We start from the raw sequence: 576,716 nt of genomic DNA on the forward strand, positions 1-576,716 counted from the left end.
CAAAGTCAGAGGGTCATGAGATGGAGTTTGATTTGGCAGGGACAATGTCGTTGCTGGTGCTTAGTCCAGAGGGAGTAATCTGGAGGGGTTGTGGTGAAATTTTGGTTGCTTTATTTTTAAGTGATAACTGTGCCCGGGGGGAACTGATAATGTGGGGGGGTTGAGTTATCTGGTTTGTTTCTCCAAATTGGCCGGCAAAGAAAGTTTTCGCTGGGTTCAAACTTTCTTTCTTGAAGGGGGGGAGTGTTACATATTTATGTGAATGTATGTGAATTACCATTCAGGTCTTTGCTTATCCATGTTTAGTAGATTAAGGGTTGTTGTGGTTGGAGGGTCAGGAGCCCTTCTGAAGAGTGTCCGGAAACGGAAGTGACCGGAAACGGAAGAAGAAAAGACACGAGGAAGAAAAGGGACGATGCTTCTTCCTCGCCCCGCACCGACGAAAGGTGGGATTGATTGAGCCGTGTGGAAAACGGCGTTCCCGAGCCTGTCTGGCGAGAGGAGGTACCGGGACGGATACCTGCCCGGTGGACGTCAAACTGTCGTGTGGCCGTGCACCGATCCAGCGTTTGGCGCCGTTCGCGACACCGTCTAAAAAGACGCGTACGGGTCGCCCGTTGGGGCCTAACACACCTGGCAAGCGGCGTGGGGCTTTTGGCTTGCTTTCCCGTCCCCGCTTCGCGTGGCCGCGAGGGGCTGTAGCCGGGGTGCCGGGTACGATACCTGCCTGGTGGAAACACGTCCACCCGGGGTTCGTTCAACCGCCCGAGTGCGGCGACGCCGACCATCATCTTGGTCAGGAGGGGCCCAGAGACATTGTGCGGGACTGAGACCAAAAGGGGGTCGTGAGTACTCACCGGGACACACGTATATAAGATGGCCATCTTAATCATAGGGAATTGATTGTGGGTTGGGAATTGTTGATGGTTGTGTATTGTTGATTGCTCGGGGAAAATCTCCGTGGTTGTATCATTGAAATTGTATGGTATCATTACCATTGAAATATATCCTTGAACATCAGTTGTCTCTTGGGTGAAATTCATATGGATTGCGTGGCGAAAGCGCATATATAATACAGCTTTCTGGCGAAGTTCCTCTCACGGTCCGGGGGTCACCGAGACCAGGTATTCACCGAGGGGACCACGTAACACTGGGGAGTAAATCCTAGACACGAACGCGTCTCGCAGGAGATCGTCACACACCTGCTCATGCGTTCGGACCTCGCGAGACCAATCCTTTCCCAGACGACGAAGTTCTTGAATGAAATGGTCAAGGGGTTCCGAAGGATCCTGCCTCCTCGTAGCAAGCTTGTATCGAGTATACACGACACTCCGAGGCTTGATGTAGATCCCTGTCAGTGCCGCTATTGCGTCGTTGTATGTCCCAGGGTAGCCGCCCAGCAAGCTCAGCCAATGCGTGAGTTGGCTCGGTGCGTCCACCGACTGAGGATGTCCCCCGAAGGTGGGTAGTTGCAGGAGCTTGTGCATCATCTCGATTCAGAACGATGACAGGAGAGGATTTCGATTAAGTGTTGTAAAAATCAGAGTATACAACAGTGTCTCCAATCTGAGTTTAATCGAAATCAATCTCAGACAGCATCGAAAAGGGAAACCAGCAATCATGGTTTTAGTAACACTGCAGGTGGATACAGGTGATATCGATGCAAGCAAGCAAGCAACACACAATGTAATACCCTTACCATTCTAGTTAGGCATGTGGATGCCTTAGGATTAAATGTCACAGGACTGCCCTCCACTCTAAGCGGGCAATCTCTTATAGGAGCCACGTAGTGGACAGGAGATGGAATAACACCTGGGTTGTAACTTAGATGACAATTTCACTTCAACCATCATTTAACAAACTCGAACAATCATTTAACAAACTCGAACCATCATTTCACAAACTCGATCCCTGCTTTCCCACGAGGGTATTTAACAAAGTTTGATAGGTTCCTTAAGCTCACATATATCATCCTTCAGGAAATATTGCCTGAAATTTTCCCATAAGGACATCCTTAATTTGAGGATAGTTGCATATCAAAATATAAATTAAGTTTGTCTTTAAAACCTTACTTAAACTCAGGGGAGCACACCACTGTCCTTAAACACCAAACTTTGAGTTTGCAATTGGCACTCTTCATTCTTTGCAATTGGTCACGAAGACAGAACAATACTTCCGCAATTGAGAAATGATTGTACATTGTTAAACACACTTTAAGCAGCAGACAGGTGACTTGGATAACATTTTCATTCTTTCATGACATTCAGAATATTTTGCTTGTTGTTTTGCACTCGTATTTCACTTTCATAATTTCACCATTCTCCAAAAGTTTCCAAACATTTACTGCACACATTAATGCATTTACAATTAAATGCTCAATGAGATTTGAATGAATTTTATACAAGAATCGTTTTATTCCTCCTTCATCCTGAAGAACGTGTTCTCCATGCAACATATAACAAGCATGTATGTCGCATTATATTGCTACGTTTATGGGGGGGTAGGCAATGCAATACCTTAGGGCCAGGTTTAATTGTATAGGATAGTGTGCTCCGAATGTCGCGATGAAGAATAAGAACCACACGCACCATAAGTAGGGATCCGTTAGACCGGATGTCGTGTAAGAGTGTATCGTACCCATGACGAGGGGTGGGGTTATGTTTATTAGTTAGGGATTAATGGTAAATCCCCTGTATGTAAACCCCTCTGTACTTCCCCTCTGTTCCTTATGACACTGCAGTACACACACCACAGAACCAAGCCCAGCAATCGGCGTGCATTATAATGCAAAATAAAATAACCAAGACATTGAACAATACCGCTGGCGCCGCCATCTGCCACATCGCAACAACAAGCAGGCAGGTCCGTGAGGCCACAACCCGAGGGGTGGTGATTGGTTCGAGCAAGGACTGCTGAGATGGGACTCTTGTATTGGAGGACACGCAGACGTCATCGGATGAGATAAGAGCCCTGGAAACAAAGGATTTGGAGTCCCGACATTTTGTCCTCTTGAGCTGAGACCTTGAAGGTGAACAGTCACAGCTACAGTTCTTACAGTAAGAGTAAGTAAGAGTCACTACAGTAAGAGTCACAGCTCTTACTTTGGGGCAGTCATCGCGAACAGCCGCATATATATCTCTCGCTTCTGGATTTCATTACGAACGGCTGCATATATTTTCTTCTCCTTCCGACTTTGATAGCGAACAGTGGGAGGTTTCGTGGTCCTTGACTTTCATCGGTTCGAGCGGCCGCATTGTCCTTTCACTGGCTTGTGGTGCTGTGTGAAGCGGACATCGAGGATGGAGCCAGCCTGCTCATTTCGCGCTCGATGGCTGGAGTGAATGAACTGCGCCAAGGGCCAGTCTTCCCATGCACGCACACCAGGGGACCCATGCTGCGGCTGAGGTGAACGAGCTGTGCAACGAGGCCTGTATTCCCGAGCACGGACTTCGCGCCAACCAGTGTGCTTTCCCGCACAGGGATGCGGGGCCTGTGACAATCCCGGACGATCAAGGGGACCAGAGCTAAGTCACAAACACTACATCTTTACTTTCGTCTATTTTATCATCCCCTTGTGTTGTATGTGAGTCTGTCTTGGGGCGCTCCATTTAGGATATTAGTTTTGTTGTGCATTTTCTTGTTTGCTGGCATTTATTTTAGTAAACATTTTTTAATTGTACATTTTAATTCCGTGCCGGGTTGAGTTGGTTAACAGGGTCGAAGATGTCCGGTAGAGTCCGTACAGGTAAAAGCTTCACTACCCTTCGCTGCCTCACCACCCACGCATATTAACACCGCCTTGGAGTGTAATGCTCTTTCGGCTATCCGTTTCCTTGGAGGATTTTAATCACCAGGAACACGACAATATCAAGCATCATTTAAAATCGTCACAAGCGTCACTTCACCGCCACCTTGCTTTCAGACGCCTCTTCCTATCTCTAATCTGATTGGTTGCCTGGCACAGCAACGGCCCCTAAAGATTTTCTCAATCTTAAGGAAATCCTTCCTTGAGGATGTCGTAAGGGTTGTTTATGCAACAGCCCTTAAGGAAACCCTTAAGCTAAGGAATCAAAGTGTACCTTAAGGTAATTTATCTTTTCTTAAGGATAAGGGATTTTATGCAACTGGACCGTAAATCTTAAATAAAAACTGAACCATTGATGCCATTACCAGAAGTAGTTTTCACAGATATTAGTTTTCTATTCTTGATAAACATTTTACTGTTTTCTCTCTCCCTGCACAGGTTTCTCAACTTCCCGGTTGGTACCAGAGATCCCCATGGATGGTGAAACCGTTTCCTTCGTTTGTACCGTTCAGAGCCATTTTACCCTCTCTCTCTCTGCACGATGTTCGGGAATTGGAACAAAAAGGGTTGAAAGAGACGGAGAGCGAACAACTGCAAAACTTCTATTCACAGCTTCTACCTCGAACAATGGAGCATCATGTTGCTGTGCCATGGAATATGGCGGGAAAATCTTCAAATCAGGAGAAAGACCCCTGTATGTACAAGGTGAGTTACACAAACAAGTTCATAGCTTGTTAAGAGCCCATTCCCAGTGTTTATTACCTTGTCATGGACACAAAGATAGTTTTGATGGAATGATTCGTGGATGTTGTTTGTGTTGTTGTGGACCTGTGTCGATCTGTGCCAAGAAGATGATTAAAGGAACTCCAGAGCTGGACTCAAATTGACATCTCTGATCCGGGATGGTGATAGAAGGAACACCAAAGCGGGACACCGAACTGGTGAGGAATGCATGGGCACAGTGCATGGGCACATAAAAGGAACACCAAAGCGGGACACCGAACCGGTGAGGAATGCATGGGCACAGTCTTCTGTCATCATGGTAACCATGGATATTGCTTTTAGTCTAGTAGGAAGACTAGGTCCCCCTGCACCCCCCGGAGATATACTTCTAATCAGTGTTTCTAGATTGGAAAAAATGTGTAGAAAATGACTAGCTATGGCCCCAAGCTGAAAAAATGTCCCACATACCATTTTTATGCAAATTACTGCTGCCATTATCAAAAAAACGATTTTTGACATATCTCAGCCAATATTGCAGATAATTGAAAAATGAAGGTGTCTAGACCCATGTTTTGAAGGGCATAGATCATGATAGAACTATTCATAACATGATTACATGTGTCTATGGTATACTAGTATGCATATTAATGCTGTAATTACAAAATAATCAGTTTTACAAATGATAAGGATACGTTAATACTGCAGATAACTTAACATGGTACATAAGGGGTCTAAACCCAGGTATTTTCAAGGTTAAATGTCAACAAGATGCTCCTGAGTCTTGCATAGGGGCGGGACATTGGCAGTAACATTGGTACCACTCAACTTTTCTTCCCACCATTGACTTTGTATTGCGAGAGATTTTCACTTGCTTATTTAAAGGTTTCTCACCCAGCCCACGTAAAATCTACCAACTCCTGCTGTTAACTCCCAAACATATTTTTTTATGTTATCCAATCACAGTGCAGAAATGACAGACTAGAGATCCAAATTAGTGCTGCTATAGCTGCCATTTTACATTTCCATCCATGTAACATGCGCGCTCGCGCGCTCGTATCAATTGGTAATGTCGCGCGCTCGTATCAATTGGTAACGTTGATGTTATTGAATACCTCAGTTGAAAGTTCAGTCTTCCATTCCATCTGTGTGTTGTTCTTGGTATTCATCCTCCAATCTAGCCAGGTAAGATGCTAACTATAATGTTACTCACACTCTTGACTTCAGTTTCTGCATGAAATCATAAACAGGCAGAATAACAGCTGAGCCAGCTAGCACCATGTTAGCTAACGTTAAAGCTAGCCTCATCTATGTATAGTATGTTCCTAATGTCGGTGTAACTTAAACTTTTGTTAATGCCAAACATGAGACATATCTGTTGACTTCTGTATATGAATTGAACCAGAAAGAGGCACGACAGCTGAGCTAGCTACAGTAACTTAGCACAATGTTTCATTGGCCTAGATAGCTAACGTTAGTGTGGAAGAATTTAGATGTTTTAGCTATTAGCACTTTTGATGCCACTAAACATGGTTTAGTCAGCTAAAAAGTACCCTAGTGTAGAACATGACTCAGAACCTCTGTTACCTCACTGAAAACTCAGAGCCTCCTTTCACAGGCACTTTTAACATCATTCGTGATTTCTTATTTGTCATTTAACAGTGATGGTAGACATCGACAGCAAGCATGCCCAAAAGAAAACGGAGTGTAGAACCTGCAGCCCAAAGCTCTCCTCCTACATGCATCCTTCATGTACCATCCATGTCTGATCATGGGGATTTCACGCCCCTCCGTAAAATTAAAGGATCTGCTTCAGAAAAACTGCAACTGCTTCAAAAGATCCGGGATAGACGTCTCAACCAACCGCATGACTCCCCATGTCGTATGCAATCAGTATGTGATCAGATCCCGGCAACTCTTCCTGATGACCTAGAAAGAGTAGGATATCACAGCAAGTGTTATAAGCACTTTGTCCGCCACTTTCATCGTCTGGGAGATGATACAGAACCAGGGCCATCAACCTCATCATGGCATCACTCTCCTCGTAAACCAGGAGGTTCTGCTGAACCCATCTTCCCGCCAGAGTGTATATTTTGTGAGAAAGTTGAGACCAAAGATGCTCATCGCAATACTGAGAGGCCTACAACCTTCCCATCCTTTAAAAACAAAGAAAATGCATGGGAGCAAATCGAAACACGGGCTGAGAAAATGGGTCTCTATCGACTCCATCGAAAGGTGAAAAACAAAGACCTCTTTGCATGTGAGGCCAAACACCATCCGTCATGTTTTAAAGCTTTCCGCACAGCATTCTACAACTATGAGCGTGCGATTCACAGAGCCGAAGCACCAAAGGAGCAGGCTTGCATGTCAGCCGCCCATGAAAAGGCATTCAACTCAGTACTGGAACACATTCAAACCCAGGTCATCCAGCAGAATAAAGTTCTACAGCTTTCTTCCTTGCGCTTGCTCTATGTCGAGGAACTGAAACTGAATGGATATGAGAACTCAAATTATCGGTCAGAGAAACTACTGAAACGCCTACAGAATGACCCAATCAAGGAGCATATCCACTTCACGAAGGTTGATCATGACAAATGTGATGTCATTTCTTTCTGGCTTGTGCACAGCTCAAACATAACAGTTTCCAATGCTCTCGCACGAGCATTCACACTCGGAAGCACAAACAAGAACCAAAATGTTGCCCTCCAACTTCGCCAGGGTATTCTACAGGCTTTCAGAGAGTGTAAAGACCAACCATGGCCACCAACAGCTGAAGACATGGAGCTCAATCCTGAAGACATCCTACCTCCAGACCTTGTCCGCTTTCTCAGCGTGCTAATGACTGGCAAGGAGGGCATCGAGACAGAAAAGGTGAAGCGTCTGGTCTTCTCCATTGGACAAGATCTGTGCCGTGCAGTGTCAGATGGAAAATGGAAGTTACCAAAGCACATTCTCCTCTGTGTGACTGTAAGGCACCTGTTCCGAAGCAAACAGCTCACCACAATACTACACAGGCTTGGACACTCTGAGAGCTACGATTTCGCCTTGGAGTTGGAAACTGCTCTCGCCAAGGTCCTGGATGAAGTCTCAACTTATCGTACACCACAAATTGTGACAGGAGAGGGCAACCTTGTATTCCACTGTGAGTGGGACAACTTGAATAAAACCACTACCAGTGTGCACGGCAGCAACATTGTAAACAGTGCTGGAGGAATCATGGTGCAGGAGGTCAAGCCCGGGTTCGAGAGCAGCAAGGACCGAATGCTACCTACCATCAATAGGTCACAACAGCGTAGCCTGAAGGTCGACACACCAAAAACTCTCCCACCCTTGCACTTTACTCGCGTTGGCCCGAAGTTCCCTGAAGGCTCATCATTCACACCGCCAGCAGAGAATGACACAGTCTATGCCACTACGATGCAAGAGTACTACATCTGGCTCTTCATCAGATACATCGGAAGCTGTGGCCTGCAGCCTGTGCCTGGGCTAGGGGGTTTCACCTCTGCAACTGGTTCTCCCCCACCCAGCAAATCAACAGTCGACTACTGCACGCCTATCCACCAACCGATCACAGACAACGCAGTTGTTCGTGAGCTACTGAAGCGTTCCGAGGCAGCAACTGCTGAGGTGGGTCAGAGATGGGTCCTGAATACATTTGATCTGGGTGTCTGCATGAAAGCCCTTCCCATCATCTGGTGCTGGCCAAATGAATTTGCTAGTCATGTAGTAACGATTGGACCCTTCCACACATCCATGAACTACATCGGGATGCTCACTGGACACAAGATGCGTGGTTCTGGATATGCAGAGATTCTCTTTGAGGCACAACTAGTAACAAGTGGATCTCTCAAAGGTGTTCTCAGTGGAAAGGCCTACGCAAAGTCCCTCTTTTGCCTCAAAACAGTGTGTGAGGCAATGGAGAGGCTGTTGATGGAGAGATTCACTGAGGAGGAGAACATCATGATCTCTGACCCTGCTGTGCTTCTCAGAATGACCCAGTCTTGCAACCGAGAGCACCTCGATGAAGCCCTCAAAGACCCCTCAACTCTACTCCTCATCAAAAAGTACCATGCCTTTGAGGAAAAGGTGCGCAAGGGCCACCTGGGGAAGACAGCTGCCTTCTGGATGTCGTTCATTACCCACTGCCATCTTGTCTTCATGCTCCTCCACTCTGTGAAGACCAACAACCTCCAGCTGTTTCACAAGTGTAACGGAGAGATGGCAGATATCTTCTTCGCCTTTGACGGACACAACTACTCCAGGTTTGTGTAGCATACATGGTAAAATGTATAACCATCACTGAGTAGATTTTAATTGATACTTGGGTTCATGTATTATGAGAGGAGCTATTCCAATAAATGTCTACAGTATTTCCCTCTCTGTACTTTACAGATATCTGACTTGGCTGGAAGTCCACCTGACAAATCTGGAAAGCACGCACCCAGGGGCCAAGGACCTGCTTACTATGGGTGCAATCGCTGTTGGTGAAGGACTGTTGAAACCAATGTGGTCCAGTGGTCCCATCCTACCAACCTCACTGGTGGATCTTCTGAACACAGGAGAGCACGAAGAGGAGGAGGAAGAGGAAGGAGAAGAAGAGTTTGACTCTGACGATTTCGATGAAAATGATGATGACTGACTCAGTGTAGAATCACTAATGCTAATGATGTTTATCTAAAACAAGCAAGAGAAGAGTGGTCACATTGAGTGCTAGGACTATTTTGACAGTTGTAATATTTAGAAAAATAAAACTTTGTGTTAACGTCTGTGTAGACGGACCTTAATATGAGTCTATTATTTCGTAAAACTGTGATTATTTTGTAAATAAAGCACTAATTAGCATACTAGTATACCATAGACACATGTAATCATGTTATGAATAGTTCTATCATGATCTATGCCCTTCAAAACATGGGTCTAGACACCTTCATTTTTCAATTATCTGCAATATTGGCTGAGATATGTCAAAAATCGTTTTTTTGATAATGGCAGCAGTAATTTGCATAAAAATGGTATGTGGGACATTTTTTCAGCTTGGGGCCATAGCTAGTCATTTTCTACATATTTTTTCCAATCTAGAAACACTGATTAGAAGTATATCTCCGGGGGGTGCAGGGGGACCTAGTCTTCCTACTAGACTATTTGGGCTATCGCATAAGCCATAAACGAATCCACGCATGTGAAGAGGCATCAAAATCCTCGTGAAGGTGGCTGGGGGTCCACAACGTCGATGTGGACATGATCAAAATGATCTGATGGCTCATAAAGGGTTGGAAAGGAGCTGCCACATGGTGGTGTATTTTGGAGGTTTCACAAGCAAGACATGAATGTGTCCACGTCTGCATATCTTTGTACCTGTGGCTCCATTCAAAATGTGTCGAGATGAGGCATTGTGTTTCACGCATCCATGGGTGTGACAGTTTCTGGGGGATGTTAAAAATAGTTTGGTGGGAAAGCTATGGACACGATCGGCACGATGGCCCCTCTGGAAACGTCAACAAGGAGGGCGAGTTCAATACTTGAGAAAGGAACATCTGCTAGTTTCATGGTGTTGTTTGCTGTCTGCAATGCCTGGACCGTGTCGTTGTTTGGTTGTGCCAATGCTATCTGCCACATGCCAATGGTATCCACAACTGCATTGACGTGACAACATAACAGAGCATCTGCCACCACATTTTCATGGCCTCCAATATGTTGGACATCCGACTTGAACTCTGCGATGAAGGACATACACTACATGGCCAAAAGTACGTGGACACCCGAACATCACACCCGTATGCGCTCGTCGAACATCTCATTCCAAAATCATAGGCATTAACATGGAGTTGGTCCCCCCCCCCCCCCCCCCTCCTTTGCGGCTATAACAGCCTCCACTCTTCTGCGATGGCTTTCCACTAGATGTTGGAACATTGCTGCAGGGATTTGTTTCCATTCAGCCACAAGAGCATTAGTGAGGTCGGGCACTGATGTTGGGCGCTTAGGCCTGGCTCGCAGTTGGCATTACAATTCATACCAAAGGTGTTTGATTGGGTTGAGGTCAGGGCTCTGTGCAGGCCAGTCAAGTTATTCCACGCCGATCTCGACAAACCATTTCGGTATGGACTTCGCTTTGTACACTGGCATTGTCATTCTGAAACAGGAAAGGGCCTTCCCCAAACTGTTGCCACAAAGTTGGAAGCACACAATCGTCTGGAATGTCATTGTATGCTGCATCGTTAAGATTTCCCTTCACTGGAACTAAGGGGCCTAACCGGGACCATGAAGGTCCTGTATGTACAAGGTGAGTTACACAAACAAGTTAATAGCTTGTTAAGAGCCCATTCCCGGTGTTTATTCGGCAGGCGTTGTTAAGAGCCCATTCCCGGTATTCCGGCATTGGAAGCCGACAGCCCCAGACCATTATTCCTCCTCCACCAAACTTTACAGTTGGCACTATGCATTCGGGCAGGTAGCGTTCTCCTGGCATCCGCCAAACCCAGATTCATCCGTCGGACTGCCAGATGGTGAAGCGTGATTCATAACTCCAAAGAACGCGTTTGCACTGCTCCAGAGTCCAATCGCGGCGAGCTTTACACAACTCCAGCCGACGCTTGCCATTGCACATGGTGATCTTCGGCTTGTGTGCGGCTGCTCAACCATGGAAACCCATTTCATGAAGCTCCCGATGAACAGTTGTTGTGCTGACGTTGCTTCCAGAGGCAGTTTGGAACTTGGTAGTGAGTGTTGCAACCGAGGACAGATGACTTTTACGCGGTACGCGCTTCAGCACTCGGCGGTCCCGTTCTGTGAGCTTGTGTGGCCTACCACTTCGCAGCTGAGCTGTTGTTGCTCCTGGACGTTTCCACTTCACAATAACAGCACCTACAGTTTACCAGGACAGCTCCAGCAGGGCAGAAATTTGACGAACTGACTTGTGGGAAAGGCGGCATCCTATGAAGGTGCCCCGTTGAAAGTCATTGAGCCCTTCAGTACGGCCCATTCTACTGCCAATGTTTGTCTATGGAGATTGCATGGTTGTGTGCTTGATTATATATACCTGTCAGCAATGGGTGTGGCTGAAACAGCCGAATCGACGAATTAGAAGGGGTGTCCACATACTTTTAGCCATGTAGTGTATGTCGAGCCTGATTTGGCGAGTATTCTTTGCTACTGCACAACCTTCCGGTAAGTGGCTTGTGATCCATAAACACAAAGATATCTCGACCTTCAACAAAATACCGGAAGTGTTTCACAGCTGGGTATATGGTGAGCAGTTCTTCATCAAGGTGCTGTAGCAAGTCTCGGCAGGCATAAGTTTGTGGAAGAAGAATGCTATCCAAGAAAATGGACAGGATGCAGACTTAAATCCATGCCTTACCTCTATCGGCTATACACATCATGGGTACCCAATCAGACCATCCGTGGAGGGAGATAGAACAGAAAGAGCAGAGAAATAATGAGGGTCACGGCTTTTTGCTCCCCGGGTGAAAGCTGTCGTGCTTCTGCTTCCGTGACCCAAATGCTAAAATGGGGTGGGGGGTTGAGGGGGAGGGGCGGGAGCGGAGGTCGAGAGTTGAAATACTTTGGGTGTCTAGGGTGGGTGACTGTAGAGAGAGCAGTGTGTGAAATGCGGGTGATGCAAAATAAACTGCGAAGGTGAAGGTGCGTTATCAGTGGTTGTCACTCAGATGAGGAGTCGAGCTGCGGCATCGCCGCCAATAGTTGATGCCCTCTTTAGGGATGGTAAGTCTGCGTTCAAGGGAGAATGCTAAAATGGAAAGATAGCTGAGAAAGGAATGCATGAAAGAAATACCCGACTGTGTGAGAATTATAAGATATATGTGTCAGCGTGACTTGGTCTGGCCCTAATCGGTGTGCTTGCTCCATCCACCCCAAGGCTTGGCTGTGTTGGCTCCCAGTTCGACCATCAAGTGAGCAGCACCTCTCTCCACGATCATTCTCTCTTAAGCACCATGAAGCAAGCACAGGACCAAAAAGCGAAAAACAACGGAAGGACCAGAGCCATAACCAACGCCTGCCGAGTATCTGCCCTCTGGCTCTTTTATAAATCCTGAATGAGGGCGAAGCCTAAAAGTGGATCAACAATGGATTCATGCATGGCTGGCGGACTTCCTCTCTAGTCTCAGTCAACGTGTGGCCCTGAATGGGTTTCTCTCATCTCCTCTTCCTGTTCAGGCTGGAGTTCCCCAAGGCAGTGTTCTGGGCCCTGTGCTTTTTCTGGTCTTCATCAATGATCTCTCTGACTCTCTTGAAAATCCTCTCTATCTCTCTGCTGATGACTCCACTCTCTGCCACTCCATTCCTCATCCCTCAGATCGGCAGTCTGCAGCCTCCTCACTCTCTGCAGACCTGGACAAAATCACAGACTGGGCAAACAAGTGGAACATGTCTTTCAATCCTGACAAATCTCACACTCTTACGATGTCTCTCCGAAAAGACCGACTGGGCAACCCTCCCATTCACTTTCTGAATAATCCTCTCCAGGAAGTTCTGTCTCTCAAGCTTTTGGGTCTCACTATCTGCCTGCCATTATCTTTCTTGGGAAAACCACATTTCCAAGCTGGCCTCCAAAGCCAGTCGCCGACTGGGCATCCTCCGTCGTGCGAAGTCCTTCCTTTGCACACGTGAGCTCCACACCACATACAAGGCTTTCATCCGCAGCTCAATGGAGTACTGCTCTCCCCTCTGGGCTGGTGCTCCTGCCTCACACCTTGCTCGTCTTCACGCTGTTGAAACCAAAGCGTTCAGAATCATTTGAATCTCCCACGATGAAGCTATCTCCGAGGGCCTTTCACTTACTCACCGCAGGCAGGTTGGTGGTCTTTCCGTCTTCTACCGACTCCTCTCTGGCCTTGCCCCCCCAGCCCTCTCTGGGCTCTGCCCCCCAAATATTCCTACAGGTCGCACAAGATCTGCCTGCAACCCTCTTATGGTTAAACTGCCAAAATCAAGACTTTCTGCTCACCTTCACTCCTTCATTCCTCTTTTCTCCCACCTCTGGAACAAACTCCCTCACTCTCTTCAATCCCACTCCACCCTCCAGGTCTTTAAAACAGCTGTTCACCACCATCTCTTATCCTCCCCCATCCAAAACCTTGATCTTTTCTACCCCCGCTAATTTCGGTCCCCTTGTGTTTTATACTTCTCCCCCCCCTCCCCTCCCCATCCCACGCCTCCTGCCCCCAAGCCCTCTCCCTCCCACACTTCTCCCTGTTCTCAAATGTTGTGGTTGTCTGCTTCCCCTTCTCTCCCCATCTTGTCTTCCGCTCCCTCTTTTTGTATATTTTGTTTGTCTGGTTGATTTGTTTGTGAAATAAATGTTAGCTCTTTCACGAGCCTCGATTCAGTATACAAAAAAAAAAAAAAAAAAAAACAGGTTTCCCGATTGCAGGAAATCAACGCTTGGCGGGCACAAACATTGAGTGGCTGGCAACCACGAGTCACTGTGCAACCCCTAAAACTTGATGTATTCAAAAATTATTTCACGGGCAGAAGTGTTACCTCAATACCAAAACAATTAAAGGGTTAGGAGGAAAACAATTCAATTTTTTTTTTGGCCTTATGCAGCTAAGAACCACCCTACAGTGTACCTGAAGGTAATTTAGCTTTCCTAAAGGATAAGGGATTTTATGCAACTGAGCCATAAACCTTAAATAAAAACTGAAGCATCGACGCCATTACCAGAAGTAGTTTTCACATATATACGTTTTCTATTCTTGATAAACATTTTACCGTTTTCTTTCTCCCTCCACAGATCTCCCAACTTCCCGGTTCATACCAGAGTTCCCCATGGATGATGAAATCATTTCCTTCTCTTGTACCGTTCAGAGCCATTTCACCCTCTCTCTCTCTGCACAATGTTCGGGAATTGGAACAAAAGAGGGTGAAAGAGATGGAGAGCAAACAACTGCGGAACTTACATTCAAAGCTTCTGCCTCGTACAACGGAGCATCATGTTCCTGTGACGGGGATTTTGGTGGGAAAATCTTCAAATCAGGAAAAAGAACCCTGTATGTACAATGTGAGTAACACAAACAAGTTAAGAGCCCGTACCTGGCGTTTATTACCTTGTTATGGACAAAAAGATCGTTCAGATGGAATGATTCGTGGTTGTTGTTTGTTTGAGATGAACCAGACCCTGTCAATCAAATACCCTCTGCACAAGCTCCAGCAGTTTCAGCAACTCTTCTTGTTAAACTCAGCATGGGATTCTTACTTTAGAAATAGAAAAAGAAGAACAACAACCATTTTTCAACTTTAATATAAAAGATTCAAGCCTCAGTTCAAATCTCGCCCCAGCTTCAACCTGCCATCCTGGTGTTATCCAAAGGCAGTGTGATTGGACGATAAGCCAGGTGTCCTGCTCTATCGTACTTAGTCAAACGTCAAGCATGGCCAGTCGGTTCGTGAAAGTTCGTGAAAGCCAGCCCCACGAGGTGGAAATAATTTTGGCCATGATGGAACAACAAAGAATACAATCAATTTTTCACACACCTCTATTGGGGCCTAAAAAAGAGCTCTAACTTACTTGTATTGACATATCTAGATACTGATGGCTCGTTCAGGAAATGCAGATGAGATGCTAAAGCTGAAACAAACAGGGAACTTTATTTGTATTTAATATTCCACGATTTAAGTCTCATGTAGGAGCTTCAACATAAACCACATGCAGGAGAAGAACATTAGGAAACATTAATTATAGGATGGTTATGGTTCGTGTAAATGGGGGAAATCTATTTGCAGGACGTGTGCAATTGCATGATGGGAACCAAAACTAAGGAACATATTGATCAGGTGGGAGTGCAATTCAGGTAAACATGGTTCTGATTGATTATTCGCTGACAGGTGAAGAGCTCAAGCTCTCATACCATGCTTGCAGAATTGTTTTCTTCAAAACGATGAGACCATGTACACTCTTTGCCCCTACCTCCCCTGGTTGTTGGTTATCTAGGACATCTCAATTTGGAGAATGGCATCAACTTTATACAAGTGTGTCCAAGGAAATAGAAGCACAGAAGGGGGCGATCTGTCCCACCTTACCGGAGTTGTGTCCACGTTAATTTTTACACTTCCTTTTGTCTATATACTCCCAAGTCGGAGTTTGTTCTCGTATTGGTCGGTTCCACAGCTCTGCTCCTTCAACCTGAATCAAAGTTCAGTTTTAAGAACGGAATCCATCGCGTTTTTATAATATTGATTTAATTAGCTGACTGGCAAAAGGACCCGTCGTTGCAGGACAACAAAGAGTCGCCTTGCGCTGGGAATATGAAGAGAGGTGGGAGCAGAGGGAAGGGAAGAGGGGAGGCAAGGGGGACGGAGGGGGAGGGGAGAGGGAGAAAGAAGGGGGGAGGCAAGGGGGAGGGTGGGGAGCGGGATGGGCGGGAGAGGGAAGAAGAGAGGGGGAGTGAAGGACGGAGGTGGGGGAAGGGTATAGGGGTGAAGGGGAAGGAGAGGGACAGGCGAGGAAGAGGGCAGGGGGAAGGGAAGGGGGAGTTTCTAATAAATAAAACTCATCGGATGTCTGTCTGTTCGCGTTTTTGCAAAGACCGCTGGGGCAACAACCAACAAATTTGACGCACAGACAAAGTCCGACCCGGGGATTGTCCACAAGAGCGTTCACTGCCTGTCCTTTGGTCAATACAGGTACGATGGCGCTGGCCAAGCCGTGCGGTCCAGGCAGTGTCGGGACCTCGATAGGAGCAGGTCGAGGCTCGCACATTGAAGTGATTCCGGCCAGCGTCGTTCAGGAATGCCGGCCTCGTGAGACGCGGCAGACTTTTGAGAAATGTCCTTTCCGGGCACATGCGTGGTATGTGGCATCTCGTGCCGGGCACGCAGATCTGGGATGGTTCTGATTTCCGCAGAAGAAGCACTTAGCATTACCCCCGGCCGAGGCGGTCGCCACCAGAATCGTACCTTCGGCTCCGAGGGCTTCCGTCGGCCCCGACTCCAACGGAATATCAGCAGCAGGTCGCTCCACAGTAGCGACGTTCTCCAGGGGTCTCTCCCCGGCGAGACCAACCGTGACATAAGGGTGACCATACTCCTCCGATTGAGTTTGGGCCTGATGGAGTACGAGAGCCAGGTAAGCCTGTTGTAGTCAGTGTCAGCTTCTCCAGCAAGTGTTGACGTATCGTCGGGGAGTAAATCCTAGACACGAACGCGTCTCGCAGGAGATCGTCACACACCTGCTCGTGCGTTCGGACCTCGCGAGAGCAATCCTTGCCCAGACGACGAAGTTCTTGAACGAAATGGTCGAGGGGTTCCGAAGGATCCTGCCTCCTCGTAGCTTGCCAAGGATCCTGCCAAGCTTGTATCGAGTATACACGACACTCCGAGGCTTGATGTAGATCCCTGTCAGTGCCGCTATTGCGTCGTTGTATGTCCCAGGGTAGCCGCCCAGCAAGCTCAGCCAATGCGTGAGTTGGCTCGGTGCGTCCACCGACTGAGGATGTCCCCCGAAGGTGGGTAGTTGCAGGAGCTTGTGCATCATCTCGATTCAGAACGATGACAGGAGAGGATTTCGATTAAGTGTTGTAAAAATCAGAGTATACAACAGTGTCTCCAATCTGAGTTTAATCGAAATCAATCTCAGACAGCATCGAAAAGGGAAACCAGCAAACATGGTGTTAGTAACACTGCAGGTGGATACAGGTGATATCGATGCAAGCAAGCAAGCAACACGCAATGTAATACCCTTACCATTCTAGTTAGGCATGTGGATTCCATTGGATTAAATGTCACAGGACTGCCCTCCACTCTAAGCGGGCAAGCTCTTATAGGAGCCACGTAGTGGACAGGAGATGGAATAACAACTGGGTTGTAACTTAGATGACAATTTCACTACAACCATCATTTAACAAACTCGAACAATCATTTAACAAACTCGAACCATCATTTCACAAACTCGATCCCTGCTTTCCCACGAGGGTATTTAACAAAGTTTGATAGGTTCCTTAAGCTCACATATATCATCCTTCAGGAAATATTGCCTGAAATTTTCCCATAAGGACATCCTTAATTTGAGGATAGTTGCATATCAAAATATTAATTAAGTTTGTCCTTAAAACCTTACTTAAACTCAGGGGAGCACACCACTGTCCTTAAACACCAAACTTTGAGTTTGCAATTGGCACTCTTCATTCTTTGCAATTGGTCACGAAGACAGAACAATACTTCCGCAATTGAGAAATGATTGTACATTGTTAAACACACTTTAAGCAGCAGACAGGTGACTTGGATAACATTTTCATTCTTTCATGACATTCAGAATATTTTGCTTGTTGTTTTGCACTCGTATTTCACTTTCATAATTTCACCATTCTCCAAAAGTTTCCAAACATTTACTGCACACATTAATGCATTTACAATTAAATGCTCAATGAGATTTGAATGAATTTTATACAAGAGTCGTTTTATTCCTCCTTCATCCTGAAGAACGTGTTCTCCATGCAACATATAACAAGCATGTATGTAGCATTATATTGCTACGTTTATGGGGGGTAGGCAATGCAATACCTTAGGGCCAGGTTTAATTGTATAGGATAGTGTGCTCCGAATGTCGCGATGAAGAATAAGAACCACATGCACCATAAGTAGGGATCCGTTAGACCGGATGTCGTGTAAGAGTGTATCTTTGTACCCATGACGAGGGGTGGGGTTATGTTTATTAGTTAGGGATTAATGGTAAATCCCCTGTATGTAAACCCCTCTGTACTTCCCCTCTGTTCCTTATGACACTGCAGTACACACACCACAGAACCAAGCCCAGCAATCGGCGTGCATTATAATGCTAAATAAAATAACCAAGACATTGAACAATACCGCTGGCGCCGCCATCTGCCACATCGCAACACCAAGCAGGCAGGTCCGTGAGGGCACAACCCGAGTGGTGGTGATTGGTTCGAGCAAGGACTGCTGAGATGGGACTCTTGTATTGGAGGACACGCAGACGTCATCGGATGAGATAAGAGCCCTGGAAACAAAAGATTTGGAGTCCCGACATTTTGTCCTCTTGAGCTGAGACCTTGAAGGTGAACAGTCACAGCTACAGTTCTTACAGTAAGAGTAAGTAAGAGTCACTACAGTAAGAGTCACAGCTCTTACTTTGGGGCAGTCATCGCGAACAGCCGCATATATATCTCTCGCTTCTGGATTTCATTACGAACGGCTGCATATATTTTCTTCTCCTTCCGACTTTGATAGCGAACAGTGGGAGGTTTCGTGGTCCTTGGCTTTCATCGGTTTGAGCGGCCGCATTGTCCTTTCACTGGCTTGTGGTGCTGTGTGAAGCGGACAACGAGGATGGAGCCAGCCTGCTCATTTCGCGCTCGATGGCTGGAGTGAATGAACTGCGCCCAGGGCCAGTCTTCCCGTGCACGCACACCAGGGGACCCATGCTGCGGCTGAGGTGAACGAGCTGTGCACCGAAGCCTGTATTCCCGAGCACGGACTTCGCGCCAACCAGTGTGCTTTCCCGCACAGGGATGCGGGGCCTGTGACAATCCCGGACGATCAAGGGGACCAGAGCTAAGTCACAAACACTACATCTTTACTTTCGTCTATTTTATCATCCCCTTGTGTTGTATGTGAGTCTGTCTTGGGGCGCTCCATTTAGGATATTAGTTTTGTTGTGCATTTTCTTGTTTGCTGGCATTTCTTTTAGTAAACATTTTTTAATTGTACATTTTAATTCCGTGCCGGGTTGAGTTGGTTAACAGGGTCGAAGATGTCCTGTAGAGTCCATACAGGTAAAAGCTTCACTACCCTTCGCTGCCTCACCACCCACGCGTATTAACACCGCCTTGGAGTGTAATGCTCTTTCGGCTATCCGTTTCCTTGGAGGATTTTAATCACCAGGAACACGACAATATCAAGCATCATTTAAAATCGTCACAAGCGTCACTTCACCGCCACCTTGCTTTCAGACGCCTCTTCCTATCTCTAATCTGATTGGTTGCCTGGCATAGCAACGGCCCCTAAAGATTTTCTCAATCTTAAGGAAATCCTTCCTTGAGGATGTCGTAAGGGTTGTTTATGCAACAGCCCTTAAGGAAATCCTTAAGCTAAGGAATCAAAGTGTACCTTAAGGTAATTTATCTTTTCTTAAGGATAAGGGATTTTATGCAACTGGACCGTAAATCTTAAATAAAAACTGAACCATTGATGCCATTACCAGAAGTAGTTTTCACAGATATTAGTTTTCTATTCTTGATAAACATTTTACTGTTTTCTCTCTCCCTGCACAGGTTTCTCAACTTCCCGGTTGGTACCAGAGATCCCCATGGATGGTGAAACCGTTTCCTTCGTTTGTACCGTTCAGAGCCATTTTACTCTCTCTCTCTTTGCACGATGTTCGGGAATTGGAACAAAAAGGGTTGAAAGAGACGGAGAGCGAACAACTGCAAAACTTCTATTCACAGCTTCTACCTCGAACAATGGAGCATCATGTTGCTGTGCCATGGAATATGGTGGGAAAATCTTCAAATCAGGAGAAAGACCCCTGTATGTACAAGGTGAGTTACACAAACAAGTTAATAGCTTGTTAAGAGCCCATTCCCAGTGTTTATTACCTTGTCATGGACACAAAGATAGTTTTGATTGAATGATTCGTGGATGTTGTTTGTGTTGTTGTGGACCTATGTCGATCTTTGCCAAGAAGATGATTAAAGGAACTCTAGAGCTGGACTCAAATTGACATCTCTGATCCGGGATGGTGATAGAAGGAACACCAAAGCGGGACACCGAACTGGTGAGGAATGCATGGGCACATAAAAGGAACACCAAAGCGGGACACCGAACCGGTGAGGAATGCATGAGCACAGTCTTCTGTCATCATGGTAACCATGGGTATTGCCTTGGGCTATCGCATAAGCCATAAACGAATCCACGCATGTGAAGAGGCATCAAAATCCTCGTGAAGGTGGCTGGGGGTCCACAACGTCGATGTGGACATGATCAAAATGATCTGATGGCTCATAAAGGGTTGGAAAGGAGCTGCCACACGGTGGTGTATTTTGGAGGTTTCACAAGCAAGACATGAATGTGTCCACGTCTGCATATCTTTGTACCTGTGGCTCCATTCAAAATGTGTCGAGATGAGGCATTGTGTTTCACGCATCCATGGGTGTGACAGTTTCTGGAGGATGTCAAAAATAGTTTGGTGGGAAAGCTATGGGCACGATCGGCACGATGGCCCCTCTGGAAACGTCAACAAGGAGGGCGAGTTCAATACTTGAGAAAGGAACATCTGCTAGTTTCATGGTGTTGTTTGCTGTCTGCAATGCCTGGACCGTGTCGTTGTTTGGTTGTGCCAATGCTATCTGCCACATGCCAATGGTATCCACAACTGCATTGACGTGACAACATAACAGAGCATCTGCCACCACATTTTCATGGCCTCCAATATGTTGGACATCCGACTTGAACTCTGCGATGAAGGACATACACTACATGGCCAAAAGTACGTGGACACCCGAACATCACACCCGTATGCGCTCGTCGAACATCTCATTCCAAAATCATAGGCATTAACATGGAGTTGGTCCCCCCCCCCCCCCCCCCCCTTTGCTGCTATAACAGCCTCCACTCTTCTGCGATGGCTTTCCACTAGATGTTGGAACATTGCTGCAGGGATTTGTTTCCATTCAGCCACAAGAGCATTAGTGAGGTCGGGCACTGATGTTGGGCGCTTAGGCCTGGCTCGCAGTTGGCATTACAATTCATACCAAAGGTGTTTGATTGGGTTGAGGTCAGGGCTCTGTGCAGGCCAGTCAAGTTATTCCACGCCGATCTCGACAAACCAGTTCGGTATGGACTTCGCTTTGTACACTGGCATTGTCATTCTGAAACAGGAAAGGGCCTTCCCCAAACTGTTGCCACAAAGTTGGAAGCACACAATCGTCTGGAATGTCATTGTATGCTGCATCGTTAAGATTTCCCTTCACTGGAACTAAGGGGCCTAACCGGGACCATGAAGGTCCTGTATGTACAAGGTGAGTTACACAAACAAGTTAATAGCTTGTTAAGAGCCCATTCCCGGTGTTTATTCGGCAGGCGTTGTTAAGAGCCCATTCCCGGTATTCCGGCATTGGAAGCCGACAGCCCCAGACCATTATTCCTCCTCCACCAAACTTTACAGTTGGCACTATGCATTCGGGCAGGTAGCGTTCTCCTGGCATCCGCCAAACCCAGATTCGTCCGTCGGACTGCCAGATGGTGAAGCGTGATTCATAACTCCAAAGAACGCGTTTGCACTGCTCCAGAGTCCAATCGCGGCGAGCTTTACACAACTCCAGCCGACGCTTGCCATTGCACATGGTGATCTTCGGCTTGTGTGCGGCTGCTCAATCATGGAAACCCATTTCATGAAGCTCCCGATGAACAGTTGTTGTGCTGACGTTGCTTCCAGAGGCAGTTTGGAACTTGGTAGTGAGTGTTGCAACCGAGGATTGCAACCAAACCATTGCATGTAAATAGAGGGGGGGGGTTCTGTGGTCGTTGCGAATGGACCAAACCATTCATGTAAATAGAGGGGGGGGGGGGTTCTGTGGTCGTTACTGCCACGTGGTTTCAAAGTTTTTTTTTGTTGTTGTTTGCACGCATGTTTTTTTGCACCCACGTACGGGCACGCCCTAGGATGTTTACACACACACACCCCTACACAAATTTTTTTTTTTTTTTTTTTGGCAAGGAACGGGCACCCACGTACGGGCACGTCCTAGCTTATATATAGTACGGGCATGCCCTAGCACCCGTTCTGTGAGCTTGTGTGGCCTACCACTTCGCAGCTGAGCTGTTGTTGCTCCTGGACGTTTCCACTTCACAATAACAGCACCTACAGTTTACCAGGACAGCTCCAGCAGGGCAGAAATTTGACGAACTGACTTGTGGGAAAGGCGGCATCCTATGAAGGTGCCCCGTTGAAAGTCATTGAGCCCTTCAGTACGGCCCATTCTACTGCCAATGTTTGTCTATGGAGATTGCATGGTTGTGTGCTTGATTATATATACCTGTCAGCAATGGGTGTGGCTGAAACAGCCGAATCGACGAATTAGAAGGGGTGTCCACATACTTTTAGCCATGTAGTGTATGTCGAGCCTGATTTGGCGAGTATTCTTTGCTACTGCACAACCTTCCGGTAAGTGGCTTGTGATCCATAAACACAAAGATATCTCGACCTTCAACAAAATACCGGAAGTGTTTCACAGCTGGGTATATGGTGAGCAGTTCTTCATCAAGGTGCTGTAGCAAGTCTCAGCAGGCATAAGTTTGTGGAAGAAGAATGCTATCCAAGAAAATGGACAGGATGCAGACTTAAATCCATGCCTTACCTCTATCGGCTATACACATCATGGGTACCCAATCAGACCATCCGTGGAGGGAGATAGAACAGAAAGAGCAGAGAAATAATGAGGGTCACGGCTTTTTGCTCCCCGGGTGAAAGCTGTCGTGCTTCTGCTTCCGTGACCCAAATGCTAAAATGGGGTGGGGGGTTGAGGGGGAGGGGCGGGAGCGGAGGTCGAGAGTTGAAATACTTTGGGTGTCTAGGGTGGGTGACTGTAGAGAGAGCAGTGTGTGAAATGCGGGTGATGCAAAATAAACTGCGAAGGTGAAGGTGCGTTATCAGTGGTTGTCACTCAGATGAGGAGTCGAGCTGCGGCATCACCGCCAATAGTTGATGCTGAAGGAACTGCGCTCCAACGCGAGTCGAAAGAATTGACGCGACCAAAGACGGAATTCGTCCGAGTTGCTTTATTGAAACAAAACAGCTCAGGTATTCTGACAAGCCCGTTTTTCGGGCAACAATATATATACACATTTATGTCGGGAAGTTTGCCCGGCAAAAGCTATACCGGGCATGCCCGGGTATCAAGGGCGAGCCTTGGAAAGGCGAGTCTGGACCTGCCCGGGCGTGTTTGGCTGCGGCCTGGCAAGTCGAGGCTGGGCGTGCCCGGGCGCTCTGGGCGAGCACTGGAAAGGCGATAGCGGGCATGCCCGGACGCTCTGGGCGAGCCCTGGAAAGGCGATAGCGGGCATGCCCGGACGCTCTGGGCGAGCCCTGGAAAGGCGATAACGGGCATGCCCGGACGCTCTGGGCGAGCCCTGGAAAGGCGAGAGCGGGCATGCCCGGGAAAGACGAGACCGGGCGTGCCCGGGAGGTTCGGGCGTGCCCGGGAACAGTGAGTCCGGGCATGCCCGGGAGAGGCGCGTCTGGCCGTGTTCTGGCCGGTGCAAGGCGATTATGTACATCCAGCGGTAACCGCTACAATGCCCTCTTTAGGGATGGTAAGTCTGCGTTCAAGGGAGAATGCTAAAATGGAAAGATAGCTGAGAAAGGAATGCATGAAAGAAATAACCGACTGTGTGAGAATTATAAGATATATGTGTCAGCGTGACTTGGTCTGGCCCTAATCGGTGTGCTTGCTCCATCCACCCCAAGGCTTGGCTGTGTTGGCTCCCAGTTCGACCATCAAGTGAGCAGCACCTCTCTCCACGATCATTCTCTCTTAAGCACCACAAAACAAGCACAGGACCAAAAAGCGAAAAACAACGTATAGGACGAGAGCCATAACCAACGCCTGCCGAGTATCTGCCCTCTGGCTCTTTTATAAATCCTGAATGAGGGCGAAGCCTAAAAGTGGATCAACAATGAATCCGTGCATGGCTGGCGGACTTCCTCTATAGTCGTAGTCAACGTGTGGCCCTGAATGGGTTTCTCTCATCTCCTCTTCCTGTTCAGGCTGGAGTTCCCCAAGGCAGTGCTCTGGGCCCTGTGCTTTTTCTGGTCTTCATCAATGATCTCTCTGACTCTCTTGAAAATCCTCTCTATCTCTCTGCTGATGACTCCACTCTCTGCCACTCCATTCCTCATCCCTCAGATCGGCAGTCTGCAGCCTCCTCACTCTCTGCAGACCTGGACAAAATCACAGACTGGGCAAACAAGTGGACCATGTCTTTCAATCCTGACAAATCTCACACTCTTACGATGTCTCTCCGAAAAGACCGACTGGACAACCCTCCCATCCACTTTCTGAATAATCCTCTCCAGGAAGTTCTGTCACTCAAGCTTTTGGGTCTCACTATCTGGCTGCCATGATCTTTCTTGGGAAAACCACATTTCCAAGCTGGCCTCCAAAGCCAGTCGCCGACTGGGCATCCTCCGTCGTGCGAAGTCCTTCCTTTGCACACGTGAGCTCCACACCACATACAAGGCTTTCATCCGCAGCTCAATGGAATGCTGCTCTCCCCTCTGGGCTGGTGCTCCTGCCTCACACCTAGCTCGTCTTCACGCTGTTGAAACCAAAGCGTTCAGAATCATTGGAATCTCCCACGATGAAGCTATCTCCGAGGGCCTTTCACTTACTCACCGCAGGCAGGTTGGTGGTCTTTCCGTCTTCTACCAACTCCTCTCCGGCCTTGCTCCCCCAGCTCTCTCTGGGCTCTGTCCCCCAAATATTCCTACAGGTCGCACAAGATCGGCCTGCAACCCTCTTATGGTTAAACTGCCAAAATCAAGACTCTCTGCTCACCTTCACTCCTTCATTCCTCTTTTCTCCTGCCTCTGGAACAAACTCCCTCGCTCTCTTCAATCCCACTCCTGCCTCCAGGTTTTTAAAACGGCTGTTCACCACCATCTCTTATCTTCCCCAATCCAAAACCTTGATCTTTTCTACCCCCGCTAATTTCACCCCAAATCCACTTTTTTGAGGTGACTTTTGTCTTCCTTTGTTTTGACTGACACAATTATATTTATACTCAGTGAGGAGTCTAACCTTTTATATTTATACACAGTGAGGAGTCTAACCTTTTATATTTATACCCAGTGAGGATTCTTACCTTTTATATTTATACCCAGTGAGGATTGTTACCTTTTATATTTATACCCAGTGAGGATTCTTACCTTTTATATTTATACCCAGTGAGGATTGTTACCTTTTATATTTATACCCAGTGAGGATTCTTACCTTTTATATTTATACCCAGTGAGGATTGTTCCCTTTTATCTTTATACCCGATGAGGAGTCTTAGCTTTTATATTTATACACAGTGAGGATTCTTACCTTTTATGTTTGTACCCAGTGAGGATTCTTACCTTTTATATTTAAACTGAGTGAGGATTGTTAGCTTTTATCTTTATACCTGGTGAGGATTGTTACGTTTTGTATTTATACCCAGTGATGATTCCTACCTTTTATATTTATACCCAGGGAGGATTCTTACCTTTTATATTTATACCCAGTGAGGATTGTTACCTTATATATTTATACCCAGTGAGGATTGTTACCTTTTATATTTATACCCAGTGAGGATTCTTACCTTTTATATTTATACCCAGTGAGGATTCTTACCTTTTATGTTTATACCCAGTGAGGATTGTTACCTTTTATCCTCATAGCCTGTGAGGATTCTTACCTTTTATGTTTGTACCCAGTGAGGATTCTTACCTTTTATATTTATACCCAGTGAGGATTCTTACATTTTATGTTTATACTGTTACGTGCTCCTCTCCAAACCCCAGTTACGGTGTACCCCCGAGCCCCGAAAGGAGTCACGGCAGAAAGAAGTGCTATTATGTGTGCCAATGACCAATGGTGAAACCACACCAATCAGTTGTTACCAAAAACCAAGTGTTGTATTCATGTCACACAATAATAACAACTTGCACAAGTACAATATAAATTCAATTCCACAACAAAATACCATATAATCTATGATGGTACCACCAGTTTGTTAACTCGATACATCACGGTGCTCCACGTGAGCGAAATGTAACAACCCCAAAGTCACTGTCCCAGCACCAGGCCCAAAGTCGATCCACGCTCCGGTGATCACCAGAAAAAGGTCGTATCGAGACCAGCACCCCGGTCGGCTGACAGTCGACGTTGCCGAAGAGCCGATGGGTGGGTGTCGGGCCAAAGTCGGTCAGGCAAAGGTGCACCCAAAAGGCGACTGGGGATTCACACCTTCAGTTCACCAGACAATGACGCTGGTATGCACGTTCAGCGGCTCCCAAACGGAGAACCGCGAATTCCCAATCGAAATCCACGTTACACACGCGAACCAGGCTAACGGCTGGGCGCGGTGAAATGGCTGGAGCGAGGTGAAATGGCGAACAGGCCCGTAATGGAGGCATACCTGCTCTCCAACAACGATTCACTTCGGACCCACAAAACCCGTCACGCAGGTTTATCTGTCACAGCGATAACGACTGTCACAGGAATCCCTTTCCCGGGAAAACCAATATTCGCTCGTGACCAACGTTCACCCGCGTCTGCTCGATACCTTAAAGCAGCTCGGCCTTTCTCTCCCGACCTCACTTGCTCCGCATTTTTCCCTCCTCTTCTTCTTTCGGTTTCTACCGATCCATTTCGTTTTTCTTTTAAAACACTAATTTTTCCTTTTGAAGACAGTTATCTCCATTTCACTCAAACTATAACAATAATAGTGCATGGAACTAAAAAATACTTCCAGTGGATGAAAACCACAAAGAGGGAAGTGACGAATCCGTAACAATACCCAGTGAGGATTGTTACCTTTTTTCTTCATACACAGTGATGATTATTATGCCTTCTCCTCACAGATACACCACAGAAGACGATGTTGACAACAAAGGGTTCTTTTACACTCGGACAATCACTCACTATGTTGTGTGAAACGGAGAGCAACCCTCCCTCCACAATGTCATGGTACAAGGACGATAAATGGGAGAAAATTGGGAAATGTCCGAAAGAGCGAAATACTTGTTCTCATGAACTGAATCCCCTGCAGTGGGAACACACCGGAGATTATTACTGCGTTGCCAGAAACACCGATGGGGACCATGACAGTCCGAAGTTCACACTTACCTGTAAGTATGACGTTATAATCACAGAATGGACCACACAGTAACCAACATTCACTCTTTTCATCAAACCCTCGACGACATAAATTTGTCTTCAGGCAACACTGATTAAACAAGCCGACAAGACGTGTACATCGGGTTATTCCACATTGTCTGATACTTGTCTAAAATCGGCTGTCTCTCCACCTGCGACCGATGTTGGTCCCACAATCCAGTGTCTCCTTTACCTCTGATTTACCTGTGATTGTTGTAGTAATTATACAAATCACAATATAGTTGATAGTACAATGTGTTGTATTATTTATTAATAAACACAGTCCAAACCACAGAACACCTTGTGTCAGGTCTGGCACAGATTTCATGTTTTTTATCCAAAGGGGTTTTCACTTCACAATAATTAACGTTTTTATTTCTCTGTATCATTGTTTAAAATTTCAATGGATTTGTTAAACAATTTCTGCAACATCATTCATTCTGATGAGAAAGAATAAATATGTCTCACATTATAGAGTGTGGAGTGAAAATCAGTGTTAAATGTTATGGTTTTACCATGTCTGGCATCGTTTAAATATATTCAATAAATACTTGGTATTACCTGTACCTGGTATTAACCCTTTTTTCTCCCTGTGCCATGTTCTCTCTTCACAGTGTATGACGTCACATATGGGGTGGAGGTTTACGGATTTACTGGAGGAACAGTCATGTTACCATGTACACTCCGGTACGAACCAAAACAGGTCGGATCAGTGTTCCCAACTGGAGAGTGGTTCATCAAAAGCACATCATATTATACACAGGATGTTTCCATTGACTCTCTGAGTTCAACAAATCGTTTCACATTTAAAAGAACCAGAATGAATAACAATTGTTCTTTAACAATCACAAACCTGATCAAATCCGACACTGGAACTTATTACTTCAAGCTAAAGGAACCGAGAGAGCAATCGTGGGAATCTGGAATTCGAGTGGAAGTTTATGGTGAGTACAAGCATAAGACTAAGAGTAGAGGGAATATAACAGCCCGTTAAAATGATCTATTTTATCATGAAAAGTGTGGTGTCTACCATGCGTTTGTACGTTTGTCTTCCATGCGTTTGTACGTTTGTCTGTCTCCAGTTTCCGGCGTCCCTTTTCCGCGCTGCTTTTGAATAGCTCCGCATGCAGGCAAAGCTCAATATTCAATATTCTACCATAAGAACAGCTTTGTACCAAACGAGATACGTTTTAAAGGAATACATACAACATGGAACCACAGTTTGTGTATTAACAGTGCGTTAAGATACAAACTGGGCTGACAAGATGGCCTCAAAGTATGCACACTCGCCTCCAAGCTGTCTAGCCTGGGTTCGAATCCCGACCGAGCTATAAACTCTCATCCCGTTGTTTCACAGAGTGGAGGAATTAATCAATGTGTGTGTCTTCCATCCGATTGATGTGAAACTGAGCGTCCCGTACATCTGCTGACATTAGTTGGTGGACGATAAAGATCCCACAGACCACAGTGTCCTCCAGAAAGAGTCGGCGTGCTCTCGCTGGCACCATGAACAGATTACAAATTCCTGCTCGAACTACTGCTGGGAAGGCAAAGGCAAACCACCCAGTGTAACCCTTGCTCAGGAAGCTGCTCCTGAGGACCCGACGTGCTGTGACAGATTATGAGGATCATCACAAAGTTGAACAAACCATGTCGGTGTTGTTGTCCCCCGTCGCACAGCGGAGCGAAAGGGGGACTATGGTTTTCCCCTCCGTCCGTGTGTCCGTCCGTCCGTCCGTCCGTGCGTGTGTGCGTGTTTGCATGCGGGCGTGCGTGCGGGCATACGTAAGCGAAGGACCGCATTCGAATTTGATGTGTGGGTGCAACCCACGTCAAAATCCAAGATGGCCGCCGCCATGTATGTCTGATGCCATGTATGTCTGAACCCTGTGAGATGAATATCTTGAAAAATAAGCGAAGTACCAACTTCTAATCTGGTGTGTGGGTGTATCTAGGCATAAGGAAGAATGCTATTGAAAATTGGGTCGCCACGTCAAAATCCAAGATGGCCGCCGCCATGTATGTCTGAACCCTGTGAGATGAATATCTTGAAAAATAAGTGAAGTACCAACTTCTAATTTGGTGTGTGGGTGTATCTCGGCATAAGGAAGAACGCTGTTGAAAATTGGGTCGCCACGTCAAAATCCAAGATGGCCGCCACCATATATATGTCTGAACCGCCACCATATATATAAAGGTCCCGCACCCCTGCACGAGAAAACACGCGTTGGGGTGAAGTTGCGTTAACCGCCAGTCACCGACGAGAAACGAACAGGCCCGAGCTCCTCCCACGTTCTTCTTGCTCAGCTTCACCGAGCTCCAACCGTCCCGGACTTCCCAGGTGCACATGGCACCAAATGCAGCCATCATGATTCAACACCAAGGAGAGGAAATAGAAGGATGCGTCCGCTCGCAATGAAGGCCAGGACAGACGAGAGTAAATGTTCAACAACAACAACAACATGCATTTTAAGGCCATTTTCCCTGCTAGAGCGGGGGTTAACCTTGCATCCTCATGACAATCTTCTCCATTTTGCCCTATTTTCTGCATCTCCCCTTGTTAACCCCCTTGCCCGCATTTCTTCTTCCACCATCTTTAGCCAAGTCTTTCTCGGTCTTCCCCGTCCTCTACTGCCTTCTACATTCATTGCCATCACTCTTCTCAACCAGTCACTTTCATCCTTCCTCAACACATGACCAAACCATCTCAAACTGTTTCTCTTCACAGCATCCATCACAGGCTCTATTCCCAGCATCTTTCACAATTCATCATTTGTCTTCCTCTCTCTCAACGATACTCCACACATCCACCGAACCATTCGCATTTCCACCCTTTCCAGCCTTCGTTGCTGCTCTACGTTCATTACCCATGTCTCGCTCCCATAAATCATAACACTTCTCACACATGCAGCATACACCTTTCCCTTCAGCTTCAACGACACTCCCCTCCTCGTCAGCACGCCACTCAGTTCCAGAAACTTCTTCCATGCACATCTCACTCGAGCAACCGTTGCCGAGTCTGATCCACCTTCTCCATTCAGCATGTCTCCTCGGTAACAAAATGTTTTCACACCTTCCAGCTTCACGCTGTCTCCAAGATCCAACTCAACATTTCCTCCATCTGCAGCTCCCTCTGTGCACACCTTACATTTGAATGTAGCTGCCACACTGGTTACTGACCCTCTCAGACCACTACATTTTTGATGAACCCACTCAGCGTACATTGTACATGGAAGAGTTCACTCCGACACCCTTCCTGCACACAGCACATGGCCACTTCCCAGTTGTTTCCACCTCACCACATGCTTTACCACTTGCCATCACCTTCGTCTTTCCGATATTCACCTTCAGACCTTTTGTCTCCATACATTCCTTCCACTTGTTCATCTTTTCCTTCAGTCCATCCATACTTTCCGCAATCAACACCAGATCATCTGCATACAACAACTCCCACGGTAAACCCTCCTTCACATTCCGAGCCAGCACCTCCATCGCAGCTACAAATAGTAGTGGACTTAGTACCGACCCCTGATGCACTCCCACCTTCACCTCAAACTCACCACTGTTCCCGTCCTTTGTCCCTTACGAGAGTAAATGTTTGTCCGTCCGTAATCAAACCCAGCGCAAGAGAGCAAATGCGACTGCTCGTTATGAAAACCTGAACCAAGAGAGGGAAAATGGCGGTGCTCTGCCTTTTTGTTCCTTGGTGCTCGAATATTCTCTCTGATGTCACGCGCGCTCCAACCACACCGAGCGCCATCCACTCACCCCATCGTTTCTTAACCAATCGTCCTTTGGGACATGGCCTCACGGCCCTCATCGCGCCCATAGAGATGATTCGCATTATTAATTTCGTCCTGGGGATATTTGACGGACCGACTCAACTCATCGCCCAGACTCTTGGACCCGAGCAATCTCCTCCTTGACAATATTGTCCAAGGTGCTCGGCCGCTCCTGTACAAAATCATTCATACTTTCCCCCGTCAATTGTGGCCATAACAGGTCTTTATCTACCACCACCCGCTCTGGTTCCTCCAATATTTCCACCACGTCTTGCTCCAAACCACCGCCCTGGTGATGCAAGCATCCCAATTAGTACATGAGCCAATCATAAAATTTTTGAAGTTGAGTATCAATTGGGGGAGTAATTCTCACTATTATTTTCAGTTAGACCAATGTTTGTAGTATTTGAAAAAATGTGATGGACGTGTCACAGGCATAGCTTTGTGCCATTTTGGACGCCATCTTTAAAGATGGCCGCCACGTTCGAGAGTAGCGGTAGGAGCACACTGTTTCATAAATATCTCATAAATCGTTTGATGCACATTGCTCAAACTTTGCAATATTATAGACAGACAATATGTGCATCATGTTGAAAAATATAATTGAATTTTATCATGGTCAAGGTCACTCAAATTGACCTTGAGTTACAGCTATTCGCAAAAAAATCAGACTTAACCCAGTTCAGAAATATTTTTAAAATATAAAATATTAAAGAAATTGCATTTTTTGTAAATATTTGGTTTCCATGGTTTATTACCAAAAAATACATATATATATATATATATATATATATATATATATATATATATATATATATATATATATATATATATATATATATATATATATATATATATATTGTTGCGGATATGGGATTTGGCCTCCATCCATATCCGCTTGTAAATATTCCCCTATTTCCCCAATACTCCCCAACTATCCCCAATCCCCCATTCCCTAGTCCCATTGTCTGTAAACAACACTCTGTAGAACCGACCTTCCCCTTTTTCCCCCATTAAATGTCGTGCCCAGGTTCACCGCATCTCACGTAGACAACTATAGGACATCTTGCTAGTTATTCTTAGTCTATGTCAGTTAAGGACTCGTTTCCATTAATTCTGACTCTTCGTTGCACCAGAATGTGATTGTATGGCACCAGTAGTGAGTTTAGGACCTCCCAATACCTCCCCACAACCTCATCTCCGCATCCTCCCATCATCTCATGGAACTACAACAACAACAACAACTACAACCACAGCGGGGGCGGCGCGGCGGCGGTGCGGGGAGTGGGCGTCCTCACTCCGGCTTGGTTAGCCGCCATTGCCCATGTGCTCCGATGGGGTTACCACGAAGGGGCTGACTGTCAGCTCCTCGTCAAGGGCGGAGCCCGGTAACCCCCCTGCACCCAATAAGAAGCGGCGGGCCGATTCCATCTGGGGCGGAGCTAAGGAGCCGAGGGCGTGTCACTCCCCGCTGGATATACGCAGCCACTTAACGGAGGTGACGTCAGATGCGCCCCCAGCTTGGAGAAAGAACGTCACCTCCTAGCGCTGAGAGAGACCTCCCGCATCTCTGGACCGGACCGGGTCGATTCTGCCCCTGAGCCAAGGTGCACCTTGAGCCATCGATTCTGCCCTTCCTTGCCATCAATCCCTGTGTGAGTCAGTCTTGTCCCGTTTATCTGTGGTCTGTCGGGGCTAAGATAAGACCGTATTTAAGTGCCCACCTTTCTATGCTGTACCTCTTGTCAGTGTAATCTAAACGTTCTGCAAACCAATATTATAACCTCCTCCGGAGGTCTTGAGAACTGTACCCCTGGTGTCGTGTCATTTAACCCAGCCGTTGTGTCCTTTCCTTCATTGATCTAGCGTAGCGCGACTCGGCCAATGTTCGAGTATAATCGGGTAAACTGTGCGAACACGGCGGCCATTCCGCTCGGCCCAGCATAACATCTTAATAAGTCGTGTCCGTAACAATTGGTGTCGGGAAGTGGGATCGGTCCCGGAGCGCGTTTCACGCGCTCGAAATTATAACAGCGAAATTTGATTGTGTTTTACAAAAAAAAAATATAAAAACCCGAATTTTGGAAGTCGCGCTATGGCAGATCAAGACGGCTGGGTTCCGGTAGAGGAGAGTGAGGCAGGGTCGATCCAGGACCAAATTGAGGGACATGAGGAGAGCGAAGCAGTGAGGGTAGCAGACGCACAAAATGGCGCCTCGCACATGGCCACGGCGACCGCGCCCGCGACCGTGGTAGCGCCGCTGGTGGATTCGAACCTTTTCCTCCTGCAAATGAGGGCCCTTATGGAACAAATGGGGAACCGGATGGATGCTCAGAGTGAGCGATTGGAGGGCCAAATGGGGGTAATGGGAAACCAAATGGGGGTAATGGGGAACCGGATGGTAGCTCAGGGTGAGCGATTGGAGGGCCAAATGGGGGTAATGAGGGACGAAGCGAGGGGTACCGGTGAGGGGTTAGAACAAAGGATGGGGGCCCAGATCGGAGGGTTAGGGAGTAGAATAGAGGGATTAGACAATAGATTAGGGGAAATACAGGAGGGGTTAATGGGGGTAGAAAACAGAATGGCCGCTCAAGAGAATCAAATGGAAGGGATGCAAAAGGGGTTAGAGGGGTTAGAAAACAGGATGGAAGGCAAATTGAGGGACATGAGGGACCAAGCGGAAAGGGAAGTTAAACAAATGGGGCAGCAGATAGAGGGGGTCAGAATGGGGGTAGAAACTAAACTGGATGCTCACAGGGAGGAAATGGAGCAGATGAGGGTGGCATCTGGGCAGGAGATGCAAGTGATGGGAGAAGAGATCAGAAGAGGTGTGAGTGAGGAGGTCGGAGGAGTGCGCGAGGAGGTGAGGCACTGTAAGGAGCGCATGGAGAAGGAGGTGAGAAAGGGGACTGTAAAATTGCAAGGGGGTGTTGAAGAATTTGTAGCTGAGAGACTCACAGGACTCCAATGACCGGACACAGGTTTACAAAAGGTCTGGTTTATTAACTGGTTATTCACTTCATTCCATTTACCAAATAATACGGCATAATATAATGGATCAGGTTAACTCTTTTCCAATGTCCTTCTCGTTCGGCTGATGTTCCTCCGACACTCCCGTTGGTCAGAGCTCCTCGCAGCAGCTTCTCCCGATTCCACGTTTGCTCCCGTTTATATGGACAAACTGGATTTTAATCCCCTCTCCGCTGGTGCCCCGAGGTCATGCATGTACCAAGTCCTGGTATCAGCTCGCTCCCCTCCTGTTGTGAGTTCCGTTTACCAAACGATAGGGGGGTGCTTCAGCCAGGGGCTGTGACCAGGTGGACAAAAGATTATCATGTTCGGGCGCATTCCTGACTCATTTACAAACTCGTCTTTCACAGAGTTTGCATGTAAAATATATCTGCTTTGTTACCAGGTTAATTAATAAGTTACCAGTGCCAATTAATAAGTTACGCTGAGTTACACTTCCACAATTCCCTCATCTTTTTGTTTTTTGTTTATATTAACCATTAATCTAAACATCAATATAAGTAAACAATCAATCACTACAAGTAAACATCATTACAAGTATAAGTAAATAATCAATCACTACAAGTAATCAAATTCCCTTGGGCATACACCGTCATCCTGCAAGAATCACAAAACATTTCGTTGGTCATTGACTCCTTCCATATCGTTCAATCTATTGCATTTGCATCACAAATATATTTTCAAAAACAACACTTCACCATCACCAAGATACAACAATTTCACTTCATTTTCAAGTTTTGTAAAGCATCTGCACCATCTGGTAAAAAAACGTTTGCCTCCACACAAATGTTGACTTTGTTTGAAAGGAAGGGCTGATCACTTGTGTTTGAATCCTGGTATGAAACATTTTCTCCTAATGTCTTCATAGCTCCTGCACTACTTCGTGTAGGATTTCGCTGTTGTGGTAACATTGCGGAGTCATAGACTGACCCTGCTCTCCTTGTAGCATTCTTGCCACTTTTTGCTGTAAACCATAGTAATTCCTGAACACGGCCTTCACCCAGTTGTAGTCGACTTGCCTCCTCCCTCATTGTGAGTGGGCAGCAAGTATTGGTGTGACGTTGATTGGCCAGCAAGATGTGGAACAGGGATGCCGGATGCATCCACAATGATGTTGGGACCATGGTGTTCAGGTCATTCATGGTCCTTACCAGGAGCAACCAGCAGAATCGTGCACAGCTGTTGTGACAAGGGCACAGCCGTTTTTTGCAGCTCCATGCTGGTTCCCCGGACGTTGGTGAAGTAATAACATATGTCCCCGCATTTCACAGAGGTTGCAGGTAACATGTCGTTGTCCTGCAACTTCTGATGTGGTGAATGTTCGAAGCCTTCGAACAAGAGTAAGTGATCGCCTTTCTTTCATATGTTGCAGTGTGATCCAGGCAAATGGTCACATAAATTTCCTTGGTGAAGGTAAGCATTCATCTCCAAGTTACACGGGAGAATGTCTTCATCATTCTTTGAGAAAGAGGGTGTATGCCACGATTAACTTCATTTTTTTTTAGCCACAAATTTTCTTTCTCGAACTTCTTCCCAATTCCGTTAGCAATCCCTCCAAAATGTGATCTCGTCTTATCCTTATGCTCAGTCACATCTGAATCTGCTTTCCGCACACACTGAATCAGATAGGGTACATCTTACCATGAAATCAGCATAATCATGTATATCTTCCGACAGTTTCACATTCAACAATTTGTTGTTTTTCCTTAACACAAAAAGTTATATTCATTTATATGCGTCACACAAATAATATTCAATCAGGTATGTATTTTATTACTAAACTAAGAATAGCATTGTATATGATTACAATCACAAACGGGAATACCTAATTCCCAACAACAATTTTTTCCAAACCAACAAATTAAACATCATGTATTATTAGCATAATTCCTCTCCACTTTTTTTCTTTTCCCTCTTTTTCCTAACAGTGTGTCACTCGTGGTGATATGAGTTCACTGATATTGTAATTGACACAACTCATAACATTGTCGTTATGCCATTATCTTAATTCTACTGTTTCATTTGCAACATCACTTGATTTAATCTTTTAATCTCAGTATTTTTTCATATCATCATAACAATCTTTCTATTTTAGGTCCATATTTGTTTATATTCTTATCAACCTCCTACGGTTTATCAATTTGTTCCAAAACACTGCAACCAAAGGTTTTAACCAAAGCTCTACCAAATTATTTCCAATTTGAACTCAAAATGCTAATTAAACAACAATTCAAAGAATTAACTTCAATGGGTCAACAAACTCATTTTATAAACAGATCTAATTTTCCCATCCAATAATTTCCCTTGCCAAATGTCATATTGCAACACTTTAATAAACCTTCGAAAAATGTCTTCCAAATCAATAAATTCCCTTTTTACTTCCCAAATACTCATCTGTAAATTACATATTCAATTACAGTTTTTCCCTATTTGTTCGGCCTAAATGGCCACTGAAGTGGCTGCCAACATGCAGTACCGTTTTATCTACCAAGCAAGTATTCGTCCACATAAGATCTCTACCAAAATGTTGTTTGTAAAAACAAATCTGGGATTTCTGATTACATGGATGCACACTCTCAGGACATTTCAGGCTGCTTGTTAACAATCCACTACGATTAATTAATTCCTTTACCCACAATCAAATAATTAGTACAAATTGAGGATATTATCCCTATCACATTCATTTATAGATTCATTATGTTGGATCTAAATTTTCTCCCACTGCTGCAAGGAAGAACAATAGCTCTAATAAGTCTTTGTAATATCTCACTTCATTTACCCAGCATCGAAGAATTTATTTACTATCCATTCCCATCTGTTAACCAGTGACTTTGTTTGAACTCCAAAACTTAATTTGATGAATCCCATGTGTATGGTACCACTTATTGAAACCCCTACTTTTGTAGAAAATATCCAAGTAAGTGTTTTTTACACCCCCTTAACTGTTGCTCATCCATTTCTATGCACCCAGTGAGTACTACTGACACCAGTATGCCAATATAGGTGTGCGAGATTAACAAATATGTTGCAGGTACACTTAACAGCGCGTTCTGAGTATAAATAACGTAACAGCGCGTTCATGTCTGCCCCTTGGTTTAAGATGCACAATGCATTCCGTTTTAAAACTCACAATTGTTCAAATCAGCAAGATTTTCTTTACTATTTTCCCATATCATCTATGCCTAATACACATCCATACATGCAGCACAATTTATATGCTGATAAAATTCAAGTTTATATATATATATATAAATCCATGAGCAGAGTATTCTGGGAAGTCAGTGTAAGACCTCTCCCAAATTTGGATAATTTTGTACTCCCTCATTTCTTTTTATGAAGCTCATATCCATAAATAGCTATTATTCTCATATAAATTCTATCAAAAATGGAATCCCCAAATTACTCACAATTTTACTATTTAATTAATGGCTGCTCATAACCCAGCACATCAAATCTTTATATTCCATCTCCCTTGACAAAAGAGATAATGTTCATAATCAAATTTTATTTCTATTTTATTTTACGGATTCTCTGCATATTCAATCCCATCCACATAAAACTATCCATTTCCAGACAGGCACACTGTCGGTGTCAACAATCTTGTAAGATTGATACACAAAACAATAAAAAACACTAACATTGGCACACAAAAATACACACACACATGCATTATGCGTATTTGTTTGCGTTGGAACTATTTACAGATCAAGATGGGTGTCAATTTTATTTCAATTTCATAAAATTTGTCCTTCAATTTTAGAAATGCTAATACACAAATGGACCAAAAGCTTATTCTTAGAAAACCCCTATGATGTCACATTGAAATTACCCTTTCAGTTCCCACAATAATTTATCCAAATTTGACTACACACCCATTTACATGTCAGTCGACCACTGACTTATCAATCGTGTGGAACAATAGTCCGAAATTCCCACCTGATCATCACGTGACCCTTGTCCCTTGGTTTAAAATTTGCAAAGCAATTGTTCCAACTTTGTAAATTTAAAATTGTGTGCCCAACATAAAAGATCCAATTTCGGCATTTGATCAATTAATTATCAATTTGCTTACAAGCAAAAGAAAAAATGAATAATTCTTGCTCCGAAAACTTTTCAGACCCAAGAATCATCGACAGTTATTCATGTTTGTCCAGTAATCTAATTTGTTGAGGCCAATCGTCATTTGGGATTTGTCGCAATGAAGGCCTAATCATTGTCTGAGGTATCGGTCAGCACTGGTACCCTTGATCTTGGTTTCTTTGTCCTTGGTTTCTTTGTCCTTGGTTTCCCTGTCGAAATTGTCTTCTGCTCAGATATGGGCATCTCCTTATCCAGTGTCCCATCTCTTCACAGTTGAAGCACCGGCTTCTGTCGTTACCTGCTCTGTCCACTTGTTGACTTGTCTTTCTGGGCTGCATGTCTGGGTCTTTGGGTTGCCATTCTGACCTCTGGTTATCTCCTGATTCATAGTTGTTGTCTGTTGCATTGTTACGTTGTTGCATAGAAAACCTATTGCGTTGGTTCGTAGTCATCAGGGCTTGTGTCTGTAGTTGCATCAATTTTTCGGCATTTATAGCACTGTTCCTGGCCTGAATTCGCTGATGATGCAAAGCATAATTCAATATTTCTTGCATCGGCTTGCCTTCCCAAGCAATACACTGTCTTTCCACTTCACTCTTCAATTTCGGCAACAGACCATTAATAAAAAGGGGTTTTAGGGCATTGTCGATTTGTGCCCGGTCTATTCCCGAATATAGTCGAAAAACATCTCGCAATCTGTCTAAATAATCACTAGCATCCTCTCCTGTTTTCTGTTTGCACGTAACCACTTTATTCCAATCAGTCACGGGCGGCAATTTTTGTATGGCCTCTATTAATTTATTTATCTGTGCCATTTTAGCCTCCGCGGGTATGTCTAATTGTCCATTTATTGCATGTACCCAGTTTGCCTCACTCATTAATGTCTTCAAAGTGGTGGTATTAGGAATTACCCACTTTAAGAGTATTTCCATGTCTCTTATAGTCGGCAATTGCCTCTCCACAATCAATCGTAGCTCTTCTGCGAATTGAAGTGGATCTGTTTTGATTGATGGCATACCGCTCTGTAATGCCTTCAATTGGTGTATTTGCCAAGGTCTATACATCAAATCTGGGCGTTCCTCATTTGCCCCTGGAAATTGCCATTGCGGGAAATTCGTAACGCCACATTGTTCAAAACCTCCCTGTGGGAGAGTCAAGTTTTGAATGTTCATTGGCAGATCATATTGATCGTTGGATAGATTGGCATTCATCACAGAACCCTTACTCCTTGTATGGTGGTATGGGCCGTATGTTGAAGTTGTTGCAGCTGGTTGTATTGCTTGCCCACTTTGAGTCGGTTCCTGTCCTCCAGTTGCACCCTCTGGGGTAGTCACCTCAACTGGGGCACTGCTTTCACCTGTCTTCTGTCGGCTAGAGCCAATCGTTTCACTCTGTACTGGCCTTTCGGCAGGTAGAGGTACAGGTACCTGTACTTCCTGTGGCTGATATACACTATTTCGCCGATAGGGTGGAGGAGTTTCCTCTTCTATTTCATTTATCTCATATGACCTTGCGTCTGGGTGCAATCTGAACTGGGATCGCTTTCCATTGCTAACTTCAAGAGGCATTTGGGTGGATACCTTTTCCAACCTATGTTGTATCTGCTTCATTTCTTTCTTCACACCCCCCATTTTCGTTTTGGTCTCCCTGTCTCTAGACTCGATGTCCCAGTAATAAAATGGTTTCCAATCCACCTTCAACTTCTGTCTGTCTCTTGCTTCTAATTCTTCTCTGAGTGTTTCCAATGTGTTCCTGTCAAACGTGCCATCCTTGGGGAATTCCTTCTTTCTCCCTTTTGTCCATTCATGCCAAGATTCCAAATCTTTAAGTGAATGTGGACCATATTGCTGATACATGTGGTTGACGCAAGCGCCTCTTTGGGACAAGTCTAGCTGACCTTGTTTGCCCTTGCAGACTCCATTTCCCATTTTGCCTGTATGTGAATACCACTCAATATTCCCTCAATGTACCAGGTAGATTACTAGGATCTGCGCTTTGGAATGCACCTGTACACACCTGTACTATATGTCCTATAAATAAAATCTACTGGAGTTTGTTCCACCTTTTATCAAAGTAACGTTGGATGCGTTGTAGCTTGTTCCAGGTTCCTCTAAAGCTTCACTCGTACCTCCAGGAAGGATCTCTCCACCTGTTCACACGGTGATTTCCAGAGAATCTCTCTCAGCTGTGGCTTTGCACAATCCAATCTCACAGATCAGTATTTGCAGATGAGCCGGAGGGTCAGTATGAAATGGGTGAATCCTCAGGTGTCCGCTCTGTTGACGGGGAAATCACACAATGGTAACCGCACATATATATCTGTATATAAACTCACCACCTTGCTCAATTTTCCCAGGTTGTCTCCACATTGTTAATATCTCGCAAAGATATCAAAGCTTCTTTCTTGAGACCGCATTTTCATCAATCAAACAATCAATATATTCAATTCAATTTATTCAGTTCAATTTATTCAGTTAAATTTATTCAGTTAAATTTATTCAATTAAATTCAATCAATTAGATTCAATCAATTAATAATTCAATCAATTATTCAATTTCAATTAATTCATCAATATTCATCAATAAATCAAATTCATCATTTTGGATGACTCCTTGCATAAGCCCTTTCCCCAATGATGTCAGGACAGGTCCATCCATTGACTGAGATCGAATTTCATCGGTCGTCACCTCGGGTTCGTACCTCATGTCAATTGATGAATCACCGTCCTGTCCTAGGGTCATATCTGACATATTTCCCCATTTTGCCTGGTCTCCACAAATTTTCTTTGCAACCACTAAAGGCAACTCATCCTTCATTCGTGAGACAGCCAAAATGGATGGCAGATATTAAAGTTCATTGGGAAAAATATCTCATCATTTTTTCTTTTAATAGTATCCAAAATCTCTTGGCAATATAAATTTCGTAAAACTCCTGAAATAAGACTGTAAAATTCCTTCAATCATGCTAAATTTTGAAACTCCATCGCTTGTACCACCCAATTTATCCCATAGGGCTTGAAAGTTCTTTCCCAAGTTCATGCAGCATTCTGCATTTGAACCCTATGATATCATTCATAATAATCATCATGATTTTATAGTCATGGTCCTATCATAATCATCTATTTAAACGAACATTTCCTTTATCACCACAGCTATGTGGTATAATCAACAATAGAATAAAACTGTACATAGCAACAGGCTACCTCATGGCCACTTAGTATACCTATTGACAATAAGTCATAACAATATCGAATAATCATTGAACAATTCAAAAATCGCTTCCACTGCTCTAGCCGTAGCATCCGTGATATTTGTTTGCTCATTCACTATTCCTGATTCGTCATCAAGGATCTCCATCATCACACAGCATACTTAATTCCGCATTTTAATGAGAATTCAACAGGAATTTACGACTCAAAGGAAAAAGAACGAGCAGACCTTTTGCAGGATGATCGTTACAAAAATCGTTACATATATTAAAGTATTTATAATGTCGACAAATCATATCTTAATTCTTACAAGATTTGGTTCTTTGAATAAATCACAGCACCGGGAGAACCAGCTCCAAAAATGGATCTTTGTGTTTATTCAGCACCCTAGTAATTGGTTCTTTGTGTACTAATTACACAGCACCCAGGCCCCGCTCATATGGATCTTTGTGCAGCGCTACACAGCACCTGAGCAAAAGGGGTTCATCTACATTTTCCCTATCCGGTGTACCATCCGTGATATTTGTTTGCTCATTCACTATTCCTGATTCGTCATCAAGGATCTCCATCATCACACAGCGTACTCAATTCCGCATTTTAATGAGAGTTCAACAGGAATTTACGACTCAAAGGAAAAAGAACGAGCAGACATTTTGCAGGACGATAACTGGAATTAGTCGTGAAAATATATCCAAATACACAAAAATACACCCACACAAATAAACAACATTTATTCCGTTTAACAGAACAAACATTTCCTCTATCATGACATGCATGTCTTCAAAATTATATGACCAAGAGAAAAAGTAAAATTAATTAAAACTGCGAGCAGTGATAATCCGGGGACCATACCGCTCCATCCTGATTGGACGAGTGCGTGCTAGAGTCGTTATCAGCGACAGTCCAGATCCGATTGTTCAAAATTTCAACTCAATCGATCGAAAAATGAACGCAGGGATGCATTTTAAAGGTGCAGTGGCACTAACTGAGTTGCCACGAATATGGCCACGAAATTGCCAATATGGCCATCACAAAATATTTTCCTTAATCAATTGGCTCATAGCATAACCAATCTGTAAGTATTTCATCCGAAGATGTATTTCTGAGGACTTTTAATTAAATAAGTCATTTATAAATCAACGAGTTAATTTATTAAATGATTAATCAATAAATCAATATTTTCCTTGACAGCCACATCACTTGGTCAGTGTCATGTCCAAATATCAGCTTCCTTACTCAAAAGGTGCCTGAGTTAATGTAATGTAATTACTGTAATAAGATTACTGCAATTACTGTAATGATTACTGTAATTACTGTAATTACCGGAACTGTAATTACTGTAATTACCTCAGGTAATTACTGTAATGTAATTACTGTAATTTAATACGAAATGTAATTAATTAAATAAGTACTTCCTTAATCGCTAATAATTAAATAACTCGTGAATTCTTATCCGATTTACTTAACATTTGAGTGTCCCCAAAACGTTGGAGCAAAACGTTGCAACAACGAAAGTGAAACGTTGTAGCGACGTTGTGGAAACGTCAGCAAAACACAACATTTGAATGTTCCCAAAACGTTGGAGCAAAACGTTGCAACAACGAAAGTGAAACGTTGTAGCGACGTTGTGGAAACGTCAGCAAAACACAACATTTGAATGTTCCCAAAACGTTGGAGCAAAACGTTGCAACAACGAAAGTGAAACGTTGTAGCAACGTTGTGGAAACGTCAGCAAAACACAACATTTGAATGTTCCCATAACGTTGGAGCAAAACGTTGCAACAACGAAAGTGAAACGTTGTAGCGACGTTGTGGAAACGTCAGCAAAACACAACATTTGAATGTTCCCAAAACGTTGGAGCAAAACGTTGCAACAACGAAAGTGAAACGTTGTAGCAACGTTGTGGAAACGTCAGCAAAACACAACATTTGAATGTTCCCATAACGTTGGAGCAAAACGTTGCAACAACGAAAGTGAAACGTTGTAGCGACGTTGTGGAAACGTCAGCAAAACACAACATTTGAATGTTCCCAAAACGTTGGAGCAAAACGTTGCAACAACGAAAGTGAAACGTTGTGGCGACGTTGTGGAAACGTCAGCAAAACCCAACATTTAAATGTTCACAAAACGTTGGAGCAAAACGTTGCAACAACGAAAGTGAAACGTTGTGGCGACGTTGTGGAAACGTCAGCAAAACCCAACATTTAAATGTTCACAAAACGTTGGAGCAAAACGTTGCAACAACGAAAGTGAAACGTTGTGGCGACGTTGTGGAAATGTCAGCAAAACCCAACATTTAAATGTTCACAAAACGTTGGAGCAAAACGTTGCAACAACGAAAGTGAAACGTTGTGGATTATCCCAATGGATAATCCCAATGAATCACAATGCAATCCCATTAAAATCCCATTAAAATCCCATATCTTGTCACCCTTTGCATTGTTGAAAGCAATTAATTCCATATCTCAATATTACCTCTATTTATATATACTAGGGCGTGCCCGCACGTACGTGCTTGCCCGTACGTGCTTGCAAAAAACATGCGTGCAAGCAACAACAAAAACTTTGAAACCACGTGGCAGTAACGACCACAGAACCCCCCTCCTATTTACATGCAATGGTTTGGTCCATTCGCAAAGCCAAAACGAACGACCACAGAACCCCCCTCCTATTTACATGCAATGGTTTGGTCCATTCGCAAAGCCAAAACGAACGACCACAGAACCCCCCTCCTATTTACATGCAATGGTTTGGTCCATTCGCAAAGCCAAAACGAACGACCACAGAACCCCCCTCCTATTTACATGCAATGGTTTGGTCCATTCGCAAAGCCAAAACGAACGGCTTGCGAGTACGGTGACCATACCTTGGGACCCACTTGTCCGATTAATTTCAAACCTTGACAAATTTTCCATTCCTTCCCTTCCTGATCTTTCGATGTAGGGCTGGGTTCTTTTTTTTTTTTAGGATCATGTTGCATCGAGCATTATTTTCCAAAACAGTGTGAACATTAACCCACACCAAAACCTCTGACATCCCACCATTAACACCTATTGTAAGCGTGCCGAATCAGTAAGCATCACCCCTTCTATGAGCCTCGACCAGAGGGTGGTTGTTACTCACAAACACCATTTCCTGTAATTATCTCTCATAATCAGGATAAATTTGGAACAGCCCTTAAACTAACACCAAGCAGATCAATTTTTATATTTAGGTTGGGGTTTCACACAAACTGGTTAACTAAATAATACAGAATTATTTTTCGTTAAAAAACAACAGCACTGGTTCCGTGTCACCCATGCTATTTATCTGGCAAATTTCATCAAAAAAAACAACAGCACTGGTTTTGTTTCACCCATGCTATTTATCTGGCAAATTTCGTCAAAAAAAAACAACAGCACTGGTTTTGTTTCACCCATGCTATTTATCTGGCAAATTTCGTCAAAAAAAACAACAGCACTGGTTTTGTTTCACCCATGCTATTTATCTGGCAAATTTCGTCAAAAAAACAACAGCACTGGTTTTGTTTCACCCATGCTATTTATCTGGCAAATTTCGTCAAAAAACAACAGCACTGGTTTTGTTTCACCCATGCTATTTATCTGGCAAATTTCGTCAAAAAAAACAACAGCACTGGTTTTGTTTCACGGAAGCGTCCTGCAAAACGCTTTGCTTCTCGCAAAACGTCCGCCAATGGGAAGTAAAGGGAGGGAAAAAACGGGAGCAAGAGACAGGGTGCCGGAATGGACATGAGGGACAATGAGGGACAGTGAGGGAGTGTTGGTATGCAATTTTTATCCAATCGCCATCTTTCATAGTAATTCTGGACCGGCATTAGGTGGGATTGTCTGTCATGAATTTATTTGTTGATCGAACGAGTTTTAATTTGTCTAAATCCGACCAGTCGTTTCCAAAGATATAAGCCTTTTTGTCGCAATACCATATTGGAAATATATATATATATAAATATAATTCCCTTTCCCGGTTCCCTGTCGCTCGCCGAGCGCCGAGCAAGTCGAGTGCTTTGAACAAGTGCAAAAAAAAAGAAGTACTTTATACGTGTACGGGTGGGTAAACGAGTGTACCGGCCTTACACGTCCTGGAAGCAAACGGTCGCAAGGTGCACGTTGCTCCGTTTGCTCGCAGGTCACAGTAAGACCCTTAATGACCAGCGCAAAAATACGTATTTACAGAAATCATTTAGAGAAAAAAACACGAATAAATTGCTACAGTCGTTTAACACGTTTCATCCTTGTATTTCCTATGGACAATCGCCAGTCCCACACACCAAATCCTCCATCTTCAGAATTCATATTTCATAATGGACAGATCCCCAAGAGGTCATGCTCACCTTGACCCTTGACGACGTCCACTCGAAATTCCAGCGGTGCCTCCAGATTGTTGAAGAATTTGTAGCTGAGAGACTCACAGGACTCCAATGACCGGACACAGGTTTACAAAAGGTCTGGTTTATTAACTGGTTATTCACTTCATTCCATTTACCAAATAATACCGCATAATATAATGGATCAGGTTAACTCTTTTCCAATGTCCTTCTCGTTCGGCTGATGTTCCTCCGACACTCCCGTTGGTCAGAGCTCCTCGCAGCAGCTTCTCCCGATTCCACGTTTGCTCCCGTTTATATGGACAAACTGGATTTTAATCCCCTCTCCGCTGGTGCCCCGAGGTCATGCATGTACCAAGTCCTGGTATCAGCTCGCTCCCCTCCTGTTGTGAGTTCCGTTTACCAAACGATAGGGGGGTGCTTCAGCCAGGGGCTGTGACCAGGTGGACAAAAGATTATCATGTTCGGGCGCATTCCTGACTCATTTACAAACTCGTCTTTCACAGAGTTTGCATGTAAAATATATCTGCTTTGTTACCAGGTTAATTAATAAGTTACCAGTGCCAATTAATAAGTTACGCTGAGTTACACTTCCACAGGGGTATAGAGGAGTTGACGCTGGGAGTAGAACAACTGACAGTGGGACAAAAGGAGTTGGGGGACCAGGTAAAGAAGAACACAGCGGTAATAGAGGTTTTAAAATCGACACAGAAGGAGATGAAAAAGGACGTAGGGGTAATTAAAAAAGAGTGTCAGACGGTACATGAGGACCTGACGAGGAAAATGAACACGGTGGTAGAGGTGATGGAGGTTAAAGAGCGGGAGGTGCGGGAGCACATAGAAAAAAATAAAGTGGAATTAGAGGAAGAACTTAAAGGGGCGCACGAGGAGATGAAGGAGGTGAAGCAGAAATTAGAAGAAGTGGAAGAAGGGGTGAGCGAAATTAAGAAGCGACGGAGAGAGGATAAGAAAGAGATAAAGGAGGAAGTAAAAGAATTGGTCCAAAGTCTGTGTTCGGATCGTGATGATGTGCTCATTAACCGGATGAGGGATTCGCAGGTGATGGAGGAGAAGCGAAGAGAAAGAGGACCCGGTGTAAGTGGTGACCAATATGGTCGTGCGTATGATGCGCCAGGTGATTTAATAAGCTTGGGGGTCGAGATAGACCCGGATGTTCGTGAGAGGCCAAGAGTGAGGTGTATGGCTGGTCCGGAGGGTATGGAACGAGAGGTGCGAGGTGTGGGTGAGCAAGGTTGTGGTGGTATGGTATGGAATGGGTAGCGGGTTGCGGAGGTGTGACCCATGCATCGACACCAACAGGGGTAGTTGTTGGAGGGATCGGGGAGGCACGAGAGCCCCTTGGGGGTAATGTACTGTGGGGGCCCGGCCGGTTCGGCCCCGCGCTGACCCCGCAAGGGGCGACGCACGGGGTCCGGCAGGCGGGCAACGACTCGCATACGAGGTGGTCCCACAAGGTCCCACTCGCGCCGTATGACGGCAAGAGTGATCTACGCGCGTACCTGGCGCAGTTTGACTGTGTGTGTAAGGGCAACGGTTGGGGTGAGGATGAAGGTGGAGTACACCTGGTGGCCGCATTGCGCGGCGCGGCGGCGGAGGTGCTGACGGCATTACCAGCGGGTGCTCTCACCCTGCCAGCCCTCCGCGACGCCCTAATTAATCGATTCGGCATTGAACAGCAGAGCGAGCTTGTTAAAGCTCAGCTCGCGCTGCGAAAATGCAAGCCCCAGGAAGCCATCGGGGAACTTGCCCACGACATTCGCCGCGCAGTGGGGATCGCACATGCTAGCATGGCAGCGGATTCCCGGGAAAGCCTGGCGCTGGACCATTTTATCCAGGCCCTCCCGGATATTGAGCTCCGGCAACAGCTCGCCATGTGGCGCCCGCAGACTCTGAGCCAGGCGGCTGACGCTGCGGCCCGTTGGGAAGCAGCGAGGCCCCTGGCCCGGGGGGGCGAGCGTCTCGCAATGGCGGTCCGCCAGGTGGGACCCCCGATGGAGGGCGGACCCCTTAGGGGGCCCGCCCCTGACGTGAGTCCTGACCTGGCGGGCATGGTCCGGAGGCTGGTGGACCAGCGCCTGGCGGGACCTGGACCATGGCAGGCGGCCCCGGAGGTGGCCCGCGGTGGACTACGAGTGGGTAATCCAATTCGGACCTACAGGGGGGGAAATTTGGAATTCCGGAGGCAAGCACCTTATCAGGTGAGGTGCTATACTTGCAACCGTCTGGGTCACCTGGCGCGGCACTGTCGAGCCACGCGCCGGGATGATCCCTGGCGGTTGAGGTCCTCAACTCCGCCCAGGGGGGAGCGGGTTAGCCGACCCCAGACACCCCCCCGCCAGACCCCGGGAAACTAGAAGGTGTCGGGCACGTAGGGCGGTGTTCGGCAGAAGAGGATGGAGGAGAGCCCTCATTGACGCGACAGGTCATTTATTGTGGCCAAATTGGAACCGGTAGCCTGACAATTAGATGCAAAATTGCCGGCGTGGGGGTAGACGCCGTAGTGGACACAGGAGCTAGCGCCACGATCATCAGCCCTGTGGTCCTTGATTCGAGCGCAGGTGGCTGGGATAAGATCCAGCGCCTGCAAAATTATAGTTTGCAACTTGCTACCGGGGTAACGGCCCCGATCATAGGGCGTGGTTCTGTGACCCTCAAGTTAGGGTCGGTAAGGAGGGAGATAGATGTTTGGGTGGCGGAGGTGTGCGACCCATGTTTAATAGGGTTGGATTTGTTGACTGCCAGCGGTTGTAAAATCGACTTGTGCCGGGGGATCCTGCAGGTGGGAGTAGAAGAGCTGCCGTTAGGGGGAGTGAGCACGGCCGAGAGAGCGGAGCTGGAGGCTTCCGAGGCCGTGACCATCCCCCCAATGGCCGAGGCGATAGTGCCGGCCCGGTGGGCAGCTCGCCCAACGTGGCAGGAGTCCTGCGGCCTGGTCGAACCGGTGGCAGCGCAGTCCATACCAGGTTTAATCGTGGGCCGCACCCTTGTAAAAACGGACGGACCGGTAGTGGCCGTCCGAGTAATAAATATGAGTACAGAACCACGCACTATAGTAAGGGGCACGAGGGTAGCTGGCTGCGCCCCAGTTGAGGAAGTCGCGACAGTGAGGGGCGAGAACGTCCAGCCGAGCCGACTCCGGGGGGAGCCTTCAATAAGAAGTAGGAATTGGCCCGATCCCATTTGCGAGATGGTAAATCGTAGTAGCGTAGAGTTGGGAGGTACCCAGAGGGAGGCCTTACACAAACTGGTTGGGTCCCATTTGGACCTCTTCTCCCTGTCCACCGAGGATATTGGACGTACGGGCCTGGTGAAACATCAGATCCACACCGGTGAGGCCCGGCCTATTCGTCAGGCCGCCCGACGGCTCCCTTGGAGCAAAAGGGCGGAAGCTGACGAGCAGGTTGAAAAAATGCTCGACGCAGGCGTGATCGAGCCCTCGGGAAGTCCTTGGATGTCACCTGTTGTGCTGGTCAAAAAGAAGGATGGGACCACGCGGTTCTGCGTGGACTATCGCCAGCTAAACAACGTGACACTCAAGGACTCATATCCCCTGCCAAGGATTGATGACACCCTCGATGCCGTTGCGGGCTCAAATTGGTTCTCAACTTTGGACCTCAAGAGTGGGTATTGGCAGGTGGAGATGGATAGGGCAGGGAAGGAGAAAACGGCATTCTCCACACCTTTGAAAGATTGATGGAACATGTACTAGGCGGCATGCCATGGCAATCATGCCTGGTGTACCTGGATGACGTCCTAGTACATGCCAAAACGTTCCCCCAGGCAGTAGCTAATTTGGACCAGGTGTTCGGGTGCCTCAGACAGGCAGGGTTGAAGCTGAACCCGAGTAAGTGCACTTTGTTTGCAAGAGAGGTGGCCTATCTAGGTCACGTGATCGGCTGCGAGGGGGTAAAAACGGACCCAGACAAAATTAAAGCGGTAGAGGAGTGGCCCACACCACGTACCATCAAAGAGGTGCGGGGATTTTTGGGACTCTGCTCCTACTACCGGCGTTTTGTGGCGAAATTTGCGGAGTTGGCCCGTCCCCTCCACCGGCTTACGGAGAAGGGGACGCGATTTAATTGGACACGGGAGTGCCACGAGGCCTTCCAAAAATTGAAGGGGTGTCTAACATCCGCACCCCTTCTAGCATACCCCACTAGCAACGGGGCATTTACCCTGGACACGGATGCGAGCCAGGAAGGATTGCGCGCAGTTTTGTCTCAGACACAGGAGGGCGTGGAGAGAGTGATTGGTTATTATAGTCGGGCCTTAAGTAGGCCCGAGCGAAATTATTGCGTCACTCGCAAAGAGTTATTGGCCATGCTGGCTGCCATGAACCATTTCCACCCGTACCTGTACGGGCGGAAATTTTTGGTTAGAACTGACCATTCCTCCTTGCAATGGCTCCTTCGGTTCAAGGAACTGGAGGGCCAAATTGCAAGGTGGTTGGAAAAGTTGCAGCAGTACGATTTTGATATGGCCCATAGGGCCGGGAAGGCCCATGGTAATGCGGACGCACTCTCTCGGCGTCCTTGTCTGGGGGAAAACTGCAAATTTTGTGCAAGACACGAGGAGAGGGAACAATTGGGCGATTCGGACCCGACCCTCGTTGTCCGGGCAACCCGGGTGAGAGGGCCAATTTTGCCACTAACCGCAGATGAGGAATTCGGAACTTTGGCATGGAGCACGGCCCAGCAGGAGGATCCTGTCCTGGGGCCAGTGTTCAATTGGGTCAAATTGGGGCAAAGACCAAAGGGGGAAGAGGTCACCCCCCTCGGGGCGCAAACAAAGGCATATTGGGCTCAGTGGCAGACCCTGGAATTGAAGGATAACATCTTGTATCGCAAGTGGGTGGAGGTTCCCTCTGATAAAACTTCCTGGCTGGTGGTAGTCCCAAATAAATTTAAGACCGATATATTGCAACAGGTGCATGGTACCCGCCCCGGCGGCCATTTGGGCAGGACAAAGACGACATCGCAGGTACGCCGGAGGTTTTATTGGGTGAATATGGGGCGCGACATACAGGACTGGTGTCGGAGATGCGACGCCTGTACTGCCAAAAAGGGACCAGCACGGAGGATGAGGGCCCCCCTTCAATTACACCAGGTGGGGGCCCCCCTAGAGCGGGTGGCCATGGATATCCTAGGCCCACTACCCCGCACCCGCCTAGGTAATAAGTACATCCTCGTTGTGATGGACTACTTCACCAAGTGGCCGGAGGCCTACGCCCTCCCCAACCAAGAAGCAGGGGTGGTAGCGCAGGCCTTCGTGGAAGGATTTGTGTGCCGGCATGGGATTCCACAGGAGTTGCACACCGACCAGGGACGAAATTTTGAGAGCAAATTGCTAAAAGATGTGTGCAGTCTCCTGTCAATTCGGAAAACCAGAACAACGCCTTTAAGACCTCAATCTGACGGGATGGTGGAAAGATTCAACCGAACTCTAATCCAACAACTGGCACTGTTCACCGCCACCCGTCAGGATGACTGGGACGAACATCTCCCTTATCTGCTCATGGCCTACTGAACCAGCCAGCACGGGGCCACCGCATGCAGTCCAGCGTTGCTTATGTATGGGCGGGAGTTACGGGCTCCCGCCGACTTGCTATGCGGTCCCGTGCCAGACACAGTGGTTAACCCGCCGAGGGAGGGGTACGCACGTCACCTAGAGGAAGGCATGGAGCTAGTCCATGCCTTCGCCCGCCGCCAACTCCATCTGGCGGGGGAAAAGATGAAGTGCAGGTACGATGACCGGAGCCAGGGGAGTCAATACGCTCCGGGGATGAAGATTTGGTTCTTTAATCCCCGGAGGCGGAAGGGAAGGTGCCCAAAACTCACCTCCCCCTGGCAAGGCCCAGGAGTCGTCCTGTCGCAAATCTGTGACGTGGTCATTAAGATCAAAATGGGGCCACGAGCCCTCCCTCGGATCGTCCACGCCGACCGGATAAGGCCTTACACCGGCGAGCAGGCGCCCCCGTGGATTGCCTCGGCTTTAGATGCCGAGGCGGGACCCAGTACCTCTGAATAAGGGGGGCTTATTAGTGCCAGAGGACTGGGGGATTGATGAGCGATGGGCCCGGTGGGTAAGGGTGGCATCCCTGCCACCCTTCCCATGGTGGGGCAAAGGAGCAATAGCTTATGGGGTGTATGGCAGTGAAAACTAGCCCGGGTGGGTTAGGATATTGATAGAGATCTAGCGAAGATGACATTAGGTAACGTTAAGTTTAGTTAGTGACTGATACCTGTAGTGGGGACGCAGGTAGATTAGTGTGGATTATAATGACGAGGGAGCGCAATAGTTTAAAGGGGCGACTGGGAAGCGCAAGTTTTAGAGGGGAGTAGTTAGATGAGATGATGCCGTGTGTGTGAGAACTGGACAGGTGTGTGGAGCAGTGGATGAGTAGTGAGTGTTGTGGATCAGCGCGAATGCGCTTGGGGAGAGAAGGGTGCAGGTGGCACCAGGTGTAATAGCACAGGTGTGCGAGTACAGGTGTGTGGAATATATGGAGCAGAGAGTGAGTGGTGTGGAGAGAGTTGGAGTAAGTGGTACGGAGTGGTGTGCATGGTGCGAAGGTGTGGATGGGGGAAGAGCGGACCCCTTTCACGAGTACCCGGGGCGGGTAGTGTAAGTGTTAGGTAGAGGGTATAGGTAAATTGTGGTTGGATATTGGCATTTGTGGTGCGGTTGCAGAATGGTATTGTGGATGGGTGCATTAGTGTTGTGGAAATGGCTGGGCGTGTAGCCTATTAGTGTGTGTAGTTGGTTGGGCACTCCACCACTGTGAGGATGTCGGCCAGGTGAGGCCGCAGGTGGGCTCTGGGAGCCGTTAGTGTCAGTGGGGCCCGAGGATCCGGAGGACGGACCCGGGTAGCCCAGTGCCAGAGAGGGCACCGAGTGGGGAGAGCGCCAGAGGGCCTTCCCCAGGTAGTTCGGTTAGGGTAAGGAGCAGGTAAGCTCGGAGGCAACTGCAGTGGTGGAGGTGTGCAGGTGGGTAGACCCGCTGGGAGAGGTACACGCCACAGCCCAGAAATTGTGCGAGGGCACCGGGAGATGAATCGGGGGAGTGAGACCCCAAATTGAAAAGCACCACAGTTTGGTCAATGGGAATTGGTTTTTAGAACCCATAGTGTAAGTTGGCCAATGGATTGGCAGGGAAAGACCCCGGGTAATGTAAAGTTGTTAAAGTCATTTAGGAAATAGTTAGGATTGATGAACCTGTCGCACCATACGCAGCCACTTACCTGAGGTGATGATGATGACTCCACACCTGTGTTTTCTTTGTTCTGTGTGCAGGAAATGAGAATTGCTGTGTGGATTTGTGAGACGCATCACGACGTGGATGAGACATTGGGGTGATTCCATCTCTCCCTCCCTAGGAGGGACTGATGATGAATTGGTGATGGCAAATTTTGATGAGAGTTGGAAATGGCAAATTTGATTGGTTAGGAGGGAGAGAAGACGAATTTGGTTTATGGGAGGAACGGGGAAGACAGTAGGGACGGTTGTTGATTTGTAAAGTAGATGTTTATGGGTAGTGTTGTGTTTTGTGGATACAGTAAGGGGTAAGGGAGGGGCAATGTAGGTTACCTGGTGGGGGGGGGGGGGCGTACGGTAGGAACGTACCTGTCTCACCTGGTTCCCATGTGCCCCCAGTGTGCATTACCTTGTATTGCGTGCACTTTTGCGCCCTTACCACCTTACTCACTTGTCTTCTTCTTTTGTCTCCCACCTCCGAGGATCTGGCTTTGGGGCAGAGAGAGAGGAGAGAGAGGTGCTGGCTCCGCAGTTGTGGGCCTGCACTTTCGCTGCTTGCTGCCGGGATCGATACACCATATGGACCGCAATTTTTGTGGCCACCCACAATGGACCGCAGTTCTTTTGCGGGCAAGCACCACCCGTGATGGACCTATGGGTCAACGTGGCACCTATGCCATACAGGTGAACCACTTTTAGTTGGCCCCCTGACGGCCACAATAAAGAAATGGACGCGGTTGGCGCCTTTCTTTATGTTTAAAGAAGCAAGAAGGCCAAGTACACCACAGGAAGGCAAGACCAGCGGCAGAACATCGGCCGGCTGCGACACCACCGGTGACTATGAACACTTTATTGGTGCACCGGATGGTGCTGACTGTATGTATGGGGTGGTGCTTTTGGTGCTTGGATGGGGTGCTCTGCACATTATTAAAGGCCGTAAGGCCACAGGGCACTCGTGGGTTGGTGTATCGATGCTGGCATGCGTGCTCTCTCTATGCATAACATCTGCATGTGTTCCTCCAAAAACAGGTCCTGGATCGTAGTGTAAATATCAGTGTAGTCTTGTGTAAATAATGCTCCCTACCGGCTGTATGTTTAGTTTGAGAATTCTTTCCGCGATTCGGTTATCCTGTGGGTGTGTTTCTGTGAGGAGAAGGGTGCAACGTCGCAGGGGGACATATTTACTCAATTGTGAACATCTGTAAAACTGTCGCACTCAGGGTAGAGTTAATAGTAGAGGGAACTACATCTGAGTGCCACACTAACGTAGGTAAAGATTTATCGGGTCGGGACGCCCCGAGGTAGAGAAGGGTGCAATGTTGCGGATATGGGATTTGGCCTCCATCCATATCCGCTTGTAAATATTCCCCTATTTCCCCAAAACTCCCCAACTATCCCCAATCCCCCATTCCCTAGTCCCATTGTCTGTAAACAACACTCTGTAGAACCGACCTTCCCCTTTTTCCCCCATTAAATGTCGTGCCCAGGTTCACCGCATCTCACGTAGACAACTATAGGACATCTTGCTAGTTATTCTTAGTCTATGTCAGTTAAGGACTCGTTTCCATTAATTCTGACTCTTCGTTGCACCAGAATGTGATTGTATGGCACCAGTAGTGAGTTTAGGACCTCCCAATACCTCCCCACAACCTCATCTCCGCATCCTCCCATCATCTCATGGAACTACAACAACAACAACAACTACAACCACAGCGGGGGGCGGCGCGGCGGCGGTGCGGGGAGTGGACGTCCTCACTCCGGCTTGGTTAGCTGCCATTGCCCATGTGCTCCGACGGGGTTACCACGAAGGGGCTGACTGTCAGCTCCTCGTCAAGGGCGGAGCCCGGTAACCCCCCTGCACCCAATAAGAAGCGGCGGGCCGATTCCATCTGGGGCGGAGCTAACGAGCCGAGGGCGTGTCACTCCCCGTTGGATATACGTAGCCACTTACCGGAGGTGACGTCAGATGCGCCCCCAGCTTGGAGAAAGAACGTCACCTCCTAGCGCTGAGAGAGACCTCCCGCATCTCTGGACCGGACTGGGTCGATTCTGCCCCTGAGCCAAGGTGCACCTTGAGCCATCGATTCTGCCCTTCCTTGCCATCAATCCCTGTGTGAGTCAGTCTTGTCCCGTTTATCTGTGGTCTGTCGGGGCTAAGATAAGACCGTATTTAAGTGCCCACCTTTCTATGCTGTACCTCTTGTCAGTGTAATCTAAACGTTCTGCAAACCAATATTATAACCTCCTCCGGAGGTCTTGAGAACTGTACCCCTGGTGTCGTGTCATTTAACCCAGCCGTTGTGTCCTTTCCTTCATTGATCTAGCGTAGCGCGACTTGGCCAACGTTCGAGTATAATCGGGTAAACTGTGCGAACACGGCGGCCATTCCGCTCGGCCCAGCATAACATCTTAATAAGTCGTGTCCGTAACAATATATATATATATGTATGTATGTATATATATATATATATATATATATATAAATATATATATGTATGTATATATATATATATATATATATATGTATATATATATATATATATATATATATATATATATATATATATATATATATATATATATATATATATATAGATATATATATATATATATATATATGTATGTTAGGTAGTTGAAATATTTTCTTGCAGAAAAAAACTTTTTAAAATGAAAACATTCAAATAATCAGAAAACATTGATTACGCATGTTTTTGTTTATATATAGCCAACAACATAATGCAGACAATTCATATTCCATACTTCTATAAATAAAAACCGTCTATAACAACATAAAGATTATGGTTAAATTTCAGAAATGTTAAGGTCACTTGCAATGACCTTTTTTGTGAAAAAGGTCAATTAATTAAAAACATTGTGATTATGCACACAAATATGAACTTATGATGCAACATTTTACTTTTAATTGTCTTCACTGTCACAATCACTGTCACTGGATTATTGTTGGTCTCCAGCATCTTCCTCATCCCGGGCCATGTTGGAGCAAGTCTACAACTTGCAGACATCAGTGCACTTCAAGCCATTAAGTAGCAAAACAGTCCGACTGGCAACTACGTGTGCCCTTGCATGAAATGAGACTCAGGACGACATTTGGAGCTGCCTGACCAGTCATCCAGAGGATTGTCAGGTCGCCTTCATTGTTTAGTTCCCAACCATGACCTGCAGATGGCTGTGGAATATCTGGAGAGCTCTTGAGGCTGTGCCTCCAGATGGCAGCTTAGTAATTGGCATGGAGTGTGTGCTGCATCAGAGTGTCCTCACAGGGTAGGAGCTGCCCAGATTCAATGTCACCCTTCTTTGCGCAGAACATCTTATGGCACGGATCATTCACTCCTGCAATCTTTGTGTTCCTGCAGTACAGCTGACACCGACTCCTCTCTGGCCTTGCCCCCCCCCCCCCAGCTCTCTCTGGGCTCTGTCCCCCAAATATTCCTACAGGTCGCACAAGATCTGCCTGCAACCCTCTTATGGTTAAACTGCCAAAATCAAGACTCTCTGCTCACCTTCACTCTTTCATTCCTCTTTTCTTCCACCTCTAGAACAAACTCCCTCACTCTCTTCAATCCCACTCCTCCCTCCAGGTCTTTAAAACAGCTGTTCACCACCATCTCTTATCTTCCCCCATCCAAAACCTTGATCTTTTCTACCCCCGCTAATTTCACCCCAAATCCCTTTTTTTTAAATACCAACTTCTTTCCTGGAAGTCCTTGGTGTCCTTGTGTTTTATACTTCTCCCACCCCCCCCCTTCCCACGCCTCCTCCCACCAAGCCCTCTCCTTCCCACACTTCTCCCTGCTCTCAAATGTTGTGGTTGTGTGCTTCCCCTTCTCTCCCCATCTTGTCTTCCGCCCCCTCTTTTTGTATATTTTGTTTGTCTGGTTGTTTTGTTTGTGAAATAAATGTTAGCTCTTTCATGAGCCTCGATTCAGTATACAAAAAAGAAAACTACCCCCGCTAATTTCGGTCCCCTTGTGTTTTATACCTCTCCCCCCCCCCCCCCCCCTTCCCACGCCTCCTCCCCCCAAGCCCTCTCCCTCCCACACTTCTCCCTGCTCTCAAATGCTGTGGTTGTGTGCTTCCCCTTCTCACCCCATCTTGTCTTCTGCTCCCTCTTTTTGTATATGTTGTTTGTCTGGTTGTTTTGTTTGTGAAATAAATGTTAGCTCTTTCACGAGCCTCGATTCAGTATACAAAAAAAAAAAAAGAAATAAAAAAGTCTTCCGTTGCCAGGGACCACGATTCCCCGAGAGACTTAAAAGCTCCTCTGTATTTTGGATTCTGCTGCACAATCTTCAGGGCTTTCATCTTTCCTTGGTTTGCAAGGGCACTCACTGTGTCACATCCAGTCCACGAGTGTAGTCCAGGCAGTGCTGCACACACTTCACTTCCTTATACTGCAGACAATTTGGTAATGTCAACTAGCCTGACACGAGCCTTTGTTCCATGCCTAAGGTAAATATTACTGGTAATGTAACTGCTTAGGCTTAGACAGATAATAAATACATCGGTGTCATCTGATACAAAAACAAGGGACTGGTATTTCCTTGCAGCATGATGTGCATGCAGGAGCAAGCGCGTGTCAGCTTCCTCGTGGCTGCATTTGAGGGCCTGGACCTCCTCCCACTTTTCTTGGGTCAGCTTCAAGCATTTGTCTTCGTATGTGACAAACATCATTTGATCATCATATGATTTGCTCTCGCAGTGACAAAGCTGTTTCTACAATGGAGTTGTCTTTGTTGTCTTTTTGAAAAGCTTCTAGCTTGTATTTCAAATGATACACTCTGCAGCTAACACCTCTTTTTTCAGATTGTCTAGCATGAAGTACACGTGACGATTCTCAGTGAAGAATATTAGGGAGTCACGAAACTCATTCTCTAATTTCCGTCGAAGATTTTTCTTGGTGGAGTCTGTAACCTCATTTATACCTGCAGAATCCATTATTGAAAAGCTTGGATGTAATATCAACAAGTGAGACAACCCTTGGATTCAAAAATAAATTGCTTCGGATGTATTCGAAAAAGGTACTGAATGAAGAGTTCTCAACAAAGTTCATATTTTAGCTTTTCTTCACTTGGTTCTGTCTGTGGAAGTTCCACTTTCGGAGGTCTGGTGTAATCTCTGTAGCAGGTACCGTGGTCGTGAGCTTCAGCTGCAACAATGTCTCGGGCAGTTATAGCCAAGAGCCTTTCATCCCCACGGGCTGCAGCAATTTCTCTAACTTTTTGGTCTGCTCGAAGCTCAACAGCTGCAATGAGTCTCTCTCGTGTACCTGTCCCCTTGATGTATTTTGTTACTTGCAAACAGAAGATGCATTTTTTTTCATACAATCTTCCTTGTTCAGGTGAAGGCCCATCGCGTATTGATCTTCTAAATTAAGTGTCTGACTCATTTCCCGCATCACTACTGCTATGCTTTTGAAATTTGTGCATCACTACTGCTATGCATGATAAAATTCAAAAATTTTTGCCTTCGTCTCCTGGAAAGCAAATCCAACGGAAGGAAATCTCATTTCCTTTCACAAAGCCCGAAACAAGTGTGTGTCCACCCTCAGGAGAGCCAGGAAACAATATCTCTCCGTTCTCAAGACCGAACTCTCTTATCTGTCTCCCTCTTCCAAATCCTGGTGGCGTCTGGTCAAATCTGTTTCTGGTGTTTGTTCCCCCTCCATTACCTCAAACAGCTACACAGCTGACTCCGCACGTGAAAAAGCAGAATGCCTCAACTCTGTGTTTGCCTCTAAATCTTGTGTCCCAAACCCATCCCTCTCTGTACCCAGTCGTACCCAGCTGCTCCTGGACTCCGTGTCCTTTCCTCCTGACAAGGTGGAAAAGTTTCTGTCAACCCCCGACCCTGATTCTGCAACTGGACCTGACGGCATCAGCCCACAGGTCTTAAAATCCTGTTCTTCCGCTCTTTCACTCCCTCTCTCTGCTCTCTTCACCCTCTCTTTTGCTCAAGGTCAACTGCCATCTGCTTGGAAATCAGCCAACATCACCGCTTTGCACAAAATGTGCAAAAACAGATCCTAGCAACTACAGACCAATCAGCCTTCTCCCAATTATCAGCAAAGTCATGGAATCCATCATTGCTTCGGATATGAAATCTTTCCTCTTCTCCAATGGCTTGATCTCTGATCATCAATTTGGTTTCAGACTGGGTCACTCTTCTCTGGACATGCTGCTTCTGCTGTCTCAACAATGGATGGAGTTCCTTAATGCCAAACAGGAAATTAGAGCTGTCTCCCTCGACATATCACGTGCCTTCGAGACGGTCTGGCACCCCGCTCTGCTCACCAAACTCTCCTCCTTTGGTATCCATGGAAATCTCCACGCATGGCTGGCGGACTTCCTTTCTCGTCGTAGTCAACGTGTGGCCCTGAATGGGTTTCTCTCATCTCCTCTTCCTGTTCAGGCTGGAGTTCCCCAAGGCAGTGTTCTGGGCCCTGTGCTTTTTCTGGTCTTCATCAATGATCTCTCTGACTCTCTTGAAAATACTCTCTATCTCTTGGCTGATGACTCCACTCTCTGCCGCTCCATTCCTCATCCCTCAGATCGGCAGTCTGCAGCCTCCTCACTCTCTGCAGACCTGGACAAAATCACAGACTGGGCAAACAAGTGGAACATGTCTTTCAATCCTGACAAATCTCACACTCTTACGACGTCTCTCCGAAAAGACCGACTGGACAACCCTCCCATCTACTTTCTGAATAATCCTCTCCAAGAAGTTCTGTCACTCAAGCTTTTGGGTCTCACTATCTGCCATGATCTTTCCTGGGAAAACCACATTTCCAAGCTGGCCTCCAAAGCCAGTCGCCGACTGGGCATCCTCCGTCGTGCGAAGTCCTTCCTTGGCACACCTGAGCTCCTCACCACATACAAGGCTTTCATCCGCAGCTCAATGGAATACTGCTCTCCCCTCTGGGCTGGTGCTCCTGCCTCACACCTAGCTCGTCTTCACGCTGTTGAAACCAAAGCGTTCAGAATCATTGGAATCTTCCGCGATGACGCTATCTCCGAGGGCCTTTCACTTACTCACCGCAGGCAGGTTGGTGGTCTTTCCATCTTCTACCGACTCCTCTCCGGCCTTGCTCCCCCAGCTCTCTCTGGGCTCTGTCCCCCAAATATTCCTGCAGGTCGCACAAGATCTGCCTGCAACCCTCTTATGGTTAAACTGCCAAAATCAAGACTCTCTGCTCACCTTCACTCCTTCATTCCTCTTTTCTCCCGCCTCTGGAACAAACTCCCTCACTCTCTTCAATCCCACTCCTCCTCCAGGTCTTTAAAACGGCTGTTCACCACCATCTCTTATCTTCCCCAATCCAAAACCTTGATCTTTTCTACCCCCACTAATTTCACCCCAAATCCACTTTTTTGAGGTGACTTTTGTCTTCTTTCCTGGAAGTCCTTGGTGTCCTTGCGTTTTATACCTGTCCTGCCTCCCCCCAGGCCCTCTCCCTCCCACACATCTCCCGATGTCCCTGCTCTCAAATGTTGTGTTTGTGTGCTTCCTCCCCTTTTCTCCCCATCTTGTCGACCGCTCCCCTTTTTATATCTTTGTTTGCTTGTTTGATAAATGTTAGCTCTTTCACGAGCCTCGACTCTGTATACAAAAAAACAAAAAAATTTTAGCCAAAGATTTTTTATTGGTAAAGTCTGATCTGCATCTCCTGTGATAATATATAGGAAAACTTTGCAGTTCAGTTGAGCTGTCTTTGGTAATCCACAAAATTGGTTCAAAGTCTTGCAGTGCTGCTGCATCACACAGCTTCTGCCATGAATCATTATCATTTGGGCTGCTCAGCTCTGACAAAGGTGAATTTTTGTTACAAATGATGCAAATGTCTTTTCCATGCTGCAGCTTTCTCCGTTTTTCCTTTTCTTCTGGTCCTGCCATTTTAGAATTCATTCAACATCACTGCGTATTGTTCAGAGTTAAGCATAATCCTGCAACCTGAAATAAAAATATAAAGGTAAAATTTACATAACAGTCAACCAGTAACACAACATGAAATACACAAAATTTACACAAAAAAAAAGGTTTAATTAGCATTATTTTCAATGTACAAACTGTTATAGTATTATGAAATATTGTTGAAAGTATTTTCAAGATCACAAACGTAAAAAAATTCTTTAAAAGTTTACAATAAATAAACCTGGTGAAATTTTCAATTACATGTACTTATTGTGGCACTTATGGGCCACCGTAGTAAAAAAAAAAAAACAGAGGCTATTTATAGAACAGATATATTTCATTGTTTCAAGAAATGCATCTATTATCACTCAGCTAAAGTTAATCTGCATATAACTGGGGGAGTGGATACATATAATTTAAGTGTGTTTTTGATATCGATAAATTAACGTTTTCATAATATGCTAATACATTTGATTGGTTAAACCTGTTTAAGTGATGTTCTCGTGGGAAATGTTGGTGCCACAATTTGTACTTGCCTCAGCATGATGCCTGTCATCAGCATCCTCAACATCCTCAGCATCCTGAGAAATTTTAGTACCATGGCTCATAGGTGCCATGGCAGTGATGCAAAAACAATTGCATGTTTGCCAAAATAAAAACAGCATGAGCAGCAGAGAATTGATTTGTGTACAACAGCTTTTAATAATGATTATAACGACACTACTATTATCTATGTATTTATCCGAGTATGTATTAATGTATTTTACCTCGACATACAAAGCATTTACTTCGGAAATTTGGAACATTTTATCTCGACATACAAAGCATTTACTTCTGAAATTTGGAACATATTACCTCGACGTACAAAGCATTTACTTCTGAAATTTGGAACATTTTACCTCGACATACAAAGCATTTACTTCTGAAATTTGGAACATATTACCTCGACATACAAAGCATTGAATTCTAAAATTTGGAACATATTACCTCGACATACAAAGCATTTACTTCTGAAATTTGGAACTTATTACCTCGACGTACAAAGCATTTACTTCTGAAATTTGGAACATTTTACCTCGACATACTGTTACATATTTATGTGAATGTATGTGGATTACCATTCAGGTCTTTGCTTATCCGTGTGTAGTATATTAAGGGTTGTTGTGATTGGAGGGTCAGGAGCCCTTCTGAACAAGTGGCCGGAAACGGAAGTGACCGGAAACGGAAGAGGAAAAGACACGAGGGAAAAAGGACGAGGACTTCTTCTCCCCCGCCCCGCTCCGACGAAAGGGGGGATTGATTGAGCCGTGTGGAAAAGCGGCGTTCCCGAGTCTGTCTGGCGAGAGGAGTTACCGGGACGGATACCTGCCCGGTGGACGTCAAACTGTCGTGTGGCCGTGCACCGACCCAGCGTTTGGCGCCGTTCGTGACCCCGTCTAAAAAGACGCGTACGGGTCGCCCGTTGGGGCCTAACACGCCTGGCAAGCGGCATGGGGCTTTTGGCTTGCTTTCCCGTACCCGCTTCGCGTGGCCACGAGGGGCTGTAGCCGGGGTGCCTGGTACGATACCTGCCCGGTGGAAACACGTCCACCCGGGGTTCGTTCAACCGCCCGAGTGCGGCGACGCCGACCATCATCTTGGTCAGGAGGGGCCCAGAGACATTGTGCGGGACCGAGACCAAAAGGGGGTTGTGAGTACTCACCGGGACACACATATATAAGATGGCCATCTTACTCATAGGGAAGTGCTTGTGAATTGGGAATTGTTGATGGTTGTGTATGGTTGATTGCTCGGGGAAAATCTCCGTGGTTGTGTCATTGAAATTGTATGGTATCATTACCATTGAAATATATCCTTGAACGTCAGTTGTCTCTTGGGTGAAATTCATATGGATTGCGTGGCGAAAGCGCATATATAATACAGCTTTCTGGCGAAGTTCCTCTCACGGTCCGGGGGTCACCGAGACCAGGTATTCACCGAGGGGACCACGTAACAATACAAAGCATTTACTTCTGAAATTTGGAACATATTACCTCGACATACAAAGCATTTACTTCTGAAATTTGTAACATATTACCTCGACGTACAAAGCATTTACTTCTGAAATTTGGAACCTCTTACCTCAACGTACAAAGCATTCACTTCTGAAATTTAGGAACATATTACCTCGACGTACAAAGCATTTACTTCTGAAATTTGGAACATATTACCTCGACATACAAAGCATTTACTTCTGAAATTGGGAACATATTACATCGCCGTACAAAGCATTTACTTCTGAAATTTGGAACATATTACCTCGACAAACAAAGCATTTACTTCTGAAATTTGGAACATATTACCTCGACAAACAAAGCATTTACTTCAAATTTGGAGCATATTACCTCGACAAACAAAGCATTTACCTCTGAAATTTGGAAATATTACCTCAACGTACAAAGCATTTACTTCTGAAATTTGGAACATATTACCTCAACATACAAAGCATTTACTTCTGAAATTTGGAACATTTTACCTGAACATACAAAGTATTTACTTCTGAAATTTGGAACATTTTACCTCAACGTACAAAGCATTTACTTCTGAAATTTGGAACACTAGGGCATGCCCATACTATATATATATCTAAAATTATATCCCCCCCCCCCCCCCCTCTATTTACATGAAATGGTTTGGTCCATTCGCAAAGCCAAAGCGAACGGCTTGCGAGTACGGTGACAATCCCCCCCCCTCTATTTACATGAAATGGTTTGGTCCAAAGCGAACGGCTTGCGAGTACGGTGACAATCCCCCCCCCCCCCCCTCTATTTACATGAAATGGTTTGGTCCAAAGCGAACGGCTTGCGAGTACGGTGACAATCCCCCCCCTCTATTTACATGAAATGGTTTGGTCCAAAGCGAACGGCTTGCGGAGTTTGGTAAAGAAATCGCCATAGCGTGCACAAACACGCAGGAAAGCGAAAGAATCGCAAATTAGTTTTAATTAGTTTTAAAACATACTTTAACGCCAACATAGCGCCAACATAGTTTGCCAACGGGAAATAAATGAATACGCTCTCAAATGTGCCGTCCGAGGCAGAGTCTGTTCGCCACGTTCGGCACACGTGATAGCTCGCTGCTCTCTGATTGGTTGAATCGTTTTTTGGACATAGCTCGGTAACTACTTGTCCGATTAATATGAAACCTTGAAAAGGCACATCCTCGGGTCCCCAGCAATATACCTGGCAAGTTTCAAGTATATCGGACCCGTGGTTGTCGAGAAACAGCGGTCACAGACAAACACACAGAGATTAGTGGAATTATAGATAGATATCACCTCAACATACAAAGCATTTACTTCTGAAATTGGGAACATTTTACCTCAACATACAAAGTATTTACTTCTGAAATTTGGAACATTTTACATCAACGTCCAAAGCATTTACTTCTGAAATTTGGAACATATTACCTCGACATACAAAGCATTACTTCTGAAATTTGGAAAATACTAGGGCATGCCCGTACTATATATAAGCTAGGACGTGCCCGTACGTGGGTGCCCGTTCCTTGCCAAAAAAAAAAAAAAAAAAAATTTGTGTAGGGGTGTGTGTGTGTAAACATCCTAGGGCGTGCCCGTACGTGGGTGCAAAAAAACATGCGTGCAAACAACAACAACAAAAAAAAACTTTGAAACCACGTGGCAGTAACGACCACAGAACCCCCCCCCCCCCTCTATTTACATGAATGGTTTGGTCCATTCGCAACGACCACAGAACCCCCCCCCCCTCTATTTACATGCAATGGTTTGGTCCAAAGCGAACGGCTTGCAGTGTTTGGTAAAGAAATCGCCATAGCTCGGTAACTACTTCTCCGATTAATATGAAACCTTGAAAAGGCACATCCTCGGGTCCCCAGCAATATACCTGGCAAGTTTAAAGTATATCGGACCGGTAGTTGTCGAGAAACAGCGGTCACAGACAAACATACACACATACACACATACAAACACACATACACACAGAGATTAATGGAATTATAGATAGATTACCTCAACATACAAAGCATTAAATTCTGAAATTTGGAACATATTACCTCAACATACAAAGCATTTACTTCAGAAATTTGGAGCATATTACCTCGACATACAAAGCATTTACTTCAGAAATTTGGAGCATATTACCTCGACATTCAAAGCATTTACTTCTGAAATTTGGAACATATTACCTCGACATTCAAAGCATTTACTTCAGAAATTTGGAACATATTACCTCAACATACAAAGCATTTAATTCTGAAATTTGGAACATATTACCTCAACATACAAAGCATTTACTTCAGAAATAGGGAACATATTACCTCAACATACAAAGCATTTACTTCAGAAATTTGGAACATATTACCTCAACATACAAAGCATTTAATTCTGAAATTTGGAACATATTACCTCAACATACAAAGCATTTACTTCAGAAATAGGGAACATATTACCTCAACATACAAAGCATTTACTTCAGAAATTTGGAACATATTACCTCGACATACAAAGCATTTACTTCAGAAATTTGGAACATATTACCGCAACATACAAAGCATTTACTTCTGAAATTTGGAACATATTACCTCAACAGACAAAGCATTTACTTCTGAAATTTGGAACATATTACCTCGACAAACAAAGCATTTACTTCTGAATATTGGAACATATTACCTCGACAAACAAAGCATTTACTTCTGAAATTTGGAACCTCTTGCCTCAACGTACAAACATTCACTTCTGAAATTTGGAACCTCTTACCTCAACATACAAAGCATTTACTTCAGAAATTTGGAACATATTACCTCGACATACAAAGCATTTACTTCAGAAATTTGGAACATATTACCTCGACAAACAAAGCATTTACTTCTGAATATTGGAACATATTACCTCGACAAACAAAGCATTTACTTCTGAAATTTGGAACCTCTTGCCTCAACGTACAAACATTCACTTCTGAAATTTGGAACCTCTTACCTCAACATACAAAGCATTTACTTCAGAAATTTGGAACATATTACCTCGACATACAAAGCATTTACTTCAGAAATTTGGAACATATTACCGCAACATACAAAGCATTTACTTCTGAAATTTGGAACATATTACCTCGACATACAAAGCATTTACTTCTGAAATTTGGAACATATTACCTCGACAAACAAAGCATTTACTTCTGAATATTGGAACATATTACCTCGACAAACAAAGCATTTACTTCTGAAATTTGGAGAATATTACCTCGACATACAAAGCATTTACTTCTGAAATTTGGAACATATTACCTCGACATACAAAGCATTTACTTCTGAAATTTGGAGCATATTACCTCGACATTCAAAGCATTTACTTCAGAAATTTGGAACATATTACCTCAACATACAAAGCATTTAATTCTGAAATTTGGAACATATTACCTCGACAAACAAAGTATTTACTTCTGAAATTTGGAACATATTACCTCGACATTCAAAGCATTTACTTCAGAAATTTGGAACATATTACCTCAACATACAAAGCATTTAATTCTGAAATTTGGAACATATTACCTCAACATACAAAGCATTTACTTCAGAAATTTGGAACATATTACCTCAACATACAAAGCATTTACTTCAGAAATTTGGAACATATTACCTCAACATACAAAGCATTTACTTCAGAAATTTGGAACATATTACCTCAACATACAAAGCATTTACTTCAGAAATTTGGAACATATTACCTCAACATACAAAGCATTTACTTCAGAAATTTGGAACATATTACCTCAACATACAAAGCATTTACTTCAGAAATTTGGAACATATTACCTCAACATACAAAGCATTTAATTCTGAAATTTGGAACATATTACCTCAACATACAAAGCATTTACTTCAGAAATTTGGAACATATTACCTCAACATCCAAAGCATTTAATTCTGAAATTTGGAACATATTACCTCGACATTCAAAGCATTTACTTCAGAAATTTGGAACATATTACCTCAACATACAAAGCATTTAATTCTGAAATTTGGAACATATTACCTCAACATACAAAGCATTTACTTCAGAAATAGGGAACATATTACCTCAACATACAAAGCATTTACTTCAGAAATTTGGAACATATTACCTCGACATACAAAGCATTTACTTCAGAAATTTGGAACATATTACCGCAACATACAAAGCATTTACTTCTGAAATTTGGAACATATTACCTCAACAGACAAAGCATTTAATTCTGAAATTTGGAACATATTACCTCGACATACAAAGCATTTACTTCTGAAATTTGGAACATATTACCTCGACAAACAAAGCATTTACTTCTGAAATTTGGAGAATATTACCTCGACATACAAAGCATTTACTTCTGAAATTTGGAACATATTACCTTGACATACAAAGCATTTACTTCTGAAATTTGGAACCTCTGACCTCAACGTACAAAGCATTCACTTCTGAAATTTAGGAACATATTACCTCAACATACAAAGCATTTACTTCTGAATATTGGAACATATTACCTCGACAAACAAAGCATTTACTTCTGAAATTTGGAGAATATTACCTCGACATACAAAGCATTTACTTCTGAAATTTGGAACCTCTTGCCTCAACGTACAAACATTCACTTCTGAAATTTGGAACCTCTTACCTCAACATACAAAGCATTTACTTCAGAAATTTGGAACATATTACCTCGACATACAAAGCATTTACTTCAGAAATTTGGAACATATTACCGCAACATACAAAGCATTTACTTCTGAAATTTGGAACATATTACCTCGACATACAAAGCATTTACTTCTGAAATTTGGAACATTTTACATCAACGTCCAAAGCATTTACTTCTGAAATTTGGAACATTTTACATCAACGTCCAAAGCATTTACTTCTGAAATTTGGAACATTTTACATCAACGTCCAAAGCATTTACTTCTGAAATTTGGAACATATTACCTCGACATACAAAGCATTTACTTCTGAAATTTGGAACATATTACCTCAACGTACAAAGCATTAAATTCTGAAATTTGGAACATATTACCTCAACGTACAAAGCATTAAATTCTGAAATTTGGAACATATTACCTCGACATACAAAGCATTTACTTCTGAAATTTGGAACATATTACCTCGACAAACAAAGCATTTACTTCTGAATATTGGGACATATTACCTCGACAAACAAAGCATTTACTTCTGAAATTTGGAGAATATTACCTCGACATTCAAAGCATTTACTTCAGAAATTTGGAACATATTACCTCAACATACAAAGCATTTAATTCTGAAATTTGGAACATATTACCTCAACATACAAAGCATTTAATTCTGAATATTGGAACATATTACCTCGACAAACAAAGCATTTAATTCTGAAATTTGGAACATATTACCTCGACATTCAAAGCATTTACTTCAGAAATTTGGAACATATTACCTCAACATACAAAGCATTTAATTCTGAAATTTGGAACATATTACCTCAACATACAAAGCATTTACTTCAGAAATAGGGAACATATTACCTCAACATATAAAGCATTTACTTCAGAAATTTGGAACATATTACCTCAACATACAAAGCATTTACTTCAGAAATTTGGAACATATTACCTCAACATACAAAGCATTTAATTTTGAAATTTGGAACATATTACCTCAACATACAAAGCATTTACTTCAGAAATTTGGAACATATTACCTCAACATACAAAGCATTTAATTCTGAAATTTGGAACATATTACCTCGACATTCAAAGCATTTACTTCAGAAATTTGGAACATATTACCTCAACATACAAAGCATTTAATTCTGAAATTTGGAACATATTACCTCAACATACAAAGCATTTAATTCAGAAATAGGGAACATATTACCTCAACATACAAAGCATTTACTTCAGAAATTTGGAACATATTACCGCAACATACAAAGCATTTACTTCTGAAATTTGGAACATATGACCTCAACAGACAAAGCATTTAATTCTGAAATTTGGAACATATTACCTCGACATACAAAGCATTTACTTCTGAAATTTGGAACATATTACCTCAACACACAAAGCATTTACTTCTGAAATTTGGAACATATTACCTCGACAAACAAAGCAATTACTTCTGAAATTTGGAACATATTACCTCAACACACAAAGCATTTACTTCTGAAATTTGGAGCATATTACCTCAACGTACAAAGCATTTACTTCTGAAATTTGGAGCATATTACCTCGACAAAAAAGCATTTACTTCTGAAATTTGGAACATATTACCTCGACAAACAAAGCATTTACTTCTGAAATTTGAAACATATTACCTCAACGTACAAAGCATTTACTTCTGAAATTTGGAACATATTACCTCGACAAAAAAGCATTTACTTCTGAAATTTGGAACACTAGGGCATGCCCGTACTATATATATATCTAAAATTATATCCCCCCCCCTATTTACATGAAATGGTTTGGTCCAAAGCGAACGGCTTGCGAGTGGTGACAATCCCCCCCCTCTATTTACATGCAATGGTTCGGTCCAAAGCGAACGGCTTCCGGAGTTTGGTAAAGAAATCGCCATCGCGTACACAAACGCGCAGGAAAGCGAATGAATCGCAAATTCGTTTTTATTAGTTGTAAAACATAATGCCCAATTATTCAATTAGCGCCAACGTATTTTGGCTGTTTGCAATTTAATCGCAAGGCAAAGTAGAAAGAGAAGAGGGAAAAAAAGAAAAGCCTTGCCTTGCTGCAAACAGCTGCTGCAAACAACAACAACAGGGAAGGCTGCACTGTCCGGAAGTTGGCATATCGCAGTTACGATTATTTTAGTGTTAATGGCCAATTATTCAATTAGCGCCAACGTATTTTGGCTGTTTGCAATTTAATCGCAAGGAAAAGTAGAAAGAGAAGAGGGAAAAAAAGAAAAGCCTTGCATTAACGCATTAACGCTTGCATTGCATTAACGGTTCGGCACACGTGATAGCTCGCTGCTCTCTGATTGGTTGAAGCGTTTTTTGGACATAGCTCGGTAGGTACTTGTCCGATTAATTTCAAACCTTGAAAAGGCACATCCTCGGGTCCCCAGCAATATACCTGGCAAGTTTCAAGTATATCGGACCCGTGGTTGTCGAGAAACAGCGGTCACAGACAAACACACAGACACACAGACACACAGACACACAGACACACAGACATACACACAGAGATTGCTGGAATTATAGATAGATATTACCTCGACAAACAAAGCATTTACTTCTGAAATTTGGAACATATTACGTCGACATACAAAGCATTTATCTATCTATAATTCCAGTAATCTCTGTGTGTTTGTTTGTACGTTTGTACGTTTGTACGTTTGTACGTTTGTTTGTTTGTCTGTGACCGCTGTTTCTCGACAACCACGGGTCCGATATACTTTTAACTTGCCAGGTATATTGCTGGGGACCCGAGGATGTGCCTTTTCAAGGTTTGAAATTAATCGGACAAGTACTTACCGAGCTATGGCGATTTAGCCGTTCGCCGTTCGCTTTGGCGTTGCGAATGGACCAAACCATTGCATGTAAATAGAGGGGGGGGTTCTGTGATCGTTGCGAATGGACCAAACCATTCATGTAAATAGAGGGGGGGGGGGTTCTGTGGTCGTTACTGCCACGTGGTTTCAAAGTTTTTTTTTGTTGTTGTTTGCACGCATGTTTTTTTGCACCCACGTACGGGCACGCCCTAGGATGTTTACACACACACACCCCTACACAAATTTTTTTTTTTTTTTTTTTTTGGCAAGGAACGGGCACCCACGTACGGGCACGTCCTAGCTTATATATAGTACGGGCATGCCCTAGTTTCTGAAATTTGGAACATATTACCTCAACAAAAAAGCATTTACTTCTGAAATTTGGAACATATTACCTCGACATACAAAGCATTTACTTCTGAAATTTGAAACATATTACCTCAACACACAAAGCATTTACTTCTGAAATTTGGAACATATTACCTCGACATACAAAGCATTTACTTCTGAAATTTGGAACATATTACCTCGACATACAAAGCATTTACTTCTGAAATTTGAACATATTACCTCGACAAACAAAGCATTTATTTCTGAAATTTGGAACATATTACCTCGACAAACAAAGCATTTACTTCTGAAATTTGGAACATATTACCTCGACATACAAAGCATTTACTTCTGAAATTTGGAACATATTACCTCGACATACAAAGCATTTACTTCTGAAATTTGGAACGTATTACCTCGACATACAAAGCATTTACTTCTGAAATTTGGAACATATTACCTCGACATACAAAGCATTTACTTCTGAAATTTGGAAAATATTACCTCGACAAACAAAGCATTTATTTCTGAAATTTGGAAAATATTACCTCGACAAACAAAGCATTTATTTCTGAAATTTGGAACATATTACCTCGACATACAAAGCATTTACTTCTGAAATTTGAACATATTACCTCGACAAACAAAGCATTTATTTCTGAAATTTGGAAAATATTACCTCGACAAACAAAGCATTTATTTCTGAAATTTGGAAAATATTACCTCGACAAACAAAGCATTTATTTCTGAAATTTGGAACATATTACCTCGACATACAAAGCATTTACTTCTGAAATTTGAACATATTACCTCGACATACAAAGCATTTACTTCTGAAATTTGAACATATTACCTCGACAAACAAAGCATTTATTTCTGAAATTTGGAACATATTACCTCGACAAACAAAGCATTTACTTCTGAAATTTGGAACATATTACCTCGACATACAAAGCATTTACTTCTGAAATTTGGAACATATTACATCGACATACAAAGCATTTACTTCTGAAATTTGGAACATATTACCTCGACATACAAAGCATTTACTTCTGAAATTTGGAACATATTACCTCGACATACAAAGCATTTACTTCTGAAATTTGGAAAATATTACCTCGACAAACAAAGCATTTATTTCTGAAATTTGGAAAATATTACCTCGACATAAAAAGCATTTACTTCTGAAATTTGGAAAATATTACCTCGACAAACAAAGCATTTATTTCTGAAATTTGGAACATATTACCTCGACATACAAAGCATTTACTTCTGAAATTTGGAACATATTACCTCGACATAAAAACATTTACTTCTGAAATTTGTACCCGATTTCGTCCAGTAGAAGCCGAGAAACTAATTTTCAGTCGCTGTGTTAAATTTGCATGCAGAGAAACTGTTCCACATGAAGGGAGGGGGGATTTGCGTAATTATACCACTTTAAGATATGGTGTCATAAGTCTTAGAAGCGTAATTATAAGACTTTCAGCAAACAAACAAAAAATACCCATTCTGGGGGCCATGTGTAGTTTCTGAGAAAAAATCGAAGGAAACCTCGCCCCCTCTCGTAGATCCCCTTAGACCCCAATTTTTATAATGCCGTGAACAAAAGTTGCTCCATATCGGGTGATTAATAGAACGTTGTGGTCATGTTTCATCATCATGTGTAGTTTCTGAGAAGGAAGCAAACACCTATTTTGTGGGGGCAACCCCGTCCCCACCCACCCATAGACCCCCTCGGGCCCCGATTTTCTTTATGCTGTGAACAAACTTTTGTACATCACGTGTGATGAAGGTTGTGCTCAAGTTTCATTGGATTTGCGTGTGCAGTTTCTGAGAAAAAAAGCAAATAACTCTTTTGGGGGAAAACCCCCTCCATAGACACCCTAAGGGCCCCATTTTGTAGCTCACCTGGAACGAAGTTCAGGGGAGCTTATGCGATGATCGATGGCCGTCCGTCGATCAGTCCGTCAACACTTGCAACTTCTTTCCCGAAACCGCTGATGGGATTGCGACCAAATTTGGCACAAATTAAATTTGTTGTGTTGTGACTAAAGTTTGTTCACATCATGGTGGATAAGGGGGTTTATTGGGGGTCAAAGTGGGTCCAGGTTTGACCCCCCCAATATAGTTATTTCCTTTTTCCTCAGCAACTACACACTATATTTCGATGAAACTTTACCACAACCTTCGCCACATGTGGTGTACCGAAGATTGTTCACAGCACTAAGAAAACCAAAGTCTAAAGGGATCTATGAGGGGTCAAAGTGGGTCCAGGTTTGACCCCCCAAAATAGGTATTTGCTTTCTTCTCAGAAACTACACACGCAATTTCTATGAAACTTCACCAGAACCTTAATCACACATGATGTACCAATGTTTGATCACGGCATTTGTAAAATTGGGGTCTTCAGACTTATTTAAAGTTTGTTTGTTTAAAGTCTTATGATTCTGTTAGTATGATTCTACATTCTGCCCTGTCTTCCAGCAACCATTGAAATTGGTTTAAAATACCCTTAGTCGGTGCAGTACACTGTTCATTCTACCAGGTGAGCGCCCAGAGGTATTGCCCCTATGTTTTGTTTTTTAATGCCATGAACAAACTTTGGTACATCACAGATGTTGAAAGTAGTGGTCAACTTTCATTGAAATTGTGTGTGTAGTCTGAGAAGAAAGCAAATACCTATTTCGGGGGGGTCAAACCAGGACCCACGTTGACCGATGGTACACCCCGATTTTTATGCCTCCACCGACGAAGTTGTTATTGTCCCCCGTCGCACCGCGGAGCGAAAGGGAGACTCTGGTTTTCCCCTCCGTCCATGTGTGTCCGTGCGTGCGTGCGTACGTGCGTGCGTAAGCGAAGGACCGAATTCTAATTTGGTGTGTGGGTGCAACCCACGTCAAAATCCAAGATGGCCGCCGCCATGTATGTCTCAACATTGTGAGAGGAATATCTTGAAAAATAAGCGAAGTACCAACTTCTAATCTGGTGCGTGGGTGTATCGAGGCATAAGGAAGAACGCTATTCAAAATTGGGTCACCACATCAAAATCCAAGATGGCCGCCGCCATGCATGTCTGAATCTTGTGAGCGGAATGTCTTGAAAAATAAACGAACTACTAACTTCTCATCTGGTGTGTGGATGTATCTACACATAAGGAAGAACGCTATTGAAAATTGGGTCGCCACGTCAAAATCCAAGATGGCCGCCTTGCATCTTCCACTTTGTCAACTCACATCACATCACCGACGGGGGACCTCGGCGTAACGCTTGTTTTTCAGGTTGTCCGTCCGGCTGTCCGTCCGTGATAGGTTTTTGTTACCACGATAACTTGAGAACGGCTGAAGTGATCTAATGCAAAGTAGGTACAGGTTTGTATAACGTTTTGAAGATTAAGTGATGAGATTTTGGGGTCATAGGTCAAAGGTCAAAGTCTGTAATCGGTCTATAACTTGGGAATGGCTGAAGGGATCTAATTCAAACTTGGTACAGATATGTATAATGATGTAAAGATTAAATCATTAGATTTTGGGGGTCCCAAGGTCAAAGGTCAGAGGTCATGTCACATAAAAATGTGAGAACTTGTGAACAGCTGAATGGATTTAAATTAAAACTTGGTACAGGTATGTATGATAATGTAAACATGAACTTATTAAATTTTGGGGTTCATAGGTCAAAGGTCAGAGGTCATGTCAGGTAAAAATGTGCGAACCTGGGCACAGCTGAATGGATTTAAATTAAAACTTGGTACAGGTATGTATAATAATGTAAACATGAACTTGTTAAATTTGGGGGTTAATAGGTCAAAGGTCAGAGGTCATGTCAGGTACAAATGTGCTAACCTGGGCACAGCTGAATGGATTGAAATCAAACTTGATACAAGTATTATGATCTATATTATAATAGGCTACGGTGATTCTGTTGGACGTCTGTCCGGGGGGTGTGGCTTACTCGGTTTGCAGAGTAGCTCCACCCACTCCTCCTTCTCGAATAGCTTTGAGGCCTGTTTAGTTAGGCCCGTGCTGTCTTTCTCTCTCACACAGATTTATTTCAATTCTAATTCGATATATCATTTCATTTTTCGCAGTCGCTAACATAGTTTTAGACTCGGTTGAAAAAAAACGGGAAGAAAATCCGATCCGATCCTTCGGATCTTGAGTCTCTCACGCCTTTATCTCCAATCTAATCTAACTCACCATCTGATTTCATTTTTATTGATGGTTTTAGACTCGGTGTCAGCAACGCGGGAAAACGCAGAGATATATTTTTAAAAATACACCATATCACCGCCCAACAGCTAACAAGTATCATACACCGCCCAACATGACACAGACGGCAACATGTCGACATTATCGCTTTTTCTTTAAACCGAGTGAACCGAGCCGAACCGAATAAACCGAGTGAATTCACCGAGCGAATTTCATCCAATTCCACCGAGTTTCATGAAATTACCGAGAGATATTTCTTCGTTTTTATTTTATTAGTTACCAGCAGAAGTACCCAGCGTTGCCGGGCGGAGGAGGGGGGAAGGGCACGTACACTTTAAACATGTATATACATGTGGGATGTGGGATATATACATGTGGGACATGTGTACGCGCGTGTGTGTGTGTGTGTGTGTGTGTGTGTGTGTGTGTGTGTGTGTGTGTGGAGATGTATATATGTGTATAATGTGCATATATGTGTATATGTGGATACATGTGTGTATACATATTTGCATATGTGTATATGTGTCTGTACGTGTGTGTGTGTGTGTGCATGTGTGTCGATGTACGTGTGTGTGTGTGTGTATATGTGTGGGTGTATATGTGTGTGTGTGTATATATATGTAAACATTCGCCGGTGTGTGTGTAAAGTGTGAGGAGGTATTGGAGAGGAAAATGCAGAGATATAATGATAAACGAAAATACACCGCCTAAAATAACAGTCGACATATTAAAAATTCATCACACACATCCATGCCCGTGGGATTCCCACGGGTGACCCCGCTAGTGATGTAATAATCTAGGCGGAGGCATATCAGTCGACACCGTGACATCAAAGAGTGCCATTCTAGTTTTCTATGCTGTGAACAAACCTGAGTTGCAACATACCAAATATCATTGTGCCAAGTTTGGTCACAATCCGATCAGCGGCTTCCAAAAGCGGCCAGCGGTGTTTGTGTGCTTCCCCTTCTCTCCCCATCTTGTCTTCCGCTCGCTCTTTTCGTGTATTTTGTTTGTCTGGTTGATTTGTTTGTGAAGTAAATGTTAGCTCTTTCACGAGTCTCGATTCAGTATACAAAAAAAAAAAAAAAATTAAGTTTGTCATCAAGTTTGATTGAAATCGTGTTTGTATTTTCGGAGAGGAGGATAAATATCTATTTTTTGGGTGAGGGTGGGGGGTCAAAAACACCCCCGTCGTTGCCCTTAATGAGTGCAGATTTTGATGCGGTCAATAAACCTTCGTCAGGCATCAGATTTGAAGCTTGTGGCACCAAAATCGTGTGTTTGGTTCAAGTGATGATGACTGAAGGGTTACAGACCCACTCACTCACTCACTCACTCACTGACTGACTCACTCACTCACTCACTGACTTACCTACGGATACTGCTTGATCGCATAAGCTCACCGGACTCGTCAAGGTGAACTCAAACGGAACCATTGACGTCATTACCAGAAGTAGTTTTCACAGATATTAGTTTTCTATTCTTCATAAACATTTTACCGTTTTCTCTCTCCCTGCACAGATCTCCCAACCTCCCGGTTCGTACCAGAGATTCCTGTGGATGGTGAAACCGTTACCTTCTCTTGTGCCGTTCAGAGCCATTTTAACCTCCATCTCTCTGCACGATGTTCGGGAATTGGAACAAAAGAGGTTCAAAGAGATGGAGAACGAACAACTGCGAACCTTGTATTCTCAGCTTCCACCTCAAACAACGGAGCATCATGTTACTGTGACATGGAATTTGGCGGGAAAACCTTCAAATCAGGAACAAGAACCCTGGATGTACAATGTGAGTAACACACACAACGTAATTCCTTGTTCAGAGCCCGTACCTGATCTTTATTACCTTGTCACGGATACAAACATCGATTAGATGGAATGATTCATGGATGTTGTTTGTTTGAGCTGAACCTTACCCTGTAAATCAAACACCTTCTGCACAAACTCAGCAGTTTCAGAAACTCTTCTTGTTAAACTATTCATGGCATTCTTACCTTTGGAAATAAAAAGAGGAAGAAGAACCATTTTCACCTTTAACTGTAAAAATTCTTGCTTCGGTTCGAATCTCGGCCCAACTACAAACTGCCATTCTGGTGTAATTAGGCAGGGTGATTAATCAATGTGTGTGCCGTCTCACGGATGGACGTTAAGCCGGATGGCCTGCTTTGTCTTATTTGGTCGAACGTCAAGCTTGGCCAGTCAGTTCGTGAAAGGCTTCGGCCAAATTTCCTTCAGCCAGCCTCAGGAGGTGGGAATAATTATAGCTGTGAAGCAATAACAACAGGGGGATAAAATCAATATTTCACACTCACCTTTACATGGATATTAAAAAATGAAACATAGGGGCAATACCCCTCGCGCTCACCTGGTGGAATAAACAGTATCCTGCACTGACTAAAGGTATTTAAAACCAATTTTAATGGTTTCTAGAAGAGAGGGCAGCATGTGGAATCATACTATCATAATCATAAGACTTTAAACAAACAAACACAAAAAAATACCTATTTTGAGGGGCAACCCCCCCCCCCCCCCCTCCGTACCCCACCCCTATACCTCCTCAGGCCCTAATTTTTGAAATGCCTTGAGCGAACATTGGTACATCACGGGTGATGCAGGTTGTGGTGAGGGTTCATTGAAATTGTGTATGTAGTTTGAGAGAAAAGAGCAAATACCTATTTTGGGGGGCAACCCCCCCAGTAGACACCTCACAGCTCGCTTTTTTTTTAATGCTGTGAACTTTGGTACCAACACGGGTGATTAAGATTGTGGTCAAGTTTCATTAGAATTGCGTGTGTATATTGTGAGAAAAAATCAAATACCTATTTTGGGGTACAACCCCCCCCCCCCCCTCCATACATCCTCTCAGGGCCCGATTATAGCATCTGACTCAACAATTAGTTTTGTGCACTCATTGTCCCTTCTCCCATATCTTCCTCAAACATCAGCAAAGGGATTTCCCTCTGAGAGTGCTTCAGGCCTGGCACCATCTTTTTGAGCATTTTATTGTGCTACATTTTATTCAGCCTTGTGCTATTCGGTATTCAGCATTGAAGACCTGCTCTGGCAGATACCACTTCTCCTCAATCAGCGGTGCGACTTGAGTGGAGAAAGTTGCAGCTGCTTCATAATCTGCTGAGGCACGCTCGCATGTGAGCTTCACATTGTGGAGGATGTATGGCTTCTTGAAGCGGTCAAACCACCTCCTGCTAGCTTGTGAGCTTCACATTGTGGAGGTTATACTGCTTCTTAAAGCAGTCAAACCATCTCCTGCTAGCTTGTGAGCTTCACATTGTGGTGGTTGTACTGCTTCTTAAAGCGGTCAAACCACCCCCTGCTGGCTTGGAAGGAAGTGGAGCCACTTGTATCCACATCACATATACCTGCATCACTCGTACCCGCATCCCTCGTGTTAGCAACCAGATGATTAAAATTGTGCTTTGCCTTTCCACGAATGATAGGCCCACATCAAGGCACGTTTTTCTGTGCATTGTCGTGCAGCCATACCTTCAATACCCTCTCCAATTTTTTCGATATGGATTTCCCTCACCTGCGTGACGACTTTTGGCACTGGGTGTAACGCTTTCACAACCGTGACACTTTCACAAATCACCTTCTCGTTTTTCTGTGTGTCGGACAGCGGAGTCTATTATCCCATAATGTCTGCCCCCAGAGGCCATACTCTCACTCATTTGTAATCGGTCAAGCAGCTCCACTTTCACGCTTCAGCTCATCAATTTTTTCTGCTCCTTGGGAGCAGATGCATCTTTTGCACTATACAGAGGCTTAGGCCCCATGATTGACCTGAAGCAATGAGCACAAAAGTTCACCAGAGCAAGGAATCACAACTGGTCAAGGCCGTGAGACAAGAAGAAAATTTAGACCCAGGACACTCTGTGTAGACGAACCTGTGCAGGGGATTGTGGGTAGATGGAGGAGGGGTGTGTCGTGTTTTAGGAGTCGCGGAAGGCGAGAGAACGAGGCCATTCGTAGGGATCGAAGTTGGTTTATTCAAACAGCAAGATCCAGCACACTAAACTCGAACGGAAGTCAGCATGCTTATATAAAGCCAAAAGCCCTCTTCGGAGGGCGTGGCCCCGGCAACCTCGCGTGCGTCACGTCCGCACAACCACAAGTTTAACAGGCCCATGCACGTGTATTATGCCCAAATAAGGTAATCACATAAGGTAACCGCCACATGCGGTTACCTGCACATAAGGTAACCGCCACATATGTCCCCCCAGAATGCACTCCACGGGCCTATGCGTAGGCCGAGGCGACCGAGGGGCTGGTCAAGGCCTCGGGGGAGGATGCCGAGGTTCCTCGCTGGCCTCCCGAGGATGCAGGGTCGGAGAAGTAGTTGCGGTTGTAGTTGCGCGAGGGTGATGAAGCGGCCGTGCCGCGAACGTCAGCGCGCGCGACGGTGACGAAGCGGCCGTGCCGCGAACGTCAGCGCGCGCGACGGTGACGAAGCGGCCGTGCCGCCAACGTCAGTGTGCGCGAAGGTGACGAAGCAGCCGTGCCTTCGGAGGGTCTTGGAGTAGGCTCGCCCCTCCGGTCGTAGAGGAGGAGCCGAGCGCGGTGCGCGAACCTCATAGTCATGGCCGTCGTCGTTACCGAAACTCCGGCATTTCAAAACCGCATTCGAAACTGCGCCCGAAGCCATGCGGGAGAAGCCGGCGTCACCAGCTTAGGTGGCTTCCCTGGCTAGGGCACGCTTGCCGTGTTCGTTTGCAGCCCCCGAATCCGTTCGGGGGCAGCCGGGGGTCACCAGTTTAGGAGTCGCGGAAGGCGAGAGAACGAGGCCATTTGTAGGGTTCGAAGTTGGTTTATTCAAACAGCAAGATCCAGCACACTAAACTCGAATGGAAGTCAGCATGCTTATATAAAGCCAAAAGCCCTCTTCGGAGGGCGTGGCTCCGGCAACCTCGAGTGCGTCACGTCCGCACAACCACAAGTCCAACAGGCCCGTGCACGTGTATTATGCCCAAATAAGGTAATCACATAAGGTAGCCGCCACATGCGGTTACCTGCACATAAGGTAACCGCCACATAGTGACCATTGTTTGTGTGGGATGGTGGTGGAGGGTCTTGCTTTCATGAAGCCAGGGCCGCACAGTCTTCCATGATATGTTTTATTGTGTGTGGTGCGGACTGGCAGTGGCTGCAGGTGTCATCAGTACTGTCGTCAAGTGTATGTTTGTCGTGTAAAAGTTGCAGGTGGTGTCCACAGCAAAGGCATTGAAGCTCGTCGGCGAGGTTGGTCGGCGAGGGCACGTCTTTTCGAAGCTGTCCATGCGCTCACGCTTTCGAAGCTAAGAAATTTTTTCACAATTGTGTTTTTGTCGAGACTGTATCTATCTTTCGGTGTGTGTACCTATAGCATGTCTTTAGCAAAATTTTCCGTGTTAAGTTTTCGTACATGTATACACAATCGTCGGTTAATTCGTGTCGCGTATTCTGAGGCCGAGTAGTACTAGTACTACTAGGCTTAGGCTACCGTCTCCGACCTTGTGGTTTTGTTTCCTCTCAGCGGTTTGTCGAATGCGCTGCAATTACTTTCGTTCTCTGTTTCGTCCCAGTCGTTCACCCCATACTTCCTTGTTTAATATCTCTACTCAAAAAAAAAAAACCCAAAGAAAAGATTTCCTTCTCAGTTCTTATTCGTTTATTTGTTGTTCTTATTTGTTCGTTCGTTCTTCGTTCACGTTGTTCGTGATCACGCGATCACGTGGTTAGAAATGTTTAATCTCTCCCCTGAAGAACTGTATTCTGTCATATATTATAACACCCTTTTCTTCTTCTCCTATAAAAGGATGCTTTCGTCTTGCTCACCAAATCTATTCATTCCAAAAAAAAAAAATACCATCTCTTACAGTTCCTCTTTTCTACATTCCCGAAACTCTTCAGCCCTCCACCCCTCCTTCAACGTCCTCAAACGTATTTTTGACTCGGTCTCAAACTCATTTTGCAAAAAATGTTTGTTTTCCCATGAATCGTACACTTTTCAAAATCCAATCTCACCCCTCCCCTCCAAATCTTCCCCATGCCCCCTTCCCTCCAAAACTTCCCCATCCCTCCTCCCCTCCAAAACTTCCCCATCACCCCTCCCCTCCAAATCTACCCCCTTACCCCTCCCCTCCAAATCTTCCCCATCACCCATCTCTTTCAAATATTCCCCCTTGCCCCTCCCCTCCAAATCTTCCCCATCACCCATCCCTTTCAAATCTTCCCCCTTGCCCCTCCCCTCCAAATCTTCCCCATCACCCCTTCCCTCCAAAACTTCCCCATCACCCCTCCCCTCCAAATCTACCCCCTTGCCCCTCCCCTCCAAATCTTCCCCATCACCCATCCCTTTCAAATCTCCACCCTTGCCCCTTCCCTCCCCTCCCTCCTAAACGCCCCCCACACCCCTCCCCTCCAAGACTTTCCCTCGCTCCTCCCCTCCTCCCCTCCTAGACTCCCCTCTCACCCCTCCTCCTCAAAGCATCCTCCCTGCTTCTTCCCCCTTCCAATTTTCACCTTCATCTCCCCCAACCTTCTGCCTCGCTCTTCCCCCTCCTCAAATAACACCTCACTGTGCCTCACCCAATCTCCATCAAACCTTTTGTCCGCCCCATTCTTCCCTTTCTCCAAGCTATTCTGAAATCTCTGAAATCTCTGACACACCTTCAACAGCTCTCCCTACCTCTTCCTCCTCTTCCACATCTTACCCTACCCCTCCCCCCCTGTTCTGCATCCGATGCTCCCCCTTCCTCTTCATTAACGGTATGGACCTCAAACATCCGGGGCCTTCGCTCAAACCTGACTGATCTCTCCATACAGGTTGCTTCTGACAAACCAGATGTGATCTGCTTAACAGAAACTTTCCTCCTTCATGATGTCTCTGATTCCTTGGTATCTCTCCCAGGTTACTCCCTCCTCCGGTATGATAGACCTGAGCCTCGTCCTGGAGGTGGGGTTGCTATCTTTATAAAAAACTCTCTTCCTCACTCGCCCTCCACTGCCCTCTCTCCACCTCACCCCCAGGAATACCTTTGGCTACGGCTTCCCCTTAGCTCCCACCTTTTGTTCATATGTGTGTTGTACCGTCCACCAAACAGTGATGACTCCATCTACATCCGCTGTCTGATAATATGGACCAACTTCTATCTACCCATCCCAACTCTCTCTTCCTCATATGTGGTGATTTCAATTGTCACCATGCCAGTTGGCTGTGTGTGGGTACCTCTCTCACCAGCGAAGGCTCTTCAGCAAAGGACTTCTGCGACTCACTGGGACTGACACAATCTGTCAATTTCCCAACCCGGATCTCAGTCAATGGAGCATCTTCTCTTCTGGACTTGGTTATGACTAACTTCCCTAAAAATATCTGCTGCTCTTCTTCTGCTCCAATCGGCTCATCTGATAATGTGCTTGTTAAAGTGGACATCTCTCTGACCATTCTCAGAGAGCCTACTCAGCGTCGACGAGTCTGGCATTTCACTCAGGCCAACTGGCACGGTCTTCAAGCAGCCATCAATCATCTGGACTCGTCTCCCATCTCTACCGCCTCTGACATCAACTCATCCTGGGAATTCTTTCAAAGTAAATTGCTCTCTCTCATGCACAGATTTATCCCATCTCGTCTTCAGTTGTCATACCCTTCCTCCCGTCCATGGTACACGGAATCTTGTGGTGAGGCTGTTGCCCAGAAACAACTTGCTTTCGTCTCCTGGAAAGCAAATCCAACGGAAGGAAATCTCATTTCCTTTCACAAAGCCCGAAACAAGTGTGTGTCCACCCTCAGGAGAGCCAGGAAACAATATCTCCCCGTTCTCAAGACCGAACTCTCTTATCTGTCTCCCTCTTCCAAATCCTGGTGGCGTCTGGTCAAATCTGTTTCTGGTGTTTGTTCCCCCTCCAGCCCCTCCCTCACCTCAAACGGCTACACGGCTGACTCCGCACGTGAAAAAGCTGAATGCCTCAACTCTGTGTTTGCCACTAAATCTTGTGTCCCTAACCCATCCCTCTCTGTACCCACCGTACCCAGTCGTACCCAGCTGCTCCTGGACTCTGTGTCCTTTCCTCCTGACAAGGTGGAAAAGTTTCTGTCAACCCTCAACTCTGATTCTGCAACTGGTCCTGACGGCATCAGCCCACGGGTCCTAAAATCATGTTCTTCCGCTCTTTCACTCCCTCTCTCTGTTCTCTTCACCCTCTCTATTGCTCAAGGTCATCTGCCATCTGCTTGGAAATCAGCCAATATCACCGCTTTGCACAAAAAGCACACTTTGCACACTATCTGCCATGATCTTTCCTGGGAAAACCACATTTCAAAGCTGGCCTCCAAAGCCAGTCGCCGACTGGGCATCCTCCGTCGTGCGAAGTCCTTCCTTGGTACACCTGAGCTCCTCACCACTTACAAGGCTTTCATCTGCAGCTCTATGGAATACTGCTCTCCCCTCTGGTCGGGTGCTCCTGCCTCACACCGAGCTCGTCTTCACGCTGTTGAAACCAAAGCGTTCAGAATCATTGGAATCTCCCGCGATGAAGCTAAGTCCAAGGGCCTTTCACTCACTCACCGCAGGCAGGTTGGTGGTCTTTCCGGCTTCTACCGACTCCTCTCTGGCCTTGCCTCCCCAGCTCTCTCTGGGCTCTGTCCCCCAAATAGTCCTACAGGTCGCACAAGATCTGCCTGCAACCCTCTTATGGTCAAACTGCCAAAATCAAGACTCTCTGCTCACCTTCACTCCTTCATTCCTCTTTTCTCCCGCCTCTGGAACAAACTCCCTCACTCTCTTCAATCCCACTCCACCCTCCAGGTCTTTAAAACAGCTGTTCACCATCATCTCTTATCTTTCCCCATCCAAAACCTTGATCTTTTCTACCCCCGATAATTTCACCCAAAATCCTCCACTTTTTTTTTTTTTTTTTTAAATACCGACTTCTGTCCTGGAAGTCCTTGGTCCCCTTGTGTTTTATACCTCTCCCCCCCCCCCCCTTCCCACGCCTCCTCCCCGCAAGCCCTCTCCCTCCCACACTTCTCCCTGCTCTCAAATGTTGTGTTTGTGTGCTTCCCCTTCTCTCCCCATCTTGTCCTCCGCTCCCTCTTTTTACATATTTTGTTTGTCTGGTTGATTTGTTTGTGAAATAAATGTTAGCTCTTTCACGAGCCTCGATTCAGTACACACAAAAAAAAAGAAGAAGGTCAACACGATCAGACCTGAGGAGTAATTTCTCTGTCATCGATGGACGGGAGTTTGGAGGATGGTGGTGAGGAATGGTGGCGGGCAGGCAATAATGACGGGGAACGGTGGTGGGGGATGGTTTATGCCCACAAAAAATGCAAATACCCAGGGCGCAGGGGCTGCAAATGTAGAAGCAGGTCACATTTTGTAAACCGCAAATGGGCTGGTTCCACAAGTCTGCAAATGTCGAGGTCTACGGTTTTTTTTGGTCCATCCAGTCTGTGGAGAGTTTGGTTCTTCTCGTTTTACAGTTTTCGATTGTGGCCTTGTTTTGTCGTAGATGGTCAAATATTGTTCCTTGGCATCCTCTTTTACATGCCTCCTGTAAAAGGCCTCGAGGCATCGTTGTTGTGTTAGGTACCGTTACATCATTTCTGTGCTGATTCCTGTCAGAAGTCTGTATGTTGTTGGTAGACATGTTAATGGTCTATACTTGTGAGGTCGTTGGGTTTCTTCAGATTTTGTGCTGAGGACGGTGTTACCCTCTGTGAGTCATTTATCCATTACCTCCTCCATTTGGATAAGTTTGTTTAATGGATAAGAGCATCTAGTTGCTTCAGCCAAAAATTCGGAATTCCATCCGGGCTCGGGCTTTTAAAGTTCGGCATTTTGCAAGGAAGTTTTTTTCCTCTTCTTCTTCAATCATCACTGGGGGCATTTCTTCAGATGTCGTTTTTTTCGGACAGTGTTTTTCATGGCCACATCTTCCCCACTCTTTTCCAAGTTTCAGATCCAGTCCACCACCTTGTTATGTTCTATTGGTTCTTCACAGATTTCTTTCGAAAACTTTTCAAGTCTTTCCTTCTTGGGGGGACTTGTTACATCTTGCCTTTGCTTTCTTAGTTTGTGGTAGAATCTTCTGAGGTTGTTTTCAAGCAACTTTTTTTAATCCCTTGTTAACTTTGTCAGCGTTTTTTAAAATCTTCCTTGCTATCATTTCGTTGAAATGCAGAAACGAGTCAATGAAAAAGCACAGCGCATGCACTAAAGGCTTGGTTTGGATACATACATCATTTCGAAAGTACTGCATTCCAAGGATTCATCGATCAATAATCTTTGTTATTGAATCAAAATGGTCATTTGGACCATTGAACCTGTGGCACAAATTAATTCGGGGTCGTCAGTTGGACTTCTGGGATGATGTCAAGATCAGGATGCAACATCATTCTCACATGGGCAAAGAAAGTTGTTGTTTTTTTGCAACACCCACAATATGTGAATTTTTTTTCGACTTTTAATTTCAGATAAAAATGAGTATCATGTCCTTTGGCTTGGAGGAGCTTTGGGAATCTGCTTGCTGTTGCTGTGCTTACTTCCTGAATGGTTTATCTGGAAGAGGGTTAAAGGTAAGAGAAGCCCAGTTTTACAATCTGGTTTGGTTTGTTTTGAGTCATCTCTCGCACCCCACACACTCAAACCCTCAACTGCACACACACATACACTCAAAATTCCTCACCCCACTCGCCAAAGCCTCACCTTGCCCCCCACAAACACCCACTCCTCTTCTTGACCCTCCCAACACCCCCCCCCCCTCCCCATCTCTAACCGTCTGGACCTCAAACATATGAGATCTCCACTCTCACCTGACAGATCTCTCAAGCCAGGCCACCGCCAATACACCAGACATCATCTGTTTAACACAATCCTTCATCCCACAGGATGTCGCTGTTACGGAGTCCTCTACAATCTCCTGGTCTCGGTAACCTCCGAACCCCGAGAGGAACCCCGGCAGAAAAATATGTTACCCTGTGTTGAAAATAATAGTGAAACCACACCAATGATTATAAATGAACAAAATTGTATTAGAAATCACACACAGGAATAACGGGATAACAGATGGCCATTAAGAGTGCACTCTATATATATCTTATATAAAGTCAAGTGACTCACTGCTCTGCCAGCAAATGAACGGACACTCCTCAATGTCTCTATGACTTTTCCCAAGGCGAATGGGAGTCGCTCCAGCGGTCGATGGAACGAAATCCGGTCGAAGCCCGAATCTCGCTCTCCGGTCGATATCCGAAGCGTGTACAGTGGGCAAGGGTGCTCTTCCCGCCAAACTGTACAACGGCGCCCTCCAGAGGCGCACCTTCACCGCTCCCTCAGCAAACCGCAACGTAATTGGAGACGAAGCGGTCGCACCGACTCATCCCCGACAGACGGTAGGATGTTGGGTGTGAAGATGACATGAAGCAAACGTTCACAGGTGTTCGAAGCACAGGGTTCAAAATGGCCGACGGCTCTGGCTTGAGCCGATGCGACGAGGCAAGGATTCGTCGGAATCTCAGCGCCCCAAATCTGTCTACGCAGATTTATCCACTCCAGCGAATATTCTTATCGCCGGATGTCCCTTCCAGGAACTCAAAATCCCCTCGCGGCTGTTGGTAAACCTGTTCGTTATGGAGCGCTGACGTCACGCGTCCTCTCCAACTTGGTTCACGCTGCTTCTTCCTCTTCACCTCATTGTCTTCTCCTTCAGTTTCCTGTTTCACTTACAGTTATCCTTTTTAACTTTTGATAACCGTTCGTGAATAATAAACCTTGTGAAACAAATAATAATACATAATATCAGAAATATGTACAGTGGGTGAAAACCACCCCAGCGGAAGTGACGAATCCGTAACAGTCGCCTACTCCTTCATGTCTCTCCCTAATTATTGTCTCTTTCGATTTGATGGGCCTGAACTACGCCCCGGCAGCAGATTTGCCCTTTACATCAATAATTCAATTTCTCACTGCCCTTGTAATGATTCAAACCTCCAAAACCTCAGGAGTACCTCTGGCTGTGACGTGCCCTCCGCTCGCACCTCTTGTTCATCTGTGAATTATACCATCCTCCTAAATGTGATGAGTACATCCACATCTCACTCTCTCTCAGATAACATGGACAACGTTTTCACCACTCATCCCAGCTTCCTCATATGTGGTGATTTAAATTAAACTCCCCCACTCTCTTCAATCCCACTCCTCCCTCCAGGTCTTTAAAACAGCTGTTCACCACCATCTCTTATCTTCCCCCATCCAAAACCTTGATCTTTTCTACCCCCGCTAATTCACCCCAGATCCACTTTTTTGAAATTCCAACTCCAAGCCCTCTCCCTCCCACAGTTCTCTCGATGTCCCTGTTCTCAAATGTTGTGTTTGTGTCCTTCCCCCTCTCTCCCCATCTTGTCTAACGCTCCCCTTATTTTGTGTTTTATGTGTCGGTTTGACTTTTTGTGTGATTAATGTTAGCTCTTTCACGAGCCTCGATCTTGTATACAAAAAAAAACAACTTGTCACCATGCAACTTGTCTGGGTGTTGTTGCCTCTCTCACCAGTCATGGCACCTCAGCAAAAGACTTCTGTGCCTCAATGGCACTGACTGAACCTTTCAACCCGGATTTCTCCCAATGGAAATCTTCCCTTCTGAACTTGGTGATGACACAAATTTCCCGCAAACGTCGCCTGCTCTTCCTCTGGTTGGTTCAACTGATCATGTGCTTGTGAAAGTCACCATCTCTCTGACTATTCTCAGAGAGCTGCCTCAGCGCTGGCGAGTCTGGCATTTCACCCATCAGAATGACAGGGACTGCAAGCAGCCATGTCTCCTCAGGATTGGTCTCTCACATTTACTGTCCCTGATATTAACTCAGCCTGGGAATTCTTCCACAGAAACCTGCTCCCTCTCATGTACAAATTCATCAAATCTTGTTTTCAATCCTCCTACCCTTCCTCCAGACCATGGTACACTGAATCATGTGGTGAGGCAGTTGCTCTGCAACAAATTGCCTTCTCTTCCTGGAACACTCATTCAGACCGAAGGCAATCTCAGTCGATTCCAAAAAGTCCGCAACAAGTGTGTGTCCACTCTCAGGAGAGCTAGAAAACATCATCTATCCAACCTCATGAAAGAACTTCCAAACTTGTCTCCCCCCTCTTTGTTCAGCTGGTCAATCAGTCGTTTCTTTCTTCTCCATGAGTGGATGTTCAAACCGATGTGGACTGGAAGAGGATGATCCCGCTTTTAAGAATGTTGACGCTTATTCTCCTTTTGTAACCTCTTCTTATAGTTGATGAAGCCTGGTGTTGGCTTCGCGGTTCGGGTGCTGACTTGGGATCCTCGGATCCTGAGTTCGGATCCCTGTCCATCATTGAATTAACACCAGGTGTTAGGCAACACCACTCAGGCCCATTTTAAGTATTATCAACACGAGCATCTTGAGACTATTCGGCAAAGATTTGTTCTGACAGTTTGTTGTGTCATACACTGAAAACCTGAAAGCCTCAACTTCAAACAGTTATGTTCAGATTATTTTGCAATGTTGGCAGGTTCTGCAGGATTATCTGCAGGCCTTCAGGTTTGTAATCCTGAACCAAACAAACTATCATTTTACATTGTTTGCATCAACAGAAACGTATCATTTGTGCAATTTGACTGCTCTTGGATTCCACATTTCTGGAAATATTCAAGCAAGTCATTTTTGTTGGTGGAGATATCCAAAACAAGTCCCTTTAGGTTTAGGTGTTCTTCATAAGCTCTATGAACATCAGCAAAATTGAAAATATAGTTTCCCTCCTTAATGGAAGTTTCCATTTCTGTCCCACCTTCGGAAAAACTCTGAGCCTTGGCAATTTTCTCATCTCTCTCTATGACGACCAATAGGTGATTGTTTTCTCTTGGATATCTTTGATATCGGTTGCGGTACTTTGTCCATCATTTCAATTGGTATTTGGCCTCTGTAGCCACACGATCACTAAAAATTTTCAGTTGGATTATCACAAATTTTGGCAAGTAATCCAACATGTCAGTGGCCATTTCCTTCAGAGACATCTGCATCGAGAGTAGTGGATTCATGAAGTCTTTCATCACTCTCTTCCTCACTTTAGATACACAGGTTCTTGGTCAATGAAGACACTTGCCGCTTTGGGTGATACTGATCATCAGATTCTGCTGATTCCTTTTGTGTTTTTGCTTTAACAGGGACCAACATTGAATTGTTTAATTTCTGGTGACCTAATTTATGCCACAAGGCCTTATTGCCCAGGAGAACTTTTGCTGTTACATTCACCGGTAAATATTCCATCATTGTGAATTCATCAACATTTTTGAAGAACTTGATGTAAACATCCACATGATCTCTAACACGACTGTGGAGGCCTTCAGATGCCTTCTTCTGACAATCAATATTGAGAGCCATGTTGACTTATACATGAAAGCAGAAGATGGTACACATGAAAAATTACACATGAAATCATCAAGCACTTTGGTGTTTGGAAGAGTAGAAGATGTCGAGAAATGTGCTCTGTATGGCAGCCATTTTGAAATTCACGAGGAGTTTTGTGTCAGCAATTTGATTAGAAAAAATATTCTGTCATTCAAAATGTTATGCACGTTAAAAACATTAATATCGGCATTTACATGTGGGTCTGTAAATATAACAACATGGCATGCATATATGTACTCGTATATACTGTCGCGCAACTCCGATTAACACCAGAGTTGCGGAGGCCGATTACGAGGCTTTAACTCCCGAGGCGAAAACTCAATAGCGGATTCCAAAACCAAAGCGCGCAGGATGGAGGGGAACGACGAGAGCCCCGCAGCCTTATCTATTAAAATCAAACAGGAAACTGCATTCAGGTATATACAGAAAATAATACAACGATTTATTAATGAAAAGCAAGGACAGAAAAATACGCACCGGTAATTAACTATTCTAAATCGGGATCCCGCACTCCAGACCTCAAATACAAAACGGGGGATTATGAATTAACAAAGAAACACGTCTTTTGTGTCAAAATGTATGCGGATGCGGCTTATCTGTCTCGTCGTCTTCTTCTCGGTCTGGACGAATCCTCCGTCCGCCTCGCACGCTCCGCTAGGCCCGAGGCAACGCCCTCGCCGCTGCACCCGAGGTCCCGCTCCAAGCTCCGAAGCACCGCGAGATCCGTGCACCAATCTCCAAAACACCACGAGGTCCCACAGCAGGACAGCGAGCTCCACCCAGGCTACACCTCAGCCCAACTCGGGTCGGGGTCTGAACTGCGCTGCCAGGAATCCAACTGCTTGTCAAGGCGTCCGGTGCTCACTCTCAACTCAACTCAACTTGGTTCAGCGCACCTCCGAACTGCACTGCCGAAAATGGCGTCCGACCCTCGATAATATCTCCGGCCGATGACGTCACATTGGCGCACTGCTCTGCCAATCAGAGCCTCCCACGACTCGCCGGCTCATCCAGAGGTACGCCTACTGCACCACTGCCGCTCCCGTCCCCGACTCCGTGGTCACCGCACATGCTATGCGAAGTGGGTAGGCCTTTCGGAGGTGTTAATGGTGGCGGCCAATTGTGGCGGAGTTCCAGCCCGATTTCTTCCTCAGTCATGTCAGGGGGGAGGGCGTCATTTATTGTTGTACTAAGGGTCCTAACTAATGTTTATGTGGTTTGCAGTGCCATAATGGACAAAGGTTTGACTACTAGGTGAGACATACAAGGGCTATACTCATTATTCCCAAACTATCACCTGAATCTCCTGGTAGATTCACAATCATACATCTTACTATCACCTGAATCTCCTGGTAGATTCACAATCATACATCTTATCCCGACAAACGCCTAAACATGAAGAACTTATTACAGGTAGATTCCCTATCGCTACAGTCGAATACCTACCTATACAGATCTACCTGGCTCTAGATATTGCGTTACCCCCAGACATAACACAGCCCCCCACCTGGAACCATAGCTCCTGCTAGGTTCACTGCAGGCGCTACCATTCCAGCCTTAAAACTTACTGTCTCACACTTACTTAGCCTATGAAACAAATCAGGAGGGCTGTGGGAAGTGAGGCGGACTACCTACCTACACTTCCTTAACATGCTAAACCCCTTAACCATCATGCAATCAAATATTTACAATGGTCTTCATTGCTCCTGCGGAGGGAGGAAACAAACAACACGGAACCCTAACTTAACCACAAACTTAGCCACTTACTCCGAAAATTCCAAAACTCTACAAAACATTTTTACATACCCCGGTCGACAGACCGCGTCCCCCAGTGGATGCCATAAGACACAACCTTACCTGCGGGGCCATCCCCAATGCACCCCCTAAATTTCCACGGGCCCTGTCCAGATGTTGCAGGTGAGTGACATGGCTCGGTGGATTTCGCCCACATTCATTCAACACAAACCCCTTATCCACGCATTCTCAATCCATAAATCATCACTACATTTCAAAAATCAACAAAGCACTTACTTCAATACACCCCCCCCCCCCCCCGGCAGGAGCATGGCATTGATGTCATATCATGTGTGCATTCCTCAACAGGGCAGCGGGGAGGTACCGCACAAAAAGATGGTGGGGGCGCTTCAGGCTGTGGTGCACGCAGTCCCAAAAACAAGTCAACCGACTTACACGTTCATTGCCCCCCCCCCCCCCTTTACCTCTTGGCCCATGGCAGCCCAACAGCCCCTTTTCGCCGTTACCTCGCCGGTGAGGGTCTCCACACACACCAGGCTCCTCCACGGCCTACTGCTTCAGCGCAGCAACATGGGTCACCGGGGGACTTCCTCACCCCGCGGCACCCAACCAGACCCTCCACCGACGAGCTCCAATTTCCAGTTACCACCGGCTGCCAGGGGTAATTGCCGCAGAGGGGGGCCGCAGGCATCGCTCCTCAGAGCTTGATCCGTACCTGCGGACACACACACACCTTCCCCACCCACAAGACCCCAAAACACACTTCCTCCCCCGCTGCCATTCAATTCTCCACACAACTCAGCACAATTCAACACAATTCCATAGATGGTGTAAACGGTGTTACAAAGCTTGCCCATGGCCTGCTACATATGAGATCCCATTCACAGTTCAAATCATTGAATCATTACACATTTCCATAAGCACATTTCCATTTCCAAAACACATTTCAAAACTCAATAATCACCACTCGCTCATATTTCTCCAACCTCACGACCACATAGAAACACATCACCTCAACACATAAACACACGCCACCCACAAGACACTGTGTGGCCCCCATTCCATCCCCTCACCAGCCATGTCATCACTCTCACCCACCTCCCAACTCCAAATTACACGTCCCCAAAATTTCCAAGCAAGTCCTGGAGCCTGGGACGGTACGCCTCAAAACACTCACCTCAAGTGCAGGTAGTTGCAGGTTGGTCGGGTCCAAGAGTGTCATCCACCACACCTAATTTCCCCCTCACCCTTCCAATCCACCCCGGAGCCTCCCGACCCATGTAGGAGCTCAATCTATCCCCGTGAACCATCTGTGGAAGGGTATGCGGGCCCATCTGAATTTTGAACACCACATCAGTCACCTGCCGAAGCACCACCCCGGGGCCCTTCCAAGCTAAGGTGCGTTTTGGGCACACCCCCTTCCTTCTCCGGGGCTAGTAGAGCCAAACAAGGTCTCCGGGAAGGAACCGAGGTGTGTGTGCCCGAGCGTCATACCGCGTTTTCATATGCACAGAAGCCAAGCCAATTTGCTTCCTCGCAAACTCATGAGCCTTTTCCATGCTCGCTTTCAAATTGGTTGCATAGCTTTCCACAGTTGGCTCACCCGGTTCCCCTGGTGACGGTCCCATCAACAAATCTGTGGGGACTCGCATCTCCCTACCGAACATCAACAAGGCGGGGGTGCACTGAGTCGTCGCATGCTGGGCGGTCCGGTATGCCATCAATATAAAGGGGAGGTGCTCGTCCCAATCCTGTTGGTTTTCAGATGTAAAGAGGGCCAATTGTGTCAACAGTGTCCGGTTGAACCTCTCTACCATCCCATCCGATTGAGGCCTAAGGGGGGTCGTCCGGGTCTTGTGAATTTGGAGGAGCTTGCACACCGACCGCAGGAGGGCGGATTCAAAGTTCCGGCCCTGGTCGGTGTGTAGCTCCCTTGGAACTATCTCCCGATAGCCAAATCGGGAGAAGAATCACTCAACTATAACTTGAGCTACCAGCCGGGCTTCCTGGTTGGGCAATGGGTAGGCTTCTGGCCACTTGGTGAAGTAGTCCATTGCCACCATAATGTACTGATTCCCTCGGCGGGTGGCTGGCAGGGGCCCCACCACATCCACTGCCACCCGCTTGAGTGGTGCTTCGACATTGTACACCTGGAGCGGAGCCTTGCGCGCACGTGGGCGTCCCTTCTTACCGCAGCAGAGGTCGCAGGATCTCACCCAATTTTGAATGTCTCTGCCCGAATTCACCCAGTAGAACCTCTGCCACAATTTGGACAAAGTTTTAGCCATGCCCAAATGTCCCATTGTCCTAGTCCCATGCACGTGCCCCATAACCACTTCCTTCAATTTGTTTGGTACAATTATCAACCAGGAAGCTACATCGCCCGTTGGTGTCACCCACTTTCTGAACAAATAGCCATCTTCAACCCCAACATCTGCCACTGTGCCCAATAGGCCTTTACCTGGGCCCCGTGTGGAGCAATCTCCTTCCAAGAAGGTCTTTCGTCCTCCTCTAGCCAATGAAAAAGGGGCCCCAAAACAGGATCCTCCCTTTGACTCTCTCGCCAATTCGCATCGCCCAATTCAGGTGGGGGTTGTGGCAAAGTTCGCCTGGTCACTCTCACTGCATATATGCATGCATCAATTTGGTCCTGCCCAATTGGATCCTTGGCTTCTTGTCTATCACAAAATTTGCACTGTGCCTCCCAACAGGGGCACCGAGAGAGAGCGTCTGCATTGGAATGTGCTTTGCCGGGCCGATGTTGCACAGTGAAATTATACTGCTGCAGCCTCTCAAGCCACCTTGCAATTTGTCCCTCTGGCTCTTTGAACCGAAGAAGCCATTGCAAGGAGGCATGATCCACTCGGATCACAAACTCCCTCCCATAAAGGTAAGGGTGAAAGTGTCCAACTGCAGACAGGGCCAATAGTTCTTTGCGGGTAACGCAATAATTTCGTTCGGGCCTCGAAAGTGCCCGACTGTAATACGCAATAACCCTCTTGACACTGTTACGTGGTCCCCTCGGTGAATACCTGGTCTCGGTGACCCCCGGACCGTGAGAGGAACTCCGCCAGCAAGCTGTACTATATATGCGCTTTCGCCACGCAATCCATATGAATTTCACCCAGGAGACAACTGATGTTCAAGGCTATATTTCCAATGGTAATGATACCATACAATTCCAATGACACAACCACGGAGATTTTCCCCGAGCAATCAACAATACACAACCATCAACAATATTTCCAATTCACAATCAATTCCCTAGGATTAAGATGGCCATCTTATACATGTGTGTCCCGGTGAGTACTCACACCCCCTTTCGGTCTCTGCTCCTCACAATGTCTCTGGGCCCCTCCTGACCAAGATACTGGTCGGCGTCTCCGCACTCGGGCGGTTGAACGAACCCCGGGTGGACGTTTCTCCACCGGGCAGGTATCGTACCAGGCACCGTGGCTGCAGCCCCTCGTGGCCACGCGGAGCGGGTACGGTAGAGCAAGCCAAACCCCACGCCGCTTGCAAGGCGCGTTAGGCCCCAACGTGCGACCCGCACACGTCTGTTTGGACGGTGCCGCAAACGATTCCAGACGCGGGGTCGATGCACGGCCCCACGTTAGGGTGCATCAAACGCCCTTAGGTTCTTGGATTTTAATGTCTATTCTCTCAAATGTTACACTTGTTGGTAGAAGTATGTATGCAAAAAATAAATGAAATCAGAGGTGGTCCTGGGTGGCCACCGGCCACTTTTATATATTTAGGGCCATTTTCGGGGCCGCACTATGTAAAAATGTTTGATTTTGTTATTTTACACCCAAACCTAGTCATGTTTGGTATCAAATTGAAGGTCTTGATGAGAGGAATACAAATATAACAATTTTATGCAAAAAACGATGGTTTGATAATTAGTTTGTATTTTTACATGAATGAAATCGGAGGTCTAATCGTGGGTCCCATACTAGTAGTCTAATAATATCCTTTATTTTCTTTCAGATGGCAGATAAGAAGACCAGATTAGCAAGTGCCATTTTTGGTCTTGGCAATGCTTTTACAGAAGCAGATGGTACATTGACAGGAGTCCGCCTCCCAACTTGCCGGCAGGTTCTTCGATGCGTGATGTGGTACATCCAGAAAGAAATATGTGAAGGCAAACAAACTCAGCCACTGAAATGGAAATCTGCCAGCATCGTCCTTATCCAGCTGAAAAAATTCTACACTAAAGCAAATATTCCTATGCTTTCAGACCATCAATGCTGCAAACTAATACTTGACCTTCTTAATGACAATAACAAATTGCGTCAAATACCTGTTTCTCGCCGAGAATCTCCAAGCACTTTGGCTAAGTTGCAAACCATGAATGAACGTCTTGATAAGACCTTTGGTGTATGGACAAAAGATGCAATGACAAACATTAAGAATGAGGAAGATAGAGTATTTTTAGAGTCAATGAAATCTGACAGAGTAGCCTCATTTGGTGGTGTTGACAAGAAGAAAGTTGATAAAGATCATAGAAAAGAAAAACGCCTCTTAGCGGAAGCTTCAAGACGAGAACGTCATGAATCATCCAGTGTACAAGAGATGACAATTAGTTCTGTATGCTCTGATGATAGTGACTCTGCAGATAGCTTGGAAGAAACTGAAGAAGAGGCGATTCCAGAGTTTCAAAGGAAGCGTAGTCACCACAGATCAACATATGCAGGTACATCTGCCTTTATTCCTCATGATATTCTGAAAAGACATTCAGTTGTGTCTGTTGCTACTCGACTAAACATAACTCCTGTTCAACAGGTTGCGCTCACCAAAGCTGTAATTCAAGAGGCAGGAGGTGATCCACGTCGTGTGGCCAAGTCGTACTCAACTGCTGATAAGGCTCGACGATCAATAACAAGTGCTATCGCCAAAGATATTCAAGAAAATTGGATCGCCCCAACAGCTGCAACACTTCACTGGGATGGCAAGCAGATACCAACGCTCACAAACAAGAATGTCAAGGAAGAAAGATTGCCAGTGTTGGTTGGGAATGCCACTGATGTAAAGCTACTGGGGGTGGCTAGATATCCTCCTGGAAGTGATAGGTCATCAGGTGACATCATTGCCGAGCACACTTACACGTATCTACATTCATGGAAGTGCAAACAATCAGTTGTCAACTTATGTTTTGACACAACAGCATCAAACACTGGACACGTTACAGCTGCCTGTGTTACCATTCAATCAAAACTGGACCGTGCTCTTCTGTGGTGTGCATGTCGCCATCATGTTGGAGAGGTAATCCTGGATCATGTGTTTGACGTTCTCAAAATTGAGGCATCAAAGTCTCCAGAAGTATCTTTGTTCCAAAAATTCCAGAAGAATTGGGAACGCATATCGCATGCAAAGAATGAAAGTTTAACCAAAATTGACATTTCCATGTACAATGACTATGCACAACAGCTGCTTTTATCCTGCAAAAACAAGGTTTTAAGCACAATCCGCACAAGCGCTTCATACTGTAGGGAAGACTACAAGGAAATGGCACAACTCTGCCAGGTAGTCCTCGATGATGATGTCACAAAACAAGGAACACTCCACAGACCAGGGGCCATGCATAAAGCAAGGTGGATGTCAAAGATTCTTTATTCCATCAAAATATGCCTACTTGAAGAGCAAATTTCTCTACTACCTCGAGGAACTGTAACAACACAACATCAACAGAAAAAACTGAAGGAGTTTGTTGTTTTTGTTGTTTATATTTATTGTGATTGGTGGCTCATATGTCAGTCTGCTTCAAATGCCCCATGGTTTGATTTGTGCTTTTACAAGACTCTGCTCAACTATAAAGCTGTCAACTCAACCATTTCAGTCAGCGCTGTGAAAGCCTTTGATAGACATTTGTGGTATTTAACCCCAGAACTGGTTGTTTTGGCACTGTTCAGCAATGCAATTCCTCAAAAGGATCGTCGTGCCCTTGCAGATGTGTTACTGGCCATACAACCAGATGAAATGCCAAGCACTCCAAAACACCGCTACGGTTCTGGATATGGCAAACCGTCATTTCCAAAAATTACAGAAGCGACAACCCTGGCTGATCTTGTGAACGAGGACTCGTGGTTTACAGTAAACCTTCTTCACCTAGATATGACCTTCCTAACAGAGGATGTTGACACTTGGCAGAACAATGAGCACTTCAAGGCAGCCAAGTCCATTGTGGATGGGCTTAATGTTGTGAATGACCCTGCGGAGAGAGCAGTAAAGCTCGCAACTGATTTTGTCTCAACTGCAAGAAGAGAAGACCACTTCCAAAATCTTCTTCAAGTGGTTGAATGTGACCGCAAAGCGAGGCCAAATTTGCGGAAACGAGCAAAGTTGGAGTAGTGACATTGGCGTTGTGCTTAATACATTTTCAAACTTTTAATCAATGAAAGTACAATACTACAACACTGTACTACAACTTTGTAATATGAAGAACGATTTTGGTTAATTTTACATTGACATGTAAGGTTGTTTTAACTGTTTGATATTAGGCATTTAGTAAAAGTAGGACTTTACTTTTGTATATAGGTATAATGGTTAATTTTACATTATCTTGTAGTTAATTTTACATTATCTTGTAAAGTAGTTTAGCTGTGGCCCTAAATGGCCCTAAATATATAAAAGTGGCCGGTGGCCACCCAGGACCACCTCTGATTTCATCTATTTTTTGCATACATACTTCTACCAACAAGTGTAACATTTGAGGGAATAGACATTAAAATACAACAACTTTTTGAAAATCATGGGGCGTTTGATGCACCCTACCCCACGTCAACTTGACGTCTCCACCGGGCAGGTACTCCCCGGTAATTCCTCTCGCCAGACAGGCTTCGGAACGCCGCTTTTTCACGCAGCGCAAGGTCGATCCCACCTTTTGTCGGAGCGGGCGAGGAAGAATAATACTCGTCCTTTTCCCTCGTGTCTTTTCCTCTTCCGTTTCCGGTCACTTCCGTTTCCGGCCACTCCCTCAGAAGGGCTCCTGACCCTCCAACCACAACAACTACACAACAACTTAATATACTACACACGGATAAGCAAAGACCTGAATGGTAATTCACATACATTCACATAAATATGTAACAACACCCTGTTGCATTTGTGACAACACAGCTCCCAATCCTTCCTGGCTCGCATCTGTGTCCAGGATGTAATTGCCATCATTCGTCGGGTATGCCAAAACTGGGGCCTCCACCAGACGTTGTTTTAAGTGACTGAATGCCTCGATGCAGCTCTCTGACCATATAAATCGGGCTCCTTTCTCCGTCAATTTGTGCAAGGGTCTTGCAATTTCTGCGAAATTTGCCACAAAACTCCTGTAGTAAGGGCAGAGGCCAAAAATCCTCTGACCTCCCTTACATTTTTGGGGGCGGGCCACTCTTTTACTGATTTTACTTTTCCAGGGTCAGTGGTCACGCAGCTCTCGCTAATCACGTGACCCAGGTAAGTCACCTCTCTCCTGAAAATTTCGCACTTGCCCGGATTAAATTTCAACCCAGCACCCCTTAACCTCTCAAATACCTCTGACAATTTTTAGCAGCCTCTTCAAATGTGGGAGCGTGGACCAATACGTCATCCAGATGGACAAGGCAAGTCTGCCATGGTAAGCCATTTAAAACACGTTCCATCAGACGCTCAAACGTGGTAGGGGCATTGCACAATCCAAAAGGCATGACTACAAACTGCCAGAGCCTTTGCTGTGGTGAACGCTGTTTTCTCTCTCGCCACTTTATCCATCTCCACTTGCCAATAACCACTCTTTGAATCCAATGTAGAAAACCATTTTGAGCCTGAAACGGCATCGAGGGTGTCATCAATCCTTGGCAGGGGATACGAGTCTTTGAGTGTCACGTGATTGAGCTGGCGATAGTCCACACAGAACCGAGTACTCCCATCCTTCTTTTTCACCAGCACAATGGGTCACACCCAAGGACTCACCGAGGGCTCGATAAGTCCGGCTCTTTCCATTTTGCTCACCTGTTCTTCTGCCTCCTCTTTCTTAGCGAAAGGGAGCCGCCTTGGCAGTTGGTGAACAGGCTGAGCCTCGCCAGTACTAATTTGGTGCCTGACAAGACTCGTGCGTCCAACATCCTCGGGGGAGAGAGAAAAAACATCCAAGTTCTTACCAACCAAATTGTGCAATGTGTCTACCTGCTCCGATGTTAGGCCCTCTTCAGAGCGTGTCATCATGTCCCGCACTCCCACTGGCCAATCACATTTCCCCTAATTTTCCCCTCTTTCCGGTTGTACTGGCAAGCATGTGGATCCACTTCCTCCAGTGACCTCTACTACACTACTGCATTTGGCTACGATGGCTCCGCCCCTTACAGTGCGGGGGCTATCGGACAAGTTGAGCAGCCTAACTGCCAACATAGGCACACGGGTGTCCATGAGGGTGCGACCCACCATCAATCCCTCGGTCCCCTGCGAGGACCACGACTCCACTAGCCCCAGCTGGCCAATGGGTTGAGCACCTGCTGCTAACTCCGTCGTCACCACTCTCTCGGACCTGGGAGGGACGGTCACAGTGCGTGGCACCTCCAGCCACGTCCCCTGCACCCTTCGTCATCCCCCAGTCCCACTAACTGCATCCTCTCAGTGCCCAACCACATGTGACCACGCCCAAGGTCTAGTTGGCAGTCATGTTCCACCAGGAATCTCAGTCCCAACAGACACTGATCACACACCCCCACCACCCACGCAACCACGCTGACCTCCAGACCACCCAACTCCATCCTCACCACTCCGCGTCCCAATATTGGCGCCGTTGCCCCTGTAGCCAGTTGAAAGCTGCATCTTTCTACCCTATCAATTTTGTCCCAGCCTCCAACACTCTGGTCTAGCACATTCGGATTGATAATGGTGTCACTGGCTCCAGCACTCCCAACACAGCCTCACAAAATTCTCCCTCAATTTTGCATCTAACCCTTAGATTACCCATGCCAATTTGTCCGCAATTCACTACTTTCACCAAAGGAGGGCGCTTCTCCACACACTTGCCAGCCGAGCATGGCCCCATATGCTTGGCTCATTCTAGTTTCCTGCACAGTCTATTGCTATCGGCCCAGGCCGAGGTGGTGGTCCTCTGTCTGGCGCCTGTGGACCTACTGGGGGCCCCCTCCTTTCTGGGCTGCGAAGCCTGTCAGGAGGTGGGGGCCCATATGGTTGCCAACAATTCCTCTGACTGTGCTCTCTTCTCCCAGATCTAAAACAAGTCCCCAAGAACAGACCACTCCGGTACCCAGGCGGAGCACCCCTTTCTCCCAGCCCAGCCCAATAAAAATCAGGCTGTCCTGATGGCAAACCTGGACCAAACTGCCGTGACTCGCTCCCTGCAAATTTGCCCCCGGTCAAATTTGTCAGCTGGTGGCTGAATCCCCTTCACATTCGTCCTATGTCATCCTCTGGCTTTTCCTGATCCCGCACCTCGGCCTGCCATACCGTCACAGGTGCCCTCTCCGATGCGCGGTTAGACCTCCTCAGAAAGGTCAGTCTCGCCGCGCATTCCGCCGCCCGGTGCACCGTGGGTGGGTCCTGTAATTCCACCAACGTCCGGACCTCGGGATCAGGAAGAGCAGCCATAAATTTTTATATCGCCAGCTTGTCCCACGCCTGTGCTGGTAGGTCTCTGTATGCTATCCTCATCGATTGGTATATATCCTGGGCCAGCTCCTGCAACGTCTCATTAGGCCTTTGCCTGCGATGCAGCAGCTGTGCCCTGACCAGGTCGCACCTTGCACCTGTCCCGTACCTGTTATTCAAGGCCTCACAGATGGCCTTGCTGGTCAATATTCCCTCTGGGACAACGTTTAACACGTCTGCGGCTGACCCCCGCAGTGTCGTCACCAGATTCCCCATGCGCTCCCGCTCTCCCCAACCATTGAGCTGAGACACGCACTCAAATTGTGTCAGGAAAGCCTCAAGGCTCCCTGATCCATCAAAATGTACGAGGGGAATTGTTTTTCCAGAGACTCTATTCCCCGATTCCTCTCTGTCCAAATCCAGTCCGGGGCCAAAACACCCCCCCAACTGGGTATTCAGTTTCGGAGCCTCTGGTGTCTCAATGTGGCTCGTGGTGAGGGTCTCCTGGGTCACCTTAATCTGATCCTGAAGATGTTTAACAGACCGACTCACCTCTTCCCTTAGGCTTTCTTGGACCTGAAGAACCTCCGCCTTGATGGTATTGTCCCAGGTCTCCAGTCGCTCCTGCACCATATCACTCACCCTTTCATTATCCATTTGCGGCCCCCGCTCCTGCTCTGTTATGCGGGTTTCCAACCCTTTTACCTCCTTGGCCAATTCGCCCCCTTGTTGTTTGAGCAGTCCTCATTCCTCTCTTTGTTGTTGCATTCTGGCATCCACCCGGCCCCGATAGCCTTCCAGGTCTCCATTTGCTTTATCAATTCGGGCATTTGAGGCACCAATCCGACCCTCCCATGCTTCCTCCAGTCGGACAGCCTTGGTCACGCCCTCCTCTATTTTTGACACCAATTCTGTCCGTATCGATTCACTTATCACCCCTATGGCTTTTTCCATCTCCCCCATTCTATTTCCTACTTTACCCTCCAATTTCCCCAGTCTGCCCGTAATTTGGTTTTGCACCCTCCCTTCTATGCCATAAATTCGTTCCCCCAGCTGCTGTGCCATTTCTCCAATTTTTCCTTCCAATTTTTCAGCCTTTCCTTCATTTGTTCATTCATTTGTTCATTCATTCCTTTCATTTTTTTCTCCAATCCCTCAATTTTGCTGTCCATCCCTTCGATCTGTTCTTTCAATCCCTCCTTTAATCTATCCATTTGCCCCTCCATGTTTTTGGTCTGGGCATTAATTTTGTTCTCCAATTGCTCGTTCTGAGCATTCATTTCCCCTTTTAATTCATTAATTCGGTCACTCATTTCCTTCATACCTTCCCTACATTCATTCCCCTGGGACTCCATTTTGTTTTTCATTTCTCCCATCTCCTTACTCAATCCCCAATTTGATTTCCCATCCCTTCAATTTTATTACTCTGAGCATCCATTTTATTTTCCAACCCACTTTTCATTTCTCCCATTTCATTACTCATTTTGTTTTCCAGCCCTCCAATTTGATTTCCCAATCGCTCCATAATTTGCATTAAGGCCTGGGTGTCTATGGGGGCCGTCCCACTTGTTCCCGGCTCCCCGGTAGGGGAGGGGGATAAGTTGGTGCTCAGGACGGGGGAGGTTCCAAGACTCACTTCTAATTCCTCTTTTTCCGGCTCACTCCCTTCGCTGATGGAAGCCTCGCTACGCACCTCCATTTCGTCGACCTCCGACATCCGCTTTTCGGAAGGTCGTTCCCCGCGCGCGTATTTATTCCAATTCCAAAAAAACACAATTTAAATTTGACGAAGACGCGATATTGCGCTCCGTATATCCAATTGACGATTATATTTCTCCACCTCGCCTATAAAAATTTTGCTTTCGAACGTCGGGTGCAATGTACGCCCGACCGCGGACAAAAAAAAAATTGTCCGACGGGTTTGAATCCCACTTCTGACACCAAATGTCGTGCAACTCCGATTAACACCAGAGTTGCGGAGGCCGATTACGAGGCTTTAACTCCTGAGGCGAAAAATCAATAGCGGATTCCAAAACCAAAGCCCACAGGATGGAGGGGAACGACGAGAGCCCCGCAGCCTTATCTATTAAAATCAAACAGGAAACTGCATTCAGGTATATACAGAAAATAATACAACGATTTATTAATGAAAAGCAAGGACAGGAAAATACGCGCCGGTAATGAACTATTCTAAATCGGGATCCCGCACTCCAGACCTCAAATACAAAACGGGCGATTATGAATTAACAAAGAAACACGTCTTTTGTGTCAAAATGTACACGGATGCGGCTTATCTGTCTTGTCATCTTCTTCCCGGCCTGGAAGAATCCTCCATCCGCCTCGCACGCCCCGATAGGCCTGAGCCAACGCCCTCGCCGCTGCACCCGAGGTCCCGCTCCAAGCTCCGAAGCACCGCGAGATCCGTGCACCAATCTCCAAAACACCACGAGGTCCCACAGCAGGACAGCGAGCTCCACCCAGACTACACCTCAGCCCAACTCGGGTCGGGGTCTCTGAACTGCGCTGCCAGGAATCCAACTGCTTGCCAAGGCGTCCGGTGCTCAGTCTCAACTCAACTCAACTTGGTTCAGTGCACCACCGAACTGCACTGCCGAAAATGGCGTCCGACCCTCGATAATACCTCCGGCCGATGACGTCACATTGGCGCACTGCTCTGCCAATCAGAGCCTCCCACGACTCGCCGGCTCGTCCAGGGGCACGTCCCCTGCACCACTACCGCTCCCGTCCCCGACTCAGTGATCACCGCACGTGCTATGCGAGGTGGGTAGGCCTTTCGGAGGTGTAAATGGTGGCGGCCAATTGTGGCGGTGTTCGAGCCCGATTTCTTCCTCAGTCATGTCAGGGGGGAGGGCGTCATTTAGTGTTGTACTAAAGGTCATAACTAATGTTTATGTGGTTTGCAGTGCCATAATGGACAAAGGTTTGACTACTAGGTGAGACATACAAGGGCTATACTCATTATTCCCGAACTAACTATCACCTGAATATCCTGGTAGATTCACAATCATACATCTTATCCCGACAAACGCCTAAACATGAAGAACTTATTACAGGTAGATTCCCTATCGCGACAGTCGAATACCTACCTATACAGATCTACCTGGCTCTAGATATTGCGTTACCCCCAGTCATAACAATACTTAGAGAGGACTTGTTGGTTTTTATCTTAAGTGTGATGACATCCTAATATCATCTTTGTCTTCTTGCTCATCGAATATATTTTTTTCATTAAAAACACTGACAAGCAAAATCATAATTTTCACATTTTAAATCATACATGTTCACCTCAGAAAACTGCTCGTCATAATTTTAGATATTTTCAATGTAAATCTGGAGTGATGACGTTATTAATGTTATTCATGTTAGTAATGAAAAATGCTTGTCATAATTTTTGATATTTTCAATGTAAATCTGGAGTGATGCAGTTATTAATGTTATTCATGTTAGTAATGAAAATGCTCGTCATAATTTCAGATATTTTCAATGTAAATCTGGAGTGATGACGTTATTAATGTTATTCATGTTAGTAATGAAAAATGCTCGTCATAATTTTAAATATTTTCAATGTAAATCTGGAGTAATGACATTTAAATGTTATTCATATTAGTGATGTTATTTTCCTTTTTCTTTCCTTTTTTTCAGTAATGACATCAAACTTTTTTTCCCAGCTGAGGATTTTTGGAAATATGATCCCACATGATGTTTTTGTGAAAAGATGGCACTTTTTTTTCCAACAGGTCATGACTATTTCACTCTCAGCCACCTCACTAATTACTGCCTTTTCTTCCAGGTGTGAGAGGGAATACAAATGGAATTCCAAATCGCAATCATGGGGCGAATCCCCCAAATCTGGTAATTATGAAATGATTCTTATAGTTTTCCATTCCAAATATGATTCTTAATATTCATCTATTCATCTAAAATAATAAAAGGCAATGTGTGTCTCCCCCATAACTCTAAAACCATGAACCCTCGTGATCCCAAACGTTGCATGCATATGAAGGGAACACCATTGGAGTGCATGAATGAAATCTGCGTGTTTTCATAAATATAAAGACCAATTTTGAAGAGAAATAACAGCTTAACTTCATGAAAGGGTTTATCCCTGGTCAGGTCAACATCACTTCACAAGGGTCTTGGCAGCCATTTTGTTTCAGCCTATTCAAATGTGCCTTGCCTTTCAACACGATCTACTCTCACAGACTAATTAAAGTATTGTTATGTTTGTGGGGCGTAGGCAATACCTTAGCCCAGGTAGAATTGTATAGGTAGTGTGCTCCGACTGTCGTGAAGAAGAAAAAACCCCATGTAATAAGTAGCAAATTTGTGTAGACCGTATGTCGTGGAAGAGCGTGTCTTCATTTCCATCACGAGGGGTGGGGTATGTTAATTAGCGAGGGATTATGGGTAATTAAACCCCTGTATGTAATGACCTCTGTTTTTTTTCCTCTGTTCCTTATGACACCAGAAGCACACACACATAGTAAGAAATCGCCCATTTATGACACAAAATAAAAACCAACCGAAAACAGGACATGGAGCACTACCGTGGATAACATCGACCTGGTGAGCACAAAGGCACAAAAGGTCTGTGAGGCCACACCCCGAAGAGCAGTGATTGGTCCGGGATTGATTGGCGCAAGGACTGCAAAGATGGGACTATGGGATTGGTGGAGAAGGCACGGATGACGTAGAGCCTCAAGTATAAAAGAACACTCTGGCCGACATTTCTTCCTCTTGAGCAAGGGACATTCCTTGAGACACCACAATATTTTCCTCTCTCATCTTCTTCGTCTTCTCGAGTGCTGGCTTTGATGACTAACAGTCGTGTCCCGACGTTTTTCTCTTGGCCTCTTCTTTTCTTTGTCTTCTCGTGGCTGGCTCTGATCTTCTGGCTTTGGCGGTGAACGGTCACGATTTGACATCTTGCTCTGCTTCGGGTGTTCACAGCGAGCGGTCGGAGTTCTTGGCTTTCTTGCACTGGGAAACGTGGGTGTTGGTGTTGGTGGGCGAGACCATGAGGGCAAGCGTGGTTGGAAGAGTGAGCTGCGCCAAGGTCGTTCCCGCGCACAGACTTCATGCCAATCAGCGCATTTTCGTGTGCAAGGACGCGGGGCCCGGGACGATTCCTGACGAGATTCAAGAGCCGATAGAGCTAAGTGCCACAAATCACACATTTATTTTCCATTTACTTTTCCCATCCTTTGTATTTGAATGTGTTTGGTTCAAAAAATTTTGGTTCCAAATGCTGGGCGCAATTTTCACCCAGCATTTGGAACCAACATTTTTAACGATTGTTTTTCTCTCATCGAAGGGGAGGCGATTGAGTACCAGGGTGTCCAAATTCTATAGTTATTGGTGTACGAAGTGCAACATCGTGTTTTTCCAAAAATTTAAATAGATTTTTTTTCTGAGGTAAAAATACACACGTGGGAGAACTGCTTTCTCACCGCGGATGGAGGAAGCTAGTGAGATGGCCAAGCAGGTTGGGGATTCCGAATAGTATGGAAGTAAGCTGGAAAAAGAGGGATGAGAGGCCAGCAAAATTTTCTAAAAGGAAATTTAAATTTAAATGGGAAATTGGTTCGGCATAGCCTTGGACGGAATTGGTCCCCGGGCTGCGGAATTCGGACCAGGAAAGGTCATTGGGGTCGGCCTCATGGGAAATTGCCCCACTTGGAAATTGGGATGTGCCAGCACAGCTGGGGGGCTGTGCTGGCAGGATTTGGCCTAGGGGTCTGACCATGTGTGTCGTGGTATGGCCTGGGCCCCACGGGGTGTGTGGTGGAGTGTGGCATCCCTTGTCCATTGGGGCGCTGCCCGAGCGAGTGTCTCGAGCCGGCAGGGTCACTAGACCCTGGTGGGCGTTAAGACCTCTGGGGGTCCAAGGTGGTTTCTCACAGGTACCTGGGATGGTGTATTATGAGGACCACTATGGGGAGGTGTTGTGGGTCGCGCTTTGGTGGCGGCACCACGGACGGCCAATAAGGGCCTGATGTGGTGACCTCCCGGGCATGCGGCCTGACAGCCTCTCTCTGAGACTCTGGGACAACCGACATGTGGTGACCTGCCCTGCTGTGCTGGTCTACGGACACGGGTCGAACCGCATGGACAGGAATGATATAGCCCACCGGACAACCATTGGGGCATCTGTGGAACATGATGGTGTGAGCATGATTTTCCACAGATGTCATGTTGTGATTTGTGGACTCTCGGCTTGGGAAGAGAGCCATGGAATTGATTTAATCGGGACATTTTGAACAAGCCGAGCATACGGGGCCGTGCTCGGCTGGAAAGGGTATGGAGAAGCACTCTTATTTGGTGAAGATAGTGATATGTGGAAAAATTGGCACGGGTAATCTGAGGTTTAGATGCAAATTTAAGGGTGAATTTTGTGAGGCCATGGTGGACACTGCACAGTGACACCATTATTGATCCAGGTGTGTTCGACCAAAGTGTTGGAGGCTGGGAGAAAAAAATGGATGGACAAGTAGGACAAGTCGGACATTTCTTCAAAAAAGCCGGCTTTTTATTTGTACATTTTAAATATGTGTCGGTTGAATTAATTATTGCAGGGTCGAAGACGTCGGGTGGACCCATGCAGGTAAGCGCTCACGGCTTCTCCCCCACTTGCTCTCCACGCATATAACGAAGGTCCGCCATTGAATTGAACGCCTCGGAGTTTAAGCTTGTTTGGTCATCTGTGTCGCCCTGCGGTGTTCACTTCAGGGTAGTCACACGACAGTATATAATCGAGATCTGTGTTCGGGTTTGAGGATCGGATCTCGAGGACTAAATAAGTGCTGATATCTGGAGTGAAACCTGTAAATTTTAAGAAATCCAACAACTCGGACCAGGAGGACTTGACACAACACTGATGGACACATTTTCTGCCTATCTTGTGGGATTGTGAGTTGGACAGGCGACCGCGACGGTTGGGGAAGGCTGTTTGAAGGCTTGGAGTGGGAAGAGGATTGGCACCTTCGTGTTCAGAGGTTGTAGGTGGGCCTTGGTTCTTGTGGTTTGTGAGCGGGGTGGGGGGAGTTGAGGACTTGAAGTCACATTTTATACTCCGTGGAATTTCCACGGGTTCCTGCTACTTGGATTTATAATTGTGTATTTCAATGTTTCTCCCTCTATCGTGCTTGTACTAACGAGATAATTCACAACTCGATCACAGATCACCTTCCCAGCCATGCGTTGACTACTCCAAATATACATGATTAAGTTTGCTCTGTACAAATGATGAGAAAACCTTCCTGATATTGATTGTCTTTTGCTTCATAATTCACAGCATTTGTGTGAAGATGGAACAGAACAAGACATGAAGTACATGCGCCTGAAAAAGTCTCATTCGGAGGGTGATTATGAATGTCTCAAAGTGAACTCAACCAGCACCTAGATATCTCACCAATCAATGCAATCAAAGTTCTCTGCCACAGGCAATGATGTGGAGAGCACTGCGAAAAGCCAGGGAAACTCAAACTCACGGTCTGAATGTTTGTTTTAATATCCGTTTAATCATGTTAAAGTTACACACAGGATGGGATACAACTGGAGATACAACCTCAAACCTTGTTACACACAGGATGGGATACAACTGGAGATACAACCTCAAACCTTGTTACACACAGGACAGTATACACCTGGAGATGCAACCTCAAACCTTGTTACACACAGGACAGTATACACCTGGAGATACAACATCAAACCTTGTTACACACATGACAGTATACACCTGGAGAAACAACCTCAAACCTTGTTACACACAGGACAGTATACACCTGGAGATACAACCTCAAACCTTGTTACACACATGACAGTATACACCTGGAGATACAACATCAAACCTTGTTACACACAGGACAGTATACACCTGGAGATACAACCTCAAACCTTGTTACACACATGACAGTATACACCTGGAGATACAACCTCAAACCTTGTTACACACAGGACAGTATACACCTGGAGATACAACATCAAACCTTGTCACACACAGGACAGTATACACCTGGAGATACAACATCAAACCTTGTCACACACAGTACAGTATACACCTGGAGATACAACATCAAACCTTGTCACACACAGGACAGTATACACCTGGAGATACAACCTCAAACCTTGTTTTGTCAGTGACCAATTTTAAAATGGCAGTATCTACCTGACTAACTTTTATGACTTGTACACGTTTGGTATGCCAGAATGAACGTCTCTTACAGTGTACACCTGTTTTATTGTGTAACCACAACTAACAATGTAATCACATTGATCACGGTAACCACATTTATCAGGGTAACCACATTTATCAGGGTAACCACATTTATCAGGGTAACCACATTTATCAGAGAGTAATGCTGTGATGGACGATCAACACATCTTGACCCTGTCACTGTCTGGTATGGTAATGCTGTGGTGGACGATCAACACATCTTGACTCCATCACTGTCTGGTATGGTAATGCTGTGATGGACGATCAACGCATATTGACTCCATCACTGTCTGGTAGGGTAATGCTGTGGTGGACGATCAACGCATATTGACTCCATCACTGTCTGGTATGGTAATGCTGTGATGGACGATAAACACATCTTGACCCTGTCACTGTCTGGTATGGTAATACTGTGGTGGACGATCAACACATCTTGACTCCATCACTGTCTGGTATGGTAATGCTGTGATGGACGATCAACGCATATTGACTCCATCACTGTCTGGTATGGTAATGCTGTGATGGACGATCAATGCATATTGACTCCATCACTGTCTGGTATGGTAATGCTGTGGTGGACGATCAACACATCTTGACTCCATCACTGTCTGGTATGGTAATGCTGTGGTGGACGATCAACGCATATTGACTCCATCACTGTCTGGTATGGTAATGCTGTGATGGACGATCAATGCATATTGACTCCATCACTGTCTGGTATGGTAATGCTGTGGTGGACGATCAACACATCTTGACTCCATCACTGTCTGGTATGGTAATGCTGTGGTGGACGATCAACGCATATTGACTCCATCACTGTCTGGTATGGTAATGCTGTGGTGGACGATCAACACATCTTGACTCCATCACTGTCTGGTATGGTAATGCTGTGATGGACGATCAACGCATATTGACTCCATCACTGTCTGGTATGGTAATGCTGTGATGGACGATCAACACATCTTGACTCCATCATTGTCTGGTATGGTAATGCTGTGATGGACGATCAACACATCTTGACTCCATCACTGTCTGGTATGGTAATGCTGTGATGGACAATCAACACATCTTGACTCCATCATTTTCTGGTATGGTAATGCTGTGGTGGACGATCAACACATCTTTACTCTATCACTGTCTGGTATGGTAATGCTGTGATGGACGATCAACACATCTTGACTCTATCACTGTCTGGTATGGTAATGATGTGGTTTATTTGATTTACTTGTACTTGCATTTATTTTTCTATAAGTTATCAATGTTAAGAACCTTTTTTTATTTCTTTCTGGAACCAAGATTAAAACAAATTTCATTGTATATTTTAAACATATGACAATAAAATTGATTTGATTTGATTTGAACATGGAAAAATAAAACATACAACACTGCAGTAATTATTCAATCAATTTTCTGCCTCCGATTGATACCCATGTTAATACCTGTTAACACTCCCCATGTCAACACATTGTTAATACATGTTAACACTGCCAATGCTAATGCATTGTTAATACATGTAACACTCCCCATATCAACACATTGTTAATACATGTTAACACTGCCAATGCTAACACATTGTTAATACATGTTAACACTCCCCATGTCAACACATTGTTGATACATGTTAATACTGCCAATGCTAATGCATTGTTAATACATGTTAACACTCCGCATGGCGGCGGCCATCTTAGATTTTGACGTGGCGACCCAATTTTCAATAGCTTTCCTCCTTATGCGTAGATACACCCACACACCAGATTTGAAGTTAGTAGTTCGTTTATTTTTCAAGATATTTCGCTCACAAGGTTCAGACATACATGGCGGCGGCCATCTTGGATTTTGACGTGGGTTGCACCCACACACCAAATTCGAATTCGGTCCTTCGCTTGTGCCCCCATTCCACTTATGCCGATTGGCCCCGATTAGCCCCGATCTCCAGGTCGGGAGCGATCGGGACACTTTGGGAAAAAACTGGTCATCTACGCTGTATCTACGTCCTAAGTACGCTCCGATTACGATCACTACGCTGTAACCACGCTCATCGTGGGTAGATCGGGTCCCTGAAGACCCGATCGAAGCCGTTTAGAGCCGCTGTGTTCCCGCTCGCGTACGCTGTAACCACGCTGCATTCGCGATTGCCGCCGCTCTGACACGATGCATTCCCGATCGCCGCCGATCTAAAACTGAACCAACGCCGATGCTGCCGATCTATTGCCGTTTCAACTACGTCATTCCCGACCAAACCGATCTAACTACGCTCTATTCCCGTCTTTAAGCCGACTAAAAAGCAGATTTCAGGTCCCGATCCGTATAAATAGGGCCCGATTTGCTTGCCGATCATCAGTATCGTCGAAGACAGCCATGGATCAACATCAGAGAAATGGCCGTCTGCAGCTCGCTCTACTTCTCCAACAATATGCAATTAATGAAAGAAGAGCTGCTCAAGTGAGAAGAAGAATGAGAAGAAGAAGAAGAGCCCCTCAGTTCTGGGTCCGGCCATGGTTGACAGAAGAAAGAAGATTGCAGTTTGGGCACTACGACCGCTTGATGAATGAACTGAGGCTGGAGGACATCAACTCTTTCCAGAACTTTGTGAGGATGCCACCTGCTCTCTTTGATGAAATCCTCCACAGAATCACCCCCAGGATTGAGAAAGAAGATACCAGGCTGAGAAAGGCCCTACAACCTGGAATGAAGCTCGCCATCACCCTGAGGCATCTGGCTACAGGAGACCTCTACCCAACTCTCTCCTACGACTTCAGGGTCATCAGAAACACCATCGTCAAGTTCATTCCGGAGGTGTGTCAAGCCATCGTTGCAGAGTTCAAAGAAGAAATGGTGAAGTGCCCTACCACCCCAGAAGAATGGACAGAAGTCGCTGATGATTTCGAAAGTAAATGGAACATCCCTCATGTGCTCGGAGCTCTTGATGGCAAACACGTCGCCCTCAGATGCGCACCCAACTCAGGCAGCCTCTACCACAACTACAAGGGCTTCTTCTCGATCGTGTTGATGGCACTGGTGGACGCCAACAAAAAGTTATTGTGGGTGGATGTTGGTGGAATGGGACACATGTCAGATGCTCAGATTTTCAATGCTTCGGAGCTCAAAGAGTGCATAGAGAATGAAACCATTGGATTCCCCGACCCCCTGGCCATGCGGAACGATGATGAAGAGATGCCATTCTTCATCCTTGGAGATGATGCCTTTGCTCTCCGCACCTACTTGATGAAACCCTATGCCAGACGTGGACTCTCTCCTGAACAACTCGTCTACAACTACCGCATCTCAAGGGGTCGACGAGTGGTGGAGAACGCCTTTGGCATCTTGGCAAACCGTTGGCAATGCTTGCTCAAGACACTACAACAGTATCCTGAGGTGGCGCGTGACCTGGTCGAAACTGCTATCTGTCTGCACAACATGCTCCGCATCCGGTTCCCAGGTATTCAGCATGCCGAGGTGGACCAGGAGGATTATCGACACAACATCATTCCTGGTGAATGGAGAGATCAAGCCAACATGTTAGAGGTGGAGCAGGCAGTTCGAGGTAACAGGGACAGTGTAGAGGCCAAGCGTCAGAGGGAGGTACTGAGACTCTATTTTAACAGCCCTGCTGGTGCAGTTCCATGGCAGGAGAGGATGGTGAGACATCATTAGAGACACTATGGGAAGGAGTTGAAAGACATTTTGGAGGAATTGTTGTATTGTTATGTATTGCATTGATAATGATTTCTATTGATATTCATGCGACAATAAACATTATGAAACTTGATATTCAATGTTTGCCTTGTGTTGGTTGGAAAGGGAGAAGTTATTATTGCTGGGTTGAGGGGATGAAAATGCATTGCAAAATGAAAGGTCTTCAAAATAAAAGCTAAAAATTTGACAAGTTTTTGCTGGGTAGAGGGGATCAACGTTTGCATTCACTTAATTAAAAGGTCATAAAATTAAAAGCGGTAAAATTGATCATTAATAATATTTGTTTAACTTGTACCGCTTTTAATTTTAGACCATGGGGTTATTGGGCAATGCCATTTGGCTCATGCAGTTATCAATTCCACTTAACAACGTCGACAAAAATTGTCGTGTCGAAATACTTGATCGGGTGAGGCTGATGCAATGCGGACCGATTTGTATACAGCGGCTTTGATCGGCATTGGAGCGGGACGGATAGGTAACGATCGTCGTCGAAACGGCACAAGATAATCCTCCCGCTGCAACGACGCTGTAATCACGATCAAGCCGTTCTAACTACGATCAAGCCGTTCTAACTACGATCATTCCGAGGGACTACGTTGCATTCACGCTGTAATCACGATCAAGCCGTTCTAACTACGATCATTCCGAGGGACTACGTTGCATTCACGCTGTAATCACGATCAGTCCCGCCATTTCAGATCGGGATGGAAATTTTAAACATGTTTAAAAATCGCCCCGATCTATTTTTTTGTCCCGATCGACAAAGATCGAAGACGTTCCGTTTACGATCATGCCGATTGATCCCGTTCCAAATAGGATCGTTCCCGTTGTGCAGATCGGGGTCGATCGGCATAAGTGGAATGGGGGTATTACGCACGTACGCACGGACGGCCGCACGCCCCGCGGTGCGACGGGGGACAAAAACACTTTTGTCTGTTACGGAGGTAAATGTCGATGTCCTTTATTAATACGAGTATGCTGATTCCAAATCTGAAGTCAGAATCGACTCGCCACGTGAGGATTTTTGTTACAGAAAAATGTCATTTTTCAGGAATTGTTTATTTTTTAAATCAAGCACTTTGCACAATTTATAAACACATCGCATGATGTGCAGTACATGTTAACCATACACTGAAGAACATTGAACAACATAAACACATTGTATAAACTATAAAGTGAAGATTGACTGTTTAGAAATGCTTCTGCACTTGTGACGAGCAGTGGTTTGTCTCTGAAGAAACCAGCAGAAGTCAGTCCCTCATGTTGGGGTTGAAAGGTTCCTGATAGTGCGTCTCCATTGTGCTGACGTATTGGTGGAACCTCTCACCGTGCTCATCGCTCACAGCACCAAGGTCGGCTGGGAAGAAATCCAAGTGTGAATGAAGAAAAAACAACTTCAGCAACATGCAGCAACCCATTTATTCAAAGGCCTTAATCCTATCTTGAACCAACATGGCAAAGTGGGCTGCTCTGTGGTTCCCCAGGAAATTGTGGACCACCACAAGAATTCTCAAGCATTTGTGTGTTTGTTTGTACGTTATTCATTCACGGCCGAAATGTAGCACCAAAAGGCACCAACCTTTGGGTGTTAGTACTTCAGAATCTGGGCAAGGTTTAAAGCTTCCACATGTTGGCCTTGATGTCCGTTTTGAGGCCAACAAAGGCCGTTATAAAGTGAATATTGGGAGGTGGGTCAGGCAGTGCTTCCGCCAGCCCACAGGCAAAAGGTAACCACCATGAAGCCAATAACTCCATAGCTTTTCAATAACCACCATGAAGCCAATAACTCCATAGTTTTTCAATCACCACCATGAAGCCAATAACTCCATAGCTTTTCAATAACCACCATGAAACCAATCACTCAATATCTTTTCAATAACCACCATGAGGCCAATAACTCCATAGCTTTTCAATAACCACCATGAGGCCAATAACTCCATAGCTTTTCAATAACCACCATGAGGCCAATAACTCCACAGCTTTTCAATAACCACCATGAAGCCAATAACTCCATAGCTTTTCAATAACCACCATGAATTAATTAACTCCATAGCTTTTCAATCAATATGCTGAGGCTCATTTAGAGGATGGCAGGTGTATTTGGGTCTTTGGACCTTTCAATGTAACATCTGAGCAGAGTTCATTTATCATCTCTACTTTTTGAAGTCGCCGCATTGTGTTATTCCCACTGTTACAGTCTGATTTCTGTGCTTGGGTGAGGATCAGAGCATGAGATGATCGAAAGCTATTTTGTGAGGGAATAGTTGCATCAAAATGATCTGACCCATTTTGAATTAGAGAGTTCATAGAACACCTTACCCAGCACAGACCTGAGAAAAAGACACATGGACGGGGTCAGCGAACAGCAAATTTGATTCGACGTGATGATGTAAAATGCTGTAATATTTTGTCCAACTACTGCGAAACAGAATGGTTTTAAAAGTGTCAAAATGGGATTTGTGTTCTACGGTGTTGAAGTATATAAATCAATAGAAATCAAATAGAGATTGTAAGAGTTTTGTGGAAAATAAATGCCGGAAGTTCGTCGCCGTTGATACACAGGTCATGCATTGACCTGTGTATCAATAGCGTCTCTTAAACCACATTTTTAAAGGCGTTACGTCAGTTGTTGTTTGTGTCGTTTATAACGTCGCTAAAAACTAAGTTTACAGTTTTGGATGATTTTTAGGTCACGTCATCTCGATTCTGGAAGAGATGAACTCCAATGGGTCGTGATGTCCAGATGTCTGTCTGTCCGATCATCTGTCCATCAACTTTTTGCTATTTTTACTACTCCATTATTATCCAGCTGATTGTTCTGAAAACTGACAGATGAATACAAGATAGTGTCCCACACAATCGCCCGGGCTTCGATTTTTGGGGCTCTCAGAGGTGGTTACCCCCCAAACCTCGGATCCCTACTCGTTCCTTATTTTCCAACCAATAGCTGTGAAACCCACTACAGTCCTTCTACTCGATGGTACACAGGATCACTCGGTCTTAGATGTATCGACTTGAGATCAGCGAGCCCCCAAGGGGGTTACCCCAAATCAGTAGAGGTCTAATCAACAACCTCAAGAGATGACCGTCAGCCCACTCGGGGTCTATTTATTTTGTCTCACTACCAGACAAGAAGACAGAGTAAATAAAAAATATCTCACTCCTCTCTGCGCATGTGCGATCGGGCGGAATTAATAGCCAAAGTACAGGTTTGTTTTCCGATTTGTGTTCAAAATACGACATTAAATTTAAATTGAGCTGTTCCTCGATCAAAAACTGATGTTTGTATACAGACAGACAGACAAAGTGAACCAATTATTGCTTAGCCCTGCTTTGGCTTTATTTTTATTTACTTATCCTCTTCGTCCCAATGGAACATAAGGCTGCTTCAAGCTTTTGCCAATTAGCGTGAGTCGGCGCGCTCCACGCGCCTCACCACACGTCGTTTCAGAGGGGTAGGCATCTTTGACCATTTCGGTGTCTTTTGGGTTTCATGGTGTTTTGGGTCTCCAGGGCCATTTGGGTCTTTGGTGTCTTCAGAGGCTTTTGGGTCTTAAGGGTCTTCAGTGTCTTTTGGGTTTTCAGGGGCTTTTGGTTATTCTTGGTCTTTAAGGGTCTTCAGGGTCGTTTGGGTCTTTGGGGTATTTTTGGTCTTCGGGGTATTTTGGGTCTTCGGGGTATTTTGGGTCTTTGGGGTGTTTTGGGTGTTCGGGGTGTTTTGGGTCTTTGGGGTGTTTTGGGTCTTTCGGTATTTAGGGTCTTTTTGAGCCTCAGGGCCTTGAAGGGTATTTGGGGTCTTTGGGGGTCTTGGTGGTCTGAAGGGTCTTGGGGGAATTAAAGGGTCATCAAAGGTCTGAGGGATCTCAGCAGTCTTAACGCAATTAAGAGGGTTAATTAAGTGGGTGGTAATTCTATTTAAAGAAGAAGAAGACGTTTACGTCGCATATAAACATACATACATAGCGACATAACCATATACGTTTGCTCTATTATAATAAGATTCTTAGCTACATTCTGTGCTTCACGCCATGATAGACCACCTCCTCCAGATCAACTACCATATTCCTACGCCAAGTTGTTTTTGGCCTACCTGCTTTCCTCCTTCCATCGGTGGCGGCCACACTTAATTTCAACGGTAATGCTGTGGCACCCAGTTTTTTTCATGCAGGTCTTTGTTGGATATGGTATTGGGCCTGAAGTCGCGGCAGATTTTCCTACAATATGCATTGTGGAAAGACTCTACCTTACTCATATCTGATTTAATTACTCACCAGCACTCAGAGCCATATCGAAGAACAGACTTGACACTGCTGTTTTAGAGTCTTATTTGTCTTCAGGCTGCACTGCTTCGACGTCCAGATGGAATTGAGTTGAGCGGATGCATTCCAAGCTTTGCGGAGTCTTGCTTTATTACTTGCAAAATCGAAGATTTTTCAAGTATATTGGTCGGTTGTGTTTGTGACTCTGTTAGTTTGTCACCGGCCTACAGGTCACAATTTTCAACCGATCTTCACCAAACTTCACCAAGTGGTAGAGTTGGTCAAATGCCAGAAGCCTATTGTTTTTGGGGTCAATAGGTCAAAAGGTCAACATAGGCCAAAGGTCACCAACTTTGCTAAATTTCTAAAATCCTCAATTTTTATCCGATTGACTTGAAATTTGAAGACCACTTGCATATCTGGTCATTGAATTCAACCACCAAGAATTTTTGAAGTCAACATAGGCCAAATGGTCAACATAGGCCAAATTTCTAAAATCCTCAATTTTCATCCAATTGACTTGAAATTTGGAGAGGACTTGCACATCTGGTCACTGAATTCAACCACCAAGTATTCTTGAGGTCAACATAGGCCAAAAGGTCAACATAGGCCAAATTTCTAAAATCCTCTATTTTCATCGAATTGACTTGAAAATTGAACAGCATTTGCACATTGAGTCACTAAATAGGGAAACTAACTATTTTTGAGGTCAAAAGGTCAAAGGTCAACTGAAGGTCAACCTTCCAAAATCATCATTTTTCATCTGAAAAATCGTCACTTTTCATCCTGTTGACCCGAGCTTTGATCAAGATTGTAAATTTTAATCTTCATGAAATGGACAATTTGCTGTATCAATGGTAAACTTTTGGGGGAGGGCGTATTTTGCAAGTATCGTGCTACGCATGATGTTTTCTTGTTTATTTCTTGGCTCCATTGTCTTCGCTGATTTGACTGCCTCGGTATGCAAACTCCTCTACAGGTCTCGAAGGCTTCTCCATTAACAGTAATGGGTGCAGAAGGTGCGGTATTGATATTCATCACATTGGTCTTGATGGTATTCATATTGAGACATGCCCTGGCGAAGATCGCTGGCCTGTCAGTTTGTTCTTGCAAATGGGTGTTCCTTGATGACAAAACAGTTCAAGCCTTGGCAAAGTCCAGATCTTTAAGTTGGGTGGAAAGGATCCACTGGATTCCTCTGGGTTTATCTGATGTTCCTCGTCATCCAGTCAATAGTTATCAGAAAGAGGATCAGTGATATAATTCAACCGTGACGAACTCCAGACTCCACCGGGAACCACTCTGATGAGGAGTTGTTCATGATAACACATCATCGCGATTCAAAGTGTTCATATAACTTTATCGTTGGAGGAAGTAACTGCAAAGTCATGAAACGTATCAATTAATTATTTTTCTCACATCACAATGCTCAAGGTTATCTGAAGAGATGTGGTTTGTTACCCTGCGATCGCGAAGCGAAATGCGGGGTTAAGCATTCACTTGCGTACGTGTGCCGTTCTCAAGAACTACCACAAGTAGTTGTGGTACCACAAGACTACCACAAGAATTCTCAAGCATTTGTGTGTTTTTTTTTTGTTTGTTTTTTTTTTTTTTGTATACAAGGTCGAGGCTCGTGAAAGAGCGAACATTAATCACACAGAAAGACAAACCGACACATAAAACATATAACATAGGGAGCGGTAGACAAGATGGGGAGAGAGGGGGAAGGACACAAACACAACATTTGAGAGCAGGGACCGAGAGACATGGAGACATCGAGAGATCTGAGAGAGGGCGAGGGCTTTGGGGGGGGGGGCGTGGGAAGGGGGCGGTGGGAGAGGTATAAAACATATGGACACTGCCAGGACTTCCAGGAAAGAAGTTGGAATTTCAAACAAGGTGGATCTGGGGTGAATTAGCGGGGGTAGAAAAGATCAAGGTTTTGGATGGGGGAAGATAAGAGATGGTGGTGAACAGCTGTTTTAAAGACCTGGAGGGAGGAGTGGGATTGAAGGGAGTGAGGGAGTTTGTTCCAGAGGCGGGAGAAAAGAGGAATGAAAGAGTGAAGGTGAGCAGAGAGCCGAGATTTCGGCAGTTTAACCATCAGAGGGTTGCTGGCAGATCTTGTGCGACCTGTAGGAATATTTGGGGGACAGAGCACAGAGAGAGCTGGGGGTGCAAGGCCGGAGAGGAGTCGGTAGAAGACAGAAAGACCACCTACCTGCCTGCGGTGAGTGAGTGAAAGGCCCTCAGAGATAGCTTCATCGCGGGAGATTCCAATAATTCTGAAAGCTTTGGTTTCAACAGCGTGAAGCCGAGCTAGGTGTGAGGCAGGAGCACCGGCCCATAGGGGAGAACAGTATTCCATTGAGCTGCGGATGAAAGCCTTGTATGTGGTGAGGAGCTCAGGTGTGCCGAGGAAGGACTTCGCACGACGGAGGATGCCCAGTCGGCGACTGGCTTTGGAGGCCAGCTTGGAAATGTGGTTTTCCCAAGAAAGATCATGGCAGATAGTGAGACCCAAAATCTTGAGCGACAGAACTTCTTGGAGAGGATTGTTGAGAAAGTAGATGGGAGGGTTGTCCAGTCGATCTTTTCGGAGAGACATAGTAAGAGTGTGAGATTTGTCAGGATTGAAAGACATGTTCCACTTGTTTGACCAGTCTGTGATTTTGTCCAGGTCTTCAGAGAGTGAGGAGGCAGCAGACTGCCGATCTGAGGGAAGAGGAATGGAGCGGCAGAGAGTGGAGTCATCAGCAAAGAGATAGAGAGGATTTTCGAGAGAGTCAGAGAGATCATTGATGAAGACCAGAAAAAGCACGGGGCCCAGAACACTGCCTTGGGGAACTCCAGCCTGAACAGGAAGAGGAGATGAGAGAAACCCATTCAGGGCCACACGTTGACGACGACTAGAGAGGAAGTCCGCCAGCCATGCGTGGAGATTTCCATGGATACCAAAGGAGGAGAGTTTGGTGAGCAGAGCGGGGTGCCAGACCGTGTCGAAGGCACGTGATATGTCGAGGGAGACAGCTCTAATTTCCTGTTTGGCATTGAGGACCTCCATCCATTGTTGAGACAGCAGAAGCAGCATGTCCAGAGTAGAGTGACCTGGTCTGAAACCAAATTGATGATCAGAGATCAAGCCATTGGAGAAGAGGAAAGATTTCATATCCGAAGCAATGATGGATTCCATGACTTTGCTGATAATTGGGAGAAGGCTGATTGGTCTGTAGTTGCTAGGATCTGTTTTTGCACCTTTTTTGTGCAAAGCGGTGATGTTGGCTGATTTCCAAGCAGATGACAGTTGACCTTGAGCAAAAGAGAGGGTGAAGAGAACAGAGAGAGGGTGAGATAGAGCAGCAGAGCAGGATTTTAGGACCCGTGGGCTGATGCCGTCGGGTCCAGTTGCAGAATCAGAGTCGAGGGTTGACAGAAACTTTTCCACCTTGTCAGGAGGAAAGGACACGGAGTCCAGGAGCAGCAGGGTACGACTGGGTATGGTGGGTACAGAGAGGGATGGGTTTGGGACACAAGATTTAGAGGCAAACACAGAGTTGAGGCATTCAGCTTTTTCACGTGCGGAGTCAGCTGTGTAGCCGTTTGAGGTAAGGGAGGGGATGGAGGGGGAACAAACACCAGAAACGGATTTGACCAGATGCCACCAGGATTTGGAAGAGGGAGACAGATAAGAGAGTTCGGTCTTGAGAACGGAGAGATATTGTTTCCTGGCTCTCCTGAGGGTGGACACACACTTGTTTCGGGCTTTGTGAAAGGAAATGAGATTTCCTTCCGTTGGATTTGCTTTCCAGGAGACGAAGGCAAGTTGTTTCTGGGCAACAGTCTCACCACAAGATTCCGTGTACCATGGACGGGAGGAAGGGTAAGACAACTGAAGACGAGATGGGATAAATCTGTGCATGAGAGAGAGCAATTTACTTTGGAAGAATTCCCAGGATGAGTTGATGTCAGAGGTGGTAGAAATGGGAGACCAGTCCAGATGATTGATGGCTGCTTGAAGACCGTGCCAGTTGGCCTGAGTGAAATGCCAGACTCGTCGACGCTGAGCAGGCTCCCTGAGGATGGTCAGAGAGATGTCCACTTTAACAAGGACATGATCAGATGATCCGATCGGAGCAGAAGAAGAGCAGCAGACATTTTCAGGGAAGTTAGTCATAACCAAGTCCAGAAGAGAAGATGTTCCGTTGACTGAGATCCGGGTCGGGAAATTGACAGATTGTGTCAGTCCCAGTGAGTCGCAGAAGTCCTTTGCTGAGGAGCCATGGCTGGTGAGAGAGGTACCCACACCCAGCCAACTGGCATGATGACAGTTGAAATCACCACATATGAGGAAGAGAGAGTTGGGATGAGTAGATAGAAGTTGGTCCATATCATCAGACAGCGAGATGTCGATGGAGTCATCACTGTTTGGTGGACGGTACAACACACATATGAACAAGAGGTGGGAGCGAAGGGGAAGCCGTAGCCAGAGGTATTCCTGGGGGTGAGGTGGAGAGAGTGCAGTGCAGGGCGAGTGAGGAAGAGAGTTTTTGATAAAGATAGCAACCCCGCCTCCAGGACGAGGCTCAGGTCTATCATACCGGAGGAGCGAGTAGCCCGGGAGAGATACTATGGAATCAGAGACATCATAAAGGAGGAAAGTTTCTGTTAAGCAGATCACGTCTGGTTTGACAGAAGCAACCTGTATGGAGAGATCAGTTAAGTTTGAACGAAGGCCCCGGATGTTTGAGGTCCATACCGTTAATGAAGAGGAAGGGGGAGCATCAGATACAGAACAGGGGGGAGGAGGGGTAGGGTAAGATGTGGAAGAGGTGGAAGACGTAGGGAGAGCTGTTGAAGGTGTGTCAGAGATTTCAGAATAGCTCGGAGAAAGGGAAGGATGGGGCTGACAAAAGGTTTGATGGTGATTGGGTGAGCCACAATGAGGTGTTATTTGAGGAGGGGGAAGAGCGAGGCAGAAGGTTGGGGGAGATGGAGGTGAGAGTTTGAAGGGGGAAGAAGCGGGGAGGACGCTTTGAGGAGGGGGAGTGAGAGGGGGGAAATTGAGAAGCAATGAGGGTGGGGAGATTTGAAGGGGAGGGGTGAGGGGGAAGTTTGGGAGGGAAGGGGCAAGGGGAGGGATTTGAAAGGGATGGGATATGGGGGAGATTTGGAGGGGAGGGGTGAGGCAGGAGTCTAGGAGGGGAGGGGCGAGGGGGCGTCTTGGCGGGGAGGGGTGAGGGGGTCGTTTAGGAGGGAGGGGGCTAGGGGGGAGATTTGAAAGGGATGGGTGATGGGGAAGATTTGGAGGGGAGGGGTGATGGGGAAGATTTGGAGGGGAGGGGTTATGGGGAAGATTTGGAGGGGAGGGGTTATGGGGAAGATTTGGAGGGGAGGGGTTATGGGGAAGATTTGGAGGGGAGGGGTGAGATTGGATTTTTGAAAGTGTACGATTTATGGGAAACGAACATTTATTGCAAAATGAGTTGCTTGTGACCTTCGAGTTAAAAATACGTTTAAGGACGCTGGATGGAGGATGGAGTGCAGGAGAGTTTAGGGAATGTAGAAAAAAGGCACTATAGGAGATGGATATTTTTTTTGGGATGAATTGATTTGGTGAGCAAGTCGAAAGCAGCCTTTTAAAGAAGAAGAAGAAAAAGGTGTTATAAAATATGACGGAATACATAACTTGAGGGGAAAGTGTAAACATTGAAGGTTAATGAGTGAAAACTATCTGGGGAAATGGGGGAGAAACACGTGGTCGAAGAACGAACGAACGAATAAGAATGAATAAACGAATGATAACAGAGAAGGAAAATGTTTTTTTTTTTTTTTTTTTTTTTTTTTTGAGTTGAGATTTACACAAGGAAGTAGGCTATGGGTGAAAAGGCTGGGAATACAGAGAACGAAAGTTATTGGATCACAAAAGACGGACCGCTGAGAGAAAAACAAAGCCTCAAGGTTGTACAGTGCACACTGTACAAGGCCTCAAGACACGACACGGCAAACAGACGATCAATTTATGAAAGATAAACACCGAGAAACAACCAAAGTTGCACACAATAACTTCACACACCGAAAGATAAATACAGTTTCGACAAAATTCGACAAAATACAATTGTGAACAGACTTAACTTCGAAAAACGTGGAGACCGTGTGGAGCTTCGAAAATCCCTGCCGTTTGTTTGTACGTTATTCTTTCATGGCCGAAATGTAGCACCAAAAGGCACCAACTTTTGGGTGTTAGTACTTCAGAATCTGGGCAAGGTTTAAAGCTTCCACATGTTTGCCTTGATTTCCGTTTTGAGGCCAACAAAGGCCGTTATAAAGTGAATATTGGGAGGTGGGTCAGCCAGTGCTTCCGCCAGCCCACAGGCAAAAGGTAGCCACCATGAAGCCAATAACTCCACAGCTTTTCAATAACCACCATGAAGCCAATAACTCCATAGTTTTTCAATCACCAACATGAAGCCAATAAGTCCATAGGTTTTCAATAACCACCATGAAGCCAATAAGTCCATACCTTTTCAATAACCACCATGAAGCTAATAACTCCATAGCTTTTCAATAACCACCATGAGGCCAATAACTCCATAGTTTTTCAATAACCACCATGAAGCCAATAACTCCATAGCTTTTCAAAAACCACCATGAAGCCAATAACTCCATAGCTTTTCAATAACCACCATGAAGCCAATAACTCCATATCTTTTCAATAACCACCATGAGGCCAATAACTCCATAGTTTTTCAATAACTACCATGAAGCCAATAACTCCATAGCTTTTCAATAACCACCATAAACCCAATAACTCCATAGTTTTTCAATAACCACCATGAGGCCAATAACTCCATAGTTTTTCAATAACCACCATGAAGCCAATAACTTCATAGTTTTTCAATAACCACCATAAACCCAATAACTCCATAGCTTTTCAATAACCACCATGAGGCCAATAACGCCATAGTTTTTCAATAACCACCATGAAGCCAATAACTTCATAGTTTTTCAATAACCACCATGAAGCCAATAACTCCATAGCTTTTCAAAAACCACCATGAAGCCAATAAATCCATAGCTTTTCAATAACCACCATAAAGCCAATAACTCCATAGCTTTTCAATAACCACCATGAATCAAGTAACTCCATAGCTTTTCAATAACCACCATGAAGGCAATAACTTCATAGCTTTTCAAAAACCACCATAAAGCCAATAATTCCATAGCTTTTCAATAACCACCATGAACTTCTTCATGTGGGTCATTTTCCCGGAACGTTGAAGCATTTCCCATGCTTGAGCCATGATAAAGTGCTGCGTGTTCATTCTGTAAATGTCACTTCCTGTTAGTTCCACTTTTTAAATCCCTACATGGCTTGGTCATGGAACTAACGTCTGTGAATGAAAATCATTAACAATCTCGTATTTTGGTAAATTTAGGGCAATATGCAAATTATTCACATAATGTTCATGTTCACCTGTTCAGATTGTTCACGATGAATATTTCCCCCCCAAAGGGTTTTGCTATTCATATTATGTTTTTATACAGTTCGCAAAGCTCATGTAAGAGGTTGTAGGCCAAATCATAAATGGTATTTATTACACATTGGGAGTTATTATACTTTTACCTGAATTGCAAGGACTAGCGTGGATCAGCTCGCTACGCTCGCCTGAGCACACGTCATTACAGAGGACCGGCCTGTTTTAACTGAGCATAATGACCTCACAACTGAGGATAATGAGGGATAATGACGATGAGGATAATGACGAGTTGCTGTGTTCGCATGATTTACACCAATCATAACACATTTTTTTGTACATATGTATTCGTGACATTGGTGATATTTTTTATTTGTAATCGAAAAAGGTTGAAGTGATCTTAACCTATAAATAAGCAAGGGTCCAAGATGGTCTAATGGGTCGAAAGCATCTTACGGTTCTTTGGGTCTTTGGGGTATTTTCGGTGTTCGGGGTATTTTAGGTCTTTGGGGTATTTGGGATCTTTAAGGGTCTTTGGGGTCTTTACAGGTCTTTGGGAACTTTATGAGTCTTTGGGATACTTAAGGGTCTTCGGGGTCTTTCAGGGTCTTTGGGGTCTTTAAGGGTGTTAGGGGTGTTGAGAGGGTTGAAAGGTATATTCCAACAGGACATAATTAATAGAAGTACATAATAATTAGACAGAATGCAACTGACATTCAAACATTAAGTAATTAATGGATATATAGTTGCACGGCTTCACCACCTCACCGTTTCACAGACAGCTTCATGGTCTGTGTTTTTCGGTTTTATATATATTTGAAGATATTTTGACATTTTCGTCACAATTATACATACATACATGCATACATACATACATACATACATACATACATACATACATACATACTGTCGTGTCCTTATCTCATTAACACCAGCCTTGGATGGATGAGCCGAACCAGCTTTAACTCCCGAGGCGACCCCCCAATTATGGCGGTTGTTGCGCACATGGAAGAGACAAGGAGTGTTTGGCTACACGAAAACACGGGTTTAATCCGAAACCCAACCAGATACACCACAACAAAAATGTAACGTAATTATTTCCAAGCGAATAAAGCACGGAATGAGAACAAAAGAAAATAAAGCTGAGGTAACTAAATTCTACTTGGAGGATCCTCTCACACTGACACAACTACGCACAAGGGGAAAAGTAAGAAAATAATATTTAACTGTCCGGCACTTAGCTGGCCCAAAATGGATCTGTTGGTCAGGTCGGCAGTTGTCGAAGCTCAGAGCCACCCGCGTGGAAATATTGGCGAAATGGCCGCGACATCGAACGCTCACTATCGAGCTAGTGGTGAGCACGTAGACGGCCCACTTTCTTTTCTCCTGGTGTTTGGGGAAGGACAGCGCGGCCTACAGCTCCTCGAATAGTCCAGCTGTCAAAGCTCCCTCCAGATCCCGTCGAAAAACGTTCTCTTCAAAAGCGCACAAAATGGCCAAACTCCTTGCTCACCAAAGACCAAATCGTGCTCCTTCTTCCTCACCCGCCGAACCAATTGCGAAGCTCCTTGCTGCCGCCCGCACTCCACCCATGTCATTCGGGAGACGTGGCCTGCCGGCCATTTTCACTCGCCCACCAAACCATGGTATTCATATGCCTTTCCTGGACGGGTCTTTACTGTTTCATGTCCATGGAGCGTGATTCGCTTGGCCGACTGTCGTTTTGCTTGGCGGCTGCCGTACATGTTAGGGATGGCCACAGAGGGTATCACGATAACGGGAATTAGCTTTAAACCCTACTTCTAATTAACACGTCATCATCCCTCATATGATGAACATTTAAACCCAACCTTAAGCTACATTTTCCCTGCTTATTACATTGAAATGCTCCTACACGTCACACGGTCCATACTATTTCATATGCAATTCTAACTTTCCTGCTGTATTCTCTTATCGACCCCCATAAACGTAACAATACATACATACATACATACATACATACATACACACAGACATACATAGCCATATATGTTTGCTCCATTATAATAAGAGATATAATGAGGCACAATGGACATCTTGTCTTTCCTTCTGTATCCATCTTGTCCACCCCACACATCCTCCCTTGCCACCCATTTCTCCCCACATCCATTGTTTGCCCATATACTTCTGCCGTGGGTGTCTCCACTCCCCCCCCCCCCCCACCCAAACCCCCCTCCCCACCTCTCTGCTGTTCTCTTTGTCCTCTTGCCTCCTCGTCCATTCAGTGTACGAGTTTGAGCTCTTCCACGAGCCTCGACTTTGCGTATAAAAATAAATAAATGGACAATCCAACATGGTATCTGGAATTTTAACCTGCGAGATCCCAACATCTTGTTGTAAATGCGAAGAAGGGAACAACAAAGAGGTAAAACGCAATAATTATCCCTCATGTAAATAGAAGGTGTGAGTACATAATTCAGGCTCTTGAAATATCCTTGTGACTTATAAACATAAAAAGAGAAACAAATTCCTCCAAACTGTGTATCAGTGTCAGTGTGAGTAAGAGCAGAAGAAGAAGAAGAAGAATAAGAGGAAGAGGAAGAAGAAAGAGTAGTTGTGAAATGCCCAGTTTTTCTTTTTGTTCAAAATTATTTTAGTTTTGTATTTGTTCAAACTGTTGTCAAGGTTTAATTGTTTATTAAACAAATGTCATCACACCGACGATATAATGTTTAACTGAATTATAGTTATGATTTTGTTACCTGCAGACACCTGAGATTTAAAATGTGAAAAGTTCATCAGCAAGTTTTCGCAATTACAAAGATGAGATCAAATTCGCAGGAATGGATTCAAACTTGTGCAAAATGAGACGTGATCTTTGATTCCCCTCCTTATCTAAAGCACGAAAACTGTAAAATCGTTTTTGGTTTGAAAACCCATCGTCACGTGACCAGTCTCGGTGGTGGAATGGTTGGAGTGTTTGCTCTGAGTCTGGGGGTCGGAGGTTTGAACCCCGGCCGAGTGTGCTGCTTACTTGCTTGATGATCAGAATTTACAAAGGCGAGCCGGCACCGACAAAGAACCATAGGTTGGTAATAATAGCGCAGCCTTTGATGGATCCAATGGTCTCCTCGTGTGTTGAAGATCCCTCGAAGGTAACTCGTATTTCTATCATTAACTTTAACGTTTCCCTGAACAACTTTTCTCAACTTCAAATAGAGGAAGGAAAAGAGTAACATGATGTGTCAGAAAACCGAGTGGAAATAAACCCGCCATACTTCCCTCACCTCGAACCACAAACACTCCCCAAATTCTGGTTTTAACAAATCTTTCTCACCCCAAACACAGAACACACCGTGAGGGGTCAACCGAGGTCGCCCGGACAACACACCGTGAAGGGTCCACCAAGGTCGCCCGTACAACACACCGTGAAGGGTCAACCGAGGTCGCTCGGACAACACACCGTGAAGGGTCAACCGAGGTCGCTCGGACAACACACCGTGAAGGGTCAACCGAGGTCGCTCGGACAACACACCGTGAAAGGTCCACCAAGGTCGCCGGGACAACACACCGTGAAGGGTCAACCGAGGTCGCTCGGACAACACACCGTGAAGGGTCAACCGAGGTCGCTCGGACAACACACCGTGAAGGGTCAACCGAGGTCGCTCGGACAACACACCGTGAAGGGTCCACCAAGGTCGCCCGGACACAAGGAGACCCCGTTGATCTGCGACTACCTCCGGTGAGACTTTGGATCTGCAATCAGAATATAAACAAATTGTTATGAAATTATTTGTGGGGAAAATACAATCGATTATGAATTAAATATAATAACAAGTGACCATTGATTTCAAACTTGTGATTGTACGTTTATCTTAATTTCACATTATATATAATTATTACAATTTACAAACACTATACAGTACAGTTACTGCAATGAATGATATAATATAAGTTATCTTCTAAAGAACTACAATGCAGGAGGACATGAGGCCAGTTAATCTTGCACAATGGTAGTCAACCTATGGTTGTTTGTCCTTTTTTAAGTGTTGAACATCAAGGAAGGAATCAGCACGGACCATTTAAAAATTATTTGTTATAGCACGGCCGGGATTCGAACCACAGACCTTCCTGACTCAGAACAGACACACTAATCATTATGTGCAACCAACAATGGTGGATAAGGTGGCTGGCTGGAGATCTTAGGGCCCTGAGTTCAAGCCCCCCATTGAGATGTTAGGGTCCTGAGTTCAAGCCCCCCATTGAGATCGTAGGGTCCTGAGTTAGAGCCCCCCCACCCACCCCCATTGAGATCTTAGGGTCCCGAGTTCGAACACCCACCCCATCAAGCCGTTGAATTAACACGAGGTGGGTTGACTCAGCCTGTAATTCCTATGAGCTTGGCAAAATGAGTACCTGCTTACTGGTAATGGGGGGCACTGCATCGGTGGCATAGCAACAGAAAATGATGAGAAAAAATAACCAGAAAATGATGCAGCCAAACAGTCGCAGGATGCACATGAACCACCACTAATTGTGGATGACACAACATGTAGAATCAGTATCGGTTGTTTTATTTTTACCTGACATTGTGAACATTCCTTGCTTACCTGTACAAGGTACAGTGATCACCTTTTTCGAGGTACGATGTTAGCTTTGTGTACCTTCCTGTCTGTTCGTGAAGGTTACTGTTCGTTTTGAAGACCTTGTGAAGGACTGAAGTGGATTTGAGGGTGGGAAGAATGTCTGTGGCTGCAAACGTGAACCTGGATAGATCTCTCCGGGTCTTCATCACAGTTTTCTGCCTTTCCACACTTGTTGATGCAGGTGATTAAACTTGTTTATTCCAGATCGGGGTAACTCATCATCCCAAAATTACAAATCATAATATTCTCTGGAGTATACATCTATCCAACTTTTTGTACACCTCTCCTTTCCGATTCCATCCCAAGGCACAGCATGACATCATCGCCAGGCACTAAAGGGGGGCCCGGTGATGATGCGCGATGAAAGGGAGTACTCAGTTTTCACTCCGTTGTTTTTTTTTTTTTGTTTTTTTGTATACTGAATCGAGGCTCGTGAAAGAGCTAACATTTATTTCACAAACAAATCAACCAGACAAACAAAATATACAAAAAGAGGGAGCGGAAGACAAGATGGGGAGAGAAGGGGAAGCACACAACCACAACATTTGAGAGCAGGGAGAAGTGTGGGAGGGAGAGGGCTTGGGGGCAGGAGGCGTGGGAAGGGGAGGGGGGGGGGGGGGGAGAGGTATAAAACACAAGGGGACGGAAATTAGCGGGGGTAGAAAAGATCAAGGTTTTGGATGGGGGAGGATAAGAGATGGTGGTGAACAGCTGTTTTAAAGACCTGGAGGGTGGAGTGGGATTGAAGAGAGTGAGGGAGTTTGTTCCAGAGGTGGGAGAAAAGAGGAATGAAGGAGTGAAGGTGAGCAGAAAGTCTTGATTTTGGCAGTTTAACTATAAGAGGGTTGCAGGCAGATGTTGTGCGACCTGTCGGAATATTTGGGGGACAGAGCCCAGAGAGGGCTGGGGGGGGCAAGGCCAGAGAGGAGTCGGTAGAAGACGGAAAGACCACCAACCTGCCTGTGGTGAGTGAGTGAAAGGCCCTTGGAGTTAGCTTCGTCGCCGGAGATTCCAATGATTCTGAACGCTTTGGTTTCAACAGCGTGAAGACAGGCTAGGTGTGAGGCAGGAGCACCAGACCAGAGGGGAGAGCAGTATTCCATTGAGCTGCGGATGAAAGCCTTGTATGTGGTGAGGAGCTCAGGTGTGCCAAGGAAGGACTTCGCACGACGGAGGATGCCCAGTCGGCGACTGGCTTTGGAGGCCAGATTTGAAATGTGGTTTTCCCAGGAAAGATCATGGCAAATAGTGAGACCCAAAAGCTTGAGTGACAGAACTTCTTGGAGAGGATTATTCAGAAAGTGGATGGGAGGGTTTTCCAGTCGGTCTTTTCGGAGAGACATCGTAAGAGTGTGAGATTTATCAGGATTGAAAGACATGTTCCATTTGTTTGCCCAGTCTGTGATTTTGTCCAGGTTTGCAGAGAGTGAGGAGACTGCAGACTGCCGATCTGAGGGATGAGGAATGGAGCGACAGAGAGTAGAGTCGTCAGCAAAGAGATAGAGAGGATTTTCAAGAGAGTCAGAAAGATCATTGATGAAGACCAGAAAAAGCACAGGGCCCAGAACACTACCTTGGGGAACTCCAGCCTGAACAGGAAGAGGAGATGAGAGAAACCCATTCAGGGCCACACGTTGACTACGACCAGAGAGGAAGTCCGCCAGCCATGTGTGGAGATTTCCATGGATACCAAAGGAGGAGAGTTTGGTGAGCAGAGCAGGGTGCCAGACCGTATCGAAGGCACGTGAAATGTCAAGGGAGACAGCTCTAATTTCCTGTTTGGCGTTGAGGACCTCCATCCATTGTTGAGAAAGCAGAAGCAGCATGTCCAGAGTAGAGTGACCAGGTCTGAAACCAAATTGATGATCAGAGATCAAGCCATTGGAGAAGAGGAAAGATTTCATATCCGAAGCAATGATGGATTCCATGACTTTGCTGATAATTGGTAGAAGGCTGATTGGTCTGTAGTTGCTGGGATCTGTTTTTGCACCTTTTTTGTGCAAAGCGGTGATGTTGGCTGATTTCCAAGCAGATGGCAGATGACCTTGAGCAAAAGAGAGGGTGAAGAGAACAGAAAGAGGGAGTGAAAGAGCAGAAGAACATGATTTTAGGACCCGTGGGCTGATGCCGTCAGGACCAGTTGCAGAATCAGAGTCGAGGGTTGACAGAAACTTTTCCACCTTGTCAGGAGGAAAGGACACAGAGTCCAGGAGCAGCTGGGTACGACTGGGTACGGTGGGTACAGAGAGGGATGGGTTTGGGACACAAGATTTAGAGGCAAACACAGAGTTGAGGCATTCAGCTTTTTCACGTGCGGAGTCAGCCGTTAAGACATTTGAGGTGAGGGAGGGGCTGGAGGGGGAACAAATACCAGAAACAGATTTGACCAGACGCCACCAGGATTTGGAAGAGGGAGACAGATAAGAGAGTTCGGTCTTGAGAATGGTGAGGTCCGTTTGTTTGTTCAGGCGATATATCACCCATCATTTGAACTAGGAAGCTAAAATTTTGGCACACTAGTGAGCACATGCTTTGATATTAACGGTATTTTTAAATTTTGATTTACATCTGTTCATTAATTTACCATTATTATTTATTTATTTTCATTATTAATCACTTATTTCTTTTCTTTCTCAACTGGGCAATATATCTGGCACGTTTTGAGCGAGGAAGCTGATATTTGGACACGACAGTGACCAAGTGATTTGGCTATAAATGTCGTTTTAGTTTTTAAAAAATCAATGAATCGATTCTTTTTCTTAATTTTTCGATTGTTTATTCGTTTCATTAATTTTCAAAAAATGACAGATTCGGATGAAACGGTGTTGGTTTAGGTACGCTATTAGCCAATTGATGAAGAAATTAATTAGTTTACGATTATTATTTATTTATTTTAGTTACACAATTAATCAATCTATTATTATACACCGCTCCCTCGCAATTCCGTCACCATGTGCTGCATGGCGGCATCGAAGGCTCTCTGGTGATGTTGCGTACTGGAGGATATGTTATGGCATGGGGCAGTGTCCTTTGAATGTAGCACTACCTTTTTCATTAATTATCTTTGCCACCAAAGGTGGATGGAGGTTATGTTTTCACACGTCTGCTTTTACCTCTGCCACCGAAGTTGGATGGAGGTTATGTTTTCACCCCTGTCTGTCTGTCTATCTGTTTGTCTGTCTGTGAACAAGATATCTTAAAAAGAGACAACGATATCTCAAAAGATATCTCAAAAGATATGGACAATATATCTCAAAAGATATCTCAAAATATATCTCATACGATATCTCAAAAGACATCTCAAAAGATATCTCAAAAGACATCTCAAAAGATATCTCAAAAGATATCTCAAAAGGTATCTCAAAATATATCTCAAAAGATATCTCAAAAGATATCTCAAAAGATATCTCAAAAGGTATCTCAAAATATATCTCAAAAGATATCTCAAAATATATCTCAAAAGATATCTCAAAAGATATCTCAAAAGATATCTCAAAAGATATCTCAAAATATATCTCAAAAGATATCTCAAAAGATATCTCAAAATATATCTCAAAAGATATCTCAAAAGATATCTCAAAAGATATGAACAATATATCTCAAATGATATGAACAATATATCTCAAAAGATATGAACAATATATCTCAAAAAGAGCTGAAGATATTTCAAAAGATATCTCAAAAGATATCTCAAAATATATGAACAATATATCTCAAAAGTAGCTTCCACGTATTCAGGCTGGCAACGAGTATGTCGCCCAGGTAGATGAACAAAAAGTCCAGGCCACGGCATCCCTCATATATGAAGCGCTGAAAGATGTGTGCGGCATTGTGCAATCCATATGGCATTGTGGTGGTTTTTGAAAAGACCTAAAGGTGTGAGGATGGCCGTCTTCGGAATGTCCGGCTCCGCCATGGGGACTTGGTGATCGGCCCTCACCAGATCAATCTTTGAAAGCACCTAGGCCCCTGCCAGCGTCGAGGAGAAATCATGGATCCGGTCAGGGATGGTGGCGCTATTGAGTGCATGGTAGTCGCCGCATGGATGTCACTCACCATTTTTCTTCAGAACCATGTGTGACGGTGACGTGTAATTGCTGGAAGAACACAAACGACAAGCTTTGGCAAACACAGCTGGTCCACGGGTCTCAATATGATGTACATGGTGTGAACGGCGTGCCGACCTGACCTGTGGTGCTGTGAGTTCCGGGAACGCAGACCATAAGTCTGAAATTCACGCCTGTTGGCGATGAAAGACAGCTGGATATCTCCTCGCGTTTGGAGAGTAGCCATCGTGGTTGAGTTGAGGAAGCGATTGTTCTTGAGGTTGACAAGGAGTGCAAATTCGCGTCGGAATTCAGCGCCAATGACCAAGTAATGCTCTAGAAAAGTTCATATAAAGGGGCGCCCAACATCTGGCAAATAAAATACATTTACTTCTTCCGGCAGGTGAATGAATCAAATTGGTACCCCTTCATATGAACTTTTCTAGAGCATTACTGGTTCCTCCTCAGAACACAAGGGTAGTCCAGAATGCACACGATATTTTTTGAATGTCCCTTATTTTGTATTGTTTGGCATTTTCTTCAAGCTCTGGAATGTCCATTCTTTTCTATACTTTGCCACATGGCACATACCATATTATAGGGGCCTTTTCTATGCCCCTGGCATTTTTCACAAGATACATTTTAAATACGAACAAAATGCATTTGGTCATCGTACAAGACTTCAGTCAAGACGATATAAAAGACTTGAAAATAAAGGGGAAAGAATATTCAACCCAGACAGAATTCAAACCCACAATCCACAGCTTGGGAGTCTGACGCTTTCTCCATTAGGCCATCTGCATTCAACAGCATTTTGGCCTTGCAGGCCCCATGACAATCCTCTCCATTTTGCCCTATTTTCCACATCTTCTCTTGTTAACCCCCTTGCCCACATTTCTTCTTCCACCACCTTTAGCCAAGTCTTTCTCGATCTTCCCCGTCCTCTACTTCCTTCTCCATTCATTTCCATCACTCTTCTCACCCAGTCACTTTTATTCTTCCTCAACACATGACTAAACCATCTCAACCTGTTTCTCTTCACAGCATCCATCACAGGCTCTATTTCCATCATCTTTCGCAAGTCATCATTTGTCTTCCTCTCTCTCAACGATACTCCACACATCCACCTAACCATTCGCATTTCCACCCTTTCAAGCCTTCGTTGCTGCTCCACGTTCATTACCCATGTCTCGCTCCCATAAATCATAATACTTCTCACACACGCAGCATAAACCTTTCCCTTCAGCTTCAATGACACTCCCCTCCTGGTCCGCACGCCACTCAGTTCCCGAAACGTATTTCATGCACATCTCACTCTAGCAACCGTTGCCGAGTCTGATCCACCTTCTCCATTCAGCATGTCTCCGAGGTAGCAAAATGTTTTCACACCTTCCAGCTTCACACCGTCTCTGAGATCCAACTCAACATTTCCTCCATCTGCAGCTCCCTCTGTGCACACCTTACAAGTGAATGTAGCTGCCACACTGGTCAATGACCCTCTCAGACCACTACATTTTCCATTAACCCACTCAGCGCACATTGTACATTGAATGGAGTTCACTCCGACACCCTTACTGCACACAGCACACGGCCACTTCCCAGTTCTATCCACCTCACCACATGCTTTACCACTTGCCATCACCGTTGTCTTTCCAATATTCACCTTCAGACGTTTTGCCTCCATACATTCCTTCCACATGTTCATCTTCTCGTTCAGTCCATCCATACTCTCCCCAATCAACACCAGATCATTTGCATACAATAACCCCACAATAAACGCTCCTTTACGTTCCGAGCCAGCACCTCCATCACAGCGACAAATAGTAGTGGACTTAGTACCGACCCCTGATGCACTCCCACTTTCACATCAAACTCACCACTCTTCCGGTCCTTCGTCCTGACAGCTGTGCGCGCTCTCTCGTACATTGTCATCACTACTCGGATCAACCATTCCTCCACTTCTAACTTCCTCAATGCCCATGTCACTACTTGCCTTGGAAGCCGATCAAATGTTTTCTCCAGATCAACAAACTCAAGAAACAACTTCTTCCTCTTCTCCATGTACTTCTCCTACATGTATCTGATGCTCCCCCTTCCTCTTCATTAACGGTATGGAACTCAAACATCTGGGGCCTTCATTCAAACTTAACTGATCTCTCCATACAGGTTGCTTCTGACAAACCAGACGTGATCTGCTTAACAGAAACTTTCCTCCTTCATGATGTCTCTGATTACTTAGTATCTCTCACGGGTTACACCCTCCTCCGGTATGATAGACCTGAGCCTCGTCCTGGAGGTGGGGTTGCTATCTTTATCAAAAACTCTCTTTCTCACTCGCCATGCACTGCCCTCTCTCCACCTCACCCCCAGGAATACCTCTGGCTACGGCTTCCCCTTCGCTCCCACCTCTTGTTCATATGTGTGTTGAACCGTCCACCAAACAGTGATGACTCCATCTACATCTCGCTGTCTGATAATATGGGCCAACTTCTATCTACTCATCCCAACTCTCTCTTCCTCATATGTGGTGATTTCAATTGTCACCATGCCAGTTGGCTGGGTGTGGGTACCTCTCTCACCAGCCATGGCTCCTCAGCAAAGGACTTGTGCGACTCACTGGGACTGACAAAATCTGTCAATTTCCCGACCCGGATCTCAATCAAAGGAGCATCTTCTCTTAAGGACTTGGTTATGACTAACTTCCCTGAAAATGTCTGCTGCTCTTCTTCTGCTCCAATCGGCTCATCTGATCATGTGCTTGTTAAAGTGGACATCTCTCTGACCATTGTCAGGGAGCCTCCTCAGCGTCGACGAGTCTGGCATTTCACTCAGGCCAACTGGCACGGTCTTCAAGCAGCCATCAATCATCTGGACTGGTCTCCCATCTCTACCGCCTCTGACATCAACTCATCCTGGGAATTCTTCCAAAGTAAATTGCTCTCTCTCATGCACAGATTTATCCCATCTCGTCTTCAGTTGTCATACCCTTCCTCCCGTCCATGGTAAATGGAATCTTGTGGTGAGGCTGTTGCCCAGAAACAACTTGCCTTCGTCTCCTGGAAATTAAATCCAACGGAAGGAAATCTCATTTCCTTTCACAAAGCCCGAAACAAGTGTGTGTCCACCCTCAGGAGAGCCAGGAAACAATATCTCTCCTTTCTCAAGACCGAACTCTCTTATCTGTCTCCCTCTTCCAAATCCTGGTGGCATCTGGTCAAATCTGCTTCTGGTGTTTGTTCCCCCTCCATCCCCTCCCTCACCTCAAACGGCTACACAGCTGACTCCGCACGTGAAAAAGCTAAATGCCTCAAGTCTGTGTTTGCCTCTAAATCTTGTGTCCCAAACCCATCCCTCTCTGTACCCACCATACCCAGTCGTATCCAGCTGCTCCTGGACTCTGTGTCCTTTCCTCCTGACAAGGTGGAAACGTTTCTGTCAACCCTCGCCTCTGATTCTGCAACTGGACCTGACGGCATCAGCCCACGGGTCCTAAAATCCTGTTCTACCGCTCTTTCACTCCCTCTCTCGGTTCTCTTCACCCTCTCTTTTGCTCAAGGTCATCTGCCATATGCTTGGAAATCAGCCAACATCACCGCTTTACACAAAAAATGTGCAAAAACAGATCCGAGCAACTACAGACCAATCAGCCTTCTCCAAATTATCAGCAAAGTTATGGAATCCATCATTGCTTCAGATATGAAATCTTTCCTCTTCTCCAATGGCTTGATCTCTGATCATCAATATGGTTTCAGACCAGGTTACGCTACACTGGACATGCTGCTTCTGCTGTCTCAACAATGGATGGAGGTCCTCAATGCCAAACAGGAAATTCGAGCTGTCTCCCTTGACATATCACGTGCCTTCGATACGGTCTGGCACCCCGCTCTGCTCACCAAACCCTCCTACTTTGGTATCCATGGAAATCTCCATGCATGGCTGGCGGCCTTCCGAAGTCGAAGTCAACGTGTGGCCCTGAATGGGTTTCTCTCATCTCGTCTTCCTGTTCAGGCTGTAGTTCCCCAAGGCAGTGTTCTGGGCCCTGTGCTTTTTCTGGTCTTCATCAATGATCTCTCCGACTCTCGTGAAAATCCTCTCTATCTCTTTGCTGATGACTCCACTCTCTGCCGCTCCATTCCTCATCCCTCAGATCGGCAGTCTGCAGCCTCCTCACTCTCTGCAGACCTGGACAAAATCACAGACTGGGCAAACAAGTGGAACATGTCTTTCAATCCTGACAAATCTCAAACTCTTACGATGTCTCTCTGAAAAGACCGACTGCACAACCCTCCCATCCACTTTCTGAATAATCTTCTCCAAGAAGTTCTGTCACTCAAGCGTTTGGGTCTCACTATCTGCCATGATCTTTCCTGGGAAAACCACATTTCAAATCAGGCCTCCAAAGCCGGTCGCCGACTGGGCATCCTCCGTCGTGCGAAGTCCTTCCTTGGCACACCTGAGCTCCTCACCACATACAAGGCATTCATCCGCAGCTCAATGGAATACTGCTCTCCCCTCTGGGCTGGTGCTCCTGCCTCACACCTAGCTCGTCTTCATGGTGTTGAAACCAAAGCGTTCAGAATCATTGGAATCTCCCGCGATGAAGCTACCTCCGAGGGCCTTTCATTTACTCACCGCAGGCAGGTTGGTGGTCTTTCTGTCTCTACCGCCTCCTCTCCGGCCTTGCTCCTCCAGCTCTCTCTGGGCTCTGTATCCCAAATATTCCTACAGGTCGCACAAGATCTGCCTGCAACCCTCTTATGGTTAAACTGCCAAAATCAAGAATCTCTGCTCACCTTCACTTCTTCATTCCTCTTTTCTCCCGCCTCTGGAACAAACTCCCTCACTCTCTTCAATCCCACTCCTCCCTCCAGGTCTTTAAAACAGCTGTTCACCACCATCTCTTGTCTTCCCCCATCCAAAACCTTGATCTTTTCTACCCCCGCTAATTTCACCCCAAATCCACTTTTTTGAAATACCAACTTCTTTCCTGGAAGTCCTTGGTGTCCTTGTGTTTATATTTCTCCCACCCCCCAACCCCCTTCCCATGCCGCCTCCCCCCAAGCCCTCTCCCTCCCACACATTCCCGATGTCGCTGCTCTCAAATGTTGTGTTTATGTGCTTCCCCTTCTCTCCCCATCTTGTCTACCGCTCCCCTTTTTATCGATTTATCGATTTTTATCGATCGATTTCATCGATCAAGATGAAATTTCTTGAGCATTATCAAGGAATAAATTAGTTTAGAAAACAAGTAATGATGACGTCATTGGTCACGTGGTTCGTCCGCCATATTTGTCCAAAATGGCCGATAAAAAGTACATTCCGGCAAGTCCTCGGTCTCTGACCGATTTTTCATTTGTTTGTCTGTTTGATTTGTTTGTGTGATAAATGTTAGCTCTTTCACGAGCCTCGATTCTGTATACAAAAGACAAAAAAAAAAAAACTGCCTTACAATAAAAATCGTATCTATCAATCCTCTTCCTGGCATAAATCGAAACAGCATTTCGTCGATCTTCACTTTCTTCCTTATCCTCTTCTCCAACACCCTTACCAATACCTTCATTCCATGCTCTAATAACTTTATCGCTCTATACGAGCCACAGTCCAGAGGGTCACCTTTCCCCTTGTATAGAGTGACGAGGGTACTCAGTTCCTAATCCACTGGAATGCGGCCTTCTTTCACCACCAGATTACAGATCTCTGTAATTCTCTTCACACCCCAACTTCCCGCTGCTTTCAACATATCTCCCACAACTCCCGTCGGCCCTCCCATTTTCTACTCTTCATTGCTTTTATCGCTTCCTCAACTTCCTTCTCAGTTATCTTCTCTGCCGGTCCGAAAACTGGGTTATTCTCCATGTTGCCATCCCATTCATTCTCTGCATTCAACAGCATTTCCATATATCTCTTCCACCTTCCTTGAATTCCATTTGGATCCACAACAATTTGTCCCACTTCATCCTTCAAGCGACTCACCCCCATCACATCGCACCTCTCTTTCGCTATCTGCTTTGCAATCCTGAATACCGCTCTCTGACCCTTTTCCGAATCCAAGCGTTCTCCGAACATTTTCCTTCATGCCTCCTGCGCCCAAGGGTTACTTCGGGCTGTACCCTGCCCATATGTTGGTGTAATTGTCATGGTTCCCTTTTTGAGGTAGTGTTTTATGGCCGGATGCCCTTCCTGATGCCGACCCTTTTAGTCGCCTTTTACGACATGCAGGGATACGGTGTACCTATTCTAAACTGGGGTACACACACAGGGTACATTGAGCCAGCACGTTAGAATTTTTTTCATATTTTAAAGGGGTATAATGTGTGTGTGTATGTATATATATATATATACTAGCTGAGGTACCCGGCTTCGCCCGGGTTGAATAAGAATAATACAAATATATGATGAAAAGAACATGTATATTTTAGAGCAATATCACAGTACATTTCCTACATGACGTTTTGTCAATTTTCAATTTCTCAAAACCTCTTGGTATACAACATTTCTGGTTTTCTTACTTGGTGCCAAGACATAAAGATTGCTTGGTTTTCCAACCCTCGAGCAGCCCACGTACAGCTGGCCATGGGAAGTACCCGGCATTGCCGGGCGGGGGAAGGGAGGGGAGGTGGAAGGGGAGGGGAGGGGAACGGGGGGGAGGGGAGGGGAACGGGGGGGAGGGGAGGGGAGGGGAATGGGGGGGAGGGGAGGGGAGGGGAACGGGGGGGGAGGGGAGGGGAACGGGGGGGGAGGGGAGGAGAGGGTGGGGAGGGGAGAAGAGGGTGGGGAGGGGAGAAGAGGGGGGGAGGGGAGAAGAGGAGGGAGGGGAAGGAGGAGAGGGGAGAAGAGGAGGGAGGGGGAGGAGGGAGGGGGGAGGGGAGGGGAGTGGGGGGGGGGGGGGGGAAAGGCTAGCTTGGCAAGCGATAGCAGGATTTTTACTTTTATTTTTACCTCAATGAGGGCTATATATATAGTCCGTGCTTGGAGCCTTCAAGTTCAACATAAAGTTTTTTATGAAAAATAATGCAGCTGTATAACAATCCACCAATGCAAGTTCAGAAATGAATGCAGATCCTTTACTTTGCGATACAAACTCAATTCCCGCCATTTCCACTCACAATCGAGGCCCTCCAAAGAGGCCACACCTCTTCTTCCTCCTACAACTTTGTCTCACTTCTTTCACTCAAAATGATGAAATTCTGCCGCATGAAATTATGTAGAGGCCTCGTCGGGGGGATATAAGGTACATAAGGAAGGCGTTGTAACAGAAGAATCAAAATAAAAGTGGAAGAACATGAGGAAATGGGAGCTATTCTGGAGCCACAGCCAAACGCGACAAACCATTGCAATACACCCCGAACGTCTAGCGCCGCCACAAACCACCATGGATTTGCAGGTGGCGCGGTTTTTTTAAACCATTGATATTAAAATAAAACGTAGCCTATAACCACCAGGATTTTATGCTGATTCCGAATCTGTGTCTAAAACTTTTCTCCGATGTGTAGTTCTTGAGTTATAAGCGGACATCCAGACAGACACACATACACACACACACACACACACACACACACACACACACACACACACACACACACACACACACACACACACACACACACACACACACACACACAGACACTCCTCCTTTATATATAGAGATATATATATATATATTGTAGCGGATTTGAGAATCATGTAATTTTTGTAAATATCACCCTCTGTAAATAGTAATTCTTTGTAAATACCTCCGTTTCATGTGAAGGTCAAAGGTCGTCCCCTTTGCTAGTCCATGCAAGCACGTAGCCAATCATAAGAACCTCTATAGTTATTTCTTTATTCTATGTGAGTTTAAGGCTTTGTTTCCCATTAATTGACTCTGCATTGCACCAAATGAAATAAGATAGATCCCCTACAATATCGCCGTGGCCTCCAAAGCGGCGTTTCGCCACCGTTGCATTGGGTGGGGTTATTGGCATCATCATCGCCCCCAAACTCCATTGAACACGAGGTCATCTCGGAGCAGAAGGTGGGAGGAGTCAGCCTCCCACTTTCTGTGCCAGGAACAACAAGCGCCAGGAACAATGCGTGGCTTTGCCAACGCCTCATCAAGGGGCAGGATCGGTGAGCCCTCGCGACCAATCAAGGCCGAGGCGAGCTGACCGATGGGCGTTTCCAAAAGGCCGGCGGTTTTGATCGCCACGCGCCTCATAAAAAGGAGGTTGGGAGGGACTGCTTAGGTGGATGAGTGAGGAGGACGCACTGAGCAGTTTATTCGAGGGGGAGCTGAGCATTGAGGAGGAGCTGAGCATTGAGGAGGAGCTGAGAGTTGAGGAGTTGAGCTTTGACGTGGTTTCGATCCGCGGCCGCGAAGCAACGCCGCCGTGGGAACCAGATTGCGGTGGCGTCGGTGGCCGTCGTTTTCCAGCCCGACGTTCCGTGCGGGATCAAGCTCCAGCCAGCGTCCAGCTGAACCTTCCTCCCCTTCCAGCCATTCATTCCTGCTTCATTCCCACCCGTGTAAGTCTGACTGTCGTCTGTCCTTTGTGTTGTCTGGCGATAAGTTAAGCCTGTATAGATAAGCTAGAATTGCACTGTGTCTTCTTCTTCTTCTTCTTCCAGTTACTTTCGTTTTCATTCCTTCTCCCTTGGTTTCTTTGATTGTGTAAATAGTAGTTAATAAATCCCTGTTCTTCCTACCTTTGCCTTCTTTCCTTCACATCTGTTCGTCTTTGTGATTTCCCCCATTGAGTACCTGTGGCGCGATTTCGGCCAACGTTCAGAATCGGGTTAGTCTTTGCTAATGGTTCGAACCGCGGGCTGCTAAAACCGCTCGGCAAATAACATCTTGTCCGTGGTTTCGAACGGAGCTATCCACCGGCTTCATGGAGAGGTTGGCGGAGGTGTACGGGACTCCCTTGACCAATCATCTCGGCCAATCTCACCCCACGAAGAAGCGGGATAGTTCCAGGACCGGAGAGACGGCCAGCTTAACAGGACAAGGGGATTAACCCCCCCTTGCTAACGGGAGAGCCGTCCCCCGTTTCCGTAACAATTGTAGTCAGGAGTGGGATTCGGGTCCGAAGTGCGCTTAACGCACTCAAAATTTGGAGCGGCCGAAAATCTATTTAACAATCTAAATTAAATCGTGCCATGGATAATCAAGGCGACCGGATGCCGGTAGGGGAGATAGAAGAAGGGGTAGAATCGACCCAGGATCCCGGGGAGGCAGTGGGAGTAATAATGGAGGAGGAGAGCAATGAGGATGTGGTCGCGGAGGTTTCGGGGGCACGAGATGGCGGCGCCTCGCATGAGGTGGGGGGCGCACAAAATGGCGGCTCGCATGTGGTTGCGGCAGCTGAGCCCGCGCCACCGATGAATTTGGACCTGTTTATGAAGCAGATGATAGCCTTTATGGTAAAGACAGACGATAATTTCAGGGGAATGGGGCAGCAATTGGGAAATCTAATTGAAGGGTGTTGTAATAGAATAGAGGGGGACAAATCAAGGGCAGAAATGAGGGCTGATTGAGAGCAAATGGGAAATAATTGGAAAACCAAATTCGGGGGATTGAGTAAGGAGGTGGAAAAGATGGATGCAATGCCAATGAGGGAAGAAGTAAGGGCCAACACCAATAACTTGGGAAGCAAATTGGAAGGACTCGGGAGCAAATTGGAGGGACTCGGAAGCAAATTTGAGGGATTCGGAAGCAGATTAGGGGACAAACTGGGGGGCATAATTGGCCAAGCCAAATAAATTAATGAGGGGTTGGCAAGGGGGCAAGCCGCATATGAGATAAGGGAAGCCGAGAGGGAGGTTAACCGCAGGTTGAGCGAAGAGGTTGTGGGGGTGCACGACGAGGTAAAGCGGGTTGAGAAGCCCTGGTTGAGCGAGGCGGAGCAAAGCGCAGGTAAAATGACGGGTATAGAGATCGTGACCCGGGGTATGGAAAAGCCGGCGACCGCTGAGGTAGAGGGAATTTCAATAAAGCCAGCGGTCGTCGAGGTGAATAAAGAAAACGAAATAGTTAAAATCGGGCTTGTAGAGACGGCAGAATTAGAAAAGCACCAGCAGAAGGAAGAAATGGATTGTGCACAAAGTCTGAATTCACATCCTGATGCCGTACTTGCTAATCCTTATAAAGATTTGCAGGTGCGCGAGGAGCGAAGAAGAGGAACCCCCAAGGTGAGACGGGCTGTGTATGGTGCTAAGAGGTTTTTCGGCAAAATGTTTGGCGTGAAAAGAATAGTCGCGCGATTGGGGTCGATATGGCACCCGGGCGTTTGTGGGAGGTCCGTGGTGTATGAAAGAATGGCACTCGTGTGAGGAAAAAGTGTGCGTCGGCGAGTGAGTGTGTTATAAGGTGTGGGAGTAAAACCGAGTGCGAGCGGGAATGCACGTCTGAGTGTACGGAGTGTGACACAGAGAGTGAGAGCGATACGGAGTGTACGTGTGAGGGTGAGAGTGACCCGGAGAGTGAGTTGGTGGAGGAGCGGGTGCGAGGATGCACGCTTGGGATGGACGGGGAGAGTGTGCGAGAAAGCACACCTGAGTTGGTTGTGGCGTGGGTGTGGCTGTGGGAGAGCCCATTGAAGCGTGTGAGTGGGTGGATGCGAGTGCACGCCCATGGTGAGTGTTACGAAGGACGTAACGGAGGAGAGGTGTGGAACGAAGTGTGCGAACGACGAGTGTGCACAAGAGGGTGCGCAAGAGGTGTGGTGTGTAACAGGGAGTGCGGTGGTGGAATGGACGGAGTGTGTGGAATGTATGGGCGGCGTTGGAACGCCGGGTTTGGTGAGTGTGAAAAGGGTCGCGTATGCGTGTGAGCATGCGAGTAAGGCTTCGACGTGGACCGGAGCAGCGGTTAGACCAACAGTTAGCCGATGCGAGCCCTCGGTTCATGCCGAGCTTTGGGTGCTGCGGGAACCAGCGGGGATCGTAATCACGGCGGTTTCAAAGGAATACCATGTGCTCGGCCTGAGAAGTCTGGCAAGGCCAAAGGGAGGAGCTGCAGGGGGAGGGGCCAGTGAGCAGCGAGCCGCCAATCAGAGCTCGAGGGGAGTGGCTCACAACAGCGGCGAGGGGAGGGGCATGGAACATTCGGGTAGGACCGGGGAGCGGCTATATAAATGCTGCCCCGAGCCCCCGCAGCAGAGTTCGGCAGACGAGTCAGAGGTGAGAGGTGAGAGTTCTCTGTGAGACAAGGAGAGATAATCGCCCAGCCCCTGAACGAGTCAGAGTGCTTGAATCGAACTGTTTGTAAGAGCCTCGTTGTACACGAACTCTCCCCGTGCCCTGCACTCTGCTACCTGTATTAAACGCGCTGTGTGGAGACGACCCATTCCGGGCCACAGATGCGCGATCTCCTTGCCTGCGCTCCAAGCGTACGTGCCGTGACCACCAGAGGGCCACGCCGGGCGAGCTGTCCCGGAACGACCGATGGCAAGTCGCGTTTGGCGCACGAACCTGCTCTTCTTCTTTTTCCCCGCGTGCGAGATTGGGCCCTTTGTCTGGGGATTAAGTTAACATTGCTTAAGTGCCTGCTCTGTGTCTCTTCGGATCAATGTACATAAGAAATAAATTGTGTTCTTCCTCTTATTTGATCGTCCCGTCCTCTCCATATGTTGGCCTAGCATCGTCCGAATAGAACCGCTCAATCGGGTTCAATAGAAAGTAACGGCACAAGTCACGTGATACGCACACCGCTTGGGCGTACTCGATTAGCGTGGCTTGTGCGAGGTCCGGTCCCCGTTTTCATGGCAGCGTGCGTCAAAGGTACATGCGGCGTCGACCTGATACCCTTTTCCACGCTCGCTGCGGAAGTGACGACTTGGCCTCGTGGACACAAAGACCCTAGGGAAAGAAGGGGGTTGACCCCCCTTTTGTAACATCGACGGGCTGCGGGAGATCCGCAACAAATTGGTCTCAGAAGTGGGATGGCCCTCCCTGGAGTGTCAGGAATGTCACTACTTCATTCTCAGTCTCTACTGTCGTATAAATCCCTAACATTATCCTAGCCCTCCCTCGGCTGGCTTCGGCGCCCTCATGGATCGCCTTGGCCTTAGAGGCCGAGGCAGGACCCAGTACCTCCAATGACAGGAGCTCAAAGTTCAGAGGACTGTGGGGCGGAGTAGCGTCCCCTCCATGGGGGAATGGTACTGACCATTCCTCATACGGGGGGGCCCATGAGCATTAGTTTAGGGGGATAGCAGTGTTAGGCACATGGAGGGGCCAGCAATGGTTGCCTCCATGGGGCACCGAAGCTAGCCGAGGGAGGGCTAGGATAATGTTAGGGATTTAGACAACAGTAGAGACTGAGAATTAAGTAGTGACACCTGAACTATAGAGGGGACGTAGAGAGTTTAGGTGGATGTTAAATAAAGGGTGTGCTTAGTTTAAAGGGATGACGAGGGAAGCACGAGTTTTAGGGGAAATTGGGTAGGTAGATGATGCTGTGTGTAAGTGTGAATTGTGCTGAGACAAATGGAGTTGTGTGGTAGTGTTTGAGGAATTGTGTTTGAGGAATTGTGAGAGTGAGAACAAAAGGAATTGTGTAATGGTGCGTAAAAGTAGTGTGTGTGAGATATTTGGTGTGAGAATGCTTGGTGTGGAATAAAAGGTGTGGAATGCATGGTGCGAATGATCGAATGGGGGAGAGTGGAACCCATTCGCGAAAGCCCGGGGGGGGGGGGGGTAGTGTAAAGCCAGGTAGAGGGCAAAGGTAAATTGCATGGATATTGACGCCTGTGGTGCGGGCAGAAGCAAGAAATGCTTTGTCGGGTGCAGTAGTCAGTGACATGGCTGGACGTGTGGCTTAATTGGTGCGTATGGTTATTGGGGCACTCCGCCACTGGTAATTTGTCGGCCAGGTGAGGCCGCAGGTAGGCTCTGGGAGCCGGTTAGGTTCGTTTGTGAGTGGGGCCCGAGGATCCCCGGAGAGGACCCGGGTTGCCCGATGCCAAGGTGGACATAGAGGGGGTAAGTGCCAGGGAGGGCCTTCCCCAGTTAGGTAGTTGCAGGAGCAGGCAAGCTCGGGAGGCGGCTTCAGTGGCGGAGGTGTGCAGGTAGGTAGACCTGCTGGTAGGGCCACACGACCCAGCCCCGAAATTGTGCGAGGGCACGAGTGAAAATTTGTGGGAGTGAGACCCAAATTCGGAGGGCACCACAGTGTGGGCAATGGGAATTCGGGTTCTTAGAACCACATAGTTTAAAGAGGCTGATTGGCAGGGTACGACCCCGGGTAGTTCAAATGAGTACATGTCAGTAGAGTAATTAGGAAGTGAGATCCCTTCGCACCATCCACAGCCAGTCACCGAGGAAGACGAGCTCCACACCGAGGCTCTGTAAGCTGATTTGAGTTGTGAGACGCATCATGAAGTAAGTAGGACATTCTTGTGTTCCATCCCTTCCTTCCTGGGAGGGAGTTGGGGATGAATTTGGCATAGAGGGGGATATGGGAGACAGGATGTAGAGACGGATTGTAAATACAAGGGGGGGGGGCTAGGGTAGTGTAGCCAACAGTGGGGGGTACGGACGGCTAGGGACGAGTTTGCTCTGCTCGCTCTACCGCGTCCCTCGCACCGCACCAGACATGGTAGTGCCTGGTCACCTTATTTTTCGTGGCCACTGTTTCCTTTCCACTTGCTTGTTGTGCCTTGTCTTCCCTCCCCGCCCCAGGACCATTTTGGAGGCCGAACTGTGCAGCATCCATTCTGCACCGGTGCAGGAGAACTGTGCAGCACCTTGCTGCCATGGCCTTGTCACATCTGTGCAGCTGACTTGTGCAGCACTTTGCTGCCAAAACCACCTTGCTGCCAGTCCTTTTGCTGCACCATTGTTACACCTGTGCAGCCGACTGTGCAGCACTCTGCTGCCAAACCATCTTGCTGCCATATATTTTGCTACACTTTGTCACTTATGGACCACAAGCCTTGTGGCCTTGCACCTCTGCTGTGCAGCATCTTGCTGCAAAATCATCTTGCACTTCGGACCACTTGTTTGAGTGGCATTGATGCCACACAGTTGGACCACGTGGGAGTGGCCCTGCTAGCAATGAGAAGCATTATTTACTATTATGTGCTAGGGATGATGAAGATGTGGAAGTTTAGATGGCCCTGATGCTTCAAATGGCCTGTATGCCGGTCAGGGCCAGCTGGTTTTGTCAGCCGCACACAGAAGAAGCAAGATGCAAGATGCAAGCAGCAAGTGCCATTCAAGTGTTTTTCTCTCCTCCAATTTCTTCCCAAAGTACAGGTCCTGGGTCATATAATTGTAAATATACATGCATGTAAATATAAGAATGTGCCCACCAGCTATGTGTGTAGTTTGAAAATTCCGAAAATACTCGGGTAGTTGTGGGTGTGAATCTGTTAGAGTAGCTGCTCAACGCAATAGGAGGGACATATCTAGTGCTAAAAATGTCGCACACATGGGTCAGAGTAAATGCTAGGGGGAATCACACCAATGTGTCACATTTAAAAGTAATGGTTAAATTTGCATGCCAGGCTCTACCGGTCATTCCATTGTTGGGGTCGACTCGGGGTGAGTCTGGTGAGAGAGGGGTGTAGTGTTATGGTTTTGTGAATAAAGGATGACCCCCCCCCCCCCCCTCGTAGGTAGATGCACCACAACATGTAGCCTCGTTTTAGTTCAGTTATTTCATAGTAAATGTAAGCGTAGTCCTTTCCTGTGTTAATTTTGCATTGAGCAGGCCAGTGAGTAGGCCTCAATTATGCTGGAATACCATGTGCTCGGCCTGAGACAAGTCTGGCAAGGCCAAAGGGAGGAGCTGCAGGGGGAGTGGTCGGTGAGCAGTGAGCCGCCAATCAGAGCTTGACGGGAGTGGCTCACAACGGCGGTGCGGGGAGGGGCATGGAACATTCGGGTAGGACTGGGGAGGGGCTATATAAAACCCTGCCTCAAGCCCCCGCAGCAGAGTTCGGCAGACAAGTCAGAGATGAGAGGTGAGAGTTCGCTGTGAGACAAGGAGAGAGAATCGCCCAGCCCCTGAACTAGTCGGAGTGCTTGAATCGAACTGTTTGTAATAGCCTCGTTGTACACGAACTCTCCCCATGCCCTGTGCCCTGCGCTCTGCTACCTGTATTAAACGCGCTGTGTGGAGATGACCCATTCCGGGCCACAGACGCGCGATCTCATTGCCTGCGCTCCAAGCGTACGTGCCGTGACCACCAGAGGGCCACGCCGGGCGAGCTGTCCTGGAGCGACCGACGGCAAGGCGCGTTTGGCGCGCGAACCTGCTCTTCTTCTTCTTTTGCCCCGCGTGAGTGATTGGGCCCTTTCTGGGCATAAGTTAACATTGCTTAAGTGCCTGCTCTGTGTCTCTTCGGATCATTGTACATAATAAATAAATTGTGTTCTTCCTCTTATTTGATCGTCCCGTCCTCTCCATCTATTGGCCTAGCATCGTACAAATAGAACCACTCAATCGGGTTCAATAGACAGTAACGGCACAAGTCACGTGATATGCACACCGCTCGGGCGTACTCGATTAGCGTGGCTTGTGCGAGGTCCGGTCCCCGTGGCAGCGTGGGTCAAAGGTACGTGTGGCATCGACCCGATACCCTTTTCCACGCTCGCTGCGGAAGTGGCGACTCGGCCTCATGGACACGAAGACCCTAGGGAAAGAAGGGGTTTGACCCCCTTTTGTAACGTCGACGGGCTTCGGGAGATCCGCAACAATATATATATATATATTGTTACGGATTCGGCCCTAATGATTGTTGTTATGATTATTGTTGTTGGTTCGAAGTATTCTTGTGATTGGGGTTGAAGGGAAAGGGTTATTATAGTTAAAAGATTTAAAAGCGCTCCTGGTAAAATGTGGCCGGAAATCCGGATCGTGACCGGAAGAGGTGGAGCGAGGAAGAAGAGGCGGTAGGAGATCGTGAAGAGACGTGGTTGTTGAGGCTCCGGACTGAGCGGTCGACGTACAGTGCGAGTGAACTTTGCGTCCTTCAAAGGAAGTTCGGGCGATAAGAGATATCGCCGGAGTGCGTGGAGCCTGTGTCGTCGGGTATACTCATTGAGGTTCTGGAGGATCCTGGCCTCAAAGCCCGGGTTCGAGTGAAAGTCGTCCACCATCTTCGCCACGCGAGCAACCTGCAGTGAACCGGTTTTGGTCGTGTCGGCTGGGCATTATTCCCCGGTGGTTTGCCGGGGACGGCTGTGCAAGAATGGGCACTTGAGAAGTATACGGAGGCTCGCGGATTGAACCACAAAAGTTGTACGTCGGAGCGCGTCTTTGTGAGGTTCCTTTCCACCGCTGTATTGCTGGGTGCTGAACAACGTGACCTCGGGGTCGCCTCAATCGCCTACGCCTCAATTGACTTTGATCGGGCCTTGACTCCCCGATCGCGGGAGCGCACAGAGACATTGGGACTTCACCTTGGAGGGGTGCAGAGACATTGGGGAGGTGCCGTGAGTTTGGGGTTAAGGGGCTTGATATTGCCCCCATTGTTGTATGGCTCTTTTTGTGTGATTTCTAATATATTCTTGTTTATTCATAGCCTGGTGTGGTTGCATTATTGATTTGACTGTTTCATTTGCTGGTTCCATTGAGGGTTTCATTATTTGCTTGATTTCAACCAAGGACAACACATCTTTCTGCCGGGGACCCTCTCGGGGTTCGGAGGTCTACCGAGACCAGAGGTAGGGGGAGGACCCCGTAACAATATATTGTTACGGTACGCGGATATGGATGTTATGTTTGCTGAGCGGAGGCTCCGCGACCGAACAGTTGTTCCCTGACTAAACCCGATTCACCCAAACGTTGGCCGTATCGCGCCACCGCTACTCAATCGGGAAAAGACTAAGACGACGAATGCAAAGAGGAAGAAGAAGACGTACAGAAGAGTAACGGGGTTTATTATTATTTACACACATAAGCAAAAAGAGCAGTCACGGGTATTTACAGCGGACATGAAAACGCAGGTGACACAGTGAAAATTACTAGCTTATACAGACTTAGTTACTACCCAGGACAGCACGAAGAAAACAAACTCATGTACGCAAATGGGGAACTTGCAGGCAGGAATGGCTGGAAAGGATGAGCAGGTGGGATCACAGGGCACAGCGAGCAGGTCCACTCCGGGCGGGAAGCGGGGAGCCGGCAGCTCCTTGTAATCCGCTTTACAGCGCACGCCGGCAGCTCCTGGTATTCGGCTTTACAGCGCTCGCCGGCAGGGTCACTCGCTGCCCCGTCAGGGCTTCACGCGGCTGGTTGAAACGGGGCTGGACTCATCTGCCGTATCTCTTTGCAACTCGTTCGTAAAAGTTCCTCTGCTTTCTCTTGGACCCTTTCTTTGTCGTGTACCTCTCCACGCAGCTCTGCTCATCTGCGATCTCTCGTGTAGCTTGTCCCAGCGATCGTCGCACCCTTCTCTCCAAACCTTCAGCGCGGGTCTGACACGCCCCCCTCGGTTTTGGTACCGCCCTCCTCCCCCGTGCTCTGTTTCGTGACCTTGTATGGTAATCCCACGGGCTTGTCTCCTTATTTGGGCATGGCGCCGACGGCACGCCCCTCGTGGCGAGCCACGGGCTTGTTTCCTTATTTGGGCATGGGGCTGAACAGCCCCGCCCTTCGTGGCGCGCCCTGGGCTTGCCTCTCCCGGGCGACCCCGCCCCTCCTGTTCAAACAGAGCACGGAGCACATATTCACTATAGCAGCGAAATGAGAGGGCGTGCACCCCACGCTTGTGAACTGCTTTACCCACAGATGGAGAGTTTGGCTGGGAAATGGAAGTATTGAAGGGGAGCTATTCTTAATTGATTCGGTGCAATGGAGTATTATTTTAATGGAAGACAAGGCCTTACTCTAAAATACATAATAAGATATAAGCTACTGAACAAGGGTTTTATCCGGTCCTGCAATGTGGTGTTTCATGGAATAACTACCGGGACGCCCTTTTTACCTTTATTCAACTCTGGAGGCAGGAGGGGCCATATCCAACCAATGTTACACAACAATTTACCACTACAATACACACAATCAAAAAAATGCAATTCTCATATCCGCAACACTGCACCCTCCTCCTCTTAGGCACGTCCCGGGCCTACAACTTTTATTTAGTGTGACACGTAGGTGTAGTTCCCTCTACTTTTAACCTGACCCTGAGTGCGACAGTTTTAAAACATAAATAAATATGTCCCGCTGCTCCATTGCACCCTGCCTAACAGACTCACGCCCACAGCTAACCAAATTGCGGAATGGTCTTCAACTACACACTGACGGTGGGGAGCATTATTTACAGTTGACACTACTTTTATTTACAAGACTAATCCAGGACCTGTGATTGTTCTTTCTGGGTGGGAGACAGTCTGCTCTGCATCAATGCACCATGAAAGCACCCAAAACGCACCAAAACACCCTCAAGCACCCATCGGTGCAGTCACCATCGTTCATCAATGTTCATGAATAAAAATAAATCAACAAGCCCTAACCCTGCAGGTGGTCTCTTGCTCTTCGGCTCCCTCTGCTGGTTATTATTATTTCTTCCAGTTGTCATTTTCTCTCATTTTCTTACTGGCGGCCTATTTGCAATAAAGCGTGCCCAACGTGTCCATGTTTATTTATTTTATTTATGGCCCACAGGGCCGACTAGTGTGGTTCACCTGTGGGGCATCGGTGCCCTGTGGCCAAGGTCCGCCAGCAAGATTTCGGGCCCTCATGGCCGGTTCCAGCAGAGGGGCCATGCCCCAACCCATGGGGTCCATAAGTGGTGCTCGGCCACAGACATGTGGTCCATAATGTGGAGCATCGATGCAGACAGCTGGTTCTGGGAGTTCCGGGCGCACAATGGAGGACTCACGCACGCTCCCCTCGGCGCCCAATGGCGCACAGGTCATGTGGGAGACAAAAGGGGGGGAAGACAGATGAGCGAGGGGTAAGGTCACAAGGGTACACATCAATAAAGGCAATGCAAGGCGAAATGCGTACGGAGGGCGAAGTGAGAAAGCTCGTCCCTACCGTACGTCACCCCCCTGTCACCTACACTACCCTTGCCCTTACCCCATATGTACAAAATCTACACATTTACCAATCCGTCGCTACCGTCACGTCTTCCCCATATTTCCCCTATACCAAATTCGTCTTCACAATCCCTCTACTTCAAAATTTGCCATCACCCAATTCATCATCAATCCTCATAAGGAGGGAGAGATGGAACATCAAGCACAATGTCACACCCACGTCATGATGCGTCTCACAATCCAAAACATTTGCACATAAAAAATAATTAAAACATGGCATGGTGTGGAGTACCTGTCACCTCAGGTGAGTGCATGTAGATGGTGCGAGGAGACTTCAATCCTAACTATCCTCTAAATGACATTAACACACTTTACACTACCCGGGGTCTCTCCCTGCCAATCCATTGGCCAACTTACACTATGGGTTCTAAAAACCAATTCCCATTGACCAAACTGTGGTGCTTCTCAATTTGGGGTCTCACTCCCCCGATTCATCTCCCGGTGCCCTTGCACAATTTCTGGGCTGTGACGTGTAGCTCTCCCAGCAGGTCTACCCACCTGCACACCTCCACCACTGCAGTTGCCTCCGAGCTTACCTGCTCCTTACCCTAACCTATCTCCCTGGGGAAGGCCCTCTGGCGCTCTCCCCACTCGGTGCCCTCTCTGGCACTGGGCGACTCGGGTCCGTCCTCCGGATATTTATACACAGTGAGGATTATTTAATCTTCTCCTTACAGATAAACCACAGAAAACGACGGTGACAACAAACGGTTCTTTTACACTCGGACAATCACTCACTCTGTTGTGTGAAACGGAGAGCAACCGTCCCTCCACAATCTCATGGTACAAGGACAATAAATGGAGGCGAATTGGGAAATGTCCGAAAGAGACAACTACTTGTTCTCATGAACTGAACCCCCTGCAGTGGGAACACGCCGGAGATTATAACTGCAGAGCAACATACAACTTTGGGTACCGTGACAGTCCGACGTTCACACTTACCTGTAAGTATGCCGTTATAATCACAGAATGGATCACACAGTAACCAACATTCACTCTTTTCATCAAACCTTCTCCGACATAAATCTGTCCTCAGGTAACACTGATTAAACAAGCCGACAAGACGTGTACATCGGGTTATTCCACATTGTCCGATAATTGTCCAAAATCCCCACATCGGCTCGGTCTGTCCACCTGCGGCCGATGTTGGTCCCACAATCCAGTGTCTCCTTTACCTCTGATTAACCTGTGATTGTTGTAGTAATTATACAAATCACAATATAGTTGATAGTACAATGCGTTGTATTATTTATTAATAAACACAGTCCAAACCATAGAACACCTTGTGTCAGGTCTGGCACAGATTCCATGTTTTTGATCCAAAGGAATTTTCACATCACAATAATTAACGTTTATATTTCTGTTTTATTGTTTAAAATTTCAATGGATTTGTTAAACAAATTCAACAGCATCATTCATTCTGATGAGAAAGAATAAATATGTCTCACATTATAGAGTGTGGAGTGAAAATCAGTGTTAAATGTTGTGGTTTTACCATGCCTGGCATCGTTTAAATATATTCAATAAATACCTGGTATTACCTGTACTTGGTATTAACCCTTTTTTCTCCCTGTGCCATGTTCTCTCTCCACAGTGTATGACGTCACATATGGGGTGAAGGTTTACGGATTTACTGGCGGAACAGTCATGTTACCATGTAAACTCCGGTACGAACCAAAACAGGTCGGATCAGTGTTCCCAACTGGAGAGTGGTTCATCAAAAGTACATCATATTATACACAGGATGTTTCCATTGACTCTCTGAGTTCAACAAATCGTTTCACATTTAAAAGAACCAGAATGAATAACAATTGTTCTTTAACAATCACAAACCTGATCAAATCCGACACTGGAACTTATTACTTCAAGCTAAAGGAACCGAGAGAGCAATCGTGGGAATCTGGAATTCGAGTGGAAGTTTATGGTGAGTACAAGCATAAGACTAAGAGTAGAGGGAATATAACAGCCCGTTAAAATGATCTATTTTATCATGAAAAGTGTGGTGTCTACCATGCGTTTGTACGTGTCTTCCATGCGTTTGTACGTTTGTCTGTCTCCAGTTTCCGGCGTCCCCTTTCCGCGCTGCTTTTGAATATCTCCGCATGCAGGCAAAGCTCAATATTCAATATTCTACCATAAGAACAGCTTTGTACCAAACGAGATACGTTTTAACGGAATAAATACAACATGGAACCGCAGTTTGTGTATTAACAGTGCGTTAAGATACAAACTGGGCTGACAGGATGGCCTCAAAGTGTGCACACTCGCCTCCAAGCTGTCTAGCCTGGGTTCGAATCCCGACCGAGCTGTAAACTCTCATCCCGTTGTTTCACAGAGTGGAGGAATTAATCAATGTGTGTGTCTTCCATCCGATTGATGTGAAACTGAGCGTCCCGTACATCTGCTGACATTAGTTGGTGGACGATAAAGATCCCACAGACCACAGTGTCCTCCAGAAAGAGTCGGCGTGCTATCGCTGGCACCATGAACAGATTACAAATTCCTGCTCGAACTACTGCTGGGAAGGCAATGGCAAACCACCCAGTGTAACCCTTGCTCAGGAAGCTGCTCCTGAGGACCCGACACGCTGTGACAGATTATGAGGATCATCACAAAGTTGAACAAACCATGTCGGTGTTGTTGTCCCCCGTCGCACAGCAGAGCGAAAGGGGGACTATGGCTTTCCCCTCCGTCCATGTGTCCGTCCGTCCGTCCGTCCGTGCGTGCGTGTTTGCATGCGGCGTGCGTGCATGCGTGCGTGCGTAAGCGAAGTACCAACTTCTAATCTGGTGTGTGGGTGTATCTAGGCATAAGGAAGAACGCTATTGAAAATTGGGTCGCCACGTCAAAATCCAAGATGGCCGCCTCCATGTGTGTCTGACCCTTGTGAGCGAAATATCATATCATCGCATGTTTTCTGCGTCTTCCACTTTGTCAACTCACATCACTTCACCGACGGGGGACCTAGGCGTATCGCTTGTTAATAACAGTAGCCCACACTGAAAATCTTTGAACAAACGTTCCAGTACAAGATTGTTATTTAAAATATAAACCTATATTTAGCAATGTTGACCTAAAAATAACGTTTCATAATGAACCTCAAAGAGGTCAAAATAAGCTCAAACTTAATTATTGGTGGAATTGACCTAATTCGTTTGGAGTTGAGGAGTTTGTCATTTCCAACCCGGCCTGTTGATGAGTTCCATGAGACTCTCTTCAACAATCAATCTCTTGGATCTCGTTCTTCCCTCCGGATATTCAAGACAACTGCTCACCCTCATCCAGTCATCATACCCTATTCAAAGCCATGAGATTTTCTACACCCGTTAAACCACTCTTATTCCTCCCAAAAAATTACCTGTGTATGCACCTTGTTCACACCTTGCGTTCTCCCCTCACCATCATCGTTATCTACATCCCTTCTTTGTCCGTTTCTGTCTTCTTTCTCCCTCCGCCCTGATGTTGGCATTTCCATTTTCTCCTGCTGTTCCCTCTGCCATGTTGTGTCCCAGGTCTTCCACGAGCCAAGGCCTTCTATTAAAAAAAATATTGTCGTGTTCACCGGGATTAACACCCCTGGATGACCAACCGAGTTTTAACTCCGAGGCGTATACTCAACTATGGCGGTAGTGACACACGGGGTGGGGGGTGTGGGTATTGGAGGGCATCGAGAGCTTACCTGTACGGCCAGATGCGACGCCGGTTTTACGAACCACAAACAAATGGACAAGCCAAGGGATTTAAAATGTAACAAATAATGATTTAATGAAAGTTATGCCAGGATAACAAAGAATGTGTTGCAAAACTAAAATTCCTATATTGAGGATCCTCCAGTCAGACACAATTACAGTATACACGAGGGGATGATTAAATAACGAAAGTAAAAATGTGTGTAATGTTAGCTGGGACTCAGTTCTGGTCTCTTTGACCGTCCAGGGTCATCAAAGTTCCCGCACCCCTGCACGAGAAAACACGCGTTGGGGTGAAGTTGCGTTAACCGCCAGTCACCGACGTGAAGCGAACAGGCCCGAGCTCCTCCCACGTTCTTCTTGCTCAGCTTCACCGAGCTCCAACCGTCCCGGACTTCCCAGGTGCACATGGCACCAAATGCAGCCATCATGATTCTACACCAAGGAGAGGAAATAGAAGGATGCGTCCGCTCGCAATGAAGGCCAGGACAGACGAGAGTAAATGTTCAACAACAACAACAACATGCATTTTAAGGCCATTTTCCCTGCTAGAGCGGGGGTTAGCCTTGCGTCCTCATGACAATCTTCTCCATTTTGCCCTATTTTCTGCATCTCCCCTTGTTAACCCCCTTGCCCGCATTTCTTCTTCCACCATCTTTAGCCAAGTCTTTCTCGGTCTTCCCTGTCCTCTACTGCCTTCTACATTCATTGCCATCACTCTTCTCAACCAGTCACTTTCATCCTTCCTCAACACATGACCAAACCATCTCAAACTGTTTCTCTTCACAGCATCCATCACAGGCTCTATTCCCAGCATCTTTCACAATTCATAATTTGTCTTCCTCTCTCTCAATGATACTCCACACATCCACCGAACCATTCGCATTTCCACCCTTTCCAGCCTTCGTTGCTGCTCTACGTTCATTACCCATGTCTCGCTCCCATAAATCATAACACTTCTCACACATGCAGCATACACCTTTCCCTTCAGCTTCAACGACACTCCCCTCCTCGTCAGCACGCCACTCAGTTCCCGAAACTTCTTCCATGCACATCTCACTCGAGCAACCGTTGCCGAGTCTGATCCACCTTCTCCATTCAGCATGTCTCCTCGGTAACAAAATGTTTTCACACCTTCCAGCTTCACGCCGTCTCCAAGATCCAACTCAACATTTCCTCCATCTGCAGCTCCCTCTGTGCACACCTTACATTTGAATGTAGCTGCCACACTGGTTAATGACCCTCTCAGACCACTACATTTTTGATGAACCCACTCAGCGTACATTGTACATGGAAGAGTTCACTCCGACATCCTTCCTGCACACAGCACATGGCCACTTCCCAGTTGTTTCCACCTCACCACATGCTTTACCACTTGCCATCACCTTCGTCTTTCCGATATTCACCTTCAGACCTTTTGTCTCCATACATTCCTTCCACTTGTTCATCTTTTCCTTCAGTCCATCCATACTTTCCGCAATCAACACCAGATCATCTGCATACAACAACTCCCACGGTAAACCCTCCTTCACATTCCGAGCCAGCACCTCCATCACAGCTACAAATAGTAGTGGGCTTAGTACCGACCCCTGATGCACTCCCACCTTCACCTCAAACTCACCACTGTTCCAGTCCTTTGTCCCTTACGAGAGTAAATGTTTGTCCGTCCGTAATCAAACCCAGCGCAAGAGAGCAAATGCGACTGCTCGTTATGAAAACCTGAACCAAGAGAGGGAAAATGGCGGTGCTCTGCCTTTTTGTTCCTTGGTGCTCGAATATTCTCTCTGATGTCACGCGCGCTCCAACCACACCGAGCGCCATCCACTCACCCCATCGTTTCTTAACCAATCGTCCTTTGGGACATGGCCTCACGGCCCTCATCGCGCCCATCGAGATGATTCGCATTATTAATTTCGTCCTGGGGATATTTGACGGACCGACTCAACTCATCCCCCAAACTCTTGGACCCGAGCAATCTCCTCCTTGACGATATTGTCCAAGGTGCTCGGCCGCTCCTGTACAAAATCATTCATACTTTCCCCTGTCAATTGTGGCCATAACAGGTCTTTATCTACCACTACCCGCTCTGGTTCCTCCAATATTTCCACCACGTCTTGCTCCAAACCACCGCCCTGGTGATGCAAGCATCCCAATTAGTACATGAGCCAATCATAAAATTTTTGAAGTTGAGTATCAATTGGGGGAGTAATTCTCACTATTATTTTCAATTAGACCAATGTTTGTAGTATTTGAAAAAATGTGATGGACGTGTCACAGGCATAGCTTTGTGCCATTTTGGACGCCATATTTAAAGATGGCCGCCACGTTCGAGAGTAGCGGTAGGAGCACACTGTTTCATAAATATGTCATAAACCGTTTGGTGCACATTGCTCAAACTTTGCAATATTATAGACAGATAATATGTGCATCATGTTGAAAAATATAATTGAATTTTATCATGGTCAAGGTCACTCAAATTGACCTTGAGTTACAGATATTCGCAAAAAAATCAGACTTAACCCAGTTCAGAAATATTTTTAAAATATAAAATATTAAAGAAATTGCATTTTTTGTAAATATTTGGTTTCCATGGTTTATTACCAAAAAAAAAAATATATATATATATATATATATGTATATATATATATATATATATTGTTGCGGATATGGGACTTGGCCTCCATATCCGCTTGTAAATATTCCCCTATTTCCCCAATACTCCCCAACTATCCCCAATCCCCCATTCCCTAGTCCCATTGTCTGTAAACAACACTCTGTAGAACCGACCTTCCCCTTCTTCCCCCATTAAATGTCGTGCCCAGGTCCACCGCATCTCACGTAGACAACTTTCGGACATCTTGCTAGTTATTCTTAGTCTATGTCAGTTAAGGACTCGTTTCCATTAATTCTGACTCTTCGTTGCACCAGAATGTGATTGTATGGCACCAGTAGTGAGTTTAGGACCTCCCCATACCTCCTCCCATCTTCCCCAACAACAACAACAACAACTACAACAACAGAGGGGGGCGGCGCGGCGCGGGGAGTGTGCGTCCTCACTCCGGCTTGGTTAGCCGCCATTGCCCATGCGCTCCACGGGGTTACCACGAAGGGGCTGGCTGTCAGCTCCTCGTCAGGGGCGGAGCCCGGTAACCCCCCGCAGCCAGTGAGAAGCGGCGGGCCGATTCCATCTGGGGCGGAGCTAACGAGCCGAGGGCGTGTCACTCCCCGCCGGATATGCGCAGCCACTTACCGGACGTGAGGTGAGATGCGCCCCGAGCTTGAAGAGGAAAGAACCAGTCGCGACCTCCGAGCGCTGTGACACCTCCCTGCATCTACTGGACCGTACTGTATCCTGTCCCTGAGCCAAGAGTGCACCTTGAGCCATCGACTACCTGCCTTTCCTTGCCATCAATCCCCGTGTGAGTCAGTCTTGTCCCGTTTATCTGTCGTCTGTCGGGGCTACTATAAGACCGTAATTAAGTGCCTATCTTTCTATGCTGTCTCTCTCATCCCTGTAATCTAAACGTTCCGAACTAATATAACCTCCTCCGGAGGCCTTGAGAACTGTGCCCCTGGTGTCGTGTCATTTAACCTAGCCGTTGTGTCCTTTCCTTCATTGATCTAGCGTAGCGCGACTCGGCCAACGTTCGAGTATAATCGGGTAACTTGTGCGAACACGGCGGCCATTCCGCTCGGCCCATCATAACATCTAAGTCGTGTCCGTAACAATATATATATATATATATATATATATATATATTGTTATGAATTTGGTAGAGCAACATCTAGAGCTAGGTAGATCTGAATAGGTAGGTATTCGGCTGTCGTGACAGGGACTCTACATGTAATAAGTTCTTGATGTTTAGGCGTTTGTCGGGGTAAGATGTATGATTGTGGACCTACCTGGAGGTTCGAGTGTTAAATAGTGAGGGATTAAAGGTAACGCCCCTGTGAGTCTCACCTAGTAGTCAAACCTTTGTCCATTATGGCACTGCAAACCACATAAACATTAGTTAGGTCCTTAGCGCAACATTAAATAATTCCTTTCCCTGACAATGACTTCGGAACAAATGGGCAGGAAACCAGGCCAAAAACACCGCCACAATACACCGCCACCGTTTACACCTCCAAGGCCTACAAACCTCGCCTGGCACGTGTTACACAAGGACCGCGGGGTCGGGGACGCGGAGTGGTGAGGATGCCACAGAGTGCGTGACCTGGGCGAGCCGGCGAGTTGGGAGGCTATGATTGGCTGAGGAGTGCGCCAATGTGACGTCATCGGCGAGAGATATTAGCGACGGTCGGACGCCATTACAGCAGTTCGGAGACAGTTCGTTGAACAGTTGGCAGTTCGTAGAGAGTTCGTGGAGAGTTGGCACTCAGCAGAGGCAGCAGTTCGAGGTTCGTTCGTGGCAGTTCGAAGTTCGTTCGTCGCAGTTCGTTGGCAGTTGGCACACAGCAGGAGAGTTCGTCGGAGTTGGCAGTTGGCACCGAACAGTTGGCACTTGGCTGCCAGCACTCCCAAAAGAGAGTCGAGTCAAGTGGAGTTCGCTTGCTTTGTGCAGCTTACGTCGAACCTTTGGTGCACGTACCTTGTGGAGATCGACCTCGTGTGGAGCCGCTGGCCTGCGTCGGACGCGTGGTGCTTGGAGCGAGGCCTTGTGGAACTTGGAGCGAGGGACCTCGTGGTGTGCGATCGGGCCGAAAGGAGCGGTGTTGGACGGCCGCCACAAAGACGACGAAAGACAGACGAGATAAGGCCGTACCCGCGAATACACTGTGCATAAACCAAAAAGACGTGTTATTTTCATATTCACCTCCCTCGTATCGTGTTTGATATCTGTTGTGTCTGGGATCCCAATTTAGGCTTATTCGATTTATTAGTATTACCGGCGCGGGCTTTTTCACTGTCTTTACTTATAAATAATAAATCCTTATATTATTTTCTGTATATATCTGAACGCAGTTTCCTGGGTGTTTGATTTTAATAGATAAGGCGGCGGGGGGGAGCTCCGCTGTGTCCGCCATTCCGCGCGTTTAGTTTAAGTGTTCGATTTGGAATCCGCTATTGAGTTTTCGCCTCGGGAGTGTAAGTCTCGCAATCGGCCATCCGTAACTGTGGTGTTAATCACGGTTGCGTAACAAGTGGTGTCAGGAGTGTAGGATTTGAACCCGTCGGACAAATTTTTTTGTCCGCGGCGAGACATCGACACGGTCGGGCGTGCATTGCGCCCGACGTTCGAACGCAAAATTTTTATAGGCGAGGCGGAGAAATTTAGTAATCAATTGGGCATACGGAGCGCGATATCGCGTCTTCGTCAAATTTAAATTGTGTTACTGGAATTGAAATAAATACGCGCGCGGGGAACGACCTTCCGAAAAGCGGATGTCGGAGGTCGACGAAATGGAGGTGCGTAGCGAGGCCTCCGTCAGCGTTGGGAGTGAGCCGGAAATAGGGGAATTTGATGCAGAGGTGAGCCTTGGAACCTCCCTCGTCCCGAGCACCACCCCCACCGGGGAGCCGGGAACAAGTGGGACGGCCCCTAGAGACGACCAGGCTTTAATGAAATTTTTAAAGGAATTAATGGATGCTCAGAGTATTAAAATTGATGGGCTGGAAAACAAAATGGGAAAGCAGATGGGAGACATGAACGCACAGAGTGAGCGAGCCAGTCGGGGAATAAATGATAAAATTGACGGGCTGGAAAATAAAATGAGTAAGGAATGTAGGGAAGGAATGAAGGGAATGAGTGATCGATTGGAGGAACAAATTGAAGGGATGGAAAATAAAATGGAGTCGCAGGGGAAGGAATGGAGGGAAGGACTGAAGGACATGAGTGACCAAATTAATGGATTAAAAGGGGAATGTTTCCCACATTCTGGCCTGGTTGTTTATCGGGACCGTGTGGATGTCACAACACCCCAACCGGGGGATGAATTTGGAATTGTGCAGCACCAGGGCGGTGGTGCGGAGCAAGAGGGGGTAGAGTTTTTGGGGGTCCGTGCAATGGAGCTGGACCAGGTATTTATTGGGGATATTGATCAAAGCCTGGCGGGGCCAGGAATGATTTGTGGAAATGATGAGGATGAGGATGATTTGATCCAGCGGCTGGAGACCTGTGACAGTCCCATGGAGGTAGAGCTTGTTCAGGCCCAAAGGAGCCTGGGTGATGAGGTGAGTTGGTCCGAGGAGGTGGTTGGAATGACCGAGGGGACGCTCATTGTACACTGCTATTTGGAAACAAAGGCTCCAAAATTGGACAACCAGTTGGGGGAGTGTGTTGGCTCCGGGCTGGATTTGGATCTTGGAGGATCGGGAGATAGAGCTTCTGGAGATTTGGTCCCTGTAGGGAATTTGGATCAACTGCAGGGAGGGGCAGAACAACCGGTGGTAGAGGTTGTTCCCTGCAGCTGCGGTTTGGCAGTGGGAATGAAAATTTGTAAAATAAAATTACAATGGGAAATTGATTTGGAGCAGCCATGGTGGGGATTGGTCCCCGGGCTGCGGGATTTGGACATGGAGAGGTCATGGGTGATGGCCTCGGGCAAAAGTTGCCCCTTTCAAAATTTGGGTATGCCGGCCAGCTGGGGGGCTGTGATGGCGAGATTTGGACGTGGGGTCCAGCCTTGGGTGTCGAGGTACGACCTGGGTCCCACGGGGGGTCTGGTGGAGTGTGGCGTCCCTTGTCCGTCGGGGCGCCATCCGAGCCGGCGGCTCGGGCCGGCAGGGTCACCGGACCCTGGTGGGGGTTAAGACCTCCAGGGAGGTCCGAGGTGGTTTCTCAAGCCTGGGATGGCAAATATTGAGGACCACTAGGGGGAGGTGTTGTGGGTCGCGCTTTGGTGGTGGCACTGCGGATGGCCAACTTGGAACTGATGTGGTGACCACCCGGGCATGCGGCCTGGCACTCTCCTCCAGGGACTCTGGGACAACCAGCATGTGGTGACCTGGCATGGTGGTTGGTCTATGGACGCGGGTCAAACCGAATGGACAGGGATGGAGATAGCCTGCCGGACAACCATTGGGGCATCTGTGGAACGTGATGGTGTGAGTGACCTTCCACAGATGCTCCGTTATGATTTATGGACTCTCGGGTTGGGAAGAGAGCCATGGGGATGTGAATCGGGAGATGTGTAACGAGCCGAGCATATGGGCCATGCTCGGCTGGCATGTGTATGGCAAAGCATCCTTCTTTGGTGAGGTTAGTAAAAGGTGACAAATGTTTGGCATGGGTAATCTGTGGGTTAGATGCAAATTTAAGGGTGGATTTTGAAATGTCATGGTGGACACTGTACAGTGACGCCATTATTGATCCAGGTGTGTAGACCAAAGTGTTGGAGGCTGTGATAAAATTAATAAGGTAGCAGGACACAGCTTCAACTGGTTGCGGGGGCAACTGTGCTGATATTTGGGACGCGGGGTTATGGGGATGTAGTTGTGTAGCCTGAGGGTCAACGTGGTGCTGTGCATGTCCGAGGTGTGTGGACCATGTCTTCTGGGTGAGTCTCCTGGTGGAGCATGGCTGTTGACTGGACCTTGGTGTGGTCAAGTGTGGGTGAGCACTGGGGGGCTGCAGTTCTGTAGTCGGACTGGGGGATGATGGGGAGGTGCAGGGGACGTGGCTGTAGGGATGCCACGCACTGCGACCGTGCCCCCCAGGGCCGAGGTTGTGTGTGCGGTAGTGTGTGTTGTGGCAGCAAGTGCTCACCACATTGGCCAGCTGGGGCTGCTGCAGCTGTGTTCCTCGCAGGGGGGCCGAAGGATGGATGGTGGGTCGCACCCTTATGGACACTCATGGGCCATGTTGGCGTTTTGACTGCTCACCTTGTCCCGGTGACCCTTGCACGGTAGAGGTGCAGAGCTGTCGTGGCCATAGGTAGTTGTGTAGCGATGATCACCGTTGGATGCGGATCCACATACCTGCCAGTGTAGTGGGGACAAAAGAGAAATTTGGAAGTATTTGGTAGGCCCAATGTGAAATTTTGGGAATTGTATGGGTGGATTGCACTTTGGACCTGACCAACCTGTAACTACCTGCACTTGAGGTGAGTGTTTTGAGGAGTACTGTCCCAGGCTTCAGGACTTGCTTTGGAGATTGGGGACATGTAAATTGGAGTTGGGAGGCGGGTGAGAGTGATGACATGGCCGGTGAGGGGATGGAATGGGAGCCACAGTGTCTTGTGGGTGGCGTATGTTTTTGTATTGTGGTTAGGTGTTTTGATGTGGTCGTGAGAGTGGAACCTGGAGAGTGAGTGATGATTATTGGAGATAATGAGGGGTGATACTTGTGCTTTTGGAAATGTGCTTTTGGAAATGTGTGATGGTTTAAATGTGAACTGGGGGATTTCACATGTGGCAGGCCATGGCAAGCCTTGTAACACCTTTTACACCAAGAATTGTACTGAATTGTGCTGAGTTGTGTGGAGAATTGAATGGCAGCGGGGGAGGAAGTGTGTTTTGGGGTCTTGTGGGTGGGGAAGGTGTGTGTGTCCGCAGGTACAGAGCAAGCTCTGAGGAGCGATGCCTGCGGGCCCCCCTCTGCGGCAATTACCCCTGGCAGCCGGTGGTAACTGGAAATTGGAGCTCGTCAGTGGAGGGTCTGGTTGGGCGCCGCGGGGTGAGGAAGTCCCCCGGTGACCCGTGTTGCTGCGCGAAAGCAGGAGGCAAAGGAGCCTGGTGTGTGTGGAGACCCTCACCGGCGAGGTAACGGCGGAAAGGGGCTGTTGGGCTGTCACGGGGCCAAGAGGTAAAGGGGGGGGGGGGCAATGAACTTGTAAGTCGGTTGACTTGTTTTTGGGACTGCGGGCACCACAGCCTGATGCGCCCCCACCATCTTTTTGTGCGGTACCTCCCCGCTGCCTAGTTGAGGAATGCACACACACGTGAATGACATCAATGCCATGGTCCTGCAGGGGGTGTATTGAAATAAGTGCTTTGTTGATTTTTGAAATGCCTTGATGACCTATGGAATGAGAATGAGTGGTTAAGGGGTCTGTGTTGCATGAATGTGGGCAAAATCCACCGAGCCGTGTCACTCACCTGTAACATCTGGACAGGGCCCGTGGAAATTTAGGGGGATGCATTGGGGATGGCCCCGCAGGTAAGGTTGTGTCTTGTGGCATCCACCGGGGGACGCGGTCTGTAGACCGGGGTATGTACAAAGGTTAGAGTTTTGAGTTTTGGAAAGATGGTTAAGTTAGTGTTGGGTGTTGTTGTTTCCTCCCTCCACAGGAACAACGAAGACAATGTACATACTTGCATGATGGTTAAGGGGTTCAGCATGTTAAGGAAGTGTAGGTAGGTAGTCCGACTCACTTCCCACAGCCCTTCCTGATTTATTTCATAGGTTAATTAAGTGTGTGACAGTAAGTGTTAAGGCTGGAATGGTAGCGCCTGCGGTGAACCTTGCAGGAGCTACGGTTCCAGGGGGGGGGGCTGTGTTATGAATTTGGTAGAGCAACATCTAGAGCTAGGTAGATCTGAATAGGTAGGTATTCGGCTGTCGTGACAGGGACTCTACATGTAATAAGTTCTTGATGTTTAGGCGTTTGTCGGGGTAAGATGTATGATTGTGGACCTACCTGGAGGTTCGAGTGTTAAATAGTGAGGGATTAAAGGTAACGCCCCTGTGAGTCTCACCTAGTAGTCAAACCTTTGTCCATTATGGCACTGCAAACCACATAAACATTAGTTAGGTCCTTAGCGCAACATTAAATAATTCCTTTCCCTGACAATGACTTCGGAACAAATGGGCAGGAAACCAGGCCAAAAACACCGCCACAATACACCGCCACCGTTTACACCTCCAAGGCCTACAAACCTCGCCTGGCACGTGTTACACAAGGACCGCGGGGTCGGGGACGCGGAGTGGTGAGGATGCCGCAGAGGGCGTGACCTGGGCGAGCCGGCGAGTTGGGAGGCTATGATTGGCTGAGGAGTGCGCCAATGTGACGTCATCGGCGAGAGATATTAGCGACGGTCGGACGCCATTACAGCAGTTCGGAGACAGTTCGTTGAACAGTTGGCAGTTCGTAGAGAGTTCGTGGAGAGTTGGCACTCAGCAGAGGCAGCAGTTCGAGGTTCGTTCGTGGCAGTTCGAAGTTCGTTCGTCGCAGTTCGTTGGCAGTTGGCACACAGCAGGAGAGTTCGTCGGAGTTGGCAGTTGGCACCGAACAGTTGGCACTTGGCTGCCAGCACTCCCAAAAGAGAGTCGAGTCAAGTGGAGTTCGCTTGCTTTGTGCAGCTTACGTCGAACCTTTGGTGCACGGACCTTGTGGAGATCAACCTCGTGTGGAGCCGCTGGCCTGCGTCGGACGAGTGGTGCTTGGAGTGAGGCCTTGTGGAACTTGGAGCGAGGGACCTCGTGGTGTGCGATCGGGCCGAAAGGAGCGGTGTTGGACGGCCGCCACAAAGACGACGAAAGACAGACGAGATAAGGCCGTACCCGCGAATACACTGTGCATAAACCAAAAAGACGTGTTATTTTCGTATTCACCTCCCTCGTATCGTGTTTGATATCTGTTGTGTCTGGGATCCCAATTTAGGCTTATTCGATTTATTAGTACTAGGGCATGCCCGTACTATATATATATATATATCTAAAATTATATCCCCCCCCCTCTATTTACATGAAATGGTTTGGTCCATGAAATGTTTTGGTCCATTCGCAACGCCAAAGCGAACGGCGAACGCTTTACATGAAATGGTTTGGTCCATGAAATGTTTTGGTCCATTCGCAATGCCAAAGCGAATGGCGAACGGCTTGCGAGTACAGTGACAATCCCCCCCGCCCCCTCTATTTACATGAAATGGTTTTAATTAGTTTTAAAACATAGTTTAACGCCAACATAGCGGCAACATAGTTTGCCAACGTGAAATAAATGAATACGCTCTCAAATGTGCCGTCCGAGGCAGAGTGTGTTCGCCACGTTCGGCACACGCGATAGCTCGCTGCTCTCTGATTGGTTGAATCGTTTTTTGGACATAGCTCGGTAAGTAATTGTCCGATTAATATGAAACCTTGAAAAGGCACATCCTCGGGTCCCCAGCAATATACCTGGCAAGTTTCAAGTATATCGGACCGGTAGTTGTCGAGAAACAGCGGTCGCATACACACACACACACACACACAGACAGAGATTAGTGGAATTATAGATAGACTAGGACGTGCCCGTACGTGGCCAAAAAAAAAAAAAAAAAAATTTCCAAATTTAAATCAAGAGTACCTCCCTGTCTTTGCTAGCCATGACATTCGATGCCATTGACCATTGCCACTCCTACGCCACGGTGAGGCGACAGGGTAGGATTTGTAGGAGACCTGAAAGTGCAGTGTCAGTATGTATTCCATGTTCGAATTGTATTAGTTTTAAAATAGTTAAAAAAAAAAAAGGTTTGCAAAGCATATCAGCAAATTGAAACAGAATTGAAACAGAGCAGAATTCGTTATTATTATTATATCTACTAGGGCATGCCCGTACTATATATATGCCCGTACTATATATCTATCTAAAATTATATCCCCCCCCCTATTTACATGAAATGGTTTGGTCCAAAGCGAACGGCTTGCGAGTGGTGACAATCCCCCCCCTCTATTTACATGCAATGGTTCGGTCCAAAGCGAACGGCTTCCGGAGTTTGGTAAAGAAATCGCCATCGCGTACACAAACGCGCAGGAAAGCGAATGAATCGCAAATTCGTTTTTATTAGTTGTAAAACATAATGCCCAATTATTCAATTAGCGCCAACGTATTTTGGCTGTTTGCAATTTAATCGCAAGGCAAAGTAGAAAGAGAAGAGGGAAAAAAAGAAAAGCCTTGCCTTGCTGCAAACAGCTGCTGCAAACAACAACAACATGGAAGGCTGCACTGTCCGGAAGTTGGCATATCGCAGTTACGATTATTTTAGTGTTAATGGCCAATTATTCAATTAGCGCCAACGTATTTTGGCTGTTTGCAATTTAATCGCAAGGAAAAGTAGAAAGAGAAGAGGGAAAAAAAGAAAAGCCTTGCATTAACGCATTAACGCTTGCATTGCATTAACGGTTCGGCACACGTGATAGCTCGCTGCTCTCTGATTGGTTGAAGCGTTTTTTGGACATAGCTCGGTAGGTACTTGTCCGATTAATTACAAACCTTGAAAAGGCACATCCTCGGGTCCCCAGCAATATACCTGGCAAGTTTCAAGTATATCGGACCCGTGGTTGTCGAGAAACAGCGGTCACAGACAAACACACAGACACACAGACACACAGACACACAGACACACAGACATACACACAGAGATTGCTGGAATTATAGATAGATTACTACAAATTATTACAAATTATTACATTACAAATGTTATTCGTTAATGTTAATTCCCTGCCATCACCCTCTGCCATCACCCTCTGCCATCACCCTCTGCCATCACCCTCTGCCATCACCCTCTGCCATCACCCTCTGCCATCACCCTCTGCTATCACCCTTCCATCACCCTGCCATCACCCTCCCATCACCCTGCCATCACCCTGCCATCACCCAGCCCCATCACCCTGCCCCATCACCCTGCCCCATCACCCTCCCATCTCCCCCCCATCACCCTCCCATCACCCTCCCATCACCCTGCCATCTCCCTCCCACCACCCTCTGCCACCACCCTCTGCCATCACCCTCTGCCATCACCCTCTGCAATCACCCTCTGCTATCACCCTCTGCCATCACCGTCCCATCACCCAGCCATCACCCTCCCATCACCCTGCCATCACCCTCCCATCACCCTGCCATCTCCCTCCCACCACCCTCTGCCACCACCCTCTGCCATCACCCTCTGCCATCACCCTCTGCTATCACCCTCTGCCATCACCGTCCCATCACCCAGCCATCACCCTCCCATCACCCTGCCATCACCCTGCCATCACCCTGCCCCATCACCCTCCCATCTCCCCCCCATCACCCTCCCATCACTCTCCCATCACCCTCTGCCATCACCCTCTGCCATCACCCTCCCATCACCCTGCCATCACCCTCCCATCACCCTGCCATCATCCTCCCATCACCCTGCCCCATCACCCTCCCATCTCCCTCCCAAATAAATAATAATAAAAATTGTCTACATGTACATTGTACACACCTTTATGTCGTTAGCACCACTTCATAAGGCACCACGTACGGACGGGCTTCTTCTTTGTTTCCTCGTCCTGGGCAAGAATGCGGAGGCTGCTGGAACTGCCAACCCTAGAGGTCGCCACGTAGAACTGGCAATGGCTGAAGAAGGCTCTTGGGCAGAAGATCCCAACATGGTGTAGCGACTGCCAAAAGAAGTTGTGCATGTATTTTGATGAAATCTTTTCGTAACAATTTTTCTTCAAGCAATAAATAAATAATAAGAATTGTCCACATGTACACACCTCGCCAACGTATTTTGGCTTTTTGCAATTTAATCGCAAGGAAAAGTAGAAAGAGAAGAGGGAAAAAAAGAAAAGCCTTGCCTTGCTGCAAACAGCTGCTGCAAACAACAACAACAGGGAAGGCTTCACTGTCCGGAAGTTGGCATATCGCAGTTACGATTATTTTAGTGTTAATGCCCAATTATTCAATTAGCGCCAACGTATTTTGGCTTTTTGCAATTTAATCGCAAGGCAAAGTAGAAAGAGAAGAGGGAAAAAAAGAAAAGCCTTGCCTTGCTGCAAACAGCTGCTGCAAACAACAACAACAGGGAAGGCTTCACTGTCCGGAAGTTGGCATATCGCAGTTACGATTATTTTAGTGTTAATGGCCAATTATTCAATTAGCGCCAACGTATTTTGGCTGTTTGCAATTTAATCGCAAGGAAAAGTAGAAAGAGAAGAGGGAAAAAAAGAAAAGCCTTGCATTAACGCATTAACGCTTGCATTGCATTAACGGTTCGGCACACGTGATAGCTCGCTGCTCTCTGATTGGTTGAAGCGTTTTTTGGACATAGCTCGGTAAGTACTTGTCCGATTAATTACAAACCTTGAAAAGGCACATCCTCGGGTCCCCAGCAATATACCTGGCAAGTTTCAAGTATATCGGACCCGTGGTTGTCGAGAAACAGCGGTCACAGACACACAGACACACAGACACACAGACACACAGAGATTACTGGAATTATAGATAGATTACCGGCGCGGGCTTTTTCACTGTCTTTACTTATAAATAATAAATCCTTATATTATTTTCTGTATATATCTGAACGCAGTTTCCTGGGTGTTTGATTTTAATAGATAAGGCGGCGGGGGGGAGCTCCGCTGTGTCCGCCATTCCGCGCGTTTAGTTTAAGTGTTCGATTTGGAATCCGCTATTGAGTTTTCGCCTTGGGAGTGTAAGTCTCGCAATCGGCCATCCGTAACTGTGGTGTTAATCACGGTTGCGTGACAATATATATATATATATATATATATATATATATATATATATATATATATATATATATATATATATACGTATATATATTATATATATATATATATATATATATATATATATATATATATGTTAGGTAGTTGAAATATTTTCTTGCAGAAAAAAACTTTTTTTTATGAAAACATTCAAATAATCAAAAAACATTGATTACGCATGTTTATGTTTATATATAGCCAACAACATAATGCAGACAATTCATATTCCATACTTCTATAAATAAAAACCGTCTATAACAACATAAAGATTATGGTTAAATTTCAGAAAGGTTAAGGTCACTTGCAATGACCTTTTTTGTGAAAAAGGTCAATTAATTAAAAACATTGTGATTACGCACACAAATATGAACTTATGACGCAACATTTTACTTTTAATTGTCTTCACTGTCACAATCACTGTCACTGGATTATTGTTGGTCTCCAGCATCTTCCTCATCCCGGGCCATGTTGGAGCAAGTCTGCAACTTGCAGACATCAGTGCACTTCAAGCCATTAAGTAGCAAAACAGTCCGACTGGCAACTACGTGTGCACTTGCATGAAATGAGACTCAGGACGACATTTGGAGCTGCCTGACCAGTCATCCAGAGGATTGTCAGGTCGCCTTCATTGTTTAGTTCCCAACCATGACCTGCAGATGGCTGTGGAATATCTGGAGAGCTCTTGAGGCTGCGCCTCCAGATGGCAGCTTGGTAATTGTCACGGAGTGTGTGCTGCATCAGAGTGTCCTCACAGGGTAGAAGCTGCCCAGATTCAATGTCACCCTTCTTGCGCAGAACATCTTATGGCGCGGATCATTCACTCCTGCAATCTTTGTGTTCCTGCAGTACAGCTGACACCGACTCCTCTCTGGCCTTGCCCCCCCAGCTCTCTCTGGGCTCTGTCCCCCAAATATTCCTACAGGTCGCACAAGATCTGCCTGCAACCCTCTTATGGTTAAACTGCCAAAATCAAGACTCTCTGCTCACCTTCACTCTTTCATTCCTCTTTTCTTCCACCTCTGGAACAAACTCCCTCACTCTCTTCAATCCCACTCCTCCCTCCAGGTCTTTAAAACAGCTGTTCACCACCATCTCTTATCTTCCCCCATCCAAAACCTTGATCTTTTCTACCCCCGCCAATTTCACCCCAAATCCACTTTTTTAAAATACCAACTTCTTTCCTGGAAGTCCTTGGTGGCCTTGTGTTTTATACTTCTCACACCCCCCCCCCCCTTCCCACGCCTCCTCCCCCCAAGCCCTCTCCTTCCCACACTTCTCCCTGCTCTCAAATGTTGTGGTTGTGTGCTTCCCCTTCTCTCCCCATCTTGTCTTCCGCTCCCTCTTTTTGTATATTTTGTTTGTCTGGTTGTTTTGTTTGTGAAATAAATGTTAGCTCTTTCATGAGCCTCGATTCAGTATACAAAAAAAGAAAACTACCCCCGCTAATTTCGGTCCCCTTGTGTTTTATACCTCTCCCCCCCCCCCCCTCCCTTCCCACGCCTCCTCCCCCCAAGCCCTCTCCCTCCCACACTTCTCCCTGCTCTCAAATGCTGTGGTTGTGTGCTTCCCCTTCTCTCCCCATCTTGTCTTCCGCTCCCTCTTTTTGTATATTTTGTTTGTCTGGTTGTTTTGTTTGTGAAATAAATGTTAGCTCTTTCACGAGCCTCGATTCAGTATACAAAAAAAAAAAGAAGAAAAAAAAAAGACTTCCGTTGCCAGGGACCACGATTCCCCGAGAGACTTAAAAGCTCCTCTGTATTTTGGATTCTGCTGCACAATCTTCAGGGCTTTCATCTTTCCTTGGTTTGCAAGGTCACTCACTGTGTCACATCCAGTCCACGAGTGTAGTCCAGGCAGTGCTGCACACACTTCACTTCCTTATACTGCAGACAATTTGGTAATGTCAACTAGCCTGACACGAGCCTTTGTTCCATGCCTAAGGTAAATATTACTGGTAATGTAACTGCTTAGGCTGAGACAGATAATAAATACATCGGTGTCATCTGATACAAAAACAAGGGACTGGTATTTCCTTGCAGCATGATGTGCATGCAGGAGCAAGCGCGTGTCAGCTTCCTCGTGGCTGCATTTGAGGGCCTGGACCTCCTCCCACTTTTCTTGGGTCAGCTTCAAGCATTTGTCTTCGTATGTGACAAACATCATTTGATCATCATATGATTTGCTCTCGCAGTGACAGAGCTGTTTCTACAATGGAGTTGTCTTTGTTGTCTTTTTGAAAAGCTTCTAGCTTGTATTTCAAATGATACACTCTGCAGCTAACACCTCTTTTTTCAGATTGTCTAGCATGAAGTACACGTGACGATTCTCAGTGAAGAATATTAGGGAGTCACGAAACTCAATCTCTAATTTCCATCGAAGATTTTTCTTGGTGGAGTCTGTAACCTCATTTATACCTGCAGAATCCATTTTTGACAAGCTTGGATGTAATATCAACAAGTGAAACAACCCTTGGATTCAAGAATAAATTGCTTCGGATGTATTCGAAAAAGGTACTGAATGAAGAGTTCTCAACAAAGTTCATATTTTAACTTTTCTTCACTTGGTTCTGTCTGTGGAAGTTCCACTTTCGGAGGTCTGGTGTAATCTCTGTAGCAGGTACCGTGGTAGTGAGCTTCAGCTGCAACAATGTCTCGGGCAGTTATAGCCAAGAGCCTTTCATCCCCACGGGCTGCAGCAATTTCTCTAACTTTTTGGTCTGCTCGAAGCTCAACAGCTGCAATGAGTCTCTCTCGTGTACCTGTCCCCTTGATGTATTTTGTTACTTGCAAACAGAAGATGATTTTTTTTTCATACAATCTTCCTTGTTCAGGTGAAGGCCCATCGTGTATTGATCTTCTAAATTAAGTGTCTGACTCATTTCCCGCATCACTACTGCTATGCTTTTGAAATTTGTGCATCACTACTGCTATGCATGATAAAATTCAAAAATTTTTGCCTTCGTCTCCTGGAAAGCAAATCCAACGGAAAGAAATCTCATTTCCTTTCACAAAGCCCGAAACAAGTGTGTGTCCACCCTCAGGAGAGCCAGAAAACAATATCTCTCCATTCTCAAGTCCGAACTCTCTTATCTGTCTCCCTCTTCCAAATCCTGGTGGCGTCTGGTCAAATCTGTTTCTGGTGTTTGTTCCCCCTCCATTACCTCAAACAGCTACACAGCTGACTCCGCACATGAAAAAGCAGAATGCCTCAACTCTGTGTTTGCCTCTAAATCTTGTGGCCCAAAGCCATCCCTCTCTGTACCCAGTCGTACCCAGCTGCTCCTGGACTCCGTGTCCTTTCCTCCTGACAAGGTGGAAAAGTTTCTGTCAACCCCCGACTCTGATTCTGCAACTGGACCTGACGGCATCAGCCCACGGGTCCTAAAATCCTGTTCTTCCACTCTTTCACTCCCTCTCTCTGCTCTCTTCACCCTCTCTTTTGCTCAAGGTCAACTGCCATCTGCTTGGAAATCAGCCAACATCACCGCTTTGCACAAAAAAGGTGCAAAAACAGATCCTAGCAACTACAGACCAATCAGCCTTCTCCCAATTATCAGCAAAGTCATGGAATCCATCATTGCTTCGGATATGAAATCTTTCCTCTTCTCCAATGGCTTGATCTCTGATCATCAATTTGGTTTCAGACCGGGTCACTCTTCTCTGGACATGCTGCTTCTGCTGTCTCAACAATGGATGGAGTTCCTTAATGCCAAACAGGAAATTAGAGCTGTCTCCCTCGACATTTCACATGCCTTCGATATGGTCTGGCACCCCGCTCTGCTCACCAAACTCTCCTCCATTGGTATCCATGGAAATCTCCACGCATGGCTGGCGGACTTCCTTTCTCGTCGTAGTCAACGTGTGGCCCTGAATGGGTTTCTCTCATCTCCTCTTCCTGTTCAGGCTGGAGTTCCCCAAGGCAGTGTTCTGGGCCCTGTGCTTTTTCTGGTCTTCATCAATGATCTCTCTGACTCTCTTGAAAATCCTCTCTCTGTCTTTGCTGATGACTCCACTCTCTGCCGCTCCATTCCTCATCCCTCAGATTGGCAGTCTGCAGCCTCCTCACTCTCTGCAGACCTGGACAAAATCACAGACTGGGCAAACAAGTGGAACATGTCTTTCAATCCTGACAAATCTCACACTCTTACGACGTCTCTCCGAAAAGACCGACTGGACAACCCTCCCATCTACTTTCTGAATAATCCTCTCCAAGAAGTTCTGTCACTCAAGCTTTTGGGTCTCACTATCTGCCATGATCTTTCCTGAGAAAACCACATTTCCAAGCTGGCCTCCAAAGCCAGTCGCCGACTGGGCATCCTCCGTCGTGCGAAGTCCTTCCTTGGCACACCTGAGCTCCTCACCACATACAAGGCTTTCATCCGCAGCTCAATGGAATACTGCTCTCCCCTCTGGGCTGGTGCTCCTGCCTCACACCTAGCTCGTCTTCACGCTGTTGAAACCAAAGCGTTCAGAATCATTGGAATCTCCCGCGATGACGCTATCTCCGAGGGCCTTTCACTTACTCACCGCAGGCAGGTTGGTGGTCTTTCCGTCTTCTACTGACTCCTCTCCGGCCTTGCTCCCCCAGCTCTCTCTGGGCTCTGTCCCCCAAATATTCCTGCAGGTCGCACAAGATCTGCCTGCAACCCTCTTATGGTTAAACTGCCAAAATCAAGACTCTCTGCTCACCTTCACACCTTCATTCCTCTTTTCTCCCGCCTCTGGGACAAACTCCCTCACTCTCTTCAATCCCACTCCTCCCTCCAGGTCTTTAAAACGGCTGTTCACCACCATCTCTTATCTTCCCCAATCCAAAACCTTGATCTTTTCTACCCCCACTAATTTCACCCCAAATCCACTTTTTTGAGGTGAATTTTGTCTTCTTTCCTGGAATTCCTTTGTGTCCTTGCGTTTTATACCTGTCCTGCCTCCCCCCAGGCCCCCTCCCTCCCACACATCTCCCGATGTCGCTGCTCTCAAATGTTGTGTTTGTGTGCTTCCTCCCCTTCTCTCCCCATCTTGTCGACCGCTCCCCTTTTTATATACTTTGTTTGCTTGTTTGTTTGTTTTGTTTGTTTGATAAATGTTAGCTCTTTCACGAGCCTCAACTGTATACAAAAAAAAAAAAATTTTTTGCCAAAGATTTTTTCTTGGTAAAGTCTGATCTGCATCTCCTGTGATAATATACAGGAAAACTTGGCAGTTCAGTTGAGCTGTCTTTGGCAATCCACAAAATTGGTTCAAAGTCTCACAGTGCTGCTGCCTGACACAGCTTCTGCCATGAATCATTATCATTTGGGCTGCTCAGCTCTGACAAAGGTGAATTTTTGTTACAAATGATGCAAATGTCTTTTCCATGCTGCAGCTTTCTCCGTTTTTCCTTTTCTTCTGGTCCTACCATTTTAGAATTCATTCAACATCACTGCGTATTGTTCAGAATAATCCTGCAACCTGAAATAAAAATATAAAGGTAAAATTTACATAACAGTCAACCAGTAACACAACATGAAATACACAAAATTTACACAAAAAAATAAGGTTTAATTAGCATCATTTTCAATGGACAAACTGTTGTAGTATTATGAAATATTGTTGAAAATATTTTTAAGATCATAAATGTAAAAAAATTCTTTAAAAGTTTACAATAAACCTGGTGAAATTTTCAATTACATGTACTTATTGTGGCACTTATGGGCCACCGTAGTAAAAAAAAAAAAACAGAGGCTATTTATAGAACAGATATATTTCATTGTTTCAAGAAATGCATCTATTATATCACTCAGCTAAAGTTAATCTGCATATAACTGGGGGAGTGGATACATATAATTTAAGTGTTTTTGATGTCGATAAATTAATGTTTTCATAATATGCTCATACATTTGATTGGTTAAACCTGTTTAAGTGATGTTCTCGTGGGAAATGTTGGTGCCACAATTTGTACTTGCCTCAGCATGATGCCTGTCATCAGCATCCTCAACATCCTCAGCATCCTGAGAAATTTTAGTCCCATGGCTCATAGGTGCCATGGCAGTGATGCAAAAACAATTGCATGTTTGCCAAAATAAAAACAGCATGAGCAGCAGAGAATTGATTTGTGTACAACAGCTTTTAATAATGATTATAACGACACTACTATTTATCTATGTATTTATCCGAGTATGTATTTATGTATTTTACCTCGACATACAAAGCATTTACTTCGGAAATTTGGAACATTTTATCTCGACATACGAAGCATTTACTTCTGAAATTTGGAACATATTACCTCGACATACAAAGCATTTACTTCTGAAATTTGGAACATATTACTTCGACATACAAAGCATTGACTTCTAAAATTTGGAACATATTACCTCGACATACAAAGCATTTACTTCTAAAATTTGGAACATATTACCTCGACATACAAAGCATTTACTTCTGAAATTTGGAACCTCTTACCTCAACGTACAAAGCATTCACTTCTGAAATTTGGAACATATTACCTCGACATACAAAGCATTTACTTCTGAAATTTGGAACATATTACCTCGACGTACAAAGCATTTACTTCTGAAATTTGGAACATATTACCTCGACAAACAAAGCATTTACTTGTGAAATTTGGAACATATTACCTCGACAAACAAAGCATTTACTTCTGAAATTTGGAGCATATTACCTCAACAAACAAAGCATTTACCTCTGAAATTTGGAACATATTACCTCAACGTACAAAGCATTTACTTCTGAAATTTGGAACATATCACCTCAACATACAAAGCATTTACTTCTGAAATTTGGAACATTTTATCTGAATATACAAAGTATTTACTTCTGAAATTTGGAACATTTTACCTCAACGTACAAAGCATTTACTTCTGAAATTTGGAACATATTACCTCAACGTACAAAGCATTTACTTCTGAAATTTGGAACATTTTACCTCAACGTACAAAGCATTTACTTCTGAAATTTGGACCATATTACCTCTACATACAAAGCGTTTACTTCTGAAATTGGGAACATTTTACCTCAACGTACAAAGTATTTACTTCTGAAATTTGGAACATTTTACCTCAACGTACAAAGTATTTACTTCTGAAATTTGGAACATTTTACATCAACGTACAAAGCATTTACTTCTGAAATTTGGAGCATATTACCTCAACAAACAAAGCATTTACTTCTGAAATTTGGAACATATTACCTCAACTTACAAAGCATTTACTTCTGAAATTTGGAGCATATTACCTCAACATACAAAGCATTTACTTCTGAAATTTGGAACATATTACCTCGACAAACAAAGCATTTACTTCTGAAATTTGGAACATATTACCTCAACACACAAAGCATTTACTTCTGAAATTTGGAACATATTACCTCGACAAACAAAGCATTTACTTCTGAAATTTGGAACATTTTACCTCAACCTACAAAGCATTTACTTCTGAAATTTGGAACATTTTACCTGAACATACAAAGTATTTCCTTCTGAAATTTGGAACATATTACCTCAACATACAAAGCATTTACTTCTGAAATTTGGAACATATTACCTCAACATACAAAGCATTTACTTCTGAAATTTGGAACATATTACCTCAACATACAAAGCATTTACTTCTGAAATTTGGAACATATTACCTCAACATACAAAGCATTTACTTCAGAAATTGGGAACATTTTACCTCAACGTACAAAGCATTTACTTCTGAAATTTGGAACATTTTACCTCAACGTACAAAGTATTTACTTCTGAAATTTGGAACATTTTACATCAACGTACAAAGCATTTACTTCTGAAATTTGGAGCATATTACCTCAACAAACAAAGCATTTACTTCTGAAATTTGGAACATATTACCTCAACTTACAAAGCATTTACTTCTGAAATTTGGAGCATATTACCTCAACATACAAAGCATTTACTTCTGAAATTTGGAACATATTACCTCGACAAACAAAGCATTTACTTCTGAAATTTGGAACATATTACCTCAACACACAAAGCATTTACTTCTGAAATTTGGAACATATTACCTCGACAAACAAAGCATTTACTTCTGAAATTTGGAACATTTTACCTCAACCTACAAAGCATTTACTTCTGAAATTTGGAACATTTTACCTGAACATACAAAGTATTTCCTTCTGAAATTTGGAACATATTACCTCAACATACAAAGCATTTACTTCTGAAATTTGGAACATATTACCTCAACATACAAAGCATTTACTTCAGAAATTTGGAAAATATTACCTCAACATACAAAGCATTTACTTCTGAAATTTGGAACATATTACCTAAACATACAAAGCATTTAATTCTGAAATTTGGAACATATTACCTCAACATGCAAAGCATTTACTTCAGAAATTTGGAACATATCACCTAAACATACAAAGCATTTAATTCTGAAATTTGGAACATATTACCTCAACATACAAAGCATTTACTTCTGAAATTTGGAACATATCACCTAAACATACAAAGCATTTAATTCTGAAATTTGGAACATATTACCTCAACATGCAAAGCATTTACTTCAGAAATTTGGAACATATTACCTCGACATGCAAAGCATTTACTTCAGAAATTTGGAACATATTACCTCAACACACAAAGCATTTACTTCTGAAATTTGGAACATATTACCTCGACAAACAAAGCATTTACTTCTGAAATTTGGAACATATTACCTCGACAAACAAAACATTTACTTCTGAAATTTGGAACATATTACCTCGACAAACAAAGCATTTACTTCTGAAATTTGGAGCATATTACCTCGACAAACAAAGCATTTACTTCTGAAATTTGGAGCATATTACCTCAACAAACAAAGCATTTACTTCTGAAATTTGGAACATATTACCTCGACTTACAAAGCATTTACTTCTGAAATTTGGAGCATATTACCTCGACAAACAAAGCATTTACTTCTGAAATTGGGAACATATTACCTCAACATACAAAGCATTTACTTCTGAAATTTGGAACATATTACCTCAACAAACAAAGCATTTAATTCTGAAATTTGGAGCATATTACCTCAACAAACAAAGCATTTGCTTCTGAAATTTGGAACATATTACCTCAACACACAAAGCATTTACTTCTGAAATTTGGAGAATATTACCTCAACAAACAAAGCATTTGCTTCTGAAATTTGGAACATATTGTTGCGAATATGGAATTTGGCCTCCATATCCGCTTGTAAATATTCCCCTATTTCCCCAATACTCCCCAACTATCCCCAATCCCCCATTCCCTAGTCCCATTGTCTGTAAACAACACTCTGTAGAACCGACCTTCCCCTTTTTCCCCCATTAAATGTCGTGCCCAGGTCCACCGCATCTCACGTAGACAACTTTCGGACATCTTGCTAGTTATTCTTAGTCTATGTCAGTTAAGGACTCGTTTCCATTAATTCTGACTCTTCGTTGCACCAGAATGTGATTATATGGCACCAGTAGTGAGTTTAGGACCTTCCCTTACCTCCTCCCATCTTCCCCATGAAACAACAACAACAACTACAACAACGGCGCGCGGGGGGAGTGTGCGTCCTCACACCAGGCTCGGTTAGCCGCCATGACCATGCGCTCCGACGGGGTTACCACGAAGGGGCTCCTTGTCAGCCCCTCGTCAAGGGCGGAGCCGGTAACCCCCCCGCACGCACCCAATGAGAAGCAACGTGCCGATTCCATCTGGGGCGGAGCTAACGAGCCGAGGGCGTGTCACTCCCCGCCGGATATACGCGGCGACTTACCGGATGTGAGGTCAGATGCGCCTGAACTACGGAGAGCAGAGGAAGCCACCGCCACCCCCAGCGCGACGATACCTCCCCGCATCTTTGGACCGGACCGAACCGGGTCGATTCTGCCCTGAGCCCAGGTGCACCTGGAGCCATCGATTCTGCCTTTCCTTGCCATCAATCCCCGTGTGAGTCAGCCTTTTGTCCCGTTTATCTGTCGTCTGTTGGGGTTAATATAAGTGTGTCTAAGTGCCTGTCTTTCTATGATGTCCCTCTTGTAGTTGTAATCTAACCTTCCGCCCTAATATAACCTCCTCTGGAGGTCTTGAGAACTGAACCCTTGGTGTCGTGTCATTTGAATCCCAGCCGTTGTGTCCTTTTCCTTCATTGACCTAGCGTAGCGCGACTCGGCAACGTTCGAGTATAATCGGGTAACTTGTGCAGACGTGGTCATACCAAACCGCTCGGTAAACTAACATCCACCACCGCGTCTGTAACAATTGGTGTCGAGGAGTGGAATTCGGACCCGGGACTAAATTTATTAGGCCCAAACTTTGGGAGGTAGAATCGATCCGGAGCGCGTTTACTGCGCTCGACGAAATTATAACGGCGAAATTTGATTTTGTTATACGGAAATAAAAACCCGAATTTTGAAAGTCGCGCTATGGCAGACCAAGTCGGCTGGGGTCCGGTAGTGGAGAGTGAGGCAGGGTCGGTCCAGGACCAAATTGAGGGACGTGAGGAGAGCGAAGCAGCGAGGGTAGCAAACGCACAAAATGGCGCCTCGCTGGTCACCGCGCCCGCGACCGTGGCAGCGCCCCTGGTGGATTCGAACCTTTTCCTCCTGCAAATGAGGGCCTTTATGGAACAAATGGGTGAGCGATTGGAGGGCCAAATGGGGGTAATGGGGAACCGGATGGATGCTCAGAGTGAGCAATTGGGGGTAATGGGAAACCAAATGGGGGTAATGAGGGACGAAGCGAGGGGTACCGGTGAGGGGTTAGACAAGAAATTTGAGAAGTTAGACAATAATTTTGAGGAGTTAGACAAGAAATTTGGGAGGTTAGACAATAATTTTGAGGGGTTAGACAACGGGATAAAAGAGGTGAGAAATGGGTTAATGGGGGTAGAAAACAGAATGGCCGCTCAAGAGAATCAAATGGAAGGGATGCAAAAGGGGTTAGAGGGGGTAGAAAATAGAATGGCTGCCCAGGAGAATCAGATAGAGGGAGTGAAAAATGGGTTAGAGGGGTTAGAAAACAGGATGGAAGGCAAATTGAGGGACATGAGGGACCAAGCGGAAAGGGAAGTTAACCAAATGGGGCAGCAGATAGAGGGGGTCAGAATGGGGGTAGAAACCAAACTGGATGCTCACAGGGAGGAAATGGAGCAGATGAGGGTGGCATCTGGGCAGGAGATGCAAGTGATGGGAGAGGAGATCAGAAGAGGAGTGAGTGAGGAGGTCGGAGGAGTGCGCGAGGAGGTGAGGCACTGTAAGGAGCGCATGGAGACGGAGGTGAGAAAGGGGACTGTAAAACTGCAAGGGGGTATAGAGGAGTTGACGCTGGGAGTAGAACAACTGACAGTGGGACAAAAGGAGTTGGGGGACCAGGTAAAGAAGAACACAGCGGTAATAGAGGGTTTAAAATCGACACAGAAGGAGATGAAAAAGGACGTAGGGGTAATTAAAAAAGAGTGTCAGACGGTACATGAGGACCTGACGAGGAAAATGGACAAGGTGGTAGAGGTGATGGAGGTTAAAGAACGGGAGGTGCGGGAGCACATAGAAAAAAATAAAGTGGAGTTAGAGGAAGAACTTAAAGGGGCGCACGAAGAGATGAAGGAGGTGAAGCAGAAATTAGAAGAAGTGGAAGAAGGGATGAGCGAAATTAAGAAGCGACGGAGAGAGGATAAGAAAGAGATAAAGGAGGAAGTAAAAGAATTGGTCCAAAGTCTGTGTTCGGATCGTGATGATGTGCTCATTAACCGGATGAGGGATTCGCAGGTGATAGAGGAGAAGCGAAGAGAAAGAGGACCCGGTGTAAGTGGTGACCAATATGGTCGTGCGTATGATGCGCCAGGTGATTTAATAAGCTTGGGGGTCGAGATAGACCCGGATGTTCGTGAGAGGCCACGAGTGAGGTGTATGGCTGGTCCGGAGGGTATGGAACGAGAGGTGCGAGGTGTGTGAGCAAGGTTGTGGTGGTATGGAATGGGTAGCGGGTTGCGGAGGTGTGACCCATGCATCGACACCAACAGGGGTAGTTGTTGGAGGGACCGGGGAGGCACGAGAGCCCCTTGGGGGTAATGTACTGTGGGGGCCCGGCCGGTTCGGCCCCGCGCTGACCCCGCAAGGGGCGACGCACGGGGTCCGGCCGGCGGGCAACGACTCGCATACGAGGTGGTCCCACAAGGTCCCACTCGCGCCGTATGACGGCAAGAGTGATCTACGCGCGTACCTGGCGCAGTTCGACTGTGTGTGTAAGGGTAACGGTTGGGGTGAGGACGAAGGTGGAGTACACCTGGTGGCCGCATTGCGCGGCGCGGCGGCGGAGGTGCTGACGGCATTACCAGCGGGTGCTCTCACCCTGCCAGCCCTCCGCGACGCCCTAATTAATCGATTTGGCATAGAACAGCAGAGCGAGCTTGTTAAAGCTCAGCTCGCGCTGCGAAAGCGCAAGCCCCAGGAAGCCATCGGGGAACTTGCCCACGACATTCGCCGCGCAGTGGGGATCGCACATGCTAGCATGGCAGCGGATTCCCGGGAAAGCCTGGCGCTGGACCATTTTATCCAGGCCCTCCCGGATATTGAGCTCCGGCAACAGCTCGCCATGTGGCGCCCGCAGACTCTGAGCCAGGCGGCTGACGCTGCGGCCCGTTGGGAAGCAGCGAGGCCCCTGGCCCGGGGGGGCGAGCGTCTCGCAATGGCGGTCCGCCAGGTGGGACCCCCGATGGAGGGCGGATCCCTTAGGGGGCCCGCCCCCGACGTGGGTCCTGACCTGGCGGGCATGGTCCGGAGGCTGGTGGACCAGCGCCTGGCGGGACCTGGACCATGGCAGGCGGCCCCGGAGGTGGCCCGCGGTGGACCACGAGCGGGTAATCCAATTCGGACCTACAGGGGGGGAAATTTGGAATTCCGGAGGCAAGCACCTTATCAGGTGAGGTGCTATACCTGCAACCGTCTGGGTCACCTGGCGCGGCACTGTCGAGCCGCGCGCCGGGATGATCCCCGGCGGTTGAGGTCCTCAACTCCGCCCAGGGGGGAGCGGGTTAGCCGACCCCAGACACCCCCCCGCCAGACCCCGGGAAACTAGAAGGTGTCGGGCACGTAGGGCGGTGTTCGGCAGCAGAGGATGGAGGAGAGCCCTCATTGACGCGACAGGTCATTTATTGTGGCCAAATTGGAACCGGTAGCCTGACAATTAGATGCAAAATTGCCGGCGTGGGGGTAGACGCCGTAGTGGACACAGGAGCTAGCGCCACGATCATCAGCCCTGTGGTCCTTGATTCGAGCGCAGGTGGCTGGGATAAGATCCAGCGCCTGCAAAATTATAGTTTGCAGCTTGCTACCGGGGTAACGGCCCCGATCATAGGGCGTGGTTCTGTGACCCTCAAGTTAGGGTCGGTAAGGAGGGAGATAGATGTTTGGGTGGCGGAGGTGTGCGACCCATGTTTAATAGGGTTGGACCTGTTGACTGCCAGCGGTTGTAAAATCGACTTGTGCCGGGGGATCCTGCAGGTGGGAGTAGAAGAGCTGCCGTTAGGGGGAGTGAGCACGGCCGAGAGAGCGGAGCTGGAGGCTTCCGAGGCCGTGACCATCCCCCCAAGGGCCGAGGCGATAGTGCCAGCCCGGTGGTCAGCTCGCCCAACATGGCAGGAGTCCTGCGGCCTGGTCGAACCGGTGGCAGCGCAGTCCATACTGGGTTTAATCGTGGGCCGCACCCTTGTAAAAACGGACGGACCGGTAGTGGCCGTCCGAGTAATAAATATGAGTACAGAACCACGCACTATAGTAAGGGGCACGAGGGTAGCTGGCTGCACCCCAGTTGAGGAAGTCGCGACAGTGAAGGGCGAGAACGTCCAGCCGAGCCGACCCCGGGGGGAGCCTTCAATAACAAGTAGGAATTGGCCCGATCCCATTTGCGAGATGGTAAATCGTAGTAGCGTAGAGTTGGGAGGTACCCAGAGGGAGGCCTTGCACAAACTGGTTGGGTCCCATTTGGACCTCTTCTCCCTGTCCACCGAGGATATTGGACGTACGGGCCTGGTGAAACATCAGATCCACACCGGTGAGGCCCGGCCTATTCGTCAGGCCGCCCGACGGCTCCCTTGGAGCAAGAGGGCGGAAGCTGACGAGCAGGTTGAAAAAATGCTCGACGCAGGTGTGATCGAGCCCTCGGGAAGTCCTTGGATGTCACCTGTTGTGCTGGTCAAAAAGAAGGATGGGACCACGCGGTTCTGCGTGGACTATCGCCAGCTAAACAACGTGACACTCAAGGACTCATATCCCCTGCCAAGGATTGATGACACCCTCAATGCCGTTGCGGGCTCAAATTGGTTCACAACTTTGGACCTCAAGAGTGGGTATTGACAGGTGGAGATGGATAGGGCAGGGAAGGAGAAAACGGCATTTTCCACAGGTAAGGGACTGTATCAGTTTACTGTGATGCCGTTTGGTTTGTGTAACGCCCCCGCCACCTTTGAAAGATTGATGGAGCATGTACTAGGCGGCATGCCATGGCAGTCATGCCTGGTGTACCTGGATGACGTCCTGGTACATGCCCAAACGTTCCCCCAGGCAGTAGCTAATTTGGACCAGGTGTTCGGGTGCCTCAGACAGGCAGGGTTGAAGCTGAACCCGAGTAAGTGCACTTTGTTTGCAAGAGAGGTGGCCTATCTAGGTCACGTGATCGGCCGCGAGGGGGTAAAAACGGACCCAGACAAAATTAAAGCGGTAGAGGAGTGGCCCGCACCACGTACCATCAAGGAGGTGCGGGGATTTTTGGGACTCTGCTCCTACTACCGGCGCTTTGTGGCGAAATTTGCGGAGTTGGCCCGTCCCCTCCACCGGCTTACGGAGAAGGGGACGCGATTTAATTGGACACGGGAGTGCCACGAGGCCTTCCAAAAATTGAAGGGGTGTCTGACATCCGCACCCCTTCTAGCGTACCCCACTAGCAACGGGGCATTTACCCTGGACACGGATGCGAGCCAGGAAGGATTGGGCGCAGTTTTGTCTCAGACACAGGAGGGCGTGGAGAGAGTGATTGGTTATTATAGTCGGGCCTTAAGTAGGCCCGAGCGAAATTATTGCGTCACTCGCAAAGAGTTATTGGCTATGCTGGCTGCCATGAACCATTTCCACCCGTACTTGTACGGGCGGAAATTTTTGGTTAGAACTGACCATTCCTCCTTGCAATGGCTCCTTCGGTTCAAGGAACCGGAGGGCCAAATTGCAAGGTGGTTGGAAAAGTTGCAGCAGTACGATTTTGATGTGGCCCATAGGGCCGGGAAGGCCCATGGTAATGCGGACGCACTCTCTCGGCGTCCTTGTCTGGGGGAAAACTGCAAATTTTGTGCGAGACACGAGGAGAGGGAACAATTGGGCGATTCGGACCCGACCCTCGTTGTCCGGGCAACCCGGGTGAGAGGGCCAATTTTGCCACTAACCGCGAACGAAGAATTTGGAGAGTTGGCTTGGAGCACGGCCCAGCAGGAGGATCCTGTTCTGGGGCCGGTGTTCCAATGGGTCAAATTGGGGCAAAGACCAAAGGGGGAAGAGGTCACCCCCCTCGGGGCACAAACAAAGGCATATTGGGCTCAGTGGCAGACCCTGGAATTGAAAGGCAACATCTTGTATCGCAAGTGGGTGGAGGTTCCCTCTGATAGAACTTCCTGGCTGGTGGTAGTCCCAAACAAATTTAAGACCGATATATTGCAACAGGTGCATGGTACCCGCCCCGGCGGCCATTTGGGCAGGACAAAGACAACATCGCGGGTACGCCGGAGGTTTTATTGGGTGAATATGGGGCGCGACATACAGGACTGGTGTCGGAGATGCGACGCCTGTACTGCCAAAAAGGGACCAGCACGGAGGATGAGGGCCCCCCTTCAATTACACCAGGTGGGGGCCCCCCTAGAGCGGGTGGCCATGGATATCCTAGGCCCACTACCCCGCACCCGCCTAGGTAATAAGTACATCCTCGTTGTGATGGACTACTTCACCAAGTGGCCGGAGGCCTACGCCCTCCCCAACCAAGAAGCAGGGGTGGTAGCGCAGGCCTTCGTGGAAGGATTTGTGTGCCGGCATGGGATTCCACAGGAGTTGCACACCGACCAGGGACGAAATTTTGAGAGCAAATTGCTAAAAGATGTGTGCAGTCTCCTGTCAATTCGGAAAACCAGAACAACGCCTTTAAGACCTCAATCTGACGGGATGGTGGAAAGATTTAACCGAACTCTAATCCAACAACTGGCACTGTTCACCGCCACCCGTCAGGATGACTGGGACGAACATCTCCCTTATTTGCTCATGGCCTACCGAACCAGCCAGCACGGGGCCACCGCATGCAGTCCAGCGTTGCTTATGTATGGGCGGGAGTTACGGGCTCCCGCCGACTTGCTATGCGGTCCCGTGCCAGACACAGTGGTTAACCCGCCGAGGGAGGGGTACGCACGTCACGTAGAGGAAGGCATGGAGCTAGTCCATGCCTTCGCCCGCCGCCAACTCCATCTGGCGGGGGAAAAGATGAAGCGCAGGTACGACGACCGGAGCCAGGGGAGTCAATACGCTCCGGGGATGAAGATTTGGTTCTTTAATCCCCGAAAGGGCGGAAGGGAAGGTGCCCAAAACTCACCTCCCCCTGGCAAGGCCCAGGAGTCGTCCTGTCGCAAATCTGTGACGTGGTCATAAAGATCAAAATGGGGCCACGAGCCCTCCCTCGGATCGTCCACGCCGACCGGATAAGACCTTACACCGGCGAGCAGGCGCCCCCGTGGATTGCCTCGGCTTTAGATGCCGAGGCGGGACCCAGTACCTCTGAATAAGGGGGGCTTATTAGTGCCAGAGGACTGGGGGATTGAGGAGCGATAGGCCCGGTGGGTAAGGGTGGCATCCCTGCCACCCTTCCCATGTGGGGCAAAGGAGCAATAGCTTATGGGGTGTATGGCAGTGAAAACTAGCCCGGGAGGGTTAGGATATAACGGTAGGGATCTAGAGAAGATGACCTTAGGTAACGTTAAGTTTAGTTAGTGACTGATACCTGTAGCGGGAACGCAGGTAGTTTAGTGTGGATGATAATGACGTGGGAGCGCAATAGTTTAAAGGGACGACTGGGAAGCGCAAGTTTCAGAAGGGAGTAGTTAGCTGAGATGATGCCGTGTGTGTGAGAATTGAACAGGTGAGGATTGAACAGGTGTGATCGAACAGGTGTGATTGCACAGGTGTGCAACTGGACAGGTGTGTGGAGCAGTGTGTGAGTAATGAGTGTTGTGGATCAGCGCGAATGCGCTTGGGGAGAGAAGGGTGCAGGTGGCACCAGGTGTGAGAGCACAGGTGTGCAAGTACAGGTGTGTGGAGAGAGTTGGAGTAAGTGGTACGGAGTGGTGTGCATGGTGCGAAGGTGTGGATGGGGGAAGAGTGGACCCCTTTCACGAGTACCCGGGGCGGGTAGTGTAAGTGTTAGGTAGAGGGTACAGGTAAATTGTGGTTGGATATTGGCATCTGTGGTGCGGTTGCAGAATGGTGTTGTGAATGGGTGCATTAGGTTGTGGAAATGGCTGGGCGTGTAGCCTGTTAGTGTGTGTAGTTGGTTGGGCACTCCACCACTGTGAGGATGTCGGCCAGGTGAGGCCGCAGGTGGGCTCTGGGAGCCGGTAGTTGTGAGTGGGTGCCTGAGGATCCTGGGTGTGGATCGGGCAGCCCAGTGCCAGAGAGGGCACCGAGTGGGGAGAGCGCCAGAGGGCCTGCCCCAGGTAGTTAGGTTAGGGTAAGGAGCAGGTAAGCTCGGAGGCAACTGCAGTGGTGGAGGTGTGCAGGTGGGTAGACCCACTGGGAGAGGTACACGCCACAGCCCAGAAATTGTGCGAGGGCACCGGGAGATGAATCGGGGGAGTGAGACCCCAAATTGAAAAGCACCACAGTTTGGCCAATGGGAATTGGTTTTTAGAACCCATAGTGTAAGAGGGCCAATGGTTTGGCCGGAGAAAGACCCCGGGTAGTGTAAAGTTGTTAAAGTCATTTAGGAAATAGTTAGGATTGATGAACCTGTCGCACCATACGCAGCCACTTATCTGTGGTGATGATGATGACTCCACACCTGTGTTTTCTTTGTTTTGTTGCAGGAAATGAGATTGCTGTGGATTGGTTAGACGCATCACGACGTGGATGAGACATTGGGGTGATTCCATCTCTCCCTCCCTAGGAGGGACTGATGATGAATTGGTAATGGCAAATTTTGATGTTCAGTTGGAGATGGCAAATTTTGATGAAAGTTGAAAATGGCAAATTTGATTGGTTAGGAGGGAGAGAAGACGAATTTGGTTTATGGGAGGAACGGGGAAGACAGTAGGGATGTTTGTTGATTTGTAAAATAGATGTTTATGGGTAGTGTTGTGTTTTGTGGATACAGTAAGGGGTAAGGGAGGGGCCATGTAGGTTACCTGGTGGGGGGGGGGCGTACGGTAGGAACGTACCTGTCTCACCTGGTTCCCATGTGCCCCCCAGTGTGCATTACCTTACATTGCGTGCACTTTTGCGCCCTTACCACCTTACTCACTTGTCTGCTTCTTTTGTCTCCCACCTCCGAGGATCTGGCTTTGGGGCAGAGAGAGAGGAGGGAGAGGTGCTGGCTTCGCAGTTGTGGGCCTGCACTTTCGCTGTTTGCTGCCTGGATCGATACACCATATGGACCGCAATGTTTGTGGCCACCCACCATGGACCGCAGTTCTTATGCGGCCGAGCACCACCCGTGGATGGACCTATGGGTCAACGTGGCACCTATGCCATACAGGTGAACCACTTATAGTTGACACCACTGAAGGCCACAATACAGAAATGGACGCGGTTGGCGCCTTTCTTTATTTTTTGAAAGAGGCAAGAAGGCCAAGTGCACCACATGAAGGCAAGACCAGCGGCAGAACATCGGCCGGCTGCGACACCACCGGTGATTTATAAACACTTTATTGGTGCACCGGATGGTGCTCACTGTGTGATGGGGTGGTGCTTTTGATGCTTGGAAGGGGTGCTCTGCACATTATTAAAGGCCGTAGGCCACAGAGCACTCGTGGGTTGGTGTATCGATGCTGGCATGCGTGCTCTCTCTATGCATAACATCTGCATGTGTTCCTCCAAAAACAGGTCCTGGATCGTAGTGTAAATAGCAGCGTAGTCTTGTAAATAATGCTCCCTACCGGCTGTATGTTTAGTTTGCGAATTCTTTCCGCAATTCGGTTATCCTGTGGGTGTGTTTCTGAGAGGAGAAGGGTGCAACGTCGCAGGGGGACATATTTACTCATTTGTGAATATCTGTAAAACTGTCGCACTCAGGGTAGAGTTAATAGTAGAGGGAACTACATCTGAGTGCCACACTAAAATAGGTAAAAATTTATCGGGTCGGGACGCCCCGAGGGTAGAGAAGGGTGCAATGTTGCGAATATGGAATTTGGCCTCCATATCCGCTTGTAAATATTCCCCTATTTCCCCAATACTCCCCAACTATCCCCAATCCCCCATTCCCTAGTCCCATTGTCTGTAAACAACACTCTGTAGAACCGACCTTCCCCTTTTTCCCCCATTAAATGTCGTGCCCAGGTCCACCGCATCTCACGTAGACAACTTTCGGACATCTTGCTAGTTATTCTTAGTCTATGTCAGTTAAGGACTCGTTTCCATTAATTCTGACTCTTCGTTGCACCAGAATGTGATTATATGGCACCAGTAGTGAGTTTAGGACCTTCCCTTACCTCCTCCCATCTTCCCCATGAAACAACAACAACAACTACAACAACGGCGCGCGGGGGGAGTGTGCGTCCTCACACCAGGCACGGTTAGCCGCCATGACCATGCGCTCCGACGGGGTTACCACGAAGGGGCTCCTTGTCAGCCCCTCGTCAAGGGCGGAGCCGGTAACCCCCCCCGCACGCACCCAATGAGAAGCAACGTGCCGATTCCATCTGGGGCGGAGCTAACGAGCCGAGGGCGTGTCACTCCCCGCCGGATATACGCGGCGACTTACCGGATGTGAGGTCAGATGCGCCTGAACTACGGAGAGCAGAGGAAGCCACCGCCACCCCCAGCGCGACGATACCTCCCCGCATCTTTGGACCGGACCGAACCGGATCGATTCTGCCCTGAGCCCAGGTGCACCTGGAGCCATCGATTCTGCCTTTCCTTGCCATCAATCCCCGTGTGAGTCAGCCTTTTGTCCCGTTTATCTGTCGTCTGTTGGGGTTAATATAAGTGTGTCTAAGTGCCTGTCTTTCTATGATGTCCCTCTTGTAGTTGTAATCTAACCTTCCGCCCTAATATAACCTCCTCCGGAGGTCTTGAGAACTGAACCCTTGGTGTCGTGTCATTTGAATCCCAGCCGTTGTGTCCTTTTCCTTCATTGACCTAGCGTAGCGCGACTCGGCAACGTTCGAGTATAATCGGGTAACTTGTGCAGACGTGGTCATACCAAACCGCTCGGTAAACTAACATCCACCACCGCGTCTGTAACAATATTACCTCGACTTACAAAGCATTTACTTCTGAAATTTGGAGAATATTACCTCAACAAACAAAGCATTTACTTCTGAAATTTGGAGAATATTACCTCAACAAACAAAGCATTTACTTCTGAAATTTGGAACATATTACCTCAACACACAAAGCATTTACTTCTGAAATTTGGAGAATATTACCTCAACAAACAAAGCATTTACTTCTGAAATTTGGAACATATTACCTCGACATACAAAGCATTTACTTCTGAAATTTGGAGCATATTACCTCAACATACAAAGCATTTAATTCTGAAATTTGGAACATATTACCTCAACATACAAAGCATTTACTTCTGAAATTTGGAGAATATTACCTCAACATACAAAGCATTTAATTCTGAAATTTGGAACATATTACCTCGACAAACAAAGCATTTCCTTCTGAAATTTGGAGAATATTACCTCAACATACAAAGCATTTAATTCTGAAATTTGGAACATATTACCTCGACAAACAAAGCATTTACTTCTGAAATTTGGAACATATTACCTCGACAAACAAAGCATTTACTTCTCAAATTTGGAGCATATTACCTCGACATACAAAGCATTTACTTCTCAAATTTGGAGCATATTACCTCGACATACAAAGCATTTACTTCTGAAATTTGGAACATATTACCTCGACAAACAAAGCATTTACTTCTGAAATTTGGAGAATATTACCTCAACATACAAAGCATTTAATTCTGAAATTTGGAACATATTACCTCGACATACAAAGCATTTACTTCTGAAATTTGGAGCATATTACCTCGACAAACAAAGCATTTACTTCTGAAATTTGGAGAATATTACCTCGACAAACAAAGCATTTACTTCTGAAATTTGGAACATATTGCCTCGACATACAAAGCATTTACTTCTGAAATTTGGAGCATATTACCTCAACATACAAAGCATTTAATTCTGAAATTTGGAACATATTACCTCGACATACAAAGCATTTACTTCTGAAATTTGGAGAATATTACCTCGACAAACAAAGCATTTACTTCTGAATATTGGAACATATTACCTCGACAAACAAAGCATTTCCTTCTGAAATTTGGAGAATATTACCTCAACATACAAAGCATTTAATTCTGAAATTTGGAACATATTACCTCGACAAACAAAGCATTTACTTCTGAATATTGGAACATATTACCTCGACAAACAAAGCATTTCCTTCTGAAATTTGGAGAATATTACCTCAACACACAAAGCATTTACTTCTGAAATTTGGAGAATATTACCTCGACAAACAAAGCATTTACTTCTGAATATTGGAACATATTACCTCGACAAACAAAGCATTTACTTCTGAAATTTGGAACATATTACCTCGACAAACAAAGCATTTACTTCTGAAATTTGGAACATATTACCTCAACAAACAAAGCATTTACTTCTGAAATTTGGAAGATATTACCTCGACAAACAAAGCATTTACTTCTGAAAATTGGAACATATTACCTCGACAAACAAAGCATTTACTTCTGAAATTTGGAGCATATTACCTCAACAAACAAAGCATTTACTTCTGAAATTTGGAGCATATTACCTCAACAAACAAAGCATTTACTTCTGAAATTTGGAGCATATTACCTCAACAAACAAAGCATTTACTTCTGAAATTTGGAACATATTACCTCAACAAACAAAGCATTTACTTCTGAAATTTGGAGCATATTACCTCAACAAACAAAGCATTTACTTCTGAAATTTGGAGCATATTACCTCAACAAACAAAGCATTTACTTCTGAAATTTGGAGCATATTACCTCAACAAACAAAGCATTTGCTTCTGAAATTTGGAGCATATTACCTCAACAAACAAAGCATTTACTTCTGAAATTTGGAACATATTACCTCGACATACAAAGCATTTAGTTCTGAAATTTGGAGCATATTACCTCGACAAACAAAGCATTTACTTCTGAAATTGGGAACATATTACCTCAACAAACAAAGCATTTACTTCTGAAATTTGGAACATATTACCTCAACAAACAAAGCATTTACTTCTGAAATTTGGAACATATTACCTCGACATACAAAGCATTTACTTCTGAAATTTGGAGCATATTACCTCGACAAACAAAGCATTTACTTCTGAAATTGGGAACATATTACCTCAACATACAAAGCATTTACTTCTGAAATTTGGAACATATTACCTCAACAAACAAAGCATTTAATTCTGAAATTTGGAGCATATTACCTCAACAAACAAAGCATTTGCTTCTGAAATTTGGAACATATTACCTCAACACACAAAGCATTTACTTCTGAAATTTGGAGAATATTACCTCAACAAACAAAGCATTTGCTTCTGAAATTTGGAACATATTACCTCGACAAACAAAGCATTTCCTTCTGAAATTTGGAACATATTACCTCGACAAACAAAGCATTTCCTTCTGAAATTTGGAGAATATTACCTCAACATACAAAACATTTAATTCTGAAATTTGGAACATATTACCTCGACAAACAAAGCATTTACTTCTGAAATTTGGAGCATATTACCTCGACAAACAAAGCATTTAATTCTGAAATTTGGAACATATTACCTCGACAAACAAAGCATTTACTTCTGAAATTTGGAGAATATTACCTCAACATACAAAGCATTTAATTCTGAAATTTGGAACATATTACCTCGACATACAAAGCATTTACTTCTGAAATTTGGAGAATATTACCTCGACAAACAAAGCATTTAATTCTGAAATTTGGAACATATTACCTCGACAAACAAAGCATTTACTTCTGAAATTTGGAGCATATTACCTCGACATACAAAGCATTTACTTCTGAAATTTGGAGCATATTACCTCGACAAACAAAGCATTTACTTCTGAAATTGGGAACATATTACCTCAACAAACAAAGCATTTACTTCTGAAATTGGGAGCATATTACCTCGACAAACAAAGCATTTACTTCTGAAATTGGGAGCATATTACCTCGACAAACAAAGCATTTACTTCTGAAATTTGGAGCATATTACCTCGACATACAAAGCATTTACTTCTGAAATTTGGAGCATATTACCTCGACATACAAAGCATTTACTTCTGAAATTTGGAGCATATTACCTCAACATACAAAGCATTTACTTCTGAAATTTGGAACATATTACCTCAACAAACAAAGCATTTAATTCTGAAATTTGGAGCATATTACCTCAACAAACAAAGCATTTGCTTCTGAAATTTGGAACATATTACCTCAACACACAAAGCATTTACTTCTGAAATTTGGAGAATATTACCTCAACAAACAAAGCATTTGCTTCTGAAATTTGGAACATATTACCTCAACATACAAAGCATTTAATTCTGAAATTTGGAACATATTACCTCGACATACAAAGCATTTACTTCTGAAATTTGGAGAATATTACCTCAACATACAAAGCATTTAATTCTGAAATTTGGAACATATTACCTCGACAAACAAAGCATTTCCTTCTGAAATTTGGAGAATATTACCTCAACATACAAAACATTTAATTCTGAAATTTGGAACATATTACCTCGACAAACAAAGCATTTACTTCTGAAATTTGGAGCATATTACCTCGACAAACAAAGCATTTAATTCTGAAATTTGGAACATATTACCTCGACAAACAAAGCATTTACTTCTGAAATTTGGAGAATATTACCTCAACATACAAAGCATTTAATTCTGAAATTTGGAACATATTACCTCGACATACAAAGCATTTACTTCTGAAATTTGGAGAATATTACCTCAACATACAAAGCATTTAATTCTGAAATTTGGAACATATTACCTCGACATACAAAGCATTTACTTCTGAAATTTGGAGCATATTACCTCGACAAACAAAGCATTTAATTCTGAAATTTGGAACATATTACCTCGACAAACAAAGCATTTACTTCTGAAATTTGGAACATATTACCTCGACAAACAAAGCATTTAATTCTGAAATTTGGAACATATTACCTCGACAAACAAAGCATTTACTTCTGAAATTTGGAGAATATTACCTCAACATACAAAGCATTTAATTCTGAAATTTGGAACATATTACCTCGACAAACAAAGCATTTACTTCTGAAATTTGGAGCATATTACCTCGACAAACAAAGCATTTACTTCTGAAATTTGGAGCATATTACCTCGACAAACAAAGCATTTACTTCTGAAATTTGGAGCATATTACCTCGACAAACAAAGCATTTACTTCTGAAATTTGGAGCATATTACCTCGACAAACAAAGCATTTACTTCTGAAATTTGGAGCATATTACCTCGACAAACAAAGCATTTACTTCTGAAATTTGGAGCATATTACCTCGACATACAAAGCATTTACTTCTGAAATTTGGAACATATTACCTCGACATACAAAGCATTTACTTCTGAAATTTGGAGCATATTACCTCGACAAACAAAGCATTTACTTCTGAAATTTGGAGCATATTACCTCGACAAACAAAGCATTTACTTCTGAAATTTGGAACATATTACCTCGACAAACAAAGCATTTACTTCTGAAATTTGGAGCATATTACCTCGACAAACAAAGCATTTACTTCTGAAATTTGGAGAATATTACCTCAACATACAAAGCATTTAATTCTGAAATTTGGAACATATTACCTCGACATACAAAGCATTTACTTCTGAAATTTGGAGCATATTACCTCGACAAACAAAGCATTTACTTCTGAAATTTGGAGAATATTACCTCGACATACAAAGCATTTACTTCTGAAATTTGGAGCATATTACCTCGACAAACAAAGCATTTACTTCTGAAATTTGGAACATATTACCTCGACATACAAAGCATTTACTTCTGAAATTTGGAGCATATTACCTCAACATACAAAGCATTTAATTCTGAAATTTGGAACATATTACCTCGACATACAAAGCATTTACTTCTGAAATTTGGAGAATATTACCTCGACAAACAAAGCATTTACTTCTGAATATTGGAACATATTACCTCGACAAACAAAGCATTTCCTTCTGAAATTTGGAGAATATTACCTCAACATACAAAGCATTTAATTCTGAAATTTGGAACATATTACCTCGACATACAAAGCATTTACTTCTGAAATTTGGAGCATATTACCTCAACAAACAAAGCATTTACTTCTGAAATTTGGAAGATATTACCTCGACAAACAAAGCATTTACTTCTGAAAATTGGAACATATTACCTCGACAAACAAAGCATTTACTTCTGAAATTTGGAGCATATTACCTCAACAAACAAAGCATTTACTTCTGAAAATTGGAACATATTACCTCGACAAACAAAGCATTTACTTCTGAAAATTGGAACATATTACCTCGACAAACAAAGCATTTACTTCTGAAATTTGGAGCATATTACCTCAACAAACAAAGCATTTGCTTCTGAAATTTGGAGCATATTACCTCAACAAACAAAGCATTTACTTCTGAAATTTGGAACATATTACCTCGACAAACAAAGCATTTAATTCTGAAATTTGGAGCATATTACCTCAACAAACAAAGCATTTACTTCTGAAATTTGGAACATATTACCTCAACACACAAAGCATTTACTTCTGAAATTTGGAGAATATTACCTCAACATACAAAGCATTTGCTTCTGAAATTTGGAACATATTACCTCAACAAACAAAGCATTTGCTTCTGAAATTTCGAACATATTACCTCAACAAACAAAGCATTTGCTTCTGAAATTTGGAACATATTACCTCAACAAACAAAGCATTTACTTCTGAAATTTGGAACATATTACCTCAACAAACAAAGCATTTGCTTCTGAAATTTGGAACATATTACCTCAACAAACAAAGCATTTGCTTCTGAAATTTGGAACATATTACCTCAACAAACAAAGCATTTGCTTCTGAAATTTGGAACATATTACCTCAACAAACAAACCATTTGCTTCTGAAATTTGGAGCATATTACCTCAACAAACAAAGCATTTACTTCTGAAATTTGGAAAATATTACCTCGACAAACAAAGCATTTAATTCTGAAATTTGGAGCATATTACCTCAACAAACAAAGCATTTGCTTCTGAAATTTGGAACATATTACCTCAACACACAAAGCATTTACTTCTGAAATTTGGAGCATATTACCTCAACAAACAAAGCATTTGCTTCTGAAATTTGGAACATATTACCTCAACACACAAAGCATTTACTTCTGAAATTTGGAGCATATTACCTCAACATACAAAGCATTTAATTCTGAAATTTGGAACATATTACCTCGACATACAAAGCATTTGCTTCTGAAATTTGGAACATATTACCTCAACAAACAAACCATTTGCTTCTGAAATTTGGAGCATATTACCTCAACAAACAAAGCATTTACTTCTGAAATTTGGAAAATATTACCTCGACAAACAAAGCATTTACTTCTGAAATTTGGAGCATATTACCTCAACAAAGCATTTGCTTCTGAAATTTGGAACATATTACCTCAACACACAAAGCATTTACTTCTGAAATTTGGAGCATATTACCTCAACATACAAAGCATTTACTTCTGAAATTTGGAACATATTACCTCAACATACAAAGCATTTACTTCTGAAAATTGGAACATATTACCTCGACAAACAAAGCATTTCCTTCTGAAATTTGGAGAATATTACCTCAACATACAAAGCATTTAATTCTGAAATTTGGAACATATTACCTCGACATACAAAGCATTTACTTCTGAAATTTGGAGAATATTACCTCAACATACAAAGCATTTAATTCTGAAATTTGGAACATATTACCTCGACAAACAAAGCATTTACTTCTGAAATTTGGAACATATTACCTCGACAAACAAAGCATTTACTTCTCAAATTTGGAGCATATTACCTCGACATACAAAGCATTTACTTCTGAAATTTGGAGCATATTACCTCGACAAACAAAGCATTTACTTCTGAAATTTGGAGAATATTACCTCAACATACAACGCATTTAATTCTGAAATTTGGAACATATTACCTCGACAAACAAAGCATTTCCTTCTGAAATTTGGAGAATATTACCTCAACATACAAAGCATTTAATTCTGAAATTTGGAACATATTACCTCGACAAACAAAGCATTTACTTCTGAAATTTGGAGCATATTACCTCGACAAACAAAGCATTTACTTCTGAAATTTGGAGAATATTACCTCGACAAACAAAGCATTTACTTCTGAAATTTGGAACATATTACCTCGACATACAAAGCATTTACTTCTGAAATTTGGAGCATATTACCTCAACATACAAAGCATTTAATTCTGAAATTTGGAACATATTACCTCGACATACAAAGCATTTACTTCTGAAATTTGGAGAATATTACCTCGACAAACAAAGCATTTACTTCTGAATATTGGAACATATTACCTCGACAAACAAAGCATTTCCTTCTGAAATTTGGAGAATATTACCTCAACATACAAAGCATTTAATTCTGAAATTTGGAACATATTACCTCGACAAACAAAGCATTTACTTCTGAATATTGGAACATATTACCTCGACAAACAAAGCATTTCCTTCTGAAATTTGGAGAATATTACCTCAACACACAAAGCATTTACTTCTGAAATTTGGAGCATATTACCTCGACAAACAAAGCATTTACTTCTGAAATTTGGAGCATATTACCTCGACAAACAAAGCATTTACTTCTGAAATTTGGAGCATATTACCTCAACAAACAAAGCATTTACTTCTGAAATTTGGAACATATTACCTCGACAAACAAAGCATTTACTTCTGAAATTTGGAACATATTACCTCAACAAACAAAGCATTTACTTCTGAAATTTGGAAGATATTACCTCGACAAACAAAGCATTTACTTCTGAAAATTGGAACATATTACCTCGACAAACAAAGCATTTACTTCTGAAATTTGGAGGCATATTACCTCAACAAACAAAGCATTTACTTCTGAAATTTGGAGCATATTACCTCAACAAACAAAGCATTTACTTCTGAAATTTGGAGCATATTACCTCAACAAACAAAGCATTTACTTCTGAAATTTGGAACATATTACCTCAACAAACAAAGCATTTACTTCTGAAATTTGGAGCATATTACCTCAACAAACAAAGCATTTACTTCTGAAATTTGGAGCATATTACCTCAACAAACAAAGCATTTACTTCTGAAATTTGGAGCATATTACCTCAACAAACAAAGCATTTGCTTCTGAAATTTGGAGCATATTACCTCAACAAACAAAGCATTTACTTCTGAAATTTGGAACATATTACCTCGACATACAAAGCATTTACTTCTGAAATTTGGAGCATATTACCTCGACAAACAAAGCATTTACTTCTGAAATTGGGAACATATTACCTCAACAAACAAAGCATTTACTTCTGAAATTTGGAACATATTACCTCAACAAACAAAGCATTTACTTCTGAAATTTGGAACATATTACCTCGACATACAAAGCATTTACTTCTGAAATTTGGAGCATATTACCTCGACAAACAAAGCATTTACTTCTGAAATTGGGAACATATTACCTCAACATACAAAGCATTTACTTCTGAAATTTGGAACATATTACCTCAACAAACAAAGCATTTAATTCTGAAATTTGGAGCATATTACCTCGACAAACAAAGCATTTACTTCTGAAATTTGGAGCATATTACCTCGACAAACAAAGCATTTAATTCTGAAATTTGGAACATATTACCTCGACAAACAAAGCATTTACTTCTGAAATTTGGAGAATATTACCTCAACATACAAAGCATTTAATTCTGAAATTTGGAACATATTACCTCGACATACAAAGCATTTACTTCTGAAATTTGGAGAATATTACCTCAACATACAAAGCATTTAATTCTGAAATTTGGAACATATTACCTCGACATACAAAGCATTTACTTCTGAAATTTGGAGCATATTACCTCGACAAACAAAGCATTTAATTCTGAAATTTGGAACATATTACCTCGACAAACAAAGCATTTACTTCTGAAATTTGGAACATATTACCTCGACAAACAAAGCATTTAATTCTGAAATTTGGAACATATTACCTCGACAAACAAAGCATTTACTTCTGAAATTTGGAGAATATTACCTCAACATACAAAGCATTTAATTCTGAAATTTGGAACATATTACCTCGACATACAAAGCATTTACTTCTGAAATTTGGAGCATATTACCTCGACAAACAAAGCATTTACTTCTGAAATTTGGAGCATATTACCTCGACAAACAAAGCATTTACTTCTGAAATTTGGAACATATTACCTCGACAAACAAAGCATTTACTTCTGAAATTTGGAGCATATTACCTCGACAAACAAAGCATTTACTTCTGAAATTTGGAGAATATTACCTCAACATACAAAGCATTTAATTCTGAAATTTGGAACATATTACCTCGACATACAAAGCATTTACTTCTGAAATTTGGAGCATATTACCTCGACAAACAAAGCATTTACTTCTGAAATTTGGAGAATATTACCTCGACAAACAAAGCATTTACTTCTGAAATTTGGAACATATTACCTCGACATACAAAGCATTTACTTCTGAAATTTGGAGAATATTACCTCGACAAACAAAGCATTTACTTCTGAATATTGGAACATATTACCTCGACAAACAAAGCATTTCCTTCTGAAATTTGGAGAATATTACCTCAACATACAAAGCATTTAATTCTGAAATTTGGAACATATTACCTCGACATACAAAGCATTTACTTCTGAAATTTGGAGCATATTACCTCAACAAACAAAGCATTTACTTCTGAAAATTGGAACATATTACCTCGACAAACAAAGCATTTACTTCTGAAATTTGGAACATATTACCTCGACAAACAAAGCATTTACTTCTGAAAATTGGAACATATTACCTCGACAAACAAAGCATTTACTTCTGAAAATTGGAACATATTACCTCGACAAACAAAGCATTTACTTCTGAAATTTGGAGCATATTACCTCAACAAACAAAGCATTTGCTTCTGAAATTTGGAGCATATTACCTCAACAAACAAAGCATTTACTTCTGAAATTTGGAACATATTACCTCGACAAACAAAGCATTTAATTCTGAAATTTGGAGCATATTACCTCAACAAACAAAGCATTTGCTTCTGAAATTTGGAACATATTACCTCAACACACAAAGCATTTACTTCTGAAATTTGGAGAATATTACCTCAACATACAAAGCATTTGCTTCTGAAATTTGGAACATATTACCTCAACAAACAAAGCATTTGCTTCTGAAATTTGGAACATATTACCTCAACAAACAAAGCATTTGCTTCTGAAATTTGGAACATATTACCTCAACAAACAAACCATTTGCTTCTGAAATTTGGAGCATATTACCTCAACAAACAAAGCATTTACTTCTGAAATTTGGAAAATATTACCTCGACAAACAAAACATTTAATTCTGAAATTTGGAGCATATTACCTCAACAAACAAAGCATTTGCTTCTGAAATTTGGAACATATTACCTCAACACACAAAGCATTTACTTCTGAAATTTGGAGCATATTACCTCAACAAACAAAGCATTTGCTTCTGAAATTTGGAACATATTACCTCAACACACAAAGCATTTACTTCTGAAATTTGGAGCATATTACCTCAACATACAAAGCATTTAATTCTGAAATTTGGAACATATTACCTCGACATACAAAGCATTTACTTCTGAAATTTGGAGCATATTACCTCAACACACAAAGCATTTACTTCTGAAATTTGGAGCATATTACCTCAACAAACAAAGCATTTGCTTCTGAAATTTGGAACATATTACCTCAACACACAAAGCATTTACTTCTGAAATTTGGAGCATATTACCTCAACATACAAAGCATTTAATTCTGAAATTTGGAACATATTACCTCGACATACAAAGCATTTACTTCTGAAATTTGGAGCATATTACCTCAACAAACAAAGCATTTGCTTCTGAAATTTGGAACATATTACCTCAACACACAAAGCATTTACTTCTGAAATTTGGAGCATATTACCTCAACAAACAAAGCATTTGCTTCTGAAATTTGGAACATATTACCTCAACACACAAAGCATTTACTTCTGAAATTTGGAGCATATTACCTCAACATACAAAGCATTTAATTCTGAAATTTGGAACATATTACCTCGACATACAAAGCATTTACTTCTGAAATTTGGAGCATATTACCTCAACAAACAAAGCATTTGCTTCTGAAATTTGGAACATATTACCTCAACACACAGAGCATTTACTTCTGAAATTTGGAGAATATTACTTCAACATACAAAGCATTTACTTCTGAAATTTGGAACATATTACCTCGACAAACAAAGCATTTACTTCTGAAATTTGGAGCATATTACCTCAACAAACAAAGCATTTACTTCTGAAATTTGGAACATATTACCTCGACATACAAAGCATTTACTTCTGAAATTTGGAACATATTACCTCAACAAACAAAGCATTTACTTCTGAAATTTGGAAGATATTACCTCGACAAACAAAGCATTTACTTCTGAAATTTGGAACATATTACCTCAACAAACAAAGCATTTACTTCTGAAATTTGGAAGATATTACCTCGACAAACAAAGCATTTACTTCTGAAAATTGGAACATATTACCTCGACAAACAAAGCATTTACTTCTGAAATTTGGAGAATATTGCCTCGACATACAAATCATTTACTTCTGAAATTTGGAACATATTACCTCAACACACAAAGCATTTACTTCTGAAATTTGGAGAATATTACCTCAACAAACAAAGCATTTAATTCTGAAATTTGGAACATATTACCTCGACATACAAAGCATTTACTTCTGAAATTTGGAGCATATTACCTCAACATACAAACATTTACTTCTGAAATTTGGAACATATTACCTCGACAAACAAAGCATTTACTTCTGAAATTTGGAGCATATTACCTCGACAAACAAAGCATTTACTTCTGAAATTTGGAGCATATTACCTCGACAAACAAAGCATTTACTTCTGAAATTTGGAACATATTACCTCAACATACAAAGCATTTACTTCTGAAATTTGGAACATATTAATTACCTCGACAAACAAAGCATTTACTTCTGAAATTTGGAGCATATTACCTCGACAAACAAAGCATTTACTTCTGAAATTTGGAACATATTACCTCAACATACAAAGCATTTACTTCAGAAATTTGGAACATATTACCTCAACATACAAAGTATTTACTTCTGAAATTTGGAACATATTACCTCAACATACAAAGCATTTACTTCTGAAATTTGGAACATATTACCTCAACATACAAAGCATTTAATTCTAAAATTGGGAACATATTACCTCGACATACAAAGCATATACTTCTGAAATTTGGAACATATTACCTCGACAAACAAAGTATTTACTTCTGAAATTTGGAACATATTACCTCGACATACAAAGCATATACTTCTGAAATTTGGAACATATTACCTCGACATACAAAGCATTTACTTCAGAAATTTGGAACATATTACCTCAACATACAAAGCATTTACTTCAGAAATTTGGAACATATTACCTCAACACACAAAGCATTTACTTCTGAAATTTGGAACATATTACCTCGACAAACAAACATTTACTTCTGAAATTTGGAACATATTACCTCAACATACAAAGCATTTACTTCAGAAATTTGGAACATATTACCTCAACATACAAAATATTTACTTCTGAAATTTGGAACATATTACCTCAACATACAAAGCATTTAATTCTAAAATTGGGAACATATTACCGGTACCTCAACACACAAAGCATTTACTTCTGAAATTTGGAACATATTACCTCGACAAACAAAGCATTTACTTCTGAAATTTGGAACATATTACCTCGACATACAAAGCATATACTTCTGAAATTTGGAACCTCTTACCTCAACATACAAAGCATTTACTTCAGAAATTTGGAACATATTACCTCAACATACAAAGCATTTACTTCTGAAATTTGGAGCATATTACCTCGACAAACAAAGCATTTACTTCTGAAATTTGGAGCATATTACCTCAACAAACAAAGCATTTACTTCTGAAATTTGGAACATATTACCTCGACAAACAAAGCATTTACTTCTGAAATTTGGAACATATTACCTCAACATACAAAGCATTTACTTGTGAAATTTGGAACATAGTACCTCAACGTACAAAGCATTTACTTCTGAAATTTGGAACATATTACCTCGACAAACAAACATTTACTTCTGAAATTTGGAACATATTATCTCGACAAACAAAGCATTTACTTCTGAAATTTGGAGCATATTACCTCGACAAACTAAGCTTTTTCTTCTGAAATTTGGAACATATTACCTCAACGGAGAAAGCATTTACTTCTGAAATTTGGAACATATTACCTCGACGTACAAAGCATTTACTTCTGAAATTTGGAGCATATTACCTCGACATACAAAGCATTTACTTCTGAAATTTGGAACATATTACCTCGACATACAAAGCATTTACTTCTGAAATTTGGAGCATATTACCTCGACAAACAAAGCATTTACTTCTGAAATTTGGAGCATATTACCTCAACAAACAAAGCATTTACTTCTGAAATTTGGAACATATTACCTCGACAAACAAAGCATTTACTTCTGAAATTTGGAACATATTACCTCAACATACAAAGCATTTACTTGTGAAATTTGGAACATAGTACCTCAACGTACAAAGCATTTACTTCTGAAATTTGGAACATATTACCTCGACGTACAAAGCATTTACTTCTGAAATTTGGAGCATATTACCTCGACAAACAAAGTATTTACTTCTGAAATTTGGAGCATATTACCTCAACAAACAAAGCATTTACTTCTGAAATTTGGAACATATGACCTCGACAAACAAAGCATTTACTTCTGAAATTTGTAACATATTACCTCAACATACAAAGCATTTACTTCTGAAATTTGGAGCATATTACCTCGACAAACAAAGCATTTACTTCTTAAATTTGGAACATATTACCTCAACGTACAAAGCATTTACTTGTGAAATTTGGAACATATTACCTCGACATACAGAGCATTTACTTCTGAAATTTGGAACATATTACCTCGACATACAAAGCATTTACTTCTGAAATTTGGAACATATTACCTCGACATACAAAGCATTTACTTCTGAAATTTGGAACATATTACCTCGACATACAAAGCATTTACTTCTGAAATTTGGAAAATATTACCTCGACAAACAAAGCATTTACTTCTGAAATTTGGAACATATTACCTCGACATACAGAGCATTTACTTCTGAAATTTGGAACATATTACCTCGACATACAAAGCATTTACTTCTGAAATTTGGAACATATTACCTCGACATACAGAGCATTTACTTCTGAAATTTGGAGCATATTACCTCGACATACAAAGCATTTACGTCTGAAATTTGGAACATATTACCTCGACATACAAAGCATTTATTTCTGAAATTTGGAACATATTACCTCGACATACAGAGCATTTACTTCTGAAATTTGGAACATATTACCTCGACATACAAAGCATTTTCTTCTGAAATTTGGAGCATATTACCTCGACATACAAAGCATTTACTTCTGAAATTTGGAACATATTACCTCGACAAACAAAGCATTTACTTCTGAAATTTGGAACATATTACCTCGACATACAAAGCATTTACTTCTGAAATTTGGAACATATTACCTCGACATAAAAAGCATTTACTTCTGAAATTTGTACCCGATTTCGTCCAGTAGAAGCAGAGAAACTAATTTTCAGTCGCTGTGTTAAATTTGCATGCACAGAAACTGTTCCACATGAAGGGAGGGGGGATTTGCGTAATTATACCACTTTAAGATATGGTCTCATAAGTCTTAGAAGCGTAATTATACCACTTTAAGATATGGTCTCATAAGTCTTAGAAGCGTAATTATAAGACTTTCAGCAAACAAACAAAAAATACCCATTCTGGGGGGCATGTGTAGTTTCTGAGAAAAAATCGAAGGAAACCTCGCCCCCCTCTCGTAGATCCCCTTAGACCCCAATTTTTATAATCGGTGAACAAAAGTTGCTCCATATCGGGTGATTAATGGAACGTTGTGGTCATGTTTCATCATCATCATGTGTAGTTTCTGAGAAGGAAGCAAACACCTATTTTGTGGGGGCAACCCCTTCCCCGCCCACCCATAGACCCCCTCGGGCCCCGATTTTCTTTATGCTGTGAACAAACTTTTGTACATCACGTGTGATGAAGGTTGTGCTCAAGTTTCATTGGATTTGCGTGTGCAGTTTCTGAGAAAAAAAGCAAATAACTCTTTTGGGGGAAAACCCCCTCCATAGACACCCTAAGGGCCCCATTTTGTATCTCACCTGGAACGAAGTTCAGGGGAGCTTATGCGATGATCGTTGTCCGTCCGTCGATCAGTCCGTCAACACTTGCAACTTCTTTCCCGAAACCGCTGATGGGATTGCGACCAAATTTGGCACAAATTAAATTTGTTGTGTTGTGACTAAAGTTTGTTCACATCATGGTGGATAAGGGGGTTTATTGGGGGTCAAAGTGGGTCCAGGTTTGACCCCCCAATATAGTTATTTGCTTTTTCCTCAGCAACTACACACTATATTTCGATGAAACTTTACCACAACCTTCACCACATGTGATGTACCGAAGATTGTTCACAGCACTAAGAAAACAAAAGTCTAAAGGGGTCTATGAGGGGTCAAAGTGGGTCCAGGTTTGACCCCCCAAAATAGGTATTTGCTTTCTTTTCTAAAACTACACACACGATTTCGATGAAACTTGACCACAACCTTCACCACCAAGGCTGTACCAAAGTTTGTTCACCACATTTTAAAAAAATCTGCCCCTTTGTGGGTCTTCGCGGGGGGGGGGGGGGGGGGTTGCCCCCCAAAATTTTCTTCTCAGAAACTACACACGCAATTTCGATGAAACTTCACCAGAACCTTAATCACACATGATGTACCAATGTTTGATCACGGCATTTGTAAAATTGGGGTCTTCAGACTTATTTAAAGTTTGTTTGTTTAAAGTCTTATGATTCTGTTAGTATGATTCTACATTCTGCCCTGTCTTCCAGCAACCATTGAAATTGGTTTAAAATACCCTTAGTCGGTGCATTATACTGTTTATTCTACCAGGTGAGCACCCAGAGGTATTGCCCCTATGTTTTGTTTTTTAATGCCATGAACAAACTTTGGTACATCACAGATGTTGAAAGTTGTGGTCAACTTTCATTGAAATTGTGTGTGTAGTCTGAGAAGAAAGCAAATACCTATTTCATGGGGGTCAAACCAGGACCCACGTTGACCGATGGTACACCCCAATTTTTATGCCTCCACCGACGAAGTTGTTATTGTCCCCCGTCGCACCGCGGAGCGAAAGGGAGACTCTGGTTTTCCCCTCCGTCCGTGTGTCCGTGCGTGCGTGCGTATGTGCGTGCGCGAAGGACCGAATTCTAATTTGGTGTGTGTGTGCAACCCACGTCAAAATCCAAGATGGCCGCCGCCATGTATGTCTGAACATTGTGAGAGGAATATCTTGAAAAATAAGCGAAGTACCAACTTCTAATCTGGTGCATGGTTGTATCGAGGCATAAGGAAGAACGCTATTGAAAATTGGGTCGCCACATCAAAATCCAATATGGCCGCCGCCATGCATGTCTGAACCTTGTGAGCGGAATATCTTGAAAAATAAGCTAAGTACCAACTTCTAATCTGGTGTGTGGGTGTATCAAGGCATAAGGAAGAATGCTATTGAAAATTGGGTCGCCACATCAAAATCCAAGACGGCCGCCGCCATGTATGTCTGAACCTTAGTGATGACTCCATCTACATCTCGCTGTCTGATAATATGGACCAACTTCTATCTACCCATCCCAACTCTCTCTTCCTCATATGTGGTGATTTCAATTGTCACCATGCCAGTTGGCTGGGTGTGGTTACCTCTCTCACCAGCCATGGCTCTTCAGCAAAGGACTTCTGTGACTCACTGGGACTGACACAATCTGTCAATTTCCCGACCCGGATCTCAGTCAACGGAGCATCTTCTCTTCTGGACTTGGTTCTAACTTCCCTGAAAATATCTGCTGCTCTTCTTCTGCTCCAATCGGCTCATCTGATCATGTGCTTGTTAAAGTGGACATCTCTCTGACCATTCTCAGAGAGCCTCCTCAGCGTCGACGAGCCTGGCTTTTCACTCAGGCCAACTGGCACGGTCTTCAAGCAGCCATCAATCATCTGGACTGGTCTCCCATCTCGACCACCTCTGACATCAACTCATCCTGGGAATTCTTCCAAAGTAAATTGCTCTCTCTCATGCACAGATTTATCCCATCTCGTCTTCAGTTGTCATGTTGGAACCCATCTGTGGATCGGTCCCATCGGCCGATGGGTCTGACCCATCTGTGGATGCACGAGAAATGACAATGCAGACCCATCGGCCGATGGGTCTGCGCCATCTGCGGATGTGTTGTTCACCTTGAAGGAATGTGTATGCATCATAATTCATCTCTGTTAAATTCTGTTTAACGTATTGTATCCATATTCCGTAAATTGTATCCGTAATTGTATCCGTAAATTCTGTTTAACGTATTGTATTGTTTGTGTTAAAAATCATCTCTGTTAAATTCCTACCACATGTAATTCCAATGACTGTGTACCTGATTGAAGAGCACCATTCTGTCAACACATTCTTTCAAGGTGAACAACACATCCGCAGATGGCGCAGACCCATCGGCCGATGGGTCTGCATTGTCATTTCTCGTGCATCCACAGATGGGTCAGACCCATCGGCCGATGGGACCGATCCACAGATGGGTTCCAACAGTCATACCCTTCCTCCCGTCCATGGTACACGGAATCTTGTGGTGAGGCTATTGCCCAGAAACAACTTGCTTTCGTCTCCTGGAAAGCAAATCCAATGGAAGGAAATCTCATTTCCTTTCACAAAGTCCGAAACAAGTGTGTGTCCACCCGCAGGAGAGTCAGGAAACAATATCTCTCCGTTCTCAGGACCGAACTCTCTTATCTGTCTCCCTCTTCCAAATCCTGGTGGCGTCTGGTCAAATCTGTTTCTGGTGTTTGTTCCCCCTCCATCCCCTCCCTCACCTCAAACGGCCACACGGCTGACTCCGCACGTGAAAAAGCTGAATGCCTCAACTCTGTGTTTGCCTCTAAATCTTGTGTCCCAAACCCATCCCTCTCTGTACCCACCATACCCAGTCGTACCCTGCTGCTCCTGGACTCCGTGTCCTTTCCTCCTGACAAGGTGGAAAAGTTTCTGTCAACCCTCAACTCTGATTCTGCAACTGGACCTGACGGCATCAGCCCACGGATCCTAAAATCCTGTTCTTCCGCTCTTTCACTCCCTCTCTCTGTTCTCTTCACCCTCTCTTTTGCTCAAGGTCATCTGCCATCTGCTTGGAAATCTGCCAACATCACCGCTTTGCACAAAAAGGTGCAAAAACAGATCCCAGCAACTACAGACCAATCAGCCTTCTCGCAATTATCAGCAAAGTCATGGAATCCATCATTGCTTCAGATATGAAATCCTTCCTCTTCTCCAATGGCTTGATCTCTGATCATCAATTTGGTTTCAGACCTGGTCACTCTACTCTGGACATGCTGCTTCTGCTTTCTCAACAATGGATGGAGGTCCTCAATGCCAAACAGGAAATTAGAGCTGTCCCCCTTGACATATCACGTGCCTTCGATACGGTCTGGCACCCCGCTCTGCTCACCAAACTCTCCTCTTTTGGTATCCATGGAAATCTCCACGCATGGCTGGCGGACTTCCTCTCTAGTCGTAGTCAACGTGTGGCCCTGAATGGGTTTCTCTCATCTCCTCTTCCTGTTCAGGCTGGAGTTCCCCAAAGGCAGTGTTCTGGGCCCTGTGCTTTTTCTGTTCTTCATCAATGATCTCTCTGACTCTCTTGAAAATCCCCTCTATCTCTTTGCTGATGACTCTACTCTCTGTCGCTCCATTCTTCATCCCTCAGATCGGCAGTCTGCAGCCTCCTCACTCTCAGCAGACCTGGACAAAATCACAGACTGGGCAAACAAGTGGAACATGTCTTTCAATCCTGACAAATCTCACACTCTTACGATGTCTTTCCGAAAAGACCGACTGGACAACCCTCCCATCCACTTTCTGAATAATCCTCTCCAAGAAGTTCTGTCACTGAAGCTTTTGGGTCTCACTATCTGCCATGATCTTACCTGGGAAAACCACATTTCAAATCTGGCCTCCAAAGCCAGTCGCCGACTGGGCATCCTCCGTCGTGCGAAGTCCTTCCTTGGCACACCTGAGCTCCTCGCCACAAACAAGGCTTTCACCCACAGCTCAATGGAATACTGCTCTCTCCTCTGGGCTGGTGCTCCTGCCTCACACCTAGCTCGTTTTCACGCTGTTGAAACCAAAGCATTCAGAATCATTGGAATCTCCCGCGATGAAGCTAACTCCAAGGGCCTCTCACTCACTCACCACAGGCAGGTTAGTGGTCTTTCCGTCTTCAACTGACTCTTCTCTGGCCTTGCCTCCCCCCCCCCCCCCCCAGCTCTCTCTGGGCTCTGTCCCGCGAATATTCCTACAGGTCGCACAAAATCTGCCTGCAACCCTCTTATGGTTAAACTGCCAAAATCAAGACTCTCTGCTCACCTTCACTCCTTCATTCCTCTTTTCTCCCACCTCTGGGACAAACTCCCTCACTCTCTTCAATCTCACTCCACCCTCCAGGTCTTTAAAACAGCTGTTCACCACCATCTCTTATCTTCCCCCATCCAAAACCTTGATCTTTTCTACCCCCGCTAATTTCACCCCAATTCCACTTTTTTGAAATACCAACTTCTGTCCTGGAAGTCCTTGGTGTCCTTGTGTTTTATACTTCTCCCACCCCCCCCCCCCCCACCCATTCCCACGCCTCCTCCCCCCAAGCCCTTTCCCTCCCACACATCTCCCTGCTCTCAAATGTCGTGTTTGTGTGCTTCGCCTTATCTCCCCATCTTGTCTTCCGCTCCCTCTTTTCGTGTATTTTGTTTGTCTGGTTGATTTGTTTGTGAAGTAAATGTTAGCTCTTTCACGAGCCTCGATTCAGTATACAAAAACAAAAACAAAAACCTTGTGAGCGAAATATCTTGAAAAATAAACGAACTACTAACTTCTAACCTGGTGTGTGGATGTATCTACACATAAGGGAGAACGCTATTGAAAATTGGGTCGCCACGTCAAAATCCAAGATGGCCGCCTTGCGTCTTCCACTTTGTCAACTCACATCACATCACCGACGGGGGACCTAGGCGTAACGCTTGTTTTTCAGGTTGTCCGTCCGGCTGTCCGTCCGTGATAGGTTTTTGTTACCACGATAACTTGAGAACGGCTGAAGTGATCTAATGCAAACTAGGTACAGGTTTGTATAACGTTTTGAAGATTAAGAGATGAGATTTTGGGGTCATAGGTCAAAGGTCAAAGTCTGTAATCGGTCTATAACTTGGGAATGGCTGAAGGTATCTAATTCAAACTTGGTACAGATATGTATAATGATGTAAAGATTAAATCATTAGATTTTGGGGGTCCCAAGTTCAAAGGTCAGAGGTCATGTCACATAAAAATGTGAGAACTTGTGAACAGCTGAATGGATTTAAATTAAAACTTGGTACAGGTATGTATGATAATGTAAACATGAACTTGTTAAATTTTGGGGTTAATAGGTCAAAGGTCAGAGGTCATGTCAGGTACAAATGTGCGAACCTGGGCACAGCTGAATGGATTTAAATTAAAACTTGGTACAGGTATGTATAATAATGTAAACATGAACTTATTAAATTTGGGGGTTAATAGGTCAAAGGTCAGAGGTCATGTCAAATTAAAATGTGCTAACTTGGGCACAGCTGAATGGATTTAAATCAAACTTGATACAAGTGTTACGATGATGTAATAATCTGGGCGGAGGCATATCAGTCGACACCGTGACATCAAAGAGTGCCATTCTAGTTTTCGATGCTGTGAACAAACCTGAGTTGCAACATACCAAATATCATTTGTGCCAAATTTGGTCACAATCCGATCAGCGGCTTCCTAAAGCGGCCAGCGGTGTTTGTGTGCTTCCCCTTCTCTCCCCATCTTGTCTTCCGCTCCCTCTTTTCATGTATTTTGTTTGTCTGGTTGATTTGTTTGTGAAGTAAATGTTAGCTCTTTCACGAGCCTCGATTCAGTATACAAAAAAAAATTAAAATGAAGGTTGTCATCAAGTTTGATTGAAATCGTGTTTGTATTTTCGGAGAAGAGGACAAATATCTATTTTTGGGGGGAGGGGGGGGGGCGGTCAAAAGCACCCCCGTCGTTGCCCTTAATGAGCGCAGATTTTGATGCGGTCAACAAACCTTCGTTAGGCATCAGATATGAAGCTTGTGGCACCAAAATCGTGTGTTTGGTTCAAGTGATGATGACTGAAGGGTCACAGACTCACTCACTCACTCACTCACTGACTCACTCACTCACTCACTCACTCACTCACTGACTTACCTACGGACACTGCTTGATCGCATAAGCTCACCGGACTAGTCAAGGTGAACTAAAACGGAACCATTGACGTCATCACCAGAAGTAGTTTTCAAAGATATTCGTTTTCTATTCTTCAGAAACATTTTACCGTTTTCTCTCTACCTGCACAGATCTCCCAACTTCCCGGTTCGTACCAGAGATTCCTGTGGATGGTGAAACCGTTACCTTCTCTTGTGCCGTTCAGAGCCATTTTAACCTCCATCTCTCTGCACGATGTTCGGGAATTGGAACAAAAGAGGTTCAAGGAGATGGAGAACGAACAACTGCGAACCTTGTATTCACAGCTTCCACCTCAAACAACGGAGCATCATGTTACTGTTACATGGTATTTGGCGGGAATATCTTCAAATCAGGAACAAGGACCCTGGATGTACAATGTGAGTAACACACACAAGTTTATTCCTTGTTTAGAGCCCGTCCCTGATGTTTATCACCTTGTCATGGATACAAACATCGATTAGATGGAATGATTCATGGATGTTGTTTGTTTGAGATGAACCTCACCCTGTAAATCAAACACCTTCTGCACAAACTCAGCAGTTTCAGAAACTCTTCTTGTTAAACTATTCATGGCATTCTTATCTTTGGAAATAAAAACGAGGAAGAAGAACCATCTTCAACATTACCTGTAAAAATTCCTGCTTCGGTTCGAATCTCGTCCCAACTACAAACTGCCATTCTGGTGTAATAAGGCAGGGTGATTAATCAATGTGTGTGCCGTCTCACGGATGGACGTTAAGCCGGATGGCCTGCTTTGTCTTATTTGGTCGAACGTCAAGCTTGGCCAATCAGTTCGTGAAAGGCTTCGGCCAAATTTCCTTCAGCCAGCCTCAGGAGGTGGGAATAATTTATAGCTGTGAAGCAATAACAACAGGGGGATAAAATCAATATTTCACACTCACCTTTACGTGTATATTAAAAGTTGAAACATAGGGACAATCCCACTGGCGCTCACCTGGTGGAATAAACAGTATACTGCACGGACTAAAGGTATTTAAAACCAATTTTAATGGTTTCTAGAAGAGAGGGCAGCATGTGGAATCATACTATCATAATCATAAGACTTTAAACAAACAAACACACAAAAAATACCTGCTCTGGCAGATAGCACTTCTCCTCAATCAGCGGTGCGACTTGAGTGGAGAAAGTTGCAGCTGCTTCATAATCTGCTGAGGCACACTAGCATGTGAGCTTCACATTGTGGTAGTTGTACTGCTTCTTAAAGTGGTCAAACCACCTCCTGCTAGCTTGTGAGCTTCACATTGTGGAGGTTGTACTGCTTCTTAAAGCGGTCAAACCATCTCCTGATAGCTTGTGAGCTTCACATTGTGGAGGTTGTACTGCTTCTTAAAGCGGTCAAACCACCTCCTGCTAGCTTGCGAGCTTCACATTGTGGAGGTTGTACTGCTTCTTAAAGCGGTCAAACCACCTCCTGCTAGCTTGCGAGCTTCACATTGTGGTGGTTGTACTGCTTCTTAAAGCGGTCAAACCATCTCCTGATAGCTTGTGAGCTTCACATTGTGGAGGTTGTACTGCTTCTTGAAGTGGTCAAACCACCTCCTGCTAGCTTGTGAGCTTCACATTGTGGAGGTTGTACTGCTTCTTGAAGCGGTCAAACCACCTCCTGCTAGCTTGCGAGCTTCACATTGTGGTGGTTGTACTGCTTCTTAAAGCGGTCAAACCATCTCCTGCTAGCTTGTGAGCTTCACATTGTGGAGGTTGTACTGCTTCTTAAAGCGGTCAAACCACCTCCTGCTAGCTTGTGAGGTTCACATTGTGGAGGTTGTACTGCTTCTTAAAGCAGTCAAACCACCTCCTGCTAGCTTGTGAGCTTCACATTGTGGTGGTTGTACTGCTTCTTAAAGTGGTCAAACCATCTCCTGCTAGCTTGTGAGCTTCACATTGTGGATGTTGTACTGCTTCTTGAAGCGGTCAAACCACCTCCTGCTGGCTTGTGAGCTTCACATTGTGGAGGTTGTACTGCTTCTTGAAGCGGTCAAACCACCTCCTGCTAGCTTGTGAGCTTCACATTGTGGACGTTGTACTGCTTCTTAAAGCGGTCAAACCACCTCCTGCTAGCATGTGAGCTTCACATTTTGGAGGTTGTACTGCTTCTTAAAGCAGTCAAACCACCTCCTGCTAGCTTGTGAGCTTCACATTGTGGAGGTTGTACTGCTTCTTAAAGCGGCCAAACCACCTCCTGCTAGCTTGCGAGCTTCACATTGTGGAGGTTGTACTGCTTCTTAAAGCGGCCAAACCACCTCCTGCTAGCTTACGAGCCTCACATTGTGGTGGTTGTACTGCTTCTTAAAGCGGTCAAACCACCTCCTGCTAGCTTGCGAGCTTCACATTGTGGTGGTTGTACTGCTTCTTAAAGCGGTCAAACCATCTCCTGCTAGCTTGTGAGCTTCACATTGTGGAGGTTGTACTGCTTCTTAAAGCGGTCAAACCACCTCCTGCTAGCTTGTGAGGTTCACATTGTGGAGGTTGTACTGCTTCTTAAAGCAGTCAAACCACCTCCTGCTAGCTTGTGAGCTTCACATTGTGGTGGTTGTACTGCTTCTTAAAGTGGTCAAACCATCTCCTGCTAGCTTGTGAGCTTCACATTGTGGAGGTTGTACTGCTTCTTGAAGCGGTCAAACCACCTCCTGCTAGCTTGTGAGCTTCACATTGTGGAGGTTGTACTGCTTCTTGAAGCGGTCAAACCACCTCCTGATAGCTTGTGAGCTTCACATTGTGGAGGTTGTACTGCTTCTTGAAGCGGTCAAACCACCTCCTGCTAGCTTGTGAGGTTCACATTGTGGAGGTTGTACTGCTTCTTAAAGCGGTCAAACCACCTCCTGATAGCTTGTGAGCTTCACATTGTGGAGGTTGTACTGTTTCTTAAAGCGGTCAAACCACCTCCTGCTAGCTTGTGAGCTTCACATTGTGGAGGTTGTACTGCTTCTTGAAGCGGTCAAACCACCTCCTGCTAGCTTGTGAGGTTCACATTGTGGAGGTTGTACTGCTTCTTAAAGCGGTCAAACCACCTCCTGATAGCTTGTGAGCTTCACATTGTGGTGGTTGTACTGCTTCTTAAAGCAGTCAAACCACCTCCTGCTAGCTTGTGAGGTTCACATTGTGGAGGTTGTACTGCTTCTTGAAGCGGTCAAACAACCTCCTGCTAGCTTGTGAGCTTCACATTGTGGAGGTTGTACTGCTTCTTGAAGCGGTCAAACCACCTCCTGCTAGCTTGTGAGCTTCACATTGTGGAGGTTGTACTGCTTCCTAATGTGGTCAAACCACCTCCTGCTAGCTTGTGAGGTTCACATTGTGGAGGTTGTACTGCTTCTTAAAGCAGTCAAACCACCTCCTGCTAGCTTGTGAGGTTCACATTGTGGAGGTTGTACTGCTTCTTAAAGCGGTCAAACCACCTCCTGCTAGCTTGCGATCTTCACATTGTGGAGGTTGTACTGCTTCTTAAAGCGGTCAAACCATCTCCTGATAGCTTGTGAGCTTCACATTGTGGAGGTTGTACTGCTTCTTAAAGCGGTCAAACCACCTCCTGCTAGCTTGCGAGCTTCACATTGTGGAGGTTGTACTGCTTCTTAAAGCGGTCAAACCACCTCCTGCTAGCTTGCGAGCTTCACATTGTGGTGGTTGTACTGCTTCTTAAAGCGGTCAAACCATCTCCTGATAGCTTGTGAGCTTCACATTGTGGAGGTTGTACTGCTTCTTGAAGTGGTCAAACCACCTCCTGCTAGCTTGTGAGCTTCACATTGTGGAGGTTGTACTGCTTCTTGAAGCGGTCAAACCACCTCCTGCTAGCTTGCGAGCTTCACATTGTGGTGGTTGTACTGCTTCCTAAAGTGGTCAAACCACCTCCTGCTAGCATGTGAGCTTCACATTGTGGTGGTTGTACTGCTTCTTTAAGCGGCCAAACTACCTCCTGATAGCTTGTGAGCTTCACATTGTGGAGGTTGTACTGCTTCTTAAAGCGGTCAAACCACCTCCTGCCAGCATGTGAGCTTCACATTGTGGTAGTTGTACTGCTTCTTAAAGTGGTCAAACCACCTCCTGCTAGCTTGTGAGCTTCACATTGTGGAGGTTGTACTGCTTCTTAAAGCAGTCAAACCATCTCCTGATAGCTTGTGAGCTTCACATTGTGGAGGTTGTACTGCTTCTTAAAGCGGTCAAACCACCTCCTGCTAGCTTGCGAGCTTCACATTGTGGAGGTTGTACTGCTTCTTAAAGCGGTCAAACCACCTCCTGCTAGCTTGCGAGCTTCACATTGTGGTGGTTGTACTGCTTCTTAAAGCGGTCAAACCATCTCCTGATAGCTTGTGAGCTTCACATTGTGGAGGTTGTACTGCTTCTTGAAGTGGTCAAACCACCTCCTGCTAGCTTGTGAGCTTCACATTGTGGAGGTTGTACTGCTTCTTGAAGCGGTCAAACCACCTCCTGCTAGCTTGCGAGCTTCACATTGTGGTGGTTGTACTGCTTCTTAAAGCGGTCAAACCATCTCCTGCTAGCTTGTGAGCTTCACATTGTGGAGGTTGTACTGCTTCTTAAAGCGGTCAAACCACCTCCTGCTAGCTTGTGAGGTTCACATTGTGGAGGTTGTACTGCTTCTTAAAGCAGTCAAACCACCTCCTGCTAGCTTGTGAGCTTCACATTGTGGTGGTTGTACTGCTTCTTAAAGTGGTCAAACCATCTCCTGCTAGCTTGTGAGCTTCACATTGTGGATGTTGTACTGCTTCTTGAAGCGGTCAAACCACCTCCTGCTAGCTTGTGAGCTTCACATTGTGGAGGTTGTACTGCTTCTTGAAGCGGTCAAACCACCTCCTGCTAGCTTGTGAGCTTCACATTGTGGACGTTGTACTGCTTCTTAAAGCGGTCAAACCACCTCCTGCTAGCATGTGAGCTTCACATTTTGGAGGTTGTACTGCTTCTTAAAGCGGTCAAACCACCTCCTGCTAGCTTGTGAGCTTCACATTGTGGAGGTTGTACTGCTTCTTAAAGCGGCCAAACCACCTCCTGCTAGCTTGCGAGCTTCACATTGTGGAGGTTGTACTGCTTCTTAAAGCGGCCAAACCACCTCCTGCTAGCTTACGAGCCTCACATTGTGGTGGTTGTACTGCTTCTTAAAGCGGTCAAACCACCTCCTGCTAGCTTGCGAGCTTCACATTGTATTGGTTGTACTGCTTCTTAAAGCGGTCAAACCATCTCCTGCTAGCTTGTGAGCTTCACATTGTGGAGGTTATACTGCTTCTTAAAGCGGTCAAACCACCTCCTGCTAGCTTGTGAGGTTCACATTGTGGAGGTTGTACTGCTTCTTAAAGCAGTCAAACCACCTCCTGCTAGCTTGTGAGCTTCACATTGTGGTGGTTGTACTGCTTCTTAAAGTGGTCAAACCATCTCCTGCTAGCTTGTGAGCTTCACATTGTGGAGGTTGTACTGCTTCTTGAAGCGGTCAAACCACCTCCTGCTAGCTTGTGAGCTTCACATTGTGGAGGTTGTACTGCTTCTTGAAGCGGTCAAACCACCTCCTGATAGCTTGTGAGCTTCACATTGTGGAGGTTGTACTGCTTCTTGAAGCGGTCAAACCACCTCCTGCTAGCTTGTGAGGTTCACATTGTGGAGGTTGTACTGCTTCTTAAAGCGGTCAAACCACCTCCTGATAGCTTGTGAGCTTCACATTGTGGAGGTTGTACTGTTTCTTAAAGCGGTCAAACCACCTCCTGCTAGCTTGTGAGCTTCACATTGTGGAGGTTGTACTGCGTCTTGAAGCGGTCAAACCACCTCCTGCAAGCTTGTGAGGTTCACATTGTGGAGGTTGTACTGCTTCTTAAAGCGGTCAAACCACCTCCTGATAGCTTGTGAGCTTCACATTGTGGTGGTTGTACTGCTTCTTAAAGCAGTCAAACCACCTCCTGCTAGCTTGTGAGGTTCACATTGTGGAGGTTGTACTGCTTCTTGAAGCGGTCAAACAACCTCCTGCTAGCTTGTGAGCTTCACATTGTGGAGGTTGTACTGCTTCTTGAAGCGGTCAAACCACCTCCTGCTAGCTTGTGAGCTTCACATTGTGGAGGTTGTACTGCTTCCTAATGTGGTCAAACCACCTCCTGCTAGCTTGTGAGGTTCACATTGTGGAGGTTGTACTGCTTCTTAAAGCAGTCAAACCACCTCCTGCTAGCTTGTGAGGTTCACATTGTGGAGGTTGTAATGCTTCTTAAAGCGGTCAAACCACCTCCTGCTAGCTTGCGATCTTCACATTGTGGAGGTTGTACTGCTTCTTAAAGCGGTCAAACCATCTCCTGATAGCTTGTGAGCTTCACATTGTGGAGGTTGTACTGCTTCTTAAAGCGGTCAAACCACCTCCTGCTAGCTTGCGAGCTTCACATTGTGGAGGTTGTACTGCTTCTTAAAGCGGTCAAACCACCTCCTGCTAGCTTGCGAGCTTCACATTGTGGTGGTTGTACTGCTTCTTAAAGCGGTCAAACCATCTCCTGATAGCTTGTGAGCTTCACATTGTGGAGGTTGTACTGCTTCTTGAAGTGGTCAAACCACCTCCTGCTAGCTTGTGAGCTTCACATTGTGGAGGTTGTACTGCTTCTTGAAGCGGTCAAACCACCTCCTGCTAGCTTGCGAGCTTCACATTGTGGTGGTTGTACTGCTTCCTAAAGTGGTCAAACCACCTCCTGCTAGCATGTGAGCTTCACATTGTGGTGGTTGTACTGCTTCTTTAAGCGGCCAAACTACCTCCTGATAGCTTGTGAGCTTCACATTGTGGAGGTTGTACTGCTTCTTAAAGCGGTCAAACCACCTCCTGCCAGCATGTGAGCTTCACATTGTGGTAGTTGTACTGCTTCTTAAAGTGGTCAAACCACCTCCTGCTAGCTTGTGAGCTTCACATTGTGGAGGTTGTACTGCTTCTTAAAGCGGTCAAACCATCTCCTGATAGCTTGTGAGCTTCACATTGTGGAGGTTGTACTGCTTCTTAAAGCGGTCAAACCACCTCCTGCTAGCTTGCGAGCTTCACATTGTGGAGGTTGTACTGCTTCTTAAAGCGGTCAAACCACCTCCTGCTAGCTTGCGAGCTTCACATTGTGGTGGTTGTACTGCTTCTTAAAGCGGTCAAACCATCTCCTGATAGCTTGTGAGCTTCACATTGTGGAGGTTGTACTGCTTCTTGAAGTGGCCAAACCACCTCATGCTAGCTTGTGAGCTTCACATTGTGGAGGTTGTACTGCTTCTTGAAGCGGTCAAACCACCTCCTGCTAGCTTGCGAGCTTCACATTGTGGTGGTTGTACTGCTTCTTAAAGCGGTCAAACCATCTCCTGCTAGCTTGTGAGCTTCACATTGTGGAGGTTGTACTGCTTCTTAAAGCGGTCAAACCACCTCCTGCTAGCTTGTGAGGTTCACATTGTGGAGGTTGTACTGCTTCTTAAAGCAGTCAAACCACCTCCTGCTAGCTTGTGAGCTTCACATTGTGGTGGTTGTACTGCTTCTTAAAGTGGTCAAACCATCTCCTGCTAGCTTGTGAGCTTCACATTGTGGATGTTGTACTGCTTCTTGAAGCGGTCAAACCACCTCCTGCTAGCTTGTGAGCTTCACATTGTGGAGGTTGTACTGCTTCTTGAAGCGGTCAAACCACCTCCTGCTAGCTTGTGAGCTTCACATTGTGGACGTTGTACTGCTTCTTAAAGCGGTCAAACCACCTCCTGCTAGCATGTGAGCTTCACATTTTGGAGGTTGTACTGCTTCTTAAAGCGGTCAAACCACCTCCTGCTAGCTTGTGAGCTTCACATTGTGGAGGTTGTACTGCTTCTTAAAGCGGCCAAACCACCTCCTGCTAGCTTGCGAGCTTCACATTGTGGAGGTTGTACTGCTTCTTAAAGCGGCCAAACCACCTCCTGCTAGCTTACGAGCCTCACATTGTGGTGGTTGTACTGCTTCTTAAAGCGGTCAAACCACCTCCTGCTAGCTTGCGAGCTTCACATTGTGGTGGTTGTACTGCTTCTTAAAGCGGTCAAACCATCTCCTGCTAGCTTGTGAGCTTCACATTGTGGAGGTTGTACTGCTTCTTAAAGCGGTCAAACCACCTCCTGCTAGCTTGTGAGGTTCACATTGTGGAGGTTGTACTGCTTCTTAAAGCAGTCAAACCACCTCCTGCTAGCTTGTGAGCTTCACATTGTGGTGGTTCTACTGCTTCTTAAAGTGGTCAAACCATCTCCTGCTAGCTTGTGAGCTTCACATTGTGGAGGTTGTACTGCTTCTTGAAGCGGTCAAACCACCTCCTGCTAGCTTGTGAGCTTCACATTGTGGAGGTTGTACTGCTTCTTGAAGCGGTCAAACCACCTCCTGATAGCTTGTGAGCTTCACATTGTGGAGGTTGTACTGCTTCTTGAAGCGGTCAAACCACCTCCTGCTAGCTTGTGAGGTTCACATTGTGGAGGTTGTACTGCTTCTTAAAGCGGTCAAACCACCTCCTGATAGCTTGTGAGCTTCACATTGTGGAGGTTGTACTGTTTCTTAAAGCGGTCAAACCACCTCCTGCTAGCTTGTGAGCTTCACATTGTGGAGGTTGTACTGCTTCTTGAAGCGGTCAAACCACCTCCTGCTAGCTTGTGAGGTTCACATTGTGGAGGTTGTACTGCTTCTTAAAGCGGTCAAACCACCTCCTGATAGCTTGTGAGCTTCACATTGTGGTGGTTGTACTGCTTCTTAAAGCAGTCAAACCACCTCCTTCTAGCTTGTGAGGTTCACATTGTGGAGGTTGTACTGCTTCTTGAAGCGGTCAAACAACCTCCTGCTAGCTTGTGAGCTTCACATTGTGGAGGTTGTACTGCTTCTTGAAGCGGTCAAACCACCTCCTGCTAGCTTGTGAGCTTCACATTGTGGAGGTTGTACTGCTTCCTAATGTGGTCAAACCACCTCCTGCTAGCTTGTGAGGTTCACATTGTGGAGGTTGTACTGCTTCTTAAAGCAGTCAAACCACCTCCTGCTAGCTTGTGAGGTTCACATTGTGGAGGTTGTACTGCTTCTTGAAGCGGTCAAACAACCTCCTGCTAGCTTGTGAGCTTCACATTGTGGAGGTTGTACTGCTTCTTGAAGTGGTCAAACCACCTCCTGCTAGCTTGTGAGCTTCACATTGTGGAGGTTGTACTGCTTCTTAAAGCGGCCAAACCACCTCCTGATAGCTTGTGAGCTTCACATTGTGGAGGTTGAACTGCTTCTTAAAGCGGCCAAACCACCTCCTGCTAGCTTGTGAGCTTGACATTGTGGAGGTTGAACTGCTTCTTAAAGCGGCCAAACCACCTCCTGCTAGCTTGTGAGCTTCACATTGTGGAGGTTGAACTGCTTCTTAAAGCGGCCAAACCACCTCCTGATAGCTTGTGAGCTTCACATTGTGGTGGTTGTACTGCTTCTTAAAGCGGCCAAACCACCTCCTGATAGCTTGTGAGCTTCACATTGTGGAGGTTGTACTGCTTCCTAAAGTGGTCAAACCACCTCCTGCTAGCTTGAGAGCTTCACATTGTGGAGGTTGTACTGCTTCTTAAAGCGGTCAAACCACCTCCTGCTAGCTTGAGAGCTTCACATTGTGGTGGTTGTACTGCTTCTTAAAGCGGCCAAACCACCTCCTGCTAGCTTGTGAGCTTCACATTGTGGAGGTTGTACTGCTTCTTAAAGCGGTCAAACCACCTCCTGCTAGCTTGAGAGCTTCACATTGTGGAGGTTGTACTGCTTCCTAAAGTGGTCAAACCACCTCCTGATAGCTTGTGAGCTTCACATTGTGGTGGTTGTACTGCTTCTTAAAGCGGCCAAACCACCTCCTGATAGCTTGAGAGCTTCACATTGTGGGGGTTGTACTGCTGCTTGAAGCGGTCAAACAACCTCCTGCTAGCTTGTGAGCTTCACATTGTGGAGGTTGTACTGCTTCTTGAAGCGGTCAAACAACCTCCTGCTAGCTTGTGAGCTTCACATTGTGGAGGTTGTACTGCTTCTTAAAGCAGTCAAACCACCTCCTGCTAGCTTGTGAGGTTCACATTGTGGAGGTTGTACTGCTTCTTGAAGCGGTCAAACAACCTCCTGCTAGCTTGTGAGCTTCACATTGTGGAGGTTGTACTGCTTCTTGAAGTGGTCAAACCACCTCCTGCTAGCTTGTGAGCTTCACATTGTGGAGGTTGTACTGCTTCTTAAAGCGGCCAAACCACGTCCTGATAGCTTGTGAGCTTCACATTGTGGAGGTTGAACTGCTTCTTAAAGCGGCCAAACCACCTCCTGCTAGCTTGTGAGCTTCACATTGTGGAGGTTGAACTGCTTCTTAAAGCGGCCAAACCACCTCCTGCTAGCTTGTGAGCTTCACATTGTGGAGGTTGAACTGCTTCTTAAAGCGGCCAAACCACCTCCTGATAGCTTGTGAGCTTCACATTGTGGTGGTTGTACTGCTTCTTAAAGCGGCCAAACCACCTCCTGATAGCTTGTGAGCTTCACATTGTGGAGGTTGTACTGCTTCCTAAAGTGGTCAAACCACCTCCTGCTAGCTTGAGAGCTTCACATTGTGGAGGTTGTACTGCTTCTTAAAGCGGTCAAACCACCTCCTGCTAGCTTGAGAGCTTCACATTGTGGTGGTTGTACTGCTTCTTAAAGCGGCCAAACCACCTCCTGCTAGCTTGTGAGCTTCACATTGTGGAGGTTGTACTGCTTCTTAAAGCAGTCAAACCACCTCCTGCTAGCTTGTGAGCTTCACATTGTGGTGGTTGTACTGCTTCTTAAAGTGGTCAAACCATCTCCTGCTAGCTTGTGAGCTTCACATTGTGGAGGTTGTACTGCTTCTTGAAGCGGTCAAACCACCTCCTGCTAGCTTGTGAGGTTCACATTGTGGAGGTTGTACTGCTTCTTGAAGCGGTCAAACCACCTCCTGATAGCTTGTGAGCTTCACATTGTGGAGGTTGTACTGCTTCTTGAAGCGGTCAAACCACCTCCTGCTAGCTTGTGAGGTTCACATTGTGGAGGTTGTACTGCTTCTTAAAGCGGTCAAACCACCTCCTGATAGCTTGTGAGCTTCACATTGTGGAGGTTGTACTGTTTCTTAAAGCGGTCAAACCACCTCCTGCTAGCTTGTGAGCTTCACATTTTGGAGGTTGTACTGCTTCTTGAAGCGGTCAAACCACCTCCTGCTAGCTTGTGAGGTTCACATTGTGGAGGTTGTACTGCTTCTTAAAGCGGTCAAACCACCTCCTGATAGCTTGTGAGCTTCACATTGTGGTGGTTGTACTGCTTCTTAAAGCAGTCAAACCACCTCCTGCTAGCTTGTGAGGTTCACATTGTGGAGGTTGTACTGCTTCTTGAAGCGGTCAAACAACCTCCTGCTAGCTTGTGAGCTTCACATTGTGGAGGTTGTACTGCTTCTTGAAGCGGTCAAACCACCTCCTGCTAGCTTGTGAGCTTCACATTGTGGAGGTTGTACTGCTTCCTAATGTGGTCAAACCACCTCCTGCTAGCTTGTGAGGTTCACATTGTGGAGGTTGTACTGCTTCTTAAAGCAGTCAAACCACCTCCTGCTAGCTTGTGAGGTTCACATTGTGGAGGTTGTACTGCTTCTTAAAGCGGTCAAACCACCTCCTGCTAGCTTGCGATCTTCACATTGTGGAGGTTGTACTGCTTCTTAAAGCGGTCAAACCATCTCCTGATAGCTTGTGAGCTTCACATTGTGGAGGTTGTACTGCTTCTTAAAGCGGTCAAACCACCTCCTGCTAGCTTGCGAGCTTCACATTGTGGAGGTTGTACTGCTTCTTAAAGCGGTCAAACCACCTCCTGCTAGCTTGCGAGCTTCACATTGTGGTGGTTGTACTGCTTCTTAAAGCGGTCAAACCATCTCCTGATAGCTTGTGAGCTTCACATTGTGGAGGTTGTACTGCTTCTTGAAGTGGTCAAACCACCTCCTGCTAGCTTGTGAGCTTCACATTGTGGAGGTTGTACTGCTTCTTGAAGCGGTCAAACCACCTCCTGCTAGCTTGCGAGCTTCACATTGTGGTGGTTGTACTGCTTCTTAAAGCGGTCAAACCACCTCCTGCCAGCATGTGAGCTTCACATTGTGGTAGTTGTACTGCTTCTTAAAGTGGTCAAACCACCTCCTGCTAGCTTGTGAGCTTCACATTGTGGAGGTTGTACTGCTTCTTAAAGCGGTCAAACCATCTCCTGATAGCTTGTGAGCTTCACATTGTGGAGGTTGTACTGCTTCTTAAAGCGGTCAAACCACCTCCTGCTAGCTTGCGAGCTTCACATTGTGGAGGTTGTACTGCTTCTTAAAGCGGTCAAACCACCTCCTGCTAGCTTGCGAGCTTCACATTGTGGTGGTTGTACTGCTTCTTAAAGCGGTCAAACCATCTCCTGATAGCTTGTGAGCTTCACATTGTGGAGGTTGTACTGCTTCTTGAAGTGGTCAAACAACCTCCTGCTAGCTTGTGAGCTTCACATTGTGGAGGTTGTACTGCTTCTTGAAGCGGTCAAACCACCTCCTGCTAGCTTGCGAGCTTCACATTGTGGTGGTTGTACTGCTTCTTAAAGCGGTCAAACCATCTCCTGCTAGCTTGTGAGCTTCACATTGTGGAGGTTGTACTGCTTCTTAAAGCGGTCAAACCACCTCCTGCTAGCTTGTGAGGTTCACATTGTGGAGGTTGTATGGCTTCTTGAAGTGGCCAAACCATCTCCTGCTAGCTTGTGAGCTTCACATTGTGGAGGTTGTATGGCTTCTTAATGCGGCCAAACCATCTCCTGCTAGCTTGTGAGCTTCACATTGTGGAGGTTGTATGGCTTCTTAAAGCGGCCAAACCATCTCCTGCAAGCTTGTGAGCTTCACATTGTGGAGGTTGTATGGCTTCTTAAAGCGGCTAAACCATCTCCTGCTAGCTTGTGAGCTTAACATTGTGGAGGTTGTATGGCTTCTTAAAGCGGCCAAACCATCTCCTGCTAGCTTGTGAGCTTCACATTGTGGAGGTTGTATGGCTTCTTAAAGCGGTCAAACCACCTCCTGCTAGCTTGTGAGCTTCACATTGTGGAGGTTGTATGGCTTCTTAAAGCGGCCAAACCATCTCCTGCAAGCTTGTGAGCTTCACATTGTGGAGGTTGTATGGCTTCTTAAAGCGGCCAAACCATCTCCTGCTAGCTTGTGAGCTTCACATTGTGGAGGTTGTATGGCTTCTTAAAGCGGCCAAACCATCTCCTGCAAGCTTGTGAGCTTCACATTGTGGAGGTTGTATGGCTTCTTAAAGCGGCCAAACCATCTCCTGCAAGCTTGTGAGCTTCACATTGTGGTGGTTGTACTGCTTCTTAAAGCGGTCAAACCATCTCCTGCTAGCTTGTGAGCTTCACATTGTGGAGGTTGTACTGCTTCTTAAAGCGGTCAAACCACCTCCTGCTAGCTTGTGAGGTTCACATTGTGGAGGTTGTACTGCTTCTTAAAGCAGTCAAACCACCTCCTGCTAGCTTGTGAGCTTCACATTGTGGTGGTTGTACTGCTTCTTAAAGTGGTCAAACCATCTCCTGCTAGCTTGTGAGCTTCACATCGTGGAGGTTGTACTGCTTCTTGAAGCGGTCAAACCACCTCCTGCTAGCTTGTGAGCTTCACATTTTGGAGGTTGTACTGCTTCTTAAAGCGGTCAAACCACCTCCTGCTAGCTTGTGAGGTTCACATTGTGGAGGTTGTACTGCTTCTTAAAGTGGTCAAACCATCTCCTGCTAGCTTGTGAGCTTCACATTGTGGAGGTTGTACTGCTTCTTGAAGCGGTCAAACCACCTCCTGCTAGCTTGTGAGGTTCACATTGTGGAGGTTGTACTGCTTCTTAAAGCGGTCAAACCACCTCCTGCTAGCTTGTGAGGTTCACATTGTGGAGGTTGTATGGCTTCTTAAAGCGGCCAAACCATCTCCTGCAAGCTTGTGAGCTTCACATTGTGGAGGTTGTACTGCTTCTTAAAGCGGCCAAACCACCTCCTGCTAGCTGTGAGTTTCACATTGTGGTGGTTGTACTGCTTCTTAAAGCGGCCAACCCATCTCCTGCTCGCTTGTGAGCTTCACATTGTGGAGGTTGTATGGCTTCTTGAAGTGGCCAAACCATCTCCTGCTAGCTTGTGAGCTTCACATTGTGGAGGTTGTATGGCTTCTTAATGCGGCCAAACCATCTCCTGCTAGCTTGTGAGCTTCACATTGTGGAGGTTGTATGGCTTCTTAAAGCGGCCAAACCATCTCCTGCAAGCTTGTGAGCTTCACATTGTGGAGGTTGTATGGCTTCTTAAAGCGGCCAAACCATCTCCTGCAAGCTTGTGAGCTTCACATTGTGGAGGTTGTATGGCTTCTTAAAGCGCCCAAACCATCTCCTGCTAGCTTGTGAGCTTCACATTGTGGAGGTTGTATGGCTTCTTAAAGCGGCCAAACCATCTCCTGCAAGCTTGTGAGCATCACATTGTGGAGGTTGTATGGCTTCTTAAAGCGGCCAAACCATCTCCTGCTAGCTTGTGAGCTTCACATTGTGGAGGTTGTATGGCTTCTTAAAGCGGCCAAACCATCTCCTGCTAGCTTGTGAGCTTCACATTGTGGAGGTTGTATGGCTTCTTAAAGCGGTCAAACCACCTCCTGCTAGCTTGTGAGCTTCACATTGTGGTGGTTGTACTGCTTCTTAAAGCGGTCAAACCACCTCCTGCTAGCTTGTGAGCTTCACATTGTGGTGGTTGTACTGCTTCTTAAAGCGGTCAAACCATCTCCTGCTAGCTTGTGAGCTTCACATTGTGGAGGTTGTGTGGCTTCTTAAAGTGGCCAAACCATCTCCTGCAAGCTTGTGAGCTTAACATTGTGGAGGTTGTATGGCTTCTTAAAGCGGCCAAACCATCTCCTGCTAGCTTGTGAGCTTAACATTGTGGAGGTTGTATGGCTTCTTAAAGCGGCCAAACCATCTCCTGCTAGCTTGTGAGTTTCACATTGTGGAGGTTGTATGGCTTCTTAAAGCGGTCAAACCACCTCCTGCTAGCTTGTGAGCTTCACATTGTGGAGGTTGTATGGCTTCTTAAAGCGGCCAAACCATCTCCTGCAAGCTTGTGAGCTTCACATTGTGGAGGTTTTATGGCTTCTTAAAGCACCCAAACCATCTCCTGCTAGCTTGTGAGCTTCACATTGTGGAGGTTGTATGGCTTCTTAAAGCGGCCAAACCATCTCCTGCAAGCTTGTGAGCATCACATTGTGGAGGTTGTATGGCTTCTTAAAGCGGCCAAACCATCTCCTGCTAGCTTGTGAGCTTCACATTGTGGAGGTTGTATGGCTTCTTAAAGCGGCCAAACCATCTCCTGCTAGCTTGTGAGCTTCACATTGTGGAGGTTGTATGGCTTCTTAAAGCGGCCAAACCATCTCCTGCAAGCTTGTGAGCTTCACATTGTGCAGGTTGTATGGCTTCTTAAAGCGGCCAAACCATCTCCTGCTAGCTTGTGAGCTTCAAATTGTGGAGGTTGTATGGCTTCTTAAAGCGGCCAAACCATCTCCTGCTAGCTTGTGAGCTTCACATTGTGGAGGTTGTATGGCTTCTTAAAGCGGTCAAACCACCTCCTGCTGGCTTGTGAGCTTCACATTGTGGTGGTTGTACTGCTTCTTAAAGTGGTCAAACCACCTCCTGCTAGCTTGTGAGCTTCACATTGTGGAGGTTGTATGGCTTCTTAAAGCGGTCAAACCACCTCCTGCTAGCTTGTGAGCTTCACATTGTGGAGGTTGTATGGCTTCTTAAAGCGGCCAAACCATCTCCTGCTAGCTTGTGAGCTTCACATTGTGGAGGTTGTATGGCTTCTTAAAGCGGTCAAACCACCTCCTGCTAGCTTGTGAGCTTCACATTGTGGAGGTTGTATGGCTTCTTAAAGCGGCCAAACCACCTCCTGCTAGCTTGTGAGCTTCACATTGTGGAGGTTGTATGGCTTCTTAAAGCGGTCAAACCACCTCCTGCTAGCATGTGAGCTTCACATTGTGGAGGTTGTACTGCTTCTTAAAGCGGTCAAACCACCTCCTGCTAGCTTGTGAGCTTCATATTGTGGTGGTTGTACTGCTTCTTAAAGCGGCCAAACCACCTCCTGCTAGCTTGTGAGCTTCACATTGTGGAGGTTGTACTGCTTCTTAAAGCGGCCAAACCACCTCCTGCTAGCATGTGAGCTTCACATTGTGGAGGTTGTACTGCTTCTTAAAGCGGCCAAACCACCTCCTGCTAGCTTGTGAGCTTCACATTGTGGAGGTTGTACTGCTTCTTAAAGGGGTCAAACCACCTCCTGCTAGCTTGTGAGCTTCACATTGTGGTGGTTGTACTGCTTCTTAAAGGGGTCAAACCACCTCCTGCTAGCATGTGAGCTTCACATTGTGGAGGTTGTACTGCTTCTTAAAGGGGTCAAACCACCTCCTGCTAGCTTGTGAGCTTCACATTGTGGTGGTTGTACTGCTTCTTAAAGCGGCCAAACCACCTCCTGCTAGCTTGTGAGCTTCACATTGTGGTGGTTGTACTGCTTCTTAAAGGGGTCAAACCACCTCCTGCTCGCTTGTGAGCTTCACATTGTGGAGGTTGTACTGCTTCTTAAAGGGGTCAAACCACCTCCTGCTAGCTTGTGAGCTTCACATTGTGGTGGTTGTACTGCTTCTTAAAGGGGTCAAACCACCTCCTGCTAGCTTGTCAGCTTCACATTGTGGTGGTTGTACTGCTTCTTAAAGGGGTCAAACCACCTCCTGCTAGCTTGTGAGCTTCACATTGTGGTGGTTGTACTGCTTCTTAAAGCGGCCAAACCACCTCCTGCTAGCTTGTGAGCTTTACATTGTGGTGGTTGTACTGCTTCTTGAAGCGGCCAAACCACCTCCTGCTAGCATGTGAGCTTCACATTGTGGTGGTTGTACTGCTTCTTGAAGCGGCCAAACCACCTCCTGCTAGCTTGTGAGCTTCACATTGTGGTGGTTGTACTGCTTCTTGAAGCGGCCAAACCATCTCCTGCTCGCTTGTGAGCTTCACATTGTGGTGGTTGTACTGCTTCTTAAAGGGGCCAAACCATCTCCTGCTAGCTTGTGAGCTTCACATTGTGGTGGTTGTACTGCTTCTTAAAGCGGCCAAACCATCTCCTGCTAGCTTGTGAGCTTCACATTGTGGTGGTTGTACTGCTTCTTAAAGCGGCCAAACCACCTCCTGCTAGCTTGTGAGCTTCACATTGTGGTGGTTGTACTGCTTCTTAAAGCGGCCAAACCATCTCCTGCTAGCTTGTGAGCTTCACATTGTGGTGGTTGTACTGCTTCTTGAAGGGGTCAAACCATCTCCTGCTAGCTTGTGAGCTTCACATTGTGGTGGTTGTACTGCTTCTTAAAGCGGCCAAACCATCTCCTGCTTGCTTGTGAGCTTCACATTGTGGTGGTTGTACTGCTTCTTAAAGGGGTCAAACCATCTCCTGCTAACATGTGAGCTTCACATTGTGGAGGTTGTACTGCTTCTTAAAGCGGCCAAACCACCTCCTGCTAGCTTGTGAGCTTCACATTGTGGTGGTTGTACTGCTTCTTAAAGCGGCCAAACAACCTCCTGCTAGCTTGTGAGATTCACATTGTGGTGGTTGTACTGCTTCTTAAAGCGGCCAAACCACCTCCTGCTAGCTTGTGAGCTTCACATTGTGGTGGTTGTACTGCTTCTTAAAGTGGCTAAACCACCTCCTGCTAGCTTGTGAGCTTCACATTGTGGTGGTTGTACTGCTTCGTAAAGCGGCCAAACCACCTCCTGCTAGCTTGTGAGCTTCACATTGTGTTGGTTGTACTGCTTCTTAAAGCGGCCAAACCACCTCCTGCTAGCATGTGAGCTTCACATTGTGGTGGTTGTACTGCTTCGTAAAGCGGCCAAACCACCTCCTGCTAGCTTGTGAGCTTCACATTGTGGTGGTTGTACTGCTTCTTAAAGCGGCCAAACCACCTCCTGCTAGCTTGTGAGCTTCACATTGTGGTGGTTGTACTGCTTCTTAAAGTGGCCAAACCACCTCCTGCTAGCTTGTGAGCTTCACATTGTGGTGGTTGTACTGCTTCTTAAAGTGGCCAAACCATCTCCTGCTAGCTTGTGAGCTTCACATTGTGGTGGGTGTACTGCTTCTTAAAGCGGCCAAATCATCTCCTGCTAGCTTGTGAGCTTCACATTGTGGTGGTTGTACTGCTTCTTAAAGCGGCCAAACCACCTCCTGCTAGCTTGTGAGTTTCACATTGTGGTGGTTGTACTGCTTCTTAAAGCGGCCAACCCATCTCCTGCTCGCTTGTGAGCTTCACATTGTGGAGGTTGTATGGCTTCTTGAAGTGGCCAAACCATCTCCTGCTAGCTTGTGAGCTTCACATTGTGGAGGTTGTATGGCTTCTTAATGCGGCCAAACCATCTCCTGCTAGCTTGTGAGCTTCACATTGTGGAGGTTGTATGGCTTCTTAAAGCGGCCAAACCATCTCCTGCAAGCTTGTGAGCTTCACATTGTGGAGGTTGTATGGCTTCTTAAAGCGGCCAAACCATCTCCTGCTAGCTTGTGAGCTTAACATTGTGGAGGTTGTATGGCTTCTTAAAGCGGCCAAACCATCTCCTGCTAGCTTGTGAGCTTCACATTGTGGAGGTTGTATGGCTTCTTAAAGTGGTCAAACCACCTCCTGCTAGCTTGTGAGCTTCACATTGTGGAGGTTGTATGGCTTCTTAAAGCGGCCAAACCATCTCCTGCAAGCTTGTGAGCTTCACATTGTGGAGGTTGTATGGCTTCTTAAAGCGGTCAAACCACCTCCTGCTAGCTTGTGAGCTTCACATTGTGGAGGTTGTATGGCTTCTTAAAGCGGCCAAACCATCTCCTGCAAGCTTGTGAGCTTCACATTGTGGAGGTTGTATGGCTTCTTAAAGCGGCCAAACCATCTCCTGCTAGCTTGTGAGCTTCACATTGTGGAGGTTGTATGGCTTCTTAAAGCGGCTAAACCATCTCCTGCAAGCTTGTGAGCTTCACATTGTGGAGGTTGTATGGCTTCTTAAAGCGGCCAAACCATCTCCTGCAAGCTTGTGAGCTTCACATTGTGGTGGTTGTACTGCTTCTTAAAGCGGTCAAACCATCTCCTGCTAGCTTGTGAGCTTCACATTGTGGAGGTTGTACTGCTTCTTAAAGCGGTCAAACCACCTCCTGCTAGCTTGTGAGGTTCACATTGTGGAGGTTGTACTGCTTCTTAAAGCAGTCAAACCACCTCCTGCTAGCTTGTGAGCTTCACATTGTGGTGGTTGTACTGCTTCTTAAAGTGGTCAAACCATCTCCTGCTAGCTTGTGAGCTTCACATCGTGGAGGTTGTACTGCTTCTTGAAGCGGTCAAACCACCTCCTGCTAGCTTGTGAGCTTCACATTTTGGAGGTTGTACTGCTTCTTAAAGCGGTCAAACCACCTCCTGCTAGCTTGTGAGGTTCACATTGTGGAGGTTGTACTGCTTCTTAAAGCGGTCAAACCACCTCCTGCTAGCTTGTGAGGTTCACATTGTGGAGGTTGTACTGCTTCTTAAAGTGGTCAAACCATCTCCTGCTAGCTTGTGAGCTTCACATTGTGGAGGTTGTACTGCTTCTTAAAGCGGTCAAACCACCTCCTGCTAGCTTGTGAGCTTCATATTGTGGTGGTTGTACTGCTTCTTAAAGCGGCCAAACCACCTCCTGCTAGCTTGTGAGCTTCACATTGTGGAGGTTGTACTGCTTCTTAAAGCGGCCAAACCACCTCCTGCTAGCATGTGAGCTTCACATTGTGGAGGTTGTACTGCTTCTTAAAGCGGCCAAACCACCTCCTGCTAGCTTGTGAGCTTCACATTGTGGAGGTTGTACTGCTTCTTAAATGGGTCAAACCACCTCCTGCTAGCTTGTGAGCTTCACATTGTGGTGGTTGTACTGCTTCTTAAAGGGGTCAAACCACCTCCTGCTAGCATGTGAGTTTCACATTGTGGAGGTTGTACTGCTTCTTAAAGGGGTCAAACCACCTCCTGCTAGCTTGTGAGCTTCACATTGTGGTGGTTGTACTGCTTCTTAAAGCGGCCAAACCACCTCCTGCTAGCTTGTGAGCTTCACATTGTGGTGGTTGTACTGCTTCTTAAAGGGGTCAAACCACCTCCTGCTCGCTTGTGAGCTTCACATTGTGGAGGTTGTACTGCTTCTTAAAGGGGTCAAACCACCTCCTGCTAGCTTGTGAGCTTCACATTGTGGTGGTTGTACTGCTTCTTAAAGGGGTCAAACCACCTCCTGCTAGCTTGTCAGCTTCACATTGTGGTGGTTGTACTGCTTCTTAAAGGGGTCAAACCACCTCCTGCTAGCTTGTGAGCTTCACATTGTGGTGGTTGTACTGCTTCTTAAAGCGGCCAAACCACCTCCTGCTAGCTTGTGAGCTTTACATTGTGGTGGTTGTACTGCTTCTTGAAGCGGCCAAACCACCTCCTGCTAGCATGTGAGCTTCACATTGTGGTGGTTGTACTGCTTCTTGAAGCGGCCAAACCACCTCCTGCTAGCTTGTGAGCTTCACATTGTGGTGGTTGTACTGCTTCTTGAAGCGGCCAAACCATCTCCTGCTCGCTTGTGAGCTTCACATTGTGGTGGTTGTACTGCTTCTTAAAGGGGCCAAACCATCTCCTGCTAGCTTGTGAGCTTCACATTGTGGTGGTTGTACTACTTCTTAAAGCGGCCAAACCATCTCCTGCTAGCTTGTGAGCTTCACATTGTGGTGGTTGTACTGCTTCTTAAAGCGGCCAAACCACCTCCTGCTAGCTTGTGAGCTTCACATTGTGGTGGTTGTACTGCTTCTTAAAGCGGCCAAACCATCTCCTGCTAGCTTGTGAGCTTCACATTGTGGTGGTTGTACTGCTTCTTAAAGCGGCCAAACCACCTCCTGCTAGCTTGTGAGCTTCACATTGTGGTGGTTGTACTGCTTCTTGAAGGGGTCAAACCATCTCCTGCTAGCTTGTGAGCTTCACATTGTGGTGGTTGTACTGCTTCTTAAAGCGGCCAAACCATCTCCTGCTAGCTTGTGAGCTCACATTGTGGTGGTTGTACTGCTTCTTAAAGGGGTCAAACCATCTCCTGCTAACATGTGAGCTTCACATTGTGGAGGTTGTACTGCTTCTTAAAGCGGCCAAACCACCTCCTGCTAGCTTGTGAGCTTCACATTGTGGTGGTTGTACTGCTTCTTAAAGCGGCCAAACAACCTCCTGCTGGCTTGTGAGATTCACATTGTGGTGGTTGTACTGCTTCTTAAAGCGGCCAAACCACCTCCTGCTAGCTTGTGAGCTTCACATTGTGGTGGTTGTACTGCTTCTTAAAGTGGCTAAACCACCTCCTGCTAGCTTGTGAGCTTCACATTGTGGTGGTTGTACTGCTTCGTAAAGCGGCCAAACCACCTCCTGCTAGCTTGTGAGCTTCACATTGTGGTGGTTGTACTGCTTCTTAAAGCGGCCAAACCACCTCCTGCTAGCATGTGAGCTTCACATTGTGGTGGTTGTACTGCTTCTTAAAGCGGCCAAACCACCTCCTGCTAGCTTGTGAGCTTCACATTGTGGTGGTTGTACTGCTTCTTAAAGCGGCCAAACCACCTCCTGCTAGCTTGTGAGCTTCACATTGTGGTGGTTGTACTGCTTCTTAAAGTGGCCAAACCACCTCCTGCTAGCTTGTGAGCTTCACATTGTGGTGGTTGTACTGCTTCTTAAAGTGGCCAAACCATCTCCTGCTAGCTTGTGAGCTTCACATTGTGGTGGGTGTACTGCTTCTTAAAGCGGCCAAATCATCTCCTGCTAGCTTGTGAGCTTCACATTGTGGTGGTTGTATTGCTTCTTAAAGCGGCCAAACCACCTCCTGCTAGCTTGTGAGTTTCACATTGTGGTGGTTGTACTGCTTCTTAAAGCGGCCAACCCATCTCCTGCTCGCTTGTGAGCTTCACATTGTGGAGGTTGTATGGCTTCTTGAAGTGGCCAAACCATCTCCTGCTAGCTTGTGAGCTTCACATTGTGGAGGTTGTATGGCTTCTTAATGCGGCCAAACCATCTCCTGCTAGCTTGTGAGCTTCACATTGTAGAGGTTGTATGGCTTCTTAAAGCGGCCAAACCATCTCCTGCAAGCTTGTGAGCTTCACATTGTGGAGGTTGTATGGCTTCTTAAAGCGGCCAAACCATCTCCTGCTAGCTTGTGAGCTTAACATTGTGGAGGTTGTATGGCTTCTTAAAGTGGCCAAACCATCTCCTGCTAGCTTGTGAGCTTCACATTGTGGAGGTTGTATGGCTTCTTAAAGCGGTCAAACCACCTCCTGCTAGCTTGTGAGCTTCACATTGTGGAGGTTGTATGGCTTCTTAAAGCGGCCAAACCATCTCCTGCAAGCTTGTGAGCTTCACATTGTGGAGGTTGTATGGCTTCTTAAAGCGGCCAAACCATCTCCTGCTAGCTTGTGAGCTTCACATTGTGGAGGTTGTATGGCTTCTTAAAGCGGCCAAACCATCTCCTGCAAGCTTGTGAGCTTCACATTGTGGAGGTTGTATGGCTTCTTAAAGCGGCCAAACCATCTCCTGCAAGCTTGTGAGCTTCACATTGTGGTGGTTGTACTGCTTCTTAAAGCGGTCAAACCATCTCCTGCTAGCTTGTGAGCTTCACATTGTGGAGGTTGTACTGCTTCTTAAAGCGGTCAAACCACCTCCTGCTAGCTTGTGAGGTTCACATTGTGGAGGTTGTACTGCTTCTTAAAGCGGTCAAACCACCTCCTGCTAGCTTGTGAGCTTCACATTGTGGTGGTTGTACTGCTCCTTAAAGTGGTCAAACCATCTCCTGCTAGCTTGTGAGCTTCACATCGTGGAGGTTGTACTGCTTCTTGAAGCGGTCAAACCACCTCCTGCTAGCTTGTGAGCTTCACATTTTGGAGGTTGTACTGCTTCTTAAAGCGGTCAAACCACCTCCTGCTAGCTTGTGAGCTTCACATTGTGGAGGTTGTACTGCTTCTTAAAGCGGTCAAACCACCTCCTGCTAGCTTGTGAGGTTCACATTGTGGAGGTTGTACTGCTTCTTAAAGTGGCCAAACAACCTCCTGCTGGCTTGTGAGATTCACATTGTGGTGGTTGTACTGCTTCTTAAAGCGGCCAAACCACCTCCTGCTAGCTTGTGAGCTTCACATTGTGGTGGTTGTACTGCTTCTTAAAGTGGCTAAACCACCTCCTGCTAGCTTGTGAGCTTCACATTGTGGTGGTTGTACTGCTTCGTAAAGCGGCCAAACCACCTCCTGCTAGCTTGTGAGCTTCACATTGTGGTGGTTGTACTGCTTCTTAAAGCGGCCAAACCACCTCCTGCTAGCATGTGAGCTTCACATTGTGGTGGTTGTACTGCTTCGTAAAGCAGCCAAACCACCTCCTGCTAGCTTGTGAGCTTCACATTGTGGTGGTTGTACTGCTTCTTAAAGCGGCCAAACCACCTCCTGCTAGCTTGTGAGCTTCACATTGTGGTGGTTGTACTGCTTCTTAAAGTGGCCAAACCACCTCCTGCTAGCTTGTGAGCTTCACATTGTGGTGGTTGTACTGCTTCTTAAAGTGGCCAAACCATCTCCTGCTAGCTTGTGGGCTTCACATTGTGGTGGGTGTACTGCTTCTTAAAGCGGCCAAATCATCTCCTGCTAGCTTGTGAGCTTCACATTGTGGTGGTTGTATTGCTTCTTAAAGCGGCCAAACCACCTCCTGCTAGCTTGTGAGTTTCACATTGTGGTGGTTGTACTGCTTCTTAAAGCGGCCAACCCATCTCCTGCTCGCTTGTGAGCTTCACATTGTGGAGGTTGTATGGCTTCTTGAAGTGGCCAAACCATCTCCTGCTAGCTTGTGAGCTTCACATTGTGGAGGTTGTATGGCTTCTTAATGCGGCCAAACCATCTCCTGCTAGCTTGTGAGCTTCACATTGTGGAGGTTGTATGGCTTCTTAAAGCGGCCAAACCATCTCCTGCAAGCTTGTGAGCTTCACATTGTGGAGGTTGTATGGCTTCTTAAAGCGGCCAAACCATCTCCTGCTAGCTTGTGAGCTTAACATTGTGGAGGTTGTATGGCTTCTTAAAGCGGCCAAACCATCTCCTGCTAGCTTGTGAGCTTCACATTGTGGAGGTTGTATGGCTTCTTAAAGCGGCCAAACCATCTCCTGCTAGCTTGTGAGCTTCACATTGTGGAGGTTGTATGGCTTCTTAAAGCGGCCAAACCATCTCCTGCAAGCTTGTGAGCTTCACATTGTGGAGGTTGTATGGCTTCTTAAAGCGGCCAAACCATCTCCTGCAAGCTTGTGAGCTTCACATTGTGGTGGTTGTACTGCTTCTTAAAGCGGTCAAACCATCTCCTGCTAGCTTGTGAGCTTCACATTGTGGAGGTTGTACTGCTTCTTAAAGCGGTCAAACCACCTCCTGCTAGCTTGTGAGGTTCACATTGTGGAGGTTGTACTGCTTCTTAAAGCGGTCAAACCACCTCCTGCTAGCTTGTGAGCTTCACATTGTGGTGGTTGTACTGCTCCTTAAAGTGGTCAAACCATCTCCTGCTAGCTTGTGAGCTTCACATCGTGGAGGTTGTACTGCTTCTTGAAGCGGTCAAACCACCTCCTGCTAGCTTGTGAGCTTCACATTTTGGAGGTTGTACTGCTTCTTAAAGCGGTCAAACCACCTCCTGCTAGCTTGTGAGCTTCACATTGTGGAGGTTGTACTGCTTCTTAAAGCGGTCAAACCACCTCCTGCTAGCTTGTGAGGTTCACATTGTGGAGGTTGTACTGCTTCTTAAAGTGGCCAAACAACCTCCTGCTGGCTTGTGAGATTCACATTGTGGTGGTTGTACTGCTTCTTAAAGCGGCCAAACCACCTCCTGCTAGCTTGTGAGCTTCACATTGTGGTGGTTGTACTGCTTCTTAAAGTGGCTAAACCACCTCCTGCTAGCTTGTGAGCTTCACATTGTGGTGGTTGTACTGCTTCGTAAAGCGGCCAAACCACCTCCTGCTAGCTTGTGAGCTTCACATTGTGGTGGTTGTACTGCTTCTTAAAGCGGCCAAACCACCTCCTGCTAGCATGTGAGCTTCACATTGTGGTGGTTGTACTGCTTCGTAAAGCAGCCAAACCACCTCCTGCTAGCTTGTGAGCTTCACATTGTGGTGGTTGTACTGCTTCTTAAAGCGGCCAAACCACCTCCTGCTAGCTTGTGAGCTTCACATTGTGGTGGTTGTACTGCTTCTTAAAGTGGCCAAACCACCTCCTGCTAGCTTGTGAGCTTCACATTGTGGTGGTTGTACTGCTTCTTAAAGTGGCCAAACCATCTCCTGCTAGCTTGTGGGCTTCACATTGTGGTGGGTGTACTGCTTCTTAAAGCGGCCAAATCATCTCCTGCTAGCTTGTGAGCTTCACATTGTGGTGGTTGTATTGCTTCTTAAAGCGGCCAAACCACCTCCTGCTAGCTTGTGAGTTTCACATTGTGGTGGTTGTACTGCTTCTTAAAGCGGCCAACCCATCTCCTGCTCGCTTGTGAGCTTCACATTGTGGAGGTTGTATGGCTTCTTGAAGTGGCCAAACCATCTCCTGCTAGCTTGTGAGCTTCACATTGTGGAGGTTGTATGGCTTCTTAATGCGGCCAAACCATCTCCTGCTAGCTTGTGAGCTTCACATTGTGGAGGTTGTATGGCTTCTTAAAGCGGCCAAACCATCTCCTGCAAGCTTGTGAGCTTCACATTGTGGAGGTTGTATGGCTTCTTAAAGCGGCCAAACCATCTCCTGCTAGCTTGTGAGCTTAACATTGTGGAGGTTGTATGGCTTCTTAAAGCGGCCAAACCATCTCCTGCTAGCTTGTGAGCTTCACATTGTGGAGGTTGTATGGCTTCTTAAAGCGGTCAAACCACCTCCTGCTAGCTTGTGAGCTTCACATTGTGGAGGTTGTATGGCTTCTTAAAGCGGCCAAACCATCTCCTGCAAGCTTGTGAGCTTCACATTGTGGAGGTTGTATGGCTTCTTAAAGCGGCCAAACCATCTCCTGCTAGCTTGTGAGCTTCACATTGTGGAGGTTGTATGGCTTCTTAAAGCGGCCAAACCATCTCCTGCAAGCTTGTGAGCTTCACATTGTGGAGGTTGTATGGCTTCTTAAAGCGGCCAAACCATCTCCTGCAAGCTTGTGAGCTTCACATTGTGGTGGTTGTACTGCTTCTTAAAGCGGTCAAACCATCTCCTGCTAGCTTGTGAGCTTCACATTGTGGAGGTTGTACTGCTTCTTAAAGCGGTCAAACCACCTCCTGCTAGCTTGTGAGGTTCACATTGTGGAGGTTGTACTGCTTCTTAAAGCAGTCAAACCACCTCCTGCTAGCTTGTGAGCTTCACATTGTGGTGGTTGTACTGCTTCTTAAAGTGGTCAAACCATCTCCTGCTAGCTTGTGAGCTTCACATCGTGGAGGTTGTACTGCTTCTTGAAGCGGTCAAACCACCTCCTGCTAGCTTGTGAGCTTCACATTTTGGAGGTTGTACTGCTTCTTAAAGCGGTCAAACCACCTCCTGCTAGCTTGTGAGGTTCACATTGTGGAGGTTGTACTGCTTCTTAAAGTGGTCAAACCATCTCCTGCTAGCTTGTGAGCTTCACATTGTGGAGGTTGTACTGCTTCTTGAAGCGGTCAAACCACCTCCTGCTAGCTTGTGAGGTTCACATTGTGGAGGTTGTACTGCTTCTTAAAGCGGTCAAACCACCTCCTGCTAGCTTGTGAGGTTCACATTGTGGAGGTTGTATGGCTTCTTAAAGCGGCCAAACCATCTCCTGCAAGCTTGTGAGCTTCACATTGTGGAGGTTGTACTGCTTCTTAAAGCGGCCAAACCACCTCCTGCTAGCTGTGAGTTTCACATTGTGGTGGTTGTACTGCTTCTTAAAGCGGCCAACCCATCTCCTGCTCGCTTGTGAGCTTCACATTGTGGAGGTTGTATGGCTTCTTGAAGTGGCCAAACCATCTCCTGCTAGCTTGTGAGCTTCACATTGTGGAGGTTGTATGGCTTCTTAATGCGGCCAAACCATCTCCTGCTAGCTTGTGAGCTTCACATTGTGGAGGTTGTATGGCTTCTTAAAGCGGCCAAACCATCTCCTGCAAGCTTGTGAGCTTCACATTGTGGAGGTTGTATGGCTTCTTAAAGCGGCCAAACCATCTCCTGCAAGCTTGTGAGCTTCACATTGTGGAGGTTGTATGGCTTCTTAAAGCGCCCAAACCATCTCCTGCTAGCTTGTGAGCTTCACATTATGGAGGTTGTATGGCTTCTTAAAGCGGCCAAACCATCTCCTGCAAGCTTGTGAGCATCACATTGTGGAGGTTGTATGGCTTCTTAAAGCGGCCAAACCATCTCCTGCTAGCTTGTGAGCTTCACATTGTGGAGGTTGTATGGCTTCTTAAAGCGGCCAAACCATCTCCTGCTAGCTTGTGAGCTTCACATTGTGGAGGTTGTATGGCTTCTTAAAGCGGTCAAACCACCTCCTGCTAGCTTGTGAGCTTCACATTGTGGTGGTTGTACTGCTTCTTAAAGCGGTCAAACCACCTCCTGCTAGCTTGTGAGCTTCACATTGTGGTGGTTGTACTGCTTCTTAAAGCGGTCAAACCATCTCCTGCTAGCTTGTGAGCTTCACATTGTGGAGGTTGTGTGGCTTCTTAAAGTGGCCAAACCATCTCCTGCAAGCTTGTGAGCTTAACATTGTGGAGGTTGTATGGCTTCTTAAAGCGGCCAAACCATCTCCTGCTAGCTTGTGAGCTTAACATTGTGGAGGTTGTATGGCTTCTTAAAGCGGCCAAACCATCTCCTGCTAGCTTGTGAGTTTCACATTGTGGAGGTTGTATGGCTTCTTAAAGCGGTCAAACCACCTCCTGCTAGCTTGTGAGCTTCACATTGTGGAGGTTGTATGGCTTCTTAAAGCGGCCAAACCATCTCCTGCAAGCTTGTGAGCTTCACATTGTGGAGGTTGTATGGCTTCTTAAAGCACCCAAACCATCTCCTGCTAGCTTGTGAGCTTCACATTGTGGAGGTTGTATGGCTTCTTAAAGCGGCCAAACCATCTCCTGCAAGCTTGTGAGCATCACATTGTGGAGGTTGTATGGCTTCTTAAAGCGGCCAAACCATCTCCTGCTAGCTTGTGAGCTTCACATTGTGGAGGTTGTATGGCTTCTTAAAGCGGCCAAACCATCTCCTGCTAGCTTGTGAGCTTCACATTGTGGAGGTTGTATGGCTTCTTAAAGCGGCCAAACCATCTCCTGCAAGCTTGTGAGCTTCACATTGTGGAGGTTGTATGGCTTCTTAAAGCAGCCAAACCATCTCCTGCTAGCTTGTGAGCTTCAAATTGTGGAGGTTGTATGGCTTCTTAAAGCGGCCAAACCATCTCCTGCTAGCTTGTGAGCTTCACATTGTGGAGGTTGTATGGCTTCTTAAAGCGGTCAAACCACCTCCTGCTGGCTTGTGAGCTTCACATTGTGGTGGTTGTACTGCTTCTTAAAGTGGTCAAACCACCTCCTGCTAGCTTGTGAGCTTCACATTGTGGAGGTTGTATGGCTTCTTAAAGCGGTCAAACCACCTCCTGCTAGCTTGTGAGCTTCACATTGTGGAGATTGTATGGCTTCTTAAAGCGGCCAAACCATCTCCTGCTAGCTTGTGAGCTTCACATTGTGGAGGTTGTATGGCTTCTTAAAGCGGTCAAACCACCTCCTGCTAGCTTGTGAGCTTCACATTGTGGAGGTTGTATGGCTTCTTAAAGCGGCCAAACCACCTCCTGCTAGCTTGTGAGCTTCACATTGTGGAGGTTGTATGGCTTCTTAAAGCGGTCAAACCACCTCCTGCTAGCATGTGAGCTTCACATTGTGGAGGTTGTACTGCTTCTTAAAGCGGTCAAACCACCTCCTGCTAGCTTGTGAGCTTCATATTGTGGTGGTTGTACTGCTTCTTAAAGCGGCCAAACCACCTCCTGCTAGCTTGTGAGCTTCACATTGTGGAGGTTGTACTGCTTCTTAAAGCGGCCAAACCACCTCCTGCTAGCATGTGAGCTTCACATTGTGGAGGTTGTACTGCTTCTTAAAGCGGCCAAACCACCTCCTGCTAGCTTGTGAGCTTCACATTGTGGAGGTTGTACTGCTTCTTAAAGGGGTCAAACCACCTCCTGCTAGCTTGTGAGCTTCACATTGTGGTGGTTGTACTGCTTCTTAAAGGGGTCAAACCACCTCCTGCTAGCATGTGAGCTTCACATTGTGGAGGTTGTACTGCTTCTTAAAGGGGTCAAACCACCTCCTGCTAGCTTGTGAGTTTCACATTGTGGAGGTTGTATGGCTTCTTAAAGCGGCCAAACCACCTCCTGCTAGCTTGTGAGCTTCACATTGTGGTGGTTGTACTGCTTCTTAAAGGGGTCAAACCATCTCCTGCAAGCTTGTGAGCTTCACATTGTGGAGGTTGTATGGCTTCTTAAAGCACCCAAACCATCTCCTGCTAGCTTGTGAGCTTCACATTGTGGAGGTTGTATGGCTTCTTAAAGCGGCCAAACCATCTCCTGCAAGCTTGTGAGCATCACATTGTGGAGGTTGTATGGCTTCTTAAAGCGGCCAAACCATCTCCTGCTAGCTTGTGAGCTTCACATTGTGGAGGTTGTATGGCTTCTTAAAGCGGCCAAACCATCTCCTGCTAGCTTGTGAGTTTCACATTGTGGAGGTTGTATGGCTTCTTAAAGGGGTCAAACCACCTCCTGCTAGCTTGTGAGCTTCACATTGTGGTGGTTGTACTGCTTCTTAAAGGGGTCAAACCACCTCCTGCTAGCATGTGAGCTTCACATTGTGGAGGTTGTACTGCTTCTTAAAGGGGTCAAACCACCTCCTGCTAGCTTGTGAGTTTCACATTGTGGAGGTTGTATGGCTTCTTAAAGCGGTCAAACCACCTCCTGCTAGCTTGTGAGCTTCACATTGTGGAGGTTGTATGGCTTCTTAAAGCGGCCAAACCATCTCCTGCAAGCTTGTGAGCTTCACATTGTGGAGGTTGTATGGCTTCTTAAAGCACCCAAACCATCTCCTGCTAGCTTGTGAGCTTCACATTGTGGAGGTTGTATGGCTTCTTAAAGCGGCCAAACCATCTCCTGCAAGCTTGTGAGCATCACATTGTGGAGGTTGTATGGCTTCTTAAAGCGGCCAAACCATCTCCTGCTAGCTTGTGAGCTTCACATTGTGGAGGTTGTATGGCTTCTTAAAGCGGCCAAACCATCTCCTGCTAGCTTGTGAGCTTCACATTGTGGAGGTTGTATGGCTTCTTAAAGCGGCCAAACCATCTCCTGCAAGCTTGTGAGCTTCACATTGTGGAGGTTGTATGGCTTCTTAAAGCAGCCAAACCATCTCCTGCTAGCTTGTGAGCTTCAAATTGTGGAGGTTGTATGGCTTCTTAAAGCGGCCAAACCATCTCCTGCTAGCTTGTGAGCTTCACATTGTGGAGGTTGTATGGCTTCTTAAAGCGGTCAAACCACCTCCTGCTGGCTTGTGAGCTTCACATTGTGGTGGTTGTACTGCTTCTTAAAGTGGTCAAACCACCTCCTGCTAGCTTGTGAGCTTCACATTGTGGAGGTTGTATGGCTTCTTAAAGCGGTCAAACCACCTCCTGCTAGCTTGTGAGCTTCACATTGTGGAGATTGTATGGCTTCTTAAAGCGGCCAAACCATCTCCTGCTAGCTTGTGAGCTTCACATTGTGGAGGTTGTATGGCTTCTTAAAGCGGTCAAACCACCTCCTGCTAGCTTGTGAGCTTCACATTGTGGAGGTTGTATGGCTTCTTAAAGCGGCCAAACCACCTCCTGCTAGCTTGTGAGCTTCACATTGTGGAGGTTGTATGGCTTCTTAAAGCGGTCAAACCACCTCCTGCTAGCATGTGAGCTTCACATTGTGGAGGTTGTACTGCTTCTTAAAGCGGTCAAACCACCTCCTGCTAGCTTGTGAGCTTCATATTGTGGTGGTTGTACTGCTTCTTAAAGCGGCCAAACCACCTCCTGCTAGCTTGTGAGCTTCACATTGTGGAGGTTGTACTGCTTCTTAAAGCGGCCAAACCACCTCCTGCTAGCATGTGAGCTTCACATTGTGGAGGTTGTACTGCTTCTTAAAGCGGCCAAACCACCTCCTGCTAGCTTGTGAGCTTCACATTGTGGAGGTTGTACTGCTTCTTAAAGGGGTCAAACCACCTCCTGCTAGCTTGTGAGCTTCACATTGTGGTGGTTGTACTGCTTCTTAAAGGGGTCAAACCACCTCCTGCTAGCATGTGAGCTTCACATTGTGGAGGTTGTACTGCTTCTTAAAGGGGTCAAACCACCTCCTGCTAGCTTGTGAGCTTCACATTGTGGTGGTTGTACTGCTTATTAAAGCGGCCAAACCACCTCCTGCTAGCTTGTGAGCTTCACATTGTGGTGGTTGTACTGCTTCTTAAAGGGGTCAAACCACCTCCTGCTCGCTTGTGAGCTTCACATTGTGGAGGTTGTACTGCTTCTTAAAGGGGTCAAACCACCTCCTGCTAGCTTGTGAGCTTCACATTGTGGTGGTTGTACTGCTTCTTAAAGGGGTCAAACCACCTCCTGCTAGCTTGTGAGCTTCACATTGTGGTGGTTGTACTGCTTCTTAAAGGGGTCAAACCACCTCCTGCTAGCTTGTGAGCTTCACATTGTGGAGGTTGTATGGCTTCTTAATGCGGCCAAACCATCTCCTGCTAGCTTGTGAGCTTCACATTGTGGAGGTTGTATGGCTTCTTAAAGCGGCCAAACCATCTCCTGCAAGCTTGTGAGCTTCACATTGTGGAGGTTGTATGGCTTCTTAAAGCGGCCAAACCATCTCCTGCTAGCTTGTGAGCTTAACATTGTGGAGGTTGTATGGCTTCTTAAAGCGGCCAAACCATCTCCTGCTAGCTTGTGAGCTTCACATTGTGGAGGTTGTATGGCTTCTTAAAGCGGTCAAACCACCTCCTGCTAGCTTGTGAGCTTCACATTGTGGAGGTTGTATGGCTTCTTAAAGCGGCCAAACCATCTCCTGCAAGCTTGTGAGCTTCACATTGTGGAGGTTGTATGGCTTCTTAAAGCGGCCAAACCATCTCCTGCTAGCTTGTGAGCTTCACATTGTGGAGGTTGTGTGGCTTCTTAAAGCGGCCAAACCATCTCCTGCAAGCTTGTGAGCTTCACATTGTGGAGGTTGTATGGCTTCTTAAAGCGGCCAAACCATCTCCTGCAAGCTTGTGAGCTTCACATTGTGGTGGTTGTACTGCTTCTTAAAGCGGTCAAACCATCTCCTGCTAGCTTGTGAGCTTCACATTGTGGAGGTTGTACTGCTTCTTAAAGCGGTCAAACCACCTCCTGCTAGCTTGTGAGGTTCACATTGTGGAGGTTGTACTGCTTCTTAAAGCGGCCAACCCATCTCCTGCTCGCTTGTGAGCTTCACATTGTGGAGGTTGTATGGCTTCTTGAAGTGGCCAAACCATCTCCTGCTAGCTTGTGAGCTTCACATTGTGGAGGTTGTATGGCTTCTTAATGCGGCCAAACCATCTCCTGCTAGCTTGTGAGCTTCACATTGTGGAGGTTGTATGGCTTCTTAAAGCGGCCAAACCATCTCCTGCAAGCTTGTGAGCTTCACATTGTGGAGGTTGTATGGCTTCTTAAAGCGGCCAAACCATCTCCTGCAAGCTTGTGAGCTTCACATTGTGGAGGTTGTATGGCTTCTTAAAGCGCCCAAACCATCTCCTGCTAGCTTGTGAGCTTCACATTATGGAGGTTGTATGGCTTCTTAAAGCGGCCAAACCATCTCCTGCAAGCGTGTGAGCATCACATTGTGGAGGTTGTATGGCTTCTTAAAGCGGCCAAACCATCTCCTGCTAGCTTGTGAGCTTCACATTGTGGAGGTTGTATGGCTTCTTAAAGCGGCCAAACCATCTCCTGCTAGCTTGTGAGCTTCACATTGTGGAGGTTGTATGGCTTCTTAAAGCGGTCAAACCACCTCCTGCTAGCTTGTGAGCTTCACATTGTGGTGGTTGTACTGCTTCTTAAAGCGGTCAAACCACCTCCTGCTAGCTTGTGAGCTTCACATTGTGGTGGTTGTACTGCTTCTTAAAGCGGTCAAACCATCTCCTGCTAGCTTGTGAGCTTCACATTGTGGAGGTTGTGTGGCTTCTTAAAGTGGCCAAACCATCTCCTGCAAGCTTGTGAGCTTAACATTGTGGAGGTTGTATGGCTTCTTAAAGCGGCCAAACCATCTCCTGCTAGCTTGTGAGCTTAACATTGTGGAGGTTGTATGGCTTCTTAAAGCGGCCAAACCATCTCCTGCTAGCTTGTGAGTTTCACATTGTGGAGGTTGTATGGCTTCTTAAAGCGGTCAAACCACCTCCTGCTAGCTTGTGAGCTTCACATTGTGGAGGTTGTATGGCTTCTTAAAGCGGCCAAACCATCTCCTGCAAGCTTGTGAGCTTCACATTGTGGAGGTTGTATGGCTTCTTAAAGCACCCAAACCATCTCCTGCTAGCTTGTGAGCTTCACATTGTGGAGGTTGTATGGCTTCTTAAAGCGGCCAAACCATCTCCTGCAAGCTTGTGAGCATCACATTGTGGAGGTTGTATGGCTTCTTAAAGCGGCCAAACCATCTCCTGCTAGCTTGTGAGCTTCACATTGTGGAGGTTGTATGGCTTCTTAAAGCGGCCAAACCATCTCCTGCTAGCTTGTGAGCTTCACATTGTGGAGGTTGTATGGCTTCTTAAAGCGGCCAAACCATCTCCTGCAAGCTTGTGAGCTTCACATTGTGGAGGTTGTATGGCTTCTTAAAGCAGCCAAACCATCTCCTGCTAGCTTGTGAGCTTCAAATTGTGGAGGTTGTATGGCTTCTTAAAGCGGCCAAACCATCTCCTGCTAGCTTGTGAGCTTCACATTGTGGAGGTTGTATGGCTTCTTAAAGCGGTCAAACCACCTCCTGCTGGCTTGTGAGCTTCACATTGTGGTGGTTGTACTGCTTCTTAAAGTGGTCAAACCACCTCCTGCTAGCTTGTGAGCTTCACATTGTGGAGGTTGTATGGCTTCTTAAAGCGGTCAAACCACCTCCTGCTAGCTTGTGAGCTTCACATTGTGGAGATTGTATGGCTTCTTAAAGCGGCCAAACCATCTCCTGCTAGCTTGTGAGCTTCACATTGTGGAGGTTGTATGGCTTCTTAAAGCGGTCAAACCACCTCCTGCTAGCTTGTGAGCTTCACATTGTGGAGGTTGTATGGCTTCTTAAAGCGGCCAAACCACCTCCTGCTAGCTTGTGAGCTTCACATTGTGGAGGTTGTATGGCTTCTTAAAGCGGTCAAACCACCTCCTGCTAGCATGTGAGCTTCACATTGTGGAGGTTGTACTGCTTCTTAAAGCGGTCAAACCACCTCCTGCTAGCTTGTGAGCTTCATATTGTGGTGGTTGTACTGCTTCTTAAAGCGGCCAAACCACCTCCTGCTAGCTTGTGAGCTTCACATTGTGGAGGTTGTACTGCTTCTTAAAGCGGCCAAACCACCTCCTGCTAGCATGTGAGCTTCACATTGTGGAGGTTGTACTGCTTCTTAAAGCGGCCAAACCACCTCCTGCTAGCTTGTGAGCTTCACATTGTGGAGGTTGTACTGCTTCTTAAAGGGGTCAAACCACCTCCTGCTAGCTTGTGAGCTTCACATTGTGGTGGTTGTACTGCTTCTTAAAGGGGTCAAACCACCTCCTGCTAGCATGTGAGCTTCACATTGTGGAGGTTGTACTGCTTCTTAAAGGGGTCAAACCACCTCCTGCTAGCTTGTGAGCTTCACATTGTGGTGGTTGTACTGCTTATTAAAGCGGCCAAACCACCTCCTGCTAGCTTGTGAGCTTCACATTGTGGTGGTTGTACTGCTTCTTAAAGGGGTCAAACCACCTCCTGCTCGCTTGTGAGCTTCACATTGTGGAGGTTGTACTGCTTCTTAAAGGGGTCAAACCACCTCCTGCTAGCTTGTGAGCTTCACATTGTGGTGGTTGTACTGCTTCTTAAAGGGGTCAAACCACCTCCTGCTAGCTTGTGAGCTTCACATTGTGGTGGTTGTACTGCTTCTTAAAGGGGTCAAACCACCTCCTGCTAGCTTGTGAGCTTCACATTGTGGAGGTTGTATGGCTTCTTAATGCGGCCAAACCATCTCCTGCTAGCTTGTGAGCTTCACATTGTGGAGGTTGTATGGCTTCTTAAAGCGGCCAAACCATCTCCTGCAAGCTTGTGAGCTTCACATTGTGGAGGTTGTATGGCTTCTTAAAGCGGCCAAACCATCTCCTGCTAGCTTGTGAGCTTAACATTGTGGAGGTTGTATGGCTTCTTAAAGCGGCCAAACCATCTCCTGCTAGCTTGTGAGCTTCACATTGTGGAGGTTGTATGGCTTCTTAAAGCGGTCAAACCACCTCCTGCTAGCTTGTGAGCTTCACATTGTGGAGGTTGTATGGCTTCTTAAAGCGGCCAAACCATCTCCTGCAAGCTTGTGAGCTTCACATTGTGGAGGTTGTATGGCTTCTTAAAGCGGCCAAACCATCTCCTGCTAGCTTGTGAGCTTCACATTGTGGAGGTTGTATGGCTTCTTAAAGCGGCCAAACCATCTCCTGCAAGCTTGTGAGCTTCACATTGTGGAGGTTGTATGGCTTCTTAAAGCGGCCAAACCATCTCCTGCAAGCTTGTGAGCTTCACATTGTGGTGGTTGTACTGCTTCTTAAAGCGGTCAAACCATCTCCTGCTAGCTTGTGAGCTTCACATTGTGGAGGTTGTACTGCTTCTTAAAGCGGTCAAACCACCTCCTGCTAGCTTGTGAGGTTCACATTGTGGAGGTTGTACTGCTTCTTAAAGCAGTCAAACCACCTCCTGCTAGCTTGTGAGCTTCACATTGTGGTGGTTGTACTGCTTCTTAAAGTGGTCAAACCATCTCCTGCTAGCTTGTGAGCTTCACATCGTGGAGGTTGTACTGCTTCTTGAAGCGGTCAAACCACCTCCTGCTAGCTTGTGAGCTTCACATTTTGGAGGTTGTACTGCTTCTTAAAGCGGTCAAACCACCTCCTGCTAGCTTGTGAGGTTCACATTGTGGAGGTTGTACTGCTTCTTAAAGTGGTCAAACCATCTCCTGCTAGCTTGTGAGCTTCACATTGTGGAGGTTGTACTGCTTCTTGAAGCGGTCAAACCACCTCCTGCTAGCTTGTGAGGTTCACATTGTGGAGGTTGTACTGCTTCTTAAAGCGGTCAAACCACCTCCTGCTAGCTTGTGAGGTTCACATTGTGGAGGTTGTATGGCTTCTTAAAGCGGCCAAACCATCTCCTGCAAGCTTGTGAGCTTCACATTGTGGAGGTTGTACTGCTTCTTAAAGCGGACAAACCACCTCCTGCTAGCTGTGAGTTTCACATTGTGGTGGTTGTACTGCTTCTTAAAGCGGCCAACCCATCTCCTGCTCGCTTGTGAGCTTCACATTGTGGAGGTTGTATGGCTTCTTGAAGTGGCCAAACCATCTCCTGCTAGCTTGTGAGCTTCACATTGTGGAGGTTGTATGGCTTCTTAATGCGGCCAAACCATCTCCTGCTAGCTTGTGAGCTTCACATTGTGGAGGTTGTATGGCTTCTTAAAGCGGCCAAACCATCTCCTGCAAGCTTGTGAGCTTCACATTGTGGAGGTTGTATGGCTTCTTAAAGCGGCCAAACCATCTCCTGCAAGCTTGTGAGCTTCACATTGTGGAGGTTGTATGGCTTCTTAAAGCGCCCAAACCATCTCCTGCTAGCTTGTGAGCTTCACATTATGGAGGTTGTATGGCTTCTTAAAGCGGCCAAACCATCTCCTGCAAGCTTGTGAGCATCACATTGTGGAGGTTGTATGGCTTCTTAAAGCGGCCAAACCATCTCCTGCTAGCTTGTGAGCTTCACATTGTGGAGGTTGTATGGCTTCTTAAAGCGGCCAAACCATCTCCTGCTAGCTTGTGAGCTTCACATTGTGGAGGTTGTATGGCTTCTTAAAGCGGTCAAACCACCTCCTGCTAGCTTGTGAGCTTCACATTGTGGTGGTTGTACTGCTTCTTAAAGCGGTCAAACCACCTCCTGCTAGCTTGTGAGCTTCACATTGTGGTGGTTGTACTGCTTCTTAAAGCGGTCAAACCATCTCCTGCTAGCTTGTGAGCTTCACATTGTGGAGGTTGTGTGGCTTCTTAAAGTGGCCAAACCATCTCCTGCAAGCTTGTGAGCTTAACATTGTGGAGGTTGTATGGCTTCTTAAAGCGGCCAAACCATCTCCTGCTAGCTTGTGAGCTTAACATTGTGGAGGTTGTATGGCTTCTTAAAGCGGCCAAACCATCTCCTGCTAGCTTGTGAGTTTCACATTGTGGAGGTTGTATGGCTTCTTAAAGCGGTCAAACCACCTCCTGCTAGCTTGTGAGCTTCACATTGTGGAGGTTGTATGGCTTCTTAAAGCGGCCAAACCATCTCCTGCAAGCTTGTGAGCTTCACATTGTGGAGGTTGTATGGCTTCTTAAAGCACCCAAACCATCTCCTGCTAGCTTGTGAGCTTCACATTGTGGAGGTTGTATGGCTTCTTAAAGCGGCCAAACCATCTCCTGCAAGCTTGTGAGCATCACATTGTGGAGGTTGTATGGCTTCTTAAAGCGGCCAAACCATCTCCTGCTAGCTTGTGAGCTTCACATTGTGGAGGTTGTATGGCTTCTTAAAGCGGCCAAACCATCTCCTGCTAGCTTGTGAGCTTCACATTGTGGAGGTTGTATGGCTTCTTAAAGCGGCCAAACCATCTCCTGCAAGCTTGTGAGCTTCACATTGTGGAGGTTGTATGGCTTCTTAAAGCAGCCAAACCATCTCCTGCTAGCTTGTGAGCTTCAAATTGTGGAGGTTGTATGGCTTCTTAAAGCGGCCAAACCATCTCCTGCTAGCTTGTGAGCTTCACATTGTGGAGGTTGTATGGCTTCTTAAAGCGGTCAAACCACCTCCTGCTGGCTTGTGAGCTTCACATTGTGGTGGTTGTACTGCTTCTTAAAGTGGTCAAACCACCTCCTGCTAGCTTGTGAGCTTCACATTGTGGAGGTTGTATGGCTTCTTAAAGCGGTCAAACCACCTCCTGCTAGCTTGTGAGCTTCACATTGTGGAGATTGTATGGCTTCTTAAAGCGGCCAAACCATCTCCTGCTAGCTTGTGAGCTTCACATTGTGGAGGTTGTATGGCTTCTTAAAGCGGTCAAACCACCTCCTGCTAGCTTGTGAGCTTCACATTGTGGAGGTTGTATGGCTTCTTAAAGCGGCCAAACCACCTCCTGCTAGCTTGTGAGCTTCACATTGTGGAGGTTGTATGGCTTCTTAAAGCGGTCAAACCACCTCCTGCTAGCATGTGAGCTTCACATTGTGGAGGTTGTACTGCTTCTTAAAGCGGTCAAACCACCTCCTGCTAGCTTGTGAGCTTCATATTGTGGTGGTTGTACTGCTTCTTAAAGCGGCCAAACCACCTCCTGCTAGCTTGTGAGCTTCACATTGTGGAGGTTGTACTGCTTCTTAAAGCGGCCAAACCACCTCCTGCTAGCATGTGAGCTTCACATTGTGGAGGTTGTACTGCTTCTTAAAGCGGCCAAACCACCTCCTGCTAGCTTGTGAGCTTCACATTGTGGAGGTTGTACTGCTTCTTAAAGGGGTCAAACCACCTCCTGCTAGCTTGTGAGCTTCACATTGTGGTGGTTGTACTGCTTCTTAAAGGGGTCAAACCACCTCCTGCTAGCATGTGAGCTTCACATTGTGGAGGTTGTACTGCTTCTTAAAGGGGTCAAACCACCTCCTGCTAGCTTGTGAGCTTCACATTGTGGTGGTTGTACTGCTTATTAAAGCGGCCAAACCACCTCCTGCTAGCTTGTGAGCTTCACATTGTGGTGGTTGTACTGCTTCTTAAAGGGGTCAAACCACCTCCTGCTCGCTTGTGAGCTTCACATTGTGGAGGTTGTACTGCTTCTTAAAGGGGTCAAACCACCTCCTGCTAGCTTGTGAGCTTCACATTGTGGTGGTTGTACTGCTTCTTAAAGGGGTCAAACCACCTCCTGCTAGCTTGTGAGCTTCACATTGTGGTGGTTGTACTGCTTCTTAAAGGGGTCAAACCACCTCCTGCTAGCTTGTGAGCTTCACATTGTGGTGGTTGTACTGCTTCTTAAAGCGGCCAAACCACCTCCTGCTAGCTTGTGAGCTTTACATTGTGGTGGTTGTACTGCTTCTTGAAGCGGCCAAACCACCTCCTGCTAGCATGTGAGCTTCACATTGTGGTGGTTGTACTGCTTCTTGAAGCGGCCAAACCACCTCCTGCTAGCTTGTGAGCTTCACATTGTGGTGGTTGTACTGCTTCTTGAAGCGGCCAAACCATCTCCTGCTCGCTTGTGAGCTTCACATTGTGGTGGTTGTACTGCTTCTTAAAGGGGCCAAACCATCTCCTGCTAGCTTGTGAGCTTCACATTGTGGTGGTTGTACTGCTTCTTAAAGCGGCCAAACCATCTCCTGCTAGCTTGTGAGCTTCACATTGTGGTGGTTGTACTGCTTCTTAAAGCGGCCAAACCACCTCCTGCTAGCTTGTGAGCTTCACATTGTGGTGGTTGTACTGCTTCTTAAAGCGGCCAAACCATCTCCTGCTAGCTTGTGAGCTTCACATTGTGGTGGTTGTACTGCTTCTTGAAGGGGTCAAACCATCTCCTGCTAGCTTGTGAGCTTCACATTGTGGTGGTTGTACTGCTTCTTAAAGCGGCCAAACCATCTCCTGCTAGCTTGTGAGCTTCACATTGTGGTGGTTGTACTGCTTCTTAAAGGGGTCAAACCATCTCCTGCTAACATGTGAGCTTCACATTGTGGAGGTTGTACTGCTTCTTAAAGCAGCCAAACCACCTCCTGCTAGCTTGTGAGCTTCACATTGTGGTGGTTGTACTGCTTCTTAAAGCGGCCAAACAACCTCCTGCTAGCTTGTGAGATTCACATTGTGGTGGTTGTACTGCTTCTTAAAGCGGCCAAACCACCTCCTGCTAGCTTGTGAGCTTCACATTGTGGTGGTTGTACTGCTTCGTAAAGCGGCCAAACCACCTCCTGCTAGCTTGTGAGCTTCACATTGTGGTGGTTGTACTGCTTCTTAAAGCGGCCAAACCACCTCCTGCTAGCATGTGAGCTTCACATTGTGGTGGTTGTACTGCTTCGTAAAGCGGCCAAACCACCTCCTGCTAGCTTGTGAGCTTCACATTGTGGTGGTTGTACTGCTTCTTAAAGCGGCCAAACCACCTCCTGCTAGCTTGTGAGCTTCACATTGTGGTGGTTGTACTGCTTCTTAAAGTGGCCAAACCACCTCCTGCTAGCTTGTGAGCTTCACATTGTGGTGGTTGTACTGCTTCTTAAAGTGGCCAAACCATCTCCTGCTAGCTTGTGAGCTTCACATTGTGGTGGGTGTACTGCTTCTTAAAGCGGCCAAATCATCTCCTGCTAGCTTGTGAGCTTCACATTGTGGTGGTTGTACTGCTTCTTAAAGCGGCCAAACCACCTCCTGCTCGCTTGTGAGTTTCACATTGTGGTGGTTGTACTGCTTCTTAAAGCGGCCAACCCATCTCCTGCTCGCTTGTGAGCTTCACATTGTGGAGGTTGTATGGCTTCTTGAAGTGGCCAAACCATCTCCTGCTAGCTTGTGAGCTTCACATTGTGGAGGTTGTATGGCTTCTTAATGCGGCCAAACCATCTCCTGCTAGCTTGTGAGCTTCACATTGTGGAGGTTGTATGGCTTCTTAAAGCGGCCAAACCATCTCCTGCAAGCTTGTGAGCTTCACATTGTGGAGGTTGTATGGCTTCTTAAAGCGGCCAAACCATCTCCTGCTAGCTTGTGAGCTTAACATTGTGGAGGTTGTATGGCTTCTTAAAGCGGCCAAACCATCTCCTGCTAGCTTGTGAGCTTCACATTGTGGAGGTTGTATGGCTTCTTAAAGTGGTCAAACCACCTCCTGCTAGCTTGTGAGCTTCACATTGTGGAGGTTGTATGGCTTCTTAAAGCGGCCAAACCATCTCCTGCAAGCTTGTGAGCTTCACATTGTGGAGGTTGTATGGCTTCTTAAAGCGGTCAAACCACCTCCTGCTAGCTTGTGAGCTTCACATTGTGGAGGTTGTATGGCTTCTTAAAGCGGCCAAACCATCTCCTGCAAGCTTGTGAGCTTCACATTGTGGAGGTTGTATGGCTTCTTAAAGCGGCCAAACCATCTCCTGCTAGCTTGTGAGCTTCACATTGTGGAGGTTGTATGGCTTCTTAAAGCGGCCAAACCATCTCCTGCAAGCTTGTGAGCTTCACATTGTGGAGGTTGTATGGCTTCTTAAAGCGGCCAAACCATCTCCTGCAAGCTTGTGAGCTTCACATTGTGGTGGTTGTACTGCTTCTTAAAGCGGTCAAACCATCTCCTGCTAGCTTGTGAGCTTCACATTGTGGAGGTTGTACTGCTTCTTAAAGCGGTCAAACCACCTCCTGCTAGCTTGTGAGGTTCACATTGTGGAGGTTGTACTGCTTCTTAAAGCAGTCAAACCACCTCCTGCTAGCTTGTGAGCTTCACATTGTGGTGGTTGTACTGCTTCTTAAAGTGGTCAAACCATCTCCTGCTAGCTTGTGAGCTTCACATCGTGGAGGTTGTACTGCTTCTTGAAGCGGTCAAACCACCTCCTGCTAGCTTGTGAGCTTCACATTTTGGAGGTTGTACTGCTTCTTAAAGCGGTCAAACCACCTCCTGCTAGCTTGTGAGGTTCACATTGTGGAGGTTGTACTGCTTCTTAAAGTGGTCAAACCATCTCCTGCTAGCTTGTGAGCTTCACATTGTGGAGGTTGTACTGCTTCTTGAAGCGGTCAAACCACCTCCTGCTAGCTTGTGAGGTTCACATTGTGGAGGTTGTACTGCTTCTTAAAGCGGTCAAACCACCTCCTGCTAGCTTGTGAGGTTCACATTGTGGAGGTTGTATGGCTTCTTAAAGCGGCCAAACCATCTCCTGCAAGCTTGTGAGCTTCACATTGTGGAGGTTGTACTGCTTCTTAAAGCGGCCAAACCACCTCCTGCTAGCTTGTGAGTTTCACATTGTGGTGGTTGTACTGCTTCTTAAAGCGGCCAACCCATCTCCTGCTCGCTTGTGAGCTTCACATTGTGGAGGTTGTATGGCTTCTTGAAGTGGCCAAACCATCTCCTGCTAGCTTGTGAGCTTCACATTGTGGAGGTTGTATGGCTTCTTAATGCGGCCAAACCATCTCCTGCTAGCTTGTGAGCTTCACATTGTGGTGGTTGTACTGCTTCTTAAAGCGGCCAACCCATCTCCTGCTCGCTTGTGAGCTTCACATTGTGGAGGTTGTATGGCTTCTTGAAGTGGCCAAACCATCTCCTGCTAGCTTGTGAGCTTCACATTGTGGAGGTTGTATGGCTTCTTAATGCGGCCAAACCATCTCCTGCTAGCTTGTGAGCTTCACATTGTGGTGGTTGTACTGCTTCTTAAAGCGGCCAAACCATCTCCTGCTAGCTTGTGAGCTTCACATTGTGGTGGTTGTACTGCTTCTTAAAGGGGTCAAACCATCTCCTGCTAACATGTGAGCTTCACATTGTGGAGGTTGTACTGCTTCTTAAAGCGGCCAAACCACCTCCTGCTAGCTTGTGAGCTTCACATTGTGGTGGTTGTACTGCTTCTTAAAGCGGCCAAACAACCTCCTGCTAGCTTGTGAGATTCACATTGTGGTGGTTGTACTGCTTCTTAAAGCGGCCAAATCACCTCCTGCTAGCTTGTGAGCTTCACATTGTGGTGGTTGTACTGCTTCTTAAAGTGGCTAAACCACCTCCTGCTAGCTTGTGAGCTTCACATTGTGGTGGTTGTACTGCTTCGTAAAGCGGCCAAACCACCTCCTGCTAGCTTGTGAGCTTCACATTGTGGTGGTTGTACTGCTTCTTAAAGCGGCCAAACCACCTCCTGCTAGCATGTGAGCTTCACATTGTGATGGTTGTACTGCTTCGTAAAGCGGCCAAACCACCTCCTGCTAGCTTGTGAGCTTCACATTGTGGTGGTTGTACTGCTTCTTAAAGCGGCCAAACCACCTCCTGCTAGCTTGTGAGCTTCACATTGTGGTGGTTGTACTGCTTCTTAAAGTGGCCAAACCATCTCCTGCTAGCTTGTGAGCTTCACATTGTGGTGGGTGTACTGCTTCTTAAAGCGGCCAAATCATCTCCTGCTAGCTTGTGAGCTTCACATTGTGGTGGTTGTACTGCTTCTTAAAGCGGCCAAACCACCTCCTGCTAGCTTGTGAGTTTCACATTGTGGTGGTTGTACTGCTTCTTAAAGCGGCCAACCCATCTCCTGCTCGCTTATGAGCTTCACATTGTGGAGGTTGTATGGCTTCTTGAAGTGGCCAAACCATCTCCTGCTAGCTTGTGAGCTTCACATTGTGGAGGTTGTATGGCTTCTTAAAGCGGCCAAACCATCTCCTGCAAGCTTGTGAGCTTCACATTGTGGAGGTTGTATGGCTTCTTAAAGCGGTCAAACCACCTCCTGCTAGCTTGTGAGCTTCACATTGTGGAGGTTGTATGGCTTCTTAAAGCGGCCAAACCATCTCCTGCAAGCTTGTGAGCTTCACATTGTGGAGGTTGTATGGCTTCTTAAAGCGGCCAAACCATCTCCTGCTAGCTTGTGAGCTTCACATTGTGGAGGTTGTATGGCTTCTTAAAGCGGCCAAACCATCTCCTGCAAGCTTGTGAGCTTCACATTGTGGAGGTTGTATGGCTTCTTAAAGCGGCCAAACCATCTCCTGCAAGCTTGTGAGCTTCACATTGTGGTGGTTGTACTGCTTCTTAAAGTGGTCAAACCATCTCCTGCTAGCTTGTGAGCTTCACATTGTGGAGGTTGTACTGCTTCTTAAAGCGGTCAAACCACCTCCTGCTAGCTTGTGAGGTTCACATTGTGGAGGTTGTACTGCTTCTTAAAGCAGTCAAACCACCTCCTGCTAGCTTGTGAGCTTCACATTGTGGTGGTTGTACTGCTTCTTAAAGTGGTCAAACCATCTCCTGCTAGCTTGTGAGCTTCACATCGTTGAGGTTGTACTGCTTCTTGAAGCGGTCAAACCACCTCCTGCTAGCTTGTGAGCTTCACATTTTGGAGGTTGTACTGCTTCTTAAAGCGGTCAAACCACCTCCTGCTAGCTTGTGAGGTTCACATTGTGGAGGTTGTACTGCTTCTTAAAGTGGTCAAACCATCTCCTGCTAGCTTGTGAGCTTCACATTGTGGAGGTTGTACTGCTTCTTGAAGCGGTCAAACCACCTCCTGCTAGCTTGTGAGGTTCACATTGTGGAGGTTGTACTGCTTCTTAAAGCGGTCAAACCACCTCCTGCTAGCTTGTGAGGTTCACATTGTGGAGGTTGTATGGCTTCTTAAAGCAGCCAAACCATCTCCTGCAAGCTTGTGAGCTTCACATTGTGGAGGTTGTACTGCTTCTTAAAGCGGCCAAACCACCTCCTGCTAGCTTGTGAGTTTCACATTGTGGTGGTTGTACTGCTTCTTAAAGCGGCCAACCCATCTCCTGCTCGCTTGTGAGCTTCACATTGTGGAGGTTGTATGGCTTCTTGAAGTGGCCAAACCATCTCCTGCTAGCTTGTGAGCTTCACATTGTGGAGGTTGTATGGCTTCTTAATGCGGCCAAACCATCTCCTGCTAGCTTGTGAGCTTCACATTGTGGAGGTTGTATGGCTTCTTAAAGCGGCCAAACCATCTCCTGCAAGCTTGTGAGCTTCACATTGTGGAGGTTGTATGGCTTCTTAAAGTGGCTAAACCACCTCCTGCTAGCTTGTGAGCTTCACATTGTGGTGGTTGTACTGCTTCGTAAAGCGGCCAAACCACCTCCTGCTAGCTTGTGAGCTTCACATTGTGGTGGTTGTACTGCTTCTTAAAGCGGCCAAACCACCTCCTGCTAGCATGTGAGCTTCACATTGTGGTGGTTGTACTGCTTCGTAAAGCGGCCAAACCACCTCCTGCTAGCTTGTGAGCTTCACATTGTGGTGGTTGTACTGCTTCTTAAAGCGGCCAAACCACCTCCTGCTAGCTTGTGAGCTTCACATTGTGGTGGTTGTACTGCTTCTTAAAGTGGCCAAACCACCTCCTGCTAGCTTGTGAGCTTCACATTGTGGTGGTTGTACTGCTTCTTAAAGTGGCCAAACCATCTCCTGCTAGCTTGTGAGCTTCACATTGTGGTGGGTGTACTGCTTCTTAAAGCGGCCAAATCATCTCCTGCTAGCTTGTGAGCTTCACATTGTGGTGGTTGTACTGCTTCTTAAAGCGGCCAAACCACCTCCTGCTAGCTTGTGAGTTTCACATTGTGGTGGTTGTACTGCTTCTTAAAGCGGCCAACCCATCTCCGGCTCGCTTGTGAGCTTCACATTGTGGAGGTTGTATGGCTTCTTGAAGTGGCCAAACCATCTCCTGCTAGCTTGTGAGCTTCACATTGTGGAGGTTGTATGGCTTCTTAATGCGGCCAAACCATCTCCTGCTAGCTTGTGAGCTTCACATTGTGGAGGTTGTATGGCTTCTTAAAGCGGCTAAACCATCTCCTGCAAGCTTGTGAGCTTCACATTGTGGAGGTTGTATGGCTTCTTAAAGCGGCCAAACCAACTCCTGCTAGCTTGTGAGCTTAACATTGTGGAGGTTGTATGGCTTCTTAAAGCGGCCAAACCATCTCCTCCTAGCTTGTGAGCTTCACATTGTGGAGGTTGTATGGCTTCTTAAAGTGGTCAAACCACCTCCTGCTAGCTTGTGAGCTTCACATTGTGGAGGTTGTATGGCTTCTTAAAGCGGCCAAACCATCTCCTGCAAGCTTGTGAGCTTCACATTGTGGAGGTTGTATGGCTTCTTAAAGCGGCCAAACCATCTCCTGCTAGCTTGTGAGCTTCACATTGTGGAGGTTGTATGGCTTCTTAAAGCGGCCAAACCATCTCCTGCAAGCTTGTGAGCTTCACATTGTGGAGGTTGTATGGCTTCTTAAAGCGGCCAAACCATCTCCTGCAAGCTTGTGAGCTTCACATTGTGGTGGTTGTACTGCTTCTTAAAGCGGTCAAACCATCTCCTGCTAGCTTGTGAGCTTCACATTGTGGAGGTTGTACTGCTTCTTAAAGCGGTCAAACCACCTCCTGCTAGCTTGTGAGCTACACATTGTGGAGGTTGTACTGCTTCTTAAAGCAGTCAAACCACCTCCTGCTAGCTTGTGAGCTTCACATTGTGGTGGTTGTACTGCTTCTTAAAGTGGTCAAACCATCTCCTGCTAGCTTGTGAGCTTCACATCGTGGAGGTTGTACTGCTTCTTGAAGCGGTCAAACCACCTCCTGCTAGCTTGTGAGCTTCACATTTTGGAGGTTGTTCTGCTTCTTAAAGCGGTCAAACCACCTCCTGCTAGCTTGTGAGGTTCACATTGTGGAGGTTGTACTGCTTCTTAAAGTGGTCAAACCATCTCCTGCTAGCTTGTGAGCTTCACATTGTGGAGGTTGTACTGCTTCTTGAAGCGGTCAAACCACCTCCTGCTAGCTTGTGAGGTTCACATTGTGGAGGTTGTACTGCTTCTTAAAGCGGTCAAACCACCTCCTGCTAGCTTGTGAGGTTCACATTGTGGAGGTTGTATGGCTTCTTAAAGCGGCCAAACCATCTCCTGCAAGCTTGTGAGCTTCACATTGTGGAGGTTGTACTGCTTCTTAAAGCGGCCAAACCACCTCCTGCTAGCATGTGAGCTTCACATTGTGGTGGTTGTACTGCTTCGTAAAGCGGCCAAACCACCTCCTGCTAGCTTGTGAGCTTCACATTGTGGTGGTTGTACTGCTTCTTAAAGCGGCCAAACCACCTCCTGCTAGCTTGTGAGCTTCACATTGTGGTGGTTGTACTGCTTCTTAAAGTGGCCAAACCACCTCCTGCTAGCTTGTGAGCTTCACATTGTGGTGGTTGTACTGCTTCTTAAAGTGGCCAAACCATCTCCTGCTAGCTTGTGAGCTTCACATTGTGGTGGGTGTACTGCTTCTTAAAGCGGCCAAATCATCTCCTGCTAGCTTGTGAGCTTCACATTGTGGTGGTTGTACTGCTTCTTAAAGCGGCCAAACCACCTCCTGCTAGCTTGTGAGTTTCACATTGTGGTGGTTGTACTGCTTCTTAAAGCGGCCAACCCATCTCCTGCTCGCTTGTGAGCTTCACATTGTGGAGGTTGTATGGCTTCTTGAAGTGGCCAAACCATCTCCTGCTAGCTTGTGAGCTTCACATTGTGGAGGTTGTATGGCTTCTTAATGCGGCCAAACCATCTCCTGCAAGCTTGTGAGCTTCACATTGTGGAGGTTGTATGGCTTCTTAAAGCGGCCAAACCATCTCCTGCAAGCTTGTGAGCTTCACATTGTGGAGGTTGTATGGCTTCTTAAAGCGGCCAAACCATCTCCTGCTAGCTTGTGAGCTTAACATTGTGGAGGTTGTATGGCTTCTTAAAGCGGCCAAACCATCTCCTGCTAGCTTGTGAGCTTCACATTGTGGAGGTTGTATGGCTTCTTAAAGTGGTCAAACCACCTCCTGCTAGCTTGTGAGCTTCACATTGTGGAGGTTGTATGGCTTCTTAAAGCGGCCAAACCATCTCCTGCAAGCTTGTGAGCTTCACATTGTGGAGGTTGTATGGCTTCTTAAAGCGGTCAAACCACCTCCTGCTAGCTTGTGAGCTTCACATTGTGGAGGTTGTATGGCTTCTTAAAGCGGCCAAACCATCTCCTGCAAGCTTGTGAGCTTCACATTGTGGAGGTTGTATGGCTTCTTAAAGCGGCCAAACCATCTCCTGCTAGCTTGTGAGCTTCACATTGTGGAGGTTGTATGGCTTCTTAAAGCGGCCAAACCATCTCCTGCAAGCTTGTGAGCTTCACATTGTGGAGGTTGTATGGCTTCTTAAAGCGGCCAAACCATCTCCTGCAAGCTTGTGAGCTTCACATTGTGGTGGTTGTACTGCTTCTTAAAGCGGTCAAACCATCTCCTGCTAGCTTGTGAGCTTCACATTGTGGAGGTTGTACTGCTTCTTAAAGCGGTCAAACCACCTCCTGCTAGCTTGTGAGGTTCACATTGTGGAGGTTGTACTGCTTCTTAAAGCAGTCAAACCACCTCCTGCTAGCTTGTGAGCTTCACATTGTGGTGGTTGTACTGCTTCTTAAAGTGGTCAAACCATCTCCTGCTAGCTTGTGAGCTTCACATCGTGGAGGTTGTACTGCTTCTTGAAGCGGTCAAACCACCTCCTGCTAGCTTGTGAGCTTCACATTTTGGAGGTTGTACTGCTTCTTAAAGCGGTCAAACCACCTCCTGCTAGCTTGTGAGGTTCACATTGTGGAGGTTGTACTGCTTCTTAAAGTGGTCAAACCATCTCCTGCTAGCTTGTGAGCTTCACATTGTGGAGGTTGTACTGCTTCTTGAAGCGGTCAAACCACCTCCTGCTAGCTTGTGAGGTTCACATTGTGGAGGTTGTACTGCTTCTTAAAGCGGTCAAACCACCTCCTGCTAGCTTGTGAGGTTCACATTGTGGAGGTTGTATGGCTTCTTAAAGCGGCCAAACCATCTCCTGCAAGCTTGTGAGCTTCACATTGTGGAGGTTGTACTGCTTCTTAAAGCGGCCAAACCACCTCCTGCTAGCTTGTGAGTTTCACATTGTGGTGGTTGTACTGCTTCTTAAAGCGGCCAACCCATCTCCTGCTCGCTTGTGAGCTTCACATTGTGGAGGTTGTATGGCTTCTTGAAGTGGCCAAACCATCTCCTGCTAGCTTGTGAGCTTCACATTGTGGAGGTTGTATGGCTTCTTAATGCGGCCAAACCATCTCCTGCTAGCTTGTGAGCTTCACATTGTGGTGGTTGTACTGCTTCTTAAAGCGGCCAACCCATCTCCTGCTCGCTTGTGAGCTTCACATTGTGGAGGTTGTATGGCTTCTTGAAGTGGCCAAACCATCTCCTGCTAGCTTGTGAGCTTCACATTGTGGAGGTTGTATGGCTTCTTAATGCGGCCAAACCATCTCCTGCTAGCTTGTGAGCTTCACATTGTGGTGGTTGTACTGCTTCTTAAAGCGGCCAAACCATCTCCTGCTAGCTTGTGAGCTTCACATTGTGGTGGTTGTACTGCTTCTTAAAGGGGTCAAACCATCTCCTGCTAACATGTGAGCTTCACATTGTGGAGGTTGTACTGCTTCTTAAAGCGGCCAAACCACCTCCTGCTAGCTTGTGAGCTTCACATTGTGGTGGTTGTACTGCTTCTTAAAGCGGCCAAACAACCTCCTGCTAGCTTGTGAGATTCACATTGTGGTGGTTGTACTGCTTCTTAAAGCGGCAAAACCACCTCCTGCTAGCTTGTGAGCTTCACATTGTGGTGGTTGTACTGCTTCTTAAAGTGGCTAAACCACCTCCTGCTAGCTTGTGAGATTCACATTGTGGTGGTTGTACTGCTTCGTAAAGCGGCCAAACCACCTCCTGCTAGCTTGTGAGCTTCACATTGTGGTGGTTGTACTGCTTCTTAAAGTGGCCAAACCACCTCCTGCTAGCTTGTGAGCTTCACATTGTGGTGGTTGTACTGCTTCTTAAAGCGGCCAAACCACCTCCTGCTAGCTTGTGAGCTTCACATTGTGGTGGTTGTACTGCTTCTTAAAGCGGCCAAACCACCTCCTGCTAGCTTGTGAGTTTCACATTGTGGTGGTTGTACTGCTTCTTAAAGCGGCCAACCCATCTCCTGCTCGCTTGTGAGCTTCACATTGTGGAGGTTGTATGGCTTCTTGAAGTGGCCAAACCATCTCCTGCTAGCTTGTGAGCTTCACATTGTGGAGGTTGTATGGCTTCTTAATGCGGCCAAACCATCTCCTGCTAGCTTGTGAGCTTCACATTGTGGAGGTTGTATGGCTTCTTGAAGTGGCCAAACCACCTCCTGCTAGCTTGTGAGCTTCACATTGTGGTGGTTGTACTGCTTCTTAAAGCGGCCAAACCACCTCCTGCTAGCTTGTGAGTTTCACATTGTGGTGGTTGTACTGCTTCTTAAAGCGGCCAACCCATCTCCTGCTCGCTTGTGAGCTTCACATTGTGGAGGTTGTATGGCTTCTTGAAGTGGCCAAACCATCTCCTGCTAGCTTGTGAGCTTCACATTGTGGAGGTTGTATGGCTTCTTAATGCGGCCAAACCATCTCCTGCTAGCTTGTGAGCTTCACATTGTGGAGGTTGTATGGCTTCTTAAAGCGGCCAAACCATCTCCTGCAAGCTTGTGAGCTTCACATTGTGGAGGTTGTATGGCTTCTTAAAGCGGCCAAACCATCTCCTGCTAGCTTGTGAGCTTAACATTGTGGAGGTTGTATGGCTTCTTAAAGCGGCCAAACCATCTCCTGCTAGCTTGTGAGCTTCACATTGTGGAGGTTGTATGGCTTCTTAAAGTGGTCAAACCACCTCCTGCTAGCTTGTGAGCTTCACATTGTGGAGGTTGTATGGCTTCTTAAAGCGGCCAAACCATCTCCTGCAAGCTTGTGAGCTTCACATTGTGGAGGTTGTATGGCTTCTTAAAGCGGTCAAACCACCTCCTGCTAGCTTGTGAGCTTCACATTGTGGAGGTTGTATGGCTTCTTAAAGCGGCCAAACCATCTCCTGCAAGCTTGTGAGCTTCACATTGTGGAGGTTGTATGGCTTCTTAAAGCGGCCAAACCATCTCCTGCTAGCTTGTGAGCTTCACATTGTGGAGGTTGTATGGCTTCTTAAAGCGGCCAAACCATCTCCTGCAAGCTTGTGAGCTTCACATTGTGGAGGTTGTATGGCTTCTTAAAGCGGCCAAACCATCTCCTGCAAGCTTGTGAGCTTCACATTGTGGTGGTTGTACTGCTTCTTAAAGCGGTCAAACCATCTCCTGCTAGCTTGTGAGCTTCACATTGTGGAGGTTGTACTGCTTCTTAAAGCGGTCAAACCACCTCCTGCTAGCTTGTGAGGTTCACATTGTGGAGGTTGTACTGCTTCTTAAAGCAGTCAAACCACCTCCTGCTAGCTTGTGAGCTTCACATTGTGGTGGTTGTACTGCTTCTTAAAGTGGTCAAACCATCTCCTGCTAGCTTGTGAGCTTCACATCGTGGAGGTTGTACTGCTTCTTGAAGCGGTCAAACCACCTCCTGCTAGCTTGTGAGCTTCACATTTTGGAGGTTGTACTGCTTCTTAAAGCGGTCAAACCACCTCCTGCTAGCTTGTGAGGTTCACATTGTGGAGGTTGTACTGCTTCTTAAAGTGGTCAAACCATCTCCTGCTGGCTTGTGAGCTTCACATTGTGGAGGTTGTACTGCTTCTTGAAGCGGTCAAACCACCTCCTGCTAGCTTGTGAGGTTCACATTGTGGAGGTTGTACTGCTTCTTGAAGCGGTCAAACCACCTCCTGCTAGCTTGTGAGCTTCACATTTTGGAGGTTGTACTGCTTCTTAAAGCGGTCAAACCACCTCCTGCTAGCTTGTGAGGTTCACATTGTGGAGGTTGTATGGCTTCTTAAAGCGGCCAAACCATCTCCTGCAAGCTTGTGAGCTTCACATTGTGGAGGTTGTACTGCTTCTTAAAGCGGCCAAACCACCTCCTGCTAGCTTGTGAGTTTCACATTGTGGTGGTTGTACTGCTTCTTAAAGCGGCCAACCCATCTCCTGCTCGCTTGTGAGCTTCACATTGTGGAGGTTGTATGGCTTCTTGAAGTGGCCAAACCATCTCCTGCTAGCTTGTGAGCTTCACATTGTGGAGGTTGTATGGCTTCTTAATGCGGCCAAACCATCTCCTGCTCGCTTGTGAGCTTCACATTGTGGAGGTTGTATGGCTTCTTAAAGCGGCCAAACCATCTCCTGCAAGCTTGTGAGCTTCACATTGTGGAGGTTGTATGGCTTCTTAAAGCGGCCAAACCATCTCCTGCAAGCTTGTGAGCTTCACATTGTGGAGGTTGTATGGCTTCTTAAAGCGCCCAAACCATCTCCTGCTAGCTTGTGAGCTTCACATTGTGGAGGTTGTATGGCTTCTTAAAGCGGCCAAACCATCTCCTGCAAGCTTGTGAGCATCACATTGTGGAGGTTGTATGGCTTCTTAAAGCGGCCAAACCATCTCCTGCTAGCTTGTGAGCTTCACATTGTGGAGGTTGTATGGCTTCTTGAAGCGGTCAAACCACCTCCTGCTAGCTTGTGAGCTTCACATTGTGGAGGTTGTATGGCTTCTTAAAGCGGTCAAACCACCTCCTGCTAGCTTGTGAGCTTCACATTGTGGAGGTTGTATGGCTTCTTAAAGCGGCCAAACCATCTCCTGCTCGCTTGTGAGCTTCACATTGTGGAGGTTGTATGGCTTCTTAAAGCGGTCAAACCACCTCCTGCTGGCTTGTGAGCTTCACATTGTGGTGGTTGTACTGTTTCTTAATGCGGTCAAACCACCTCCTGCTAGCTTGTGAGCTTCACATTGTGGTGGTTGTACTGCTTCTTAAAGCGGCCAAACCATCTCCTGCTCGCTTGTGAGCTTCACATTGTGGAGGTTGTATGGCTTCTTGAAGCGGCCAAACCATCTCCTGCTAGCTTGTGGGCTTCACATTGTGGAGGTTGTATGGCTTCTTAAAGCGGCCAAAGCATCTCCTGCTAGCTTGAGCTTCACATTGTGGAGGTTGTATGGCTTCTTAAAGCGGCCAAACCATCTCCTGCAAGCTTGTGAGCTTCACATTGTGGAGGTTGTATGGCTTCTTAAAGCGGCCAAACCATCTCCTGCTAGCTTGTGAGCTTCACATTGTGGAGGTTGTATGGCTTCTTAAAGCGGCCAAACCATCTCCTGCTAGCTTGTGAGCTTCACATTGTGGAGGTTGTATGGCTTCTTAAAGCGGTCAAACCACCTCCTGCTAGCTTGTGAGCTTCACATTGTGGAGGTTGTATGGCTTCTTAAAGCGGCCAAACCATCTCCTGCAAGCTTGTGAGCTTCACATTGTGGAGGTTGTATGGCTTCTTAAAGCGGCCAAACCATCTCCTGCTAGCTTGTGAGCTTCACATTGTGGAGGTTGTATGGCTTCTTAAAGCGGCCAAACCATCTCCTGCTAGCTTGTGAGCTTCACATTGTGGTGGTTGTACTGCTTCTTAAAGCGGCCAAACCATCTCCTGCTAGCTTGTGAGCTTCACATTGTGGTGGTTGTACTGCTTCTTAAAGCGGCCAAACCACCTCCTGCTAGCTTGTGAGCTTCACATTGTGGTGGTTGTACTGCTTCTTAAAGCGGCCAAACCATCTCCTGCTAGCTTGTGAGCGTCACATTGTGGTGGTTGTACTGCTTCTTGAAGGGGTCAAACCATCTCCTGCTAGCTTGTGAGCTTCACATTGTGGTGGTTGTACTGCTTCTTAAAGCGGCCAAACCATCTCCTGCTAGCTTGTGAGCTTCACATTGTGGTGGTTGTACTGCTTCTTAAAGGGGTCAAACCATCTCCTGCTAACATGTGAGCTTCACATTGTGGAGGTTGTATGGCTTCTTAAAGCGGCCAAACCATCTCCTGCTAGCTTGTGAGTTTCACATTGTGGAGGTTGTATGGCTTCTTAAAGCGGTCAAACCACCTCCTGCTAGCTTGTGAGCTTCACATTGTCGTGGTTGTACTGCTTCCTAAAGTGGTCAAACCACCTCCTGCTAGCATGTGAGCTTCACATTGTGGAGGTTGAACTGCTTCTTAAAGCGGTCAAACCACCTCCTGCTAGCTTGTGAGCTTCACATTGTGGAGGTTGTACTGCTGCTTGAAGCGGCCAAACCACGTCCTGCTAGCTTGCGAGATTGACATTGTGGAGGTTGTACTGCTTCTTGAAGCGGTCAAACCACGTCCTGCTAGCTTGCGAGATTCACATTGTGGAGGTTGTACTGCTGCTTGAAGCGGCCAAACCACCTCCTGCTAGCTTGTGAGCTTCACATTGTGGAGGTTGTACTGCTTCTTGAAGCGGTCAAACCACGTCCTGCTAGCTTGCGAGATTGACATTGTGGAGGTTGTACTGCTTCTTGAAGCGGTCAAACCACGTCCTGCTAGCTTGTGAGCTTCACATTGTGGAGGTTGAACTGCTTCTTAAAGCGGTCAAACCACCTCCTGCTAGCTTGTGAGCTTCACATTGTGGAGGTTGTACTGCTGCTTGAAGCGGCCAAACCACGTCCTGCTAGCTTGCGAGATTGACATTGTGGAGGTTGTACTGCTTCTTGAAGCGGTCAAACCACGTCCTGCTAGCTTGCGAGATTCACATTGTGGAGGTTGTACTGCTGCTTGAAGCGGCCAAACCACCTCCTGCTAGCTTGTGAGCTTCACATTGTGGAGGTTGTACTGCTTCTTGAAGCGGTCAAACCACGTCCTGCTAGCTTGCGAGATTGACATTGTGGAGGTTGTACTGCTTCTTGAAGCGGTCAAACCACGTCCTGCTAGCTTGCGAGATTCACATTGTGGAGGTTGAACTGCTTCTTAAAGCGGTCAAACCACCTCCTGCTAGCTTGTGAGCTTCACATTGTGGAGGTTGTACTGCTTCTTGAAGCGGTCAAACCACGTCCTGCTAGCTTGCGAGATTGACATTGTGGAGGTTGTACTGCTTCTTGAAGCGGTCAAACCACGTCCTGCTAGCTTGTGAGCTTCACATTGTGGTGGTTGTAGTCAAGGTGAACGAAAAACTGAACCATTGACGTCATTACCAGAAGTAGTTTTCACAGATATTAGTTTTCTATTCTTCATAAACATTTTACCGTTTTCTCTCTCCCTGCACAGATCGCCCAACTTCCCGGTTCGTACCTGAGATTCCCGTGGATGGTGAAACCGTTACCTTCTCTTGTGCCGTTCAGAGCCATTTTAACCTCCATCTCTCTGCACGATGTTCGGGAATTGGAACAAAAGAGGTTCAAAGAGATGGAGAACGAACAACTGCGAACCTTGTATTCACAGCTTCCACCTCAAACAACGGAGCATCATGTTACTGTGACATGGAATTTGGCGGGAAAATCTTCAAATCAGGAACAAGGACCCTGGATGTACAATGTGAGTAACACACACACGTTTATTCCTTGTTCAGAGCCCGTCCCTGATGTTTATCACCTTGTCATGGATACAAACATCGATTAGATGGAATGATTCATGGATGTTGTTTGTTTGACATGAACCTCACCCTGTAAATCAAACACCTTCTGCACAAACTCAGCAGTTTCAGAAACTCTTCTTGTTAAACTATTCATGGCATTCTTACCTTTGGAAATAAAAAGAGGAAGAAGAACCATTTTCACCTTTAACTGTAAAAATTCTTGCTTCGGTTCGAATCTCGGCCCAACTACAAACTGCCATTCTGGTGTAATACGGCAGGGTGATTAATCAATGTGTGTGCCGTCTCACGGATGGACGTTAAGCCGGATGGCCTGCTTTGTCTTATTTGGTCGAACGTCAAGCTTGGCCAGTCAGTTCGTGAAAGGCTTCGGCCAAATTTCCTTCAGCCAGCCTCAGAAGGTGGGAATAATTATAGCTGTGAAGGAATAACAACAGGGGGATAAAATCAATATTTCACACTCACCTTTACATGGATATTAAAAAATGAAACATAGGGACAATCCCCCTGGCGCTCACCTGGTGGAATAAACAGTATCCTGCACTGACTAAAGGTATTTTAAACCAATTTTAATGGTTTCTAGAAGAGAGGGCAGCATGTGGAATCATACTATCATAATCATAATACTTTAAACAAACAAACACAAAAAAATACCTATTTTGGGGGGCAACCCCTCCCCCCCCCCCCCCCCCCCTCCGTACCCCACCTCTATACCTCCTCAGGCCCTAATTTTTGAAATGCCTTGAACGAACATTGGTACATCACGGGTGATGAAGGTTGTGGTGAGGGTTCATTGAAATTGTGTATGTAGTTTGAGAGAAAAGAGCAAATACCTATTTTGGGGGGCAACCCCCCCAGTAGACACCTAACAGCTCGCTTTTTTTTTAATGCTGTGAACTTTGGTACCAACACGGGTGATTAAGGTTGTGGTCAAGTTTCATTAGAATTGTGTGTGTATATTGTGAGAAAAAAATCAAATACCTATTTTGGGGTACAACCTTCCCCCCCCCCCCCCCCCCCCCCATACATCCCCTCAGGACCCGATTATAGCATCTGACTCAACATTTAGTTTTGTGCACTCATTGTCCCTTCTCCCATATCTTCCTCAAACATCAGAAAAGGGATTTCCCTCTGAGAGTGCTTCAGGCCTGGCACCATCTTTTTGAGCATTTTATTGTGCTACATTTTATTCAGCCTTGTGCTATTCGGTATTCAGCATTGAAGACCTGCTCTGGCAGATAGCACTTCTCCTCAATCAGCGGTGCGACTTGAGTGGAGAAAGTTGCAGCTGCTTCATAATCTGCTGAGGCACACTAGCATGTGAGGTTCACATTGTGGAGGTTGTATTGCTTATTGAAGCAGTCAAACCATCTCCTGCTAGCTTGTGAGCTTCACATTGTGGAGGTTGAACTGCTTCTTAAAGCGGTCAAACCACCTCCTGCTAGCTTGTGAGCTTCACATTGTGGAGGTTGTATGGCTTCTTAAAGCGGTCAAACCACCTCCTGCTAGCTTGTGAGCTTCACATTGTGGAGGTTGTATGGCTTCTTAAAGCGGCCAAACCATCTCCTGCAAGCTTGTGAGCTTCACATTGTGGAGGTTGTATGGCTTCTTAAAGCACCCAAACCATCTCCTGCTAGCTTGTGAGCTTCACATTGTGGAGGTTGTATGGCTTCTTAAAGCGGCCAAACCATCTCCTGCAAGCTTGTGAGCATCACATTGTGGAGGTTGTATGGCTTCTTAAAGCGGCCAAACCATCTCCTGCTAGCTTGTGAGCTTCACATTGTGGAGGTTGTATGGCTTCTTAAAGCGGCCAAACCATCTCCTGCTAGCTTGTGAGCTTCACATTGTGGAGGTTGTATGGCTTCTTAAAGCGGCCAAACCATCTCCTGCAAGCTTGTGAGCTTCACATTGTGGAGGTTGTATGGCTTCTTAAAGCGGCCAAACCATCTCCTGCAAGCTTGTGAGCTTCACATTGTGGAGGTTGTATGGCTTCTTAAAGCGGCCAAACCATCTCCTGCTTGCTTGTGAGCTTCACATTGTGGAGGTTGTATGGCTTCTTAAAGCGGCCAAACCATCTCCTGCAAGCTTGTGAGCTTCACATTGTGGAGGTTGTATGGCTTCTTAAAGCGGCCAAACCATCTCCTGCTAGCTTGTGAGCTTCATATTGTGGAGGTTGTATGGCTTCTTAAAGCGGCCAAACCATCTCATGCAAGCTTGTGAGCTTCACATTGTGGAGGTTGTATGGCTTCTTAAAGCGGCCAAACCATCTCCTGCTAGCTTGTGAGCTTCAAATTGTGGAGGTTGTATGGCTTCTTAAAGCGGCCAAACCATCTCCTGCTAGCTTGTGAGCTTCACATTGTGGAGGTTGTATGGCTTCTTAAAGCGGTCAAACCACCTCCTGCTGGCTTGTGAGCTTCACATTGTGGTGGTTGTACTGCTTCTTAAAATGGTCAAACCACCTCCTGCTAGCTTGTGAGCTTCACATTGTGGAGGTTGTATGGCTTCTTAAAGCGGCCAAACCATCTCCTGCTAGCTTGTGAGCTTCACATTGTGGAGGTTGTATGGCTTCTTAAAGCGGTCAAACCACCTCCTGCTAGCTTGTGAGCTTCACATTGTGGAGGTTGTATGGCTTCTTAAAGCGGCCAAACCACCTCCTGCTAGCTTGTGAGCTTCACATTGTGGAGGTTGTATGGCTTCTTAAAGCGGTCAAACCACCTCCTGCTAGCATGTGAGCTTCACATTGTGGAGGTTGTACTGCTTCTTAAAGCGGTCAAACCACCTCCTGCTAGCTTGTAAGCTTCATATTGTGGTGGTTGTACTGCTTCTTAAAGCGGCCAAACCACCTCCTGCTAGCTTGTGAGCTTCACATTGTGGAGGTTGTACTGCTTCTTAAAGCGGCCAAACCACATCCTGCTAGCATGTGAGCTTCACATTGTGGAGGTTGTACTGCTTCTTAAAGGGGTCAAACCACCTCCTGCTAGCTTGTGAGCTTCACATTGTGGTGGTTGTACTGCTTCTTAAAGCGGCCAAACCACCTCCTGCTAGCTTGTGAGCTTCACATTGTGGTGGTTGTACTGCTTCTTAAAGGGGTCAAACCACCTCCTGCTCGCTTGTGAGCTTCACATTGTGGAGGTTGTACTGCCTCTTAAAGGGGTCAAACCACCTCCTGCTAGCTTGTGAGCTTCACATTGTGGTGGTTGTACTGCTTCGTAAAGGGGTCAAACCACCTCCTGCTAGCTTGTCAGCTTCACATTGTGGTGGTTGTACTGCTTCTTAAAGGGGTCAAACCACCTCCTGCTTGCTTGTGAGCTTCACATTGTGGTGGTTGTACTGCTTCTTAAAGCGGCCAAACCACCTCCTGCTAGCTTGTGAGCTTTACATTGTGGTGGTTGTACTGCTTCTTAAAGCGGCCAAACCATCTCCTGCTAGCTTGTGAGCTTCACATTGTGGTGGTTGTACTGCTTCTTAAAGCGGCCAAACCACCTCCTGCTAGCTTGTGAGTTTCACATTGTGGTGGTTGTACTGCTTCTTAAAGCGGCCAACCCATCTCCTGCTTGCTTGTGAGCTTCACATTGTGGTGGTTGTACTGCTTCTTAAAGCGGCCAAACCACCTCCTGCTAGCTTGTGAGTTTCACATTGTGGTGGTTGTACTGCTTCTTAAAGCGGCCAACCCATCTCCTGCTAGCTTGTGAGCTTCACATTGTGGTGGTTGTACTGCTTCTTAAAGCGGCCAAACCATCTCCTGCTCGCTTGTGAGCTTCACATTGTGGAGGTTGTATGGCTTCTTAAAGCGGCCAAACCACCTCCTGCTAGCTTGTGAGCTTCACATTGTGGAGGTTGTATGGCTTCTTAAAGCGGCCAAACCACCTCCTGCTAGCTTGTGAGCTTCACATTGTGGAGGTTGTATGGCTTCTTAATGCGGCCAAACCATCTCCTGCAAGCTTGTGAGCTTCACATTGTGGAGGTTGTATGGCTTCTTAAAGCGGCCAACCCATCTCCTGCTCGCTTGTGAGCTTCACATTGTGGAGGTTGTATGGCTTCTTAAAGCGGCCAACCCATCTCCTGCTCGCTTGTGAGCTTCACATTGTGGAGGTTGTATGGCTTCTTAAAGCGGCCAAACCACCTCCTGCTAGCTTGTGAGCTTCACATTGTGGAGGTTGTATGGCTTCTTAATGCGGCCAAACCATCTCCTGCAAGCTTGTGAGCTTCACATTGTGGAGGTTGTAGTCAAGGTGAACGAAAAATTGAACCATTGACGTCATTACCAGAAGTAGTTTTCACAGATATTAGTTTTCTATTCTTCATAAACATTTTACCGTTTTCTCTCTCCTTGCACAGATCTCCCAACCTCCCGGTTCGTACCAGAGATTCCCGTGGATGGTGAAACCGTTACCTTCTCTTGTGCCGTTCAGAGCCATTTTAACCTCCATCTCTCTGCACGATGTTCGGCAATGGGAACAAAAGAGGTTCAAAGAGATGGAGAACGAACAACTGCGAACCTTGTATTCACAACTTCCACCTCAAACAACGGAGCATCATGTTACTGTTACATGGAATTTGGCCGGAAAATCTTCAAATCAGAAACAAGAACCCTGGATGTACAATGTGAGTAACACACACACGTTTATTCCTTGTTCAGAGCCCGTCCCTGATGTTTATCACCTTGTCATGGATACAAACATCGATTAGATGGAATGATTCATGGATGTTGTTTGTTTGACATGAACCTCACCCTGTAAATCAAACACCTTCTGCACAAACTCAGCAGTTTCAGAAACTCTTCTTGTTAAACTATTCATGGCATTCTTACCTTTGGAAATAAAAAGAGGAAGAAGAACCATTTTCACCTTTAACTGTAAAAATTCTTGCTTCGGTTCGAATCTCGGCCCAACTACAAACTGCCATTCTGGTGTAATTAGGCAGGGTGATTAATCAATGTGTGTGCCGTCTCACGGATGGACGTTAAGCCGGATGGCCTGCTTTATCTTATTTGGTCGAACGTTGTAACGTATTATTCTGACTTGTATTTGCATTGTTGTTGTGGTTTATCGGACGCGCTTATTCGTCAGACACGAGTGAATCATCACCGCGTCAATAAACGCGCTTTCCGCTTCCGGCACGATGGAGTCTGCTTGAGTTCGTTACATGGTGTCAGGAGTTCGTTACATGGTGTCAGAAGTTCGTTGATATTCACGCCATAAGCCGCCATTCGTCTCCATAAATATGGCATCTCCGAACTTTGAGTTTGATCATCCCTCGATCGACTGGGAGAGTCTGGATCTTTATCAGGAGTTTTGCCGGTTCAGAAATCACGTCAGTTTTGTCTTGTCAGGGCCGCTCGCAGACATAACGAAGCCTCGTCAAGCAGGATGGCTCGGAACGTGGATCGGCGAACAAGGTCGTCAAATCTACCAAACTCTATCTTGGGAGGAAGGAGAGAAAGACGACCCGCAGGAAGTGCTGAACAAATTCCAGAACTATGTGCAGCCCAGAAAGAACAAAAGAGTTGCCAGACACCGACTGAAACAAAGGCGCCAGCGGAGTGGTGAGTCTTTTGATCATTTCATAAAAGATCTGAGGATAATTCTCATGGATTGCGATTACCAAGACCCAGACGACATAATCGTCGATTGCATCATTGATGGCAGCCATGATAAGAGGGTCCAAGAGAAATTACTCGATAGGGGTGAGGAGCTCTCACTAGCTAAAGCTATAGAAATTGGCCAACAGCTAGAGCTCTCGCAGAAACATATGAGAATAGTCCGAGATGAAGATGCTCTCATCTCAGCCCTCAGATCTGAAAACGAACGAACTCAGCACCAGACTCAACGTTGTAAGAGCAAGCCTGATAGGCATACACAAGCCACCGAGCTGTTCAAAGCTGAGAATCGGTTTCGGAATGACGGTCCCTGCAGCAAATGTGGCCAGTCAGTGCACAGGCAAGCCAAGTGTCCAGCAATTAATTCTAGCTGCTCCTACTGCAAGAAGCCTGGTCACTGGTTTGCGGCGTGTCGGAAGAGACTGCGCGACCTAAAGTCCCTTGATGAGGAGACCAGTCTAGATCATGTAGATCTTCCTCAAGAACTCGTCAAGGAATCTGAAATTTTAAGGATCTCCGCTCTACAACCAAGCATCAATACGGCTACTCATGACAAGTGGGCACAGACCGTCACGTTGCTGGGTCAGCCGACTCGGTTCCGGATTGACACGGGTGCAAGGTGCAACACACTAACACTCAACGACTACCAGTTAGTCCAGCACCTCGCAGGCGATCTACAATCGTCGCATAAAGTTCTTAGAACATACTCGAACCATACTATCCATCCTGTCGGTACCGTGACACTCCCTCTCTCTCACAAAAACAAGACCGTTAGAGCCAGTTTTGAGGTCATTGACCTCGATCAGGAGAATGTAATGTCAGGCGCTACCTCGGAAGCCCTAGGCCTCATTGTCAAGCTCGATAAGTTGTCTCTTGTTCAGCCTCTAGTCAATGTGTCTCAGGAAGCAGTAATCTCTGAGTTTCCAGAAGTTGCCAAGACAACTGGAACTCTTCCCGGAACTTATCGGATCAAGCTTGTAGAAGGGTCACAGGGAGTAGTTCACGCTCCTCGCAGACAGCCTGCAGCATTGAGAGAGCAAATAGTTGACAAGCTACAAGAGATGGTCACCGAAGGTCACATCGCGAAGGTAGAACGACCGACTGAGTGGGTGAGTTCCATGGTAGTAGCTCTTCGCAACGGCAAAGTCCGCATCTGTATAGACCCCAAAGACTTAAACAAGTGCACAAAACGTGAGCACTACCCAATGAGAACTGTTCAGGAAGTTTTAGCTCAAATCCCTGGAGCCAAAGTATTTTCTGTGCTTGACGCCCGCAGTGGGTTCATGCAAATTCGCCTTGACGAGCCTTCTTCATTCTTGACCACGTTCAATACACCTGTAGGGAGATACTGCTGGCTGCGTCTCCCTTATGGATTGAGGTGCTCGCCGGAGATATTCCAGCGAATCATGGACCAGATGCTAGAAGGGATAGAATGGGCAACAGCGGTAATGGATGACATTTTAGTTGCTGGTCGTGACATCACCCACCACGACTGTGTACTGAAGCGAGTTATGCAACGAGCTACAAGTTATAACCTGCAACTAAACTTCCGAAAATGCCTCATCCGGCGAACCTCAGTCCCTTATGTAGGCCACCTGCTTACTGCAGAAGGAGTGCTACCAGATCCATTCAAGACGAAGGCAGTTGAGAAAATGCCACGTCCAACAGACAAACAAGGCGTCAAGCGTTTCCTTGGATTCGTTCAGTATTTAGGGAAGTTTATCCCCAACCTAAGTGACACAAGCAAGCCTCTCCGTGATCTCTGCAAGGCGGACGTGGAGTTCTCCTGGCAGTCAGCTCAGGAGCTGTCCTTCAAGAAGCTGAAGCAAGCATGTATTTCGGCCCCGGTCCTTCAGTACTACGATGTAAGTCAGCCAGTTGAAATACAAGCCGATGCCAGCCAAAACGCTGTAGGAGCCTGTTTGCTCCAGAATGGCAACCCTATAGCGTTCACATCACGCAGTATGACCGATACTGAGTGTCGCTACGCTATGATTGAGAAGGAAATGCTCTCAATCGTCCATGCAACAGAAGCATTTCACTACTATATCTTTGGAAAATCAGTAGTGGTATATAATGACCATAAACCCCTTGAGGAAATCTTCAAGAAGCCTCTCCTATCTTCTCCCATGCGTTTACAGCGTATGTTGCTCAAGCTTCAACGGTATGACTTGGAGGTTAACTACTGCCGTGGTTCTGAGATGGTGCTCCCCGACACATTGTCCCGTGCACCTCTACCGGACACCGACTCAGAAGCTGGGAAAGACCTTGAGCCTGTGAACATGTTCCAGTTCCTTGCGATCACGAGTGGGAAATACCTCGAAATCCAGGAAGCTACTCTGAGTCAAATGAGCCTTCTCTGCGGTGTCATTGCAAGTGGATGGCCTGACTCCCGAAAGGAAGTCCCAGCACAGGTCCGTCCGTACTTTGACTCCAGAACGCAATTGGCAGTCTCAGACAGTGTTGTCTACAAAGGCATGCGCCTTGTCATCCCGCCAAGCCTCAGACCCAGAATGCTGAGCTTGATTCATGAATCGCACCTCGGAGTGAACAAGTGTAAGCAGCGTGCTCGCGAGGTCATGTATTGGCCCTCAATGAACTCTGACATCGAAGAAACTGTACGGAATTGTTGCAAGTGTGCAGAGTATCAAAGCGCTCAGCAACGGGAGCCTCTCTTGCCGACTTACACGCCTGATCTTCCATTCATCGAAGTTGGAAGCGACGTTTTTGACTTCGAATCAAAGCAGTATTTGCTCACGGTCGATTATTACTCCAAGTTTGTGGAGGTGGATTGCCTCAAGGACATTACAGCTCGCTCTGTAATCGAAGCTCTCAAGCAGCAGTTTTGTCGACATGGTATTCCAGAGAAGCTGCGAAGTGATTCCGGAAGTCAGTACACGTCAGAGGAATTTTCTCAGTTTTGCAAAGAATATGGCATAACTCACGACATTGTGTCCCCCAAGCACCAACGTGCCAATGGAGAGGCAGAAAGAGCGATCCAGACAGTGAAAAGGCTCTGGAAGAAGTCAGCAGATAAGTACTTAGCCCTGCTAGACTACCGCACCACTCCACTTGAAGGAATAAACTTGTCCCCGGCTCAGCTCCTAATGGGAAGACGCCCCAGAAACACACTGCCTTGCAACCGCACTCTTCTCATGCCTGCGCGGTATGACCATCACCTTGTGAGATCACGCCTTGACACACAGAAGGAGAAACAAAAATACTATCATGACAAGCCATCTATGTCAGATTTGCCACCGCTCCAGCCGGGAGACAGTGTTAGGATGTTGCCAAACCCGGAGGCCAGGCATTGGATTCCGGCTGTAGTTGAGGCGCGCCACAACAGCCCCCGGTCATATTTGCTGAGGACCCCAAACAATGTGTACCGGCGTAACAGGCTCCATCTCCGCAGAGTGCCTCATTCAGCCAATGTTGGCCCGGTGGGAAGTCAGCCACTCTCTCGCTTTTACTCTTCCCAGGACATGAGGGACTTCCCTGATCCCACCACTCAACAGGACACCCCAGTGGGGAACTGCTGCAAGTCCCCAAGTCCAAGTGAGCAAGCATCTGAATCCCAAAGTCTCCCAACAGTGTCATCGCCTCGAGCCACTGCATCTCCCAGAAATACCAAGTTCATCACAAGGAGCGGCAGAGCGGTTAACCCTCCCAGACGTCTGGATCTTTAAATTTAAATCAATTGATTCACGTGATCTGAATGTGATGCTGTTTGTTAATCTAGAAGAGAGGGCAGCATGTGGAATCATACTATCATAATCATAAGACTTTAAGCAAACAAACACAAAAAAATACCTATTTTGGGGGGCAACCCCTCCCCCCCCCCCCCCCCCCGTACCCCACCCCTATACCTCCTCAGGCCCTAATTTTTGAAATGCCTTGAACGAACATTGGTACATCACGGGTGATGAAGGTTGTGGTGAGGTTTCATTGAAATTGTGTATGTAGTTTGAGAGAAAAGAGCAAATACCTATTTTGGGGGGCAACCCCCCCAGTAGACACCTAACAGCTCGCTTTTTTTTTAATGCTGTGAACTTTGGTACCAACACGGGTGATTAAGGTTGTGGTCAAGTTTCATTAGAATTGTGTGTGTATATTGTGAGAAAAAAATCAAATACCTATTTTGGGGTACAACCTTCCCCCCCCCCCCCCCCCCCCATACATCCCCTCAGGGCCCGATTATAGCATCTGACTCAACATTTAGTTTTGTGCACTCATTGTCCCTTCTCCCATATCTTCCTCAAACATCAGAAAAGGGATTTCCCTCTGAGAGTGCTTCAGGCCTGGCACCATCTTTTTGAGCATTTAATGTGCTACATTTTATTCAGCCTTGTGCTATTCGGTATTCAGCATTGAAGACCTGCTCTGGCAGATAGCACTTCTCCTCAATCAGCGGTGCGACTTGAGTGGAGAAAGTTGCAGCTGCTTCATAATCTGCTGAGGCACACTAGCATGTGAGGTTCACATTGTGGAGGTTGTATTGCTTATTGAAGCAGTCAAACCATCTCCTGCTAGCTTGTGAGCTTCACATTGTGGAGGTTGAACTGCTTCTTAAAGCGGTCAAACCACCTCCTGCTAGCTTGTGAGCTTCACATTGTGGAGGTTGTATGGCTTCTTAAAGCGGTCAAACCACCTCCTGCTAGCTTGTGAGCTTCACATTGTGGAGGTTGTATGGCTTCTTAAAGCGGCCAAACCATCTCCTGCAAGCTTGTGAGCTTCACATTGTGGAGGTTGTATGGCTTCTTAAAGCACCCAAACCATCTCCTGCTAGCTTGTGAGCTTCACATTGTGGAGGTTGTATGGCTTCTTAAAGCGGCCAAACCATCTCCTGCAAGCTTGTGAGCATCACATTGTGGAGGTTGTATGGCTTCTTAAAGCGGCCAAACCATCTCCTGCTAGCTTGTGAGCTTCACATTGTGGAGGTTGTATGGCTTCTTAAAGCGGCCAAACCATCTCCTGCTAGCTTGTGAGCTTCACATTGTGGAGGTTGTATGGCTTCTTAAAGCGGCCAAACCATCTCCTGCAAGCTTGTGAGCTTCACATTGTGGAGGTTGTATGGCTTCTTAAAGCGGCCAAACCATCTCCTGCAAGCTTGTGAGCTTCACATTGTGGAGGTTGTATGGCTTCTTAAAGCGGCCAAACCATCTCCTGCTTGCTTGTGAGCTTCACATTGTGGAGGTTGTATGGCTTCTTAAAGCGGCCAAACCATCTCCTGCAAGCTTGTGAGCTTCACATTGTGGAGGTTGTATGGCTTCTTAAAGCGGCCAAACCATCTCCTGCTAGCTTGTGAGCTTCACATTGTGGAGGTTGTATGGCTTCTTAAAGCGGCCAAACCATCTCATGCAAGCTTGTGAGCTTCACATTGTGGAGGTTGTATGGCTTCTTAAAGCGGCCAAACCATCTCCTGCTAGCTTGTGAGCTTCAAATTGTGGAGGTTGTATGGCTTCTTAAAGCGGCCAAACCATCTCCTGCTAGCTTGTGAGCTTCACATTGTGGAGGTTGTATGGCTTCTTAAAGCGGTCAAACCACCTCCTGCTGGCTTGTGAGCTTCACATTGTGGTGGTTGTACTGCTTCTTAAAATGGTCAAACCACCTCCTGCTAGCTTGTGAGCTTCACATTGTGGAGGTTGTATGGCTTCTTAAAGCGGCCAAACCATCTCCTGCTAGCTTGTGAGCTTCACATTGTGGAGGTTGTATGGCTTCTTAAAGCGGTCAAACCACCTCCTGCTAGCTTGTGAGCTTCACATTGTGGAGGTTGTATGGCTTCTTAAAGCGGCCAAACCACCTCCTGCTAGCTTGTGAGCTTCACATTGTGGAGGTTGTATGGCTTCTTAAAGCGGTCAAACCACCTCCTGCTAGCATGTGAGCTTCACATTGTGGAGGTTGTACTGCTTCTTAAAGCGGTCAAACCACCTCCTGCTAGCTTGTAAGCTTCATATTGTGGTGGTTGTACTGCTTCTTAAAGCGGCCAAACCACCTCCTGCTAGCTTGTGAGCTTCACATTGTGGAGGTTGTACTGCTTCTTAAAGCGGCCAAACCACATCCTGCTAGCATGTGAGCTTCACATTGTGGAGGTTGTACTGCTTCTTAAAGGGGTCAAACCACCTCCTGCTAGCTTGTGAGCTTCACATTGTGGTGGTTGTACTGCTTCTTAAAGCGGCCAAACCACCTCCTGCTAGCTTGTGAGCTTCACATTGTGGTGGTTGTACTGCTTCTTAAAGGGGTCAAACCACCTCCTGCTCGCTTGTGAGCTTCACATTGTGGAGGTTGTACTGCCTCTTAAAGGGGTCAAACCACCTCCTGCTAGCTTGTGAGCTTCACATTGTGGTGGTTGTACTGCTTCGTAAAGGGGTCAAACCACCTCCTGCTAGCTTGTCAGCTTCACATTGTGGTGGTTGTACTGCTTCTTAAAGGGGTCAAACCACCTCCTGCTTGCTTGTGAGCTTCACATTGTGGTGGTTGTACTGCTTCTTAAAGCGGCCAAACCACCTCCTGCTAGCTTGTGAGCTTTACATTGTGGTGGTTGTACTGCTTCTTAAAGCGGCCAAACCATCTCCTGCTAGCTTGTGAGCTTCACATTGTGGTGGTTGTACTGCTTCTTAAAGCGGCCAAACCACCTCCTGCTAGCTTGTGAGTTTCACATTGTGGTGGTTGTACTGCTTCTTAAAGCGGCCAACCCATCTCCTGCTTGCTTGTGAGCTTCACATTGTGGTGGTTGTACTGCATCTTAAAGCGGCCAAACCACCTCCTGCTAGCTTGTGAGTTTCACATTGTGGTGGTTGTACTGCTTCTTAAAGCGGCCAACCCATCTCCTGCTAGCTTGTGAGCTTCACATTGTGGTGGTTGTACTGCTTCTTAAAGCGGCCAAACCATCTCCTGCTCGCTTGTGAGCTTCACATTGTGGAGGTTGTATGGCTTCTTAATGCGGCCAAACCATCTCCTGCAAGCTTGTGAGCTTCACATTGTGGAGGTTGTATGGCTTCTTAAAGCGGCCAACCCATCTCCTGCTCGCTTGTGAGCTTCACATTGTGGAGGTTGTATGGCTTCTTAAAGCGGCCAACCCATCTCCTGCTCGCTTGTGAGCTTCACATTGTGGAGGTTGTATGGCTTCTTAAAGCGGCCAAACCACCTCCTGCTAGCTTGTGAGCTTCACATTGTGGAGGTTGTATGGCTTCTTAATGCGGCCAAACCATCTCCTGCAAGCTTGTGAGCTTCACATTGTGGAGGTTGTAGTCAAGGTGAACGAAAAATTGAACCATTGACGTCATTACCAGAAGTAGTTTTCACAGATATTAGTTTTCTATTCTTCATAAACATTTTACCGTTTTCTCTCTCCTTGCACAGATCTCCCAACCTCCCGGTTCGTACCAGAGATTCCCGTGGATGGTGAAACCGTTACCTTCTCTTGTGCCGTTCAGAGCCATTTTAACCTCCATCTCTCTGCACGATGTTCGGCAATGGGAACAAAAGAGGTTCAAAGAGATGGAGAACGAACAACTGCGAACCTTGTATTCACAACTTCCACCTCAAACAACGGAGCATCATGTTACTGTTACATGGAATTTGGCCGGAAAATCTTCAAATCAGAAACAAGAACCCTGGATGTACAATGTGAGTAACACACACACGTTTATTCCTTGTTCAGAGCCCGTCCCTGATGTTTATCACCTTGTCATGGATACAAACATCGATTAGATGGAATGATTCATGGATGTTGTTTGTTTGACATGAACCTCACCCTGTAAATCAAACACCTTCTGCACAAACTCAGCAGTTTCAGAAACTCTTCTTGTTAAACTATTCATGGCATTCTTACCTTTGGAAATAAAAAGAGGAAGAAGAACCATTTTCACCTTTAACTGTAAAAATTCTTGCTTCGGTTCGAATCTCGGCCCAACTACAAACTGCCATTCTGGTGTAATTAGGCAGGGTGATTAATCAATGTGTGTGCCGTCTCACGGATGGACGTTAAGCCGGATGGCCTGCTTTATCTTATTTGGTCGAACGTTGTAACGTATTATTCTGACTTGTATTTGCATTGTTGTTGTGGTTTATCGGACGCGCTTATTCGTCAGACACGAGTGAATCATCACCGCGTCAATAAACGCGCTTTCCGCTTCCGGCACGATGGAGTCTGCTTGAGTTCGTTACATGGTGTCAGGAGTTCGTTACATGGTGTCAGAAGTTCGTTGATATTCACGCCATAAGCCGCCATTCGTCTCCATAAATATGGCATCTCCGAACTTTGAGTTTGATCATCCCTCGATCGACTGGGAGAGTCTGGATCTTTATCAGGAGTTTTGCCGGTTCAGAAATCACGTCAGTTTTGTCTTGTCAGGGCCGCTCGCAGACATAACGAAGCCTCGTCAAGCAGGATGGCTCGGAACGTGGATCGGCGAACAAGGTCGTCAAATCTACCAAACTCTATCTTGGGAGGAAGGAGAGAAAGACGACCCGCAGGAAGTGCTGAACAAATTCCAGAACTATGTGCAGCCCAGAAAGAACAAAAGAGTTGCCAGACACCGACTGAAACAAAGGCGCCAGCGGAGTGGTGAGTCTTTTGATCATTTCATAAAAGATCTGAGGATAATTCTCATGGATTGCGATTACCAAGACCCAGACGACATAATCGTCGATTGCATCATTGATGGCAGCCATGATAAGAGGGTCCAAGAGAAATTACTCGATAGGGGTGAGGAGCTCTCACTAGCTAAAGCTATAGAAATTGGCCAACAGCTAGAGCTCTCGCAGAAACATATGAGAATAGTCCGAGATGAAGATGCTCTCATCTCAGCCCTCAGATCTGAAAACGAACGAACTCAGCACCAGACTCAACGTTGTAAGAGCAAGCCTGATAGGCATACACAAGCCACCGAGCTGTTCAAAGCTGAGAATCGGTTTCGGAATGACGGTCCCTGCAGCAAATGTGGCCAGTCAGTGCACAGGCAAGCCAAGTGTCCAGCAATTAATTCTAGCTGCTCCTACTGCAAGAAGCCTGGTCACTGGTTTGCGGCGTGTCGGAAGAGACTGCGCGACCTAAAGTCCCTTGATGAGGAGACCAGTCTAGATCATGTAGATCTTCCTCAAGAACTCGTCAAGGAATCTGAAATTTTAAGGATCTCCGCTCTACAACCAAGCATCAATACGGCTACTCATGACAAGTGGGCACAGACCGTCACGTTGCTGGGTCAGCCGACTCGGTTCCGGATTGACACGGGTGCAAGGTGCAACACACTAACACTCAACGACTACCAGTTAGTCCAGCACCTCGCAGGCGATCTACAATCGTCGCATAAAGTTCTTAGAACATACTCGAACCATACTATCCATCCTGTCGGTACCGTGACACTCCCTCTCTCTCACAAAAACAAGACCGTTAGAGCCAGTTTTGAGGTCATTGACCTCGATCAGGAGAATGTAATGTCAGGCGCTACCTCGGAAGCCCTAGGCCTCATTGTCAAGCTCGATAAGTTGTCTCTTGTTCAGCCTCTAGTCAATGTGTCTCAGGAAGCAGTAATCTCTGAGTTTCCAGAAGTTGCCAAGACAACTGGAACTCTTCCCGGAACTTATCGGATCAAGCTTGTAGAAGGGTCACAGGGAGTAGTTCACGCTCCTCGCAGACAGCCTGCAGCATTGAGAGAGCAAATAGTTGACAAGCTACAAGAGATGGTCACCGAAGGTCACATCGCGAAGGTAGAACGACCGACTGAGTGGGTGAGTTCCATGGTAGTAGCTCTTCGCAACGGCAAAGTCCGCATCTGTATAGACCCCAAAGACTTAAACAAGTGCACAAAACGTGAGCACTACCCAATGAGAACTGTTCAGGAAGTTTTAGCTCAAATCCCTGGAGCCAAAGTATTTTCTGTGCTTGACGCCCGCAGTGGGTTCATGCAAATTCGCCTTGACGAGCCTTCTTCATTCTTGACCACGTTCAATACACCTGTAGGGAGATACTGCTGGCTGCGTCTCCCTTATGGATTGAGGTGCTCGCCGGAGATATTCCAGCGAATCATGGACCAGATGCTAGAAGGGATAGAATGGGCAACAGCGGTAATGGATGACATTTTAGTTGCTGGTCGTGACATCACCCACCACGACTGTGTACTGAAGCGAGTTATGCAACGAGCTACAAGTTATAACCTGCAACTAAACTTCCGAAAATGCCTCATCCGGCGAACCTCAGTCCCTTATGTAGGCCACCTGCTTACTGCAGAAGGAGTGCTACCAGATCCATTCAAGACGAAGGCAGTTGAGAAAATGCCACGTCCAACAGACAAACAAGGCGTCAAGCGTTTCCTTGGATTCGTTCAGTATTTAGGGAAGTTTATCCCCAACCTAAGTGACACAAGCAAGCCTCTCCGTGATCTCTGCAAGGCGGACGTGGAGTTCTCCTGGCAGTCAGCTCAGGAGCTGTCCTTCAAGAAGCTGAAGCAAGCATGTATTTCGGCCCCGGTCCTTCAGTACTACGATGTAAGTCAGCCAGTTGAAATACAAGCCGATGCCAGCCAAAACGCTGTAGGAGCCTGTTTGCTCCAGAATGGCAACCCTATAGCGTTCACATCACGCAGTATGACCGATACTGAGTGTCGCTACGCTATGATTGAGAAGGAAATGCTCTCAATCGTCCATGCAACAGAAGCATTTCACTACTATATCTTTGGAAAATCAGTAGTGGTATATAATGACCATAAACCCCTTGAGGAAATCTTCAAGAAGCCTCTCCTATCTTCTCCCATGCGTTTACAGCGTATGTTGCTCAAGCTTCAACGGTATGACTTGGAGGTTAACTACTGCCGTGGTTCTGAGATGGTGCTCCCCGACACATTGTCCCGTGCACCTCTACCGGACACCGACTCAGAAGCTGGGAAAGACCTTGAGCCTGTGAACATGTTCCAGTTCCTTGCGATCACGAGTGGGAAATACCTCGAAATCCAGGAAGCTACTCTGAGTCAAATGAGCCTTCTCTGCGGTGTCATTGCAAGTGGATGGCCTGACTCCCGAAAGGAAGTCCCAGCACAGGTCCGTCCGTACTTTGACTCCAGAACGCAATTGGCAGTCTCAGACAGTGTTGTCTACAAAGGCATGCGCCTTGTCATCCCGCCAAGCCTCAGACCCAGAATGCTGAGCTTGATTCATGAATCGCACCTCGGAGTGAACAAGTGTAAGCAGCGTGCTCGCGAGGTCATGTATTGGCCCTCAATGAACTCTGACATCGAAGAAACTGTACGGAATTGTTGCAAGTGTGCAGAGTATCAAAGCGCTCAGCAACGGGAGCCTCTCTTGCCGACTTACACGCCTGATCTTCCATTCATCGAAGTTGGAAGCGACGTTTTTGACTTCGAATCAAAGCAGTATTTGCTCACGGTCGATTATTACTCCAAGTTTGTGGAGGTGGATTGCCTCAAGGACATTACAGCTCGCTCTGTAATCGAAGCTCTCAAGCAGCAGTTTTGTCGACATGGTATTCCAGAGAAGCTGCGAAGTGATTCCGGAAGTCAGTACACGTCAGAGGAATTTTCTCAGTTTTGCAAAGAATATGGCATAACTCACGACATTGTGTCCCCCAAGCACCAACGTGCCAATGGAGAGGCAGAAAGAGCGATCCAGACAGTGAAAAGGCTCTGGAAGAAGTCAGCAGATAAGTACTTAGCCCTGCTAGACTACCGCACCACTCCACTTGAAGGAATAAACTTGTCCCCGGCTCAGCTCCTAATGGGAAGACGCCCCAGAAACACACTGCCTTGCAACCGCACTCTTCTCATGCCTGCGCGGTATGACCATCACCTTGTGAGATCACGCCTTGACACACAGAAGGAGAAACAAAAATACTATCATGACAAGCCATCTATGTCAGATTTGCCACCGCTCCAGCCGGGAGACAGTGTTAGGATGTTGCCAAACCCGGAGGCCAGGCATTGGATTCCGGCTGTAGTTGAGGCGCGCCACAACAGCCCCCGGTCATATTTGCTGAGGACCCCAAACAATGTGTACCGGCGTAACAGGCTCCATCTCCGCAGAGTGCCTCATTCAGCCAATGTTGGCCCGGTGGGAAGTCAGCCACTCTCTCGCTTTTACTCTTCCCAGGACATGAGGGACTTCCCTGATCCCACCACTCAACAGGACACCCCAGTGGGGAACTGCTGCAAGTCCCCAAGTCCAAGTGAGCAAGCATCTGAATCCCAAAGTCTCCCAACAGTGTCATCGCCTCGAGCCACTGCATCTCCCAGAAATACCAAGTTCATCACAAGGAGCGGCAGAGCGGTTAACCCTCCCAGACGTCTGGATCTTTAAATTTAAATCAATTGATTCACGTGATCTGAATGTGATGCTGTTTGTTAATCTAGAAGAGAGGGCAGCATGTGGAATCATACTATCATAATCATAAGACTTTAAGCAAACAAACACAAAAAAATACCTATTTTGGGGGGCAACCCCTCCCCCCCCCCCCCCGTACCCCACCCCTATACCTCCTCAGGCCCTAATTTTTGAAATGCCTTGAACGAACATTGGTACATCACGGGTGATGAAGGTTGTGGTGAGGTTTCATTGAAATTGTGTATGTAGTTTGAGAGAAAAGAGCAAATACCTATTTTGGGGGGCAACCCCCCCAGTAGACACCTAACAGCTCGCTTTTTTTTTAATGCTGTGAACTTTGGTACCAACACGGGTGATTAAGGTTGTGGTCAAGTTTCATTAGAATTGTGTGTGTATATTGTGAGAAAAAAATCAAATACCTATTTTGGGGTACAACCTTCCCCCCCCCCCCCCCCCCCATACATCCCCTCAGGGCCCGATTATAGCATCTGACTCAACATTTAGTTTTGTGCACTCATTGTCCCTTCTCCCATATCTTCCTCAAACATCAGAAAAGGGATTTCCCTCTGAGAGTGCTTCAGGCCTGGCACCATCTTTTTGAGCATTTAATGTGCTACATTTTATTCAGCCTTGTGCTATTCGGTATTCAGCATTGAAGACCTGCTCTGGCAGATAGCACTTCTCCTCAATCAGCGGTGCGACTTGAGTGGAGAAAGTTGCAGCTGCTTCATAATCTGCTGAGGCACACTAGCATGTGAGGTTCACATTGTGGAGGTTGTATTGCTTATTGAAGCAGTCAAACCATCTCCTGCTAGCTTGTGAGCTTCACATTGTGGAGGTTGAACTGCTTCTTAAAGCGGTCAAACCACCTCCTGCTAGCTTGTGAGCTTCACATTGTGGAGGTTGTATGGCTTCTTAAAGCGGTCAAACCACCTCCTGCTAGCTTGTGAGCTTCACATTGTGGAGGTTGTATGGCTTCTTAAAGCGGCCAAACCATCTCCTGCAAGCTTGTGAGCTTCACATTGTGGAGGTTGTATGGCTTCTTAAAGCACCCAAACCATCTCCTGCTAGCTTGTGAGCTTCACATTGTGGAGGTTGTATGGCTTCTTAAAGCGGCCAAACCATCTCCTGCAAGCTTGTGAGCATCACATTGTGGAGGTTGTATGGCTTCTTAAAGCGGCCAAACCATCTCCTGCTAGCTTGTGAGCTTCACATTGTGGAGGTTGTATGGCTTCTTAAAGCGGCCAAACCATCTCCTGCTAGCTTGTGAGCTTCACATTGTGGAGGTTGTATGGCTTCTTAAAGCGGCCAAACCATCTCCTGCAAGCTTGTGAGCTTCACATTGTGGAGGTTGTATGGCTTCTTAAAGCGGCCAAACCATCTCCTGCAAGCTTGTGAGCTTCACATTGTGGAGGTTGTATGGCTTCTTAAAGCGGCCAAACCATCTCCTGCTTGCTTGTGAGCTTCACATTGTGGAGGTTGTATGGCTTCTTAAAGTGGCCAAACCATCTCCTGCAAGCTTGTGAGCTTCACATTGTGGAGGTTGTATGGCTTCTTAAAGCGGCCAAACCATCTCCTGCTAGCTTGTGAGCTTCACATTGTGGAGGTTGTATGGCTTCTTAAAGCGGCCAAACCATCTCATGCAAGCTTGTGAGCTTCACATTGTGGAGGTTGTATGGCTTCTTAAAGCGGCCAAACCATCTCCTGCTAGCTTGTGAGCTTCAAATTGTGGAGGTTGTATGGCTTCTTAAAGCGGCCAAACCATCTCCTGCTAGCTTGTGAGCTTCACATTGTGGAGGTTGTATGGCTTCTTAAAGCGGTCAAACCACCTCCTGCTGGCTTGTGAGCTTCACATTGTGGTGGTTGTACTGCTTCTTAAAATGGTCAAACCACCTCCTGCTAGCTTGTGAGCTTCACATTGTGGAGGTTGTATGGCTTCTTAAAGCGGCCAAACCATCTCCTGCTAGCTTGTGAGCTTCACATTGTGGAGGTTGTATGGCTTCTTAAAGCGGTCAAACCACCTCCTGCTAGCTTGTGAGCTTCACATTGTGGAGGTTGTATGGCTTCTTAAAGCGGCCAAACCACCTCCTGCTAGCTTGTGAGCTTCACATTGTGGAGGTTGTATGGCTTCTTAAAGCGGTCAAACCACCTCCTGCTAGCATGTGAGCTTCACATTGTGGAGGTTGTACTGCTTCTTAAAGCGGTCAAACCACCTCCTGCTAGCTTGTAAGCTTCATATTGTGGTGGTTGTACTGCTTCTTAAAGCGGCCAAACCACCTCCTGCTAGCTTGTGAGCTTCACATTGTGGAGGTTGTACTGCTTCTTAAAGCGGCCAAACCACATCCTGCTAGCATGTGAGCTTCACATTGTGGAGGTTGTACTGCTTCTTAAAGGGGTCAAACCACCTCCTGCTAGCTTGTGAGCTTCACATTGTGGTGGTTGTACTGCTTCTTAAAGCGGCCAAACCACCTCCTGCTAGCTTGTGAGCTTCACATTGTGGTGGTTGTACTGCTTCTTAAAGGGGTCAAACCACCTCCTGCTCGCTTGTGAGCTTCACATTGTGGAGGTTGTACTGCCTCTTAAAGGGGTCAAACCACCTCCTGCTAGCTTGTGAGCTTCACATTGTGGTGGTTGTACTGCTTCGTAAAGGGGTCAAACCACCTCCTGCTAGCTTGTCAGCTTCACATTGTGGTGGTTGTACTGCTTCTTAAAGGGGTCAAACCACCTCCTGCTTGCTTGTGAGCTTCACATTGTGGTGGTTGTACTGCTTCTTAAAGCGGCCAAACCACCTCCTGCTAGCTTGTGAGCTTTACATTGTGGTGGTTGTACTGCTTCTTAAAGCGGCCAAACCATCTCCTGCTAGCTTGTGAGCTTCACATTGTGGTGGTTGTACTGCTTCTTAAAGCGGCCAAACCACCTCCTGCTAGCTTGTGAGTTTCACATTGTGGTGGTTGTACTGCTTCTTAAAGCGGCCAACCCATCTCCTGCTTGCTTGTGAGCTTCACATTGTGGTGGTTGTACTGCATCTTAAAGCGGCCAAACCACCTCCTGCTAGCTTGTGAGTTTCACATTGTGGTGGTTGTACTGCTTCTTAAAGCGGCCAACCCATCTCCTGCTAGCTTGTGAGCTTCACATTGTGGTGGTTGTACTGCTTCTTAAAGCGGCCAAACCATCTCCTGCTCGCTTGTGAGCTTCACATTGTGGAGGTTGTATGGCTTCTTAATGCGGCCAAACCATCTCCTGCAAGCTTGTGAGCTTCACATTGTGGAGGTTGTATGGCTTCTTAAAGCGGCCAACCCATCTCCTGCTCGCTTGTGAGCTTCACATTGTGGAGGTTGTATGGCTTCTTAAAGCGGCCAACCCATCTCCTGCTCGCTTGTGAGCTTCACATTGTGGAGGTTGTATGGCTTCTTAAAGCGGCCAAACCACCTCCTGCTAGCTTGTGAGCTTCACATTGTGGAGGTTGTATGGCTTCTTAATGCGGCCAAACCATCTCCTGCAAGCTTGTGAGCTTCACATTGTGGAGGTTGTAGTCAAGGTGAACGAAAAATTGAACCATTGACGTCATTACCAGAAGTAGTTTTCACAGATATTAGTTTTCTATTCTTCATAAACATTTTACCGTTTTCTCTCTCCTTGCACAGATCTCCCAACCTCCCGGTTCGTACCAGAGATTCCCGTGGATGGTGAAACCGTTACCTTCTCTTGTGCCGTTCAGAGCCATTTTAACCTCCATCTCTCTGCACGATGTTCGGCAATGGGAACAAAAGAGGTTCAAAGAGATGGAGAACGAACAACTGCGAACCTTGTATTCACAACTTCCACCTCAAACAACGGAGCATCATGTTACTGTTACATGGAATTTGGCCGGAAAATCTTCAAATCAGAAACAAGAACCCTGGATGTACAATGTGAGTAACACACACACGTTTATTCCTTGTTCAGAGCCCGTCCCTGATGTTTATCACCTTGTCATGGATACAAACATCGATTAGATGGAATGATTCATGGATGTTGTTTGTTTGACATGAACCTCACCCTGTAAATCAAACACCTTCTGCACAAACTCAGCAGTTTCAGAAACTCTTCTTGTTAAACTATTCATGGCATTCTTACCTTTGGAAATAAAAAGAGGAAGAAGAACCATTTTCACCTTTAACTGTAAAAATTCTTGCTTCGGTTCGAATCTCGGCCCAACTACAAACTGCCATTCTGGTGTAATTAGGCAGGGTGATTAATCAATGTGTGTGCCGTCTCACGGATGGACGTTAAGCCGGATGGCCTGCTTTATCTTATTTGGTCGAACGTTGTAACGTATTATTCTGACTTGTATTTGCATTGTTGTTGTGGTTTATCGGACGCGCTTATTCGTCAGACACGAGTGAATCATCACCGCGTCAATAAACGCGCTTTCCGCTTCCGGCACGATGGAGTCTGCTTGAGTTCGTTACATGGTGTCAGGAGTTCGTTACATGGTGTCAGAAGTTCGTTGATATTCACGCCATAAGCCGCCATTCGTCTCCATAAATATGGCATCTCCGAACTTTGAGTTTGATCATCCCTCGATCGACTGGGAGAGTCTGGATCTTTATCAGGAGTTTTGCCGGTTCAGAAATCACGTCAGTTTTGTCTTGTCAGGGCCGCTCGCAGACATAACGAAGCCTCGTCAAGCAGGATGGCTCGGAACGTGGATCGGCGAACAAGGTCGTCAAATCTACCAAACTCTATCTTGGGAGGAAGGAGAGAAAGACGACCCGCAGGAAGTGCTGAACAAATTCCAGAACTATGTGCAGCCCAGAAAGAACAAAAGAGTTGCCAGACACCGACTGAAACAAAGGCGCCAGCGGAGTGGTGAGTCTTTTGATCATTTCATAAAAGATCTGAGGATAATTCTCATGGATTGCGATTACCAAGACCCAGACGACATAATCGTCGATTGCATCATTGATGGCAGCCATGATAAGAGGGTCCAAGAGAAATTACTCGATAGGGGTGAGGAGCTCTCACTAGCTAAAGCTATAGAAATTGGCCAACAGCTAGAGCTCTCGCAGAAACATATGAGAATAGTCCGAGATGAAGATGCTCTCATCTCAGCCCTCAGATCTGAAAACGAACGAACTCAGCACCAGACTCAACGTTGTAAGAGCAAGCCTGATAGGCATACACAAGCCACCGAGCTGTTCAAAGCTGAGAATCGGTTTCGGAATGACGGTCCCTGCAGCAAATGTGGCCAGTCAGTGCACAGGCAAGCCAAGTGTCCAGCAATTAATTCTAGCTGCTCCTACTGCAAGAAGCCTGGTCACTGGTTTGCGGCGTGTCGGAAGAGACTGCGCGACCTAAAGTCCCTTGATGAGGAGACCAGTCTAGATCATGTAGATCTTCCTCAAGAACTCGTCAAGGAATCTGAAATTTTAAGGATCTCCGCTCTACAACCAAGCATCAATACGGCTACTCATGACAAGTGGGCACAGACCGTCACGTTGCTGGGTCAGCCGACTCGGTTCCGGATTGACACGGGTGCAAGGTGCAACACACTAACACTCAACGACTACCAGTTAGTCCAGCACCTCGCAGGCGATCTACAATCGTCGCATAAAGTTCTTAGAACATACTCGAACCATACTATCCATCCTGTCGGTACCGTGACACTCCCTCTCTCTCACAAAAACAAGACCGTTAGAGCCAGTTTTGAGGTCATTGACCTCGATCAGGAGAATGTAATGTCAGGCGCTACCTCGGAAGCCCTAGGCCTCATTGTCAAGCTCGATAAGTTGTCTCTTGTTCAGCCTCTAGTCAATGTGTCTCAGGAAGCAGTAATCTCTGAGTTTCCAGAAGTTGCCAAGACAACTGGAACTCTTCCCGGAACTTATCGGATCAAGCTTGTAGAAGGGTCACAGGGAGTAGTTCACGCTCCTCGCAGACAGCCTGCAGCATTGAGAGAGCAAATAGTTGACAAGCTACAAGAGATGGTCACCGAAGGTCACATCGCGAAGGTAGAACGACCGACTGAGTGGGTGAGTTCCATGGTAGTAGCTCTTCGCAACGGCAAAGTCCGCATCTGTATAGACCCCAAAGACTTAAACAAGTGCACAAAACGTGAGCACTACCCAATGAGAACTGTTCAGGAAGTTTTAGCTCAAATCCCTGGAGCCAAAGTATTTTCTGTGCTTGACGCCCGCAGTGGGTTCATGCAAATTCGCCTTGACGAGCCTTCTTCATTCTTGACCACGTTCAATACACCTGTAGGGAGATACTGCTGGCTGCGTCTCCCTTATGGATTGAGGTGCTCGCCGGAGATATTCCAGCGAATCATGGACCAGATGCTAGAAGGGATAGAATGGGCAACAGCGGTAATGGATGACATTTTAGTTGCTGGTCGTGACATCACCCACCACGACTGTGTACTGAAGCGAGTTATGCAACGAGCTACAAGTTATAACCTGCAACTAAACTTCCGAAAATGCCTCATCCGGCGAACCTCAGTCCCTTATGTAGGCCACCTGCTTACTGCAGAAGGAGTGCTACCAGATCCATTCAAGACGAAGGCAGTTGAGAAAATGCCACGTCCAACAGACAAACAAGGCGTCAAGCGTTTCCTTGGATTCGTTCAGTATTTAGGGAAGTTTATCCCCAACCTAAGTGACACAAGCAAGCCTCTCCGTGATCTCTGCAAGGCGGACGTGGAGTTCTCCTGGCAGTCAGCTCAGGAGCTGTCCTTCAAGAAGCTGAAGCAAGCATGTATTTCGGCCCCGGTCCTTCAGTACTACGATGTAAGTCAGCCAGTTGAAATACAAGCCGATGCCAGCCAAAACGCTGTAGGAGCCTGTTTGCTCCAGAATGGCAACCCTATAGCGTTCACATCACGCAGTATGACCGATACTGAGTGTCGCTACGCTATGATTGAGAAGGAAATGCTCTCAATCGTCCATGCAACAGAAGCATTTCACTACTATATCTTTGGAAAATCAGTAGTGGTATATAATGACCATAAACCCCTTGAGGAAATCTTCAAGAAGCCTCTCCTATCTTCTCCCATGCGTTTACAGCGTATGTTGCTCAAGCTTCAACGGTATGACTTGGAGGTTAACTACTGCCGTGGTTCTGAGATGGTGCTCCCCGACACATTGTCCCGTGCACCTCTACCGGACACCGACTCAGAAGCTGGGAAAGACCTTGAGCCTGTGAACATGTTCCAGTTCCTTGCGATCACGAGTGGGAAATACCTCGAAATCCAGGAAGCTACTCTGAGTCAAATGAGCCTTCTCTGCGGTGTCATTGCAAGTGGATGGCCTGACTCCCGAAAGGAAGTCCCAGCACAGGTCCGTCCGTACTTTGACTCCAGAACGCAATTGGCAGTCTCAGACAGTGTTGTCTACAAAGGCATGCGCCTTGTCATCCCGCCAAGCCTCAGACCCAGAATGCTGAGCTTGATTCATGAATCGCACCTCGGAGTGAACAAGTGTAAGCAGCGTGCTCGCGAGGTCATGTATTGGCCCTCAATGAACTCTGACATCGAAGAAACTGTACGGAATTGTTGCAAGTGTGCAGAGTATCAAAGCGCTCAGCAACGGGAGCCTCTCTTGCCGACTTACACGCCTGATCTTCCATTCATCGAAGTTGGAAGCGACGTTTTTGACTTCGAATCAAAGCAGTATTTGCTCACGGTCGATTATTACTCCAAGTTTGTGGAGGTGGATTGCCTCAAGGACATTACAGCTCGCTCTGTAATCGAAGCTCTCAAGCAGCAGTTTTGTCGACATGGTATTCCAGAGAAGCTGCGAAGTGATTCCGGAAGTCAGTACACGTCAGAGGAATTTTCTCAGTTTTGCAAAGAATATGGCATAACTCACGACATTGTGTCCCCCAAGCACCAACGTGCCAATGGAGAGGCAGAAAGAGCGATCCAGACAGTGAAAAGGCTCTGGAAGAAGTCAGCAGATAAGTACTTAGCCCTGCTAGACTACCGCACCACTCCACTTGAAGGAATAAACTTGTCCCCGGCTCAGCTCCTAATGGGAAGACGCCCCAGAAACACACTGCCTTGCAACCGCACTCTTCTCATGCCTGCGCGGTATGACCATCACCTTGTGAGATCACGCCTTGACACACAGAAGGAGAAACAAAAATACTATCATGACAAGCCATCTATGTCAGATTTGCCACCGCTCCAGCCGGGAGACAGTGTTAGGATGTTGCCAAACCCGGAGGCCAGGCATTGGATTCCGGCTGTAGTTGAGGCGCGCCACAACAGCCCCCGGTCATATTTGCTGAGGACCCCAAACAATGTGTACCGGCGTAACAGGCTCCATCTCCGCAGAGTGCCTCATTCAGCCAATGTTGGCCCGGTGGGAAGTCAGCCACTCTCTCGCTTTTACTCTTCCCAGGACATGAGGGACTTCCCTGATCCCACCACTCAACAGGACACCCCAGTGGGGAACTGCTGCAAGTCCCCAAGTCCAAGTGAGCAAGCATCTGAATCCCAAAGTCTCCCAACAGTGTCATCGCCTCGAGCCACTGCATCTCCCAGAAATACCAAGTTCATCACAAGGAGCGGCAGAGCGGTTAACCCTCCCAGACGTCTGGATCTTTAAATTTAAATCAATTGATTCACGTGATCTGAATGTGATGCTGTTTGTTAATCTAGAAGAGAGGGCAGCATGTGGAATCATACTATCATAATCATAAGACTTTAAGCAAACAAACACAAAAAAATACCTATTTTGGGGGGCAACCCCTCCCCCCCCCCCCCCCGTACCCCACCCCTATACCTCCTCAGGCCCTAATTTTTGAAATGCCTTGAACGAACATTGGTACATCACGGGTGATGAAGGTTGTGGTGAGGTTTCATTGAAATTGTGTATGTAGTTTGAGAGAAAAGAGCAAATACCTATTTTGGGGGGCAACCCCCCCAGTAGACACCTAACAGCTCGCTTTTTTTTTAATGCTGTGAACTTTGGTACCAACACGGGTGATTAAGGTTGTGGTCAAGTTTCATTAGAATTGTGTGTGTATATTGTGAGAAAAAAATCAAATACCTATTTTGGGGTACAACCTTCCCCCCCCCCCCCCCCCCCCATACATCCCCTCAGGGCCCGATTATAGCATCTGACTCAACATTTAGTTTTGTGCACTCATTGTCCCTTCTCCCATATCTTCCTCAAACATCAGAAAAGGGATTTCCCTCTGAGAGTGCTTCAGGCCTGGCACCATCTTTTTGAGCATTTTATTGTGCTACATTTTATTCAGCCTTGTGCTATTCGGTATTCAGCATTGAAGACCTGCTCTGGCAGATAGCACTTCTCCTCAATCAGCGGTGCGACTTGAGTGGAGAAAGTTGCAGCTGCTTCATAATCTGCTGAGGCACACTAGCATGTGAGGTTCACATTGTGGAGGTTGTATTGCTTCTTGAAGCAGTCAAACCACCTCCTGCTAGCTTGTGAGCTTCACATTGTGGAGGTTATACTGTTTCTTAAAGCAGTCAAACCATCTCCTGCTAGCTTGTGAGATTCACATTGTGGAGGTTGTACTGCTTCTTAAAGCGGTCAAACCATCTCCTGCTATCTTGTGAGCTTCACATTGTGGAGGTTATACTGCTTCTTAAAGCAGTCAACCATCTCCTGCTAGCTTGTGAGATTCACATTGTGGAGGTTGTACTGCTTCTTAAAGCGGTCAAACCATCTCCTGCTAGTTCGTGAGCTTCACATTGTGGTGGTTGTACTGCTTCTTAAAGCGGTCAAACCATCTCCTGCTAGCTTGTGAGCTTCACATTGTGGAGGTTGTACTGCTTCTTAAAGTGGTCAAACCATCTCCTGCTAGCTTGTGAGCTTCACATTGTGGAGGTTGTACTGCTTCTTAAAGCGGTCAAACCATCTCCTGCTACCTTGTGAGCTTCACATTGTGGAGGTTATACTGCTTCTTAAAGCAGTCAAACCATCTCCTGCTAGCTTGTGAGATTCACATTGTGGAGGTTGTACTGCTTCTTAAAGCGGTCAAACCATCTCCTGCTAGCTTGTGAGCTTCACATTGTGGTGGTTGTACTGCTTCTTAAAGTGGTCAAACCATCTCCTGCTAGCTTGTGAGCTTCACATTGTGGAGGTTGTACTGCTTCTTAAAGCGGTCAAACCACCTCCTGCGAGCTTGTGAGGTTCACATTGTGGAGGTTGTACTGCTTCTTAAAGCGGTCATACCACCTCCTGCTAGCTTGTGAGCTTCACATTGTGGTGGTTGTACTGCTTCTTAAAGCGGTCAAACCATCTGCTAGCTTGTGAGCTTCACATTGTGGAGGTTGTACTGCTTCTTGAAGCGGTCAAACCACCTCCTGCTAGCTTGTGAGCTTCACATTGTGGAGGTTGTACTGCTTCTTAAAGCGGTCAAACCACCTCCTGCTAGCATGTGAGCTTCACATTGTGGAGGTTGTACTGCTTCTTAAAGCGGTCAAACCACCTCTTGCTAGCTTGTGAGCTTCACATTGTGGAGGTTGTACTGCTTCTTGAAGCGGTCAAACCATCTCCTGCTAGCTTGTGAGCTTCACATTGTGGAGGTTGTATGGCTTCTTGAAGCGGTCAAACCACCTCCTGATAACTTGTGAGCTTCACATTGTGGTGGTTGTACTGCTTCTTAAAGCGGCCAAACCACCTCCTGATAGCTTGTGAGCTTCACATTGTGGAGGTTGTACTGCTTCTTGAAGCGGTCAAACCACCTCCTGCTAGCCTGTGAGCTTCACATTGTGGAGGTTGTACTGCTTCCTAAAGTGGTCAAACCACCTCCTGCTAGCATGTGAGCTTCACATTGTGGTGGTTGTACTGCTTCTTTAAGCGGCCAAACTACCTCCTGATAGCTTGTGAGCTTCACATTGTGGAGGTTGTACTGCTTCTTAAAGCGGTCAAACCACCTCCTGCCAGCATGTGAGCTTCACATTGTGGTAGTTGTACTGCTTCTTAAAGCGGTCAAACCACCTCCTGCTAGCTTGTGAGCTTCACATTGTGGAGGTTGTACTGCTTCTTGAAGCGGTCAAACCACCTCCTGCTAGCTTGTGAGCTTCACATTGTGGAGGTTGTACTGCTTCTTAAAGCGGTCAAACCACCTCCTGCTAGCATGTGAGCTTCACATTGTGGTGGTTGTACTGCTTCTTAAAGCGGCCAAACCACCTCCTGATAGCTTGTGAGCTTCACATTGTGCTGGTTGTACTGCTTCTTAAAGTGGTCAAACCACCTCCTGCTAGCATGTGAGCTTCACATTGTGGTGGTTGTACTGCTTCTTAAAGTGGCCAAACCACCTTCTGCGAGCTTGTGAGCTTCACATTGTGGTGGTTTTACTGCTTCTTAAAGCGGCCAAACCACCTCCTGATAGCTTGTGAGGTTCACATTGTGGTGGTTGTACTGCTTGTTGAAGCGGTCAAACCACCTCCTGCTGGCTTGTGAGCTTCACATTGTTGTGGTTGTACTGCTTCTTAAAGCGGCCAAACCATCTCCTGCTAGCTTGTGAGCTTCACATTGTGGTGGTTGTACTGCTTCTTAAAGCGGTCAAACCACCTCCTGCTAGCATGTGCGCTTCACATTGTGGTGGTTGTACTGCTTCTTAAAGCGGTCAAACCACCTCCTGCTAGCTTGTGAGCTTCACATTGTGGAGGTTGTACTGCTTCTTAAAGCGGCCAAACCACCTCCTGCTAGCTTGTGAGCTTCACATTGTGGTGGTTGTACTGCTTCTTAAAGCGGTCAAACCACCTCCTGCTAGCATGTGAGCTTCACATTGTGGAGGTTGTACTGCTTCTTAAAGGGGCCAAACCATCTCCTGCTGGCTTGTGAGCTTCACATTGTGGTGGTTGTACTGCTTCTTAAAGGGGCCAAACCATCTCCTGCTGGCTTGTGAGCTTCACATTGTGGTGGTTGTACTGTTCTTAAAGTGGCCAAACCACCTCCTGCTAGCATGTGAGCTTCCCATTGTGGTGGTTGTACTGCTTCTTAAAGCGGACAAACCACCTCCTGCTAGCATGTGAGCTTCACATTGTGGAGGTTGTACTGCTTCTTAAAGTGGTCAAACCACCTCCTGCTAGCATGTATCAGTGTTAGAGTAATTTGTGTAACTTAACACTTGATGATTACGTAACATAATGTAACGCTTGATTACTGTATGTTCTTGCATGCCGATTGGGAAACACACATTTAATGTACTATTAAAACATAAACAAATCTATTGGGAAACACACATTTAATGTGCTATTAAAACATGAACAGTGTGATTGGGAAACATATAATGTGTGATTAAAACATGAACAGTACAAACGGGAAACACACATTTAATGTGTGATTAAAACATGAACACTACAATCGGGAAACACACATTTAATGTGTGATTAAAACATGAACAGTACAATCGGGAAACACATTTAATGTGCTATTAAAAGATTAACAGTACGATTGGGAAACACACATTTAATGTGTTATTAAAAGATTAACAGTGCAATTGAGAAACACACATTTAATATGATATTAAAACATGGACAGTGCAATTGAGGAACACACATTTAATGTGCTATTAAAACATGAATAGTGCGATTGGGAAACACACATTTAATGTGCTATTAAAACATGAACAGTACGATTGGAAAACACATTTAATGTGCTATTAAAAGATGAGCAGTACAATTGGGAAACACACATTTAATGTGCTATTAAAACATGAACCGTTTGATTGGGAAACACACATTTAATGTGCTATTAAAACATGAACAGTACAATTAGGAAACACATTTAATGTGTTAGTTAAAGATGAACAGTACCATTGGGAAACACATTTAATGTGCTATTAAAAGATTAACAGCGCAATTGAGAAACACACATTTAATGTGCTATTAAAACATGAACAGTGCGATTGGGAAACACCCATTTAATGTGCTATTAAAAGATTAACAGTGCAATTGAGAAACACACATTTAATGTGATATTAAAACATGAGCAGTACAAACGGGAAACACATATTTAATGCGTGATTAAAACATGAACAGTACAATCGGGAAGCACACATTTAATGTGTGATTAAAACATGAACAGTACAATCGGGAAACACACATTTAATGTGCTATTAAAAGATTAACAGTACGATTGGTAAACACATTTAATGTGCTATTAAAAGATTAGCAGTGCAATTGAGAAACACACATTTAATGTGCTATTAAAACATGAATAGTGCGATTGGGAAACACACTTTTAATGTGCTTTTAAAACATGAATAGTGCGATTGGGAAACACACATTTAATGTGCTATTAAAACATGAATAGTGCGATTGGGAAACACACATTTAATGTGCAATTAAAACATGAACAGCGTGATTGGGAAACGCACATTTAATAGGCTATTAAAACATGAACAGCACAATTGGGAATCACACATTTAATGTGCTATTAAAACATGAACAGTACGATTGGGAAACACACATTTAATGCACTATTAAAAGATGAACAGCGCGATAAGGAAACGCACATGTAATGCACTATTAAAAGATGAACAGCGCGATTGGGAAACGCACATTTAATATGTTATTAAAACATGACTACGATTAGGAAATACACATTTAAAGTGCTATTAAAACATGAACAGTACAATTGGGAAACACACATTTAATGTGCTATTAAAAGATGACAGCGCGATTGGGAAATGCACATTTAATGTGCTATTAAAAGATGAACAGTGCAATTGAGAAACACACATTTAATGTGCTATTAAAACAAGAACAGCACGATTGGGAAACACATTTAATGTGCTATTAAAAGATGAACAGGGCGATTGGGAAACACACATTTAATGTTCTATTAAAACATGAACAGTGCAAATGAGAAACACACATTTAATGTTCTATTAAAACATGAACTGTGCAAATGAGAAACACACATTTAATGTGCTATTTAAACATGAACAGTACGATTGGAAAATACACATTTAATGTGCTATTAAAAGATGAACATTGATTGGGAAACACACATTTAATGTGCTATTAAAAGATGAAGAGTATGATTGGGAAACACACATTTAATGTTCTATTAAAACATGAACAGTGCAAATGAGAAACTCACATTTAATGTGCTATTTAAACATGAACAGTACGATTGGAAAACACACATTTAATGCGCTATTAAAAGATGAACATTGTGATTGGGAAACACACATTTAATGTGCTATTAAAAGATGAACAGTGCGACTGGGAAACACACATTTAATGTGATATTAAAACATGAGCAGTACAAACGGGAAACACATATTTAATGCGTGATTAAAACATGAACAGTACAATCGGGAAGCACACATTTAATGTGTGATTAAAACATGAACAGTACAATCAGGAAACACACATTTAATGTGCTATGAAAAGATTAACAGTACGATTGGTAAACACATTTAATGTGCTATTAAAAGATTAGCAGTGCAATTGAGATACACACATTTAATGTGCTATTAAAACATGAATAGTGCGATTGGGAAACACACTTTTAATGTGCTATTAAAACATGAATAGTGCGATTGGGAAACACACATTTAATGTGCAATTAAAACATGAACAGCGCGATTGGGAAACGCACATTTCATAGGCTATTAAAACATGAACAGCACAATTGGGAATCACACATTTAATGTGCTATTAAAACATGGGCAGTACGATTGGGAAACACACATTTAATGCACTATTAAAAGATGAACAGCGCGATAAGGAAACGCACATGTAATGCACTATTAAAAGATGAACAGCGCGATTGGGAAACGCACATTTAATATGTTATTAAAACATGACTACGATTGGGAAATACACATTTAAAGTGCTATTAAAACATGAACAGTACAATTGGGAAACACACATTTAATGTGCTATTAAAAGATGACAGCGCGATTGGGAAATGCACATTTAATGTGCTATTAAAAGATGAACAGTGCAATTGAGAAACACACATTTAATGTGCTATTAAAACAAGAACAGCACGATTGGGAAACACACATTTAATGTGCTATTAAAAGATGAACAGGGCGATTGGGAAACACACATTTAATGTTCTATTAAAACATGAACAGTGCAAATGAGAAACACACATTTAATGTTCTATTAAAACATGAACTGTGCAAATGAGAAACACACATTTAATGTGCTATTTAAACATGAACAGTACGATTGGAAAATACACATTCAATGTGCTATTAAAAGATGAACATTGATTGGGAAACACACATTTAATGTGCTATTAAATGATGAAGAGTATGATTGGGAAACACACATTTAATGTTCTATTAAAACATGAACAGTGCAAATGAGAAACTCACATTTAATGTGCTATTTAAACATGAACAGTACGATTGGAAAACACACATTTAATGTGCTATTAAAAGAAGGACATTGTGATTGGGAAACACACATTTAATGGCTATTAAAAGATGAACAGTGCGACTGGGAAACACACATTTATTGTGCTATTAAAATATGAACAGTACATTTGGGAAACGATTAAATTAAAAGCGATTGAAAACACGATTAATCCTGAATCCTCCCCTCCCCCCTCCCACATTCACCTGGATCTGCCGATGTGAACCTGCTCTGTAAATCAAAAACCTTCTGTACAAATTGGAAATTAATAGAAAAATAACTATGAGAACCATTTTTCAACATTAAATGTAAAGATTCCAGCCTCAGTTCAAATGTCAGCCCAACTACAAACTGCCATCCTTGTGATACTAAGGCAGGGTGATTGATTAATCAATGTGTGTGCCATCTCTCGAATAGACGTTAAGCCGGCTGTCCGGCTCTGTCTTGGTGGAACGTCAAGCTTGGCCATTCAGTGAAAGACCTGGGCAAAATTTTCTTCATCCAGCCCCACAGGAAGGGAATGATTATAGTTGTGAAGGAACAAAAACAGAATAATATCAATGTTTGTCACTCATCTTTTTAAAGATTTAAAAAACATTGGGGCAATGCCCCTGGCGCTCACCTGGTAGAATAAAGAGTATACTGCACTGACTAACGGTATTTTAAACCAATTTCAATGGTTGCTAGAAGACAGGGCAGCATGTAGAATAATACTAACATAATCATAAGACTTTAAACAAACAAACAAAAAATACCTATTTTGGGGGGCGGCCCCTCTCCCCACCCTCTCCCAACCCCATATACCTCCTCAGGCCCCAATTTTTATAAAGACTTGAACAAACATTGGTACATCATGGGTGATGAAGTTTCGTCGAAATTGCGTGTGTCGTTTGAGAAGAAAGCAATACCTATTTTGGGGTGTCACACCTGGACCCACTTTCACCCCCCGTAGACCCAATTAAACTTCCATTTTCTTCGTACCGTGAACAAATGTTGGTACAGCACGGGTGGTGAAGGCTGTAATCAAGTTTCATCGAAATAGTGTTTGTAGTTTCAGAGGAAAAAGCAAATATCTACTGTATTTTGGGGGGTCAAACCTGGATCTATTTTGACCCCGGTAAACCCCCTTAGACCCCGACTTTTTTTCTAATGCCGTGAACAAACTTTAGTCACAACACAACAAATATAATTGTGCCAAATTTGGTCGCAATCCCATCAGCGCAAGTTTCAGTTGTTTACGGACTGACGGACGACGCGCCATCGCATAAGCTCCCCTAAACTTCGTTCCAGGTGAGCTAAAAAACACAAAGACGGATCTCGAGCTGATTTATATTAAAAGTCCCAGATGCTGATGAGCAGCCGAAGGTTTTTTATGAAACAAAAAATGAAATTGAAGCACAATGATCCTTGTAATTACGCCCAAATGACTCGCTGCACACCAAGCGACATCCACTTTGGTGGACCCACACGTGTCCAGATCACTTTCAGATCCGTAGACCCATGCACCATCCTGCCGCCTATCTTTTCTGTGATCCACAATCACCTTTCAGGGTCAACTCGTCCCCTTTCGGTCTCGGTGTGTTCCGTGCTGTGAACCACAAGGTCCTCACTCACTCCTCTTTCACACTCAATGTCTCTCCTTACTCACTCTGTCTACTCCTTCAAGATGGAGAATTGTAATCCTTGGTGGGTAGATGGTGTATGACTACACTACCCATCCCAACCACCAGAGGCGATAAGCCGGCCATCCATTGGTGTGACTCACTCCATCGGGATTTTGGTGTGGATATGTAACATCACTTGGTGGTGGATGGAAGGGATATCAGATCTGTGAGGCTTTCTGAGCTTTAACAAAGTGACTCCATCACATGTCATCCACTTGTGCCCATTCATAAAAACATGTTCATGACATGGCAAAATCTACCAGAACACAGATACACAGGGGGGGGGGGGGGGGGGGGAGCACCACGAACACACAAAGGGGGCAACACAGATACACAAGGGGGCTACACAGATACACAAGGGGGGGCAACACATACACAAGCGGGCATCACAGATACACAAGGGGGGCAACACAGATACACAAGGGGGGGTGGGGCTACACAGATACACAATCGGGCATCACAGATACACAAGGGGGGCAACACAGATACACAAGGGGGGGTGGGACTGCACAGATACACAAGGGGGGGCTACACAGATACACAAGCGGGCATCACAGACACACAAGGGGGGCAACACAGATACGCAAGGGGGGGGTGGGGCTACACAGATACACAAGTGGGCATCACAGATACACAAGGGGGGCAACACAGATACACAAGGGGGGGGGGAGGGCAACACATACACAAGCGGGCATCACAGATACACAATGGGGGCAACACAGATACACAAGGGGGGGAACACAGATACACAAGGGGGGGGGGTGGGGCTACACAGATACACAAGCGGGCATCACAGATACACAAGGGGGGCAACACAGATACACATGGGGGGGGGGGGCAACACAAATACATAAGGTCGGGTTCCATTCCTTCCCATACACTATTGAATCTGATCTTGGGGTACGTACAGCCTGTCAAATTGAGTCTTATATGGCAATAGGAATGTAACAGATTCATGTTATGGCATTAATCTTACTAGGACGTGCCCGTACGTGGGTGCCCGTTCCTTGGTGCGGCCCGCGTGCCCGTACTATATATATATCTAAAATTATATCCCCCCCCCCCCCTCTATTTACATGAAATGGTTTGGTCCATTCGCAAAGCCAAAGCGAACGGCTTGCGAGTACGGTGACAATCCCCCCCCCCCCCCTCTATTTACATGAAATGGTTTGGTCCAAAGCAAACGGCTTGCGAGTACGGTGACAATCCCCCCCCCTCTATTTACATGAAATGGTTTGGTCCAAAGCGAACGGCTTGCGAGTACGGTGAAAATCCCCCCCCTCTATTTACATGAAATGGTTTGGTCCAAAGCGAACGGCTTGCGGAGTTTGGTAAAGAAATCGCCATAGCGTGCACAAACGCGCAGGAAAGCGAAAGAATCGCAAATTAGTTTTAATTAGTTTTAAAACATAGTTTAACGCCAACATAGCGGCAACATAGTTTGCCAACGTGAAATAAATGAATACGCTCTCAAATGTGCCATCCGAGGCAGAGTCTGTTCGCCACGTTCGGCACACGTGATAGCTCGCTGCTCTCTGATTGGTTGAATCGTTTTTTGGACATAGCTCGGTAACTACTTGTCCGATTAATATGAAACCTTGAAAAGGCACATCCTCGGGTCCCCAGCAATATACCTGGCAAGTTTAAAGTATATCGGACCCGTGGTTGTCGAGAAACAGCGGTCACAGACAAACAAACATACACACAGAGATTACTGGCATTATAGATAGATAGACTAGGACGTGCCCGTACGTGGGTGCCCGTACGTGCGTGCAAAAAAGCATGCGTGCAAACAACAACAACAAAAAAAAACTTTGAAACCACGTGGCAGTAACGACCACAGAACCCCCCCCCCTCTATTTACATGAAATGGTTTGGTCCATTCGCAACGACCACAGAACCCCCCCCCCCCCCTCTATTTACATGAAATGGTTTGGTTCATTCGCAAAGCCAAAGCGAACGGCGAACGGCTAAATCGCCATAGCTCGGTAACTACTTCTCCGATTAATTTCAAACCTTGAAAAGGCACATCCTCGGGTCCCCAGCAATATACCTGGCAAGTTTCAAGTATATCGGACTGGTAGTTGTCGAGAAACAGCGGTCACAGACAAACACACACACACACACACACACACACACACACACACAGACACACACACACACACAGAGATTACTGGAATTATAGATAGATAGATTAAGACTTTCATCATAATACCTACAACTACAATAATGTAACAGTGGAGTGTCAGCTTAACGGTTAAAGTGGTTTGCTTGAGATCTTAGGATCCTGGGTTCGATCCCCTGTCAGCCGTTGAATTGACACTAAGTGGGTTGACCTATCCTGTCATCCTTCTAAGGTCGGCAAAATGAGTACCTGCTGACAGGTAATGGGAGCATTGCATCAGTGGCACAGCCACTCCCCCAGAAAATGATGCAGCCATTCAGCCACAGGCTGCGTTCAAACCTACACCACCCATAATGGAGTTTCATAATGGATTTAATTCACATTATGAGAATATAACATTTATACAATGGTTTTATTGTGTACAACATGAATGCAACAGCTTGTTATAATCGCTGTATTTTGTGCTGTAACACCAATGTGACATCCTGTTATAACGTATTTAATGGTTGAAGGATCATTTATAATCATTGTTTTCCAGTTTTAACATTAATCTACTTTTACCATGACAAAGTTCATTCTTCGTTATCATAAAATATATTATTTAGTTTAACAAGCAATGTTCTTGGGAGGAAGAAGATTCACCATAGTTAAGACCTTGACATCAGGAGTCTCTGTCCCAATCAGGGTGTGGTTGTCCTATGATGTACATTCTGTCTTGATGTCCACACATAACTATTGGGATCCTGGTGTTGTCTCGGTGAAAAAGATGGATGAACAGGTGTGTTGTCTTTGTGAGAAAGATGGATGAACAGGTGGAGGGTTTAAAAGGCTTGATCGTGATCATTCTAAATCATTTTCCGGGAGCTGATAGATGTTCTGCTCGAAATGAAAATATAACTAATTTAATAATGAAAACGTGTCCATGCCATCCTCATCATAGTCTCTCCTTCATTTCTCTCACCTCTCACCTTTGATGAAGATATAATTCACCTGATGTGCGATAATTTTAAAATAGATCACGTGGTTACATTTATCGGTGTTGTATTGCAATTGTTTTTATAAATCTCTATTTCTGTGTCAATTAACTTGTTTCTATCTCATTCCAAGTGTTCTCCAGATATTGGTATCGGGTCACAAAGCATTTGATTGAGCAATGTTTGGTAGTTTAATGTTGTTCACACAGAAAGTTCGGAATAAGTAATCCTCATAAACTACAGAGAATCCTGAACATGAAAGTTTTTACATTTACGTGAAAAGATTTCATTTGGGTCACGTGACAGGTGGTGAACTAGTTAAAGTCACAAGAAGGTGTGGGCACCTTTACCCACTTTTGAAGTTAGAATCTCCACAGAGAACACCCTTTAGAACAGTAGAAATTGACAATGAGCTGGACATTTTCGATAATAACCATAGTTGTGGTTTGAACACCTTGTTCGGAGTTGAAATGCCCACAAAAAATAATTATCACAAATTCACTCATGGTCATGGGGAAATACATTTTTTGGAGCAATTTCAAAATGGCCACCAATCGGGTTTCATAATGTATAACTTCTGTTTCATAAACACTTTCTATGCACTAATTTATCAATGATATGGAGGAAAACACGAACATTCAATATTGTTGTGGTTTTAGGATCTGATCCCGAAAACAATGGCACTGAATATACATATCCTCTGTGTAGTTATTAACATAATATAAGGTAAGAGTAGTTCCTTCCATTGGTATACTCATACTGGGTTAGAATGTGATACAATGCGTTGATGAGGGTTAGAGAGGGGTTTTTTTCCTCCTTTTCTCCCCATTTTCTAGGGGGGTAATTGTTAAGTATACACATCGTATTTTATGGTGAATACGATGTGTATACTTATTCCTGCCAATCATTTCCAAATCTTGTGTCCTAAACCCATCCCTCTCTGTACCCACCGTACCCAGTCGTACCCAGCTGCTCCTGGACTCTGTGTCCTTTCCTCCTGACAAGGTGGAAAAGTTTCTGTCAACCCTCGATTCTGATTCTGCAACTGGACCTGACGGCATCAGCCCACGGGTCCTAAAATCTTGTTCTTCCGCTCTTTCACTCCCTCTCTCTGTTGTCTTCACCCTCTCTTTTGCTCAAGGTCATTGCCATCTGCTTGGAAATCTGCCAACATCACCGCTTTGCACAAAAAAGGTGCAAAAACAGATCCCAGCAACTACAGACCAATCAGCCTTCTCCCAATTATCAGCAAAGTCATGGAATCCATCATTGCTTCAGATATGAAATCTTTCCTCTTCTCCAATGGCTTGATCTCTGATCATCAATTTGGTTTCAGACCTGGTCACTCTACCCTGGACATGCTGCTTCTGCTTTCTCAACAATGGATGGAGGTCCTCAATGCCAAACAGGAAATTAGAGCTGTCTCCCTTGACATATCACGTGCCTTCGATACGGTCTAGCACCCCGCTCTGCTCACCAAACTCTCCTCTGTTGGTATCCATGGAAATCTCCACGCATGGCTGGCGGACTTCCTCTCTAGTCGTAGTCAACGTGTGGTCCTGAATGGGTTTCTCCCATCTCCTCTTCCTGTTCAGGCTGGAGTTCCCCAAGGCAGTGTTCTGGGCCCTGTGCTTTTTTTTTTTTTTTTTTTTGTAAACATAATCGACGCTCGTGAAAGAGCTAACATCTATCACACAAACAAATCAAACAGACAAAGAACCAAAGTATATAAAAAGGGGAGCGGTAGACAAGATGGGGAGAGAAGGGGAAGCACATCGTTTTTGGAACGATATTTCAATGTAGAAGAATCACTTGTGCACAGAAGTCCATGCTCGATCCTTTTTAAATGCTTAGCATCAAGCAAGGAATAATATGTGCAACTGGTTGTCAGAATAATAAATGATTCTTCAGGTCATAAACAAGGGGACAAAAGCGTAGAAAACAGTCTGGGTAGCTCAAAAATGACAAATGAGACCGGAAATTACCTAAATTGGCTTTATAAAATGTATTTACAACTTTGTTGCAACTTTCTTTTCTGTCTCACATGATAAAAGAAATGATAAAATATACAACAGGATATTGATTGAGATAACCAAGCATCGACGACGAAATGACAGCACAAAATGAATATGTGGTACAGTATGTACAGTGTGAAAGATAAGTCATGTAACTGTAGACAGATGGCACCACTGAGCTGAGGTTGGATTACACAAGGCCCTAAAGGCGGAAACCTTCAGTCACTTTCGTCAGCATCACTCTCCCCGAATACTTCCTGCCAATCACGAGTCCGCACCATATCATCGCACCAATCATCACTCTCCCCGAATAGTTCCTGCCAATCACGAGTCCGCATCATATCATCACTCTCCCCGAATAGTTCTTGCCAATCACGAGTCCGCACCATATAATCATACCAATCATCACTCTCCCCGAATAGTTCCTGCCAATCACGAGTCCGCACCATATCATCACTCTCCCCGAATAGTTCTTGCCAATCACAAGTCCGCACCATATAATCATACCAATCATCACTCTCCCGGAATAGTTCCTGCCAATCACGAGTCCGCACCATATAATCATACCAATCATCACTCTCCCCGAAAAGTTCTTGCCAATCACGAGTCCGCACCATATAATCATACCAATCATCACTCTCCCGGAATTGTTCCTGCCAATCACGAGTCCGCACCATATAATCATACCAATCATCACTCTCCCCGAAAAGTTCTTGCCAATCACAAGTCCGCACCATATAATCATACCAATCATCACTCTCCCGGAATAGTTCCTGCCAATCACGAGTCCGCACCATATAATCATACCAATCATCACTCTCCCCGAAAAGTTCTTGCCAATCACAAGTCCGCACCATATAATCATACCAATCATCACTCTCCCGGAATAGTTCCTGCCAATCACGAGTCCGCACCATATAATCATACCAATCATCACTCTCCCCGAATAGTTCCTGCCAATCACGAGTCCGCACCAGATCATCACAGTCCTGGACGGGCGTGTCATCATCGTGACTTTGCTCATCATCACCGTCATTCCATGGGATATCGTCCTGTGTTCCATCAAGTCCATTAAAAATTCCGCACTTCAGAATCGATTTTACAACAATGTCCTTATCCAACTGGGCCAGGGCGTCACGGACCCGCTTGCACACGAGCGATGTTTCTAGTCTTGCTTGTTGGTTTTCTCGCGTGCAAAGCATGCACCTGCGAAAATCACAGGTAAAAAACTGGGGCCGTGTTATACACGGGATACATGAAAAAGACCTCACTTTTTCGGCAAAAGGTTGGGGTCGGCAGGAGGTCTTTTTCTGGTCTTCATCAATGATCTCTCTGACTCTCTTGAAAATCCTCTCTATCTCTTTGCTGATGACTCTACTCTCTGTCGCTCCATTCTTCATCCCTCAGATCGGCAGTCTGCAGCCTCCTCACTCTCTGCAGACCAGGACAAAATCACAGACTGGTCAAATAAGTGGAACATGTCTTTCAATCCTGACAAACCTCACACTCTTACGATGTCTCTCCGAAAAGACTGACTGGACAACCCTCCCATCCACTTTCTGAATAATCCTCTCCAAGAAGTTCTGTCACTCAAGCTTTTGGGTCTCACTATCTGCCATGATCTTTCCTGGGAAAACCACATTTCAAATCTGGCCTCCAAAGCCAGTCGCCGACTGGGCATCCTCCGTCGTGCGAAGTCCTTCCTTGGCACACCTGAGCTCCTCACCACATACAAGGCTTTCATCCACAGCTCAATGGAATACTGCTCTCCCCTCTGGGCTGGTGCTCCTGCCTCACACCTATCTCGTCTTCACGCTGTTGAAACCAAAGCATTCAGAATCACTGGATTCTCCCGCGATGAAGCTAACTCCAAGGGCCTCTCACTCACTCACCGCAGGCAGGTTGGTGGTCTTTCCGTCTTCTACCGACTCCTCTCTGGCCTTGCCCCCCCCCCAGCTCTCTCTGGGCTCTGTCCCGCAAATATTCCTACAGGTCGCACAAGATCTGCCTGCAACCCTCTTATGGTTAAACTGCCAAAATCAAGACTCTCTGCTCACCTTCACTCCTTCATTCCTCTTTTCTCCCGCCTCTGGAACAAACTCCCTCACTCTCTTCAATCCCACTCCACCCTCCAGGTCTTTAAAACAGCTGTTCACCACCATCTCTTATCTTCCCCCATCCAAAACCTTGATCTTTTCTATCCCCGCTAATTTCACCCCAATTCCACTTTTTTGAAATACCAACTTCTGTCCTGGAAGTCCTTGGTGTCCTTGTGTTTTATACTTCTCCCACCCCCCCCCCCCCCCTTCCCACGCCTCCTCCCCCCAAGCCCTCTCCCTCCCACACATCTCCTTGCTCTTAAATGTTGTGGGCTCTCAAGTGTTTGTGTGCTTCCCCTTCTCTTGTCTTCCGCTCCCTCTTTTTATATATTTTGTTTGTCTGGTTGATTTGTTTGTGAAGTAAATGTCAGCTCTTTCACGAGCCTCAATTCAGTATACAAAAAAAAAAAAAAAAATTAGTTGAGAGTTGAGGAGTTTGGCATTTCCATCCCGGCATGTTGATGAGTTTCTCATTAAGTTTCCTCGATGCTGGTTCCCAATTTCCTTTCCCAAAGTTTCCTCGATGCTGGTCTTTTGCAACCTGTTGCATATGCATGGCGGAAACTGACAAGTCGGAACATCGGTATGAGCAGGTTGACCTTTCTTGCATTTCTTGGAGCAGGTAAAATGCACCAGTACCTTTATGGCTGACATTTCATATTGGAAACTGACCACAAACCCCTCCTCGGTCTGTTGGGGGTTGGATAAGGTAGTATCACCGACTTCATCCGGTCGGGTGCAACGTTGGGCTCCAACCATTGCTAGTTATGAATCCAAGCTTGTGTACAGGTCAGGACGTGAAATGTATTGTGCAGACGCATTGAGTCGTCTCCCGCGCCATTGAGGAACCTCTACCGGGTAATGTTGTTCATCTGCTGTCTCAGGTTGTGCATGAGAAAGCACCTGTCACTGTAAATCCTTTCGAGATTGATGGCATCGCAAATCGATGGATTCAGAGACACAGAGCAAGCGTCCAATAGCGGTTTATTCCAGGAAGTGACGGTGCAGGAGAAAGCTCTCGGGGCGCACAACAGGTGGCGGAGTCCGGAAAAAGGATATGACATCACAGTATGTTACAATATGATAATGTAAACATGAACTTATTAAATTTTGGGGTTAATAGACCAACTGTGAACAAACTCTGGTGCATCATGGGCGATGAAGGTTGTCATCAAGTTTGATTGAAATCGTGCTGGTATTTTCAGAGAAGAGAGCAAATAATAATTTGGGGGGGGGGGGGGGCTCAGAAACACCCCCGTCGTTGCCCTTAATTAGCGCAGATTTTGATGCGGTCAATAAACCTTCGTTAGGCATCAGATTTGAAGCTTGTGGCATCAAAATCGTGTGTTTGGTTCAAGTGATGATGATTGAAGGGTTACAGACTCACTCACTCACTGACTTACCTACGGACACTGCTTGATCGCATAAGCTCACCAGACTAAACTAAAGTCAAGGTGAACTAAAAACGGAACCATTGACGTCATCACCAGAAGTAGTTTTCACAGATATTAGTTTTCTATTCTTCATAAACATTTTACCGTTTTCTCTCTCCCTGCACAGATCTCCCAACTTCCCGGTTCGTACCAGAGATTCCCGTGGATGGTGAAAACGTTACCTTCTCTTGTTACGTTCAGAGCCATTTTAACCTCCATCTCTCTGCACGATGTTCGGGAAATGGAACAAAAGAGGTTCAAAGAGACGGAGAACGAACAACTGCGAACCTTGTATTCTCAGCTTCTACCTCAAACAACGGAGCATCATGTTACTGTTACATGGAATTTGGCGGGAAAATCTTCAAATCAGGAACAAGAACCCTGGATGTACAATGTGAGTAACACACACAAGTTTATTGCTTGTAAAGAGCCCGTACCTGGTGTTTATTACCTTGCCATGGACACAAACATCGTTTAGATTGAATGATTCAAGATGATGGGGCAGGGGGCAGAAGGGGGGAGTGGTGCACCATGTCATAGTGCTGAAGGGTGTGGGTGGGTCGGGGGGTGGAGCGGGAGGTTAGCGTTTGTTTTCCTTCCACAGGAATTTTTGAAAAATTGATCATCGGAGACGGCATTTCCTGTGTTCTTAGAAGTTTCTGCAGTTCCTTCGTTCTTCCCTGGCCCAACATTTCGGCAGATTCGTTAAGACTAATCGGCCAAAGTGGCGAACTGATGAGTAGACATGGCCAGATGGAATCCTAAGTTAAAACAAGAATGGCCGCACTGTGATCACAACCTGGACAAAATCCGGTTACGGGCCTATTAGTAAACGCACATTTAAAACACTCCTAAAAGGCAAACAGCGCCAATAGGAAACATATTTAATTTACTTTTCAAAAAATAACTCGACACATCTCACCATGTCAGCCTGTGCTATAGTTATATCAGAACGAGCCGATTCATCACACGGTCACAGATCGCTTATCCCCAAAATGGGTCCATTCAAAAATTACGTAACGATATTTTTTAGTAATTTAGCACAATAATCAGTTAATTATAATATGTAAGCACAATAATCAGTTAACTATAATATGTCAGGACAATCGTTAGTTATTTGAATGCCTGGTTCTTCTTGGAGTGACATCTGGTGGTTGTTCTTTGGATGCGACGACGGGATGAAAGTGTGGCCTTCGCAGGGGCAGATCCAGGGATTTCAAGACGGAGGGGTGCACCAAGCCATATCGCCGAAGGGGGCGAAGGGGTGAATGGAGGTATTGGGGTCCTCCCCCAGGAAATTTATTAAAATTGATCGTCAGAATCGGCATTTTGTGCATTCTTGGAAGTTTCTGCAGTTCCTTGCATTCTTCCTTGGTCCAACTGTTCAGCAGATTCGCGATGACTAATGGCGGATGGATGAACTTGTGAACCGACTTGCCCAGCTGCTCCTTCTGCTATAAATTAATGGTGTGAGTGTGTGTGTGTGTGTGTGTGTGTGTGTGTGTGTGTGTGTGTGTGTGTGTGTGTGTGTGTGTGTGTGTGTGTGTGTGTGTGTGTTAAAACCTCTGAGCGTTGGTAAACTGCCTGGAACGTTCCTTATTGAAAATAATCTGGAAACGAGGACCATTCCAGGATATTCATAGCTTATAATTTATCGAAAATCGGAAGGGGGGGAAGCGCACCCCCTGAACCCCCCTCTGGATCCGCCAATGCCTTAAAGTGCTTGAACACTTGGTGTGTGCTGCGCTTGCTTGAAGTAATTGTTATGCTGCATGGTTCTGGATTAAATATGCTGCCCTTGGAAGAAACCCGCCTCTTAGTCCTTTAATTGGTTCCTCCATTTAGACATAACACCCATGAATATAAATCAGTGTTAGAATAATTTGTGTAACTTAACACTTTATGATTACGTAACATAATGTAACACTTGATTACTGTATGTTCCTGCATGCCGATTGGGAAACACACATTTAATGTACTATTAAAACATTATCAATACGATTGGGAAACACACATTTAATGCGCTATTAAAACATGAACAGTGCGATTGGGAAACACACATTTAATGTGCTATTAAAACATGAACAGTGTGATTGGGAAACACACATTTAATGTGTGATTAAAACATGAACAGTACAATCGGGAAACACACATTTAATGTGCTATTAAAAGATGAACAGTACGATTGGGAAACACACATTTAATGTGCTATTAAAAGATGAACAGTGCGACTGGGAAACACACATTTATTGTGCTATTAAAACATGAACAGTACAATTGGGAAACAATTAAATTAAAAGCGATTGAAAACACGATTAACCCTGAATCCTCCCCTACCCCCTCCCACATCCACCTGGATCTGCCTATGTGAACCTGCTCTGTGAATCAAAAACCTTCTGTACAAATTGGAAATTAATTTAAAAAATAACTATGAGAACCATTTTTCAACATTAAATGTAAAGATTCCAGCCTCAGTTCAAATGTCAGCCAAACTACAAACAGCCATCCTTGTGATACTAAGGCAGGGTGATTGATGAATCAATGTGTGTGCCATCTCTTGAATGGACGTTAAGCCGGCTGTCCGGCTCTGTCTTGGTGGAACGTCAAGCTTGGCCATTCCGTGAAAGACTTGGGCAAAATTTTCTTCATGCAGCCCCACAGGAAGGAAATGATTATAGTTGTGAAGGAACAAAAACAGAATAATATCAATGTTTGTCACTCACCTTCTTGAAGATTTAAAAAACATCGGGGCAATGCCCCTGGCGCTCACCTGGTAGAATAAAGAGTATACTGCACTGACTAACAGTATTTTAAACCAATTTCAATGGTTGCTAGAAGACAGGGCAGCATGCAGAATAATACTAACATAATCATAAGACTTTAAACAAACAAACAAAAAATACCTATTTGGGGGGCGGCCCCTCTCCCCACCCTCTCCCAACCCCATATACCTCCTCAGGCCCCAATTTTTATAAAGACTTGAACAAACATTGGTACATCATGGGTGTTGAAGTTTCGTCGAAATTGCGTGTGTCGTTTGAGAAGAAAGCAAATACCTATTTTGGGGTGTCACACCTGGACCCACTTTCACCCCCCGTAGACCCAATTAAACTTCCATTTTCTTCGTACCGTGAACAAATGTTGGTACAGCACGGGTGGTGAAGGCTGTAATCAAGTTTCATCGAAATAGTGTTTGTAGTTTCAGAGGAAAAAGCAAATATCTACTGTATTTTGGGGGGTCAAACCTGGATCTATTTTGACCCCGGTAAACCCCCTTAGACCCCGACTTTTTTTAATGCCGTGAACAAACTTTAGTCACAACACAACAAATATAATTTGTGCCAAATTTGGTCGCAATCCCATCAGCGCAAGTTTCAATTGTTTACGGACTGACAGACGGACGACGCGCCATCGCATAAGCTCCCCTAAACTTCGTTCCAGGTGAGCTAAAAAACACAAAGACGGATCTCGAGCTGATTTATATTAAAAGTCCCAGATGCTGATGAGCAGCCGAAGGTTTTTTATGAAACAAAAAATGAAATTGAAGCACAATGATCCTTGTAATTACGCCCAAATGACTCGCTGCACACCAAGCGACATCCACTTTGGTGGACCCACACGTGTCCAGATCACTTTCAGATCCGTAGACCCATGCACCATCCTGCCGCCTATCTTTTCTGTGATCCACAATCACCTTTCAGGGTCAACTCGTCCCCTTTCGGTCTCGGTGTGTTCCGTGCTGTGAACCACAAGGTCCTCACTCACTCCTCTTTCACACTCAATGTCTCTCCTTACTCACTCTGTCTGCTCCTTCAAGATGGAGAATTGTAATCCTTGGTGGGTAGATGGTGTATGACTACACTACCCATCCCAACCACCAGAGGCGCTAAGCCGGCCATCCACTGGTGTGACTCACTCCATCGGGATTTTGGTGTGGATATGTAACATCACATGGTGGTGGATGGAAGGGATATCAGATCTGTGAGGCTTTCTGAGCTTTAACAAAGTGACTCCATCACATGTCATCCACTTGTGCCCATTCATAAAAACATGTTCATGACATGGCAAAATCTACCAGAACACAGATACACAGGGGGGGTGGGAGGGGCACCACGAATACACAAAGGGGGCAACACAGATACACAAGGGGGCTACACAGATACACAAGCGGGCATCACAGATACACATGGGGGGCAACACAGATACACAAGGGGGGGGGGCTACACAGATACACAAGGGGGGCAACACAGATACACAAGGGGGGGTGGGGCTGCACAGATACACAAGGGGGGGCTATACAGATACACAAGCGGGCATCACAGACACACAAGGGGGGCAACACAGATACACAAAGGGGGGGTGGGGCTACACAGATACACAAGTGGGCATCACAGATACGCAATGGGGGCAACACAGATACACAAGGGGGGGAACACAGATACACAAGGGGGGGTGGGGCTACACAGATACACAAGCGGGCATCGCAGATACACAAGGGGGGCAACACAGATACACATGGGGGGGGGGGGCGACACAAATACATAAGGTCGGGTTCCATTCCTTCCCATACACTATTGAATCTGATCTTGGGGTACGTTCAGCCTGTCAAATTGAGTCTTATATGGCAATAGGAATGTAACAGATTCATGTTATGGCATTAATCTTATTAAGACTTTCATCATATTACCTACAACTACTAGTGGGGCGGCTTAGCCCAAATATTCAAAAGAATTGTGCATTTTGTGATACAAGCACCAAATTTGGCACAAATGTACATTAATATGTTGCGAACATTTTCAGATATTGGGCCACTTGAAATTCCGTAATTTTTTTTTTCAAATTTTTTCACATTTCGTAATTTCAAATTTTTCGGGTAACACCGTCACAATTTCGGTCTTCGAGGCCGGCCGATAGGCAAAGTGTGACCGGAAGGGACGAGGTTCTCCTGACCACATGGCCCTCGATCTGGGAAGCGAGAGGCGTTCCATTAGTGGACGCGCCCCTCATGCCCGACTTTTGGGCGGCCCCGGCAGGCCGTTTGTTTTGACGTTCCGTGACAGGCCCCGCACCCCCACCTCCGGGCCGACCGGAAGCTTGTGCTGAGTACATCATACCTGAACAACTCAGTGAGGCAGAACACAGCAGTGCACACCAGGGTGACCCCTTCAGTGCATAAACCAATTAACCTGTCCACTGCAGGGCATATAGAAATGAAGTTATTTTCTGCATATAATAATAATATAAGTTCAGTTCTATATAACAATTTCTGTTATCACCACTACCACTACAACTACCACTACTACAAGCTTTGTCTGGAATTTTGTGGACTAACAGACAAACAGACATACAGACAAGCTGGGATCAAAACATTACCTCCTTCCACCATTGAGTGTAGAGGTAAACATCATGGAAATTATATCATGCCCTAGATTTAATTCATGCTTACCCGTGTATTTGCTTCACTGGTTCACAAGGTCTTTTGCATACATGTAATTCAGACTCTCGTCTTCATTGCTGACCACACAATGTTCGCAACATATTAATGTACATTTGTGCCAAATTTGGTGCTTGTATCACAAAATGCACAATTCTTTTGAATATTTGGGCTAAGCCGCCCCACTATATCGGCCGGCCTCGAAGACCGAAATTGTGACGGTGTCACCCGAAAAATTTGAAATTACGAAATTTGAAAAAATTTGAAAAAAAAAATTACGGAATTTCAAGTGGCCCAATATCTGAAAATGTTCGCAACATATTAATGTACATTTGTGCCAAATTTGGTGCTTGTATCACAAAATGCACAACAGGTTTGCTATGCTGCTACACTATACAATAATGTAACAGTGGAGTGTCAGCTTAACGGTTAAAGTGGTTTGCTTGAGATCTTAGGATCCTGGGTTCGATCCCCTGTCAGCCGTTGAATTGACACTAAGTGGGTTGACTTATCCTGTCATCCTTCTAAGGTCGGCAAAATGAGTACCTGCTGACAGGTAATGGGAGCATTGCATCAGTGGCACAGCCACTCCCCCAGAAAATGATGCAGCCAATCAGCCACAGGCTGCGTTCAAACCTACACCACCCATAATGGAGTTTTATAATGGATTTAATTCACATTATGAGAATATAACATTTATACAATGGTTTTATTGTGTACAACATGAATGCAACAGCTTGTTATAATCGCTGTATTTTGTGCTGTAACACCAATGTGACATCCTGTTATAACGTATTTAATGGTTGAAGGATCATTTATAATCATTGTTTTCCAGTTTTAACATTAATCTACTTTTACCATGACAAAGTTCATTCTTCGTTTTCATGAAATATATTATTTAGTTTAACAAGCAATGGTCTTGGGAGGAAGAAGATTCACCATAGTTAAGACCTTGACATCAGGAGTCTCTGTCCCAATCAGGGTGTGGTTGTCCTATGATGTACATTCTGTCTTGATGTCCACACATAACTATTGGGATCCTGGTGTTGTCTCGGTGAAAAAGATGGATGAACAGGTGTGTTGTCTTTGTGAGAAAGATGGATGAACAGGTGGAGCGTTTAAAAGGCTTGATCGTGATCATTCTAAATCATTTTCCGGGAGCTGATAGATGTTCTGCTCGAAATGAAAATATAACTAATTTAATAATGAAAACGTGTCCATGTCATCCTCATCATAGTCTCTCCTTCATTTCCCTCACCTCTCACCTTTGATGAAGATATAATTCACCTGATGTACGATAATTTTAAAATAGATCACGTGGTTACATTTATCGGTGTTGTATTGCAATTGTTTTTATAAATCTCTATTTCTGTGTCAATTAACTTGTTTCTATCTCATTCCAAGTGTTCTCCAGATATTGGTATCGGGTCACAAAGCATTTGATTGAGCAATGTTTGGTAGTTTAATGTTGTTCACACAGAAAGTTCGGAATAAGTAATCCTCATAAACTACAGAGAATCCTGAACATGAAAGTTTTTACATTTACGTGAAAAGATTTCATTTGGGTCACGTGACAGGTGGTGAACTAGTTAAAGTCACAAGAAGGTGTGGGCACCTTTACCCACTTTTGAAGTTAGAATCTCCACAGAGAACACCCTTTAGAACAGTAGAAATTGACAATGAGCTGGACATTTTCGATAATAACTATAGTTGTGGTTTGAACACCTTGTTCGGAGTTGAAATGCCCACAAAAAATAATTCTCACAAATTCACTCATGGTCATGGGGAAATACATTTTTGGGAGCAATTTCAAAATGGCCACCAATCGGGTTTCATAATGTGTAACTTCTGTTTCATAAACACTTTCTATGCACTAATTTATCAATGATATGGAGGAAAACACGAACATTCAATATTGTTGTGGTTTTAGGATCTGATCCCGAAAACAATGGCACTGAATATACAGAGCCTCTGTGTAGTTATTAACCTAATATAAGGTAAGAGTCGTTCCTTCCATTGGTATACTCATACTGGGTTAGAATGTGATACAATGCGTTGATGAGGGTTAGAGAGGGGTTTTTTTCCTCCTTTTCTCCCCATTTTCTAGGGGGGTAATTGTTAAGTATACACATCGTATTTTATGGTGAATACGATGTGTATACTTATTCCTGCCAATCATTTCCAAATCTTGTGTCCCAAACCCATCCCTCTCTGTACCCACCGTACCCAGTCATACCCAGCTGCTCCTGGACTCTGTGTCCTTTCCTCCTGACAAGGTGGAAAAGTTTCTGTCAACCCTCGACTCTGATTCTGCAACTGGACCTGACGGCATCAGCCCACGGGTCCTAAAATCTTGTTCTTCCGCTCTTTCACTCCCTCTCTCTGTTGTCTTCACCCTCTCTTTTGCTCAAGGTCATTGCCATCTGCTTGGAAATCTGCCAACATCACCGCTTTGCACAAAAAAGGTGCAAAAACAGATCCCAGCAACTACAGACCAATCAGCCTTCTCCCAATTATCAGCAAAGTCATGGAATCCATCATTGCTTCAGATATGAAATCTTTCCTCTTCTCCAATGGCTTGATCTCTGATCATCAATTTGGTTTCAGACCTGGTCACTCTACCCTGGACATGCTGCTTCTGCTTTCTCAACAATGGATGGAGGTCCTCAATGCCAAACAGGAAATTAGAGCTGTCTCCCTTGACATATCACGTGCCTTCGATACGGTCTGGCACCCCGCTCTGCTCACCAAACTCTCCTCTGTTGGTATCCATGGAAATCTCCACGCATGGCTGGCGGACTTCCTCTCTAGTCGTAGTCAACGTGTGGTCCTGAATGGGTTTCTCCCATCTCCTCTTCCTGTTCAGGCTGGAGTTCCCCAAGGCAGTGTTCTGGGCCCTGTGCTTTTTTTTTTTTTTTTTTTTTGTATACATAATCGAGGCTCGTGAAAGAGCTAACATCTATCACACAAATAAATCAAACAGACAAGGAACCAAAGTATATAAAAAGGGGAGCGGTAGACAAGATGGGGAGAGAAGGGGAAGCACATCGTTTTTGGAACGATATTTCAATGTCGAAGAATCACTTGTGCACAGAAGTCCATGCTCGATCCTTTTTAAATGCTGAGCATCAAGCAAGGAATAATATGTGCAACTGGTTGTCAGAATAATAAATGATTCTTCAGGTCATAAACAAGGGGACAAAAGCGTAGAAAACAGTCTGGGTAGCTCAAAAATGACAAATGAGACCGGAAATTACCTAAATTGGCTTTATAAAATGTATTTACAACTTTGTTGCAACTTTCTTTTCTGTCTCACATGATAAAAGAAATGATAAAATATACAACAGGATATTGATTGAGATAACCAAGCATCGACGACGAAATGACAGCACAAAATGAATACAGTATGTACAGTGTGAAAGATAAGTCATGTAACTGTAGACAGATGGCACCACTGAGCTGAGGTTGGATTACACAAGGCCCTAAAGGCGGAAACCTTCAGTCACTTTCGTCAGCATCACTCTCCCCGAATACTTCCTGCCAATCACGAGTCCGCACCATATCATCGCACCAATCATCACTCTCCCCGAATAGTTCCTGCCAATCACGAGTCCGCATCATATCATCACTCTCCCCGAATAGTTCTTGCCAATCACGAGTCCGCACCATATAATCATACCAATCATCACTCTCCCCGAATAGTTCCTGCCAATCACGAGTCCGCACCATATCATCACTCTCCCCGAATAGTTCTTGCCAATCACGAGTCCGCACCATATCATCACACCGATCATCACTCTCCCTGAATAGTTCCTGCCAATCACGAGTCCGCACCAGATCATCACAGTCCTGGACGGGCGTGTCATCATCGTGACTTTGCTCATCATCACCGTCATTCCATGGGATATCGTCCTGTGTTCCATCAAGCCCATTAAAAATTCCGCACTTCAGAATCGATTTTACAACAATGTCCTTATCCAACTGGGCCAGGGCGTCACGGACCCGCTTGCACACGAGCGATGTTTATAGTCTTGCTTGTTGGTTTTCTCGCGTGCAAAGCATGCACCTGCGAAAATCACAGGTACAAAACTGGGGCCGTCTTATACACGGGATACATGAAAAAGACCTCACTTTTTCGGCAAAAGGTTGGGGTCGGCAGGAGGTCTTTTTCTGGTCTTCATCAATGATCTCTCTGACTCTCTTGAAAATCCTCTCTATCTCTTTGCTGATGACTCTACTCTCTATCGCTCCATTCTTCATCCCTGAGATCGGCAGTCTGCAGCCTCCTCACTCTCTGCAGACCAGGACAAAATCACAGACTGGTCAAATAAGTGGAACATGTCTTTCAATCCTGACAAATCTCACACTCTTACGATGTCTCTCCGAAAAGACTGACTGGACAACCCTCCCATCCACTTTCTGAATAATCCTCTCCAAGAAGTTCTGTCACTCAAGCTTTTGGGTCTCACTATCTGCCATGATCTTTCCTGGGAAAACCACATTTCAAATCTGGCCTCCAAAGCCAGTCGCCGACTGGGCATCCTCCGTCGTGCGAAGTCCTTCCTTGGCACACCTGAGCTCCTCACCACATACAAGGCTTTCATCCACAGCTCAATGGAATACTGCTCTCCCCTCTGGGCTGGTGCTCCTGCCTCACACCTATCTCGTCTTCACGCTGTTGAAACCAAAGCATTCAGAATCACTGGATTCTCCCGCGATGAAGCTAACTCCAAGGGCCTCTCACTCACTCACCGCAGGCAGGTTGGTGGTCTTTCCGTCTTCTACCGACTCCTCTCTGGCCTTGCCCCCCCCCAGCTCTCTCTGGGCTCTGTCCCGCAAATATTCCTACAGGTCGCACAAGATCTGCCTGCAACCCTCCTATGGTTAAACTGCCACAATCAAGACTCTCTGCTCACCTTCACTCCTTCATTCCTCTTTTCTCCCGCCTCTGGAACAAACTCCCTCACTCTCTTCAATCCCACTCCACCCTCCAGGTCTTTAAAACAGCTGTTCACCACCATCTCTTATCTTCCCCCATCCAAAACCTTTATCTTTTCTATCCCCGCTAATTTCACCCCAATTCCACTTTTTTGAAATACCAACTTCTGTCCTGGAAGTCCTTGGTGTCCTTGTGTTTTATACTTCTCCCACCCCCCCCCCCCCTTCCCACGCCTCCTCCCCCCAAGCCCTCTCCCTCCCACACATCTCCTTGCTCTTAAATGTTGTGGGCTCTCAAGTGTTTGTGTGCTTCCCCTTCTCTTGTCTTCCGCTCCCTCTTTTTATATATTTTGTTTGTCTGGTTAATTTGTTTGTGAAGTAAATGTCAGCACTTTCACGAGCCTCAATTCAGTATACAAAAAAAAAAAAAAAAAATTAGTTAAGAGTTGAGGAGTTTGGCATTTCCATCCCGGCATGTTGATGAGTTTCTCATTAAGTTTCCTCGATGCTGGTTCCCAATTTCCTTTCCCAAAGTTTCCTCGATGCTGGTCTTTTGCAACCTGTTGCATATGCATGGCGGAAACTAACAAGTACGGAACATCGGTATGAGCAGGTTGACCTTTCTTGCATTTCTTGGAGCGGGTAAAATGCACCAGTACCTTTATGGCCGACATTTCATATTGGAAACTGACCACAAACCCCTCCTCGGTCTGTTGGGGGTTGGATAATGTAGTATCACCGACTTCATCCGGTCGGGTGCAACGTTGGGCTCCAACCATTGCTAGTTATGAATCCAAGCTTGTGTACAGGTCAGGACGTGAAATGTATTGTGCAGACGCATTGAGTCGTCTCCCGCGCCATTGAGGAACCTCTACCGGGTAATGTTGTTCATCTGCTGTCTCAGGTTGTGCATGAGAAAGCACCTGTCACTGTAAATCCTTTCGAGATTGATGGCATCGAAAATCGATGGATTCAGAGACACAGAGCAAGCGTCCAATAGCGGTTTATTCCAGGAAGTGACGGTGCAGGAGAAAGCTCTCAGGGCGCACAACAGGTGGCGGAGTCCGGAAAAAGGATATGACATCACAGTATGTTACAATATGATAATGTAAACATGAACTTATTAAATTTTGGGGTTAATATACCAACTGTGAACAGACTCTGGTGCATCATGGGCGATGAAGGTTGTCATCAAGTTTGATTGAAATCGTGTTTGTATTTTCAGAGAAGAGAGCAAATAATAATTTGGGGGGGGGGGGGGGCTCAGAAACACCCCCGTAGTTGCCCTTAATTAGCGCAGATTTTGATGCGGTCAATAAACCTTCGTTAGGCATCAGATTTGAAGCTTGTGGTATCAAAATCGTGTGTTTGGTTCAAGTGATGATGATTGAAGGGTTACAGACTCACTCACTCACTGACTTACCTACGGACACTGCTTGATCGCATAAGCTCACCAGACTAAACTAAAGTCAAGGTGAACTCAAACGGAACCATTGACGTCATCACCAGAAGTAGTTTTCACAGATATTAGTTTTCTATTCTTCATAAACATTTTACCGTTTTCTCTCTCCCTGCACAGATCTCCCAACTTCCCGGTTCGTACCAGAGATTCCCGTGGATGGTGAAAACGTTACCTTCTCTTGTGCCGTTGAGAGCCATTTTAACCTCCATCTCTCTGCACGATGTTCGGGAAATGGAACAAAAGAGGTTCAAAGAGACGGAGAACGAACAACTGCGAACCTTGTATTCTCAGCTTCTACCTCAAACAACGGAGCATCATGTTACTGTTACATGGAATTTGGCGGGAATATCTTCAAATCAGGAACAAGGACCCTGGATGTACAATGTGAGTAACACACACAAGTTTATTGCTTGTAAAGAGCCCGTACCCGGTGTTTATTACCTTGTCATGGACACAAACATCGTTTAGATTGAATGATTCAAGATGATGGGGCAGGGGGCAGAAGGGGGGAGTGGTGCACCATGTCATAGTGCTGAAGGGTGTGGGTGGGTCGGGGTTGGCGTTTGTTTTCCTTCCACAGGAATTTTTGAAAAATTGATCATCGGAGACGGCATTTCCTGTTTTCTTAGAAGTTTCTTTTGAAAAATTGATCATCGGAGACGGCATTTACTGTTTTCTTAGAAGTTTCTTTTGAAAAATTGATCATCGGAGACGGCATTTCCTCTGTTCTTAGAAGTTTCTGCAGTTCCTTCGTTCTTCCCTGGCCCAACATTTCGGCAGATTCGTTAAGACTAATAGGCCAAAGTGGCGAACTGATGAGTAGACATGGCCAGATGGAATCCTAAGTTAAAACAAGAATGGCCGCACTGTGATCACAACCTGGACAAAATCCGGTTACGGGCCTATTAGTAAACGCACATTTAAAACACTCCTAAAAGGCAAACAGCGCCAATAGGAAACATATTTAATTTACTTTTCAAAAAATAACTCGACACATCTCACCATGTCAGCCTGTGCTATAGTTATATCAGAACGAGCCGATTCATCACACGGTCACAGATCGGTTATCCCCAAAATGGGTAAATTCAAAAATTACGTAACTGAAGCGCGGTGCTACGCGCGCTACTTGTTTAGCAAGGAGGAAGCGGACAACGCGGTAAGTTCAAAGAGTCTTTATTACAAGAGCTCCACTGTCGCACTGGAGCGCTCCGGGCTGCGCACCTTGGGCGTGGCCGCCGCCCACTTGGTGGGCGGAATGATGCCATCGCGCCAGTGAGCTTTCGTGTCCGCCACACGCGCCCCCCCCCCCCCCCCCCCCAGAATTCCCGCGCACCTGGAGGGCCAGTTTGCGGGGCAAACGGATGACCCGGCCGAAGCGTCCTCTGGCGACTGGCGGCGTCCGGGGTGCAGGGATGCCAGCTGGGATGCCTCCGGCGGCACCCGGGATGGGTGCTGAACCGGGGGGCTGCGTGCCGGCGGGGCTGGGCGGTGCCAGGGGTCCGCCCGCAGGGGGGCGGCCTCGACGCGGGGGCCAAGCCACCGGCGGTGGGTGGTCCACGTCGAGGTGGGCCGGCTTGAGGCGATCCACTGAGACGTGGTAGGGAGAACCGCCGATGTCCAAGGTGAAATGTTTCACCCCGGTCTCCAGCACGCGGAAAGGCCCGTCATACGGGGGCCGCAGTGGTGTCTGGTGGGTGTCGTGCCGGACGAAGACGTACTCCGCGGTGCGAAGCTCCGGGGCGACATGCGTAGGTGGGTGCCCGTGGTGCGCCGTCGGCACCGGGGCGAACCTCTGGGCGGTCTCCTGAAGCGCAGAGCGCTCCTGCACCACGGACCATGGTGCCGTGGGGTCGGGGAGGAACTCGCCCGGCACCCGCAGCGGTTGTCCGAAGACCAACTCCGCCGCGGATGCACGCAGGTCGTCCTTGGGCGCCGTCCGGAGGCCCAGCAGGACCCAGGGGAGCCTGTCGACCCAGCCGCCGTCGCGGAGGGTGGCCCGGAGCGCGGCCTTCAACGAGCGGGCGAACCGCTCGCACAGGCCGTTGGCCTGGGGGTGGTAGGCCGTGGTTCGGTGCAGCTGGACCCCGAGCCCCCACGCGACCGCCCCCCAGAGCTCCGAGGTGAACTGGGGGCCGCGGTCGGACGAGATGTCCGAGGGGGCGCCGAACTGGGCGACCCAGGTGGCGATGAACGCCTGCGCAACGTCCGCCGCCGTCGTCACCGCCAAAGGCACGGCCTCCGGCCACCGGGTGGTGCGGTCCACCATTGTGAGGACATGGGTGAAACCCCGCGAGGGGGGCAGAGCTCCCACCAGGTCCACGTGAACGTGGTCGAACCTATGTTCCGGCAGCGTAAACGGGGCCAATGGGGCCTGGATGTGTCGGTGCACCTTCGCGCGCTGGCACGCGAGGCACGTCCTGGTCCAGCCGCAGACGGCCTTCCGGAGGCCATGCCAGACAAACTTGTCGGCGACCAACCTCTGGGAGGCCTTCGTGCCCGGGTGGGACAGGCCGTGGATGGCATCAAAAACCTGGCGCTGCCAGCCCGCGGGCACGATGGGGCGAGGCCGCCCGAGGGAGACGTTGCACAAGAGGGCCGTGCCTGCGCCGTCGAACGGCACCTCGGTGACGCGGAGGCCCGTGACGGCGGTCCGCAAGGCCTGGACGCCGGGGTCGGCGGCCTGGTCCGCCGCCATCCGGGCATAGTTGATGCCAAGGTGGACTGCGTGGGTGACGGACCGTGAAAGGCAATCCGCCACCGGGTTGTCCTTCCCCGCGACGTGCCAGATGTCCGTCGTGTACTCGGACACAGCCGAGAGGTGACGCTGCTGCCGGGCCGACCACGGCTCGGCGACCTTGCCCATCGCGAAGACCAGTGGCTTGTGGTCGACGAAGGCCGTGAACGCACGGCCCTCGAGCAGATGGCGGAATTGCCTGACCGCCAGGTGAAGCCCGAGCAACTCGCGGTCGAAGGTACTATAACGGCGTTCGGGCGGGTGAAGCTGCCGGCTGAAGAACGCCAGTGGTTGCCAGGCACCACACACCCATTGCTCCTGCACCGCGCTCACCGCGTAGTCCGAGGCGTCGGTGGTGAGGGCGATCGGTGCATCGGGCGCCGGGTGCGCGAGCATGGGGGCGTGAGCCAAGGCGAGCTTCGCACCCACGAACGCCGCGTCCATCTGCTCGGTCCAGGTAACGTCACCTTTGGCCGGCTTCCCTCGGAGGGCCTCGTGCAATGGGCGCAGGAGCTGGGCGATGCGGGGCAGGAACCGATGGTAAAAGTTTACCATGCCCAGGAACTCCTGGAGCCCCTTGATCGTGCGGGGGCGCGGAAACCCCTTCACCGCCTCCACCTTGGCCGGTAGGGGGACGGCCCCGTGCCTGGTGACGCGGTGCCCCAAAAAGTCGATGTCGGCCATGCCGAACCGGCACTTGGCGGGGTTCACGATGAGGCCATGCTGGCCCAGGCGTTCGAAAAGCGTGCGGAGATGGTGAAGGTGCTCTTCGCGGGACGCGCTTGCGACGAGGATGTCGTCCAGGTAGACGTACAGAAAATCCAACTAGCGCAAGACGCTGTCCATTAGTCGCTGGAACGCCTGAGCCGCATTCTTCAAACCGAAGGGCATCCAAAGAAATTCGAAAAGTCCGAATGGCGTGATGATCGCCGTCTTTGGGATGTCCTCCGGCCTGACGGAGACCTGATGGTAGCCGCGTATGAGGTCCACCTTTGAAAAGAAGGACATGCCCGCCAACCGGGCGGAGAAGTCCTGAATGTGGGGGATGGGGTAGCGGTCGGGGGTGGTGCCGTCGTTGAGGCGCCGGTATTCCCCGCATGGTCGTCATCCCCCGCCGGGCTTTGGCACGATGTGGAGCGGCGACGCCCAAGCACTCTCAGGGCGCCGCACGATGCCGAGCCGCTCCAGCGTAGCGAACTCCGCTTTAGCTACCGCGAGCTTTGTCGGCTCGAGGCGGCGTGCCCAGGCATAGACCAGTGGCCCGGCGGTGGGGAAGTGGTGTTCCACCCCGTGCTTGACGGCCCCCGCCGAGGAGGTGGGCCGCATGAGGGCCGGGAAGCCGGCGAGGAGGCGGGTGAATTTGTTCGCTGCCGGAACCGAACTGCTCAGCAAGCCACTCGGCGAGCCGCTCGATGAGCCGCTCGGCGAGCCGCTCGATGAGCCGCTCCGGGAGCTGCTCAACGAGGCGGGCAGCGTGCAAGCGAGCGAGCTGAACGTCTCAGCCTGGACAAGCCTTCTGTGCTTTACGTCCACCAACAGGCCATTTACGTCCACCAGGAAGTCCACGCCAAGCAGTGCCATAGGCACGTCGGCAGTGACGAACGACCACCGGAAAACCTGCCCTCCGAACCGCAGAGAAAGGCAGCGATTTCCGTATGTGCGAATGGACGTACCGTTGGCAGCAAGCAGCGCGGGGCCCCGGCCCGCGGTCGCACAGGTAACGGTGCCCGGATAAGGTGTCCGTGATGAACAGTAGGCTGTTTGAACGGCCGGCGCTCAGTGCCACTACCGAGGGCCGGCCCGGGCGTTTCCCGACCTGCCGAATGAGCACGGCGGGCGACATTGCCGAGCCTCGTGGCCGAACTGGGCGTGGCAAAAACACCAGGTTGACGGCGGAGGCCGCGGTTTTCTCCGCGGCGGTGGTGGTGGGCGGGGCGTGGCGGCGGCCGCGAGGTGTGCATCAGCATCAGCCACGAGGTGTGCATCAGCCTCGAGATGCGCGACGGCCGCGCCAAAACTCGCCTGCATGTCCAAAGTCGCGAAGAACTTGTCGGCCACAGCAGTGAGAGCTCGGGTTTCCGTTATCACGGAACCGGCCAACGCGAGGCGTACTCGTGCCGGCAGCTGGCGTCGAAATAACGCCCGGAATAGAGCGTTCGGGGTTTTGTCGCCCATCAGCGACAGCATATGGTCCATGCGGACCGACGGTCGCGTGTCACCGAGCTCGGGGAGGTCCAGGAGGCGGTCGGCCCGTGCGTCCACCGTGAGGCCGAACGTGGCGAGGAGGAGACGCTTGATCGCCTCGTACCTGCCGTCGGCCGGTGGGTTCCTCAGGACCGACACGACGTGAGCGGCCGTGCCGGGCCCGAGGGAGGCGACCACGTGGCAGTACATGGTCTCGTCCACCGTGATGCCTCGAAGTCGGAACTGGGCTTCTGCCTGCAGGAACCAAACTTCGGCTTGAACCTCCCAGAACTCGGGGAGTTTGATCGTGACCGCGTTGGTTGCCATTGCTGTGGCGGGTTCGGGTGGTCAGCGACGGCTGACCAGAACGTCGGAGGGTCACCAATGAAGCGCGGTGCTACGCGCGCAACTTGTTTAGCAAGGAGGAAGCGGACAACGCGGTAAGTTCAAAGAGTCTTTATTACAAGAGCTCCACTGTAGCACTGGAGCGCTCCGGGCTGCGCGCCCGGTGTATATCCCGCGGCCACGCCTACCCCTCGGGTGTGGCCGCCACCCACTTGGTGCGCGGAATGATGCCATCACGCCAGTGAGCTTTCGTGTCCGCCACATAACGATATTTTTTAGTAATTTAGCACTATAATTAGTTAATTATAATATGTAAGCACAATAATCAGTTAATTATAATATGTAAGGACAATCGTTAGTTATTTGAATGCCTGGTTCTTCTTGGAGTGACTTCCGGTGGTTGGTCTTTGGGTGCGTCGACGGGATGAAAGTGTGGCCTTCGCAGGGGCAGATCCAGGGATTTCAAGATGGAGGGGTGCACCAAGCCATATCCCCAAAGGGGGCGGAGGGGTGAATGGAGGTATTGGGGTCCTCCCCCAGGAAATGTATTAAAATTGATCGTCAGAATCGGCATTTTGTGCATTCTTGGAAGTTTCTGCAGCTCCTTGCATTCTTCCATTGTCCAACTGTTCAGCAGATTCGCGATGACTAATGGTGGATGGATGAAGTTGTGAACCGACTTGCCCAGCTGTTCCTTCTGCTATAAATTAATGATGTGTGTGTGTGTGTGTGTGTGTGTGTGTCTGTGTGTGTGTGTGTGTGTGTTAATACCTCTGAGCGTTGGAAAACTGCCTGGAACGTTCCTTATTGAAAATAATCTGGAAACGAGGGCCGTTCGAGGATATTCATAGCTTGTAATTTATCGAAAATCGGAAGGGGGGGGGGGGGTGCGCACCCCCTGAACCCCCCTCTGGATCTGCCAATGCCTTGAGGTGCTTGTACACTTGGTGTGTGCTGCGCTTGCTTGAAGTAATTGTTACGCTGTATGGTTCTGGATTGAATATGCTGCCCTTGGAAGAAACCTGTCTCTTAGTCCTTTAATTGGTTCCTCCATTTAGACATAACACCCATGAATATAAATCAGTGTTAGAGTAATTTGTGTAACTTAACACTTGATGATTACGTAACATAATGTAACGCTTGATTACTGTATGTTCTTGCATGCCGATTGGGAAACACACATTTAATGTACTATTAAAACATAAACAAATCGATTGGGAAACACACATTTAATGTGCTATTAAAACATGAACAGTGTGATTGGGAAACACATATAATGTGTGATTAAAACATGAACAGTACAAACGGGAAACACACATTTAATGTGTGATTAAAACATGAACAGTACAATTGGGAAACACACATTTAATGTGTGATTAAAACATGAACAGTACAATCGGGAAACACATTTAATATGCTATTAAAAGAATAACAGTACGATTGGGAAACACACATTTAATGTGTTATTAAAAGATTAACAGTGCAATTGAGAAACACACATTTAATATGATATTAAAACATGGACAGTGCAATTGAGAAACACACATTTAATGTGCTATTAAAACATGAATAGTGCGATTGGGAAACACACATTTAATGTGCTATTAAAACATGAACAGTACGATTGGAAAACACATTTAATGTGCTATTAAAAGATGAGCAGTACAATTGGGAAACACACATTTAATGTGCTATTAAAACATGAACCGTTTGATTGGGAAACACACATTTAATGTGCTATTAAAACATGAACAGTACAATTAGGAAACACACATTTAATGTGTTAGTTAAAGATGAACAGTACCATTGGGAAACACATTTAATGTGCTATTAAAAGATTAACAGCGCAATTGAGAAACACACATTTAATGTGCTATTAAAACATGAACAGTGCGATTGGGAAACACCCATTTAATGTGCTATTAAAAGATTAACAGTGCAATTGAGAAACACACATTTAATGTGATATTAAAACATGAGCAGTACAAACGGGAAACACATATTTAATGCGTGATTAAAACATGAACAGTACAATCGGGAAGCACACATTTAATGTGTGATTAAAACATGAACAGTACAATCGGGAAACACACATTTAATGTGCTATTAAAAGATTAACAGTACGATTGGTAAACACATTTAATGCGCTATTAAAAGATGAGCAGTACAATTGAGAAACACACATTTAATGTGCTATTAAAACATGAATAGTGCGATTGGGAAACACACTTTTAATGTGCTATTAAAACATGAATAGTGCGATTGGGAAACACACATTTAATGTGCTATTAAAACATGAATAGTGCGATTGGGAAACACACATTTAATGTGCAATTAAAACATGAACAGCACGATTGGGAAACGCACATTTAATAGGCTATTAAAACATGAACAGCACAATTGGGAATCACACATTTAATGTGCTATTAAAACATGAACAGTACGATTGGGAAACACACATTTAATGCACTATTAAAAGATGAACAGCGCGATAAGGAAACGCACATGTAATGCACTATTAAAAGATGAACAGCGCGATTGGGAAACGCACATTTAATATGTTATTAAAACATGACTACGATTGGGAAATACACATTTAAAGTGCTATTAAAACATGAACAGTACAATTGGGAAACACACATTTAATGTGCTATTAAAAGATGACAGCGTGATTGGGAAATGCACATTTAATGTGCTATTAAAAGATGAACAGTGCAATTGAGAAACACACATTTAATGTGCTATTAAAACAAGAACAGCACGATTGGGAAACACACATTTAATGTGCTATTAAAAGATGAACAGGGCGATTGGGAAACACATTTAATGTTCTATTAAAACATGAACAGTGCAAATGAGAAACACACATTTAATGTTCTATTAAAACATGAACTGTGCAAATGAGAAACACACATTTAATGTGCTATTTAAACATGAACAGTACGATTGGAAAATACACATTTAATGTGCTATTAAAAGATGAACATTGATTGGGAAACACACATTTAATGTGCTATTAAAAGATGAAGAGTATGATTGGGAAACACACATTTAATGTTCTATTAAAACATGAACAGTGCAAATGAGAAACTCACATTTAATGTGCTATTTAAACATGAACAGTATGATTGGAAAACACACATTTAATGCACTATTAAAAGATGAACATTGTGATTGGGAAACACACATTTAATGTGCTATTAAAAGATGAACAGTGCGACTGGGAAACACATTTAATGTGATATTAAAACATGAGCAGTACAAACGGGAAACACATATTTATTGCGTGATTAAAACATGAACAGTACAATCGGGAAGCACACATTTAATGTGTGATTAAAACATGAACAGTACAATCGGGAAACACACATTTAATGTGCTATTAAAAGATTAACAGTACGATTGGTAAACACATGTAATGTGCTATTAAAAGATTAGCAGTGCAATTGAGAAACACACATTTAATGTGCTATTAAAACATGAATAGTGCGATTGGGAAACACACTTTTAATGTGCTATTAAAGCATGAATAGTGCGATTGGGAAACACACATTTAATGTGCTATTAAAACATGAATAGTGCGATTGGGAAACACACATTTAATGTGCAATTAAAACATGAACAGCGCGATTGGGAAACGCACATTTCATAGGCTATTAAAACATGAACAGCACAATTGGGAATCACACATTTAATGTGCTATTAAAACATGAACAGTACGATTGGGAAACACACATTTAATGCACTATTAAAAGATGAACAGCGCGATAAGGAAACGCACATGTAATGCACTATTAAAAGATGAACAGCGCGATTGGGAAACGCACATTTAATATGTTATTAAAACATGACTACGATTGGGAAATACACATTTAAAGTGCTATTAAAACATGAACAGTACAATTGGGAAACACACATTTAATGTGCTATTAAAAGATGACAGCGCGATTGGGAAATGCACATTTAATGTGCTATTAAAAGATGAACAGTGCAATTGAGAAACACACATTTAATGTGCTATTAAAACAAGAACAGCACGATTGGGAAACACACATTTAATGTGCTATTAAAAGATGAACAGGGCGATTGGGAAACACACATTTAATGTTCTATTAAAACATGAACAGTGCAAATGAGAAACACACATTTAATGTTCTATTAAAACATGAACTGTGCAAATGAGAAACACACATTTAATGTGCTATTTAAACATGAACAGTACGATTGGAAAATACACATTTAATGTGCTATTAAAAGATGAACATTGATTGGGAAACACACATTTAATGTGCTATTAAATGATGAAGAGTATGATTGGGAAACACACATTTAATGTTCTATTAAAACATGAGCAGTGCAAATGAGAAACTCACATTTAATGTGCTATTTAAACATGAACAGTACGATTGGAAAACACACATTTAATGTGCTATTAAAAGATGAACAGTGCGACTGGGAAACACACATTTATTGTGCTATTAAAATATGAACAGTGCAAATGAGAAACTCACATTTAATGTGCTATTAAAAGATGAACACTGTGATTGGGAAACACACATTTAATGTGCTATTAAAAGATGAACAGTGCGACTGGGAAACACACATTTATTGTGCTATTAAAATATGAACAGTACATTTGGGAAACGATTAAATTAAAAGCGATTGAAAACACGATTAATCCTGAATCCTCCCCTCTCCCCTCCCACATCCACCTGGATCTGCCGATGTGAACCTGCTCTGTAAATCAAAAACCTTCTGTACAAATTGGAAATTAATAGAAAAATAACTATGAGAACCATTTTTCAACATTAAATGTAAAGATTCCAGCCTCAGTTCAAATGTCAGCCAAACTACAAACTGCCATCCTTGTGATACTAAGGCAGGGTGATTGATTAATCAATGTGTGTGCCATCTCTTGAATGGACGTTAAGCCGGCTGTCCGGCTCTGTCTTGGTGGAACGTCAAGCTTGGCCATTCCGTGAAAGACTTGGGCAAAATTTTCTTCATCCAGCCCCACAGGAAGGAAATGATTATAGTTGTGAAGGAACAAAAACAGAATAATATCAATGTTTGTCACTCACCTTTTTAAAGATTTAAAAAACATCGGGGCAATGCCCCTGGCGCTCTCCTTGTAGAATAAAGAGTATACTGCACTGACTAACGGTATTTTAAACCAATTTCAATGGTTGCTAGAAGACAGGGCAGCATGCAGAATAATACTAACATAATCATAAGACTTTAAACAAACAAACAAAAAATACCTCTTTTGGGGGGCGGCCCCTCTCCCCACCCTCTCCCAACCCCATATACCTCCTCAGGCCCCAATTTTTATAAAGACTTGAACAAACATTGGCACATCATGGGTGATGAAGTTTCGTCGAAATTGCGTGTGTCGTTTGAGAAGAAAGCAAATACCTATTTTGGGGTGTCACACCTGGACCCACTTTCACCCCCCGTAGACCCAATTAAACTTCCATTTTCTTCGTACCGTGAACAAATGTTGGTACAGCACGGGTGGTGAAGGCTGTAATCAAGTTTCATGGAAATAGTGTTTGTAGTTTCAGAGGAAAAAGCAAATATCTACTGTATTTTGGGGGGTCAAACCTGGATCTATTTTGACCCCGGTAAACCCCCTTAGACCCCGACTTTTTTTCTAATGCCGTGAACAAACTTTAGTCACAACACAACAAATATAATTGTGCCAAATTTGGTCGCAATCCCATCAGCGCAAGTTTCAGTTGTTTACGGACTGACGGACGGACGACGCGCCATCGCATAAGCTCCCCTAAACTTCGTTCCAGGTGAGCTAAAAAACACAAAGACGGATCTCGAGCTGATTTATATTAAAAGTCCCAGATGCTGATGAGCAGCCGAAGGTTTTTTATGAAACAAAAAATGAAAGTGAAGCACAATGATCCTTGTAATTACGCCCAAATGACTCGCTGCACACCAAGCGACATCCACTTTGGTGGACCCACACGTGTCCAGATCACTTTCAGATCCGTAGACCCATGCACCATCCTGCCGCCTATCTTTTCTGTGATCCACAATCACCTTTCAGGGTCAACTCGTCCTCTTTCGGTCTCGGTGTGTTCCATGCTGTGAACCACAAGGTCCTCACTCACTTCTCTTTCACACTCAATGTCTCTCCTTACTCACTCTGTCTGCTCCTTCAAGATGGAGAATTGTAATCCTTGGTGGGTAGATGGTGTATGACTACACTACCCATCCCAACCACCAGAGGCGATAAGCCGGCCATCCATTGGTGTGACTCACTCCATCGGGATTTTGGTGTGGATATGTAACATCACTTGGTGGTGGATGGAAGGGATATCAGATCTGTGAGGCTTTCTGAGCTTTAACAAAGTGACTCCATCACATGTCATCCACTTGTGCCCATTCATAAAAACATGTTCATGACATGGCAAAATCTACCAGAACACAGATACACAGGGGGGGGGGGGGGGGGAGGGGCAACACGAATACACAAAGGGGGAAACACAGATACACAAGGGGGGGGGTGGGGCTACACAGATACACAAGCGGGCATCACAGATACACAAGGGGGGCAACACAGATACACATGGGGGGGGGGGGGGGAAACACAAATACATAAGGTCGGGTTCCATTCCTTCCCATACACTATTGAATCTGATCTTGGGGTACGTACAGCCTGTCAAATTGAGTCTTATATGGCAATAGGAATGTAACAGATTCATGTTATGGCATTAATCTTATTAAGACTTTCATCATATTACCTACAACTACAATAATGTAACAGTGGAGTGTCAGCTTAACGGTTAAAGTGGTTTGCTTGAGATCTTAGGATCCTGGGTTCGATCCCCTGTCAGCCGTTGAATTGACACTAAGTGGGTTGACTTATCCTGTCATCCTTCTAAGGTCGGCAAAATGAGTACCTGCTGACAGGTAATGGGAGCATTGCATCAGTGGCACAGCCACTCCCCCAGAAAATGATGCAGCCAATCAGCCACAGGCTGCGTTCAAACCTACACCACCCATAATGGAGTTTTATAATGGATTTAATTCACATTATGAGAATATAACATTTATACAATGGTTTTATTGTGTACAACATGAATGCAACAGCTTGTTATAATCGCTGTATTTTGTGCTGTAACACCAATGTGACATCCTGTTATAACGTATTTAATGGTTGAAGGATCATTTATAATCATTGTTTTCCGGTTTTAACATTAATCTACTTTTACCATGACAAAGTTCATTCTTCGTTATCATAAAATATATTATTTAGTTTAACAAGCAATGGTCTTGGGAGGAAGAAGATTCACCATAGTTAAGACCTTGACATCAGGAGTCTCTGTCCCAATCAGGGTGTGGTTGTCCTATGATGTACATTCTGTCTTGATGTCCACACATAACTATTGGGATCCTGGTGTTGTCTCGGTGAAAAAGATGGATGAACAGGTGTGTTGTCTTTGTGAGAAAGATGGATGAACAGGTGGAGCGTTTAAAAGGCTTGATCGTGATCATTCTAAATCATTTTCCGGGAGCTGATAGATGTTCTGCTCGAAATGAAAATATAACTAATTTAATAATGAAAACGTGTCCATGCCATCCTCATCATAGTCTCTCCTTCATTTCTCTCACCTCTCACCTTTGATGAAGATATAATTCACCTGATGTGCGATAATTTTAAAATAGATCACGTGGTTACATTTATCGGTGTTGTATTGCAATTGTTTTTATAAATCTCTATTTCTGTGTCAATTAACTTGTTTCTATCTCATTCCAAGTGTTCTCCAGATATTGGTATCGGGTCACAAAGCATTTGATTGAGCAATGTTTGGTAGTTTAATGTTGTTCACACAGAAAGTTCGGAATAAGTAATCCTCATAAACTACAGAGAATCCTGAACATGAAAGTTTTTACATTTACGTGAAAAGATTTCATTTGGGTCACGTGACAGGTGGTGAACTAGTTAAAGTCACAAGAAGGTGTGGGCACCTTTACCCACTTTTGAAGTTAGAATCTCCACAGAGAACACCCTTTAGAACAGTAGAAATTGACAATGAGCTGGACATTTTCGATAATAACCATAGTTGTGGTTTGAACACCTTGTTCGGAGTTGAAATGCCCACAAAAATAATTCTCACAAATTCACTCATGGTCATGGGGAAATACATTTTTTGGAGCAATTTCAAAATGGCCACCAATCGGGTTTCATAATGTATAACTTCTGTTTCATAAACACTTTCTATGCACTAATTTATCAATGATATGGAGGAAAACACGAACATTCAATATTGTTGTGGTTTTAGGATCTGATCCCGAAAACAATGGCACTGAATATACAGAGCCTCTGTGTAGTTATTAACATAATATAAGGTAAGAGTAGTTCCTTCCATTGGTATACTCATACTGAGTTAGAATGTGATACAATGCGTTGATGAGGGTTAGAGAGGGTTTTTTTCCTCCTTTTCTCCCCATTTTCTAGGGGGGTAATTGTTAAGTATAAAAACCTGTTATGGGTGGGTAATGGGGTAATTGTTATGGGGTAATTGTTAAGTATACACATCGTATTTTAGTTTAATAGCTCCGTGGCGCGTGTACGAGTCGTCAGCGTAGCGCGCCAAAAGGCATTTGAATCACGCGCTAAATCCAAACTGCCACTCTTCCTCCTTGTCTCCATGTCCTCTCTTTAGATACATTATAAGGACACAACACTTTTTTTTTTTAAGTTAGTTTTTGGTAAAGGCATTTTTAGTTACGCTTTATTTTGGTTTCCTTGTAATTTTCACGTCAAGTTTACATGACATGAAGACATCAAACACATGGTAAGCTTCCCTACCCAACAGCCCCCCAATCCGACAACCACCACTTCGTTCCCAACCACTCCGTCTAACCACGGCCTGATCTAACTACTCCACAGACACCACCGTCGATGAAGAAGCACGAGGGAAAAGGCACGGGAAATGGCGGCAGTGGCAAACTGACTCTTCCCCCTCCGTACCGGGTTGAACACCCAAACAACATGGCATTAATTGGCCACTGGTGTCTTGTTGACACCTTATCACTGTGCTTGCTTACCCCGACAAGTACCAGCTTACCGGCTTTCATCCCTGGACCTGTAACCGGTTCCGTGTGTGCAGCTCATGTTAATTGTGGAGTTCCGACGCATGCCGCACGGGGCTGGAAGAATGAGCCCAAATTGTAATGAAGGTCTCGTGTGGGAGGTGCTAAACAGTGATGCGCCAATCAACGGGTAAATATTTACCAAAAGCTCGTTTTGATCCGATATTTGGCCCCGCCCCTGCTAAGGGATTATAAAAGATCATGGGGGCAAACACTCGGCTTTGGTATGGTGGTGAACATAATACTGCTGCTTGTCCTGTCTGCTGCTGGTGTTTTGAGGGAGGGAGAAGCAACTTGGGGGAACAGTCATTGCGAAAGAGGGATGGAGCTGGGACCGAGCCTTGGGCAAGCGGAGCATCCGCCATCAAGAGCGCTTCGGTAGGGCCAGACCAAGCCGTACTTACTCATATCTTTCACAGTGACTTCAGAAAGTATTCACACCCCTTGATTTTTTTTCACATTTTGTTGAGATACAGCCTGAATTTATAATGGATTAAATCAAGACTTTTTGTTACTGATATACACCGAATAACCCATAATGTCAATGTGGAATTTTTTTTTAAATTTCTTACATCAGGATGGCATTTTAGAACTGCCAGATATAACCAAACTGCGAGATGGTCGAGATTCAAACCCAGGCTAGACAGCTTAGAGGAGAGTTGGGGTACCTCAAGTTCATCCTGTCAGCCAAGGTCGTATCTTCACGACAGGTATCTCAACGACGTTTCATTATGGGTGCACAAAACTCAACCCAGAGAATTATACACACAAAGTTATGCATTACGTCTCACAAATTATTTGCAATAAGGGAATGGGAAACAGGAACAGGTCAAAACATTAGGCAGGATGTCTTTGGTGTGCTTCAGGCATAAATGTGAAATGCATAAATCTACGGTATATACGCACACAATTGCTTCAGAAATGATAATTTAAAAAACAAGGCGAGCGATTTGTAAACACAGCCTCATTTGCTTCCGATAAAAAATTTTTTGAATGCAGGCAGTTCATAAGCACAGAATGTTGCCTCGATTGCTCGATGCCCCAAAAAATAACATCTTGAGTTATTAATAAAGCCAAAATATTGTTATTGCTGATGATACATTGTGTTTATATAGCTTGGACTGATTCCAATTCCACTGGGCCATAAAGGAATTATTCTGCAGGCGGGAAGGCTTGAATCCTGGGGCCTGCAGTGCATTCAGAAAGTATTCAGACCCCTTCACTTTTTTCACATTTTGTTATGTTGCAGCCTTATGCTGAAATCGTTTAAATTCATTTTTTCCCTCCTCAATCTACACTCAATGCCCCATAATGACAAAGAGAAAACAGGATTTTAGAAAGTTTTGCAAATTTATTAAAAAGAAAAAACTGAAATATCACATTGACATAAGTATTCATACCCTTTGCTATGACACTTGAAATTTAGCTCAGGTGCCTCCCATTTCTCTTGATCATCTTTGAGATGTTTCTCCACCTTGATTGGAGTCCACCTGTGGTAAATTCAATTGATTGGACATGATTTGGAAAGGCACACACCTGTCTATATAAGGTCTCACAGCTGACAATGCATATCAGAGCAAAAACCAAGCCATGAAGTCGAAGGAACTGCCTGCAGAGCTCAGAGACAGGATTGTGTCGAGGCACAGATCTGGGGAAGCCTACAGAAACATTTCTGCTGCATTGACGGTTCCCAAGAGCACAGTGGCCTCCATAATTCTTAAATGGAAGAAGTTTGGAACAACCAGGACTCTTCCTAAAGCTGGCCGCCCGGCCAAACTGAGCAATCGGGGGAGAAGGGCCTTGGTAAGAGAGGTGACCAAGAACCCGATGGTCACTCTGGCTGAGCTCCAGAGATCCTGTGTGGAGATGGGAGAAACTTCCAGAAGGACAACCATCACTGCAACACTCCACCGATCTGGGCTTTCTGGCAGAGTGGCCAGACGGAAGCCAAACAGTTCAATCTTGGTTTCATCAGACCACAGAATCTTGTTTCTCACAGTCTGAAAGTCCTTTAGGTGCTTTTTTGCAAACTCCAGGCGGGCTTTCATGTGTCTTTCATTGAGGAGAGGCTTCCGTCTGTAATAAGTCATGTAAATTCATGTAAAGTAGACGTAGCTCACTCAGCGTAACCACATTTGCTCTGCCTTCAGCCTGTGATATTGTCACATCTTTTCCGATGTTTTGCAAGAGCTGGCGTTTTTAGTGAATTTCTGTTGTATACTGCAACATCGTTAGGCAAATAAGATGTCAGTTGGGCTCATAGGTCATACAGCATGAATTGGCGATTTTGTTTTTCTGCCTTGATTAACCACACAAAGACTACTGAATGCCTCATGATTGACTGTCTTGAGGTTTCAGACATTTATTCTTGAATCATCTGAAAAATATGAAATGTTTTACCAGACATAAATGTCTGCATGCACTCTCGATGATATTTGGCCTCAACAGCACAAATATCTCCTGCAAACTTTATCCTTGCTTTGACATTTACTGCTGGGGTATTAGTTCTCTTTTAACATATTGTTGCGGATCTCCTCGTCAGCCCTCTCCCCTTTACCAAGGGGGGATTAGTCCCATTGTCTTTGACTAGCCGACGGGATCCGGGGCTATGACGTTCCTTCCGGATGGTGCTAAATAGGGTTGTAGGCCGAATTCCTATTACCTAAGTACCAACGCCGCCTCGGAAGCAAGGAAATAAGCCCCGCCCGAATCACGGGTGTAGGTGGAAATGCTGAGCGGTAGCGACCCGTGACCCGAGCCGTTAGCAATGACTAACCCGATCCGAGCGGTTCTAATCGTGCCACGTTTACCCAATGGAGGAAATCACTGATACGGTCGAATTAGGAAACACAGGAAGAACAGATGGTTTATTTCACTATGTACAATGATCAGAAGAAGACACAGGGCAGCTTATACAGTCTTATGCTTATCCCAGGACAAACGGGCCCGTTTACACTCAGTCACTCACATGGGGATTGCAGATGGTCAGGTTGATGGTCCAGGGATGGTGTCCAACAGCTCGTTCTCCGGTCCCCAACGCACCGTGAGGAACATGGAACAGACGGCAGGAGCTCTCCACGTGTCGTTGGCGCACGGGATTATTACGGGGCGAACGGTAAAACTGGCTTGGCGGTTACACTTGCGGCCACGGCCGCGTACGTAATAACTGGACCGGCGCTATATACGCTCCCAATACGAATTTGTATGCGCTCCCAATACGAATTCGTATGCGCTCCCAATACAAGTTCATATGCAAGGCGCAATTCCTTCCAGTCCTTTACACACTGCTCTCCCGCAGAAGTCCTCCTCAAGTCCTCATCCTCTCAAAGTCCCCCGGCCAGTCCTCCCAAGGGCTTTGTGCGTGCGCTTATATAGGCATGCCCAGCGAACCCTCTGGAACTCACCAGATGCGTCCTGCCACGCCCTATCATGCCATGCCACCTGAGCCCTGATTGGCTGTTGGCCCTTACCGTCGCTGTCTCTGACGCGCTTCCTTGACGCCGCTCCCCCACCCCCCTTTTCGGGCCTACCTCGTGTCCCTTGACTAGTGAGCACCCTAATTCGAGGTGCAAGGGATTGCGCCTGTAGGGGTAGCTTTGGAGGGTGGAGGCAAAATGAAAGGGACCTAAGCTTATTTCTTTTACACAACGCAGATGTTACTAGGGAAATGGCCTTATTCTAACACATACTATGACATAACTAATGTTCTAAATGGGCCTACGTGTTGCTTGTGGACTAACTATGGGGGGGCAACCTTTTAACCTCTAATGATGCTATTTGTGCATCCTCAAAACTGCAACAATATATTTCGTAGGCTTTCTTGGATAGTACTTTTTAATCCTTGCTAATAACCTCAACACTCTTGATTTGAGAGCAGCGTACTGCATGATGCTGAGCAGCACCAAAGTTAAGTGCCTTTGCACATATGAGGCAGTTTTTTTGATAGTTATATGGGTGAGACACAGATCTCAATGTAGAAAGAGGAGAATCCCTTCCCTTGTTGTAAATGTCAGTATTAAGAGCTTGTGCAATGTTTCATGGTAAAAGGCGTATTTCTTGTAACAATTATCATGTACATCATATTTGTCTGAAGATGATAGCTTGAGATGGAACTCACCTTCATGATCGTTGAACCTGTATTTGCGTTGAAAGTTCCTTCTGACCCAAAACTCTCCCGCTGCCATTGAAACCACAACACAAATTGCACAAATATCTTTGCTTCGGGCAGCCATGATTGTCAATTTCTAATCTGCAACAAATAAGAAAACAGTTTATCAGAACATACATCGATAAGACAAAGGTAATGTAAACAAAAAACTGTGCAGTACTGTTCTCGAAGAGGCAATCAAAATCCTGCACATCAAAATATTACACAGTAATAAATGGAAAGTTGGTATATAATTAAAGGGACAATCATCAAAAACAAATCTGGATTTACACTGACAGATATACTTACAATAACATCATTTTCACATATTTATTTGATAATTTGAGTGAGATTTATGGTTAGTAATTTTCTCTCTATAACGTACATTTTGCCACTTCTGGACCATTGTACATTTAAAAAAAGGACATGTGGAGCATGTTCTCCATGAGTCAAATAATTAATCCCCTATTATCACACACAGTAAAACAGTGGTGATGATAGAAGTTAATTAAGCAACAAAAAGAAGAGAATAATTGTTACAAATAGTCTACATGTCTTAAAGTTAAAAGACAATAAACACCATTTGTTGATAATGATTTTACCTAAAAGAAATCGACTGTTTTAGACAAATTTGAAGCACAACATTACACACAACATTTGTTAGTGCATGCTTGCAAAATTTCTGACTCATCCACTGTGACTTCCTGTCAAATTCCTGTGCACTTGAGATATGGTGACCTATAAGTGATTGGGGTATAAGTAAAAAGTAACTAGAACTGCCACTGTATAACTGCTAGTCGTGATGACCAGATTCCTCCGCCTTCCCGCTTGCATACAACCCTGCATTTTGAGACAACCCCGTTTTCATTGGACACGCTTTGATGCAACCCTCTTTGATACAACCCCGCTTTGTTACAACCTCGCTTTCATACAACCCCGCTTTGCAGGGGCGCCGCCAGTGATTTTGGGCCCCATCAAATGATATCACAATGGGCCCCTATGAAGCACGCATGCACATTTTTTCCCCGACATTTTTGTCAGGAGGTTGAAACAATGCTTATATTTCTGCATACAGTATGGAATTCACTATTTGATGCAAGACTGATACCCACACAAGAAAGGTGCTAAAGGCCACCCTTTACAGTCTAAATGTAATTTTAATGGTAAGAATTACAACATACATTAACCTCTTCAATTAAAATAAATTAACATTATCATCTTTAGAATGATATAACAAACAAAATAATAAAATCAGCAGCAGAGTATACATACAAGTGTAGCGGCTACCGCTGGGTTTACACAATCGCCTTGCACCTACCAAGGACGCGGAGCGATCACCATGCCGGGCTCGTCCAGGACGCCCGGGCATGCCCGCCCTCGACTTGCCAGGCCGCGGCCAGGACGCCCGGCCACGCCCCCTCTCGCCTTTCCCGGGCAAACGCTCCGGGATAATGTGTGTATATATATTGCTGCCCGATAAACGGGCTTTTCAGAGTACCCGAGTTGTTTTGTGACAATAAAGAAACTTGGACGAATTCCAGCTTTTTGTCGTGTCCATTCTTCCGATTGACGTGGGAGCACAGCTCCTACATTGGTGACCTACCGACATGGACAGGGCAGTTGCCCTTAAACTGCAACTGCCTACCTTCTGGGAGGCTCACGCGGCGGTTTGGTTCGCCCAGGCGGACTCCCTGTTCGCCCTGCGAGGCATCACGGCCGATGACACCGGCTTCCACCATGTGGTAGCAGCGCTCGGTTCAGCCACCGCGGCCCGCGCCCTGAGCCTCCTCGAGAGCCCGCCAGCCGCTGACAAATACGGCGCGATTAAAAAGCTCCTCCTCGACGCTTTCGCCCTCCCATCGGCGGAACGCGCACGGCGCCTGCCCGACCTGCCGAGCTCGGCAACACGCGCCTGTCCGAGCGAATGGACTACATGCTTTCGCTGCTCGGCGAGCACTCTCCGGCATTCCTGTTCCGGGAGCTGTTCCTCCGTCAGCTGCCTAGCCCGGTACGCCTCGCCCTAGCGAGCGCGACGATCAATGATCCCCGCGCCCTCGCCAGGGAAGCCGACAAGATCTCCGCGGCAGGCCAACGCATTGCAGCAGCGACCTGGGGCCCACCGCCGTCTGACGCAACGCCCATGGTGCCCGAGCACCCGGCACGGTCGACGACCGAACTGCCGACGCAATTGGCGGCCGCTACGCCGAGCCGACCACCTCCAGCACGACGACCGGGGCCTCCACCTGACCAAGCGTGGTGTTACTATCATGCCAGGTTCGGACAGAAGGCCCGGACATGCCGACCCCCGTGCACCTTTGGCAGGCCGGGAAACGGCCGGGCCGGCGTTCATTACAAGCCATGAGCGCCGGCCACACGGGCAACTTACTTTTCATCACAGACAAAGTGTCCGGACGGCGCTTCCTGTGCGACACCGGCGCCCAACTGAGCGTCATACCCGCCTCTGATCAGGACAGGCAGTCCGCGGTTTGCGGCCCCTCCTTGGTTGCGGCCAACGGATCGGCCATCCGCACCTTCGGCCTGCGCAACGTCACCCTCTGCTTCGGCGGCCAACGCTTTACTTGGACGTTTGTAACCGCAAACGTGCCCATGGCTCTGCTAGGCGCCGACTTCCTCTGCGCACACGGACTGCTGGTGGACGTCCAACGGCGTCGCCTCATCAACGCCGAGACCTTCAGCTCCCTGGTATGCACATTGAGCAGCTTCGCACCGACCGAGCTGGCATGCGCCCTCCCGGCGGCGAACGAGTTTGCTTGCCTGCTCACGGAGTTCCCGGCCCTCACGCAGCCGACGTTTTCGGCCGTCGCAGTACGACATGGGATCGAGCACCACATACCAACCACGGGCCCGCCGGTCTACGCCAGAGCCCGCCGCCTCGACCCAGCCAAGCTCGCCATGGCCAAAGCCGAGTTCGACGCTTTGGAACACCTCGGCATCGTGCGGCGCTCCGATAGCGCGTGGGCTTCGCCACTACACATTGTCCCAAAGCCAGGGGGTGGCTGGCGCCCATGTGGCGACTACCGCCGCCTTAACGACGCTACCACCCCCGACAGGTATCCGATCCCGCACATCCAAGACTTCTCCGCCCGTCTGGCAGAACGGGTCATTTTTTCAAAAATCGATCTCATACGGGGATATCACCAGGTACCTGTCAGGGCGGCCGACGTCCCTAAAACGGCCGTCATCATGTCGTTCGGCTTATTCGAATTCCTACGGATGCGGTTTGGCCTCAAGAACGCGGCTCAGGCGTTCCAGCGCTTGATGGACGGCGTGCTGCGTGACCTGCCGTTCCTCTTCGTTTACCTGGACGACATCCTCGTCGCCAGCACGTCCCGGGCCGAGCACCTCCTCCACCTCCGAACACTGTTCGGGCGCCTCAGCGAGCACGGCCTCATCGTCAACCCGGCCAAATGCCACTTCAGCACGACGGCCGTTGATTTTTTGGGCCACCACATCACCAAGAACGGGGCCGTGCCACTGCCAACCAAGGTCGAGGCCATCACCACGTTTCCGCGTCCCCGCTCCGTAAAGGCCCTGCAGGAATTCCTGGGAATGGTGAATTTCTATCACCGCTTCGTGCCCCGCGCTGCTCAACTCATGCGGCCCCTCTACGAAGCCCTCCGGGGCAAGCCGGCCAAGCACGACATCGTCTGGTCCGCAGCAATGGACGCGGCCTTCCAAAGCTCAAAGCGGGCCCTCGCCGACGCAACACTGCTCGCTCACCCGGTGCTCAACGCTCCCATCGCTCTCACCACAGATGCCTCCGACTACGCGGTGGGCGCCGTACATGAGCAATGGGTGAACGGGGTTTGGCAGCCACTCGCTTTTTTCAGCTGGCAGCTCCGGCCGAACGAGCTCAAATACAGCACGTTTGACCGTGAGCTCCTCGGTCTACACCTGGCCGTTCGCCATTTCCGCCACCTCCTGGAGGGCCGACCCTTCACGGCGTTCGGCGACCACAAGCCGTTGGTTTACGCAATGGCCAAGGTCACGGAGCCGTGGTCGGCCCGCCAACAGCGCCACCTCTCCGCCGTGTCGGAGTTTACCACGGACATCCGGCATGTCGCCGGCAAAAACAACGCCATGGCCGACTGCCGACAATGCCGTGGCAAACGCCAGTCCCTGGTCCGCAGCTCACCAGCGCTCGGACCTCCAGGAGGCCGCCCGACGGTTTGCCCCCGTGCCAACATCCCACCACGGTGACCCCCAGTCCTACGTCCCCCCAGCACTTCGCACAGCGGAGTACGTTTTTGTGCGTCATGACGCACATCGGGGGCCACTCCGGCCGCCGTACGACGGGCCCTTCCGGGTCCTGCGACGGGACGACAAGTCGTTCGTCATCGACATTGGCGGCAGGTCGGACCGGATTGCGGTGGACCGCCTCAAGCCGGCGCACGTGGACATCGACCAACCGCCACGGTTGGCCCTTCCGCCGCGGCGAGGCCGCCCCCCGTCCACGGTGCCCCCCACTCGACCGCACACCACCACACCGGACACCCCCCCCCCCCCCCACGACCCGCCAGTGGTCGCTTCGGCCGGGTCATCAGGACCCCCCTCAAATTGACCCTGCCGGTGCAAGTCGATTCTGGGGGGACGTGTGTAGCGGCTACCGCTGGGTTTACACAATCGCCTTGCACCTACCAAGGATGCGGAGCGATCACCATGCCGGGCTCGTCCAGGACGCCCGGGCAGGCCCACGCTCAACTTGCCAGGCCTTGGCCGGGACGCCTGGGCATGCCCGGGCACGCCCGGCCACGCCCGCTCTCGACTTGCCGGGCCGCGTCCGGGACGCCCGGGCATGCCCGGGCATGCCCACCCTCGACTTGCCAGGCCGCGGCCAGGACGCCCGGCCACGCCCCCTCTCGCCTTTCCCGGGCAAACGCTCCGGGATAATGTGTGTATATATATTGCTGCCCGATAAACGGGCTTTTCAGAGTACCCGAGTTGTTTTGTGACAATAAAGAAACTCGGACGAATTCCAGCTTTTTGTCGCGTCCATTCTTCCGATTGACGTGGGAGCACAGCTCCTACACAAGTATACATACCAAGTGTAGTGATCCAATATCCATAGCCATGCCATTTAGTTATCACTGGTCCTTGCTCAGCCTTACACACCAAGAGCCCAGCGCCGAGCCTTGTTGCCCGCAAAGTCACTGATCTAGTCTTTGAATTCCAGCTTTCTGGCCAACTGACTTTCAATGGACAGCATGGCAAGACTGCAAAGCCTGGTTAATAATTTAATATTGAGAATTTTTACCTAATGTTCTAATAATTGATAGGGCCCCTGTCAGTACAGGGCACTAGGAATCATCCTAACTCCCCCCCCCCCCCCCCTTACAGTTCCCCTGCCGCTTTGATATAACATCACTTTCATTGGACACGTTTTGATATAACCCCGCATTGATACAACCTCGCTTTCATACAACCCCGCTTTCAGACAACTTCGCTTTTATACAACCCTGCTTTGATACAACCTCACTTTCATTGGACACGCTTTGATATAAACCCGCTTTGATATAACCCCACTTTGTTACAACCTCGCTTTCATACAACCCCACTTTGATACAACCCCGCTTTGATACAGCCTCACTTTCATTGGACACGCTTTGATATAAACCCGCTTTGATATAACCCCACTTTGTTACAACCTCGCTTTCATACAACCCCACTTTGATACAACCCCGCTTTGATACAGCCTCACTTTCATTGGACACACTTTGATATAACCGTGCTTTGTTACAACCCCACTTTGTTACAACCCCACTTTGTTACAACCCCACTTTTATACAACCCTGCTTTGATACAACCTCACTTTCATTGGACACGCTTTGATATAAACCCGCTTTGATATAACCCCACTTTGTTACAACCTCACTTTCATACAACCCCACTTTGATACAACCCCGCTTTGATACAGCCTCACTTTCATTGGACACGCTTTGATATAACCGCGCTTTGTTACAACCCCACTTTCATACAACCCCACTTTGATACAACCCCACTTTCATTGGACACGCTTTCATTGGACACGCTTTCATTGGACACGCTTTGATATAAACCTGCTTTGTTACAACCTCGCTTTTATACAACCCCACTTTTATACAACACCGCTTTGATACAACCTCACTTTCATTGGACACGCTTTCATTGGACACGCTTTGATATAACCCCGCTTTGTTACAACCTCGCTTCATGAAACCCCTCTTTGATACAACCCTGCTTTAATACAACCTCGCTTTCATTGGACACGCTTTAATTGGACACGCTTTAATTGGACACGCTTTGATATAACCCTGCTTTGTTACAACCTCGCTTTCATACAAACCCACTTTGAGACAACCCCACTTTGATACAACATCGCTTTCATTGGACATGCTTTGATACAACCCTGCTTTGATACAGCCCCGTTTTGATACAACCCCACTTTGATACAACCCCGCTTTGATACAACGCCATTTTAATCGGACACGCTTTCATACAACCACACTTTGATACAAAGTTGCTTTCATACAACCCCACTTTCATCATATTTAAAGATACACTGAAAAGTCACATGGCTGGAGAAGATAAAATGTAGAGTTTCTTCTGCTTCATGCAATAACAACTGTTACCTTCCAGACCGTACAACCAATCATGTTGAAATTTTAAACACTTGTTCCACTTGATGACATCTACATTCGTTTAAAGTTTCATGTTGATCATTCAAGCAATTCAAGAGAATTTCTTTTTATATTTCTGTTCAGTGATTTATGGATGTCAAACCCAAAAATCAATCATGTTGAAAAAAAAAAAAATTCACTTGACGCCTTCTACATTGCTTTAAAGTTTCACGTCGATCAATGAAGTGGCTCAATAGATACCAGGTTTTTAATATTCCCGTTGAATTATTTATCGCTGCCAAACCATGTGATCTATCGCAAAATTCAAAAGGTCATTTTAGCAATTAGAAATGCGGAATATATGTGTGTAGTTTCCACTCGATATGATAAAAATTGAGGGAGGAGGTAGGTTTTAAAGGTTTATGCTTCAAAGCATCATAGCTCCCAAACCATGTGACCGACGATGTCACAGCCACCAAACATTTTGTTCGTCATGGGCATGTGATTGTGCGTGCAAAGTTTGGCCTCGATCTCTTCAGCCGTTTCAGAGAATATGGGTTTTTAGTGGTTTTTAAGGCTTTACACTTAAAAACAACATAGCGGCCGAAACACATGACCCATGAGGTCATTCATTTTTTTTCTGCATCAATTTATCCCCTAGATGATGCTCAAAAAATTTTCATCCTGATTGGATGAAGTTTTTGACTTGTCGAATTATGACGTCACATCATTCACATATGTTATTCTGCATGGAGAGTTCTTTACAATGAGCAACCCGCTCAATGAGCAACCCTCTCAATGTTTTCTACACAACGCTTTTTTTTTTGGATACAAGGTCGAGGCTCGTGAAAGAGCTAACATCAATCAGAATAAAAGACAAACGGACGCACAAAACATACAATAAAGGGAGCGGGAGACAAGATGGGGGAGAGAGAGGGAAGCACATAAGTACAACAGCAGAGAACAGGGACAACGGATCCGTGGGAGGGAGAGGGCTTGGGGTGAGGAGGCATGGGAAGGCAGGGGAGGGGGGTGGGAAAGGTATAAAACACATGGCCACTGAGAGAACTTCCAGGAAAGAAAGAAGTCGATATTTCAAAAAAATAGGGTGGATCTGGGGTGAATTAACTGGGTAGAAGAGATCAAGGTTTTCGATGGGGGAAGACAAAAGATGGTGGTGAACAGCTGTTTTAAAGACCTGGAGGGAGGAGTGGGATTGATGAGAGTGAGGGAGTTTGTTCCAGAGGCGGGAGAAAAGAGGAATGAAGGAGTGAAGGTGAGCCGAGAGTCTTGATTTTGGCAATTTCACCAGAAGAGGGTGAAATATAGGATTTGGCGGTGATATTAAGTGGGGTTGTATCACCGCTAAATTTGGAAATATACTGTAGCAGTGCAAAGTTTTTCGGTTTTTCCAAGATGGCGCCCATACCATGTGACCTGTGATGTCATAATTACCATTAGAAGATTGTCGAGGCTAGTCGCTCCTATGGTAAAAATTTCCTGTCAACAGGTCCAACTATTGCAGAGAAAATGATTTTTGAAGGAAATAAATCCGAAAGATGGCAGTGGTACAATCAGTTAGATGCCCTGTGAAGAAATAGTGTTTTGTTTCTTCTTCTTCTTCCAACAATAATGACTTCTGGTTTTAAAGTTTATGTTTAAAACATCGTAACACCGAAACCATGTGACGTATGACATCATGATCAATGAATCTTTTTTTCATGAATGAACTTTTTGTTTGCCATGGCTATGCGATCTGTTCAGCTGTTGCGGAGAAAATGGGATTTTGATGTTTTTCACGAAAAACAATATGGCGACCGAACCATGTGACGTATTACGTCGAAATTTTTTACATTCTGAATAATTTTTTTTCACTAAGGTCATGCAAAAAAAAAATCATGTTCGTGACATCAAGGCATCTATTTGTCGAATTCTAACTTCGTAACGTTAGCACTTTTAACATCCTAAATAAACATATTTTGGTCCCATTGCAGAGTTCTTTAGAATGAGCCATGAATCAATTTTTGTAATTGAGCCGTTTCGGAGATATAGAGGGGCAAATTTGAAGGTGTTTTCCAAGATGGCGCACATACCACGTGACCTATGACTTCATAATCAGCAGTAAAACATTCTACATGTCTAGCCAATCACTGGGTGAAAATTTCATGCCAATCACACCAACGGTTGCTGAGAACGTTGATTTTAAAGTTTTCGGACGTGAAAAAGTGGTGGAATATAAAGTAGGGGCAAAGAAATATAAAGTCTGTCTGTCTGTCTGCAGCATAACTACCCGATGATATCATCCGATCTTGATGAAACTTGGGTGGGAGGTTGATATCATGATCAAGTTGTGTCCTACCTAGAGTGGGTGGATTGCGCCCATTGTGGGCGGAGCTACGCCCGAAAAAAGCTTTTTAGGGGGTAATCAAGTTCAAGCTACATCTTCTCCGAGGGAGTTGGTGGAATCTGACAGGGGTTTCGGTATTTGGTTCGGCCAATGTCATGTGTCTAGCCCCACGGAGCTCGATTTTTCATTTTCGCCCCAAGGTCAAGGTCATGAAATTTAGAAAAGTCGATTTTTAAAAATGGTTTTATTACATTGTTCGCTTCCTGGTCGGGTGAAATGTCATACATGATCTTATATTATCACATACATCATGAAATACAAGTTTTCCAACAAATTTCAGAATCTTCGACCTTTGACCTTTGAAGGTCACAAAGGTCAAAGTTTCAAAGTTGTCGGAATCGAACCGAATTTTCGGTATTGTGTAGCTAACTAACCTCATAACTGATCATACATTATTTTCTATCATTTCAAGATCAGTAACCTACGTTTTGACATTTCCGGGCCTGGCCTGTCCGGGCCTGTTTCGGTTATAGTCCGTCCTTTGTCATTGAATACCGCTCGCTCGTGAACCATCGTCATCTCCTGACTTGTTCTCCAATATAATTGTTGCATAGATTACACTCAAGCCTGGTGTTGGCTTAGCGGTTAGGGTGCCGGCTTGGGATCCTAGGATCCTGGGTTCTAATCCCAGTCGATCGCTGAATTAACACCAGGGGGGTTGACTCAGCCTGTCATCCTTCCGAGGCCTGCTAATTGAGTACCACCTTGCTGGGATGAATGATCACGGTGTGTACCCCGATTTAGAATAGGTACACCGTATCCCTGCGCATCATAAGAGGCAATCAAGGGTTGGCGCCAGGAAAGGCATCCGGCCATAAAAACATTGCCTCAAACAGGGAACCATGATTGTCATGGGGCCCGCAAGGCTAACCCCCGCTCTCGCGGGGAAAATGGCCTTAAAACGATCATTCATTCATTCATAGATTACACTCAATACATTTCAAACTGATCAGACTAACCATTTTCCCTGTCGAATTATGACGTCTTAATTATGGCAGCAATTACGTCATAGTTAACAACACCTATTCCCCATATGGTGTTCTTTACAATGAGCCATGTTTCAATTTTTTCCATGCAGCGGTTTTGGAGATATGGAGGTGCAACATTTTTCGGGTTTTCTATGATGGCGCCTGTACCATACCATGTGCCCTATTGCCCTATAATGTCATAATTATCACAAGAAAACTCTACACGAGTAGGCGCATTCTATGGCGAAAAATTTGTGTCAATCGCACCAATGGTTATCGAAAAAATGAATTTAAAGCATGCAACGCCACTATATATTAACCCATACCCACCGACGGGGTTTTGTGTGTGTGTGTGTGTGTGGGGGGGGGGGGGGGGTAGGGTGGGGTGGGCTTTCGATTGGTGAACCAATTCTGTGACCCAATATGCAAATTCTTAAAATTATGTAACCTGCTTCCCCACAGCGTATCTACCAAGCTTGATATTGTCGCGCGACTCCCCCTCAGTTAAGACCGGGGAAATCGCGAATGGAAACGAGCGTAATGAGGCATCCAGGTCAATAGCGGATTTGCTATACACGCGCGGGAGGAAGAAGGAAAGAAGAAGTAACGGCGAGATTTACCTGATCCGCGCGAAGTCTTGAACCTGCAAAAAGTAACTTACAAACGAAAACGGAATTAAAGTTGGTTGGGAAAATAATACAAGGGTTTATCTAATATGGTGTCGGGACAGGAAAAGAACGCGCCGGTAATCACTAAACCCCCTAAATTGGGATCGCGCACACCTCACTTCAAATACAAGACAAATTGGAGAATATGAAAATAAATGTTTCTTTGTGTTTGTGAATGCGAGCTTATCTCAGTCTGGCAGTGTCAGGGATCGTCTGGCTCAAGCGCATCATCCGACGCAGCTCCTGTCGGTGGGAAGAAAGGCCTCGATGAGCCCCCGTTCGCACACTGCTAGGCCACCGAGCCACTCGCTCGCCCCGGTCTCGCCCGCTCCATTGGCAAGCCTCGCTCGCATGTGAATGCCAGGGAGAATCGACGGCGTTCCTTCTCTCCACCAACTTCCGAACTCCTCGATCCTTCCTCAAAGTCCGAAGCAAGAGAAGATCCAGCACGAAGGGACAGTCCAGAGCAAGAGGCCAAAAGGAAGAGCGGAAAATGCCGGTAAGCGAGAGGTTTTACTCACCGTCACGTGTCGTCAGCCCTCCTCCCCTCCAATCAGCGCGGCGCCCCTTGACCTCTCAAATCTTCTAATTGCGTTGCTGTCCTCTCATTGGCCAAGCGCTTTTTGCCCTTCGTGTCACGCCATCCGTCGGTGGCCAATCAGTGCGTCGCTCCTTCCATCAATCACGGGGAAGCTTTCTGCCCTTCCCCTGACCAATCACACGTCCTCCCCTACCCTGCCAATCGGTGGCCTGCTCTTTGCTTGCCCTTCCCCCCTGTCAATCAAGAGTCCTTCTGGGCGTGGCTCTCAGCCTGCCTGTTCGATGTCTGATCGCCATGGTGTACCACTGTGCGGCCGCTTGCTGTCTGCTCTTCTGGTCAGCTTTATCGTCTTGTGGCGGAGGGGGGATTTAATTAATGTGTGCACTAATGGGGCTAACTAATGTATGTGATGTGTTGCCATAAGGGACAATGGATAAATCACAGAGGTTTGACATACTGGGGAGTTAGCCTAATCCCTATTCTACCTATCAACCGATCATCCTCGTATGATCACAGGTACACACCTAATCCGACATTCGGGACACAGAACTTATTACATCGAGATTCCCTATCCCGACATACAAAGCACCTACCTATACAGATCTACCTGGATCTATATATGCCCTACCCAACCGACATACAAAATATGCTCAGGAAGCTCACATTAAGTGCATTTTAACCTTTAATAAAAACGGAACCATTGACGTCATCACCAGAAGTATTTTCACAGATATTAGTTTTCTATTCTTCATAAACATTGTACCGTTTTCTCTCTCCCTGCACAGATCTCCCAACCTCCCGGTTCGTACCAGAGATTCCCATGGATGGTGAAACCGTTACCTTCTCTTGTGCCATTCAGAGCCATTTTAACCTCCGCCTCTCTGCACGATGTTCGGGAATTGGAACAAAAGAGGTTCAAAGAGATGGAGAACGAACAACTGCGAACCTTGTATTCACAGCTTCTACCGCAAACAACGGAGCATCATGTTACTGTTACATGGAATTTGGCGGGAATATCTTCAAATCAGGAACAAGGACCCTGGATGTACAATGTGAGTAACACACACAAGTTTATTCCTTGTTTAGAGCCCGTACCTGATGTTTATTACCTTGTCATGGATACAAACATCGATTAGATGGAATGATTCATGGATGTTGTTTGTTTGAGATTAACCTGACCCTGTAAATCAAACACCTTCTGCACAAACTCAGCAGTTTCAGCAACTCTTCTTGTTAAACTATTCATGGCATTGTTACCTTCTTACCTTGGAAAGAGAAAAATAACAAAAACGATATCTCAACTTTAATTGTAAAAGTTTCAGCTTCATGTCGAATCTCGGCCCAACTACAAACTGCCATGCTGGTGTTACCAAGGCCGTGTGATTAATCAATGTGTGTGCCACCTCTCGGATGGACGTTAAGCCGGGTGTCCTGCTTTGTCTTGGTCCAACGTCAATCTTGGGCAGTAGGTTCGTGAAAGACTTGGGCCAAATTTTCTTCATCCTGCCCCCACAAGGTGGGAATGATTAATAGCTGTGAAGAAACAAAAACAGGGAATAAAATCAATGTTTCACTTTTTATAGGGATCTAAATTCACTTTTATCGGGATTCTTTTTTTTTAAACACACAAAACGATCTCGAACTGATTTGTATTAAAATTACCAGATACTGATGATTTGAAGCCTCGTTCATGTTGTGTTAACACTGATTTAGTCCATACCACCACTAGCTCATGGTCCTACACGGATTAACGTGTCCGAAGATAAACGTCCCCACTGTTATGGGACCAGGAACCCTGTACTTGACCGACAGACAGAGTGTTGTGTGGAAGGCACATCTTGTTGGTCGGGGTCCAATATACACTGCAGAACAACCAATCACGTGAGGGTCTTGAATGCACAGCAGGTTCTACTTGACAGTTTGTGCAGAGACGAAGAATTTAAACTTCTTTTTAATTTAATCTAATTCGAAGCTCAGACATTTTCATTTGTTTTCACGCACACTAATAGACTCTTAAAATTCAGGATTTACTCCTAAGTAAATTTATCAATGAACACACCTTCAGGGGAAGGATGGGATGTTGTTTTTAACAACATTGAAGTTCAAAATTAAAATATAACCTTCTTTCACCATTTCTTGGTAATTCACCTTATTAAGCATTCAATGTTCCTGAAAGCACAAAGAACGAGTCTAAATTAATTTCCTGCAACCAAGGATTCTCAGGCCTTTCAACCCCTGGGGACAAAACCAGGCTCGAGACCCCCAACCTGAAGGGAACGCATCGCTGTGTTGACCATGTCGATACAGGTGGTTATCTCATAATATTTAATCATTCAACAGACATTTGATTTTATAATATGGATGGAAATATTAGAAAGAGACCAAATAAAAAACAGACAAGTACAGCTACATTCAAACTACACCACCCCATGCCAACTATATAAATACCATATCCTCCAGCGCACTGCACATGGAGACGGTATTTGGAGGGAGAGGTGTACAATACATGATTGATTAATTGCGTAATTAAAATAAAGAAATAATGATTGTAAGATAATTAATTTCTTAATCAATTGGCTCATAGCATACCTAAACCACCATTGCTTCATCGAAAACTGTAACTTTTTGAAAATTATTTAAATAACTATTTAATCGAAAAATTTAATAATCAATTGATTACTTGATTAATCAATAAAGAATTAATCAATAAATCAAAAATATCCTTTATAGCCAAATTAATTTGTCACTGTCTTGTCCAAATATCAGTTTCCTTGCTCAAAAGGTGCATGAGGTATTGCCCAGATGAAAAACAAAATTAAAAAAGTGATTAAGAATGAAAATAAATAAATAATAATTGTAAAATAATAAAATTGTTAATCATTTGGCCAATATAATACCTAAACCACCATCGTCTATAACTTTAAAAAATTAATTGATTAGGTAATTAATTAAATAAATAATCGATCAATTAATGAATCAATAAATAAAAAATACCCTTTACAACCAAATAATCTGGTCATTGTCATGTCAAAATATCAACCTCTTCGCTCAAAAGGTGCCCGAGATATTGCCCCGGGGAGAAAGAAAATAAATGAGCACTTAATAAATCAATAATAACTAAATAATTAATCATTCATCAAAAAATAAAAATACGAGTTCGCCAAAGCACATGCACACTATTGTGCCCAAATTTCAGAATCCTAGCTCAAAGGATGGCCCGGCCAAACAAACAAGAAAACAAACGGAGTGAAAACTGAGTACTCCCTTTTGGCGTGCGTCATTACCAGGCCACCGGCGGTGCCCGTCGTTTACGTCATGCAGCAACTGGAGATGGAATATGAAAGGGGCAGTGTACAAAAATGTATGAAATGTAATCCAGGAAGGTATGATTGCTGGTGGATGGTTTGACATCTTCTTCAATATCCAGAATTGACAAGGAAATTATTTGTAACGAGGCACGACCAGGTAGAACAGTGAGATCATTCCAGTTTTCTTGATGCCTCACTTCCTGTGTCCTCACTTCCTGTGTACCTCACTTCCTGTGTCCTCGCTTTCTGTGTTTTGGGATCGTTACTGTATAAAAGCGGGTCAGCCGACGACCTGTGGGCTGCCTACGATCTGCTCCATGCTACGTTCCCTCTTAAGGACTTCAAGCCCTGCTTCGGCCTCTTCTTGTGCCCCTGGCCACCATTGTGTTGATTAAAGTCTACCTAAAGGCCTACTTGTCTTTTCTGCTCTGCCACAACAATCAGCTTAATCGGGGTAATTCATCTGGTTATTGTACAGCTCTTGGATCACTACTTCGAGGTCACATGACAAGTCATCAGGATGATACCCTCACTTCGGAAGGTATTTATTAATGGAATCGTTGGGAGATGTATTGTTAAATAGATCCTGACAGGTATCGGGAGAAAATGTGGGATCTTTACCTATTATACTGAAGATGGCAGTTGATAAAGAAAGGCAGAGTGGAGAACTGACAATGGGAAAACCCTGATTCACCCAGAATTCTGGAATTTGAATTAGAACCACCATTTAACAGAGTCAAACCATCATTTACCAAGGTCAAACCATCATTTAACAAAGTCAAACCATCATTTAAAAAATTCGAACCATAATAATTTAAGAAAGTCGAACCATCATTTAACAAAGTCGAACTATCATTTAACAAAGTCGAACTATCATTTAACAAAGTCGAACCATCATTTAACAAACTCGAACAATCATTTAACAAACTCAAACAATCATTTTAAAAAACTCAAACAATCATTTAAAAAACTCAAACAATCATTTAACAAACTTGAACAATCATTTAACAAACTCGAACAATCATTTAACAAAGTCGAACCATCATTTAACAAACTCGAACTATCATTTAACAAAGTCGAACCATCATTTAACAAACTCGAACAATCATTTAACAAACTCGAACAATCATTTAAAAAAAACTCAAACAATCATTTAAAAAACTCAAACAATCATTTAACAAACTCGAACAATCATTTAACAAACTCGAACAATCATTTAACAAAGTCGAACCATCATTTAACAAACTCGAACTATCATTTAACAAAGTCGAACCATCATTTAACAAACTCGAGCCATCATTTAACAAAGTCGAACTATCATTTAACAAACTCGAACCATCATTTAACAAACTCGAACCATCATTTAACAAAGTCAAACTATCATTTAACAAAGTCAAACCATCATTTAAAAAATTCAAACCATAATAATTTAAGAAAGTCGAACCATCATTTAACAAAGTCATGTCATGACTGGTGTAAAAGTCATAGTCATGGTGTAAAAGATGTTAAAAGGCTTGCCATGGCCTGCTACATGTGAAATCCCCCAGTTCACATTGAATCACATTACACATTTCCATTTCCAAAACACAATAATCGCTCCTCCTGGTCTCCAAGAATCATCACTCACTCTCCAGTTTCCACTCTCACGACCACATCAAAACACATAACCACAACACAAAAACATACGCCACCCACAAGACACTGTGTGGCCCCCATTCCATCCCCCCACCGGCCATGTCATCACTCTCACCCGCCCCCTAACTCCAAATTACATGTCCCCCAATTTACTAAGTGTTACGGATTCGGCCCTTCCGTGGTTGTGGCTTTCATCCACTTGTAACATTGCTGGCTATGTATTATTATTCTTATCGGGGTTGGAAGGAAACAGCGATTATTGTTGTTTAAGGGAAATGGTTATTGTGGTTAAAAGGTTAAAAGCGCTCATGGTAAAAATGAGACAGGAAATCGGATCGTGACCCGGAAGAGGGGGAGTGAAGAAGAAGAGGTGGTGAGGCAAAGGTCGTGGAAGACGTGTGGCGAAGCTCCGTACCTAGCGTGGTTGAGCGTACATCGCGAGTGAACTTTGAGTCCTTGAAAGGAATATCGTGCGATTGGTGTTATCGCCGGAATATTGAGGAACCTGCATAGCCAGGTATCGGCATTGAGGTTCCGGAGAATCCTTGCCTAGAGGCTCCGGCTCGAGTGAGAGCCGTCCGCCATTCTGCCCCGCACGCTGCATCTACCGAAGAAGGTTTTGGTACGCGACAACTTTTCTCATCCTCCGGCCGTCTGCCAGGGATGCGTGTGTGCGAAAGCGGCGTTTGAACGTTACACGGCGGTTCGCTGATTGAATGGCGAACGTGTATGTCGGCACGCGTCTTTGGGGATTTTCCATGCTACCGCGGGTTTGCTGGGTGTTGGACCACGTGACTTCTGTGCCGCTTCGACCGCCTACGCCTCGATTGATCTTGATCGGACATTGTTCCCACGATCGCTGGAGCGAAACAACTTCGCCTTGGAGAGTTATAGAGACATTGGGGAGTGCCGTGAGTTTGAGATAAGTACTAGATAAGATGGTACCATCTTAAGATTTTGATTGTCTGGATTTGCTATCGTTATTGGTGATGTTATTCCTGTGTGATTTTAAATATATTGTTGCGAATATGGAATTTGGCCTCCATATCCGCTTGTAAATATTCCCCTATTTTCTCCAATACTCCCCAACTTTCCCCGATCCCCCATTCCCTAGTCCCATTGCATGTAAATAACAATCAGTAGAGCCGACCTTCCCCTTATTCCCCCATTAAATGTCGTGCCCAGGTCCACCGCACCACACGTAGACAACTTTCGGACATCTTCCTAGTTATTCTTATTCTATGTCAGTTAAGGCCTCGTTTCCATTAATTATGACTCTTCGTTGCACCAGAATGTGATTATATGGCATCAGTAGTGAGTTTAGGACCTTTCCCATACCTCCTTCCATCTTCTTCCCCAACAATTACAACAACAACAGAGGAGATGGCGGCGGAGCGGGGGAGGATGCGTCCTCACACCGGCTCGATTAGCGCCATAGACCATGCGCTCCACGGGGTTACCACGAAGGGGCTCCTTGTCAGCTCCTCGTCAAGGGCGGAGCCTGGTAAACCCCCCGCACGCACCCAATGAGAAGCAACGTGCCGATTCCACGAGGCGGAGCTAACGAGCCGAGGGCGTGTCACTCCCCGCCGGATATACGCGGCCCCGCGCCGGATGTGACGTCAGATGCGCACCCAGCTTGGAGAAGGAAAGCCACCTGCGAGCGCTGAGTCAGATGCGCCCCCAGCTTGAGCAGACAAGACGCCATCCGAGCGCTGCGACCTCCCCGCATCTCTGGACCGGACCGAGTCGATTCTGACCTTTGAGCCCAGGTGCACCTGGAGCCATCGCTACCCGCCTGTCCTTTCCATCAATCCCCGTGTGAGTCAGCTTTGTCCCGTTTATCTGTCGTCTGTTGGGAATAATATAAGATTGTGTCTAAGTGCTTGTCTTTCTATGCTGTCCCTCTTGTAGTTGTAATCTAACCTTCCGCCTTAATATAACCTCCTCCGGAGGTCTTGAGAACTGAACCCCTGGTGTCGTATTGTGTTATTGTAATCCAGCCGGGTGTCTTCTTTTTCTTATTGAGCCAGCATCGCGCGACTTCGTCAACGTCGAGTATAGTCGGGTAATTTGTGCGGACACGACGGCCATTCCGCTCGGCCCACTTTAACATCAAAGTCGTGTCCGTAACAATTGGTGTCGAGGAGTGGAATTCGAACCCGGGACTAAATTTATTAGGCCCAAATTGGTAACAAGTAGAATCGATTCGGAGCGCGTTTCCCGCGCGAAATTATAACGGCGAAATTTGTATTTGTTTTACAAAACTCGAATTTTGCAAGTCGCGCTATGGCGGATCAACACGGCTGGGGTCCGGTAGGGGAGAGTGAAGCAGGGTCGGTCCAGGACCAAATTGAGGGACATGAGGAGAGCGAAACAGCGAGGGTAGCAGGCACGCAAAATGGCGCCTCGCAAGAGCGCGCGGTAGCCGAGCCCGCTGTATCAACGGGCTTTAACATGCAGCCGATTGACATACAGGCCCTCATTGCGCAGCTACAGGCAGCTGTACAGATGAGTATGGGGAGCCAAATTGAGCGATTGAGTGAGCAAATGGGGGTAATGAGGGACGAAGCGAGGGGTACCAGTGAGGGGTTAGACAATAATTTTGAGAAGTTAGACAAGAAATTTGGGGGGTTAGACAATAATTTTGAGAAGTTAGACAAGAAATTTGGGAAGTTAGACAATAATTTTGAGGGGTTAGACAACGGGATAAAAGAGGTGAAACATGGGTTAACGGGGGTAGAAAACAGAATGGCCGCTCAAGAGAATCAAATGGAAGGGATGCAAAAGGGGTTAGAGGGGGTAGAAAATAGAATGGCTGCCCAGGAGAATCAGATAGAGGGAGTGAAAAATGGGTTAGAGGGGTTAGAAAACAGTATGGAAGGCAAATTGAGGGACATGAGGGACCAAGCGGAAAGGGAAGTTAAACAAATGGAGCAGCAGATAGAGGGGGTCAGAATGGGGGTAGAAACCAAACTGGATGCTCACAGGGAGGAAATGGAGCAGATGAGGGTGGCATCTGGGCAGGAGATGCAAGTGATGGGAGAGGAGATCAGAAGAGGAGTGAGTGAGGAGGTCGGAGGAGTGCGCGAGGAGGTGAGGCACTGTAAGGAGCGCATGGAGAAAGAGGTGAGAAAGGGGACTGTAAAATTGCAAGGTGGTATAGAGGAGTTGACGCTGGGAGTAGAACAACTGACAGTGGGACAAAAGGAGTTGGGGGACCAGGTAAAGAAGAACACAGCGGTAATAGAGGGTTTAAAATCGACACAGAAGGAGATGAAAAAGGACGTAGGGGTAATTAAAAAAGAGTGTCAGACGGTACATGAGGACCTGACGAGGAAAATGGACAAGGTGGTAGAGGTAATGGAGGTTAAAGAGCGGGAGGTGCGGGAGCACATAGAAAAAAATAAAGTGGAGTTAGAGGAAGAACTTAAAGGGGCGCACGAAGAGATGAAGGAGATGAAGCAAAAATTAGAAGAAGTGGAAGAAGGGGTGAGCGAAATTAAAAAGCGACGGAGAGAGGATAAGAAAGAGATAAAAGAGGAGGTAAAAGAATTGGTCCAGAGTCTGTGTTCGGATCGTGATGATGTGCTCATTAACCGGATGAGGGATTCGCAGGTGATGGAGGAGAAGCGAAGAGAAAGAGGACCCGGTGTAAGTGGTGACCAATATGGTCGTGCGTATGATGCGCCAGGTGATTTAATAAGCTTGGGGGTCGAGATAGACCCGGATGTTCGTGAGAGGCCAAGAGTGAGGTGTATGGCTGGTCCGGAGGGTATGGAACGAGAGGTGCGAGGTGTGGGTGAGCAAGGTTGTGGTGGTGGTGGTATGGAATGGGTAGCGGGTTGCGGAGGTGTGACCCATGCATCGACACCAACAGGGGTAGTTGTTGGAGGGACCGGGGAGGCACGAGAGCCCCTTGGGGGTAGTGTACTGTGGGGGCCCGGCCGGTTCGGCCCCGCGCTGACCCCGCAAGGGGCGACGCACGGGGTCCGGCAGGCGGGCAACGACTCACATACGAGGTGGTCCCACAAGGTCCCACTCGCGCCGTATGACGGCAAGAGTGATCTACGCGCGTACCTGGCGCAGTTCGACTGTGTGTGTAAGGGCAACGGTTGGGGTGAGGACGAAGGTGGAGTACACCTGGTGGCCGCATTGCGCGGCGCGGCGGCGGAGGTGCTGACGGCATTACCAGCGGGTGCTCTCACCCTGCCAGCCCTCCGCGACGCCCTAATTAATCGATTCGGCATAGAACAGCAGAGCGAGCTTGTTAAAGCTCAGCTCGCGCTGCGAAAACGCAAGCCCCAGGAAGCCATCGGGGAACTTGCCCACGACATTCGCCGCGCAGTGGGGATCGCACATGCTAGCATGGCAGCGGATTCCCGGGAAAGCCTGGCGCTGGACCATTTTATCCAGGCCCTCCCGGATATTGAGCTCCGGCAACAGCTCGCCATGTGGCGCCCGCAGACTCTGAGCCAGGCGGCTGACGCTGCGGCCCGTTGGGAAGCAGCGAGGCCCCTGGCCCGAGGGGGCGAGCGTCTCGCAATGGCGGTCCGCCAGGTGGGACCCCCGATGGAGGGCGGACCCCTTAGGGGACCCGCCCCCGACGTGGGTCCTGACCTGGCGGGCATGGTCCGGAGGCTGGTGGACCAGCGCCTGGCGGGACCTGGACCATGGCAGGCGGCCACGGAGGTGGCCCGCGGTGGACCACGAGCGGGTAATCCAATTCGGACCTACAGGGGGGGGGATTTGGAATTCCGGAGGCAAGCACCTTATCAGGTGAGGTGCTATACCTGCAACCGCCTGGGTCACCTGGCGCGGCACTGTCGAAACGCGCGCCGGGATGATCCCCGGCAGTTGAGGTCCTCAACTCCGCCCAGGGGGGAGCGGGTTAGCCGACCCCAGACACCCCCCCGCCAGACCCCGGGAAACTAGAAGGTGTCGGGCACGTAGGGCGGTGTTCGGCAGCAGAGGATGGAGGAGAGCCCTCATTGACGCGACAGGTCATTTATTGTGGCCAAATTGGAACCGGTAGCCTGACAATTAGATGCAAAATTGCCGGCGTGGGGGTAGACGCCGTAGTGGACACAGGAGCTAGCGCCACGATCATCAGCCCTGTGGTCCTTGATTCGAGCGCAGGTGGCTGGGATAAGATCCAGCGCCTGCAAAATTATAGTTTGCAGCTTGCTACCGGGGTAACGGCCCCGATCATAGGGCGTGGTTCTGTGACCCTCAAGTTAGGGTCGGTAAGGAGGGAGATAGATGTTTGGGTGGCGGAGGTGTGCGACCCATGTTTAATAGGGTTGGACCTGTTGACTGCCAGCGGTTGTAAAATCGACTTGTGCCGGGGGATCCTGCAGGTGGGAGTAGAAGAGCTGCCGTTAGGGGGAGTGAGCACGGCCGAGAGAGCGGAGCTGGAGGCTTCCGAGGCCGTGACCATCCCCCCAAGGGCCGAGGCGATAGTGCCGGCCCGGTGGGCAGCTCGCCCAACATGGCAGGAGTCCTGCGGCCTGGTCGAACCGGTGGCAGCGCAGTCCATACCGGGTTTAATCGTGGGCCGCACCCTTGTAAAAACGGACGGACCGGTAGTGGCCGTCCGAGTAGTAAATGTGAGTACAGAACCACGCACTATAGTAAGGGGCACGAGGGTAGCTGGCTGCACCCCAGTTGAGGAAGTCGCGACAGTGAGGGGCGAGAACGTCCAGCCGAGCCGACCCCGGGGGGAGCCTTCAATAACAAGTAGGAATTGGCCCGATCCCATTTGCGAGATGGTAAATCGTAGTAGCGTAGAGTTGGGAGGTACCCAGAGGGAGGCCTTACACAAACTGGTTGGGTCCCATTTGGACCTCTTCTCCCTGTCCACCGAGGATATTGGACGTACGGGCCTGGTGAAACATCAGATCCACACCGGTGAGGCCCGGCCTATTCGTCAGGCCGCCCGACGGCTCCCTTGGAGCAAGAGGGCGGAAGCTGACGAGCAGGTTGCAAAAATGCTCGACGCAGGTGTGATCGAGCCCTCGGGAAGTCCTTGGATGTCACCTGTTGTGCTGGTCAAAAAGAAGGATGGGACCACGCGGTTCTGCGTGGACTATCGCCAGCTAAACAACGTGACACTCAAGGACTCATATCCCCTGCCAAGGATTGATGACACCCTCGATGCCGTTGCGGGCTCAAATTGGTTCACAACTTTGGACCTCAAGAGTGGGTATTGGCAGGTGGAGATGGATAGGGCAGGGAAGGAGAAAACGGCATTTTCCACAGGTAAGGGACTGTATCAGTTTACTGTGATGCCGTTTGGTTTGTGTAACGCCCCCGCCACCTTTGAGAGATTGATGGAGCATGTACTAGGCGGCATGCCATGGCAATCATGCCTGGTGTACCTGGATGACGTCCTGGTACATGCCCAAACGTTCCCCCAGGCACTAGCTAATTTGGACCAGGTGTTCGGGTGCCTCAGACAGGCAGGGTTGAAGCTGAACCCGAGTAAGTGCACTTTGTTTGCAAGAGAGGTGGCCTATCTAGGTCACGTGATTGGCCGCGAGGGGGTAAAAACAGACCCAGACAAAATTAAAGCGGTAGAGGAGTGGCCCGCACCACGTACCATCAAAGAGGTGCGGGGATTTTTGGGACTCTGCTCCTACTACCGGCGCTTTGTGGCGAAATTTGCGGAGTTGGCCCGTCCCCTCCACCGGCTTACGGAGAAGGGGACGCGATTTAATTGGACACGGGAGTGCCACGAGGCCTTCCAAAAATTGAAGGGGTGTCTAACATCCGCACCCCTTCTAGCTTACCCCACTAGTGACGGGACATTTACCCTGGACACGGATGCGAGCCAGGAAGGATTGGGCGCAGTTTTGTCTCAGACACAGGAGGGCGTGGAGAGAGTGATTGGTTATTATAGTCGGGCCTTAAGTAGGCCCGAGAGAAATTATTGCGTCACTCGCAAAGAGTTATTGGCTATGCTGGCTGCCATGAACCATTTCCACCCGTACTTGTACGGGCGGAAATTTTTGGTTAGAACTGACCATTCCTCCTTGCAATGGCTCCTTCGGTTCAAGGAACCGGAGGGCCAAATTGCAAGGTGGTTGGAAAAGTTGCAGCAGTACGATTTTGATGTGGCCCATAGGGCCGGGAAGGCCCATGGTAATGCGGACGCACTCTCTCGGCGTCCTTGTCTGGGAGAAAACTGCAAATTTTGTGCGAGACACGAGGAGAGGGAACAATTGGGCGATTCGGACCCGACCCTCGTTGTCCGGGCAACCCGGGTGAGAGGGCCAATTTTGCCACTAACCGCGGACGAGGAATTTGGAGAGTTGGCTTGGAGCACGGCCCAGCAGGAGGATCCTGTTCTGGGGCCGGTGTTCCAATGGGTCAAATTGGGGCAAAGACCAAAGGGGGAAGAGGTCACCCCCCTCGGGGCGCAGACAAAGGCATATTGGGCTCAGTGGCAGACCCTGGAATTGAAAGGCAACATCTTGTATCGCAAGTGGGTGGAGGTTCCCTCTGATAGAACTTCCTGGCTGGTGATAGTCCCTGACAAATTCAAGAACGTCATATTGCAACAGGTGCATGGTACCCGCTCCGGCGGCCATTTGGGCAGGACAAAGACAATATCTCGGGTCCGCCGGAGGTTCTATTGGGTGAATATGGGGCGCGACATACAGGACTGGTGTCGGAGATGCGACGCCTGTTCTGCCAAAAAGGGACCAGCACGGAGGATGAGGGCCCCCCTTCAATTACATCAGGTGGGGGCCCCCCTTGAGCGGGTGGCTATGGATATTCTAGGACCGCTGCCCCGCACCCGCCAAGGTAATAAGTACATCCTCGTGGTAATGGACTATTTCACCAAGTGGCCGGAGGCCTACGCCCTCCCCAACCAAGAAGCAGGGGTGGTAGCGCAGGCCTTCGTGGAAGGATTTGTGTGCCGGCATGGGATTCCACAGGAGTTGCACACCGACCAGGGACGAAATTTTGAGAGCAAATTGCTAAAAGATGTGTGCAGTCTCCTGTCAATTCGAAAAACCAGGACAACGCCTTTAAGACCTCAATCTGACGGGATGGTGGAAAGATTCAACCGAACTCTAATCCAACAACTGGCACTGTTCACCACCACCCGTCAGGATGACTGGGACGAACATCTCCCTTATCTGCTCATGGCCTACCGAACCAGCCAGCACGGGGCCACCGCATGCAGTCCAGCGTTGCTTATGTATGGGCGGGAGTTACGGGCTCCCGCCGACTTGCTATGCGGTCCCGTGCCAGACACAGTGGTTAACCCGCCGAGGGAGGGGTACGCACGTCACCTAGAGGAAGGCATGGAGCTAGTCCATGCCTTCGCTCGCCGCCAACTCCATCTGGCGGGGGAAAAGATGAAGCGCAGGTACGACGACCGGAGCCAGGGGAGTCAATACGCTCCGGGGATGAAGATTTGGTTCTTTAATCCCCGGAGGCGGAAGGGAAGGTGCCCAAAACTCACCTCCCCCTGGCAAGGCCCAGGAGTCGTCCTGTCGCAAATCTGTGACGTGGTCATTAAGATCAAAATGGGGCCACGAGCCCTCCCTCGGATCGTCCACGCCGACCGGATAAGACCTTACACCGGCGAGCAGGCGCCCCCGTGGATTGCCTCGGCTTTAGATGCCGAGGCGGGACCCAGTACCTCTGAATAAGGGGGGCTTATTAGTGCCAGAGGACTGGGGGATTGAGGAGCGATGTGCCCGGTGGGTAAGAGTGGCATCCCTGCCACCCTGCCCAGGGGGGGCAAAGGAGCACTAGCTTATGGGGTGTATGGCAGTGAAAACTAGCCCGGGTGGGTTAGGTTATATGGATAGGGCCCTAGAAGATGACATTAGGTGACGTTAAGGTTAGTTAGTGACTGATACCTGTAGTGGGGACGCAGGTAGTTTAGTATGGAGGATAATGACGAGGGAGCGCAATAGTTTAAAGGGACGACTGGGAAGCGCAAGTTTCAGAAGGGAGTAGTTAGCTGAGATGATGCCGTGTGTGTGTGAGAATTGAACAGGTGTGATTGCACAGGTGTGCAACTGGACAGGTGTGTGGAGCAGTGTGTGAGTAATGAGTGTTGTGGATCAGCGCGAATGCGCTTGGGGAGAGAAGGGTGCAGGTGTCACCAGGTGTGATTGCACAGGTGTGCAATTGGACAGGTGTGTGGAGCAGTGTATGAGTAGTGAGTGTGTGGATCAGCGCGAATGCGCTTGGGGAGAGAAGGGTGCAGGTGGCACCAGGTGTGAGAGCACAGGTGTGCAGGTACAGGTGTGTGGAGAGAGTTGGAGTGAGTGGTACGGAGTGGTGTGCATGGTGCGAAGGTGTGGATGGGGGAAGAGTGGACCCCTTTCACGAGTACCCGGGGCGGGTAGTGTAAGTGTTAGGTAGAGGGTGCAGGTAAATTGTGGTTGGATATTGGCATTTGTGGTGCGGTTGCAGAATGGTGTTGTGAATGGGTGCATTAGTGTTGTGGAAATGGCTGGGCGTGTAGCCTGTTAGTGTGTGTAGTTGGTTGGGCACTCCACCACTGTGAGGATGTCGGCCAGGTGAGGCCGCAGGTGGGCTCTGGGAGCCGGTAGTTGTGAGTGGGTGCCTGAGGATCCCGGGTGTGGATCGGGCAGCCCAGTGCCAGAGAGGGCACGGAGTGGGGAGAGAGCCAGAGGGCCTTCCCCAGGTAGTTAGGTTAGGGTAAGGAGCAGGTAAGCTCGGAGGCAACTGCAGTGGTGGAGGTGTGCAGGTGGGTAGACCCACTGGGAGAGGTACACGCCGCAGCCCAGAAATTGTGCGAGGGCACCGGGAGATGAATCGGGGGAGTGAGACCCCAAATTGAAGAGCACCACAGTTTGGCCAATGGGAATTGGTTTTTAGAACCCATAGTGTAAGAGGGCCAATGGTTTGGCCGGAGGAAGACCCCGGGTAGTGTAAAGTTGTTAAAGTCATTTAGGAAATAGTTAGGATTGATGAACCTGTCGCACCATACGCAGCCACTTACCTGTGGTGATGATGATGACTCCACACCTGTGTTTTCTTGGTTTTGTTGCAGAAATGAGAATTGCTGTGGATTTTTGAGACGCATCACGACGTGGATGAGACATTGGGGTGATTCCATCTCTCCCTCCCTAGGAGGGACTGATGATGAATTGGTAATGGCAAATTTTGATGTTGAGTTGAAAATGGCAAATTTTGATGAGAGTTGAAAATGGCAAATTTGATTGGTTAGGAGGGAGAGAAGACGAATTTGGTTTATGGGAGGAACGGGGAAGACAGTAGGGATGTTTGTTGATTTGTAAAGTAGATGTTTATGGGTAGTGTTGTGTTTTGTGGATACAGTAAGGGGTAAGGGAGGGGCCATGTAGGTTACCTGGTGGGGGGGGGGGGCGTACGATAGGAACGTACCTGTCTCACCTGGTTCCCATGTGCCCCCAGTGTGCATCACCTTACATTGCGTGCACTTTTGCGCCCTTACCACCTTACTCACTTGTTTCTTCTTTTGTCTCCCACCTCCGAGGATCTGGCTTTGGGGTAGAGAGAGAGGAGAGAGAGGTGCTGGCTGCGCAGTTGTGGGCCTGCACTTTCGCTGTTTGCTGCCGGGATCGATACACCATATGGACCGCAATGTTTGTGGCCACCCACAATGGACCGCAGTTCGTTTGCGGCCAAGCACCACCCGGGGATGGACCTATGGATCAACGTGGCACCTATGCCATACAGGTGAACCACTAATAGTTAACACCACCAAGTGCACCACAAGAAGAGCAAGAGACACCTGCAGGGTTAGGGGTTGTCGAATTTATTTTTATTCCAATGAACAATGGTGACTGCACCGATTGGTGGTGGGGTGGTGCTGTTGATGCTCGGGAAGGGTGCTCTGCACGTTATTAAAGGCCGTCGGCCACAGAGCACTCGTGGGTTGGTGTATCGATGTTGGCAAGCGCGCTCTCTCTATGCATAACATCTGCATGTGTACCTCCAAAAACAGGTCCTGGATCGTAGTGTAAATAGCAGCGTAGTCGTGTAAATAATGCTCCCTACCGGCTGTATGTTTAGTTTGAGAATTCTTTCCGGATTCGGTTATCCTGTGGGTGTGTTTCTGTGAGGAGAAGGGTGCAACGTCGCAGGGGGACATATTTACTCATTTGTGAATATCTGTAAAACTGTCGCACTCAGGGTAGAGTTAATAGTAGAGGGAACTACATTGCGTGCCACACTAAAGTAGCTAAAAATTTATCGGGTCGGGACGCCCCGAGGGTAGAGAAGGGTGCAATGTTGCGAATATGGAATTTGGCCTCCATATCCGCTTGTAAATATTCCCCTATTTTCTCCAATACTCCCCAACTTTCCCCGATCCCCCATTCCCTAGTCCCATTGCATGTAAATAACAATCAGTAGAGCCGACCTTCCCCTTATTCCCCCATTAAATGTCGTGCCCAGGTCCACCGCACCACACGTAGACAACTTTCGGACATCTTCCTAGTTATTCTTATTCTATGTCAGTTAAGGCCTCGTTTCCATTAATTATGACTCTTCGTTGCACCAGAATGTGATTATATGGCATCAGTAGTGAGTTTAGGACCTTTCCCATACCTCCTTCCATCTTCTTCCCCAACAATTACAACAACAACAGAGGAGATGGCGTCGGAGCGGGGGAGGATGCGTCCTCACACCGGCTCGATTAGCGCCATAGACCATGCGCTCCACGGGGTTACCACGAAGGGGCTCCTTGTCAGCTCCTCGTCAAGGGCGGAGCCTGGTAAACCCCCCGCACGCACCCAATGAGAAGCAACGTGCCGATTCCACGAGGCGGAGCTAACGAGCCGAGGGCGTGTCACTCCCCGCCGGATATACGCGGCCCCGCGCCGGATGTGACGTCAGATGCGCACCCAGCTTGGAGAAGGAAAGCCACCTGCGAGCGCTGAGTCAGATGCGCCCCCAGCTTGAGCAGACAAGACGCCATCCGAGCGCTGCGACCTCCCCGCATCTCTGGACCGGACCGAGTCGATTCTGACCTTTGAGCCCAGGTGCACCTGGAGCCATCGCTACCTGCCTGTCCTTTCCATCAATCCCCGTGTGAGTCAGCTTTGTCCCGTTTATCTGTCGTCTGTTGGGAATAATATAAGATTGTGTCTAAGTGCTTGTCTTTCTATGCTGTCCCTCTTGTAGTTGTAATCTAACCTTCCGCCTTAATATAACCTCCTCCGGAGGTCTTGAGAACTGAACCCCTGGTGTCGTATTGTGTTATTGTAATCCAGCCGGGTGTCTTCTTTTTCTTATTGAGCCAGCATCGCGCGACTTCGTCAACGTCGAGTATAGTCGGGTAATTTGTGCGGACACGACGGCCATTCCGCTCGGCCCACTTTAACATCAAAGTCGTGTCCGTAACAATATTATTGGTTTGTTTATAACCATTGGTGTGGTTTCCTTATTGATTTCGACACGGAATAATATATATTTTCTGCCATGGCTCCTCCCGGGGTTCGGAGGTATACCGAGACCAGGAGGTCGGGGAGGGACCCGTAACACTAAGCAAGTCCTGAAGCCTGGGACAGTAAACATCAAAACACTCACCTCAAGTGCAGGTAATTGCAGGTTTGTCGGGTCCAAGAGTGCCATCCACCACACCTAATTTCTCTGACATCCTTCCAAACCACCCAGGAGCCTCCCGACCCATGCAGGAGCTCAATCGATCCCCGTGAACTATCTGTGGAAGGGTATGCGGGCCCATCTGAATTTTGAACACCACATCAGTCACCTGCTGAAGCACCACTCCGGGGCCCTTCCAGGGTGAGGTGAGTTTTGGACACACCCACTTCTCCTCCGGGGCCGGTGGAGCCAAATAAGGTCTCCGGGAAGGAACCGAGGTGTGTGTGCCCGAGCGTCATACCGCGTTTTCATATGCGAGGAAGCCAAGTCAATTTGCTTCCTCGCAAACTCATGAGCCTTTTCTATGCTCGTTTTCAAATTGGTTGCATAACTTTCCACAGATGCTTCACCCGGTTCCTCTGGTGACGGCCCCATCAACAAATCTGTGGGGACTCGCATCTCCCTACCGAACATCAACAAGGCGGGGGTGCACCGAGTCGCCGCATGCTGTGCGGTCCGGTATGCCATCAATATAAAGGGGAGGTGCTCGTCCCAATCCTGTTGGTTTTCAGATGTAAAGAGGGCCAATTGTGTCAACAATGTCCGGTTAAACCTCTCCACCATCCCATCCGATTGAGGCCTAAAGGGGGTCGTCCTGGTCTTGTGAATTTGGAGGAGCTCGCACACCGACCGTAGGAGCACGGATTCAAAGCTCCGGCCCTGTTCGGTGTGTAGCTCCCTTGGAACGCCAAATCGGGAGAAGAATCCCTCAACTAAAACTTGAGCTACCAGCCGGGCTTCCTGGTTGGGCAATGGGTAAGCTTCTGGCCACTTGGTAAAGTATTCCATTGCCACCATAATGTACCGGTTCCCTCGGCGGGTGGCTGGCAGGAGCCCCACCACATCTACTGCCACCAGCTCAAGTGGTGCTCCTATATTGTACACCTGGAGCGGGGCCTTGCGCGCACGTGGGGGCCCATTCGCAGGATCTCACCCAATCTTGAATGCCCCTGCCCGAATTCACCCAGTAGAACCTCTGCCGCAATTTGGACAAAGTTTTGGCCATGCCCAAATGTCCCATTGTCCTAGTCCCATGTACGTGCCCCATAACCACTTCCTTCAATTTGTTTGGTGCAATTATCAACCAGGAAGCTACATCGCCCATTGGTGTTACCCACTTTCTAAACAAATAGCCATCTTTAACCACAACATCTGCCACTGTGCCCAATAGGCCTTTACCTGGGCCCGTGTGGAGCAATCTCCTCTCAAGAAGGTCTTTTGTCCTCCTCTAGCCAATGAAAAAGGGGCCCCAAAACAGGATCCTCCCTTTGACTCTCTCACCAATTCACATCGCCCAATTCAGGTGGGGGTTGTGGCAAAGTTCGCCTGGTCACTCTCACTGCATATAGGCATGCATCAATTTGGTCCTGCCCAATTGGATCCTTGGCTTCTTGTCTATCACAAAATTTGCACTGTGCCTCCCAACAGGGGCACCGAGAGAGAGCGTCTGCATTGGCATGTGCTTTGCCGGGCCGATGTTGCACAGTGAAATTATACTGCTGCAGCCTCTCAAGCCACCTTGCAATTTGTCCCTCTGGCTCTTTGAACCGAAGAAGCCATTGCAAGGAGGCATGATCCACTCGGATCACAAACTCCCTCCCATAAAGGTAAGGGTGAAAGTGTCCAACTGCAGACAGTTGGGCCAATAGTTCTTTGCGGGTAACGCAATAATTTCGCTCGGGCCTCGAAAGTGCCCGACTGTAATACGAAATAACCCTCTCAACTCCCTGTTGCATTTGTGACAACACAGCTCCCAATCCTTCCTGGCTCGCATCTGTGTCCAGGATGTAATTGCCATCATCCGTCGGGTATGCCAAAACTGGGGCCTCCACCAGACGTTGTTTTAAGTGACTGAATGCCTCGATGCAGCTCTCTGACCATATAAATCGGGCTCCTTTCTCCGTCAATTTGTGCAAGGGTCTTGCAATTTCTGCGAAATTTGCCACAAATCTCCTGTAGTAAGAGCAGAGGCCCAAAAATCCTCTGACTTCCCTTACATTTTTGGGGGCGGGCCACTCTTTTACTGATTTTACTTTTCCAGGGTCAGTGGTCACGCAGCTCTCGCTAATCACGTAACCCAGGTAAGTCACCTCTCTCCTGAAAATTTCGCACTTGCCTGGATTAAATTTCAACCCAGCACCCCTTAACCTCTCAAATACCTCTGACAATTATTTTTAGCAGCCTGTTCAAATGTGGGAGCGTGGACCAATACGTCATCCAGATGGACAAGGCAAGTCTGCCATGGTAAGCCATTTAAAACACGTTCCATCAGACGCTCAAACGTGGCAGGGGCATTGCACAATCCAAAAGGCATGACTACAAACTGCCAAAGCCTTTCCTGTGGTGAACGCTGTTTTCTCTCTCGCCACTTTATCCATCTCCACCTGCCAATAACCACTCTTTGAATCCAATGTAGAAAACCATTTTGAGCCTGAAACGGCATCGAGGGTGTCATCAATCCTTGGCAGGGGATACGAGTCTTTAAGTGTCACGTGATTGAGCTGGCGATAGTCCACACAGAACCGAGTACTCCCATCCTTCTTTTTCACCAGCACAATAGGTGACACCCAAGGACTCACCGAGGGCTCGATAAGTCCGGCTCTTTCCATTTTGCTCACCTGTTCTTCTGCCTCCTCTTTCTTCGCGAAAGGGAGCTGCCTTGGCAGTTGGCGAACAGGCCGAGCCTCGCCAGTACTAATTTGGTGCCTGACGAGACTCGTGCATCCAACATCCTCGGGGGAGAGAGAAAAAACATCCAAGTTCTTACCAACCAAATTGTGCAATGTCTCTACCTGCTCCGATGTTAGGCCCTCTTCAGAGCGTGTCATCATGTCCCACACTCCCACTGGGCAATCACATTTCCCCTAATTTTCCCCTCTTTCCGGCTGTACTGGCAGGCATGTGGATCCACTTCCTCCGGTGACCTCTACTACACTACTGCATTTGGCTACGATGGCTCCGCCCCTTACAGTGCGGGGGCTATCGGACAAGTTGAGCAGCCTAACTGCTAACATAGGCGCACGGGTGTCCACGAGGGTGCGACCCACCATCAATCCCTCGGTCCCCTGTGAGGACCATGACTCCACTAGCCCCAGCTGGTCAATGGGTTGAGCACCTGCTGCTAACTCCGTCATCACCGCTCTCTCGGACCTGGGAGGGACGGTCACAGTGCGTGGCACCTCCAGCCACATCCCCTGCACCTCCTCGTTATCCCCCAGTCCCACCAACTGCAGCCTCTCAGTGCCCAACCACATATGACCATGCCCAAGGTCTAGTTGGCAGTCATGTTCCACCAGGAAACTCAAACCCAACAGATACTGATCGCACACCTCCGCCACCCATGCAACCACGCTGACCTCCAGACCACCCAACTCCATCCTCACCACTCCGCGTCTCAATTTTGGCACCATTGCCCTCGTAGCCAGTTGAAGGCTGTGTCCTTCTACCCTATCAATTTTGTCCCAGCCTCCAACACTCTGGTCTAGCACACTCGGATTGATAATGGTGTCACTGGTTCCAGTGTCCACCACAGCCTCACAAAATTCTCCCTCAATTTTGCATGTAACCCTTAGATTACCCGTGCCAATTTTTCCGCAATTTGCTATCTTCACCAAAGGAGGGCGCTTCTCCACACACTTGCCCGCCGAGCATGGCCCCGTATGCTCGGCTCGTTCTAGTTTCCCGCACACTCTATTGTGACAGGCCCAGTCCGAGGTGGCGGTCCTCTTTCTGGCGCCTGTGTACATACTGGGGGGCCCCTCCTTTCTGGACTGCGAAGCCTGTTAGGAGGTGGTGGCCCAGGTGGTTGCCGACAATCCCTCTGCCTGTGCCCTCTTCTCCCACATCTAAAACAAGTCCCCATGAACGGACCCCTCTGGTACCCAGGCGGAGCACCCCTTTCTCCTGGCCCAACCCGATGAAAATCAGGCCATCCTGATGGCAAACCTGGACCAAACTGCCGTGACTCACTCCCTGCAAATTTGCCCCCGGGCAAATTTGTCAGCTGGTGGCTGATCCCCCTTAACATTCGGCCTATGTCATCCTCTGGCTTCTCCTGATCCCACACCTCTGCCTGCCGTACCGTCACAGGTACCCTCTCTGATGCGCGGTTCAACCTCCTCAGAAAGGTCAGTCTCGCCGCACATTCCACCGCCCTGTGCATTGTGGGCGGGTCCTGCAACTCCACCAACGTCCGGACCTCGGGATCAGGAAGAGCAGCCATAAATTTCTCTATCGCTAGCTTGTCCCACGCCTGTGCTGGTAGGTGGGCTCTGTATGCTATCCTCACAGATTGGTAAATATCCTGGGCCAGCTCCTGCAACATCTCATTAGGCTTTTGCCTGCGATGCAGCAGCTGTGCCCTAACCAGGTCGCACCTTGCACCTGTCCCATACCTGTGATTCAAGGCCTCACAGATGGCCTTGCTGGTCAATATTCCCTCTGGGACTACGTTTAACACGTCTGCGGCTGACCCCCACAGTGTCGCCACCAGATTCCCCATGCGCTCCTACTCTCCCCAACCATTAAGCTGAGACACGCACTCAAATTGTGTCAGGAAAGCCTCGAGGCTCCCTGATCCGTCAAAATGTATGAGGGGGATTGTTTTTCAAGAGACGCTATTCCCCGATTCCTCTCTGTCCAAATCCAGCCCGGGGCCAAAACACTCCCCCTCCCCCCCAACTGGGTATTCAGTTTCGGAGCCTCTGGTGTCAAAATGTGGCTCGTGCTGAGGGTCTCCTGGGTCACCTTAATCTGATCCTGGAGATGTTTAACAGACGGACTCACCTCTTCTCTTGGGCTTTCTTGGACCCGAACAACCTCCGCCTTGATGGTATTGTCCCAGGTCTTCAGTCGCTCCTGCATCAAATCACTCACCTTTTCATTATCCAATTGCGGCCCCCACATGCCTTTTTCAATTAACCCCCGCTCATGCTCTGTTATGCGGGCTTCCAACCCTTTTACCTCCTCGGCCAATTTGACCCCCTGTTGTTGGAGTAGTCCACATTCCTCACTCTGTTGTCGCATTCTGGCATCCACCCGGCCCCGATAGCCCTCCAGGTCTCCATTTACTTGATCTATTCTGGTATTTGTGGCCCCAATTCTATCTTCCAAATTTTCCCCCATTCAGACAGCCTGGGTCATGCCCTCCTCTATTTTTGACATTAATTCTTCCCGTTTAAGTTCAATTTCCACCCCCATGGATCTTTCCATCTCCCCCATTTTAGTTTCTACTTTATCCCCAAATTCCCCCAGTCTGTCCGTAATTTGGTTTTGCACTCTCCCTTCTGTACCATCAATTCGTTCCCCCAGCTGCTGTGCCATTTCCCCAATTTTTCCTTCCATTTGTTCATTCCTTTCCGTTATTTCATTCCCTTATTCATTCATTTGCTCATTCATCACCTCCATTTTCCCCTCCAATCCATCAATTTTATTTTCCATCCCTTCAATTTGTTCTTTCAATCCCTCCTTCAATCCATCAATTTGTCCCTCCAACTCTCCTTTTAATCCCTCAATTTTGTTTTCCATTCGCTCACTCCGAGCATCCATTTTGTTTTCCAGCTCCTTCATGTCTCCCTGCAATTCATTCCTTTGGGTATCCATTTTACAATTAATTTCTCCTGTCTCATTCCCTCCATTTTATTGTTCAATTCTTTACTCTGGGCATTCGTTTCATTCTTTTGGGCATCCATTTTATTTTCCAACCCATCCTTCATTTCCCACATATTGTTATTCAATTGCTCCATAAATTGCATTATGACCTGGTTGTCTATGGGGGCCGTCCTTATGGCGGGGGAAGCTCCATCGCTATGCTTAATCCCCCCATCTACATCCGACTCACCCCCAAAGCTCCCCGCATCTTCCATCCTTCTTTCTTCCATATTGCTCACCTCCTCCATCCATTAAGAGGAGGTCGCTTTCCCGCGCGACTTTTACAACCGGAATAAAATTTAAATTTTAATTGACGCGCTGTTCGCGTCCCGCGCACTGATCGACGATGCAAATTTATCACCTCCGACTAAAAAAAAATTGTTTCCAAATTCTCCACACTCCTTGACACCAAATTTACTATAGGGTTCAAATCCCACTCCTGAATACCAGTTGTCGTGCGAATCCCTCGAGGTTAACACCAGGGACCGCGGAAGACCGAATGGATTTAATTGAGGCGATGACCAAATACTTTTTTTGCTATCATTATCAACCGCGGGAAGAAGAAGTAAAGAGGAAGAGGCGGTAGCGCTTACCTCGAGCGATCCGACGGCAGCTACGATCCTGCAGGGAATTAATGAACTCGAACAAACACAAGATTTAATGTACAAAAATAATGATTTATTTGACGGAACCCGAAACAATGAAACGCGATGATGGATAAATAATGAGCCTAAATTGGGATCCCACACACCTCACTTCAGAAACGAGACAGGGGAAAATGAATTACGAAAAGAAACGTCTCGCCGTGTACTTGCAAAATGTTCTGTGGGTGCGACCTTATCTGTCTGTCGTTCAACGCGGCCCCGTCCGGCTCCAAGCTCCGAGGCGATCGCACACGAGGCCCCAGCACCACTCCAACCTCCAGAAGCACCGAGCACCACTCCAAGCTCCAGAAGCACTGAGCACCGCTCCAAGCACCACGCAGATGGCGAACCAACGACCACTAGGACCTCTCAAGACCAAGAAGGGAAGCGCAGAGACAAGAGACCAGCGAAGAAGCCCAGAGCAAAGAAGAGAGAATGTCCGATGTCATGCCGCGCACCCTTTTATAACTTTGCCTGTGACGTCAGCCTTGGCACGCCACCAACCAGTCCCTTCCAGATTCCTGCCGTCCATCGAACCTTCTCCAATGTTCCCTCCAATGAACAACCTCCTTCTCAGTTGCGTCTTCGCACCTCCCACCCTGATTGGCTGGAGGTTCGCGCCTTCCGCGCCAACCAATCACACGTTCCCTGTGGCGTGGGTACAGCTTGTCTCACGCGATGTTGCTCGGCCAGCCGGCGGTGCGGCCGGCGGCGGCCATCCGGCGGTGCCTCGATCTGGCTTCCTGCCCGTTTTCTTCCAAGGTCGTTGTGGTAAGGGAGGGGAATTATTTAATGTTGCACTAAAGGGCCTATCTCAGTGTTTATATGTGTGCGTTGCCATAAGGGACAAAGGAATGATTACCAGGTCTGACACACAGGGGTTTATCTTAGTCCCTACACTATTTAACACCCGAACATCCTTGTATGTTCACAGGTATACTCTTACCCGGTATACTTTTTATATATCACAGGTATACTTTTTTTTTGTTTTAGACGAACCTGAACTTGTGAATTAAACACAATAATTGTACACTTTCTTATGTAAGTACCAAACTTTGCACATATATTAAGAAATAGATTTCAAATTATTAACAATTTTATTAACAAAATAATCATGAAATTATTTTATGGTGACCATTTCCCAAGATGGCCACCTTGGTGGTTCTCAAGTATGGTTCTCCAAGCAGGTATAAGGTTGCCTGTCTGGAGGTATTCTGTGTGATAGGCGAGTATGAGGATGCTCTTCAATAAAAGAATAGGGACATGGACAATCAGCATCATGATCAGACAGCTAGCATTCAAACAAGGTACCATATTTGAAAGATGTCAATGGACTCATTGATGTGAAGGAAGAACTTAGTAATCCATTTAATGAGGAAAGTAACAAAATGATTGTTCTTGATTCAAAGGGGATTGCTGACCCTCATCTGGTAACACCATGGCAACTGTGCAAAAGATACATATAACAGGAAAGGAGCAATTTGATGCCTTCACCAAGTTAGCCTCATGGAGAGAACAGTTTCCATTCATGATTCCATTGCTAGAAACAAGTTCTCCTTGTTTGGATCCCTCTCAACCAAAACTACTGAGTGCTGATAAGGGCAAACTAAAGATGATCTCCATGAAGATCGGTGATGTGCAGCTCTTTTTGAGGGTGTATGTGGGATGCCAGACACGTGATGTAAAGTTAGACGATTTCTTCTGGCACGGAAAGTAAGCATGCCCTCCATCACTCTCCAGTGCTGAAAAGTTATATCTTGGTAGTGTTACGTGGTCCCCTCAGTGCATACCAGGTCTCGGTGACCCCCGGACCGTGAGAGGACCTTCGCCAGCAAATAGTATTATATAGGCGCATTCGCCACGCAATCCATAGGAATTTCACCCAGGAGACAACTGATGTGCAAGTATATATTTCCAATGGTAATGATACCAAACACTTTCAAAGACACAACCACGGAGATTTTCCCCGAGCAATCAACAATACACAACCAGGCACAATCAATATTACAACCATGTGAACTCATCTACACAAACTCTAAGATGGCCATCTTAATCTTATACATTCCTCACGTGAGCCCCACTCCTGACTCCCTCCGTGGTCAATGTCTCTCCTCTCCGCACACGGGCGGTTGGACGAACCCCGGGCGGACGTGCTCCCAACGTGCAGTCTCGCACTGGGGCCGCGGCTGCAGCGCACCTCCTTGCCAAGCCCCGGGGCAAACCCAGCGCGGCGTCCAACGTGCGCGAGGCCCCAAGTGCGACCCTTACGCGTCCTTGTAGACGGGCAAAAACCCAGCGCGGCTTCCGACGCTAGTGAGGCCCAACGTGCGGACCCGTACGCGTCTTTGTAGACGGGGCAAACTGTCCCGGACGCTTGGTTTCGTGCACGAACTCACGGTGACTGGACGTGTCGAAAGGTATTTACCGCCCAGGTAACTCCTCTCGCCAGACGTTTCGAAACGGCGCGTTTTCCACGCAGCGCAAGGTCGCTTCCACCTTTTGTCGGAGCGGGGCGAGGAAAAAGAATCCCCGTCCTTTTCTCCTCGTGTCTTTTCTTCTTCCGTTTTCGGCCACTTCCGTTTCCGGCCACTGGTTCCGAAGGGCTCCTGACCCTCCAACCACAACAACTACACCACAACTTAATATACTACACACGGATAAGCAAGGACCTGAATGGTAATTCACATACATTCACATAAATATGTAACACTCCCCCCCTTCAAGAAAGAAAGTTTGAACCCAGCGAAAACTTTCTTTGCCGGCCAATTTGGAGAAACAAACCAGATAACTCAACCCCCCCCACATTATCCGTTCCCCCCGGGCACAGTTATCACTTAAAAATAAAGCAACCAAAATTTCACCCCAACCCCTCCAGATTACTCCCTCTGGACTAAGTACCAACAACGACCTTGTCCCTGCCAAATCAAACTCCATCTCAGGACCCTCTGACTTGGCCCGTCCGTATCTTGGGAATGAAGGTTAGGTTGATCAAAGATCCAAAGTTAAGCAACTCGATAGCACCTTTTCCGGGAGGCCAAGCCGAGTATTCACTACATGGATGCCTTTAGGAACGCGGAGTTCACGGTTAGTCCGTGCAGGAAAGTTCTCTACATGGGCGCCTTGAGGAACGTGGAGTTCACGGTTAGCCCGTGCATGAAAGTTCACTACCTGGACGCCTTTAGGAACGGCGTTCACGGTTAATTCGTGTAGGAATCTTGGCTCGGCGGCTCCGCCGCCTTCAGTGCTTCAACTTCTCAGAACTTCCCTAATAATTAGGGTGGGACCACTGGTCCCTGTAGTCCCATGAATAGCGGTCTCCTTCTCGGCCACCACCAAAACTACCGCCCAGTTGTCCTCTCCTGTAGACCTCTCGACGCCTACGAAATGCCTTCCCTACTGTTATGGTCCGACCCTCCAAATCCTTGCCATTCCAATTCTTCTCTGCCTCTCTGGCGTCTTTTGTGCTGGCAAACGTGACAAAGCCGAACCCTCTTGACTGTTGCGTTGCCCAGTCTCTTACCAACCGCACTTCCACCAGCGGCCCATATCTGTTGAAGACAGAGGTCAGAACTTCTTCCTCTGTGTTGAAGTTCAGTCCCCCTACAAATAACTTGGCACTTTTGTCGCCATCCCGAGCTGGTGTGGCGTTATTTTCCCTGCTGGGCTCTTTACCAACCCTCAGGTTACCATAAACTTGACCCCCGGCCAAATCATTCCCAATAACCACAGATACACCCTCTACAGGAAGCGTGGCTTGTAAACCGACGGTGACCGGTCCTGACACCAAATCGGACTCCAAATGGATGACATGAAGGGGAGCACTAACACCGCCCCCGATCCCCTGTAAACGAACACTATCCCCCGTTGCCGTCTCCTCGGACCATGGCAAAATGCCTTCAAGCATTAAAGATTGATGTGCCCCTGTGTCCCTCAATATCCTAACCGGTTTCCGGTTAGTCGAGGCTCCATCCCGTGACACAAACCCCTCTGAAATAAAGGGTTGGTAACCCTTTTGATGGCGATTTCTCACAATGGCCATTGCGTTTGGAGTCGTAGTCGTCGGACTCCGCTCTGGGTCTTCGCTTTTCATGCGGTAACAACTGGACATCAAGTGTCCAGGTTTCTTGCAAAAAGCGCAAGTAGGCCCGGAGGAAAAACTCGTGGTCTGCCTCGGGCCCCCCGAACTATAAGTTTGTCTTGGGCCCTCATCCCTCCGATTTCGAACCGGTGGGGTATCATAGTTGTCCCCATAATCCTCTCGAGGCCGCCGCCATGTAAGGTCGTTCTCCGCACCGGGTGTTCCATAACTCCCCTGCTGAAGTCTAGGCGAGGAGTTAGGTTTGTGGACCCCTATTCGGTGGGTTAAGGCATAATCATCTGCCATGGTGGCTGCGTCCCACAACTTTGGTACCTTCTTTTCCTGCAGGTACACTTTGATGTCCTCGTGGACACACTGCTGGAATTCCTCCACCAGGATCAAGTCCCGCAATGTCTCGAAGTCTTTCCCGACTCCTTTTGACTCACACCACCGATCAAACATGTTTTCTTTCACTCTGGCAAACTCCACATGGGTCTCACTCTCCCTCTTCCTGGCATTCCTGAATTTTTGCCTGTAAGCTTCCGGAACCAACTCATAGGCCTTGAGGATGTGCTTCTTCAGTACCTCATAATCTGCACATTGGTCCATTGGTAGCGCCGAATAAATTTCCTGAGCTTTCCCCACCAGCACACTTTGTACGAGTATGGTCCAGGCCTCCTCCGGCCAGTTTAATTGTCGAGCCACTTTCTCAAAGTGTGGGAAGAATTTCGCGACTTCCTTTTCACTGAACGGTGGAACCAGCCTCACATGTCTGCCCACATCCCAGGTTTTCTGGTTAGGTGTCGACCCCGTCAGCAAGGGTGGTGCCTCTCCCCGTTCTCTCATTAACTCCAGCTCCTTGAACTTGATTTCCCGCTGAAGCTCCATGTCACGTTCCTTTAATTCCCTTTCCGCTTTTCTCTCCTCTGCTTCGAGTTCCCTTGTTTTCATCCTTTCTTCTGCTTGTTTCTCTTCTCTCCTCTCCTCTGCTTTCCTTTCTTCTTCTGCTCTTTCCTTTTCTGCTTTCCTTTCTTCTTCTGCTCTTTCCTTTTCTGCTTTCCTTTCTTCTTCTGCTCTTTCCTTTTCTGCTTTCCTTTCTTCTTCTGCTCTTTCCTTTTCTGCTTTCCTTTCTTCTTCTGCTCTTTCCTTTTCTGCTTTCCTTTCTTCTTCTTTGATCCGTTCCTGGCTCCGTAATTGCAACTCCAGTTTCCGGAGCTCCACGTCTTCTGGTTCTTCGGGTAGCCACTCCCAGGCTAACTCGTCCCATGTTCCTAATCCCACCATAGATTGTATCACCGTGGCCTGCAACTCTGCCTTCCTCAAATTAGTTCGGACCTCCAAGTTAAAATGTTTGGCCAATTTCAAGAGATCCGACTTTAGCAACGCTCGGAACTGTGCCTCACTCGGGGTTACCCCAAAGTTCTGTGCCACAAACGCCATGGTGCCTATCGTTAACACCTGTTAACCTTCACCCCAAGACTTTCCCCAATTTCTCAAAAAAAAATATTACCAATTAATAATTAATTAATAAATTTTAATTACCAAAAATATTATTATTTTATTATTTTATACACTTTTAGATCCCGGACGTAGACCCAATTGCGAAACCGCAAATCGTAATTTGGACGAGCCCCCAATTCTGTTACGTGGTCCCCTCAGTGCATACCAGGTCTCGGTGACCCCCGGACCGTGAGAGGACCTTCGCCAGCAAATAGTATTATATAGGCGCATTCGCCACGCAATCCATAGGAATTTCACCCAGGAGACAACTGATGTGCAAGTATATATTTCCAATGGTAATGATACCAAACACTTTCAAAGACACAACCACGGAGATTTTCCCCGAGCAATCAACAATACACAACCAGGCACAATCAATATTACAACCATGTGAACTCATCTACACAAACTCTAAGATGGCCATCTTAATCTTATACATTCCTCACGTGAGCCCCACTCCTGACTCCCTCCGTGGTCAATGTCTCTCCTCTCCGCACACGGGCGGTTGGACGAACCCCGGGCGGACGTGCTCCCAACGTGCAGTCTCGCACTGGGGCCGCGGCTGCAGCGCACCTCCTTGCCAAGCCCCGGGGCAAACCCAGCGCGGCGTCCAACGTGCGCGAGGCCCCAAGTGCGACCCTTACGCGTCCTTGTAGACGGGCAAAAACCCAGCGCGGCTTCCGACGCTAGTGAGGCCCAACGTGCGGACCCGTACGCGTCTTTGTAGACGGGGCAAACTGTCCCGGACGCTTGGTTTCGTGCACGAACTCACGGTGACTGGACGTGTCGAAAGGTATTTACCGCCCAGGTAACTCCTCTCGCCAGACGTTTCGAAACGGCGCGTTTTCCACGCAGCGCAAGGTCGCTTCCACCTTTTGTCGGAGCGGGGCGAGGAAAAAGAATCCCCGTCCTTTTCTCCTCGTGTCTTTTCTTCTTCCGTTTTCGGCCACTTCCGTTTCCGGCCACTGGTTCCGAAGGGCTCCTGACCCTCCAACCACAACAACTACACCACAACTTAATATACTACACACGGATAAGCAAGGACCTGAATGGTAATTCACATACATTCACATAAATATGTAACAGTAGTAAAAGTGTTTTCTTGACTTGCCTGGAGGATAGCGCTAACGCAAATTCAGAAGCCACTTTGGGGACTGCACTAGTACTGGACCGAGCTGTGGTAGTCCAGTTACTTAAGCCAGTGCAGACAAAGACTTCCAATGAGCATGCATACAAGGACTTCATCCCCGACATCTTATCACAGCTAAGAAATTGCACACAACTGGATTTAGTTTGATACAGGTATTTTACTGACAGCCTTAAAAGACCAGACAGAGCAAAACGTAGGCAGGAATTGTGCAGAAGAGTTGTTGGACGTGCCTTTGTTTCTTTCGGAATGGGAAGAGTGTTTCGTTACCTGACAGAACATGATTTAGCTGTCAGCTTTGGACCAGATCCATCTCACACCCTTCTGATGTTTCATTCCCTGACAGGGTATGACAAAGTGTCAACCTTAATTGGGCATGGAAAAATAATGGCACGGATGGCATGGACATTTTGCCGAAACTTACAACAGCTCTCCTAACAAATAGTAAATAAAATACCTTTAATGGTAATTGATCTGCCGTGAATTAAAGAGAAGGTGACATTCCAGCCCTTACCCTCCGTCAGAGGAAAAGAGGAAGAAAGGGAGCTCCTCAGCCTATGGAGCACAATACATTCTGGAGGAGAGCATGAGACATTTGAAAAGTCTCTCATTATTCTGTAAAGCAGGACAGGTAACTGCATGGATGTAGATGTTGCAAAAAGAAAGTTGTTTGTCATGAATAATTAATTTGAACAGATTCCCCCGACAAAAGATGCACTTGAACAGCACGTTAGAAGGGCAGCATATCAGGGTGGACATGTGTGGGGTCAAGTACTAATTCTGCATCCCAAGCGTTCCTGTCCTTCCTCTGGGTGGGGCTGGACAAAGAATCAAGAGGATTGTTTTCTTCTTAATGGCTGCCCCCTATGCCAGCCTCGATGAACAATGCTACCTGAGGCATCCAAGACCTGTCATGAATTTATCCATTGTGGGTTTACAAAAGGATGCAGGTCTTCACGATGCAAGTGCAAAAAGGCAGCACTCCAATGCACAGCTCTTTGTTCCTCTGGAGAATAACTTTCTTAAAAACCTAGACTGTTAATTTCAGGAGTCTTATATAGGAGTCTTGTTCATGGAAATTGTTATGTTTGGTTGTTATCGTTTTTATTTGAATCTATGACGTGTTGGTGTGGACACTTTGCGTGAGGGGGCATGGTTACTTTACGGCACAAGGTGAGGGGCCATGTTGGGCGAGCATGTGTTAGCCACAAAATAAACGTCCTCTCGAGGTTACTTCACTGAAGTTGTTTGGGTCGGTCGTTTTCACCATAATAATGGCGACGAGGATGGCTGAAGTTTCGCTTTCACCCTCACCTGCCTTTCTGGCTTTGCCTGGCGAGTCGCTTGTTACACGTAGAACCGCAGTGGTGGATTGGTGCTTAAGACTGGTCGGATATTTCCAAAAGTTGCCAATCAATGAATCCACGGGCGTTTCTTTGAGAAAGTCGGCAACATATCTTTTTCTATTTGTTTTTGTATTCTGAATCCAAAAAACAATGTTGCCAAGCTGAATTTTGATACAAAATACAAAAGGATCGATGTAGTATTTGACAGATACCAGAAAATATCAATCAAGGCATCCACACGATCAAGACGTAACAGAAGTACTCATGCTGTTCGTCGAGTCATCGAAGATCGCAATGTTCCCCTTCCAAACAATTGGGAAAGTTTTCTTGCTCTTCCTGAAAATAAAGCTGACCTTGCCAAGTTCATATCAGATGAACTGATGCTTCAAACTCAAGATCAAGAGAAAACATTTGTTGTTGCTGGTGGTTTCTCTGATGAGGAAGGGGTCATAAGCTCAAATCAAGGTCTCAATTTGACCAATCTCACAGCCAACCATGAAGAAGGGGATACTAGACTAATTTTGCATGCCATTCACATGAGCAAAGAGATGGCTAAGGACAACATTGTTCTTGTTTCAAGGGATGTTGATGTCCTTATTATTCTGCTGGCTCATCTACATGAAATTTCCTGCATGTGCAAAGTGTGGTTGATGACTGGGACAGCGAGAAAACCAAAATACATACCCCTGCGTGAAGTGTTTGAGAAGCTGCCTAAAGGATCAGAGAAAGCCATTCTTCAATTCCATGCTTTCACCGGCACAGACACTACTTCATTTGTATATGGCCATTCCAAAAAACAGCACGGGAAATCTTTAAGCATCACTTTGACCTTCTTTTGAATGTTGGATTGGGTGAACTGACAAGTGATGCTATGAAACAAGCAGAGTGTTTCATGTGCAAGATTTACAAGGTTGCAGTGGATTCACTTGATGAGGCCCACCATATGCTTTTTGCTCGCACTGACAGTCCATAAAAGTTGCCACCAACAAGTGATGCCTTCAGTTTCCATATGCAAAGAGTGCACTTTCAGGTGATGGTGTGGCGACAGGCAAATATTGCCATACAGAGACTGCCCAAACCAGAAGATATGGGATGGCAAATTGAACAGAATGATCTTGTACCCATCCTTATGTCTTTGGAGCCAATTCCCCAAGCTTGTTTGTAAATTATTCATTGCCAATGCAAAACTGGCTGCAGAAATCTCCGGTGCAAGTGCAGGAAAGCAAAACTTCCTTGTACTGGACTATGTACCTGTGCTGATGTTAACCAAGACCTCACATGCATAAACCAAACTTAAATCTGAAGACTTGCATAAACGTCTTGAATTGCATATGTATCGTAAAATAACGACACAACTATTGAATGAAATGTGAAAAGTAATCATCACAGCCAGATTTTTTGGCAGAATAAAAGTGGATGTATTACTACAAGAATTAATCTTCTGATGGCTTACAAGTTCTGATATATTAGAAATCATACCTGTTTGACCATGGTGGCCATCTTGAAATCCAATATGGTGGCCATAATAAGAATTTATTTTGGCTTAATCAACTTTCTTGTCCCCAAAAATGTGGGTATAGCCACCACAATCAACTTTCTACATTGTTTAGTAGCTGAAATATAAGCGTTTTAGTGTGAATTGGCGGCCATTTTGAATTTTGTCATTTTGGGCATGTTAACTTAAAAATTCAGCTTGGCAACATTGTTTTTTGGATTCAGCAAAGAACAACACATAGAAAAAGATATGTTGCCGACTTTCTCAAAGAAACGCCCATGGGTTTACAATTATGAGAATACCGACCAGTCTACTTCCCAGATGGGGCACTACATCACAAAGTGCGCCGCATTACCATTAAACCAGGTGTCCAGATAAAATTCCTGCCGTGACTTTTGCGAGCCCACACTTGACAAATGTGGCCAGTATTCTGAAAGCCCCTCAACATGAGATGATTGAGATTATCATCTTGTAATGGACTATAATAGGCTATTTTGATGATGATGATGATGATGATGATGATGATGATGATGATTGATCCAAAAAATTACAAAAATCATCCTGAAAACCTCTACCATGACAATGCTCCCACAAGTTTCCATGGAGGAATTGCTCGTTTTGTTGCACCAACCCTCGCACTCCTGTAATTTGGTACCCGTTGAGTTTTCTTGTTTCCTGAAACAAATTAAGTTTGGTGGCAAGAATTTTGGCTCCAATAGTGAGAGATTCACAAATTGGCCTTTTCAGACCCACACAGGCTCTGAGAATGAGAAGTGGATGAAGGGAGGGTATTCATCACTTTCCAGGGAGATTGTTTTGAAAGATAAATTCGTGGTGATGTCATCTTTTCGAGTTTACGCTCACAATGGTGAAACATTGACTAATTTTGATTTGTTAATGTTGTCACACTCAAATAAACCAGGGTGCAAACGGTGTTTGACATCTTTTCTTTACAGATAACCGAACAAAACATTTGGCTTGGCTTGGAATACCTTTTGGAGTCATATTTCTGTTGCTGCTCATAGCTGGAGGAATGTTTGTCTGGAGAAAGCAAAAACGTAAGGAAATGTTAATGTCTCAACTTTTGTGTTTCTTCTGCTCATTTAATTATGTGAAATTTAAAAAAAGTTGTACTCGTCCAGTAATATAAAATATGTTCTACTATTTGGCTGTGATGCATGCGAAGTAACCATTTGCACAGAAAGTTGCACAGATTCTCACAAAATTTCACAGAATTTCACAATTTGCACAGAAGCCATTGCACAGAAACTTCATTTATAGCTGCTTCAAAAAAAATTGGTGAATCTTCTGGCCAGATTGTGTGAGCAAGAAGGATGAGAAAGAAAAACATCATGGAGGAAATTAAAATGAAGAGGTGGACATGGATTGGGCATGTACTGTGTGTAGAAAACAACAACGTCACAAAAAGAGCAAAACACTGGAAGTCTGAGGGTCCAAGACAGAAGGAGGGTTGAACGAGCGACAAAGACCTGGCAGTTTATGGTGAAAAAGGAGCCGAGGGACGAAATCATCTGGACGGTGATGAGTCAGTGGTTCCAAGACAGAATGAAGTGGTGTGTTTCTCAAGAGGCTCCATTTGCCACCATTCATGACAGCGTCATATGCAAAGTAAGCAAACTAAAAGAGTGCAAGAAACAGCCTATACCATACCAATCAGTATGGTTATTGATCATAATACAGGGTGATTTGAGTAACTTGTTCTACTATTTGCATGGTGATTATTGACATAAGCCTATTATGTAGAGGAGCTTATTTAGAGGGGTCAGAAATTAATGATCAGGGTTAAGTATGCTTTTCAAAATGGCAAGAAAATGTATTCAACCGTCCAACCAACCAACCCAGGAAAGGGAAGTGTGGACAAGGATCAGCACTGAATATAAATAAAATAATAGACTTTGACCTTTGAGCTCTCGGCCCCAAATTCTAATCAGTTAATCTTTATATCATTATACATACCTGTACCAAGTTTGAATTAGATAACTTCAGCTATTCTCAAGTTATAGACTTATTACGGACTTTGACCTTTGCCCCAAAATCTAATGAGTTAATCTTTACATCATTATACATACCTGTACCAAGTTTGAATTATATCACTTCAGCTATTCTCAAGTTATAGACTTATTACAGATTTTGACCTTTGACCTTTGCCCCAAAATCGAATACGTTAATGTTTATATCATTATGCATACCTGTACCAAGTGTTAATTAGATAACTTCAGCTGTTCTCAAGTTATAGACATATTACAGACTTTGACCTTTGACCTCGTGACCCCAAAATATAATCAGTTCATGTTTACCTCGTTATGCATACCTGCACCCAGTTTGACAAAGATCCCTTCAGCCGTTTTCAAGTTCTCGCGGTAACGAAAACCAATCATGGACGGACAAACGGACGGACAGACGAACGGACAACCTGAAAACACAATGCCTCTGGCGACTTCGTCAAGGGAGGCATAAAAATATAGTATACAAGGAAACTGAGTGTGGGTCAGATTGCAGGGATTAGAGAATGAAGCAAAGGGGAGTTTAAAATGTGTCAAGCAAACACAAAGGCAAAATGACGACTATTGTGGAGCTATATGCTCTCACGATAAAGCCGGACAAAATGGACGACACCAGGAACGAAGTTTCACTGAGCTATTTATTTCTAGCTCAACTCAAAAACACTGAAAAGCCCGATAGAACGGGCGGCAATTTATAACCAAAGTTCACCACACAAAAGCCACGCCTCTCAGGCGGGGCGTGGTATGCAAATCGGTAAGCCACGCCTCTCAACGGGGTGTGGTATGCAAACCAAGGGTGGTGGTGGTGCACTGTCGGTTAAAAAGGTTCTCCCGTTAAAAAAAAAAGGAAATAAACATATGTCACCCACAGGGTGAACCGTATCTTGCCAAAATGTGAACATGAGTGACTTGCTTCAGGTCACACTGAGGTGAACAGAACTGCTATCCACTAGAAGCGACTCTTTGAGGAATGTCTGCCCACGAGATATTCCGATGATAAATCGTTCTAGAGAGTGACCTTGAAAAATACGTGTTTGCCTTATAACGTCACCAAATGACGTCATTTATATAATGTCTAAATATGTTTGGAAAGCACTCAACAAGGGCTTCAATTTGAGGTACTACTCGATATGGTAACTGAAACTTGAAAATTTTACCTTTTGGTCAAAATTGAATGACCTTCAAAATGACCTTGAAGGTCAAGGCCGATCGACACCAAAAACTAATCAGCTGAGCGCCATACCACACCCTATATACCCACCAAGTTTGGAGATCATAAGATCAAAGTTACTCAAAAAATAAGGGTTTCGTTGACCTCCATGATTGACCGCAAAGTGACCTTGACCTTTGACCTTGACCTTAATAATTTCGTATGGTGAATAGTATGTCTTCATGACCAACGCACATGAAATATTGAAAGATTTTGATGAGAACTGAGGAAATAATTTTTTCATGAAAATTCCGTTTTTTCGTCATGACGTCATCAAATGACGTCATAGCGTCAAACTGTTTACAGATCTGGGAAGCACTCATCAAGGGCATTCATATGAGGTATTACTCGATATGGTACCTACGATTTCAAAATTTGACCTTGGGGTCAATAATTTTCGACCTCCAGCGCTAACCATGAAGGTCAAGGCCGATCGCCACTAAAAACTAATCAGCTGAGCGCCGGACCATATACTAGATTCCCATGAAGTTTGGAGACGATCCGATCAAAGTTACTCAAAAAATTAGTGTTTTGTCGACCTCCATGATTGACCACAAAGTGACCTTGACCTTTGACCTTGTCCTTCAAAATTTTGTGTGCTGAAGGGTATCTCTATAGGACTCTGATATGCGAAGTTACAGGAGTTTCCAATAATAACTGTGGTCTACAGAGTGATCTAAACGTGAAAAAAAATGATTAACCACAAACAAAAAAACAAACAAACATACAAGCTGACTAATACATCTTGCAAAAACTTCGTTTTGGCAAGATAAAAAGAATGAATAGTGTTCGTGACAAACTCTCAAAATCTCACGTGCAGCCAAAATTGAAAATGGAGATTGTCACAAAATTCTAACGTTGATCAGTCAATGTTGTACCAGCAGGTGGGTGAACTCTGAACTTGCATTTATTTAATCAGGTAATATTACAAGCGATTATACACAGCACTTGGGCACAGGTACGCAGCCAAGCAAATGATTAATGGCAAGTCCCAAGTCTGGGCAAGTCCGGACAAGCCCGGGCAAGTGACCGCCCGCCGGTTACATCATCGGCCGGTGCAAGGGGATTGTGTAATGCTTCCGGTAACCGCGACATGTGCCCCCCCAGAAATAACTTGCACCGGGAGAGTCAGTTTGAGGGGGGTCTGATGACCCGGCCGAAACGACCCCTGGCGATTCGTATGGGGGTGGTAGGTGGCGTGGCGGTGGATGGTCGGGCGGGGAGCTTGGTTGACGGGGGACGGCCCCGTCGTGGAGGAAGGGCCAACCATGGAGGTTGGTCGAGGTCCAAATGGGCCGGCTTGAGGCGGTCCACGGAGATGTGGTCCGGTTTGCCGCCGTTGTCCACGATGAACGACTGGCCGTCCCTCTTCAGGACCCGGAAAGGTCCATCGTACGGCGGCCGGAGCGGTCCCCGGTGTGCGTCGTTCCGGATGAAAACGTACTCCGCAGTGCGAAGTGCTGGGGGGACGTGGGGTTGGGGGCAGCCGTGATGGGACGTGGGCACGGGGGCAAACCTCCTGGCGGCCTCCTGGACGACCGAGCGTAGGCGAGCCGCCGACCAGGGGCCGGTTGCCCGCGGACCAGGTGCCGGTTGCGTCGGGGGATGAACTCGCCCGGCACGCGCAGTGGCTGGCCGTAGACCAGCTCGGCGGTGGAAGCCTGGAGGTCCTCTTTAGGGGCCGTTCGGAGGCCCAATAGGACCCACGGGAGCCTGTCGGCCCAACCGTCGTCCTGGAGGCTGGCCCTGAGAGCGGCCTTCATCGAGCGGTGGAACCGCTCGCACAAGCCGTTGGCTTGGGGGTGGTAGGCCGTGGTGCAGTGTAGCTTGACCCCCAAGGCCTGGGCGACCACGCCCCAAAGCTCGGAGGTGAATTGTGGGCCTCTGTTGGAGGAGATGTCCGAGGGGGCGCCGAAACGGGCAATCCATGTGCCAATGAAGGCCTGCGCCATGTCGGCGGATGTTGTTGATGCCAGCGGGATGGCCTCCGGCCACCTGGTGGTCCTGTCCACCATCGTGAGGAGGTGGGTGAAGCCCCGCGAGGAGGGAAGGGGTCCCACCAGGTCCACATTGATGTGGTCGAAGCGCCGCATGGGCACATTGAATGGTGCCAACGGGGCCTGGGTGTGCCGGTGGACCTTCGCACACTGGCAGGCGACACAGGCGTTGGCCCAGTCGCGGACGTCCTTACGGAGCCCGTGCCAGACGAATTTCGCTGCCACGAGCTTCTGCGACGCTTTCCGGCCCGGGTGGGAAAGGCCGTGGAGGGCGTCAAAAATGTGCCACTGCCATCCGGTGGGCAAGATGGGGCGAGGTTGGCCCAAGGAAACGTCGCACAGGAGAACTGTGCCTGTATCCTCGAAGGGGACGTCGGCCAACCGCAGGCCTGTGTCCACTGTCCGGATGGCTTGCACCGTGGGGTCGGCGGTCTGGTCGGCCGCCATGCGGGTGAAGTCCACACCGAGGTGGACGGCGTTCACGCCGGACCGGGAGAGGCAATCGGCCACAGCGTTGTCCTTGCCCGCGACGTGCCGGATGTCCGTCGTAAATTCGGACACGGCAGAGAGGTGGCGCTGCTGGTGGGCCGACCACGGCTCTGCAACCTTGGCCATGGCGAAGACCAGGGGTTTGTGGTCCACAAACGCCGTGAACGGGCGGCCCTCTAAAAGATGGCGGAAGTGGCGAACGGCCAGGTAAAGGCCGAGGAGCTCGCGGTCGAAAGCGCTATACTTGCGCTCGTTAGGGCGATGCTGTCGGCTGAAGAAGGCCAGCGGTTGCCAAGCCCCGTTCACCCACTGTTCATGCACGGCGCCCACCGCGTAGTCGGAAGCGTCCGTGGTGAGGGCGATGGGTGCGTCAAGCGCCGGGTACGCCAGCATGGTCGCGTTGGCGAGGGCCAGCTTTGTGCCCGTGAAGGCCTCGTCCAGCTCTTTGGTCCAGGCGACGTCGTGCTTGGCCGGCTTGCCCCGGAGGGCTTCGTACAGGGGCGCATGAGTTGGGCGGTGCGAGGCACGAACCGGTGGTAGAAATTTACCATTCCCAAAAATTCCTGTAGGGCCTTGATGGAGCGGGGGAGCGGGAAACTTGTGACTGCCTCCACCTTGGTCGGCAGCGGAACGGCCCCGCGCTTCGTGATGCGGTGCCCCAGGAAGTCGATGGCCGTTACGCCAAACTGGCATTTCGCCGGGTTGATGATGAGGCCGCGCTGGCCGAGGCACTCAAAAAGTGTGCGCAGGTGGATGAGGTGCTCCGCCCGGGAAGTGCTGGTGACGAGAATGTCGTCCAAGTAGACGAATAGGAAGGTGAGGTCGCGCAGCACGCTGTGCATCAGCCGTTGCAAGGCCTGGGCCGCATTCTTTAGGCCGAACGGCATGCAAAGGAACTCGAAGAGGCCAAAAGGTGTAATTACCGCCATCTTCGGCACGTCGGCCGGCCGGACGGGTACTTGGTGGTCGCCCCGAATGAGGTCGACCTTGGAAAAGATCACCCGCCCCGCCAAACGGGCAGAAAAGTCCTGTATATGTGGTATCGGGTACCGGTCGGGGTTGGTGGTGTCGTTGAGGCAGCGGTAATCGCCGCATGGTCGCCATCCGCCACCCGGTTTGGGCACGATGTGCAGGGGCGAGGCCCACGCACTATTCGAGCACCGCACAATGCCCAATCGCTCCAGCGCGTCGAATTCCACCTTCGCCACGGCGAGTTTGGCTGGGTCGAGGCGACGAGCCCTGGCGTAGACCGGTGGACCTGTGGTCGGAATGTGGTGTTCGACGCCATGTTTGATGGCGACGGCCGAAAACGTCGGCTGCGTGAGGGCGGGAAACTCGGTGAGTAGGTGGGTGAAATCGTCCGCGGCCGGGAGAGCGCAGGCTAGCATGGTTGGTGCGGAGCCGCTCAATGAGCAAGCGAGTGAGATGAACGTCTCCGCGTTGATGAGCCGACGCCGTTTGACGTCAACCAAAAGCCCATGCGCGCAAAGAAAATCTGCACCCAGCAACGCCATGGGTACGTTCGCCGTGATGAAGTCCCACCTGAAGCGCTGGCCCCCGAAGCAGAATGCGACGCTGCGCGAACCGAAGGTGCGGATGGAGGAGCCGTTTGCGGTGACCAAGGCGGGGCCGCAAAGCGCAACCTATTTGTCCTGCACCGAGGTGGGTATCACGCTCAGCTGAGCACCAGTGTCGCACAAAAAACGCCGCCCGGACGCTGTGTCCGTAATAAACAGAAGGCTGCCTGAATGGCCGACGCTCATGGCAGGCAGCGAGCGCCGGCCTGGTCGTTTCCCGACCTGCCGAAAGTGCACGGTGGGTGGCACGTTCTGGCGGCACGTTCTGCCCGAACCTGGCATGGTAGTAGCACATGGTCTGCGCTGGTGGAGGCTCCGGCGGTCGCGTCGGGTTCGGTCGACGGGGCGTCGCGGCGGCCACTGCCGCCAGTGGCGCTAACTCGGCCGGTGGTGGTGCCGGTCATGGCGCGGGCGTTGCCTCGGACGGCCCAGGGTTCCAGGCGGCCGCTCTGACGTGTCCCCTGGCCGAGAAAAATTTATCGGCCTCCTTGGCCAGGGCGCGAGGGTCCGTGATGGGCGAATTAGCCAAAGCTAATCGTACCTGCCCCGGTAGCTGCCGGAGGAACAGCTCGTGGAAGAGGAAATCTGGGCTGTGGTCGCCGAGTAGAGCAAGCATGTGGTCCATGCGTTCGGATGGATGGGCCTCATCCAGCTCCGGGAGGTCGAGCAGTTGTCGCGCGCATTCGGTCTCTGTGAGTCCAAACGCACCGAGGAGTAGGCCTTTGAGCACGCCGTATTTGTCGGCGTTCGGCGGGTTCTCTAGGAAACTCAGGATCCGGGCGGCAGTGGAGGCGTTGAGCGCGGAGACCACATGGTGGTAGCGCGTCGTGTCCTCCATAATGTTCCGCAAGGCGAATTGAGAGTCCGCTTCGGCGAACCAGACGGCTGCCTGCGATTCCCAAATGCGAGGGAGCTTCAAAGCTACAGATGACTCCATCGCCGTGTTCTTGAAAAGGGGTCACCAATTCTGGAGCTATGCTCTCACGATAAAGCCGGACAAAATGGACGACACCAGGAACGAAGTTTCACTGAGCTATTTATTTCTAGCTCAACTCAAAAGCACTGAAAAGCCCAATAGAACGGGCGGCAATTTATAACCAAAGTTCACCACACAAAAGCCACGCCTCTCAGGCGGGGCGTGGTATGCAAATCGGTAAGCCACGCCTCTCAACGGGGCGTGGTATGCAAACCAAGTGTCCGCCCGGGCAAGGCAAGTCCGGGCAAGTCCGGGCGAGCCCGGGCAAGTGACCGCCCGCCGGTTACGTCATCGGCCGGTGCAAGGGGATTGTATAATGCTTCTGGTAACCGCTACACTATCATGATATATGAGGAAGGCAAAATGAGGACTATCATGATATATGAGGGAGGAAAAATGAGGACTATCATGATATATGAGGGAGGCAAAATGAGGACTATCATGATATATGAGGGAGGCAAAATGAGGACTATCATGATATATGAGGAAGGCAAAATGTGGACTATCATGATATATGAGGGAGGCAAAATGACGAATATCATGATATATGAGGAAGGCAAAATTAGGACTATCATGATATATGAGGGAGGCAAAATGAGGACTATCATGATATATGAGGGAGGCAAAATGAGGACTATCATGATATATGAGAGAGGCAAAATGAGGACTATCATGATATATGAGGAAGTCAAAATGAGGACTATCATGATATATGAGGAAGGCAAAATGAGGCTATCATGATATATGAGGGAGGCAAAATGAGGAATATCATGATATATGAGGGAGGCAAAATGACGAATATCATTCTATATGAAGAAGGCAAAATGAGGACTATCATGATATATGAGGAAGGCAAAATGAGGACTATCATGATATATGAGGAAGGCAAAATGAGGACTGTCATGATATATGAGGATGGCAAAATGAGGACTATCATGATATATGAGAAAGGCAAAATGAGGACTTTCATGATATATGAGGAAGTCAAAATGAGGACTATCATGATATATGAGGAAGGCAAAATGAGGACTATCATGATATATGAGGAAGGCATAATGAGGACTATCATGATATATAAGGGCTAACATTCCTCGCAGAGGACACGTTCCTTCGAAGCTGTCCATGCGCTCACACTTTCGAAGTTAAGTAATTTTTTCACAATTGTGTTTTTGTCGTAACTGTATCTATCTTTCGGTGTGTATACTTATAGTGTATCTTTAGTAAGATTCTCGGTGTTAATTTTTCATACCTGCATACAAAATCGTCGGATAATTCGTGTCGGGTATTCTGAGGCTTTGTTTTTCTCTCAGCGGTTCGTCGATTGCGCTGCAATTACTTTCGTTCCCTGTTTTTTGTCCCAGTCTTTCACCCCATACTTCCTTGTTTAAAATCTCAACTCAGTAAAAAAAAAAAAAAAAAATTATTTCCTTCTCTGCTCTTATTCGTTTATTCATTTTTCTTATTTGTTCGTTCGTTCTTCGACCACGTTGTTCGTGATCTCGTGATCACGTTGTTAAAAATGTTTAAACTTTCCCCTGAAGAACTGTATTCTGTCGTATATTATAACACCTTTTTCTTCTTCCTCCATAAAAGGATGCTTTCAACTTGCTTGCCAAATCTATTCATTCCAAAAAATATATATAATACCATCTCTTACAGTTCCTCCTTTCTACATTCCCTAAACTATCCAGAACTCCATCCCTCCTCCAGTGTCCTCAAATGTATTTTTGACTCGAAGGTCTCAAACTCATTTTGCAAAAAATGTTCGTTTCCCATTAATCGTACATTTTTCAAAATCCCATCACCCCAAAATCCCATCACCCCTCCCCTCTAAATCTACCCCCTTCCCCCTCCCCTCCAAATCTTCCCCATCACCCATCCCTTTCAGATCTCCCCCCTTGCCCCTTCCCTCCTAAACTCCCCCCACACCCCTCCCCTCCGAGACCCTCCCTCACTCCTCCCCTCCTCGACTCCCCTCTCACCCCTCCTCCTCAAAGCGTCCTCCCCGCTTTTTCCCCCTTCCACCTTTCACCTTCATCTTCCTCAACCTTCTGCCTCACTCTTCCCCCTCCTCAAATAACACCTCACTGCGCCTCACCCAATCACCATCAAACCTTTTGTCCGCCCCATTCTTCCCTTTCTCCAAGCTATTCTGAAATCTCTGACACACCTTCAACAGCTCTCCCTACCTCTTCCTCCTCTTCCACATCTTACCCTACCGCTCCCCCCCCCCCCCCCTGTTCTGTATCCGATGCTCCCCCTTCCTCTTATTTAACAGTATGGACCTCAAACATCCGGGGCCTTCGCTCAAACTTGACTGATCTCTCCATACAGGTTGCTTCTGACAAACCAGACGTGATCTGCTTAACAGAAACTTTCCTCCTTCATGATGTCTCTGATTCCTTGGTATCTCTCCCAGGTTACTCCCTCCTCCGGTATGAAAGACCTGAGTCTCGTCCTGGAGGGGGGGGGGGGGGGGGGTTGCTATCTTTATAAAAAAACTCTCTTCCTCACTCGCCCTGCACTGCCCTCTCTCCACCTCACCCCCAGGAATACCTTTGGCTATGGCTTCCCCTTCGCTCCCACCTTTTGTTCATATGTGTGTTGTACCGTCCACCAAACAGTGATGACTCCATCTACATCTCGCTGTCTGATAATATGGACCAACTTCTATCTACCCATCCCAACTCTCTCTTCCTCATATGTGGTGATTTCAATTGTCACCATGCCAGTTGGTTGGGTGTGGGTACCTCTCTCACCAGCCATGGCTCTTCAGCAAAGGACTTCTGTGACTCACTGGGACTGACACAATCTGTCAATTTCCCGACCCGGATCTCAGTCAACAGAGCATCTTCTCTTCTGGACTTGGTTATGACTAACTTCCCTGAAAATGTCTGCTGCTCTTCTTCTGCTCCAATCGGCTCATCTGATCATGTGCTTGTTAAAGTGGACATCTCTCTGACCATTCTCAGAGAGCCTCCTCAGCGTCGACGAGTCTGGCATTTCACTCAGGCCAACTGGCACGGTCTTCAAGCAGCCATCAATCATCTGGACTGGTCTCCCATCTCTAGCGCCTCTGACATCAACTCATCCTGGGAATTCTTCCAAAGTAAATTGCTCTCTCTCATGCACAGAGTTATCCCATCTCGTCTTCATTTGTCATACCCTTCCTCCCGTCCATGGTACACGGAGTCTTGTGGTGAGGCTGTTGCCCAGAAACAATTTGCTTTCGTCTCCTGGAAAGCAAATCCAATGGAAGGAAATCTCATTTCCTTTCACAAAGCCCGAAACAAGTGTGTGTCCACCCTCAGGAGAGCCAGGAAACAATATCTCTCTGTTCTCAAGACCGAACTCTCTTATCTGTCTCCCTCTTCCAAATCCTGGTGGTGCCTGGTCAAATCCGTTTCTGGTGTTTGTTCCCCCTCCATCCCCTCCCTTACCTCAAACGGCTACACAGCTGACTCCGCATGTGAAAAAGCTGAATGCCTCAACTCTGTGTATGCCTCTAAATCATGTGTCCCAAACCCATCCCTCTCTGTACCCACCGTACCCAGTCGTACCCAGCTGCTCCTGGACTCTGTGTCCTTTCCTCCTGACAAGGTGGAAAAGTTTCTGTCAACCCTCGACTCTCATTCTGCAACTGGACCTGACGGCATCAGCCCACGGGTCCTAAAATCCTGTTCTTCCGCTCTTTCACTCCCTCTCTCTGTTTTCTTCACCCTCTCTTTTGCTCAAGGTCATCTGCCATCTGCTTGGAAATCAGCCAACATCACCGCTTTGCACAAAAAAGGTGCAAAAACAGATCCTAGCAACTACAGACCAATCAGCCTTCTCCCAATTATCAGCAAAGTCATGGAATCCATCATTGCTTCAGATATGAAATCTTTCCTCTTCTCCAATGGCTTGATCTCTGATCATCAATTTGGTTTCAGACCTGGTCACTCTACTCTGGACATGCTGCTTCTGCTTTCTCAACAATGGATGGAGGTCCTCAATGCCAAACAGGAAATTAGAGCTGTCTCCCTTGACATATCACGTGCCTTCGAATCGGTCTGGCACCCCGCTCTGCTCACCAAACACTCCTCCTTTGGTATCCATGGTAATCTCCACGCATGGCTGGTGGACTTCCTCTCTAGTCGTAGTCAACGTGTGGCCCTGAATGGGTTTCTCTCATCTCCTCTTCCTGTTCAGGCTGGAGTTCCCCAAGGCAGTGTTCTGGGCCCTGTGCTTTTTCTGGTCTTCATCAATGATCTCTCTGACTCTCTTGAAAATCCTCTCTATCTCTTTGCTGATGACTCTACTCTCTGTCGCTCCATTCCTCAAACCTCAGATTGGCGGTCTGCAGCCTCCTCACTCTCTGCAGACCTGGACAAAATCACAGACTGGGTAAACAAGTGGAACATGTCTTTCAATCCTGACAAATCTCACACTCTTACGATGTCTCTCCGAAAAGACTGACTGGACAACCCTCCCATCCACTTTCTGAATAATCCTCTCCAAGAAGTTCTGTCACTCAAGCTTTTGGGTCTCACTATCTGCCATGATCTTTCCTGGGAAAACCACATTTCAAATCTGACCTCCAAAGCCAGTCCCCAACTGGGCATTCTCCATCGTGCGAAGTCCTTCCTTGGCACACCTGAGCTGCTCACCACATACGAGGCTTTCATCCGCAGCTCAATGGAATACTGCTCTCCCCTCTGGGCTGGTGCTCCTGCCTCACACCTAGCTCGGCTTCACGCTGTTGAAACCAAAGCGTTCAGAATCATTGGAATCTCCCGTGATGAAGCTATCTCCGAGGGCCTTTCACTTACCCACCACAGGCAGGTTGGTGGTCTTTCCATCTTCTCCCGACTCCTCTCTGGCCTTGCCCCCCCCCCCCCCCCAGCTCTCTCTGGGCTCCATCCCCCAAATATTCCTACAGGTCACACAAGATCTGCCTGCAACCCTTTTATGGTTAAACTGCCAAAATCAAGACTCTCTGCTCACCTTCACTCCTTCATTCCTCTTTTCTCCCGCCTCTGGAACAAACTCCCTCACTCTCTTCAATCCCACTCCACCCTCCAGGTCTTTAAAACAGCTGTTCACCACCATCTCTTATCTTCCCCCATCCAAAACCTTGATCTTTTCTACCCCCGCGAATTTCACTCCAAAATCCACTTTTCGGAAATGCCAACTTCTGTCCTGGAAGTCCTTGGTGTCCTTGTGTTTTATACTTCTCCCACCGCCCCCCCCCCCCCACCCACACCCCTTCCCACGCCTCCTCCCCCAAAGCCCTCTCCCTCCCACACATCTCCCTGCTCTCAAATGTTATGTTTGTGTGCTTCCCCTTCTCTCCCCATCTTGTCTTCTGCTCCCTCTTTTTATATATTTTATTTGTCTCGTTGATTTGTTTGTGAAATAAATGTTAGCTCTTTCATGAGTCTCGATTCAGTATACAAAAAATATATATATATATATGAGGATGGCGAAATGAGGACTATCATGATCTATGAGGAAGGCAAAATGAGGACTTTCATGATATATGAGGAAGGCAAAACAAGGACTTTCATGATATATGAGGAAGGCAAAACAAGGACTATCATGATATATGAGGAAGGCAAAATGAGGACTATCATGATATATGAGGAAGGCAAAACAAGGACTATCATGATATATGAGGAAGGCAAAATGAGGACTATCATGATATATGAGGAAGGCAAAATGAGGACTATCATGATATATGAGGGAGGTAAAATGAGGACTATCATGATATATGAGGAAGGCAAAATGAGGACTATCATGATATACGAGGAAGGCAAAATGAGGACGATCATGATATATGAGGAAGGCAAAATGAGGACTATCATGATATATGAGGGAGGCAAAATGAGGACTATCATGATATATGAGGAAGGCAAAATGAGGACTATCATGATATATGAGGAAGGCAAAATGAGGACTATCATGATATATGAGGGAGGCAAAATGAGGACTATCATGATATATGAGGAAGGCAAAATGAGGACTATCATGATATATGAGGAAGGCAAAATGAGGACTATCATGATATATGAGGAAGGCAAAATGAGGACTATCATGATATATGAGGAAGGCAAAATGAGGACTATCATGATATATGAGGAAGGCAAAATGAGGACTATCATGATATATGAAGAAGGCAAAATGAGGACTATCATGATATATGAGGAAGTCAAAATGAGGACTATCATGATATATGAGGAAGGCAAAATGAGGACTATCATGATATATGAGGGAGGCAAAATGAGGACTATCATGATATATGAGGAAGGCAAAATGAGGACTATCATGATATATGAGGAAGGCAAAATGAGGACTATCATGATATATGAGGAAGGCAAAATGAGGACTATCATGATATATGAGGAAGGCAAAATGAGGACTATCATGATATATGAGGGAGGCAAAATGAGGACTATCATGATATATGAAGAAGGCAAAATGAGGGCTATCATGATATATGAAGAAGGCAAAATGAGGACTATCATGATATATGAGGAAGGCAAAATGAGGACTATCATGATATATGAGGAAGGCAAAATGAGGACTATCATGATATATGAGGAAGGCAAAATGAGGACTATCATGATATATGAGGAAGGCAAAATAGGACTATCATGATATATGAGGAAGGCAAAATGAGGACTATCATGATATATGAGGAAGGCAAAATGAGGACTATCATGATATATGAGGAATGCAAAATGAGGACTATCATGATATATGAGGGAGGAAAAATGAGGACGATCATGATATATGAGGAAGGCAAAATGAGGACTCTCATGATATATGAGGGAGGCAAAATGAGGACTATCATGATATATGAGGAAGGCAAAATGAGGACTATCATGATATATGAGGGAGGCAAAATGAGGACTATCATGATATATGAGGAAGGCAAAATGAGGGCTATCATGATATATGAGGAAGGCAAAATGAGGACTATCATGATATATGAGGAAGGCCAAATGAGGACTATCGTGATATATGAGGAAGGCAAAATGAGGACTATCATGATATATGAGGAAGGCAAAATGAGGACTCTCATGATATATGAGGGAGGCAAAATGAGGACTATCATGATATATGAGGAAGGCAAAATGAGGACTATCATGATATATGAGGAAGGCAAAATGAGGACTATCATGATATATGAGGGAGGCAAAATGAGGGCTATCATGATATATGAGGGAGGCATAGTCGAAAACATCAGGTCATTTAACAAAGGCATAATTAGAAACACCAGGCAATAAGAGGAGTGTCTCATGCATGTTCCTCAGATAAATCTGATGTTCTTCCTCTTTGCCTGTTTGAAGAAGGCAGGGTAAAACATAAGGATGGTTAATGGAGGTTCAGGCCATTTTAGGAAAGCATAGTGAGGAATTCCAGGCAAATTGAAGAAGGTATAGTAAGGGTATCAGGGAATTTGAGGAATACATATAACGAGGAATATGAGGCTTAATTTACAAGGGAAAAATGCTCATCAGTGCAGGTTACTGCATTACACCTTGTTTTTGATTTTGTATTTACACTTAACAATATTGTTTATGGTGTCCACCCGATGGTCCGAAGCCTGATGGTCCGAAAAAGAAAAAAGGGCCAGATGGTCCGATGGGGGGGGGGGGGGGGAGAAATGGGGAGGGGGAGAAATGGGGATGGGTGTTTATATTCCACCCACTTTAATTTTGAGGTGTACAATCATACTCCTTACGACATGTACTATTTTGGTTCCTTCCTTCTTTGTAGATAGATACACGTTCCTTTCTTTCTTCCTTCCTTCCAAGGCTGTTTAAATGTTTGATTTTTTACCTTTTTTATCCTAAAAAAGGCAGGCCACGGACTGGCTTCAAAAAGTCCTAGTGGCCCCGCCCCAGACTCTCCAACATCCAATTGGAGTGCTAAACACTAAGCAGGCTCCTGCAACATAGAGAATTGGGGGTGATGATGTTAGTTGAAAGCATCCAATAGGAATTGGTCTTGTTGATAGGTGACGTAGATAGGTTCTTCTTCAATGCCTCCTTCACATTGTGCGAATACTGTATCACTTGAGCAGTGCACAACGAAAACCTTTGTGGTTCTTTTTAATCCTGTTTCAAGTTAATGTCTTTAATATGACTGTTTATGTCTATAAGATGTCGAGTCTCCTCGGACAATGATGGCATTGTAGCGGCTACCGCTGGGTATACACAATCGCCTTGCACCTACCGAGGACGCGGAGCGATCACCATGCCGGGCTCGCCAAGGATGCCCGGGCACGCCCAGCCTCGCCTTTCCAGGGCTCGTCCAGGACGCCCGGGCATGCCCGCTCTCGACTTGCCAGGCCTCGTCCAGGACGCCCGGGCATGTCCAGACTCGCCTTTCCAGGGTTCGCCCAGGACGCCCGGGCACGCCCGGTCTCGCCTTTCCCGGGCAAACGCTCCGGAATAATGTGTATATATATTGCTGCCCGATAAACGGGCTTTTCAGAGTACCCGAGTTGAGTTGACAGTTGACACAATAAAGAAACTCGGATGAATTCCAGCTTTTTGTCGCGTCCATTCTTACCGATTTACGTGGGAGCACAGCTCCTACATTGGTGACCCGACATGGACACGGCAGTTGCCCTCAAACTGCCTACCTTCTGGGAGGCTCACGCGGCGGTTTGGTTCGCCCAGGCGGACTCCCTGTTCGCCCTGCGAGGCATCACGGCCGACGACACCCGCTTCCACCATGTGGTAGCAGCACTCGGCTCAGCCACCGCGGCCCGTGCCCTGAGCCTCCTTGAGAGCCCGCCAGCCGCTGACAAATACGACGCGATTAAAAAGCTCCTCCTTGACGCTTTCGCCCTCTCATCGGCGGAACGCGCACGGCACCTGCTCGACCTGCCCGAGCTCGGCGACACGCGCCCGTCCGAGCGAATGGACTACATGCTTTCGCTGCTCGGCGAGCACTCTCCGGCTTTCCTGTTCCAGGAGCTGTTCCTCCGTCAGCTGCCTAGCCAGGTACGCCTCGCCCTGGCAAGCATGACGATCATGGATACCCGCGCCCTCGCGAGGGAAGCCGACAAGATCTCTGCGGCAGGCCAACGCATTGGAGCAGCGACCTGGAGCCCACCGCCGTCCGAAGCAACGCCCATGGCGCCCGAGCACCCGGCACGGTCGACGACCGAACTGCCGACGCAATTGGCGGCCGCTACGCCGCGCCGACCACCTCCAGCACGACGACCGGGGCCTCCAGCTGACCAGGCGTGGTGTTATTATCATGCCAGGTTTGGACAGAAGGCCCGGACATGCCAACCCCCGTGCACCTTCGGCAAGCCGGGAAACGGCCGGGCCGGCGTTCATTACCAGCCATGAGCGCCGGCCACACGGGCAACTTACTTTTCATCAGGGACAAAGCGTCCGGATGGCGCTTCCTGTGTGACACCGGCGCCCAAATGAGCGTCATACCCGCCTCCGATCAGGACAGGCAGTCCGCGGTTTGCGGCCCCTCCGTGGTTGCGGCCAACGGATCGGCCATCCGCACCTTCGGCCCGCGCAACGTCACCCTCTGCTTCGGCGGCCAACGCTTTAATTGGACTTTTGTAACTGCAAGCGTGCCCATGGCTCGGCTAGGCGCCGACTTCCTCTGCGCACACGGACTGCTGGTTGATGTCAAACGGCGTCGCCTCGTCAACGCCGAGACCTTCCGCTCCCTGGCATGCACATTGAGCAGCTCCGCTCCGACCGAGCTGGCATGCACCCTCCCGGTGGCGAACGAGTTTGCTCGCCTGCTCACGGAGTTCCCGGCCCTCACGCGGCCGACGTTTTCGGCCGTCGCAGTACGACATGGGATCGAGCACCACATACCAACCACGGGCCCGCCGGTCTACGCCAGATCCCGCCGCCTCGACCCAGCCAAGCTCGCCATGGCCAAAGCCGAGTTCGACGCTTTGGAACACCTCGGCATCGTGCGGCGCTCCAATAGCGCGTGGGCTTCGCCACTACACATCGTCCCAAAACCAGGGGGCGGCTGGCACCCATGTGGCGACTACCGCCGCCTTAACGATGCTACCACCCCCGACAGGTATCCGATCCTGCACATCCAAGACTTTTCCGCCCGTTGGGCAGGACGGGTCATTTTTTCGAAGATCGATTTAATACGGGGATACCACCAGGTACCTGTCAGGGCGGCCGACATCCCAAAAACGGCCGTCATCACGCCGTTCGGCTTATTCGAATTCCTGCGAATGCCGTTTGGCCTCAAGAACGCAGCTCAGGCGTTCCAGCGCTTGATGGACGGCGTGCTGCGTGACCTGCCGTTCCTCATCGTTTACCTGGACGACATCCTCGTCGCCAGCACGTCCCGGGCCGAGCACCTCTGAACACTGTTCCGGCGCCTCAGCGAGCAGGGCCTCATCGTCAACCCGGCCAAATGCCACTTCGGCACGATGGCCGTTGATTTTTTGGGCCACCACATCACCAAGAACGGGGCCGTGCCGCTGCCAACAAAGGTCGAGGCCATCACCACGTTTCCGCGCCCCCGCTCCATAAAGGCCCTGCAGGAATTCCTGGGAATGGTGAATTTCTATCACCGCTTCATGCCCCGCGCTGCTCAACTCATGCGGCCCCTCTACGAAGCCCTCCGGGGCAAGCTGGCCAAGCACGACGTCGTCTGGTCCACAGCAATGGACGCGGCCTTTAAAAACTCAAAGCGGGCCCTCGCCTACGCAACACTGCTCGCTCACCCGGTGCTCAACGCTCCCATCGCCCTCACCACGGATGCCTCCGACTACGCGGTGGGCGCCGTACATGAGCAATGGGTGAACGGGGTTTGGCAGCCACTCGCTTTTTTCAGCCGGCAACTCCGGCCGAACGAGCTCAAATATAGCACGTTTGACCGTGAGCTCCTCGGTCTACACCTGGCCGTTCGCCATTTCCGCCACCTCCTGGAGAGCCGACCCTTCACGGCGTTCGTCGACCACAAGCCATTGGTTTACGCAATGGCCAAGGTCACGGAGCCGTGGTCGGCCCGCCAACAGCGCCACCTCTCCGCCGTGTCGGAGTTTACCACGGACATCCGGCACGTCGCCGGCAAAGACAACGCCGTGGCCGACTGTCTTTCTCGGGCCAGCGCGAACGCGGTCCACCTCGGCGTGGACTTCGCGCTTATGGCGGCAGACCAAACCACCGACACCACGGTGCAAGCCCTCCGGGCGGCGGACACGGGCCTCCGCCTGGCCGACATCCCCTTCGCGGACACTGTCCTGCTCTGCGACGTCTCCCAAGGCCAGCCTCGCCTCATCGTGCCCGTTACCTGGCAACGCCGCATCTTCGCCTCCCTACACGGCCTTTCCCACCCGGGCCGGAAAGCTTCCCAGAAGCTGGTGTCGGCGCGATTCGTCTGGCACGGCCTTCGACGGGACGTCCGCGATTGGACCAGCACCTGCACAGCCTGCCAACAGGCCAAGGTCCACCGACACACCCAGGCCCCGCTGGCACCTTTCACCGTGCCCGAACGACATTTCGACCACGTCAACGTGGACTTGGTGGGCCCCCTCCCCCCATCACGGGGTTTCACACACCTGCTCACCATGGTGGACAGGACCACCAGGTGGCCGGAGGCCGTTCCCCTCGTCTCCACCACCACCGCCGACGTGGCGCAGGCTTTCATCGCCACCTGGGTCGCCCGCTTCGGTGCACCGGCGGACATCTCGTCGGACCGCGGGCCGCAGTTCACCTCCGAGCTGTGGGGCGCGGTCGCCCGCAACCTGGGGGTCAAGCTCCACCGTACTACAGCCTACCACCACCAAGCCAACGGGTTGTGCGAGCGGTTCCACCGCTCCATGAAGGCCGCGCTCATGGCCGGCCTTCAGGACGGCGGTTGGGCCGACCGGCTGCCGTGGGTCCTTTTCGGCCTCCGCACGGCCCCCAAGGAGGACCTCCGGGCGTCCACCACCGAGCTTCTCTACGGCCAGGCGCTATGCGGCCCGGGCGAATTTGTGCCCGACGCTACCAGTCCCTGGTCCGCAGCTCACCAGCGCTCGGACCTCCAGGAGACCGCCCAACGGTTTGCCCCCGTGCCGACGTCCCACCACGGTGACCCCCAGTCCTACGTCCCCCCAGTGCTTCGCACAGCGGTGTACGTTTTTGTGCGTCATGACGTACATCGGGGGCCACTCCGGGCGCCGTACGACGGGCCCTTCCGGGTCCTGTGACGGGACGACAAGTCGTTCGTCATCGACATCGGCGGCAGGTCGGACCGGATTGCGGTGGACCGCCTCAAGCCGGCGCACGTGGACATCGACCAACAGCCACGGTTGGCCCTTCCGCCGTGGCGAGGCTGCCCCCCATCCACGGTGCCCCCCACTCGACCGCCCACCACCACACCGGACCCCCCCCCCCCCCACGACCCGCCAGGGGTCGCTTCGGCCGGGTCATCAGGACCCCCCTCAAATTGACCCTGCCGGTGCAAGTCGATTCTGGGGGGACGTGTGTAGCGGCTACCGCTGGGTATACACAATTGCCTTGCACCTACCGAGGACGCGGAGCGATCACCATGCCGGGCTCGCCCAGGACGCCCAGGCACGCCCAGCCTCGCCTTTCCAGGGCTCGTCCAGGACGCCCGGGCATGCCCGCTCTCGACTTGCCAGGCCTCGTCCAGGACGCCCGGGCATGTCCAGACTCGCCTTTCCAGGGTTCGCCAGAACGCCCGGGCACGCCCAGCCTCGCCTTTCCAGGGCTCGTCCAGGACGCCCGGGCATGCCCGCTCTCGACTTGCCAGGCCTCGTCCAGGACGCCCGGGCATGTCCAGACTCGCCTTTCCAGGGTTCGCCCAGGACGCCCGGGCACGCCCGGTCTCGCCTTTCCCAGGCAAACGCTCCGGGATAATGTGTATATATATTGCTGCCCGATAAACGGGCTTTTCAGAGTACCCGAGTTGAGTTGACCCAATAAAGAAACTCGGACGAATTCCAGCTTTTTGTCGCGTCCATTCTTCCGATTTACGTGGGAGCACAGCTCCTACAGCCTTGCCATACTATGGCTGGTACACATGGGTAAGTGCGTGGTATAGACGGGGGATTGCCACTCCTCTCCGTCTCTCTGCTGGCCGTTGGGGAATTTACCCTCTTCCGCCCGTGCTGTTGGAGTCAACTAGACTCTCATCCACCAGATGTGCAGAGCCATCTGCCATTTAAATCGCATGGCTGCGGACAGTTACCCTGGTAAGGTAAGGTACTACACCTTTCCCACAGGTAAGCTGGAGTTATGCAAGGCAGGGGCATCCATCTCCCTGAGGTATCAGAGGACACCCGCATACCAAAGTTTGTAGTATAATATAGTAACGTTTGTCGTATAAACATCTTTTTACTATTATTATTATTTATTTATTATTATTTTGCAATACTGTACTGTAATGCGAATATTATTATTATGCTATTGTAGCGGTTACCGCTGGATGCACACAATCGCCTTGCACCGGCCAGAACACGGCCAGACGCGCCTCTCCCGGGCATGCCCGGACTCACTGTTCCCGGGCACGCCCGAACCTCCCGGGCACGCCCGGTCTCGTCTTTCCTGGGCATGCCCGCTCTCGCCTTTCCAGGGCTCGCCCAGAGCGTCCGGGCATGCCCGCTATCGCCTTTCCAGGGCTCGCCCAGAGCGTCCGGGCATGCCCGCTATCGCCTTTCCAGGGCTCGCCCAGAGCGTCCGGGCATGCCCGCTATCGCCTTTCCAGGGCTCGCCCAGAGCGTCTGGGCAAGCCCGCTCTCACCTTTCCAGTGCTCGTCCAGAGCGCCCGGGCACGCCCAGCCTCGACTTGCCAGGCCGCAGCCAAACACGCCCGGGCAGGTCCAGACTCGCCTTTCCAAGGCTCGCCCTTGACACCCGGGCATGCCCGGTATAGCTTTTGCCAGGCAAACTTCCCGACATAAATGTGTATATATATTGCTGCCCGATAAACGGGCTTTTGGGAGAATACCTGAGCTGTTTTGTTTCAATAAAGCAACTCGGACGAATTCCGTCTTTGGTCGCGTCAATTCTTTCGACTCGCGTTGGAGCGCAGCTCCTTCACTGGTGACCTACCGACATGGACACGGCAGTGACTCTTAAACTGCCTACCTTCTGGGAGGCTCACGCGGCTGTTTGGTTCGCCCAGGCGGACTCCCAGTTCGCCCTGCGAGGCATCACCGCAGACGACACCCGCTTCCACCACGTCGTGGCAGCGCTCGGTTCCGCCACCGCGGCCCGCGCCCTGAGCCTCCTCGAGCACCCGCCGGCTGCCGACAAGTATGACGCGCTGAAGACGCTCCTCCTCGACGCTTTCGCCCTCTCACCGGCGGCACGCGCACGGCGCCTGCTCGACCTGCCCGAGCTCGGCGACACGCGCCCGTCCGAGCGCATGGACTATATGCTCTCGTTGCTCGGTGAGCACTCTCCGGATTTTCTGTTCCGCGAGTTGTTCCTTCGCCAGCTGCCTCACCCTGTATGCCTCACCCTGGCTGGCACGTCGATCACCAATCCCCGCGCCCTCGCCAGGGAAGCCGATAAGATCTCCTCGGCGGGCCAACACATCGGCGCGGCTAGCTGGAGCCTGCCGCCGTCCGAGGCGACGCCCACGACGCCCGAGCACCCTGCGCGGTTGGAGGCCGAACTGCCGGTGAAACTGGCGGCCACCACGCCGCACCGACCGCTTCCGACACGACGGCCGGGGCCTCCACCTGACCAGGCATGGTGTTATTACCACGCCAAGTTCGGACCTGCCGACCCCCGTGCACTTTCGGCAAGTCGGGAAACGGCCGGGCCGGCGTTCATTCCCAGCCATGAGCGCCGGCCACTCGGGCAACTTGCTTTTTATTCGGGACAAAGCGTCCGGGCGGCGTTTCCTTTGTGACACCGGCGCCCAACTGAGCGTCATACCCACCTCCGAGCAGGACAGGCGGGACGCCGTTTGCGGCCCCTCTTTGGTCGCTGCTAATGGCTCGGCTATACGCACCTTCGGCCCGCGCAACGTCACCCTCTGCTTCGGCAGCCAGCGCTTTCAGTGGACCTTTGTGACCGCCTGCTTCCTCATGGCTTTGCTGGGCGCCGACTTCCTCTGCGCGCACGGGCTGCTGGTCGACGTCAAACATCGTCGCTTTGTCAACGCCGAGACCTTCAGCTCCCTGGCGTGCACGATGAGCAGCTCCGCGCCGACCGAACTGGCGTGCGCCCTCCCGACGGCGAACGAGTTCGCTCGCCTGCTCGCGGAATTCCCGGCCCTCACATGGCCGACGTTTTCGGCCGTCGCAGTGCGGCATGGGATCGAGCACCACATACCCACTATGGGCCCGCCGGTCTACGCCAGCGCCCGCCGCCTCGACCCGGCCAAGCTCGCCGTGGCAAAGGCCGAGTTTGACGCGTTGGAGCACCTCGGCATCGTGCGGCGCTCCAATAGCGCGTGGGCCTCACCACTGCACATCGTGCCAAAGCCGGGGGGCGGATGGCGCCCGTGTGGCGACTACCGCCGCCTCAACGACGCTACCACCCCCGACAGGTACCCGATCCCACACATCCAGGACTTTTCCGCCCGTTTGGCGGGACGGGTCATATTTTCCAAAATTGACCTGATACGGGGATACCACCAGGTACCTGTCCGGGCGGCCGACGTCCCGAAGACGGCCGTCATCACGCCGTTCGGCCTGTTCGAATTTTTGAGGATGCCGTTTGGCCTCAAGAACGCGGCCCAGGCGTTCCAGCGCTTAATGGACGGCGTGCTGCGCGACCTGCCATTTCTTTTCGTCTATCTGGACGACATCCTCGTCGCCAGCACGTCCCGCGCCGAGCACCTCCTCCACCTCCGAACACTGTTCGGTCGCCTCAGCGAGCACGGCTTAATTGTCAACCCGGCCAAATGCCACTGCGGCACGACGACCGTTGACTTTTTGGGCCACCGCATCACCAAGACCGGGGCCGTGCCGCTGCCGACCAAGGTCGAGGCCATCACCACGTTCCCGCGTCCCCGTTCCATCAAGGCCCTACAAGAGTTCCTCGGCATGGTGAATTTTTATCACCGATTCGTGCATCGCGCTGCTCAGCTCACGCGGCCCCTTTACAAGGCCCTCCGGGGCAAGCCGGCCAAGCATGACATCGTTTGGTCCGCGGCCATGGACGCGGCCTTCGCGAGCACAAAACGGGCCCTCGCCGACGCAACGCTGCTGGCTCACCCGGTGCTCAACGCGCCCATCACCCTCACTACGGACGCCTCCAACTACGTGGTGGGCGCCGTCCATGAACAATGGGTGGACGGGGTTTGGCAGCCACTCGCTTTTTTCAGCCGGCAGCTCCGGCCGAACGAGTTAAAATACAGCACGTTCGACCGCGAGCTGCTCGGTCTATTCCTGGCCGTTCGCCATTTCCGACACCTCCTGGAGGGCCGCCCGTTCACGGCTTTCGTCGACCACAAGCCGTTGGTCTACGCAATGGCCAAAGTCACGGAGCCGTGGTCGGCCCGCCAGCAGCGCCACCTCTCCGCCGTGTCGGAATTCACCACGGACATCCGGCACGTCGCCGGCAAAGACAACGCTGTTGCCGACTGTCTTTCTCGGGCCAGCGCGAACGCGGTCCACCTCGGCGTGGACTTCGCGCTCATGGCGGCCGACCAGACCACCGACACCTCGGTGCAGGCCCTCCGGGCGGCGGACACGGGCCTCCGCCTGGCCGACATCCCCTTCGCGGGCACCGTCCTGCTCTGCGACGTCTCCCAGGGCCAGCCTCGCCCCATCGTGCCCGTTTCCTGGCAGCGCCGCATCTTCGCCTCCATCCACGGCCTTTCTCACCCGGGCCGGAAAGCTTCTCAGAAGCTGGTGTCGGCGCGTTTCGTCTGGCACGGCCTTCGACGGAACGTCCGCGACTGGGCCAACGCCTGCACGGCCTGCCAGCGGGCCAAGGTCCACCGCCACACCCAGGCCCCGCTGGCACCTTTCACCGTGCCTGCACGGCGTTTCGACCACGTCCACGTGGACCTGGTGGGTCCCCTGCCCCCATCGCGGGGGTTCACCCACCTGCTCACCATGGTGGACAGGACCACCAGGTGGCCGGAGGCCGTGCCCCTCACCTCCACCACCACCGCCGACGTGGCGCAGGCGTTCATCGCCACCTGGGTCGCGCGCTTCGGCGCACCGGCGGACATCTCGTCCGCCCGCGGCCCACAGTTCACGTCCGAACTTTGGGGTGCGTTCGCCCGCTCGTTGGGGGTCACGCTGCACCGCACCACGGCCTACCACCCCCAAGCCAACGGGTTGTGCGAGCGGTTTCACCGCTCCATGAAGGCCGCACTCATGGCCGGCCTTCAGGACGACGGTTGGACCGACCGGCTGCCGTGGGTCCTTTTGGGCCTCCGCATGGCCCCCAAGGAGGACCTCCGGGCGTCCGCCGCCGAGCTCGTCTACGGCCAGCCGCTCCGCGTCCCGTGCGAGTTCGTGCCCGACGCTACCAGTCCCTGGTCCGCCGCACACCAGCGCTCGGACCTCCAGGAGGCCGCCCGCCGATTTGCCCCCGTGCCAACGTCCCGCCACGGTGGCCCCCAGTCCTACGTCCCCCTGGCGCTTCGCACAGCGGAGTACGTCTTTGTGTGTCATGACGCGCACCGGGGGCCACTCCGGCCGCCGTACGACGGGCCCTTCCGGGTCCTGCGACGGGGCGACAAGTCCTTTGTCGTCGACGTTGGCGGCCGGTCTGACCGGATCTCTGTGGACCGCCTCAAACCGGCGCACATGGACGTCGACCGACCACCACGGTTGGCCCTTCCTCCGCGGCGAGGCCGCCCCCCGTCCACAGTTCCCCCCGCTCGACCACCCACCACCACGTCGGACCCCTCCCCACGACCCTCCAGGGGTCGCTTCGGCCGGGTCATCCGGACCCCCCTTAAATTGACCCTGCCGGTGCAGGTCGATTCTGGAGGGGCGTGTGTAGCGGTTACCGCTGGATGCACACAATCGCCTTGCACCGGCCAGAACACGGCCAGACGCGCCTCTCCCGGGCATGCCCGGACTCACTGTTCCCGGGCACGCCCGAACCTCCCGGGCACGCCCGGTCTCGTCTTTCCCGGGCATGCCCGCTCTCGCCTTTCCAGGGCTCTCCCAGAGCGTCCGGGCATGCCCGCTATCGCCTTTCCAGGGCTCGCCCAGAGCGTCCGGGCATGCCCGCTATCGCCTTTCCAGGGCTCGCCCAGAGCGTCCGGGCATGCCCGCTATCGCCTTTCCAGGGCTCGCCCAGAGCGTCCGGGCATGCCCGCTCTCACCTTTCCAGTGCTCGTCCAGAGCGCCCGGGCACGCCCAGCCTCGACTTGCCAGGCCGCAGCCAAGCACGCCCGGGCAGGTCCAGACTCGCCTTTCCAAGGCTCGCCCTTGACACCCGGGCATGCCCGGTATAGCTTTTGCCGGGCAAACTTCCCGACATAAATGTGTATATATATTGCTGCCCGATAAACGGGCTTTTGGGAGAATACCTGAGCTGTTTTGTTTCAATAAAGCAACTCGGACGAATTCCGTCTTTGGTTGCGTCAATTCTTTCGACTCGCGTTGGAGCGCAGCTCCTTCACTATCATAATTATTCTTGTTATTACTTTTGGCATTTGAAGTGGCCTTTGAAAAATGTCACGATAAGGTGGAATGACGCTCAAGCTGCTACCAATTGTTACAGACGCGGTTTTAGATGTTAGTTTACCGAGCGGTTTGGTATTACCGCGTCCGCACAGTTACTCCCCGATTAGAACCCTATCCCGCCCGATTCCACTCGACGTTGACCAAGTCGCGCTATGCTAAATCAATGAAGGAAAGGACACAACGGCTGGGATAAATGCAACGACACAAGGGGTACAGTTCTCAAGACCTCCGGAGGAGGATATAATATTGGTGATGCAGAAACGGGTAGATTACACGGTAAGAGGTAAAGCACAGAAAGATGGGCACTTAGACACAGTCTTATCTAGCCCCGACAGACCACAGACAAACGGGACAAGACTGACTTACACGGGGATTGATGGCAGGGAAGGACAGGCAGTCGATAGCTCAAGGTGCACCTTGGCTCAGGGGCAGAATCAACACGGTCCGGTCCAGAGATGCGGGGAGGTATTTCAGTGCTCGGAGGTGGCGTCTTCTCTCTCCAAGCTGGGGGCGCATCTGACGTCACCTCCCTCTTTCTGCGCATGCTCAGCGGGGAGTGACACGCCCTCGGCTCGTTAGCTCTGCCCCAGATGGAATCGGTCCACCGCTTCTATTGGGTGCGGGGGGGTTACCGGGCTCCGCCCTTGATGAGGAGCTGACAGCGAGCCCCTGCGTGGTAACCCCGTCGGAGCACATGTTCAATGGCGGCTAACCAAGCCGGAGTGAGGACGCACACTCCCCGCGCCGCCGCCGCTGTTGTTGTTGTTGTTGTTGTACCATGAGGAAGAGCTGCGGGGAGGTATTGGGAGGTCCTAAACTTTCTAACGGTGCCATACAATCACATTCTGGTGCAACGAAGAGTCAGAATTAATGGAAACGAGTCCTTAACTGACATAGACTAAGAATAACTAGCAAGATGTCCTATAGTTGTCTACGTGAGATGCGGTGAACCTGGGCACGACATTTAAGGGGGGAAATAGGGGAAGGTCGGGGCTACAGAGTGTTGTTTACAGACAATGGGACTAGGGAATGGGGGATTGGGGATAGTTGGGAAGTATTGGGGAAATAGGGGAATATTTACAAGCGGATATGGATGGAGGCCAAATCCCATATCCGCAACAATATTATGCACCTTCCCAAGATGGGAAAAGGCAATATAACTTGGGAATTCCTCTGGATTTTTTGTAGTTGAGTCCAAAGCAACGTAGGCTAAGCGAGTGTGACAATAACATGGAGGGAGTCCTCTTGCTCATGATACAATTGAGGGTTCTGAAGCGTCACTCATAATTCCCTCTCCCACTATCACCGGAAGTGGCGCTAAATGATACACATTTATGAAGATAATTTGCATCACTCCACCTTCGGAACTCCTGGTGGGGGGAGCAAGTTAAGACGCTACAACCTTTGCCGTATTCCCCTTGGCAAGATAAGTTGGTTGAGATTGCATAATGATAAGTAACGACCGAATACATCAATGAAAAAGATATATAACAAATATTTTGACTCAAGTGGCCACACGAGCCACCCAGGACCAGGTTTTGGTGGCCCGCCAGAGTTTTCGGTGGCATGTGACACCCGGGCCACCGCTTATTTTGAACCCTGCGGTTTCAGTAGCGCTAAACTTCCAGATTTTCTCTTAACGATCTTTAAAATCATTATGTTATTAAAATTGAAGTTATATATTTGAACATTACATTGGGTATCGTGTTCTATGACCTCTCTCGTTACATTCTGTAATAATTTAATATTCACATCATATGATCTTGATCACACTTTACATCTTTGTGTATTTTTCTGTATGTATTAGTTTCCTTTTATACAACAAAGATCAATTTCTTTCTTTTCTAACTTTAATTTGGTCTTGTGTGCACATGTACATATGCGTGTATCTGTGTGCATACATTCATGTTGAGAAGTTGTTCCATGAGGCTTGAATTGTGCTTACAAAAGCACATTGGATGTTTGGAATACGTCTTCACACTACCAGTTTACCATGTGTGTAAATCCGTCACGCATATCTATAATATACGCATTGTAATACTGTTTCATCGGAATGTTTAATTAACAGATAAGAAAATAAATGAAAGAGGAACATCAAGTGCTCATCAAGAGAGTGTTTCTTCAATGAATCAGGTGAGCCCGATAATATTTTATTTTCTTTTATAAAAATTCTTACATTAAACATTGAAACGTTTTTTGTACAGTAAGTAGATTTTGTACTTGATACAAAATGTAGATTGAAAATTATTTTGGCGCAAGTTTCCTCTTGAAAAATAAACAAAAAAAATCACACACGTGTCCAAAGGAAGTGGTTCAATTTTGCATTTTTTATATGAAATAGGGAAAGATTAAAAATGAACGAAACCCATTAGAATTACCCATTAGGACCCCTCAAAACTAGCCTTTATAACCCCTTCGAATTACCCTTTAGAACCCTCAGAATTACCTTTTAGAACCCGTTAGAATTACCCTTTAAAACCCTTTAGAATCCATTAGAATAACACTTTAGGACTCATTAGAATTTACCTTTAAATTTTAAAACCCACTAGAATTACCCTTTCGAACCCATTAGAATTACCCTTTAGAACCTTTTAGAATTACACTTTAGAATTATCCTTTAGAACCCATTAGAATTACACTTTAGAACCTTTATCATTAAACACGGTGCGTTAGAAAGGTTTTTCTTCTTTATTTTTGATGGATCGGTGGAAGGAAGGACATAACCAAATATTGAAGCGGCTTAAAAAAGACCAATGTAACTCGAAATCAACTTGTATGTGCTTAGTATGACAGAGGGTAGGCAATAACAGCTGGGGACATTACATGAAACCCATGAGACTCATTTTGAGTTTTCTTATTGTATTGTATTGAGTGAGATATTTTTGTATGCTCAAGCTCAAGGAAAAGTTTTTTCTGGAAATATTTGATGGTCACAGTCGATCAAAATCAACAAGCCTGGCATGTCGTCGAACTAATCCTGTTCTTAAAAACCGGTGTTTCTTGATGTTTTGTGTGAGGACTGTGTCATCGAGACATTTTCACACAGATGACAGATAAGCTACACATAAGTGAAGAAAGAAAATGTTGCAAAGACATGAACCTGACTTAAGAAGTGTCACTCTTGCTAAGCTCTGCTTAGGTCAGGATCAAAGCACTGAGGTTATCACTTCGTGTAGTGGTTTTTGAAAGAAACCCGTTAGGACCCCTCAAAACTAGCCCCTCAAAACAAAACTAGCCTCACCCAGGCAGAAACTAGTACAACCACTCACTAAGGGAGCGGCAGGAAGGGTCATTCCTCTTTGGGGTCTATAGATTACAGTCGATCTATGGTCGGGTCTCAAGAACATTGGGTGTGTGTTCATTTACCAAGTTTCTTGTGGAGAGATCGCCAAGTGGTTTAAGCATTCGAGCAAGCACTCCATTCAAAACCGTTAAGGAACAGCTGGCTTGGCAAGCACTGGCTAGCTGCTTGGTAAGTGAGCACACCCCAGTCTTCCTCCCTTTCAGTTTCGTGTTAAACAGCAGGAGCGAGTTTCAAAAGTTCACGACGAAAAACGCCATGTTAGCGGCAGGAAGGGTCATGTTATTTACCCTACCCTTGTAGGGTATATAGAGCACAGTAGATCTTGGCTCCATTCTGTAAGTAAAACCTACCTCATGGATGTCGGTATTCCTCCAAATTTCTTTATTTAGTGTTATACACAGCATAACGAATGTTAAAAAAAGCTAAACATAGGTGTTTGTGGTTTATAATAATTTTGTTTCTGCTACAGGTCGTTGGGCCGTTGCTCCCACGAAAACCCCATGATAAGCTATTTATAAAGGTTGACTCGACGTTTGTTCAAGGAGGAAAACCCCTTGGGGAGGGAGGATATTATTGGTATTAATATTGTTTTGTAATAACATTAATATAATGCTATTATTGTTAGTTTTGTTATTAGAAGCGACCTTGGAAAAACGCCACGATAAAGCTAACTTAACATGGATATACACCTCAACACGCAACCCCATTGACGGCAATGGTGGGGAAAACCCGCTCGGGGGAGAAATCCCCTTGGGGAGGGGGGCAAATGAATGCGCTACAACCTTCATTGTGTAACCTTTAGTCATCCAGTCAAGTTTGGTTGGATAAATAACGACGGAATGTATCGCGGTCAAAAAATCATCATCAGACAGACAGACAGACGCCAAATTGCGTATTTTAGTATAATTGATCAATTTGTTGCGTGCGAGTGAGGACAACAAGGGAGGTGTCTGTGTAGGAACTTGTATATAGGTTCCTATGTATAGGCATAGGGCCTTTGTCGGAGCATGTATAAAGGCACAAGCTTTGAATCATTTATGCAGGAATATGTGTGCAGGTAACATTTTGTGATGTATTAACATTATTTGTCTGTGTCGATAATTTATCAAAAGCCTGCCTTGATGTCAAAATTATCACATTTTCCTTTTCTCGCCAAGTGTGCAAGCTTAACGTACCTGTTTATATAGTCTGTCTCGACATCCACCTTCTACATCCTCTACTTCGATTGAATGCATTGATTTATTATCATCCTGGTTGTTTATTTTTTATTTATTCAAAATACGATTTTTGTTCTCGGCCTTCTATATACAGGGTGACTCCCACATAAAAAGAAACCATACTATTCAACATAAAAATCCTCATTTATCACTCAAATGGCACAAGTTTGGGCACAGATAACCTTGGTTGATCATGCTGATGCATTCTGCTGTAGGAATTAAGCAAATTTTGTCGACAATTGTACCTTTGAGTTCTTCCTTTGATTGCATCCTTCCTCTGCAGATGTTTTCATTCAGATAGCCCCAAAAATAGAAATATGGTGAGTGTGGGGCCCTTTCAACAGCAAGTCTTTGACTGAAGAGTCTCACACCAAAGTGTGTGTTGAGCCAATTCAGTGAATCATTTGAAGTGTGGGCAGTGGCTTTATCCTGTTGAAACGATTGTTCCTCTCTCTCTTAACCCCCCTGTGACTGCCTTGAATGTAACGTTTTGTATTGACAGCCAATGCCTTGTCCATTTCATCCTCAAACCAGAAAGGGGTGAAAATTTCATGCTTACTGATTGCAACCCAGGCAGTGCATTTTTCTGAGTGGAGAGGTTGCTCAAGCACTAGGTCGGGGTGTCGATTCCCATTATATGCATTTATTGGGAGTTCACAGGCCCATAAGGAGGAAAATGGGCCTCATCAGAAAACCAGCAAATGCAAATGTCTGCTGATGTCAATGCAAATGTCGGCATTGCAAATGCAAAACTTTCCTGCAAATGTCTGCTGCTCTTCTTCTGCTCCAATTGGTTCATCTGACCATATGCTTGTTAAAGTGGACATCTCTCTGGCCATTCTCAGAGAGCCTCCTCAGCGTCGACGACTCTGGCATTTCACTCAAGGCAACTGGCACGGTCTTCAAGCAGCCATCAATCATCTGGACTGGTCTCCCATCTCTACTGCCTCTGACATCAACTCATCCTGGGAATTCTTCCAAAGTAAACTGTTCTTTCTCATGCACAGATTTGCCCCATCCCGTCTTCAGTTGTCATACCCTTCATCGCATCCATGGCACACGGAATCTTGTGGTGAGGCAGTCGCCCTGAAACAACTTGCCTTCGCATCCTGGAAGGCAAATCCAACGGAAGGCAATCTCATTTCCTTTCACAAAGCCCGAAACAAGTGTGTGTCTACCCTCAGGAGACCAAGGAAACAATATCTCTCCACTCTCAAGACTGAACTCTCAAACCTGTCTCCCTCCTCCAAATCGTCGTGGCGTCTGGTCAAATCTGTTTCTGGTGTTTGTTCCCCTTCCATCCCCTCCCTTACCTCAAACGGCCACACAGCTGACTCCACACGTGAAAAAGCTGAATGCCTCAACTCTGTGTTTGCCTCAAGATATTTTGTCCCAAACCCATCTCTCTCAGTACCCACTGTACCCAGTCATACCCAGCTGCTCCTGGACTCTGTGTCCTTCTCTCCTGACAAGGTGGATAAGTTTCTGTCAATCCTCGACTCTGATTCAGCAACTGGACCAGACGGCATCAGCCCACCGGTCCGAAAATCCTGCTCTGCCGCTCTTTCACTCCCTCTTTCTGTTCTCTTCACCATCTCTTTTGCTCAAGGTCATCTGCCATCAGCTTGGAAATCAGCCAACATTACCGCTTTACACAAAAAGGTGCAAAAACAGATCCTTGCAACTGCAGACCAATCAACCTGCTCCCCATCATCAGCAAGGTCATGGAATCCATCATTGCTTCGGATATCAAATCCTTCCTCTTCTCCAATGGCTTGATCTCCGATCATCAATTTGGTTTCAGACCAGGCCACTCTATTCTAGACATGCTGCTTCTGATGTCTCAACAATGGATGGAGGTCCTCAATGCCAAACAGAAAATCAGAGCTGTCTCCCCCGACATATCACGTGCCTTCGATACGGTCTGGCACCCCACTCTGCTCAAAACTCTCCTTCTATGGTATCCATGGAAATCTCCACGTATGGATTGCGGACTTTTTTTTTTTTTTTGTATACAGAGTCGAGGCTCGTGAAAGAGCTAACATTTATCAAAGAAACAAATCAAACAAACAAGCAAACAAAGTATATAAAAAGGGGAGCGGTCGACAAGATAGGGAGGGAAGGGGAGGAAGCACACAAACACAACATTTGAGAGCAGGGACATCGGCAGATGTGTGGTAGGGAGAGGGCCTGGGGGGAGGCAGGATAGGTATAAAACACAAGGACACCAAGGACTTCCAGGAAAGAAGACAAAAATCACCTCAAAAAAGTGGATTTGGGGTGAAATTAGCGGGGTTAGAAAAGATCAAGGTTTTGGATTGGGGAAGATAAGAGATGGTGGTGAACAGCCGTTTTAAAGACCTGGAGGGAGGAGTGGGATTGAAGAGAGTGAGCTAGTTTGTTCCAGAGGCGGGAGAAAAGAGGAATGAAGGAGTGAAGGTGAGCAGAGAGTCTTGATTTTGACAGTTTAACCATGAGAGGGTTGCAGGCAGATCTTGTGCGACCTGCAGGAATATTTGGGGGACAGAGCCCAGAGAGAGCTGGGGGAGCAAGGCCGGAGAGGAGTCGGTAGAAGACGGAAAGACCACCAACCTGCCTGCGGTGAGTAAGTGAAAGGCCCTCGGAGATAGCGTCATCGCGGGAGATTCCAATGATTCTAAACGCTTTGGTTTCAACAGCGTGAAGACGAGCTAGCTGTGAGGCAGGAGCACCAGCCCAGAAGGGAGAGCAGTACTCCATTGAGCTGCGGATGAAAGCCTTGTTTGTGGTGAGGAGCTCAGCTGTGCCAAGGAAGGACTTCGCACGACGGAGGATGCCCAGTCGGCGACTGGCTTTGGAGGCCAGCTTGAAAATGTGCTTTTCCCAGGAAAGATCATGGCAGATAGTGAGACCCAAAAGCTTGAGTGACAGAACTTCTTGGAGAGGATTATTCAGAAAGTAGATAGGAGGGTTGTCCAGTCGGTCTTTTCGGAGAGACATCGTAAGAGTGTGAGATTTGTCAGGATTGAAAGACATGTTCCACTTGTTCGCGCAGTCTGTGATTTTGTCCAGGTCTGCAGAGAGTGAGGAGGCTGCAGACTGCCGATCTGAGGGATGAGGAATGTCCAATTCTTGCCAACTCAAGTTGTAGAGACATCTCACGGATGATGAAAGTAATTGGATGCACCTGAACTCAATTTGGAGTGTCAAATGAAAGTGGGTTGAATACCTATTGACTCAGGATATTTCAGCTTTGCATTTTTATTTAATTTGTAATCATTTCTAAAAGAACAAATTCCACTTTGACATTATGGGGTATTATGTGTAGATCAGTGATAAAAAATCTCGGTTGAATCCATTTTAAATTCAGGCTGTAACACAAAAAAAATGTGAAAAAGTCAAGGGGTGGGAATACTTTCTGAAGGCACTGTATATGAGATTGATCATACATACCTTTAAAATGCAAATGACACAACGCGACCTACACGCTTATAAGTTTATTTTAAAGGTGATGGAGGTGATACATAAACAGGAAAAAGAGTATGTATGTGTGTGTGTATATATATATATATTCACACGATACACAGTGCAGTATTGCTCTTTTTACAATAATTGATTTTGATCTCATTTCAGGAGTATCAACCAAGCAACAACGTCACAACTGTATATTCTACTCTCTCACCTGTCATCGAGAGGGAGCGCCATAGCTCAAATTACATGACTCCTACACAAAACACCATATACGCTAACGCTGGGTGTCAAAGAAAGGCCCTTCTACCACTTGGAAATGCTGTGTCAGGTTCTGGTGTTGGAAGCTCGTACAACAGAAATACCACGCCTGCACAAGTAGGCCCCACTGCCATTTATGCTGTAGCAAAACCCACCAAAACTACGGAACCTAAAGGATGCATCTACTCTCTTGCTAAAATGCCAGTTGTGCAAATGCCCAGTTCATCGGCAGATGAGGAGGTAAAGGCATCTCCTGAGAAGCACATTTATGCTGAGGTAAATAAGAAAGGCAAGAAAAGCAATAATTTGAACCTCAAAGTAATTTCTGCTTTAGGAAAAACAGACGTCAATCCAGTGCAGAGTCAAACTTCAAACAGTAGTGGTACAGCGAAAGAAATTCCCATCTACACAGAAGTGAATATTGTCAAAAAAGGTCAAAGAGGAAAACATCCTCAGGTTGAGAAAAATGAATACGATCTCCCAAGATCTGATCGACAGGCACAAGGTCAATGGCACGCTGGATCCTCTAGTGTTGATGAAATGGTGTATGCGGATGTTTCATTCACAAACATATGAAGTTTGAAGCAACAACTGGGCAAAGATCCTGCTGCAGTACTGTACAGCCATTTGTAATGGGCCAAGGATAAGCATGCAGCAGTAAGGATCAATAAAATGTAATAGGGTGTGTTCTGTTAGCAAACAGCTTGCTTATTGCTTGCCAAGCGGCTTGCTTGATTCAAAGCGCTCTATTCTGTAAAACACTCCAACGGAACGGAGTGCTCGCAACCGCTTAACACCATGGAAGTCACCATGTATAAACAATGCTATCCCACTTGGTAGTCAAACAAATGCTGTCCGACGTTTTCAGTTTTACCTGATCCGAGAACTTCCCAAAACGAATTTATTGTGTTAGCAGCAGTTAGAGAGTATGAGGAACAGACAAAGTTAAACAAGAGCGAGAAATGCTTTGGAATACATGTCCACTACCGATGTGGTACTTTCAAAAAAAATTCAAACAAGGCATAACTGTGTAAAATTGACGAAACACCCTGAAACTCAAACGTTGTTCTGTAACTTATCATAATAAAGCCATGTTCCAAATTTCAATTGAATATGTTAAAAGGATTGGGGAAAAAGTCGGAAAAACGACAGGATGGATGGACAGACAGACGGAGAGCAAACCTAAACCTATAGTCCCCTCCAGTGACACCAGTCGGGGACTAATAAATGGCGAAGTAGAAGGAGGAGCCCTCATGGACATGCCATTGTCCATTTTTTTGGTAGTGGGAGGGAGTTGCGTGTTTGTAATAGATATTAAATAATTAGGATGAAAAGTAGAAGTAACGATAAAAGTATAAAATGCACATTTCAACAAGAAGAAAAAGACATAAAATGTCATAGCCCCCATGGTTTTAGTAATGCTGTATGGAGTTATCGGCCGCCAGTCGGCCATCTTTGCTCAGATCAGAAAATAAAGTGAAGTGCATGCTTATGCCATCATGTACTCTGCTTGTGCCAGGTTTGAACTAAATCGCACCATGCATGTTCAAGAAATGGTTGGGGACACGTTTAAGTAACAAAATGGCCGCCAGTTGGCCATCTTGGATCTGATATCGAAAATAAATGACGTACCTATATCAGCCATCATTCATGATCTGTGTGCAATGTTTGAACAAGATCGGTAAATGCCTGTCTGATAAATGGGTGCAGTACATGTTCAACGTCGCATTTTTTTACAACTAAAATGGCCGCCAGCCGGCCATCTTTGATCGCATCGCAAAACAAAACGATGTGCTTATGTATACCGTAATGTGTTGTCTTTGTGCCAAGTATAAACAAAATCTGTCCATATCTGAGATATGGTGGCAGACGCACAAACAAACAGACAGACAGACGAGACCCAATCCATAAGCCCCCGTTTTAGACTAAGTCCAACGGGGACTAATAATATTATGAGTACACATAACAGGGGTAAGCTTCTGAGTATTTCATTGGTTTTAGTATCGTTTTAAATTTGACGGCGACGGCCATTTTTGCTAACATAACAAAGCATCTCTCTTAATCGCTTGCCATGCTTGTCGAGTGGCTAGGCGAGCGGCTTGCCAAGTGCTTCATATGGAATGGGTTTGGAAAGCGATGGCAAGCTGCTTGAACTGGTACTCAATTTGCCGACCTCGGAAGGATGACAGGCTGAGTCAACCCCCCTGGCATTGGACCTTGATTGATAGACAGTAATAGACAGACATCTTTAGAACTTTCTGAGCCAAACTTAACAAATAATACCATTTTCATTCACTTTCCATCCTAATGACCTTTCAGTCAAGAACATCATTCAGAGAAACCTAAACTTTCCACAGAAGGTTCCTGAAACTGCCTTTCCCCCCTTACCCCTCAGATCTCGGCAACGGAAGATCCGATCGTCATAAAAATTGGCACGTGTATAGAAGGTCATTAGACAAACATGCCTACATTGTAATGTTTATAGACGAACATGCCTGCATTGTAAGAAGACAAAAATGGACAAAACTCCAGATTTGTCTGCCAGTAGTCTGCCAGCAAAAGGTCTGCCAGTAACCCTCTTGTTAAACTCTCAAAATCCAGGTTCACTGCTCACCTCCACTCATTTGCACCTCTTTTCTCTCACCTGTGGAACCAACCTCCCCATCAATCCTTATGATCTGTTCTACCCCCATATTACCCCAATACCCCATTCCCAAGCAGTTTTCTTGTCCAGATTATTGTGATGAACCCACATTTACTTCACCTCTTTTCGTTTGTTAGTTTATTTGTTCCTTTTCTGTTTCATCCTCGCTCTCTCCTTCGTCTGTTTCATTCATCTTGTGTGCAGCTTGTTCACCCCAACATGGCCTTCCTCCTTTGCCCTTGATCTCTCACTCTCATTTATTCTCTACTGTTGATGTTTCCCCTTTCCATTTTATTCCCTTCCATTCTGCTCTAGCTCTTCCATGAGCCTCGACCATATATACATAAAGAAATACTGTTGTCGCATTCTCTTTTGAGGTTCCTACTCAATGTTATCTTCTTCAAGTGATGTAATGTAAGGATCCTGTAGTCTGGGTATAATAAAACTTAAGTTGTGGGATTCTAGAATTAATCCTAACATCGAAAGGCCACGGATTTGTTGCGACTGTGTGGGTGAAGTCTGGTTGCGTTGCTCTCACCATTGTGGGTGTCATTGCACTACTGTTCGAATTGAGATTTCTTTGGGTTATGTTGACATGCCCACACCCTGCGATGGAATGGTGATTTTGTCTGGGTTTGGTTCCTAATCGTGGACACGTTCACGACTTGTCACTCCGTCAAAGATCTGACATCAACCACAGACACCACAGAGCTGGTCGACCAGACAAAATTCAAATCGAATGTGGAAAAAGGTGTAACAATGTTGTGAACCATTTCATACATTATATACTATCCTCATCGTTTTCTGTTGAGTGTTCAGAAACCTATAAGCGATAATTAAACTTGCGATGAAGCGAAACGTATATTTAGGATAAAATTTTGCAAATCATACATTTTGGAAATCGACTTCTGTTCTACTTTAAGGTATGTTAAGGTCTACATAGGTATGCATATTCGCCTCCAAGTTGTCTAGACAGGGTTCGAATCCCGACTCAGCTAAAAACGATCATCCTGGTGCTTAGGCTGGAGAACCCATCTGCCACCACATGAAGATCCCACGTTGTCTTTCGTGAAGGGTAGATCCAAGAGTGTCCTTGGATCTGCCCTTCTGGGATAACCAAGAGTGACAAGATCCAAGAGTGACAAGTAGGCAAGCTATCGCCGGCACCCTGGACAAATTACAATTTCCTGCTTTACACTACAAGAGGCACTGCATCAGTGGCCTTGCCGCACTCCCAGCAATGATGCAACCCACAACCAGGTGCTGCATGCGAAATGTTAATGACATCTTCAATGATATGATTCTTACTGGCTTAGTTCTATCTATGTATCTATATCTGTGCTCTATCTATATATCTGCATCATCTTTATCTGCGCTTTATCTACATACATGCATCTATACATGCGCTTTATCTCCATATCTGCATCTATATCTGTGCTCTATCTATATATCTGCATCTATATATTTTTACGTATTACCTCCCCAAACCCCGGTTACGGTGCACCTCAGAGTTTGTATAGGGAACACGGCAGAAAGATTTGTTATTTTGAGTGTTCTAATAAACCATGGTAAAACCACACCAATGCAATTGTGTAGAATAAAACAAGTAATTGTATTAAGAACTCTCACATACACAATAATAACACTATTAAAGAAAGTACAATAAAAATGTCACTTGCATCAAATGAACAATACATATGATGGTACCATCATTCCCCAATGCTCTCAAAGCCATAAACTCACGATACGCCAAACGTGAGTGGAATGTAACATTCCTCAAAGTCAGTGCACAAATCCCAACGTGGTGAAGGTAGAAATCGTGCAGAACAGCGAAACAACAGGCAGCTATTGGCGTGGCTGTGGATGAGGAGTTACGAGGTGAGAGGTCGATATGGGAATTGAGCCGATATGGAAGCCAACGGCGCTCCACACAATGATGTTGATATGGGAATCCCAATGACAATCCCAATGAAGCACCAAGCTGACAGCCTCTTCAAGGACAAAATGGCGTATACGCTTGTAATGGAGGCGCTGGCTCCCTCCAACAATGACTCACTCTTGATCATAAAACCTAAGACGCAGGTTTAATTGCACTCGCAATATGTGACGTCGCAGGCAATCCCTTTCCCGGGAAGCCTCAACTCATTTGTGACCAATATAAAAAATGTCTGCTCGCAGCCACGATGTGACTCTACGGCTGTATCTCTCTCCTGGCCATCTCTTCCTCTCTAAAGCTCCTCCTCTTCCGGCTTCTTTGCCGCGTCTTCCTTTTTCCTTCACAAACACTTCTTTTCACCTTTTACGAAAGTCATTTCCATTTCATACAAATATCTTAACAACAATATTACCTGAAACTAAAAATCCTACAAGTACAGTAAAACTTCTTCCAACGCGGCTTCCTCGAACGCGGTTTCCAATTTACGCGCTGAATTAAATGCGTCAAAACCTCCCCGACACGAGGGTGTGTTTCGCATTTACGCGATCGTGGCTGGTGTTTTCCCAAAGATTTATATTATTCTTATTCCTTGTTACTGTACTGTACTTTATTTAACCCTTGTACACACAAGGCAGGTGTTCTTAGGCTGAATACAAGGCTAAAAAGACCCCCCCTTGTGTGGACAAGGGTTAATTAATATTTAATTTATACATACGATGATGCGAGTCGCCATTTGCTGTCATCGGCGATTGCAGTTCGATTTTATATTCTGTATTAGCCTAATTGCGACAAAAACGGCCGGCGTTTCCCCAAAGATTTTATTATTTTTCCTTATTCCTTATTACCTTGCTTAATTACTATTTAATTTATATACACGCGCGGCACGAGCACTGAATTGAAAATATATAGAGCGCTCATACTCAGTGAAAAGTGTAGCTGCCGTGTCGCCATCTTGCTTAGCACGACTCCACCGACTCACTTCGCGGATCTCGTTTGTTTTGAACATGTCCCAGATTTTAAAAGCCAGACAACTGTTAAAATGCCATTTTGTGCGGCAATAAACTGCTCCAATCGGTTAAGGAAGGGTTGTGGAAAGACGTTTGTTTCTGTAACAAAACAACATGTCAACTAAACTGTTCCAACCCGTCATTTTTGACGGGCTTTATACGAGTATATATATATATATATATATATATATATATATATACATATATATATATATATATACACACACACACACACACACACACACACACACACACACACACACACACAGTCATGTGAAAAAGTAAGTACACCCCATGTAAAGTTTTGACTTTTTCAACATATTTCAACATACAGCTATTTGATCTTCATTTCAACAATATTGATAGATAAAGGTGATGTAATATAACAAATATCATGAAACATTTACATTTTGTAGTCCATTGTATAATTTAAATAAACATAAATGCAAATTTCGCATGTGGAAAAAGTAAGTACACCCTTGGTTCTAATAGGTGGTATTGCCCCCTTTGGCAGAAACAACCTCAAGTAGGCGTTTCTTATAACTGTCTACCAGTCTCTGACATCGACTGGGAGAAATTTTTGCCCACTCCTCCATGCAGAATTCTTTCAGCTGTGCGATGTTTGAGGGGTTTCTTGCATGCACAGCCCATTTCAAATCCCCCCACAACATCTCGATGGGATTTAGATCCGGGCTTTGACTTGGCTATTCCAGAACCCTCCATTTCTTTCTTTTCAGCCATTCCTTGGTGGATTTACTGGTATGTTTAGGCTCATTGTCATGTTACAAGGTCCACCCTCGGTTGAGCTTCAACTTTCCGACAGATGGCCTCACATTATCCTCAAGCACCCTCTGGTACAATGAAGAATTCATAGTGGATTCTATGATGGTGAGCTGCCCAGGCCCTGATGCAGCAAAGCTGCCACAAACCATAATATTTCCACCACCTTGCTTTACAGTTGGTATCAGATTCTTGTGGTCAAATGCTGTCTTTGGTTTTCGCCAAACATGTCTTCTGGTACTGTGGCCAAATAGCTCTACCTTTGACTCATCTGTCCAGAGCACATTGTTCCAGAAGTGCTGGTCTTTGCCTAGATGTTCATTGGCAAACTTTAGTCTTGCCCTGATGTTCTTTTTGGACAGCAAAGGTTTCCTCCTGGCACACCTCCCATGTAGATCAAATTTGTGCAGCCGCTTTCTAATGGTAGACTCGTGCACTTTGACATCAACAGTGGCAAGAGCTACCTGTAGGACCCGTGATGACATTCTGGGATTCTTAGAGACTTCTTTCAGCATCTTGCGGTCTGCTCTCGGGCTGAACTTGCTGGGGCGGCCTGGCCTGAACAAGTTGGCAGTTGTTTGGAATCTTCTCCACTTGTAGATGATCTCCCAGACAGTCGAATGATTGATTTCAAATTGTTTGGAGATCTTTTTAAATCCCTTCCCAGACTCGTAGGCATCTATAACCTTCTTTCTGAAGGCCTCAGAGAGCTCTTTTGATCTAGGCATGGTGAGGCCGCACACTTCAACAACAAAGAGCAAACCAAACTAAATGTCTGAGGTTTAAATAAGACAGGTTCCTTCAAGATCCTCTCTAACGATGTTCTAATCATTTGCACCTGAGCTGGTGCACCTGATTCTAATTTTAGGTATTTGAAGTAGTGATAAATGTAGGGGTGTACTTACTTTTTCCACATGCGAAATTTGCATTTATGTTTATTTAAATTATACAATGGACTACAAAATGTAAATGTTTCATGATATTTGTTCTATTATATCACCTTTATCTATCAATATTGTTGAAATGAAGATCAAGTAGCTGTATGTTGAAATATGTTGAAAAAGTCAAAACTTTACATGGGGTGTACTTACTTTTTCACGTGACTGTATATCGGCACCTATATATGCGCTGTATCTTGTATCTTCACTTGTATCGATACTTCATTACAAATGTGGGAAAATTGAATATTTGCAAATAAATAATGTTGGAATACTTTCATTTTTATGCCTCGAGTCGCTGGAGGCATTATGTTTTCGGGTTGTCCGTCTGTCCGTCCGTCCATCCGTTCGGGCTAAACCTCGTTTTCCTCAGCAACCATATGTCCAATTGAGATGAAACTTTCAGGGTAGGAGTGACACCCATGCAGAATGTTTTTATGATAATTGCGACGGCATAGGTCACGTGGTATGGCAGCCATCTTGGATTAAAAGCAAATAATTAAAAAATTATTTCTCGGAAACCACTAAATGGAAAAAAATGAAACTTGGCACATTGTCAAGTACTCCCAATGGGGAACAAAAGCATGATAATGATGACATCATAGGTGAAGTGGTATACCAGCCAAAAAAAATTTAATCGAATTCCTTATCCTAAAAATCTTAAATTGAATGCACATGATCTATGACCTATTTGTGTTGAAATATTAAATTTATGACATCACAGGTCACATGGTTTGGCAGCCATATTGGATTGAAGGGAAATATTAAATAATTATATATCTGAAACCGCTCACCCTATCGATGCAAAATTTTACAAATATCATGTAACAGCACTGTTGTATATAGTTTGACAATGATGATGTCATAGGTCACGTGGTTTGGCAACCATCTTGGATAAAAAACTAACCTTATCCAATCGACACGAAACTTCACAAACGTGATCTCCTACCCATACATATGCAGAGTGATGGCATCTACCTGTTGTGGGACTATGCGGAGGCATATTGGCGACACAGTCGCATTGTTCTACTTTTCCGTATTCTTTAATTTATTTGCCCACCTTTCTGCTAATTCCTTCTGAGGCATGAATTTCACAATTTTGTGGGTGTGCGGTTTCGTTAGATTTTCTGAGAATGAAAACGGTTAATGGAGGATTTTTCAGATGCATTCCTGATACATGTCCACACTGGTCTGCATGTATGTTGGCAAACCCTGACACTTGTGGTGCTTTTCCATTGCACAGAACGGTACGGTACGGCACTGTACAGTATGGTTCGGTACGGTACGGTAATCCCTGTGTCGTTTTTCCATCACACAACAGAACCGTTAAAATAGGCGGAGTTATCTGAAGTGACAAAAAGAAAACGCCCAAAACGGTCTGCAGTATTGCTAGCTCCACCCATAGCTCCGGGTTCGGCTCGCTTGGTACCTATCCATAGCAGGAACCAAATTTAGCACGGGTACTTAGGTACGGTACGGTTTGCTTGGCAATGGAAAAACGGATTTTGGTTACAGTACGGTACGGTACGGTACCGCAGTGGAAAAGCGCCATTACACACCTGGCCTGCAGGTAATATGGAGTCAGGTGATGTCTTAGAACCCCTGAATTGTTCCCAGAATGAAAATGATTTTTCACTTGATTATCAATTCCGTAATTCGGAAAGTTGTAACAAAATAACAACTTGGGAGGCAGTTTTGAAGACCTTTTTGTTTGAGTTTCTGAGACTGTATATTTAGTTTTGGATTTACATTGGCGGATTTTGCGTCAAATAACATAGAAATGTAGTTACCTATTGTAGCACAAAACTATTAGTCTGTTTTGGTTACACAAGATAATACAATCATGATGTTCTGACGTTTCGGGTTTTACTCTTTGTCGGAGAGAAAGAGAAAAGGGTCAGTCAGCACCTAGTTGTAATCCTTAATATCAGATAACTTTAACCACATAAACCATAACTTTAACCACATAACCATAACCGACAACAGAGAATGCCCACAGTAACAGTAAAGCGTACAGGTGTGAGGTGTCTGTGCAATGAGACAAATAAATACTCTGAGCTATGTAAATGCTTTGTATGAATAATACGGGAGGAAACTCAAAGTCATAATTATGAAACCTCCCACCCACCGGAGGCCACCGGCTGGGACCCCAGAAGGTTCCACAGAAAGTTTGGCAGGGCTATTTCCAAAATTGAGGGAGTCGTTCTGGGACCGACAGACAGACAATCCTGCTTTATTATATACTGTAGATATTATATAGATTATGAAATGGAATAGTTTATGTGTTTAAAAGCAATTTACCTTGAAACACAATGTTTCACTAGGATTTTGGAGCCTTCATGGTGAGTGATGTGAAGTTGCTTCTGCTGAAGATAAAATTAGCGGACACACGCTCAGAGCTGGACGCTGTATGTCCACCTTGAATCAGACGAACTTCAATCAGAGTCGCTCACTGGGAGACTGCCCTTCAACGGGATAGAATCTGACCCTTGGTGCATGAGCAGCCATCTTGCGTGTTGGGCAGGATCGTATGTTGAGCTCAACCTTCATCCTGCAGGTTTGTTGTACCCAGACCCTCCAAAAAAAATAAAGAAAGGAAGTATTTATTCACAGACAACCAAAAACCTTCTGAACATAGTCATATATACTATACTCGATCCTATTCCTTTGAACCACAAGTCATCTCGAGTCAATGAACTACCCCAACTGACACAGGGTTGTGCATCTATGCATAATGAGGATTCTTTTTCTATGAGTAAAAAAAACCTATCAAAAATGATGGGTTGAAACAGTTTATTCGACGGTGCAGCATCCTGAGCGTGCCAAAGTCTGAAGCCTTGGCCTAGTGTGAATATGAATGATCGTTTTAAGGCCATTTTTCCCCGCTAGAGCGGGGCTAAGCCTTGCAGGCCCCATGACAATCATGGTTCCCTGTTTGAGGCAATGTTTTTATGGCCGGATGCCCTTCCTGACGCCAACCCTTAGTCGCCACTTAGGATGCGCAGGGATACGGTGTACCTATTATAAACCGGGGTACTCACCGTGATCATTCATCCCAGCAAGCTGGTACTCAATTTGCCGACCTCGGAAGGATGACAGGCCGAGTCAACCCCCCTGGCATTAATTCAGCGATCGACCGGGATTCGAACTCAGGATCCCAGAATCCCAAGCCAGCCTTGGCCTAGTGTAAGGTGTGCTTCTATCTTCTTTATTTATTAGACATCACACGCATGTAAATGAACACTCGTTTTACTCTACGTGTGTTGCAAATCACGTGCAGCGAATTTCACCTCCCTGTACCTTGTATTATTCTGTTTAAAAACGCTTCTGTACACCGCCCTTGAGGCTTGGGTTGCAAGCCACCGTCTACAATTCGAATAGAAGAGTGATAATTACTCTTTTATGGAAAATGTTTTTCGAGTTTGTTTTATCCTCAACAATAGACCGTAGTGAACACAGATTTGTGTTAAAAGATTGGCCTTTAAAACCTTCCCTTATGAAGGACAGATATCAGTACGAACACAAACCCACAAACACACATTGTGTTTTATATGGTAGATTTATCGTTACATTAATCTTTTCTTATCATTAATCAGAGGTTATAGTTTCAACCCTGTTTACCTGTTTGTTTGGCTGTTTGTGAACAGGATATCTCAAAAAGTTGTGGACAGATTCGGCCGAAATTTAGCGGAGGGGTTGGGTGTGTGACAAGGACGAAATTATTAGATTTTGGCGAAGATCTGGATCCGAGAATTTTTAAAGTGATCCTTCACCTATAGGATGTAGGGCCAAAAACGATATTTAGCGTGATATTTCAAAACGTTGTGGGTGACTCGTGACAAAACAAGGTGGATGAGTTGGTTAGGCGGCAAGAACAAGCCAATAACATTTTGGTCGAGGGAGTGGCGGTTTACGCACAGTCATGCAGGGCACGTACATGCCGAGGGCCCCTGGCAGAAGCAGCGTGAGTCATGCGAGCAATGGGGCCCAGAGATCACAAGAGACGAGACATCACAGATCGTGGGACACAGTCTTTCAAGATGGCCCGACCCGAGGGTGCGGTGTCACTTTTCTGACAAACATGTCAACTTGTGAGTGATGATAAACACAGCGCAAAGGAAATGCTCCATGTCAAAGAAGGAAAGTATTGTCATGCAATGAATTAAAAAAAAAAAAAACCACCTTTAGAGGCCATTTTTCCCCGCAAAGCGGGGGTTGGCCTTTTTCGGGAACCGTGGTTGTTGTTGTTTTTCGGTCCCCTATTTGAAGCAATGTTTTACGGCCGGATGCCCTTCCTGACGCCAACCCTTTTTGCCGCCTTTAACGACAAACGGGGAATTACCAGTGAACTGGTACTCAATTAGCCGACCTCGGAAGGGATGACAGGCTGAGTCAACCCCCCTGGCGTTAATTCAGCGATCGACCGGGATTCGAACCCAGGATCCTTGGATCCTAAGCCGGCACCCTAGCCGCTGGCCCAACACCAGGGATGTCATGCAATGAATTGATGAAAAAAAATGTTTTCCCTGATGTTTAACTACACAGGACTATTACAAAATTTGGGGGTGAGGTTACTATTAGTAGAGAAAGTGGAATAACAATTACATTTAATGTACACAAATGCAACTACAATCACAATAACATTTATATAATTCTTAATGTTAATATATATTGATATTGTTTCACAAATTCACACCACAATTTATTGTAGGATCAAAAAACAACTCATTAGTAAATGGACTAACCAGTGCGAACAGTTTCAAATCGGAGCACCTGTCGCAAGGATGAAAACAAACTTACCCCAGCCGTGTTGAAAAGCGAAACACAGCTCAACAAAAGCCTGAAAAGGGGTGAAAATCATTCAAAAAGAACCTTTTTCATCACACAAGCAGCAGAGGCAGAAAAAGGTCTTCGGTCTGTGTAGACCTTCATCCTGTGGGTTTGGGTGGTGCCATTTTGGCTTAACATGGCATTTTGTTTTCCAGGGGAGGAAAAAGGCAATAAAACGTGGGAATTCCTCCGGATTTTTTGTAGTCGAATCTGAAGCAACAAATGCTGAGCGAGTGCGAACCTTCTTCCACCAACACCGCGAGTGGCGCTACGTGATGCCGATGCAAACACACGCACACATACACACACACACACACGTATATACTAGCTGGGTGATAACGGGCTTATGTTAGCTGAGGATAATGACTGTACCTGAGTTGCTGTGTTGTCATGATTTTCACCAATCATAATACAAACAATTACTTTGCACAAATTTATTTGTAGTGTTTGTGATATTACATTTTTATAGGCAATTTAGGTTGAAGATTTAGGTTGAAAAAACAAAATAAATTGAAAAATAAAACGCTCAGCACATACATACGGGAGGGGGTAGGTGCAGACTGCATGTTTGGGACGATTACACCTCACCACCACATAATTCAAAACACCTCACCACCACATAATTCAAAACACCTCACCACCACATAATTCAAAACACCTCACCACCACATAATTCAAAACACCTCACCACCACATAATTCAAAACACCTCACCACCACATAATTCAAAACACCTCACCACCACATAATTCAAAACACCTCACCACCACATAATTCAAAACACCTCACCACCACATAATTCAAAACACCTCACCACCACATAATTCAAAACACCTCACCACCACATAATTCAAAACACCTCACCACCACATAATTCAAAACACCTCACCACCACATAATTCAAAACACCTCACCACCACATAATTCAAAACACCTCACCACCACATAATTCAAAACACCTCACCACCACATAATTCAAAACACCTCACCACCACATAATTCAAAACACCTCACCACCACATAATTCAAAACACCTCACCACCACATAATTCAAAACACCTCACCACCACATAATTCAAAACACCTCACCACCACATAATTCAAAACACCTCACCACCACATAATTCAAAACACCTCACCACCACATAATTCAAAACACCTCACCACCACATAATTCAAAACACCTCACCACCACATAATTCAAAACACCTCACCACCAAGTAATTCAAAACACCTCACCACCACATAATTCAAAACACCTCACCACCACATAATTCAAAACACCTCACCACCACATAATTCAAAACACCTCACCACCACATAATTCAAAACACCTCACCACCACATAATTCAAAACACCTCACCACCACATAATTCAAAACACCTCACCACCACATAATTCAAAACACCTCACCACCACATAATTCAAAACACCTCACCACCACATAATTCAAAACACCTCACCACCACATAATTCAAAACACCTCACCACCACATAATTCAAAACACCTCACCACCACATAATTCAAAACACCTCACCACCACATAATTCAAAACACCTCACCACCACATAATTCAAAACACCTCACCACCACATAATTCAAAACACCTCACCACCACATAATTCAAAACACCTCACCACCACATAATTCAAAACACCTCACCACCACATAATTCAAAACACCTCACCACCACATCATTCAAAAACACCTCACCACCACATAATTCAAAACACCTCACCACCACATAATTCAAAACACCTCACCACCACATAATTCAAAAACACCTCACCACCACATAATTCAAAACACCTCACCACCACATAATTCAAAACACCTCACCACCACATAATTCAAAACACCTCACCACCACATAATTCAAAACACCTCACCACCACATAATTCAAAACACCTCACCACCACATAATTCAAAACACCTCACCACCACATAATTCAAAACACCTCACCACCACATAATTCAAAACACCTCACCACCACATAATTCAAAACACCTCACCACCACATAATTCAAAACACCTCACCACCACATAATTCAAAACACCTCACCACCACATAATTCAAAACACCTCACCACCACATAATTCAAAACACCTCACCACCACATAATTCAAAACACCTCACCACCACATAATTCAAAACACCTCACCACCACATAATTCAAAACACCTCACCACCACATAATTCAAAACACCTCACCACCACATAATTCAAAACACCTCACCACCAAGTAATTCAAAACACCTCACCACCACATAATTCAAAACACCTCACCACCACATAATTCAAAACACCTCACCACCACATAATTCAAAACACCTCACCACCACATAATTCAAAAACACCTCACCACCACATAATTCAAAACACCTCACCACCACATAATTCAAAACACCTCACCACCACATAATTCAAAAACACCTCACCACCACATAATTCAAAACACCTCACCACCACATAATTCAAAACACCTCACCACCACATAATTCAAAACACCTCACCACCACATAATTCAAAATACCTCACCACCACATAATTCAAAACACCTCACCACCACATAATTCAAAACACCTCACCACCACATAATTCAAAACACCTCACCACCACATAATTCAAAACACCTCACCACCACATAATTCAAAACACCTCACCACCACATAATTCAAAACACCTCACCACCAAGTAATTCAAAACACCTCACCACCACATAATTCAAAACACCTCACCACCACATAATTCAAAACACCTCACCACCACATAATTCAAAACACCTCACCACCAAGTAATTCAAACACCTCACCACCAAGTAATTCAAAACACCTCACCACCACGTTATTAAAAAGACCTCACCACCAAGTAATTCAAAACACCTCACCACCAAGTAATTCAAAACACCTCACCACCAAGTAATTCAAAACACCTCACCACCACGTGATTCAAAACACCTCACCACCAAGTAATTCAAAACACCTCACCACCAAGTAATTCAAAACACCTCACCACCACGTTATTAAAAACACCTCACCACCACGTTATTAAAAACACCTCACCCCCACATAATTCAAAACACCTCACCACCACGTTATTAAAAACACCTCACCACCACGTGATTCAAAACACCTCACCACCAAGTAATTCAAAACACCTCACCACCACGTTATTAAAAACACCTCACCCCCACGTAATTCAAAACACCTCACCACCACGTTATTAAAAACACCACACCCCCACGTAATTCAAAACACCTCACCACCACGTTATTAAAAACACCTCACCACCACGTGATTCAAAACACCTCACCCCCACGTAATTCAAAACACCTCACCACCACGTGATTCAAAACACCTCACCACCACGTTATTAAAACACCTCACCTCCACGTAATTCAAAACACCTCAAGACCACGTTATTAAAAACACCTCACCCCCACGTAATTCAAAACACCTCACCCCCACGTAATTCAAAACACCTCACCACCACGTTATTAAAAACACCTCACCCCCACGTAATTCAAAACACCCCAACACCACGTAATTCAAAACACCTCACCACCACGTAATTCAAAACACCTCACCACCACGTGATTCAAAACACCTCACCACCACGTGATTCAAAACACCTCTCCACCACGTTATTAAAAACACCTCACCTCCACGTAATTCAAAACACCTCACCACCATGTGATTCAAAACACCTCAACACCACGTAATTCAAAACACCTCACCACCACGTAATTCAAAACACCTCACCACCATGGGATTCAAAACACCCCAACACCACGTAATTCAAAACACCTCACCACCACGTCATTCAAAACACCTCACCACCACGTAATTCAAAACACCTCACCACCATGTGATTCAAAACACCTCTCCACCATGTTATTAAAAACACCTCACCACCACGTAATTCAAAGCACCTCACCACCACGTAATTCAAAACACCTCACCACCACGTAATTCAAAACACCTCACCACCACGTGATTCAAAACACCTCACCATCACGTAATTCAAAACACCTCACCACCATGTGATTCAAAACACCTCACCACCACGTTATTAAAAACACCTCTCCACCACGTTCTTAAAAACACCTCACCACCACGTTATTAAAAACACCTCACCACCATGTGATTCAAAACACCTCTCCACCACGTTATTAAAAACACCTCACCACCATGTGATTCAAAACACCTCTCCACCACGTTATTAAAAACACCTCACCACCATGTGATTCAAAACACCTCACCACCACGTTATTAAAAACACCTCACCACCATGTGATTCAAAACACCTCTCCACCACGTTATTAAAAACACCTCACCACCACGTTATTAAAAACACCTCACCACCATGTGATTCAAAACACCTCACCACCACGTTATTAAAAACCACTCACAACCACGGAAACAAAAGTTTGAGGGAGTAGTTCAGTGACAACAGACACTGCCCAGATATGTAGATACGTAGATAGATGACTGTATGACAGGATGACTCTCCTGAGTTGCTGTTTTGTCATGATTTACACCAATCATAATTCAAACAATTATTTTGCACAAATGTATTTGTAATATATGTGATATTACGTTTTGTAAACAATTGAAGTTGAAGATTTAAGTTGAAAAAAAAAAAATTGGAAATTTTTTCCAAAAAAAAATACCCTTAGGACATACAAATCGGAGAAGTAGGTGCATACCAGAAGTTTTGTAGGATTTCACAAAAGTTTGAGGGAGTAGTTCAGTGACAACACAGGACAGACACTGCACATAATATATATATATATATATATATATGTATATATGTTTGCCAAAACTGAACAGTTAATGTGCCAAGTGTATGCTTTATTAACTCGGCATAATCAATGGAGTCTATGTATTGACGCATTTTCATGCATTCGTGTTTTTGGGCCTAAATATTTTTTTGTGCCCAGGGTCCCAAAAAAATCTTAATCCGCCTCTGGGTTCAGGTCCCAATCCAGATCTGGCCTATCAATGGGATACAAAAGTAAACTGTTGAGCCTGACGGAGGGATGCTCTCTACCGAGTGCCTGTCTAGTTTGCCAGGTTATTTGTAACTGACGATTGATGGATTGTACCTGATTTACAAGGTGTCTGCTGCACCGAGATAAACCGATATTAATGTAGATAAGGGAATACCCTCAGATGTCCAAATATAGTACAACAGCCTCGGTGGCATAATGGTTAAAGTGTCTACTCTGAGTGTGGGAGGTCTGTGGCTCAAACCCTGGACGAGTCCATACCAAAGACTTGAAAAATTGTACGAGTTGCTTATTTGCCTGAAGCTCAGAATCTAATAGGATAGCTAGCACAGACATACAACCATAAGTTAATAATAATAGCACAGGCTTTGATGGGTCGATTGGCTTCCTTTGTCAAAGTTACTTATAAGCGACTCATTAGTATTAACAGAAATGTGCATTTTGATTTCCGTGCAACCATTGGACGTCATGGAGGGATTTAGTGGATCGAATATTGAGGGATTCTATGGATGTAGCAGCGAACAGTTCAGTGGTTGGAATTCAGTGGTTGATGGAACAGGGGACGTGTTGAGTGTATTTTACATTTAGGGATTCAGCAGATGCCACAGGAAGATTGAGTATCTCATTATAGAGCAAGATGGGTTTCATCAGCAAACAGGGGCTCAAAGAGACAGCTTATTGGAGAGCGAGAGCCAATCAAGAAGATGATGTACCATATTCAAGTGGGAACATCCAAGATGATATATAATCAGAGATTGCTCTGTATGATTGATTAACTATTGTACATTATCCCTCAATAAGTTAAGCTTGTAATACATATACAGTCACGTGAAAAAGTAAGTACACCCCATGTAAAGTTTTGACTTTTTCAACATATTTCAACATACAGCTATTTGATCTTCATTTCAACAATATTGATAGATAAAGGTGATATAATGTAACAAATATCATGAAACATTTACATTTTGTAGTCCATTGTATAATTTAAACAAACATAAATGCAAATTTTGCATGTGGAAAAAGTAAGTACACCCCTACATTTATCACTACTTCAAATACCTAAAATTAGAATCAGGTGCACCAGCTCAGGTGCAAATGATTAGAACATCGTTAGAGAGGATCTTGGAGGAACCTGTCTTATTTAAACCTCAGACATTTAGTTTGGTTTGCTCTTTGTTGTTGGAAGTGTGCGGCGTCACCATGCCTAGATCAAAAGAGCTCTCCGAGGCCTTCAGAAAGAAGGTTATAGATGCCTACGAGACGGAAGGGATTTAAAAAGATCTCCAAACAATTTGAAATCAATCATTCGACTGTCCGGAAGATCATCTACAAGCGGAGAAGATTCCAAACAACTGCCAACTTGTTCAGGCCAGGCCGCCCCAGTAAGTTCAGCCCGAGAGCAGACCGCAAGATGCTGAAAGAAGTCTCTAAGAACCCCAGAATGTCATCACGGGACCTACAGGTAGCTCTTGCCACTGTTGATATCAAAGTGCACGAGTCTACCATTAGAATGAGGCTGCACAAATTTGATCTACATGGGAGGTGTGCCAGGAGGAAACCTTTGCTGTCCAGAAAGAACATCAGGGCAAGACTAAAGTTTGCCAATGAACACCTAGGCAAAGACCAGCACTTTTGGAACAATGTGCTCTGGACAGATGAGTCAAAGGTAGAGCTATTTGGCCACAGTACCAGAAGGCATGTTTGGCGAAAACCAAAGAAAGCATTTGACCACAAGAACCTGATACCAACTGTAAAGCATGGTGGTGGAAATATTATGGTTTGGGGCAGCTTTGCTGCATCAGGGCCTGGGCAGCTCACCATCATAGAATCCACTATGAATTATTCATTGTACCAGAGGGTGCTTGAGGATAATGTGTGGCCATCTGTCGGAAAGTTGAAGCTCAACCGAAGGTGGACCTTGCAACATGACAATGACCCTAAACATACTAGTAAATCTACCAAGGAATGGCTGAAAAGAAAGAAATGGAGGGTTCTGGCATGGCCAAGTCAAAGCCCGGATCTAAATCCCATCGAGATGTTGTGGGGGGATTTGAAACGAGCTGTGCATGCAAGAAACCCCTCAAACATCGCACAGCTGAAATAATTCTGCACGGAGGAGTGGGGAAAAATTTCTCCCAGTCGATGTCAGAGACTGTTAGACAGTTATAAGAAACGCCTACTTGAGGTTGTTTCTGCCAAAGGGGGCAATACCACCTATTAGAGCCAAGGGTGTACTTACTTTTTCCACATGCGAAATTTGCATTCATGTTTATTTAAATTATACAATGGACTACAAAATGTAAATGTTTCATGATATTTGTTATATTATATCACCTTTATCTATCAGTATTGTTGAAATGAAGATCAAATAGCTGTATGTTGAAATATGTTGAAAAAGTCAAAACTTTACCTGGGGTGTACTTACTTTTTCACGTGACTGTAACTGTAATAATAGTCATATAAGAGACTACTTTATTATTAAATGAATGTACCTATGATGTTCTGCAAAATGTTAGTATGATTGCCTTGGTTTCAAAATGATGAAATTTTATGCAGGCCATGTCAGGTGGTTGTGTGATTCAGGTGTGATCAATCAGTGGATGTTAGATTTTTGTGAGTAAGCACATTATAACAGAGGAAGGAATGAAAATATGGCATTTCTATAGGTTAGGCGGTGGAACGTTCCGTTTCCCAGTAAGATGGGGAAAAGTTGCATTCCACAGTAAGGTGGGGTAAAGTTACATTCCCCAGTAAGGTGGGGGTAAAGTTACATTCCCCAGTAAGGTGGGGGTAAAGTTACATTCCCCAGTAAGGTAGGGCAAAGTTACGTTCCCCAGTAAGGTAGGGCAAAGTTACATTCCGTAGTAAGGTAGGGCAAAGTTACGTTCTCCAGTAAGGTGGGGGCAAGATACGATTTTCTCGCCACCTCCCAAATTATACATCCACTGTCATTTGTTCATATACAGGAGAAGTGGGATGAGGTTTTCACCTACCTTTCCTGATGGGGGAATCTTGGCCCACCTTACATGGGACATCCAAAATGTTTGGGAATATCTGGCCAGTTACTTGAGAAGGTGGCTCTACCTTGCTTGTGTCATGGCTCAATGGTCCTCGGTACATTTCAAGGAGAAATGGAATATGGCTAAAACTACCTTCTTACGTCATGCTCACAAGATACATATTTCATCATTGTTTCCCATTCATCATATTCACGTACTAGCGATGTAACCGTGCTACGCACGGGTGAGAGGCCACATTCAAACAGAGAATGCAGAAACGGCGAATGCAAAACCATGAACCAATAAATTCCACATTCCTGTGACGCCTTCAGTGGAACGTCAGACATGGAGAACCAGTTCACGAAGGACTTGGGCAAATTTTTTTTACTGCAGCTGATCCAATCAAAAGCAAAGTGGGTAATATTTATATGATGTCAATGGCGAAGCTGCAAATGGTGAATCCACGAATATCATGGGTGGAAACCCTCACATCATTTCCTCATTCTCCTTTAAACTCAATCTCTCTTTATTTTCATTCCAAACAGCATCATTCCAATCACAAATTAATACTATACCAACAATATAACAAAATACAATGTTACAAACACTCATGAGGTAAACGAAGATAAACGCCGTTCTGACGTTGCATCCGTAAAGGAAGCAGTTGCGTATGGATGGAAACTCAATCATAATTGTATTGAGAAATTCATGAAACCTCCCACGCACCTTTCGGACACCTGCCGGGACCCCAAAATGTTCCACATTAGGTTTGGTGGGACAAGCCCCAAAACTGTCAGAGTATTTCAGGGACAGACGAACGGACACACTCCTGATTTATAATACAGATATCGTGCGTGTGAGATGAAGTGGTGGTTTTCTGGGGATGTGTTGTAAAACATGATGCAACACAGGGATGATTCGTCAAATAACCTCTTTAATGTCTTGAATCACCTCGTTCATTGAAGTACACGTTTCACTTGATCCCATTTCAAACCTCAAACATTAATTTTCATCATAAAATTAAAACAGTTTCCCATTTTGCTTTGACAAATATTAGGTGTATGCAAAACATTGAAATATGACGATGAATGTATTTTTTATCCACATGCAAAACTAGTTATTATTGCTTTTTATTATTCAAATTCCACACAACAATTGATGAACCATTTGCATTCTACCCAAAAGTCCTGATAAATATTTGTTGTCTTATATGTTCCACAAAAGATCAATATTCTACAAAGCAAACTAGCACATCAAACCCCCAATTGTTTCATCATCCAAGTTTACTTTTGCGGCGCATGGCCGAAGGCTTTCAGGAACTCTGCAATGAAAGAGTTGGTGCATGTCAGTCGGTAGAGCAATGAAAGTTTACTGTAACTAAGAATGATCTTAACCAGAAAAGGAGAATCGTCATTAAAAACTATTATCTGATGATGTAATTTAATTGGAATCAACATTATCAACTGAGGCCAAAAATGTGCTCCGGCCATATATCAACTTCCCCAAAGATACATCGATATTTGGAGCAAATAGATAACGACATCACATCAAACGCTGCTGTTGCAAAACTAGCAAAGTCTTGCTCTTCTATCAACCGAGACATGTATTGAAAAGAATGTCATGCCTGAATCACGTGTGCAGTAATGTATGTGATCCACATGGAGATCAGTGAATAATCCACTCAAGTGTTACCAGAGTGAAGAGTTAGAATTTGTGGACTCTGTTGCTGGGACAGCAAATTGTGTGTGTGTGTGTGTGTGTGTGTGTGTGTGTGTGTGTGTGTGTGTGTGTGTGTGTGTGGTGTGTGTGTGTGTGTGTGTGTGTGTGTGTGTGTCATTTCGAAGACCGAGCTGCTGTCGTTGCATTAGACTGACACGACACAGTTGTCCTTTTGAGATGGAGATTTGAAATTCTGCTTTTATGAAATTTGCAATAAGAGGAGAAATAAACCGTTATCATTCCAATAATACTGAACAATGGATAGAGGCCATCAATGCCAGACATGAATTAGAGCCATCTCCCTAGACATATTGTATCTCGAGCTTTCGATACGGTCTGGCACCCCACTCTGCTCACCATGGTCTCCTATTATGGTATCCATGGAAAGATCTACCCATGGCTCGCAGACTTCCTCTCCTGTTGTAGTCAACGTGTGCCTCTCAATAGAATTCCTCATCTCCTCTTCCTGTCCAGGCTGGAGTTCCTCAATGCAGTGTTCTGAACCTTGTGCTTTTTCTGGTCTTCATTAATGATCTCTCAAACTCTCTGGAAAATCCCCTCTATCTTTTTGATGATGACTCTACTCTTTGTCGCTCCATCTCTCAACCCTCAGATCGGCAGGCAGCAACCTCTTCACTCTCTGCAGACCTGGATAATATCACAAACTAGGCAAACAAGTGGAACATGTCTTTCAATTCTGACAAATCTCAGACCCTCACTATGTCTCTCCAAAAAGACAATCTGGAAAACCCTCCCATTATTTTCTCAACAATCTGCTTCAAGACGTTCTGTCTCTCAAGCTTTTGGGTCTCACTGTCTGCCATGGTTTTTCCTGGGAAAACCATATTTCCAAGCTGGTCTCCAAAGCCAGTGCATCCTCCCGCCATGTGAAGTCCTTTCTGGGCACTTCAGAGCTCCTCACCCAATACAAAGCTTTCATCCGCAGCTCAATGGAATACTGCTCTCCCCTCTGGGCTGGTGATCCTGCCTCACACCTGGCTCGGCTTCACGCTGTAGAAACCAAAGCTTTTAGGATCATTGGAATCTCCCGCGATGAAGCTGATTCTGAGGGCCTTTCTCTCCCTCACCGCAGGCAGGTTGGTGGTCTTTTGGTCTTCTACCGACTCCTCTCTGGCCCAGCTCCCCCAGCTCTGCCTGTGCTCTGTTCTCCAAGTATTCCTTCAGGACACACAAGATCTGCCAGCAACCCTTTTCTGGTGAAACTGCCAAAATCAAGACTCTCTGCTCACCTGCCTCTGGAACAAACTCCCACACTCTCTTCAATCCCTCTCCTCCTCCAGGTCTTTAAAACAGCTGTTTGTAGTATTCTTATAGAAAATCTTATCTTCCCCCATCCAAAACCTTGTTCTTTTCTAACCCCATTAATCCACCCCAAATCTACTTTTTTCAAATTCCGTTTTCTTTCCAGAAAGTCCCCGTGGTGTCCATTTGTTTATCCCGTGTATCCGCCCCAGCCCTCTCCCTTGCACAGATCTCCCAATGTCCCTGTTCTCTACTGTTGTTGTGTTTCCCTCTCTCCTCCTCCTCACGTCTCACGCTCCCTTTATTATATGTTCCATGTGTTCGCTCTTACACGAGCCTCGACTTAGGATACAAAAAAAATCCTCTCCCTGTAAATGACTGTGATGTTCGAACCTCAAATCTGAACGAAGCAATGAGGGATTACAAATAAAATATAACCAATATAATGCTTTCAAATAATTGATTAATCAGTGAAAAGTGATAAATTTCTTATCCACCTGATGGTTGCCCTACCAAACAGGCTAATTTAATATGCTTTGATTTTCTGTAAAACAATCATGTTGACTCAAAATTATAAATATGTTTTGATATATAGAGAGGAAAGTGATGGGATTGTGCATATTAAAACGAAGGACATGTGACTTACCTTCAAATGAAACATGCTTGTCGTCATCTTTGTCCCAACCCTTGACCATACCTAATGCTGTTTCTTCCTTTACTCCAAGTACCTTAATGATTTCTTCAACACTCACTTTTCCATCCTTATCCTAGGTATACAAACACAGAGGGTTTGAAATAAAATTTTGCATTTTTTACATGTTAAAAATAAAAGTTAAAATAAAATTGTGCAAATGAAAGATGAATCAAACAGATACACGTCTTCATGCACAAACAAATAATGTTGAACTGCCTGCTCCATGTTTTCACACACTGCTGTTGTTTTTGCACAATCAGCCTTAAAAACAGTGCTGAGATGATTATCAACTCACTGTCACCTGGTTTACACATAGATAAAGCAATTATCAATAATGAGCAGTGTGCGTCTCTAAAATAAATACGAATAACGAGTTTTGCTGAAAGGCCAATAAGATGTGAAATGCGCTTTTAACTCTTGTGATGGTAAATTTACAAGTTGAAAAGAAGACTTAAAATTTCATTTTTTGATGTAAATGAATGAAAATGTGTTAAGAGTTTTGCAAAACTTGGATGTTTGAGTCATAGATTCTTCAACAATGTGGTGTGTTAAGAGTTTTGAAAAACATGCTAAATGTTTCATCAAATGTGCGTAAGCAATAGAAAAAAACTGTACCGTTCATAAAAAGGTGAGTATTGATAAAGGGAGTCGTGCAAATTAATGAGTGTGTATATGTCACTCAATTATTACGCGGTGCTCTTCTGTGTGGAGTCATGGAGTGCCATGCATGGGTCATGGCGAATTACGCACTGAAGCAGCACGTACACTGAGCCTCTCGCTAAAAAGGATGCCTTAGTCATATTAAGTAGACGATGTTATTCTGACGTCGGCTTCGATTACCATTCTATTCCCTTCACAGACCTTTGTTAGTTACCTCTGCCACCGAAGGTGGATGGAGGTTGAGGTTATCTTTTCACTCCTGTCTGTTTCTGTCTTTTTGTCTGTTTCTGTACGTCTGTGTTTGTTTGTTTATGATCAGGATATCTCAAAAAGTTGTGGACGGATTCGGATGAAATTTGGTGGATGAGTTAGGTATATGAAAAGGACGAAATTATTAGATTTTAGTGAAGATCTGGATCCGGATCTGCATCTGAGAATTTTTAAAGTAATTCTTCACCATTGAGAGATATGCTAAACTAGAACAATGCGACTGTGTCACCAATATGCCTCTGCAAAGTCACAACGGGTAGATGCCCTCGTTCATTGTAAAAATTAACAAGTTTGATTTAAATCCCTTCAGCTGTTTTCAAGTATCACATTTTCACCAGCCATGACAGGCTTCACATCGATCGATGAAGTAGTTTCAGAGAAGGGACTTTTAAAAAATAAACATTTTTGGCTGGTATACCACTTCACCTATGATGTCATCATTATCATGCTTTTGTTCCCCATTGGGAGTACTTTACAATGTGCAAAGTTTCAAATTTTTCCATTCAGCGGTTTCCGAGAAATAATTTTTTCATTATTTGCTTTTAATCCAAGATGGCTGCCATGCCACGTGACCTATGACGTCACAATTATCATAAAACATTCTGCATGGGTGCCACTCCTACCCTGAAAGTTTCGTCTCAATCAGACTTATGGTTCGCTGGGAAAAACGAGGTTTAGCCCGTACGTTCGGACGGACGGACGGACAACCCGAAAACATAATGCCTCCGGCGACTTCGTAGGCGGAGGCATAAAAACGATGTATAGCACGATATTTCAAAAGGTTGTGGATGACTTTTGGCAAACTTGGGGGATGAGTTGGGTGAGTGACAGGAACAAGCCGATTAGATTTTGGGTCAGGTCCGAATCCAGATCTGACCTATCAGTGGGATACAAAGCGTGAACTGTTCAGCCTGGTGGACGTATGTGCTCTACCGAGTGTCATTCTAGTTTACCTTATCTCTATTCACCCTACTTCATCGATTTGAATTTCATCGATTCATCGATTTGACTTCATACACCTCATTGATCCCAGGATCTTGACTCTCAAATTAAAAGGGGGACTTGGTCATCACAAAAAATACAAACCACGAATATCAATGGGAAGAGAGAAGAGATTCCAAAAACAACTGACCTGATCCAATGAATCGAATGTGGCCCGCAGACTCTCTATTCTCTTGTCCTGACTTGCAGTACATTGTGTTTTACATGGAACGTCCTTTTGATGCTTTTCCTGATCCGGCAGAAAAATGAAGAAAAACAACTATATCAGATTAATAAAAATGAAAGCACATAGTGATTTGCAGCAAACTGAAGATTTAATGATAAAGGCATAAAGAAAACAGAAAATGAATGAAACAGAATGGACATGACTGATAAAGCCACAAAAACGATATAATGTATTTTTCAGAATTCGTTTCATCAACATTCGTTTTACACTCTTTATTTTTACAATTCAGGGTCATTTTACATCACAATTTTCTTCTCTACATGAAAATAAATCTATGGAGGAGCAAAAACGCTGGGAGGTTATGAAGGCTTCACATTGAAGGACAAGGATGAGATTTCAGAGAGCAAAAATATAAAGTGTGGTAAATCTGATTTATTTTCTTTATTTTTCAACTCGTAATAATGTAGATATTTAATTACCCCGAAGAGATAACAAAGGTAACTTTCCCACATTCAAGCAGACAATCAACATGGGATATCAGCAAAACGCTGGATTATTTGTCAAATTTATTGGTTCAAAAGAGGTCGCAACAATACAAAACAAGAAAAAGAGCAATCAGGGATTGCAAACCCTCGCCAGGATGTATTTTCAGTGGTTTTTGAAGGCTTTTGTGTTAAACAAATATGGCGGCCGAACCACGTGACCGATGACGTCATTATTATTATTTTTTCTCCACTAATTTATTCCTAGATTATGCTCAAGAAATTTCATCTTGATCGGATGATGTTTTGTACTTGTCAAATTATGACGTCATAATGGAGGCACTTATGACATCATCATTAACATATTTTATTCCCCATGGAGAGTTCTTTACAATGGGCCATGTCTCAATTTGTTCTATTCAGCGCTTTCGGAGATATAGAGGTGCAAAGTTCTTTGGTTTTTTCCAAGATGACGGCCAAACCACGTGACCTATGACGTCATAATTATCATTAAGAAATTATGCAGGTGGAGTTGCACCTATGGTGGAAATTTCCTGTCAATCGGACCAACGGTTGCAGAGAAAATCATATTTATTCTGTGCGGACAAACAGACAAACAAACAGACAGACAAATGGACTCAAATGCAATATCCCCTCCTCAGGCGAGGGAAATAAACGATTTCTAATGTCTAATATAGACAAGATCAATCTGGTGATGAAAGCTCTGCAAATATTGATAAACAAGATCAGATCGATGTGTGGTGAAGAATTCAAAGGGGATTAAAAATTGGGAAGATTGGGAAGGTAACAAGTGACACTTTCGCTTTTACAGTGTTATGAATGTTAAACAAACAAGAAACCACCTGTTCATCGGAATTCCAAAACGTCACGCATTGGCTCTTCTAATACAACAAACGTGCACATTAAGTACAGATAGACAATTAATTTGCTCCCAAACTGAGGTTGTCTCAACGAATTAAAAGATACCAATGTACCATAAAAGAAAGGATAAACAACAAGATTTGCCAAAACAACTGAAATATTCTCACCATTGCTTAGCTTTTGTTCTCTGCTGTTCAAGAGGTTTCCAAGTGTGTTTCAAATTCCGCGATTCATTTATATAACATAAGGTGTGCACAACCTCAGGCAAACGGTCACAGACTTGTCTAATGACGGAACACGCAAAAATTTCCGGTGTTCTTAAGAGCTAGGTGTGGTCCTGCATTGCTACTTCCTTTAACATTCTTGTCTATTTTTGGTTCTGGCCATTTGTCAAATCAACTAAAGATTAATTAAGACAAGTCACAAGATTGAGAAAATGTAAAATTTGAAAAACATCTAGGTGTGCAATAAGGACACCAAATTTGCCACAGGCACATGTGTAAGGTGACTTTCAAAATGACATAGGAATGCTACCGAGGCTTACCATGCATGTGCTGTTTGTGTATTTTTAGTGATCCGTTCTGCTAGCGCTGGCACTTTTTAACCTGCTCATGCAAAATCTGAAATTCAAAGTCTTTTCAACATAATTTTCAGGATTTGGATAGCAGGGTGGCAATTTCAAGATTGTTAACCTGAGTTGTGTTCCTGGACGCAAATCGGACTCATTAAATGGAGGAAATACAAGAAATATCCGTGGATGAGAGGTGCTGAGTTCTTTCCTGCCATTTCCTGTTAATGCAAGCAATTGGTCGCATTCACACACACACACACACACACACACACACACACACACACACACACACACACACACACACACACACACACACACACACACCAGAGTATACCATATACCCCAGAGAGGATAATAACATGACCTTTCCTGCAACTCCTGCAGGGAGTTAATTAAATTAAATTGTTTCAACTAATCTCAAATTGTATTCGTTAATTAAAATTTATAAATGAAGGATTTTCCAAGAGATCCCCAATTTTAAATAGATGGTATTCATAGAATACTTACCCTGCGCAGTCAACATGGTGCGAGCCAACTCTTCTGTTTTTGAAGGGTTTTTTCTTTGATGCAATATGGCTACCAGACCACATGAGCGATGACATCATAAATTTATATTCCATAATATAATTGTTGCGTAGTTCATACTCAAAAAATTTCAAACTGATCACACTAAGCATTGTCCCTGTCGAATTATGATGTCATCGTTGACAGCACAAGTTATTCCCCATGCGGAATTCTTTACATTGAGCCACGTTTCAATTTTTTCAATGGAGCAGTTTTCGAGATATAGTTGCAACGTTTTTTGTTTTTTTTCCAAGATGGAGCTTGTACCACGTGACCTATGACGTCATAATTGTCCCCCGTCGCACCGCGGAGCGAAAGGGGGACTATGGTTTTCCCCTCCGTCCATGTGGCCGTCCATCTGTCTGTCCGTCCGTGCGTGTGGGCGTGCGTGCGTAAGCGAAGCACCGCATTCGAATTTGGTGTGCGGGTGGAACCCACGTCAAAATCCAAGATGACCGCCGCCATGTATGTCTGACGCCATGTATGTCTGAACATTGTGAGCGGAATATCTTCAAAAATAAGCGATGTTCCAACTTCTAATCTGGTGTGTGGGTGTATCTAGGCATAATGAAGAACCCTATTGAAAATTGGGTCGCCACGTCAAAATCCAAGATGGCCGCCGCCATGTATGTCTGAACCTTGTGAGCGGAATATCTTGAAAAATAAGCGAAGTACCAACTTCTAATTTGGTGTTTGGGTGTATCTAGGCATAAGGAAGAACTCTATTGAAAATTGGGTCGCCATGTCAAAATCCAAGATGGCCGCCACAATATATATGTCTGAACCTTGTGAGCGAAATATCTTGAAAAATAAACGCACTACTAACTTATAATCTGGTGTGTGAGCGTATCTACGCATAAGGGAGAACGCTATTGAAAATTGGGTCGCCATGTCAAAATCCAAGATGGCCGCCTTGCGTCTGCCTCTTTGTCAACTCACATCACTTCAACGACGGGGGACCTAGTTGTCATTAAAATAATCTACAGGAGAAGGTGCTGCGATGGTGAAATGTTCGTGTCCATCAGACGAACAGTTGCAGAGAAAAAAAATTCATACTGATTGGATGAATCGGATTCATACTTGTCGAATTATGACGTCATTACGAAGGCACCGATGACCTCATTATTAACATATCTTATTCCCCATTTGGAATACTTGACAATGAGCCACGTTTGAATTTTTTTCCATTGAGCGGTTTCGGAGATATAGAGGTGTAATATTTTTCCAATATGGCGTCCATACCACGTGAGCTACAGTCACATGAAAAAGTAAGCACACCCCATGTAAAGTTTTGACTTTTTCAACATATTTCAACATACAGCTATTTGATCTTCATTTCAACAATATTGATAGACAAAGGTGATATAATATAACAAATATCATGAAACATTTACATTTTGTAGTTCATTGTATAATTTAAATAAACATAAATGCAAATTTCGCATGTGGGAAAAGTAAGTACACCCTTGGCTCTAATAGGTGGTATTGCCCCCCTTTGGCAGAAACAACCTCAAGTAGGTGTATCTTATCACTGTCTACCAGTCTCGGACATCGACTGGGAGAAATTTTTGCCCACTCCTCCATGCAGAATTCTTTCAGCTGTGCGATGTCTGGAGGTTTCTTGCATGTACATCTCGTTTCAAATCCCCCCACAACATCTCGATGAGATTTAGATCCGGGCTTTGACTTGGCCATTCCAGAACCCTCCATTTCTTTCTTTTCACCCATTCCTTGGTGGATTTACTGGTATGTTTACTGTTTAGGGTCATTGTCATGTTGCAAGGTCCACCTTCGGTTGAGCTTCAACTTTCCGACAGATGGCCTCACATTATCCTCAAGCACCCTCTGGCACAATGAAGAATTCATAGTGGATTCTATGATGGTGAGCTGCCCAGGCCCTGATGCAGCAAAGCTGCGCCAAACCATAATATTTCCACCACCATGCTTTACAGTTGGTATCAGGTTCGTGTGGTCAAATGCTGTCTTTTGTTTTCGCCAAACATGTCTTCTGGTACTGTGGCCAAATAGCTCTACCTTTGACTCATCTGTCCAGAGCACATTGTTCCAGAAGTGCTGGTCTTTACCTAGGTGTTCATTGGCAAACTTTAGTCTTGCCCTGATGTTCTTTCTGGACAGCAAAGGTTTCCTCCTGGAAAACCTCCCATGTAGATCAAATTTGTGCAGCCTCTTTCTAATGGTGGACTCGTGCACTTTGACATCAACAGTGGCAAGAGCTACCTGTCGGTCCCGTGATGACATTCTGGGGTTCTTAGAGACTTCTTTCAGCATCTTGCGGTCTCCTCTCGGGCTGAACTTGCTGGGGTGGCCTGGCCTGAACAAGTTGGCAGTTGCTTGGAATCTTCTCCGCTTGTAGATGATCTTCCGGACAGTCAAATGATTGATTTCAAATTGTTTGGAGATCTTTTAAAATCCCTTCCCAGACTCGTAGGCATCTATAGCCTTCTTTCTGAATGCCTCAGAGAGCTCTTTTGATGGTGACGCCACACACTTCAACAACCAAGAGCAAACCAAACTAAATGTCTGAGGTTTAAATAAGACAGGTTCCTCCAAGATCCTTTCTAATGATGTTCTAATCATTTGCACCTGAGCTGGTGCACCTGATTCTAATTTTAGGTATTTGAAGTAGTGATAAATGTGGGGGTGTACTTACTTTTTCCACATGCGAAATTTGCATTTATGTTTATTTAAATTATACAATGGACTACAAAATGTAAATGTTTCATGATATTTGTTATATTATATCACCTTTATCTATCAATATTGTTGAAATGAAGATCAAATAGCTGTATGTTGAAATATGTTGAAAAAGTCAAAACTTTACATGGGGTGTACTTACTTTTTCACGTGACTGTATGATGTCATAATTATGAATAAAAATTGTCCAGGCGGAGGCGCTCCTATGGTAAAATTTCGTGTCAATCGGACCAACGGTTGACTTATGTAACCGAATGCTTAACCCCGCTTTAGCTTCACGAGCGCAGGATAATAAGTACAAACATCACACACAGCAATGCCGACTCTCGACACAATCTCGAATACGATAACCGACTCTCGATACAATCTCGAATATGATAACCGACTCTTGGTACGATCTCGAATACGATAATCAACTCCCGATACGATCTCGAATACGATAACCGACTCTCGATACGATCTCGAATACGATAACCGACTCTCGATACGATCTCGAATACAAGAACCGACTCTCGATACGATCTCGGATACAATAACCGACTCTCGATACGAACTCGAATACGATAACAGACTCTCGATACGATCTCAAATACGATAACCGACTCTCGATACAATCTCAAATACGATAACCGACTCTCGATACAATCTCGAATACAATAACCGACTATCGATACGATCTCGAATACGATAACCGACTCGATCTCGAATACGATAACTGACTCTCGATACAAGCTCAAATACGATAACCAACTCGATCTCGAATACGATAACTGACTCTCGATACAATCTCAAATACGAAACAGACTCTCGATACGATCTCGAATACGATAACCAACTCTCGATATGATCTCGAATACGATAACCGACTCGATCTCGAATACGATAACCGACTCTCGATACGATCTCAAATACGATAACCGACTCTCGATACAATCTCACATACGATGACTGACTCTCGATACGATCTCGAATACGATAACCAACTCAATCTCGAATACGATAACCGACTCTCGATACGATCTCGAATACAATAACCGACTCTCGATACGATCTCGAATACGATAACCGACTCTCGATACGATCTCGAATACGATAACCAACTCTCGATACGATCTTGAATACGATAACCGACTCTCGATGCGATCTCGAATACGATAACCGACTCGATACGATCTCAAATACGATAACCGACTCTTGATATGATCTCAAATACGATAACCGACTCTCGATACGATCTCAAATACGATAACCGACTCTTGATACGATCTCAAATACGATAACCGACTCTTGATACGATCTCAAATACGATAACCGACTCTTGATACGATCTCGAATATGATAACCGACTCTCGATACGATCTCGAATACGATAACCAACTCGATCTGGAATACGATAACCGACTATCGATACGATCTCAAATATGATAACCGACTCTTGATACGATCTCGAATACGATAACCTACTCTCGACGTGGTAACTCAGCTTAATCAATCAGTTTGCAAATTAAACCCAGTGGGTCATAAATGGTGAAATCTCGTTGGGTGGGCACAAGTGGTGAAGCCGCCACAGGTTCAATGTACTCATAATGTGAATCACCAAAGCAAAAAGGTGAACCAGATTCAGCCAATCCAGCTGGACCAGAGATGATGAAGACAGGAGGTCCAAGCTGAAAAGGACAGTGTGGTTGAAGGACAGGGGAGGTTTGAGTGACGATGAGCTCCGAAAGTAAGCACCGGTCAACACGCCGATTGCCTTCACGAAATGGCGAGTAAATCAACAAAATAGTGCCAACTCGGTAATACAAGGAGTATATTATATTTTACTTTTGACCTTCAATGTTGTTAAAAACAACTACCCAATCCCCCAACAAAGTGTGTTCATTGATAAATTTACTTAGGAGTAAATCCTGAATTTTGAGAGCCTATTCGTGTGCATGAAAACAAATGAAAATGTCTGAGCTTCGAATTAGATTAAATTAAAAAGAAGTTTAAATTCTTTTTCTCTGCACAGACTCTCAAGTAGATCCTGCTGTGCATTCAAGACCCTCACGTGATTGGTTGTTCTGCAGTGTAATAATATTGGACCCCGACCAACAAGATGTGCCTTCCACACACCACTCTGTCTGTCGGTCAAGTACAGGGTTCCTGGTCCCATAACAGTGGGGACGTTTATCTTCGGACACGTTAATCCGTGTATGACCATGGGCTCGTGGTAGTATACGGACTAAATCAGTGTTCACACAACATAAGCATTTGGTTTGAGATATCTCTCTGAGGGTGTTGTCTGTGAAGATTCTCGATTCAGCTACCTTCTCATGATGTTCAGCACCTGTCACGTGACCCAAATCAAATATTTTCATGTAAATGTAAAAACGTTCAGCTTCGAGATTCTCTGAAGTTTACAAGGATTAGTTACTCCGCACTTTCTGTGTTAACAACTTTAAACTATCAAACTACCAAACACTTCACACAAGGCTGAAAGCCACTAATTTGTAACGGGCAACAAAGAAAAACTAGAACGCCACTCAGTAGAGCGCATACTCCCACCGTGGGTCAAGTTGGAATAGTACGATTTCACAAAAGTTTGAGGGAGTAGTTCAGTGACAAGACAAGACAACACAAGACAGACACTGCACAGATATATATTTAGAACATATAGAAGATAATGTTAAACAAGCGTTACGCCTAGGTCCCCCGTCGGTGAAGTGATGCGAGTTGACAACGTGGAAGACGCAAGGCGGCCATCTTGGATTTTGACGTGGCGACCCAATTTTCAATAGCGTTCTTCCTTATGCCTAGATACACCCACACACCAGATTATAAGTTGGTACTTCGCTTATTTTTCTTCGCTTCGCTTCACTTTCTTCACTTCGCTTATTTTTCAAGATATTTCGCTCACAAGGTTCAGACATATATATGGTGGCGGCCATCTTGGATTTTGACGTGGCGACCCAATTTTCAATAGCGTTCTTCTTTATGCCGAGATACACCCACACACCAAATTAGAAGTTGGTACTTCGCTTATTTTTCAAGATATTCATCTCACAAGGTTCAGACATACATGGTGGCGGCCATCTTGGATTTTGACGTGGCGACCCAATTTTCAATAGCGTTCTTCCTTGTGCCGAGATACACCCACACACCAAATTAGAAGTTGGTACTTCGCTTATTTTTCAAGATATTCATCTCACAAGGTTCAGACATACATGGCGGCGGCCATCTTGGATTTTGACGTGGCGACCCAATTTTCAATAGCGTTCTTCTCTATGCCGAGATACACCCACACACCAAATTAGAAGTTGGTACTTCGCTTATTTTTCAAGATATTCAGCTCACAAGGTTCAGACATACATGGCATCAGACATACATGGCGGCGGCCATCTTGGATTTTGACGTGGGTTGCACTCACACACCAAATTCGGATGCGGTCCTTCACTTACGCACGCACGCACGCACGCCCGCACGCACGCACGTAAGGACGGAAAAACCATAGTCCCCCTTTCGCTCCGCGGTGCGACGGCGGACAAAAAAAAAAAGGCAATTTCACTTACATTTTCGGATTCAGCGTTCAATTCTATATAGGTGAGTGTATTTTGAGGCATGTGTGACTTCAAATAAAATTGTAAGCCAGGAAAAACGTGCGTTTCATTCCTTAGGGATACAACATGTAAAACTGGCCCAAACGTGAAAACAAAACTCGCTCATTTTAAGTCGTACAAGCTAATGCGACCACTCATTCTTCTGGGAAGAATCCCGTGCACATGCTGGTCACACTTATAAGTCACCTAAGTCTTTATAAGTTCATCAAATACTGACACCGCGATTGACATTCGGTGAGGTAAATGTTGATATATCTTCTGAGGTTAAAAAAAAAAAAAAAAAAAACTTTTAAAGCATTATACGTATCAAACGATACATTTTATGAAATGGGGAAACCGAATACACACTTTGGTGGTTTTAAAATGACAGAATATGTCTTTATTAGAAAAAAAATGAACATTGAAGACGACGCTGCTAAAAAATACACGGCTGTAACGCATAACCACGAGTTTAAACTACATTTACAACAAATATGAAAATTATTTTCATATCACAATGTTAAATATAGAATATATAGAAGATAATGTTAAAAAAAAATGAGCCATATCTTCCAATGGTAAACGATCCTTCAAAAAATTCCTGGATGCAGAATAATATCCTGAGCTTCACCAAAAACTAATCAATCCTTCCTTATCCCAAGAGCAATCATCCCACCAACTTTCATCCAAATCCGTTCAGAACTTTTCCAGATATCTTGTTCAAAAACACACACACACACACACACACACACACACACACACACACACGGACGGATGGACACGATCGAATGCATTCCTCCCTGGTGGGAGTAATAAGAGGCCAAACTGGTAAAACCTTCACCTCGTCCTGAAACAAGGAAACCTCTTCACAGGACCACTGTGCGGAAGGGAGTAACTCGGCCAGGCTGAAAAATAAATGTTCCTACCCCCATTGGGTGTTTTTTAGGAGACTGAATGGTGTCACAATCACCCTCGCCACTGGCAAAGGCTAATTAGGGGTGTTGGTTTAGTCGCCCACAACCCGACCATGGTTACCAGTGGCAGTTCCAAAACACTGACATGACTAACAAAAGACACTTACCTACTACATGCAATATGGGCAATAACTACCCTGTACGATGCAAGGTTACCCCCATAGAAGTCATTCTCACAACTATGTAGTTTTTTTTTCTTCTCCCATTTGAGAAAGAGAAATGTCTGGCATTGTTAATTTCCCACTTTATTCTTTTTCACCAAAGACCTTGTTGCTCGAAGCTGAAACGAGCTCCGTTGACAGCTATCGTCAGAGTCGATCTTGTGAAAGAGTTTACCAGGAAACTGAACAGACCAAACTTGCTTAGCAGGAAACCACGAAATATTTTCTGAAGCTTCGGCAAGTTCGCACAGCCATTGACATTTTACATTTCGGAATAACTTGTGACACCTGTCACCCTTCGGCTGTACAATCTTCCAAACTACACTGCTCTCCCACTTTCCATTCCCTCCCTTTTCATGTACACTTGCATTCCTCGTCAGAATTGAGACAGGTAATGATGTTTCGGAACGTCTTGTCTGTCTGCGTTACACCAACACCCGACCAAACAAATCTGCCCCAGGCTACGGACCCAACCTCAATGGGCAGGAGTGGGAAGACAAACAAAATAATATTTAAACAAAAAGTATTTTTTTTAAATAATTATTGTAAATAAATGTTTGTTGTTTTTTTTAAATTTACTTTTTCTCGGTAAAAGGGTGAACAGGGATTCCGCCCTAACAACCCAACAACTCAGCCCTAACCCTAACAACGCTAACAACTCAGGGGGAGGGGGGAGGAGGAAGGGGGGGGGGGGTAATTGTCATTTCTTCTTTTATGCACTTATTTTGTCTTTATGATGTCGAGTCTCCTCGGGCAATGATGGCAATGCCATTCTATGGCTGGTGCACACAATCAGTGGCGGAGTGATGGTTTGTGGCGCTCGGGGTGAAGGTCAGAAATAACGCCCCCTACAGGCAATTACATAGTCAGAAAGTCCTATTGGGGGGCCACATGAAAGAGCTTAAGCTCCCCCAGCGGTTAATGGTTCGAATCCGGTAAACGTAAGGTTCGAATCTGGTAAACGTTGGAATCGGTTAAAGGTTCGAATCCGGTAAACGTTTGAATCGGCGAAAGGTTCGAATCCGGTAAACGTTTGAATCGGTTAATGGTTCGAATCCGGTAAACGTTTGAATCGGCGAAAGGTTCGAATCCGGTAAACGTTTGAATCGGTTAATGGTTCGAATCCGGTAAACATTTGAATTGGCGAAAGGTTCGAATCCGGTAAACGTTTGAATCGGTTAATGGTTCGAATCCGGTAAACGTTTGACTCGGCTAAAGGTTCGAATCCGGTAAACGTTTGAATCGGTTAATGGTTCGAATCCGGTAAACGTTTGAATCGGCTAAAGGTTCGAATCCGGTAAACGTTCGAATCCGGTAAACGTTCGAATCGGGTAATGGTTCGAATCCGGTAAACGTTTGAATCGGGTAATGGTTCGAATCCGGTAAACGTTTGAATCGGTTAATGGTTCGAATCCGGTAAACGTTTGAATCGGCTAAAGGTTCGAATCCGGTAAACGTTTGAATCGGGTAATGGTTCAAATCCGGTAAACGTTTGAATCGGTTAATGGGTTCGAATCCGGTAAACGTTTGAATCGGCTAAACGTTCGAATCCGGTAAACGTTTGAATCAGGTAATGGTTCGAATCCGGGAAACGTTTGAATCGGGTAATGGTTCGAATCCGGTAAACGTTTGAATCGGCTAAAGGTTCGAATCCGGTAAACGTTTGAATCAGGTAATGGTTCGAATCCGGTAAACGTTTGAATCGGGTAAAGGTTCGAATCCGGTAAACGTTTGAATCGGGTAAAGGTTCGAATCCGGTAAACGTTTGAATCGGTTAATGGTTCGAATCCGGTAAACGTTTGAATCGGCTAAAGGTTCGAATCCGGTAAACGTTTGAATCAGTTAATGGTTCGAATCCGGTAAACGTTTGAATCGGCTAAAGGTTCGAATCTGGTAAACGTTTGAATCGGGTAATGGTTCGAATCCGGTAAACGTTTGAATCGGCTAAAGGTTCGAATCCGGTAAACGTTTGAATCAGTTAATGGTTCGAATCCGGTAAACGTTTGAATCGGCTAAAGGTTCGAATCTGGTAAACGTTTGAATCGGGTAATGGTTCGAATCCGGTAAACGTTTGAATCGGGTAAAGGTTCGAATCCGGTAAACGTTAGAATCGGGTAATGGTTCGAATCCGGTAAACGTTAGAATCGGGTAATGGTTCGAATCCGGTAATCGTTTGAATCAGTTAATGGTTCGAATCCGTTAGTCGTTTGAATCGGTTAATGGTTCGAATCCGGTAGTCGTTTTAATCGGGTAATGGTTCGAATCCGGTAAACGATTGAATCGGGCAATGGTTCGAATCCGGTAAACGTTTGAATCGGTTAATGGTTCGAATCCGGTAGTCGTTTTAATCGGGTAATGGTTCGAATCCGGTAAACGATTGAATCGGGCAATGGTTCGAATCCGGTAAACGTTTGAATCGGGTAAAGGTTCGAATCCGGTAAACGTTAGAATCGGGTAATGGTTCGAATCCGGTAAACGTTAGAATCGGGCAATGGTTCGAATCCGGTAGTCGTTTTAATCGGGTAATGGTTCGAATCCGGTAAACGATTGAATCGGGTAATGGCTCGAATCCGGTAAACGTTTGAATCGGGTAATGGTTCGAATCCGGTAAACGTTTGAATCGGGTAATGGTTCGAAGCCGCATTCCGCGAAATGCATTTGCACCTGCCTTTTGTACAAAGAAATCCACAACAATCCACAATCCACAACACCCCCCCCCCCCCCCCCCCATTTTTGTAATGGTACAACTCTAACATTGAATCGGGTAAAGTATAGGTTCTGAAAGTGGTCCCTACCGCCCCCCAGTGGGCGCTGGGAACTTTCATGGGGGCGCTCAAGAGTCCACGGGCGGTAGGGGGGCGCTGGCAATGATTTGGGGGGCACTGGCGATTTAGAGGAGCAGCGGCGATTTGGAGCGCTCATTGGGCTTCCTGCAGTCTGAACAGGTTACCCGGCGCCATTCGGTAAATTGGCCATCCAATCAACGACCACATTCTTTCCCCCTCCGCATGGTTTTTATGATCACATATTCGCTGATGTCGTGTGGGTATTAGGTTTGACCCGTTTCCATGCCCTCTTCTCAACAGTGGTCGAGTTTCTGTCGGAAATTGATACGGAGCTATCGGAGAAAGTGAATGCGATTGAGCACGATGTGGCTTACTTCACGGACATATTCAGTATACTGAATGATGTCAACAAACAACTCCAGGGTGACCATATGACGCTGATTAAAGCAAAGAAAGTGAACGGCGCGTTCGTAACCAAGGCGACTCTGCACAGGGAATCCCTCGGCCGCAGAGATATGTACCACTTTCCCCGGTTGGCAAAGGAAACTGCTGTTTCTGATGAAGAGCTGCTCGTTTATTGCAATCACCTTGAGAAGATTCGTGGAGATATGGAGCAGCGTTTCAGAGACATGCTAGAACTGTCGGTGCCAGCATGGGTGATCAACCCATTCAAATGTGACATTCAAGATGTGAAGCGCGAATTACAGGACGAAATTATCAACCTCCACAATGACGATGAGGCGAAGGCAAGATTCTCGCAGCATGAATACGGCAAATTCTGGATTCTGGAGCGGGGTGAATACCCCGCAATGTGGACACAGGCAGAACTGCTGCCGATGGCGTTCCCCACATCATACCTCGTTGAAAGAGGGTTCAGCGCCGTGATGGTGCTGCTGACCAAGTATGGAAACCGCCTTGACATTACCGAGAGGGGCGATCTGCGTCTCGACCTCACTGAGATGGAGCCAGACGTTTGTAATCTCGCAGCGAGTCAACAGGCCCACCGTTCACACCAACGGTATTTGGGCCTGTGATAACAGATTCCCAGTTTGCCTCACCTGGGCCTGTTCTGCTGAAACATTGTAGGTCGTGAAAAATAAAATAAAAAGGAAACTAAAATAAAGTAAAATGTTATTCACAAAATATTTGGCTTCTGTTATTTTTGCTTCCTATCGACATAAATTCTGGGTGTCCGACCACGAACGATAGGACAAGAGGGGCATTGGGCCGGTCCAAGAGGGCAGAAGGGGGCGGTAGTCCAAAAAAGTTTGAGAACCACTGGGGTAAAGGGTAAACTGTAAACGGTAAAGGGTAAACTGTAAACGGTAAAGGGTAAAAGGTGCTAACTTCACAAACATCTGTGCAAGGCGATAGAAGTAGGAATTAGGAAAAAAGTGAATTCGGATGTAAAGGAGTTTGTAAACATCAACCTGACACATTTCCCCGTTGCACGGAGTTTAAACTGTAAAACGTGGTTCTCAAAGTTGCTTTTCGTGATCTGACGAGTTCGTTGTAAAATAATTTATATCAAATACAATCAAATGGAGCATGAAAACGTTTTTTTAGGGTGCAATTTGGCACCACATTCACTTTGCGTCTGGTGCGGTCGTTCAATCCATATTATAAAATCAAATGTCTGTTGAATGATTAAATATTATGAGATAACCACCTGTATCGACATGGTCAACACAGCGATACATTCCCTTCAGGTTGGGGGTCTCGAGCCTGGTTTTGTCCCCAGGGGTTGAAAGGCCTGAGAATCCTTGGTTGCAGGAAATTAATTTAGACTCGTTCTTTGTGCTTTCAGGAACATTGAATGCTTAATAAGGTGAATTCCCCAGAAATGGTGAAAGAAGGTTATATTTTAATTTTGAACTTCAATGTTGTTAAAAACAACATCCCATCCTTCCCCTCAAGGTGTGTTCATTGATAAATTTACTTAGGAGTAAATCCTGAATTTTAAGAGTCTATTAGTGTGCGTGAAAACAAATGAAAATGTCTGAGCTTCGAATTAGATTAAATTAAAAAGAAGTTTAAATTCTTCGTCTCTGCACAAACTGTCAAGTCGAACCTGCTGTGCATTCAAGACCCTCACGTGATTGGTTGTTCTGCCGTGTAATATATTGGACCCCGACCAACAAGATGTGCCTTCCACACACCACTCTGTCTGTCGGTCAAGTACAGGGTTCCTGGTCCCATAACAGTGGGGACGTTTATCTTCGGACACGTTAATCCGTGTAGGACCATGAGCTTAACAACTTCACACTATCAAACTACCAAACACTTCACACAAGGCTGAAAGCCACGAACTTGTAACGGTCTACAAAGAAAAATAAGAGGCAAAAGTGGTGAAACCTTCACCTCGTCCTGAAACAAGGAAACCTCTTCACAGGACCACTGTGCGGAAGGGAGTAACTCGGCCAGGCTGAAAAATAAATGTTCCTACCCCCATTGGGTGTTTTTTAGGAGACTGAATGGTGTCACAATCACCCTCGCCACTGGCAAAGGCTAATTAGGGGTGTTGGTTTAGTCGCCCACAACCCGACCATGGTTACCAGTGGCAGTTCCAAAACACTGACATGACTAACAAAAGACACTTACCTAATACATGCAATATGGGCAATAACTACCCTGTACGATGCAAGGTTACCCCCATAGAGGTCATTCTCACAACTATGTAGTTTTTTTTCTTCTCCCATTTGAGAAAGAGAAATGTCTGGCATTGTTAATTTCCCACTTTATTCTTTTTCACCAAAGACCTTGTTGGTCAAGGCTGAAACGAGCTATGTTGACAGCTATCGTCAGAGTCGATCTTGTGAAAGAGTTTACCAGGAAACTGAACAGAGCAGACTTGCTTAGCAGGAAACCACGAAATATTTTCTAAAGCTTCGGCAAGTTCGCACAGCCATTGACATTTTACATTTCGGAATAACTTGTGACACCTGTCACCCTTCGGCTGTACAATTTTCCAAACTACACTGCTCTCCCACTTTCCATTCCCTCCCTTTTCATGTACACTTGCATTCCTGGTCAGAATTGAGACAGGTAATGATGTTAGCGGCGGATCCAGGGGGGGGGGGGGTGCAGTGGGTGCGCACCCCCCCCCCACCCCCTCTGCAACGCAACGGCATGGATGTCCTGGAGGCATACTCTATGATTGACGACAAGAAGGACGCGCCCAATCAACTCCGGTCAAATGCTGAAACTGAATTCTCTCTGTGGTTCGATCACGCTCAGGCCATGATATAATCTGTAGGAGGTGACGTCACAATGCCGAGAGTTGTCAAACGACAAATCCATCGTCCAAACACGGCCGCCAGTACTCCCTTGCTCTTCACCTCAGAAACATGTGCATTCCATTTCTCGAACACCTCAGCCAGGAAATGGACACCCGATTCTGTGCTGAAAATCGGGAAGGAGGTGATCTGTTTCTGCTGATGCCATCTGCGATAATCGCCGATACCTGCGACATTCCAGCCCTACATCAGAAGCTATTGCGTTGGGAAAACGACATGGAACATCCAACAGGACTGATAAATGAGCTTAGAGACTGGCAGATGTTTTGGAGAAGGAAGCCCAACAACACGCTTCCAAGCACATTCATGGATTGTTTCTGCGCAGTAGATGGAGACGAATTTCCATCCATCAAAGTCCTACTCCATATTGGATGCACCCCACCCTCCCTGTGGGCTCCTGTGAGGCCGAACGCTCATTTTCTTGCCTGCGTCGTCTGAAGACCTACCTGAGATATTCCATGGGAGAAAGTCGGATGGAATCTCTGGCCCTCATGAACATACACCATGACGTCACCATATCCCCACATGATGTGTGTGACATTTTCATTCAGAAACACAAGAGCCGTCTATTCAAAAATAGCATAATTTACGATTAATAAAATAATTCACATTCCGCTGTCCGATCTGATCTCTTTTGTGGGGAGAACCGCCTGCCTTGAGCTTTGCAACCTAGGGCCTGGGCGCATGGTGGTGCCGGGCTTTGACCAGCACAGTCTGTCATCGCCATCATTTCACACTATGGGAGTGCAGTGCACAGGTCTTTTATAACGACTAGTGAGCCCGTTGGTCCAAATGGACCAAATTTTCATCGGCTTTCATGGCCTTGCAGCATACCTGCCTGCTACAGTGCTTGAGCTCGAATAAATGCTTTGTAAAATATTATCATTGTTTTTGTTATTTATTTATTAATGAGAATGGCATGCCATGGAAGGACCTATTAAGCTGCTCTATACACCTTAACACGGCGTGCGTTTAGAGACATGGGAATTCTTCTGGATACTTTGTAGTTAATGAGCCTAATTAACTCAGGAGATCATAACAATCATTTCGCGAGAATTACACAAATCAGAAATTCCATATCAGAAAGCTCCAGTAGAACTACACAAAAAACATGCCACACGCATGCACACCACAGACACACACACACACACACACACACACACACACACACACACACACACACACACACACACACACACACACACACACACACACACACACACACCACAGACACACACACACACACCTACAAAATTCATCAATTTATAGCAGAAGGAACAGCTGGGCAAGTCGTTTCACCAGTTCCTCTATCTGACCATTAGTCATCGCGAATCTCCTGAATCGTTGGACCAGGGAAGAACATAAGGAACTGCAGAAACTTCCAAGAACGCACGACATGCCGTTTCCGACGATCAATTTTTAAAAATTTCCCCAGATATCCAAAACACCCCAAATACCCAAAAGACCCTGTAGATCCAAAAGACCCCAAACACCCGAAGACCCAAAACACCCTGAAGAACCAAAACATCCTGAAGACCCCAAACACCCTTTAGACCCAAAAGACCCTTAAATACCCCGAAGAACCAAAATACCCCAAAGACCCTTAAAGACCCAGAGGAAACAAAAGACCCTTAAGACCCAAGAGCCCTTAAAGACACTGATGACCCCAAGGACACCGAAGACCCAAAAAGACCCGAAGACCAAAAACACCTCGAAGACCAAAAACACCCCGAAGACCTAAAAGACACCGAAGACGTAAAACACCCTGAATACCACAAAGACCCTTAAAGACCCTGAAGACCCAAAACACCCCAAAGACCCAAAATACCCTTAAAGGCCCTGAGGATCCAAAATACCCGAAGACCCAAAGGACCCCAAAGACCCAAAACACTCCGAAGACCCAAAACACTCCGAAGACCCCAAAACACCCTCAGACCCAAAACACCCGAAGACCCAAAACACCCAGAGGACCCAAAAGACCCCGAAGACCCAAAACACCAAGAAGACTCAAAACACCCTGAAGACCCAAAACATCCCGAGAACCAAAAGACCCCGAAGACCCAAAAGACCTGGAAGCCCCAAAAGACCCCGAAGACCAAAAACATCCTAAAGACCCAAAAGATTCTTAAAGACTCAGAGGAACCAAAATAACCTTAAGACCCAAAAGCTTCTGCATACCCAAAAGCTCCTGCATACCCAAAAGACCCCCAAAGACCCAAAACACCCAAATGACCCCGAAAAGACCCAAAATACCCCAAAGACCCAAAAAGACCCCGAAGACTCAAAACACCCCGAAGACCCAAAATACCCTGAAGACCAAAAACACCCTGAAGACCAAAAACACCCTGAAGACCAAAAACACCCTGAAGACCAAAAACACCCTGAAGACCCTTTAGACCCAAAATACCCTTCAAGGCCCAGAGCATCCAAAAGACCCTGAAGACCCAAAACACCATGAAGACCCAAAACACACCGCAAGGGTCAAAGATGCCTCTCCCTCTGAAACGACGTGTGGTGAGGCGCACTGAGCGTGCCAAGTCACACTCGTCTATATATATATATATTCTCCGCAGGTGACCCTGTCTGTCTGTCTGTCCGGGGGAGTGGCTACACCAGATCTGGGAGGGGCTTCAAAAACAAATATCCACCATTTTGTTGACTCGCATAGCTTTGAGGTCTCTTTTGTTAGGCCAGCAGTGTCTTGCTCTCTCTCACAGTTTTATTTCAACTCTAATTCGATATCTCATTTCATTTTTCACAGTCGCTAACTCAGTTGGATGGACTCAGTTGAAAAAAAAACGGGAATAAAATTCGATGAAAGTTACCGTTTATAGAACAAAATGCATTTTCAAATGCCTGTAACATGAAGGCCATTCATTGAGTCACCCTCACAATTTTATCTTGAATTCACCATCTGATTTCATTTTTATCGAAGGTTTTAGACTTCGTTTCAGCAATCATTGAAAAAATAAACGCACACACAGGAATCGGGAAATTGCCGAGATATATTAAATAATCGTGGCTTTACATGACTCAATATATCTTACACCGCCCAATATGACACAGACAGGAAAATGTCGAGATATATTAAATAATCGTGGCTTTACATGACTCAATATATCTTACACCGCCCAAGATGACACAGACGGGAAAATGCCGAGATATATTAAATAATCACGGCTTTTCGTGGCTCGATATGTCTTACACCACCCAAGTACAAAGACAGGAAATTGCCGAGATTTATGAAGAATTTGCGTCGGACGTTTCCATCACCACGATTAAATGTTTAACTTATACATAGTCAACAATGTTTGAAGAGGGGCGAAGCTTTGTTCACGTATTGCCACAGACGGCAAATTGCCGAGATTGTGTGTGTGTGTGTGTGTGTGTGTCTGTGTACGTGTGTGTGTGTGTGTGTGTGTGTGTGTGTGTGTATATGTACGTGTGTGTGTGGGTGTGTGTGTGTGTGACCCACTCCCCCCGTATGTGTGTTATTGTGTGACCCACTCCCTCATGTGTGTGTGTGTGTGTGTGTGTGCATGTGTGTTTGTGTGTGTGTGTGTGTGTGTGTATGTATTAAGGTGTATATATTTGTATATATATATATATATATTGTTACTGTCGCGGTTAGATGTTATGTACCGAGCGGTGGTGTATTACCGCGACCTAACAGTTCCCCCGATTCTTCCCCAACTCACCCGATTCACCCCCAACTTTGGCCGTATCGCACCGCAGCTGCCCAATCTGGAAAACTCTAAAACGACCGAATGCAAAGAGGAAAAGGAATAAGACGAGAAGACGGACAGAAGAGTAATTGGATTTATTATACACACAAGCAAAAAGAAAGCAGTCACGTTTATTTACAGACGAGATTAGATACACAGTGCAACGCTAGCTTACCTACAGTCTTAATTAACCCAGGGACAGAACAAACAAAAGACAGACTCACACGGGGAATGATGACAGGAATCGGCTGGAAGGAGAGGATGGCTTGGAGTTGTATTGTGCAGCACGATCGGCGCGTTTAGCAGCCGCCGTTCCTTCGCGGCCCTGCTCAAAACCGCCGTCCAGGCCCCAAGCGGCTGTTGGGTGTTGTTGCTGCTGTGGCCGCCGCTGCTTTTCCTGGAATACAGCAGGCTTTGTGCTTTCTGGGATGTCCTCTCCTTGGATGTTCTCTTGGTCCAATCACTCCTCACCACCGACAACTCAACGCAACCAACGCAACCACTGACCACCACAACGCAACCACTGACGACCAAAACCACACAACTCAGCTCTGCTTCTTGGACCCTCTCTCTTCTCAACGGCTTGGGCTCCCTTGTGTCTGCCGGTCAAAGCTCATCTCTCAAAGCTTGTCTCAGCTTCTCTTTTGGGAGCGTCGCGCTGCGGGTTTTAGCTGCGGTCACGCCTGCTCATTCCCTCCTCTCAGCGCCTCTCTTTCTTCTTCAAAGCTCGACCGCTTGGGGAGCGTCGCGCTGTGGGTTATATAGGCCCCGCCCCTCAACCTTTTCGAACCTCCCCGATAGCTCTTCCTCCGCCCTCTCTAGCCAAACCCCTGGCTCATGGTTGGTCGAGTGGGGCTGGCTCACTCCTCCCCTCTATGACGAGGTGGAGACACGCCTTTCTTCTCCGACCCTGCCTCGTGGTCAATGGCGGTAATTGGAGCGGAGGTAGTTTCTAATCGACGAAAAGGGGGAATGGAGGTTTTGGGAATGGGAATGAAGGGAATCTATCTCTTTCACTGGTGCAATGGAGTATTTCAATTAATGGGAGACACAGCCTTACCCTAAAACACAGAATAAGATATAACTATTGAACAGGGGTATTCTATGATTGGCTGTGGTGTGGATGCTTTATGGACTAATTATGGGATGCCCCTTTGACCTTTACACAGCTCCGGAGGCAGGAGGCGCAGAATAACAATAATAATAATAATAAAGCACACAATCAAAAAAATATATATACAGTCCTCATATCCGCAACAATATATATATATATATATATTGTTGCAGAAATGAGGATTGTGTTTTTTTTATTGTGTGTATTATTATAATCATTGCTTGATTCTGGCCCCTCCTGCCTCCAGTGTTGTGTAAAGGTCAAAGGGCGTTCCGGTAGTTAATTCCATAAAGCATACATTGAAGGACACTATAATATCCCTGTTCAGTAGTTTATTTCCTTATTCTGTGTATTAGATTAAGGCTTTGTCGTCCATTAAAATGACACTCCATTGCACCAAGTGAAAAAGATAGATTCCCTTCATTCCCATTCCCAAAAACCTCCATTTCCCCTTTCGTCATGGCCAAGCCTCAATTTTCCAGTTACATCCCCTCCAAAGCCGCCATTGAACATGTGCTCGGGTTGGGGAAGAAAGGCGTGCCCGCCCGTCGTCATCAAGGGCGGAGCCAGAGGGTCGCGCGACCAACCATGGCCGAGGTGAGCACACCGATGGGCGTGTCCTGAAGGCCGGCGGCTTAATCGCCGGAGGCGTTATAAAAGCGCGGGCGCAAGAGTGATGAGGAGCTGCGTAGAGAGGTCCATGACGAGAGAGGTCCATGACGAGAGAGGTCCATGATGAGAGAGGTCCATGACGAGAGAGGTCCATGACAAAGGAGGTCCATGAGAAGAGCTGAGTCGTCAGAAAAGAGCTGAGTCGTCAGAAAAGAGCTGAGTTGTGAGGTCCATGACAAGAGCTGAGTCGTCAGAGCTGAGCTGAGTTGTGTGGTTTTGGTCAGAGCTGCGTAGAGAGGTCCATGACAAGAGAGGTCCATGACAAAAGAGAGGTCCATGACAAAGGGCAGGTCCATGACAAGAGCTGGGTTGGTCGTCAGTGGTGGTCAGTGGTTGCGTTGAGTTGTCGGTGGTGAGGAGTGATTGAACCAAGAGGAAGAGTTGGACCAAGAGAGGAGAGAACCCGTCACGTCAGACCCCCCACCAGCGCGTTGGCTCCACCAAGCAGCTCCGACCCGTGATCCCGTGCACACGACAGGATCGGTGGCATCAGCGGCCGGCGAGGTCCAGCCCGACGTCCCGTGCGGGATCAAGCTCCAGCCACACACCTCCTTCCAGCCAATCCTGCCTGCAATTTCCCCATTCGTGTACGTGAGTTTGTTCTGTTTGTTTTGTCCCTGGGAATAAATTAAGACTGCATAGGATAAGCTAGTAATTTTCACTGTGTCTCTAATACCTTCTGTATATTATTTTCTTATCTTTCCTTCTCCTTGGTTATTTTGAGCCTGTAAATAGTAAATAAATTTAGTAGTATTGCCAACCTTTTTTTGCCTTCGTCTTCCTCGTCTTCACATCCGTGTCGTCTTTGTCTTTTCCCTCATTGAATAGCTGTGGCGCGATCTGGCCAACGTTCAGGGAATCGGGTAAATCGGGGAAACTGTTAGGTCGCGGTGCCTCCGCTCGGCAAACATAACATCCTTAACCGCGGACAGTAACAATATATATATATATATATATATATATATATATATATATATACACATGTGTATGTGTGTGTGTGTGTGTGTGTGTGTGTGTGTGTGTCTGTGTGAATAAGAGACACAGAATTGTGAGGAACAGAAATGAAAAAACGAGATGTGCGTGACCCACTCCCGTGTGTGTGTGTGTGTGTGTGTGTGTGCGCATGTGTGTGTGTGTGTGTGTGTGACCCAGTCCCCCCCCCCCCCGTGTGTGTGACCCACTCCCCACCCCGCCCCCCCCCCACCCCGTGTGTGTGTGACCCACTCCCCCGTGTGTGTGTGTGCGTGTGTGTGCGACCTACTCCCCCAGGTGTGTGTGTGTGTCACCCACTTCCTTGCAGGGTGATCCACTCCCTGGTGCAGTGTGCGTGATGTGGGAGGGATGGGGGCGGGGAGGGAGAGGATTTGAGCTCTTGAAGTCCATTTTACATGAGATGTAATCACACATTTAAAACTGTATTTCCCATGTTCACGCACATGCATTCACATGTTATCAGAAGTAAATACATTGTGTAGATTACATCATTTGTGGATCTGATAAATTGCCAGTAACCAGTTTGTAAAACTGAATGTGCAGCATCAAACTTAAGCTGCCTAAATGTCACACACGTCCATGCCGTGGGATTCCCACGGGTGACCCCACTAGTCTTATTATAATAGAGCAAACGTATGTGGTTAGGTTTGTTTGTTTGTTTGTTTATATGCGACCAAAACGTCTTCTTCTTCTTCAAAAAAATTAACACCCAAAACACAGTCCGTGAACTCTTAATTACGTTGAGACTGCTGAGACCCCTCAGACATTTGACGGTCCTTTAAATCCCCCAGGACCCTTAAGACCACCAAGACCCCTGAAGACACAAAATACCCTTAAAGACCCAAAAGACCCTGAAGACCCAAATACCCTGAAGACCCAAAATACCCTTGAAGGCCCTGAGGCTCAAAAAGAACCTGAAGACCCAAATGACCCCGAAGACCAAAAACACCCCAAATACCCTTAAAGGCCCTGAGGATTCAAAAGACCCCGAAAACCCAAAACACCCCGAAAACCCAAAACACCCAGAAGACCCAAACGACCCAGAAGACCCTGAAGACCCAAAACACCCTGAAGACCCAAAACACCCTGAAGATCCCAGAGACCCTTAAAGACCCTTTAGACACAAAAGACCCTTAAATACCCCCAAATAACCAAAATACCCCACAGTCCCTTAAAGACCCAGAGGAAACAAAAGACTCTTAAGACCCAAAAGCCCCTGAAGACACCGAAGACCCAAAAGACCCCAAAGACCCAAAACACCCCAAATAACCAAAACACCCTTAAAGGCCCAAAGGATCCAAAAGACCCTGAAGACCCAAATGGTCCTGAAGACCCAAAACACCACGAAGACCCAAAAGACACCGAAATGGTCAAAGATGCCTAACCCTCTGAAACGACGTGTGGTGAGGCGCGCGGAGCGCGCCGAGTCACGCTAGTATGTCTAATAAGCCAATACATCATTGATGTCAATTATGAATGACTAGCAGAGTATCCACCCCCTGGGTGGGTCGAGTTTGCACATTTCTTGCTGAAAAAAGTATCTGCTTTGTTTTGCAAGACGACTCTAGATGTTTGTTTGGTCTGAATGTAAAAGCTTCTCCATGGTAGAAAGGGTCTAAGAGTAGTTTGTGTCTAAGGGGTTGAAAGGTTCTAATATCTAAAGGAAGTAAATGTCTCAGGGTCTAAAGGCATTTAAAGGGTCTAAAAAGGTCGATGTGGTATAAAGGTCTAAAGCTCTAAATGGTCATGGGTCCAACCAGTCTAAAGGGATCTAAAGCTGTCGAACATGTCTCAAGGGTCTGAATGGTGCAAGGTGTCTAAAGAGTGTTAAGGTATAAGGGGCCTAAAGGGAGTCAAGGGACTTAAGGTATGTAAAGGTCTAAAGGTCTAGAGGTCGAAAACAGGGTCTATAGGGTCTTAAAAATAAAAGGGGTGCCCGGGTGTGGAGCGTCTTGGGGTTCTAAATGGTCAAATGGGTTCTATAGGATCTACAGGGGTCTAAGGATTCTAAAGAGTCAGTAGTGTCATAAAGGTCTTAAGGGTTCTGAAGGATCTATATGCTTTTAGAGGGGGTCATTTGAAGAAAAAGGAAATTTAAAGAAAACGATCAGGACAGAACATCACAACAGGAAAAGCAGAAAGAGAAGGGGTGAAATCCCAACAGCAGGGCCGACAACGAAAATAGATGGAGACAGACAAACAAGGGATGTGGATAACGATGATGGGTAGGGGAGCCTGGGTCTAGGAGGAACAGCACGACAACCATACTCGCACGAACAAACACCGGTCCGTGAATTAGAGCAAGGTGCAAGCTAGGGCAGACAGGAAGGATTATTCCTTGTACTTGTCGGACCGAAGAGCGTCTGAGGCCGACATTGATTGACGATTTCTCGCTTGTTGCTTATTTTCCTGAGGTACCGTAATGCGATAAAAACACGTGTGATTAATAAAAGGGTTTTGTACCTAATAAAGCAAGCATTTTATACAAACATTTGCCAATAAACAACAACATCATGTCGCCGATTTACCTCACGCGGCGTGTGCAGTGTATTCCTTTTCCCGCGCTTTCCCGTTAGTTGCAGAGCGCGCGCGAGGACTGCATGTTGCGAAAAACGTGAGAGGATTCGCCGTATCGCGTGAGGTAAATCAGCAAGTCAAGAAACGGAGAAAACACCTTAAGACATGTCGCGGAGAATTCGAGGCAGGACCGCAAAGGAGGGTGAGTCGGGGAGAATGGCCGTCCGGGGTGCTGAGATGAATACCCACAAACGGTGCAGGGATTCCGATGAGGCGATGAAAGTTACCACAGGGTGAGTTCGGAACCCGTTAAATGAGAGTTAAAAGGGATTTGGTCGTGACGTGTGGCCTTGATGCGTAAACCCGTTACAGGGACGTACGTGATACGGCGACTGCAGAGGAACGACAGGATGAAAACCCCATTTGCTCTCAGCAGGTATAGTTCGGACTTGTATTCCGCCATTTTATTTTGCTGGTTTTATACATGTCATGTCCGTCATTCACATTCACACCATATTGGACATGAATTCACGGCAAAGTGTTATTATTAACGTATCTGCGTATCTGAGATGTATTTATGTTTAACATTTGCAAATCATCTATTTATTACGTACGCATTCGTTTAGGAATTTTCAACCAGGTCTGCTCATCTTCTCCACCTTAGCCCCGCCCCCACCCTTCTCCCCATAGCTCCTCCCCATCCGGACGGAGTAAAGCCAGGTGTCCCGTTTGCTGGCATTAGGTGGTGCTCGCAAGATCCCATCATGCCTTTCGACGAAGAGTAGGTGATTGCCACAGGTCCCATGACCAAAATTCTCAATTCCAGTGCTGACGTGCAGGAGCACTGCATCAGCGCCACAGGCCAGCCTTAGTAATGATGCAACCAGCTAGTCGAATTTATAATTTTTTCTTCTTCTTTAACGGCGATTATTATCCCACCTTGTGGGGTCAGACGGGACTCCCAAATTTATAATTTACTCCTAATCCACTATGCATTCACTAACGACTACCCTCTCATGGCTTGTGATGAGGAGATGGTGAGACGTAGAGAGATGTGAGGGAAGGCAGTTTGGTTCATGCGGATTTATGATGAGGGAATACTGTGAGGGAGGTATGTGTGGTTGACAATTATTACACACTAGCAAAGGTACCCGGCGTTTCCAGGCAACGCAGGATCAATTCGCTGATGGGAATATTACGAGAGGGGGGAGGGAAAGGAGGGGAGTGGTGGAGAGATGGGAGCAGAAGGAGGGGTGAGCAGGAGGAGTGAGCGGGGAGCAGGAGGTGAGTGAGGGGGGGGGGGGCAGGTGAAGGGATGAGCGGCAGGGAAGTAGTGCAACCGAAGGGCACCGGAGCGCCGTTCCGGCACGTCAATCTATCAGAGATGAAGCTTAGCTCCACATCAGTTTAAAAAAAACCTGTTAGTCCCTTGTTAGGGGAGTATAAACTTAGCATTTGTAGCGTGCGTATCGCGTTGGTCTTTAAAAAAAGAAAAGGATGGACTGTATATATTTATACAATAAAAAGTATTATAAGTTTACTAGAAACGAACGAAGAACCGGAGAAAAACGAAATAACTGAAAAGTATGTACAGATATGCCTCACATGGACGTCACACATCACCACATGGACGTCACACATCACCACATGGACGTCACACATTACCACATGACCATCACACATCACCACATGGACGTCATACATCACCACATGGACGTCACAGATCACCACATGGACGTCACACATCACCACATGGACGTTACACATCACCACGTGGACGTCACACATCACCACGTGGGCGTCACACATCACCACGTGGACGTCACACATCACCACGTGGACGTCACACATCACCACATGGACGTCACACATCACCACATGGACGTCACACATCCCCACATGGACGTCACACATCACCACATGGACGTCACACATCACCACATGGACGTCACACATCACCACATAGACGTCACACATCACCACGTCACACATCACCACGTGGACGTCACACATCACCACATGGACGTCACACATCACTACATGGACGTCACACATCACCACATGGACGTCACACATCACCACATGGACGTCACACATCACCACATGGACGTCACACATCACCACATGGACGTCACACATCACCACATGGACGTCACACATCACCACATGGACGTCACACATCACCACATGGACGTCACACATCACCACATGGAGGTCACACATCACCACATGGAGGTCACACATCACCACATGGACGTCACACATCACTACATGGACGTCACACATCACCACATGGACGTCACACATCACCACATGGACGTCACATATCACCACATGGACGTCACACATCACCACATGGACGTCACACATCACCACATGGACGTCACACATCACCACATGGACGTCACATATCACCACACGGACGTCACACATCACCACATGGAGGTCATCCCCAAATAGTTTCCGGTATCAGCTCGTGTGTGCGTTAAACGCAAACTAATTTTTATCTCCGGTTTGTTATCCTAGCTGTATTTATTGGATTCGAGTCTACAAAAGATAAAGTAAATGGAAATTCTTTTTATGCCTCCGCCGACGAAGTCGCCGGGGCATTATGTTTTCGGTTTGTCCGTCGGTCCGTCCGTCCGTCGGTCCGTCCGTCCATCCGTACACATGTCCGGGCTAAACATAGTTTTTCTCAGCAACCACATGTCCGATTGAGACTACACTTTCAGGGTAGGAGTGACACACATGCAAAATGTTTTATGATAAATATGATGTCATAGGTCACATGGTATGGCAGCCATCTTGGATTAAAAGCCAATAATGAAAAAAATATTTCTAGGGAAACCGCTGAATTGAAATTTTTTGAAACTTGGCACATTGTCAAGTACTCCCAATGGGGGAACAAAAGCATGATAATGATGACATCATAGGTGAAGTGGTATACCAACCAAAAATGCTTCAATGGAATTCCTTATCCTAAAAATCTGAAATTGCATGCACATGATCTATGAACCATTTGTATTGAAATATTAAATTTATGACATCATAGGTCACGTGATTTGGCAGCCATCTTGGATAGAATAACGAACCTTATCCGATCAACACGAAACTTCACAAACGTGATCCTCTACCCATACATATGCAGAGTGTACATTTTTAAGGTCATATGTCACGTGGTGTGGCAGCCATATTAGCTTGAAAGCTGATATTTAAAAACGTCTCTGAAACTGCTTCACCGATCGATGTGAAACCTGTCATGGCTGGTGAAAATGTGATACTTGAAAACAGCTGAAGGGATTTAAATCAAACTTGTTTATTTTTAGGACTGTGAAAGAGGGCATCTACCCGTTGTGGGACTTTGCGGAGGCATATTGGCGACACAGTCGCATTGTTCTAGTTACTTTTATTTTGCCGAATAGACTCAAAGTTTGGTAGTTCTTCTTCTTCATTTTGTTGCAGTATCAATCAGCTCATGTGTGCGTTAAACGCAAACTAATTTTTATCTCCCGTTTGTTATCCTAGCTGTATTTATTGGATTCTAGTCTACAAAAGATATAGTTAATGAAAATTGTTTTTACTTTTATTTTGCCAAATCGACGCACAATGCAATTAGTTTCCGGGAAAACATGGCGGCCTGCAGGGGTATGTGTGTCGTCACTGATGATGTATTCGACAAGATTTCCAAACTTGATGGGTATATTTTATTATTCATTTTTGGTTGTTTATGTTACATATGTACATGTTATGTTAATAACAAACTTTTTGTTCATTATAACCAAACTAATTTTTATCTCTGGTTAATTCCATTTTAATTTCCATTTTAATTCTTGCATTGAAATAATTGTTTTTCAGAACAAAAATAGACATTCAATATTGCATAAGATGTCCCACCATGCACTGCATTTGTAAAATTGAGGAATCCATTGATGAAGGCAGTTTTGTGTCGGTGCGAAACAAAAACATATAACATCATTCTTTCTTAAAGAAAGTACACCACTTTCTCATATTAACAAGCGGACTGACAATGGAGATGAGAAGATTTGCAGTGTTGCAGCAGCTTCAAGTTCAACATCAAGCACACAGTGAGTGTGGCACTGAAATTGGGGTTGATACAGCAACAGAACAGGTGTGTATCCCTGTGCGGATGTGTGAACAGAGGAAATGTGGAAGAGGAAAAAGGAGACATATCCTTGGAAAGACTGCAAAGATGAAAAACTTGGGTGTAAAGTGTGTGCGAAAATTGATAATGCATCACCAACGATGCTAAATACTACATTATTCATTATACCGCATGGTACTAAATAGAAAATAATAATTTTCTCTTCATGTCTTAAACTACATCGTTTTGTCGGAAAATGGTGGATAGGGACTACTTCGACCTGCCCTTTTCTAAGGGGCTTCTCAATTGTGAGATTAAGTGGGTGTGAGTGTTATGTTTTTGTTTATCATGGTAAAATGTGCATATTTCATTTAACACTCATTTTAGGCCTTAGGGGAACGTGTTAAAACTTGATGTGATGGTAGATCTGGCGATGACGTCACGGCTGATACATGTTTGCAGAGCTCCAGCACCTCTAAATTTGGCACTACACCAATGGTGAGCGGGGAGCAGGAGGAGTGAGCGGGTAGCATGAAGAGGGGTGAGCGGGGATTATGAGGAGGGGTGAGTGTGGAGCAGGATGAGGAGTTAGCGGGGATCAGGAGGAGTGAGTGGGGATTAGGAGGAGGGGTGAGCGTGGAGCAGGAGGAGGGGTGAGTGGGGATCAGGAGGAGGGGTTAGTGGGGAGCAGGAGGAGGGGTGAGAAGGGAGCAGGATGAGGGGTAGCGGGGATCAGGAGGAGGCGTGAGTAGGGATTAGGAGGAGGGGTGAGCGTGGAGCAGGAGGAGTGAGCGGGTAACAGGAGGAGGACTGAGAGGGGAGCAGGAGGAGGGCTGAGTGGGGATCAGGAGGAGGGGTGAGAAAGGAGCAGGATGAGGGGTTAGCAGGGATCAGGAGGAGGGGTGAGCGCCGAGCGGAGAGTAGGAATAGGTATGAGCAGGGAGCAAGAGGATGGAGAGAGGGAGCAGTGGTGTTCTGTTACCAATAAGTTTGAAGAGTGCTCGCCAAGTGGCTTACGCACTCATGGTAGCACTCCAACAAAATGGATGATAAGGAATGGCTGGCTGGAAAGTGATAGCAAGCTGATTGCTTCTGGTTTAAGTGGCCAAAAATGTTCGGCAGATCCGACCTGTCAATCCTCACTTATTTAATGCTTTGTAATATATATACAATCTGGGTCCGTCATATAGAGTGAATTTTAAAAACAGATGATTCAAATCTTCGGGTTTCCTACAAGTATCGCGCCTCCCAATAGAGTGACACCGTATCATATGGGTGTAAGAATTAAGATGTCAGAGCAGAAGGGGGGTGACAAACTTTCTTAAATACATAAATATATCCACTTAGTTATAAGAATCGCTGATATCTTAAAATATTCAGATTTCACTCCAGATTTCGGCACTTATTTAGTCCTTGAGATCCGATCTTCAAACCCGAAAAGAGATTTTGATTATATTGTGGTGCTGCGCACACACGACTCGATTGCCAGAGAGGTAGGCCACAACGCGTTGGTATATCAAAACGTCTTTATTCAAAGCTCGTACTTCAGCACTGGGCGGGCTCGAGCTTAGAGCCCGCATATATATCCCGAGGCCACGCCTAGTCCCCGGGCGTGGCCGATCGGTCGATAGGCGGGGCATGCCTTACAGTTCCCCGCCTGGACGTTCGCGCCACCTGCTGGTGCGCTGAATTATTGTCCCTTGTGTCTGCCACACGCGCCCCCCCCCCAGAATTCCCGCGCACCTGAAGGGTGAGTTTGCGGGGAAGCCGGATGACCCGGCCTAAACGCCCCCTGGCGATGGGTGCCGGGCTGAGGGGTGGCGGTGCTGGGGGGTGCCGGGGGTCCGACCGCCGGGGGGCGGCCTCGACGCGGAGGCAGAGTTGCTTGCGGCGGGTGGTCCGGATCGAGGTGGGCCGGCTTGAGGCGGTCCATGGAGATGCGATCCGGGGCACCGCCGATGTCGATGGTGAAATACTTGTCCCCGGTCTCCAGCACTCGGAAGGGCCCGTCGTACGGGGGCCGTAGCGGTGCCCGGTGGGCGTCATGCCGGACGAAGACGTACTTCGCCATGCGAAGCTCCGGGGCGACGTGGGAAGGCGGGCAACCATGGTGTGCCGTCGGCACCGGGGCGAACCTCCGGGCGGTCTCCTGAAGGGCGGAGCGCTGTTGCGCCGCGGACCAAGGAGCCGTGGAGTCGGGGATAAATTCACCCGCTACCCGCAGTGGTTGCCCGAAGACCAGCTCCATCGAGGACGCGCGCAGGTCGTCCTTGGGCGCCGTCCTGAGGCCCAGCAGGACCCAGGGGAGTCTGTCGACCCAGCCGCCGTCACGGAGTCTGGCCTGGAGCGCGGCCTTCATTGAGCGATGAAAGCGCTCGCACAGGCCATTGGCCTGGGGGTGGTAGGCCGTGGTGCGGTGTAGTTTCACCCCGAGCCCTTGCGCCACCGCGGCCCAGAGCTCCGAGGTGAACTGGGGGCCACGGTCGGACGAGATGTCCGAGGGGGCACCGAACCGGGCAACCCAAGTGGCGATGAAGGCTTGCGCCACATCAGCTGCAGACGTCGCCGCCAATGGGATGGCCTCCGGCCACGGTGTGGTGCGGTCCACCATGGTGAGGAGGTGGGTGAACCCCCACGAGGGGGGCAGAGGTCCCACCAAGTCGACGTGCACGTGGTCGAACCGACGCTCGGGCACCGCAAACGGGGCCAACGGGGCCTGGGTGTGGCGGTGGACCTTGGCACGCAAGGCACGTCCTGGCCCAGTCGCGGACGTCCTTCCGGAGGCCATGCCAGACGAACTTCGCCGCGACGAGCTTCTGGGATGCCTTCGTGCCCGGGTGGGACAGGCCATGGATGGCGTCGAAAACTGGGCGCCGCCAGCCAGCGGGCACGATGGGGCGAGGCCGGCCGAGGGACACGTCGCATAGGAGGGCCGCGCCCGCGGCGTCGAACGGCACCTCGGTGACGCGGAGGCCTGTGACGGCGGTCCGCAAGGCCTGGACGCCGGAGTCGGCGGTCTGGTCCTTCGCCATCCGGGTATAGTCGACCCCGAGGTAGACCGCGTGCACGACGGACCGGGAAAGGCAATCTGCCACCGGGTTGTCTTTACCTGCCAAGTGGCGGATGTCCGTCGTGTACTCGGACACGGCAGAGAGGTGACGCTGCTGCCGTGCTGACCATGGCTCGGCGACTTTGGCCATCGCGAACACAAGGGGCTTGTGGTCGACGAAAGCCGTGAACGGGCAGCCCTCCAGCAGATGGTGGAAGTGTCGGACCGCCAGGTGGAGCCTGAGCAGCTCGCGGTCGAAGGTGCTATAGCGGCGTTCGTGCGGGTGAAGCTGCCGGCTAAAAAACGCCAGCGGTTGCCAAGCACCACGCACCCACTGCTTGTGCACCGCGCCCACCGCGTCGGTGGTGAGGGCGATCGGTGCATCGGGCGCCGGGTGCGCCAGCATGGTGGCGTCGGCCAGGGCCAGCTTTGCGCCCGCAAACGCCGCGGCCATCGGCTCCGACCAGGCGATGTCACCTTTGCCCGGCTTGCCCCGGAGGGCCTCGTGCAAGGGGCGGAGGAGCTGGGCGACGTGGGGCACGAAGCGGTGGTAAAAATTTACCGTGCCCAGGAACTCCTGGAGCCCCTTGATCGTGCGGGGCCGTGGGAAATCCCTGACCGCCTCCACCTTGGCCGGTAAAGGGACGGCCCCGTGCCTGGTGATGCGGTGCCCCAAGAAGTCGATGGTGGCAACGCCGAAACGGCACTTGGCGGGGTTGATGAATAGGCCATGCTGGCCCAGGCGTTCGAAAAGCGTGCGGAGGTGGAGCAGGTGCTCCTCCTGGGACTCGCTCGCGACTAGGATGTCGTCCAGATAGACAAAGAGGAAAGGTAAGTCGCGCAAGACGCTGTCCATAAGCCGTTGGAACGCCTGGGCCGCATTCTTCAACCCGAAAGGCATCCTCAGGAACTCGAAGAGGCCGAAAGGGGTGATGACGGCCATCTTCGGGACATCGTCCGGTTTGACGGGGACCTGGTGGTAGCCCCGGATGAGGTCCACCTTGGAAAACACGGTCGTGTTTGCCAACCGGGCGGAAAAGTCCTGGATATGCGGGACCGGGTAGCGGTCCGGGGTGGTGGCATCATTGAGCCGGCGGTAGTCCCCGCATGGCCGCCATCCTCCGCCGGGCTTCGGCACAATGTGCAGAGGAGAAGCCCAAGCGCTGTTGGAGCGCCGTACGATCCCCAGCCGCTCCAGCGTGGCGAACACCGCTTTCGCCACCGCGAGCTTCGTGGGTTCGAGTCGGCGTGCCCGGGCATAGACCGGTGGCCCGACCGTGGGGATATGGTGCTCCACCCCGTGTTTAACGCTCACCGCTGAGAAGGTGGGCCGCGTGAGGGCCGGGAAACTGGCGAGGAGGCGGGTAAAGTCGTCCGCTGCCAGAAGCTTGCAAGCTAAACTCGCCGGGACGGAACCTTCCAGCAAGCCGCTTGGCAAGTCGCTCGGTGAGCCGCTCAGTGAGCCGCTCAGCGAACAAGCGACCGAGCTGAAGGTTTCGGCCTGGACGAGCCGTCTGCGCTTCACGTCGACCAACAGCCCATTCGCACATAGGAAGTCCGCACCGAGCAGTGCCATTGGCACGCTGGCGGTCACGAACGACCATTGAAAGCGTTGCCCTCCGAACCGCAGTGAGAGGCAATGCTTCCCGAACGTGCGGATGGGTGTAACGTTGGCGGCAAGCAAAGCGGGGCCCCGGCCCGCGGTTTGCTTGTCGGACGTGGAGGCGGGGAGGACGCTCACCTGCGCTCCTGTGTCGCAAAGAAAACGGCGCCCGGACAAGGTGTCCGTGATGAACAGGAGGCTGCCGGAATGGCCGACGCTCAGGGCCGCTAATGAGCGCCGGCCCGGTCGTTTCCCGACCTGTCAAAAGAGCACGGCGGGCGACACGTTTTAGCCTTGCGGCCGAACCTGGTGTGGTAGTAGCACCAGGTTTGCGGCGGCGGCGGCCGTGGTGTTGGCGGTGGCGGTCGTGGGCGGGGCGCAGCAACGGCCACGAGGGAAGCCGGGGGCGCTGTAGCCTCTGCCCCGGGATCCACTACGGCAGCACCGTAAATTGACCGCGTTTCGCAGGCCGCGAAAAACTTGTCGGCCTCTACGGCCAGGGCGCGGGGTTCCTTTATTTTGGAACCAGCCAGCGCGAGGCGTACCTGTGCAGGTAGCTGGCGTAGGAAAAGCGCCCGGAATAAGAAATCCGGGGGCTGGTCACCAAGCAGCGACAGCATAAAATCCATCCGGACGGATGGTCGTGTGTCGCCGAGTTCGGGAAGGTCCAGGAGGCGGCGGCCCGTTCGATCTCCGTGAGCCCGAACGTGGCGAGCAGGAGACGTTTGAGCGCCTCGTACTTGTTGTCGCCCGGCGGGGGCCGAAGGATGGACACGACTCGGGCGGCAGTGCCGGGCCCGAGGGCGGTGACCACATGGTAGTACCGGGTCTCGTCCGCCGTTATGCCTCGGAGCTGAAACTGAGCTTCGGCCTGCACGAACCAAACGTCGGCTTGCGCTTCCCAAAACTCCGGGAGTTTAACTGCGACGGCGTTGGTGGCCATGGCACGTTCGGTGGTCAGCAACGGTTGAACCAATCGGGGTCACCAGTGTGGTGCTGCGCACACACGACTCGATTGCCAGGGAGGTAGGCCACAACGCGTTGTTATATCAAAACGTCTTTATTCAAAGCTCGTACTTCAGCACTGGGCGGGCTCAAGCTTAGAGCCCGCATATATATCCCGAGGCCACGCCTAGTCCCCGGGCGTGGCCGATCGGTCGATAGGCGGGGCATGCCTTACAGTTCCCCGCCTGGACGTTCGCGCCACCTGCTGGTGCGCTGAATTCTTGTCCTTTGTGTCCGCCACAATATATACTTTAATATATACACTACCGGTCAAAAGTTTAAGAACACCTCAATTTTTCCAGTTTTTATTGAAATTTACGCAGTTTAATGTCTCATTGTACTCTGAAATTAAGCATTGAACAAATAAACAATTGGAGATAAAAAAAAAAAAAATCATAGAATCGTTTTGTTTAACAAAATGTAATTTAAATTTTTGACTCAGCAAAGGAGCCACCTTTTGCAGATATAACCGCCGAACACACTCGTGGCATTCTTTCTACAATGGAAATCAAATATTGTTCGGGAAGTTCTTCTCAACACTGTTGCAGAAGTTCCCACAAATGTGTTGCACTTGTAGGTTGCTTTGCTTTCACCCTTCTGTCCAGTTCATCCCAAACCAGCTCCATGGGGTTTAAGTCTGGAGACTGTGCTGGCCATTCCATGATTTGAAGCCTACCGTCTTGTTCTTTTCCTTGAAGGTAGTTTTGACGTAGCCTGGAGGTGTGTTTAGGGTCATTATCTTGCTCTAGGATGAACCCTTGACCAACGAGGCGTATACCAGAGGGTATTGCATGGCGCTGCAAAATGTTGTGGTAGCCCATTTGGTTCAGGGTGCCAGTCACTCTGTGCAAGTCGCTGACTCTGGATCCAGCAAAAGAGCCCCAGACCATCATGCTTCCTCCTGAATGTTTGACAGTTGGTGTCACTCACTGAGGAACCATCCTTTCGCCTCCTTCACAGCGTACAAAAACCCTGCGTGATGAACCAAACATTTCAAATTTTGATTAATGGGTCCATAAGACCTCTTCCAGTCTTCAGTAGTCCAATGGCGGTGCTTCATGGCCCAGGCAAGCTTCTTTTTCTTATTTTGCATCTTAGCAATGGCTTTCTTACTGCCACTCGACCTGTCAAATCCAGCTCGAAGTCTTCTCTTCACAGTTGAAACTGAGACTTGCTTACTTCGACCAGTGTTAAGCTGTGCTTGAGGCTGTTGTCCTGTGAGCCGCCTATCACGCAAGCTGTTGACTCTCAGAAACTTGTCTTCTGATTCTGTTGTGGCTTTGGGTCTGCTAGACCTCTTCCTGTCAGAGTGTCCTCCAGTTTCCAATATACTACTTCCTGCAGTTCATTATTGTCCAAATAATGCTTCAGAGAGTGTAATAACAGTCTGTTCCAATACTGCTTTTATACAGACAGGGGGTTTGTAATCAAGTAATCAGCAGAGGTTGGTACACCTGTAGGAATTGTTTGCATCAACTTTAAAGGCTTAATTTACTTACATTGCTGCAGAACAGTTGTAAGTTATTAACCCATTACTTGTTCCCTGAACAAGGCCTTTTTTTTACAATATAACTGTGAAATTTACATTATTTTTCCGTTTTTGCTAACCTAAACTTTTGTTTTTAACCTCGAAGTTTACTACCGACCTTTGTACGGTTTCAGGTTATTCACTGGACATTAAACTGCGTTAATTTCAATAAAAACTGGAAAAATTGAGGTGTTCTAAAACTTTTGACTGGTAGTGTATGTGAGAGTAGATTGTGTTTCCAAGGCAAGGCTCGTTTGACTAGGCCGAAACAAAATGGCAGCTCACACCCCTGCGAAGTGATGTTGAGCTGATCTGGGATAAAGCCTTTCACAAAGGTAAGCCATTATTTCTCTTCAAAAGGGGTGTTTATATTGTTATGGTTTTCTGCCGCCCTTCCTACTCTTACCAAGGGGGGATTAAGCCCCTTGTTCTTTCTGGGCCGGCGTAACCGAGACTTGAAACGCCTCTTCCGGGCAAACGCAAGGTAGGGTTTCGGGACCATGTCTCGCACGTACCTAAATACCTGCGCCGCCCCGGAAGCGGGGAACCAAGCCTCGCACGAGCCATGTGTAAATTGAGTACACCGAGCGGATTGCGTGCCACGTGGTCCGTGCAGTTTTCGTTAATATTGGAACCCGATTAGAGCGGTTCTATTCGTACCATGCTTAGTCAATGATGGAAAACACAAGATGGTCGAATAAAAGGAATAACACAATTTAATTATTATTTACACTTATGTACAAGTCGGTAGAAAGCAGACACAGAGCAGAACTTAATCAGTCTTATTCTTATACCCAGACACGGCCCCGATCACACTCACACAGGGGAATTGCAGGTAGAATGGTGTCCATGCGCTGCCTTGGTCGTCCAGGAACGGCGGCCTCTCCACGGTCCCAGCACGTCCCGCGAAGATGGCAAGCAGGCGGTGGAAAAGGATCCTCGCAGCGCGTCTCCCGAACAAAGGCAGCAGATGAGGCAGGAGAGAAATGTACGCGTCTCTCGGCGGCTTCCCACAGCACGTCGAGTTACCAGCGCGCTATCACTCACGTAACCCAATGCAATAGAGGCTCACCCTCAAGCTCAACCGAGCGTCACTTTATACGAGCGCTTATACTTGGTTCATGCGCATCTTTCTCCGATCTGGTAACTCTCATCAATACACGCCTCTCCAATAGCTCATAACTCACTGAACTCACCGCACTCAACTCCCTGAACTGCCTCTCCTCAACTCCTGGTGGGGGCTTTGCGCAACGGGTTATATGGACACGCCTTGAGCCCTCTCGAACGTTCCAACCACGCCCTGTGACGCATTGCCGCAGCCACTCCCCTTCAGCCCTGATTGGTGGCTTTGTCAACTTCTTTGCCATCCTCATTCGGTCCCTACCCGACCTGCTAGGCCTGCTGCCTCGTGTTAATTCGCGCCAAAAAGCCAAAGGCAGCATAAAGAGGCATAAGAGGCACAAGGCAATGGAGGCAATGAAAGGACCTATTCTCATTATTCTAATCAATGCAAGACTAACACAGGAAAAGGACTATGCTCACAAATACTATGAAATAACTGAACTATCGCGAGGCTACATGTTGTTGTGTGACTAAACTATGAGGGGGAAATTTAACCTTTATTGTACAAAACTCAAAACCGCAACACTACCCCTCTCCCTCGTCAGACTCGTCCCCGAGTCGAACCTAACAAAATTGGAACGACCGGTTTTGAGAATGATCTGGAAAATTACTTTTACTTTTACATGTGACATATAGATGTGGTTCCCTCTAACATTGACTCTAACCCGTGGGTGCGACAGTTTTAAAACACTAAATATGTCCCCCCTATTGCGTTGAGTAGCTACTCTAACAGAATCACGCCCACAATTAACCGAATCCGGAATTTGCCAAACTAAACATATAGCCGGTGGGCAGCATTTTATAAACAAGCACAAAAAAACTTAACCTTATTTACAATTCTACGACCCAGGACCTGTCCTTTTTGAAAAGAAGATTGGAGGGGAGTGAAAGCACAGCAAAATATACAAAAACACCCCAAATCATCACATTTGCTGCTTGCTTCTTGCATCTTGCTTCTTGCTTCTTCTGTGTGCATATATCAAACCGGCCAGCCCCCGGACCGGCATACAGGCCATTCCTGCTCTTCAGGGCTCACTAAACTTACAAATCTTCTCATCCTTAGCACACCATAATAAAAATGCACAACAAAATGCTTCATTTTATTGTTTCTGCCAGGCAGGGCCAACCCTATGTGGTCCGACTGCGTGACATTCATGCCACTCAAAACAAGTGGTCCGACGATGCAAGGTGAATTTGCAGCAAGGTGCTGCACAGCAGAGGTGCAAGGCCACAAGACTTGTGGTCCATAAGTGTGTGTAATGTGCAGCAAAGTGTTTGTGGCAGAAAAGTGCTGCACATGTGCAGCAAAGTTGCAACACAAGGATATGGCAGCAAAGTGCTGTGCAGTTCGGCTGCACAGATGTAACAAAGTGCAGCAGGGATGCTGAACAGATGTAGCAAGGTGCAGCAAGGAATGCTGCACAGGTCGATGGTGCTGCACAACTCCACCTCCAAAATGGTCCTGGGGTGGGGGGAGAGACGAAGCACGACCAGCAAAGCGGAAATAAAATGGCACAAAGGTACACAGCAAAACAAGGTAATGCAGCACAAGGGGCGCGGAAGAGCGAGCAGAGCAGGCTCGTCCCTAACCGTCCGTACCCCCAAACGTCGGCTTACACTACCCTAGCCCTTCCTTGTATTTACAAATTCGTCTCTACATCTTGTCTCCCATATCCCCCTCTAATCCAAATTCGTCTCCCAATCCCTCCCAGGAAGGAAGGAATGGAACAACCACAATGTCTCATCGCGTCGTGATGCGTCTTACACTCAAACAGTTCACTTAGTCCTGGTGTGGAGCTTCGTCCTCCTCGGTGCATGGCTGTGGATGGCTCGAAGGGGATTTCTCTTCCTAACTACACCAGTAACATTTACTTTTAACCTACTCGGGGTCGTACCCTGCCAAGCGGCCTCTTTAAACTATGTGGTTCTAAAAACCGAATTCCCATTGCCCACTCTGTGATGCCATCCGAAATTTAGGTCTCACTCCAACAAATTTTCAGCCTGTGCCCTTGCACAATTTCGGGGCTGGGTCGTGTGGCTCCACTAGCAGGTACAACTACCTGCGCACCCCCGCCACTGAAGTCGCCATCCGAGCTTACCTGCTCCTGCGACTACCTAAACTGGGGAAGGCCCCTCCTGGCTCTTTACCCCCTGATGCCCACCTTGGCATTGGGCAACCCGGGTCCTTCCTTTGAATCCTCCGGCCCCACTCACAACTATTCACAACTACCCTAACTGGCTCCAAGAGCCTACCTGCGGCCTCACCTGGCCGACAAACTACCAGTGGCGGAGTGCCCCAATAACGATACGCACCAATTAAGCCAAACGCCCAGCCATTCCACAGTCTCACGCACCCTCCAAAGCACTACTTGCCACTACCTGCACCACAGGTGTCAACATCCATACAAATTTTGCCTCAGCCCTCTACCTGGCTTTACACTAACCCCCCCCCCCCCGGGCTTTCGCGAATGGGTTCCACTCTTCCCCCATTCAGTCCTTCGCACCATGCATTCCACACCTTTTATTTCACACCAAGCATTCCACACCATTTATTCGCACACCAATTACTTCACACACTACTTTTCTCACACACCTTTTGTGCTCACACACCTCTTATTTCCACACACGTCAACACAATTCCACTTTTTCTCAATACACAATTCCTCACTCACACAGCATCATCTAGCTAGCTGCTTTTCCCCTAAAACTCGTGCTTCCCTGTCATCCCTTTACACTAAGCACTCCCTTCGTCATTAACAACCATCTAAACTACCTACGTCCCCACTATAGGTACAGATGTCACTACTTAAATCTTTTGTCTTCTAAAGTCATCTAATTCCCTATCAATTATCCTAGCCCTCCCTCGGCTAGCTTCGGTGCCCCATGGAGGTAACCAATGTTGGCCCCCCATGTGCCTAACACTACCATTTTTTTTTTTTTTTTTTTTTTTTTTTGTATACTGAATCGAGCCTCGTGAAAGAGCTAACATTTACTTCACAAACAAATCAACCAGACAAACAAAATATATAAAAAGAGGGAGCGGAAGACAAGATGGGGAGAGAAGGGGAAGCACACAAACACAACATTTGAGAGCAGGGAGATGTGTGGAAGGGAGAGGGCTTGGGGGGAGGAGGTGTGGGAAGGGGGGGGGGGGGGGAGGAAGAAGTATAAAACACAAGGACACCAAGGACTTCCAGGACAGAAGTTGGTATTTCAAAAAAGTGGAATTGGGGTGAAATTAGCGGGGGTAGAAAAGATCAGGGTTTTGGATGGGGGAAGATAAGAGATGGTGGTGAACAGCTGTTTTAAAGACCTGGAGGGTGGAGTGGGATTGAAGAGAGTGAGGGAGTTTGTTCCAGAGGCGGGAGAAAAGAGGAATGAAGGAGTGAAGGTGAGCAGAGAGTCTTGATTTTGGCAGTTTGACCATAAGAGGGTTGCAGGCAAATCTTGTGCGACCTGTAGGAATATTTGCGGGACAGAGCCCAGAGAGAGCTGGGGGGGGCAAGGCCAGAGAGGAGTCGGTAGAAGACGGAAAGACCACCAACCTGCCTGCGGTGAGTGAGTGAGAGGCCCTTGGAGTTAGCTTCATCGCGGGAGATTCCAATGATTCTGAATGCTTTGGTTTCAACAGCGTGAAGACGAGCTAGGTGTGAGGCAGGAGCACCAGCCCAGAGGGGAGAGCAGTATTCCATTGAGCTGTGGATGAAAGCCTTGTATGTGGTGAGGAGCTCAGGTGTGCCAAGGAAGGACTTCGCACGACGGAGGATGCCCAGTCGGCGACTGGCTTTGGAGGCCAGATTTGAAATGTGGTTTTCCCAAGAAAGATCATGGCAGATAGTGAGACCCAAAAGCTTGAGTGACAGAACTTCTTGGAGAGGATTATTCAGAAAGTGGATGGGAGGGTTGTCCAGTCGGTCTTTTTGGAGAGACATCGTAAGAGTGTGAGATTTGTCAGGATTGAAAGACATGTTCCACTTGTTTGCCCAGTCTGTGATTTTGTCCAGGTCTGCAGAGAGTGAGGAGGCTGCAGACTGCCGATCTGAGGGATGAAGAATGGAGCGACAGAGAGTAGAGTCATCAGCAAAGAGATACAGAGGATTTTCAAGAGAGTCAGAGAGATCATTGATGAAGACCAGAAAAAGCACAGGGCCCAGAACACTGCCTTGGAGAACTCCAGCCTGAACAGGAAGAGGAGATGAGAGAAACCCATTCAGGGCCACACGTTGACTACGACTAGAGAGGAAGTCCGCCAGCCATGCGTGGAGATTTCCATGGATACCTAAAGAGTAGAGTTTGGTGAGCAGAGCGGGGTGCCAGACCGTATCGAAGGCACGTGATATGTCAAGGGAGACTGCTCTAATTTCCTGTTTGGCATTGAGGACCTCTATCCCCTTAATCTAATGCTCATGGGCTCTGGTCGTGTGAGGAATGGTTAAACTACCATTCCTCCACGTAGGGTACACTCCTCTCATTCATCCACTCCACTTGAGCCTCTCCGTGTGGAAATACATCGTCACTGCTCGGCTTCGAAAGGCCGAGTGATCCACGCGGTTGGTTTGTGTCCTGTAGGTTGGGGTGTCCGGCCGGCATTTTCGATCCAAGGGGGGAGGCATGGATGGGCCGAGGTGCAGGGGCCCGTCTCTGCGCGGGGCCTCACGGTCCCACGCATGATGACCCAACCGACGGCCGGAGCACCGCGCTCGCCAGGGTGCGTGGCTCCGAAATCTCCTACCTCCCCTTGAACCTCGCGTTCCTCACAGCGCGTCACCTCGTCGTGTCCCATTGCGACATCCTCGCTCAACCTGCGCCTTATGTCCTTCCCCGCTTTTTCATATCCTTCTTCGACGCCACCCTAAATTTTTCCAATTCCCAGGTGGATTTGTCTCCCATTTCTTTCAATTGACCACCCATTTTGTTTTCCAACCCCTCCATGTTACACCTTGCTTCGTCCCTCATTTCTTTCATCTGACCACCCATTTGTTTCATGTCCTGGGTGGATTTGTCACTCGCCATTTCTATGGTTGCTCGTAATTGAGTTAGGAGTATGTACAGGTCCGAAACCGCTGGCACCGCGGGCTCGGCTCTCGCCGCCACATGCGAGGCACCGCCATTTTCTTCGCCAGCTACCGCCCCCTCATCAATTTCCTCCTCTTCTACCAACTCGTCCGGTGGGTCCTGGGTCATCAATTCTACCTCTACCTCGTCTTCTACCCCACCGGCATTCGACCGTCATGGCTAACCATGGTACGAATACAAAATTTGGATCTTTATAAAATTTCGTCCGCTCGCAATTTGGAGAATTTTGGTGTCCAAAAATTTTGTCCGGGGTTCCAAATCCCCACTCCTGACTACCAATTGTTACGGTTTTCCGCTGCCCTTCCTACCCTTACCAAGGGGAGATTAAGCGCCTTGTTCTTTCTGGGCCGGCGTAACCGAGACTTGAAACGCCTCTTCCGGGCAAACGCAAGGTAGGGTTTCGGGACCAAGTCTCGCACGTACCTAAATACCTGCGCCGCCACGGAAGCGGGGAACCAAGCCTCGGAAGAGCCACGTGTAAATTGAGTACACCGAGCGGATTGCGTACCACGTGGTCCGTGCAGTTTTTGTTAATATTGGAACCCGATTAGAGCGGTTCTATTTGTACCACGCTTAGTCAATGATGGAAAACGCAAGACAGTCGAATAAAAGGAATAACACAATTAAATTATTATTGACACTTATGTACAAGTCGGTAGATAGCAGACAGAGCAGAATTTAATCAGTCTTATTCTTATACCCAGACACGGGCCCGATCACACTCACACAGGGGAATTGCAGGTAGGATGGTGTCCACGCGCTGCCTTGGTCGTCCAGGAACGGCGGCCCGGCGTGCTCTCCACGGTCCCAGCACGTCCCGCGAAGATGGCAAGCAGGCGGTGGAAAAGGATACTCGCAGCGCGTCTCTCGAACAAAGGCAGCAGATGAGGCAGGAGAGAAATGTACGCGTCTCGGCGGCTTTCCACAGTGCGTCGAGTTACCAGCGCGCTATCACTCACGTAACCCAATGCAATAGAGGCTCAGCCTCAAGCTCAACCGAGCGTCACTTTATACAAGCGCTTATATTTGGTTCATGCGCGTCTTTCTCCGATCTGGTCACTCTCATCAATACATGCCTCTCCAATAGCTCATAACTCACCGAACTCACCGCACTCAACTCGCTGAACTGCCTCTCCTCAACTCCTGGTGGGGGCTTTGCGCAACGGGTTATATGGATACGCCTTGAGCCCTCTCGAACGTTCCAACCACGCCCTGTGACACATTGCCGCAGCCACTCCCCTTCAGCCCTGATTGGCGGCTTGCGCTTACCGTCAACTTCTTCGCCGTCCTCATTCGGTCCCGACCCGACCTGCTAGGCCTGCCTCGTGTTAATTCGCGCCAAAAAGCCAAAGGCAGCATAAAGAGGCGTAAGAGGCATAAGGCAATGGAGGCAATGAAAGGACCTATTCTCATTATTCTACTCAACGCAAGACTAACACAGGAAAAGGACAATGCTCACAAATACTATGAAATAACTGAACTATCGCGAGGCTACATGTTGTTGTGTGACTAATCTATGAGGGGGAAATTTAACGTTTATTGTACAAAACTCAAAACCGCAACAATATTTATCCAGTCTTGATTCATGCTCTCCTTTTGAGTTTCCTGAGTGTGCATGCAAAGTTTGGGGCCGCCAGGTTTCCCACTTTCTCTTTTATTAGTATGGTCCCACAGGGGCACCTGGTGGATTTATTTAAAATGGTGAGTTGAGGATGCTGGTTTGGGGTTATTTAAAATGGTGAGTTGATGCGATGCCGGTTTGGATTTATTTAAAATGCTGAGTTGAGGTTGCCGGTTTGGGTTTATTTAAAATGGGAGTTGATGCGATGCCGGTTTGGGTTTATTTAAAATGGTGAGTTGATGCGATGTCGGTTTGGGTTTATTTAAAATGGGAGTTGATGCGATGCCGGTTTAGATTTATTTAAAATGGTGTTTTTTTTTTTGTTTTTTTTTTGTATACTGAATCGAGGCTCGTGAAAGAGCTGACATTTATTTCACAAACAAATCAACCAGACAAACAAAATATATAAAAAGAGGGAGCGGAAGGCAAGAGAAGGGGAAGCACACAAACACTTGAGGGCACACAACATTTAAGAGCAGGGAGATGTGTGGGAGGGAGAGGGCTTGGGGGGAGTGGGGTGGCAGAAGTATCAAATACAAGGACACCAAGGACTTCCAGGACAGAAGTTGGTATTTCAAAAAAGTGGAATTGGGGTGAAATTAGCGGGGATAGAAAAGATCAATGTTTTGGATGGGGGAAGATAAGAGATGGTGGTGAACAGCTGTTTTAAAGACCTGGAGGGTGGAGTGGGATTGAAGAGAGTGAGGGAGTTTGTTCCAGAGGCGGGAGAAAAGAGGAATGAAGGAGTGAAGGTGAGCAGAGAGTCTTGATTTTGGCAGTTTAACCATAAGAGGGTTGCAGGCAGATCTTGTGCGACCTGTAGGAATATTTGCTGGACAGAGCCCAGAGAGAGCTGGGGGGGGGCAAGGCCAGAGAGGAGTCGGTAGAAGACGGAAAGACCACCAACCTGCCTGCGGTGAGTGAGTGAGAGGCCCTTGGAGTTAGCTTCATCGCGGGAGATTCCAATGATTCTGAATGCTTTGGTTTCAACAGCGTGAAGACGAGCTAGGTGTGAGGCAGGTGCACCAGCCCAGAGGGGAGAGCAGTATTCCATTGAGCTGCGGATGAAAGCCTTGTATGTGGTGAGGAGCTCAGGTGTGCCAAGGAAGGACTTCGCACGACGGAGGATGCCCAGTCGGCGACTGGCTTTGGAGGCCAGATTTGAAATGTGGATGGAGTTGAGGATGCTGGTTTGGGTTTATTTAAAATGGTGAGTTGATGCGATGCCGGTTTGGATTTATTTAAAATGGTGAGTTGAGGTTGCCGGTTGGGGTTTATTTAAAATGGGAGTTGATGCGATGCCGGTTTAGATTTATTTAAAATGGTGAGTTGAGGATGCTGGTTTGGGTTTATTTAAAATGGTGAGTTGATGCAATGCCGGTTTGGGTCTATTTAAAATGGTGAGTTGATGTGATGCCGGTTTGGGTTTATTTAAAATGGTGAGTTGATGCGATGCCGGTTTGGGTTTATTTAAAATGGTGAGTTGATGCGATGCCGGTTTGGGTTTATTTAAAATGATGTGAGTCGATGCGATGCCAGTTTGGGTTTATTTAAAATGTTGAGTTGATGCGATGCCGGTTTGGGTTTATTTCAAATGGTGAGTTGATGTGATGCCGGTTTGGGTTTATTTTAAATGGTGAGTTGATGCGATGTCGGTTTGGGTTTATTTAAAATGGTGAGTTGATGGATGTCGGTTTGGGTTTATTTAAAATGATGAGTTGATGCGATGCCAGCTTTGGTTTATTTAAAATGTTGAGTTGATGCGATGCCGGTTTGGGTTTATTTAAAGTGGCGAGTCAAGGTGATGCCGGTTTGGGTTTATTTCAAATGGTGAGTATAAGCAATGCCGGTTTGGGTTTATATAAAACAAGTTGACCTACATTCAAAGTGCACCGCTCCATGCCAAATAAATAAATAACATTTCTCCAGCACGCAACATTGCCAGGGTGCCTTTTGGCGTCTGGCGATGCCGCTGTGCATTACATCGAGACGGAATTGGAAGGGAGCAGTGTTCATTAATTGATTGAATAATTCATTAATTGCATAATTGAAATAAATAAATAATAATCGTAAAATAATTAATTTCTTAATCAATTGACTAATAGCATACCTAAATCACCACTGTTTCATCCAAATCTGTAACGTTTTGAAAATTAATTAAGTAATTCATTGAAAGATTAAATAATTAATCAATTAATTGATTAATCAATTAATCAAAAACACTGTTATAGCAAAATCACTGGGTCACTGTTGTGTCCAAACATCAGCTTCCCAGCTCAACGGGTGCCTGGGGTATTGTCTAGAGGAGAAAGAAAATAAATAAGTAATAAATAATCGATAACAACTAAGTAATCAATCAATTAATTCCTAAAAAAATTCAGTTTTTGCAAAGCACTCGTTCACTATTTTGGTTCAGGTCCGAATCCAGATCTGGCATATGAGTGGCATACAAAGCGTAAACTGTTTAGCCTGACGGAGGTATTGTCTCTACCGAGTGCTTTTCTAGTTCCAATGCAATGTATGGATGTGAGTCATGGTCAATGAAAAAGGAAAAATATTCTGTTCCTCACAATTCTGTAACACACACACACACACACACACACACACACACACACACACACACACACACACACACACACACACACAATTGCAAAACCGCGTCTCGCTGAGCAAGTGGAGGGCTAATAAATGACAGTTATGCAAAACAGTGGCAAGTGCTTTGGATGAGACACCAGAAATGGCCAAAAACATTGTGATTCACGGTCTTATTGTCTTTTGCTTCATGAACACCGATTGCTTTGCATAACTATATATTGTCCGATGTGATCGTCCCACAGATATACGAGCTATTTATAGTTTCTTCAAACAGGTACTGGAAGTGAATCGCTTCTTCAGTGGCAATGCAGGGCCCAGTGGTATGTAACATGTAATCTGCTCTCCTTGCAGGCCTTGTTTCCAACAGTAAAGCGTGCCAGGTATGTCCCAGTACTCCAAAGACAAGCTCGACGGAAAGGAAAGCGTTCAGGAGTTTGCACAGAGCAAGGAACCAATGTGAGTACCACATACACTTGCATAAATACAGATGGTATATATATATATTGTTACGGATCTCAGAGACGGCACTCCCCTTAGCAAGGGTGGGGATTAATCCCCATGGCCTGTTAAGCTGGCCGTCTCTAGTCCTGGTACTTATAACGCTCTTTTGTGGGGTGAAATTGGTCAGGGTTATTGGTCAAGGTGTTCTCCCGAATACCTTTACCAATCCCTCTGCAAAACAGGGAGACAAGTACCGCTCGAACCACGGACAAGATGGTATTTGCCGAGCGGTTTAGCAATCCGCGATTCGAGCTGTTAGCAATTGACTAACCCGATTCTGAGCGTTGGCCAAATCGTGCCACAGGTACTCAATCGAAAGAAGGGACTAAAGCGATCGGGGGAAAGAAGAAACCAAAGGTAACAAATAACAGACATTTATTAACTATATACAAAACCAAAACCAAAGAAGAAAGAAAGTAATATACAGAAGAAGAAGAAGAAGATACACAGTGCAGCCTTAAACAGTCTTATATTATCAACGCCCAAGACAGACAAACAGACTTACACGAAAGGGGAATAGCAGGCAGGAATGACTGGAAGAAGGAGAAGGGTCCAAGTGGGACAGCAGGGCTGGAAGGTTCGGGCAGAGGCACAGCAAGGAGGTCCGCTCCAGGTCCACGCTCCGGGCTGGAAGCGAATAGCCAGCGGCAGCTCCACGTATTCACTGATGCACCATATGGACCACACGTTCTGTGGCCTGGCACCACATATGGACCACATGTTCTGTGGCCTGGCACCACTTATGGACCACACGTTCTGTGGCCTGGCTTCTCTGCTGGGACCGACCATGGTTGCCAGCGGTGTCTGGCTTGCGGACCACTGTTTTTAAAGTGGCATCTATGCCCGGCAGTGGACCACCTGAGTTGGCCCTGCTGGCCATATAAATAATATAAAGCGGACGTGGTGTGTGCCCTTTTTCATTAAATAAACAACATCAAGCAAGAAGATAGCCAGATACATCGGCCCAGCAGAGCAGAGAGCAAGAAGACATCATTTTATTATTTTAAAATGTTTGTTCTGTGCATTTTCATTGTTGTGCATTTTGGTGCTTTTTGTGTGCATGATGGTGCTTATTGGTGCATTTCTTTATTTAGGGTGCATTTTATTGGGTACATATGGTATGGTGTATCGGTGCAGTGCATGGCAATGGCATTTTCCCCTTCTCAAAAAGATCTTTTTCTTCCCACAAAAGACAGGTCCTGGGTGACAGTTTGTAAATAATGCTCCCCACCGGCTGTATGTGTAGTTTCAGAATAATTCCGCAATTCGGTTAATTGGTATTAATTCCTTGGCACACCTGAGCTCCTCACCACATACAAGGCTTTCATCCGCAGCTCAATGGAATACTGCTCTCCCCTCTGGGCTGGTGCTCCTGCCTCACACCCAGCTCGGCTAAACGCTGTTGAAACCAAAGTGTTCAGAATCATTGGAATCTCCCGCGATGACGCTATCTCCGAGGGCCTTTCACTTACTCACCACAGGCAGGTTGGTGGTCTTTCCGTCTTCTACCGACTCCTCTCCGGCCTTGCTCCCCCAGCTCTCTCTGGGCTCTGTCCCCCAAATATTCCTGCTGGTCGCACAAGATCTGCCTGCAACCCTCTCATGGTTAAACTACCAAAATCAAGACTCTCTGCTCACCTTCACTCCTTCATTCCTCTTTTCTCCCGCCTCTGGAACAAACTCCCTCACTCTCTTCAATCCCACTCCTTCCTCCAGGTCTTTAAAACGGCTGTTCACCACCATCTCTTATCTTCCCCAATCCAAAACCTTGATCTTTTCTACCCCCGCTAATTTCACCCCAAATCCACTTTTTTGAGGTGACTTTTGTCTTCTTTCCTGGAAGTCCTTGGTGTCCTTGCGTTTTATACCTATCCTGCCTCCCCCCAGGCCCTCTGCCTCCCACACATCTCCCGATGTCCCTGCCCTCAAATGTTGTGTTTGTGTGCTTCCTCCCCTTCTCTCCCCATCTTGTCGACCGCTCCCCTTTTTATATACTTTGTTTGCTTGTTTGTTTGATTTGTTTGTTTGATAAATGTTAGCTCTTTCACAAGCCTCGACTCTGTATACAAAAAAAAAAAAAAAATTGTGGACGTGAGTCGGTTAGGTCGGATGCAATGCAGCAGGTGGGACATATTTAGTGTTAAAACTGTCGCACTCAGGATGAGGTTAAAAGTAGAGGGTAACCACACCTATGTGTCACATTAAGCTAAAAGATAGCCCTTGTGTTTCGGCTGGAAAAAGGGAGGCTGCAGTGTTGCGGTTTTAGAACCCACACTTGTTGTAAATAAATAATTACTTGTAAATATCCCATGACATTAAAGGTTAAAGGTAGCACCCTTAGTTAGGCCACAGCAACACGTAGGCCACCTTAGAAATTCCAGTTATTTCATTATTATGTGTTTTAGTTAAGGCCATGTTTCCAATAGTTGAATCTGCGTTGCATCAATCAAATAAGGAGTAGGCCCTTTCGTCCATTTTGCCAACCTCTCTCTCCCAATTCTGTTACACGCCTTGATTAGCGTTCGCTCGGGCGCCGCCATTGACCATGCGGTCGGCTCGAGGAAGAAGGGGGCGGGACGCCAAGGAAAAGGTGTGGCCACGTCAACTCACCATCAGGGCGTGGCCGGTAAGCCCCCACCAGCCAACCATGGCTGAGGAAAGATCGCTGGCGGGCCTGGTTTTGGAGCGCGCGTAGTAATCTTGGCGCATGTTATAAAAGCGCGAACGCAGAGCCCTTTCACAGAAGATATACTGCGGCGCTCTTGTAAGAGGACTTCTTTCAAAGGACTGCGTGGAGACGGCTGATTGAAAAGGACTATTGGGAAAGTCGCTTGTTGAAGGACTGCTTTCTATGGTACTGTGCAGAAGAACCTTTGTAACGGGACTGATCCAGGAGCGCACATTGCGTAAGGACTCACTCGCTGGCATTATAAGAGAACCTTGGAGAGGGTGTGTTTGGCACAGCCATACAATTATTACGTACGCTGAAGCATCCCAGCCCCCCGCTATATGTAAGGTCCGCTCGCGTCCAACGATACACGCGAAGCCGCCTGCCGGGTTTTCGCCCACTGGACGGAGTCGACTGGAGCCTGGACCATCTACCTGGACCTTCCACCCTACCAGCTACAATCCCCGTGTGAGTGCGTATGTTTGTCTGGGGTCGTAAGTTAAGACTGCCCTGTGTCCTGCTTCTTCTTCTTCCTTTCTTGTATATTTCTTTCCTTTCCTCTTCTTTTTGGTTTGTAAATAAATTACCTTGTTCTTTCTTGGTTTTCCCTAATCCGATCGCCTCCGTCCTTTCTCTCAATTGAGTACCTGTGGCACGATTCAGAACCGCTAGAATCGGGTTTAGTCTCTTGGTTAATAGCTCGGATCGCAGATTGCTAACCACTCGGCATTATCCATCATATCCGTGGTTCGAGCGGGAGTTATTCCCTCGTTTCCGGTGGGCGTTAGTACTTAGGTAGCAGCGAACCCCTAGGCCTAGCAAATCCTACCGAACGCCGTGCCGGGAAGGACGTTATAGCTTCCCAGGACTCGGGACGGCCAGCTAAAGGGACAAGGGGATTAACCACCCCTTGATAAGGGGAGCGCCGACCCCCGAGATCCGTAACAATATATATATATATATATATATATATATATATATATATATATATATATATCTATATAAAACACAGTTTGTGTGTGCGTGTGTGTGTGTGTATGTAATGTTACCGATAGACTCCTAAACGGAGAGGCTCACGTACTTGATATTTGGCACAGACATGGCCATTGAGCCTGGGACGAACATGGCTGACCTAAAAATTTATTTCATAATATGCTTTTACCATATTTTTATCTCAGCGCGAAATATTATGACCGGAATCTGACCGGTCGCAGAGCAGCGCGCTGATTCACTCAGAGCGATCACGTGATGTTCCCTCCCGCCATTAACTCAGTTACGTGTTCGCACGTATTTCAGAGCGAAAAGCAATTGCCTTTTTTCACATTTAAGCGACGAACATTGCCATTCACACCACATAGATTTTTTTCCCTTTCATCTTTAGATTCATATTTTTTGCCATAACGTAGCGCATTATGGCTCTCTCGAGCTCGAGTTAGCCAATCACCTGGGAGCATGAGGCCACGTTGGCCACACCCACGACAGGACGCAGAGTTGCAATCAATTGCTCAGAGCGACCACGTGATGTTCCTTGCCGCGCGACTATCTATATATATCACTCAGATCCCTCACAATCGACCGCCACCACCTCCTCCTGCAATACTAAATATCACTCAGATCCCTCACAATCGACCACCACCCCTCCTACAATACTAAATATCACCCAGATCCCTTGGAATCGACCACCACCTCCTCCTACAATACTAAATATCACCCAGATCCCTTGGAATCGACCACCACCTCCTCCTCCTGCAATACTAAATATCACTCAGATCCCTCACAATCGACCACCACCACCTCCGCCTGCAATACTAAATATCACTCAGATCCCTCACAATCGACCACCACCACCTCCTACAATACTAAATATCACTCAGATCCCTCACAATCGACCACCACCTCCTCCTGCAATCTATATATATAAAACACAGTTTGTGTGTGTGTGTGTGTGTGTGTGTGTGTGTGTGTGTGTGTGTGTGTGTGTGTGTGTGTGTGTGTAATGTTACCGATAGACTCCTAAACGGAGAGGCTTACGTGCTTGATATTTGGCATAGACATGGCCATTGAGCCTGGGACGAACATGGCCGAACTCAAAATATTTGACGATCCATATTTTTTATTCATATTTACCTCAGCGCATTTCAGCGCACGGAATCAACGGAATCAGAGCAGGTGGGCGCTGATTCGCTCAGAGCGATCACGTGATGACGCTATGACGCTATGAACGCTATGACGCTATGAAAAAAAAAATCGCTATGACGCGATGAAACAATATGACGCTATGAACGATATGACGCTATGATGCTATGACGCTATGAAACGCTATGAAGCTATGAACGATATGACGCTATGAAAAAAAAAATCGCTATGACGCTATGAAACGCTATGAACGCGATGACGCTATGAACGCTATGAACGATATGACGCTATGACGCTATGAAGCTATGACCGCTATGAACGATATGACGCTATGAAAAAAAAAATCGCTATGACGCTATGAAACGCTATGACGCTATGAACGCTATGACGCTATGACGCTATGAAAAAAAAAATCGCTATGACGCTATGAACAAAAAAAAATCGCTCGCTTTATCAAGGGGCTCGCTCTCCCCCCGTTCCCCTCCCCTCCCCTTCCCCCTCCCCTCCCCTGCCTGGCAATGCCGGGTACTTCTGCTAGTATATATATATATATATATATATATATATATATATATATATATATATATATATACAGTATATATATATATATATATATATATATATATATATATATATATATATATATATGTGTATATATTGTTGTGGATATGAGGACTGTATATATTTTTTTTTTATTGTGTGCTGTATGATTATTATTATTGTTGTTGTGCTGTGCCTCCTGCCTCCGGAGCTGTGTAAGATCAAAAGGGCGTCCCATAGTCCACAAGCATACACGTCAGCCAATCATAGGATATTCATGTTCGATAGTTATCTCTTATTCTGTGTTTTAGGATAAGGCTGTGTCTCCCATTAATTAAAAGTACTCCATTGCACCAGTGAAAGAGAATAGACCCCCTTTCCTTCCCATCCCCAAAAACTCTCCCTTTCCATCCCCTCCTCCCCTCCAATAACCGCCATTGACCACGAGGCTCGAGTCAGGGAAGAAAGGCGTGTCTCCACCTCGTCAGAGGAGGGGAGGGGCGCGCCCGCCCGTCGTCGTCCGGGGCGGAGCCCGAGGGTCGTGCGACCAGCCAGGGCCGAGGTGAGCGCCCCGATGGGCGTGTCCAAAGCGCCGGGGGGCGCGATCGCTGGGGGCGCTATAAAAGGGCGCAACCGGAAGTGGAACGGAAGAAGAAGAAAGGGAGATGCACTCTGGGTTGGTCGGAGAAAGAGAGAGAGAGGAGGAGTTGGTTGCACCGAGAGAGAAAGAGAGAGAGAATAGTTGGTCTGAGTCGGGTGCCAAAAAGGAGGGTCAGTGGTCACAGTTGGTTGCGGTGGTGAGAAGTCGGTGGTGAGAAGCGAGTAAGACAAGGCCTGGCAAGGCAACTGCAGGCCGCCGCAGCAGCGACACCCGGCAACCGCAAAAGGGGGCAGGAACGGCGGCTGCTGAACGCGCCGGTTGTGCGGCGGGACCCCCCCTTGGACCTCTCCCTCTCCCTCCAGCCATCCACATCCTGCGATTCCTGCAATTCCCCGTGTGAGTCGTCTTTGTTTGTTCTGTCCTGGGTAATAAGTTAAGTCTGTAGATAAGCTAAATTTGCACTGTGTCACCTGCGTCTTGTACTTGTAAATAAACTGAATTGCTTTTTGTTGCTTGTGTGTAAATAGTAGAAATAAATTCAGTAGTAATATTTCAAACCTTTTTTTTGTCTCCGTTTTCCTCTTGCATTGCGTCGCTTTTGTCTTTTCCCTCATTGAGCAGCTAGGGTGCGATACAACCAACGTTCGGGTGGAATCGGGTGAGTTTTGTTAGGTCGCGGTTTTAAACCACCGCTCGGTCTATAACATCCTAACCGCGATCTATAACAATATGTATGTGTGTATATATATATATATATATATATATATATATATATATATATATATATATATATATATATATATGTATGTGTGTATATATATATATATATATATGTATGTGTGTATACATATATATATATATATATATATATATATATATATATATATATATATATATATATATATACATATATATATATATATATATATATATATATATATATATATATATATATATATATATATATATATATATATGTATGTATGTGTGTGTATATATATATATATGTATACACCCCATGTAAAGTTTTGACTTTTTCAACATATTTCAACATACAGCTATTTGATCTTCATTTCAACAATATTGATAGATAAAGGTGATATAATATAACAAATATCATGAAACATTTACATTTTGTGATCCATTGTATAATTTAAATAAACATAAATGCAATTTTCAAAAAGTTAGGACACCCCATGAAATGTTTTTTTTAATCTTTTTCACATATGTGGACATATCAATATTTGATCTTCATTTAAACAGTATCTATAGATAAAGGTGATCTAATTCAACAAAAAACAATGAAAAATTGACTTTGCAATAATTTATTCAACAAAAAATTAACAGAGATGCCATTTCCTTCTGAAGAAAAAGTAAGTACACCCTTGGCTCGAAAAGGTGGTATTGCCCCCTTTGGCAGAAACAACCTCAAGTAGGCGTTTCTTATAACTGTCTATCAGTCTCTGACATCGACTGGGAGAAATTTTTGCCCACTCCTCCATGCAGAATTCTTTCAGCTGTGCGATGTTTGAGGGGTTTCTTGCATGCACAGCTCGTTTCAAATCCCCCCACAACATCTCGATGGGATTTCGATTCGGGCTTTGACTTGGCCATTCCAGAACCCTCCATTTCGTTCTTTTCAGCCATTCCTTGGTGGGTTTACTGGTATGTTTAGGGTCATTGTCATGTTGCAAGGTGCACCTTCGGTTGAGCTTCAACTCTCCGACAGATGGCCTCACATTATCCTCAAGCACCCTCTGGTACAATGAAGAATTCATAGTGGATTCTATGATTGTGAGCTGCCCAGGCCCTGATGCAGCAAAGCTGCCCCAAACCAAAATATTTCCACCACCATGCTTTACAGTTGGTATCAGGTTCTTGTGGTCAAATGCTGTCTTTGGTTTTCGCCAAAAATGTCTTCTGGTACTGTGGCCAAATAGCTCTACCTTTGACTCGTCTGTCCAGAGCACATTGTTCCAGAAGTGCTGGTCTTTGCCTAGGTGTTCATTGGCAAACTTTAGTCTTGCCCTGATGTTCTTTCTGGACAGCAAAGGTTTCCTCCTGGCACACCTCCCATGTAGATCAAATTTGTGCAGCCTCTTTCTAATGGTAGACTCGTGCACTTCGACATCAACAGTGGCAAGAGCTACCTGTAGGTCCCGTGATGACATTGTGGGGTTCTTAGAGACTTCTTTAAGCATCTTGCGGTCTGCTTTCGGGCTGAACTTGCTGGGGCGGCCTGGCCTGAACAAGTTGGCAGTTGTTTGGAATCTTCTCCACTTGTAGATGATCTTCCGGACAGTCGAATGATTGTTTTCAAATTGTTTAGAGATCTTTTTAAATCCCTTCCCAGACTCGTAGGCATCTATAACCTTCTTTCTGAAGGCCTCAGAGAGCTCTTTTGATCTCGGCATGGTGACGCCGCACACTTCAACAACAAAGAGCAAACCAAACTATATGTCTGAGGTTTAAATAAGACAGGTTCCTCCAAGATCCTCTCTAACGATGTTCTAATCATTGGCACCTGAGCTGGTGCACCTAATTCTAATTTTAGGTATTTGAAGTAGTGATAAATATAGGGGTGTACTTACTTTTTCCACATGCGAAATTTGCATTTATGTTTATTTAAATTATACAATGTATTACAAAATGTAAATGTTTCATGATATTTGTTATATTATATCACCTTTATCTATCACTATTGTTGAAATGAAGATCAAATAGCTGTATGTTGAAATATGTATAAAAAGTCCAAACTTTACATGGGGTGTACTTACTTTTTCACATGACTGTATATATATATGTATGTACATATATATCTGGCTCCCACATTTTGACCAAAACTGGAACCCACCTTGCTCCGCTCCCCTACTGCACCTCGTACAGAAGTGGCACCGGTGTTTCCCCGTGGAACAGTAACATCATCCATTGGACGTATGCAATGCGTCTCTTGGCAGGACGCCCGAGTGCTGTAGATGAGGGGGACGGTCCAGCGACGCAGCTAGTGGATGTGGGGACGTGGATGTGAAGGTGTACAAGGGCGGAAGGTGAAGAAATAAGGATGAGAGTGAAAGCACAGACACAGAAGATGCAGGAAAGATTGAAGAACGAATGGTGTGGTGAGAAATGAATAGATAAAGCGCATAGGAGAGTGAAAGAAAGAAACACGAGCAAGCAAAGCTAAAGGAATGACAAAGAGAAGCATGCCAAGGGAGAAAGATGAAAGGAGAGAAGAACGATAGGACCCTCGCATTAGTGCGAATAATAATTATCAAGCCCCCAACAGAGACCTGAAATCCTCTCAAGCTTCGAGTCTCCAATTGTCCCGGCCCTCCTACCCCCTTGCTTAAAAAGGCTCTCCGTGCTGTCTGATAGATCCTCAAAACCCCCCTTCGCTTGAACCTTCACGCGAACCCTTCCCCCAACCCTCTATTGTCGGCGTGAGGAGCTGCTGTTGGGAGTCCAACTCCTTCCTGGTCTGTTTGGAGGGAGGAGTCCATCTACCTTCAGAAACCTCAGTGGGTCTTGTCTCAATATACTTTTACAGGCGTTCACAAAACTTGTTGCAGCCTGTGATGAGAGTGGGCTTGTGACAGACTTGAGTTTTGGCGCAATATTTTGTCTCAGGCATTCATGAAACGGGTTGAAGCAGTTTCGGGGGCTGTGAGAAAAATGTGTTCGTGTGTGAGGAAAAGGATGTGGATTGAAAAAAATGACAACGTGGGGTTTCTTACGACACAATCACAGTCGCAACACATATCTATCAATATGGACTTTAGCCAATTAAACTAAAGAGTATAGTTATACTGTAACTAAAGTTTTAAGAATAAGAAGTTATACTGTAGCTATGTATACTAAACTATGAAATAACTTCCAACGGAAGGAAATCTCATTTCCTTTCACAAAGCCCGAAACAAGTGTGTGTCCACCCTCAGGAGAGCCAGGAAACAATATCTCACCATTCTCAAGACCGAACTCTCTTATCTGTCTCCCTCTTCCAAATCCTGGTGGTGTCTGGTCAAATCTGTTTCTGGTGTTTGTTCCCCCTCCATCCCCTCCCTCACCTCAAACGGCTTAACGGCTGACTCCGCACGTGAAAAAGCTGAATGCCTCAACTCTGTGTTTGCCTCTAAATCTTGTGTCCCAAACCCATCCCTCTCTGTACCCACCATACCCAGTCGTACCCAGCTGCTCCTGGACTCTGTGTCCTTTCCTCCTGACAAGGTGGAAAAGTTTCTGTCAACCCTCGACTCTGATTCTGCAACTGGTCCTGACGGCATCAGCCCACGGGTCCTAAAATCATGTTCTTCTGCTCTTTCACTCCCTCTTTCTGTTCTCTTCACCCTCTATTTTGCTCAAGGTCATCTGCCATCTGCTTGGAAATCAGCCAACATCACCGCTTTGCACAAAAAAGGTGCAAAAACAGATCCCAGCAACTACAGACCAATCAGCCTTCTCCCAATTATCAGCAAAGTCATGGAATCCATCATTGCTTCAGATATTAAATCTTTCCTCTTCTCCAATGGCTTGATCTCTGATCATCAATTTGGTTTCAGACCTGGTCACTCTACTCTGGACATGCTGCTTCTGCTTTCTCAACAATGGATGGAGGTCCTCAACGCCAAACAGGAAATTAGAGCTGTCTCCCTTGACATTTCACGTGCCTTCGATACGGTCTGGCACCCTGCTCTGCTCTCCAAACTCTCCTCCTTTGGTATCCATGGAAATCTCCACGCATGGCTGGCGGACTTCCTTTCTCGTTGTAGTCAACGTGTGGCCCTGAATGGGTTTCTCTCATCTCCTCTTCCTGTTCAGGCTGGAGTTCCCCAAGGTAGTGTTCTGGGCCCTGTGCTTTTTCTGGTCTTCATCAATGATCTCTCTGACTCTCTTGAAAATCCTCTCTATCTCTTTGCTGACGACTCTACTCTCTGTCGCTCCATTCCTCATCCCTCAGATCGGCAGTCTGCAGCCTCCTCACTCTCTGCAGACCTGGACAAAATCACAGACTGGTCAAACAAGTGGAACATGTCTTTCAATCCTGACAAATCTCACACTCTTACAATGTCTCTCCGAAAGGACCGACTGGACAACCCTCCCATCTACTTTCTCAACAATCCTCTCCAAGAAGTTCTGGCGCTCAAGCTTTTGGGTCTCACTATCTGCCATGATCTTTCTTGGGAAAACCACATTTCCAAGCTGGCCTCCAAAGCCAGTCGCCGACTGGGCATCCTCCGTCGTGCGAAGTCCTTCCTTGGCACACCTGAGCGCCTCACCACATACAAGGCTTTCATCCGCAGCTCAATGGAATACTGTTCCCCCCTCTGGGCTGGTGCTCCTGCCTCACACCTTGCTCGGCTTCACGCTGTTGAGGCCAAAGCTTTCAGAATCATTGGAATCTCCTGCGATGTAGTCAACGCCGAGGGCCTTTCACTCACTCACCGCAGGCAGGTTGGTGGTCTTTCTGTCTTCTACCGACTCCTCTCCGGCCTTGCTCCCCCAGCTCTCTCTGTGCTCTGTCCCCCCAATATTCCTTCAGGTCGCACAAGATCTGCCTGCAACCCTCTTATGGTTAAACTGCCAAAGTCTAGGATCTCTGCTCACCTTCACTCTTTCATTCCCCTTTTCTCCCGCCTCTGGAACAAACTCCCCCACTCCCTTCAATCCCACTCCTCCCTCCAGGTCTTTAAAACAGCTGTTCACCACCATCTCTTATCTTCCCCCATCGAAAACCTTGATCTTTTCTACCCCCGGTAATTCACCCCAGAGTCCTTGCAGTGTTCATATGTTTTAATCCTCTCCCACCTCCCCCCAAGTCCTCCCGATGTCCCTGCTCTCAAATGTTGTGTTTGTGTGCTTCCCCTTCTTCCCCCTCTCTTTTGTGTCCTCCCCCCTCTCTCCCCATCTTGTCTGCCGCTCCCCTTGTTTTTTGTGTTTTGTGTGTCGGTTTGTCTTTTTGTGTGATTAATGTTTGCTCTTTCACGAGCCTCGATCTTGTATTCAAAAAAAAAAAAAAAAAAAAAAAAAAAAACTGGTTTAGCTATGTGTGGATCTTTTTGGGGCTCCACAAAACCACAACACTATTATAATGCAATACTTGTACTCTCGTGTAATAATGTATATCATTTCACTGACACATTTGCTCATGAAAAAACATTTTGTTTTTTACTTGGATGATGTCATAAGTGGTGTACTTACCTGTAAGAATATATTTGTCTTTGCCATGTACAGGAGGAAGCAGGACACATCGCTGAAGAAAATTCATGTGAAAAAGCCAATATTGAAAACATTACATTGGATGATGAAGACATTCCCAAGTCCAAAATCACAGTGAATAAAAAGAATGATTCATGGCCATTGCCTGGGATTGCTGAAAATGCATCTCTAAACCAGGAGAATATTCAACTTGATTTGGGAATGGAACAGCAAAAAGCTATGGGAAAATATTCCACAGAAATTGGTGACGCCAGTTTCAATACCATGTCCACAAAAGTGACTTCAGAAGGAGGTGTCTTCGAAATCACTGAAGGTGCGTCCAGGAAGCCATTTGAGGCTATAGAAGTTGGCAATGAACAAGAAAAGCAGGATAATGGTCAAAATCAAAAGAAAGAAACAGTGAGTAAGGTACAGACAGATCAAGCTGAACCTCTTGTAAAGCAAAGCTCAGTGCTTCAAAGGGAGGGATGTGATGAATTTGATGTGGAAATTGAAAACAGTAAATCACTTGGTCCAACTACCTCGACCTTGCAAGTGCATGTTGATGATGGCGTGAGTGTTCTTGGTACAGAGTCGCTGAAAGGAGCAGATACAGTTATTGAAAAGCCCAAATGTAATGATTCATTGATTGGGAAGACTGAGGCAGAGATTGTCACAGACGTGTTTAGCAGTTCCCCCAACATTTTTACAGGGAGTGCAGAAAACAGTAAAATTATTCCGGGCGAGATGCTTAATGATCACCGAAGGTTTTCTGCAAATGAACTTTCAGTGTTTCAAACGATTCCCGTCTCTTTTGAGTGTTGTTTAAAGTCTTCTCAAGAAAGTCAAGGGTTGGAAAACGATATGCTTCATTCAGCTGAAGTTGCATGTTCAGACGGTTCTAAGAGTCCAGCCAAGAAACCAGGGGTGACTGATTACAGAGATTCTCGTGTAGGTAGTGCACATTGTGATGTCATTGGTATTGGTGACATCGTTACAAATCCTGTCTTCATTACCAATTCAGACAGAAAGTTAACCGATGGAAATTATACTAATGGAAGCAATACTGGCTTGGTGGAATGCAAGGATGCTGCGAGTGATGCAATAATCGAAACGGAGGACTGTGCGACAGATAATGTTGAGCTAGCTGCACCAGCAGTGGATTTTCAAAGAGTCGATGACAATGGATTGAAAATTTGTGCTGATATGAGAGATGCGATGTACCCTCAAGGGGGTGACAGAAAGGTGTTAGAGCAAAATGAAATGGTGGATCTCAAGGGAAAACCTGCATTTAATTATTCTGACACAATAGAACAAAAGGGAGAAAAGACAGAACGAGAAACAATGACTTTGAAGGATAAAACTCAGTCAACCGTTTCAATAACGGAACAATCTGCCAGGGCAACAACATTCCAAGGAATCATCGCTACTACAGAGGCTGAAAGCACTCGCTGCCAAACTGTGGAAAAAAGGACTCCGACCTCCATGGCAAATGAGGTAAAGGAGAAGGTTAGATTGGAATCTTCAGAAATGGTTAGTAATGAAATAAGCGCCAAATATTTAGGAGATGAAACACAAGGCCAAGATTTGATTGCAGCTCAAAACATAGGAAGTCGACGGAGCAAAGATAGTCACACAGAGATTGTGAGTTCACGAGTGAGGGACATTGTCGAGGGAGACAAAGATGAAAAACTTTGTGATGAGGCTACAAAAGGGTGCTGTGTTGGTAGTTCCACAAATATGGCGCAGAGTCAGCTCTCTTCCAACTTTCAAGAGGACTTTGATGGTAAGTTTCAGTTATATCTATTTTCCTTGTTAGAACAGGAATGTTGTAATACTGATCAAGAGTCACAGCAGTGACTCTCACCAAGTTTTTTCAAGCATTGTGGATAATTCCCCTTACGTCTCCTCATTTCTCACTCTCTGTCTTCATGATTTGAAGAGCAAATCATATACTAAATGACCATCAATTTCCATGAGATTTTACAGTTGTAAAGATACAGTAGTTATGAGTTAGTAAACACGGATATCATATTAAAATACGAAGTTTGGTGTCTGTCTGTCTGACGATTTTTGACCCAATACATTCGGTCGTTACTTATCCAATCAACCAAACTTCAGAGTGAGACGAAGGGTCACACAATGAAGGTTGTAGCAAATTCATTTGCCCCCTTCCCCAAGAGGGTTTTCTCCACCAAGGGGGTTTTCCCCGCTATTGGGGTTGCGTGTCGAGGTGTATATCCGTGTTAACACAGCTTTATCAGGGCGTTTTTCCATTGCTTCCCCATTGTTGTTTTTATTATATGCAATTAGATTTTTCTTTTCATTGAGAATTGTTTTTTTATGGAATTCTACTCTTCTCTATTTTGATTCTTATTACATTCTATATTACATTTTTGATTCTTATTACTTATTACGGTTTTTTTTCTTTTTTAACTGAACAACTGATTTTCCCTTATTCAGTACTTTGAGATTTCTTTGCATTTGAAAAGAGGTATAAAAATGAAATTTATTATTATTTATTATATTTTCCGAGGATGCTTATAATATCAAAACTAATGATAATAGCATAATATTAATTTTATTACAAAACAATATTAATACTAATAGAATCCCATGGATACTAAGTATATAATAGTATCCCATGGATTCTAATAATGGGCCCCAGGGTAATACTAAGTCTCGGGCCCCCTTTATCCGGGCCACTTTCAATTTTTTTTAATCAACCTATAACTACGGAGGTTCCCGTAATTTCGTCAGAACAAACACATGCCACGGTTAAAGGAAATTGGGGTGTTATTCATTTATTAGCAGGAGTACCGGCGTTGCCCGGTGATGTTCTTTCTACCTCTTGGCATTTTAAAGAAATCAATTTGTTGGGTTCCTAAAACACTCCCCTACCTGCACCCAATAAGGAAAATTTATATTTAATATGATATTGCGCACACACACACACACACACACACACACACACACACACACACACACACACACACACACACACACACAGACGCACACATACATAAACATACACACACACACGCACACACACACACACATAAACATACACACAGACGTACACATACATAAACATACACACACACACACACACACACACACATAAACACACATACAGACACACACAAACACACATACACACAGATGCACACATACATAAACATACACACATACATACACACACACATACATACAAACAAACACACATAAACACACAGACACACACATACACACACATGCACACGGCTTTTGTAGTATAGATGCGGATTCGTTTATAAACCATTTCATCCGGATGGGGTTTGGCCAACACTCACGTGTTCATTTACGTCATTACGTCAATTCCGCGATTATCATTATATAACTTCTTTCCACAGTAGTTTATTATATGTGAGATGGTGGCAATAGCATAATACTCCCCATGGAAATGCAATTATATTTATAATGATACTCCCATAATGAAACAAATAAAGGAAAGAATAATTACGGGCCCCTATTAGGTCCGGGCCCTGGGGTGGTCACCCCCCTTCTCGGCGGCCCTGATCCCACCTCCCCGAGGGGCGCTTCCTTGGCCAAACGCCGTGTTAATGTGTATAAACAGCTTGTCATGGCGTTTTCGTTGGAGCAACCGTCGCTACCAAAAGTAAAAATATTATATACCACAAACACGTAATTACCGTTTTTAAATGGTTGCTAATGCTGTTTAACACTAAAATGAAAGCAATTTGGAGGAATCCGGACATCAGTCTGTGCTTATCACGTCGACTAAAGCACCTGATCAAAGATCTACTGTAGTATATATACCCCACAATGGTTAATAACAAGACCCTTCCTGCAGCTTCAATGGAGTTCTTCCAAGGTGTTTTTCCAAAGTCGAGAGTGGGGGAGGGGTGAGGCTTTGAGGGGAGAGTGGTTGAGGACTTGAATAAGAAAGGGGGAGTGGAGGAGAAAGTGTTGGAGTGGGAGGGGCAGAGAAGGAACAGAGTTTTCAAAGTGGGGTTGAGGCTTTTGGGGTGGGGGAGGATGGTTGAGGACTTGAAGAAGAGAGGAGGAGCTGTGGATCTGGGAGGGAGGGGGTTGAGGTCTTGAAGAAGAAAGGTGGAGTGGGGGTCAGAGAGTTGGAGTGGGATGGGTGACAGAGAAGGGACAGCATTGGGAAAGGAAGTTGAGGCTTTGGGGGAGGGGAATGAGGACTTTGCATGCATTAGATTGCTGAATAAATTTAGATTTCATTATAAACTTTTTAAAAAAGGACTTTGAATACTTATTACTATTAATCAACCATTCCTGAAAAAACGACCACTTGAAAACATCCTCGTTGCCCTCATCATGGGTTTGGCCTCCCTGTAAACCTTAGTGGGGAAAGTTGTTTCACTGCTCAACTGTCAGCCTTCTCTGCTTTGTCACTGGTCTTTAATGAGCAAAAATAAAAAGGGTTTAAAGCTTCTTAAAAGAGAAGGTGAAGTCGTGGTGAGGGTGGGGAGGAGTTCTTCAGCCATCCCTGGTGGATATGCTGCTCCATGGAGCTTGGTAGCAAGGTTTCATGAGGACCAGACTCTGTCCCAGCAGCCCAGTACTCACAACCACGTCATAATCACCCTCTGTGATGTCCTGCCAATACTCTCTCAATACTAAAATAAATTACAATGTACCAAAATGAAGGATTCGACAATAATGCAGTCGATAATTTAATCTGATATAAACCCAAGATAGTATAGGAGCAGGTGATTTGTTGATCGTTAAAAGCCCTCTGACGAGTGAGCGTTGTATGTCACTTGTAGATGATCAGGCCATACCCCTGCAGCAGTCCATTCGTTTAAATACAGGAGTGCTGCCTCAATGACTTAACCTATGTATTACCACAGAGATATCCATTATCAAGGATGACAGCGAACAACCCAAAGGATTCTGGGATGTTTCCAGCTCATGGATTTCCTTACCTGGGGCAAATCCCACACTATACCCTGATAACCCCTTGCCACGAAACTGCTTTGGCAGCACCAACGCTCTGTGCCTCTCATGCCTCCGGTGAGAAATCCAATTCTTACAACAGTACTATGACGATCGTTGAGTAATCCATGAGGCAGTTGAGGCACCGTCATTCATCTGAATAGGCACTTCCTCCTCGGCACTTGGCCGTCTTCATCAGTCGGCCTTGTGTGTTGTTTATTTCCCGAGACCCACTAGTTGAGGCCAACTCACATTTTCCACTTCCCGGGGCTTTTAAAACAAGTGATCTTGCCAGCATGAAGCATACTCCTTGCAGGAGAGCATACAGCGCATTGTCAGATGAGATCATGCCCGGATGCCAGACGCTGATCCCGCTCTTAAAGAACACTTTTTGAATGGGCTTCAAGACTCTGTTGTCGATCTGTTGAGAGGTTAAAATGAGACTTTGAGAACTATCATTTTTTCATTCATTCACCTACCAGCTCACCTCATGCAAACAGCTCTTGTTCCGTCATTGGAGAGAGAGACAACATTAGAAAGAGACAATATCATTGTCTGTCTGCAGTAAAGGGGCAGAGCTCCTGTGTCAGCCCATATTGCTATAGTGAGAGGGAGATCCTTAAACTCCTTAAAAACGTTGGTTGAACAACAAAGATAAATAATTTCCCTTCTGAAATAGAACACTCCATCCTCAAGCAGAGTTGTTTCAGCCTTACAAGCAAAATCCGAACCTGCAAGAAATGCATGGTAACTCAATTAATTCAATGTGGGCATTAAAGAAAGCGTCAACAACAGAAACAAACAACTCTTCTGCATCACGTAACCACTCAAAGTATCATCAAATTACATCTGTAGACTATCAGATGTGGCTCGCCAAACCTTAATGATGGGAAATAAAATACAATGTTCCAAAACAAATGATTCAACAATAATGCAGTATATAATTTCAGCAGGGCCCGGTACAGGAGCAGGGCCCAGTTGCATAAAGCATCCTTCACGGAAAAGTTAAAAGTTATATCCTGCCATCCCTTATCTTGCAACACATACAACACATAAATCTCCCAAGTACAATATTGTTACGGTTTTGGAGGATCCCAGGGAGGCACATACAACACATGAGGGAACCCTGGAATTTAAATGTATTCCATAGTATTTTAATTAGTTAGATTACTTCTCCTCTTGTATCAGTGGACAGGGAAATGCTTTGTGTTTGTATGAACACCCTTTATAATTCTTTTTTTTCTCTAAATCCGCTCTCTTCTTATCTCTCTCCCTCTCTTTCTATCCCCTCCCCTCTCTCGCTCTCTCTCCTTTTCCCTAGACCTCTTTGCAGCACATCCATACAAACTTTGCAATGCGCAACATTACACTTTAGAAAACCGATATTACAATCTATTACAAATCCAACAGCCAACAGCATAAAGTGACGCACATCGGGGATGGGAACCTCCTCAACGGCAAGAAGCGGCAGAACAAAGCACCACATACGGGCAGGGTTGTCTGTCAACCCCATTGCAGGACCATGGGCTCGACCAATGAGCGCCGCATGGCAACAAGAGCGTACCATTCAGGAAGCAGCCTCAGCTTTGTTGAAGCTGCACCAAGAGCGGCCGAGTCCCTGAACCACACCTCTCCCAGAGGCTTTATAAAGCCGGAGAATTTCATGCCTCAGGGCTGGTATACATCCAAAGAACATCCCATAGTTGAGCGGAACTCTCGAGAGCGAGCCGCTATGGAAATGAATGAGCTTGTTCCACGGAGCAAGAGCTGACAAGCCGCGGCGATTTTACCTGGACATGTCTGCAGTCCCTGGTGTTGGGCTAGCGGCTAGGGTGCCGGCTTAGGATCCTAGGATCCTGGGTTCGAATCCCGGTCGATCGCTGAATTAACGCCAGGGGGGTTGACTCAGCCTGTCATCCTTCCGAGGTCGGCTAATTGAGTACCAGTTCACTGGTAATTCCCTGTTTGTCGTTAAAGGCGGCAAAAAGGGTTGGCGTCAGGAAGGGCATCCGGCCGTAAAACATTGCTTCAAAAAGGGGACCAAAAAACAACAACAACCACGGTTCCCGAAAAAGGCCAACCCCCGCTTTGCGGGGAAAAATGGCCTCTAAAGGCGGTTTATATGTCTGACGGCTGACACATTGACTCACACTCTATCCCTATTTATAATGTGTTCACTTTGAATGCACGAGAACATTCAATAATTACACCCTCGACCTGTTCAGGGCTGAGTTACTGACTCGCATTCACGATTTCCTCTGTTGCACCATGAGCATTCATGCACACTTCTCACCAAATGGTGCACCATATCATTACCTCTATTCTTTCTCCCCCTCTCCTCTTTCATGTTGGTACCAATGTAAGCCTGCAGGCTTACATCGGGTGAGCAAGGGGTGACCAACAAACCCTGCCTTCTTCATCTGTTTCTGTCTAACCCTCTTTCTTATCTCGTTTCCCCGGAGTGAATGAGGCGCCTATGTGCGCAGAGATCTCAAACTGCCCGATCATCTTTTCTCCATTGGTTAGACAAATCTCCATTGGTTCGTGTGTAAATAGTGGGTGGGAGTAAACATGTTGGCCATTGTATATGCTAATATTTTTTTCAAACCTCGATGCAGCACCAGACTCAAATCAAGTAACCCATTTGTCTTATTTTTTATTTCTTAAGGTATTATGATCATTTTTGATCTCTTTAATCTCATTTAGTTTTAAGTTTATGAAATGAAGTCATCATTTTTGTTATCTTCTCTTTTTACATTCTGAGAAGCATAATGCCATCATCACATAAGGGTGATCAGGTTGTTTGAAACAGAATAAGAAAACTTGTTTTTTAAGCCAGAACACTGCATCAATGTAACCACCTTCAGGCTTTTACTAACAATGAATACAACCATTATCTATTGCCATTTCTTGAGTACTATTTTCTTTCTTGGTATTGCTATGTAAGGAAACTATTTTCACCTTCTGAATACCACTAGTTTGATGCTGATGTATGGTGATATGTTTTTTTCCTCCAGATGACATAGTAACCTTCGCAGATTCATGTAGCAAGGGTGAAACCTGGAGCAAGAAACGTCAGGAGCCAACAATGAATTATGGTCGAGAACAAGCTGTAACGTAATTGATTTCATGAAACACCATATCTTTCTGTCATCAGAGAATCTCATAAAAGTCAACTGTTACGATTGCAGCATATTTGTTACACTTTCAGGTTTAATGCTGCACAATGCTGTTTAATGCTGATCATACTCAGCCATAGTACACTTAAAAAAAATAAAAAATTATATATATATATATATATATATATATATATATATATATGTATGTATATATATATATATATACATATATATATATATATATATATATATATATATATATATATATATATATATATATATATATATGGATATATAACTGTGAAGAATAGCAGAAACTTCACAATACGAGCAGGGTGCCTCAATTGCATTAAATAAATAATCGGAAGAAATTAAATAAAAAGCGGACATAGCTTCAAGACGGTCGATGTTTTATTTTCGACAAGCTTTCGACCAACAGGTCTTCTTCTTAGTCTTCTTTGAGTTCAACGGAAGTCTTCCTTTTTGCTCTGAATATTTCCTATGGTGAGACGTCTCCACTCAGTCACGAAAACAGACAAGGGGAAAGACCATGAAAATATAATGTTTTTAAGCCGGCCGGCACTCAGCTTTGCTCCAACAAGAGCACCAAATTAAGTTGGCAGCACAAGGCGGCTCGAAGCCGCTCACGCAGGAAACGCACAAGATGGCGTGAAACTATTCTCCGCGTCGCCACGAACTTGAGGGGGTTTGTGCGGCCGGTCCTCTTTTGCTCTTGTCTCCCTCCAAAACGTGCTCCAGCTCTCCCAAAAAACACCACCGTCACATGAGACAACAAACATGATACACCACCATCAAAACACCAACGATGAGAAAGTTCTCTGAGCTCCGAGCAGTCCTTCCCAAAAAGCGCACACGAGCCAGCCGCAGCCGAGAGCCAGAGACAAAAGTCGGCCCCAGTATGATAGCCAGCACGAGAGAGAGAGAGATTCTTCCTGCTCCGTTCTCGAAGTTTCTCGATGACGTCACCCTGACCAATCGCCGAGTTCCACTGAATCACCCCATGGTTGGGCTCGACCAATGACGATCTTCGGGGTGTGGCCTTTTTCCTTAGTTGGTTGGTGGGGTGGGGTTTACTTGTCTATCAAGAACGTTCGGCTCTGCTCGGGAATGTTCGAGTTTCTGTCGGCAGTTATGTCAGTTGTTGCTGTTGTTGGTTAAAGACGTGGGTTTTCATGGCCGGCTTGTTATATATTGTAAAACCACAGGGAGAAAGGAAGTGTCCTGGTTGTTCCAAACTTCTTCCATTTAAGAATTATGGAGGCCACTGTGCTCTTGGGAACCTTCAATGCAGCAGAAAATTTTTTGTAGGCTTCCCTAGATCTGTGCCTCGACACAATCCTGTCTCTGAGCTCTGCAGGCAGTTCCTTCGACCTCATGGCTTGGTTTTTGCTCTGATATGCATTGTCAGCTGTGAGACCTCATATAGACAGGTGTATGCCTTTCCAAATCATGTCCAATCAATTGAATTTACCACAGGTGGACTCCAATCAAGGTGTAGAAACATCACAAAGATGATCAAGAGAAATGGGAGGCACCTTAGCTAAATTTCAAGTGTCATAGCAAAGGGTATGAATACTTAAGTCAATGTGATATTTCAGTTTTTTATTTTTCATAAATTTGCAAAACTTTCTAAAATCCTGTTTTCTCTTTGTCATTATGGGGTATTGAGTGCAGATTGATGAGGGAAAAAATGAATTTAAACGATTTCAGCATGAGGCTGCAACATAACAAAATGTGAAAAAAGTGAAGGGGTCTGAATACTTTCTGAATGCACTGTATATCCAGACACATTCACGTCAAATTATATTTTCTAGTTTTGTTTACAATGTTGGTATGTTTAAATCCAGGACAAAATAACGAGGATAAACCTTTATATGATCTTAAAACTGATGCAAGAATGACTTTGAGTAAAACATATATGGCAGGATAGCTTCGTTGGTGGAATGCTTTCCATTGAGCTGTCTATTATGATATATCACAAAAGCTTATGTTACTTGGGACCATTCACATTTAGGATGTTAAAGAACATGGGTGTTTTTTGAAAAGAGTCCAGTGTTTGTGGACACGCGAGTCAAATTATTAGGTGTTAACTGTATAATGAGCAATACCTGCATTATGTACGATGTGGGGTTGCTGTGTTGTGGGTAATGTATATTTAGCATGATCGTCATTACATAGTGAGAATGTAAGGCTAGATGAAAAGTAGGTGATAAATAACAGGTACAGATTTGCATTTGCCATCATCCAAAATATCATCTTTTCTTTCAGGCGTTATAAAGCCCCTCAGTACAAGGACTCCACACAGACTGTCCGAACATTGAGGCAAGAACTGTCCAAGCTTAAGTGAGTCTTCGGCTGGTTAACATACATGGAGGATGTGATATCGTTCGACAGAATACCCCTTACATGGGGTATTCAAACTTATGGTAATGTAATCACTCGTGTATAAGCAGAACTTTTCCCCCAGAAATATCTGATCAAAATTTGGGGTGTGTATTATCCATGAGAACTTTATTCTATTTTTTTTTGGTAACAAAAAAGTCAAGGCTCGTGGAAGACCGAAAACACAGAACGGATGAGGACATAACAGAACAAAAGGAACAGCAGAAAGAGAGGGGGTATCGCCAACAGCAAGGCCGAGGGACAAAATAGAGGAAGATGGACAAACAAGGGATGCGGTTAAGAATTAGGGGTAAGGAAAGATGCAAGGGGTGCATGAAATGGATACAGGAGCAAACTCTCAGGAAGGACAAACTGGAAACGTTGAGGGGAAGGGGAGGGTGGGTGATGGTGGTTTCGAAGGGGAAGAAAATAACATGGTTTTGGATTGGAGATGATCGGAGACTGTGGTGAACAGCTATCTTGAAGACCTGGAGGGAAGAACGAGATTAAAGAAATGTGGAAGTTTGTTCCACAGGCGGCAAAATGAGGAACGAATAAGTAGAGGTGAGCAGTGATCCTAGATTTAGGTAGTTTCACCAGAAGTGGTTGATGGATCGTGTGTGCCCAGAAGAAACCTGGGTGGGACAAAGCACAGAAAGAGCAGAGGGCACAAGATAGGAAAGGAGGCAGCAGAAGACAGAGAGACCACCGACCTATCTGCGATGGGAAAGTGATAGCCCCATAAACTCAGCTTCAATGTGGGAGATTCCAATGTTCTTGAAGGCCATGGTTTCCACGGAGTCAAGCCGAGTAAGCTGTAAAGTAGGGGAGCCAGCCCAGAGGGAAGAGCAGAACTCCATCAAGCTGAGGATGAAGGCCTTGTAGGTTGATCGGAGTTCAGGTGTGCCAAGGAAGGACTTTGTACGATGGAGGATGCCAATCCGGCGACTGGCTTTGAAGGCCATCTTTGAAATGTGGTCTTTCCAAGAAAGATCATGGCTAATGGTGATACCCAGGAGTTTTAGTGACTGAACTTTCTCAAGAAGATTGTTTTAAAAGTTGATAGGAGGTTTTGCCAGACGATCCTTTTGGAGAGAGATAGTGAGAGTGTGAGATTTGTCAGGATTAAAAGACATATTCCATGTGTTTGACCAGCTTGTGATTTTGTTATGGTCTGAAGAGAGGGAGGGGCTGCTGCCTGTCCTTTGAAAAGTTATATTGCAAATCTTTTAAGTTTAAGTTCATATTAATCTGCAATGGAAAAAATGAATACTGAATATTATAAAGTTGATAAAGTATGTGAGAAATAGCTATCTTTAGGAGTTGATAAAGCATTCAGGTGTTGAGGCTCATAGAAGAGCAGAACAGTAGGCAAAGGGTCAATGGACGTAGAATGGGGGCAAGTAAGAAAACAGCGATGATGGATTTATTTGACGTCAACTACAATGATGGATTCCATGACCAGTAGTTAAGGGGATCGGTTTTTGTACCTTGACTATCTAAATTCTAAAGCAATGATGTTGGCTGACTTCCAAGCAGTTAGAGGATGACCTAAGGCAAATGTTAGGGTGAACAGACCAGAAAGAGGTTGTGCAAGGACAGCAGAGCAGGTTCATAGTACATGTGCGCTGATGTCGTCTGGGCCAGTTGCAGGGTCGAGGGTTGTCAGAAACCTCTCCTCATCAGAATCTCGTGTGAAAAAGAGAGTCCAGGAGCAGTTGGGTGCGACTGGGTAGGGTGGGTACAGAAACCAAGGGTTTGGGGACAAGATTTGGAAGCAAACACAGAATTGAGGCATTCAACTTTCTCATGAGCAGAGTCAACTGTGTTGCCAGCATACTCCAGAGACAGACCTCACAAGGTGCCACCAGGTTTTTGAAGAAGAAGACAACTTTAGCAGTTCAATCTTGAGGTTGACCAGATGTTTTCTGGCTCTCCTGAGAGTAGACACACACTTGTTGCAGGGTTTATAGAGCGATCTGAGGTTGCCTTCAGTCGGACTTGCCTTCCAGGAAAAGAAATAGAGTTGTTTCAAGGCATGGTGATGGATTCTGTTAAACAAATGATGCCCGACTTATCAGCAGTGGCCTGGATTGAAAGATGTTAAGTTGGAGCAGATGCCTCGGATGTTTGAGGTCCACACAGTTAGGGACAGGGGCGGACGCGTTGTTGGCAGGGTGCCTAATTGTAGAAAGGAAGTAGGAAGCTAGGAGAGGGGCAGGGAATCTGGGAGGGGGCAGGGTGGCAAGGAAATTGGAGGCAGCGGGCAGGGTAGATACTATGAGGGGGCGTGGCAGGGCATAAACTAGTTGTTGTTGAAGGGAGTTGTAAAGTCATGCTGTAGGTCGAGTGGGAGGGGTTGGGGGGTGGGGGGAGGGGTGGAGTTCAATGGACCAAACATTTTTTATGAGACAGGTTTAGAAAATGTGCCTTGTGTAGAAGAGGAATATGTTGTAATGAAAGATAACATGTGGGATGCTCATGGTGGAACAATAAGGAAAGTGAGCATTTTTTATTATTATTATTAAAAGCTTTTAAAGTAAGAAGCAATTAATTCAATCAATATCCCATTTTAAGGTATTGAGAAAAGGAATGGATAAAGAATGAATGAAGGAAGGAAATACAGGCAGAATGAGCTCATGATGAGTGAAAAAAAAAAGATTCAACCCAGCATTTCAAACTAGGAGATAAAATGAAGTTCAGGAAGGTGAAAGGACAACACGGGATAAAGAAAGCACAACGAGGCACGTGGTGCGAGAGCAGAGATATATTTTGCTTGCTGACTAGCTGAGGCCTCAGCGAAATGCCAGACACTCACAGATATATGAATTAGACAATACACCACAAAAAGGTATGGTTAAACATGGGTAATGGGATGAAAACATAAAGAGCAACACTTGCAACACTTTCTTCTAGCAATGTATTAGATATGATTTTCCTTCAAAACATAATCAGGACAAACTCACAATAGTCCAAGAAACACCAACTTTTTATTTTTCATCCACAAGTACCTCATGGATATGATTATAGTAAGAATTTTTTTTCCTTACAAACGACATATTTCTATTCTCATGTGATTCTGATGTTCCACACTCTACTACTTCACGTCGGTACTGCTGAAGCCGTTTCATGGCAAGGGTTATACTAAATCGTCCGCCATTGCCTTCCCAGCAGTAGTTAGGGGAGGAAATTTGGCCATGGTGCCAGCGAGAGCTCACCTACTGTTTCTTAAGGACACTGTCGGATATTTACATTGACTTTTTATAGCTGGACTGAAATTCTAACCCAGGCATTCCAGCTTAGAAGAGAGCGTGCGTACCTCTAGGGCCTAGGCCATCCTGGCAGCCATATATCCATTACTACTTGAAGTAGCTGACGTTGCCCAGGAAATTCAATGAAATGTGTATTTAAATATTTCCATCGTGACAATCACAAAACATATTACTCGATCACTCCCGCAAAAAAACGCAGGCAATGTATAAAAACATACTCGAGGCCTGAACTCTGAGGACAGAGGTGTTATAATAAACCTGTGTAAAGCAATCTTTTTAGTAACAGACGCTTGTGAAACATTATTAAATAATAATTGAATATGTGTTGTTGAGAACAAATCACTATATACAACCTCAACATACGACAATCTTCACAAAACATAATACTCAATCGCTCCCAGGAAAATCCCAGGCAGGGTAAAATAACATACTCAATCCAGGCCTGAACACGGAAGTGTTACAATAAACCTGTGTAAAGCAATCTTTTTAGCCGCGTCGCAGACGCTGGTCATAGAGTGCCCTCTGCTGTTGTTGCTCTTCTTCTTCTTCTTCTTGTTCTTGCAGAGAAGACAAAACCTCAAAGCTCCACCCATTCTGGGAACCATAGCTCCACCCATTCTGGGAGAGGCTTCATATAAACAAATATCCACCATTTTATGAACTCGCATAGCTTTGAGGCCTGTTTTGTAGGCCCGTGGTGTCTTCCTCTCTCACACAGTTTTATTTCAAATCAAATTCGATATATCATTTCATTTTTCACAGTCGCTAACATAGTTTTAGACTCGGTTGAAAAAAAACGGGAAGAAAATCCGATGAAAGTTGCCCCTTATAGAACGAAATGAATTCTCAAAGGCCTGTAACTTCAAGTCCATTGAGAAATATATTTTTTAAATCGCAGCATGGTCAGTCATACACCGCCCGAAATAACAAACGGGAAAATGCCGAGATATATATATTTTGTTTAAATCGCGGCATGGTCAGTCATACACCGCCCGAAATAACAGACGGGAAAATGCCGAGATATATTAAAAATTCGTCCATTTGATGACAATCGTCACGATGAAATATTTAATTTATACGTCGTCACAATAATGTGGAGAGAGGAGCATAGCTTTGTTCACGTGTCGCCACACACAGGAAATTGCCGAGATATATATTTTTTAAATCGCGGCATGGTCAGTCATACACCGCCCGAAATAACAAACGGGAAAATGCCGAGATATATATATTTTGTTTAAATCGCGGCATGGTCAGTCATACACCGCCTGAAATAACAGACGGGAAAATGCCGAGATATATTAAAAATTCGTCCATTTGATGACAATCGTCACGATGAAATATTTAATTTATACGTCGTCACAATAATGTGGAGAGAGGAGCATAGCTTCGTTCACGTGTCGCCACACACAGGAAATTGCCGAGATATATATTTTTTAAATCGCGGCATGGTCAGTCATACACCGCCTGAAATAACAGACGGGAAAATGCCGAGATATATTTAAAATTCGTCGCCACACACGGGAAATTGCCGAGATATATTTTCACTTTGCACAAAAATAACATCAAGTAATCGAATCAATAGGAATGTCCTGTGCCTATAACATCGATGTTATAGGCACAGCTGCATCTAGGCATTGTGTAACATCGACGCGGCTTTTGTTTTAATTAAAACTTTTTGTACTTGTTTTATAACAGGTGCACGTATTAACACTATGATAACTACATTTGTGTTGTTGATAACAAATCACTACATGCAACCTCAACATATGATCTTCACAAAACATATTACTCGATTGTTCCCGGAAAAAATGCAGGCAGTGTATTAATACAAGACCCGATCAAAGCCTGAAGGCCAATTATCTGATATTTCTTTTCCAATGTTTTTACGGCGTAGCCCTTAGGACAATGCCGTCTGGAACAGTTTGTTTGTTTGTCCGTCCTGGTGTATGTATGTATGTCCCTTCCGCCGGCATTTTGTGGGGTTTATTCCCTTTAAAATTCGTTTTCTCTGCAACTGTTGATCCAATTGACATAAAAATTTCACCAATGCAGCACCTCGTCCTCTAGAAAATTTAAATGATAATTATGATGTCATATGTCACGTGGTACGGGCGCCATCTTGGAAAAACCGAAAATCTTTGCACCTCCATATCTCTGAAACCGCTCCATGGAACAAAATTGTAAGCTGGCTCATTGTAAAGTACTCCCCATGGGGAATAACATATGTTGTTGATCATGTCTTAGGTGCCTTCATTATGATGCCATAAATCGACATGTAGCATGCTTGATCCAATCAGTATGAAATTTATTGAGCGTGATCTAGGTTTAAATTGCTCAAGAAAAAAAAAACTCATGACGTCATCGGTCACATGGTGGCTTGGCAGCCATATTTTGTCCAGATCCTCCACGTAGCTGATCCAAGCCCGGCTGCACCTTGTTTCTCCAAACATAGCCCTCCACCATCCTCTGGAAGAAAGGAGGCCATAAAAAGTTTGGTTGAACTGGTTCCTGCAGGGTCTGAATGCATGAACGAACAATTACACAAACAAACTTTCTTTTTTATACACTAGATATATACAGTACTGCATTGAAAAGTTCAGAAAAACTTGGACTATTGTAAGTACAGTATTTGATTCATAAACATTTTTGAACACCCTTTTGTATGACATATTTCATTTGGCAGGCAAAGTACGGAGCGACCTCACGGGGTCATTTTGACCTCAAATAAAATTCTGATTTCAGATTTGTCAATCGCTGAGGTATATTAACACACGACCAAAACAAATTTGGTGAAATTCCGACAATTTTTGACGAAAATATAACATTTGTGTCTGCATTTCAGTAAAGTAAAGTGCGTGCCGTGTCAGCATTTTAAAAATTGAAACGTGGCTCATTGTAAAGAACTCCATATGGGGAATAGGTGTTGTTAACGATGACGTCGTTGGTGCCATAATTATGACGTCATAATTCGACAGACAACGCTTAGTCTGATCTGTTTGAAATTTATTTAGCATGATCTATGCGAAAATTATTTAGAGAATATAAATTTATGATGTCATCGCTCACGTGGTCTGGCAGCCATATTGGATCAAAAAAAAGAAACGTTCAAAAATAGAAGAGTTGGCTCACACCAAGTTGACTGCGCAGGGTAAGTATTCTATGAATACCATCGAGTTTTGGATAAGGAAACGTCCCCTGGAAAATTAGTACCATCAATTGCTGAATTAACGCCAGGGGGGTTGACTCAGCCTGTCATCCTTCCGAGGTCGGCTAATTGAGTACCAGTTCACTGGTAATTCCCTGTTTGTCGTTAAAGGCGGCAAAAAGGGTTGGCGTCAGGAAGGGCATCCGGCCGTAAAACATTGCTTCAAAAAGGGGACCGAAAAACAACAACAACCACGGTTCCCGAAAAAGGCCAACCCCCGCTTTGCGGGGAAAAATGGCCTCTAAAGGTGGTTTTTTTAAAATTGCATCACAATGCCAAGCGATTAATTGCCCGAGGAAATGTGAATGTAAAAATATTGGATTGGATGATTTCCAGTCTTCATAATGGTCATTTGAGGTGTTCAACTCAACCATCAGGATGTTTCTGCCTCCTCACAGCTTCCAGGTGCTGAAGGCTGTGCAAGGAATCGAGATGATGAAGAGTCGTGGGCCGAGACGACATCCCGAAATTGGGGTCTCGCATAGACCCTCAATGTGCAGGGGTGGCACTCGCAATCGCTTTGCTTGGAACTGAGTGTGAAACCTGATGGCCCCACTAGCTACCTGGACCAATAGCAGGTTCCCTTAAAAAGTGTTGTTCAATCACCAGTTGTACATTGATACGATTAGCTTCGGGTTGTGTAATAATTGTTTATCTTCATTTCCGTACCAGGCTTCGAATACTCAACAATTTAAAACTAAACAAGGTTAATAAAATCGCTTTCAGTGGTCATTGGTTGAGGAAAATATTGTCCAGTTAAGTGAGTAATCACAAAACGTGTACAAACTAGTTTGCTGATTTATTAAAGTTATCTCACAGACCGCAGTGGGCCTGGCATGATTGGCGTTTCATTTTTGACCAGTTAATACCTTTTCCTGACATATCTGAGCATGGGGTGGCTAAGACTCTAAGAGTCACACTGAGCCTGTTACCCTGGGCGCACTTGCTTGTTCGTGTACTTTTTTGTCCATGCCCTAAACGTTTGTAGTTCAAACTCTGACTGGTAAAATCCAGATGTATTACTTTCTGTGTTGACATTGTGTTTCCATTGAACGCCATCGTTCTGAAATTAATGTGATCTTTGTCACCTTTGTTGACAAAATATATCATTCCATAACAATCTATTTCAATGAATAATATGATTAATTGGTTATTGTGTGTGTATATATATTGTTGCGGATCTCGACGTCGGCCTTTTTCCCCTTAAGAAGGGGGGGATTAATCCCCTTGTGTATGACTGACCGACGTGAGTCCTGAAGTTGCCCAAGCTCCCTCCGGAGAGGCAGGTGAGCAACATCGTTCGCGACCGTGGACAAGATGTTAATTGCCGAGCGGATTAGCAGCCGCGGCACGAACCATTAGCAAGTAACTGACCCGATTCCGAAACGTTGGCCAAAATCGCGCCACAGGTGTTCAATGTGGAAACCTCAAAGACGACCGGATGTGAAGAAGAAGAAGGCAAAAGTAGGAAGAACAAATATGATTTATTACTACTATTATGTACACAATCAAAGGAACCAAGGAGAAGGAAAGATACGAAAATAAAGACAGAAGGATGGAAGGATCAGAAGACACAGTGCAACACTAGCTTATACAGACTTACTTAAACCCCAGGACAACACAGAGGACGGACAACAATCAGACTTACACAGGGAATGAAGGCAGGGATGAATGGCACGGATGGCTGGAAGAGGAGGAAGGTTCAGTTGGAGCAGGAGAATGGTCGGGCCGGGAGTCAGCAGCCGCTGCCCCTCCGCAGGCATGTTCGCATGGCGGCATCGCTTTGTAGCCGCGGCCGAAAACCGCTTGCGACGCTCAAAGCTGCTGTGGTCAAAACTGGCGTTGGTTCAGCTCCGGTTTGTCCAAAGCTGCGGTAAACTCCTTTTGATGAACTTCTCCCTTCTCTCTTACTCTCAGCAACAACCACCGGTGGACTCACTCTGACACATCTGAACCCATCTCTGGTGGGGGCGTCACGTGACGGGTTATATAGGCCACACCCTTGAATCTTCGCGAACCTCCCCGATCGTTCTTTCTCCGCCCTCTCAAGCCAAACCCCTCGTGCTTGATTGGTCGGCAAGGGCTGGCTCACTCCTCCTTCCGATGACGAGGGCGGAGACACGCCTTTCTTCTCCGTACCGACCGCGTGTTCAATGGAGGGCGAATGCAGTTGGCAATTGCAGACAAATGGGGAATTGAAAGGGGATCTATCTTATTTGAATTCGGTGCAATGCAGAGTCAATTAATGGGAAACACAGCCTTAAACTAATACACATAATAAAGAAATAACTATTTAGAAGGGTATATGATTTGCTACGTGCATGTATATGGACTAACTAAGAGGACGACCTTTGACCTTTACGCACAAAACGGAGATATTTACAAGAATTCCTTACACTTACAGAGGGTGATATTTACAACAATATTCTCAAATCCACAACAATATATATATATATATATACAGTCATCCCTCGCTATATCGCGGTTCACTTTTCGCGGATTCGGTACATCGCGGTTTTTTCTCGCTAGTATATGTAAAATTATATCGCGGATTTTTCGCTATATCGCGGGATTTTGCGGTATAAATGTATTTTTATATACTATTATTTTAAATATTTTTGTGGTAAAATAAGCATTTTCTAGCCTAAAAAATTAAAAAACGTAAAGAAATAAGAAAAATACAGTATTTAAAACATATTACAAGAAATAAAATACTGTACATAGTGTACAGTAGAAGGGTAGACAAAGAGTCGTGCGTATGGAAAACGCCAGTACATTCATCATCGTCATCACCTTCATCGTCATCAGTACTGCACAGCTAATTCATCATCATCTTCATCACGCAAGTTGTAGTATTGAAGAGCCGGGGCTCTTGCTTGATACGGACGAAATGACGGGCAAGACACAAACTCGTCCGAGAAGATATTTATTCTCAAAACCAACTCGGGAACACTGAAAAGCCCATTTATCGGGCTGCATTATAAAGCACAACCAGAAACCGAAAGCCACGCCTCTCAAGCGTGGCGTGCTTCGGTGAATCGGTGGTCACGTGATCAACAGGTGTAGCTGATTATACCCGCAAAGCGCGGCACGCTTTAGCGGTCACGTGACCAGCCACTCTCGCGCCGGGAATCCCCGCCGGTGACGTCACCGGCTGGAGCAAGGAGATTCTGATGCTGGTCTTGCTTGGGGAACCCATGGGTAGCTACAGTATCTTCAATGGTGAGTACCCATTAGAATTTTATATGTTGTTAAAATTACGTATGTTTAAGAGTGTAAAAAGTGTTTAAGAGTATAGGAAGTGTTTATAAGAGTATGGGAAAGGTTAATAAGAGTGTGGGGAGTTCATAATGCTTTAAAATATATATATAAAAAAAATATATATATGGTCGCTACTTCGCGGATTTTCGTTTATCGCGGGGGGTTCTGGAACGTAACCCCCGCGATAAACGAGGGTTCACTGTATATATATATATATATATATATATATATCTGTGCAGTGTCTGTCTTGTTTTGTGCTGTGTACTCTTGTCACTGAACTACTCCCACAAACTTTTCTGAAATCGTACCAAACTCCTGGTATGCATCGATCTCTCCCGTGTGTATGTCCTTAGGATATATTTTTTGAATTTCTTAAAATAAAAATAAAAAAATGTGAATTTTTTTAATTTTTTTAAAACTTCAATCTTCAACTTCAATTTTTTTTATAAAATGTAATATAACGTATATTACGAATATATTTGTGCAAAATAATTGTTTGTATTATGATGATGAAACAGCAACTCAGGTATGGTCATCAATCTATATACAGACTTGGCATTTAATATGGAATATTTTTTTTGTGGGGGTGAACCTACTTTTCAAGATGACTTAGAACCAAAAGTTCATTGGAATTATGTTGAAATTATTCTAGATTTTGTTAATGTGACCTTTAAAAGAAACAAAAACCACATTTGACATTTCGAAGCAAATAAATTGATCCTTGAAAGTGGTGTAAACTGATATCGAACTCAATTCATGGACAGTACTGTGTTAAACTTCTGTGCGTTTTCCAGAAGTATCTCTTTATTTTGCACATTAACCAAAAACATTTTTTTAACAAAAACAAAAGTTAAATTACGACTGGGATTACGGACAGTAAAATTACAGTTCAGTACTTCGTGTAACCCCCACGAGCAATCGAGCATTCAGGAGAGCACGTACACGTTGAGGCATGCTGTTCACGTGATTTGCCAAGGTTTGGACAGGAATCGCTTGCCATGCAGTTACAATAGCCTGCTGCAATTCACGCACAGAGGCAGGCTGCTGGTCCAAGTTGTCGATTTGACGCGTTAATTCTGCCCACAAGTTCTCTATCGGATTCATATCCGGGGACATGGCAGGCCACTCCATATGATCTACACCACGGTCAGCAAGATAGTGTTGGATCATGCGAGCACGATGAGGCCGTGCATTGTCATCTTGGAAGACAAAGTTTCCTCGAAAGGCTGCACGAACAAATGGAAGCAATATTTCTTCCAGAATGGCCCTGTGCTTGAACTGGTTCAGGTTTCCATTCAGAACAACCAGGTCAGTTTCGCCCCCTGCATGAAAAGCAGCCCAAACGGTCACCCCACCACCTCCAGCTTGGACTCTTGGCACTACACAATCTTCGTTGTAGGCTTCATGCACTTGTCTGCGCACTCGGACGCGGCCATATTGACGATAGACCAGAAATCTAGACTTGTCACTGAAGATCACGTGATTCCAGTGTCCTGGCTGCCATTGACGGTGTTCTCTGGCCCACTGCAATTGGCGCTGGCGGTGTTGTCTGGTCAGACGTGGCTTTCTCAAGGGACGCCTGGCACGATACCCTGCTTGAACCAGTCGTTGGTTGACGAGCCTTCTGGATACAGGCACATTTGTCATTTGCTGCCACTCAGCCCGAAGCCAATTAGCTGACTTGGTACGGCCATTGCGGCCTAACCGATGCAGCTGGCGATCATCCCTCCTTGTGGTTCTGCGGGGACGTCCTGACCTCGGTATTGGAGTAGGGACACCCCTCTGAGCATTTCGTTTCAGGATGTTTGACACCTGACCTTGAGTGATGCCATACTGCCGAGCAATAGCACGCTGTTTTATGCCGGAATTTCGTAAAGCCACCACTAAATGACAAACAGCATTGTTGAGTTGACAGACCATCTCCAGGGGAAGCGGAAATAACCTTTGTAGACGTGCAGCAGTTCTTTTCCACTAATACAGAATGCAACAACCCTTATATACCCGATTGTGAAGCCAATCGTCAAATGTACCTGTCCGTACATTTTGTCACACCACCTGTGATATAATCCTGTTATTGACTTCTTGCTGCGACAGACAATCAGTGACATGGTTCTTTTAACATAGAAATCACCGAAGCGTAAAAGAAACTCACCAGATTGATATACCGAGTTCAGAAAGTAAACCCAAGTCAAGAAAAAAGAAATATTCCAAATTAAATGCCAAGTCTGTATTTACATATCTGGGCAGTGTCTGTGTTGTCACTGAACTATTTCCTCAAACTTCTGTTTCCGTGGTGGTGAAGTGTTTTTAATAACTTGGTGGTGAGGTGTTTTTAATAACGTGGTGGTGAGGTGTTTTTAATAACGTGGTGGTGAGGTGTTTTTAATAACGTGGTGGTGAGGTGTTTTTAATAACGTGGTGGTGAGGTGTTTTTAATAACGTGGTGGTGTGGTGTTTTTAATAACGTGGTGGTGAGGGGTTTTTAATAACGTGGTGGTGAGGTGTTTTCATAACGTGGTGGTGAGGTGTTTTGAATTACATGGTGGTGAGGTGTTTTGAATTACATGGTGGTGAGGTGTTTTGAATTACATGGTGGTAAGGTGTTTTGAAATACGTGGCGGTGAGGTGTTTTGAAATACGTGGCGGTGAGGTGTTTTGAATTACATGGCGGTGAGGTGTTTTGAATTACGTGGCGGTGAGGTGTTTTGAATTACATGGCGGTGAGGTGTTTTGAATTCCGTGGTGGTGAAGTGTTTTGAATTATGTGGTGGTAAGGTGTATTGAATTACGTGATGGTGAGATGTTTTGAATTATGTGGCAGTGAGGTGTTTTGAATTACGTGGCGGTGAGGTGTTTTGAATTATGTGTTGGTGAAGTGTTTTGAATTATGTGGTGGTGAGGTGTTTTGAATTACGTTGTGGTGAGTTGTTTTGAATTATGTGGTGGTGAGGTGTTTTGAATTACATGGTGGTGAGGTGTTTTGAATTTCGTGGTGGTGAGGTGTTTTGAATTTTGTGGTGGTGAGGTGTTTTGAATTTCGTGGTGGTGAGGTGTTTTAAATTACATGGTGGTGAGGTGTTTTGTATTACGTGGTGTTGAGGTGTTTTGAATTACGTGGTGGTGATATGTTTTGAATTACGTTGTGGTTAAGTGTTTTTAATAACGTGGTGGTGAGGTGTTTTTAATAACGTGGTGGTGAGGTGTTTTGAATTACATGGTGGTGAGGTGTTTTGAATTACGTTGTGGTGAGATGTTTTGAATTATGTGGTGGTGAGGTGTTTTGAATTACATGGTGGTGAGGTGTTTTGAATTACGTGGTGGTGAGATGTTTTGAATTACATGGTGGTGAGGTGTTTTTAATAATGTGGTGGTGAGGTGTTTTTAATTACGTGGTGGTGTGTTTTTAATTATGTGGTGGTGAGGTCTTTTGATTTTCATGGTGGTGAGGTGTTTTGAATAACGTGGTGGTGAGGTGTTTTAAATTACGTGGTGGTGAGGTGTTTTAAATTACGTGGTGGTGAGGTGTTTTGCATTACGTGGTGGTGAGGTGTTTTGAATAACGTGGTGGTGAGGTGTTTTGAATTACGTGATGGTGAGGTGTTTTGAATTACGTGATGGTGAGGTGTTTTGAATTACGTGGTTGTGAGGTGTAATTGTCCCAAACTTCCAGTGTGTTCCTACCCCCTCCCGTATGTATGTACTGAGGGTGTTTTTTTGAATTTTTTTTTTTTTTAAACCTAAATCTTCAACTTAAATTGCTAATAAAAATGTAATATCACAAACACTACACTTAAATTTGTGCAAAATAATTGTTTGTATTGTGATTGGTGTAAATCATGACAACAGCAACTCAGGTATATTCATTATTCTCAGCTAAAACAAGCCCGTGACTCTGTAAGGACGCGTGGTGAGGCGTGAAGCCAGGACATATATATATATATATATATATATATATATATATATATATATATATATATATATATATATATATATATATATATATATATCTATATATATATCTATATATATATATATATACAGTATATCTATATATATATATATATCTATATATATATATATCTATATATACATATATATATATATATATATATATATATATATATATATATATATATATATATATATATATATATATATATATATATATATATATATATATATATATATATATATATATATATATATATATATATATATTGTTACGGTCCGCGGATTGGATGTTATTTACCGAGCGGAGGTAACCGCGGCCGAACAGTTGTTCCCCGTTTCTTCCCGACTCACCCGATTCACCCAGACGTTGGCCAAATCGCGCTATGCCAAATCAATGATAGAAAGGACACGACGACTGGGAAAGATGAAACGACGCAAGGGGGGTACAGTTCTCAAGACCTCCGGAGGAGGGTATAATTACAGTGGTGGAGAAAAGGGGTAGATTACAAGGCAGAGTGAGGTAAAGACACAGAAGAGATGGGCACTTAAATACAGTCTTATCAATGCCCAGACAGACCACGGACAAACGGACAAGGTAGACTCACACGGGGATTGATGGCAGGAATGGACAGGTAGGTCGCTGGCACAAGGTGCACCTTGGCTCGGGGACAGGATAAAGCACGGTCCAAAGATGCAGGGAGGTCTCACAGCGCTCGGAGGGTACGTCTTGCTTGCTCCAAGCTCAGCGCGCATCTGACGTCACCTCTCTCTCACTGCGCATGCTCAGCGGGGAGTGACACGCCCTCGGCTGGTTGGTTCCGCCCCAACTGGGGCCGGTCCGCCGCTTCCATTGGGTGCGGGGGTTACCGGGCTCCGCCCTTGACGAGGAGCCGACAGGGAGCCCCTGTTTGGTAACCCCGTCGAGCACATGCCAATGGCGGCTCGTTGGGAAGGCCTGGTGTCCTCCCACCACTCCTACCAAGCCGGAGTGAGGACGCGCACTCCCTGCGCTCGTTGTTGTTGTTGTTGTTGTTGTTGAAGAGAGCTGTGAGGAAGAGCTGCGGGGAGGTATTGGGAGGTCCTAAACTTCCTAACGGTGCCATACAATCACATTCTGGTGCAACGAAGGGTCAGAATTAATGGAAACGAATCCTTACCTGACATAGACTAAGAATAACTAGCAAGATTTCCTATAGTTGTCTACCTGAGATGCGGTGGACCTGGATGCGACATTTAATGGGGGAAATAGGGGGAGGTCAGGTCTACAGAGTGTTGTTTACAGAAAATGGGACGAGGGAATGGGGGATTGGGGAGAGTTGGGAAGTATTGAGGAAATAGGGGAATATTTACAAGCGGATATGGATGGATGCAAATCCCATATCCGCAACACTGCACCCTTCTCGACCTCGGGGCGGTCCGACCCGATAAATTTTTACCTACTTTAGTGTGGCACTCAGATGTAGTTCCCTCTACTATAAACTCAACCCTGAGTGCGACAGTTTTACAGATGTTCACAAATGAGTAAATATGTCCCCCTGCGACGTTGCACCCTTCTCCTAACAGAAACACACCCACAGGATAACCGAATCGCAGAAAGCATCCTCAAACTAAACATACAGCCGGTAGGGAGCATCATTTATACAAGACTACACTGATATTTACACTACGATCCAGGACCTGTTCTTTGAGGAACACATGCAGATGTTATGCATAGGGAGAGCACGCATGCCAGCATCGATACACCAACCCACGAGTGCCCTGTGGCCCTACGGCCTTTAATAATGTGCAGAGCACCCCTTCCAAGCACCAAAAGCACCACCCCATTATGCACAGTCAGCACCATCCCGTGCACCAATAAAGTGTTCAATAAAAATGCACAATCAAGTGTCCATGGTCACCGGTGGTGTCGCAGCCGGCCGATGTTCTGCCGCTGGTCTTGCCTTCATGGAGTGCACTTGGCCTTCTGGCTTCTTTAGAAATAAAGAAAGGCGCCAACCGCGTCCATTTCTTAATTGTGGCCGTCAGGGGGGCCAACTAAAAGTGGTTCACCTGTATGGCATAGGTGCCACGTTGACCCAGAGGTCCATCAACGGGTGGTGCTTGACCGCAAAAGAACTGCGGTCCATTGTGGGCGGCCACAAAAATTGCGGTCCATATGATGTATCGATCCAGGCAGCAAGCAGCGGAAGTACAGGCCCACAACTGCAGAGCCCACACCTCTCTCTCCTCTCTCTCTGCCCCAAAGCCAGATTGAGGTGTGCGAGCGGCGAGTGTGCGCAAGAGTGTGCGCGAGAGGTGTGGTGTGTAACAGGGAGTACGTTGGTGGAATGTACGGACGGCGTTGGAACGCCGGGTTTGGTGAGGGTGAAAGGGGTAGCGTATGCGTGTGAGCATGCAGGTGAAGCATCGACGGTAACCGGGTTAGCGGTTAGGGCGACGGAGAGCCGATGCGAGCACTCGGGGCGCGGGGTGCTTTGTTGGGTGCGAGGCCCGGCGCGGGTCGATGCTGCGTCGCTTCTCTTCGAAGCGTCGTTGCCGATTCGGGCTTGGCCCCGCCCCGCACGGTCGAGTCCGGGCTTTGTCGGGCGAGGCGACCGGTCCGGTTCAAGGGCGAGTGGGAGGAAGCGGAACGATGCCCCCTCGTGGGGACGGGGTTCCGACCGGGGGAGATTGAGCCATCGGGCCCGGGACCGCAAGGTGCCGCACCGAGATGGTGCGTGGAACCTCGGTCCAACCAAACCACCTCCCTTGAACCGAAAGCCGGACGGATTCAACCTGCAGGCGACCAAACCACCCGAATTCATTGCTCGGCTTTACGAACCGAGTTTAATGATGTCATGACGCACCGAGGCTAGGATATAGCGGACTGTGCTGATGATGGTAGTGATTTGATACGAAATTTATAATAGTGGGTAGAATTGGCAGTAAATGGAAAATTTTTGAATTGGTTGGAATTTGGATGTGCAAAATTGGTAGTGGGAGATGCCCGATGTGGTGGGATGGCCAATCCACCATCCCTCACAAAGAATGGGGCAAATGCGCTATAGCTTATGGGGTGTATGTCAGTGAAAACTAGCCCGGGTGGGTTAGGATATTGTGTGTAGGGCCCTAGAAGATGACATTAGGTAACGTTAAGATTAGTTAGTGACAATGACACCTGTAGTGGGGACGCAGGTAGATTAGTGTGGATTATAATGACGAGGGAGCGCAATAGTTTAAAGGGACGACTGGGAAGCGCAAGTTTCAGAGGGGAGTAGTTAGATGAGATGATGCCGTGTGTTTGAGGATTGAACAGGTGTGATTGCACAGGTGTGCAACTGAACAGGTGTGTGGAGCAGGTATGAGGGAGTAGTGGTGATTGCGTGTTGTGTTGACCAAATGGTCCAGGAAGAGGAGGAGGGTGCAGGTGGCACCAGGTGATTGCACAGGTGTGCAACAACAGGTGTATGTGGCTGTGTGGAATAAATGGTAGTGTGGAATAAATGGAGTATTGGAATGGATGGTCGTGGAGTGAGTATGGTGGAAATTGTGGAGTGGAGTGGATGGTGCGAAGGTGTGAATGGGGGAAGAGTGGACCCCCATCACGGATACCCGGGGCGGGTAGTGTAAGTGTTAGGTAGAGGGTATAGGTAAATTGTGGTTGGATATTGGCTCCTGTGGTGCGGGTGAAAGAATGGTCTTTGGATGGGTGCATTAGTGTTGTGGAAATGGCTGGGCGTGTAGCCTGTTAGTGTGTGTAGTTGGTTGGGCGCTCCACCACTGTGAGGATGTCGGCCAGGTGAGGCCGCAGGTGGGCTCTGGGAGCCGGTAGTAGTTGTTGTGGATGGGGCCCGAGGATCCGAAGGACGGACCCGGGTAGCCCAGTGCCAGAGGGCACCGAGTGGGGTGACAGAGCCAGGAGGGGCTTTCCCCAGTTAGTTAGGTTAGGGTGAGGAGCTAGGTAAGCTCGGGTGGCAACTGCAGTGGTGGAGGTGTGCAGGTGGGTAGACCTGCTGGGAGAGCTACACGTCACAGCCCAGAAATTGTGCGAGGGCACCGGGAGATGAATCGGGGGAGTGAGACCCCAAATTGAGAAGCACCACAGTTTGGTCAATGGGAATTGGTTTTTAGAACCCATAGTGTAAGTTGGCCAATGGATTGGCAGGGAGAGACCCCGGGTAGTGTAAAGTGTGTTAAGGTCATTTAGAGGATAGTTAGGATTGGAGTCTCCTCGCACCATCTGCATCCACTCACCTGAGGTGACAGGAACTCCACACCATGCCATGTTTTGATTATTTTTTACTGTGCAAATGTTTGGATTGTGAGACGCATCATGACGTGGGTGTGACATTGTGCTTGATGTTCCATCTCTTCCTCCTTATGAGGATTGATGACGAATTGGGTGATGGCAAATTGTGGATAGTGGGGGAGTGAAGACGAATTTGGTATAAGGGAAATAAGGGGAAGACGTGACGGTAGCGACGGATTGGTAATGTGTAGATTTTTGTACATATGGGGCAAGGGTAGTGTAGGTGACAGGGGGGTGACGTATGGTACGGACGAGCTTTCTCATTTCGCTCTCCGTACGCATTTCGCCTTGCATTGCCTTATTGACGTGTACCCTTGTGACCTTACCCCTCGCTCATTTCTTTTGTCCCCCTTTTGTCTCCCACATGACCTGTGCGCCATTGGGCGCCGAGGAGAGTGTGCGTGAGTCGGCCATTGTGCGCCCGGAACTCTCAGAACCAGCTGTCTGCATCGATGCACCACATTATGGACCACATGTCTGTGGCCGAGCACCACTTATGGACCCCATGGGTTGGGGCATGGCCCCTCTGCTGGAACCGGCCATGAGGGCCCGAAATCTTGCTGGCGGACCTTGGCCACAGGGCACCGATGCCCCACAGGTGAACCACACGTAGTCGGCCCTGTGGTCCATAAATAAAGAAAATAAAATGGACACGTTTGGGCAAGCTTTATTGCAAATAGGCCGCCAGTAAGAAAATGAAAGAAAGACAACAACTGGAAGACAATAATAATAACCAGCAGAGGGAGCCGAAGAGCAAGAGATCACCTGCAGGGTTAGGGGTTGTTGATTTTTTTTATTCTTGAACAGTGATGAATGACTGCACCGATTGGTGCTTGGGTGTGTATTGGTGCGTTTTTGGGTGCTTTAATGGTTCATTGATGCAGAGCAGACTGTCTCCCCCCCAGAAAGAACAATCACAGGTCCTGGGTTAGCTTTGTAAATAAAAATAGCGTCATTGTAAATAATGCTTCCCACCGTCAGTGTATAGTTTGAAGACAATTCCGCAATTCGGTTAACTGTGGGCGTAAGTCTGTTAGGCAGGGTGCAATGGAGCAGCGGGACACATTTATTTATGTTTTAAAACTGTCGCACTCAGGGTCAGGTTAAAAGTAGAGGGAACTACACCTACGTGTCACACTAAATAAAAGTTGTAGGCCCGGGACGTGCCTAAGAGGAGGAGGGTGCAGTGTTGCGGATATGAGGACTGTATATTTTTTTGATTGTGTGCTTTATTATTATTATTATTGTTTATTCTGCGCCCCCTGCCTCCGGAGCTGTGTAAAGGTCAAAGGGCATCCCATAATTAGTCCACAAGCATACACGTCAGCCAATAATAGAATACCCCTGTTCGATAGTTATATCTTATTCTGTGTTTTAGGGTAAGGCTGTGTCTCCCATTAATTGAAGTACTCCATTGCACCAGTGAAAGAGATAGATTCCCTTCATTCCCATTCCCAAAACCTCCATTCCCCATTTTCGTCGTTTGGCAATTACCTCCCCTCCAATAACCGCCATTGACCACGAGGCAGGGTCGGAGAAGAAAGGCGTGTCTCCACCTCGTCATAGAGGGGAGGAGTGAGCCAGCCCCACTCGACCAACCATGAGCCAGGGGTTTGGCTAGAGAGGGCGGAGGAAGAGCGATCGGGGAGGTTCGCAAAGGTTGAGGGGCGGGGCCTATATAACCCACGGCGCGACGCTCCCCAAGCAGTCGAGCTTTGAAGAAGAAAGAGAGGCGCTGAGAGGAGGGAATGAGCAGGCGTGACCGCAGCTAAAATCCGCAGCGCGACGCTCCCAAAAGAGAAGCTGAGACAAGCTTTGAGAGATGAGCTTGTACCGGCAGACAAAAGGGAGCCCAAGCCGTTGAGAAGAGAGAGGGTCCAAGAAGCAGAGCTGAGTTATGTGGTTTTGGTCGTCAGTGGTTGCGTTGTGGTGGTCAGTGGTTGCGTTGGTTGCGTTGAGTTGTCGGTGGTGAGGAGCGATTGGACCAAGAGAACATAGAGAACATCCAAGGAGAGGACATCCCAGAAAGCACAATGCCTGTTGTAATCCTGGAAGAGCAGCGGCGGCCACAGCAGCAACAACACCCAACCGCCGCTTGGGGCCTGGACGGCGGTTTTCAGCAGGGCCACGAAGGAACGGCGGCTGCTAAACGCGCCGATCGTGCTGCACAATACAGCTCCAAGCCATCCTCTCCTTCCAGCCAACTCCTGTCATCATTCCCCGTGTGAGTCTGTCTTTTGTTTGTTCTGTCCCGGGGTTAATTAAGACTGTAGGTAAGCTAGTATTTGCACTGTGTCACCTGCGTCTTATGTGTTGTAAATAAACGTGACTGCTTTCTTTTTGCTTATGTGTGTAAATAGTAAATAAATTTAGTAGTATTTCCAAACCTTTCTTTGCCTTCGTCTTCCTCTTTGCATTCGTCGTTTTAGTCTTTTCCAGATTGGGCAGCTGCGGTGCGATACGGCCAAAGTTTGGGGTGAATCGGGTGAGTTGGGGAAGAATCGGGGGAACTGTTAGTGTTAGGTCGCGGTAATACACCACCGCTCGGTCAATATAACATCTTAACCGCGACAGTAACAATATATATATATATATATATATATATATATATATATATATATGTATGTGTGTATATATATATATATATATGTATGTGTGTGTATATATATATATATATATATATATATATATATATATATATATATATATGTATGTGTGTATATATCTATATATATCTATATATATATATATATATATATATATATACAGTGGTACCTCGGCTTACGAGTGCCCCAACGTACGAGTTTTTCGGGATACGAGCCGTCGCTCGGGCGGTTTGTTGCTTTGGGATACGAGCCGAGATCCGATGTACGAGCTCAAAAAATTTATTTTTTTGAATTTTCCGGTCGTCCCCTTAGTTCCGGTCACGGTCGGTTCCGGTCCGGTCACGTGGTTATCTTGCCGTGAAAGCATCTCTGCTTGGATATAAAACACGCAATCGTCGAAATACATTAGCGAGGAATCTCCTTGCTCCAGCCGGTGACGTCATCGGCGGGGATCCCCGCCTCCAGAGTGGCTGGTCACGTGACCGCCAAAGCGTGTCGCGCGTGCGGGTATAATGAGCTACACCTGTGGATCACGTGACCACGGAAGCACGCCTCGCTTGAGAGGCATGGCTTTCGGTTTGCGTTTTGCTTTATAAGGCGCGATAAATGGGCTTTTGAGTGTTAGCGGTTCATGGCGTTGACGGTTCATGACGGTTCATGGTCAAAAACCCATTACATCAATTTTACCAGGCACTGTACAGTAAGTACAGTGGACACCAAATGCACGGTGGAAGGCTAGAAGTAGAAGATCGTCCAAGACAAGTGAGAATAAGCCATACTTTGGAGATGACGTCATTCGCTGGTCCGATAACCAAAGATGCGGTATAAAAAACCAGGTGAGCTAACAATGCAGCAATGAAGGAATTCGGCCAAGGCACCGGCACACAACGACCTACCTACATCGAAAGACTCAATGCCAATGGTGACAGAAGCCAAGACGGCCGGCTTAAACACCGCCGAAAGACCACGGTGTACCAACTTACGATGCAGAACATCTTGCACTTAATATGATGACAACAGGTGCCATCCTCTGACGTACCATTACAGGTACAGGTACAGTACACGTGAGCACAGAGCAAAAGTTCACTGAAACCGAGATTAAGAAAAAAGAAAAAACACCTCGTGGTCTGTGCTCGATATCCGAGTTTCAATCTTTTCAAACACATGATGCTCTCGGTCACGGTATCTCCTGCGAGCTGCTTCTCCTTCAACCACACAAACAACAACTTCTCCATATCTTCATGGATAGAGGTCCAGTTTATTTCTTTACATTCTCTTGTATTATGTACAGTATATACGAGGTCGTGCTTGTTTATACATTATTTGTTATTTATAAAGTACATTTTTGTTATTTAAAAGCACCTAACAAAAAAAATTGGTGTTTTTTTTTTGAGGCTGGAACGGATTAATAGCATTTCAATGCATTTGAATGGGAAAATTTGCTTTGACTTACGAGCGATTTGGCTTACGAGCTCCGTCACGGAACGGATTAAACTCGTAAGCCGAGGTACCACTGTATATGTATGTGTGTATATATCTATATATATCTATATATATATATATATATATATATATATATATATATATATATATATATATATATATATATGTATGTGTGTATATATCTATATATATCTATATATATATATATATATATATATATATATATATATATATATATATATATATATATATATATATATATATATATATATATATGTATGTGTATATATATATTGTAACGATTTTGAGAAGTGTGTAACGATTTTGAGAAGTGTAACGGTTTTTGAGAAGTGTAACAATTTTGGAGGAAATGTAACGAATGTGAAAACGTTACAATGTGAACGTTACAAACGTACGGTACCACCCTGTAATCTATCTATAATTCCAGTAATCTCTGTGTGTCTGTGTGTCTGTGTGTCTGTGTGTCTGTGTGTCTGTGTGTCTGTGTGTCTGTGTGTCTGTGTGTTTGTCTGTGACCGCTGTTTCTCGACAACCACGGGTCCGATATACTTGAAACTTGCCAGGTATATTGCTGGGGACCCGAGGATGTGCCTTTTCAAGGTTTGAAATTAATCGGACAAGTACCTACCGAGCTATGTCCAAAAAACGCTTCAACCAATCAGAGAGCAGCGAGCTATCACGTGTGCCGAACCGTTAATGCAATGCAAGCGTTAATGCGTTAATGCAAGGCTTTTCTTTTTTTCCCTCTTCTCTTTCTACTTTTCCTTGCGATTAAATTGCAAACAGCCAAAATACGTTGGCGCTAATTGAATAATTGGCCATTAACACTAAAATAATCGTAACTGCGATATGCCAACTTCCGGACAGTGCAGCCTTCCCTGTTGTTGTTGTTTGCAGCAGCTGTTTGCAGCAAGGCAAGGCTTTTCTTTTTTTCCCTCTTCTCTTTCTACTTTGCCTTGCGATTAAATTGCAAACAGCCAAAATACGTTGGCGCTAATTGAATAATTGGGCATTATGTTTTACAACTAATAAAAACGAATTTGCGATTCATTCGCTTTCCTGCGCGTTTGTGTACGCGATGGCGATTTCTTTACCAAACTCCGGAAGCCGTTCGCTTTGGACCGAACCATTGCATGTAAATAGAGGGGGGGGATTGTCACCACTCGCAAGCCGTTCGCTTTGGACCAAACCATTTCATGTAAATAGGGGGGGGGATATAATTTTAGATATATATATAGTACGGGCATGCCCTAGTGTAAATAATGGTCGCAGTCAGCGTCCTAGTTAAATTGCATGAAATGTACACGCAGGCCACGATATATCTTTTAAATAGTGTATTTCCTTATTCCATGTAGGCTAAGTATGTGTTTTCCCACTAGATTGACTTTGCATTGTATCAAACAAAATAAGCGTAGGCCCTTCCAATTTCCCCAAAACCTCCCTTCCAATTGCCTTCCGCATTTTGGCCGGTTTTCTTCAAACCACCATTGGCCACGAGGTAAGGTTGGGGAAGAAAGGCGTGTCTCCACCTCGTCATAAGAGCGAAGGAGTGAACCAGCCCTAACAGCCAATCAACACCGCGGTGAGTGACCCGGTAGGTGTGCCCTCGGAGTCGGCGGCTTGATTTCGCTCGAGGTGATAAAAGCGACTGCAAGGGACTGCTTTACCAGATGACTGGAGATGAGCTGGAGATGACCCTGGGAGAGGAGCAAAGAGGCTGCACCAAAGAGAGGCGGTGAAATGCGAAACGCTCCAAGCAAAAGAGGAGAGGTACTCGGCAAGGAGACCAGCTTTGGAGAGACGCGCTGAAAGGAGGGAGACGGCCCCACCCCAGAAGAGGAGCAGGTGTGCCGAACCAGCGCGTGCCGTCGACCACAGCGGATACACGACGAGGGTTTCCCGCCAAAAACCGCGAGGAATTGCGAACGGCGGCCTCCCGACCTTGCCTCCATCTCAAGCCTACCTGCCTGCAATTATCCCCTGTGTAAGTGTGAACGTCCTGTCCTGCTCGTTTGTCTTGGGGCTAAGTAAAAATGAATAGTGTAAGTTAAGGATTCTCTGTGTGACTGCTTCTTCCATCCATTGCTTGTGTGTGTATAATAAAACCTGTTCTTCCTCCGTATTCTTCTTCTTCTTCTTTTTCATTCTCTTTCGGTCGCTTTAGAGATTTCCCGATTGAATATCTGTGGGGCGATCGGGTCAACGTCGGGTGGAATCGGGTTTTAATCGGGGAGGAACTGTTCGGACGCGGTTAAATACACCACCGCTCGGTCAATATAACATCTAAAAGCCGCGTCTGTAACATTTGGTGTCTGGGAGTGGGATTCGAGGCCCGACCAAATTTTTTTTAAAACAACGAATAGAAAAAAAAAAAAAATTTGGTCAAAATTTGGAGCGGCCGAAATTTGTTTTGTTTTATAAAAGCCGCGTCCGCAACATTTGGTTGTCAGGAGTTGGATTCGGACCTGGGCCTAAATTTGTTAGGCCCAAATTTTGGAACACCAATTGTGTTATAGCAGTAACATTTGGTGTCGAGGAGGGAGATCGGACCCGAAATCGGACCCGAAGCACGCTTAACGCGCTCAAAATTACAAGCTGCCGAAATTTATTTTGTTTTATAAAACCCGAATTTTGAGATCGCGCCATGGACAATCAAGGCGATCGGATGTCGGTGGGAGAGATAGACAGGGTGGAATCGACCCAGGACCTCGGGGAAATGTATGTGGAGGAAAAGGAGGAGGAGAAAAATAGCAATGTGGTTGCGGAGGTTTCAGACGCACAGAATGGCGCCCTCGCGCACGTGGTTGAGGGGGCCACGGTCGCGGAACCAATGAGCGCGGCCCAAATGCAAGCCTTCATGGCCCAATTCATGGTGGAAATGCAGAAAAAAAACGACAGTATAGTACAAATGCAGGCGTCCCTCAACTTGCAGAGTGAGCAAAGGAGGGCTGATCGTGAAAAAATGGAAAGCAGAATTATGGGGCAAATGGGGGTAATGAGGGACGAAGCGAGGGGTACCGGTGAGGGATTAGAAAAGAAATTTGAGGGATTAGACAAGAAATTTGAGGGGTTAGACAATGGGATAGAAGGGGTGAAACATGGGTTAACGGGGGTGGAAAATAGAATGGCTGCCCAGGAGAATCAGATAGAGGGGGTGAAAAATGGGTTAATGGGGTTAGAAAATAGGATGGAGGACAAATTGCGGGAAATAGGGGAACAATCTGCCAGGGAAATCAAACAAATGGGAGAGCAAATAGAGGAGGTGAAAATCGGGGTAGAAACCAAACTGGATGCTCAGAGGGATGAATTGGGACAGATGAGGGTGGCATCTACAAAAGAGATGGAGGAAATACGACGAGGGGTAAGTGAGGAGGTTTCGGGGCTGCGCGAGGAGGTAAAGCGAGGGGAGAAGCGTATGGAGAAAGAGGTGAGAAATAATACGGCAAAGTTACAAGGGGGAATAGAAGATCTGACGGAGGAGGTGGAGCAGCTGACAGAGGGACAAACTAAGTTAGTGGAGCAGGTTCAAAAGAACACTGCGGTACTAGGAGGGTTAAAGGCGACACAAAAAGAAATTAAAAACGAATTAATAGCGACGCAGAGGCAATGTCAGATGGTACGGGAGGAACTGACAATGAGGGTGGAGGAGGTGACAGAGATAATGGAGACAAAGGACCGGCAGGTGAGGATGCACATAGAGACGGTCACGGTAGCCCTAGAGGACGAACTTGAGGAGACGCACCGAGAAATAAAAGAGGTTAAACAAAAACTAGAGGAAGTGGAAGAAGAGGTGAGTGAAATTAAGAAGGGACGGACAGAAACTAAGAGAGAAATCCAGGAGGAGGTAATGGAATATGTACAAGGTCTGTGTTCAAATCATGATGTGATGCTCACTAACCAAATAAAGAGTTTGCAGGTGGCAAAGGAGGTGCGGAGACGAAGTACGGAGGTGAGTGGCAATGTATATGATGTGAGGAAAGCTTCAGTCGGCTTGGGGATTGGTTTGGATCCGGGTGTTCGTGAAAGGCCGTTGGTGAAGTGTGTGACAGGTCAGGTGTGCGAAAAAAGAGGTGTGCGAGAATGTCCGACCATGGGGTGTGTGAGGAAAAAGTGCACGCCGAGGAGTGAGTGTGCCGTCAGGAGTGAGCCGGTCGAAGCGCGTGTGCGAGGGGGTACATGGAAGCGCGGTGTGGTGAGTGTTACAGAGGATGTAACGAGAGAGTGTACACCTGTGGTGAGTGTTACAGAGGATGTAACGAGAGAGTGTACACCTGTGGTGAGTGTTACAGAGGATGTAACGAGGAAGTGTACGCCTGTGGTGAGTGTTACAGAGGATGTAACGAGGAAGTGTACGCCTGTGGTGAGTGTTACAGAGGATGTAACGGGAGGGTGTGTGCGAGAAAGGTGTGTAACGGACGGGTGCATGAGGAAAGAGTGCGCGGTAAAGAGTAGTGGTGAGAGTAGTGAGAGTGAAACGGAGCGTGAGTTGGTTATGACAGGTGAGCGAGGATGTACACCTGGAATGGAAGGATGCACACCTGGAATGGTAGAGCGTGTGTGGGAAGGCACATTTGAGTTGGTGGTGAGGCACGTGGTTGGGTGTGCGAATGAGAGCACACCTGTGATTGTCACAGAGGAAGTGACCGAGGAGGGGGCGCGAAGAGGTGTGTTGGTGAGGTGTGCGACCAACGAATGTGTGCCAAAGTGTTCGGTGGTCGGGTGTGTGACCAAATCGGCGAGCGGAATGAGTGTACCGAAGTGTGTAAGGAAAGGTACGAGGAGAATGGGAACAGCTGCATGTATGAGCAAGAAAGGGGTAGCGTATGCATGTCAGCGTCCAGGTGAAGCGTCGACGGTAACCGGTTTAGCGGTTAGGGCGACTTATAGCCGAATCGGGCCCTCGGTGGGTGCCGGGCTACGCGTGCCGCGAGAACCAGCGGGGATCCGAGTCACGGCGGGTTCGAAAGGACCGCCGTGCGCGATCCACGCTGGGCCTCGCGTGGAACGGCCGCGGCCGGGCTCCACTAGGCGGAGCGGGCGGCTGGATAGGAAGGGTCGCTATGGCGACCACGTTTTGTTGAGACGTGCCGGCAGGTCGAGATCGGGACATTGGATGGCTCCACGCCGAGGTGATGCGTGGGATCTCGGCCCGGGTAAGCCCCCGCCCCTGCCCCGAATGCGGGACGCATCCAGCCGCCAGCACAAAAGAATTCGCGTTCATTGCTCGGCTGTACGAAGCCGGGCTGTAGATGTGAATTGGCGCACCGAGAGGATGTAATAAGTAGACGGATGATGATGGTAGTGATTTGAAACGAAATTTCGAAAAGTGAATAGAATTGGCAGTAAATGGAAAATTTTTGAATTGGTTGGAATTTGGTAAGCAAAATTGATAGTGAAAGACCCCCGATGTGGTGGGATGGCAAATCCACCATCCCTCACGGGTGGGGCAAATGCGCAATAGCTTATGGGGTGTATGGCAGTGAAAACTAGCCCGGGTGGGTTAGGTTATATTGATAGGGCCCTAGAAGATGACAGTAGGTAACGTTAAGTTTAGTTAGTGACTGATACCTGTAGTGGGGACGCAGGTAGATTAGTGTGGATTATAATGACGTGGGAGCGCAATAGTTTAAAGGGACGACTGGGAAGCGCAAGTTTCAGAGAGGAGTAGTTAGCTGAGATGATGCCGTGTGTGTGAGGATTGAACAGGTGAGAATGGAACAGGTGTGATTGCACAGGTGTGCAACTGAACAGGTGTGTGGAGCAGTGTATAAGGGAGTAGTGGTGATTGCGTGTTGTGTTGACCAAATGGTCCAGGAAGAAAGGAGGGTGCAGGTGGCACCAGGTATGATTGCGCAGGTGTGCAACGACAGGTGAATGAAGAACAGGTGTATGTGGCTGTGTGGAATAAATGGTAGTGTGGAATATCTGGAGTATTGGAATGGATGGTCGTGGAGTGAGAATGGTGGAAATTGTGGAGTGGAGTGGATGGTGCGAAGGTGTGAATGGGGGAAGAGTGGACCCCCATCACGGATACCCGGGGCGGGTAGTGTAAGTGTTAGGTAGAGGGTACAGGTAAATTGTGGTTGGATATTGGCATCTGTGGTGCGGGTGACAGAATGGTATGTGGATGGGTGCGTTGGTGTTGTGGAAATGGCTGGGCGTGTAGCCTGTTAGTGTGTGTAGTTGGTTTGGGCACTCCACCACTGTAAGGATGTCGGCCAGGTGAGGCCGCAGGTGGGCTCTGGGAGCCGGTAGTAGTTGTTGTGGATGGGGCCCGAGGATCCGGAGGACGGACCCGGGTAGCCCAGTGCCAGAGGGCACCATGGGGTGACAGAGCCAGGAGAGGGGCTGTCCCCAGGTAGTTAGGTTAGGGTGAGGAGCTAGGTAAGCTCGGGTGGCAACTACAGTGGTGGAGGTGTGCAGGTGGGTAGACCTGTTGGGAGAGGTACACGTCGCAGCCCAGAAATTGTGCTAGAGCACCGGGAGATGAATCGGGGGAGTGAGACCCCAAATTGAGAAGCACCACAGTTTGGCCAATGGGAATTGGTTATTAGAACCCATAGTGTAAGTTGGCCAATGGATTGGCAGGGAAAGACCCCGGGTAGTGTAAAGTGTGTTAGTCATTTAGAGGATAGTTAGGATAAAGGATCTCCTCGCACCATCTGCATCCACTCACCTGAGGTGACAGGTACTCCACACCATGCCATGTTTTGATTATTTTTTATGATGCAAATGTTTGGATTGTGAGACGCATCATGACGTGGGTGTGACATTGTGCGTAATTCCATCTCTCCCTCCTTATGAGGATTGATGATGAATTGGTGATGGCAAATTTTGAAGTAAAGGGATTGTGGAGACGAATTTGGTATAGGGGAAATATGGGGAAGACGTGACAGTAGTGACGAATTTGTAAATGTGTAGATTTTTGTACATATGGGGTGAGAACAAGGGTAGGGTAGGTGACAGGGGGGTGACGTACGGTAGGGACGAGCTTTCTCACTTCGGCCTCCGTACGCATTTCACCTTGCATTGCCTTATTGACGTGTACCCTTGTGACCTTACCCCTCGCTCAATTGTCTTTCTTTTGTCTCCCACATGACCTGTGTGCCATTGGGTGCCGATGGGAGCGTGCGTGAGGTGGCCATTGTGCGCCCGAGATTCCCAGAACCAGCATGCATTGCGTTGATGTACCACTTTATGGACCGCTGTTCTGCGGCCAAGTACCACTTGATGGACCCCAGGTTCTGGGGCAGGGCACCTCTGTTGGAAACCGGCCATAGTGGCCAGGGAATCTTGCTTGCGGACCTCGGTAAGGTGGCACCTATGCCAAACAGGTGGACCACCCTTAGTTGGCCCCTGAGGCCCTAAATAAAAAATGGACACAAGTTGTGCTTTTTATTATGTCCAAATAGGCCGCATGAAGCCAGAAGACGTCGGGAAGAACATCGGCCCAGCAGAGAAAGAGAAGACCACCACCAGTTGTTTTGTTGTGTTTATTATGAGCCATGGTGACTGCGCACTGGATGGTGCTTTTGGGTGCTTTGTGGTGCTTTGTGGTGTTTGGTGCTTTTGGGTGCTTTGGTGGTATTGGTACTGGTGCATCGATGCAATGCGTGCTGTCTCCTCCCTTCCAACAGGAATTTCTTTCTCTTGTTCCCTAAAAAGAAAAAAAAAAAAAAACACAGGTCCTGGGTTGCGTTGTAAATAAGAAATCACGTCATTGTAAATAATGCTCCCCACCGTAAATGTATAGTTTGAGAATAATTCCGTAATTCGGTTAGCTGTGGGCTTGAGTCTGTTAGACAGGATGCAATGCAATAGGGGGACATACTTATTTGTGTTTTAAAATTGTCACACTCAGGGTCAGGTTAATTGTAGAGGGAATTACACCTACGTGTCACACTAAGTTAAAGTTTAATAGGCCCGAGGACGGACCTGAAGAAAGGGGGGTGCAGTGTAACGATTTTGAGAAGTGTGTAACGATTTTGAGAAGTGTAACGGTTTTTGAGAAGTGTAACAATTTTGGAGGAAGTGTAACGAATGTGAAAACGTTACAATGTGAACGTTACAAACGTACGGTACCACCCTGTAATGTAAATAATGGTCGCAGTCAGCGTCCTAGTTAAATTGCATGAAATGTACACGCAGGCCACGATATATCTTTTAAATAGTGTATTTCCTTATTCCATGTAGGCTAAGTATGTGTTTTCCCACTAGATTGACTTTGCATTGTATCAAACAAAATAAGCGTAGGCCCTTCCAATTTCCCCAAAACCTCCCTTCCAATTGCCTTCCGCATTTTGGCCGGTTTTCTTCAAACCACCATTGGCCACGAGGTAAGGTTGGGGAAGAAAGGCGTGTCTCCACCTCGTCATAAGAGGGAAGGAGTGAACCAGCCCTAACAGCCAATCAACACCGCGGTGAGTGACCCGGTAGGTGTGCCCTCGGAGTCGGCGGCTTGATTTCGCTCGAGGTGATAAAAGCGACTGCAAGGGACTGCTTTACCAGATGACTGGAGATGACCCTGGGAGAGGAGCAAAGAGGCTGCACCAAAGAGAGGCGGTGAAATGCGAAACGCTCCAAGCAAAAGAGGAGAGGTACTCGGCAAGGAGACCAGCTTTGGAGAGACGCGCTGAAAGGAGGGAGACGGCCCCACCCCAGAAGAGGAGCAGGTGTGCCGAACCAGCGCGTGCCGTCGACCACAGCGGATACACGACGAGGGTTTCCCGCCAAAAACCGCGAGGAATTGCGAACGGCGGCCTCCCGACCTTGCCTCCATCTCAAGCCTACCTGCCTGCAATTATCCCCTGTGTAAGTGTGAACGTCCTGTCCTGCTCGTTTGTCTTGGGGCTAAGTAAAAATGAATAGTGTAAGTTAAGGATTCGCTGTGTGACTGCTTCTTCCATCCATTGCTTGTGTGTGTATAATAAAACCTGTTCTTCCTCCGTATTCTTCTTCTTCTTCTTTTTCATTCTCTTTCGGTCGCTTTAGAGATTTCCCGATTGAATATCTGTGGGGCGATCGGGTCAACGTCGGGTGGAATCGGGTTTTAATCGGGGAGGAACTGTTCGGACGCGGTTAAATACACCACCGCTCGGTCAATATAACATCTAAAAGCCGCGTCTGTAACAATATATATGTATACACCCCATGTAAAGTTTTGACTTTTTCAACATATTTCAACATACAGCTATTTGATCTTCATTTCAACAATATTGATAGATAAAGGTGATATAATATAACAAATATCATGAAATATTTACATTTTGTGATCCATTGTATAATTTAAATAAACATAAATGCAATTTTCGCATGTGGAAAAAGTTAGGACACCCCATGAAATGTTTTTTAAAATCTTTTTCACATATGTGGACATATCAATATTTGATCTTCATTTAAATAGTATCTATAGATAAAGGTGATCTAATTCAACAAAAAACAATGAAAAATTGACTGCAATAATTTATTCAACAAAAAATTAACAGAGATGCTATTTCCTTCTGAAGAAAAAGTAAGTACACCCTTGGCTCGAAAAGGTGGTATTGCCCCCTTTGGCAGAAACAACCTCAAGTAGGCGTTTCTTATAACTGTCTATCAGTCTCTGACATCGACTGGGAGAAATTTTTGCCCACTCCTCCATGCAGAATTCTTTCAGCTGTGCGATGTTTGAGGGGTTTCTTGCATGCACAGCTCGTTTCAAATCCCCCCACAACATCTCGATGGGATTTCGATTCGGGCTTTGACTTGGCCATTCCAGAACCCTCCATTTCGTTCTTTTCAGCCATTCCTTTGTGGGTTTACTGGTATGTTTAGGGTCATTGTCATGTTGCAAGGTGCACCTTCGGTTGAGCTTCAACTCTCCGACAGATGGCCTCACATTATCCTCAAGCACCCTCTGGTACAATGAAGAATTCATAGTGGATTCTATGATGGTGAGCTGCCCAGGCCCTGATGCAGCAAAGCTGCCCCAAACCAAAATATTTCCACCACCATGCTTTACAGTTGGTATCAGGTTCTTGTGGTCAAATGCTGTCTTTGGTTTTCGCCAAAAATGTCTTCTGGTACTGTGGCCAAATAGCTCTACCTTTGACTCGTCTGTCCAGAGCACATTGTTCCAGAAGTGCTGGTCTTTGCCTAGGTGTTCATTGGCAAACTTTAGTCTTGCCCTGATGTTCTTTCTGGACAGCAAAGGTTTCCTCCTGGCACACCTCCCATGTAGATCAAATTTGTGCAGCCTCTTTCTAATGGTAGACTCGTGCACTTCGACATCAACAGTGGCAAGAGCTACCTGTAGGTCCCGTGATGACATTGTGGAGTTCTTAGAGACTTCTTTAAGCATCTTGCGGTCTGCTCTCGGGCTGAACTTGCTGGGGCGGCCTGGCCTGAACAAGTTGGCAGTTGTTTGCAATCTTCTCCACTTGTAGATGATCTTCCGGACAGTCGAATGATTGTTTTCAAATTGTTTAGAGATCTTTTTAAATCCCTTCCCAGACTCGTAGGCATCTATAACCTTCTTTCTGAAGGCCTCAGAGAGCACTTTTGATCTCGGCATGGTGACGCCGCACACTTCAACAACAAAGAGCAAACCAAACTATATGTCTGAGGTTTAAATCAGACAGGTTCCTCCAAGATCCTCTCTAACGATGTTCTAATCATTGGCACCTGAGCTGGTGCACCTAATTCTAATTTTAGGTATTTGAAGTAGTGATAAATATAGGGGTGTACTTACTTTTTCCACATGCGAAATTTGCATTTATGTTTATTTAAATTATACAATGGATTACAAAATGTAAATGTTTCATGATATTTGTTATATTATATCACCTTTATCTATCACTATTGTTGAAACTAGGGCATGCCCGTACTATATATATATCTAAAAGTATATCCCCCCCCCCTCTCTATTTACATGCAATGGTTTGGTCCAAAGCTAACGGCTTGCGAGTACGGTGACAATCCCCCCCCTCTATTTACATGAAATGGTTTGGTCCAAAGCTAACGGCTAGCGGAGTTTGGTAAAGAAATCGCCATAGCGTGCACAAATGCGCAGGAAAGCGAAAGAATCGCAAATTAGTTTTAATTAGTTTTAAAACATAGTTTAACGGCAACATAGCGGCAACATAGTTTGCCAACGTGAAATAAATGAATACGCTCTCAAATGTGCCAAAAAAAAAAAAAACGCTACCCGTACGCTCTACCCCGCCCGTACGCCCGTAAACAAAAAAAACAACGCTCTTCGCTTCCGCCCTTCGCTCTGACTGAATTGGGAGAAATAATGCGCATAAGAAATCGAGAAATTATTATTTTCTCCGGAAGAAATCGAATTACGTACCGTAATGGCGCACGCGCTGGGCTCGGCTCGCTGCTCGCTCTCACATCGGCCACGCCTACGCAATAACGCGTTCTGTGATTGGATGCCGGAAGTGCAGTCCTCACTGTCCGGAAGTTCGCAAATCGCAGTTACGATGAATCGCAAATTAGTTTTAATTAGTTTTATAATTAGTTTTAAAACATAGTTTAACGGCAACATAGTTTGCCGACGGGAAATAAATGAATACGCTCTCAAATGTGCCATCCGAGGCAGAGTGTGTTCGCCACGTTCGGCACACGTGATAGCTCGCTGCTCTCTGATTGGTTGAATCGTTTTTTGGACATAGCTCGGTAACTACTTCTGCGATTAATTTAAAACCTTGAAAAGGCACATCCTCGGGTCCCCAGCAATATACCTGGCAAGTTTCAAGTATATCGGACCGGTAGTTGTCGAGAAACAGCGGTCACAGACATACAAACAAACAAACAAACGTACAAACAAACATACACACAGAGATTAGTGGAATTATAGATAGATGAAGATCAAATAGCTGTATGTTGAAATATGTATAAAAAGTCCAAACTTTACATGGGGTGTACTTACTTTTTCACATGACTGTATATATATATGTATGTACATATATATCTGGCTCCCACATTTTGACCAAAACTGGAACCCACCTTGCTCCGCTCCCCTACTGCACCTCGTACAGAAGTGGCACCGGTGTTTCCCCGTGGAACAGTAACATCATCCATTGGACGTATGCAATGCGTCTCTTGGCAGGACGCCCGAGTGCTGTAGATGAGGGGGACGGTCCAGCGACGCAGCTAGTGAATGTGGGGACGTGAATGTGAAGGTGTACAAGGGCGGAAGGTGAAGAAATAAGGATGAGAGTGAAAGCACAGAGACAGAAGATGCAGGAAAGATTGAAGAACGAATGGTGTGGTGAGAAATGAATAGATAAAGCGCATAGGAGAGTGAAAGAAAGAAACACAAGAAAGCAAAGCTAAAGGAATGACAAAGAGAAGCATGCCAAGGGAGAAGGATGAAAGGAGAGAAGAACGATAGGACCCTCGCATTAGTGCGAATAATAATTATCAAGCCCCCAACAGAGACCGGAAATCCTCTCAAGCTTCGAGTCTCCAATTGTCCCGGCCCTCCTACCCCCTTGCTCAAAAAGGCTCTCCGTGCTGTCTGATAGATCCTCAAAACCCCCCCTTCGCTTGAACCTTCACGCGAACCCTTCCCCCAACCCTCTGTTGTCGGCGTGAGGAGCTGCTGTTGGGAGTCCAACTCCTTCCTGGTCTGTTTGGAGGGAGGAGTCCATCTACCTTCAGAAACCTCAGTGGGTCTTGTCTCAATATACTTTTACAGGCGTTCACAAAACTTGTTGCAGCCTGTGATGAGAGTGGGCTTGTGACAGACTTGAGTTTTGGCGCAATATTTTGTCTCAGGCGTTCATGAAACGGGTTGAAGCAGTTTCGGGGGCTGTGAGAAAAATGTGTTCGTGTGTGAGGAAAAGGATGTGGATTGAAAAAAATGACAACGTGGGGTTTCTTACGACACAATCACAGTCGCAACACATATCTATCAATATGGACTTTAGCCAATTAAACTAAAGAGTGAAGGAGCTGGGGCTCCCACGTCGATCGGAAGAATGGACGCGACAAAAAGCTGGAATTCATCCGAGTTGCTTTAATCAAACCAAACACTCAGGCACTCTGAAAAGCCCGTTTATCGGGCAGCAATATATATACATATTATCCCGGAGCGTTTGCCCAGGAAAGGCGAGAGGGGGCGTGGCCCAGCGTCCTGGCTGCGGCCTGGCAAGTTGAGGGCGAGCCTGCCCGGGCATGCCCGGGCGTCCCGACCGAGGCCTGGCAAGTTGAGCGCGGGCCTGCCCGGGCGTCCTGGACGAGCCCGGCATGGTGATCGCTCCGCGTCCTTGATAGGTGCAAGGCGATTGTGAAAACCCAGCGGTAGCCGCTACACACGTCCCCCCCAGAATCGACTTGCACCGGCAGGGTCAATTTGAGGGGGGTCCTGATGACCCGGCCGAAGCGACCCCTGGCGGGTCGTGGGAGGGGGTCCGGTGTGATGGTGGGCGGTCGAGTGGGGGGCACCGTGGACGGGGGGCGGCCTCGCCGTGGCGGAAGGGCCACCCGTGGTGGGTGGTCGACGTCCACGTGCGCCGGCTTGAGGCGGTCCACCGCAATCCGGTCCGACCTGCCGCCGATGTCGATGACGAACGACTTGTCGTCCCGTCGCAGCACCCGGAAGGGCCCGTCGTACGGCGGCCGGAGTGCCCCCCGATGTGCGTCGTGACGCACAAAAACATACTCCGCTGTGCGAAGTGCTGGGGGGACGTAGGACTGGGGGTCACCGTGGTGGGATGTTGGCACGGGGGCAAACCGTCGGACGGCCTCCTGGAGGTCCGAGCGCTGGTGAGCTGCGGACCAGGGACTGGTAGCGTCGGGCACGAATTCGCCCGGGACACGTAGCGCCTGGCCATAGACAAGCTCGGCGGTGGATGCCTGGAGGTCCTCCTTGGGGGCCGTGCGGAAGCCCAAAAGGACCCACGGCAGCCGGTCGGCCCAACCGCCGTCTTGAAGGCCGGCCATGAGCGCGGCCTTCATGGAGCGGTGGAATCGCTCGCACAACCCGTTTGCTTGGGGGTGGTAGGCCGTAGTACGGTGGAGCTTGACCCCCAGGTTGCGGGCGACCGCGCCCCACAGCTCGGAGGTGAACTGTGGTCCGCGGTCTGACGAGATGTCCGCCGGTGCGCCGAAGCGGGCGACCCAGGTGGCGATGAAAGCCTGCGCCACGTCGGCGGTGGTGGTGGAGACGAGGGGAACGGCCTCCGGCCACCTGGTGGTCCTGTCCACCATGGTGAGCAGGTGTGTGAACCCCCGTGACGGGGGGAGGGGGCCCACCAGATCAACGTTGACGTGGTCGAAACATCGTTCAGGCACGGTGAAAGGTGCCAGCGGGGCCTGGGTGTGTCGGTGGACCTTGGCCCGTTGGCAGGCCGTGCAGGTGCTGGTCCAATCGCGGACGTCCCGACGAAGGCCGTGCCAGACGAATCGCGCCGACACCAGCTTCTGGGAAGCTTTCCGGCCCGGGTGGGAAAGGCCGTGGAGGGAGGCGAAGATGCGGCGTTGCCAGGTGACGGGCACGATGGGGCGAGGCTGGCCTTGGGAGATGTCGCAGAGCAGGACAGTGTCCGCGAAGGGGATGTCGGCCAGGCGGAGGCCCGTGTCCGCCGCCCGGAGGGCTTGCACCGTGGTGTCGGTGGTTTGGTGGCTGCCAAACTCCGTTCACCCATTGCTCATGTACAGCGCCCACCACGTAGTCGGAGGCATCCGTGGTGAGGGCGATGGGAGCGTTGAGCACCGGGTGAGCGAGCAGTGTTGCGTCAGCGAGGGCCCGCTTTGAGCTTTGGAAGGCCGCATCCATTGCTGCGGACCAGGCGATGTCGTGCTTGGCCGGCTTGCCCCGGAGGGCTTCGTAGAGGGGCCGCATGAGTTGAGCAGCGCGGGGCACGAAGCGGTGATAAAAATTCACCATTCCCAGGAATTCCTGCAGGGCCTTTATGGTGCGGGGACGCAGGAACGTGGTGATGGCCTCGACCTTGGTTGGCAGCGGCACGGCCCCGTTCTTGGTGATGTGGTGGCCCAAAAAATCAACGGCCGTCGTGCCGAAGTGGCATTTGGCCGGGTTGACGATGAGGCCGTGCTCGCTGAGGCGCCCGAACAGTGTTCGGAGGTGGAGGAGGTGCTCGGCCCGGAACTTGCTGGCGACGAGGATGTCGTCCAGGTAAACGAAAAGGAACGGCAGGTCATGCAGCACGCCGTCCATCAAGCGCTGGAACGCCTGAGCCGCGTTCTTGAGACCAAACGGCATCCGCAAGAATTCGAATAAGCCGAACGGCATGATGACTGCCGTTTTAGGGACGTCGGCCGCCCTGACAGGTACCTGGTGATATCCCCGTATGAGATCAATTTTCGAAAAAATGACCCGTCCCGCCAGACGGGCGGAGAAGTCTTGGATATGAGGGATCGGGTACCTGTCGGGGGTGGTAGCGTCATTGAGACGGCGGTAGTCGCCACACGGGCGCCATCCACCCCCCGGCTTTGGCACGATGTGCAGTGGCGAGGCCCACGCGCTATCGGAGCGCCGCACGATGCCGAGGTGCTCCAACGCGTCGAATTCGGCCTTCGCCACGGCGAGTTTGGCTGGGTCGAGGCGGCGGGCCCTGGCGTAGACCGGCGGGCCCGTGGTTGGTATGTGGTGCTCGATCCCATGCCGTACTGCGACGGCCGAAAACGTCGGCCGCGTGAGGGCCGGGAACTCCGTGAGCAGGCGAGCAAACTCGTTCGCCGCCGGGACGGCGCATGCCAGCTCGGTCGGCGCGGAGCTGCTCAATGTGCATACCAGGGAGCTGAAGGTTTCGGCGTTGATTAAACGACGCCGTTGGACGTCCACCAGCAGTCCGTGTGCGCAGAGGAAGTCGGCGCCTAGCAGAGCCATGGGCACGTTTGCGGTTACAAACGTCCAAGCAAAGCGTTGGCCGCCGAAGCAGAGGGTGACGTTGCGCGGGCCGAAGGTGCGGATGGTCAATCCGTTGGCCGCAACCAAGGAGGGGCCGCAAACCGCGGATTGCCTGTCCTGGTCAGAGGCGGGTATGATGCTCAGTTGGGCGCCGGTGTCGCACAGGAAGCGCCGCCCGGACGCTTTATCCGTGATGAACAGTAAGTTGCCCGTGTGGCCGGCGCTCATGGCTGGTAATGAACGCCGTCCTGGCCGTTTCCCGGCCTGCCGAAGGTGCACGGGGGTCGGCATGTCCGGGCCTTCTGTCCGAACCTGGCATGATAGTAACACCACGCTTGGTCAGGTGGAGGCCCCGGTCGTCGTGCTGGAGGTGGTCGGCTCGGTGTAGCGGCCGCCAATTGCGTCGGCAGTTCGGTCGTCGACCGTGCCGGGTGCTCGGGCGCCATGGGTGTTGCGTCGGACGGCGGTGGGTCCCATGTCGCCGCTGTGATGCGCTGTCCTGCGGCGGAGATCTTGTCGGCTTCTCTGGCAAGGGCCCGGGGATCTGTGATCGTCGTGCTTGCCAGGGCGAGGCGTACCGGGTTAGGCAGCTGACGGAGGAACAGCTCCCGGAACAGGAATGCCGGAGATTGCTCGCCGAGCAGTGAAAGCATGTAGTCCATTCGCTCGGAAGGGTGCGTGTCGCCGAGCTCGGGCAGGTCGAGCAGGCGCAGTGCGCGTTCCGCCAATGGGAGGGCGAAAGCATCGAGGAGAAGCTTCTTAATCGCGCCGGATTTGTCAGCAGCTGGCGGGCTCTCGAGGAGGCTCAGGGCGCGGGCCACGGTGGCCGAACCGAGCGCTGCTACCACATGGTGGAAGCGGGTGTCGTCGGCCGTGATGCCTCGCAGGGCGAACAGGGAATCCGCCTGTGCGAACCAAACCGCCGCGTGAGCCTCCCAGAAGGTAGGCAGTTTAAGGGCGACTGCCGTGTCCATGTCGGTAGGTCACCAATGAAGGAGCTGGGGCTCCCACGTCGATCGGAAGAATGGACGCGACAAAAAGCTGGAATTCATCCGAGTTGCTTTAATCAAACCAAACACTCAGGCACTCTGAAAAGCCCGTTTATCGGGCAGCAATATATATACATATTATCCCGGAGCGTTTGCCCAGGAAAGGCGAGAGGGGGCGTGGCCCAGCGTCCTGGCTGCGGCCTGGCAAGTTGAGGGCGAGCCTGCCCGGGCGTCCTGGATGAGCCCGGCATGGTGATCGCTCCGCGTCCTTGATAGGTGCAAGGCGATTGTGAAAACCCAGCGGTAGCCGCTACAAGAGTATAGTTATCCTGTAACTAAAGTTTTAAGAATAAGAAGTTATACTGTTGCTATGTATACTACACTATGAAATAACTGGTTTAGCTATGTGAGGATCTTTTTGGGGCTCCGCAAAACCACAACACTATTATAATGCAATACTTGTACTCTCGTGTAATAATATATATCATTTCACTGACACATTTGCTCATGTAAAAACATTTTGTTTTTTACTTGGATGATGTCATAAGTGGTGTACTTACCTGTAAGAATATATTTGTCTTTGCCATGTACAGGAGGAAGCAGGACACATCGCTGAAGAAAATTCATGTGAAAAAGCCAATATTGAAAACATAACATTGGATGATGAAGACATTCCCAAGTCCAAAATCACAGTGAATAAAAAGAATGATTCATGGCCATTGCCTGGGATTGCTGAAAATGCATCTCTAAACCAGGAGAATATTCAACTTGATTTGGGAATGGAACAGCAAAAAGCTATGGGAAAATATTCCACAGAAATTGGTGACGCCAGTTTCAATACCATGTCCACAAAAGTGACTTCAGAAGGAGGTGTCTTCGAAATCACTGAAGGTGCGTCCAGGAAGCCATTTGAGGCTATAGAAGTTGGCAATGAACAAGAAAAGCAGGATAATGGTCAAAATCAAAAGAAAGAAACAGTGAGTAAGGTACAGACAGATCAAGCTGAACCTCTTGTAAAGCAAAGCTCAGTGCTTCAAAGGGAGGGATGTGATGAATTTGATGTGGAAATTGAAAACAGTAAATCACCTGGTCCAACTACCTCGAGCTTGCAAATGCATGTTGATGATGGCGTGAGTGTTCTTGGTACAGAGTCGCTGAAAGGAGCAGATACAGTTATTGAAAAGCCCAAATGTAATGATTCATTGATTGGGAAGACTGAGGCAGAGATTGTCACAGACGTGTTTAGCAGTTCCCCCAACATTTTTACAGGGAGTGCAGAAAACAGTAAAATTATTCCGGGCGAGATGCTTAATGATCACCGAAGGTTTTCTGCAAATGAACTTTCAGTGTTTCAAACGATTCCCGTCTCTTTTGAGTGTTGTTTAAAGTCTTCTCAAGAAAGTCAAGGGTTGGAAAACGATATGCTTCATTCAGCTGAAGTTGCATGTTCAGACGGTTCTAAGAGTCCAGCCAAGAAACCAGGGGTGACTGATTACAGAGATTCTCGTGTAGGTAGTGCACATTGTGATGTCATTGGTATTGGTGACATCGTTACAAATCCTGTCTTCATTACCAATTCAGACAGAAAGTTAACCGATGGAAATTATACTAATGGAAGCAATACTGGCTTGGTGGAATGCAAGGATGCTGCGAGTGATGCAATAATCGAAACGGAGGACTGTGCGACAGATAATGTTGAGCTAGCTGCACCAGCAGTGGATTTTCAAAGAGTCGATGACAATGGATTGAAAATTTGTGCTGATATGAGAGATGCGATGTACCCTCAAGGGGGTGACAGAAAGGTGTTAGAGCAAAATGAAATGGTGGATCTCAAGGGAAAACTTGCATTTAATTATTCTGACACAATAGAACAAAAGGGAGAAAAGACAGAACGAGAAACAATGACTTTGAAGGATAAAACTCAGTCAACCGTTTCAATAACGGAACAATCTGCCAGGGCAACAACATTCCAAGGAATCATCGCTACTACAGAGGCTGAAAGCACTCGCTGCCAAACTGTGGAAAAAAGGACTCCGACCTCCATGGCAAATGAGGTAAAGGAGAAGGTTAGATTGGCATCTTCAGAAATGGTTAGTAATGAAATAAGCGCCAAATATTTAGGAGATGAAACACAAGCCCAAGATTTGATTGCAGCTCAAAACATAGGAAGTCGACGGAGCAAAGATAGTCACACAGAGATTGTGAGTTCACGAGTGAGGGACATTGTCGAGGGAGACAAAGATGAAAAACTTTGTGATGAGGCTACAAAAGGGTGCTGTGTTGGTAGTTCCACAAATATGGCGCAAAGTCAGCTCTCTTCCAACTTTCAAGAGGACTTTGATGGTAAGTTTCAGTTATATCTATTTTCCTTGTTAGAACAGGAATGTTGTAATACTGATCAAGAGTCACAGCAGTGACTCTCACCAAGTTTTTTCAAGCATTGTGGATAATTCCCCTTACGTCTCCTCATTTCTCACTCTCTGTCTTCATGATTTGAAGAGCAAATCATATACTAAATGACCATCAATTTCCATGAGATTTTACAGTTGTAAAGATACAGTAGTTATGAGTTAGTAAACACGGATATCATATTAAAATACGAAGTTTGGTGTCTGTCTGTCTGACGATTTTTGACCCAATACATTCGGTCGTTACTTATCCAATCAACCAAACTTCAGAGTGAGACGAAGGGTCACACAATGAAGGTTGTAGCAAATTCATTTGCCCCCTTCCCCAAGAGGGTTTTCACCACCAAGGGGGTTTTCCCCGCTATTGGGGTTGCGTGTCGAGGTGTATATCCGTGTTAACACAGCTTTATCAGGGCGTTTTTCCATTGTTTCCCCATTGTTGTTTTTATTATATGCAATTAGATTTTTCTTTTCATTGAGAATTGTTTTTTTATGGAATTCTACTCTTCTCTATTTTGATTCTTATTACATTCTATATTACATTTTTGATTCTTATTACTTATTGCGGTTTTTTTTCTTTTTTAACTGAACAACTGATTTTCCCTTATTCAGTACTTTGAGATTTCTTTGCATTTGAAAAGAGGTATAAAAATGAAATTTATTATTATTTATTATATTTTCCGAGGATGCTTATAATATCAAAACTAATGATAATAGCATAATATTAATTTTATTACAAAACAATATTAATACTAATAGAATCCCATGGATACTAAGTATATAATAGTATCCCATGGATTCTAATAATGGGCCCCAGGGTAATACTAAGTCTCGGGCCCCCTTTATCCGGGCCACTTTCAATTTTTTTTTATCAACCTATAACTACGGAGGTTCCCGTAATTTCGTCAGAACAAACACATGCCACGGTTAAAGGAAATTGGGGTGTTATTCATTTATTAGCAGGAGTACCGGCGTTGCCCGGTGATGTTCTTTCTACCTCTTGGCATTTTAAAGAAATCAATTTGTTGGGTTCCTAAAACACTCCCCTACCTGCACCCAATAAGGAAAATTTATATTTAATATGATATTGCGCACACACACACACACACACACACACACACACACACACACACACACACACACACACACACACACACACACACACACACACACACACATATACACACATACAGACACACACATACACACAGACGCACACATACATAAACATACACACACACACACACACACACACATAAACATACACACAGACGTACACATACATAAACATACACACACACACACACACACACACACACACACATAAACACACATACAGACACACACAAACACACATACACACAGACGCACACATACATAAACATACACACATACATACACACACACACATACATACAAACAAACACACATAAACACACAGACACACACATACACACACATGTACACGGCTTTTGTAGTACTAGGGCATTGCCCGTACGTGGGTGCCCGTTCCGTGGCCAAAAAAAAAAAAAAACGCTACCCGTACGCTCTACCCCGCCCGTACGCCCGTAAACAAAAAAAGCAACGCTCTTCGCTTCCGCCCTTCGCTCTGACTGAATTGGGAGAAATAATGCGCATAAGAAATCGAATTACGTACCGTAATGGCGGTCAGCTCGTAACGCGCTCAGCTCCGCTCGTCTCACATCGGCCACGCCTACGCAACAGAGCGTTCTGTGATTGGCTGCCGGAAGATAAGTCGTCACTGTCCGGAAGTTCGCAAATCGCAGTTAGGATGAATCGTTTTAATTTAATCGCAGTTTGAAAAGAGGGGAAAAAAGAAAAGCCTTGCCTTGCTGCAAACAGCTGCTGCAAACAACAACAACATGGAAGGCTGCACTGTCCGGAAGTTGGCATATCGCAGTTACGATTATTTTAGTGTTAATGGCCAATTATTCAATTAGCGCCAACGTATTTTGGCTGTTTGCAATTTAATCGCAAGGAAAAGTAGAAAGAGAAGAGGGAAAAAAAGAAAAGCCTTGCATTAACGCATTAACGCTTGCATTGCATTAACGGTTCGGCACACGTGATAGCTCGCTGCTCTCTGATTGGTTGAAGCGTTTTTTGGACATATCTCGGTAGGTACTTGTCCGATTAATTACAAACCTTGAAAAGGCACATCCTCGGGTCCCCAGCAATATACCTGGCAAGTTTCAAGTATATCGGACCCGTGGTTGTCGAGAAACAGCGGTCACAGACAAACACACAGACAGACACACAGAGATTGCTGGAATTATAGATAGATAGATGCGGATTCGTTTATAAACCATTTCATCCGGATGGGGTTTGGCCAACACTCACGTGTTCATTTACGTCATTACGTCAATACCGCGATTATCATTATATAACTTCTTTCCACAGTAGTTTATTATATGTGAGATGGTGGCAATAGCATAATACTCCCCATGGAAATGCAATTATATTTATAATGATACTCCCATAATGAAACAAATAAAGGAAAGAATAATTACGGGCCCCTATTAGGTCCGGGCCCTGGGGTGGTCACCCCCCTTCTCGGCGGCCCTGATCCCACCTCCCCGAGGGGCGCTTCCTTGGCCAAACGCCGTGTTAATGTGTATAAACAGCTTGTCATGGCGTTTTCGTTGGAGCAACCGTCGCTACCAAAAGTAAAAATATTATATACCACAAACACGTAATTACCGTTTTTAAATGGTTGCTAATGCTGTTTAACACTAAAATGAAAGCAATTTGGAGGAATCCGGACATCAGTCTGTGCTTATCACGTCGACTAAAGCACCTGATCAAAGATCTACTGTAGTATATATACCCCACAATGGTTAATAACAAGACCCTTCCTGCAGCTTCAATGGAGTTCTTCCAAGGTGTTTTTCCAAAGTCGAGAGTGGGGGAGGGGTGAGGCTTTGAGGGGAGAGTGGTTGAGGACTTGAATAAGAAAGGGGGAGTGGAGGAGAAAGTGTTGGAGTGGGAGGGGCAGAGAAGGAATAGAGTTTTGAAAGTGGGGTTGAGGCTTTTGGGGTGGGGGAGGATGGTTGAGGACTTGAAGAAGAGAGGGGGAGCTGTGGATCTGGGAGGGAGGGGGTTGAGGTCTTGAAGAAGAAAGGTGGAGTGGGGGTCAGAGAGTTGGAGTGGGATGGGTGACAGAGAAGGGACAGCATTGGGAAAGGAAGTTGAGGCTTTGGGGGAGGGGAATGAGGACTTTGCATGCATTAGATTGCTGAATAAATTTAGATTTCATTATAAACTTTTTAAAAAAGGATTTTGAATACTTATTACTATTAATCAACCATTCCTGGAAAAACGACCACTTGAAAACACCCTCGTTGCCCTCATCATGGGTTTGGCCTCCCTGTAAACCTTAGTGGGGAAAGTTGTTTCACTGCTCAACTGTCAGTCTTCTCTGCTTTGTCACTGGTCTTTAATGAGCAAAAATAAAAAGGGTTTAAAGCTTCTTAAAAGAGAAGGTGAAGTCGTGGTGAGGGTGGGGAGGAGTTCTTCAGCCATCCCTGGTGGATATGCTGCTCCATGGAGCTTGGTAGCAAGGTTTCATGAGGACTAGACTCTGTCCCAGCAGCCCAGTACTCACAACCACGTCATAATCACCCTCTGTGATGTCCTGCCAATACTCTTTCAATAGTAAAATAAATTACAATGTACCAAAATGAAGGATTCGACAATAATGCAGTCGATAATTTAATCTGATATAAACCCAAGATAGTATAGGAGCAGGTGATTTGTTGATCGTTAAAAGCCCTCTGACGAGTGAGCGTTGTATGTCACTTGTAGATGATCAGGCCATACCCCTGCAGCAGTCCATTCGTTTAAATACAGGAGTGCTGCCTCAATGACTTAACCTATGTATTACCACAGAGATATCCATTATCAAGGATGACAGCGAACAACCCAAAGGATTCTGGGATGTTTCCAGCTCATGGATTTCCTTACCTGGGGCAAATCCCACACTATACCCTGATAACCCCTTGCCACGAAACTGCTTTGGCAGCACCAACGCTCTGTGCCTCTCATGCCTCCGGTGAGAAATCCAATTCTTACAACAGTACTATGACGATCGTTGAGTAATCCATGAGGCAGTTGAGGCACCGTCATTCATCTGAATAGGCACTTCCTCCTCGGCACTTGGCCGTCTTCATCAGTCGGCCTTGTGTGTTGTTTATTTCCCGAGACCCACTAGTTGAGGCCAACTCACATTTTCCACTTCCCGGGGCTTTTAAAACAAGTGATCTTGCCAGCATGAAGCATACTCCTTGCAGGAGAGCATACAGCGCATTGTCAGATGAGATCATGCCCGGATGCCAGACGCTGATCCCGCTCTTAAAGAACACTTTTTGAATGGGCTTCAAGACTCTGTTGTCGATCTGTTGAGAGGTTAAAATGAGACTTTGAGAACTATCATTTTTTCATTCATTCACCTACCAGCTCACCTCATGCAAACAGCTCTTGTTCCGTCATTGGAGAGAGAGACAACATTAGAAAGAGACAATATCATTGTCTGTCTGCAGTAAAGGGGCAGAGCTCCTATGTCAGCCCATATTGCTATAGTGAGAGGGAGATCCTTAAACTCCTTAAAAACGTTGGTTGAACAACAAAGATAAATAATTTCCCTTCTGAAATAGAACACTCCATCCTCAAGCAGAGTTGTTTCAGCCTTACAAGCAAAATCCGAACCTGCAAGAAATGCATGGTAACTCAATTAATTCAATGTGGGCATTAAAGAAAGCGTCAACAACAGAAACAAACAACTCTTCTGCATCACGTAACCACTCAAAGTATCATCAAATTACATCTGTAGACTATCAGATGTGGCTCGCCAAACCTTAATGATGGGAAATAAAATACAATGTTCCAAAACAAATGATTCAACAATAATGCAGTATATAATTTCAGCAGGGCCCGGTACAGGAGCAGGGCCCAGTTGCATAAAGCATCCTTCACGGAAAAGTTAAAAGTTATATCCTGCCATCACTTATCTTGCAACACATACAACACATAAATCTCCCAAGTACAATATTGTTACGGTTTTGGAGGATCCCAGGGAGGCACATACAACACATGAGGGAACCCTGGAATTTAAATGTATTCCATAGTATTTTAATTAGTTAGATTACTTCTCCTCTTGTATCAGTGGACAGGGAAATGCTTTGTGTTTGTATGAACACCCTTTATAATTCTTTTTTTTCTCTAAATCCGATCTCTTCTTATCTCTCTCCCTCTCTTTCTATCCCCTCCCCTCTCTCGCTCTCTCTCCCTTTCCCTAGACCTCTTTGCAGCACATCCATACAAACTTTGCAATGCGCAACATTACACTTTAGAAAACCGATATTACAATCTATTACAAATCCAACAGCCAACAGCATAAAGTGACGCACATCGGGGATGGGAACCTCCTCAACGGCAAGAAGCGGCAGAACAAAGCACCACATACGGGCAGGGTTGTCTGTCAACCCCATTGCAGGACCATGGGCTCGACCAATGAGCGCCGCATGGCAACAAGAGCGTACCATTCAGGAAGCAGCCTCAGCTTTGTTAAAGCTGCACCAAGAGCGGCCGAGTCCCTGAACCACACCACTCCCAGAGGCTTTATAAAGCCGGAGAATTTCATGCCTCAGGGCTGGTATACATCCAAAGAACATCCCATAGTTGAGCGGAACTCTCGAGAGCGAGCCGCTATGGAAATGAATGAGCTTGTTCCACGGAGCAAGAGCTGACAAGCCGCGGCGATTTTACCTGGACATGTCTGCAGTCCCTGGTGTTGGGCTAGCGGTTAGGGTGCCGGCTTAGGATCCTAGGATCCTGGGTTTGAATCCCGGTCGATCGCTGAATTAACGCCAGGGGGGTTGACTCAGCCTGTCATCCTTCCGAGGTCGGCTAATTGAGTACCAGTTCACTGGTAATTCCCTGTTTGTCGTTAAAGGCGGCAAAAAGGGTTGGCGTCAGGAAGGGCATCCGGCCGTAAAACATTGCTTCAAAAAGGGGACCAAAAAACAACAACAACCACGGTTCCCGAAAAAGGCCAACCCCCGCTGCGCGGGGAAAAATGGCCTCTAAAGGCGGTTTATATGTCTGACGGCTGACACATTGACTCACACTCTATCCCTATTTATAATGTGTTCACTTTGAATGCACGAGAACATTCAATAATTACACCCTCGACCTGTTCAGGGCTGAGTTACTGACTCGCATTCACGATTTCCTCTGTTGCACCATGAGCATTCATGCACACTTCTCACCAAATGGTGCACCATATCATTACCTCTATTCTTTCTCCCCCTCTCCTCTTTCATGTTGGTACCAATGTAAGCCTGCAGGCTTACATCGGGTGAGCAAGGGGTGACCAACAAACCCTGCCTTCTTCATCTGTTTCTGTCTATCCCTCTTTCTTATCTCGTTTCCCCGGAGTGAATGAGGCGCCTATGTGCGCAGAGATCTCAAACTGCCCGATCATCTTTTCTCCATTGGTTAGACAAATCTCCATTGGTTAGTGTGTAAATAGTGGGTGGGAGTAAACATGTTGGCCATTGTATATGCTAATATTTTTTTCAAACCTCGATGCAGCACCAGACTCATATCAAGTAACCCATTTGTCTTCTTTTTATTTCTTAAGGTATTATGATCATTTTTGATCTCTTTAATCTCATTTAATTTTAAGTTTATGAAATGAAGTCATCATTTTTGTTATCTTCTCTTTTTACATTCTGAGAAGCATAATGCCATCATCACATAAGGGTGATCAGGTTGTTTGAAACAGAATAAGAAAACTTGTTTTTTAAGCCAGAACACTGCATCAATGTAACCACCTTCAGGCTTTTACTAATAATGAATACAACGATTATCCATTGCCATTTCTTGAGTACTATTTTCTTTCTTGGTATTGCTATGTAAGGAAACTATTTTCACCTTCTGAATACCACTAGTTTGATGCTGATGTATGGTGATATGTTTTTTTCCTCCAGATGACATAGTAACCTTCGCAGATTCATGTAGCAAGGGTGAAACCTGGAGCAAGAAACGTCAGGAGCCAACAATGAATTATGGTCGAGAACAAGCTGTAACGTAATTGATTTCATAAAACACCATATCCTTCTGTCATCAGAGAATCTCATAAAAGTCAACTGTTACGATTGCAGCATATTTGTTACACTTTCAGGTTTAATGCTGCACAATGCTGTTTAATGCTGATCATACTCAGCCATAGTACACTTTAAAAAAATAAAAAATTAGATATATATATATATATTGTTATAGATCGCGGTTTGGATGTTATAGACCGAGCGGTGGTTTAAAACCGCGACCTAACAAAACTCACCCGATTCCACCCGAACGTTGGTTGTATCGCACCCTAGCTGCTCAATGAGGGAAAAGACAAAAGCGACGCAATGCAAGAGGAAAACGGAGACAAAAAAAGGTTTGAAATATTACTACTGAATTTATTTCTACTATTTACACACAAGCAACAAAAAGCAATTCAGTTTATTTACAAGTACAAGACGCAGGTGACACAGTGCAAATTTAGCTTATCTACAGACTTAACTTATTACCCAGGACAGAACAAACAAAGACGACTCACACGGGGAATGCCAGGGATGGCAGAAGGTGGATGGCTGGCGGGAGAGGAAAGGTCCAAGGGGGGGTCTTGCAGCACAACTGGCGCGTTCAGCAGCCGCCGTTCCGTTTCGGCCCTGCTCCGAACCGCCGTTCAGGCCCCCTTTGGCGGTGGGGTGGCGCGGCTGCGGCGGCCTCCGTCCGCTGCGTTCCCAGGACTTGTCTCACTGGTCTGGTCCCTCAACCCTCAACCCTCAACTCTTTCTTGCTTCTCTCACTTCTCACCACCGACTCCTCTCTCTGGCAACCGACTGTGACCAACCCCTTGCAACCAACTCCTCCTCTCTTCACAACCCTTCTTTTTCCAACCCAGAGTGCATCTCTCTTTCTTCTTCTTTTTTTCCTCTCCACTTCCGGTTGCGCCCTTTTATAGCGCCCCCAGCGATCACGCCCCCGGCGCTTTGGACACGCCCATCGGGGCGCTCACCTCGGCCCTGGCTGGTCGCACGACCCTCGGGCTCCGCCCCGGACGACGACGGGCGGGCGCGCCCCTCCCCTCCTCTGACGAGGTGGAGACACGCCTTTCTTCCCTGACTCGAGCCTCGTGGTCAATGGCGGTTATTGGAGGGGAGGTGATTGGGAATCGAGGGCTCAGCAATCACGAAAGGGGGATGTGAAGGAAATGGGGATTTTTGGGGATGGGAATGGAAGGGGATCTATTCTCTTTCACTGGTGCAATGGAGTATTTCAATTAATGGGAGACACAGCCTTATCCTAAAACACAGAATAAGATATAACTATCGAACATGAATATCCTATGATTGGCTGACGTGTATGCTTGTGGACTATGGGACGCCCTTTTGATCTTACACAGCTCCGGAGGCAGGAGGCACAGCACAACAACAATAATAATAATCATACAGCACACAATAAAAAAAATATATGTACAGTCCTCATATCCACAACAATATATATATTTATATATATATATATATATATATATATATATATATATATATATATATATATATATATATATATATATATATATATATATATATATATATATATATATATATGTATGTCAGCCATTAGGGTTTAAACCCCATGACTCAATTGAGTATAACATCTGAAATTATATATCGTGCTTCTGGAAACTGATTTGAACTCAACTGCAGACAGAGGTGAGTGGACAAAATGTGGTTTCGAGGCTCAACGTGCAGGGTGGATCCTTAGCCTAGTAAATTAGTCCTTGAATGAATGTGCCAAACAGTAGATAAAATGCTCTCGACCCACGTACAGGAAAAGATGTCATCCAAACGCCTCCTTCACAAAGGGAATAATTAATTATATATCTTCGTAGTGTTTAGTATGTCTCCTAAACCAAGGACGTATCCAATCTTCATCTACCATTTAGCCTAGTGTATAAGAATATTTACTTCGGCCTGCGCTCGGGTCTGATATGTTTAGATAGATAGCCAAAAAAAGCGTAGCCTATCATTATGCTTACATCTTGTTGTCTAAATTTGACCTTCTATAGGACGGGACAATGGGAGGTGTTGTCCTTATGGCCCATTAGTGCTATGTCTTTAGCGCAGATTCTTGTCTAATATTTTGCTATAAATGAAATGCCTTTCCACTTATTTTTTGGCGAGTGTCTTGAGGAATTGTCCGCTGCGTGTAGGCGGTACATTCTCGAGCCTCGCTCCACACGTGTGTATATAATCGATTTTATTAAACATTGTTGTTCTTCTTCCTCTGATTCTTCTTCTTCTTCCTTCCCTTGAGGTCTTCGATCTCGACAATTTTGGTGTCAGAAGTGGGATACATCCAAGTGTGCAGACGAGGTGGATCCTCACGTTCCAGGTCGGGAGGGAGGCCTGCCGGCATCTAATTTGGTGGGTACGCATTTTTGCACCTCGAAATTGAAGCCTCCCGCCTTACTTTGGACGTATGGACCTCTGTCGGCTGTACCACCTGGCTTGCATTCCGAACCAAATTTAGTTTAAACCAGAGCAGCAGTGGGTAATGAATCGATTATACAGGGCGCCCGGGATAAGGAGTGGTATCCCTCAGGTAGGCTTCCTGCGTGGGAAGCAGGTAGACCCATATGTGGGTGATAGATAATAGGTATTAAGTTACTCCGGCGTGAGAACTGCGTTTAAGGTTAGGAATCGGGGGGCGACCCGATCTTAGGACTACCAGGAGGGACTAGCCCAAGAAAGGTAGAATAATGAGTACTTTAAGTTAAGCTACGCACTGGATGTGTTAGAGTTCACAGGTAAGTAGGATTGAAGTGTGCATGAGTGTGCATGAATTTATACTGTATTGTATGGAGAATGAAAGGTCAGTCACATGGTATTTGTGTATAAGGGAATGAATGATCTGTCATTGCAGCGTGTATTTGTGTTTATTGTGTGTGTGTCATTGATGTGTGTCATTGACTGACAAGGGATTCCCCAAATTGCCTACGGGCGTTGGGCAATCCGGATGAGTAAAATTGGCAGGGAATAATGAGAATGTTATGGAGAGCATGTGTAGACAGGGCTTTAAAACAAGTGTTCAATTACATCCCCACATTAACGGCTCTCCAGATGTAGCAAGGGAGAATGGGAGTGAAAGTCAAAAATAATAGGCTGTCAACCGACCGGGTGTTTATTCAACGGCATGGCCGGGGCTTGTATTTGGCCGATTTGGGATGGCAGAATGCGTTGAATGAAGGCAAAAATGACATGTGATGCTGACGTGAGTCCAATCGGAAGAATGGATGGTTATGGTTTCACCCGGTCCGTTTATCTGTCTGTCTGTCCGGACACAGAGCTCTTGGGGAGAGCCAGAATGGGTTGGGTTGACCAAGATGAATGTGGACAATATATTAATTGTTTATATTAATCTATTAATCTCTGTATATTAATCTGTAAAAATATATTAATCTCTGTGTGTGTGTGTCCGTATTTGTCTGGCTTTCTGGCTGTCTATGGAGTCATGTCTCTGAACACTGATTTTGAGGGAGTTGCAGGTGCGGACCAAAGCGGTGTCCGCGGTATCTACTGGGGGTCGAATGTCACTCCCTCAGTGTCTGCGAACTTGTCGTTCGGCAGTGTCGAAAGACAGGTTCGATTGTCGGTCTGTCTGCTTGATTTTCGGGTCTCACTCTGAGTATATGGCATATACTCTGAGTATATGGTCGTTTTCTGTTTTGTGCTTTAATGAGGGTTGATTTGACTTCCCTGAAAGGGGGACTGAAAATGCTTTGATTTTTTCGTGGATTGCCCATTGGGTATGCTTAGGATTTAATAGAGTGGTGGAGTTCTGTGGAATATGATGACGTTGTCTTGTGGACACTTTGTGAGTGACTAGACACGTGCCTGGAAGGGGAAATTGTATTCATAACTCATGTGGGTTGTGTCTGAAGAAAAGGTTTAAAGTAAGTGTGAAGAAGGTCATGGAAAGTGCGAAGATGTTAAAGGAAAGTCGAATTAGATGGATCATTTGTCAATGACAAGTGACTTTGCAAGGTTTGCTAAGAAAGGGAGGGGAAAAGATTATAAAAGTTGATGGAAAAGACGGGAAATAAAGAAAAGTGGTTAGTTATGGACTGTTGTTTTGTGATAAGAAGGTGATTGGGGGCTGGTGAAGATTGGATCACGGCTCTGCAGACCAGGTGAACAGAACTCCACCAGGAGTGGGTAAATGGGAATCACACCAATTAAATTATTGCTCAAAGGGAGGTGATAGAGCAAAATAAAAAAGATTGTCATGTGGACCGCAAGGCTAACCCCGCTCTTGCAGGGAAATGGTTTTGGGAGGCTAGTTATTTTTCAGATAATTTTTCCAGTGGGTTTATACTGATGTGAAATTCGCGTATCTAGGAAGGAAAGGAAAAAATTGTCCAGGTATTGATAGGATAACAGTGAAATTTTGAAGTGAAGTGAAGGATAACAGTGAAGAGTTAGTGTGTTCGTTGCGATTTTTGGGAATGGCAGGGTACTGTCGTACATGGATGATGGACCGACTGCGGAAAACGCCAGTAAGGCGTCGATACAATGTTGAACACCGAACGGTCCATGTGTTGGACAACAATGAAGGGTTCATAATTAATTTGGCACCTCAAGACAGACGTTCCGACATCCGCACCTACAGAGTTCGATGTAATACAATTACAAGCCGCAGCCTCAAACGTAGAACATCAAAAATTGGATTAAATTGGGAGCTCAGTGCCCCGCAGAAGGACAAATATGGACGATTAATGACAAACCCGTGGCACCGCGAGCTTTATTGCCATGGTTGGCACTCATGGCGCATCAAAATGGCCATGTGTGCCATAGGGGGGATGATGAGGCAGGTCACTTCCACCTGGGCAGCACCAGGCCTTTCGACTGTGGTTACCATGGTCTGTCGCTCGTGCGCTATATGTCATCGGTATCAGCGCCAGTGGATATGGCAGCCCTTGAATTACCTATCATGGATGACATGTTTTTTTTAAAGTTTTGCATAGATGACATGTTTTCACCCGTAAGACTGCGCTCGAACCAAGTTGGACGGGGCCATACCAAGTTCTTCTGATCACACCAACAGCGGTGTTTTGTGAGGGCAAGTCGTCCTGGGTACATGCCACACATTGTAAGTTGGCCATACCCACAAACACAGACACCTCAAACGCACCACCACAGATCGAGGATGCTGCACCACCGCCTGTTAGGGGTGGCAATCACATTTAGTTTAATATACCGCTTCAGGCTAAAACAGGTGTCTGCAACAGGTGCATGGGATGCTAAAAGAGGACATTGGATTGACTTTAAATTGAAATGAAAATTGAAAGGGTGGATTAGGAAAATGAGTTTGTTCAAATAATCGTGGCATCTGTGGGATGCAACAATTTTGTGCCAGAATGGTGTATGGGAGCCGTCATCTGGGAAGCGTCGTTAAATGGCAGTAGGTTTAGACAGGTTTTGCTGCCCTCAGTCGTTTGAAGCAAGCGATTACTACAATGTGAATTCATGACGTCACAGAGCTCCCCCTACGATTATAGGCCACCATGCATTTCACACATATTAATTCCGCACCCACGGATCGAAAGCAAGAAAAAGCCAAAGGAAAATACGTATTGGACTGTGACCCGTGCAATGGCGAAAGTACAGAACCGATCACGGTGTTGGGTGTGCATGCATTTTCCCCACACCAGTACGACAGGGATAGAAATGGTAGTGCTACCCCTGTCCCTACGAGATATGTGCTCAGGACCCTTGCGTACCCCATGTCTGACCACAACCTTGGAACTGATAGGCCCAAATCTACCCAGCAGTGTGTTCCCGGGAGTTTCGATATACCCCACCCATTAAGCAGGCTTTGTTAGACAAACCACCTGATCCAGTCTGGGTGACAGAGCAAAAGGGACGGGTGTGTCTTATAGGAAAGGGACACGTTCAGATGGGAACCTCGGAATGTACCCATACCCTGCCATCTGACACCAGATGGAGAGAAAAGGGAGGCCCCCTTGTAATAACCATAGATGACCAAGCCCAGCATAACGTAACCAAGCTAACCATATCTTGGGGGACACCAAGCGCCACCCGCGTTGAGATCGGTAAATGCATGGCCTCGGCCCTTATCCCACCCCATGGAGTAATGTTTATTTGCGGAAATAAAGCATATCCATACCTACCCGAACAGTGGGGAGGGACTTGTTATCTGGGATCCATTTTTCCCAAGGTAAATTTGGTAAATCATGTATTATTAAATGTAGGGAAGATGATTAAAAGGAAGGAATTTTCGGAAATTGGTGAAAGTAAATATGGCATTTGAATTTCCAGACACGACACAGGAAATGCGGCTATGAATAAGCCAACCATCTGAGAGATAAGGTAACTAAATGCCAATTAGTGGGACGGGGGGCTAGGAATTGATCATGGTGTGTGTAAGAAAGTATTTTTCAGGATGGACGATGAAGAAATCGCCGTTGGAAAACCATGATCTTGACCACAGAGGCCGTCGATCTGAATGGGTCCTTCAACAAGGCAGATGTGACCAGCGCTTCAGAATTTTGTATTGATTTTTGTGATGACTGTGAAAATCCCTTGTGGGAACTGGCTACTGGCTGATGCCTGCATCGATGTTTGTGATGATTGTAATACTTGTGTTGAAAATCCCTTGCGTGTACTGGCTAACGCCTCTTATGTATTATGAATGATTGGCAAATAGATAGTCTCGCATTAGTAATGGAACGAATTGGAAACGAAACCTGAATCGCAGAACTACAATTGGAAAACGAATTAATGCATATGCAAACGATGGTGATGCAGAATCAAGTGGCTTTGGATATGTTGTTGGCAGAAAAGGAAGGAGTATATGGGGTGATCGATGAACCTATTTGATGCTTGGGATTCTGATAATGATTATGATTTTAGTTGGGATGATTATATCTGTGATTTAGAAAGTGTACGTTCTTTTAAAAATTATTTACACCACCCAGCAAATCACATTCACAGGGCTTGATGGCATTTAACGTCGATTGTTTGCCCTGATTCGCGAGGACCTCACTTGCATAAAGAGGGCCCCTTAATCTGGCTGGCAACTGGGTCGCACCTATGCCGCAGCGAGGGTGGATTCGGAATCTGGCGGGCGGCAGCAATCTCTTAAACCAGGCGCCGTCGTCGCGAATCATGGCTAACAATTTATGCGTTGAATGTTAGACGACCAGTTAGGGCCGGTATCTCTCTTTGAGCATACGTGACGCTATGTCGTGCCTGGCATGTAACTAATTGGGATGCTAATCACTTTGTATACGGTGTCTTTCCAAGGAGTTGTCTTGTAAAGACAAAGGGAGGAACTGTCAGCCATTAGGGTTTAAACCCCATGACTCAATTGAGTATAACATCTGAAATTATATATCGTGCTTCTGGAAACTGATTTGAACTCAACTGCAGACAGAGGTGAGTGGACAAAATGTGGTTTTGAGGCTCAACGTGCAGGGTGGATCCTTAGCCTAGTAAATTAGTCCTTGAATGAATGTGCCAAACAGTAGATAAAATGCTCTCGACCCACGTACAGGAAAATATGTCATCCAAACGCCTCCTTCACAAAGGGAATAATTAATTATATATCTTCGTAGTGTTTAGTATGTCTCCTAAACCAAGGACGTATCCAATCTTCATCTACCATTTAGCCTAGTGTATAAGAATATTTACTTCGGCCTGCGCTCGGGTCTGATATGTTTAGATAGATAGCCAAAAAAAGCGTAGCCTATCATTATGCTTACATCTTGTTGTCTAAATTTGACCTTCTATAGGACGGGACAATGGGAGGTGTTGTCCTTATGGCCCATTAGTGCTATGTCTTTAGCGCAGATTCTTGTCTAATATTTTGCTATAAATGAAATGCCTTTCCACTTATTTTTTAGCGAGTGTCTTGAGGAATTGTCCGCTGCGTGTAGGCGGTACATTCTCGAGCCTCGCTCCACACGTGTGTATATAATCGATTTTATTAAACATTGTTGTTCTTCTTCCTCTGATTCTTCTTCTTCTTCCTTCCCTTGAGGTCTTCGATCTCGACATGTATATATATATATATATATGTATATATATATATACATATATATATATATGTATATATATATATATATGTATATATATATATATATATATATGTATATATATATATATATATATGTATATATATATATATGTATATATGTATATATATGTATATATATATATATGTATATATATATATATATATATGTATATATATGTATGTATATATATATATATATATATATATATATATATATATATATATATATGTATATATATATATATATATGTATATATGTATATATATATATATATATGTATATATGTATATATATATATATATATATATATATATATATATATATATATATATATATATATATATATATATGGATATATAACTGTGAAGAATAGCAGAAACTTCACAATACGAGCAGGGTGCCTCAATTGCATTAAATAAATAATCGGAAGGAATTAAATAAAAAGCGGACATAGCTTCAAGACGGTCGATGTTTTATTTTCGACAAGCTTTCGCCCAACAGGTCTTCTTCTTAGTCTTCTTTGAGTTCAACGGAAGTCTTCCTTTTTGCTCTGAATATTTCCTATGGTGACACGTCTCCACTCAGTCACGAAAACAGACAAGGGGAAAGACCATGAAAATATAATGTTTTTAAGCCGGCCGGCACTCAGCTTTGCTCCAACAAGAGCACCAAATTAAGTTGGCAGCACAAGGCGGCTCGAAGCCGCTCACGCAGGAAACGCACAAGATGGCGTGAAACTATTCTCCGCGTCGCCACAAACTTGAGGGGGTTTGTGCGGCCGGTCCTCTTTTGCTCTTGTCTCCCTCCAAAACGTGCTCCAGCTCTCCCGAAAAACACCACCGTCACATGAGACAACAAACATGATACACCACCATCAAAACACCAACGATGAGAAAGTTATCTGAGCTCCGAGCAGTCCTTCCCAAAAAGCGCACACGAGCCAGCCGCAGCCGAGAGCCAGAGACAAAAGTCGGCCCCAGTATGATAGCCAGCACGAGAGAGAGAGAGAGATTCTTCCTGCTCCGTTCTCGAAGTTTCTCGATGACGTCACCCTGACCAATCGCCGAGTTCCACTGAATCACCCCATGGTTGGGCTCGACCAATGACGATCTTCGGGGTGTGGCCTTTTTCCTTAGTTGGTTGGTGGGGTGGGGTTTACTTGTCTATCAAGAACGTTCGGCTCTGCTCGGGAATGTTCGAGTTTCTGTCGGCAGTTATGTCAGTTGTTGCTGTTGTTGGTTAAAGACGTGGGTTTTCATGGCCGGCTTGTTATATATTGTAAAACCATAGGGAGAAAGGAAGTGTCCTGGTTGTTCCAAACTTCTTCCATTTAAGAATTATGGAGGCCACTGTGCTCTTGGGAACCTTCAATGCAGCAGAAAATTTTTTGTAAGCTTCCCTAGATCTGTGCCTCGACACAATCCTGTCTCTGAGCTCTGCAGGCAGTTCCTTCGACCTCATGGCTTGGTTTTTGCTCTGATATGCATTGTCAGCTGTGAGACCTCATATAGACAGGTGTATGCCTTTCCAAATCATGTCCAATCAATTGAATTTACCACAGGTGGACTCCAATCAAGGTGTAGAAACATCACAAAGATGATCAAGAGAAATGGGAGGCGCCTTAGCTAAATTTCAAGTGTCATAGCAAAGGGTATGAATACTTAAGTCAATGTGATATTTCAGTTTTTTATTTTTCATAAATTTGCAAAACTTTCTAAAATCCTGTTTTCTCTTTGTCATTATGGGGTATTGAGTGTAGATTGATGAGGGAAAAAATTAATTTAAACGATTTCAGCATGAGGCTGCAACATAACAAAATGTGAAAAAAGTGAAGGGGTCTGAATACTTTCTGAATGCACTGTATATCCAGACACATTCACGTCAAATTATATTTTCTAGTTTTGTTTACAATGTTGGTATGTTTAAATCCAGGACAAAATAACGAGGATAAACCTTTATATGATCTTAAAACTGATGCAAGAATGACTTTGAGTAAAACATATATGGCAGGATAGCTTCGTTGGTGGAATGCTTTCCATTGAGCTGTCTATTATGATATATCACAAAAGCTTATGTTACTTGGGACCATTCACATTTAGGATGTTAAAGAACATGGGTGTTTTTTGAAAAGAGTCCAGTGTTTGTGGACACGCGAGTCAAATTATTAGGTGTTAACTGTATAATGAGCAATACCTGCATTATGTACGATGTGGGGTTGCTGTGTTGTGGGTAATGTATATTTAGCATGATCGTCATTACATAGTGAGAATGTAAGGCTAGATGAAAAGTAGGTGATAAATAACAGGTACAGAATTGCATTTGCCATCATCCAAAATATCATCTTTTCTTTCAGGCGTTTTAAAGCCCCTCAGTACAAGGACTCCACACAGACTGTCCAAACATTGAGGCAAGAACTGTCCAAGCTTAAGTGAGTCTTCGGCTGGTTAACATACATGGAGGATGTGATATCGTTCCACAGAATACCCCTTACATGGGGTATTCAAACTTATGGTAATGTAATCACTCGTGTATAAGCAGAACTTTTCCCCCAGAAATATCTGATCAAAATTTGGGGTGTGTATTATCCATGAGAACTTTATTCTATTTTTTTTTGGTAACAAAAAGTCAAGGCTCGTGGAAGACCGAAAACACAGAACGGATGAGGACATAACAGAACAAAAGGAACAGCAGAAAGAGAGGGGGTATCGCCAACAGCAAGGCCGAGGGACAAAATAGAGGAAGATGGACAAACAAGGGATGCGGTTAAGAATTAGGGGTAAGGAAAGATGCAAGGGGTGCATGAAATGGATACAGGAGCAAACTCTCAGGAAGGACAAACTGGAAACGTTGAGGGGAAGGGGAGGGTGGGTGATGGTGGTTTAGAAGGGGAAGAAAATAACATGGTTTTGGATTGGAGATGATCGGAGACTGTGGTGAACAGCTATCTTGAAGACCTGGAGGGAAGAACGAGATTAAAGAAATGTGGAAGTTTGTTCCACAGGCGGCAAAATGAGGAACGAATAAGTAGAGGTGAGCAGTGATCCTAGATTTAGGTAGTTTCACCAGAAGTGGTTGATGGATCGTGTGTGCCCAGAAGAAACCTGGGCGGGACAAAGCACAGAAAGAGCAGAGGGCACAAGATAGGAAAGGAGGCAGCAGAAGACAGAGAGACCACCGACCTATCTGCGATGGGAAAGTGA

The 576,716-nt window shown here is 46.3% G+C and overlaps 3 protein-coding genes across 3 annotated transcripts; 2 read left to right on the forward strand and 1 right to left on the reverse strand.

The window, feature by feature from the left end:
- The first annotated feature begins 27,205 nt into the window (after positions 1-27,205).
- On the forward strand, positions 27,206-425,598 carry LOC137432826 (uncharacterized). Its single transcript, XM_078783985.1, has 14 exons — positions 27,206-27,374; positions 28,017-28,346; positions 76,638-76,904; positions 212,584-212,850; positions 267,232-267,498; positions 271,895-272,161; positions 280,515-280,781; positions 289,130-289,396; positions 311,266-311,532; positions 323,090-323,356; positions 353,483-353,749; positions 387,098-387,199; positions 415,102-415,166; positions 421,167-425,598. Exons 1-14 carry the CDS (start codon positions 27,206-27,208, stop codon positions 421,836-421,838), a joined length of 3,741 nt encoding a protein of 1,246 aa, XP_078640111.1. The 3' UTR covers positions 421,839-425,598.
- Positions 425,599-442,325: 16,727 nt separating this feature from the next.
- On the reverse strand, positions 442,326-449,338 carry LOC137432827 (uncharacterized). The gene is made up of 4 exons (XM_068125065.2): positions 448,717-449,338; positions 447,150-447,248; positions 445,040-445,160; positions 442,326-442,732 (listed from the first exon to the last, which is right to left on the reverse strand). Exons 1-4 carry the CDS (start codon positions 448,717-448,719, stop codon positions 442,695-442,697), a joined length of 261 nt encoding a protein of 86 aa, XP_067981166.2. The 5' UTR covers positions 448,720-449,338; the 3' UTR covers positions 442,326-442,694.
- Positions 449,339-469,036: 19,698 nt separating this feature from the next.
- On the forward strand, positions 469,037-524,343 carry LOC137432828 (uncharacterized). Its single transcript, XM_068125068.2, has 8 exons — positions 469,037-469,292; positions 472,245-472,508; positions 472,588-472,651; positions 494,268-494,372; positions 506,591-508,340; positions 514,537-514,636; positions 516,928-517,002; positions 523,917-524,343. Exons 2-8 carry the CDS (start codon positions 472,381-472,383, stop codon positions 524,050-524,052), a joined length of 2,358 nt encoding a protein of 785 aa, XP_067981169.2. The 5' UTR covers positions 469,037-469,292; positions 472,245-472,380; the 3' UTR covers positions 524,053-524,343.
- Positions 524,344-576,716: the final 52,373 nt, after the last annotated feature.

This window comes from Myxine glutinosa, chromosome 8, assembly GCF_964187855.1.
Source record: "Myxine glutinosa chromosome 8, kmMyxGlut1.1, whole genome shotgun sequence".
Lineage (NCBI taxonomy): Eukaryota > Metazoa > Chordata > Myxini > Myxiniformes > Myxinidae > Myxine > Myxine glutinosa.

Coding starts and splice junctions, on each gene's coding strand:
- LOC137432828 (XM_068125068.2), top strand. CDS start 472,381: ATGTCGCGGAGAATTCGAGGCAGGACCGCAAAGGAGGGTGAGTCGGGG. Junction 472,509..472,587: donor GCGATGAAAGTTACCACAGG/GTGAGTTCGGAA, acceptor AACCCGTTACAG/GGACGTACGTGATACGGCGA. Junction 508,341..514,536: donor CTTTCAAGAGGACTTTGATG/GTAAGTTTCAGT, acceptor TTTTTCCTCCAG/ATGACATAGTAACCTTCGCA.
- LOC137432826 (XM_078783985.1), top strand. CDS start 27,206: ATGTCATGGTACAAGGACGATAAATGGGAGAAAATTGGGAAATGTCCG. Junction 27,375..28,016: donor TCCGAAGTTCACACTTACCT/GTAAGTATGACG, acceptor CTCTCTTCACAG/TGTATGACGTCACATATGGG. Junction 353,750..387,097: donor AAGGACCCTGGATGTACAAT/GTGAGTAACACA, acceptor TTTTCTTTACAG/ATAACCGAACAAAACATTTG.
- LOC137432827 (XM_068125065.2), bottom strand. Junction 445,161..447,149: donor CATTCGATTCATTGGATCAG/GTCAGTTGTTTT, acceptor TTGTATACCTAG/GATAAGGATGGAAAAGTGAG. Junction 442,733..445,039: donor CAAGCATGTTTCATTTGAAG/GTAAGTCACATG, acceptor CTTTCATTGCAG/AGTTCCTGAAAGCCTTCGGC.